Raw genomic sequence first — 511777 nt, 5'->3', positions numbered from 1 at the left:
GTTTCTCATCTTACTCAGTTCAGAAGCGGGTCTCAGAAAATTTTTAAAGTTTGAGCGAATCCTATACATTTCTTTTGTAAGAAATGTAAAACACAAACCTGACCGAATTGTAGACCTAATGATACAGTACATAACTGTAAACAGATGTGTATATATTGGATCTAGTAAACAGCTATTAATATTCGTTTGAGACATTAGCCAACTCAATATATTCCTAGATCAATACTCCGAGATATGAAGTGAGTTTTAGAATGCATGAAAAAATAGCAAATATGGAAAACACAACATGAAAATTAAAAGACAAAAGAATAATATAACTAAACAAGTGACTTATAATGAATTGATATAAATAGAGTGACGGAAGCAGAAGATCAATGACAAGGTCGTTGAAGTTACAAGTACGGGAATTATTTTTGGAAAAATAATTGAAGAAATGGGGACAATAAAGTTGGAAAGACCCTACCAACAAAAGACGAAGGACATCATGAAAACCAATGACAAATGAAATACAGAAGGAAGATTAACGTATAGTACGGATACGCAGAACACTTGGGATCTACCAATATTGCAATTTACGTGGCGGAAGGTAATATGCCAAAGCAGTGGGTAAAAGCTTTTATTTAATGGAAAGTGAAGAAAAACTATAATGCATAATATGAGTATGACAGCTTAACCGATAGCCGTCAAAATTTATACATAGTAGGTATTTGTTATGGAGCGTGTTTGTGTGCTGTTGGTTAGGGATTATCTGCCCGCCAGATGGCGCTTCGGAACAAATTGTGTTTTCTTCCTATTTCGTTGAAAGTCGTAGCAACGCGTCGTGGGTATTAGCTAGTTTTTACAGAAAAAAACACTTATAATCTCAATATAATTTGAACGCATCCTGAGTGTAGTAGATAATGGTCTTAGGGTAACTAAATAGGAAAGTTAGTAGTACAATTTAACAGTGTATTCACATAAATGTGATATCGTTAGTTTTTGTCGGAAGTGAATTGATGAAGAAAAGCAATAATGAGCGAGAAAGCTAGCATTGATTTAAGAGAGACTGAGATAGTGAATGTTGAGAGTAATGAGTGGAATACGTCTGTCGATTAATGCACCATTCCTACAGAGAGAGCGAAAACGGTGTGATTGTGCGTATGAAACGGAAAGAGGAATAAAATACCAACAAAAAGACGCAATAGCAGTTGTTAAAACTGAGTTCAAGCGATTATTCTGTTGGCTAGTGTTGACACGATCGCACGCATTTAGTTTTCGGATATATTGTGAGCAGATAAGGTAAACGTCACGACACTGAGATACTCTGTTTTGAAGCAAAAAAGTTGCAATTTCCCAAAAAAAAAAGCGCACAACAATAAAAAAAACCAACTTTAGTATTCTGAGTTCACATATAATTTATCGTGAAGTAGACGAGAAATGATGAAAAACTACGTTTTTGGTTTGCTTCTAGCAGATCAGGGTCGGGTTTTATGACCGTTTGATAAATGGATTTTTATATGAAAAATGCGACTTTTTGCCTTCTCAGAATGCGCTCAAATTATATTGAGATTATAAGTGTTTTTTATGTAAAAATGTCTGAGGAACACGATGGCATTATAAAAATACGGTCGTCAAATGATGGGATAACAAAGTTCTCACATATTTTCCTATCTCATGCCCCCACGCGAGTCTAAGTCTATTGATGACATTAGGTCCTTAGATCGGCGACGACTGGGTGCTATCAGCCTTCTGTCGATAGCAGAATGAGAGGATGAAAACAGATTTAGTCGAGAAAACACTACCGTCAAAATGAATAGTTGATCAGAAATCAGTCCCAATAAGGTTTTAATCTGATTAGTATCGATGATCACGAGTCAATACGTACTGAAAATTCGCCGCGTCTGTTTTTATGAATCTAATTTTATGTTCCGTTATAGTTAACAAGTCCGTACAATCCTTTGTATTTATCTTCGATGTTCGTTATTACCGTTCGTATACGTGTGTTTCCATGATTTATAACATCTCGCGCTATCATAACTCTTTGTCTGTATATCGTGTTATGACTCGGTACTCTTCAACCCAATAAATATATCATAGAGAAGGAATGGCGAAATTTGTCTGAATACTGCCGCAATAAATAGTGATCCGGCCCATTATGCAGATAAGATTAGCTTTTCTAGGCAAAACTCCCACGGTCGGGTGTGTGAAGTTCAAATTGCTTTTGTTTAGAAAACAAAGGATACTCTCGATAGCCCAGAGTTTGAAAAGAGCTTCTTTTTCGAGTGATCGTGTACTCGAAGACTAATTAAACAACTACCTAATAAACCATGCTTTACGCGTCGCATCTCTTGCTTGGAGCGAATCCTAGACCTTATACCCTTCCAAACTACCAACTCCGCGACACATAAGCAGCTCTTATTCTATAATCAGCAGCCAAACATCATGAAGTTAGTGTGCAATTCGCCAAAATCATCTTCACAACGCAACGTAATGCAACCCATATACCATTGTAAAAATAGGTAGGAGACGGTGTGGAGTTGTGAGCATAGTTTTGTCTTCGGGATATAACTACCATAAACATCGGTCGATTCTCAACTGGTATTTGTATAGGACACCATATGATAAAAAACACTTCTTATGTGGTATTTTTAGTCGCTAATTACACAAACATGAAGAACAAAAGTTGAGGCAACATTTGCCAATAGAAAAAGTGTTGTCATAGCAATAGAAAAATTTGACAGTTGTTACTAAACTTTTATCATGTAAAGCATAACGGGTATGCACGGTGTTCACATCTTCCCACCGTCACCTACTTACCTCAGACCTTCCACTAATAGGGCCTCCGAGCAAGAGGATGACAAGAATACACCCAAAAAAACCAAAAACGACATAAAATGATATAAAGGCGTTCGGGCGTTGAAGAAAAAAAGAAAACAAAGAAGAACAAGGAAATGCTGTAGATAATAATATTGGAAAACTTAGAAATTACTAATAATTATATAATAATAGTTGCATTACACCTGAAAAAAGAAGCGAAAAGAAAAAGAGAAAAACGAGAAGAAATGTTAGATGATATTTAAGAAAATTCGACATCAATGTTCTCACCAACGCTATAGGGCGGTAAATAGAATCGCCCTAAAGCGATCACACTCGTTTTTTGCTTTTTGATGTTGAAAGCAGCACGGTGTACTTCCACTAGATTCACAGATTCATACTCGATTTTTTCAATTACGACCAACCGAACTGATTCTCGTCTTTGATCCGGATTTCCGAAATTCGCACGGAACCACACGATTGCTAGGAACGAAAAACTTAGAATAAGCAGAGGGCACATAATAGCGCGCCAGGGAGTCTAAGTAAACGTTCTAACGATTAGGGTGACGAACCTATTCTTGAAGCAGCGTATGCCATCTATGCTCAGCGCATTCAATCCAATGGTGGAGCAACAATGGAGACACCCGTTCCGAGTTTTCGATGCGCTCAAACACGAGCATTTCACCGTTTTTCGGGGTAACTAATTGGTCGTTAGCTAGATGCTTCTGCTGGGTTTTTATCTGGCTTCAAAATAGGAATAACCTTGGCATTTTTCCATCTTTCAGGGAAGTATGCTAATTGAAAACATTTGTTGAATATTTTGACCAAGTATCTCATGGTGATTTCGGGAAGGTTTTTAAGAAGAATGTTGAAAATTCCATCATAACCTGGAGCTTTCCTAATTTTTTTTAACTTTTTCATGATGGATTTGATCTCATAGTTTCAACAATATCGTCTAGAGACAATACTTGATTTTAAACGTTTTCATATTTTTGTAAGACTTCGGTTTCAATAGGATTCACAACGACCTTGGTGGAATGCTGAGTTACGAAATCTTCGAAATCGTCTCAGGAAGGCTCGAAAACGATTTTTTAGAACAAGAGGCAAAACCGATAAAACGTCCGTGCGGGAATTAGAACGCCAATTCGAGCTCGTGAATGCAGCATACTTTCGCTCATATGTTTCCCGAATTGAATGCAACATGAAGGACAATCCAAAGCAGTTTTGGTCTTACCTGCGGAACAAAACGTGCTCCAGTGGAATTCCGGAATGCGTCAACTATCGAGACAGGACATCAACGTCACCAGCGGAGTCAGCAAATCTATTCTCGTCATTCTTTCAAAACGTGCTAAGTAATAACTCAACACATTTGTCTGAATCGTACTTGACTAGTTTGCCAATGTTCACTCTGAATTTGCCTGCAACATCATTCACCGAACATCAGGTACATACTAATCTTCGGGGGATTGACAGTTCCAAGGGCCCGGGGTCCGACGGGCTACAACCATCGTTCATCAAGAATTGCTCTTCATCTTTGGCGCTACCAGCATCTCTATTATTCAATCGCTCTCTTGCTGAAAATGTTTTCCCCACGAAGTGGAAGGAAGCTTTGATAACTCCAATCCACAAAACAGGCAACGTACATGATGTCACCAATTATAAAGGAATTTCAATCTTAAGCTACCTCCCTAAAATCTTCGAGAGTATGTTGTTAGATGTTGTCTACCCCGCGTTAAAACACATCATCACTTTGGACCAGCATGGTTTTGTAAAAAAGCGCTCAACAACTACAAATCTGATGAGCTACTTGTCGTCGCTAATTGATAAATTGGAAAAAACGACAGCAGATCGATGCGGTGTACATCGACTTCTCGAAAGCTTTCGACCGTGTTCCTCATCAGCTTGCTGTGGAAAAGCTAAGACGGACTGGACTGCCGGACTGGCTGACTAATTGGATCTCCTCGTATCTTGCGAACCGTAGCGCCTCGGTGCGACTTGGAACTACACTCTCGGATCCTTTCCACACTTCATCGGGTGTTTCTCAAGGGAGTCATCTCGGACCTCTTCTATTTGTACTCTTTGTGAACGACCTCTGCAGTGAATTATCGTCTTCTAAAGTCATGTATGCTGATGATCTGAAAATTTACCGTGTCATAACAACTATGGTAGACTGTTGTGCATTGCAAATGGACGTCGATAGGATCATTGACTGGAGCGACAGAAACGGAATGAGTGTGAATATTCAAAAATGCAGTACAATCACTTTTACACGAATACATACTCCAATTAAGTTCGAATACTCAATGTTTTCTGCTCCCGTAGAACGAGTTGTATCCGTCAAGGACCTTGGTGTCATTCTCGACTGTAAGCTACGCTTTACCGCACATTACTCTCCCGTTATAGCTAAAGCCTACGCTGTACTTGGACTCATCAAACGCAACACTCGTGATTTCAATGATGTGTATTGTTTAAAAACACTATGCATTACACTGGTACGCAGTATTCTAGAATATGGCGTTACTATTTGGGCTCCGTATCACACCATACACATTGATCGTATCGAACGGGTACAGAAGAACTTTATCAGCTTTGCACTTCGTCGGTTACCCTGGCAAAACCGTTTCCAGCTTCCTCCATATAAACATCGCTGTATCCTCATCAATCTCCCTACACTGCGAAACAGACGGATCTTTCTGCAACGACTTTTCATTTTCGACCTTCTGACGGACAACATAGACTCCCCTGCGCTTCTAGCAAAACTCGACCTCAACGTTCCGGGAAGATCTTTCCGGAGAATTGATTTTTCCGACGCTCAACACATGGCACGCAGTACGGGCAGAATAATCCTTTGGATGTTTGCTGTCAACTCTTCAATAGTGTCTATCATTTGTTTGATTTTAATATTAGTAGAGAATCGTTTAAATTAAAAATAGGATTAAGTTAGTGTTTAGTCTAAGTCTGTGCGATGTAACTTTTTTAAATCGAAGACAATGCAATACATAAACAACGTTGAGATTAAAATTATGGACGCTTTCAAACTGCTGAGCAAGTTTTTGAGTTTTTTCTTCGTTTGCAAGAAGTATCTTGGTCACCTTCCTTCAAAGCTGGAATTGGTTTCTGAGGTTTCTTAATAACCCTAGAAAGTTTCCAGAAAGGTTTAGAATTTGGCTTGATTTGTTCAACCTCTTTCGCGAAATTTTGATTTCTTAAGAGTGTGAATCTATGCTTAATTTCTTTTTGTAGATCCTGATAGATACATTTCATAGCAGGATCCCGAGAACGTTGATATTGACGTCTTCGAACATTCTTCAAGCGAATCAGAAGTTGAAGATCGTCGTCAATAATAGGAGTATTGAATTTTTTCTGTGTTGTTGGTACTGATAAATTTCTAGCATCAACTATAGAATTACTTAAATTTTGTAATGCCGTATCAATGTCAGCTTTATTTTGTAAATCAAGGTCGTGATTAAAATTATTCGCAATATAAGTTTTGTACCTTTTCCAATTCGCTTTGTGATAATTGAACACTGAGGTAATGGGATTGGAAACAGCTTCTTGAGAATGTGAAAAAGTTACTGGAAGATGATCAGAATCAAAGTCGGCATGTGTAATCAATTCGCTACTTTGATCTGTCAAAACCAAATCAATTTTTGATGGATTATTTACAGACGAATAGCACGTAGGTCCATTCGGGAATAAAATTGAATAATAACCAGCAGAGCAATCATTAAAAAGTAATTTACCGTTGGAATTGCTTTGAGAATTATTCCAGGTTCGGTGTTTGGCGCTAAAATCACCGATTTTGAAGAATTTCGACCGATTTCTTGTAAGTTTTTGTAAGTCTCCTTTCAAGAAATTAATTTGCTCGCCAGTGCACTGAAAAGGCAAATAGGCTGCAGCAATAAAAATGATACCAAGATCAGTTTCAACTTCGATACCCACACTCTCGATCACCTTGGTGTCAAGAGACGGCGTAACGGAATGTTTGATCCTGCGTATAATCGCTATTGCGATTCCTCCGCCGAATCCAACAATTCGATCAAATCGATGAATAACAAAATTAGAGTTACTCTTCAATTTAACATTTGGTTTTAAAAATGTTTCGGTCACAACGGCTATATGCACATTATGTATCCTCAAGAAGTTGAAAAATTCGTCTTCGCACTTTTTTAATGAACGAGCATTCCAATTTAATAAATTTAAATGATTATTTAAAGTCATTGTTAAACTTTAATTTCATTACAATTTTGTTAGCAAATTCCCACCCCGCTTGAAAATCTTCAATCATGGAGGTAGAATTTAACATAGCAATCATCATAGATAACATAGAGTCCTGCAAGTATTTTAATTTTCCATTGGACTAAAGGAAGCGTTGTCTGAGAAACACCGTAGCCAACTGGGATGGTCATCTTAGGCCAGTTCGAAACATTACTCTTGGTGCAAACGAGTTTGTAGGCGTGGTAACGGTAGCCGTTATTTTGGCCTTGTTACCTGCCACTGAAGCATAAGATGACACACCATTGTAGGATGGAATGTCGGAGGTAGAAGAAGTTTTTAATCTATTTTGAATCGGATTAACACGTTTGGACGTGTTTTCTTGAAGTGTAACTGAAGAAGTAGGTACATTTTTTATTTGTTGTTTTTGTTGTCTAGAACGAGAATTTATAATTTTTTCTCGAACAGGACAACTTCAGGAATTCGATTTATGATTTTCACTACAATTAGCGCATTTGAAACTTTTTGTGTTTTTTTGCACCGGATCATGCATTTGGAATCCAAATGACATTTTTTTGTGCCGTGCCCACAGCCTTGGCATCTACGACAGATTTTGAATTCTTCCCCCATGTCGTCTACAATGTTCCCACTTTACTCGCACGTGGAACATAAAACGTGCTTTTTCAAATACTTTCAAATTATTAACCTCATTACGGTTAAAATGAATTAAATAAAGCTCCTGGATAATTCCAGAGCGTACTGGCGTGATATCGCCGCTAGCCTTTCTCTTCATAAGAATAACTTGTGAAGGAGAAAAGCCAAGTAAATTTTTCAATTCGTTGGATATTTCATCCAAACTTTGACCTTGTGGTAGCCCTTTCAAGACAGGCTTGAATGGTCTATCTGTCTTGAAATCATATGAATAAAATTTATATAACTTCTCCGTAAGATACTGGAGTAGTCGTTTGTGGCCAATCAATTCCTCCGCTGTAACTCGACATTCTCCTCTTCGGCCAATCTGAAAAGAGACTTTCACGTCCGGAAGGAACGTCGAAAGCTCAGTTCGAAAGGCTTTGAAGTCGGAGATCATCACTATTATAGGGGGAGGTGATTGCGTTTTCTTCTCATTGGCATTATGCGCAATGCGAGGAAATTTAGAAATTTCATCAGCTTCACATTCAGATAAAACATCGAATGAGTTGCTGCAGTCAATTGAATTTTCGGGTGGAGAAGATACCCTTTTCCGTTTAACTTTAATTTTCGGCACACGGCCTTTCTGGAAGGACCCAGGCATGTTGGAAGTTAAATATTTCTTTAGGCTGAATTGTTCTTGAAAAATGTTTTAGCCTTGAAAAAGACTGATTGAGTAGGAAAAGTAGGTAGTCTTCAGAAAGACTAATTGTCGAAAAAAATATAGGTAGTCTTCAGAAAGACTGATCGAGCGAAAATATAGGTAGCCTTGAGAAAGACTGTTGCTGTTGAAAAACTCTAGGTAAACCAGGAGCTATCAAGATTTGTGACCGGTTCGAACGATGGTTCAAGCCGGTATGATGAAGTATAACTCTGATTCCATCTTTTCTAGGAGACCTACAAAGAGCAAAACTTTCAATGGCCCATTTTATCGATTCGGTTATCACAATTATACGAGCAAATGCTCAAGAATCAGAACTGCCTGAAAAGAACTCAAGGGCAGTTGTCACTGATGGCTCCACACTGCCTGGAAAATGTGTGTCAATAAGACGGTTGGGTACAACATATTCATCAAACGAGCAGTTCTAATCATACTGACTTGAAAGTCTTTCGATTTCGAAAGTAACTTATTTAATCTGCTAGTCTCGAAGAGACTTGATACATTTGTGCAAAAGGTTTTTCCAACCACTTCGCTAAGAGGATCGAAGAGCATTTCTGTATGCTTTGCGAGTCAACTTAAAGGCCTCCGACGCGTCCATGTATCTACGATGCCAAGCTCTTCTACATAACTTTTTGAGTCGAACAAGCTTCGATCAGGCCGTATGTAATCGATAACATATCAAATAGTTCCAATTTCAGTCCTATATTACAAGACTTAGCATACATACACATTAATAAATAAATCTAGTCAATCGTGAATGTTACATAGGTTATAGAATCATTGGTGTTATCACTTCTTATTCGAAAAAGTTGTTGATCATGCACAATCCCATAAATCTCACAATAACTACCTTAGAATAAGATGGTAGATTCCACATATGAAAATGTTTTGTAAGATTGAGAGAAATCCTTTTTATTTGACACCCAATATGCCAACACTGGTCAAGTTACGGTTGAGATATTGAACAATTCAAAAAATGCATGGTTTGAAAGCATTTACTAAAAATGCTATATCTCAGCCCCTCGACGAAATTTTCGCAACATTCGTTCACGAAAATTTTTGCAATGAACAGTACTTTCCAAAACATGCCATTGGTTCATTGAAAAAAAATTATTGACATTCGTTTTGTGTGGATTTTCTTCAAAATAATATTTTTTTCGCCATTATTAAGAGGTTCTATAATTAATATAAGGACTTTTTGTAAAAAACTTTTGAATGGGATTTATTCTTTAAGGTCCACAGAAAAATGAAAAAATATATTGAAAATAATTGGGCTTTGAAAAAGTTGCGAAAACTACTTATATACGACAATTTTGCTCAAAAATGACCATTTTTCATAAATCGCATTTGCGGAACCTCTAGATGATTTTTTAGAAACTTGATTTGTTCTACAAAAGTGCTTAAAATATGCTTATCTTTCATTATAGGGTTGAGCACCATGACTTTTCGAACATCGATTTTTTTTTGGGACAGCCTACTCGGCATCTTCCCATCGCTTGCATGAAAATTCTATGAATCAAGTTACAATTTGTGAGAAAAAAACTAAATAAATGAATATATAAAAAAACTGAATAAAACTGGCTCAAATTTAAAAAACTGGAAGATTTTTCTGATTGTTTGACTGGATGTTGTAAAAAAACTGGAAGAATCCTAAAACTGGAAAAAGCTTAAATTGGAAGGTTGGCATCGCTGCTCCCAGCAGTTATCCCTGCTACATCTGCGTTGATCAGTTAAATGGAAAGCGTATTCAATCAGAACGCGTCTTTAGGTGTCAACACTTTGTTTAAGAAACCGGTTATTTGTGCTTCTACCTGTTCTATCCCATCTTCACGCATTTAACTCCTATTATATTTTCACCGGCTACCTCAGATCCCATTCATCTTCTGCGCGAACAACAGGTATATTTGAAGCGTAAGTACTGTAAGCAAATGTGCAGAGTTATTATTAGGATGTTTACAGATATTATATCTTCTCTCTCATATTACTTCAGGAGCATGGAAACAGTTGAATACAGCATCATTGAAGAGATACCGGTAATGCCATTCGTCTTCCCCAACAGCACTAGCGAGCAAGGAAAGCTACCGTTTGAACTGGACGTAAAAGAAGTTATCCGCAACAACATAGTTTTCAAAGTGCATTCGCTTGTCTACACGTGCAGCGTGTGTGATCGAAAGTTCAACAACACCGGCAACTTTGAGCGCCATCTACTAACCCACAAAGGCAAACGGAACATATATTTTTGCGATGAGTGCCCTAACGAATTTACCTCACACACGAAATATTTGCAGCATAGGGAAATCCATAGTCTAAAATGCGTTGATTGTGGCCAAACTTTTAGAACTGCTCCTCAACTGGCCGTTCACAGGCACAAAGAGCACAAAGATGACCGACCGTTCCAGTGCGATCAGTGTGGAAAGCGTTTCCTTGCATCGAAAATACTCAAGCAACATGAGCGCAGCCATCTAGCAGCATCTCATTGTTGCGAGTTTTGCTCTAAGGCATACAAACGAAAAGAAGACCTACTTAAACATTATGAAACCCATTGAAGAGAGCTTGTAAATTGGATAGGAAATACATAAAGACTTACAAGTAAAGCAATCCACCTTAATCATTTTGAAGGATTTAGTTGTATTTCATTCCACAGTTTAAAGAGAACATCCATCTCTGATAACTCTGCAGCAAAGCTGGATTCTAATTTTGCTCGATTGGTAGACTTTTTTTTGTCTTCACTATCTGCACACTCTTTGCGTATTTTTATATTAAGGCCTTTGCTTCATTCATATATCATCATCTATAGCAGCGATTCTCAACCTTTCTCCTACCACGGACCCCTTAGAAATCACTCTGGGTTGCTACGGACCCCCATGGATAAACATAGATTTTGTATGCTTTCAATATGTTATTTTTAGTTTGTTAGGAAACAAGACTTGAAATTTCAATCTGCGCTCGGAAAATATATTTTTCTTCGTGGATCCCCAGAAACGTCTTCACGGCTTCCCTGGGGGTCCCGGACCCAGGTTGAGAATCACTAATCTATAGGTTTGTTCCAGTACACGCTTCTTGCTCCGGAACAAACAAGAGCAAAAAACTTACTCCGTTTTGCTACCAGAAGAAGACAAAAGAGAAATGAATACGGGAACGGTTTTCTCCCTGTTTGCTTCGAAGTACTTCCAGTTTCATCAGGTATTGGAACTAGAAAAACTCTAGTAAGAGAACTGCGGAGAGAAAAACAGCATTTTTGGCAACGTATGCCCCGGCATTGTATGGCAACACGGCCAAGGATAGGCAATGTTCGATTGGATTCGTTTTTTGACAGCTAAACGCGAATCCAAAATGGAGTCTCCGCAGTTCTCGTTCTAGAGTTTCGGGGGCAACTGTGGCAGGGCCCGTATCCTGATTAGAGATTTTGCATTTTTACCTAAAACAAAAGTGGTTGGATGGAGGTAGGAAGAAAAAGTTATGTAATTATACAAGAAAAAAAAAACAATATACAAAATTTGTGATCAAACTCCCAACATCATGAATAATTTATTGCTGTCATAGGGGCTACTTTACGCCAAAATAGATTTTTTTACATTAATACACTAATACACTAAATAACGACCAGGCAAATTGAAATTCGAAACTGTTTGATGTTTTACGTATGGTAGAAGTACATTCAAATATAGTGGAAAAAACCTGTTTTAATCCATTTAGTGGTGCAATTGTACCTTTCTCGTTTGCTCAAAGTACGATTCCATGGCTAGTTATGCTCAATATGATGACCGAAATGTCTATTACATATTCAGTACAATTTCCACATACATACAATGGATTGACAGCCATGAACTTAAGGGGCTACATCCCTTTTTATGCGAAAAATGTCAAGAAAGTTTGAATTTACGTAAAGACATAAAGTAATGATTTCATTACATTACTAATAGTATTTTGGTAGCGCATTTTTCAGTGAAATAAACAAGCATAAGTTTATAAAAATATATTGGTAATTGGCGGAGCTTTGGCTTTTTCCTTGAAACCCTTTTCTATTTAAGAGGTGATCACGATTGAAGACCAATACATCAACTAGAATCCCAAAACTCAAAAAAATCCATTTGTATATGGGTATTCCTCATACTTGAATGATTAGTTGGATAAATAATAATTTTTCCCCATTCGGGCACGTTTTGCCTTTCTCATATAAAGAAAGGCTATGCAATCACTGTAAAAATCGACTTTTTAACCGAGGCCCGGAGGGCCGCGTGTCATACACCATTCGATTCAGTTCGTCGAAATCGGCAAGATGGCTGAACCGATTTTCGCAAACTTAGTTTCATCTGAAAGGTATAACGCTCCCATAAGCTGCAATTGAATTTTTAGTTGATCCGACTTCCGGTTCCGGAGTTACGGGTTGAAGAGTGCGGTCGCACAGCAAATTCCCATATAAACTGGTACCACCATGATGTTCAAATGATGTAAAACATATTAAAATTGATGTAACATTACTCTAGTTTGCGGGTCTGGATCACTAATGATCAATTAAAGCAGCTTTGACCACATTGGCCACCTATGACGGTTCATGACGCCCCCGGGGAGCCCGCCAAGTTCCTAAGCTAATATCACACCCATTCCCCAACGAATTCTCTACCGATTTTTACAAACTTGATTTCAAATGAAAGATACAGTAATACCATTGACTGCTGCTGAATTTCATTCGGTTCTGACTCTTGCTTCCGGAGTTACAGGGGTATTAGTAAGGATACACTGGAATTTCCCATAGAAATCGGTACAATCGTAATACCTCAGAGGCTAAAAACTATTGAAATGGTCACCAAATTACTTCTAATCGCAGATCTAGATCACTGATTGCCAATCAAATATTCTTTGAATATATTGTCCACTATCAACGATTCCGGAAGTCCGGAATTCCGGGCATATTCCACAATTAAAGTCACATCGGTTCTTCGGTGATGACTGAACCGATTTTCTCAAACCAAGTCTCAAATGGAAGGCAAAATATGCAGTTGAGTATTGCGTCAAGTAGATTTAGGTCACCAACAGTCATTCAAAGTCTCTTTGGCCACACTGGCCACCATCGACGGATCCGGAAGCATCCAAATTCAGAATAACGGTTATATTGGTTTCTCGAAAATGGCTAGACCGATTTGATCAACTTAGTCTCAAATGAAAAGTGTTGCGTGCCCGGAAACTGATATTAAATTCCATCTCCATCCGACTGCCGGCTCCGGAGTTACGGGTTGTGGAGTGCGATCACATAGAAAACTCCGATTCAAACCGATACCGCGATGAATGCAAAAAGGTGCTCTTATATATATATATATATATATATATATATATATATATATATATACTTACCAAGTGTAATAAGAATGAAAGACATTTCCATAATGTTATATTGTACGAACCAGCTATTAAATCATAGTTTGGAGAAATGAGAAAGGCACAATTCCACCTCTAGGTGGATTAAAACAGGTTTTTTTTTTCTAAAAAGTCTCTATTTTCAGCTGTAAAAATTGCATTAAAAAATTCTTATCCACAAAACAAAAATTTATTCATAAAGAAGAAATCGGCAAATTTCGGCAATCGTGATCACGGAAAAACAATCTTTGGAAAAACAACATTTCGAGATAATCGAGCTTAAAATTTCAAGTTACCACTGCTCCTGATAGACGAAGCACGCTTGGAAGCGCTGTAACTTTCGATCTATTTCTCGGATCTCTACAACAATTTGACAAAAAATTCGATCCTTTGAAAAATAAAAAAAGTATGTAACCCCTTAAATGCGGATATTGCGTATTACGTAATGTGTTCATTTCAAAATCGCAATTTCAGACCCACTAGGAAATTGTATTACTGATCCGCCCCTACTTGAAACAAAAATGGATAATATTTAATTAGTTTAATCAGCATTAGTTCAAAGTGGTCTTTCGGCTAACTTATTTTATCATGCGTGGGTGTGTGTGAAGGGGATAAATTACCCACAACTGATTTACCCCCTACCAATCTTGGTATGCCTACTGGGTGGAGGTGATTGTGATGAGAGAGGGTGGGTCTGAAGAGGGTGAATGAGGTGGTCATTTGACGGGGATCTGTTGGGTGGCTTGATGGGGGAGGTGGGGGTATGAAAGGGTGGCATGTAATATGAGGGGGTCTACTCCGCACCGCATACCCCTTGCTACGCTCCTGTCAAAGTACAGAAAATGTATCTTAGTAAAAAAAAATTGACCGGGATTGGGTTGTCGATGTTTAGAGTGATTGCATAATCTTTTTATATGAGAAAGTCAAAAATGTCCCAAAAAGTCAATTTTCGTCCTAAATTTTTTTTCGAGATTATATCAAATTTCGACGTTTCTTGCATTTTAAAAATATTTGGCATCAACAATACAAATTCGATTTTTAAATTTTCCTTTACCCCCACTACTTTTCAGATTTTGCTTCTACGGAATGAGGAACCGTCGTAGGTGGCCGATGTGACTTTAGTTACACTAGTTTACAGCATTTCTGAACCAAATAAGCTAGTGGTCATTTTCAATGTAAAATCGTGAGCAGAATCCTAAAATTAGGCCCAAAAAATTTACAGTAGAACAGTTTTCGAGTTACAGTGAAAAAATGAAATTTACCTTTACAATTAACAGTACGTTCAGTAAAATCCAAATATCTTCGGTTGTAGTGCATCGATATAAAGTATTATCACAGACTAACAGACATAACACTATGAAGGAATTCCCTCAAAAAACATCGATCCGACAATTTTCCCAGAACACTAGCTCCACCTTTTATTCACAGTCCCAATCACTCATTTACTGGTGGGTTACCCCTCAGGTTTGGGAACAATTTTTCACTAGTGGTCTATCCCCCATATGCTTGTTCATATGTTAGTGGCGCCATAATTTCAAATGTGGCCACAGTCCCAACTACAAATATATTTAAAATGACCGTTAAAGCGGACGAAGCTTTGTTTTTGAGTGTTATGTCTGTTAGTCTGTGGTATTATTACGTTGAATTAAAAGTAATTGAATGCACTTTCGATTGTTAGAACATTTTGTTTTAGTGTAACTACTGGTTCTGACGTCATTTACGAATCTATTGAACTTTTTCTTAATTTTTCGTCGTTTTTTGAACAAAAATGAGCGTCAATATTTTCGGCAAGATAAAGCAATCCCAAAAATTATATTTTTATGGGAAATTAAAGCCTGCTAATAATCAATGAAAATAAGCTCTTGTTAGTTTGAGTCCGATGAAAATTGCGAAAGTCATTAATTTTTTTGTAAAATGGCAATTTTTATGTTTCTCTGGGTCAACTTATTGAACCGTCTCGATTCCAATTTTTTCTAGTGCTTGTTTAATAATATGTGAGGGACTCTCTGTCAGAATTCTGTTAAACAAGTAAATGGAAGAATTTTGAAAGAATTTAATGTGGGTTAATATTCGAACTCGTTTAACTTTCGGATTCAGCACGCAATTTTACATTAGAAATGGTGTTCGAATATTGAAGTTCAGATTTTTATTTTTATTTGGTAAACTAGTGTTATTGATCTAGACTGGCAAATCCAAGTGATTGAGCACCCATTTCAATAAGTTTTGTATCATTTTGTATTTGTCATATATACACCAACAGGCAATTCAGGTATTGCTAACATTCAAATCGTTACAAACTTTGATAAAAATAATAACAATACAGTGAAAAAAACAACAATGAAGGAATCAGCCAAAATTAACGGGTCCGTTGAAGGTTCTGTAAAATCGTAGACGTAGAGTTGGGCGAGAAAAATTAGCTGATGCGACTCGGTTGAAGATCCTTTGTAGGCCAGTAGGCCCCGTGCATGCTATAATTAGTGCATCGAAATGGCAACCCTAGCATGAGGTTGTTAATGGCTGGGAATCCAGATGACCTCGCAAAGCATCAGCAACGAACAAAGCCCTTGTTATATTCCTTCGAACAAGCGGGGGATCCAAACTAATCAGCTGGTACTGGCTTTCGTAACATGGCAGAAGGACGGGATCTCTCCACGGCAAACTACGAAGCGCTTTGAGACAATAAATGTCTGTAAAATTTTTCACTATCCTGAAGATGCAGCATTCGAGATGTTTTGATAACTGTAAAGGAGACGTGTTGCGAGTCTAGTATCACTCCTAGATCCTTCACCTGACTAACGTGTTCAATTTCAGTATCCAGTAGACGGTAGTTAAAACAAACCGGGTCTTTTTTCGTGTGAACGATATCACCGAGCACTTCTTTGGATTTACATACATACGGTTTGTGTTACACCAGTCAGCGAAGGTTTCAAAGTGTTTTTGTAGTAATCTAGAATCTTCAGTAGAGCGGATGAGAAGAAACATCTTGAGATCGTTTTCGACAGGCGTGGAATCTTCAGAACTAGACGAACGTCGTTGAAGTAAGAAACATCAGCGGTCCCAAGTGACTTCCCTGGGGTACTCCTGACGTAGAAGCAAATGTGGGTGCCTGACAATCTCCAATGACAATTCGACCTGAAAGGTAGGATCGAAACAACTGCAACAGACTGTCGTTAATTTCGTTCTCTCCATTTTAGCGATTGTTATGTCATAGTTCACTTTGTCAAAATCGGCAGATGGGTCTGTGTAGATAACATCGGTTTGAGCGCGACGTTCCATACTCTCTGTTATGTAGGGTGTTAGGCAAAGCAGGTTAGTCCTTGTCGAACGCCCAAACGAGAAGCCATGTTGATCGTCACTTAGGTACTGCTTGCAGTGAGTCCATAATCACCACCACGAACAACTTCGAGCACTCAATGAAATAATTCCCCGTTAATTATTGACGTCTCTTTTTTACCCTTTTTATGGCCTGGGAACATGTTTGCGGACTTCCAGCAGAATGGAAAGATGTCACTGGCAATAGATGCTCTAAAGATGCGAAGAAGTGTAGTCGCTAAAACGTCGATGTTCCTTTTCAAAAGTACTGAAGGGAAGTCATCGGGTTCCGGATTGAAAGACGATTTTAACCGAGAACAAACTCTGCTAATCATCGTGTCATTGACATCGATAGCGCTTAGAGTTTGGCTCACAACCAGAACTTGACTAACAGCGGCTTCAATGTGATCAACTGTTAAGGCCTCATCTGTGAACAAATTCGCGAATTTGTCCATTTCAGCCGCCAGAAAATTTGTCTAAGTATTGAAATTGCCTTTAAATCGCATTCGCAAATTGCATTTGTTCCTAGGGGCAATTAGCACAGGCGAGTTGAGTCAAACGTCAAACTTTTTAAATCGCCTGACCATGTTCGTCCGCATTTTTTTTGACAGGGTTAATGGACTTCAGTCGTCGCATCGTGCTCGTTTGCCAAGAAGGGCCGATTTGTTGATGATGAACTTTCTTCGGGACGTACCTGTCAATAACATAGCCCAAAACGTTGGAAAATGTTTGAACTGCCGTATCAACATCTTCGGGGTCCTGAATATTTAGCCAATCGAGAGTGCCGAAGAGGTCTGCGATACTGCGTTGATTAGCTTTGTGGAAGTCGTATGAGACGATCAATGGTGGGTGATGTGCTACTGGTTCACTAGAAGAGAGGGAGCCATCAGTACTGATGTAGCAAAAACCTGATCGCTGACAAATCAAAGATTAAGGTGCCAGTTATTCTCGTTGGCAACAGGATTAATTTGTAGTAACGTGGCTGAGCTGTAGCTGTCAAGAAGCCTTACCGTCCCTGAGTGAAGAACGGAGTGATCGGAATCCGGGTGAAGAAATCCATTGCGGGAAGATCTCCATGAAATGCTGGGGAGATTGAAATTTCCTAGTACGATAATCTCATCAATCGATTTAGCGTCTTCGAGGATGGTAAAAACAGAGCTGCAGTGTCACAGTGATATTCCAGAAACCGTTATACTACATCGCGAAAAGTACTACCTTTTTTGATACATTTCGACAATCGTACGAATTTCAAAGGTGTAAGGAACAAAATCATCGGTTTCTATAAAAAAATCACTTTTCCCGATGAGAAATTTTCGCTTCCGAACTTTTACGAATTACATGTTGTGATTTTTATTGGTTGCTATCGCTAAGCAAGCGTATCGATAGTGACCGAAGAAAATATCAAACAATGAGTTGGTTGATACTATATACTGGATGATTACTAGACCGAACGATTTTTTTCATCCTTGCTTAGGACTGGTGGCAAGTGTGCGTCCCGTTACTTTCCAACCCGTAACTCCGGAACCGGAAGTCCAATCAATAAAAAAAATTAAATAGCAGCCAACCTTTGATTTGAGACTAAGTTTCTGATTTGCACAAACTTGAGTGCAGTGCATCTCTGAGAAACAGAGATGACATTTTTGTCCACATACACACAGACAACCCCTGTGGCAATGCTTACCGTGTCGTTTTCGCCAGGATCAACGGTCCAGGAATCAGAATATATTGGCTCAAATGGCACGTTCCCCGTACATAGTCGGGGATTTGTGCTTTGCCGTGTGTTTTCATCATTTCCTGAGCGGAAGGAAAGGACAAGGAGGTGTGGGGAAGCAGAATTGGAAGGGTGGGAAAAATAACAGCACAAAACAAAAATAAACAACAGGTAAGTTAAACTCACAAGTAGTTCAACTTGCCTGCGAATGAGCCTTAATATCTGTACCACATTGATAAGAAACTTTAGTATGTCTCTGAGTTTCAGTCGTCCAAACATGGTTTCATCTGAATATGGACGGCTGAAGACTCGAAATCGCAATTGCGCTACCGCTGGACAGTAGGGTGGGGCAAAATGATCGTTTTTTCAGCACAGCACTTTTTTGGATCCTTTTGGGGTCCCAAACAACTGTGCAAAATTTGGGGTCGATTGGTGTTGACCCGGCGTAGCGCATTGCGTTTGAAATTTGTATGGAGATTAGTATGGGAAAACCTACATTTTTGCATTTTTAATTCTACAGACAACAATTCTTCCTGTAGTATGCCGACAGATATATAGAAGTGTAGTCCAGGATATGCTGAACAACTTTGCCGAAGGATATATGGTGTTAGAATGTCTCTAAGCCGAGTTATAGCTGTTCAAAGTTCAATACATCCAATTAAACGCCAAAAATCATTTTTATTGCCAACACTGCGGGTGTACCAATGGAATTTCATATAGAATTCTAAAATAACATTATTTATTTTAGATTTACCACATTGGTATGTTTGGATGAATTATTCAAAAGCCTGAGCTCAATTTCATGAGATAGTTGAGCAATGGGGCGTAGTGAGGGGTGATGGGGGGGGGGGACTTTAATATGTAGAAATTCGAACTGGAATGTTGTCAAGTTGGAATGTTTAGATGAATTATTTCAAAACATTTACACATTGTCCTACGCATAATAGTAACGATGAAATAAAACATACTGTATCCATATGCCTTGACTTTTATCAATAGAAGTTATGTTACAGACTGAATCAAATGATGTCGAGTTGATATGTCAGAAGATTATATTTCGGTATAATACGCATGATTTGATAGAATGCTCATTTCTATGCTGTTCGATCACGAGGCGTGAAGCTAATTTCTGGATTTCAACATGAAATCCACCAGATCCCTACATCAATTTTTGCTTCAAGTGATCGAACAGTATCGAAATGAGCATCCCATCAAATCATAGTGCGTATTAAACTGAAATATAATCAATGCAATCATCTGACATATCAACTCGACATCAGTTGATTCAGTCTGTAACGTAACTTCTATTGATAAAAGTCAAGGCAAAGGGATACAGTATGTTTTATTTCATCGTTACTATTATGCGTAGGACATTGTGTAATTGTTTTGAAATAATTCATCTGAACATTCCAACTCGACAACATTTCAGTTCGAATTTCTACATATTAAAGTCCTCCCCCCCCCCTCACTACGCCCCATTGCTCAACTACATACGCTCGTGAAATTGAGCTAAGGCTTTTGAATAATTCATCCAAACATATCAATGTGGTAAAACTAAAATATAGGGTGATGAGCCTAATTGCACCATGTTTCTATTATCACCCTACCCATTTGAAGCCGTTGGTTAGAGCAGTGTCTGCCATCTTTGTTCAACGCATTGAGTCAAATGGTAGCGCAACAATAGGGGCACTCGATTCGAGTTTTCATTGTGCTCAAACACGAGAATTTTACTGTTTTCAACGCATTTGTGTTATTATATTGGTTCTTAACAACGAAGCAAAGCGGTTCATGTCAATTTTTACGCATTCCATTGATTGTAAGGCAAGATATTACCGAATTAGTGAGGCACCTTGCTTAGTATGGTGAAAATAGGCTCATCACCCTATAATGTTATTTCGGAATGCTATATGAAATACCATTGGTACACCGGCAGTGTTGGCAATAAAAATGATTTTTGGCATTTAATTGGATGTATCGAATTTTGAACAGCTATAACTTGGCTTAGAGACATTCTAACACCATACATCCTTCGGCAAAGTTGTTCAGCATATCCTGGACTATAGTTCTATTTATTTGTTGACATACTACAAGAAGAATTGTAGTCTGTAGAATTAAAAATGCAAAAGTGTAGGTTTTCCCATACTAATCTCCATACAAATTTCAAACGCAATGCGCCACGCCGAGTCAACACCAATCGACCCCAAATTTTGCACAGTTGTTTGGGACCCCAAAAGGTACCAAAAAAGTGCTGTGCTCGGTTGATGTGGCTATGATTACGTTTTTCCATATAACAATGCCCCACCCTACTGGACAGTTGCATATCAGATGATATGAGGTTCCGTAGTCGGATTCACAAAGATCACATGAAAAAGTTGCCATGTGATAATTGAGTTTGCAGTGGCCGGTTAAAGCCCTGGTCAGCATGCCGCAGTGGAGCTTCGAAAAATGTAAGAGATTTTTCGAAACCACTGGGCATGGTTGTTCTAGAAACGCCTTTGTTTGCGACACGTTTGTAGATTTCTCCAATAATTGCGGTGCTCGGACGAAGCCCAGGACCGTAGTTTTTTCCCTTATCCAACTTGTCGAAGTTGGCAACACGGGCTCAGGACCAACGAAGTCAATCGCTGAACCTGCCGTGGCCAATTCGTCAGCCCATTCATTTCCAATAATACCGCAATGTCCGGGCACCCAAACAAGGTAGATAGTGTTGACAATGCTTAGTTCTTCGATTTGGGTTCGGCACGCGATCACTAGCTTGGACCGGGATTTGTTTGAGCTAAGGGCCTTGATTGCAGCCTGACTATCGGAGCAGAAGTTTATAACTCTGCCGGACAAACTCAGTTGAAGGGCCGATTGCACCCCGCACATAATCGCAAAGATTTCTGCTTGGAATATAGTACAGTATCTACCTAGTGAGTGAGATTGTTCCAATCTCATTTCACGACAGTAGACACCAGCACGTCTCTCCATCAGAGAACCGTCAGTGTAACAGACCACTTGCGTTTGTTGTTGTCTTTCCATAAAGTCAGACAACCACTCCTCTCGAGAGGGAATCTTCACATGGAATGTCCTGTAAGGAAAACTACAAGTGAGTGTAATATCGCTGGGAGTAAGAATATCTTCACCCCATGTAACCATTTATGACCACAATCGTGTATGATTGGTAGCAAGATCAACATGATTACTGTTCCAAAGCCCAGTAACCTGCAGTCTGTATGCACATGATAGTGTTTCTTGTTTGAGGTGTATGTGTAATGGTTTGATATTTAGAAGTGCCTCAAGAGCAGCAGTCGGAGTCGTGGTGAAAGCACCAGTCAACGCCATAAGCGCCATTCTTTGCACGTGGTTTAGGTTTGACTGGATTGTCTCCCCTCTGCCACCACACAAGGCACCCGTATGACAGTATTGGACGTACAATTGTCGTGTAAATCCAATAGATGTATTTAGGTTTGAGACCCCAGGTCTTTCCAAAAGTTCGTCTGCACTTCCCGAATGCCATGCACGCTTTCTTGACTCTGAACTCAATGTGAGCAGACCAATTCAGTTTGGAATCCAATATGACTCCAACGTATTTGACTTGATCTGCACACAGTAGCTCAGAATCAAAGAACTGCAAGGGACGAACTCCGGTTGTTATTCGCTTCCTCGTGAAAAGAACCATTGAAGTTTTGCTTGGGTTAACTGATAGTTTAACTTTAAGTCAAAGATTGTTCCGATGCAAAATCCAGTAATTAGTATTTGGTAATCGTCAGCAAACCCGTAGGTTGGAAATCCAAGCTCATTGAGTTTCTTCAACAAGCCGTCAGCTACTAAGATCCATAACAAAGGTGACAGAACGCCGCCCTGAGGACAACCGCAAATACTCAACTTCCGTATCTCAGCCAGTCGCAGTGACGAGCAAAGTATGCGGTTACTAAGCATTGCGTTTATCCAACCCGAGATACATGCAGGTATCCCATGACCGCGCGTCGCTTCCAGAATAGACTGGAAGGACACATTGTCAAAAGCAATATCTAGGAATACACCCAAGCTAGATTGCTTGAGCGAGAAGGCTTTCTCAATGTTGTAAACAACATCATGAAGCAGAGTTATCGTGGATTTCCCACACTGATATGCATGTTACATTTTGTGCAGTGGATATTCAAATAAACTAACGTTCCTGATGTGATGATCGATTATCCGTTCCAAAGCTTTCAGAAGAAAAGAACTTAAGCTGATAGGCCTAAAATACTTGGCTTCTTCATAGCTTGAGCGACCCCCTTTGGGAATAAATCTAACAGTTATTTCTCGCCATGCTTTCGGGATATACCCGGTAGCAAGACTGGAAAGCAACATCTTTTCCAAGACATGTTTAAGAATATCAAATCCCTTTTGCAGTAGCACGGGAAGTATTCCATCTTTTCCGGGTGATTTGTATGGAGCAAAGCTGTCAACTGCCCACTTGACCGATTCAGTGGAAACCAATGTGCGTGCTAACGCTTACGAGTCCGAATCACCAGAATGAGATCTGTGAACATTGTTCAACTCCGGATCGATACAACCTGGAAAGTGTGTGTCGAAGAGACAATTAAGAACATCTTTTTCGTCCGTCACATAAACACCATCTCTGGTTTTTAAGGAGTTCATCTGAAAATCATTTGATTTGGAGAGAATTTTATTTAATCTGCTGGCCTCGTTCAGACTAGAGACATTAGTGCATAGGCTTTGCCAGCCAGCCCGTTCTGCAGATCTAAGACATTTCTTATATGCACTACGAGCTGACCTGAAAGCCCTGAAGTCATCACGCTGACGCCGGTTCCAAGCTCTTCTCATAACTTTCTTCATTTTTTCAAGCTCAGCCCTCCACCAAGGGGTTCCCCTAGTCAATTTAACAGTACGAAGTGGACAAGCTTCTTCGTAGGATGCTAATATGAATGAGTTTGTCGTATCCACGACGTCATCTAAGTCGTCTAGTTGACTAATTGTTGAAAAATATCCATGAAATTTAGTCGCCAAGTTTTCCAAAAAGAGGTCCCAGTTTGTAGATTTAGGATTACGATATGTCACCACATTAAAGGTGACATCAAAATGGTCGAAAAATATATATTTATGATCGGATAGAGACGGTTCAGTTTCATTTGGAACCTGCCAATTTCCCAGTTCATGCAAAATTCTATCAGAGCAAAGTGTTATGTCTAACACCTCCTCCCTCCCAGACCTCGCAAAAGTTGATCGGTTTCCCACATTCAGAATATGGAGATTTGTACTACTTATGTACTCCATCGGTTCAGAGCCTCTCAGATTGATGTCTGAGCTGCCCCAAATGATGTGATGAGCATTCGCATCACTGCCGATAATGAGCGGAAGCTCATTTCTGCTACAATATGATACAACGCTTTTGAAATCATCAGAAGGAGATTACTCGTTATGCGGTAGGTGTGCTGAACAATATATATATATATATATATATATATATATATATATATATATATATATATATATATATATATATATATATATATATATATATATATATATATATATATATATATATATATATATATATATATATATATATATATATATATATATATATATATATATATATATATATATATATATATATATATATATATATATATATATATATATGTATATATATATTGTCTACGTTTCCGACAGTCAGTGTAAAAAGTTGTGAGCTCCGATATGAGACACGCGTCAATAGCCTTATTTGCAAGAATGCAAGCACGAGGCATTTCACGTGGGTTAGTCATGCCTGTCTTGTTGTAAGCAATGAAGGCAGTGTTAAGTAACTTTCCAAAATAGAAGTTTCCTTTATGGAAATACGGTTCTTGAACCAATGCTATGGAAGCCTTACCTTCCTGCATGAGTCGAGATAAATTCATAGTTGCTGTACGTTTATGTTGGAGATTAATTTGTGCTATTCTAACCATTGTTGATTAGCGAACTGTACATTTCATCTCCAACATAAATTGCACAACAACTAGAGGACACCAAGCGAGTTGGGATGTTAACGCATATAGCGAGCCATATCAGGTTTAAATGGGACATGATCATTTGATTCCCACGATTTGCGAAGAAAATAATGGTCCACTGTGTCAGAGATTCGCATAACACAGTAAGGGCAAAACCCAAAATGCTCCGTGCGCGACTGGCATATTTTAGACCCTCCAGTCATTAAGTCCTCGGCACGGAACTACACCTTGACTTAGGGTCTCCTACTTTCAGTCGCCTCCTACGACATGGGAGCAGGACTCCAGTGGCTCAATTCTAGGCCGGATACCACACGGCCTTTGGGCAGGTTCATCTGTACACATCGAAATTGGATAATCGAAACTCAACAAAACTTCACCGAACTACCATCAGCCGAGTGCGGAATCGAATGGCGATACTTTCAAGTATCGATACTACGACTACGATTATATCGAAAGTATCAGTACTTGCATTCGATACCAGTATCGATTCTACACTGAAAAAAATCCAAACTTTAATTCTATTTGCTTCAAACCGCTTAAAATGCATATGAAGAAGAAATTTTATTGTTATCACGCGCACACATACATTCTATGTGTCAACTGTATAAACTATGTATGCACACACATAAGTTATATATGCATATTGTTATAGAATGGGGTTTTATGTGCCTAATAGTTATGAAATGTAAATGTAAGATTAATATTTCTTGTAAATACACACATTAAGTTTATGTTCCAGCAAATAGTGTCTATATCCCTCCGTTAATTGCAAAAATCTATGTGTAAAATCAATAGGCATAACGTTTACTTTTTTTTGAGTGTATGAATCGATGTATTTTAATATCGAAACGTCCCTACGAGAGCCTCAGCAACCCCCAGCCAACAAAAATTCGGCAAAATTAAGTGGATCATCGGTGAAAAAACTTCGGTGTGTAGAGTGAACGTTCCGCTGCGTAATGCAGCATACTGGGGAGTTCACCCAACTCTTCCCAGGCTCCGTTCGTCATTGAGAATGTTTTAAACCCCCTCAACAATTTTACCCATAACACGGGTCGCATGACACTATGGAATTGGGGTTCCCTGTTTGGTGGATTTTTACCACTGGAACAGGTAGTCCGTAGTGTAATTCTTAGCCGGTTGAAGCAACCACTACCGACACTACACGGCTTATCTACACTCAAAAAAAAGTAAACGTTATGCCTATTGATTTTACACATAGATTTTTGCAATTAACGGAGGGATATAGACACTATTTGCTGGAACATAAACTTAATGTGTGTATTTACAAGAAATATTAATCTTACATTTACATTTCATAACTATTAGGCACATAAAACCCCATTCTATAACAATATGCATATATAACTTATGTGTGTGCATACATAGTTTATACAGTTGACACATAGAATGTATGTGTGCGCGTGATAACAATAAAATTTCTTCTTCATATGCATTTTAAGCGGTTTGAAGCAAATAGAATTAAAGTTTGGATTTTTTTCAGTGTAGGCTGTTCGGTGAAAGAAGCTGACATTGAAGGACAGCTTCCATATTTAAATGGACGAACAGCCGCAGAAGGAAGGAAGGATAACTGGAGGAGAGGGATTTGAGAAACAGAGGTGACATTTTTGTCCACATGCACACAGACAACCCCTGTGGCAATGCTTACCGTGTCGTTTTGGCCAGGATCAACGGTCCAATGACGGCAGTCGAAATGTGACGTCAGTCGAAAAAATTATCTTGGAGAGTCTTTTCCCGAAGCACGACCTAACTGCACGGACACCTACACCGTACCAAATACCAAATACGTTGATGCAGGCGGTGGAAATGCTGGTGACAATCGAGTTTCCAACGAAGAGCACCTTATAGTGGCAAAAGGGTTGAAAGCGAAGAAAACTCCCGGACCGGATGGTAACCCTAACGTGGCACTGAAGACTGTGATCCTGGCGTTGCCTGGCATGTTCAGGATAATCCTACAGAAATGCCTGGTCAATGACTACTTCCCGGATAGATGGAAAATCAAGAAGCTGGAGTTGCTGCCAAAGCCAGAGAAACCAGCAGGAGATCTACCGTCATATAGGCCTATATGCCTGTTGGATACTCTTGGTAAGCTCCTGGAAAGGGTAATCCTCAACAGGCTGACGATCTATGCTGAAAGTGAGAACGGAGAGGCAGTTCGTGATCCGGAAAGAGATATCGACGGTGGGCACCATCCGCACAGTCATCGCGAGCGTGGAGAAAGCATTGAAGCAAAAGAGAAAGGGCAATCGCTACTGCGCTGTGCTAACGATAGACTGTGGGTCACGGCGGGAGTACCTCAGAGCTCCATACACCGCCCAACGCTCTGGAATATAATGTACAACGGAGTGTTAATACTAGAACTGCCTAGGGAAGTCGAGGTCGTCTGCTTTTCAGAGGCAGGTGTCTCATCCTATCCTTATGGCGTATTGAACTCAAAGCGAAATCGGACGAAGTTTCGTCTAATGGTCATTCGTTTCGTGAGTGCGTACAGAACGATATCGTTGGAAGCGGTATGCGTAATTGCCGGGATGATTCCCATCTGCATCATTCTGGCTGAGGACGTGAAATGCTACCAGCAGAGAAATGCACGTAATGCAAGGAGATTTGTCCGAGCGACTAAATGGCTCTCGAAATCGAACATCGGTATCGGGAGTAATCTACAGCAGTGGAATTCACGGTAAGGGTCTTTTTGGTGGCTAGGCACGAACGTGATTCGTGAGTTCCACACAGTGTCAATGCACTACAGACCAGATTTTTGGAGCTACACACACACACACACACACACACACACATCTTCCTGCAAGGCACAATACAGTGGAATAAAAGAAAGATCCATTGTTGCCGAGGCTCTCTACTATGCTCTTTCTGTTCGATATTTACTCTCGCTTTGTGGTTTACAGGCAGGTGGAAAGATTGCGCACTCCCCACATTTTTTTCGCTGCGCTTTACCCAATCTTCATAAAAATCAATCAATGTATTTGGGGCATTGGTATAGTACAACTGATCGATTTTTATGGTGGGGAAACTGTTTTTTCGTTTTCAAAGATGGTTTTCGAAGTTTCTCAATTAAACATTAACAACTTTTTGTAACATGTTATGTAAAAAAAAGAAACCTCGATGTAAAAAAAGTTGTTGCAAATGGCGGGTCAAGTAAACGTTTTGTGAAAATAAAACATTGGCACCAGAATTATCTAAGTCGCTTTATCTATTTTATTATTAAAAATGTGAGCGCGAGCTATAGTTTTGAGTAACTAATTTTTCTTTGGTGGGCTCTATCAGACGAACTAAGTCAACTAAGTTCTTCTGATTGAGATCCAAAACACGCACACATAAAAAACATTTTTTTAATTTTGAAGATTGAGATTTCTACTAAATAATCATAAATGGTTATAAGACTATATCTAGGGACTAAAGAATATTTTAACTGATTCAGTTTTTTTTAAAAGGGAAAAAGTGTTCCGATTTTGTTAACCAAAAACAAACGAAAGGGCTGATAAAAAGGGTCTTCACTGTATTGATATGGTCGACGACTCAGAATCAAGAATTCAATTCAAATCTAAAGTAACCTGATACCTACTAGGATGCTTCGTAATTGCGATGTTTTTCAACCAACGTAGGGATTTTGTTTTCGAACTCAAAATCATTTTCTTTGTACGAAAAAGGAAATACAGCCGGGTTTGACATTGCTTTGCTTCATAGCTTTTATTCTTGGAAATAATTTGTATTTGTTTTTTATCATTGTTACGAAAGTAAATAGTTTAGATGGTTTGACAATTGGATAGAGTTAGAGGTACATATTTTGTTAGTCTAGGGAATATGGTTGCTGTCTTGTAGTTAGCGGAAGTCCATTCCATATGAGTGCTCCATGGATTATTGGATTTTTCCTGCTGGAGGTTGTATTGTGGGGCACCAGAAAACTACGTGTGCGTTCGCAACGACCTAGTTGCAGATGTTGTGTGATGTATTCAGGAGATTCACCGTTGTATCCCTGCCTTATGAAGCAACATATGCGGTGTAGGTAATTTTCTTGTAGGCTGTGTCCCAGGATTGAGTTGCGTATCATTGCTGTTGTTTCTCGTCGTTTAATGTTATGGGTGAAACGTGTTGCTGCTTTAAAACAACGATCAAGCTGCCATTTGAGCGTTGCTGACAACCCAGGGTAGTAGACAACGTCGGCGTAAGTGAAGAAAGGTATGATCACAGACTGCACCAGCTTCTTTCGCGTAGGAAGTGATAGAACAGCTGCAAATCGTTGGAATGTGCTCAGAGAACCGAAAACTTTTGCGACCACACTGTTGATCTACGGGTCCACTTGAGGTTACAGTCCATTTGAAGACCGAGGTTAGTGACCTTCTTGGACAGAGGAATGGTTTCGCCGCAAAAACGTATATTTGTTATTGGAGTAACAGTTCCTTCTCGACAAAATATGATCGCATGTGTTTTCTTGGGGTTCGGATATAGAAGATTGTGTTTTGTCCAACGTTCGATGGATGTTAGGTCAGCGTTGATATCGGCAAGCAGATTTTCAACTTCCTCGATGGGGCCTGACACGTACAGCTATAAATCATCAGCGTGTAGCTGATATGCACATTTTAAGCAGCTCGGCAGGCTGTTGATGTACAAGCTGAACAGTAGAGCGCTCAGGCAGGATCCCTGTGGTGTTCCATCGAATACAGCTTTTTCCTTGGACTTTGGACATGCCACTTGCTGCATTCTCCACCTGACTTCGCTGGCCTAGGAATGATTTGATTAGAGCACATGCGGTGTCGGAGAAGTGTAATTCTGCGGCAAGCTTTGTATTCAACTTGTGATGGATGACGGAGTTGAAGGCAAATGAAAAATCGACGAGGGCCATGACTGTACAGTAGCCCCGATCGAGGTTGTTGTACCTGTCGTGAGTGACTTTTGCAAGCGCGGTCGTTGTACTAAAACCTTTCGTATATCCTGATTGGTGCTTCGCCATGAGCGGTGGATTAAAGTTTTCGAGGTGTTCGGTGATTTGGTTTAGCAGAATTTTTTCGAAAATTTTTGAGATGGCTGGTAGCAAACTAATCGGCCGGAAATCTTTAGGCTGCTGTGGGTATGTTATTTTTGGGATCGGTGTTGCAGTAGTCTTCTTTCAAATTGTGGGGAAAATTTGGCTATCAATAATCGCATTGTACAGGTGGACCAGCATCGGTATAATAAAGGGACAGAGCGTTTTGATGAAAGAGATTGGGATGCAATCAGACCCAGTGGCGTTGGTCTGGATTTCCCATATTCTCTTCGCTACTTCGTTTGTGCATGTATGGTGGAAGTGGAAATGCTCCCCGTGGTCAACTACTGTACGATGGCGCGGTTCTACAGAGACTAGTTCAGGTGTACTTACAGTTGGCAGTAGCCGATGTCCATCAACAAAAAAGTTATTCAATTCGTCCGCGCTTACATCCACGTCTGCAGCACTCTTCGATGCTTTTTGGATGTCTTCACGCTTTAAGTTGTTCCATAGTTTCTTCGCCGGAAGATCACAGAAGTTTCGCTCAGCATACCGTTTCTTCGCTACAAAAGCTAACGACGCTGCTCTGTCTCGCTTCCGGGTGTAGTCTAGCCAATTTCCATTGCCTCTCTGTCTAATAATTGAAAATTACAAGCAAAATGTTCTAAATCGTCGATTTAATCCCATCCAAATTGCGAAGAAACGTCTTCATCGACCTCGAACTTTACCGTAACAGGCGCCTCCACTTCCTCGACTATGTTTCGATCATTATCTTCTGCTGGCCTATTTTTAGCGTCCTTTGGAAAATGTCTGTACTTAACGTGCTGCGTTAAATGGTTCTGTTGCTCAAAAGTGCGCGTACAGAAGACGCATTCGAACATATTTTTGGTAGGTTGTGCCTTTTTGCGAACTTCCACCGTGTGGTATTTGCCCTTGTGAATAAGCTTTCCTACTGCACTGTCAAATCGAGCATTACACAACTCACACTTGAAAGTTAACATTTTATTATGAGTTTTGATATGCAAGTTCAACAAATGACGACGTTTGAAGGTTTTTGAACAGTGCGGACATTGATTTGATATCCCTGTGACACTACTAGTCTTCCTTGTAGGTTTCAAGCCATGTATTTGCTGGCGGTGCATTGTCAAAGATTTAGATTTTGCATAGTTTGCACCACATTGATCACAAGTATATCTCAAATATGTACTATGCGACGCTATATGGCATTCTAAATGGTTCTTTTGTTTGAACGATGCGGGGCAGATTGTACATTGGAAAGGGCGCCCATCATCAGAATGCTGCTGTTTGAAATGGATCCACAACATTGCTTCAGATTCGCATCTTTTGGTACACATATTACATTGAACTGATTTTATGGATATCCCAGTTTCGTCATGTTCAGAAACGACTCCATCATCTACTGCTGATAACTCACCCTCCAGTGGATTAACGGTTGACATAGCTTGTGGTTCATCCAGTTTGTATCCACTTCCAGATCCATCAGATATGATCGACTCGATTTCGTACTTTGTGGCATGGCTTTCACGAATTATGGTATCATGTTGTAGGCTGCGTTCTCTGAACAATTGGAAATCTTCCAATGCCACTGCGCATCTCCAGCAAATTGAACCTGGCAGATTATCATTGGAATCAATCTGTATACCTGTGCATTGAGCGATCAAATTTAGCAAGAAAGTATCTAGTTCACCAGTGTTAGATAGCAGTGGCACTAGATTTCGCACGGAGAAACAAAGGCGACAGTAGCTGCTGGGGTCCTCGCTGGGGCTGAAATATTCGACATAGTTTATTTTAGTTGTTGAAGACAAAAATTCCACAATAAGGAAAGTGGGTTATTCATTCAATTTCCAGATAATAGTGTAACATTTGAAGATGTTCCCAAATTGTCATGAAATTGATCAATATTGAAAATTGGGCGAGACAGTAAATCTGCAGGAGCCCCAAAACTCGAAATATCCTGGTTCAATCGTTTTAAAATTTTACAGTCCTTCATATAATTCCTCTTCAATACAAGCGCTTTTTCGAAATTGCTGTTATTAATATTTTTACAATCACAAGTTAGATATTTTTTCTAGCAGGAATCGGATGTTTGGCTTCAAAGTGTTACAAAAACTTCGAGAAGAAAAAAAATCTCCCGTTATTACCAAAATAATTTAAAGAACCACTGTACGAAATGTGAAAGCGACGGATTTTGAGTTACGTACACTGCAAAACGTTTTCGACGAGATATCTCCGGAGATTCACTGTCCTTTGCTAAATTTTTAGTATATTACAATGATCGCCACAATTGTTTGAAAAATGTCTTTTTTACCGAATTAACCTTAGTCTCTTAAATACAATATTACGAGCATTCGTCGAGATGTAAATTAATATAATTGAGTAAAGTGCATGTGCTGGAAATATTACAAAAACACTACTGGTTTGAGCCTGGGACTGGACATGCAAAGTGAAAAAAGTAAGGGTCACCGCGAACCGGCAATGGCCTGTCATTGCGAACCGAACCTTTCTTGGCGATTTTCATTCTCTTAAAATGGACAGTGGATATATACAAGGTGTTTTTAGAAAATATATTTTACATATTGCGTAGGTGCATCTATATGCATAGAAACAAATATGGAAAATGCAACGACATTGCGTGTATTTTATTATTCTGCTCAACATTTATGGTTAATGGAGTTTTACACATCTTGTAACCTAATTCATGTCATGTCTGAGCTCTATGTTTTTCCGTACAAAACTGTTCCTCATCGGCAGAAATTTATATTGGTAGGGAAAAAAAGCCCGTCTTCGCATATCCCGTGCTAGGGGAGCTAGCGCTACGCCATGACTTTATGTTACGCATGAACATAATATGAGAAGTTATCCGCTATTTTTCAAAACTACAACTACCATAATTATTTATTTTTGAATAGTCAATTCCTTGACCTTATAAAAGTTTGAACGGAAACGGTCGCCGTATGTATGTAATAAGTTACAATTACAATATGTATCTCTGATAGAATATATTTTTACGCTTCACTCTACCAAGAAATTTTGGCCAAACAATAAACCTGATGTTACCAACAAATAATAATCATTTTACTTACATGTTAATTACATCCATGTTAATTTTACTTATGTGACTGTTTGTTGAAAACATAATGTTGAATTGGATACTAATATTAAAATTATTATGCTTATGCTTCAGCAAGTTTCAGTTGCATCGAACTAATGTTTTTACTTCAAACAAAACTGAGTTCTTACACTCAAAAAATAAATTACGTTTCTTTCAAAAAATAAATTACGTTTCTTGTACGTGAAAACATGTGAATTTTATCCACCAATCCTTTCACTTACATTTTATAAGGTGGGACAATAAATCAGTATCTGCCCGCATAAATGAAAACTTTATCTGAAATCCTCCATATTATAAGGAAATCATAAGTGTTATGGTAACTACATACGTTAAGGCATATTTGTAATATAACGATAAATGCCTAAATGATAAATTTCTGTTAAATTATAAGACATTTTATACTGAAGATTTGTGTTATTGTTGCAATACAGGGAATGGTTGTAATATAATATGATAAATTGGAAAAAATAGGGGTGTTTTGCAGGATTAGAGTAGATTTGACGCGTTTCTGGCAAAAACCGTACCTTGTCAAAAATGAGTAGAAGTAGGTGAGAGTAGTCGGAATGATGTAGTATCGATGTCGTATTGAGATGACATACATCATATAGAGTTCTATGCAAACGATTTCACCCACACTACTTGGGGGTTTGTTTTCCTGCAGCTGTCATATATAAATCTGTTAGCCAATTTAAACATTTGAATTAGCTCTCGTAAAGTATTTATAATAGTGTTGAAATGCTCTATGTCGCTGTGAAACTTATTCGGGGGACGTACAAGTCCGGTTGGTCATATTCCATCATGAAAATAATCCGACCGAAAAGTTATTTTCGATTTGTTTTCCTCCATCTATGACAGGTGGAGGAAAACAAACCGTTTAATACACTAATACAGTTACAGATTGTCAAGTACTCTATTGAACTTTGCAAAGAGAATAGGGAAAGATACGAAAAGTGAAAATCAGTCAAAACGGCAACACTCCCTTTATGATGATTTCAACACTAGAATTTTGGCGACCGCTTCCACAGGCCGCACTTTAAATGACTCCTATTATATTTTGAAAACAAACCGTATGCCGATCGTTGGATTTGTTTATCAAACGATGTGCATTTCGAAACAAAGAGATTGAATAATTCTAAAGCTTGTTTTTCTCGTACATATACGCTAGAATGCACCTTACAATCACGATTGAACTAAATTCTGACGAAAATTCAAATTTCTTTTTTGATAGATGTACATTACTTATCTCCTCCAACTCAGGATTGAGTAATGTTTATTTACATTGCACGATTGGTCTGCTCAATAAGGTATTTTTGGCTTCACTCTATTCGTCTCTTTCCCTATCCTCTTTGGAACTTTCAAACAAATTTTACTCATTTTTGAGTAAAAGCGTTTTAGTTGCAATGAGTAGCGGAGGATAAGCATGCACCCTAACAGACACTTAGACCCGATAGACTGGGGGAAAATAAATTTGAATGCAGTAACGCTGTAGGAATGGCGGGACATGAATTTTAAACTGAATAGAACACCCGGTAAAACTGCTGCTGGGGACAGCAAGTTCTAGTTTTAAAATTTTTAGTTTTATATTACAGAAATGTCGAAATTTTAATTCCAGAACTGAAACACTCCTGAACATGCCCTAAGTTATTTTTATATCGTCCGCATTTGACAGGGTCGATAAAGTAGTTTATTATACACACTCATCATGTTTTAACCGCAGCATATAGTACCACCCGGGGACCATAACTGTACTACTCGAGAAATGGTTAAAGGTGGGCACAATACACCAAATGATCGGAATGGTTTGTGGAATGGTATGTTTATTTTGTGTCATGATCTGCTAAATATCAAAATAAACTTTAAAGCATTTGTCTATAGTGTAAGAATATACTAATTCTGTAGCGTGCTAGAAAATTGTACATAATACCAAATACAAATATTGGAAATATTTTCACATAGTTCCAGGCGTTTGGTCCTCGAACCAAAAGACAAGTTAGGATTCCGCATTCTCATCAGCAAACAAGAACTTCTGTGCTTGGCTACCCGAGACATCACTCGGAACCAGCGAGTTATTTAGATGTCATGCAAAACGTATGACTTTTTTGAATTAAGCGTCTAACTAGTGCCAGCTTTGGTACTAGTTTAGATTTATTGTCTAACTAGCTCAAAGTCTGGTGCTGGTTACTGATGAGGAGAGTCCGAAACGTAAAACATTCCAACTATATGTATGGTATTGTGCAGCTGTACACAAAAACATTTGGTTGAATCCAAAAAATTTTCCTTTTGGAAATATTTTTGCAAATACAAATACAAATTTGTATTTGATAATACATAATACCGCTATATTACCGTAAAATGAATTATACGTTCACCATTCTTATAATATGCCCTCAAATTTGTTCGAGAAAATTGGCATTTTTGAATGGTAACGTTACTTAACAACCTATTCGGTATATGGTAGAAGTGGCGCTAACCATAAGGTTTACGGCCAATTTTTTCACTGAATGAAAACCGGTTTTTGCCGAAAACCAGTTTTCAGATTGCTGGTAGGTAGTTGGCCGAAAACCGGTTTTCAGCGAAAAACAACTGTTGCGTTATATATTATTGTCTATTTCGAGATAAACTAGCATTTCGTCGATTTGTTGCTATATGTTTCACACATGCGTGCGAACGAAACAAAAATAAACGTCAAATCGTTTTTTCGCTTGCACTAATGCAAAGTGAATAGGCGCGTGATTCGGCACAAGGCTTGGCGGCGCATGGCTGATATGTCACGATATGGATTTTAGAAAAGATTCGCAATACTAAGCCAAAAAATCATCAATTTTACATGAAAAAGCACTTAAATATTAAAAATTACCAATCACATTAGATTCATGCGCAGCTATTAACATTCATAATTTCATTGATGAACAATACTATATCAATGACTTTCAAGTATTGCGCACTTCCCACCAACCTGGACTCCGCACTTTCGAAGTGCGAGTGATCAAACTGCTACTGAAAACTGCGAGCTGTCAAATCACATGTATTTCAAGTGATAGAGATGGTATTTTCATGGACAGACCAGTCGAGCTAACCAGTCTATGAGAAGAATTCAATAGAAGAATAGTAAGTGCGCAGTGTGGATAGAATCCAGTTTTTACTGCCACAAGCAATACGATACGATACATACACTCAAAAAATAAATCACTTTCAATTCACGGGAATAATCACGTAAATGAACGCTTTTCAAATTTCAACATACATTACCTGATTCCTTTATATGTCATATGATAGCCCTGTACAAGCTATGTATTAGGCACATAATCATTAAGTGATATGACGATTATCATTTACATGAATTTCATATGTGACAAAATTAAACGAGGTGACTGAGAACGTGTTCACTCATGCAGATATACCCCGGTTGTTTGCAATGGCAAGTAAATATTCTTGATACATAATTGCACTCCATTTGAAATGTTGTCAAACTGTTTATATTAATTCTAGAGAAATTACAATAAGTTCATTTTATTGGCGAAACCATCGTGTCGTATCAGATAGTTCTGGATTGCTGCGGAGGAAGCTTATACTGTCGACTGACGATCGCTTACCTACGTGGTATGTTGTTTTTGACCTTTGAGTTACTGCATTTGATAACAATGGTATTTATGCTTCTAGCCAAATAATCCGTTCCTGGCCAAGCACGTGCCCGTTCCCCAGAAAATAAATTAATTGCAGCAGTGCGATGAGAATACGTGAGGACGAAAGTATGCTGCCTCCTTTTCCGTTACCCTGTACATGATAGAGGTGATGGACATCATCAACTATAGCTATTACAGAAATGTTTACCTGGTTTACACTTCATAGTAAACCTATGGGACGATTAGAGAATTGATATTTGGGAGAAACGTCACACAACGTTACTAAGCAGTGATTCAGTACTGGCTGATTATGTACTCGTTAACACTACTGTTCCTTTTTAGTTATCTCTACTTGGAATGAGTAGAGTATACAGTTCTTTTCCATAATTTCGACAATTTTGCATATAACTCTTTTTATCAATTCGTTTCAAATATCTGTCGACCCATCCATTATCATGGAGCATTGGAGTAGCCAGATAATATCATTTCGTCATCAATGCTAACATTTGCTTCATGACTAGTGTGTTTGAGAATCGAGTAACTTCACAAATTCGCATACAAATAATGGATTCTTGTATTTAGTTGTAGCACATAATTGTTACTTTATAAAAATACTTCAATAAAGCCAATTTCTCTATGTTTATTAGATGCTGCTTTGTTTGTAATAAAAATAATTGAAAATCCCTAAATTAAAATAATACACATGAAAATATATACGGTTTCCTGTAATTGTTACGTTTGACTCCATATTATCGTTACGTCTTGTTTCATGTAGTTGATACGTTTGGTGTCATGTAGTTGTTATGTTTGGTTTCGCATTACTCTTACGTGAATTTCTATTGCAAATTATATAAAAAACACTTAACCTTCACAGAACGAATCACATATTGAAACAGATACTATTATATCGGTCGGCCCGATAGAGTTTACGTGAAAAGTGCGGTGGATGAGAACCACATATGTTATCACGTAAAAGTAATATGATTTATTTTTTGAGTGATACATTCTATGTGATTGTGTTTAGAGAACATGAAAATTACGTGAATATACGATGTGAAAAAGTTGATGGTTTCAATCAGGGTGGCCAGACCTACCGATCTATCGGTAGGCCTACCGATTTTGGTCTTCCCTACCGATTCACAGACGACCAAGGGAAAACTACCGATATTTTGTTATTCCTACCGAAAACTACCGATTTTTATTGATCTTGGACACATCCTACTTAACATTCATTTTTGGGTTGGATTTGGTCTGAGATCTGTGTTTTCAGTATTTGACAATTCTATGTCAACACTACGTTTTTGGGACAACAACCCGGCCTACCGATAACTACCGATAAACTTTTAGTGCCAATTTCTTCGCCGGGATGAAAACAGGTTTTCGTTGAAAACTGTTTTCGCCTAATTGTTCACCAGCAACCCGAAAACTGGTTTTCAGCGAAAACCGGTTTTCATCCAGTGAAGAAATTGGCCGTTAGTGACCTTACCGATATTAAGGAATTCTATCTGGCCACCCTGGTTTCAATATGGTTTCACGTATAGTAACAGCACAATGCAAATGAATTACGATCGGAGATACTCGAACACTTTTCTGAAGGTATTTAAACGTAAATTTAATCTATTATGTACAAAATGAGCAATAAAAATAAAATGAAATTATATTTCAGAATGCGGAAACGGAAACAAGCTGTAAGCATTAAAGGAATCAACGAAAACTGCGACGAAGTTTGTTAATTTTTCAACACAAAGGATGAATGGTAAGAGAACCGGATCTAGTTCTTGATAGTTATACAAATGCTATTAATTATAAACAAAACATATAAATATAAGATGCAATACAAGAAAATTCCATGCCCATTTATTTATTCACCGTTTTCCACTCTTTTTAAACACATGAGAAAAGCTATTTTTAATGCAGCTATTAATCACATGAAAATCATGTAAAACATCTATTTAATCTAGAAAGTATGTGAAATTCTTATGTAAGAGAAATGAACCTCACTTAATATATACATGCAGTCGACACTGGTTTAAATTAGATTGACAACCAAGGGTGCCAACCTTCCAGATTTATCTGGATTCATCCAGATTTTCAAGTGTCGTCCAGACATACAGATTTATGTTTGTCTGATCCAGAATTCTGAAAATTTGTCCAGATTTATCAAGACAATTTCGAAAATAAAATGAATTACAAAAATGCATAAAGGATTTTTGAACTGCTTTTTGACCTACGATTTCTAAAGCAAAACTTTTTAGAAATACTGGAAACACAACGTACCAAAGTTTTTTTTCGCTAAATGTGAATAAATTTTGTTGAGTTTTAATCAGCTTCGAGTTCAGTAATGCAAGATACTGAAAGCTCAGAGACTCAAATTTAATTCATATGCTTTATGATGTAAATTAAACATTTAAATTGGTCAGATTGGCGGCGCAACTAATGAATTTTCAGAAAGCCGAGATATATTGTTAACATTTTATTAGAGCGACCGAATATAAAAGTCGCAAGGACAAAACATGCTTCGTAAAACCCGTTTCAAATATATTAGAATATAAAAACCAGATATAAACATCAAGCATAAAAATCGGACCGGGACTTTCCTCTGCAAGAGTCGGATAAAAAAACCTTCAGTATAAATACCGGAAGAAAATATGCCCGATTCTTACAAGGAAGTTTTCGTTAGCCTTTAATCTTGAAAATCACGAGCATCTGTAGCTCCTGCGAACGTTTTATTTATTTTTAACCTGTTTTTATACTGGAGGCTCATTCTTGCGGGTGAACATTCTTTAAGCGATTCTGCTGAAGAATCTCCGTCCGATTTTTACGCTTGAAGTTTATTTCCTATTTTTATATTCTAATGAATTTGAAACGGAACGTTTTGCGAAGCATATTCTATCCTTGCGACTTTTATTTTCGGTCGCTCATTAGTAAATTGCAAAAAGTACAGCTCATAGATGTAAACTCACCCAAGTAACCAATAAGCATGCTGAATGCGTCTTAACGGCTACTTGATAAGCACTTAAGTCGTTTTAAATGCTATTTAAAAGTCGCTTTTGGCAAAATATACGGCTACATTACTGCTGTGCTATGAAAATGCTTTTTTACTACTGTTGTGCACTCAGAATGCTGCTTACTGGCAAGAAGTTTTTAAACAGTTTTTCAAATGCTGATTAACGAATGCCAGCATACTGCAAGAAGCATCCGGAATGCAAATTTTACGCTACTTTACTGCATACACTAATGCTTGTTGGTTACCTGGGCAATATTCAAAAAAAAAATATTTTTTTTTGCTATCCAGACAAATCCAGACTTTTTCCAAAATTTTTCCAGACTTCTTGGGAAAATACTTGGCATCCCTGATGACAACAAAGTTTTCTATGTGTGAAACATGCAATATTTACGTGAAAAGTGTCATGGAAAATATTTATATGTTCTTGCATGATAATTTTTTTGAGTGTATTTGTGTTCGTGATGGAAAACATGACAATTCGAATTGTTTACATTTTGCAGTTAGTCTCTTTTCAAATGTTTGGCTAGAATTGCAATTGAATTGAATATCAGTTGAATGTTTTGAAACATAATAAATCTTGAGTATTTAAACAGCAATAGTTAACAATACGTTTTCAAAAAGTAAAATGGATAATGAGGTGATTAATGTGTAAGTATAATTTTAGGTGTGCCTAATGAATTACCAGCGACCTATTTATTTTTAAAAAGGAAAGGTTTTTTTTTTCAAAATATCGAACCTGATGTCAAATTATTGTAATTGTAATTTTATTGCATACGGTATTCTGTTGGTTTACACCTAGTATCAGGACAAGGAAAAAAAATGCATTTTAGTGCATTTGTATTTTTAATATACCATTTTTTCTTAATATATAATGTTTAATGCAATTACTGACCATTAGTGTAATTATGTTTCGAGCTGCAAAAGGTTGATATGTTTCATGTTTGGTCTAAATTCGCATTCTACTGATTTGTGGTTAAACGGGTTAATCATTTAAACCTTGTAGAATTTTTAGCTTAGAGACTAGAATATTTGTAATTTTATTGCGTACGGAAATCTGTTAGTTCACACTGTACACCAGGTGAAGGAAAAGTAGTTTTGGTTAGAGTTAACAATTAACATTAAGTACTTTTGTATCTTTTAGCCCCAGCGAAGACCCCAGCAGCTACTGTCGCCTGTGCTTCTCCGTCCGAAATTTGGTGTCACTTTTATCCAACACGGGCGAGCCAGACAATATTATGCTGAACTTGATCACTCAATGCACAGGTATACAAATTGACACCATTGACAATCACCCTGCTTCCATTTGCTGGCGATGCGCAGTTGCATTGGAAGACTTCCAATTGTTCAGACAACGCAGCCTACGACATGATACCATAATTCGAAAAAGTTGTGCCACAAAGTATGAAATCAAATCAGTCGTGAAAGATGAAATAATTTGTGATGAAGCAGCCGATGGACCTATAATAAATCAGCCTGAAAATGAAAACGGTTTGATTGAATCACAAGCTCTGCCAGCCACTGATTTAGATCCGCTGGAGGGTGAGTCAACAGCAGATACTGGTGCTGTGGGTGATCATGAAATGACGGTAAAAGCAATTTCATGTCATTTGTGTAACAAAAGATGCAGAACCAAAGCAATGTTGTGGATTCATTTCAAACATCAACATTCGGATGCAGGGCGCCCTTTCCAATGTACAATTTGCCCTGCATCTTTCAAGCGTAAAAACCATTTAGAAGGTCATATAGCGTCGCACAGTGGTGATATGAGATATTCTTGCGATCAATGTGGTGCGAATTATGCCAAAGGTAAATCTTTGCGGATACACCGCCAGCAAATGCATGGCTTGACAGCGGAACCGCCAACGAGGAAGACAGGTGATATTACGCTGTCTTACGGACCCTTCCAATGTTCGTACTGTTCAAAATCCTTTAAACATCGACCTTCATTGAACTTCCACATCAAATCGCACTATGACATGTTATCCTTTAAATGTGAATTTTGTAACGCTCGATTTGATAATGAAATAGGAAAGCTAATTCACAAAGGAAAGTATCATCCAGCGGAAGTCAGCAAAAAGCCGCCATCTCCTAAGAAAATGTTTGAATGCGCTTTCTGTGAGCGTACCTTTGAGCAGCAGAACTATTTAACACAACACACTAAATACATGCACTTTCGTAAGATCGATCAAAATAATCCAGTAGAAGATAACAGTCAAAACATAGAGGAGGAAGCGGAGGAGCCAGTTACGGTAAAGTTCGAAGTCGAAGAAGACATTCCTACGCAGCCTAAATGGGAGTGAGACGGAAGGTAGGAACGGGTTGCTTTTCTACTTCAATTTTAAATTATTTCGAATAATATATGCAATGATGTAGTATGAAATCCTACATTTTTTCTTGGTCATCACCTCTTACGTAATTCCACACAGATATTGTCGATTCGTCCGGAATCAAATGGCATTATGCACCATGAGAGTTAGTTTATGAATATTCTGACATTATGAAACAGTCGGTGCCTAACCACAAAGCGTTTGGTTTTCACTGGAAAACTTTTAATTTCTGGTTTCAAAAGTAGGTCAAATCTCTAAAAGGAATAGCACTTTTTAATCTGCAAAAGCACTCCTCGAGGCAAACAATCGTGAAGGAAAGCTCAATATCGGACGTTAACCAAATTTCACATGATTCAAATATATCACATCTCTAACTAATATTTTTAAGATAATACTTTTGCAATTAGTCGTCGAAAGATACGATCGCTGTAAGGTTGAGTCATGTAGAAAATAACTGATATACAAAATCTGTTATTGTAGTAAGAAAAGCTACCAATAGACTTAAGTGAATCTGTAATCTGTCAATTTCAAATTGCTGAAACTTTTCCATTAGGTTATTTCTATTGAAATTTTAAGTGAAATTAGTACAATTAGCTCAATATGTATTGTTTACTTTGCACATGTTCCCTGCCCTTTTGCTCAGTAAGGGGAATGGGCATGTTGTGCCAGTTTGGTCGAGGCACATTTCGATTTTGAGTCAGTGAATGCATGACGCGCAAAAGTGTCTGAGCCGATTGCAAAGTAGATACAGAACACTAGATTAGAATTGTCGCTGGCATCAGTGGTTGGAACACCATTGTTTTGATTCCGGGATATACCTGTCAAATGGGCCAAAAAAAAAAACCAAAAAAATAATCCTCTATCGTTGTTTCATAGCGACCAATCATTTTTGTTTCTTTTCGCCAGCAAAGCAATGGCCATTCTCGGTTGATGTATTTTCACTAAATAGAATGTACAAATTGTCTAAATCTGTACTGAATTTTAATGAATTTTCATTTCCTTGTGCGGTATATACAAACTCTTCCATCTCATAACAATAGCAGTCGAAAATGTACGCCGAGAAAATTGAATATATTGATTTCACACATATTTTTTTTGCAACTTGTAGTAGCAAATAAAAATTACCTGTCACGCATAGATATCATGTGAAAACTAATGAAATTATAATAGTATGCCACATAGAAATTTGTTTCAAAGCAGATATCACGTAATTTTTCTGTTTGCCTCTCGTTTATTCTGCTGTATATTTTATGCATTGGACGTTTTCGATCATGAATTTATAAAAATCACAGAAAAATAAACGAGACTGAATTGAAGAAAGGCAAACTCTGCCTTTTACTAATTCGAAGTTCAACTAAACGGTTTGTGGTTACAAGCAGGCCATATTTTTCTGCGTGTACCAAAAGTGCGGACCAAAGACTTTTACTAGAGAGATTTTCGATAACTTGACAGATATATACCGAAAGCAAAACAAACATGTTCCGAGGCGAAAACAATGGGAACACCAGCGACAATCCTTATCTAGTGTTCTGTATCTACTGATTGCAATCACTGTCAGGCATCAATCGGAGATGTTGAAATGGAACCATGCACGTACTTAATATTCAAATAAGTGGTTCTATCACAAAAGATGACTAAGCATGTTCCTGTTTCATATCCGTTGAACCATACTGAGTGGCCAAAACATATTTATTTATTCATAATACTAATCGTTTTCCTTTCTGTATCATTTTAATTATCTCTTTTTTTGCTCTGAAGAAGTGGAAAACTGCAACAGATTACACAAAACTTACATTTTTGGATTTGTTAAAGCTATCCAATGTGCGAAAACTCAACAATACCTGGGATCAGCTAAAGTGAACAAAAAGATGATGGTATTGAGATGATGGTATTCAGTATAGCGAAGAGTGACACCGATCTAAAACCTACAATCATACGCATACATAATACTGACACTTTAAGCATTATTCGATTCCACAAGGCTGAGAAATAAGTTCTTAAAAGATGTACTGTTATTGTACAATCCAGCACACCCACCGGAAGGTTAAGTATGGAAGATCTGTTAAGTAAGTGAATTTTATCATGTATGATCATTGCACTTATAACCATTCACTCCCATCCCACTTGTAGCTGCTGCATTTTAAGAAAAGGAGTTGTATGTCGTGGTGGTTCTGCCATTTACCAATGATAGTATCACTGTTGGCTGCATTTAGTATGAATCCTGATTTTAAAATGTGTCACGTGGAATAAATGGACAATCTACCGCCTTTATATCCGCTAAACCAGTTGGGTGGGAAACAATAAAGCAATGGTGCTGTTGGAGGGTGTGGGAAAGTCTCTACACCAGGTGAATGACCCATGAGGTTAACGCCTTTAATTAAATAAACAAACAGTCTCAACACTGGAGAGAGGCCGCAACGACCCCCTTCACCATCACCAAAAAGAACAAAAGGTTGCAATACTCCTCGATGGTGTCCACTTGCTCAGCGAGGTATATGGGAACAACGGGAGATAAGGAAAAACACGAAAGAACCACATGAAGTCGAAGAAAATCGGGATATCGTTATCATAAGAAATTTCACTACCGATGATACCTCCGTCGGAATGGTTGAGAGCTTTACGGCTAACGAAAACGGGCATCGATATCGAGAGAAATACCGCCGCGGAGGAATTCTCAGCACCAACTAGCATATAAATAGGAGTGAGTCACACCAAGAAGGATTAGAAAAAGTAGCAATGGAGAAAACATGAATGATTAACATAAAATAAAAAGAGCAGGAGCACAATCCCATCTGAAGTAATACGTAATGATGGACCCGGGGGATGAGAATTATGATAAAAAAGAAGTTTGGGTTTAGTCGGTAGACTTAAGGTGGGACAGAGAACGCGCAAAAATTGAAAATGAAAAAAGTAGTTTTTTCCACACCGTGTGTTAGATCTTCATAAAAATCAATCTGCAGTACTGTAACAACATTCTACATAAGCTGATTGATTTTTATGACGATCTAACAAACGGTGTGGAAAAAAACTGCTTTTTTCGTTTTCGATTTTTGCCCATTCTCTGTCCAACATTAACTACTACAAATCACTGCAGTAAGAATCCGATGATACCACCAGCCAGCAGGCAGCGATGTTTGTTGTCTCGATAACAGACATTGACTCAATTTGTTGAGTTGAGTCAATTGGTGCGTAAGACTCGGGTGTCCACGGCCTGGATATAATCTTCAGAGTTTAAGAACTTCTTTACCTTTCTTGTATAGGAAACGTAAAAAATCAAAACCCAGCATTCCCTTGAGAATTTTCTGCGCTCGGTAGCACGTCCTTACTGTTATGGCAGCTGATTAGATTTGGCCAACACCTAACTGGACCATAATGAAACTTAATGAAGCGTAAAATTCGTTTAGTGAAGCACTCCCTTTTAAATACTTCCATAGTCTAATCCGTCAAAAAAGCCGGTGTTTTTGTTGAAGGAAGAGATCCCTCGCCAAATCAGTTTTTTTTTCGTGAACTAACCCACGAAAACAAACTTGCATCTTCTAGGAACCTTGCCGTGAGCAGGAGTCTTGTAGAGTATGAACTCCGAAAATGTCGTTCATCCTCGGTGAAGGTTTTTCGAGTAACTATTCACAGTTTTTTTCTCCTAGATAAGGAATAACTCGGCACCATGTTGGTTTAAAACTATGAAATGAATAGACCGAGCAAAAGTGCTTACAAACAATAAAAGTCTTTTAAAAGCTTGCAGAGCTGAGCTGAAATTTCCAATTTCTCGCGTATCTGCATTCCATTTTGAACGAGAAATCTGCCCAAAATCAATGGAATGCAAAAGCTACTAATTTAAAGTGACTGTAATTTGTTTTACAAAATGATAGATTGGTCTTCTCCCTTTTTCAGTTTAACGAGATATCAATGTACACGCTGTTTATTAGGAAATTCAGCATTCATATTTGATGATGAGGGTACTTGAGTAAAGTCTGATAGCAAATTAAAAACTATACTTGATGTTGTAATGTTGCCGGCAATGATCACCCATCAGGTTGATATCGGTTTGGTCGTTTTAAGGGGGAAAAGATCAAAATCAAGAGAAAGAAATTGTTCGTTGACGTTAAGGCTCAAGTTACCTTTTTTCAGCATGTGTTAGAATTGAACGCTTGGTAGTATGTGTAGTAAAAATTGTATTCAGATTATGCATTTAACCCTTTTCAAAACTCTAAAAGAAGAAAATCAGTCGATTTATTAGATCACCACGATTCAAATCATACAAAATAGTTGCTGGAAAAACTATCGGCTTAGCTAAATGGTGCTTTTCAAAAAGTGGCTGTGATTTTTGTCACACTACCACACCGTGCTGGGGGACGCAACACAACTGCGCGATGTGTTCACCACAGCCACTTTTTCAAAAGCACCATTCAGCTAAGCCGGTGGTTTTTCCAGCAGGTATTTTGCATGAATTGAATCGTGATAATCTAATAAATCGACTGATATTCTTCTTTTGGAGTTTTGAAAAGGTTTACATGGATAATATGGTGGCAAAGCTGAACGCGATTTTTTCCTACGCATACTACCAAGCGTTCGATTCTAACACATGCTCAAAAAAGCCTTAAACAGATCTGCTATCAGTGAGATCAAATTGAAAACAAGATTTTTTTTTCTGAAAAACGCAGAATATGAAAGAACAGCAAAATGACATCAAATTATTTCAGAATATTTTCTAGAAGTGAAAATTGAGTTTAGGCTTATGAAAGTCATCTTACTTCAGTATCAGCACCCATCCAATGCAGTACTGATATCATTCAACTTGTTAAACCAAGCAGAAATATTTGTTTTGCATCGTAATTTTAAATACGTGGCTGAAAGATACAGCAGTTAAGATTCCCGTGAATACAGAAAATGACAGTATAGAGGTAAGGTTATATGAGCTATCAACGCGTTCCCTCGTAAACCAAATGCATAATACGCGTCATAATTTGGAGATGTAATATCCGTTTCAACTGATACTTGAAGAAACTTTTTCCCGTATGTGGCTAATGATGTTGTTGTGGTGAGTATGCGCGTCGAAAGATTTATCCCCTCTTGACTATACAATTCAAACACAACGGAACTATAATTGAACAAGCCACGCTATGCATCCATGATGGGGAGTTTCATATGTGCAAGTACTGTAATTAAAGAGGACATACTGGAAAACCTTCAGCGGAAGATGGTCTGGAGAATACATCACAATCGATTGCAAACACATCTACGGCAAATCAATCAAACTACCATTACCTGACCCTCATAAGGTTGTCAAATTTGTAGCAACTGTTCAACTAAAAACACAGCATCAAGCACCCCAACATCAACAGCCAGCACCTTCAGCGCGGGTTTTGTGACCTGTAAGAAAAAAAGGCAACGAAAAACATCTAATCGTGAGCACGAACACGGCATTACAGATTAGAGATGGGCAGACTTTTGTTTTGTAAAAAGAACTAGATTACATGAACCATTTTTCCGTTCAGTTGAATTTTTAATTGTATATAGCAATAACAATATAGATTGTCAAAGCAGTCTGATCTTTAAAGGCTGGAAGACACATGCAGTATAATTTCGGAGCAAAATCTCTCGTTGAGCGTTTGCCAGCTGAACTGTTACACAGGTACGTGGAAGGGTGGCCAGATGTTTATGATGAAATGGCAGTAATAGAGAGTGAGAGTTTTTCAATTCTTCTTGAACTCGTTCTTCGTCCAGTTCCAAATTAAGAGAGCATTCAGGATAGTTTGTAGGATGGTTGTTCAGTTCATTGTCATTCGTTCCCCTAAAAATTGATCCCTTGAATTTGGTGACCTGCTTTAGGTGAACTGACCAATTCGCTTCTAAGCGAATTAAATAAGTACTACTGTGTTTTGAAAAGGAACTCCCGTTCACTATTTGAAGAACCAGTTCTCTTGAACCGTTCGCGAACGGATTTCCCATCTTTACGTGAATGATAACAAAAAAGTAAATGAACCTCAAGATGCAGCAGGCGACCAGACATGTGTTTTCCCGCAGCGAAAGAAGTTATAGAAAGTAGCACGTGCGAAATCCGACGAACACTTAATAACATTTGGATTTGTTTTTGGTTACATTTTGTAAGTATATAAAAGATCCTCGGCTCCGTTAAGACACAACAATGCGCCATGATTTCATTCAAGTATGGTGTTTGATTCACTGGTCACCTTCAGCTTCTAAATGTACTTTTTTAAATCGTCCATAAGAAATATTTTGTCAGAAAAGCGTGCCCCTCCTTTGTCAGCCAGCTGGAGCCGCTTATGCCTTTGAATACTTGGCAGGTCATGTTTCTGTGCAGTTTGTTCTGAATTTAACAAATATTGACTAGATTTGGCTACCTGTTCATTTTACCCGCAGTTCCCCTACGAATTCAACTTAAACCTGTATGTTGTTATATATTGTTAGATTAAATTGTTTATCAAACTAAAATTAAAATATTCGAATGATTAATATGAATGTTGTGAATACAGCGCCATGAATCGAATCCCCAAGGGTTCGTCACTTCAAGAATTAAAGTCCTCACATCAACGCTAAACTAAACATCCTCGAAGCAAGCCGTCTTCGTCGCGTTCTTTTTAGCGATCAGAAAATTCCCGCAGTGCGAATCTGTTAGATAACTAGTACAGTGGCTTGAATAGATCGATGGCTTTTCAACTGGACTTTAAACCGATTTCTTAATATTTAACCATGCGCTTTTCCTGGGAAAAGTATCAGTCCTGGACTAGAATAGTTTACAACAGCGATTTGGAGAGTATGCGTTACATTTATCCTAATGTTGAGCGTTACGAAGCAAATCATTGGTAACGGAAAAAGCTTTCTTGAATGCGGTTGAGCTAAAAAGTTTTCGGTCTTTGCCGAAAGGGTATTGTAGCTTTTGTAACCCACAGGTTCTGTACAGGAGACGGCTATCGGTACATACACTCAACATAAAGAGGAAAGATGAAATTTCAATATTGGAATGATGACTCAGTTTCTGCCAGATCGGAACGGTTCGGTTTGATTTCAGGTAACCAATACGAGGAAGCTTCAGGCCTAGCCTCCATAATAGTAGGTGTACATTTATTTTGGAGTAAATTGAACCAAAACAAAGTAAACGCGTGTACGTGTGGTTACCATGCTGTTACCAACACGCTCGCACGTTGGGTGAAAGTAAAGCAAATAGAAAGGAGAAACGGTGAAAAGCGGTTCTCGACTCGGTCGAACTGAGGCACGAAACCGGGACAGAGGCCACAACCGAGTTAGTGTATATTTTCGTTTCGAGTTGGATAGACATCTTGGGTTTCCGCGGATTAGAGACTGATTGTTCGCAGGTTATTTTGCTATTGCTATTATAATTGTTGTGTACTGTACGTGCATGTGTGTATATGTAAGGAGGGAGGACTATGACCATAAATAAGCTGAAGAAGGAGTATCGAAAAAAGGGACACGGTAGAGCGTGAGGTAAAAGGGATCGGCTTTGAGTGAACAGTTTTTAGCTTCGTTGTTGCATTCTATATATCCCTTTGGTGGTGCAGATGTCGATGTGCATATATTTAGAAGTCACGAATAGAAGTTGGTAGCCGATTCGAATAACATAATTTTGATTGTTTTTATTACATTTGAATGTGAGATAAATGTTTATTGCGTTTTATTTGATCACTAAAGAAACGACTGTATCTTCATGAACTATGAGATAGTGGAGGTGCTGTACCTTAACAATAGGCAAAGTGAAACTTACTGCGAAGTTTATCTACCTTTCTCGTGTAACAAAGAAATAAAGGCAAAGGTGAAAGTGTTGTCTACGTTGGATATACTCCCTGGAAGTGCGTGAGATAAGGCCAAGGCTTATCGGTGCTTGAACAAGTGATAAGGTGAGTAGAGCTGTGCCTTCAAATTCCTAGTTTAATATAGCTTCATTTTTCACTTATCTCAAATCTTCCAACGTACAAAAAATGGTTTCAAGTAGAAAACACTGTTCGCATTAGTTCTTTATCTTCAATTTCACGTTCCTTTTTCTCTCTTTTCCTGCTAAGCCCCATTCTGCTGTGCGCTGTTCTTCTATGAGCGTATCGTGAGCCGTGTATCTACGACTCACTTTCCGCTCTTGTACACACAACACAACATTATTTTTCCTCCGTTCATGGCACTTTACCAACTTTTTCCACTCTCTCACCACGCATTCTTTGTACCTAGTGTAAACACACACATCGCCTACAGAAATGATTAAAGTGGAAAAAAGTCAGATGGAAAAAGCTATCATGTAGCTAGTTCGAAGAAGAGACACGAACTTCTTTTTCCATGAAACGGCATAGAAAATGGCAGGATGCGTTCAGTACATGTGAAATGTAGGTGGTGGGTACCGTTCAGCAGTAATATCGTCAGAAATGGTTGAGGATATTTGGGTAATGCGCCTTGAGCCATGATTATGTATGGCATGATTGTTCAGTCTTTTTCATAATCACATTGTTCTGGTTTGTAGGGGATGCGTTGGTCATTCAAACCTGTCGTATATGTTCGAGAACACAACTGGAAGAATTGGTTAAATCAATGATTGTTTTAATGGGCTCTACTTCTATGTTGTATGTTGAAATTTGTCTCAATAAGAGCTAATGATAGAAGGCAAGCCTTAGCTGATATTTGACAGCAAACGAACATAGTTGAATATCGATGAGCAAAATTTTCCTTTCCGAAATGCCTGCATAATTCTTCTGGAATATTATATTACACTATTTTTATCTTACAATTTGACAGCTTCAGTATGTTGACATAAGATTAATTGATTATTGCCATAAACATTGAAAAAATATCTATAATCCATTTTGATTTCAACCTGCACCAAACTAAACTTCCAAAGAAATATTATTTTATGAATGCACCATATTAAACTTTCAAACAAACTTTCAAAATTCTAGAGTCTGATCGCACTAATTTGTATTGAATGAATCTGATAGAAATAATGGGTATGTAAATTTCGGTGTCTAGTATATAAGTTAAGAGCCGAAAGATATACTCAAATATCTATTGGATTCGATCAAATCGGAGGAACATCGCGTTCCATCGCGCTTTGACTACATTGTCATGAACAGGGTAAAGTGTCCATTTTCGCCCTATCAGGGAGAGTGCCTCACCATTTAATTACTCGGCCTACAATCGGTAGAATGCGTACAAATTGGCATCAACTTTTTTGCTGCGTTGTTAAGATCCAAGATAATAACACAAATGCCCTGAAAAAGGTAAAATTGTCGTGTTGGAACGCAACGAAACTCGAATCGAGTGCCTCTATTGTTACTCCACCATTTGCATTTGCCTGAATGCGTTGAATAAAGATGTCCGACGCTGTTCTAACTAACGGCTTCAAATGGGTATGGTGATAATGGAAACGTGGCGAAAATAGGATCATTACCCAATTAATGTATGAAGTCCTAGCAAACTGCATGTATTTGAAGTCCAGCATATTAGCAGGATCATTTCAAGGAAGGTGGTGAAGGGCGAAGCGCACAAATTATGTTTAATAGCATCGAAGTCATTAAACTGATTTATATGACGCTGATCAAAATGAAGAATCAGAATAGGTTGAGCGACATCATCTATGACGTTAGATTGATTAAAGCTATTGTTCAACATAACGCATGCAGATTTGGTATGCACAGAAGCGGAATTATCATAACGAGGTTCCACATTCTTCTTGGCTTCGCGACGATATCGACACCATTAGTGTCGATCGCAGAGCCGTGAAAGAGGCATACGTGTCTTTAAAACGAAGATTGCTAAAATCAGACTGATAATAAACTGTGACAAGAAAAAGTAAATGGAAGATGACGGGGTAGGAGGTTGTCGAAGTGTTAAAATATCTTGGCTGTAGTAACGATGTTAGTCACGAAAAACTCCGAGCAGTTTTTTTTTCATGCAACGTTTATTTGACACGGCAAAAAGCTTTTTTACGCCGGGGTTTCTTTTTTACATAGCATGTTACAAAAGATCTTAAGACTATCTCTCTATAATAAAAAATCACTTCCTGAGGATAATCATCATTTTATTTATATTCTATTTTCTTGCATATCATTGTAAACCTATTGATAGTTTTTCTGTAGTTTTTGTTTATTTTCTTTCCTTTATTTATATTGTTTAATATATAAGAAAAACCAAAATAATGAGCACTTGGAAAAATATTTCGACATTTGCGATAAACTAAATATGGCCATAGATTCTGCACTTGCGGATTATAACTCAAAAACGGAACAGCAGATCAAATCTTGTCCAAAGAATTTTTTCAACTACGTCAAAACTAAATTAAAATCAGACAATTTCCCATCAACGTACGTGATAGCTCGGAAGAAATCTGTAACCTATTTGCAACATTCTTCCAACAAATATATACCACTTTTTCTGAACAAGACCGTGATCGCGATTACTTCGCTTTTCTTCCCGATTTTCCTTTGGATATTAGTGTCAATCATGTCATAGTGGAAGACATTTTCAATTCTCTAAAACAATTAGATGTATCAAAAGGTTCTGACCCTGATGGAATCCCACCATTATTTATGAAAAACCTAGCAACCGAGTTAACTGCCCCATTGTTCTGGCTGTTGAATATGTCTTTGCAATCGGGACAGTTCCCTAAAATATGGAAAAAATCTTTTTCAGTGCCTATATATAAATCTGGCAAAAAATCTGACGTAAGTAATTATCGTGGGATAGGCATAATCACCTGTATTCCGAAACTTTTCGAATCAATCATTAACGAAAAAATATTTCTTCACATAAAAAACAGAATTTCCAACCTCCAGCATGGCTTCTTCAAAGGTCGTTCGACCTCAACAAACATACTAGAATTTATTAATTATACACTGATTGCAATGGATAATGGAAATTACGTGGAGGCATTTTATACAAATACAACTGAACGTGAAAAAGTGTAATTCAATAACCTTTAGTCGAAAACGACAAACATCGAATGTTGAGATTACCTTAGGAAATCAGACTGTAGTAAAATGTGAAAAATTAGGGATTTAGATGTAATATTAGATTCAAAGTTAAATTTTATTGATCATTATAACACAATTATACACAAAGCTAACAACATGCTCAGTTTTATAAAACGCTTTAGCTATCATTTTGAAGATCCTTATACAATAAAAACATTATATATTGCATATGTTAGGTCGATATTGGAATATTGCAGTATTTTTGGTGCCCTTTTTGAAGCAGACACGAAGAACGAATAGAACCGGTACAAAAACAGTTTTTATTATTTGCCCTTCGTAAATTGGGATGGACAGCATTCCCTCAGCCATCTTATGAAGCACGCTGCTTTCTTATCAATATTCAAACATTAAAGGAGCGTCGCGAATTTGCAATGCTCTCATTCATTAATAATGTCGTTTCGCATCGTATCGATTCAGCTGAAATTTTATCCAAATTGAACTTTTATGCACCTTCACGACAGCTACGAAATCGAAGTATATTTTCAATAACTCCTTTTCGCACAAACTATGCAAAATATAGAAAATATAGCCCCATAAAACGAATGATGTCTATTTATAATCACTATTGCGACTCAATTGATTTTACAATGTCTAAACTGAAACTAAAACAATATTTTATACACATAAGAAATTCTAACGCGTAAGAGGATGATTCTGTAAAAGCCGAAATTGCTTCATTTATACTAAATTCACGAAATATACACATTAGTAATTAAGGAAATCTGTAGTCTACATCGATTGACGAAATAAATAAATAAATAATCCTAACTTAACTAACTGCGAAGAAATCTAAATTGTTTGTGGGTAGCAAGGGATAAAAAACTATTTGAATATTTATTGTTTTCAGGAAATGATAAATATGGCCCATGTATGTAATATGAATTCCTATAAAACGAGTAATATGCAGAAAGGGAGGGCCTTGACATTTCGTCATTCGTAAGCACTATACTTACAAATGTTTCAAATTGCAATCCTTAATCTAAATTAGTTATGGAATTTTCGACTTTGCCTCATCAGAATCCGACACTAACTTAGTGACAGGGCTAAGCTAGCGCCGGATTGACACTAGCTCCAAAACAACGATAATATTTCTTGTGTTTCTGAGCAAACCACTAGTGCGTGATGTCCCACAAGAATAGGAGGTCTGATTAAGCTGATGAGAATTACAAAAATCGAAACTTGATTTGGCAGAGCGCATATAGCATTGGTTTGCACATATTGCATTTTAATTGACCCTACGACCAAACAACGTGCTCAAGGTCTTGGTAATATAGTTACAATGGAGATAAGTGTCTAAAGTTTAGAGATTATGCACGGACCTTAGGGACAACATTGACCATTTTTCCATATCTCCATTTTTCCATGAGATTCACCAGCTATCATTATTCATCTAAACTAGGGAATCCGCACTATCATTTCCGGGAATTTACAGAGGACCCATGATTTTCTTGCTATGAACAACTTCAATTGTAGTTGAATTTTCGGTGAAAATGTAAGAATCGTTGAGCGTGTAGGAGATGAATAAATGATTGGTTTGTTTGATACGTAATGCGTTAATGAAGCATATTTTCTTGCAGTTGTTTAAGTGTTCGTATTGATTTATTTGCAAACATTCTTGGTATCTTCTACAAACGACAGTAATTCGAAAATCTACAAGTCTCCTCTTGCATAGATGTGCTGAAGAAAGACAGATGCAATTAGAAGTATCTTGAAGATTGATATGATAATGAATAAACGTTGAAGGATCGGTCAATACGAATTGTGGAAGGTTTGTGGTTTTCCTGGATTATGGATGGAAATGGATCTCCAATCATGTGGAACATGGTTTTCTATAATGTATTATAATGTGAAGTTGTTTAATTAATGTGTTCAAGATGAGATTGTCCTCGCCAGATAATCGAAGTTCTTTTTTGACGGCTGAAAATGAACCTGATGCGACTCGCGGTGAATAGAAAAAATATTCATTCAAATATCCATGTTATTCATTCAGTTGAATATCGTACAATATATTCATTTCACTAATTATCTAGGAAAATGTTTTCAAATGCCGGTAAAGCATATGAAACAACAATCATCATGGCTTACATTGTGTCAGGGCCTACTTTGATGCGTTTGATTCGTTGCTGCACGGTCGCTTCGTGTAATAATCGGAGACGAATGAAAATCTGCCTGGATGAATGGGCGGTTTGTTCGTTCGACGTTTTTAGCTGCGTCACTGAATATTGAAAATGAATGCGGCTGAATATGATCAATAGGGTGGGACAAAAATTAGATTCCAGCTCCGACCAACTTTTTAGGTAACATTTGGATCCTAGAACAACTGTGTTAAGCTAAGAATTTAGCTCGATCGGTGAAACTATATTTTTGCGCCCACTGTTTGAAGTTTACATGGGATTTTGCATGGGAAAATTAACTTTTACAAAATAATTCCTCCAGGAGTCGCCCATTACTTCCTAAAAATAAATCGTTACGTGGCTTTTATAGGAAATTTAATAAAGAAACAAGGTCTTGAAAACCACGAAACGATCTTACGCTTGTGAAACAGCAGAAACCGATTGATGCTCTGACGATTGATAAAATATCCATTTTTTCTAGCACCACTGCTGCTGGTTGTTTGATTATACGCAATTTTGTTTTAATCCTCTCTTAATTTGTCTAAATCGTTTATCTATACTATTTGGCCACTTCGCAAGGTTTTAAGGAACAAATTGAGGCTTCTTTTGTACATAATAAGAGAAAGTTAAAAAAATTGTATTCATTTAGACCGTCAGAAGCAGTGATGCTATGAAAAGCGAAATTTATATCAATCTTCAGGGCATCAATCGGTTTTTGCTTAATAACTTTTTCCACAAGCATCAGATCGTTTTGCAGTCTTCTAGATTTTGTTTCCTTGACAAATTTCCTATAAAAATCAGACATCTACTTATTTTTAGGAGATAACGAGCGACTCTTGGAAGAATTAATTTGCAAAAGACAATTTTCCCATACGAAATCCCATGTAAACTTTAAACCGTGGGCGCAAAAATATAGTTTCACCGATCGAGCTAAAAATTTACAGAGTTGTTCTGGGAGCTAAATGGGACCCAAAAAGTTACTCGGAGCCAAATTTTTTTTTTTTCATATAGCTATGTCCCAGTCTAATGATCAACTTTCATTCAATGAATTTGAATATTTTTAACGCTGGTCCTCGCAGCAAATAGACATGATCACTTGTAGCGTGGCTTAAAAGTTTTTTTAGCACACACCAAGTACAATCTAAGTTTCATGGACGGCTATAAAATTGCCACAAAACCAGTGTTGCAAAAAGGATGAACTTTTTTCCGCATGGCCAAATCTTTATAGATATTTACTGTCACAAAAGTCTCTACTGTTCTTTAGTACGCTCCCCGTTGGAGTTGGTTTGAAAACTGAGCACCAATGATAGAATTGAAAGCCATCAACGTAAATTGATTCGGGATGCTCTTCGCTTCCGATAACCATGCGTTCTTCCTCGGACGTCATCATAGCCCAGGGGGTTGCAGGTTCGAGTCTTACCTCTGGAGTGATTTTTTTCACTTAATTGCTTCCGTTTCACTGACCATTTCGATATTTTTTCCCTGTCGGATTCCACCTTAAGTCTTAAATAAGGTGTTGGCATTAACGTCAAGAACTGCAAAAAATAATTAATTGACCACCTACTGTTCCCAAATTGTACATCTCAAATGCCAAGCTTGATCCCATGAAACCCATCAAGTTTGATACCAAATCTTCTCTTATTACTCTGATCATTTGTCGTGATCAGTCCGATCATTTACACTTGGATGGTCGACTGGGAAACGCTGTGAGACCGTGCGATTCCAAATTCCCTCTGATTCTGCCAGCTAAGCATCTACTCAGTTTTCTTATAGCGCGTTTTTTGCACGCCAGGATGGCTCATGCAGGACCTGGACTGGTACTAGCAATCATGCGCCAGAGGTTCTGGCCGATGTGTGGATGTAAACTGGTCCGAAATATTGTTCGGAAGTGAAGCACTTGCTCCCGTTGCCGTCCTGTAGATTATCCCTGTCCAACAGATGGCATCCCTTACAGTAGTCCATGTAGTTCCATCCAGAGTATTGTTCAAAGCTGGTCTAGACTTCTGTCGGCCATTTAACGCGCGTCCGTTATACGGGATTGGGACCAACGTACGTCACGGTTTTCGTTTGCCTGGCAATAATAGCGGCACACTTCGAAATCATTTCGAAATTTACGTCTGCCTTACGCCGTGCATTAACGCTATCAAACGGTGCTCGACGCGGTCGGTTAATCCAGCTACAACGTGACAGCTTTCGTCGGGGCTGACCGCGAGTTAAAGTCGTTACGTCGCCGCCATCTCGAGTAGTTTAAGACGGAAGAGTTGAAGGACTACTGTATTGGTTGCGGAATCTCCTTTCGTTTTATTCTGGCCCGCTTTCCGCATTTCAAGTACTATTTGCGCCGAATTTTCGCTGCCAGATTTCGGCCTCTCACTCCCTCACTGATCATCCAGATGACCTCGCTGTGCTGACGCATGGCCCCTTCCTGGTCGTTGAAATAATGATCTGCATCCCAGAGCCGATTGACGCCCTCCTCTGATGGAGGGCGTCAATCGGCCTGTACAGTCGTACTCCTTTCTTGTACGTTTTTCTCAGTTATTGCCGCACGGTTTTGGAGTAATGGTTCATGAGTGTTGGTTGTAGTGGTATGAAGCCGGTATCGGGCCAAAACAACACTTTTGGATCGTGCTATCTCAAAAACTGCAACACGCCTTTTTGTAAACAATCAAGTTTATAAATCTTTCCACATTATCCTTTCGACACGAATTGCCACACATGTAATCAGGTATTAGCGAATTTTGACAGCTTTTTCCTTTTGAAATGGCCATACACAGAAAACTTTTCCTTATCCGTAAAATATAGTTGTCCCGGAATTTCCCTAAAATTTGCTTTGATCCAGCACCGGTTAGCAGTGTTCCATCCGGAAACTACGCGCATTTTGGCAACACTCTGTTCGTGTCGATTTGGGATGTTCTGCACATTGTACGTTTTCGGATCATTTCTTGACCCTATGGACGAAACTTTGCGATACATCAAGTTTTTTGTCCAAGTTCGGATTCCACTTGAAATGAGCAATTCTAGTCTTTTGCGAGTTTGCGCCTAGCTTCCGGTTTGTGGTCCACTGTCATCCATTTCCGGGACCTTGGGAGGTTTTATAAGATAGCTCACCGACCATGTCATATGGTCCCAAAGCCGTATTTGGATGACGAACCGTAGAAACGTTTGAAGAGCCATAGAAACCGTTCCCAAGCTGAAGGAGCTGGGGGAGAACGAAATAAGAACCAGACGCGCTCAGAAAGGTGAGATGCTGTTTTGGCTGAAGAAGGATCCATTTATCAAGAGCTCGATCTATCGGGAATTCTTGGAAGTAGCGGTAGGAGAAGAAACGAACGTAAGAGCTTCAGTTGAAGAAGCGGTGATCGAGTGCAGGAGTCTGGACAAGATTACAATGGAATATGAAGTGAGGAGTGCACTAATAGAGCAATGTAACTTGGAGAAGTAGCAGATGTCAATCAAGCTGAGGAAGGCGTATGGTGGCACACAGACGGCTGCGTAACGCTTATCGCCAGCCGCAGCCAATCAGCTTATGTCGACCGGTGAGATCAAATTCGGATGGTCGGATTACTGGTTACGGAGAGGTGTTTCAGATGCCTGGGTTTCGGCCATCAGGCAAGAAACTGTAGAAGCCCGGGCAGATCTGGATCGATCCAGTATCGCATCGGCCTATATTTTCGGAACGGGTCATCCTCAACAGGCCGACGAACTATGCTGAACTTGAGAACAGAGTATCGCTGAGGCAGTTAGGATTCTGGAATGGGATCTCCTCGCTGGACGTTATCCGTACAGTCATCGCGAGTGCGGAGAGCATTGAAGCAAAGGAGAAGGTGTATTCACAACTGCGCCATGGTTACGATCAACGTGTACGCGTTCAACAGCGCCAGCTGGGAACCCCTCCGCCGGAGAAGACTAGGTCCACCACAGGGAATCAGCTCAATAGTACGCGACGTAGTAGTCGGGTCATCGGGGCGCCACGAACCGGACGCCAGGATTCACCTGAATCGCCGGACCAACCTCGACACCCTACCGGGTTGCTCGTAGGCAGGCTAGTTTCATCGCCGGGGATTAGAGTGAGTAGAGTGAGTCGAACGGCTAGCAGTTGATCAGTAAACTGGAAGCTACGCTCCACCTAGAATCGCTGGGCAGACCTCAGAACCTACTGGCTGGTCCGTTGAGTAGGCTAGGTGCTCCGCCGGCTGCTAGATCGTGTAGATCGGGACGAAGCTGGCAGCTCGATGGCTCACGGAAACGAACATTGATATAGGGAGAAATCTACCACCGGGGCTTTCATAGTAGGGTAGATTCATTGCCGTGGACAAAAATGGAAGCTAATTGGCTAACAAAACATACATCGATATCTAGAAAAATTCCGCCGCTAGGGAAATGTTTATATTCTCTTGGGGCTTTTGATATTTTTCTTCTATGTGAATAACTAGTATTGTTCATTCTTTCGGTAATGGTTAATTTTAAGTTTTTGTGCTGTTGCTATCCTTATTCCTATTCTCGCTATTCTCAGACCCTTTTCTCATCAATAGCAGCATCAGTACATTCAATAATATCGGCAAACAGCGCTAAATCAAAACGATTTTTCTGTTAAATCACAAGGCATGTGTTACGTGAATTCCCGCGATTCGAAATTAAAGCCTAAAATTGCAAATCAAATTTCAAAACATATGGCAAACATTCATTATTCGCTAAGTAATCAAACTCCACAAAACGGTAACAATTGTACAATTATTCACTAAACGAACCTGTTTGTTGCGTTCGATATTTTCTTCAAACATCGACCTTTTCCCCGCGGTCACGATGATGCTCTGGACCGGTACACGCATACATACATATATAAACATGCATACATACACGTACAACGCCGTCAAGATGTTCCGCAACCGGCAGGCCAATAAGCCAGCCTCATCCAGCATCGTAGAGGTGCAGAAGCGGATGTGTGCAAGAAACCGATACTGTGGAGTGTATTCTTCACATACGGTTGCGTTGGAGCTGCTTTGTAAGGGTCCCACTATATGCTTCGCGTTTTTTTCTTCATGCTGTCAATATGCTTTCAATGGGAGAGAGCCAATGAATTTCAGAGGAAAAATGAAATAATTTAATACGCTGTGGAAAAGAGAGAACGCAAGGGTTCAGAAGAAAATAACTTTACTGGCGGATGAATGTTACACACCATCTGTTGTTTACGCTATTTTTTAGTTTCTTTTATCGTGTTTCTCCTTATTTTATTCAATATTAAAACAATAACAAACATTTTCGCTTTGGTATCTCGTTCGCTATAGTAAAGTTCGGGGCTCCCTCGAGTGGGGTGTCGAGTACCAATCTACTTGCCTGCCAGCCGTGCAAAATGCCATCGCTGCCTGGCGTGGGGTAGCGAGTGATTGCCAGTTCTTCGATTGAAAAGTATTTGGAGCATCAGTTTTGCAACGGAGTTGTAACATATATGTTACTTCAACTAGTTAATGTTATAAGTTTCATGAGATAGTGGAATAGCATGGATGACTTGAACGATTTGTCAATACAAATAAATTGTTTATGTATTTACTAAGTTACATAAAATTATACAAACTTTATTTTTAGGATATTACTTAATATTTGACCTATGTTCGAGTTTGGTTTCACGAAAATGATAAAAATACTTGGCTCATGTGGACACGACCAATTTTCAATCAATACACATATTGTGTTCGGGGCGGACATAGCGTAGTTAGTAAAACGATTGTTTTGTACGCAGCTCACCTAGATTGGGTTCTCAATGCACATAGGGATAGAGTTTTTTTAAAAAGATTTTTCTAACCAGAAAAGGTTCCTAAGGTTAAAACCTCTATAATCGAAATGAATATATATTACGAACGACTTCGTTTACTTTTGCTAGTCTTGACATCCTTCTCGCACAGAAAACCTCACAATAGCAAACTAACAATACTGCCGTTTTTGATTTTTGTCCTGTTTCATCTTAAAAAATCTAATACACATATGACTCACGAGTTGTTGATCACGAGTTACCTGAAAGCTGTCTGTTACCTGAAAATAAAGAAAGCAGAAAAGAGAACAAAACTTTCGAGGCAAATTTAGCCGTTTAAGGCTGCATCAATTTCCTCACTCTTTTTCCTAAAAAGGATAGAACTAACATAAGATTGGATCTGAAGTTAATATTAGTATGCATCAGTCTCCTTGCTCAGTAATAAATCAGTGATATAGCATTGAAGTGAGTTTCCAAATATTGTTTTCGATGAGTCAAACTAGTCAGGAATACACATAAGTTTATCGAAATAGTTTATATATTTATTTACTTCATCTTTGACGCAAAACGCCATAGAAATTGCTATTTCAATTATTAACACATGTACATCACAATACAGGGCATCACACTTACATGATACCTTGTGTACTAATACACTTATTCTAAAAATTCCCATACATCATCGTGAAACTCATGGTAACAAGCATCTGTCGGCCAAGTTGATAGCGAAATGGTAACATTTCTCAGTTTCAAATTTACTCCAACCTTGAAAGAAATGAAAGATATCGAGGCTTCTTTTCTATCTGGCACAAGTGCTTTCACAACAGCAGGGTTTCTTCCGAGTAATTTTGTTACCATATCCCCGACGGTTCCTTTTAGTCACTGAATTTTTAACTCTCGTGAAAAATTACCAGTAGTAGCTGTTGACGTAGGATCTAGACAACAAACTGGTGTTTAGTTCATTTGGAAGATGATAAATTCCATAATAGAGCTGACACTTGAATAAGAATTTTATAAAAACTAATGATCCTTTTATGGCTGGAAAGGAGATAATGATCCATAACTTAGACATTTTTATTTTTGATTTCGATTATATAGGTTTTAACATTCGGCTCATTTTTCGGGTTAGAAAAATCTTCTTTAGAAAAATGTGCGGGGTTGGGAATCGAATCCAGGTGAGCTGCGTACAAGGTAATCGATTCCTCAACCTTGAACCTTTTTCTGAATTCTCACACCAATATGTTAATATATATATGAAAGAACATCTTTATTAAATGCGTTAAAATATTATATTTTATTTGAAGAATTATTGGAAAACATTATTTAGAGAAAATGCGAATGAACCCTTGATAGTAATTAATCAAATCTCGAGTACTTTTTCAAATGGACGTAAGTAACAATGAGAGATTCTCTTTGAGGTCTTTCTCTTCTGTTCATTACTCGGCTATTTCAACATTTACTACTCTACTCTTTGCATAATATTGTAGTAAAAACCGTCGGCTTTCGATATGTATTGGAAAATTAGTACAAAGTGTTGTAATGACGTCGTAATAAACGAAAGAGAAAGTAAACAAAGAGAGGCTCTCAATGTTACTTACGTCCATTTGAAAAAGTACTCGAGAAATATTCCAATCACTATTCCATTCATCGAAAGGTATGGGAATTTATTTCGCCAATCTAAAGAGATCTAAAGAGATTTTTCATTCAATTAAGAAGCGTCGCTCCTAAGACCTAATGAAAGCAAAAGCTTCTTTTTTATCGTTGTATCAGTGAGAGAATCGAAAGTCCAAAAACGCTCGATTATGTTTATTTCAAATTACAAGTTCATTGAAGCTAGAGTGCTGTAACTAGGCGGGCCACTGAGACCCCTCGCATTTTAGAGGGTTAAAATGAGTTTTTCACGCAGTGGTAACAGCCCTTAAAACACTTGACACGTTGACACGTATTTTGCGCCAGTCATATAGTTTTATTACAGTTTCAGTGATTGTCTGCGGTTATAAACTGCATTTAGAACGCATATGTATGGAAACTCTCGCGTCATTATCATTATGTATATTATAAATCTGTTTGTATCGATACTATTTCCGTAGCCATCCAATACACTTGTATAGCCCAAAAATATCGCGGTTTACCAAACCATCATTAGTAAGCAAATTGTGCCTAAGACGGGCACCTTAAGATTAAATAGCAAATTGGACTCATCCATTGATGTATTGCTCGCGAGTTGACACTGTATACATCAGATTATCACTAAAAGTGAAACTTAAGAAGATAATTTTATTATCTACAACTTTGTTGAAGACTGCAAAGCGATCTGACTCCAATAGGAAAAGTTATTAAACTTTTAACGAAGTGATGTCTGAGTCAGTTTTGCATGGGGCCTAGCAGTGCATGGTAGTGTATCAGTACTAGGTTCTAACAAACAAAACATTTTTATGGAATAATGGTTAGATTTAGCTGAATAGTATGTTCGGAAGAATTGTAGTACATAATACGAGTTATGTTTTGGTTACTCAAACTCACTCGGGACAATCCAGTTGCTTGAGGCGTTCACATGTGTCGTGGATTTTTCATGCTGTCGAAACCGACAAAATGTTAACTCACGGCAAGCATATATAAGAGCACGACTGTCACGAACCTAAAAAGAAACATGTCGACGCTGACACACTTGAAACAAACAAAAATATAATATTTAAAACCAAGTTTGTCAAAATCGGTTCAGAAAATTCCGAGAAACCTATGTGAACAAATTATAGCAACAAAAATTTATACTCTTCAACTCGTAACTCCGGAACCAGCTGTCAGATCAAAATGAAATTCAGTAGCAACTCATGGAAATATTATACCTTTCATTTGAATCTTAGTCTGTAAAAATCGGTTCGGCCATCTCCGAGAAACCCATGTGGACATTTTGTTAATAAATCCGCACATACATACATACATACACAGACATCTTGCGAACTCAACGAACTGAGTCGAATGGTATATGAGACTCGGCCCTCCGGGCCTCGGTTGGAATGTCGGTTTTTGGAGCAATTACATAACCTTTCTATATGAGAAAGGCAAAAACGAAATAAAACATGACTTAAAATTTTAAAATAGTGGAGAATTGATAGATAAACTTTTTAGTGCAAGAATTTCCATTACGATTACAGGATATGTTTCAGTTGCTCGTCATATAATGTGCGTAATTGCAAAACGCTACATGGGACACTATCCAGGCAGGGTGCATTTATTTTATGAGCCTAACATTTTATCAAATTCATGCTGGAATCCACGGCCATTTTTAAAATTCATCGTGGAACTGTTTAATAACCTAGTGAAATTAAAGCGGAATACATTTTTCTAAAAGTTGTAATTTGTTGTTGTCGAGATGAATCTCACCGATTGAAAAGGATATGCAAAGCGTTATTAGAGTTCGCCTGATTAAATTTCTTGAAAGTTGAGTAAACGATAAACAAATATCTTTTAAAGTACGTTTTAAGTTACAATTTATATTGTGATATTGAAGTGCACTATCTAAAATTCGAAAAATAAATCACAAAATATCATGTTAGCACAGTTGGATGTTCAGCTGTAAAATTTTAAATAATATTAAAACCGACCTAATTTCATTTTCATTCGCCCATCCATAGGCATTTGATTCCTTCTCGAATTCATTCATGTTGACACCATTTCTCAGCACTACTGTTTTTAAACATGACGATAGCAACTTGACTCGAACCTGATATTCGGAACAATTGTTTACATGTGCGTGCCTGCGAAATTTACATGCAAATCCATCCGTCTCTAACTCCGTCGTTGCCGTTGGCAGATCAGACTAGCAAGCATTCTCCTGGCCCTACAACCCTCCAAAATTTCGGTAATGGAAAAATGCCCGCTACATATTTGGAGAATAGGAACCTATTCCTTTTTAACATTTTAGGGTGATTGAGAAGACTTGAGCAATAGGGAAACAGAAACGTGGAGGTGCGACGCATGCGCTTCATAGCGGACAAAGGTTTTTGAACTCTGCGGAATAGCGACAGATTTGGGATTCATTGACCCCGGTTGTGGTGTGGTACTTCTTGAAACTTTCTGCATTTTGCCGAAACTGACTGTGTTGGGACGACTTCTTCCAAATAAGTGCTGCTACTGCTGTCGATGTGTCCCCTTTTTTGCTCGCAAGAAGCGAACCTTTCTTATTTCCCCCTTGCGCTCGTCAACAGGATATCAGCGCTTCGTCGACCGTCCCGCTCCGGACCTCGCAGGCATCTACTCAACCCGGCAGTTTCGTGAAATATATGCTCAACGCTTGGATTATAATTAGATTTTTTACGACCTGTGCTTCATAGGTTGATTTGCCGCTAGAGGGGGGAAGAAGTAAAGGTTTTGTCAGTTCTAGCTCTTGACCGAGTTTGCATCCTAACCGGTAGCCTGAAGGGGCAATGAAGGAATGAAATAAATTTGTCTTCCCAGTCCCACCAAAAACACTTTTCATATTTTGACAACAAATATGACAATTCCCAATTTTATTAAGCAGGTCCAATAAAGTACACAGGGATCCGCGAAAAGACTGATTGGTTTACATCAAATTTGGAAAACTTCTCGTAGCAACAATTGCTGGTTTTTCTATACTCAACCTGATGCATTTTTTTTCCAAACGGTCGAGTCACAGTGAAATAGTACAGTATTGTCAGCGGGTATCGTTAAAGTGCAGCAGCTGGTCGTCCTGAAAGTTGCCCGACCAGGCACAGCAGAGGCGAACTGCTTTACGTGCGAGTTTCTTTTTTATGATCCTTCGTCATATGGCTTGTGCTTGCTGGGTCGCTGAGGAATCTTTCGGGTGGTTTGGTTATAGATGAAGGCACAGCTAAATTATGGTTGAAATATTCGGCTACCTAATACATAGTTGTTTATGGGTTGCGTTGCTAGCATGTTTGCTTGAATTGTGTAGGTATGTATACTTCCACTATCATTAATAATCGCCTTCATAGCATTCGTTTTATATGTGTATTTGCTAGGGAATTTAGGGAAACTTTTCTACTGCACAGAATCGAAACTGACGTCGTGTCTTGGTCTGAAAAGAAATATGTGAACCTATCGAAACATTAAATGTGGAATTATTGCATAACTTACCGGAACACGAAATTTATGTGCTCGATCGACATTCATGTAATAAATGCTTACTTAGCAAGCCCTGTTCTGGTGGTCAGTGTTTAAATTTTTGACTCATTCTCATGACTAGCGGTTTATAATATTATTCTGCCTTGGCAAGAAGTTGATGACTACGTGGTAAGAGACGCTCTGATGGAGTGTACGTAAACGATGATACCTGGCGCTTCGAAAACGCGCGCAGCTTAGTCTCTTTTTGAAACATGTAAAGCAATTCTACAACTGCGAGAGAAGCAAATCACTCAATTCATTTGATCATGATGATTTAAATCGTAGAAAAATTTGCATTAGAAAAAACATAACCCGATAGAAATAAACAACAAAAACAAAATTTTCCCTGTGACAGTACAGTAATTTTACAATAATTTACAGTAACGTCTAAGGGCATGTTGAGGAGTGTTTCAGTTCTAGATATAAAACAGGAAATTTTAAAACTAGAATTTGCCTCTCCCTAAAAGGCTTTAGCAGGTGTTCTATTTAGTTCAAAATCCATGTTCAGCGTTACTGAACTAAAAATAATTTTTCCACGGTCTATTGGTTCTAAGTGTCTGTGCTGAATACCTTCTTTGTATTTACAACACAGTTCTAAACATGTTTTAAATAAAACAATAAGTTGAACAGCGGCGTACACAAGTTTTAAATTTTAAAACAAAACTGTTCAAAATTTGCTTTGTTGGGGATGTGATTATTTCAGTTCCAGTTCCTTTGAAACTCCTATACAAAAAACGCTTCTGAATATGCTATGCTACAATACAAAAACAATAAACTTCAACAATTCTACATAACATTATGATGTAAAATTAACTTTAACTGTATGAAAAGAGGGTTTGTTATGCATCTTAACAAACATTTTTTGCAGTGATTTTTCATCGAACAATTTATATTGTGCTATCTTTGTTTATAGGGTAAATACTATTGTTTATTTCTGTTCGGGCACTTATGATCACAAAAGCGGAAAATTTAAACTATTTGTACACACCAAGCCAGCCAAAAACTGTTTAATATTTTTTAACAGTAAAATGAAATTTTAATGGAAATTTCAGCAACATTTCTTCAGTAAGTCAAATTCAAAATTAGTGATCAAATTCATAAGAAGTAAGGCCCTTTTTCCAAAGAAATTAGTACGCGTTAGACTCGAAGACGATCGGTATTTATCCAAATCATTCCGTCCAACTTGTAAATTTTTATGTCCGTACCGTCATGCACAAAAAATAATCGAAATACACAAAAAACATCAAAGAGAATCTAGAGAGGAAAAATTACAACGGTTACAACAAATTCTTGCTTGCCCTTTACTTTACTATCCCAGGGACACAATTTTTGCCATGGAGTATTCGTTAACCGTGTATGTTTAAAAGAAATTGAGTTTTTCTTCATTTCGTAAAACTCCGAACCCAACGTGGTACCCGATATCAACACAATTCAATCCTCAGATAGAGGTCGAGAGTTATTCTACAATCCGGGGGCTTTGTGTTTTCTGATTCCCGGGACTCGACAATCTCGGAAAAAATATTGTTTACTGTTTTTGCAGAAGATTTATCTTCTCCAAAAGGAAATAACTCAGTCTGCTTCAAGCCTCCGACGACAGTGGTCAAACAAACGGTAGTTGATCAATGAACGGTTTCCTAGCACAATTAATTCGTATATACCGAACTATAGGAACCTAAACAAAATATCGTTATTCTTATAGTGAGATTATGTGGATCGCGACATCTCAAACTGAGTTTAATAAGCTTACCTCAAAACGTTTTACAGCGGTCGTTGACATCAAAACCTTTAGGATTCGCCCTCCCGTGGAGCGCTCGTTTTTCTTATTCAGTTTCAACATGTACGGAATGTGGCTTTAATTTAATTCAACAATCGAATCAAAGTAGATGACTCCACTTAAAAATACAAAATGAAACACTTTGTTCAAACATTATAACGTTAAGATGAAGATCCTCCTGTAAAGGGTGTTGTTTTTAGGATTATTTTTCAATGGCGATTTTTTTGATAACTGAGTGGCTACCTCGTTCTAGAGATTGGACCTCCTGGATTTTTATGCTGCTACGTTAAGTCAACTGATGAACCAGAGGCCAAGAATTAATGCGTTATTCACAAAATGTTTCCAGTCGTTGTCGAAAAAAAAATACCAAAATTGGACAAACCGATTTAGATTTTCAAAACGGCGGACATTTGACTACAAGTATTTGAAGGCATCTAATTGTACGTCATACCCAACAAAACCAAATAAACAATTTCTGTTAACCATTTTTTGTGTTTTATTTTAATTTAAAAAAAAGTTAAAACAACACCCTTTAGATACGATTACACGATCTGTCTCCGGGTAAACCCGATAGCACAATCCACAAATTTATTTCACAATATATTGAAGTGGTTACGCTGGTCGGGGGATCAGAATGCGCAATTAAGCAATTTAGGGTATTCTCTACAAAAAATCATTTTTTGCTTTATTTTTTATTTCTCGTAACGGTGTCTTTGGACAACTTTTCACGCTTGTTGAGACATTTTTTTCAAAATGAAAGAATTCATATAGCACGATCGGAATTAAAGTTACGTGCAATCTTGGAAAAAACTGGTCGTTTTAAACCATTCATATCTAACATGGGGGTTACCGAAATTGATTTATTCTTCTTACATTTTAAAGAGCATGCTTTTTAGGGTATCCTCTTAAAAAAGTACCTCATGTTTAATAATATTTTTTGAAGCAGTAAAATGACTTAGACATGTGCGCTATTCTGCAATATGTTTATTAAGGTTTCATCTATAAAATAAAAAAAAATTAGTTTAAAAGTAGCTTAAAAGGTTCTCACCCGCAAAACTCGGCTTGAACCTTCATTATAAAAACAGTTTAAAAATAAATAAATCGAAGTTTTTTTATCCGACTCTTATAAAGGAGAGTCCCAGTCCGATTTTTACACTTGAAGTTTATATGCGGTTTTTATATTATATTATATTTGGAGCGAGTTTTACGAAGCATGTTCTGTCTTTGTGACTTTTATTTTCGGTTGCTCAATTGTCTATTAAAATCGTGCATCCTTTGGTCTTCGAATAACTCTTCGATTGAATTAAGTACGTCACTTTCGATAGATACTATCTTCAACATACTTTTTGGTTCTAATGTTCTCTATTCTTATGAAACTAGGGCTGCGCTGGTCAATGGTCAACGAGGTTTTAGTTGGGAGGTATTGCGAATCATTACAAGCTCAAAGTAAGACAGAACGTGGAGACAGCGTATGAACCACAAATTGCCTGAATTGCATTCGTTATTTTTTTTCTGAACATGCCTAAAAGTATGCTTATCCAAATGCAAACTGAAGAAATTAATTTCGGTTGCCCCGATTGTAGATATGAACGGATTAAAAGGATCTATTCTTTTATCTTTCAAATTTGCTCATAATTTCAGTTTCGTACTTGCCATCTAAATTCCTCTATATGGAAAAAATATGTTTTGTGTGCCTCAAAAATTGTCTAAAGACATAGTTTACGATAAAAAATAAATAGTACAAAAAGCAGTTTTTGTAAGGCATACCCCAAGTTGCTGTAAAATAAAAACCTTAAGAGATACACACACTAAGCTAGCCACAAGTTCTTCAGTAATTTCTTTTGACGACTTGCTCAGTAAAGTGATATTTTATGAAACTGTCAGCAAATTGTTTAAAAAAATGCGGTAAAGTTTTCATTTTGTAGCGATTTTCAGTAATTTGCTGAAACCCGCAATATTTTTCACTGAATTTATCAGCGCTTCTGTTTTTTTTCGGTGCATAAACATTATCCAGTAAAATACTGACTGATTGTTCGACAAAATTGTACCAACATAACCGAACCTCGTCAAAAACTTACAAAACAGGTACAGAAAATCATCTGTCAAGTCGCCATTTTCAGAGAAAACTGTTGACTGACCAGTATTTTTGACGTTTGGATAGAACGGAGTGCGGAGAGTTTGGTAACCGAATTGTTTTACTGAATTGATTACCGCACGGTTTACTGTTCAAAATCTTGGTAAAATTTTACTGTACACAGTAATTCAAATTAAGTGTGCAACTATGGCATCTTCGGTAAAATTGCTTAGTATAAGTTGCTCTACAATGTTGCTGAAGACTGCAGTCTTCTATTCGCGATCTAAAGTTGGGTGTCGAGACGACACGAGAGTGCAATGATGATGATTTTATTTTCATCTGCCGAAACACATTGAAAAGTAAATTTTGAATTTTATAAACTCAATCAATATTATAATTAAATGTAATTTCTTCTAAAGAAAAGTAATATTGATGAAGAAAATATGTTCGCTACCTCTGAAAAATATCTAGATGGAAAATTTCTTGTCACATCACTAAGAATTTGTTCTTCCGGCTTCAGTTCATACTAAAATGAAATTCAGAGATTGACATCTCGATAGAAAACACGCTAGTGGGCAAAAATCACTGGATTAAAGAATGCAGGTATTGTCAGTCGAGGTTATCCATAGATAAATCCAATTTCTAGGTAAACATTTTCCGTATCTAAAACAACCAACCTAACTTCAACCATACAAAAATAGTTTCGGATCTCACAATTTCGCAATAAAATATCGAGTTCGACTGAATGTTTTGGTATGAAACGAAGCAACGAGTGTTTTTTTTATCACCTGTTATTAAACTTTTTGTGAGATTATGTAATGTTTATGTAACAATTAAAATAGAACAACCACCCTATACCATCAATGAAATAAAAACTAGTTGGCGCGTCGAGTGGATAAGTTTCTCGTTTGATGGCCAATCTCATCACACTAAGAAAATAATTTTCGGGTTACTTTAACAATAAGAGCCACCCTAATACCACCTACACCTGACACTGATTATTTGTCGTGAAGACACCGTGGCTTCAAAATATGAGGATTAGCTACAAACATTTTGTCATCTTAAATTGTGGTTTCGGACCACTGTGCAATGCGCTCTTTGCTGCTATGGCAATCAAACAGACAATTGTCAGTTCTGTGAGAAATCTGCTCACAATGTGTCTCAGTTCTTTACATTTACTCTATTTTTTGAAAATATTTTTTTCATGAAATCTGCGAAAATGATTTTGAGTTAGTTATAAAGTTGAATTAACGATTTTTCTCAAAATTAGGCAACCCTGTTGCGTCGGTGGTTCATATTTTGGCGAATGATACGGAAAAATGCGAGTTTGTTGTTTTGTTCAAGTAACGATCAACACTACATTTTATGGTGGTTTTAAAAGATGTTTGTTTTTTTTCTATTACCAGTGAAAACATTTTTTATTATTTTCGTATTATTAAAAAAATATTTTCAGTTAGTTAACAAGCACTGTCTGAAATCTTGGTTATTAATTTTCATTCTTCAAGCACTATCTGAAAATCTTGGTTATTAATTTTCATTCTTCAAGCACTATCTGAAAATCTTGGTTATTAATTTTCATTTTTCAAGCACTATCTGAAAATCTTGGTTATTAATTTTGTTTGTCAAACCAACTTTTCCAAAATCGCTATATGCCTCCCAACAGTAGTGTTCGCATGTGAGAGAAGAATCTAGCGCTTTTTAGCTCTCATCATCACCAAAATTCACCAATCATCGACATTTCATCGATATCTTTATAACTGCCCAGAATGAGAGATGAGAGGTATTGCAGTAATTGTTTAGATTGTTGGTCTTACGGCAGATAAACTAGAGCAGCTACTTCAAAAAACAATCCCTGTTTATGACATTCCCGGAAAAATACGTTGGGGAGAACGTTACGTACTCGTCCCGCCTCTCAACCGAGACATGATCCTTAAATGACTGTTCATCGAAACGTCCAGGACATGACGATCAAGGAGTGCATTGTAACATTTAAAAATTCTATGACGCGCTCTTTGTACGTCATTTTGTGATGGTTTTTACGTAGTTCCTATGCGCCAAAATATCCGAAACTATGAGTACGTCATTTAATCTCAGACTTTACGATGCAATACCTCTGCGTGATAACATTCCTTTATCAGTACCACATTCAGACGTTATGACACACGGATGATTTTGGAGCTTTTTGCACATTTATTGTTTTCGGTTCCCCGCTAAAACTGTTTCGATACTATTAGTTTTGTTTGATTTGTTCTCACAGCATAATGATGGCCTCAATAGTGAGCCAGCCCCACAGTTGAAAGTGCATCGTGACCGACCGTACTGTCTTGCAAAAACGTCATGAGTCGATTTCTACTTTTCAACATCATCGCCCCAGCACAGTTTGGTTTCACGCCATCCGAAACGAAATTCTCTTTTCCATCTCACAGGTGATGTGGTGCTGTGAATTGCGGCGAGATTGTTTGGCGAGTGAAAGTTGCCACGATTTTGATAAAATTAATTGCAAATGGTTAACATTTTTTGACGCATTCACTTGGCGTCGGAGTTGGTCTGATATAGAGACGCTTCAGTGAGTGGTTTGTATCGCCTGCAAAGAGACGACATTTGAAGGTGCATTTTTGGGGGTTGTATATTGGGATTATTGCATGGTCCAGCGTGCTTCTGTGAACCCTGTAAGCTTTGTCCAAGGGCACAATGTACGCATAAGTATAGCGATACATTTTACACCAGTTTATTTTAATTACGAATGATTGGTTTAACAACTATCCTCATGCGTTAGTGGCAGGATCATGATGTTCTTATACTATCATTTACCCACACACACCCCTAAAAGGCCGCTACGCTACACAGAGGATGTGATCTACGGGTGTCACAGAGAACTGAGGGTGGAAGTGAGTTGATCAGTGGAGGAAAAGATGAAAACGTAAATAAAAATGTTGAGGCAGTCCCTGCATTATTTTGGTTGCTTTTCTATCTCTTCTTCCGAACGTCGCCCGTTTAGGTAGTGTGTATGCATCTCGATGTTGGTTGCATGTGCCACGGCAGAGCAACGATGATGTTTGTTTTTATGCTCGCGTATATATGATTCCTCTGCTCGTGTCGTCGGTCTAGTGCTATGTTGTTTCAGAAGCATTTTGGGAAGCTAGAATTTTCATTTCATGATTAGTTTTATGCAACCGGATCATATATTCGTAGATTCTGAAACTTACGGTCATTGAAAAATGTTGATTGGAGCAAGATAGAATGCAAGCGACATTATGTATGTATGCTACTGCCACTGGTTCTTCTTAATGGTTAGCTACACAATCAAACGGGCGGATGCAGAAACACGAAGAAGGGTGACGACTTGCAGCATTTTGATGCTAGTATGTACAATGAATGCTTCCTTTCCACTTGATTTAGACAATTTAGATTTTTTTGTTGGCAAGCTACTAGAATTTTTTTAATCTATACTTATTCAAACGATATAATTGTTTATTCGGAATATGTTAATTGCATTTAGAAAATTAATTGTTAAATAACTATTTATAAAAGACGAAACGTTATACAATGTACGTTCTTTATCTCGCTGTTTTTTTTATCGATATTTCATGTTCCGTATCTCGATTATTTCGTCGGTCCTTTCAGATTAGCTCTGTTTGAATCTGGCGGGTTTCGGTTTGCTTAAATGTGAAATTCTCGGGTTCGTACAAGTTCAGATTAAATATATGTATTAAAACCATGCCCGTGCCCAGAAAATTTGATTTTTTTACGTTTCCTGTAAACGAATAGTATAGAAACTTTGGAGATTTTTGCCGAGGCTGGAGGCTTAGTCTTGTATACCAATCGACTCATCTCAACACACTGAGTAAATTCCTATTATCGCAAAGGAATCTTGAACAGACACCGCTGTCTTCTGGCTCGTTGTAGTATCAGATTGGTTTGTAGTAGTTAAGTCTAACAACTAAACCTAAATCTCTTGTATCTCGCAATCCTCATTCATTTGGGGTAATTGTTAGGTACTACTTCAGTTGGGATTGTGCTCTTGTACTTTTTATTTTGTGTTAATCATTCATGTTTTTTCCATAGCTGCTTTTTGTTGCTTGCTGTCCAACCTTGGTGGTGATCTGACCTGATCAGGACTGCTGCAAATATCGTCACCTGTTGAGACACAAATCGATCAGGATGTGTAGACCATAATGGTTTACATCACTACAACTACCTTTGTCTGGTTTCGTACCTTTCTTGGTGCCACTCGTTCTTATGTATCTGCTAGCTGGTGCTGAGAGTGCCTCGGCAGCGGTATTTCTCCCGATACCGAAGCCCTTTTTCGCGAGCCATTTAGCTGTCAGCAACCCCAACGGAGGAATCACCCTCGTTAAAATTTCTCCAGACTACGATATCTAGATTTCCTCCCATTGTTGCTAATATCTAAACTTGTCGAAACGTGAACTTGCAATTGCAACCTTTTCCAGCCACCCTCGTAAGGTTTCTTCATTGGTTTCTTCGACAACTTGTTTCTAGAGTGACCGAACTCAAATGACATTTTATTTGTCAACATTCGCAATATTTTTTTTCGGGACAGAAAGTTAATACATTTTCAAAAGTAATTCAAAACCCTCATTGGAGGGGTTTGAACCCCTCCCTTTGCTCACGGGCCTGATCAAAACACGTGAAATTGATAGGCGAACACACTGAGTCATCATTCATCAAACTAAACTTTCAATCGAATGCACCAGTGAATGATACTAACATTCCGCGATATGATATTTCAACTGCATATCTATTACAACAGAAAACAGACATTTGGGCTAGAACAAAATTTCCTTAAAAACTTTCAAATTGATAAACGTTATAAATTCGTGTTTCACTATTGTCATCTACGCAACTGTATGCACTCCAACTGCATTGTATCGATCACTGCGCTACCTACAAACGTTTGCCAAACGTGTTTCAGACTTATACGGAATTTCAGTAGCGGGTATTTACACACATTTCGAATCGAGGCTAAATGTCTATTGTCTGTACTATTATCTTATTCGATGACTGTGTGATAGCGTCAACGACTTTTATTGAAATTGATCTCGAACGGTATCGACACTGGTCCAGCATTATTCCGATTTTGGTTCAACATAGCTACAATATTGGGTCAACATTGGTTTAATCACAGTAACGTTTAGGCTTTATTCGAAACGTGTGTAAATACCAGCTACTGAAATTCCGAATAAATAAGACTCTGAAGCACGTTTGGCTAACGTTTGTAGGTGGCGCAGTGCAGTTGTCAAACACGTGTAGCAAACAGTTGCGTAGATGGCAATAGTGAAACACGGATTTCCAACGTTTATCAATTTGAAAGTTTACACAGGTTTGTTAAGAAGTTTTGTTCTAGCCTAAATGTCTGTTATCTGTGGTTTAATATTGGTTCTACATTGGTCCAACATAGGTCTAATTATGGTGCAACATTGATCCAATGTTGATCCTGCAATGGTCCGACATTAGTCAAACATTAAGAAACCATTGGTTCAATATTGGTCCGATGTTAGTTAAACAGTTGTCCGATCTTGGTCCTATATTGACAAAGATTGGCTAGATTTTTGTCTAACATTAGTCTAATCTTAAATCGTCATCTTTCGGCTCCGGGTTTTTCAAATTTGGAATTCTCGGATTCGGGCTTCGAACAAATCAAACACAACTATTTCTTGCTGGTGTTTACTTCTATACACCATACCTTAGTGGTGGTTTTATAGTGAAGTGAATCCACTTTGCCTCGTGATATGAATTGATGATACATATAACCGTACTAAATTTGTCCACCTTTAACTCGCTTGAATTGGTCAAATATTGTAGGGTCGCAAATTGTATTCACCGATTTTTTTTCTTTCAGATTCGTAAACTGCATGAATTAGTCTATTTTTTAAACAAATGATGAAAGAGTGGTCAGCAAGAATTTTTTCACATCATCAATCTTTTTGCGATTTTGCAACACTAACAAATTAACTTAAGTACTCACCTACTCGGCAAATGTTGGTTCTACTTTTCGTTATAGAGCATGAACTTCGACATGTTTTGAAACAGATTTCCACATCCAGAATTGGTTTGTTCGGAAGCATTCTCAGCGAATGAACAATGTTAGGAACACACGGTAAATGAAATCCACTGCTCCGGATCTTGACATATTTTTTTTAATCGCGATTTCAGGGGTGCGCGGAAATAAATCATGCAAGCGTCATATCTGTCTATATTATACAGGGATGCTGTAGTTAACATTACCGCATTCGTTGATTTACTGTACGTTATTCCGCGAAATGTATGACCGTGCTTTGGTAATGTTTGATATGAGCACCATCTGCAATTTTAGTAATTGTTCCATTTATCGAGAAGCTGGTCGTACAGGACATTTTCAAAAATTAATAGCAACACAATTCGTCTGCAGTGGGGCGATTTTTTGCCGTATATCTATAGCGGAACGACTTTTAGCATCTACTCTGGGCGAGATGAGAAGGTAGACTGGCCTCAATTAACCGGTAATTAAAATGGATATTTTTGTATTTTTAAGGTACGCTTAAAGGCCATCTTGGAAAATGGAAAATGCAGTTTTTTCTCACACCGTTGGGAAAATATTCATGAAAATGAATCAATATATTCGGGGTATTGGTAGAGTACTACTGATCGATTCATATATATTTTCAACGGTGTGGGAAAAAGCTGATTTTTTCGTTTTCTTTCTCACTTGAATCTTAAATAATTTTCCCGCTAAAAATGCATTGTGTTGAGATAGAACGGAGATTTTAGGTATCGCCAAAGATGCTTGTGATATCTTTAAGAAGCTAATTGTTACGTGCGAAATCAGTTTAAGTCAACAAGCATCAGCATTCGATTCCACGCTGTACTCGCAGTTGTTTTAATTGCTTCCGATTCTTTATGACTACGTTCTGTCTCTTTATTGTTGTCAGTTCTTACATATTCTCACAGTGCATTAAAACCTACTCCGACGACAGATGTATGATATAGTTTTTACAAAAAAAATCTGCATAGAAGATACGATTAGAACATTTTCTTGGTTTTTCTTGAATTCAATATGAGATAAACGCATGTAAATTGAAAATTTTCTTCTTTTCATATTTTTAAATGAGAATTCCGAGTTACGTCTGCTACCTTCTTATTTTGCTTACAACAAAAGCTAAAATCTTCCACACTGCTACCAGCAATTAAATCTATCTGTGTGTTGCTTTGTCTACACCCCAGAAGCAAAATATAGTGCTTCAACTGACTGTGTCGAACGTGAACAAAAATGAGCGACGATTACAAGCAGAGCGTGACCTCTTTGTTGTCAAACAATGTTTACTTTTCGGGATGTCCCTTAAAATCACCTGTCCGAGAAGTGAACAAAATATTAAAAGTACTGAATATGGCCTCTTTTACCCTCCAATTTCACCATGTTAGACATAGAGTACTGATTATGTTTTAGACCAATAATCAAGCAGAAGCGTTTGTTTCGAGAAACCAAATTTATCGTTGAATGTGGTAACATAAAGTCAGTACCTTTGTATATATAGGCGATGACACAATCGAGGTACGAATACAAGAATTAGCTTCGTTCAATTGTTAACCGTTATTTACACTTTGAACATGGTACTCGGGTACCCGAAAATTAGAAAATTCGTCTCTATGGCAATTGTAGCCGATTTGGATACATCGGATTAAAAAGCAGTCGGAATTCACCTGTTTTGGAACGCTATCTGTGGATGTGGCAATATGGGTCATCCAGAGACTAATAGAGACGACGGACTCATGAGTTTCCCATGACGCAAGAGGTACTAACTGATGTTAAATTTGTCAAGAATGGCAGAACTGAAGGAACCGTTATCTCTCTCTCTCTACTACTTCAGAAAATCTAGTAAACAAGGTGTCATATCAATTTGAGAGTTTCTTCGGCAGTTGGTGGTCTCGATTAGTCTCTGAGTCAACCCTTAATCATATCTGAGAGCATCAACGAACAAATGCTTTCAAAAAAGAGGTTTCACGAGATTTTGAAAGGATTAGGCATCCTTCCATAGTGTCTCAAACATGTAAATATAAAACCACTAATTTTGTTTTTGTACGAGATGTCAATCCTCCAAATAGTCTAGAGCCCCGCTTTAACAAACGTGGTGTTTTGGACCATCGCGATGGTCCCATTTTTTGGGATTTTACGAAGGTTTGTAAAACCCCAAAAATGTGGTTGAAAGTGACTTAAGTCGGCCCTACCATTGTCCTTAACCTAATAATGTAGGGCAAGGCAAATGTGCGGGTATTCTGGGTTGGGAGAAAATATTCAATAAATCAAAGTTGTCAAAACATAATTATACAGTAGTGCTTCATTTTCACAAAGTTTGAAGTGAAAATGAAAAAAATGGGGGCGGGCAAATTTTTGTTCAAATATTCATAGATTTAAGTTGAGTGTGTTGGTTTGTTTGTCACAGTTACTCCACTCAGTATCCACTTAGTGGAGTAACTGTGACAAACAAACCAACACACTCAACTTAAATCTATGAATACATACATACATACATTTGACGTGTTTGACTTATTTTACCAAACTCGGCCAACCTACCCCAGACATGGGGTTGATTGGCCGCTTTTGCTTTCCGAATTTGTTTGCTAATAACGTTTTCCCTGATTTTTTGTTCATGAATGAAAAAATACATATGTGCTCAAGGGTTGTACCTTCATGATAGCGCAAACCGTTTTTCAAAAAGTCTAACCAAAATGAGTGCAGAAATTTCGAAAGCAAAACTCGGCCAACCAGCCCCGGTCTCCCCTACAGCCCAAAAATATGTGCCCTTTATGTTCTATACAAGCTTTAGTTTACTTTCTAACAATTATTTGAGTCGCAGTTCTTGTTTAAAAAAGCAAAGATTTCTTAGCGGTACTGTACGTTTCAGATGCTGACAGGAAGGACAAAACAATTCGTCAACGTAGTTCTTCAGCGGCAGGCAGTATCCTGTAATACATTTTGCCTTTCGCCTTGCTTCTTGCTGTGCCTCTTCCAGATATGTAGGTATAGTTTCTGGTTCTGGCACTGAAGCGTAAAACGATGTAAACGGCTCCAGTCTGCCCATGAGCTACGTCCCTTCGATTCCTCTGAAACAGAGGAAAAATCGCTGCTGCTCTTTATCGAAATCGGTTGAGTCTTTTCTAAGTGCACAATCCGGGTTTTCGGTATTGCTTTTGCTCCGCCCTTCTCTGCTGGTACAATGGTGGTAGCCAGCATGCGTATCTAATTCGTTCTGCATCCTCTCGGTATGCGCTGCCCCGTTGCTTCAGCGAACACGATCGAAACGCAACCCGACTGTTTCAGGCAGGATTGTTAAAGGCAATAAAAGATTCTTCAGTTGGAATATAACACGAACTTCGATGTGGTCCGGAAACTGGCTCAAATCTGGTGTATGTTAGGCTTGTTTTTTATTCCGAGCTAGTTTCTGATTAATTTTTCTAAAATTTCCAAGAGATTTACTCATTCCACATTTGATCCCGTTGCGTGGGTTAACTTCGGTTTATCACCGGTACGACTAAAAAGTTTACTCATGTTGGGATTAAAAATCGCCATTATTCGATAGAATTTATGCTGATAAACTTCATGCAACCCATATAAAACGCATGATCAAAGCCAGAGGGGTATTCAATGAAGGTCAACGAGAAGAAATACGGAAATGCTGCTGTGCCTATCTAATTTATTGGCAGAACAGATTGACGGAAGATGTGCATTTGCTTGCACCAATGCCAAGGACCTAGTGGATGTGTGGGGATGAATAAAAACCCACAGGAAGAGGATGTTTGACGATGATGATGGGGTGCATTTGATGAACCCATGCCAGCATGGATTTCAAGCAAAGTTCTATTCTTATGTATTGCTTTTCGTCTTTTCTAACTCTCTCTCTTTATCACGTTTTGTTCCATTCTGCTTCGGTGTAGCCACTGCGTAAATATTTAACTGAATACTGTTTCGTACCCGGCTGCTTGATTTGTTCCTGCAACGGATGCAGTAAACTTTGCGGATTAATAATGGCACCACCGGGATTGCGACATTGGCATCGGAACACAATGCCCATCACGTCGTAAATAACTTAAAAATCTATCAAACGTATGGTAGGTTACATCGAACAAAGCGTAATTTAAGGACGTTTCTAAAATGGAGATTGGCGCAAGCAGGGTGTGCACAACTAAATCTAGACACTAAATATTTAGGGTTCAACTGAGAAAGCCTCGAAAAGCAGCCATCTTTGGTATTCAAAAAAACTTTGTATATACCGTTGATCAAAACTTCATGAAAGGCTGGTTGTCAGCTATTTTTGTTCGCGTCCCTTATCACTTATTGTTATAAAGTGATTAATCGGTAGTGCTAACTTTTAAAATGAACCACCTCGGTTATGCAACTAATTTTCTCCGATCTTTTAAATGTAAATAATTAAGCAATCTTCATTTCGTTATATTTTGAATTGCACATATTTTGTCGCGTGTAATTTTAAATGTACTTTAATTTGATTGGATTATATGGGAGCATGTATCCGCCAATTAATGCCAATCGAGCTGACATTTCTTTAGACTGTGCAAACTTATTTCTTTGTTTGTTTAGTGTTTATTTGATAAGCTAGGAAACTAATCCACTGGGTATTTAGTGCGCTTAGGGAATACGCATGATCTTGTCTGAGTGCAATTATGTATGACGGTTGAGAATTGACTATTCGGCAAGAACAATTTAAAAGCATTTGCCAATTTTCGACAGTTATATCAGCACGAAGAACAAATGTTCTATTGTCATATAGATTGGTTTATTTTTAGTCCAGTAAATCATCAATAATTATATTATATTATTATATTATATTAAAACTTGCATGTGCTTTGGAGTAGAAAATGCATTATATTACTGTCACGTTAACCATATTGCTTCATTTTGGAATGCGACCCAATTCTTCGCACGCTGCCAACCAACGGTTGTCAAGCGGCAGTTGCAATCCAACCGGATGTGATCGATACAACCCCTTGGCAATCCAGGGTAATCCGCAAAGACAGAACATGCAAAAATAATTTTAAATATATATAGAAAATAAAAACCGGATATAAACTTCAAGCATAAAAATCGGACTGGGACTTTCCATTGTAAGAGTCGGATAAAGAACATCCAGTATGAAAAACCGGAACAAAATATATCCGACTCTTACAAAGTAGCAAAGTAACATCACGATATACGGATACTCCTGCGAACGATTTATGTTGAAGGATCTCTGTCCGATTTTTACACTTACAGTTTATTTCCGATTTTTATATTCTAATATATTTGAAACGGGTATTACCAAGCATGTTCTGCCATGCGACTTTTATTTTCGGTCGCTCATATATGGGGCGTTATAGTTATGAGGCCCCAAACAAAGGATTATGTTCAGCGCTATGCACGATATTCAAGCATTCCACACGACGTTTTGCACCTTGTGGGATGATTAAATACCATATAATTCAGGAAATCAACACTTAGTAACAAAATACAACTCAAGCGGCAGTTGTCATCCAACCGGGTGTGATCGATACCACCGACTAGCAGAGACATCAGACATCCACAGCCGGCTAAATACGAGACGCGTATTTTTAGTTAAATGCATTTTTAATACGTTTGTTACGATAGCACCTCGTTTACTTTCACATCGTAACACTTAATGAGTTTAAAAATATTGTAGCTTGATTATTGACACAAAAGGTGACAAGTTTGTTTCTTTTCGTTCTTGTATATCCGACATACAAAGTTAGTCATTTCAGGTATTTCGGTAGGGTTTATTTTATACCGTTTAAAATGTGCCTTAGATAGCATAACAACGCGCGCGAATACTTATCACATAAGACTCAATCGTCCGCGGAAAATAAGGGCAACAAATAATAATACCAACATTTATACACGATAAATAATGCGTGTATTACGAAACCTAAATTCTCGGCAGCCAGCTGCCCAGAGCTATAAATACATGATAACACTACTGCATAGATAGTATCACTCAGCCAGATGGATCCAAATTTGTGTAACTCTTTACCCCATCCTACTAAAAAACTCCTCCCCGTGGCAAACGTGGTGATGCAGGGGTATACATAACAACGTTTGTTACACTAACATTCCTTCCCTTCTCCGATGACTGTAAGGACGTGGCAGGCGCCGTTATTATAATTTCAAAGTATAGAACGTGAACATGGATGGATAGCTACTCCAAGGGTCCATTCGTTGATACTCCATGCAATTTTGCTTGTTCTGGTCAATCACTGAGTAGCTACTATAAAATGGTACGGTCATCATGCTCATACTCATGCTCATGATTTATCCATCGAACATCAGCTTCAATAATTCGATAATTGCAACGGCCGCATGACTTGTCGCTCAATCTTATTTAAACCAAAGGCCCTCCAAATTTTGCGCAACAACATTTGAAACATTTGTTTGATAAGTGTCTATTTCACTCAGCCAAAAAATACAGTGAACTTCATAAGAATATCGTATATTTTTAGCCTCAAGCAAGACATATGTAAATCATAAGATTATCTTATGAAGCGGCATTTATTTCGTCAAATCGGCTTGCTATGATTTGATTTTCCATAACGCATCTTCGATTTTTCATAAGACAAAATTATATATTTCTCTTATGTTTTTGTGAATGATAAGATACGTCATAAGATAATTCTTATGCGTCTCGCTGTATGTTTTGGCTGAGTGTTCTGGTGTACATTTCAGTACTGAATTTAATGACGTTATTTAAAATGGTCAAAAATAGTTTTTAAGGTAGATCGTACCCTTTCAAAACCGTAAATTTTTGGCGGTTTAGTATCATTGAAGCAGTACTGATAATTTTTATTGCAGTCTGCAATTTGCAGATTATCTTTGCTAGAAGTAATTAAGGAGAATTGACACGAGAAACTAATTTAGTTAGTGCTTCGGTGTCAATTGACACGCTTAACAACTTTGTTGAAGACAGATACGCTTGAAAAAAATATTTTACGCTATAATCAAATATTACATGCATTTTTTACTATATTTTGGGCTTTTTACTACATATTGTTTTACGAAGAATGTGAAAACTACGCATTTCTAAGAGTTTGAAATTTTTACTGAAAAATGAGCAGGCATGTTACCTCACATTTTTAAGATCCGAATAGGGCAATATCGTTTACCGCTCTCTTGTATATCCCTATACGTGTATGACTACTTCTTCACTGGGAACAAGCCTTGTTTCCTTTCATTCACAACTCTACTTGTACTGATTCTTACCTTTCTCTACTATTTCCAGATCCGCTATGGCACTACTATCCAATGGTGCCTCATCGATGCAGATAACCCCTCCGTCCGGCAGTTCGGTGCCAGCGAAAACCGACAACAACGTCGACTTCAACTCGAATGATCATATTTTCTTCTCGAACCTTTTTAGCGGGTTGCCCCGTTGGGATGCGCCGGGCAAGGTCAGCACAGGTCCAGTCACTGTGCCGCATAGGTAAGAGCATTGGATTTACCATACCATATCTGCTGTTCTGATGTTTCTAATTTGTTTTTCAGCAGTAGCAGTCACCCAAGTTTTAGTCATAATACTTCGTTGGATAGAGATAGCATAAGCGTACCGGATGATACATTGTTTTCGAATGTACTTGGTGCGATTGGAACTTCCCATGGGAGCTCTCATGGTAATGACATTCTCGGTGCAATAGGAACTCAAATGACGCCAAGTACATCGCCGCAAACGAACTCATCTAATGGAAGTGCTCATTCGATGGGTGCGGTTTGTGGTCGCTGTGATACTCACGCGATCAGCCGCTGTCTAGATTGTAACGATGTACTGTGCGAGGATTGTGCGCATATCCACAATAAAAATACTTTCACGAAGGATCACTGTGTGATCTCAATCCACACGATCTCACCGATAGGATCGGTTTTTGGAGCACTAAGTGTTCCACTGGCAAATGAGCCACACTGTGATGTACATGGAGAGGTTTTGCGCTACCTGTGCGAATCATGCAAGAAAATTGTTTGTCAAGAGTGTACCTTGTGGGATCACAAGGATCACTCCTGTATACCAGTATCGAATGTTTCTCAAGGAGCTTCGGAGAAGATTTTATCTATTCTAGAGAGTGGGAAACTTGGGACCAAGTATATTAAAGCTAGTATTGATCGAGCTGTTACCTACTCGCAGGCAGTAGAGAGAGATGCTATGGATGCGTCCGCCAAAATTCGCAAAGCAATGCGGCACTTCATCCTGGCAGCAGAAGATAGAGAGCGAACACTACTTGAACGTGTTGATAAATTCCGACAGCAGAAGTTAGCGTCACTCTCTGACCAAATGGCTGGCCTGAGAGCAGCACTAGCGGGGCTTTCTCAAACGTCAGACATGCTTTCCAAAGCACTGGATTCCGTTGGAGCAATGAACAGCATGGCTATAGCAAAAACCTTGACTAGTGGCGAAAGTCAGATGGAACAATTCGCTGCTATTTACAAAAATCTTCAACCAACAGAAGAGTTCATTACTTTCGTACAACCAAACTTTGAGCTGCTGCAAGATATCAGAATGCAAGGCGATGTGATGTTGGTGAATCAACGAAATAACGCAATACCCAGCGGTTCCAACGTATGCATCCAGCCTCCAAGCGGCAACATTTTGACTCGCCGTCCTATCACAAGAAGTACAACTCCAGCCCAACGTCTGAATAATCTTGATGAGTCGCCCGCTTGGGAACAGATTCCCATAGCGAGACCAGCTCTGGCGCCATCACCACCCGCCATTGGAATAGGCCCGATAGCAGGAATGCCGATATTAGGACAATGCATTCCTGGCTGTACGACTCACGTATCGGCTAGACCGGTTGTTGGTCCTAGCACTACATTCGGATTCGATGGTCACGAAGATGGTCAAGTTTCACGCCCTTGGGGTATATCTGTGGATAAGGATGGGCATGTATTGGTTGCCGATCGTCGAAATAACCGAGTACAAGTGTTTTATCCAGACGGTACATTTAAACTCAAGTTCGGCTCCAAAGGTACAGCCAATGGGCAGTTCGATCTTCCAGCTGGTATTTGCACTGACGCTCAAAATCGCATCATAGTTGTTGATAAAGATAACCACCGAGTGCAAATCTTCTCGCCCAACGGTCTGTTCTTGTTGAAATTCGGTAGCTACGGTAAGGACTGCGGTCAATTCCAGTATCCGTGGGATGTAGCAGTCAATGTCAAAGGAGAAATATTGGTCACGGATTCCAGAAACCATCGAATCCAGCTATTCAATTCGGATGGACAGTTCATTTCACGCTTTAGCTTTGATGGAGTCAACCATAGCCGTTATTTGAAAGGACTGACAACGCCGCGGGGTGCCTGCTTCACACCGCAAGGCGATATCATAATTTCGGACTTTGAAAACCATCGGTTGTTATTGATTGATTCAATGTTAACTAAGGTAGTGGGTGTGATTTTGGTGGGCTGCATTCGATAAACTAATGGTGTATTTTGTTGTTAGGTACTCGCTGCCAAGGGCCACGAAGGTTCAGCCGTACACGAGTTTAGTCGCCCGTCGGGGATATGCTGCGACGACGACGGACGTGTGATAGTAGCTGATTCTAAAAATCAAAGAGTACTAATCTTCTCTCCACAGTTGGAGTTTCTTTGGGCCGTGAGTATAATAATATTTTAACACCAGTTTTCAACCTTTTTTGTTCTTGTACCCCTTTCCGAATATTCATCCCCATGTACCACTTTCTGAAAATTACATAAAAAAAATGATTTGCAATAGGATGAAAGCCACAATTTTCCAATTTGAAACCTTCCTGAGCATTGTCAGTAAGCATCTCCATTCTTGGCACAGTGAAACAATACATAAAGTCAAATATCCTACAGGAATGTTAGGATAACAAGTTAAAATTTATCCCGCATAATTCACCCCCCTCAATAGTCTAAATCACCCCCCTCAATACTCTAATTCACCCCTGGGGGTGAAGTCACCCCCGGTTGAAAACCACTGTCAAATAAAGGCAACTTTTCCGAAATGAGAAATGTACAGAAGTTGGTATTGCTGCCAATGCCAGGGAAGCCACCGAGCAATCTGTCCTCGTATAGGCCTGTATGTTTGCTGGATACACTCCGAAAATTCCTGGAAAGAATTATCTTTAACAGGTTGACGAAATGTGTGTAGGACGAGCGCTGACTACCCAGTTCGGATGCCGCAAAGGAGCATCGACAGTGGATGCTATTCTGACAGCGCTCGAGAGTGCTGATAAGGCATCTAAACATAAGCGAAGAGAAGATCGTTACTGCGCTGTGGTGAAAGCAGGAATGGGCCAATACGGAGAAGGGAAGGTGGACCTACCGACTCATTCCAAACCTGTTGACGTGGGTCAGTAGAAAGCACGGAGAGGTGAATTTCCACCATACACAGCTCCTATCGGGCCACGGTTGCCTCTGGAGGTACTTTCAGCAGTTCGGATACGCAACGCAGTGTTCAACGGTTCGGGCACACATCGGAGTGCGAGAATGTCGAGAAAACAGCGGGTCTTAGAATATCCGAGGATCGAGCTACGAGTAGGGAGTTGCTTGAAACGGTTGGACCGGATATCAACCAGGATACTGTTTTCTACCGAATAACAAGCGACGTGAACACGTGGAACGCGGTAATCAGAGAGGTGATCATGACTGCTTTACAGTGGAAATGGCGTAATGAACAGTAACAGTTTTGGGAGAGCGATCACCGGCGGGAAAACGTTCCGCCGGAGTAGGCTAGATTCACTACCGAGGACTAGTCAAGTAGACAGAGACAGAGCACCGAGTTTGCGTCCTCGGAGCACTAGTGAACCGGATGCCCTGCTCCACCGGAATCGCCGAACTGACCTCGGCACCTAACTGGTTGGCTCGATTTCACGAGAACTTCTCTTATCGAAGTATGCTAGATTCATTGTTGGGAACTAGACCAAGTAGTTCACGAACAAGTCTGGAGCTCGACGAGGAAGTGGTGCAAGGGTTCAGTAAATTAGACAATCTGAAGTTTGCCCCCCAGATTGCCCTCGTATGGGAATAGTACTTATTCTCGACCCACAGCTAGCTTTCTTGCTACCATGCGGAGATTGCCACATTGCAATGTGTGGATGGTATAAAACTAGTTGTGTGTCGAGGAGGGATCCTGTAACCGTACTGAAACAACTAACTACTATGCTATTGGACTGGTGTGTGCTGTGCACATTTAAAAATCTCTTCTCGAAGTATGCCGTAAGGATGTTCCGGGGAGGAATCAGGTTCGCCTAAATTTTGTATCCTACTTTGTACTGCGCTAACTTGTTGGGGACCCTGGAAACCCTGAACTTAAGTTGCCACAGGGTTCATGTCAAAATGCAAAATATTTTAACTATCGAAAACCTGGGAAAAATCTGCTATAGGTATGTTCGAGCAGGACGTACCGTCACATTGAATTTGCATCAACGAGAAGACGGGGCCCCTTTACAACTGTCCTGTTTTTTTACACGTCTGATATGGTCATCCTAAATAATGACACGTGATAAAAATTTTTGTGATCAATCCATCACACGTGTGAGTGCAACTTTTGTTTATATTTTTAGCAAATACTCTCAACATAGTCAACGGATCTTCGTAATATTTGAGAGCTTAGTACAGAATAGATTGAAGCATCCCTTAATTTCCCTTAATTGTTTCTACCATTTATAAGTTTCAAGATATTGAATCTCAAACTTTAAAGAACGTTTTTCTCGAAATCTGGTAATTGACGTTTGTCATAAGACAGCACAACAGCGACAAATTGTCATTACAATATGTATCTTTTTGGAAATCTTAGATTAAAACATGAACCTTCTCTGCGTTATACTAATTTAGCTTATAGAGTCTTGGATTTTACTTTTTTGGAAATCTTGCGCATGATAACACCACTTGCCAATAAGTTTTCAGTTCAACTCAGATCATCTTGTCTGTATGTATAATGCTACTTGGTTATGGAATCTAACCATATATTTCTTTATACATTTTGATGTTTTTTCCTATACAAACATAATTGTTGGCCTACTTGGCTCAAATTTGGGAGAGCCTTATAGTGGAATGGAGCATCATGCCACTACACAGCTCTTTACACCTGTTCAATGACAGGCTTCTATAACATTTGCTGGAATGACGTTCGCCTGAAAGCCATTTACCCGAATGACATTTGCCCGTATATTACATAAACCCGAATGTTATTCACCCGAAAGACATCTACACCCTAAAAACCCTATATGCTGTAGAAATTTAACGAATTGCTTTTTTTGAAAGAAGGAAACAACCCTTATGTTTGAATAAAGCGGGCAAACGAGTGGATCAACAGTTTGCTTCAGAACTTATATAGCGGATTCAACGAACTGCTCTTATATCAAAGAAGGAATCAACCCTCAAAATTTGAGTAAATCGAGAAAACGAGTGGAGTTTGCTTGCGAAGGGCTATTTGGTGTTCAAATTCAAAGAAGTGTGGTCTTTTGCTCCGAGCCGACAACAACCGAGAAATGACAGCAGATCCCGATGATGACTGTGTGATCAATACACAGAGTCGGGGACAGGAATGATGCGAAATGTATCAATGATTATGACGAAGGTATACTCAAAACTGGGCATGAAACTTCTTTTAAGATTTAGCTGGCGGTGGTTTAAACGATGGAGTTGATGATGATGATGCCGTAGGTGGGTTCCGTACTCACAACGGCGGCGTTGATATATAGCATGACGAAGATGGGATCATGGTGATATTTGGTTTTGAAGGCACTAATATGAGCAAGTTCAATTTGCAATTCTTCGTTTGTAAAATCCCGAAAAATCGATTCACCATCCGACATTTTATGAGCTGACCAAAGCAACGAATACAGAGAGAATGTCTATAGAAGGATGCTTGTTGGAATTGAAACAATAGCAAACGGTTTTGTAAGCATTGGCTTATCTTCCGTTGCCATTGATTTTATATTATGTTTTGAGTGAATGCGGTATTCAGGTTATCGACATTGGGGCAAGTGGTATATTTGTGTTTATGGCCATCGGGCAAGTTGTCCATTCTGGTTAATGACATTCGGGTAAATGACCCATTCGGGTAAATGACTTTCGGGCGAATGGCATTCGGATTATTATTCCTTCTGAAGCGATGAATCCTAGCTGCTAACTATTTTATGTTGTGTGTGTGTTTTTACTATCCATCTCCCACTGACCGGCAGTGCTTTTATGGAAGAATCTTGTCTACATCTATTTTTTCGAGAGTTGTCCTACTGGAGCTGTAGAGCTAGGTTCTCGGAAGGGCTCCCCGTCAGAATCACATACTACAATTTGCAGACGAGACAGGCAATGTCGCCCACTAGAACACTACATTAGGCCAATTGTAGCGGGCCGTATTTCTGAATGTGATATTTATTGTACGGTTCAGGTATGTGCGGGCGTAGGGACTCGCGATCGCGTATATCATCGCGAAGAGCTCGAGCTTTTGTACGTTAACGTGTTCGATCGCGTGTGCGTTTGTATGTCGCGTGTGCTAACGTGTATGTAACTTCGCGTGTATAAATTCTATTTTATAACCGTGTGCCTTTCGCATATTCGCGTGTATTTTTGTTTGATCGCGCGCGGACCGTGAATTTTTAGTGTATGGTAGAGATGGTAGTCCGTTTCACTATGGGGAAACTTGAGTTCCAGGTCATGTCACCATGGAACGTGTTGTTTAGTGAATATGAGCGTCTCTTTTTCATTGGTTCAACTGAAGGCATTAGTCCAGACTGGTAAAACTTTCGGACGTGACCGTTTCATGATCGCTCGAGTGGTGGGTTAATGTTTGAGACCGCGTTTGGAAGTTTAAAGATGCCACGTTTACTTAACAACCGGGTTGTTTTCATGTAGGCGAAATCGCGGGCGTAAGTATATGTGGATTATTGCAATTGCATGGTCGCGTTTGTGGCCAGGTTTGTGTTATCGCGAAGGCCACGCGCGTTTGTACCTATATGAGTATAGATAGCGTATAGTAGATATACTGATAAACGAAATCATAACATGCCGAATAAAGAAAAAAGATGCAAAGAGCTTGACTAGAAGTATATAAATTGAACAATACTATTTTGGAATACATAAATAATGGAAAAGCAAACTAATAGATGTACAAAAGAAACAGACTAATGAAGTAGAATAGAAAAACACATGCAATATGTAATCAAACTCGTCTAAATGCAGCAAATGTTGTATATTTATCATTAATGACAATTGCATGCTGTTAGACTTTCATCATGCTATCTATGCTGGCCGGGAATGGATGACTCACGTGCGTCGGTAAATTTATTTTACCCTAATTTATCCAACCCGATTTTCCCAAATGAATAGAACCAAATACTCAGATTGATCACCAGAAGTATTAGCCACTATTCTATCATATACAGTCGTGATTCGCTGGTTGGACACTTTTTAACTGGACGGCTTTTTAGTTGGACCTCCGCTAGTTGGACCATTGTCCAACTAAAAAACATCTGAATGTCAAAATCTTATGTCAAATTTACTTGGCAATCAATCTGACAATTATTAGAGATGTGAATAGATGCAATTACACTACTAACGTCTTCTTTGGAGAGTTTTTGACATCTATCAGTCGGTCCAACTAACGAATCAAATTCGTTAGTTGGACAGAAGTGTGGCCCAACCAGCGAATCACGACTGTACGTCAGTTCTGCATCCATTCCCTGACCCAACTGTTACAAATACTCAGACGAATACATACATAGATAGACATACGACTAGCACATAACAGTTGTACACTAGTAAGAAAAACTACGATTATCGCAAAGCTACAACTAATAGGTTTCTACTTATTCTACTTTATTAAATTAATTTAATTAGTGCATTTAATGCACGATGACGAAGTCGACCGATAAATGGACACACAATGACTCCCTCCGTGAGCCCCGTCCACGAATACCACCAATAGGACATTATTTGCAAACACGGCACACAGCAAAAGTCAATCTACGTCGATCCGCCAGTCGGCCACACCACCGCGCATAGACCAGTGGTTTAGCGTTGGTATGTGCAGGTGCAGAGTATGAAGAAACATATAACATAAAAAATGCGCATAAGTCCTCTCGGTCTCCTCGATGCACCACTACCGAGGCGTAATGCAATACCCATCTTAAAGCAATTGATGCTTGATGATGTTTGCAATACCGTCAAACCCCTAAACCTTGGGGAGGGAAGAATCTTGTCTACATCTATTTATTGATAAATTGTTTATTGGATGTACACATGTTTAGCCCTGGAAATGAAAGGCGATAGCTCCACTGTACATCGAACGACCCATTTCAAGAATGCCTGTTCTTATACGTACATTCTGAGGCCGTCTTCATATACAATAAACCCCGCGAGAATATATCAACGTGTCAATTGGATATATGCAAAATATTCGCACTTCCAGAATGAAAAACAATATTTTTGATTCTGGCACGTATTTACAATAAGGCAAAACATATAATTGAAGAACAACAGAAAACGATCTCACCGGCGTGTTGCTCTGAATTCGTTAATTGATGTCATTTCTGCAAAGAATTCTCTTCCATTCACAATCCACAATCAATGAAATCGTTGCATCAACTAGTCAAGTTCAGATGGCGCTGTGGATGCTGAGTGGGTTTGTTTTTGATGGTTTGATTCGCGCACGTGCATAGCAAAATAAATAGGATATGACGATAAGATCACTACGTCAAATTACACTATTCTCGCGATATTTTTGCCTACTAACACATAACACAACAGGAGAAACGATATACTAAGAGATTAACTTCGATTTCCTGTTAAATATACTTATATGTCACTGTAAAATTTTGAAAAATACCGGACGAACACAAAATCACTTCCAAGCGATTTGACAGTGCTACCACTTCTCATTTTGTGTTGTGTGATGTCATGTCATTCAAAAATCCATCAAAAATGATGAAGTGACATGACAAGGCGCAACTCTCCGAATAATATGATTATTTCCAGCTTACAAAGATATTTGAACACGTTGTCTTTCTTCCAGGTCGACATACGTCCATCAGCGCACAACCTGTTAGCAGTGGGCATGGACGAGAAAGATCGCCCCAGTGATTTAGCCCTCTTGCCGGATGGTCGTCTCGTGGTGATGGTTGAAACATCACCGGATGCTCGTGAGCAGTGCAATCCCCGAAAGGCTTTTATCCAGATCTACTAGGAAAAACTATCTGTTTTATGTTCTTCTTCTTTATTTGATTTGCTACCGTTCGTTTTCGAGCGAATACGCTTTATTTTTAATCTGTTTTTAATGTACTAGACAAATTTTACACGGAAGATTAACGTTGCTACCTCTCGCAGAAACGTAATTTTTTGCGCTGAATGTTTTTACACGTATCTGTTGATACGATTGAGCAAGCATCCACACACTTTTTATACACTTTTTATCACTAGACAAAGAGCTAGTTTACGTAGGTAATCTCAATAGTACAAGGACACGAGCATGAGTGACTAAACCGTAGTACAAGTTAGTGTGTAACGCGTTATGATGGGGAAAAGAAAGAAAGGACTGGAGACAGAAGCTGTGGCTAGGGTGTAGGCTGTGCTCTAACGAGCACCATAGCTAGAAAAAAATGGTTTTCCGCAAAGACTTAGCAGCACAAAAGACTGATGGGGAGAATAAGCCAGTTCATTTCATGTAACCCTATTTAAAACGAATGCAATAGTATTGCGTATTATGGATTGTACATTTTTGAGCCAGTTTTTTTGACATATTGTTTCTGTTCCAATTTTCTTTATTTATAAGCTCAACACAACAGAAGATCTATTGAGATGAAAGCAATTAGCGGTTTAATGTTATTTAAGGTAGATATTTTCCAAGAAAATCATTAGTTTGCGCGATGCAGGCATTTAAATCTTTAATTTTACATAAATAGATTTTAACATAGCCACTAAAATGGACCCCGTTCACCTAAAATGTTTGTTTTGCAGCTAGTGAACTAAAATGTCATCATTTGAGTATTATGCCAAGCGATTTGGTGATTTAGTTTAATTTTAAGCAGAAAAGTTTACTTAGTAAAACATTGTGAGAAGAACCCTTGGTAGAACCGTTACATGTACGAACATGTCCCAGTCAAAATTTTACAAAAAGAAAAAGAAACAGAGCATTCAAAATGACTTAATTTGATTTATCATTCACGTAGACCATTAGTCCCATTCATCTACTTAGAGATGAATTACTCCATTAAATCGAACCAGTAATACTGAAGATACTTCAAGAAGTCTCCTTGTCAGCAAAGGCATCACAACTATTTCTCGCAAAGCAGGAGAGTTCTCTAAACCTACCCAGTAGATAATAATAATAATACAGCAAAATCAGGCGTTTTACAAAAAGCCACTGTACTTGTGATTTTGTACGCGAAACAAAGTGAAGCAGACAGTTTAAACCTAAAACGAAAAAGCCACGTGTAACGAAAGCGAATTTGGAAATGAAGCTAGTGCCAGTAGCGAGCAGGAGGGAAACGATTTTCTTTTAAAGGAAGAAGGCTGAAACGATTCTTAATCGATTTCAGGGCTGCGCAGAACGTACCTATGATTTTGAATCCCATTCGCTATTAAAACAAGAAAGGAAGAAATCAAACATGCAAGTGTTGCCATAAAATCTCAAAGACAAAGAGGACATTGAAACAAAAAAACATTTGATAATATATCAAAGAGGACAACATGAAACAATTTAGCTGCGTTGTGGCACGACGGAGAGAAGAGCAAGATATAACAGATATACAAGTAATGTAGCTTAAAGTAATGTTGCGTTTGAGATATGTATGATCCTCTTTAATCAAATTAAACAATTATAGACTCTGGGAAAGCCAGATGATCTGCGATTTGCACTTTCCTGATTATTATTTTTGAAATAATACAAAACATATTAGCGTAAATTATATTTAGTGTGTAAACTTTGATAACCACCATTCAGTAAGCTTATTCGAAATGTATGTGTTCCCGTGCTTTGATGTACTTTATTCAAATTCCAAAACTATATAAATTAATTTCAATTTAACCGAATCCAATTAAGTAAAACAAGCGTAAATTTAGTGCGTGCTAAAATGGGTTCTCTTTACTATTAGGTACAAAAATGCTACTACCAGTCGACACACTGATTTGGATAGAGTAAATTCGAAATGCAATTGAAATGCAATTTAGATATCTAGTATTGTAACAGAGGTGTAGAATGTATTGCCACTCTGGAAGTTTTGAAATGAAAAAAATGCTTAAAAAAGTAAATACAAAAGTTAACCAAAAGGGGAAACACGAAACATTAGTTTTAAGTTGACTGATCGAAACCAGTAAGACTGAGAAGTTCGACTGAGGATGGAAACGGATGATACAAAGATAATGAAAAAATCTCCAAATTTTCTAGCGTCAAATTTTTCGTGTTCATTGAATTACTAATGCTGAAATTCGATAAGACTAATTCGACTAACGAAAAGAGAAGGTAAAACAAGCGCATAAGAGGAGCAATATTAACATTAATTATGCGAATTATACTTCACGAATGTATCTTGCAGTCAATACTTTGAGCAACACATTGTCACGATCAGTAAATTAATAAACAAATCCGAATCCTCACCGAAACAAATATACCCAAAGAAAATAAGAAGTGACATCGTAATCCATAGTTTAAACTATACTCAAAACAAGCTAAATACATGTTCGGTCTGACCTGGATGCAAGTTCCTGCTTGGATAAAAACAATGACTCACATTATTGTGCTACTAAACAGCTATATTATAAAGGTTTTATTTTTTTTATATTTTCACTTTTTCTTCATAAGCGTAAGAACGGCTTCGACTTTTGAAACGCCAAAATGTGTTCGATAAAGAAAAAGAAACATTACCCTTGGTTGGTAAACCGTTTAGATCAAATATACACAACAACGTATGATGCTAAAATATATAGGAAACGACACGAAAGTACAACATTTTCTTTAATATCGCTGAATCTATACACGAAGAAAGGAGTAATGCAAATTATACATAGACAAATATAAGGTAAAGCAAAGTTGAATAATGGCAAATAGTTACCATAGAAGGATAAAATTTTATGAATCTATTTTAAAATGTACAACAAAAATACAGCAATTTTCTGGCGAAATTCAGAAACGCACTATATACACATGGTAATATTATACTTTACTCTAATTAATAAATGGTTTCCGACCAAATATACTTGTTTTATTTTTTTGTTGAAGAGTTCATATAAATCATACTTATTAAATTTTTTATAAACCCAACGAGCTCTTTCACGGAATTACTTCCCTACTCGGCTGAAATAAAAAAACTGGCACCTAACTGGATTTCAGATGACCACTGCACTTCGCAATGGTCAAAAGCGACTTGCTCTAATGCATTTCGTTGTATTTATAATGCATGACAACTTATCGAGTCCCCCTTTTTATATTGTTATTGTTATTTATCAGTGTGCAATCGGCCTGTCTCATCAACCTATGTGCATTAACTGTAGACCTACCGTCTCACCGTGCCACCTGTTGGTCTGTGCAGTGCTTTATGGCCTCACTCTGCTTTCCATGAGAGTAACGGCAGTTTAGAGGTTTTCCTTCCATCTAACCCAGGGATACATTGCTGCTATACACATTCATACCTACAGGCATATATTAATATACATACGCGGAAAATGATGAAACCGTCTTTAGGGAAGTGGCCCGAAGTCCGATATAACCGGTCGAGTTCCTTCTGTTGTATCCTGGTGTCTTTTTATGCGTCCTCTATTATTCGAAGTCAACCTCTCCCTCTTCTCTGACAGCCCAGCAGATAAGGTTCTTCAATATTAAGTGTTTCAGCAATAAGCATCAACGTAATTGTAATAGTAATGTCGAGCATTTTACTAAAACTTATTCTAAAGCTTAGCCGAAGTACATATGTATATAAGCTGAAATAAATACATGTACTGAACTACTGTAAAACTCCGGTTTCAATTTTGATAACTATGGCCGATTTACCAATCAATCCAAAGTGTCGCAATAATAAGGCAGACTTTATTCTTAGCAATAAAAAATGTTGTTTGTATCATCAGCAAATAAAGATCCTTCTTGATGTCTGGAGCCATTGGTATGCGAAGAGCTTTCAGAGATGCCAGGTACTTTTTTCAAATGTCTGCAATAATAATTTTAAAAGTCTGGGAAGAACAAAAAATGTCAGGAAAGCTAGTGTAACCAAAAGCATTTACATTCAAAAATCTGTAAATATCTGCAACCAAACTAAAAAATCTACAAATATCTGCAATCAAACTAGAAAATCTGCAAATATCTGCGTCATCAAAAATCTGCAGCTTAAATTAAAAGTCTGCGAATTTGCAGACTTGTCTGCAAATCTGGCATCTCTGAGAGCTTTACTGCGTCAACTGTGATATGGTCTATCAGAGCTCGTTTCCAATCGGATACCTAATAGGCGAATTGTAAAAGCTGCCGCACGATGGCTCTTTCGAAGGCACGAATATACATACTGTAACCCACATGGCAAGGAATATGAAGCTTTTTCGACCCTTTTGTCCAAGTTACTAAAATGATGGAAACGCTTGGCACTTTATCTGATAGGGGAATTATGGTTAAAACCGACACCTTAAGCTTAACAATTTTTCTAAGTTGCAACAAAACCAATAAAATTATAGTTTTTATGCAGAATTCTTAAAAATTAATTTCATTAAAAATTATTGGTTGTAAAACTTGGAAAACAAAGTGACTTTTTGTAGGCACTGCGGGTAAAACCGACACCCCATAGGGGTAAGAACGACACCCCCTTTAATTTATTTTCTCTCCACTTTATTAAAATCTTTATCTTTATTAAAATGAGATATATGCGTGATTTTAAAGTGTGAGTATGTATGATGCAAATATGTGCTTTTTATTGCTTCATCATGTAGTGAGGGGAAGAAAGTTCGAAAGCGTAGTACTATAAATAAGAGTATTTATGCTATAGGATTATTTATTGATATGAGTATTTCCAAATAATCCTTGCGCACATCATTGCAACCTCCAGTGTCATTTTATTTCGTAAGAGAAGTTTAGCAAGCGTTCTACCACAGATAACAGACGTTTAGGCTCGATTTAAATCGTGTGTAAATACCCGCCACTGAAATTCCCAATAAATCAGACGTCTGAAACACGTTTGGCAAACGTTTGTAGACGGCGCAGTGATCGATACAATGCAGTTAGAGTGGTGCTGTCAAACACGTGTAGCAAACAGTTGCGTAGATGGCAATAGTGAAACACGGATTTCCAACGTTTATCAATTTGAAAGTTTACACAGGTTTTTGAAGAAATTTTGTTCTAGCCTAAACGTCTGTTATCTGTGGTTCTACGTGCTGCTAATTGGATTCATTCACTTATAAGTGACACACACACACACACTTCTTAGTAAAACTATCTTTTTCAGATTTGATTTTTCGGACTCTGATCATCAACGATCTATTGGGGTATACATAAGATAATTGTCTCATTGTGATAAAGTTCGTCTATGACAAACCAAGAGAACACTAGAAATTCGGTTTGATGAGCTTTTTTGCAGAAATAGCAAAAGCTTCGATAGAATCAAATAAGCAAAAATTCCAATTTTTGATTTTTAAAGAGACTTACAAGAAATAAACACAATAAAAGTATTTCTGTGTATTTCTGCTAATACTATAGTGTTCTCATAGGCTAATTGAAGTGTCACAAAGATCCCCAGTATATACAAGTATACACAACTGTCTTAATAGCGTGTCGGTTTTACCCTAACCACAGGGTGTCGGTTTTACCCCAACAGCGCACATTTTTTTTATAAAAGCAATTAAAAATATTGAATTTCTCAAACTCGTCTTCAATACACCTAGTTGATCATAGGACAGCCCGATAATAATAGGTACTGAAAAAAGTGGTGATTTGAAAGGCTTTTGTTCGGTTAAAACCTTAAAATCTACCAACGAAATTTAACATCCAGACGAGTATGAACGCTGCTGTAGTATGTTTTTTTTTTATTTTTATGACATTCGGCGTACTAACGTAAATCCAATTTTTCTTCAAATGCTCTAAATAAACGTACTAATAATAATGTATCATTATGAAATGAATAAAAATTTGATTTCTAGGAAATGTTGTGGGGTGTCGGTTTTACCCACAGTGTCGGTTTTTCCCACAATTCCCCTACATAGGCACTACGGTGTCGTCAAGTGCGACTGTGTTTTATCCCAAACCGTAAGTGGAATTTTATTGTTTTACAATGTTACCCGAACTAGCTACGTATTCTGTTTCGAAAATAGTGCTGCAAGCACAAATACCCGACTATACATGAGGAACATACCGTTTGTGCCAATTAATTCTGATTTCTGATGATGAACTTATCAAATTGTTGTAAACTAATGTCTGACGTAATATCACAGAAAACAGACATATAAGCTAGAACAAACTTTCCCGAAAAACCTGTGTAAACATTAAACTGAAAATGCGTTGAAAATCACCATCGCACATAGGTTCGCATGCGTGAGTCACCATTGTATCCAAGTTTGCATACAAGTACCGTATAACGATTGCTGGCTGATCGAAGCGCCGACCAGTGGCAAGTTGCTACTTGCTATTGTCATTTCAAAGCGACAGTTTAATTTCTTACACAAGTTTAGAACTTTATGTGTATGTCAGTTCTCAGTGGTAATATTAAGTGGTTTAGATGTGAAAACCTCATGTCGAACAAATAGTAGCACGAAAGGCTCATTTACAGGCATTGATACTTCAGGTTCAATCGATCTTTAGATCTCGTACAGCAGAACGGCCCAATGCGCAAACCATTATGCTATCTCTGGACTATGACGCTATCCCTGAGCCGACAACAGCAGTAGGATTTCTGAATTGAGGCGAAGTCCCAAGAGTTGCAGGTTCGATTCCTGCCTTTGTGGTGATTTTATTACACATAATTGCTTCCGTTTAACTCACCATTTCGATCTGTTTTCCTCGTTGGATACTATCAAAAAAGTCTTAAATAAGATATTGGCCTCTAGCCCAAAAAATAAATTAATTGTTTAGTATGTTCTGGCTCATAGCCGTACGCTGACAGCTGACTCGATAGTCAAATGGTAGATGGATTGACATACTCATATGAGTTATCTCCATCTGAGTAGACAGAAAGCATGTAGAAGTAACCTTCTGTCTGTCTTAGTTCCTGTCTGGCCATGGTTGTTTTGGTCACTAACTCCTATACCCTAGCAATGTGTCGAACTAACATTCCTTCCCTTCCACAGTAGAACGGCTTGTGTATCGGACAGTAAGTCATCTGCTTTGAGCCAATTATTAGGGCGAAATAGGATCATTTTCTCGAACACCTTCCGGATACAGGACAGTCCCAATAGTTGCAACTTGTTCCTCATGACTGGAGACAAGTAAAAGTTGTCGCCATCTCGACCACAACTCGCAACAACTGATTGCAATACTGTCCTGTATCCGGAAGTTGTTCGAGAAAATGATCCTATTTCGTCCTAATAATTGGCTCGAAGCAAACTTCCCCAAAATTTTCAGAAATAAATTTAAGAAAATACATGTTTTTCAGTGACACTTACAAATTTGTATCCTCTTTGGTTTGAACAAATTAATGAGAGAATGTTGAGGAAGATTTCAATTTCGAACCACCAAAGACACCGTTCACGATACCTAATCAGTATGCTGAGTATGACAAAAACAGTACCTTTCATATTGTGTGTGTTGCGACGAAATTATCTCAACCTCTTACGCTGACGATGGCGCTTTAAGGGATGATCGTGTGCGCGAGTGTCAATACGATAGGTGACAGTAAGATCAGATGATATTAAAAATAACAATAATAATAGGAGGAAGAAATATCAAATTGAAATAGAAAGAGGTGAACTTGGTATATATCTTTATAAGTTTACGATTATGTTCTATAGCTAAAGATCCGGTAAAGCCGAAGACATTTTGAGTTTGGAAGAGCAGGCAATAGGACTTATTATAACCAAGGACAGATAAATTGTAAGTCATGAAATAATTCTGAAATATTAATACAACGGTGAATAAATTTGTATTTGTAGCTTTAGCTGATTGATAAGAAACATTTCACCGTGTTTAACTGCTGAAAGAACCTCTGTCAAATTCGTCCAATTGCAACCTACTCTCCCGAACAGTGTGACTCGTCTGAAGAGTAAAAAAACTGTTACTTTCATTCTTGTTGTGGTGATCTATCGAGATGAGTGAGTCGCAGAAGCAAGAGATGGTACTCCAGTAAAATACGCCGGCTATTGAAGTCCGGTCTTTCCACATAAGACGCATATTTTTTTAATCTCTCATGAAATGTTGGGAATTCCTTTTCTGTACTCAAATTTTTGAGACCAGAAATTACTTGCTTCGGTTTTGCGCCAGTGCTTTCTTGAGTCCTATTTTCGGGGACCCTGAAATAATATATTTCCTTTTTACAACGTAGCTTTGGAGAAGAAATATTTGTCCTCTTTTTATTGCATTATCATTTGCGCGCTTCAAACTATTAACCACCACCCTAAGCTTATATTCGATGTTTCTGTCACGGCTGAGTATCATTCTATCATGACTCTAGAAATCTCCAACATATTTTCATTGTCTTTGAAAAAAGATTAGAAAGGGCCCGGTTGAGCTACATGGATATAGTTTCAGTAGGGGAGGCATTTTCGCACGGGCCCAGATTGCAGGAGAGATGAGTATAGGGAACGTTTTATAATAGCGATACTTAACTTTGTTTAATCCAGGCGGCTCTCCAAGAAAAGAAGCAGTACTGCTCTACTGTACTGCTGGTCGAATAACTGTTATTCACATAAAAGCAAACATGCCAGAACCTCTCACAGGTGAAGAGCACAAAGAAAAACTTTGAAAACGGGTTGGCCAACATTGCTCTATATGATATATCGTTATACTGCACGGACTGGAAACCCTAACAAACATCGTATGATTTAACAGCCTAATGACACATTCAGGGTAGTATCTAAACAATATGTGGAATCGTTTCACTATTAGAGTTAAAAGTCGCGTATATTTTTTTAGCGAAGAGCGTCTAAGCGGTCCGAAAGTCACCGTACGAATGGTCTATTATGTATTTTCACTCAATCGGTCAGCTACGAAGTTCAACCACAGGCAGATTAAATCGGGTTTAATTATTCGAACCGAATTACTTTTCAAGCTGGGTGAACTGTCAGCAAGGTTACTAAATACAGGATTGTGATATATCAATTTAGAAGCAGAAAAAGCCCATACGGGATATAAATACTATTCGTGTGTCCTTTTTTATTATTCACTGCTCATCAATTAAATATTTTCAATACAGTTTTACTTTTTCATACACATAAAGTTCACCGCTATTAACATCTTATTCTTTGCGCACAAATATAACATAGGAACAATGCAATCGTTTTACTAACAAATTCTAAATCACGGTAGTTTATTCTTTTATTTATTCTGCTCATACACGCTAGTTTACTTCATATACTCTTAATTTTCCTCGTTTACTGGTACAGAATCTCTGTGTGTAGTTTTGTGTATATGTTTTCCAACCAAATACCGGGCATATTCTTGCACTGCTTGCTTTGTTAAACCGTGTTCTGCTTGCAAAATTTTCATTCAACTTCCTCTTACATGGCTATAGGCATTCACTAAAAATATTACATTGTTTTATATCAAGAGATCATTTTTCCGTTGCTCGAATCAACAATAATAGTGGCATTATGATCATGAAGCAAATTAGACTCGCCGATAAGTTTCTGGGTTGCCAGTTTGATTCAATCGTTTATTCGTTGCATGTTTGCGTTAGGCGAGAATATAAATCAACTGTTTGGCTAAGCTGAAACAATTTGTGTGTGCATGTGTTTGTGATGCTAGTGAATTCTGGTATATATTTTATGATAAGGACTGGTAGACAACCACTGGCGATTAATGTTGGTAGTTAATCGATTTTTAAATGATTTACAGAAATTAACGGTTTCTATTTTTATTTGACAGTACTAAAGGGATGAATTCTGCGCTAGTTCTGTTTTAGTTCTAGATAATCTCGATTTTGGAGTTGGCACTTGAAGTTGATCGCTGTTAAAGTTCACTGGGAATTTATCATATTCACTTTTTTACTGGTATTTGAGTCATCAATTTTGGTGATTTCTTATTGTCCAAAATAGTTGTAAGTAATCTTTTGTTCACACGTCGTTTCGACGACAATTGTACTATTCTAAACTTTTAATTGTATACATATGACTGAAAAATGAGATGGAATGTAAAGGTTGCTTACTTTCAAAAATTGCATCTGCAAGAAAACATGAAGATTTTGTGAATTTGAGTAGCGTTTCGATTTTCGGCTGTAATTTGAGTCGTTTAATACTATTCCGTGCAATGACTGGGTTTTGTTTGCGCAATTATGTATGTAGTGGATATTAAAATACAATTTCGAGAGAGCTAGGATGATTTAATTCGGTATAGCAGCAGTTCGTTTGATGCGCTTCAATATACTTACGCACTACATATATTTTCCTGCTTTGAATTCCGCGAACATTCTGTATAACAACAAATAAAATCTTGTTTGCTACGTATGATCTTATATGGGAATTATAAATTGTGCTATTTTCGTCAGGTAATAATACTTTTTGTATGATTTTTATTCTCTTGTAAGTAACGCGTAGTATTACTCAGATTAGTACAGGTTTGCGAGAAACTTATTGATCGAATGAAAAACTTGATTATATTTGAGATATTAAGTGACATGTAAGAAATGAAGAAAATATACGAGACAATTGAATGGCCGTCGTCCAGAAGAGGGTGAAACACATTTTTGCCGTAATCCAAGTATAATGTGTGTGTGTGTTAACCATCCTATCTCCCACTAGCTGGTAGCGATTTACAGAAGAAAGATGTTTGCATGTATTTAAACATTCATGCAAATAACTTGGTTCACGGATTTAGGAAGGTGTTAGCTCAATTGACTTTCCGATGACCCATTTCGTGTACAGTGCCAGACATGTTCCGAGGTCATCGTTCCATCAACTAGCCCCGCCTTACTGTAATGTTTGTATCAATTGGATTATAACATTACAGTAAGACTTTCGATTCCATTTAAGCAGGAAATCGACGCGTATTAAGTATATTGGTTCAATTTGTATATATAACATACACATGTGTACTAAAAACTTACCATTTTTGTAGTTTTCTACCTTCATTTCTATCTCCCATTTATGTCTCCTTTGACTCTCATTGCCGTAATCCAAGTATAATGTCTTTTGAGAAATTATTTGTTCTTAGCTAATCAAAGTTTAATATTGTGATAATTTCAGCACTATTCGGTGTCTTGTTTCCCCGTTTAACGGTTCAGTTTCATGCACTAATTTGTTTGCAATTGCAATAAAGGTTCCGCTAGCACATTTCGTAAAGACGGCTCGGAATCCATTATCGACGTAACATTCTGCAGTGCGTCGCTGATGGATAACATGAATTGACGAGTTAGTTAGCAGTACACGCATAGCGACTACCAGGTGTATCACTAAACCATTGGACGGTGGAATCGCATTGTAACGCCAAGAGTGAGGACTGGTGAGAGGAAGTGGAAAATAAAGGACTTCGATAAGGTCCTTTTTGTGGAAGCACTTCGTGCTGACAGCCTCGCTTTAATTTCGAATGCCGATGAGCTGTCGGAAACATTAGCGAGGGCGTGTGACTTCATAATGCCGAGGAAAATGGAGCCGAGGAATTGCCGGAGTCCGGCGTATTGGTGGAATGAAAGGCTCAGCGTTCTTCGTGCTGCCTGCCCATAATCCAGAAGACGCTTTCAGTGAGCAAGATCTGAGGCAGTCAGAGAGAATGTGATAATGCTGGCGGCTAGGACCACTTTTAAACGCAAGATAGTGCTTAGTATGTCCACCTGCTACAAAAAGCTGTGCAGAGAAGAAGACGCTTACCCCTGGGGCCATGATACTGAAATGAGCGTTGACGAATTGAAAATTATCGTTGAGGGCGACCCAACCACATGGCCACCTACACCGTATGTTGATGCGGACGTTGGAATCGAATCTTCAACGACAAGCTCCTTACAGTGACGACAGGGCAGAAAGCGAAGAAAGCTACCGATCCGGATAGATGGAAAATCCAGAAGCTGGTGTTGCTGTCAGAACGAAGGGAAGCCACCAGGAGATCCTGCATCGTATCTGCCAATATGCCTGCTGGGTAGTCTTGGTAAGCTTCTGCAATCCACAACAGGCTGACGAACTAAGCTGAAAGTGAGAACGGACTATCGCAGAGGTAGTTCGGATTCTGGAAAGAGATCTCGACAGTGGGCTCCATCCGCACAATCATCACGAGCGCCGAGAAAGCATTGAAGTTGGCTATCGCCATAGCGTTTCACAGAATGCGGATCCCGAACTATTTCTGCAAGGTTCTGAAAAGTTACTTTCATAACCAAGTACTAGTCTACGAGACAAAGATTAGGCAAAGGTTGATTAGGGAAACGGCGGGAGTACCTCAGGACACCTTACTCGGCCCTAACACTGTAATTGGCCAGGGGAGTCGCCTTTACAGATGAATTTGTCCAGACAATAACCTGCGAGACCCTCGAGGAAGTGCAGATGTTGACGGCAGATACAATAGACATGCTGGCCAGCAATCTAAAACATCCAGCGTGTCGTGTCAGTGTTAGCGGACACTCAATTCCATCGATGCGTGCGCTGAGGTACCTGGGTGTGATGGTCGATGATCAAGATGCAGCATGAGACATCTCCTAGCGGGTGCCTCATCCCTAAGCTGACCAACTCCGACGAAAAAATCCGTACACCATACCGCAACGAAGCGAAATCGTTCATCACGCTCAGGCAAACGGTTTTCATAGTGTACGGATTTTTTCGTCAGAGTTGGTCAGCTTACTCATCCCTAATACTAAGGTATGACGAATTCAAAGCGGAACCGGACGAAGTTGACAAGCATGTTTCACCTAATGGCTGTTCGTGTCGTGAGCGCGTACATAATGAGATCATTAAAGGTGATATGCGTCATTGCTGGGATGATTCCAATCGGCATTACTCTGGCTGAGGACTCTTCCAATATATGCTACCAGCAGAGTAATACACGAAATGCAAGGAAACTGATCAGAACGGGCTCGTTGGCTAAATGACAGCAAGAGTTGTATAAAGCGGAGAAAGGAAGGTCCCATCGACTCATCCTAAATACGGTGGTGTGGGTGCATAGGAAGTATGGCAAGGTTAACTTCCATTTAACGCAGTTTTTGTCTGGGTACGGATGCTTTTGAAAGTATCCGAGTTGGTTTGGATATGCTTCATCACCCCTTTGCCCGAAGTGTATTAACGTACGAGAAAAGATGGAGCACGTGGTCTTCGAATGCCCTAGGTTCGAATAAGTTTGAAGGGGTTGCCTAGTATGGCAGTTGATAGTCGATGAGATGTGCCATAACTAGCATACTGGGATGCTGTCAACAGAACATTTACTAGTAAACTCTCCAAGTTGCAGAGAAAGCGGCGAAGCAGCCATGAAAGTAGCCGGGGAACTCTTCGCAGATGCACCGCATTTGTCTATCCGACTATATCGTGACAAAAAGGAGGCTCACGATAGTTATGGGTGCCGAGAGAAATTTCGCTGCCAGGGAATTCACAGTTGGAATATAGTAGTTCGCAGCCGGATAATATCCGGAGAGATCTCAATAAGGCTCAAGGAAACGGGTATTGGTATTCGATGAAATTCCTCCATCGGGGAACTCTCAATAGGAGTAGGGTGAGTTCACCGCCGGGACCATCGAGTAGACCGTGATGAGGCTGGGCTTAAATGGCTCATGGAATCACCAACTAAATGGCTCACGGGGACAAGAGCTAAGTGGCGAAGTAATAGATGGATACAAGAAGTAAGAGAAAAGTTAAGAGTTAAAGCTCAAAGATCGAGCCCTATACACGTACCAAGTGAGGGTCCGAGATAGAGCAGAAGAAAGTAGTTCGACGAAAGCACAACGAGGTTATGAAAGGTAAGGTGCTGCCAATGCCACTGGAACGTGTGTAGAAATTGAAATAGTGTTTTGTGCGACCATCCAAATTTTAGGATACCGACTTACGCCAAGAGCCTATCCGCACCAACGTTATCAGGAAATGCGAGTACTTTCATGGTAGAGGAAGATGGAGAGTCGAAACTCGAGCGAACGTACTAGTATTGGAATGCTGACAGCGTACAAAAACGTCATGGAGTTCTCACTAAGGCTGACTTTGCAAAGCAACGATAAAAATCGATTGGTTCTTTGGAAGTGTCCGAAAAGTCGAGCAATGTAAACATAAATAGAATCGAATGTACGAGAGCAAAGGCGTTGGTTATGTTTAAAGGCCCGCTCAGAGTGAAGCAAAATCTACCACTCGAACTGTCAGATGGATACCTATCGTGCAAAGTAAACAAAAATTCTTCTTTCGGAGAACATGAACGAGAAGTATTAGTGTTGATAAAAACTATATTATGGCAAAATATTTCAATCGACTAAACAAGGCACTTTATTGAATTTATTATACTTTTTTGTAACATTGTATAATAAATTACATTACAATGCTCTTCATTATAAACAAGTGCAGTAAACCACGAATCGGTAAGTTTTCAATTTACTCGGTATGGATTGTAACTCGGTCGAAGTCTTTCAAAGTTATAGCAAAAATTGTGGGTGCCAAGAACATAAAAATAGGCATAATTTTATGCTGTGCAGTGGGCATCCCTCTGTACGGGACTCTACAATATCACAAACTCTATACGAGAGCTGGTCTCTTTTACAACTGACAGTTTACCGAGTGTAGTTCCTTATCCGAAAGTCCAAGTGTGTTCAGAGAAGTTAAGTTCTTTAGTTATTGTAGGATAATACAATACGAACTACCAATAGTGGGACTCAAACCTACATACCGCGTGTTGCACTGGCACTTCGCCACGATTTTGAAGGCTAATCTTGTTCCAGATACGCGGTTGTATGTCACGTCTTCACCGCAGGATTTGAAAGCCAAGCAGTTACTTAAGAAGCTGAAGATAGTGCATGTCACATAACTGATGTCCACTGCCCATGATCGCATATCAGTCCCATAAAGATAGGAAATCCCATAGAAAACGGGACAACTATGCGATCTTGGGTAGTCCAGTTCAATGTCCTCGTAGTTTTCAACTTCTTCGCGGACATGCTCACATATTCGGTGGTAAACTAATTCCCCTTGAATGGGGAATAGTCGATAAGGGTCGACTACTGCGCCTTTTGCGGCCCCGCGAGTGCCCTTTAAAAAATCGCATAGTTACGAGAAAGAGAAAACACGGGCACGCGATAGGCTTGCATGTACAGCACCGGCATACTAACTATTCAGATACGCTACAAGCAGACGCAGTTCGGCCATGGCAGCAGTGGTGCCCTCTACAGATCAAAGCATGAAATACTCTCTCGAGACCTGTACACATATAGAGTGCAACGCGAAGCATTCTGGGAACGTGCATAATGCCATAAAAAGGTTTCTACCTGTGACACGCGTCTCAGGTAGAAACCTTTTTTAATGCGCGGATCGAAAACCCAGTTTTACATATTATAGTAGACACTTTTACCTTTCAAAAAATTCTTGAAATTTTCTCTCTATGAATAACAGAGCTAGCGTTCAAAATAATGATACAAAATCAACCATCGATTGAAATGAAGCGTTTTAATGCAAAAAACACAGATGGATGAGAAAAGTTTGAACGAATTTTCTAATTCCAAGAACGTGAAGATGGTACTACATTTGCGTCAGACATTTTTTACCAACGTGAACCGGGCAGACTATTCGAACGCAAATTTTAAGGATATACAACTCACGATTCCTGGTCTAATTTACCTGTTCTAAAAAGTAATCCATCTATATTTTAGACTAAACAACTTTCCGCAGAGTGCACGTTCTTCCAGGAAAATAAAAGCGCAACAAACTTTTGATACCTATTCCACTACCCTTCTGGAGAACACTTTCGATGTTTAGAAATCGGGCGGCACCAAGAATAAAGGCCGCCGCAATAGCATCATCAACGAACGACGCCAGTAGCGCGTGCGATCTACGGGGCTAGTTTATTGGGAAAATAAGAACACATAGTAGCGAGCGAGTAAAGAAAAGTAAAGCATTTCAGTAACACAAAACACCTGTTGAATGATCGCCATCAACTTTGCACCAGACGGGAGCAAATAAACCAGTCGGAAGTAGTAGAGATGGACTTCGAACCCGACGTTTCGATTCGCGCAGGGTTGGCAACAAATTGGCAGGAGAAATAAGCAAACTGCTAACCCCCCCGCCTGAGTCATCGCCACAGGTTTTCTTTACGAGGTTTATTTACACTTTACACGTATTCATCGCAACCGGGCACAGTTTGGTGCCTGTGCGGCGGCACACAATTGGGTATACAAGGTGTGTGCAGATGAAGTCGTTCTCAGGTCTAGTTCCAAGGAAACGATTTGTGGTCAATAGGTAAGCGTTCTCCAGGAAAAATACTGCGATGGAGCAGCACGGTATTTTGCGACATGGTAAACAATCTACATGCGGATAACGCGTGACCACTTTCAAATAACAATCTTGCTTCCCGTATTATTTAATGACATCAAAATTTATGTTTGTGAGGTGGTTTATCAAAAAGAGCAACAAGTAGTGTAATCGAGTTAATTGAACGCGAGCCAACATAGTTCCAAACTATACGTTAGTGTTTCACTTAAAAAATTTCATGTTGAATAACATCAGTTTACACGTTTCTCGAAAACCTGTCCATTTCAACTGAATTAGCTTTTCAATGTTCTCAGTTGGTATTGTTAAACTAAATCTTAAAGCTACATTGTTCGGTGAATAATAAATACTGATGAAATTTAGTAAAACTCTAATTAAAATCTGTACAGCGATAGAATAGGAGATTAAAACCGCACTAAGTATAAAAACAAATGTACAAAATGATAACCCCTACAAATAGGATGCGACTATTCTCCTAGCGGACTAAAATTATATGTACAAAACGGGAACGATTTTCTATCGGCTAGTGAGTTTCATTCGTTCCTTTCACTGCTTTTAGAGTGATCAGTTTTCTTCTTTTGGCATTCAATTGTCAAAACATACAACTAAACTCTAAAACTGTCCTTAGCCTAGCTAGTCAAAAGCAATAAGTTACGTGTGGGAATATTTAAGTTAAAATCGCTTAATAAAACTCAACTAGAACAGCATTTTCCTAGATGTGCAATCACTCGATTTCGTCTGACTTTGCCTTTCGCCTCACACTTCTTCTTGCTTACCTCTCGTAACCTAAAAGCGGCCCTAATTGGTCATGTTTTATTGGTTCTGCCCGTGCTCTAGGAAAACAAAGGCGGTGGTGCTTTACGGGAGCCCGAATCTGGCATCAGTTTGGGCCTTCGCTGTTTCTTCCGATGTCGCTGGTTGGGCCTAATTATAGCATTTTTGTTTTGTTGTTGATGGTGGTGCTGCTGCTGCTGCTTGCCACCACGCAGTGGTGGCTGCTGTTGCATCAGCAGATGATGGTGAGGTGAGATAAGCGAGTTCGTTGCATTAGGATAGCAGTTAGTTTCTCGCCTCCAGTTGGGTAAGCGAATGCCCTGCCGTTGGCATTCGTGTGCATACGCAGCTAAACTGTCACAATAGCACTGTTTGTGGGGACACTCGCACATATCAAACTTACACGATTCGAAATAGTGCTCCGGGTTCAGCTGAGAATTACAGTTTCCGAAAACGTCAGTTTTAATAATTTTACAAAATGTGAAAAACTTCTTCGTCTTGCATTGTGCATTTTTTGCCGCAAGTTCTTTCTTTCTCGGTCGCGTGCAAGCCTTTTCCCCTCCGACCGACCATGACTGAGCAAACTTCCATACGTTGTCGGTCATATTAATGCTGTTTCTCGAAACTAAATCGTCCCGAAATATGCTGTTGTAGTTTCCGCAAAGCCCGCACAGTTTGTTCTTATAAATAGTAGGAACCTCTACTTGTATAAAATTACTTCCATCCCAGGTTAGCTTGATGCCAAGTTCGGTAGCTACAACTACTTCTGTTCCCTCATCGTTTTTGTAAATATCTAGCACATTTCCTAATTGGTACGGTGGATCGATTCTCGTCCCGTTGACTTTCACTCGCATTTTTTGGCCGAGATTCACCTTAACGTTGCCCAACTTGAGTGTTACGGTCTTGGTCCACGAGGACGATTTTGTCAAACGGGCATCATTGGTAACCCTGATCGAAAAACTGTGCTCCTTACAATCCGCCGTCAGTTGGTACTTACAAGACCCCTGAAAACTGAAAAAGTTCCCATCGAAGGTTTTGTAGTGTGGATCTCCAAACACCGTGCACACTCCGGGACTTTCGACGCACTTGGGACAGCATTGCTCCTTTGGAGTGATTAATGTTTCGTTTGGTTTACACTTGGGTTTCGGACATTGGATTTTCGCACAGCGAACCTCCCCAGATCGACACTCACAGGATGCGCAGGCGCTTAAGCTCCAGGTTTCACCGTTCTGGGAAAGAAAAACAATAATCAAAATTTTATCATTTCGTAATAAATATTTTTCATTATATCTTAGAATAATTGTAGTTATACTACACTGAAGCAAAGTAAAAGTACTAACCTGGTACACTTTTCCGCTGACGCTACATGTGGACTTGAATTCTGCCTGCGTTGGACACGATGGACAGCAGTCGGCAAGTCCTTGAACCTGGTCATCGACGGCGCATTCCAACAGGGGGCAGGTGTTCTTTTCGCAGTACGATGTTCCGTTGCGACATTCGCAGGTTGCACATTGGTCCGCCGAGTAGGTTTTCCCATTTAAGTGAACTGCTTTCCCGATGATACAATGCGTTTGAAGGTTTCGCTTCACCTCCTCCCGACGCTCCTTACATCGGGCACAGCACTCCCCTGGCAGTCGAATCTGTTTCGAAGCTGGACATTGCAGTACGGGGCAGGATTTCTTCATGCAGGTCAGTTTGCGACCATCACACGTGCACTTAACGCATGGATCTTCGCTCAGAGTGGCTTCGCCTGTAACCTGTTGGCCGTTGAGCTGACAACCTGAAAAAAGAAAAATTTCACTATATATTCTGAGTAGGTCTTAATGTCATGCGTTATTTTTATATTTCCACACCAGTACAGAGTGAATTCAACATTTTATTCGTACGTTGCAAGATTTGAATAAAAATAATACACTGTTTATGCTGCAAAGAATAGCTAGGGAAGGGCACCTTAGAATTTCATAGGTTACGACTTCCTCATATCGATTCAAATGGACCTATAAATTCTTTAATATTTCTAGTACCAAGCATAAAAAGTTACGCGGAGCCCCATGCCTCAATATTAGTGAGAACGTTGATTTGAACTTCTATATATCCACTGTTCTCCGAAACAGATCCTAAAAATTATAACACCCAAGGATAACCCCAAGTTTGTAGATGTGTTATGATGTTAAAAGATTGAACGTCGGTCAATATTACGGACCTTTGTGAATTAGTATAGACTAGCTTCGGCTGGACAAATACTAAAATTGGAACGATACAGAGAAGATTAGCATGGCCCCTGTGCAAGGATGACACGCAAAATCGTGAAGCGTTCCACATTTTTTTAGCCGATTGCCGTGAGCTACAGCATCTTATCGACACCTTTTATAGCTGGTGTGTAAGAAACATGATGGTCCTTATCGTTGCAAAATGTTTTGTCATCAGCTATTATCGAACGAGAAATATGCTTACCTTCAACTATAACATCGCAGGAACTCTACTACAACGCCGACCACGTGAAGGATCTAGGAGTCATTTTTGATGATAAGCTAACGTATACTCATCACGTCTCAGCGACCATTGACAGAGCCAATCGTTTGCTGGGATTTATTTTCAAAATATCCAACGAATTTCGGTATCCTCTATGCTTCAAGGCTCTTTATTGCTCATTGGTGCGCCCGCAGTTGGAATTTGCAAACGTCGTTTGGTGCCCGTATCAAGCTACGTGGAGCCTTAGGATCGAAGCAGTCCAGCGTAAATTCATACGATATGCGTTACGTGAATTGCCGTGGAACGATCCATTAAACCTACCACCGTACGAGGACCGTTGTCGTCTTTTAGGACTCAATACTTTAACACGACGGAGACATGCAGCGCAAGCTACCTTCGTGTCAAAGATTCTGCTGGCTGAATATGATGATCCGGAGCTACTAGCGCAAATCAACCTCTACGCGCCTACCCGTTCTCTTCGCCCTCGAGCCCTGCTGCATTCTGAAATGCGCAGCACTAACTACGCTACCAATAGTCCGATTTTAGCAATGAGTCGTCGCTTCAACGAATTTGCTGAAATTTTTGACTTCGTCATGAACTCTTCGCAGTTTCGTCGTTGTGTATTGTCACTATTTTAATTATGTTTAGTTAGTATAGTTCATTAAGACAAATTGTCAGTTGGACTTTTTTTATACAAATACAAATACAAATTATACGTACCAGCTAATCGGGTTGAAGGCTGGGGGGGCGGGGGTGGTCTTCGCACAATGATTACCTTTTATACAAAAGTCGGACAAAATCTCAAAAGTGGCACGAATTTGATGACAACTTCACATTAAGGTAATTTTGTGACGCTGAATTCATAATTGATGTCTATTTTGTGTTTCTTCCTTACCTTAAAAATTCATTTTCTAAAAATGAGGTGTAGTGAATTTTTAAGAGAGTACAGATTTTTGCCTTTCTCATAAAGAAAGGTTATAAAATTGCTTCCAAAACCGACTTTCTAACCGAGGCCCGGAGGGCCTTGTGTCATATACTATTCGAATCAGTTCGTCGAGATCCGGAAAATATATTTCTAAGATTATTGCGCACATCAGCAATTTCAACTTTTTTGTGTCGCATTTCTTGAAGCTATAGCTGTCAATTTTTTCTTGACCAGACTTTTAATGTAGGAACTCTAAATCGTACCTGACAGTGTTTTGTCGATTATTAGAGAATTGAGGCAAAATTTTGTAGCCCGAACTGTCAGATACAAATAGTCGTTTGACAGTACGAGCTGCCGATTTTTGCATCAACTCTCTAATAATCTCTTGCCAAATCTAAAAGTAGAGTGTCATGTCAGATTTTCGGTGGGTAAACTTCACCACAATAAGGGGGCATAAATCACTACAACAACGGGACAGAAAGCTCGTCTGACAAACACGGATTTTTTTCTGTCGGGATTTCACACAAGTATGGCTGTAAATCACCTTAGGTTATGCGTTTATTTGGTTTTCAGAACAATTTTTCTGTTTTATATTAGAAATATGGGTAGGTAATGTCAGAGACATTACCGTAATGAAGTAGCATGCACTTTACGCTGTTAATACGAATGCTGCATTTTTTTACAAATTTCTGAAAGGTTTTATTAAAATAAGTTATTTTGGTATTTCTAAAGGAAATAGCGAAATAACGGTATAAGTATATTCGATTTTGTACTGTTGCCAAATGAATTGTTTCACTTTCATTAAATGCTCTTTTCAGGGTTACCATATGAGGATCAATGTGTTCGAATATTTTAGATTTCTATGTACGTGTATCGATATCTCGGTATTTCCATTACAAATAACGAAATAACTTGTTTCAATACAATCTATCAGAAGATAGTCAAAATTTTAGCAATTGTATCAACAGCCTAAAGTGTACTCTACTTTACTCCTGTTATGTCACTGACATTACCCACACATCTTCTTTTTATAGTAAGGTTTAAAAAGCTTCAAAAGCTTGGCCTGTAGTGTATTGGCACTGTGTGGGACTCACGACTCACGTTCGAGCCTAATCACTAAAAACAATCCTTACTTTTTACGCCTTTCTTCCCCACGGAACTACGTCATCGTATTACTTCGTGGGGGGATAGCTGTGCTTTCGTCGCACCTCTTTCTTCTACTCTATCTCGGAGCCTCACTTGGTTCAAGGAATGACTCGACCTATGAGCTTTGGTTTAACTCTCGGCTCTTCTCTTGCTTCTTGTCTCCATCTATTACGTCACCGTTTAGCTCTCGTCCCCGTGAACCGTTTAGGGGCTGATTCATTGCGCCATTTAGCTCATGTTTCCGTGAGTCATTAGGGCCCCTTACACGAGGCGCTCGTAATGTCATTACTGAGCAGTAATGTCACTTTTCATGATCGTGTAAGGCGAGTAATGACGGAATTCTCATACAATTCTAGTAATGTCATTACTTAGTAATGACACTTTTATTGCGCGTGTAAGGGGCCCTATTCAGCTCCCGGCATACTCTGTGTGTGTATTAGACCGGCAACAATTTTGACCTTTTTTTTCGGAACACAGCTAATTCAAAGGGTAATTGGACGCACAGATCATATGTTAAATATGAGCTTTTTCCAATAGTTCTAGTTTACCTACAAGAGGTTTCACGTTTCTATAGTAATATATATGGAAACTCGGAAATTAAAACTTAAAATCCAATCAAAAAATCCACAGTAACTCTGTATACCTCAAAACTTATTGGTCGCGTAGCTTATTAAGACCAACCGATTTTTTAGAAAATTCCTATTCTGAGCATGTGCGAGAAAGAGAGGCAACACACAACTTTATATAAGAATATCTTTTTACTGCAAAATCGGATCAATTTGTAGTCTTCGGCAATGTTGATCCTTATAGCTTAAGCTATATATCTGAAGATTTTGGGATGCACAAGATGACACTGGCATTTTTAACTGAATTTATTGTTTCTATTGTCTATTTTTCATATATTTTCACTTACAATCTTCAAAACTCTTGTGAGTGAACTAGAGTTTTCGGAAAATGCTCATATTTGATAAATGCTATGTAAAGTCAATAGACCTTTCTCGTCCGACCTAACCCCCTTTTTTCTTATTTTTATTCAAAAGACTACACATTTTTAAGAATATTTCCGCTGAAATGAGACTTTTTAGAGCTATCGTGATTTTTTAATGATTTTTTTAAATTTGAAAAATGCAAGAATGTTGAGTATTTTTTCACCTTTGCAAGAATGGTGGGACTCAAAATATGTGTTTGGGCAGCACTGTTTTGTATATTTTTGCTTGGCTTCCTGGCAACGCAGCAAATGAAGTAGTGAGTCGCGGTACAAAGTTCATTGGTTATGTAAACAAACTAAAGTGAACCTCTCGGTGGAGAACGTTGCATGGTAATGTTTAACCTAACTTTTTTGACAGTTCAAAGAGATTGTTTACATGATCTTGGAATTTTTGTTGACTCGATCATAGTATGAGAAACTTGGTTTGGTTCGCTACCAAATGTTAACACGGTTAACACTTTCCCAACAAGGTCGCTCAGCTGTATTTTTTAATTGATGTCGGCATCATACATTGTTCCGTTAAATTTAACATTTTTACTTTTCTTGTACATGATTCATTGAAGAAGCAAGGAATTTCTAGCCAAACATTTGAAAAAGGCCTACTGCCATATGCAAACAAATCGAATTCCGATGTTCTCTATTAAAATCCTGGGACAGAACCTGTGGATAGATGTTTTCTTTTTCTTTTTTCTGTTCATTTTATCTCTTGTCTTGCATAGCCACTCTTTCTTCCTTACATATTTTAAATGGACTGGCTACATTTGACAGTCCCCCCTGACTGCATTTGACGGTTCCCTTTCGCTGCATTTGACAGCTCCCCTGGCTACAATTGACATTAGGTTTTTTCGTATCCACACGTTCCGTCCCAGTTAAAAATTATCTATCTGGCCATGTACATAAACATAACGCAACAATGGATTATGAAGAATTTTGATAATGATTTTATAACAAATTATGAAAGAGCCCGGCTGATATAAAAGTCCTAACTAGCAATACACTTATTATAAAATGATTATAAAGGATTATTGTAACTGATTCCAAAAGGATTATAAAGGCAGTGAAATACGTACTCAATGAATTAAGGGGTGTGTCTGATGTAAACAATATGCGCAATCAAACTAAATAAAACAGTATTCAATTTTTAAATAGAATTATTATGAATTCGACCAAAACTTCTTTTGCCTTTTTCTCATTTTCAAATGTTTGGGTAGAATTTAGATTATTTTATCGTTGTTGCGATCAATTTCGTTTGATTTGTTTTGTTCACAATGTTAGTCGCAGAGCATTTTGGTGATCTATGGCAATTGATGACCTTTACACCCCATACTAGGTCCGCTCCTGTTGCAGCTGTTTCGCCCTGTCCGGCACCGTGTCAACCGATGGTCCAACCTGCGCCGCACTCGTCTGTCGCTATGTCAATGGCAGGGACTTGGATTAAAGGCCAAAATTTCAGCTACGGTTGGTGGTGTTGCCGCAATCGGTTTGCCTTCGGCCACGTTGGACATTCGGCTAACAGGAATATTCAGCGATTCCGATTCGAAGGAAGCAGCGCCAGTAGCAGACTGCTTCGGTTCAGCAATACGCTCCGGTATCGGAGGAAGCTAACACTCCGACAGGACGAAGGTTTCAACGAGGGGCTCAGGCATAAGTAGCAGAGTCCTTGCACTTCCTGCTTGTCGAGTGAACAATGCCGACGAAACCACTGCCGCTCTCGCCAAGTTTGACCACCGTAATAAGTGCGACGTCAGCGGTATAGTGCCAGGATGAGTCGAGAACAGTGCCAGGACTGACTTGCCAAGAGCTACAAGATTAAATAGCAATGCGTTTTTATAGTGACCATAGTATAACGTAGAGGCTTTAGTCAGATGATTTATTCAGCAGAATAAGACAGCAAAATTACCCAAAACATAAGACCTGGCTGCCGAAGTGAATCCACACACATCATCACCTACAGAGGCAAGTAATATTGGAACGCAGCAAAATTCCTCACAATGAATTGATCTCGTTAGGTGAAATTCCAGGAAGTACAATTTTCATAGCACAATTTAGTCGACCGAAATTGTAGTCCTCAGTCGAGAGAGAGAGAGAGAGAGAGAGAGAGAGAGAGACTGATAGAGTAGCAGCAACTAAGAATTTTCTTTCGAAAGCTAGCAGCGGTTTCGCGTATCCTGCGCTAAGTAGAGAGCGTTAAGACAGATCTCCGAAACATGTCAAGTGCTATCAGATGAGAAAAAACGTTGCATCTATGACCAGTACGACAAGGACTGTCTGCTGACCAACGGTTCCGTCCGGTACCACCATAACACACGGCACCGGCGACACATATATATTCACAACATACTAATTACTTATCCTTCCGAAAAAGTAAATAAATTGACTATGAAATTAATCATTCGCTGCCTAGTTATTTCGTGCCAATTTGAACAAGACATCAGTTGCAGATAGCTTTATTGCGGTGCAAAAATGATGGCAACTCGGAATATAATATAAATTTACATATAATTTCTCCTCCCTGATATTCTTCCAGAATGTATAATGCTTTGCATTATTATCACTCCTATCAAATCCTTCTTACTTCTTATTGTCAGTGCCGAGCACTATTTTGCATTTGCCGGCTAAATCAACGACAATGCGATAATCTACGAAACTTTTCCTGTAATGGAACTTGAACACGAATAATAAATAATTGTTCCATTCGAAAGTGATAACCTTGTTGTCCTCATGTTTGCAGCTATCATACGCTGGTAGGCATTCTGACCAATGGAAACGTTCTTCGAAATGGGCATTGAACGATCACAATCATTTCAACAACTTATCATTGACCGAATTCGTACCTACAAAGTTCAGGTAAACTTCACCACCTAAAAATGAGTAATCAATCGGATCATCTTGTTAGGACTTAACCCACGAGCAAACAAACAAATGTGTACAAATCCTTATCCATCATCCAGAAAGCAATCGTTTATAGCCCAATGCTTGATCTTGCGATTCAGCATATGCCACCCTCTTGAGTTGATATTCTTTCAAAGAGCATCGAAAGTATTCAAGTAATGTAAATTTTAAAGTCCATGTAAACAAGTCTTAGGTAAACAAGCACACCGAACTGTCAGAAAAGTGAGGTTATACATTTTCATACAATGCTCTATGTTTTTGACAGGTATATGAATGAATCATTTCAGCATCAGTGATGCCAGGTCTATTTAAACAATAGCCTGCAGTAAAAATATAAATGTCTGCAGATTCCTACAAAAATCTTCAATAAATTTGACGTAGAAATGTAGTATGTATATAATTTAAATGATCAAAAATGTTGAAGGCTGGTGTATAAATTGGCTGGCATAGGCTTTGTTCTGCTAAATATTTGTAATCTGCAAAAGATCTGCAGTGAAAATGCAAAATCTGCAGATTTACTAATATATATGCAGATCTGGCATCCTTTTAGTATTCCCCACAGGAAATTAATCCAAATGGTGTAAAAATACGGGGAAACAAGGCAAGATAGGTATTCAGAATATGGGATTAAATGAGCAGCTTGCACTATTTTTGATTTTTTCAATAGTTAGAGGTACCAAATCATCGCCGCAATAGGCAGTAACGAATCGGGGATAAAAAAGGAAGCATTCTATCATATATAAATTTTTGACGAGAAAGGTCTATTACCGTTTGATTTAGCAGTGTTCCGAAAGAAAAAAATCAAAATTGTTGCCGGTCTAGTGTGTATGTATGTGTGTATATATGTGTGTAAGTATGTGTGTGTGCTAACAAAATGTCCACATCGGTTTTCACAAACTTAGTCGCAATTGAAAGGTACAACGTTCCCATCGGCTGCTATTGAATTTATTGAATTTCGATCCGACATCTGGTTCCGGAGATACGAGTTGAAGAGTACGGTTACATTGAAAATGTTGTTATAATTTGTTCACATCGATTTCTCGGAATTTTTTTAATCGATTACCACAAACTTAGTCTTAAATGAAAGGTACAACGTTTCCATCGGCTGCTATTGAACTTTGTGTGGGTTTAACTTCTAGTTCCTGAATTACAGGATGATTTGTACGATCATATAGAAAATATCGATTACAACGGATACTGCGATGATTGTGTAAAGATGATTTTTTTTCAACAATGCGAACACAACTGCTTGGATTTATAGTCTAGGTCACTAACGGCCATTCAAAGTCTCTTTGACCACATTGGCCACCATCGCCCAGGCGGAAGTATCCAAACTTAGAATAGCAATTACATTGGTTTCTCGGAGATGGCTAGACCGTTTGGACCAAACTTAAATGAAAGCTTTTACTAACCCGTAAATGGCATCATCCATATACCACGTGGACAATTTAGGAAATGGTAAGGGTCACAAGAAAGTCGACGATTGTCCACGGGTAGGGGGGTGGGGGTATTGGAAATGTCCAAGTGGACTTTTCATTATATTTTTGTCTTTGATGAGAAAATGAAATAAATTTACATTTTGGGGTAAACTGAGTTAGAAATGCAACACTAATTGTCTAAAAAATCTCTACAAGATGGCATTATCAGAAATTTGACAATCTGCTTTATTACTAAGATATAGCGAGAAACGTGTGAGAAATTGTGAGTTGTTTGTTTCAAATGACCGTGTCTGGGAATCGGCTCAAGTCATTTTGTTCTATTATATGTTTTCTGTGTAAAACTATCTGAGAAGTACAATGGAATAATCATTTTCAAAATAAAAATACGCGAATTGTGAGAAAAATGCAGTTTAGGTTTTAAATTGGCAATATAGCATCCCTATGACCAGGTATGGGAAAATTCACTCATTCGTTTGGTTGCACCTGATAACCATTCATCCTTGGTTCAGCCACTCACAATCAGCATAGTGAGCGTGGAACGACGAATCGTGAGAGACTGCGATGAATCTTCTCTACATCACCATGTTTCTACAATTCGATCAATGAATGAACACTCACTGGTTGTGAGCGATTTAATCTATTTTAGAAATGAGCTGAACGTCTGCAGAATAGGGAGGAATTGAATCCTGAATGAGTCAAACTGCATTCATTCATCGAATGCACTCTATGATTCATTCCAATCAGTTCAGCATAAATCAATTTTTTCTTTTGCTCTTCTCATCCTTTTTTCAGTATGCCATCGGGCAAAAAAGTGTTGCTATTTGTAATAATACTGAGAAACAGCATGTAGTTACCACTTTAAGATTTATTGCTCGATCGAGGCAAGCCCTGACTTTGATAGACTATTCATTTTCAATTCAACACTTGTCAGAACAGGATCATATTTTTAATTGTGCAGGATTTGAAGGATTTTTGGCAAGTTTTTCTACTGCTGGAGGAAGCTGAGGTTTCATGGTCACAGTGTCCCGTCAAAAGCAAGATAACCCACCTGCAAATTTTGATGCATAGTAGCGAACGTCCGGGAGGTCTTCGAAAGAAGTTGCAAAAAACCTGGGAATATATTTTCCAATACCGGTAATCGCGTATCTTGGTAATAACTCGCTTTCCTTCTATTTTACAGAATAGCTTGAATCACATCCGGAATTCTTAAAGTATATATTTTCCTATCAATTCATTTGAAGTATTCTCCTCTACATGGTCTGAACAGTATCCTTCTGAACTTTCTCTTTCTACCACAGAAAGCAGCAAAAAAAATAAATCCATAGATACGGTCTCGAAAGGATAAGCGGAAAATACACATCGATATGCAAGTTTTTGGATGACCGCAGGCGAATTTTGAAAGATTGTAAACTTCCTCAAAACGTCAATGAAGTATGCGCCTGGCTAAAACATGTTTTATCTGATCATCTTCAATGACGATAAAATACCGTTATGCTTTACTTTGGAAGTTTTCCTTACAAAAAATCACAAGCGCGTTGGAATATCCATGCAGTTGTTCCGGAACGTCAAACAATAAACGTCTAGATACTCCAAATGTTTGATGTGGCTCTGTCAGACCTCGTAACGTCTATCAAACGAAGTGTAAAAAAGACTGATACCCATGAGGCCGGCACACACTTTGTGTTTAATGGGATTGCACGTTCTTGACACGCTCTATACTGGTACAATTAAGATGCATTCGTTTCACTTACAACTAGTGTTTCGGATTTCGCGTCAGCATGCCACCGGCCTTACTTGACCATGCAGGACGACTGTACTTGGTATTCAATTTTAATTTGTCCCAAAGTGCAATGGTTGCATGACAGGATTGATTACAGTGGAATCGACGAATCGTTCTTGGTATGGTTCCAAAGTCTACAAAGGTATCGTAAATGTATTTGAATGAGCCACTCAAAGGCCTTAGAAGAAGCAGATTGAAATGCATATAGCCAGTGAAGTTGCGTGGTCTTCTGGGGCCCTTGGTAGACTCCCAATTTTGCTGCCTTTGGTAATTGAGTGTGCTCCTTGAATTAACACACTTATCCCGACTTATTTCAAACCTTTTCCTTATTTTTTCATAAAATGCCGAGAAGTAGATATGGTTTATTGGGCAATGAAAGGCATATTATCTAAGATCATTTTTATATAAATATGTATATATTTCAGTGTAATTCGTAGAATACAGTCCAACGTACGTAAAGCAAACAAACAAAAATAACTCAATCTTGGCTTAAAATGTATTGTCGGTACTCAAACATTCGGAAACTTTCTCCAATAAATCAGAATTGAGTTTGAGGACAAGCAAATCCTCCACTGATTTCTCAGTCAGTCGCATTCGATGATCTGTGAGAATTAGTTTAAGACCACTGAAGGCCCTCTCGACAGAAACCTGAGTAGAAGGTGCCGCCAAAATTACCATCGCCAAACGGTAAAGAATAGGAGACGTAATCTTCCGTGATTCCCAGTACGTAAGTATGTTGAATTGAGTGCTTGTCTTAGATCCATCTGCAAGTTGAATTATTGGCACTTTTTCTTGTAATTCCAGCTCTTTAATCTGAGAGAGAACTGATTCATCTATGGAATGTGATACTCCCATCGGAATGTCGTCTTCTTCGAAAAAGGCAGAAAGGTACAAATCCAAGTCGTCTTGTGGCTCACTCGCAGATGTAGATGGAGCAGGCTCAGTTGCCACCCCTTCAATTTCATCAAGCCGATGATATAGCTGGAGCAGAAATTTCTGCAAGTTTTATAGAAAAACAGTTTAACGAAATAATTCGCCCAGATTTAAAGTTGTCATTAAATGACGTAGTGAGATTTATTACCTCCATATTTCATTTACTAGCTTCAGGTTACGTGCAATTACAATTTGTAACGTAATTCTTACCTGGATCTTATCTTTATCCTCTGTTGAGATGCGCTTGGAACCTAAAAAATTGAATCTTGGATCCAAATACAAGCACGCTTTGAACTGCAAAGAACTGGTAAGTTTGTTTGCTCGAGTTTTAAATGCATTCAACAGCCGTTTCGCGAGAATGTTTGATTTCAATTTATCCAATTGTGATTGGCACTGCAACCAATATACGTAGAAGTCTGACAGCGGACAATGCCTTTTCTGCAGCTTAAGTGTAAGAATGAAAGCTGGTTCTAAAGCCTCACAAATGTTTTCAATAAACGACCAATGTTGAGTGAAGTCTACAAAAAAATTAACTATGTATAAGACATACACTTCATATTTTTAATTGTATATACAAAACCAAAGAAATTGTGTAATACAAATATACAGAACGTTGAAAAATAATCACAAAAAGTTATATGAACGTTGATCACAAATAAATTAAATATTACACATTAGTTTAGTACCTGTTTCAGGATAGCTAGTTTTCAACAAATTGAAAAACTGGCGTTGTTTAAGGAGTGATGTCATCATGAGAAATTTTCCATTCCACCTCGTGTCGTTGTCGATAGGAGGTAGATGAGCATCGTGTGTTCTAAAAGTGTGGTGATATTCACGATGCCGTAGTTTCACCACCATTTTTTGGATCTTAGCGATGCGTTCTTTGTAGGGTTTTAATATGTCCCATACAGCTAACTGAGCTGTATGAGCAGCGCATCTTGTACTGTCAAGAATTTCCTCGATTTTACAAAAAGTGTCCTCGTCATCTAGTGTTATCAATTGTACATCCCCTTGTTTGCCATCAGAGAAATCATCTCCTTCCAATGAGTCATCTGATCCGATGCTATGTTCATCTGTAGATAATTCGTCGTCACTGGTAATATCGCATGTATCATCAGGTAACTCAAAAATGCGACGCACTTCTTCATTAGCCACGAGCAAGTTGATTGATGGGCTTTTTTCTAGGGCTGATTTCTCTAACATTTCTTTCAACAATTTCACGGTCGCCACCATATTACTCCCATTGTCGTGGGCAATGGAGTACACCTGCTTCATGTCAACACCATATTCCTTCACAACGTGCATTATTACGTCTTTCAGGTTTTCTTTTGTTTGTCGGCAGTGCATTTCTTGAACAGCTTAAATAATTAATAGAATTTGGACCATTAGTTTATGTTACGCGGCATTGAATGAACGGTATTTTAGATAATGTAATGAAATTCCAAATAGTACGAAAAATGGTTAGATCAGCTAAAATAAGTCTCCCAAATCAACGGATTTGAAGGACTTAGGTGTCTAACTAGACTTTAAACTTCTAGAATTTAAAGAAAAAATCAACTCACCAAGATTCCGAATTACAACTTTCCCGTCATAATAGTATTGTGTATTAATACCAAATACATGTCGGTTTCCACGAGAAGCGCTGTCGATTTTTAGGCTAATCAGCTTTTTGGCCATTTCTTTTTTTATCCAGCTACGTGCGAGCTTCGAGCTTTTATTGATAAGATCTGAAATGGTCTTCCTGTTGACTGTAATACCAGCTGCGTCGTACAGGGGCCCAAGTAGAATTTTGTAAGCAGACATCTCGAAAAAGCTGTATGGCAAATTATTTTCTGTGAGCAACATCAAAGTACCCAGAATTACTTTTTTTTGTCTGATTCGACAACGAGTTTTTTCTGTTTCTTTTTGGTTGCCACTAACTCAGCAACATTAGTTGCAGGTGATGACAACCCTAGCCTATCATACACGACAGGATGATAGGCTTGAACATGTCGTTTGAAATTGCCGGCATTCAGAACTGCCTGTTCGTAGGCGCATTTGTTTTCTGCAACACATTTGTATTTGCCATCCTGCTCACTGATAATTTGCAATAATATGGATTTCTGCGTGGGATTTGAGCGCTTCATACTGCAATAATTTTTAGCAACTCGGTATATTTTAATTTTGACTACTTATCTGTTTTTACTTGCTTTGATCAGGTACCAGATTAACGGTAAACAAAACGAACTGATTGAACTAGATGAGGACTGAATCGATTCAATCAATTATTCGATCATCGAGTGTCTCGCAAGTCAAAACAACAATATTCCAATCTGAGTCACTCACTTCCAAATGTCATTCCGAAAATTTGCAGAGAGAATGGGAGCCGATCTGAATGCGAATGAACGAACTCGTTACAATACCTCACCACTGAGTTCAAGAATGAATTATGTGACAAGCTAAGGTGAACACTCTCTCACTCATACATTGTGAGACATAAATAGCGAATGGGAGGGTGAGATATATCAGTGAACGAATACTATGGAATGAATTTCGATTGCATTTTTCCCATACCTGCCTATGACACATGCGAGTGTGACTTTTGTTTACATTTTTAATAAAAACTCGCAATATAAACAACCGAGCTTCGTAATATTTGAGAGATTAAAAGAATAGATAGAAGCGTTAATTGTCTTTTCTGACTTGTTTTTACCATTTATAAATTTCAACATATTCAATTTTAAATTTTAAGAATCGTTTTTCTCGAAATGCGCTAAATGGCGCTTGTCATAAGGTAGCACAACAGCGACGAACTATCATAAAAAATCAGAGGAAATCGCACGAAACAAAATCCGAGAATTTTTTGTAGTCTTAATCATTTGATTCAATCTTCTGTGATTTGGCAAATACCACTAATTTTGGATTTGAAAGCTTGTGATTGAAATTACGAGCCAATTAAAGAATCTATAGATACTAGATTACTTCACCTTTATGTTATTAAGTTGAATCTTTAAAACGTAACTATAAACGATCATAATGTCGGTCAGAAACGAGATATTTCCATGGAAATTTTACGAAAGACGAAAGAAGTATATGATATTCTGTGGTTAAAATTTGAACGATTTTTATTGCCCTTTTTCGCTATAGTAGTCCAACACAAAGGAAAGTTTTTTAAAAACCCATTTTTTATGAATTCACCCAAAAAGAAATTTGGAAAGTCCACGTGGACATCGTAGGAAGGGGGTAGGTGTACAGGAATTGTCCACGCTTGTCCGCGGAGGGTGAGGAGGGGGTTCAAAATGAAGGTTTTTTTGTCCACGTCAGGCCCGTTCGCAAGGGAAGGGTTTTGGGGGTTTAAACCCCTCCCAAGAAAGTTTTGAATAACTTCTAAAAATTCATTAACTTGTTGTTCGAGAATAATTCATACTGCGATTTGTTTTGACACATAAAATGAGTTCGGTCACTCTAGAAACAAGTCGTTGAGGAAGGCAAGAAAGAAAGCTTGAGGTGGTGGCTGGAGAGGAATATAAGTCAAGTTTGTCGGTTTCTCTGGATCGGTTCACGTTTTGACATTATCACCAGTTGTGAGTCAGTTGGGAGCTAAGCAGGAAAAACAAGAAGTCGGAGAAAAGGGGATATCGTTGTCTGGAGATATTTCACTGCCGACAATCTCTCTGTTGGCATTGGAACTAAATGGCTTACAAAAATGGGCTTCGGTGTCGGGAGAAATACCGTCGCCGATGAACTCTCAGCCCCAGCTAACATACATGGGAACGACTAGCGCCAAGAAGGGTAAGAAACCCTACGAAGGTGGTTGTAAAAAGATGTAAAGCATTATGTTAGACACCTCTGGATCGATTTGTGTTTCAGCAGGTAACGAAGTTTGCAGCAGATCTGAGCAGGTCAGATATACTGCGATGATTGAGCAGCAAACAAGAAAAAGCAGCAATGGAAAAACATGAAGGGTACACAGATAACTAAAATAACTAAAAAGAGCAAGAACACAATCCCTACTGAAATAGTACCTAACAGTTTCCATGGATATAAATTGTATTGGGAGATACAAGAGGTTAAGGTTAATTTTTAGGCTTAATTATTACAAACCAATCCAACAGTGACTCAAGTTGTTGAGCTGAGTCGATTGGTAAACAAGACTTGGCCCTCCAGGCATAGGAACAAATCCTCAAAAAAATTTCCACGCATACATTTGCCAATGGATTCGATGGACGATGATCAGGATGTGTCTTGAAATGCAGCGATTTCAACGGCGGAGGATCTTCCACGCACACCAATAACATTTCTTTCAGTGCATATTTTTTAAATAAATTCAGTATTAAATGAGAATCTCAAGAGGAGAGATGCGTTTCTAATTATCTCTTCAGTTCGTACTAATTTAAATACAGTCCCCAATTACTATCTCACTGCAGTTTTCTTTTATAAGAGAAAAACTTTCTTTTATAAGAAACTTAAAAAAATCAAAACCCTCCGCTTGAGAATTTTCTGTGCACGAGCCTGGTCCACGTGATATATGAACGGCCTCCAACTCAGCTGTCTCTCCGTCACATGAGTATAGGAAAAATTGCCTTCGTATATCAGTCCTTCCTGCTAGAATGAATTAGCCAGTGTCGACCCCTGGAAAGAAATAGGTCCAGATTGATGGCCTCAATAGTCACTAGGCTAGAGATATTAACTTTTTGATGCCCAACTTTTTTTTCTAGTGCATAGTGAGTTCGAAAACTATTGTTCCTTAAGGGTGCTTGGGGTCAAGAAACATGAAAAACCAGTTTTGATCAAGAGGTGTTTGTCTCGCAGAGCTAGAAGCTGCTCAATTTTTACCTTCTGATGCTCAATTCAACTCTCCTAGAATATTTACAAACGACTAAAATATATGGAAAGATAGGTAGGTTTTATTAGTTTTCAATAATAACGCAAGATAACGAAGATGCAGAAAAAATTCTTTTCGCCGCTCATTAACAATGTCAGCAATGCTCCAGTGTTGATATATTTACCATAAGTAGCTAAAGGTACACCCAAAACAAACCCTCCAGAGCGCAAATACATCTGCTTCTTCACTTTCAAACTTTGAGCGAAGTGCTCTCAAATGATAAATTTAGTCGAAATTGGAAAAAGTTAGTCGCGTTTTTAACATAATTGGATTAATGTTGGTGGATTTTTTAGTATGCGTGTCAAGCATTAATGACAACAAAATCAGACTTTCAAAGAATCTTTCGAAACCGGTGCAGAAAAATTTAACTGTCCAGTACAGTTCATTGCGATTTCCGATTATCTTGACTCTTAATTTTGATTATAAGACCATATGCAACGGATAGTAGTGTTGGTGTTAATAGTCAACGCCCACAGCACTCTGTAAACATGGACTAACGATTTCTTCATCATTATGTGACGTACGCAAAGTCTAAGAAAAACGATGGGTATGGAGCACACTGCGTCTCCACAAGGATGGAGAAAAATAGGAAATTCTGAAAACCTATTAAAGCACAACAAGTAAAAAAAAGCCTCTCGGATTATAATATTTGTATCCCAGAGCATCTTGGCACAATTTCCAAGTACACATCATTTCGCACAGCCCGTGATCAGAGTTTAATTCAACAACAGAATCTCTCCTCCTGTGTCGAAGATTGCCCGGCTTCTACTCTGCGAAAACATTCTCTGTAGGTCAATGTATGCAGAAAAATAATCCTTTGCCATATCATGTCTAACAAGATTACTACTAAGCGGCAGAGGCGCACCAAAGTCATAAGAATAGAATGTATTCAGAAACACACCTACCTAACACCAGCGCTAAACGGGACACCATAAACAATCTCATCATTTCACACTTTATGCCGACAGTCATGAGGGCTTTCGAGTGCAGGCAGGCAGTCTCGCGGCCAAAGTCCTCTATCCGGACTGTCCGCAATTAATTTATTCCTTTCGCTTGCACATCCCAAACGTCTCTAGATGACAATCGCGACCGTCGCAACGCGATGGCATTCAAGATCTTGGCTTGCGTCTCTATCGATGTCATTAAACTTTGTTGTTTGTAAACACCCGACTGATGAAGGGAGTCAACCGCAAAGCAATGTTATTGGGGATGAACCGGATAGTTCTCACTCGTATTCAAGCTGCGCATAGAAGTGAAAACAATCGCTATATGCAAAGTTTCACAAAACTTCCCCTAACGAATTCTGAAGTATTTGGCGCTTTGACGAAATTTGTTCGGTAATGTACTTTAATACCCTTTTCTATGGATCTTCTGGAACAATTGGTCGGTGTTAAGTCAGACCGGACTAAGTGACAATAAATTGATTTCGAGAAAAACGAGTTTAAAGTTTGAATCGCAGCATCCTTTACATTATAATTGGAAATTAATTTCTGCCATAATTCTTGTTTATTGTTACATATTTGAAATCTGGCAAAATTCGAATGTAGATGAAGAATTTCTCTATCCATTGCTATCATTATCTCATTTTTTGATGTTTTGCGACTTAGTCCGGTCTGACTTAACACCGACCAATTGTTCACCATAACTTTCACGAAATTTTTCTTTCAAATTTACTTGAGACGATGGGCCCAACTTAATCATTTATTTCAATGAGTTTTATCATGTCCACACTAAAGCCACAGAGAACAGACATCCACGATCGAACAAAAATATTTAAAAAAACGTGTGTAAACATTTGAATTAATATACGATAAACACTAGCGCCGCCACACCAACCTATCCCAACTGTACCGGTTCGAAATCCTGAATGGATTCAGTATGGAACCTTGCTCAAAGAAAATAACCGATCCCGACTCTATCGGTTGATGCATTTGAGCTGGAGTTCATGCTGGAAGTCCGAACCGGTTCCGGAATAGTTTGACTGGGTAGAGGAATAACCGCTGTCAATTCTGTCGAACTCAGCCACAAAAAAACATGACGACAGTAGCGCACCTGGTTAGGATATCCCAACTACCTTCGAAACCGTTAGAGATTTTACACAAGTAGAATGCTGAAGATGGACGTCTGTTTTCTGTGCAAAAGCTTTGGGGGGCTATGCGGAGGCACTGACTCCATCACCTATGCGAAGCATGTAGTGCAGTAATGACGATCATTGCTCTCATGACACTCTACAAAATGTGCTCTGACAAGCTAAAGCTTATCGTAGAGGGCTCTTCTCGAAGCCTACTCCAATACTATCGTCCATTATACTGTACGGCAATGTAGAACGGGATCGCACTGAAGTAGGTAATACAAGTCTCCAAACAGGAACTCCTAGCAGGGGTTAAGGTTTAGAGGTGAAGAAAGCGTCCGAACCGGATGGAGCCGCTTTTTGAGCTTTAATCAAGGCTTCGCGGATTTTTTCGGGAAATTGCTCCAAAAACTTTTAGATGATGGCCACTATCCTGACTAATGGAAGATATAGAACCTAGTATAGCTGCTAAAATCAGGCAAGTCTTCTGAGAATCCGTCGTCGTATAGATTAATATGATTGCTGGACATACTCGGGAAATTCTTGGAGAAGATTACACAGACACACCTGAGATTAAATTTTTGTCTAGTTCCTACTCTCAGAGCTTCACTTCTGAAAAACAAACCCATATTCCTTGACTGAAATGCCAAATAAAGTGGTTATCAGAGAACAACACTATTACGTACCATACTTGTCGAAAATATGCAAATGTCACTATAATTTGGCATATATATTGGCTAAAGCGAAGATTTAAGCCCATCGTGACAATCGCGAACAGAAGATAACACAACTCTATAATCATAACCGGACAGGTCTTTGGGGCTAATCGAAGCGAAGGTGCGTCGTACCGCGATCGGTTGCGACGTCGGCGAATTCCAGCATTATTGGTGACCAGCACTACATTCCAACGAACCGCAGATGGGATATTTAGATGCCGAAAGTGGCAATTTCAATATAAATAAGTAGTTTGTACCAGCAGGGAGCGGAGCCGGCGCGGATGGGGTCTATTTTGGTTTATGCGATTGATGGGCCCGAGCGCTTGTTTTCCGCTGCATGCCAGAGAAGTAACACCGCGGCGAGATAATATTTGAAATCGATAAATCGATTTTCTGCTGGAAAAGTCGTGATTTTATTAGACATTTCGCAACAGTTTATCATAAATTAGAAGCAGCAGGTCTCGATTGGGAGGGGTGGGTTTTGGTTTCGGCTTTTGAATAGGCAAAAAAACAACATAGTCGTGTTTCATGGAGGTCTGTTCAGTCAAAAAATCGCCGTTCTTTCAATGTTCAAAATAAAACAATGGGATTCTTTTGTTTTTGGAATTCCAAATGAATGAAGAAAAATCATTTACCTTGTCAAGCGCTTCGATCCGTTGGCCATGCACACGGAGAAGATCGAGAATGTTCGAGAAAAAAGTTAAGTGAAAAGAATTTTTATGCTCGCCTCGCGATAACTTCGTGTCCAGCGCGGAACATACAATTAAGATATAAATAAAGTAAAAATCTTTTTCTGTGTTTTAAATGCAAAGAAGAGATTAAAAGAAACAATAAGATAACCCTTAAGACAAAGCTCGGGAAAGAGCTGATCTACCGCACTGGAACTTGAACGAGCGGCGTTGGTCGGATTGTGTGTGTGTCTGCTATTGCCATCGCTAAGCGGCAGACGTTTGCGTATCTTTCCGACGACCGCGGCCGGTTGCTCCGTCCTGCAGGTTCGGAGATTGATAGCAGAGAATGACCCGCAAAAGGCTTGAGAATTTCGCTCACCGTCGGTGGTCTCGAACATTCACTAATGTTCTGTTCAGTGTGCAGTCGCCGGGTGCAGGCCACCGGGCCTTCCGAAGGTAGCAACAAAAAGGATCGCCCTCTCCCACTTGCACTGACCCCACTACCGGTACCGGTCGCATTAAACGATGCGAGTTCACATGTCTTCATTCTCATTCATTCTATTGTTTTACGAAGTCAGTAAAATAGAAGTTGGCAGCAAGTTGTTTTGGATTGGGCTGTAATTTTCTATACTTGGACTGCTGCATTAGCTTTCATGTGAATCACTAAGTAGGGATAAGATACGGCAGGTAAGGAATTTAATGTCCGGAGGCATTCCCCGTGTCCTTCCATCACCGGACGTACGAAGATGATTCATCCTATTGTATCTATCATTCAACCAGTTCTGGGTAGGACAGGTTTCAACTCTTTTATGGAACTGCCTGATATTAAAAAAAACTGCGATGGGTAAGGAATTGAACTCCTCAAACATCTGACCACCCGGGGGAGTAGCTTATTAAATCATGTTGTTTATAGGATAAGCACCACTTAGCATATAGGTAGAAGGAAGTAAATGTTAGGGAATTCAAAGTCCACTCAAAAGTTTGAAAGTGACCCCGCAAAACTTTTAATTTGTTCATTTGTAGACTACCTCTTACGAATGACTTGCCACTAAATGTGTTGCGGAGGGTTAGGTATATACATCACGCATTGTGTTTTTTTGCCACTTCCAAGTGCTTTATAATGCTAATGAATTGAGGCCAATAAAGATGTAAATCATATTAGTCGCCCACTTCTGGAGTTGACAGTCCAAGCCTAGCTTCACAGCGGTGTGTGAGTGTCTTCTTATAGATTGAGATATTAGGGTGACCATGTGGTAGCAGTAGTTACCTATACTTAAGTCACCTTTCGACCACCCTAATCAATGCCGGTAATGACATACAGAGAAAAAACAGGTGCGGGTGCTTTGCTACTAAGCTGAGTTTTGTTCGCGGCAAATCAATTCGCATGAAGCTGGAGAAGAAAGCATGACGGTAATAGCATAGCGGGACAGATGCTAAATATTGTCGCTGAACGAGGAAGCGATTTGTCTAAGACATAGATTTCGAGGAAGAAGGGGATAAAATGCAACCCGCAAGGAACTATTCTCATTTTTTAACTCCCGTACTTTGATCGCGAGAATACAATGAATCATATTTTTTATCGAACACTTTCCACCGCAATAACTTTAATACATTGTGCATTGCAAAACATTCAAAAACATCAAACTTACTTATTCTCCGAAATTATGGAAAAATTTCAAAATTAAAATATAAGTATGCACAGTGGCACGACATGTGACAAAACCTTTAAAAGCAATGTTTTACATTATTTTGCAACTATTTATTTAATTTTTTCTACCTTTGAATAAAATTTTTCCAAAATTTTTCGAGAATCGGATGAAAAATCAACTTTTAACATATCGAACTTCAAATGGCGATATCTCAAGAACTATAGGGCCGATTGGAATAGTTAATTGAAAAATGAATGATTGAGCTATGGATTCAAGCGTGCGTTCTGCTCTCAATAGAGCAAAAGAATAAAACTAGCAAACGGAGTCATCATATAGTGGAAATTTCAAAACTATACTAACCATCAGCCGAATACTCAATATCACGAGTGGCAATAAAAGTTGTCACGAAGAACTTCCGACAGGTACGAATGCAGACTTTTTGAGAAAAGCAATGCATTTACAACCACAATGCGTTTTACCACGCTATCGCGTAAGTGCAGAAGCGAACTGGCAATTAGTGAGGCGTTGGAGGCACATATTTAAGGCATTTGCTGCTTGTGATGCAGGCTCGTATGCTTTTCTATGGTTGCATCGGGTAACGAGGGTATTTCGGACCAGTACCATATTTTGGACCACTAGACGATGATTTGTACATTTTTCCACTTTAAAGATCATAACAAATCATAATATTGCTGATGTAACACTAAAATTATCATGCTAGCAAGCAACTTTCCTTATATTCTGAGTGAAATTGTACAATAGGAAGCAGCGAATTGAAATTTTTTAAATGTGTTTTCACATTTACTAATTAGCTCTGGCACCTCTTTGCATATCTACTCTGCATTAAAAATAAGTTAACTTTTGTTCCCAGAAAAGCACTTCTTAGTCATCATACAAAGTAAGATAAGTCCATTTTAGATGGTCCAAAATATGTTTGCAGTAATAGTTCAAAGGAAAAACGGAGGTCCAAAATATGCTTTGTTCACGTTTATCATTTTTTTCCAAGTATTTATGTTTATTTGACTGTTTAGAACACTACACATAAAAAAATATGGCCGTACACATTAGCCTATTAAATTATCCAGATTACGTAGCCAAAGCGTATTTTTCTAGATTTTTTTCTCATGATTTCCTAAAGTGGTCCAAAATACCTCTGTTACCCTATTCTATGGAGGAGCAAGTTTCAAAGGTTATAAAGAGTCAAGCAGAAATCAGGGATCAGAATAAATTGGCTCAAATGGCATATTCTCCATCTATAGTCCGGGATTATTGCGTTGTCATGACGTCTTCATTTCCCTGATCGGACATGACGCCACGATTAAATACAACGTTCCCTTTGTTATTGAGACAATGTCCACTGGATCGTTTCACCTGCCTTGAAGACTAAACATTTTCCACTGACAATCAGACCATTTCGGCTTAAAAGCAGTTTTTTGAAAGAGCTTGCATTAAAAATAACTATCAGCAAAAAGTTTTTCTAACGATAACTTATCATTCTATTTGTTGCATACCTACGGGCGTTTGGCTCTCAAGCCAAAATACAGAGTTAGTTTCCCTATACTCGTCAACGACCCAGAGTTTCTGTGTTTTGTTAACCAAGACATCACTTGGTACCAGTCAGTTGCTTTTGGCGTTCGCATATGGTCAAGGCTTCTGTCTGTCACGTTACATTTTTACGCATATTTCATTAGATAAGTCAGCAAAAACGATAAAACCAGATTCTATCCCAACTGCACATTATTAAGGTCACTTAACCGCACATTTTTTCTACAGAAAGTTATTTTCTATCATGAGCGGTTTTCGTGTTATTGTCATTTTAATACGTCTGTCACGTTACACAATTTTCGCAGTGAGTTTGGAGGTTGCCCGACTAAATTAAAAAAGTCTGTTCCGTTGGCCCCCAGATTCGCATGAACACAGTTTTAAATTCAAGCTTGGAAAACAAGGAAGAGTTTGAAATATAGTTTTCCTGTAATAAAACTTTGTTTTCGATTTTATGGAGTATTCTCAATGATCTGTCACGTTACAACCAGAATCTGTCACGTTACAGTTCTATATTTTCATTGAAGCAAGCATATCGAGACAGCCGGGCATAAATCATCCTTGGTCTGGGAACTGAGTATTAATGAGAAATTTCATGTTTATTTTGAAAAACATTGGTTTTGATGAACAAACGTGAATAACTTATGAAAGGGTCGTAATTTCACGAAGTAAAATATTATTTCGAAAAAAATCTGAAATAACTGAAAAACATCTACATTTTGAAGCACATTTTTTCTTGAGAATTCTGAATTAAAAAACCATTTTGAAATACATTCTTTAACTAAATTATTTAAAGTAAAAAATTAAATTAAAATAAAAAAAAATTAAAATTTAAAAATTAAAGGAATTTTTGAAATATGTTAAAACTTTTTATTGTTATTTTCTCCACAATGCAATTATTTTTTAAACATTTTTTATTTGCAATTAAATTTTAAACGTGTTATGTTTTTGCGTTTGGTATCTGTGAGTTATTTATTAAAAGGGCGTATTTTCACTACTAGATACTTTTGTTGAAGAAAAAAACCAAAATGCTTCGCAAATTTTTTCTTAAGAGCATTTTACTTCGAAATTATATTTAGTATTAGTATTGTATGAGAAAATTATATTTTTGACTGGCAAATACTAAGAAATTTAGAAATATACTTGAAGTTACAAATGCTTCCTTACTAATAACTTTCTAATAATGTAATTACAGTTTCTTCAATGTTTAGGTTTTCGTTAACAAAAAAATCATAGTTTTTTTGTAATTGTATTTAATAACATTTTTTGTTTTGTTTTCTTATTGAAAAATTTCACCAAAAAATATTCACACAGAAGAATTGTTTCCCTAGAACCCGCTCTCATATAGCTTTGCTACACCAATGGCGATTATCGAACAATATATTTTGAAAGTAGTGCATTCAAGATCTGATACGCCCTTTTTAAATATCATTCTTGAATAAAAATTCTTTGTTTAATAATGCAAAATACTTAGTCTCCCATAAAAAAAAGTAAAAGATTTCATCAGAATCGAAGATGGTCACCATTTTTGACGTAATTGAATCAAACTTGATGGAATTGCTTCACAGCAGAAAACATCTGTCACGTCACATAAGATCAACTGTGTTTTCACAAAAATGAATAAAGCTTTAAGCTTTTCACAATACAATTTCAAAAAGTAGACTCAAAATAGTAAGAAAAAATATTGGTTAGACGTTGTATGCATGCTTTTAGTGTGGTCCAAAAAACTTTTTCGAATTTTTGATCTGTCACGTTACAAGTTATTTGGTTTCCATTACTTCACAATTGAAAATAAGCATTTATCCATATTCATCTCAATTTTTCAAGCAATATCATCAAATTTAAATTAGACTACGATGGAAAAATGTGGTTCAAGGCAAAAAGTTGAAAATGTGGATTTTGTGTACATTTTTATCTCCTTACGGGCTTTTATTCATCTTCAGGTCATGCAAGTAGCATCAACTAACTTTTATAAATGACAGACATGGAATTTTTTTCTGGGCTCACCATTCATATTTTTTAATATTAGAGGTTATATACATACGGAAAACAAACAGTTTGACGCAAAATTTGACAAAAAAATTTCGCCTGTGGTTGCCTTTTTCGGAGCCTTGACCATATGTTGTGTGAACTGTTTGGATTTAATATCTAACTGGCGCCAATTTGGTATTCGGACGAAGCTCAAGTGTTTGTCGCGTCTGTTTTTTCAGGGGAAACTACCACTGCGACCACTTTTCGGGTTATCTTTTGTGGTTGCCCCTCGTTGCTCTACATGTTACAAATAACCCGAATCCAATGTAGTTGGAAGCGAGTTGTTTGTTTGTCCACATGTGTTGTCCCAACCGGGTAGTACATTATTAATGTAGCTAAGGATCCCTTTGGGACAGGTATGCCATACCTCGTGAGGCGTCATAAGCTGCTTCCGAAGTATCGCTCCGTTCGTAGAAATAGTACTGCACAATGGCAGAGAATATGTTACGAGCTCTCGGGCTCCTAGTTACAGAATCGATAATTGTCATCTTGACTTTTGCCAATTTTTTCAGATGATACTTAGAAGGACAATGTCCCGTAAATAAACCTGTCATTATACGTAAATCTTTTCGTTTTAGATCCACTAGTTTTTTTGGCTCTCGTTGTTTGTCGAGCGCCTTCTACGTTTAGTAGTAGTCGTTTCAGTCGTTTAGTAGTAGTCCCTTGCCCAAGCCGAAAGTTCTAGTTTTATTGCACAGGTAGATATACCTAGAAATGGTTCTGGTCCAAAAAACATGTTTGATGAACCACGCCTGGCTTATTCATCGGCCACTTAGTTACCATCGATTCCTTGGTGGCCAGTTACACAGAATATCATTACTTTATTCCGAGTTGCCAGTTGTTGTAAAGATGTGATGCACTCCCAAACCAGTTTGGACTCACAATTCGATGATCTTAATGCCAACAGTGCTGCTTGGCTGTCCGAGAAGATTGCAATTTTTGCATGTCTGTAGTTTCGTTTTCTACAGACCCCCGAGTAGGTCAATATTGTATATACCTCTGACTGGAAAACTGTAGGTCACTTTCCCATTGATATCGTTTCTTTAACTCTTGATCCATAGACTCCCGAGCCAGTCAGATCACCCATTTTAGTGGTTTATCCTTTAGCACTCTCAGAGAGCCAAGTCTCGCCTCCCTCATAACATGTTTGTGCAATGAAGGTAGATGAAGCATGGCTCCATAGCGCCTGTGATAGAGAGGCAGGCTAGCCTCTGAACTTTAGTTAGTTTAGCTTGGGCGGCCTTTTGCTTAACTTTGTGTCACCATACAATGGAAGAATAAGTTAGTCGTAGCCTGGTGATGGCCGTGTAGGACCAGTAAGCCAACCTCGGTTTGAGACCCCAAGTTTTCCCGAAGAGTTTACTGCACGCCCACAGTGCTGTTGTTGCTTTATTAACGGCGTATGTCAGGTGCGAGTTTCACTTCAGTTTTTGTCTGGGATTACACCTAGGTGTTTCGCTTCTTCTGCGTAGTTGATTGTAGTTCCACTGAACATTGGGGGAACCAACTTCAGTTTTTTCCGGTTGGAAAACGGTACAATAACCGTTTTTGCAGGGTTCACGCTGAGTCCCTCTTTGAAACACCATGTCATGATGAAGTTCAGGGCTAATTGAATCCGATCGCATAGTACACATTCATGTTTTCCCCGCACAATTAGGGCAATGTCATGTGCATATCCAACAATCTCGAAACCAATTTCAGTCAGATCATTGAGAAGATCGTTCACCACTAGCGACCAGAGCAGGGGTGATAGCACGCCTCCATGGAGGCAGCTTCTATTGGCTGTTATAGTTGCTTTCATGTCTCCCAACGTTGCTGTGATCTCTCGACTCTTGAGCATTGCAAGAATCCAGTCCCCTATCGATTTTTCCACTCCTCTTTTTGCCAGGGCCTTGTGAATTGATATGTAGGACGTATTATCAAAAGCACCCTCGACGTCAAGAAAAGCGCAAGGTAGTGACTGTACAAAACATGAACAGTCCTTCCCGTCATGTACGAGAAGCAAGCAAGTCTTGGCCTGGTTTAGGTCTGGACCTGGTAGGGGGAAAAGGAGATGGGGTAGATACGGGGGCTGGTCCGGATTCGGGAACTGCTGCGAATCCTGGAACTGGTTTGGATTCGCGAACTAGGCCGGATCCGGAACCTGCCTAAAAATTTTATTTCGCTATCCAACCTACCCAGTAAATTCGCAATTCGGGCTGGTTTTTGTCAATATTGGGGCAATTTCCAGCTTGAATTTTTGTAGAAATCTGCCAGAATCCCGGGTGGTTTGACTCTATACTAATACTGTCAAAGAAATCGACCGAATTATCCAACATACGAACAAGACCGAGATTTTGTACATACTGAAAAAGTTTTTGGTTGTGTGGTGCACATGCCATACATAGCCATTAGTCCTCCCATCACAGTCGAGTCAATGCATCTGTGAGCTCTTACTTGCCTCAAAGCTATTCGATTTCTAACCTTGGTCACCGATGGGCAAGCTGCTACCATATTACCAAAACGTTGGTCGCATCAATTTAACCGTTGAGAAGTATCGTCTTGTAGTCTCCAATAAGAGGTTCGCATTATTGTCTTCATCAAAACGTGGTTGAAATTTACTCGGATTCCTATCATTTTCTTCTCCACTCAGGTGCGGTGAGGCTTCTTGAGAGCTACAGCCCAGCCATACTACTACAAATAACTTTTAAGGCAGCACCTTTATTTTGCCAGTGATCAGGTTTCTGCTACATTAAGGAGGTCTTCTACTCTCATGGTTTCAAAAAACTTCAATTTTTATTTCTTTGTTTAATTTCAATCTATATGTAGGGTGATGAGCCTATTTGCGCCATGTTTCTATTATCACCCTACCCATTTGAAGCCGTTGGTTAGAGCAGTGTCTGCCATCTTTGTTCAACGCATCGAGTCAAATGGTAGCGCAGCAATAGGGGCACTCGATTCGAGTTTCCATTGTGCTCAAACACGAGAATTTTACTGTTTTCAACGCATTTGTGTTATTATATTGGTTCTTAACAACGAAGCAAAGCGGTTGATGTCAAATTTTACGCATTCTATTGATTGTAAGGCAAGAAATTATCGAATTAGTGAGGCACCTTGCTTAGTATGGTGAAAATAGGCTCATCACCCTATCTGAGAACACGCCACAGAAAAGATTTGGCGAAAATCATATTCCCTGGCATGTTTCTGGGAACCGAAGGGTACCCATCTCCGGCCGTTTCTAAAATACTAAACGCGGCACACCACGATGACATGCGCCTATGGAACAATCATTGTTTAAAGAATTCACCGGTCCATTCTTGACAGTTTAGTATATGTGAGTGTCTGTGAATGGTTTCTTGTTTTTTTTTTTGGGACGAGATTATCGTACGGAAGAAAGAATGCGTCGGACATGTTGAGAAACGTATGTGTACGAAATTACTAAAACTGAAGAAATAAACAAAGGTATCGGTGGGAAAGGAAAGGGAAAGTTGACGGACAAATCAATCGGCCAGCTAACAATTTTTTTTTGGCTGGCGATTCGGAGAAACTCAAATTCTGCAGAACATAATATGCAAAATGCAATCTGGGCTTCCCTCGAACATTGCTCGTCGTCGAACGGAAATCTCCAACACTCAAAGTGTTCACCCGGCGAGGATAGGTGGTGCAAGTGGCGTCAGGCTGAAGTAAAAGAAACTTTTAAAACTTTAGTACATGTCAGGACCTACGACAGTCTATCATCTAATGATTTATTAGAAAGATGCTTAGGAGCTCACACCCAAAACATCAATGAGTCTCTGAATAGTGGAATCTGTTCCTTAGCGCCAAAACACATGCACAAATTCTGGCAGGCAGGTGGTCAATGTTGTGACTTATTTTGTAGTCAAAATCTTCAGCCAAGGATTTTCATCGATCTTACAAGCTATGGAGGTGATGGGAATTACCTTGGGGGCTGAAGCTGAAAGATGAGCTACTCGACTCGACAGTGAACGTATAACTCGTTTTGAGCGCAAAGTAGGTGTCGCGGCAAAGCAGGCCCGAATTCAACAGAGAGAGCAAAATGTGCAAAGCCAAGAACATTTTCGTGGTGAGGAAAGTGAGCTCTGCGGAATCGGCATAGCAGATTATCTAGTAAGTTACTACTATCGAGTTTTTCACCGTACTTTATCTTTAAACGCGTTTTCCCGAAAGTAGTGTTTTTAGCAGTCAAGTAAGTCTTTTCATAGAAGTACTAGTCCGATTTCAATGATTTTTTTTTCTAATTGTTCCGAAAATATACCGCTATGTTTGCTCGAGAGGGATTTGCAAAATGTCAGTTTGTTCCATTGTTATGGCTCCTAATAGGCCAAAAAATAACGTAAATATTGGAAATTTTCACAAATCGTGACATAACTTTTACAAATTATAAAATAAAAGAAATCCCTCTCGTCTAAACATAACCAACGTGACTATGGTTATAAAAAATATGAGTTTTCTGATTACAGATTACCCAATTTACCACAACTTTACTTAAGCGGGACCCATGCAGTTTCAACATCAATGTCATCATGAAGTTTCAAGGTCGCGAGAGATTTTTCTTTTTGGCTTCAAAAGTAAAATTGAAAAATCAAAACATGCATGCAGATTCTAACGTTGACATGTTCGACGAAATGTGGCATGATTTTGTGCGTGACTAAACATCTGTATCAGCTAGTTTTTTAATGTTATCAGATCTGCACTACACACGTGGTGGAATTGCATTTGTTTATTTTTAGTAGTTGTTGCACCTCGCGAATCCTAGGACAAACACTAGTTTGTTTAAGGCCTATCATAATGATCTTTTCCTCGAAATTTCTTTTTCATTCTGTTGTTCCTTCACTATTCTGTTTGTACTGTGGATAAGCAACAAAGCAGTAGCTATAATTGATTGCTAAACTGGTAGCTATAGCAGTAATTTTCAGTCTCTGCTCTGGTCGAGATGAGAAGATACACTGTTGTATTATTTATGCATTCCACCAATTAAAGTCCTCTTAGATTGATATCTGAGCTGCCTGAAATGATGGGATGGGTATTTACATCACTGCCCATTATGATCGGAATCCCGTTATGGCTTCAGTATAATATAGCGCTTGTGGAATCATCAGAAGTTGATGCCTTGTTATACGGTAAATATATCGAACAAAAACCTATTTTAATCCACCTAGCGGTGCAATTGTGCCTTTCTCAATCATGAATCACGAGAATGTGTGCGTTGTTTATATTCATTAAAAGCTTTTAAATGCATATATTACATTTTATTATTGTACATCACATGACAACTATATACAGGAAAATAAATCATTATTCGAGTTCTAAAATTTTGAAAAAGAAAAAACAGCCACGGTAATATTGAACTGAAAAACCTGTTTTAATCCACCTAGCGGTGCAATTGTGCCTTTCTCATTTCTCTAAACTATGGCACGGAGGCTTTTTATGTTCAACATAATTGTGGAAATGTCCATTACATTCTTAGTACACGTTGCACTTATACACAATGGCATGCCAGCCACGAACTTGGTGAGCTACGTGTCGACGGTGAAACACTTGAAACAAAAAAATATCATACTCCATTCGCCTAATCAGCATTAGATCAATGTTATCTGCTTGCTAACTCATTTTGTCATGCGGGGATGGGCATGTGAGGAGGGCGAAAGTCCCATGAACGAACGACTCCCCAGCTTAAATTGGTATGCTTTGTGATATAGTGGTGGTTTAAAGATGATGGGGTTGAAAGGGAGGGGTATGAGGGCTGGATGGGGTGGTGGTCTGAGGGGTGATTTAAGGAGATTTTTAAAGGAGGGGAGTGAACAGTAGAGGGTGGGTGTAACCCCTCTCCGTAAACCATCAACTACGCCCCTGTTAAAATCCAGAAACCTTATGCTAGTCGAAAAAAAAATTTAGGCCGGGATTAGGTTGACGTTTTTCAGAGTGATTGCATAACCTTTCTATATGAGAAAGGCAAAAATGTGCAAAATCCAAAAAAGTGAATCTTCGTCAAATTTTTTTTCGTGTTTGCATCAAATCTCGACGTTTTATGCACCTTGAATACATTTAGCATCAAAAATAAAAATTCTATTTTTAATTTTTCCTATAGTTTTTATGAGAAATTTCTGTGTGGCCGCACTCTGAAACCCGTAATTCCGGAACCAGAATTCCGATCGATCCAAAATTCAATAGCAGCCGATGGGAAGGTTGCACCTTTCATTTGAGACTAAGTTTGGGCAAATCGGTCCAGCCATCTCTGAGAAAAATGAGTGACATTATTTGACACATACATACACACACACACACATACACACACATACACACACACATACATACACACATACACACACACATACAGACTTTTTCCGATCTCGACGAACTGAGTCGAATGGGATATGACACTCGGCCCTCCGGGCCGGGATTAGGTTGACGTTTTTCAGAGTGATTGCATAACCTTTCTATATGAGAAAGGCAAAAAGGTGCGAAATCGGCAGTCCCAAAAAGTCGATTTTTATAAAAAAAATTTTTTCGAGATAACATAAAATCTCGACGTTTCATGCATTTTAAAGATGTTTGGCATCAAAAATACGAATTCGATTTCTGGAATTTCATGGGGTCCCCCCTTTGAAAAAAAAATTTGAGTTACGGCTTATATGGGAATTTCATGTGTGACCGGACCGTTCAGTCTATATTTCCGGAACCATACAAGCGATCCGTGCGAAATTTTACAGACATCTGTGGGGATAATATAGCTGTCATTTGGGACTAAGTTTGTGAAAATCGGCCCAACCATTTCCGAGAAACTGATATGAGTTTGCTAGTTATGAAAGATGGCCGCTTTTCCCGGGCACTTCCGGAACCGTCTATGGTGGTCAATGTAGTCAACGAAAGTTTGTTTGGCCGTCGGTGACCTAGAACTGCAAAGTTAAGTTATTTGAGAGACATTTTAGCGAAATTTTTACCTTTTTTGCTTCCATCGGAGTATCGGTTTGAATAACAATTTGCTATGTGATCGCACGCCACAACCCGTAACTCCGGAACCGGAAGTCGGTTGGGGATAAAATTTAATAGCCATTTACGGGGACGTAACATCTTTCATTTGAGACTAAGTTTGGTTGATTCGGTCTAGCCATCTCCGAGAAACCGATGTGACTGTTGGTCTGAATTTGGATACTTCCGCCGGGGCTTCCGGAACCGATGATGGTGGCCAATGTGACCAAAGAGACTTTGAATGGCTGTTAATGACCTAGTACTACAAATTGAAGCAGTTGTGGTCACATTTTGGAAAATTTTTCACCATTATACATTCATTGCAGAATTTCTTAAAATCGACATTTTCTGCGTGATCGTACTCATCACCCTGTAATTCCGGAACCGGAAGTCGGATCCATTAGAAATTCAATAGCAGCCTATGGGAACGTTGCACCTTTCATTTGGGACTAAGTTTGTAAAAATCGGTTCATCCATCTCTGAGAAAAGTGAGTGAGATTGTGTTCGCGTACACACACACAGACGCACATACACACACACATACATACACACACATACATACACACACAGACAAAGGCAAAAAGGTGCGAAATAAGTCCCAAAAAGTCGATTTTTATAAAAAAATTTTTTTTCGAGATAACATAAAATCTCGACGTTTCATGCATTTTAAAGATGTTTGGCATCAAAAATACGAATTCGATTTCTGAAATTTCATGAGGTCCCCCCTTTAAAAAAAATTTGAGTTCCGGCTTATATAGGAATTTCATATGTGACCGGACGGTTTAGTCTATATTTCCGGAACCATATAAGCGATCCGTACGAAATTTTATAGACATCAATGGGGATATTATAGCTATCATTTGGGACTAAGTTTGTGAAAATTGGCCCAACCATTTCCGGGAAACTGATGTGAGTTCGTAAATTTTGAAAGATGGCCGCTTTTCCCGGGCACTTCCGGAACCGTCTATGGTGGTTAATGTAGTCAACGAAAGTTTGGTTGGCCGTCAGTGACCTAGAACAGCAAATTTAAGTTGTTTGAGAGACATTTTAGCGAAATTTTTACCTTTTTTGCTTTCATCGGAGTATCGGTTTGAATCACAATTTGCTATGTGATCGCACGCCACAACCTGTAACTCCGGAACCGGAAGTCGGATCGGGATGAAATTAAATAGCCATTTACGGGGACGCAATACCTTTCATTTGAGGCCAAGTTTAGTCGAATCGGTCAAGCCATCTCCGAGAAACCGATGTGACTGTTATTCTGAATTTAGATACTTCCGCCGGGGCTTCCGGAACCGAGGATGGTGGCCAATGTGGCCAAATAGACTTTGAATGGATGTTAGTGACCTAATATTACAAATCGAAGCAGTTGTGGTCATATTTTGGAAAAATTTTCACCTTTATACATTCATTGCAGAATTTATTAAAATCGACATTTTCAGCGTGTTCGTACTTATCACCCTGTAATTCCGGAACCGGAAGTCGGATCCATTAGAAATTCAATAGCAGCCTATGGGAACGTTGCACCTTTCATTTGAGACTAAGTTTGTCAAAATCGGTTCAGCCATCTCTGAGAAAAATGAGTGACATTTTTGGTCACATACACACACACATACATACATACACACATACATGCATCGGAGGGGCCAATAGCTGCGATGCGCAAAGTAGCGAAGCAACTCGATGCTATAATCGACTTCGCTAGCGCAAAGCAGAACATAGCCAAGGAGTTGAAGTTGAGCCTTCTGGAGCTCCGGAAAGCTGTTCGTGTCGCAAGACAGGAACAGCAGGCATATGTTGAGAGGGTGGAATGTCGGGAGAGGCCCGACAGAGAAACCCAGACAGTGGCCTCCAATAGGGAGGAAAGAGAGAAGGTCAATAGAGGTTCACAGACAGTGGCCTTTACCTTCTACGGAGCAGCCACGTCGATCGGAGCGACGACCGAGTTCCCCTCGAAGGGAAAAGGAAAGGGCAATCGCAAGACGGCATCGAATGCGAAGCGCCCTAGGAAGTCGCCAGGAGAGGGTGCCAAAACCGACACCACTCGGCGTGCAACCGTCAAGGTCAAACGCCGCCTGGGTGAGGTAAGCGAGGGCGAGAGTGACCTCGCTGTGGAGAGCGATGGTACCAGCAACCCGACACGACCGGGGCAGGGGGGCTCAAACCCCTGGACGCTGGTTACCAAGAAAAAGCCGGCACCGAAACCGGAGGTACCGCGGCCTGCGAGGAAGGCCAAGGACAGAGGCGAAGCCTTGTGGTTAAAAACCGACAAGGACAAATACGCCGATGTCCTTAAATCGATGAAGGCGGCCGAAAGTTTCTCGGCCCTTGGGCAGGATGTGCGTAGCGTAAGACGCACCAATACGGGAGAGATGCTCCTGGTGCTGAAGCGAGGCGCACAATCAAGTGCAGTATATAAGGCCTTGGCCCAAGAGGTCCTTGGTGAGGGCGCCCAAATCAGGTCGCTAGGTGCGGAAACAACTCTCCAGTGCAAGCACTTGGACGAGTTCGCGACCGCAGAAGACGTCGTCGCAGCCGTCAAGGAGCAATGCGGCGTCACAATCGAGCGGGCCTCTGTGCGATTGAGGGACGGACCCTCTGGCACCCAGGTAGCCTACCTCAGGCTACTGAATGCGGATGCCAAAAAGGTAACCGAGAAAGGGAAGCTGAAGATCGGCTGGTCGGTATGCCCTATTAGTATACCCCAGCCGCCTTCAGTGGACAGGTGCTATCGGTGCCTAGAATCCGGCCATAAAGCTTACGAATGCAAAGGCCTAGACAGGAGCAAGCTATGTCGTCGATGCGGCGAGGAGGGGCATAAAGAGCGGGGGTGCACTAAGGCATATAAGTGCCTTATCTGCACCGCTAAGAAGCAAGCCCATAAACATGCTATGGGCGGACCTTCGTGTCCCTTCGGTGAGTTAAATAAGAAGAAGCCGTGAGAGTCACACAGCTAAATCTTAACCATTGTGCAGCAGCCCAGCAGCTGCTGTGGCAGTCGGTCTCGGAGTCGAGGACAGATGTCGCCCTCTTATCAGACCCGTACAGCATCGGCAACGGCAATTGGGTGTCGGACGGGTCTGGAATAGCGGCCCGTCATGGTCAAGAGCACTGAGAGTAACCAGTTACCTACAGAAACTGGAGAGCACCTACCGCGTGATGTGCCTCAGAGTGATATCTGCCTACCGCACGGTATCACACGATGCATCCTGCGTGATAGCGAGCATGATGCCAGTCGGGCTGGTCATTCGGGAAGATGAGGAGTGCTTTGAGCTACGTGGAAATAGGGGAGCCCGCGAGCGCACCAGGGTGACCTCGGTCGCCAGATGGCAGCGTGAGTGGGACAACTCCTCGAAAGGTAGGTGGACCCACCGGCTGATACCTAGCATATCGAGCTGGGTGGGAAGACCCCATGGGGAAGTTCACTTCCACCTGACACAATTCCTGTCAGGCCATGGCTGTTTCCGTCAGTACCTCCACAGGTTCGGACACGCGGAGGTCCCAGTCTGCCCAGACTGCCCAGGTGTAGATGAAACTGCCGAGCACATACTGTTCGTATGTCATCGGTTCGACGTCGAAAGAAGAGCAATGCTTGACGTCTGTGGCTGGGACACAACCCCGGATACCCTTATTCAGCGGATGTGTCAAACGGTGGAGAAGTGGAACGCAGTCTCGGCTGCTACCATCCAGATTGCCAGTAGGCTACAGGTAATCTGGCGAACCGAGCAACAGACGGCGGGCACGGCTAACTAGTGATTGGTTAGTTGGACGAAAAAGGCCAAGCGCAAAATAAGAGAGTGAATGGTCTGTTCATGCCGAGGTAGGTTGGCGCAGCGAATGGCAACCGCGTAAGGGGTAAACCCAGCCACCCCGAAGCAAGACAGAAGAGTGAGTGTATAGGCGTATAAGTGGACTGCCTCATGCCAAGACGGGAGGGTCGTAGCGTAGTATGTTGGAACTAAGCTATCGATGCCTCATGGCGTGGCAGAGGAGTGAAAGGGTGAGCATCCAAGTCAGTCTCACACTGCATGTTAAGGGTGAGCATAAAAGTCAGCCTCACAGGTTGGTAGAGGCTAGCACAAAAGTCAGCCTAGCAAGGAATGAAAAAGGTGAGCACAAAAGTCAGCCTCGCATGGTATGTCAGAAGTGGGGCCTAAGAAAAATGTCCCACATGGGATGCCAGAGGGAGTGACAAAGGTACAATAGAGTGGCACGATTGAGAGTGAATCAGGTGATAGGGTGAGCACCCAAGTCAGCCTCACATGGATGGGTAGGGCGAGCACAAAAGTAAGCCTAGCAAGGAATGAGTAAGGTGAGCACACAAGTCAGCCTCGCATGGAACGTAAAAGGTGAGCACAAAAGTCAGCCTCATGTGGGAGTGTTTGAGAGTGAATCAAAGTGTGATTGAGAGAGCACCCAAGTAAGCCTCATACAGGATGTATGATCGCGCGAGTGAGAGTGAATGAGTACATTCAGTACAGCCATCCCCCCAGAAGTAATACCGAGAGGTAGTTCCTGGGAGGAATGATGGCGGAGCCCAATGGAGTTTAGTCGGTATTAATGGCTGGTCACCATTTGAGTCCGACACGCCCCCAGTGCACCCCGTGTGGTAGATTGGACCCTACCGTTAGCACGTGTACTGGGCTAGGACATAAAGGTCTTCTCCATTGTAAAAAAAAAAAAAAAATACACACATACGCCGAACTCGACGAACTGAATCGAATGGTATATGTCACTCGGCCCTCCGGGCCTCCGTTAAAAAGACGGTTTTCAGAGCAATTGCAATACCTTTCTATTGAGAAAGGCAAAAAGATACATCCTTTTATTTTTATCAATAGTCAAAATAAGCGGTCACAAATACCAAGAGTGATGAGCTCCGATATGAACCATACATGACTAGCTCTATTCGGACGAGGCATTTTACGTGAATTGGTCATGCATATTGTAAGCAACAAATATGACAGTCAATAACTTACTTCATGGAAGTACGATTCTTGAACTATACGTTTATGCTGGAGATTGATGTGCGCTACTCTACTCATTATGGACACCACATTCTATGCACAGAACGAAAATGTGTACCAGTCATTTGTACTTGCGTAGAATTCAGGCAACATGTCTTTTCAATTTATTCATCGTTATTGGTAATAGAATTTATATATAACACTACGTTGTTAAGACTAGCTTCGCTACACGTATCCACATTTCCTTCCGTGTTGCAATACTAAATAAATTAGCGAATAGTTCACATAAAAATTAAGTCATATTTTCCAATGCTGTGCGATGTTAATGTGTATGTGTGAGCTCGTGAGGAACGTAGGAAAATAAATATCTCGCTCACAAATTTTCCCTCTGAAAAGATCCGACGAAGAAGCCATTTGATTATCATCGCCTGAATTATGTTATTCAAAAATACCGTGACACAATAAACCCACACAACACAACAGGGGAAAAGAAAAAAAAGATGAGAATTTTGCCTATCATTTAATTTGCTAATGATAAAGCTATAAATAACGTAAACATAGCATATTATGGTCGCGATCGCGTGGTGGAGGCAACCAAGGTGTATAGTAACTTCGCGCGCTGTCTGCAGAGCTTGATACGCTCGAAAAGAAGACGAACTGCGAAGAGAAGCGATTAATCGCATCTAGCATAAGTTACCTCATAAATTACCGTACCTGCGTCTGCCGCGGGGAATGGACACCCTGACCTTCTCGTTTCCCTTGGCAATAAGTGATAAATTTCGGCTCATAAATTAGGTACAAATTTATCTCTCACCCCGGATTCAGTTTCCAAGGCGCAGATTCGGAATCATCAACCGATGCCGTACTAGCTCCCGATGGTCTTGGCGAAATAGACGAATCCGCAGGCTTGTTTCGTTCGGTTCGAATACTGAACTGATAATATTTTATCACTAATGAGTTGTAACAATGATATACCGATGAAAAACTGGAAGATTATCAACTGCTGATGCTGCGTGCCGCTGTCGGTGGAATGGGAAAACAGTATCTACTGCTGGAATCCAACGATAGCTGGTCTGTCCACGATTTATTTAAATTACTCTACCCTATGCAGCGGCGATAAACTCGCATGGCTACTGATTTTAATTCTCGTGTGTGTATCGTGTATCGTTCCGAATAAATTTATTGAATTGTTGCTCGGAGATTTCGCTAAAAATAGCACCGGATAATTTGAACAAGATAACGTTTTTATACACAATGCAATGTTTGGCGGATGAGGTGTATTACAGTGCAGTAACGAATTCCGGAGTATCTTATAGTTATGTGTTCATATTGCAAGTATCCAATTTTTGGAGTAGAACGTCAGACGTATACACTTAAATTCGCTGACTGCTAACACTAGTTTACAAAATAAAAATAAAAACTTCAACATTTGAGCATCATTTCTAATGTAAAATTGTGTGCTGAATTCGAAAATGAAGTCCAACAAAATTACAGTAAAACAGTTTTCGAGTTATAGTAAAAAATGAATTTCACCTTTAAAATAAAAAGTACTTTCAGGAAAATTCAATTATCTTCGGTTGTAGTTCATCGATATGAAATATTATTATGTTGAATGGTTCTGACATTATTTACGAGTTTATTGAACTTTTCTTAATTTTTCCTAATTTTTTAAAACAAAATGAGCGTTTGGTCAAGGTTTTCGGCAAGATAAAGCAATCCTTAAAATTATATTTTTATGGGAAATTAAAGTCTGCCAATAGCCAGTAAAAATAAGCTCTTATTAAATGAAATCGTACTCCCTTGTTACATGCATTGACATCATTTGACAAGAGGTATTCTAAAAGGGACTCAACGCTGGAATTTATGCCCGTGCTGCCCATACTGTGTGATGTTCATTGTCATCACATCCAATGATGAAGGGCATGTTTATGCTTTATGAGGGCATCGATTTCAGAAGGTACTGTATCCGTATCGCCGGATCACAATATCCTGCTTGTCCCTAGCCGTTGGTGCCTCCACTGTTATTGCAACGACGTCTCGTTGAATGAATCCTATAACTGGAAGACCTTTACTTCTCGGTTTATCAGCTCTGGGAGTTGGCTATTCTTTAGAATATCCTTACTTATGAGCAAAGGAATATAAACCAAAGCTTTTATGAACCTCGGGGTAAAGCACCTTTTGCGTGATGAAGGGTCACTTTAATGCAGCGAGTGCTGCTAATTGTTTTAGTGTTTTTTGTCCGTCTATTTTTGGGTGCAATATTTTGTCCCCTTTATTTTGCCGACGGTTAGTCGTAGGCTATGCGCTGCTAGATGTTCAAGGGCTGTGGCATCTTGCAGCTACTTAGCTGTATCCTTGTCTGCACTGACGATTTCCAAATATCTTTGTTTGTATGTGCACTTTCTAAACTTGTGTCTTGTATTGCTTGAGTTCTGCTCCATGACGCTATCGATCAGCGCGCATCGAGTAGCATTCAATAGTTCATGGCTGAGGGGTGAGAATATTCGTAGGATACCCAATGGGAATGATGGCGTTCCCGTTTCGACTTGACCTTTTCGTTGAAGTTTGGGCGCTGCTTAGTTTTCTGTGTAGGTCTTTGATTCTGCCCCTTGATCTTTTTCGGTTGGGGCTCCTTCTCGCATCTACTATTGTTCGGAAATTCGGTGTCTGTCGAACGCTGTCGCTTAGCTGGTGCTTTTCCTATTGATTTTTTTCACCAACTCCAGCACTTCAGCAGGTTTGTGGCCTTTTCCCAGCAGCCAGCCTTAGTGTTGCTTTGCCACTCCGCTTAAGGGCAGCCCTAAGTTTGCGCCGCTAAAACAACAAAAATGATCCATAAAAAATTGAAAAACGATCCATGAAAAAGTTGTCCATGTTCCATAAAACAAAACTGAAAATCCATAAAAAAGTGTGAATGATCCATAAAAAAGGGTGATTTGATCCATAGATTATGTAAAATTGAACCATAAAATAATCGCAAAAGAGCACTAAAATAGTAATAAAAGAGCAATTAAAATGAACCAATGCCCCATAAAAATATTGGAAATTTTCCATAAAATGATACATTTTGCGCCATAAATTAACTGACATTGATCCATAGAATATTAACAATGTACATTAAAACACGTCGATATGTTCCATAATATCGACAAAAATGTTCCACGGTATTACAAAATGGAGCAATAAAATGTCAGAAAAAGTTCCATAAATTTGATGAAAATGTTTGCTAAATAATTTTTCTTGGTCCATAGAAGATGTAAAAATGAACATTAGAAATGATTCATATATCGAACGTTAAATTATGGTTCATGGATATTTACAAAACGATCCATAAGAAAATAAAATGTTAAACGATCCATTAATATGTGCTTATGCACCAGAAAAATTAAATTTAATGAATTCATTCGAAATTTTTACTATTCGAACTAATAATAAAGTTTATTACATTTGGTTGTAATGTCAAACTACAACAAACAATGCATACATTATAGTTAAACTTCAGCTTCCGTACCCAACTAGTCAGCTAACTGACCTTAGCTAACCTGAAATCATTATGGCAACTCTTTAAACGTCAGGGTATTTATGATATTAGAGCGCTGAGTGTTATTAGACCACTTATACAGGCTGGCATGAGTCGCAAATACTATCTGAATAACTATCTGAAGCGAAAACGGACACTTTATACACGAACACTGACTAATGTGGCTACGCCACATCGCTTTCTTGTGCACTGTCCTACTTCGCTGCCGCTCAGTTGGCTTTTAACTAGCTATAGCCCCTATGTTTAAGTAAACCGGGCAAACGAGAGGACCACAGGTTTGCCTGCAATTCCAGCTACGGGTTAATCAATGCCTCGTCCAACGGATCCTCAGCGGCTTTGCGCCGCTTCGTATCCTTGGCCTCGGATACCCGAGCAAACGTAAAGTCCATAATACCCCTATACTCATGGGGTTGGGCATGGGTGTTTGAAATGGGTTCAACCCACGAAAACACCATCGTCATGGTCCGGTATATCCCATAGAAAAACCATACGTAGGTATATTTATGGGTTATTGAGACCATTTTATGGTGTTTTAATGGTTGTGAAAGTGGGCACGGACTATGTTCATGGTATTTTCAAGGGGCTGTGTGGTGTTTGAACCCATGAGTATTTGCTCGGGTATGCGGCCAAGCCGCATCACACTAGCTCCCAGTATAAGCTCACTTGTTAAAACACTGTCACTGTTATGAGAATTATTAAGCACAACTTATTTTTTCAGTTTACCATAAAATTTCGCATGAATTCATTAAATTTATTTTTTCTAGTGCATAAGCACATGTTAATGGGTCGTTTTACATTTTCTTTTCTTATGGATCGTTTTGTAAATATTCATGAACCATAATTTCGTTCGATATATGAATCATTTCTAATGTTCATTTTTACATCTTCTATGGACCAAGAAAAATTATTTAGCAAACATTTTCATCAAATTTATGGAACTTTTTCTGACATTTTATTGCTCCATTTTGTAATACCGTGGAACATTTTTGTCGATATTATGGAACATATCGACGTGTTTTAATGTACATTTTTAATATTCTATGGATCAATGTCAGTTAATTTATGGCGCAAAATGTATCATTTTATGGAACATTTCCAATATTTTTATGGGGCATTGGTTCATTTTAATTGCTCTTTTATTACTATTTTAGTGCTCTTTTGAGACCATTTTATGGTTCAATTTTATATAATCTATGGATCAAATCACCATTTTTTATGGATCATTCACACAGTTTTATGGATTTTCAGTTTTGTTTTATGGAACATGGACAACTTTTTTATGGATCGTTTTAAAATTCTTTATGGATTATTTTAAATGTTTTATATGCAAAAGTACATTTTCCCCCGCTTAAGTGACGAGTTCCCCTGTTTCACTTGTTTTATTCTCGAAGCCCTCCGACCCACCGGTTGCTCCGCCGGGCTGGTCTGTGTCCTCTTTGCCCACTGTCCGATCCTCGTCTCTAGCTGGACAGTTGAGAATGGACAAAATGCAGAACACAACCTCCATCGCCGCACTTTCCTCCAAACTCTTGATTATAGTGTTCTTAGTGTTTTCTGTTTTGTTCTCACGGAGAGCTAGGGAAGCAAACCCTGTCAGAGCCTCGCTTGACATGGTGTGGGCAAAAATACTGTAGTGTGCACCATGGTGCCCTACAAGCTCCTTGCGTGGTTTGGTATTTGTCATCACTTCGAATACCAGTTATAGTTTTACGTAAGGCTGGGGTTCGAGTAGTTGAGACCCTCTGCCCTTTATACATCAAATAATTTCATGGCCTTAGACTGATTGGTAAGGTAATTTTATCTACCCTTGAAATAAGTTGAAGTAAGTAAGTTAGGAAGTAAGGCTTAGGCTTCATGACAATTTGTTACATTTTGTGATATATGGGGGAGTAGGAAACTTATTCCGCGACGTAACATGTTTTTACTGAAGAAAAAACGAGTTTAATCCACCTAACAGTGTGATGAGACATTTCTTATAACACTTATCCCTCTTTTCGGATATTATAAGGATTGAGAACACTTACAACATGATATTTCGCGATGTTTTTGATAACACATACTACATGGGGCAGTGGTAGGCCTCAGAGAAACGTTCAGATGAACATCTTCGGATATTATATCGATCAAATTAGCATGGGACATCATCTTTGCGAGTAATGTCGAAAGTCAAATCAAAATAAAGGTAAAACGAAACAAAAAAATACCTTTAAAATAGGCCAACTATCCTCTTAATACTAATGCTTTGTGCATAAAATAATTAAGGAAAAACTGAATTTCCTTTTAGGGACTAGGTATGTGCGCTGGAAAAAAATGTTGCGTCTACTTGAAGTACATATCATTAACAGCGTTTATTAAAATTTTCATGGCGATATGAGAACTATAGAACTGAAATTACAGCTCTTGAAAATACGCTACCTCAACGAGATTATTTCGATATCGACTTTTTCTGAAAGTGACCTCATAGTGAGCAACATATTTCGACTCACAATAGGCAGTGGTTGTAAAAAGGATTTTGATTTGAACCATCATCACTAATCATATTGGTTAAGCCACAGAGAACAGACGTCCATCTACAGAATTCAAAATCTGTAACGGTTTCGAAGGTAGTTGGGATATCTAAGCCAGGTGCGCTACTGTCGTCATGGTTTTAGTGGCTGAGTTCGACTGAATTGACAGCGGTTACCACCCAGTTTACCCAGTCAAACCATTCCGAAACCGGTTCGGACTTCTGAGTGGATTCAGTATGGAATGCAGCTCAAATGCATCAACCGATTGAGTCGGAATCGGTTGTTTCCTTGAAGCCAGTATCCATACTGAATCCATTCAGGATTCTGAACCGGTTCCGGAACGGATTTGACGGATAGTTGGGATAAGTTGGTGTGGCGGCGCTAGTGTTTTATCGTATATAAATTCAAATGTTTACACACATTTTATTAATATATTTGTCCGATCATGGATGTCTGTTCTCTGTGGTTAAGCCTTTGATAATATTCACATAAGTACTTAGTAATATCCAGACCTGACTGAGTATACTAAAAACTTTAATTGTGTTTTTCTCTGAACCACATTTTTTGCGGTGGCCGAAAATTAACTCAAATAAATATTTTTTTATCGTTCTGAAATTTTCACAATCTATACGAAATTGCTTTCTTCAGCGACATACGTAGGATTTCATTTTTTTACATTTTTTTTTAAATACGCAATTTTGTATCAATTTTTATGAAATGTTAGGCGTTTTTCTATTAAAAAGAATGCCATTTCGCGAAAAATCAAAATATCGTCTTTCTATCGTTCTAGGGCATCGAAAAAACTTTTGTTTTTGACTTCTAGGTCAAAAATTACGGAAGATAGATTCGTGGACCTTCTCCAAAAGAACTAGTCTGTGTGAAAATGTTGTCCAGCCACAATGTTGTGTTGAAATCACTTGACACTTTTAGTTCTTGTACATCAAAACTAGTATTATAAATCGCATTAAGTAAAATTTCCAAAATATGCCTATGTTCTCGTGCTCTACAGTGGTGTATCAGGAATCAGAATATATTGGCTCAAATGGCACGTTCCCCGTACATAGTCGGGGATTTGTGCCTACAGTGGTGTAAGCACAGGCCCAGCTATTTACAGTTTTCTAGTTTCGATGGAATTGTAAATTGAAATACAAATGATCGAGCGTTTTCGGGTTTTCGATTTTCTCGCCGATAAAACGCCAAAAAGAGACTTTTGATTTCATTGAGTCTTAGTAGCGAAGTTTCTTTAGGTCACAATTTTAGCTTGCCTTTTTGAGTGTTAGAGAAAATAATGCAATTTTCTAATCTTTGTCGATTCGCTACATATATAAACTTTGACGAGGTGTTTTTTTACTTATGGCGATAGATAAATCACAACAATATATGTAGATTTCTTAAGATTCTGTCAAACAATTTAACCATTTCTATGCCACGTTAGTATCAAAAATTCACGTCAAAAAAATTAATTTCTAAAGACTGTGGAAAAACGGGTACGGTACGGCAAACAAAAGGTATACTTACTTATGTAAATTGGAAATTTTATTGTTTCACTGATATCAAACCAGCTGCACTTTTCCAGTAACGAAATACTCCTTTACACCACCATTTTGTGAAGTTTTTCAAGTAAAATTTTTATTTTAGCTTCCCAAATGTGTATATGTTTCTTCCCCTTTCAAAACATCTCGAGAGCAAGCCTATTTTTTGTCTCCCAAAGCAGTCCACCTCCTTAATTGTGTCTATTCATTTAGGGCACTTTTTCAACATAAATTACCCAAACAAATGAACGAATGAAAAAAGCTTCGCCAAATTTTGAAAGAAACCGTGAAATTATTCTTTTGACTAACTACCAAAAATGGTGTGGATCGATGCAATAGACAAAAGATATCCTCAAAAATAATCCCCAAGTAGACAGTATTCGAAGAAGTTTCTTGTGGACGAGTTTATAATGACTTTGTTTCCACTTACTTGGAGTCGTTTATTTTGTTTCTTGTTTTCCGAGATATGATCCAGATTGATCTGAGGGTCATAAGTTAGAAAATTAGCTGCCAGAAGATACTGGCAAATAAAAGATTGCACATTGACAAGTGATCAAGACACAATCAGATAATTTGAAATTGTTTGGTGCTTTATCCAAGCAGTGGTAGGTAGAAAATGAAGTACAAAATATGTTCTGATATCATCCTTTTTCGTTTTATCGAAACAAAATTCGGCTGGTATATTAAAACGGATCATTACTATATTGAACAATAAATAACATGCTATAACTTTTAAAGCTACAAGACAGACACTTGGTGTCTTCGGCAAAGTTGTTCGCAAAAGATAGAGCTAGAAATTTGCAGAAGACATCATCTCAATACAATAGCTTTAAAAAAATAATGAATATATCTCAGTTATAGGGGGATTAATCAGTGAAAGCATAATGTCAAAAGAAAGAGCATATAAAATCCAATAACTTCTCCGAAGTCGCTATTGACCTCAACTTAACCGTTTTGGCGGCAATAGTCAATTTCATGTTTTTGGTCTTATTTCTAGATATTGAGAAACGGTGAGAATCCGTCATCTGTATTTAATGTTACATATCTTCTTCGCTAATAGTCCAATTTCAACAAACTATAGTTCGTTCGAAAGGTATTCGTATAAGCTGAAGATGTATAAAGTGTTTATCTATGTTGCTAATTTCGACAGAAATTTAAAAAAAACTGCAAAAAGTGCCTTTTTTGGAATTTAAAACATCCATATCTTTGGAACTAAGCATAAGAACCAAAAACAAATTAATAGCGTTCTGTCTGGGTGTTTGCAATTGGTTTGGATAAGATCGGTTCAGCCATTGCTGAGAAACACGAATGAAAGTTTGTCCGTCACACACACAGACATTGTCCCAAATTGTCGAACTGAGTCGATTGGTGTGCGAGATTGAGGTTATATCGGGTGGATTTTTTGCCAAATTAGGTTAAATCAGATGGCGAATTGAAAACATTGCGTTATATGTATGTTGCCTATACACATTGCAACTGTGTTGGTGTCCTAGACGTCAAATAAGTGAATTAGCCGAATTAGCCGCTTTCACAATGATCTCATCAGCAATCGTGTGCTTGCAGGACATCATCCGTGATTAGTTGATTGCTTGTAAGCACAAGTAGTGAATTTAGCGTCTATCTGTCTGCCAGATATTGGTGAGACGAACTTGAAATGTCAACTCCTGACTTAGTGAAATACAGTTGTGCTCATTGCACACTTTTAACTTAACCCCTTTTTAGTTGAACCCCCGTAAATTGGACCATTGTGCAATTAAAAGGCAGCTGAATGTCAAAATCTCATGTCAAATTTACTTTGACAATCAGATTGACAACCTCATTACTAACATCCCTTCTGGACAAGAGGCGATTTCTTCACCCTTACTTAGCGTTTAAGCAAGGTTTAACGCACCCGTAAATCTGATTTAAAAGTTAAACGAGGGTGAAGAATTCGACCCTGAAACATTTGTCAGTCGTTCCAACAAGCGAATCAAATTCGTTCGCTGGACAGATGGCATTGTCCAACCAGTGAATCACGACTGTACTCACTCGAATGATTTCTTTATCGCTAATAAATACGGTGTAAGTCATTCCCAGGGATATTTATTTATTTTCACGCATTTTTCGTTCTCCAGTCCGGGTACATCTGTTTAATTATTTCACGGGTTCCCTAATATTCTAGATTTTCAAGACAAGATCCTTCAAGAAATAGGTACATCATCAGTCGTGATAACATTAGATCATGTTGATATGAAACACATTTCATTTAAGCTTAGCTTTCCGACTGCAAAAACTCAATTTGTGGCATCCTAAAAAGCAAACCAACCCAACAATACAAAATAACTTGCGATTTTGGTTGTCTTATTGAGGATGCTCTATGCGACCATAGAATAACCGATCCTTTCGCACCCGACAGAATTGCCTATCTCGAAAGACAAGGAGTAGTCGGTATCGAGAGAAATATGTGCACTCATTATTGAAACAAATTAGCGAAGATATTCGCTTAATGGATTTTGAATCCTGAAACATAAATAAAGATAACCATAATAAATTATATAATTTGTATTCAATTTAGATTATACGAAATCTGTATAGTATAAATTAAATCGCACATTTTCTCTCTCTTGTCCGGAAGATTATGTCCCGTCACAACACAAACACAACCTGCTTCGCTTCTGTCGCCCGGGTGGTGCAGAAAATCCTTCTTTCTCGATCACAATAACGCTAACAAGGAGAAAGAGGCAGATTGTTCTCAACCTAATTTATGTCATATGGCGTTTCTCCGTGTGTTGTTAAGCCGTTATTAATGTTTCTCTTCTTGGTGCCAGCTGAGCCCAAACGGGAATCCCCTGGAATTTGCGGGGGCGTTCGAATTGAAACAACGCATTTGATTTGGTTGATCGACTTGATCAGCGCATGGCACGGTCCATGGCGAGACAGGGACATGAACGATTGACGACCGGATTAAGTAAAAATCAGCAGTCAGGCAGGTTAGTCAGTTCCTAATTGGTTCGCATTATTTCCGAAATTCTGTTGACTCACCTTCACAATCCCTCCTGTCCAGGTAACAAGAAGGCACACCTGGTCATCATCTGGAGTGGAATATGCCGCCACTGATTATCTACGCGTTCGAGCACAGGTTTCAAACCTTAAGAAATCTTGAAGCAAGCAGATCTCGCGACAGGGTTGAATGAAAGCATAATTTTGTGAGCATCCAAGAAGATCACTGGCAGTGACCCAACGCTTGAACCCTGGGCATGACTCGTTGGAGGGTATGCGAGTTGATCTTAACCTTCTATTCATCCTGTTTCTTTTGATGCTATTGTGTTGATTGAATGGGAAATTTCAAAACAACTCATCATCATTGTAAGTGATTTTGATTTTTTGTTGCCCTTCATGAAACCACTTCACTTGTTTCGGGCTTTATTTGTTTTTCCTGCAACATGCCACCAGGCGGCAATTCCGCATCAGAGCGTCCGCGGTTGGTCTCGCGGTAATCCAGCTTTGATTCCCTTCGTCCATGCGGGATAGCATCAGCACCATCATCGTCAGGTATATAATCAAATTTGATGATTTTATTGCTATTTCCTCCATCAACAGTCGCATCGGCTAGCACTCTTTGCTTCGTACAACAGGCACTAATTTATCTCGTCAATGATTGAGCACCGCGAAAGAATTCCCGCTGGGAACCATTCGGGACGAAGTGCACTCCCATGCTCCACGCACGGTCGTACCCACGGATGAAGATGACTTTATTTGCTTAGGTGCTTGACCTGATGTTTGCCAGCTGCGGACCGGAGAGCATCAGCAGCTTCTGATAGTTTTCTCATTTGAGCGTGGTAGTTACTCAAAGCAAATTAATATTACGTAGCTATTTTCGTTTCAACTGTGTAGTCTTTTGAAGGTTTATATATGTTGTGCTGGCCCAAAATGTCGAGAACAAATTAATTGAATATATTTGAAGTTCATATGCTCAATAGCGTTTATTCAAATTTTCTCTCGGATCTAAACAGTAGAACAGCCTATAATAGCACGCTACTTCGGAAGTGCATGCGGTACCACGTGTCTATCGAAACAAAGTGCCGTTCGCTGGCAACACTAGTCATTGTGTTCTTCCGGATATGTACCTGTTTCAAACTTCAAATAGTTTTGTGTCGTCAATGAATGCTCAAAGTAGCATGTTCAATATTTAACGCTATTATCTCGGGATCATCTTTTCAGAGTGACCTCGTGGTGTGCAGCCTATTTCGAATACCGTTTAACCAATCGATCAGTAATTTTCAGGGGTTATTTTAATCACTGTAGTACAGATACTAATCCTATTGCCGAAACAGCCAAGCAGACAAGGGTTTTTTTTCGCGAAACTCTTCGCTCAATCACTCAAGGCCGCTTATAAGTAACGATTTTTAAATCCTATTAGTTTCAGTTTAGTGAGATATCATGCTCACCGCAAGCGCTGAAATAATAGTAATAGCGTTCCCAGACGAATGTCATATCAGTACCGTGCATGGGCGCACTGGGCCAGGGCCAGGGGCCCCGCGCTTAGGATGAACATAAAATCATTCAGTAGACTTCATTTCAAAAAATATTTGTTCATAACTTTTTAGTGTGTGAAAAACAATAGATCTGTAGCAGCTCGGAATCGCACATTGCACCGTATGCCATGTGATCAAGATGGTTCCATAATGCTGGAATTCTTTTATACCTATTCAATTATAGGGGCCCTTAGCTCAAGAGTGCCTAGGGGGCCCGCGTTGTCTTTAGACGGCCCTGGGCCATATTCTCGTTGATTGTGCAAGTTTCACGCTTGTAAAAAAAATTATGTGTACTTTGTAATATACACAACTTTATGAACTTTAAAATAATGAACACAATCTCATAAAAAGCTCACATCAATTCACAGAATCAGGAAAGGTTGCATGACCTTCGGCAAATGGAGCCGCGCTTTCGGCAAATCTTGGGGACTCAAACCCAAGCATATTCAGTGGACCTACACAACAATAGTTAGACCAATACTGGCATAAAAACTTTTAAAATTTTTAATGTGGGAATTCCTCCTCGCGAGGATTGGTTGTCTGGCTGGATAGTGCGATAACTTGAAGAATACGAAGCTTGTTATACTGATGGTTCTCTGTTGGAGGACCGAGCCGATGCTGGTGTCTACTGTCGTGAAATGAGATTAGACCGATCTCATTTGCTTGGAAGATACTGTATCGTATTCCAAGCAGAAATCTACGCGATTCTGTGTGGCGTATAATCGGCATTTTAACAGGGAATTTTCGGTAAAAGAATTTATTTTTGCTCTGACAGTCAGGCTATCCTAAAATCACCTTTCTTAGGTTGTAACGACATTTAATTGGCAAGGGTCTGGAAGGTGTGAAATATTTTTCAATATTAAGAGCGAGGGAGAGTAAGGAGTTGAAGGAAGAAAGTTTAAAAAAGCGTGGAGTAGGGTCATATGAGCAATCTTAGAGTTTCCCGGCGACTTAACCTTTCGTCTGCTACCGCAGGAGTCAGGATATTTTGACATTTAAAATGTGAATCACCTGAGTCTGCGGCATGTCCTGGCCGAGCGTAAAGTAACTGTGTACTTTATGCTGTCGGAACCGACAAAAAGTTGTCACGGTAAACTTCCACACTAAGCATTTGCGACGTTCAAACTCAGTGTGGTAATGAGTTTGCTGGGAAGTTCTGAGGATCAAGTCGATTACAGAGAAGTATCGACGGCCGATCTTTGAAATTTCTAGCGAAAAACTGAACTATGCCTTCCTAAAAGTCACAATGAAGGTTTATGAATCTAAGTCGGTTTAGGCCGAATTTGAATGGCAATGGCTCTTCAAGGGTGTTGTCGTTCTGTTATCTCAATATCCCCTCGGGGGTGTTGATATATCCGCTCACCGAGAAGTGTCTTTCATTCTCTTGGAGGTGAAGAATGCTTTCATATTATCTATGTTCTCTGTGTCATTATTTTCCTTATCTCTAGCCTTACAACTTCCCCTATCTTTCCCATCAGGAGAAGACGAATCATAAGTCACAAATCTCTCCTCAACATTGGAAACGTGCCATTTGAGCCAGTTGCTACTGATTCCTGATTCCTGATGAACGCAAGGTAATTCTTGCAAAATCATCAAAAACTTGGGTAATAAAATGTTCCCCTCTTGATTAGAGAAATTGGTGAAAAATCCTAAAAAAAATTTATCCGCAGCATAATTCCTAAAGGTGTTAGATTGGCTCGTAGTTGCATGAAAAATACAAAAATATTTATGCTATATTTCTACTCAGTGGATAATAATGAAAGTAAAAACAATTTTTTTTGTTAATTATGGAGAAAATTGTTTAAAACAACATCTTTGTGCGTGAAGAGCACAAAATTTCTAACTAAATTAGTTATAATATTTGCGTTCGACTTCGTCTCATCGGAATCCGACACTAACTTAGTGACAGGATCAAGCTAGCGACGGATTGACGCCAGCTCATCAGCTTAAAATGAGGTTCTCATCAGCTTAAAATGAGGTCCTTTTCTTGCGGGACATCACGCGGGGTATGCTCAGGAACACAAATTGTGTTTCCGTTTTTTGAGCCAGGTTTAAACGTACTGGTAAACCTGGTTTAAAAGTTGAGCGATGGTGAAGAAATCAGCCATAAGGTAGTGTCGGATTCTGATGATACGAAGTCGTAATGCCAATATTATAACAAATTTTCAAAAATAAATTACAAATCCAGCATTTATCGGATTAATTACAAAATGAAAAGAAAATGATTTCCTTTTGTTTCCACCAAGGACTCGAACAAATATCGGCTTATACATGATACTTATTTATTAATTTATTATTTTTTTTGTTCATTCATTTATTTATTTATTTATTTATTTAATTATTTATTTATCTATTTATTTACTTATTTAGGACACAGGTCGCCAACTTTAGGGCAGTCCTTGCATTTGTTGGTTTTGTGCAATCGAGTAAGAGTTTTAAATCCTGCACAAAGCATAACCATATAGAAAGCTAACTTCTTATCTTGCAAATAAAGACTAGGGGAGACTGAGGAGACTTGATCCCCTTTTTTATTTTTCAATCCTATTCCGTGGAATGATAGAAAAACCATGTATTTTTTGTAGTTTTATTTTGTTTCTAGGGTTGACTGATAATCATAAAAAAATTACATGGAAATATTATACTGGACATGAGCTATGAGCATTTTTGGAAAACAACAAAAAAATGGAAATTTTTTTGATTAGTGGAGACTCGATCCCTAATTTGGGGACACTTGATTATTTTTTGAAAATGTGTTTAAAAGAGCATGTAGGGTACTGAGCCAATTTTTACCCTGTTTCTATTATCATCCTACCCATCTGAAACCTTTGGTTAGAGCAACGTCTGCCATCTTTGCTCAACGCATTGGTTCAAATGTTGTTGCGATAATTGGGTTATTCGATTAGAGTTTTTGCTGCACTCAAACAGAAGATTTTCACCATTCTCAAGACAATTTTGTTACTATATTGGCTCTTAATAAGAGGCGAATGACCTTAAGGATAAAACCTCTATAATTGAAATGAAAAATAGCTCCTAATATCAAAGCAAAGAAGCTGAAATAATAAAATTATAATGAAATAATGTGGTACCTTCCCTAATAGGGCAAAAATAGGTACCTAACCCCATTTAATATGTATTGTGGTATTTATTAAATTGTTGTGATTAGATATTACTATTTTTGTTGCTACATATTACACATCTCTCGCCTGATTTTTTTTACGAATTCCTCAATTCTCTGTGCAATTATTTGAAAGCTGTCGTTATTATGGTTGATGAACGTCAAATGTGGGATGCATGGTTGCTACGTATACTATAGTAAACAATTTCAGTTAAGTTTTTGTACGATGAAGCGTTCATTTTTGACAGTTTTATTTGTTATTTTATGGCAGCAATGACTTTAATTGTTCTGGTGTGAATTTGGTTATTTTCAGTGGTGTATATGAAGCAATGCGAAGGGGATCAAATCTTCACGAATTTGAAGGGATCGAGTGAACCCATAGCATCTATTTCAGCAAACTTTAATACAACTATAGTTGAACAAAAAAATCAGCTCAATAATAACGTATTCATATAATTGACATTATCCTGTAATTCTGTATGAAAAAGTATAGTATGTAGTGGGTGACTTTATCTATTGTATAAAAGTTTGAAAATTTAGAAAATAAATCTTCTTCTGTTCTTCTGAGATTTTTTTCTTTAAATTGGTAAAAATTCGGTAACACATGTCCAATTTATTTTTTTATGTTAAAGAAACTTATGTTTAGATAAAACTACGCAACTTTCTAGTATATTCGATTAATGTATTCTGATCCGTCTTTGAGTTACAATGATGGGATCAAGTCTCCCCGGGGATCAAGTGTCCTCAGTCTCCCCTATATCTCTAAAGGCTATCAATGCGCAAGCCGCAATACAATGATCCGTTGAATCAAAAGGGCAGACGAAAGCTTTCTGGCGATACTAGGCATCAATAGCCCGATCAGAAACGCATAACAAAAAGATATCTCGCACTGATATTTGTTATAATTTTCTGTTATTTTAACTATTAACGAGACTTAATTTATAGCACAATATGTTACGAAAATTGGGTTCTGTTATAATCTTGTTGTTTTGTTCGGGAGGCCATAACACTGAAGTTCATGTAATTTATTGATTAAAATCAGCTCAATTTCAGGTATCGAGAGTAGAGAACCCTCTCAAATCTCATGACACAAGGCCTAACGGTCCATTTAACCGAACACTGCATATCAAGAAGACTGGCAACTCTGTCCAGAATCTGGAGACAGTAAAAGCAACGCCACTTGCGGGTAAAGGTGGTACTTCCCATAATGATGCACAAACACATATTCACTTTTACATGAAGCTTCCTACCTTCCTCCAATAGATGCGATGTAACCTCTGTCGCTTGTCGTTTGCATGGAGGAAGAAAAGAGATATCAGTCTTCTTAATATGTAGTCTTCGATTTAACCTAATACGCATTCACTCGTTCGGCCCAATGGCTTTCGGTCTTAGGGTGCGGCGTAATGGAGTTCGGCCTATCGGCTAACTACCTAATAACCCGACACTGTTTGTTCCTCATCTCGAAGAAAGACGCTAGGCAGTCGATAGTTTTTTATTCCGGAGTCTTAGTGACGTTTTGTGGGCTGAAAGTTTTCGTGTTAGCGACGGAAACCCATGCGGGTAACCAAAAGAAATAGATCCGGAAGCTCTAGCGTCGAATGATAGTGATACGTCGCTGTTGTGCTATCTTGTGACAAGCGCCAATTAGCACATTTCGAGAAAAACGATTTTTCAGGTTTGAGATTGAATATCTTGAAACTTAAAAATGGTATAAATTATTTAACCCTTTCATGCCTATCTTTTTTCTGGTGCATGTAGGGTTTCAAACCTATTTTTCCTTGAAAACGGTGGGGTCAAGAAACACGATAAGCCTTTTTTCATAAAGATAGGTGCTTCCCTCGCAGTGCTAGATGCTGCTCAATTTTTATCTTCCAATGCTCAATACAATTCTCCTAGAATATTTGCAATAGTCCAATTGCATGGAAATTGTAGCCAAAGACAGTCTGTTTCGTCAGGTACCTGCCCTACGTTGTGTTCTCCAGGTACGGTTTTAATCGGGCGTAGAGATCGACTAGTTCCATTGGCAATAAATTTCGGGAACCACTTCAGGGAAGCAAAACACTTATTTCGACGATTCATACATTTATTCACATTACGCCCAGTGACGGGTAAAATATTCAACTAAACCCTAGACGGGTGACTCTCTACTAAACCCAAGACGGGTAACTTTCTACTAAGCCCAAAAACCATCCGCCTAGAGCGGTGGCTCGACTACAACCAACTCGATGTTTTAGTTCAACATATAAAATCTATTTCTATAAGCCAAAATTATTCTCGGCACAACTGGCAACACGGACGATGCATGTTGTCGAGTCTCACGTTCCATAAGTTTATCTCATCATCTTTAGTGAGAAACTGAGGGGATGGTTGATAAATGATGCTGTGCCGCAATACAGTCTAAATTGATAAGTTTTATCAATTTTCAATAATATTGCAACATAAAGAAGATATATGAAAAATTCATTTTCCGTCGTCAACGTAAACTGTTCCTGGAAGCACTGTTCCATCGGAATCCAATCAGACTAATTGCAATAACTTCAGTTCTAGAGCTGGTCCTTGAAACTATTAATACTCAAATGAAAGGCAATAGTCACATTTATTAGCCTTATTTGTTTTTGTGAGAAAATTTTGTCTTAATCAAAAGTTATAGCTGTTTAAAAACATGGGCATGAATGGGTTAATAAAAACTATTGATGCTTCTATCTATTCTGTATTGATATCTCAAGTAATACGAAGATCTGTTGACTATGTTGCGAGTTTTTACTATAAATGTAAATAAAAGTCGCATTCACATGTGTCATAGGAGTTTATTGATGACAAAATTTGTATGGCGTGTCATAATTGTGCATGTAAAATTTTCTATAGAAAAACGCTTTTAATCCACCTAACAGTGTGATGGGACATTTCTTATAACTCTTATCACTCTCTTCGGATATTACATCGTTTGAGAACATTTAGAACTTGATGCTTCGCGATGTTTTTGATAACACATACTACATGGGATAGATCTCAAACCAAATCAATGGGAAAGCGAAAAAATGGCCCATAAACTAGACATACAAACGAATTATTGCTAATGCTCTGTTAATAAAATATCTAAATTCTTCAATCAATGCATTGTAGTGGGAAAACTGAATTTTCCTAAAGGGATTATATATTGTACTGTGCCAAAAAAATCGATTTTTTTTTTAATCGACTTGAGGTTTATACTTTACTCAAATTTCCAACGTGACTGAGAACTAAGAAATCAACACTTTTTCTTGAGAAAAGCGATACTAGCATTGACACCATTCAAAGAAAATCAACAGTGAATATTTCCAGACTTGGTTTTATTTCCTTTTTAAGAACTATTGTGTTTTTTACATCCTAGATTGCATGATTCAGTGATCGAAACCTTTATGAAGTATTTAAAATTATTAAATTAAAATTTGTGTTTGCTATTGAAATTGACAAAATGATAGTATCGCCCCTTTGACGATTGTTTACTTTTTCGGTCCCACTTATCAGCATTGAAGTATCGCCCTTACGTTTTTTTACAATACCAATTTTACAATTGGTGGGGGTTTGGTGAAAATCGATCTTACTGTCCAAACGGCATAATTCCGAAACCGTAATTTTTGAAGTTTTAAAATTATGCAGAATTAATTTTTCAGACAATAGTAACAGAGTTCGTGCCTTTAGCGAATTTGTTGAGACTTTATTGTAGTCATGAATATTAACCTGAGAAAATTCACCATAAATACTTCTTGGACGATATACCGTCAAAATTATTTTATCAAATGATGCGCTGTTTAATGTTTGTAAAACTCATCGAAGATACTAAACCTCCGAAATTGGCGGTTTCAAAATGATGCTATCTTGACCTTAAATTACTGTTTTTGAATATTTTACCTATACATATAATTGGTCATACAACAAAAATCAAATGCTCATCAAAATCGATCAGAACCTGCTAGAGTCGAATGGAAAGCGTCATTTTTCATAAATTTCTCTCTACATTCGGAAATTGTTATCCTCGTTATTAATCATATTACGTTTTCGTCTCAACTCGACGCATTCCCAAAATAAAAACCTGTTTTAATCCACCTAATGGTGCAATTGTGCTTGTCTCATTTGTCCAGACTACGATTCCATGGCTGGTTATGTTCAATACAATGGTGGAAATGAATATTACATGTTCAGCACGATTTGCACATACATACAACGGATCGACAGCCACGATCTTGAGATACTATGTGATACTGAAACATCGCTTGAAACCAGCGGCGGATCAAGGAGAAAGATCCGGGAGATCCAGGTCCTGCCGAAAATTTTCAACTTGTTAAGAAATTTTAAACTAGTTTTAATTTTAAAGTAGCAACCCTTCACTGCATACTCCCTCCGGGCCGGTATGATTGACGATTTTTAGAGTGATTGCATAACCTTTCTATATGAGAAAGGCAAAAATGTACCAAAGTCCAAAAAATCAATTTTTGTCAAACAGCTCAATGTTTCATGCATTTTAAAGTCATTTGGCATCAAAAATACAAATTTGATTTTGAAAATTTTTCATTTCAGTTTATATGGAAATTTGCTGTGTGATTGCACTCTTCAACTCGTAACTCCGGAACCGGAAGTCCCATCAATTAAAAAATCAATAGCTGCCGATGGGAAGGTTGTAGCTTTCATTTGAGACTAACTTTGTGCAAATCGGTCCAGCCATCTCTGAGAAACAGAGGTCACATTTTTTCCACATACACACATACATACACACACAGACATTTTCCGATCTCGACGAACTCAGTCGATTTGCATATGACACTCGGCTCTCCGTGTCGGGATTAGATTGACGAATTTTAGAGTGAATGAGAAAGGCAAAAACATTTTTAGCAAATGTTGAAAGTTATGCATCTTTTTGGTGAGCAGTTCTATATTTCATAGACGTTAAATCAATTTTAACTTCGCTTCCTATTAAATAAAGACCCTAATTACAGTACATCTCTACAAAAACGAGCTCAATTTTTAAAATAAATCTGAGGATTATGATTGATTACAGAACTCTGGAATTTTTTTTTTAAATCTGAGGATTATGATTGATTACAGAACTCTGGAATTTTCTATTGGAATGTTTTCAGGCAGGAATTTGATATTGATGCAATTAGACAACTGTGAAATCAAGACCAATAGATCAGTTACATATCAGGATCACATTCCGACAATTTATCAAAAGTCCTCATGATGTTTACAACAACAGGTTATCAATCTACGGATCAGATAATTGTTATTGTAAAATTGAATTAAATCAGTCTGCAGCAATAAATTTTCAACTTCAATCCAATATTTTTTTTGGGTGTGGTGGAGGGGGGGGGGGGGGGGTTGTATGGTGTTAAACCCCAAAACCTTCTCTTGGCTACGCCGTTGCTTGGAGTTATTTATTTCGCTCTTCATTTTCCGATATGTTTCAGATCGATCCGATGGTCATAAGTTAGAAAAATTGCAGTCAGAAGGTTCGCACAAATGAACATTTTTGCACTGATAAGTTATCAAGTTCCTTCCAGACAACTTGGAAGTGTTCGGTGATTATTTCTAGCGGTTGTAGATAGAAAAATGAAATACAAAATTCGTTTTATCGTAATAATGTTTGGCTTATTTCAATGGATTATTACTATATTGAACAATAAATAGGCGACAAAAGGTAATCCACAAACAACAATCCATAACTTTTAAAGTATTCAAAATAGATATTTAAAGTCTTCAGTAAAGTTATTCGCAAAAGTAAGAGCTACAAATTTGCTGAAGACATCATTTCGATATAATCACTTCCAAGAAAATTTGTGAAAATATCTCACTCATAGGGGGATTAATCAGCAAAAGCACAATACCAAAAGAAAGGGCATATTACCTCCATTAAATTCTCCGAAGATACTATTTACCTAAAATTAGCCGTTTTGGCGGTAATAATAGATTACATGTTTTTGGTCATATTTCTGGCAATTGGAAATGATAAAAATCTTTCGTCCGCATTTAATTATAAATATCTCTTTTGATAATAGTCCGATTTCAACAATCTATAGCTTGTTCGAAAGGTATTCGTTAAAGCTGTCTAAAAACATATAAATTGTTAATCTATATAGTCAGTTTCGGCAGATATTTTGAAAAAATTGCAAAAAACGCCATTTTTACGCATTCAAACATTCATATCTTGGAAACTAAACATCAGAATTAAAAACAAATTAATAGCGTTCATACTGTTTTTTAGTTCTTTCATTTAAAATTGATTTGGATAAGATCGGTTCAGCCATTGCTGAGAAACACGAATGAGAATTTGTCCGTTACATACACACACACAGACACACACACACAGACATTGTCCCAAATCGTCGAGCTGAGTCGATTGGTATATAAGACTCGGCCCTCCGGGCCTCGGAAAAAATCTTGAAAGTTTGAGCGAATTCTATACATTTCTTTTATAAGAAATGTAAAAAATCATCAATTATTAACTTTTATTCATATTTTTGACTTCATTTGTTCTATAAACAATTGGTGTGATGCATTTTGAAGGAAATGAGTCAGGGAATGTAGAAAAAAATAGTTATTTTTGGTTACAGTGTTGCCAAATATGCTATATTTCCAGTTTAAAACCTAAACTGCATTTTTCTCAAGATTCGTGTGTGTTTGTTTGGAAACTGATTATGCCATCGTGTTTTTCAGACAGTTTTACACATAAAAGCATCTTATATATCAAGATAACTTAAATCAATCTCCAGACACAGTAATTTGAAGCAAAAATTTAAAAATTTCTCAACAATTTCCTCGCTATATCTCAGTAACCAAACAGAATGGCAAAATTCTGAAAACGCCACTTTGTAGAGATTTTTTAGACAAGTATTGTGGCATATCTAACTCAGTTTACCCCAAAAAGGCGTTTGTCATAAGATAGCACAACAGCGCCGAATAGTCCTTCTCGGTTTGGTTCATTATCCAGTATCTCCTTGTTTGATGGAAGAAGGTCGTGCTTTATACAAAGGTCGTGGAGTTCTGTGTCGAGGTTTACTTGAGCTATCTCTTCTCCCTCTGCCTTGATCTTTCGGGACCACTGGAGGCGACTACATCGGGGAAGGGTTGTGCTCATGCACTTACAACACTGTCACTAGCCTTAACTGCTAGTTCACACATTTCCTTCTCACGCGTAACTCTGCTGCTTGCACATCGTTTGCTCACGTCTCTAGCAGATGTCGTCCGTTCGATGTACTCGCTTAGACGGGGACAGTATCTTCACGGCAATTCGATGGCATCTCATCGCGCTGCTTGGGGCCGGCCAGCTACTGCTCCAGCACATTCGTCATTGCAGCACGATGTCCGCTATTATTCTGGCTATCCTTTCACCAGTAGCCAAACCGGTAGGGGTCGGTCTTACGATTCTGGGTGGAATGTGACTTCCGGTACTCTGGCGCCCCGACGATCCGAATCAGTAGTATGGTCCCCGGCGACGGGCCTACCGTTTGGGTGCCGAGGTCAGTACGGCGATTCCGGAGGCGCCTGGCATCCGGTTTGCTGTCGCTCCGGCTACCCGAACCCGGTGTTACGTCACATACTACGATGAATCTAATCTACTTCGACGAAGAGTTCCCTGCAACGTGTTCCGGAATTTCTTCAAAATCATATTTGTTGTCGACGCTCGGCTGTGTGTGGCATATCTGTGCTGAGACTAGACAGGATTTTTGTTCAATATTGCTGCCACGGTCGGTCCATGTTTCTGTCGTTTTCTTATTTTCTGTGGAGGTATCGCTGGTGTTCCTCCAGTGTTTACGAAGCTGTATGTTACAAATGTCTTGAAATCCGTTATGATGTTGAAACAGGCCTTGTTAAGAATTTTCGGAGTTAAGTCAGACCGAACCAAGTGACGATATATTGATTTCGAGAAAAAAACGACTTTAAAGTTTGAATCGCAGCATCCATTATAATTGGAAATTAATTTTTGCCATCATTCTTGTTTATTGTTACATAGTTCAAATCTGGCAAAAGTCAAATGTAGCTGAAGAAATTCTTTATCCAGTGCTATCATTATGTCATTTTTTGATGTTTTGAGACTTAGTCCGCTCTGACTTAACACCGACCAATTCTGCGCAAAATTTTAATTTTATTGGTTTTGTGGAAACTCAGAAAAAGAATCAAGCTTAAGGTGTCGGTTTAAACCATTCTCCCCCTAGCGGTATTAAAACTCTAATTGTAGAGGTAGGTAGGAAGGAATAGGTTTTTCGACCCGTACCCACGAACAGCATTGAAAATGCATGAGAAGAAATGTCTTTAAGTATCAAAGGTAACGGGTGTTATTTCTCCGGATTACAATCGGACGTAAAAGGAATCGTCTCACGCAAAGTTTGCGATGCTAAAGTTTGCAGTCGTATCTCTATTTTATTATGTTCCACATACACAGAGATCTGAATTCCACCGCTGTTACTCTTAACCATCTGTTTTTGGTTTTCTTGCAAAATGAAAATTTCTGCTTGGCCTAACATGCTGAACGATATCAGTACTGCATATCTTAGGTGATGGAGCTGGATGAAGGCAATTTCAGTAAGCTTTCATTAAGTAAATGCTCCGCCTTTGCGAATACTCGGACGAATATCACATAATTTAAGTTACTCGGTTTATCAAGTTTACCTTTAACGGCATCTACTTTTTAAATGACCGACTTGAATAACTTTTCAAATAACCCATAAAATTGTCGACAGCAAGATTTTTCACTTGTTGCTCAACATTTGGTAAGGTTTTCTTAGTCAAGTAATTAATATGCGGGAAAGGCTTAATTGCACAATCAAGTGGATTGCATTAGTTATTTATTTATTCATTTATTAATTTATTAGACAATTTACATTTAGGATGATATAGCAAAAACCAACACGTAAAGCTCTGAATCATAACGACGTTTTATAATGAGTGCTACTTTGTGCAGTCCTCTTTTCTTATAAAACTTGATCAATATTTATCAGATGGTACCACCTACGAAGCAGTCGAAGATGACTACAAAACTCTCTACTCGGTCGAAAAACGGAACACCGGGCGGCATTTGGGCTGCAGGCGCAGGACCGGCTCGGCTCATTCCATTTTGCCCTGTTTCGGTGGTCCTGGGTCTGATTCATGACAGCATCCCTGGCGTTCTGAAATGTTTGTTCTGTTCATCCATCATTACGCGGACGCGGGGCATTATTATATTCTCCATCATCATATAGTTATTAACATTTTTTATGTTCTCAACCTTTCAAGACATAATTTGCCTCTCTTTTGGACCTCGCTGCTGAGCCTAACGATGCGGCAAGCAGACATATCTGAGATCACAGGACGGACCGCAAGCTGAGCCTGCCCGGGTCATACACTGTCGAAGATTAGAAGAAACTGTTTGTTTGACTAAGCGTTCTTTCGACAGCAGACCGGCCATCGAAGTTGATTCGGATCGACCGAAGGGGAATGGGTAGAGAGAAACTGCTACTGCATCTGACCTGTGGGGGCTGACTCGAAGGGTATTTCATTGTTGCCAACCGGATCTCAAACAAAACCACCCTGTTTTCTGATTCATTGGATTGGTGTTCATGGAGAAACATTCGATGCGAAACGGTTTGCGAAAGCTAGTAGTTTTTATATTTGTTGGTTTATATTTTCCTTAGGTCTTCATTTTGTTGAATTCCCATTGATAAATGTGATGAACATTTCTTTTAAGATTGAATGTCAAGTCATTCTAAATGTGCCATAAGTCTGGATTACTCGATCAACGGTCTAAGGGATCATTAATAAATTACGTAACGCTTTTAGGGGGGGGGGAGGGGGTTCGACAAGTTGTTACATATTGTGACATAGGGGGGAGGGGGAGTAAGCTAGATTGTTACGTAACATGTTTTCACCGAAGAAAAAAAAATTCAAGGAATTTGTTACGTAATAAGGGAGGGGGATAAAGAAATTTGTGACAATTTGTTACATGGGGGGAGGGGGGAGTCAATTTTGGGCAATTTTTGCGTTACGTAATTTTGGTCCCTAAATAAAAAACATAAGAATGCCACAAACCGGACATACCATACGTCAACAACAGCAGAAACATATCATCCGGTGAGCAACAGGTACGTAACCATCTCTCCGAGGAACCTGTTGCCTGTATCGACTAAAAAATACGAATTCCATCAGTTCGTCACGGAATTCCGTCTTATAACACCAATAATACAGTGTCGATCTCCATATTTAATCCCATAAATTCAACAAGAAGCTATTCAATACAGCGCTAATCCTCCAAACGTCCTCGACATAATTCGGCGTGGAAAGTTTGAAGCGACACTCATCTGTGCTGGACCTCCAAGAAGTCAATCAAGCCTGGTCAGCTTCAAGTTCCGCCATAAAGCTTCCAAATCTGTTAGCAAATTAACATTTTGACACTTCCCCGCAACTGTTCCCACCCTTGAGCCTCAGAGGTCGGCTTAGCTCGATGTTCAAATGACGCGAGGACGGGACGAGATTCACTGAGCTTTTATCCGCAAGCAAAGCTTATGTATATGATAATATGACATTTTTATAGTACCAATCACAAAGACGAACCCGCTCTGTCGTAAAAATATAAAAATATTATTGAAAAAAACATACCATCGAAACCCATCATGTGCCAAAGAGGATAGTCCGCCAGGAAAGGGGACAATCATCCACTTGTCAGTTGATGTGTTATCGCATTAATTCAAAACCTATTCAACCGCGGTTTTAAGCATATGGAAATTGACCGCTCGGCGCGAAATATGTGCCCGCTTTGTGCGGTCCTCGTTAAATACCTCGATCTGTGTGTGAGTGTTCAGGTTATTTATCTAATGTTTCGACATATGCCCTTTGCAGTTGTTATGACAACTTTACTGCAACTTATCAAATAATAGTGCAAATTTTCAACAAAGTTTTCAAATTGTTCTCTGATTAAGTCAATGTGTTTCTGTTTCCTTCCATTACCGAAAAAGAAGGAAACCGAATAAAGCCATTTCAAGTAACAATTTCAGTTTTGTTAAATTCTATTTGCGTTTTTTCAGAATTTCTGTCGTTTGGTTTATTTTATAAAATGCTGAATGCTGAAATCATGATTCACTTTATAAAATTAGAGAGAATATATCATAAAATAAGTCAGGATTATGTGCCATTTCCAGGTACACACTAAAGTATTGTTCGAAAGTCGAACTGAAAAAGAAATCCAATGTAAACCCCAAAGAGGTGCAAAACTAATGCCGTGACTTCTAGAGCGTTAAAATCTTAATTTGCTTTATAAACTAGATAAGAAAATATTGTTCCGAAGTCAAACTTAAAAATAATGGGAAAGTAAACGCTTTTGGTTTTGGGCGCAAGACTGAGACTCCGTCAAGGGCTCTAGACGACTATGCTACGGCTCTGATTGCATTCCATATTATACCAGTTTTTAATCATTTTCACATCATTGCTTTTTATGGTATTTGAATCGTAAACATAATCAAATAAATATGTTCGTCTTCATAAAGTTGGAGATTTTTCTAATCTGACAAAAAACGAATGATCTTGTGATTAAAGCCTCTATAATCGAAATGGTGAGTTGAACGAAAGCAATTTTGTGAAAAACATCACCCTAGAGACAGGACTCGAACGTACAACCCTTGGGACCCCAGCCCAATACACAAACCCCTATGCCATCCCAGGGCTCTTGTGACGTCCCGGAAAGAACACATGATTATTCCATTGGCGACAGTGATCATAGCCTGTCTCTAAACGAGATCACAAAACTGCAGCTACCACCCAATGCCATTTGATCTATTCTATTTCCCCGCTAGATACCAAGGCCGGAGTTTTTTATTATCGTCTGATGTCTAAGTGTTTTAGTTCATTACTTTTCGAAATTTGGTGTGTGACAGGACTAAATGAAAACTGTCGATTCCTGGTCCCTTACCCGGTTAATAGAGGTATGACGGAAACGAACCTGCCGTTCGAATTAAACAAATAATTCTTTTTTTTGTGTTTTGACGTATGTGCCAATAGAGGGTAATGAACCAAACAACTCAGACACCAGACGATAATAAAAACCCCGGCCTTGGTATATAGCGGGGAAATTAAATAAATCAAATGTGTTGTGTGTGATTTCGCTTTAGAGGCAGTGGCAACTGTCGCCAATGCGTTCTTCCGAATTCCAAATTTAACGATATCAAATCTACCTTCATTCTGTTGCTGGGGGGTTTTCCTCGATCAACGCTGTAAAATTAATAATAAATGTTTGAAGAATAATAGATATTTGGTTGAAAAAATAAAAAAAAATCATGGCAAAGGCAAAATGCCCACTAATTTTTCGTATTCTGAGTAAGATCGCAAAAGTTTCGCATTATTTGTGAGAATTTCTTACTGCAAGAATTGTGTGATGGAGCATTGAGCAGAAATGTTTAAAAAAAGAAGAGGATTGGGGATCCCAAAACTCCAACTTCCTGTATATTTTCCAGAAACTAGCATATTTCCTTTTAACCATGTTTAAATTAAGAAAGGGTATAATAACCTATAATTTTCCGAGAGCTAATTTGAAAGTCATATTTTACCATCCAGGGTATCCTTCCAAAATATTTTCTTGTGTTCTTCAGCGAAAAATAATTGACACGGGTGTTTCGTTATGGATGAATGTGATTTTTGCCATTCTCAAATAGAAAAGTTGGGCAATCGCTCAGGGAACGGGTTTGGGCAGCCACCCGACCCGCTAAAATAACTTTTCTTGCACGGAACGTGATTCATCTCCGGTGCTACCGTACGGTATTACTTCTGGGAGTGATTTTTTATGTGTACAGCAATACAACTACTTAGTAGTTAGTTCTTTTAGTAGGGTTACAGCATACCTCCTCGACTCACTACCAGTTTTCTACCATCCACACAACGTGATATTTTCTGTATGGCAGTAGGAAAGCTAGCTGTGGGTCGATAATTAGCGCTCTTCACCTACGAGGACAATCTGGGAGGCAAACAAGTCGGGAACACCCTTCGGGTCCCATGTGCCATTTAGTATCACTTCCTCGTTAAGCTCCCGAAACTACTAAGTCTCAGCCTACTCCGACGGAGAGTTCCCCTGCGAGAGAAGTTCTCGTACCATGTAGTACCACTTCTTTGATGAGCCATTCAGCTTCCAACTTGTTCGCGAGCTATTCGATCTAGTCTCTTACGAAGGACCTAGCCTACTCTGACGGAGAGTTCCACGGCGAGAGATGTTCTCCCGAAACCGAGCCATCCATTGGTTTTTTAATAGTAAGGTTTAAAAAACTTCAAAAGGCTGGCTTGTAGTGTATTGGTATATTGGCACGGTGTGGAACTAACGACTCACGTTCGTTCCCAACCACTAAAAACACTCATTACTTTTTTTATTGCCCTTCTTCTCTGCGGAACTACATCAAGAAATTAATTCGAGAGGGGGGGGGCTCTTTGTGCTTTCGTTGCACCTCTTTCTTCTGGTCTATCTCGGAGCCTCCCTTGATCCATGAAATGGCTCGACCTTTGAGCTTTTATATAACTCCCCACTCTTCTCTTGCTTCTTGTCTCCATCTATTACTTCGCCATTTAGCTTTCATTCCAGTGAGCCGCTTAGATGCTGATTCCATGAGCCATTTAGCTCCTGTTTCCGTGAGTCATTCATTTCTTGGCTTTTTCACGATCTACTCGGATAGTCCCCGGCGGTGAACAAACCCTGCTCCGACTGAGAGTTTCCCGACGGAGAAATTTCTCCCGAAACCGATATTCGCTTTCTTGAGACATTAGCTAACAGTTTTATTCAGATCTACTCGGATATTATCCGGCGGTGAAACTGCCCTATTTCGACTGAGAGTTCCCCGGCAGCAAAATTTCTCTCGGTACCGAAGTTTGTGTTGTGAGCCGATTAGATTCCAGGCAAATTAGAATCTATCCTACTGTGAATTTCTAGACGACGGATTTATCCCGATCCCATTTGGTTCTCCGTTTCGTCTCGATCTACTCAATCTAGTCTACGGCGGCGGACCTAACCTACTCAATGGGCCAGACAGTAGATGCAGGCCTCTGTCCCGCGTTTTTGGGTGGAGCGTAACTTCCGGTCCACTGGAGCCCCAACGACCCAATAGTAGCTGTTCGAGGCGGTCAAGTCGATCTAGTCCCCAGCGACAGATCAAGCTTGAGCACGAGCTATCCGGTAGGGTGTCGAGATTGGCCCAACCGTTCCGGTTTTCCGGCGGCTGATTTTTTTCCAAACCCGCTTTATTGTTCCACGGCGGCCTTTTAGTTGGCGGGGCTGCTTCGTTGCTCCAGTCGCCACGTTCTCTGTAGCTTGGAGAGTATACTCGATACTACTCTGTTAACCCCATCCCAGATATGATCGTCGCGACACATCTCTCTTCGACGATATTGTCAACTGTCACACCAGGCATACCCCTTCGAACTTCTTCGAATCTCGAAGATCACGTGTTCCGGTGTTTCTTGCATGTTGACACACTCAGGATAAAGGGGCGACGAAGTATGTCTAAATCGATGCAAGTGCTTCCGGAAGCATCCGTGCCAGGATAAAACTGTGTCAAATGTTAGTTCATCTCTCCATTTTCTTTAAGCTATTTGAGCCTTGATTTCCACTGCGACCATTTAAAGAAATATTGTTGTGGTTCATCTCTCCATGCTTTCTATGCACCCACACCGACACATTTGGGATGAGTCGGTGAGTCCATCTTCCTTTTTCCGCATTGTCCCACTCTTGTTGCCACTTGCACTACGAGTCAGCTCTGACCAGTTTCTTTCCATTTCGTGTAATCCTCCGCTGGTAGAATTCCACGCCCTCACCCAGAGTGATGCACATGAGAATCATCCCGGCAATTACGCATACCGCCTCCGACGATATCGTTCTGAACGCGCTCGCTACCCGAACAGTCATTAGGCGAAACATGCTTATCAACTTCGACCGGTTCCGCTTAGAGTTCAGTGCAGTTCGCTATACCTCAGTATACCTCAGTATTGAGGACGAGACACTCGCCAGGAAACGTCTCGTTCTGCATCTTACTCCTCCGTTATTCGGCATAATCCTTGCCAATACGTTAGTTATCCTCGAAGCCTTCTCGCACACTTAGTTGACATGGCTGTAGTAGTTTAATCGTTTGTCGACCATCACACCCAGGTGCCTCAGCGCACGCATCGATGGAATTGAGTGTCCGCCGACGCTGATCACGACACGCTGGTTTTTTCACTTGTTGACTAGCAGTATGGAGCCCTGAGACACTCCTGCCGTGACTCCAATCGACCCATATTTGTCTCGTAGACCAGTACTTCTCAGAAACTTGCACAAATAATCCGGGACCCGCATTCCATGAAACGCTACGGCGATAGCCACCCAGCTGGCGCTGTTGAACGCGTTCTCCACGTCGATCGTAACCGCAGCAGCGATTACCTCTTCTCCTTTACTTCAATGATTTTTCTGCACTCGTGAAGACTGTGTGAATGTCGCCCACCATCGAGATTTATGTCCGGAATCCGAACTGCTTAAGCGAATTTCCGTTGTCACTTTCAGCGTAGTTCATCAGCCTGTTGAGGATTACCTTTAGCAGAAGTTTACCTAGAGTATTCAGCATGCATATAGGCCGATACGAAGCTGTATCTCCTGGTGGCTTCCCTGGCTTTGGCAGCAACATCAGCTTTTGAATATTCCATCTATTCGGGAGGTAGCCTTCGTCCAGGCATTACTGTAGAATTATCCTGAACATGCCCAGAAAAGTCAGGATTGCGGTCATCAGTGCCTCTTTGGGAATGGCGTCCGGACCGGGAGGTTTCTTTGCTTTCTGCTTTTTTGTCACTATAAGAAGCTCGTCGCTGGAGACTCGATTGTCAGCAACATTTACACCGACTGTATCAACGTACGGTGTAGGCGGCTACGGGGTTGGGTCGTGCTTCAGGAAAAGACTTTTCACGACAATTTTTAATTTGTCAGCGCATATTTTAAATAGCCTCCATTTTGGCACGACGACACGGTTAGCGTCTACTTGTCTGCACAGCACCTTATAGCAGGTAGACGTTGTAGTACTACGATATGAATGTAAATAAAATCGAGCGGCCCCTCGAATAACTGGTCCGCTCAGCATGGGTAAAAGCTTCTGTAATTTCTCCCGAAATGTGAATGAGAGTGAGTGGTTGGTTGGAGTTCCTTCGAATGAACTGTCAGATGAGTGGTTGAGCACCCACCGGATCCAGCCGTGGTTGGAGCCGAGTTACTTTTGGCGGGTGGTCGCGACGCAGGCGTCGCCCCGCTTTTGAGATAACCCTTTCTGCGACCTTTAACCGCAGAATAAGCTATAGTGGAGGGGAAACTATTTGTCTCTGGGTTTTGAAAGCCATTCGGCAGCACCCGGGATTTGGTGGTAGAGGATCGAGGTCTTGGGATATTCAAAAGAAATTGAAGCCGTATACAAAAAAAGGCTTCGGGGAAACTTGCGTAATTTCGTGAACGATTGCGTAGTTCCGGTCACGAAGATATGACTCATGCTTTAAACTGAGGACTCCAAAGATCTGATTTTTCACTTTGTTCTGGATCGTGGAAGAGGCAGGAGTGGTTTAGTTTTTTTCTCGCGCCTCGGTGTGGTTTTATAGGTAAAAGATAAAAATCGTGAGATTCTCTATATCAGTTTTGCCAGTAATTAGTTTTCCCTTCCCAGTTCTAACTCGTACAAGTTAAGTGGCTTCCCGCATATCGAAGCAGTGGTTTAGAGTCGGTATTCCCGAATTAAGGTAAGGTGCAAATGGTGGCCAGTGCAGTGCGTGCCCTAATTCCAACTTGCCGTTGGATGCGTGTTTTTCGTGCAGGTTTGAAGCTGCAGCATCCCGTCACACCGATCATCATCCGTCATCAACCGCTTCTGACCCCGCCATCTAGCTACAAAGTTCCCGGTGAACCATCCGGAAGAGCGACGACCGTCAAATTCGCGCTAGCTAGGGAGCAGCGTCGTTGCCAGCATACGTCCAGCTGCTGGGCACCGACTATCGATCAACCCACGTGGGAAACATGTAATGCAGTGATCTCCATCAGGTCAGACTCTGCCAGCAAACGACCGGGCAAATCGTTTGTGGCAACCGGATCAGCATCTCCAGCGGACTGGATTTACGAGCGACCCACGTAAAACCTTGGTAGTGTGAGTACTCATTTCCTTTTTTTGACATGCGCATGATCAATTTTGTTTAAACCCGCAAATGCCGGTTCAGTGAGCTAAGTGACAGCGTTTTCGTGACAAGCTCAAAAAGCCCGTTCGAAACCCGATTATCAAGTTTTTTGTTCGGCGGTTTCATTCACGCCAACACGCCGACTGTATATGCACGCACCGTAAGTTGAGCCACTCATTTTCGGATGAACACCACGTTAGGTAGTTAGATTTTTGATATGCTTTGGGAAGGGCGAGAGACAGAATAGGCAGTGACCATGTTAGTTAGCGCGCTGCGAGGAAATTAGCTAGCAAGTTGAAAGGCCTGGGTTCGAGACCCGAAATGTGAAATAAATATTTTTTGTAAGCGAATTATGAGTTGAAGTGATTAAACCGTTTTTTTTGCAGTAAACTATTTTTTGGTATTTTCTGGTATAGGTAGTTTCACGATTTTCGGTCGTTTCCGTTTTTAGCGAGCAGAGTTGACTCCTTTTTCCTTCGACTCCACCTTTCCTAAATCGGCCACGATTGGGGACCTTTTGTTTGAGTAGATCTTTGCCCGTGATGATAAAAAGCGTTAGAGCTAATTAATTATACCGGTCTGAGGCCTTCTTTGTATACTGTTGTTGATTTCTAGCGAATGTTTTCAGACTGGTAATCAAGGTACCTGAGTCCAGTTGGACCATTCTGGAGCCAGAACTCAGAAACAAATGGTACCCGCCCGTAGGAGGGGTCTCAATAGCTGGGCAAACCGAACAAGGCGAATGGTCTCCTTCGGGAGTGGCACTGAAGCCATCCACTAAATATTGATTTAGGCTCCGGCTCCAACTGTCTCGGGTTACAACGTACTACGCACCATATTGTGTTTGGAAGTGGCCTTTACCGCCAGGAATGTCGCTTTACGTTCGTCCGACTAACGAGTCGGATAGTGCTGCCAGCATTCGATTGTACTGTTCTGGTTTCCACTTTGGGAGAGCATAACGGCAACATGTTAATACGCTTTTGATCCTTGCGAGCACGAAGCCTTCGTGTATGCTATCCACTACCTCTTGAACAGGGAAAACGCCCATCACTTGGATTGCCAAATCTCTTGCTCCGGAATAGCAGACTCGATTTTCACTAACTTAATCTTATATCGGAATTATGGCTGCGGAGTTACGTGCCATTGAAAAAAATGTTGATCCATTGCTTATTTGCGTAAAAATTGCAAAAAGGGACATTTTCATATTGTTGTTCCAAAATTGTACAATATTATATTCCAAAACAGCACAGTATAGCATCTTCCTTCCTGAACTATTAAACAATTTAAAATCGGTTGAAAATGGCAACGTGGTCCTCAGTCTACATCAGCTTCAGATTTAGCAGAGGTTTGCCGCGGCTCATTCCAATTTACACTGTCGCTCAGCAATACTTCGGAAGCGAAAATAATCAGCACACCAGCCACATTTGCCGCTGATGGACCAGAGCCACAATATACCTATGTTTTATTTATAGTATGTACCATTTTCCTTTGATTCGCATGCTACCAATGTTCGTTTGGGCAAAAGCAGCTTTCGTTAACTTGCCTAGTTCACTAAATTCATGTTTATAACAATAAAAAAATTAAATTTTTTCCTGAAATTTTCAGCCCGTTTGACTATGTGCCTGTATCATAAATAACAGACAATTAATTAAACCAAATTTTGAAAACGACCAATTAGAAATATACCGTTTGGCTTGACAATGATGCAACGATTTTCGAGAAAAAATCCAATTTCATCGTTCATTGACGCGCGGGTTCATCGATCAATGACCACCTGTGAATGATAGTCAAAAACCTCAAACCTTCTCAAAGCACTACAATTACAGGAATAGCTCCGGGAATCCGTTCCCCTTCTTATCGATCAATATATCTGGAATGTTAGTTAATTACAGATTAGGCATATAATCAAGATCTCATCCAGTAGATAAAAATCAATTCCGTTGTTTCTCCGGCCTCGTGGGACGTCCAGAAGAGGGGTTAGAAGAGCCGACTGGCAGCCGCACATCGATCCGCTCGTTGGATGACGACATTCGAACCTTGGCAACCAGAGACGATTGAATAGGGAGGCTGTGTGCCCAAGCCATACCACACCTTCAGTTATACCTACACATATACTCAACACCTTCTCCAAACTCGACCAGCTTTTAGCTGTATGGCCGAAGAGTGATAGTCATGCTCGTGTTTGAAGAACGACTTGGAAACGATGTGGAACAATAATGAATGGGAAAGAATTCCAATTCGGGCGTTGCTGCTACTCGATTGAGGAAGGGAAGTGCTGAATAATTTGTTTTATTAAGTTATTAGTAGGTTATGGATTGATCAGAAGTAGAAATGTGTTCCCACTGATGAGAGCAATTCAAACAAGTTGTTATCTTTTGAGCTGCTTCGGTTCCCACGGCGAGGGATATTTGTCTTTGATAGAGCTAATTGTTGCACAATTGTTGGTGTTTTTCCGCTCAATTTATGTTGTTTAGGTAAACTACTTCACTTTTAAAAGTATACATTAGGGCGCCGTTGTGAAGTCTTTGGAGTAAAAAGGAAACTTATTTCTAAAAATAACGGTGTGATCTGTAAGGATCCTCTATAATAAAATGAAACGAGAAGCTGTGTGTAACTATGAGCAAATTAGTTGAAGTTTTCATCTCGCTACTTAGCGTATTGAATCTGTTTTCTGGATTCAAATGGGCATCTGCATAAGAATTAATTAATAAATATCAACAAAGTTGGTCCATACGACATTTTATTGCACGTGGAGTCTAACTTTCGTGGCGGGGCAGCATTTGTCTGCTCACCCACTCCATCTTGAGGATAGTTTACTTTTAAATGTACTATTAATTATTACTTGATAATTACTTCAATAGAACAATTTTTTTGACAAAACTAAACTATGTAAAACTATTTTCTCTTAACCTGTTCAACGTATAAAGTGTTAGTTTGTATTTTTGAAAATATGATTGAAACATAGAAAATTTAGCATATTTGGAATAATCATTTTTGCTGAATATTATAATGAAATTAAAATTTTGTTCACCAATTTTATAATTTCGTAACTAAACATGCCACAAACCAAACATAGTTAGTTAGAAATTTTAAGGAATAAGTATAACTGAAATAATAAAATAAATAAATAAACAGTATCGTCTAATGTGGCTACGCCACATCGCTTTTATTTAAGTGCTGTCCGACGTCTCTTCACTTAGTCGGACCAAAACAAATTCAGTGTGGTTTACTTGCGAGGGGCCGCTGCTTTCGTAGCGAGTCAGCGGCCACTTCGTCCAGTGGATCCTCAGCGGCTCCATGCCGCTTTGCCTCCTTGCCCACGATTATGCGGCTAAACCGAATGAATTGACCTCGCTTCACACACTAGGAAAATGTGGCAACCAAAAAAGGTTGCGAATTTAGCACCAAAAACGCTTTTAATCCACCTAACAGTGTGATGAGACATTTCTTATAACTCTTATCACTCTCTTCGGATATTATATCGTTTGAGAACATTTAGAACTTGATGCTTCGCGATGTTTTTGATAACACATACTACATGGGATAGTGTCAGGACTCAGAGAATCGCTTAAATCAGCATAGGACAACATCAGTGCTACAAATCACAAACCAAATCAATGGGAAAGCGAAAAAATGGCACAAAAAATAGACATACCAACGAATTATTGTTAATGCTCTGTTAATAAAATATCTAAATTGTGGTGGGAAAACTGAATTTTCCTAAAGGGGTTATATATTGTACTGAGTCAAAAAAATCGAAATTTTTTTTTGAATCGATTTGAAGTTTATACTTTACTCAAATTTTTAACGCGACTGAGAACTAAGAAATCAACGCTTTTTCTTAAAAAGGGCGATACTAGCAGTGATACCATTCAAAGAAAATCAACAGTGAATATTTCCAGACTTGGTTTTATTTCCTATTTAAGAACTATTGTGTTTTTTACATCCTAGATTGCATGATTCAGTGATCGAAACCCAAAACTTCATAAAGTATTTGAAATTATTAAATTAAAATTTGTTTTTGCTATTGAAATTGACAAAATGATAGAATCGTCTTTTTGGCGATTGTTTACTTTTTCGGTCCCACCTATCAGCATTGAAGTATCGCCCTTACGTTTTTTTACAATAACTACCGTTCTACACCACCGATTTCGTCCGTGTTTTTTCAATAGCGATCATTGTTACTATTTACAGCTGGTATCAACTTGATAATCCTAAAAAAATACGAAAATAACGGTTTCGCCTCTAAACTGCTAGCAAAAAAAGTATCGCCCTGTTTGTTTGCATGGAGCGTGGAGGGCGAAACTTTAAATAAACAAACAAAAATACAGTTTCGCCCGTTGTATTTTTTGCTGTAGTTTAAGAAAGCAGTATCGTAGAATCCAAATTTTGAGGTTAATTTGTTGTATTTCAAAGCCCTCATTCGCATGTATGAAAAAAGCCTTATGTTTACATTCGTAAGTATCGTTCTTTTCACAAAAAAAGCGTTGAAATGAAATCGCAGCTCCTGATATCACGCTATCTCTGAAGTGCATGCGTGCATAGTTCCAAATTTTACTTCGACATCGACTTTTTCTAAAGGTGACTTCCCAGTAGTATCCTTGATTTGAATTATTATCGCTAATCCTAATACCAAAGAACAAATAAAAACCTCTCGAAAACGAACCGTTAGGGAAAATCATCATCATTACTGAAATTTTCATTTTCACGAATCTTTTCGATAACCTTCCGTCACTTGCGTTAATGCACTGGGTGCACAGTGTTCTGAAAATCTAGCGAAATCGTCTTAGGGCACTAGCGGGTCTAATTCAGAGCTATCTGCGCGGCGAGTTAAATCTGTAAAGAATACTAAAAATTAATTTCTATTCCATAATTTTCAGTTCAGCAATTCGAGAAATCGTGCTCACCGCAAGCCATGAAAAATAGACTACGTTAAGAAGCGATGGTCACTATTTATAAAAAAATCACGGTTAAATAAAAAATAAAAGTATTAAAAAATTTCAAATAGTTTATAATTTTCACAAACTTATTAGTAAAAATTGTTTAATAAGCTTTCGTAATATTGTGTAGGAAAATAGCTGAAAATTTCAGTATTTTCTCTATCTGCAACATATAAACCCTTAAGTATACCAATTAATTGGAATAGGTTCGCCAAATTTTGGAAGAAGCCTATAAAATAACCCCTTGAAAACTACCTAAAAATTGTTGTAGTTCGATGCAATAAAAAAATCTCCAAAAATGAAATGTACCTATTAATGTGAAACACAGTGAATACATACAATAAAGACCCATTTTTATCAGTCTCATGGCGTATTTTAGGCTGACAAAATGGGAACGTTGACTAAATCGGGCAATTTTGTTTCTTTTTAATAAACTGAAGCTGTTAAAATATGCTTCCCGTTCCTTGATGTAGTCTGATAACTATTTCTGATTATGATGAACTTTTTATTTTTGCATATTTCTATCTTCATGATAAGGAAAACATGCTCAAGAAAGGATTTACTCGAATTCAGTCTTGTTCGTCTGCTGGAGCCCATCAAACATATGTTCATATTTGGCTGATAAAATCGGGGTTTCAATGTATTATAATAGATATTCAGCATTCGAAAAAGTTTCTTGTGAACGAGTGTAGAACGACTTTGTTTCTACTTACTTGAAATCAGCGGCGTAGCCAGAAATTCCGTTTGGTGGGGGTTTGGTGAAAATCGATCTTACTGTCCAAACGGCATAATTCCGAAATCGTAATTTTTGAAGTTTTAAAATTATGCAGAATTAATTTTTCAGAAAATAATAACAGAGTTCGTGTCTTTAGCGAATTTGTTGAGACTTTATTGTAGTCATGAATATTAACCTGAGAAAATTCACCATAAGTACTTCCTGGACGATATACCGTCAAAATTATTTTATCAAATGATGCGCTGTTTAATGTTTGTAAAACTCATAGAAGATACTAAACCTCCGAAATTGGCGGTTTCAAAATGATGCTATCTTGACCTTAAATTACTTTTTTAAAACATTTGACCTATACATATAATTGGTCATACAACAAAAATCAAATGCTCATCAAAATCGATCAGGACCTGCTAGAGTCGAATGGAAATCGTCATTTTTCATAAATTTCTCTTTATATTCGGAAAGTGTTATACTCGTTATTAATCATATTACGTTTTCGTCTCAACTCGACGCATTCCCAAAATAAAAACCTGTTTTAATCCACCTAGTGGTGCAATTGTGCTTGTCTCGTTTGTCCAGACTACGATTCCATGGCTGGTTATGTTCAATACAATGTTGGAAATGAATATTACATGTTCAGTACGATTTGCACATACATACAATGGATCGACAGCCACGATCTTGAAATACTATGTCATACTGAAACATTTTAAACTAGTTTTAATTTTAAAGTAGCAACCCCTCACTGCATACTCCCTCCGGTCTGGTATGATTGTCGATTTTTAGAGTGATTGGTTGAAAGTTATGCATTTTTTTGGTGAGCAGTTCTATGTTTCATAGACATTAAATCAATTTTAACTTCGCTTCCTATTAAATAAAGACCCTTATTACAATACATTTCTACAAAAACGAGATCAATTTGAAAATAAATCTGAGGATTATGATTGATTACAGAACTCTGGAATTTTCTATTGGAATGTTTTCAGGCAGGAATTTGATATTGATGCAATTAGACAACTGTGAAATCAAGACCAATAGATCAGTTACATATCAGGACCCCATTCCGACAATTTATCAATAATTGTTTAGATAATTGTTATTGTAATATTGAATTAAATCAGTCTGCATCAATAAATTTTCAACTTCCATCCAATATTTTTTTTGGGTGTTGTGGGGGGGGGGGGGGTGTTGTACGGTGTGTTGTACCCCAAAACCTTCTCTTGGCTACGCCGTTGCTTGGAGTTATTTTTTTCGCTTTTCATTTTCCGATGTTTCAGATCGATCCGATGGTTATAAGTCAGAAAAATTGCAGTGAGAAGATTCGCACAAATGAACATTTTTGTACTGATAAGGTATCAAGTTCCTTCCAGACAACTTGGAAGTGTTCGGTGATTATTTCTAGCGGTTGTAGATAGTAAAATGAAATACAAAAGTCGTTTTATCGAAATAATGTTTAGCTTATTTCAATGGATTATTACTATATTGAACAATAAATGGGCGACAAAGAGTAATCAACAAACAACAAGCCATAACTTTTAAAGTATTCAAAATAGATATTTAAAGTCTTTAGTAAAGTTATTCGCAAAAGTAAGAGCTACAAATTTGCTGAAGACATCATTTCGATATAATCACTTCCAAGAAAATTTGTGAAAATATCTCACTCATAGGGGGATTAATCAGCAAAAGCACAATACTAAACGAAAGCGCATATTACCTCCATTAAATTCTCCGAAGATACTATTGACCTAAAATAAGCCGTTTTGGCGTTAATAATAGATTACATGTTTTTGGTCATATTTCTGGCAATGGGAAATGATAAAAATCTTTCGTTCGCATTTAATGTTAAATATCTCTTTTGATAATAGTCCGATTTCAACAATCTATAGCTTGTTCGAAAGGTATTCGTTAAAGCTGTCTTAAAACATATAAATTGTTAATCTATATAGTCAATTTCGGCAGATAATTGAAAAAAACTGCAAAAAACGCCATTTTTACGCATTCAAACATTCATATCTTGGAAACTAAACATCAGAATCAAAAACAAATTAATAGCGTTCATACTGTTTTTTAGTTCTTTCATTTAAAATTGGTTTGGATAAGATCGGTTCAGCCATTGCTGAGAAACACGAATGAGAATTTGTCCGTTACATACACACACACAGACACACACACACACACACACAGACATTGTCCCAAATCGTCGAGCTGAGTCGATTGGTATATAAGACTCGGCCCTCCGGGCCTCGGAAAAAATCTTGAAAGTTTGAGCGAATTCTATACATTTCTTTTATAAGAAATGTAAAAAGGAGATATATTGCGTTTTTAGCTCTTAGTCGAATCAGAAATGACGATCAATCATCATTTAAAAAACAGCTCATACTATAAAGAAGTAAATATATCATTTAGAATCAAAATTTTGTTCTGTGGTATGAGTTTTGTAAACGATTATCTATAATTTTGAATGTTTCATTTTTGTCTGGCATTTTAATGGTACAATTTATTTTAGGGTCCCACTCACACATTTGTTTGCTACTGTAATTCTCTATAGTAAGTAGATTGGTTCATATAAGTAGGTAATTCCTTTTATTCTTACAACTATTTGTTATGTTCGATTTTTTGTGCCTTCAACCTTTCATGTTTCGACTTTTGTCCCTTCAACTATTTTTCTTTCGGTCTTCTGTACCTTTCGACCTTTTGTTTTTTGACCTTCTGTCATTAGTTTGCGACCGGCCAATGCGTCTGTTCCAGCCAGCGATGCCACATGTTTATATGAAATTTCTGCAGAAGAATAATTAAAATGTTTGTAAATGTCTCTGGATGGTCGTGTAAATCCTAGTTACACTAGAATATTAATTTAAAAATGGATTGAAATTAGAATACTATTAATGAAAGAATCACTCGTAGTCGAATACAGTTATTCTAGTACAATTTTGCTAAACACTATTACTCTTTTAAAAGTCTGTAGATTTCTAACTACGTCTGTAGAAGGCTATTAAAAGTCTGTAAAATTCCGACATGTCTGTAAATCTGGTATCGCTGGTTCCAGCAGTAGATATAGGAAAAGTTTTATGACCTGGAACATCGCTTTTATTTGATGTGATGTCCGGAAAGACAACGGAAACTTCCCTGAGCGCGTAGTAGTGAAAAGGAAGCTTCGATTTTTTATAACTGCTAAGGGGTGGGCGAATTGAGTTTTCAAATAATTTTTTTTATTACTGGCAGTCTGGTGTTATACTACATTCACACTATAAGTTAAAACGTATTTTAACACTATCTTGATGACGTTTTTCTTACTGCCAATTATTAAAACATGTTTTAGTGTAAGCGAAGTATTACAGTTCCCAATAGGGATATTTTTCGTCACAGGATTCAAACTGTCAAAGTCACTTTGAAGATAGTCTTTGGCAATAGATCATGAATATGTTATCACTTGATCAACGTTACCAAATAGCGGAAGAAGTTGTGGTTCAGGCGGAATGGAGTTACGACCTATACAGCGACTGCTTCAATCGAATTGTTCAAGATCGAGTTTATTTCCCATTTTGGTCCAGGCTATTCGTCATTTCATACATTGATTTATCGTATATACTTTGTTTGAAGCACTTTTAGAACTTTGTATGGCGCATATTTTTGCTAAAGTAACAAAGTTATTATCTCGCCTATTTGAAAGGTTATGGACGATTTTTGTTGAAAAATATACCATTTTTAAAAATTATTTTTTTTACAGAAATAAGGCTCCCGCAGTTTTTCACCAAAAACTAGTAAAGTTCCGATCTTTCAAATGAAATTAAAAGATTGAAAATTCATTTGCAATCTTTATTTTATTTTATAATTAATATCAACAGACACAGTGTGGTCCTAATGATAATTTCTTAATCTATTTAAAAAGTCAAATTGTAATCTGCTACGTGGAATGTGAAGATCGAACTCGGATGAAACTCTGTTGAAAGTCCGCTGCAAACCAATGATGGCACCGTTCACTCCATAGTTAGTCCGGCGAAGAGGTAATCGGAGGAATAAATTATTGCGAAGGGCGCGAGGGCGAACGTTCATGTTTATCGCACTGAGAAGCTCGGGGCAGTCAATTCGATCTTGCAAAATATCCGAAATCGTCATAGCACGGAATAGATCCCGTCGCACTTGCAATGTATCGAGTCCAATAAGCAAACCCCGGCTTTCATAACTTGGCAGCTGGTGAGGGTTGCTCCAAGGCAATCGACGAAGGGCAAACCGAACAAATCTGCGCTGTACTGCCTCAATTCGATGGACGCCGTTGAGATAATGAGGGTTCCACACAACTGAACAATATTCCAGAGTTGATCGAACGAGTGAGCAGTAGAGAGATTTCAAGCAGTAAATATCTGAAAAGTGCTTAGATATTCTCATTATGAACCCCAAACAGCGTGATGCCTTTGCGACAATATAGCTGATATGCTGTTTAAACGTCAGTTGTTCATCGAGAAAAACTCCGAGATCTTTGACGCAATTCGCTCTGTCAATTGTGGATTCAGCTAGACAGTAATCGAATCGAATTGGCGTTTTTTTCCTCGAGAACGTAATGACCGTACATTTCTTGGGGTTTAGGGTCATTCGGTTGATCTCGCACCATTCCGCAAAGGTTTCCAGTTGGCGTTGAAGGAAAGCTGCATCATGAGTATTCCGGATTCTATGGTATAACTTGAGGTCGTCGGCGAAAGACAACCGTGGTCCTTCTAAACAAAAGTTAACGTCGTTGAAATACAGAAGAAAAATCAATGGACCGAGATGGCTGCCTTGCGGAATACCAGATGAAGCACAGAACTCTTCGGATACACAATCACCTATCTTGACTGCTAGACGACGATCACTGAGATACGATTGCATCCAACGGAGAATATTAGTACCAAAGCCGAGTCTATCCAATTTTGCCACTGCAATAGCGTGATTTATCTTGTCAAAAGCAGCTGAAAGGTCCGTGTAGATAACGTCAGTTTGAAGGCCGTCCGACATAGCATCTGTAACATATGTTGTGAACGACAGAAGATTCGTAGATGTTGAACGTTTCGGCATAAATCCATGCTGAGTCTCGGAGATATACTGTTTGCAGTGGCTGGAGATGGGTTCCAACACAGCCATTTCAAACAGCTTAGGAACTGCGCTTAGCGTTGTAATACCACGGTAGTTGTCAACTACCTTTTTATCACCTTTTTTGTGAACTGGAAACATGAAGGAGGATTTCCAGAGTACGGGAAATACTCCGGTTGTTAGCGACAATTGAAATAGATGACAAAGAGGTTCAATTAGACCGGCAGAGCATTTTTTTAGAATAATAGTTGGTATACCATCTGGGCCTGCCGAGGTTGAAGCCTTCATTTTCCTAACCGCCAGTTGTACCATATTATTGTCGATATTGATAGAGTTCAAAGACTGGTATGATTGAGGTATATTGAGAGCCGCGCGTGAAGCCTGGGTCGGTGTCAACTTCTCGTTGGAGAAAACACTCGCGAACTTTTCAGAGAATAGTTGGCAGATCTCCTGTAAACTAGAGCTCATACGTCCTCCATAGCTCATCGTTGAAGGCAACCCGGATTCCTTTCTTTGCTCGTTTACATGCTTCCAGAATGTTTTAGGTTCGGACTTCAACTTACGTTGCACGTTTCGCAAGTAATCGGCATGGCAACGCTTCGATGTCTTTTTATAGACTTGGTTAACATGAACGTAGTGATGTCGCAGCACGTAGCCCCCAAACTTGGAGTACTTCTTCAGAGCGGCTCTTTTAGTCGCTTTTAACCGTCTCAGCTCGGCAGTGTGCCACGCTGGGTGCTTAGATTGAAGGCCACTTCTTTTGGGTACATAGCGATCGATAGCATAGCTCATAACATTGGAGAAGGTCTGCACTGCAACGTTGACATCATCATTGTCGAGAATTTCAGTCCAGTGGATATTCGACAGGAAGTCAATAATGCTATTATAGTTGGCTTTTCTAAAATTATAGCTGACGGTGTCAGAAGCATTGCAGTCATGCTTCACTCGAATGGCTTCAAGCAATATATGCAGGGGAGGGTGGTGTCTAACAGTCTTTACCAGGGGGAACGGTGCTGCGGTAACTTTTGGCGCGTAGTCAGATTTGCTCGAAAAACAGAGATCAAGGATTCTGTTGTTCTCGTTCACCACATTATTCGTTTGGCGCAGTAGATTTAGACTGTAGCAGTCAAGCAAACTGGTGATACCAGCATGAAAAGATGACATTTCAAGATCAGCGAACATAAATCCGTCAGAAGCAGAGCGCCATTTTAATCCGGAGAAATTGAAATCACCAACAATCAGGATCTCATCAACCGGGCTTGCTTGAGCGGAAATCCGTTCCAGTGACTCAGTATGTGAATCAATCAATGTCGAATCGCGAGTGCGATCCGGTGGAAGATAAACCACGCAAAGATAAAGTGCGTAGCCAGCCAGTTTGATTCGCACCCACACCTGCTCGACACAGACCCCCAAAGTATCGTCAATCAGTTGCGCTTTCAATCGACGATGGATAGCCACAAGTACCCCGCCGCCGGTAGCCTTGAGACTGTTGCGTGAGCTGCGATCAGTTCGGAAAACATCGTAGTTGGCACCAAATGCTTGCACTGACAGAGTGCTATCGCTAAGCCACGTCTCTGTGAGGGCGATTATGTCGAAGCATTCATCTGAACTTGCTACCAGATAATCTTCGATTACTGAATTCATACCACCGGCATGAATTCAGTAATCGAAGATTATCTGGTAGCAAGTTCAGATGAATGCTTCGACATAATCGCCCTCACAGAGACGTGGCTTAGCGATAGCACTCTGTCAGTGCAAGCATTTGGTGCCAACTACGATGTTTTCCGAACTGATCGCAGCTCACGTCTTGGAAGATATATAGCTTTGAAAAACCCCATTTTTGTTTTGAAAATCGCCTGTAACTATCCAAACAAAAGAGATAGAAACTTCATTGCTACGGCAAAAATGTGTATTTACAAAAGTTCTAAAAACCTCTAGAAGAAAGTATTACCGAGAAATTAACACATAAAACACATAAAAGATATTAATTAGCAAGAAAGTTCTAAGAAAGTTTGCCGAAGATACTATGTATCTAAAACCAACGGTTTAGGCGCAGACAGTTTTGTCTTCCTAAATACAGCTTTGGGGTCATAGTGCATTGTAGGTGATATACTACAGTGGGGAACAACCGCAAAAGCCCCGAGGTACAACACGACACTATCAAAAAAGCAAAATAAGTTTTCTGGATTTAGTTGGGACCTTACATCGTATCATTTGAGTGGTCTGCTGCTGTAGTTTTCAATTTAGAATCCCCTTAATAAACATTATAACATGCGTGATTCATCCATTACAATCGAACATAATTGCCCAGAATGGCCAACCAAACAACCGGTTGATCTTCCTTCGAGACGGGTAGAACATATTCTGATTTGTTGATTATAACAAAGCCCGTAAAGGGAGCAAGCGCAAACTACCGTAGTAACCGCACGGATGAATGTAGCCATAATAATAACAAACTGTTGGCCACATCTTCATCGTGATGGTTTCGCATTCCGCCAGTGTGGGGCGGGGGGGTTTGTGAATGTTTTGACCACCCAACTAGCAGTAAATCAAAAAATTATCAACATAAAAACACATGTGTATTAATAAGATGGCCATTGCCCATCCGGGCACGGTTGGCGGACCCGTGGCTCAGCCTCGAAGTTGAACCTTTCGGTGGTAGTATCGGAGCAACAAGGTGCGAATGGCAGAAAGCAAAGAACCTGTGTGTGTTCAGCGGTCATAGCTATATAGCGTTAGGCTCATTACAAATTTTATGGTCCCCCCCCAATAGTGGCAGCAGCGGCAGCAACATCAGCGGCGATTGATGGGAAGATTACGAGGCAAGGATGGGTTGTTTCAGAGAGCCGCATCCCAAAAATGACGATGGGAATGCCGTTGGATCTCTGTCTTCATCAGCCGCATCAATCTCGGCCAAACAAGCCACCCCTCGTGCTTTGCTGGTTGAACCGAACCAAATTATGTGATTATGCTTCGAAAAATCGACATTTGCATTCTGGGAGGGGTCGATCTGTGGAAGAAATGAGGTTGTTTTGCAGGCAATTTCAGGAGTTCGGAAAAGGTTAATCGAATCGGGTTCACCTAATTTATAGCGGTGGCCGAAAGACAGTTTTACGATTGGAAACCGATTTTAGTGTATGTACACTTGAAGCGCTGTTCAGAACTCCCACGTAGTCCGAAGATGGAAGGTGCTGGTGCCGAGGGGAGCTGGGAGCCTCCGGCCTGCACCCAATGTTTCGTCATAAATCAACGGTGAAAAACGAGATGAACATAACCGCACAGCGCCAGCGGCATTCTCACAAGAATTCCAACCGAGCATAACGAAAGCAGAACCAACAGAGAATGAAAGATGATCATGTAATTATCGAGATTTTTCAATCGATTTTTAACTGACATGAGCATGAAAACATACCGACATAAAATTTGGATAACGGGTTGGAAGCGATGGGGATGAGTGTGTGCTGAAAACGGGGAAACAAAACAAGAGCACAAGATCCGAAGTGGACTCCCGCGCCGTTCGCTTCTATTGAGAAAAGAACTTCTTTGTTAGGGGCTAATTTGATTATAATGAGTTGGTTAATCGATTCGTTAAAGAATCGATAATGACTACTTAACTCGAGATGCCGATGATCAAAAATAAGCTAATCGGCTAGGATGGGTGGCCCCAAACGGACCGTCAGGAATGTGCGACGAGGCGAATCGATTTTCGGATGGGAACAAACAGAAAAGAAGAAATACTTACTCACCTAAGCAAACCGGGCAGCACTGGCCGTGCTTCAGGGTTAGTGGATTCGAGCAGGGAGCGTAGCATTTTATTCGCGATCGCGTTATCACTCCGGAGACGCACTTGTAGTGATCGCACGGATCGCCAGGATCAGTCCACTCTGTACCACTGTCTATCATTCGACCTTCATGCAAGCACCCTGAAATTAAGGTATTAAATTTGATTAAACATGGTATAATAAACGGGAGATATTTTATACAAGTTTGACTTGAGGATGGTAACTCATGTCACTATAAATACTGTTAACGACTACAATTGGTACACCCTTCTTTTTTACTAGGTATGATTTGAGCCACGAAATGCCCTTATTTTCACCAATAGTAGAAAGTGATCAATATGATCGAATGCAAATTTGTTGCAAGATAACATGGTGTTACAGTAATTTTGAATTTTTCAAGTGACCTAGTATAGATTGTAGGTTTCGTCAAATGCATTACAAAATAATGTATGCAAACTGTTGCACACTCTCAAAATGTTGATTTATAGCAAAAAATATTTCCTGGGACACAAAATAATGTATGCAAACTGTTGCACACTCTCAAAATGTTGATTTATAGCAAAAAATATTTCCTGGGACCTTCGGCGCAAAAAACTGCTGCATTGTAATTTTTTAGTCGATTTTCGATATTTTTGCCAGTTCTGGAAAAGGGAAAAAAAATCCATTTCCAGCGACATACTATATTATGCTGTTAAGTGAAAAATACTGTGAGCACGAGTGGCGATAAATCAATAGACGCCAAAGAAAGCTAGGGTTTCAGGTGCACACTCCGAAATCAAGCATTACCCAAGAAAACCAGCATGGAGTTGCTCAAAGTGACGAAGCTGAGGCAAAAAATCGAAGAACTCTAAGAATTCGTGTAAAGCAAGGGCAATGCGCATGGACAGATTAGGGACCTAGTGACTAGCATCAAACCTGCCGTAGCAGCAGCCGAACGCGAACAGATGGAGTTATTGGAGAGAGTTGAAAAAGGCGAAAAGACACTGAAGACTAACTGGATAGCAAAAGCAGAAGTCTGTAAGATGCCGACGGGCCGCCATTGTCATTCTGTGAAAAGAATAAGAGAAACACCAGAAGAGGAGGAAGAAACGAAGAATCCCAAAAACATCGGTGAAGTAGAGCGAAACAGCCGACAAATGGAGACTGGATAGCAAACCGTAGAAACCGCGGAAGAGAGGAGGAAAAACAGAAAGAAAAGGATGAAAAAATGAAAAAGAAGAAAGAAGACCTTCGGCCGCGTCAGAAGAGGTATATGGGAGACACTAGTCCTTAAAGCAGTGGTTTTTAACCTTTTTCGTTCCATGTACCCCTTTCCGAATATTGATCACCATGATGTACCCCTTTCTGAACATTTTTTACCATCATTACCCTGTAGAATTGCTACCCCTCTGGGATTGACCCGGAGACTCAAGTTTTTGGAGATGATCTCATTGCCTCCGGGTTTTGCATCTATTTCTCCGAGTATAGTGATACGATGAATAATTTCAACTCTATATGTTCAAATGAGTTCCTCCGGTGTTAATGTTGATTGCTCCAGAAGCGAACCTTAACTGTTGATCAGGTAGAAAAGATTTGCTACTTTGTTGGAACCTTTCCAGCGACTGTGATGACGAATAACCGAATATTTTGTGCCCAGCAAAAAATTTCGGAAGGCACCGCAGTGTGCTCCACAGATGCTACCGCTTTCCTGCTTGCTTCACGGTACTTAGCTGTGGCAGAGAGCAATGGTTGTTCGGCTGCTCCTCCACAGCGTAAATGGCCGGTGCTTTTGGATTTTTGTCGTTAGCCAGGGAAGTGAAATTTCACACCTATCTAAGTGGACAATACGGTTTACAAACGTGATAAATTCACAGCTAATAAGAAAAGCTCAAAGTAGTGGTGTGCATCATACTTTGCAAAAAAAAACAACAAACGGTCAATGTGAGTCAATTTTGGTGAATGATACTTCGACGAGTTACACAAAGAATGAAAGAGTTTATACTTGTCTAATTTAAACTCAGCAGATAGGTCAGATAGGTTCAAAGTAATTCTATAAAAACCTATCCCAGGTCAGTAAACATTTCCGGGTGAAAACCTTACCAAAGGTGGTAACCCTATTACCCTGTAAAAAAGATTTTCAATTGGATGAATGCCACAATTTTACAATAAGAAACCTGTTCCAGGGCACTCTCAGTAAGCATCTCAATTCTTGGCATACTGAAACAATATATAAAGACAAATACCCGACGGGAATGTTTGGATATCAAGTTAAAATTTGTCCCGCATAATTCACCCCCAACAATCGTCCAATTAACCCTGGGGGTGAATTCACCCCCGGTTGAAAACCACTGCCTTAAAGCAAACGACGGTGTGACGAATGCTGCGAGCCTTAAAACAGTGAGAAAGGATCACAAGCTAAAGGAGCTGGGGAAAAACGTAGTAAGAGCCAGGTGCATTCAGCAAGGCGAGATGCTGTTCAATCTGAAGAAAGATCAATTGATCAAGAGCTCGACCTATCGGAAAATTGTAGCAGAAACGGTGGGAGCAGCGAACGTGAGAGCTTCAGTTCAGGAAGCAGTGATCGAGTGCAGGAATTTGGACGAGATCACAGCGGAAGACGAAGTGAGAAGCGCACTAATAGAGTAATGTAATCTGGAGAAAAAGCAGATGTCAATAGGGTTGAGGAAGGCGTACTGTGGCACACAGACAGCAGCGATACGCTTATCGCCAATCGCAGCCATATAGCTTATGTAGACCTATAAGTTTAAAGCGGGGTGTGCTACTAAACAAACGAAGAGGTGTTTCAGGTGTCTGGCTTTCGGCCATCAGGCAAGAAACTGTAGAGGCCCGAACAGATCTGATCTGTACGGAAAATGTGGGCAGAAGGGACACATTGCTAGAGATTACACAAAGCAACCGAAGTGCTTGCTCTGCACAAAGCAGGGCGGAATGAATCACATGACGGGAGGCTTCTTATATCCAGAGTACAAACAGGTGAAGGCAGGCCAATGATGATGGAGATAACCCAGCTTAATTTCAATCACTGTGACATTGCACAGCAACTGTTGTGGCAGTCAACAACAGAAATGAAATGCGACGTTGCAATTATTGCAGAGCCGTAATGTGTTCCTCCCGATATCGGTAAATGGGCGGTGGATAGTGCAGGGTTGGCTGCAATCCAAGTGATGGGCGGTTTCCCTGTTGAAGAGGTGGTGGATAGCACGCACGAGGGCTTCGTGATCGCCAGGATCAGAGGCGTATTCGTATGTAGCTGTTATGCTCCCCCACGGTGGACACCAGAGCACTACAATCGGATGCTGGACCCACTAACCAACTCGTTAGTCGGACGAACGACAATTGTATAGAAGGAGATTTTAACGTTTGGACCGTGGAGTGGGGTGGAAGACTGACCAACGCAAGAGGACACAGCCTGTTGGAAGGCCTAGCGAAGCAGGCTTTAGGCTGTGCAACGAAGGTTCCGCTAGCATATTCCGTAAAGACGGCTGGGAATCCATCATCGACGTAACATTCCGCAGTTCGTCGCTGATGGATGGCATGGTTTGACATACTTAGTAAGCACCAGGCAATCCACTACACCATTGGTCTGCGGAATTGAATTATAACGCGGAGAGTGAGGACTGGCGAGACGGTATGCGTAATTGTCGGGATGATCCTCATCTGCATCACTCTGGCTGAGGACAACGCGAAACGTAAAGAGATCGGTCTGAGTGGATTCGTTGGCTAAGTGGCAGCAAGAGTGGGACAACGCGGAGAAAAGAAGGTGGACCCACCGACTCATCCTAAATGTGTCGGTGTGGGTCAGGGTTGTTAATCGTCATCATCGATAACGTTAACCACCCGTCAACGTCATCGGAAACTCCGTTAACGATAATGTATCGTTGGATTCATCGTTATCGTCGATAATTCATCGGTGGTTATCGCGATATATTTTGCGTTACTTTCCCGTTTATTGGAGTTGAAGTTGATGCGGTTAACTTTCAATTATTTAGAAATGAATAACTATTGAAGGACATGTTGTTGGCAGTTGACAATCAATAATTTTGGACATTTTCAATACACAAGGGGTTCGACGATGTGCGAAAATGGATTTTTTCAACTTTTGGGGAAAGTTTATTATATTGAAGTTATTGGTAAGTGAAAATCAATAGTTTTAGGCAATTTCAATGTACCGTCAGTGCGTCAAAATAGGAATTTTATCAACTTTTCGCGAACTTTTTATATTGAAGGGCAGATTGATGGCAGTTGAAAATCGATAGTTTTGGGCATTTTCAATTCAAAGGAGGATCCACCAGTGCACAGTGTTTCCAAAGTGACAAAAAGGTGAAAGAAATTCATTGAACTACGAAAAACTTTTTTGACGTAGGACTACGTCTTTGTTTTCGATATAGGGATGCACGTTGCAAATTCTACAAAAATGGTATGTAACGAAAAGTGGTCCAATTTTAAACGCATATAATTCAGCCATCTCACGATCAATTTTCAAATTTTTTGCGCATGTCGCCCCGAAATACTTCTAAGAATAGATTCCAATAGATAAACCCAAAGATTTTTGATATCATGGCATTAAAAATTCAAGTAATGAACAACCTAGTCAAAATATCGCGCATTTACACACAGAAGATAGCGCTTCCCTAGTCCAGCACGACAGATTTGTGTACCTAGCGCGCTACGCTTCTATGAATGACGTCATCATCGACTATTTAAACGGACGGATTTCGCCGAAGCAGCTCAGTCGCCTGTTGAGCGGCAGGCGAAGCAGATCACTGTGCTGTGTGCTTTTACAGCCAGTGTAGCTGAGTTAGAAGTCCGTAACACTGCATGTAGAGGTACGCTACCCAGTGAATGCGAATGAGCTTGTCCGTTCAAACACTATGCTATCTTTTGTGTTGTGCTCGTTTCCAGCGCACTTTTATGTATAATTATTCGTACACAAAATAGTTTGTACATGCGAGCTCCATTTGCAAACACGGTTAACATAGTGTCGTGGTATTAGTTGTCTATTTCGCTCTACCCATCATCATCAGCGTTGATTCATTTTGCTTTGTGCGCTTGGGTTCAATGTTTGTGCGAATGTCTAATTTGTTACTAAATTGCACAACGAAAGTTTATTATTTACGTTCAATCAATTCATTGATTCATTTCCCCATCACGTGATTCATTTCCACTCAGCCTATAGTACTTTGATTCTTCTAATAGGTACATACTACAAAGCCTATTTATGAATGAATTGCATTGTAACTGGTATAATGCTTTTGAAAAACCGTTGCAAAAACGCATCTTGTGCATATATAAAATTGTTTTCGATTCTTATATATTTATAGTTTCGATATATGATTAAGACCGCTGCATTCGCTTTATTTGTATGCGTACTTTAGGAAAGTTATAATAATGGTAAAATATAACTATAATGCTTGGTCTATACATGAAATGTATTTCTAAAATTTGATTTTTCTTCACTGGTCCGGGTTTTTTACCACACACAATCGAAAAGGTTTTACAAGCTAATCTTATTCTATAAAGATTTAGTTCCAGATATTAGTTCAATCACAGTTTTCTGCCTTCTTTCTTCAGATCTTCTTAAATAAGTTTAATCGGATTCGATCACCTACTACAAATGAAATGACCTGATAACCAAGAAGGTTTGGTTCAATATGTAATATTCGATGTTGATTGGTTGTGATTAAACCATACGTAAGAAATGTTTGATTTATTATTACTGTAAATGTACTAAAAAAATAAATATTTTACATTAAGTAGTATAGTCCTACGTCTACAGCTCGTGCAACCCCATAGGGCTGCCCCTTGTAGTTTTTTAGCTGTAGTGTCTTCAGCAAAGTTTATTTATATTTTTTTTGCATTCAAAAATTATTAGTTAGGTGATTAGTCCCTCTAAAGCTGAGAAGCAAATTTTTGTTTGGCCATTTATGAAAATAAAAAAAACTTTATTTGGCAAAGTTGTTGAGAATATCTTAAGTTATTAACTTCGCTGAAGAAACTATATGTCTATCTGTCGATTTTAATTTACATTTGTGGAGATTTCTTTGATATATCCCTGAAAATTGCTTTTTTCAAAATACTTTTCCTGGTAATTTTGTAGAATTTCAAAATATTCCAAGATTTTGTTCAGCATAAGAAAATACAGAATTTTTGTAATGTAAGTTTATTTGTATTTCTTACAACTTAGAAATTATCGAATGTTTTAGTGTCCAAAAAGCAATATTTTGGTATGGAAGCCGCAAATTTCCGCAGATGAATACCAAAACGAATCTGTAAAACAAACACTATGAAAATCGTTGGGTGGGCTCTAGCCTACGTTCAAGTCAAATTCGAGTAAATTGTTTCTTTAGCATATTTTTCTTATTTTAGAGAGAAATATACAAAAATAATAATACTGTACTGTAAGACTTCCTCAAGGGAAATTTTTACTAAATGATCAGAACGGGTTATGAGGCTTTGTCGAGGGACTAAAGAAGAATATTTTAACCGCTGCGGTTTAGAAAGAAAGAAAAAAATGTATTAGTCCAGGTGTTTGCGTTTCGACTTCGTCTCTTCAGAACCAGAAAAAATATGTGCCGATTTTGTCAATGTCATCGTTTGATCAGCCTAAAATTCGCCAAAGGGCTGATAAAAACAGGTCTTCACTGTATTCAAAAAACGACTAAAACTCTATTATAAGGCCAGTCATCAATTACGCCACATATTTAAGGGTAAAAGAAGGAAGCATGAACCATCTTGTTACATAGTGGAGAGAAGAAACGGAGGAGGGAGCTAAAAGCTTCCCATCTAGAAAAAGAAATATAATAAAATCAGTTAATCACCACACCACTAAAATGTGTAGTGTAATTTGTGAATGGCCTAATAATAGTGGTTTAGTTGTTTTTTCAATATATGTTTTTGCGTGCTAAAAATACTAATTACACAATAGCTCAAAATTTGTTTTCTTCGTGGTCAAAACAATTTTGATCACCTTTTTGCCGCTTGGAAACACTGTACACCTGGGACTCTTCTGTGCACCAACCTACTCAAAAAGTTGAAAAAAAAATCCATTTTGACACATCGTCGGACCCTTCTCCGTATTGAAATGTCCAAAATTATTGATTTTCAACTGCCAACAACATATCCTTCAATAGGTATTTATTTCTAAATAATTGAAAGTTAACCGCATCAATTTCAACTCCAATAAACGGGAAAGTAACGCAAAATATATCGCGATAACCGATGAACCGAAAATGACGATGGATATGACGATATAATTATCGACGATGACGATGAAGGCGACGATACATGATCGTTAACGGAGTTTCCGATGACGATACATTATCGTTAACGAGTAACTCCGATAAATTATCGTGAAAAATGTATCGTATTAACAACCCTGGTGCATAGTGAACCGGAAACTACGCTCCACGCGGAATCATGGAACAGACCTCAGCACCTATTGGCTGGCCGGTTGAGTAGTTTAACCTTCCGCAGGAGAATAGATCAAGTAGATCGGGACGAAACAGAGAGCTAAATGGTTCATGGAATCGGACATCGATATCAAGAGAAATCTACCGTCGGGGAATTCATAGTCACCACCGTGGACTATCCGCCTATATTATGACAAAAATGGAAGCTAATTGGCTCTCGAAACAGGCATCGCTACCGAGAGAAATTCCGCTGCATTTTTAATGAGTAGCCATCCAAAGTTCAACTTAGTGTAGTATAGGTAGTAAACTGAAAAGCTGTCAAGTTTTTTTCCTCTGCGGGTTGAAATTTCTAAGATCAATTACATTTGTCTGTTATTCAAATATTTCTTCGATATTATAAGCCAGTGGAAAGCCTTTCAACAAACCCAAACAATAAACAATCCAATATACTGTCAAATTGAAAAGCTTAAAAATCGACAAACGTTGTTATAATAACTTGACTGCTCCATCGCGGTTTATGATGATAACCTTTCCGGTCACAATAAACCCCCATGGCATCAAGAACATGAGGAAAACATCCAAGTGATAACGATATGTCAACTTACCTATACACCTATCACAACATTTCCCCGGCGTCTTCTTGTTGTAGAAGTAGCAATCGTCGACTGCAGGACAACTTTCTTGCTCGCACTCCACGAATCCGTTCTGGAAATAAAACGAGAAAAAAAACAAACATTCCATTAGTTTACCAAACAACGCAATTAGTACATATTTAATAGCGGAATTCATTCATCAAAGTTTTTCCATTCACAAATCATGTCCATTGAGAGCATCATGCGATAAGCTTTTTGGTCGTATTTTTTGTCGTATTGCTCCTGACAATCATGCAATGGGAGCTGGGGTACATACATTTATTCAAAGCTGCTGGGTCTTATCAGCGCACACTCCGAACAGAACAAGCGGCACACTTTTAGTTCCTTATCCAAATGGCAATGCTTCGCCGCGCTGCTGCGGTCAAGTTTACAATGGTTCTACTAGCGGAATATACAGAAGCATACAATCCAATCACCCGAAAGCGATTGCCGCGAGGAAAGGTCAGTTTATCGCAAAAAGTTTGACTTCGACAAGTGTCATTCCAAGATACTTACGAAGCGAGTGAACGAAACGTCAATTATTCAGATCAGCACGACTGCAGATGACGTTGTTGGAATCAATATTCATAGCTGATGGCGGTAGCGAAATGGAACGTGATTGATTTCAGCAATTGAGATAGAATTTTGATTTATCTTCGCACAGTCGTGATACTAATTGAGTGCGCGCACGTTTCATGAATGGAAAACTTTCGTCATTTGCATCTTAGGTGTTTGATCATCTGTTCTATTTTGCTCTTGAATAAATTTGCCAATGCCGTAGTCTAATACATATTATATTTACAGGTTTTATGTGATTATTTTACACAGTTCGAGTTTTAGACTAAATAAAATAGGCTTAGCGAAAAATACGGAATTAATGAAAACATTCCAATCGGTTTTCATTTGGATCATGTCAGCTTAGTGAAACGCTGAAAAACAATAAACAACCGTAGACCAAGCGCGATCGTTAGTTGATGCCACTGGTGCTCTCTCACTGCATAATAGATATCAAACATACTCATGCAGGAAGGTCATTTTCCAATGGCACGACTTATCAGCATTGGCCTTGGATTCAACAAACTTCCATTCATCCTGATTTATAGCCGTAAACATTCAATCAGCTAAATTGCTCTCCAGCGATAATCCGGTTACGCGGTTCCCAGGGCAGATACAAACAAGCACATTTGTTGGAATTTCCACTTCCACCGGTTAGCCAGCGGAAATATCCCGCTGTGAGTTTTCTCCGCTTAGGATATCTACGATGTGAAGCATCATACGCAGCAAGGAAGGGTAAGCTTTCGCCCCACGTCCGAGGATTCCCATATATCATTGTTATATTTATTACTTCGCATCGGGTACCGTATCCTCAGCGAGTGCACATCCAGTAAAAAAGCAATGAAAAACATCTGTCATTGTCGATGAAACACGACAATGAACGGAAAGCTTTATAGCTCCTGCACACAAGTTGATAATAATAATAGTATAAACCGTTGGACTTGGTTTTTGAGCGTTTGCCAAGAACCGTTTTTCTCGAAACTCTGTCGTTTTCCAGCGTGTGCGTCTCTCGGTGGTCTACTGGATGCAGCGAAAAATGTTTGATAGTTTATATTGTTATAGGTTACTGTAGGTTTGCCGTTGCACTTGGGTTTGTACTATATGCAAGCAGAAATTTATTAAACAGCTGTAAGTAGTTGGAAACATTCCCGTTGCGTTTAAACTTGAAACTGTTACATTGATTACTTCGTACAATATTTCATAAGAATAATTTTTTTCTTTATAGAAAACCGGGGCCATTGAATATTATGAAATTTCGACAATAATGGAAGTGGCAATGCAACATGGTCAGTAGCTTGTTGTGGTAATGTGTAACTAAGAAGTTGGATACGACTTTTTATATACGTTTTCTTACAAAAACGTTTCGTTTCGAGATATGCAATGTAGTCCCTGGTTCTCTGGCTGAAACTATTTTTAGCATTGAAAATGCACTTTTAAATGGCTGAAAGAGAGTTGTTGCTAACGACAAGGGTGTGATTATATGATTATCTTGGAATCAATTCACGCATTATATCTACATGAAAGAAAAATCAACAAATGAAGTCTTCAAATAGCTGAAAAATTAGGTATGATACATTTTGCCACTTTGAGTATTGAGCGTGAACTCAAAATCAGACCGTAAAGTTAGTAGCTTTCAGCAAAAAATATTCTTCTCAAATTGCATATTTCCATTTATTCCCCCCCCCCCCCCCCCCCCCCCGAAAACCACCAAAGCTTTGATCCGGATGAGGTGAAAGTTTCCTACAGCGACCAACTCCATTCTCCGGCGGCAATAAATCACTCACATATTTAGGTCATTGTTCAATATAGCAGTTTTCCTTTTTTACCGGAAGGAAGGCTGTGGAATCGCACTAAATGGTAACGAATTACGCATTTAGCGTTTTTATTACCATATGATCACAAACAAACAGAAAACATTGATGGGTTTGTTTCAGTTGAGTAGCAAAGCTACGATCGAATGGGCATTTCAGGCTTGTTCGAATAAGAGACGGGTTTGTGCCGAAAATGCAGGTCCAGAATTTGATGCTGGTTTTGTTTGCTCCTGGTTCACCTTGTATCTTTAGATAATTTCTTAATAAACCCAAAGCTTAAAAAATGAAAGAGCGGTGCAGATACACCAGTTGTTGTGCTACTAGGAAATACTTCTTTAAAAAACCTGTTTTAATCCACTTAGTGGTGCAATTGTGCCTTTCTCGTTTCTCTATGACCCTATGCCTCGTTTTGTTCAATAAAATTGTGGAAATGTCTATTACATTTTTAGTACACCTTGCACCTATACACAATGACTCCATAGCCACGGACTTGACAAGCTACGTGTCGACATTGAAACACTTGAAACAAAAAACGTTATACCATACGCACACACAAATGGTAGGTATACGAGACTCTGTCCTCCTCTCAGGTATACGAGACTCAGTAGGAGACTGGTCCGAGCGGACTCGTTGGCCAAATGGCAGCAGAAGTGGGACAACGCGGAGAATGGAAGGTGGACCCACCGACTCATCCCAAATGTGTCTGCTTGGGTACATAGAAAGCATGGAGAGGTGAACGACCACTTGACGCAGTTTTTGTCAGAAAACGGATGCTTCCGGAAGTACTTGCATCGATTTGGACATGTTTCGTCACCCTTTTGCCCGGAGTGTGCAAACGAGCAAGTGATAGCGGAGCACGTGGTCATCGAATGTCCTAGGCTCGAAGAAGTTCGTAGGGGTATGCCTGGTATGACAGTTGACAAAATCGTTGAAGAGATGTGCCACGACGAGCTGGGACGCATTGGCTAGAAAGTCGCTGTGAAGCCACAAATCGGGTTTGGAGAGAAATTCCTTCGTCGGGGAACTCTCCGACAGCGTAGATTAGGTTCACCGCCGGGGACCAGTTGAGTAGTCGGTATCGAGAGAAATCTACCGCTCGGTTTTGGAAGAACTTCTCTCGCCGGGGAATTCTCCGTCGGAGTAAGATCCATTGTCGGGGACAAGACTGAGTAGTTCGCGAACAAGTAAGAGGGGGAAACCAAAGGGCTCAAAAGAGTTTCGGTGCTAAATTGCACCGGACAGGGCTCAAGAAGTTGTGGTGCTTAAACTAAAGAAGAATCGGTATCGGGAGAACTTCCTTCGCCGGGGAACTCTGCGTCGGCGTAAGATAGATTAACCGCCGAAGACTGGACTAAGTAGACCGTAACGAGACACCACCAGTCGCGGGTCGTCGGTGCATTAGTGAACCGGACGCCCTGCTCCCTGTCGGGAGGTCAACGAGTAAGTGGTGATAACTGGTGCAAGAAGGGAGTTGCGGTGCTGAATGGCACAAGGGAGCCGAGTCGTGGTGCTGAAGGACACAAGGGAGCTGAAGGGCTCGGTATATTAGACAATCTGAAGTTGCCGCCCAGATTGTCTCCGTAGGGGAAGAGCATTAAGTCTCGACCCACAGCTAGCTCTCCGACTGCCATGGTCTGTGTGGATGGTGGCGAACTGGTGGTGTGTCTAGGAGTGGCGCTGTAACCCTACTGAAGAAACTAACTACTAAGTAGTTGAAATAGAGTGGGTGCTATGCACATAAGAAATCCCTTCCCAAAGTAATGCCGTAAGGTAGTGCCAGGGAGAAATCAGGTTCTGGCCAAGAGCAGTGGCTTTTGGCGAGTCGAGTGATGGCAAGCCAAAACCCGTACCCTCAGTCTCAGGGATTTTTTGAATATTTTTGATTGCTCTATAAATAAAGAAACACATACCCACATACGCACTCACATAGAGACATTTTCCGATCTCAACGAACTGAGACGAATGGTATAAGACACTCGACCATGCCTCGGTTAAAAAGTTGAATTTCCGACCGATTGCATAACCTTTCTATATGAGTAAGGCAAAAATTAAGCTATGTTCAAAAATTATGTGTCTAATTATTAATTTGGATGTAATGTGTAAAATGAATGAATGAAAAAATTATTAAAATGTTGAAAGTGAATAAAATGCGTAATATAAAAAATTAATAAAATCCATAATAAGAAAACAATGAATAAAATAAGTTAAATCAATGATATTAATGAAATGCATGAAAGGAATCAACAGATCAGATCCAAAGAATGAAACGAATAAAATAGATAAAATGGACTCAAATGAGCAAAATGAATAAAAAGAATGCTGAAAGCAATGACCATATATTTGAAATTAGTCAAATATTCAACATGAATGAAATAAACAAGACGAATAAAATCCATGGAATGAAGAGACTGAAAAAAATGAGTATATCGAATGAAATTTTGAAAAAAAATAGTTGAATAAACTAAACGAATAAAACGGATTGTACGAATTGGAGAACCATAATTTTATGAATGTTCTGAAATGTTTGTGAAAACCCCATTATTTGAAAAATGAATGAGATTGCCACCCATAATAAAATTTTCTTTATTTGTAGTGACCCACCAACTTCCGACATAACCCAATGCAAAAATATATAATTTTTTTTGCATGAATTTTGTTCTAGACTAAGCGTCTCTTATCTGTGGTTCAGCCAACCGTCGACCAGATAAAATCAAATTTCGTTCGAAATATTCCAGTTTAAGTGGCAGCCGTATACCAGATATTATTAGGTCTCATACTCAACTACAAGACTGATACCAGCACAGCTTTTTAGAGAAACGATTGCTTCCAGAATCACTAATAGATGATTTGGTAGGGATTCTTTATTTATGCTTCAACTGAAAACTTACTTGTTAGAAGCACTTGCATTGTCGCTTGGTACACACCACATTTTGATAAATTCAAGTAATAGATACTGGATTATATTTGACTATATGAGGTTTCCAGTTACAGTTGGCAAACGGTGGCTCATATCTTGTCAATTGGAAACCATGTCTTGCATCCGTTCTGACATTTGGAGCAGGGTAAAACCCGAACGACCATGTATCTATGTTATGCATACATATGTCTGACTAGCATGGTCGGGCACGACAGGATATGGAAAATGCATGCACATCGTTGTTGTTCAGATACACTCTCTTGTCCGTATTATTGTGTGGCAAAGGAAAGTGGTATACCATGTCGCTTTTCTCAATGCCAAAAATAAGTGCACTCTGTGGAAAGTTCGATTTTCCGAGCGAGGTTGGGGTTGAAACAAAGTGGACAAGCAAGAAAGGCTGAATGTACTGCACAACTCATCTCGAAAGCGATCTGACGAAGGAATGTCGTTCGGTGTATGGTGGAGAATTTCAATTCATTCTTTTCGCCCTGGCAAGAATAAATAAAATGATAATGCTTTTATGTTTCGAGAAAGAACTTTCAATTCGTTCCGTCCCAAAGCCATGGTAACTATCGATTTTGAGTAAAGAGATAAAAGGAATGGAGTCGAAAGGGGTCTGCTGAGAAAGTTAAATTTTCCCAGGCGATATTTATCACAATATTAAAAAATATTTACTGGCGGAAGTATTTTCCCAGCAGTTACTGTTCTCCCCGAAAACCCGGGCGTGTTAAAACGAAAATTAAAATATATGGCGTCTTTAGCAAGCGGCAGTCCAAATAGCCTCCACAGGCCATAAAGCAGCTAAGAAGGATTTATGACCGATGAGAAGAAGTCTCGCCAAAATACACTGAAAAAATAAATTTGTTATTAGAACAAAAATGATTGAATTCACTTCAGTGTTTTCTGCAACGAAGCATTTTTGTGCGTTGTAAAAAATTGGTTTCGTAATTGTCGTAATCGATTATCGTAATTTTACATACGTACACTAAGTTGCACGAAAGTTATCGTCGATAACGAAATTATTTTTCGAAAATGAAATGAAATGTTTGGTCTTCTTATCAAATGTAATATAGTACGATTGATTATGGAACGAACATCATTCGTATTATTTACTAAAATTGAAGCTCTTTTGAAGTTGTTTTTATTTTCTTCGCGGGTTGATCGCAAATAATAAAAAATAAATTTCGTGGAATGAATCGATTTCGTTTATTGTACGAAATATTAAACAAAGGAATAAATGTTTTTTTATTTGCGAACATTATTCGTGCGTTTTTTGTGTATTTCATCAAACAGTTCGTATGATTTTGTGAAATGAGTTCGATATAATTTAATGAAAGATGAATTCACGAGCAACTAATTTAATTAAAACCGTCAACTGAATACATGCAAACAACTCGTATATTTTACGAAAATTTATTTATGGTTTTATGAAGCCTATTCGTAGCAGATTTACGAGTAAATCTAAGTTGTTCGATGATATGAATTTTTGTACATAAATATTTTGAATATTCTTCGGAAAAAAATGTTTTTATTACGAAAGGTTCGCGAAAATATTAGAAAAACTTTCATATATTTGATAAAATAATTCGTTTTACTAATGAAACCCATTCGTAATAGGGCGACGAAAGTAGTTTTGTGGTTTTTGCGAAAAACTCCTAATATAAACCGCGTTGAAATGGAACTACGAATGACTCATCATACGTACGAAAAATTCGTATATTTTACGAATGTTGTCTCTACGAAGCCTATTCGTATCAGATTTATAAATATATTCTCTCAGTGCAAAAGACAGCAATTGAATCCAACCGAAAAATTATACTTTTCTTAAAAGATTCCAATGAAATACTATGTTCCTCAATTGGATTGCACCCGGAGCAAGCAGAAAACTCAGACATGATTAAGTATAAGAGCAGTTTGCTAGACCTGAATAATGTTACGTGAGTGTGGTCTATAATTTCCCCCCCTTAGACCTCCCCTTCCATGAGCGGTGATCAATTAACATATTTTATTCGCTGTACGGCGTGTCAATCATTTTCCGGTCGGGTATCGAGTTTTTTTCTTTCTCTCTCTCTCCACTAGTCATTATATCCGCTGATATGCGGATTTTTCAAGATGGCGCCAAAACACTCCATGGTGTGGCGCCTCCTCGCTTCAGCAGTGTATGCACTGAATTAGCGTTTTCCAACACACTGCAACACACAATACTAGCGCTGGAACTGTTTTCCCGGGGTGTAGAACAGTAAACTGTTTGCGTATATCGAGTTGCACTGCAAATATGTACCACCGTATAGACAAATACCAGAGAATCACGGCTCGATTACAGCACCAGAGTCTACAGCAGTGGGGAGTCTGGCCGGTGGTGGATTATGCCAAACGAATCGTATTTTAATTGTGCGGTATCTGTCTATAACTATAGCGGTGTAAATTGACAGCAGAAATGGATTATTAAAACACATTACACTGGAAATAATCAAGGCGGCAGTAGCCGTACCAATCAAGGCTGAAATTGGCCCTTGTCGCCAGGCAGTGGCAACTATGTGGCGAGTCAATCAAGGCATCGCAAATAAAAAAAACGAATGGGAATTACACGAGAAGTACACTGCGTCTCCATGGGAAGCTGTTCCACGTGATGTGGTTTACGTATTCAGATCGAATTCTGAGAGAGAGCAGGCTGCAGGGCAATCCGGATGAAAATTACTGCGTTTTGTTTTCTTTCAGGAATAGGGCTGATAAAACCATATCACGTGGCGACAATTTGCACTTCCTAGGATGGGTTAGTTGACCTTTGAAACCGTGCTCTGTGGGGTATAATAGCTTGATGCGAACTGTCCGGGTATGCACATGCATGTATTTGATTATAATAAATCTATTAATGCGCTTGATTGGTCATATTTTTCATCGGCAGTCATTTTTTCGGCAGTTGTTTCATAAAAAAGAACAGCTGTTTTAGCGCTTACTCGGTAATTTTTGTGCTAGACTACATACATTGTTTCACATCATATTATATTATATTCAATTTCTTCCATTTTTTATGTCGAAATTTTAGTTCTGTGACTAAGACTGAGTTTGTAAGTATTGGTGAAGTTTCGATCGAGTTAAACGAAGCCAGTAGCACCCTTGAAATTTGATACGTCAGTCTCAGTGTAAATCATCTTGTGAATATTTATGACAGTGCTATTGAATATCGTTCCGTACGCACATAAATGACTATTAGAAGATTCTCAGATATAACTAGTTGACCAAAAAAGATATTTCAAACTTTTTGAGATGGCATGAGTGACTTTTAGAAGCTTTTGATTTTCTAGATTATTTTGTGATTCTATGCTAAATAGTCATTAAATTATTCATTATTTAATAATCCACAATAAACATCTACGTAGCAAAATTTACCTTCCTCTTGTAATGTTACATTTATGATGGTTTCTTGAAAAGTCACATTAGCAACCAAACAAAATAGATTATAAAACTAATAGATTTGTAGCACTCACATATCACAAGTCTATGGGACATTAGGGTTAAATACCGTAAGCACTGCTCAACTCATATTCTATTTCATCTGACTAAGAGCTCGCCCCAAAGCGGCAATGGACATCAGATCTCTAGTCACTGTTTTGGTTGTAAACGTAATTCACTGGTCCTCAATCAATTCATACTACTCGCACGTAACTAAGAAATAATTCACACAAATTGATTACTTAATTCAAAGCCATAATGTTCAACCAAATCACTTTCAATCTAGTTGCAGCAGGGGATTCTCACCATAACCGTCAAAGAGGCTGGTCGTGTACACTGAACCTGTTATCTCACAGATCGTTGTGTTTCCCTTCAAATGATATATAAATATAGAATAAAGAAACGTAATTAAGGTGTCGGTAATTACCGCACCAAGTGTGGTTGGAAGCAGAGCTAACACCGTTTAGCCGCCGCCAGAGCGGTGCTTAAATTATTACAGTCGTCCCACTATTGTGAATCGCCCATATTTTTCTTTTATTGGCGCCGAAGGGCACGAACATGAAGAATGTTTTTAAGACTTTCGAAAATGCATTGATTATTATTTATTATTATTATTATTATTATTATGATTATTATCATTATTATTATTATTATTATTATTATTATTATTATTATTATTATTATTATTATTATTATTATTATTATTATTATTATTATTATTATCTTTATTCTTTCATCTGACTATTGTCTATATGAAATAAAACTTAAATCTAAATCCTGCAACGAATTCCGAATTCGTCTGGTCTGTCCATGTTCAGCAATTTACAGCGATCAGAATATGATGGAAGATTATGGGGATCGCGCCACGACAGCTTTTGCAAGGCCAACCTAATAAACTTACGCTGCACGCTTTCAATCCTTAAAATCGAATTCCGCTGAAAAGGAATCCAAACTACGGAGGCGCTTTCTAGAATCGGCCGAACGCAGTAGAGGGCTTTCAGGCAGTACTGGTCAGTGAAGTCCTTCGCTATTTTCGAGATGAACCCAAATTGCCAGTTTGCTTTTGTGATGATAGCTGTACGGTGTAGGCTAAACGTAAGTTTATGATTGAGAAATACCCCCAGATCACTGAACCGATCAGTTCTTTGCAGAACCACGCCATTGATAGTGTAGTCGCAATTTAAGACGCTGCTTAACACGGTAATAGGACATAATCAAACACGTTGGAACGCTTACGGTAAGCTTTTTCTGTTTACACCAATGAACGAACAGATCCAATATTGATTGGAGGCGAACGCAGTCATCGATGTTACGTACAATAAAATATAGCACGTAGCTTGGATCTGGTGGAGAGCTCATTGCGGTCGGCAGCTACTACGCGTTTCGGTGTTTAATATGTACAAAGCAGTTGCGCAGTGTCACGACATGGACCCAATGTCGCACCACGGGAATTTGTGCAGAACCTGGAAGATCTGCAGCTAATAGTTTTCTGTGCTACAGTGGCCACCATTAGATGTTTAGGATATTGACTTACACCTACAGGCGACCCGCCCTAACATCATCGGGAAAGGCGAGAACTTTCATGGCAGCGAAGACTGGAGAGTCGGATCTCGAACAGAAGTACCGCTATTGAAAGGCTGACCGCGTACAGAGACGGCAGATGATAAGCGAAATTATGTCGTCATGTGGCTATGATCATTGTACCCACTGAGGTTCTCATGCTGGGAGCTCATCAGCTGACGGCAAAACTCGACACACTAGTACAGTATTTGTGTGTCTTATTAAAAAGGCTAAAGCGTTAGACTGATTTTGCGAAGCGCGGGCAATAAAATCGGATGTTTAGTGATAACGAGCGAGCGTTCTATGATCACATCAGTCAGAAGTCCGATTTCAACGTAGGTTCACCGGATATTGGCGATGTCACTGGCTTTGAACTAATATTTAGGAGGCCCCCGTACAGCATCGCGAAGGGGAACCATGGCTAAGCTGCGAGGAGGAATGAACAGGCGAAGAAATTGATGAGATATCCGCTGTCTCAGTCGAAACCAACACGGGCCACGCGGTACCTTAGGAATTGGGCAGCACGTGGATCAGAGTGTTGGTACAAGAAGCTGACCGTTGTACATTCCACGATGGCTGTATGTTTTAAAGCGAACCCCGTTTGTAGCCGATTTCATTACCCGTGGTACCACAATTAGCCTCCCAAGGACAGTAACACGTCCAACCCGTCAACACCTACTAAGATTAAGTCATCGATGAAGCAGTCATTTTTGACAAGCAGTGCTCAACCAACAGAACCTTAGTGTGGCTTATATCTCGTTTCTCATCAATGTATTGGAAATGTATAAAGTTGTGCGGTTCCTGCGGTAGGGAAAGAAGAGGTGAATAACAACATGAAAGCTCAGAAGAACTAGAACGCTATAGAAGGCTTCGCATCTTGAGGTGGACATTTCAAGGCGATTTCTTTAGTCTACTTTGGTTTGGCGATGAAGACCCTCAATAAGACACTCAAATCAAACGGACATGGCTGTTAGATAAGATATGGAATGGAGGTATGGAGGTATGTTCATCGGAAAAAAGTCACCTATACTTTCTACATGGACGATCTAGAGATCTATGCTGACTCGACGGAACGGCTGAGTGTAGTCCAACTAGCCGCAAGGATTAGTGGCGACATTGGCATGGAGTTTGATTTAGAGGAATTCCAATCTGTTCAGCTACTATTAGGGCGATTGGTCGACACTGGTAGCTACGAGATCGACGAAGGCGAGATTATTCGGGACATGGTTCGAGGCGAATCGCATAACTATTTTCAATTCTGGCAGCTCCTCAGGATTCGTCAAACCGACATCAAGCTTGAGCTCCAAGTTCTTGAGTCAAGTGAAATGTTTCTTGAAGTCTTTTCCGCGGGGAAGAAAATCACAGCAATCAACACGTTTGCTGTCCCCGCGTTGAACCTACAGTCATAAAATGCAGTCGGAAGATCTTGAGAGAAAGTTGAGGAAGGCGTTTAGACAAGCGGGTATTCGCCATAATCAGTCGGCGCTGGAGAGATTCACATTGCCACGGAATGAAGGGGGACACGGAATAGTCGGCATCCAAGCACTATGCGTAGCGCAGGTGCGACGACTGCAAGAATGCTTTGTGGAAAATGCCAACCGATATGGAGTATATCAAGTAGTTTGTGCTGCGAACAGCAAATAAAGCGCACTTTACCTTACGCAAGCGAACTACAACATTAAAGGGAGTTTCTCATATTTTATTTTCTTTGTGTCTACTATATTGTGTTAAACGGGTTTTTTCGAACCGCGCATCACAAAAGCTTCTACAGGCGTTCGAAGTGGCTTTCTGGCCGCCATGGGACGCCCTCGGCTCGAGATGTGCCCCTCAGGTAACAACCTTTTCATGACATTATGTACGTTCCCAGAATGTTTCGCGTTGTTTTGTACATATGTACAGATCTAGAAAACGCATTCCAAGGTTTCATCTGTAGTGGCCACTGCTGCCGCTGTTGAACTGCATGTGCTTGTAACGTATATGAATAGTTAGTATGCCGGTGCATTCCATGCAAGCCTGTCGCTTGCGCGTGTTTTGTCTGACGTAAACATGCCGAATTTGTTGAAAAGGGCACTCGTGGCAGTAAAAGGCGCAGTAGTGGACTCTTATCGAAGGCATTCATGGGGTATTAGGTTCACTCGGACCTCTTATATAATCAACCTTTGTAAGCTGCCGAACGTATGGTGTCCGGTTACGTGAGGACGGTTTTTCTAAAGTAGAAAACTCCAGCCATTTCTCTTCAGGAGCAATTCGAGGTGGGGGAAGGACTGTTATAAGGACCTTGCATCGCAGACTAATCGTGAATTATCAAACAACCACAGAAAACGGCGCCAAATGAAAAATTTTGGTCATGCTTGTTAAAATCATATTTCATTTTAGTCCGCCATATTGGAATTGCCGCGGTTATCTCAAAACATGATTTTTGAAAACTACGTACAATCTCATTTGAAAACGGTTCAATTTAAAGGCTTCATCTTTTGACCTATCGAATGCAAACCTTTTTCGTTGGAGGAATGGCCTGTAAAATCTACAAATTCTTTGTATTCACTATTTTAGTGAAGCCTTAAAGTGGAGAATGGAGGTAAAAAATCGATCTCAAAGTTTGAGATCGCATCATTACGTCAAATTTGAATTTACCCGTTCTTAGGTCCTTGCTATAATAAATTTAGTTTACTTTAGAGCCTTATTATTTGTGTTTTGTTTCAGATCGATCCTGAAGCAGCAGGTTGCATGCAGTTGTAGAAGGTATATTGATCGTTAATACGATATATTTATTCCGCATTTTAGCACAAATTTCATAAAACCAGTATTTTAAAACAAAAACCTATTACATGGGATTGAAAGATTATAAAATTAGTCAGTGATTAAAATTGACATTGTTCGAATTGGTTATCTAATTTTTGACTTTTTAATTTTCAGAGATCCATCTGTTGATCCACAATAGTGGGACCAGTGTACCATTATTTACGATCAAATGGATTACTCCACCATCCCGTACCGCAGTAGGCACGAAGGGGTTGATCCGATGTTTCAGTAAATAGTATTACGGAGTGTGTTTACGACGTTCGTAAGCTAGTAGATTATGAGCAATGGTTAGAAGTTACACAGTGATCGAGATTCGGTTTGTCAATTGAGATTCTATGAAGGGGATTGGTGGTTAGAATAAAACCCGATGGTAGACGACTAAATATCAATTTGGTGTGGCATTACCATTTAATTTACTTATGGAGTCAGCAACGTATCACTATCGTCTGAACTGTTTGTGGTGGTGGCGGCAGTGGTACTGTAAGATTGGGACCGGTGTCCGGCAGTCGGTCGCCCACACTTAAATACTAATGATATAACGGAAGGGTGCAATTTTCAATGAACTGTCGCTTTTCATGTTTAATACATTGCAACTTTCGCTGTGCACAATACACGATTAGCTCAGTCGATTAATGCAAATTTAATTCACGCCTGCTGTAAAAGTAAATCGGTGGTTGGAGAGTTAAGGTTCTTGATTTTCGAACGAAAAGATGCAGATACATGTTCAAGAAGCTACTTTATCATACTCTAAAACTAACGTTCCTTGTGTATACATACATGTCAATATATTATATATAAATATATTTATAGGTTATGTTAATGATAAATAAGGGTGGACGAAGCACGATTCTTTTCTACGCGGTGCGAAACGTAACGAATACTAATTCAAATTTCTCTTAAGGGGTTGCACCACTGACTTCTTCAAAAAGTTGAAAACAAAAATTCTCGAAATATCCCTATTTTTTTCAAGCTCTACATAGATGTAACCCATTAACGAAACAAAACGAAACGAACTTTCAATTGTATATGTTTATCTCAACACGAAATTCTGTTATGACGAAAACTAAAATTATTTTTTTCCCTTAAATTATTTTATATAGAATATATCGAAATCGAAAAAAATGTAATGTTTTACAAAAATGTATAACAGCATATTTATAATATTCACGTTGAGTGTCTTCATAATCATAATTATAATTCTATGTGTGGTCTACTTTATTGAGGTTTAGTCTCAAACATTATCCACCAAACAGTTTTTTGTTATTTATAGTAATTGCACCTTCTAGAGAAATAATTACAAAATTATAGTGAGTATTTCTCATTGGATAGTGTAAAATGTCCAGTTATTTCGTTCAGTGTAACGATAGTTATTCACATTCGAATACTATTCCGGCCGAAAATTTTGAAACGGGATCCCTGTATTGAAACTTTTGGAATATTTTGGAAATTTCACATATTATACATTAAAACGTAAAATAACTCTACTTTTCGAATTTCGTGGTATCGACATCCCTTAGCTGCCCCAAGGTATACTGCTCCAAAGCTGCAATCTAGCAAGATAAAATTAATAGCTCGTTGATCTTACGTCTTACAGAATAAAGAATTTCGACAAATCTAAGCCTTCTTTAGAATTCAAGATTTAGTAACCAACTTTATCACACGGGTACAGGTCGGCAGAATCCTACTGACTTGATTTCTTTTACATCTTTGGTTAATAAATATAATTGCTGAAAGCAAGGACGTAGCTGCATTCGCCCGGGACCAAATTAAAACAAATTTTCTTCCAGAGCCACACACAAATGGAAACTAGTATGGTATGGATTCGAAATGAGTTTAAACATATTGGAAACCATTATATCTGAACGAATTCAATCTTACAAAGTAACTATTTTTAGACTAAGCGTCTAGCTAATGACCCAGTCAGCTGTTAGCTACTGACGAGAAGAATCTGAAACACTAAAACCCCTGAATTAATATTTTTATTCAGCTTTAATAATTTTTTTTATCAAATTTGACAAATTTCCAATTTGATTTGTTTTATTCATTTAATCTATTTTTTTCTATTAATTAATTTTATTAATTTTTTTTTTTAAATTTATTTGATTCATTTCATTCATGTAATTTGTTATATCATATTATTCATTTCATTCCTGTTATTAAATTCAATTTATTTTATGTGGCGTTTCAAATGCCCATTTCTTGCAATCGATAGACGGAATGTGAAACAAAGACAATATTTTTATAGAACTAACAGAAACAATTCATTCGTCGTTGTTTCGAAGAAATTTTCGCTCTTTTCTGTTGATGCATTGTATCAACCGGCGCACGTCTTCCTTGGCTAGTTGATTACACTAATTCTTAATCCGACCACTGTCGCCCATTGATTGTGAAATGGACGAAACTGGGAATAATTTGGAGGATTCCGCTCTTTTAGAATGAACTGTACTCCATACCCATTGAATAGTTATCGCACGTGCTTGCTACAATGGCATCAGGTTAGATCAAGCAAAAACGTAACTAGACCATCATTAAGGGTGAAATCTGTTTGTTATGGCACTCTATTTTTAACATTTTCCAGTTGGTAGTCTAATCCGTCACAAAAACGTTCATTTTCTTGCCACAGGAATGTACAGTACAGTGGTAAGTATCCAGTCTTCTATCAGAGATTTTGGGATCACTCTTGATTTCTCGACTTCAATTTTACTTTGCGAGCGCTTATGAAAGATTCCTTCTTTAAATTTTTTCTACTATAGCCCCGAAAATACAAGTTGGTTTGTTTTCTTTATGTAATTTGTCGAAAAATTCCTTACACATTTCAAGTACGCTTGACCAGTGACTAGACTTGTCCGAAATGGTTAAAATTTGGAGCAGACACTCTTGGCCTTAAGAGTATATTGCGTTTTAAAAAAATTGTTTTTATCTGGGATGTCTAATCACTTCTCCAATTTACTCAGACACTAGTTCGTTGGAAGTTTAATATTTTATTCGGATGACATCAGATCGATAAGCATTCTTCGAACAAGTTATAGACAGTAAAATCATCTTTCAAAATCTCAATTATAATTGCAATAAAGGGAACAAAATGATTTTGTCAATATAGATTATCGAAAACTTGAAGAGCGTTGGTCCGGGAAGTTAGACTTGATCGATTTGGCTTCAAATTGGACCAGGCCTCATTGGTGGGTCTAGTAATGATTCGGAGTAGGGCTGGTTTAGAGATTCAAAGTTAGTTTTTTTTCGGGCAAACTAATAGTTAGTACCCAAGTTATCACTAAGTCGTGAAAATAGCATTAGTTCGGTTCTATAGTCGCTTATTGGGTTACATCACTATAGCGCACAAAAAATAGGCACATTTTGCAAATTTTTATCGACGCAATGATAAGATGAATCGAGATCATTTAAAATGGTGTTTTGTAATACTAATTGTGGTGCCTTTTTATTAACGACTAAGAGTGAGTCAATTTTTTCCATTTTTATGTTGTAACGACATTTAATTATTAAGGAACTAGAGGGTGTGAAATACTTTTCAATATTAAGAGCTATAGTACTGAAGGAACAAAGTTTAGAACAGCGTGGAATAGGGTCATATGAGCGAGCTTAGAGTTTCCCGGCTACTTAGCCTTTTGTCTTCTACACCCAGGAGCCAGAATATTTTGGCATTAAATGCAAATCACCTGAGTCGGCGGCATGTCCGAACAACCGTAGAGTCACTTATAGCGGTAAGCTTGAATCTAGTTGGTACCGCCACACGGTACTATCTTTGATTTTAGGCCTGAGTTTAGTCCGGCCTAAGACGTTAGTACCTGTCATTGCAGAAATGGCTGCATCCTGAAGCCAAATAAAAACAGTGTAAAAGGCCGCCATGCTCCTCTTGCATACATCTCAATAATTTGAATCAACTTTTCGAACTTTATGTGCAATATTATGGCCCATGTTGCACACAAACAATATGAGGGCAAGTAAGCAAGTTTTATCCCGTACGAAAAACAGGTGTAATCGAATTTTAAATGCATTTTTTTTAATATTCTTTATCGTCCTATATCTAGAAGGTGCTACACGCTCATTTCAAAACGCCACATCGAAGAGTTATATTGCAGGTTAGCAGAAGTTGAATCATATTGAAACAAACTGTCGAACGAAATTTTATAATTGGATTCAGAGTTGAAAATTGTTTTTGTTCGTTAGTTTACCTATGGCTATCAAAATGAGTGCAGTTTAATTTGCTCACAATTTTTTAGTTATTTTTACATGACGAGAATATATAATCACAATTTGTTCCCTTTTCTAGTTGTATCTTCTCACAAAGAACACCATAAGCAAGTGGAAGTTTATTATATTTTTACTGCTTTTGAAAGAGTTCAAAACTAAGATTGAATAAAAAATTGTAAATGAAGCCATGCCATATAGCCTAAGTAACACTTTTAAATATGACGGCAAACAAACTGTTACAAATATTCTCATTTTGATCGTTATTTAAATGTTATCGGAGCTTGCTTGTATTGCTTCGTAATTTATAATTTTCTAGCATATCTTAAACGATTTGCATTTCCGCTGTAGTACAAATTTTCGTTTAATTCTTTATGATAGAACAGATATGCACAGGGTATGAAAGAGCTGTGAAAGCTGAGACTAGACAGATGACTTGACAAAATGACGCAAAAAGTTGAATACGGAAAAATCGCTTAAATCGTGTCGGAACTTAAGGGGGGTTGTGTAAAGTATTATCGGCAAAAAAATGGATACTTTAATTTTTTTCGATGCAAAGATTCTTTGTCTTTTCAGTCAGGCGCCACATCGAAATCTTGTTTTGCGGTATACACCATAACTCAAAATCTACTGGACAAACGTTGAGACGTTTGCACAGTTGTTTTTTCACAGCATTTCAAGAGTAATTAAGGTATCTTTTATTTTTTGGTCGATTTTCGATTTTTTCGTAATACTTTGAAACCAAAGTCCGATTATTGCTAAAACAACGATTAACATGTTATTGTAAAATAATAATATTTAGCAGTTTGCAAAAAGCTCTTGTAGTTGCCTGGACAATGATGTGAAGAAGAAGAATTGTGCAAAATTCAGAACGATTGGTCCAAGAAATTTTGTCTGCATCCAGTATCAGGTTCAATTTGTAAATTTATAATTGTCAATTCATTATCAGGCAGACTATAAGAAGTAACTAATTATAATTTTTATTAATTAAAATTACTGGACTTTTGGTATTTTAGGCATGATTGGATAATCGTGCTGATAATTTAAATTACTTCATTTTCAGCAAAGTAGGTCTGCCAAATTCTATATGCATGGTTAGTAGACTAGTTGGGTAGGATGGTATAATAAGCCCCACCAGGCTAAAATTTCAGATTTCCATTCCATGGACGACATAATTATTTGAAGCAAATAAATAATTTTTTTGGCATTTTTCATCTGTTGCAGAACAGCAACTGATACAAACTTTTCGAAAGATGTAAGCTTCCACTCTTTTTCTATAAGCATTTGATTTAATTTGGAGCAATCAGATTTGGCTGAACTGACAAACTACTAAGTGTAATGTTAGAGAAGCTCTTCAAGCCCTTGAAGTGGCTAGCGCCTAACAATACAACTCTATAACGTTCTTGATAGTATTCACCATTATTAGCAAAATAACGTTTTAGTCAATTATGGATCTTAAATAATAAATTGTTTAAGCGGTTACTCCACTGTAGAATTTTAAAACAATCGATTTTTTATTTATTAGTCTAAAATGTGCTTTAGGATGTAAAAAATGATATCCCAAAACATGGAGAACGAAAACAATTCAAAAATATTTTCAATTTTGCCGCAACACTTCTTATGTATAATCCATGTGTACTGCTAACTTTAACCGCGTTTTTCTCGAAACCACTGGCCGGAAATGTAACTCGAGCAAATGATTTTTAGTCGCTTTGAAATTTTCACAGCATATTCAAAATTGATTTTTCTAGTCACGTACGCAGGATTATATTTTTTTGCTGATTTTTATGACATTCTCTACGTTTTTTCACTCAAAACTGTGCCATTTCGCGTAAAATCAAGATATCGAAAAAATCCTATGTACATCGCTATTGACACAAGGAATCAGAAAAACTTTAGTTTTTGGCGCTAGGTAAAAAATCACGGGAGATAGATTTCCGACCGTGGACCCCTTCCAAAAAAACGCGCATGAGGTGAAAATGCTGCAGAGCCGCCATCTTGTGATGAAATTGCTCGAAAAAAATATTTTATTTGGTACAATACTTATGTTATAAATCTCTTTCAACAAGATGTCGATTCACCATTTTATTGAGCAATAAAAAAATTCTCGAAATAATCAGACTATTAAATGGCATAAACAGTGAATGTTAAATTAACTTTATTGTACAATTTTTTAACATAGCCGTGTATTGCTGATCAGAACGCAGCAATGGAAGTGGCAGCATCATGTTACCGGAAGAAGACAAAAATATGCAAAAATTTGTCATGCTTCTCTTGCATACATTTCGTTATTTTCAATCCTCTCTTCAGCTTTCTTCTGGATAAATATGCTTTGCTCGCAATAAAGATGGCAAAAAATAAGCCAGTTTATCAGGTAGGAAAGACAAGCACTGTCGAACTACACTAATAAAATGAAATACCAATTAATGCATAGATAACTACGCATTTTCAATAAAAGTGGAATAACCCATTAAGTGGGTAAAGAGTTCGTATCCATAAATGAATACAGCTCTTGTACGTCAACCTGGGTATGTTTTACCCTTTATTTTCCTCAGAGCTGTTACAACAAAAAGCGTGAAAAATATCAATTCATGAAAATCGCGCCAGAATGAAAAATACTGTCAATAGAATTATTTCTGAATTAAAAAAACGTAAAATAACATTCATTTCACATTATTGTCTCCTTAACTACACTAAGGCAAAATGCATAGCGAAATTTATAAGATTCATCTTATGATGACTAGAAAAGTAACAAAACTACATTTTCATAAGATTAATATGAAACACATACGACTTGTATGATTACCTTAACATTTTACAAGTTATTGCATATGCCAGTCGTTCAAGTTTCATACGAGCATCTTATGATTCTCATAAACATAAGAGAAATGTATAATATTGTCTTATGATAATTCAAAGATGCCTTATGGAACATGAAATCATAGCAAACCGATTTGACCAAATAAATGCCGTTTCATAAGATAATCTTATGATTTACATACGTGCTACTTGTGGCTAAAAATTATACGATATTCCTATGAAATTCGCTGTATTTTTTGCCTGAGTATACTTAACAAAATAAAACCGCCAACTGGATATATTTTTAATGGCTGGATCTTTTGGCTGCTCTAAAAATGCCAAACGCATATTTGCAACATCCTCAGTAGTTTAAACAGATTTTTATGAGCGTTGCCGAAATGTTCCGTTTCCACCACGTACTCAGATGCAGGCCGGTAATTTGCAGCTTCCGCTACGAACCTTAGTTTGCAGGTTGACTCGCTTAAAATAATTCTTAATGACTTTTCACTCATTATTATGATCAGTATATCCATTGACATTATCTCATCGAGTAGTTGTGAAATGAATAAAAAGCATCAATTGTTACAAGCAATAAAATACCCATTTATTGACAGCTCATAAAATGGGTAAAGTTTGTCTACCGTGTTTATCTACCCGCATTTTTTTATTTCCTCGTTCTTTCCTTCTCTCTACACGCTTGATTCCAAATGCACATCAAAGGGTTACAGTAGAGCACGTTTGGATAAATTGAGATCTATTCAATCAATTCAGATCAAAATTGTTTTTGTGAATTAGAAACAGAACTACAATAGGAATAGTTTTGATTCTTTTCTTTTTGCTTATCGCTAAGAGAATAAGCGGGACCATTTAATTCGTTAATATAAATCGATAACATATTTTCACGAATGATTGCCCACATATCTATTGTATCACACATCAAAGAAAGTAAATAACGGAAGAAAATTATTGTTTTTAGGGGATAGATCCAAACATATAACAATTGGATATAGATCGTAAAATGCAATATTTTATGAATTTACTTCCACTGGTCGTTAGCAAATTGAATCAGAATGTTAACAGCTTAGAAATTAGCTCCACAAATACCCTAAGCTAAGAGTAAATAATTAATTTTAAATATGTGTAATGTTCCAATAAGAAAAAAATCACATAAAACTTCTGAATACAAAATGTTTTGAAATTTATTGTGAACACAACGGTGATCAACATATTTATTTCGATTTTTGGCATAAATCGTTCCAATTTGCATTGATGCATTATAGAAATATATCTATATTCTGCCTACCACAGTGCAAAAAAAAATTAAATATTACGCTCGTGAATATAAATGATCATTCTGTCAAAGTTTAATTTTCTGTTTGATCTTTGTTTACTTTTTATTTAAACCTCGCTGAAAAACATGTATAATTTTAATTCGCAGATCTTCATTGATAATTGATCTTTATTCCAAACTTGTGAAAATTCACTTGAAACGAAAATAAATGTTCTCCTCCACGTCGATAGGTATCATGTTCAATTAGAATGACAATAACAGTTCATTTTAAATTCAAATTGAAATATTTTAACCAATTTTTTAATCAAAGTATGAAATCTCGACAAACATATAATTCCGGCTTAAAAGCCAACTGTCAAAATTCTCTTTGAAAGGAAATTCCGGACAAACCGTTACTCGCCAATCACAGATGTTGGCAGTAAACAAAAGAGAAAAATTTTCTCTTCCATTAACTGCTATGAACTGTGTTTATCCAGCGACGGTTTGTCCGGAATTTCCTATCAAAGAGAATTTTGACAGTTGGGTTTTAACCAGTAATCATATTTTTGTCGAGAAATAATTATCATGGCACCAATTACAACCGATGGTTTAGCCACCTCTAACTCGACGAGCGCCTATTCAAACTGAATAAAACAAGCATACGTATATCAATTTATTTTCTTTTGTGCATATTATGTCACTACAAAGTACTGCACATCATCGGCCAACTTTCAACTATCCAACACGTTAAAGTTCTATGTTCAGAAACATATCGGCAACAAGTTGACAAAATTGTTTTCAAACCCTATGGAACGAGATATTTGACGAAGAAAAGCTATTTTACTACAAGAAAATATCGGAATGAATTTACTCATTTTCTTTAAGTTGAATTTGTTGTTTTTAACATTGACGTGTAACGCAGATCAGAACGCAGCCATATAAATGACAGCATCTTTTGATTAAAGCTTACCAAATAGTTTAGGCCGGTTTAAAAGTTAGTCCGGATTAAAAACAGTTAGTACGGCTTTGTGCTTACGGCTATTAGTGACTTATGCTGTTGGAACTACCATAAAGTTAATTGTGATGTTCAAACAAATATGCAGCATTTTCCCGCCGGCTTTCCACGGCCGGAAATTTATCTCCTGTAATTGTTGACCTGGAGCCAAAAACCAAAGTTTCTTGTATTCCTTAAAACGATAGCAGGCGATGTATGTAGGATTTTTCGTTATTTTGTCTATTCACGAAATGGCATTTTTTAGTAGAAAAACATGAAATGGAAAAATAAAATTCTACGCTGGAGAAAACAATGTTGAATATACTAAAAATTTCAGAATGACCAAAAATTATTTGATCGAGTTACATTTCCGACCAACTAAAAAAAGTGGTTTTGAGAAAAACATTGTTAAAGTCTTCAGTACGCTAAGCGTATAAGCACTGAGAACTGACATACAAGAAAAGTTTTCTATGTGTGTAAGGAATAAAACCGTCGTTTTGAAATGCCACCAGCAAGTAGTAATTTATCACTATCCGGCGCTACGATCAGCTAGCAAACGCTATACGGGCGTTGCGTGCAAACTTGGATACAATGGTGATTCATGCATGCGAACCTATGTGCGATGGTGATTTCCAACGTATATTCATTTAAATGTTTACACAGATTTTTCAGGAAAGTTTGTTCTAGCGAATATGTCTGTTCTCTGTTGTAGAATAAGAATACCCATCGGTATGCCTCATACACGATCATATTGGAGGTCAAATTTCATCTTTGTATTACTGCTGTTGATAGTAATAAAAATTATTTAGTAAAAAAAATCATAAAATGGCTTAATAAAAACCAAAATGTAAAGAATGTAAGGCATTTTTGGTAAGAAATGCTTGGTCGTCATATTAGGTTCAATATGCATATGCATACGTGCTTTCTTGTGTAGAAATAACCCAATTCTTTTTATTTGGGTTTTGATTGAGTAATTTCATAGTTGTTCACTAAATAATATCTAAAAATCACAAACAGTGGTAATATAAATTAGTTTTTTTTTGCAGAATATGACGGGTGTATAAGGGAACACCAATTTTGATGTTTGACCTCTAATATGAACATTTGTGTTGCAAATCAATGGGCATTGAGGTGAAACTCATGTATTTATTGTTATTCTTATTTTATAATATAAATTTTGTTGTGATGTAAACTCAAAAATACCATGATAATTGCCAATTTTGACTATTGCGCTGAATATTACAAAATAACTATGCATAAAAAAGTATACAAACAAAACTTAATACAATAAATAACAAAATCAGCTTTTTTTAAAATATTTTGTTGAGGTAGAACTTTGTTAATTCAATGAGATAGTGAAAATGGTATTATTTTTAAGTAACTTGTTCCAGTGGAATTTTAATGAAAGAAGCAGCTTAAGGGGTTATATACAAAGTTGTGGCGAAAAAGTGAACTAAGTTCGTGATTTTTTTAAATCGTTTTATGCAAATTTTATTTGAAAAAGCGAAAGACAGTTTGTTGGTAGTACTATCAAAGATAGAAAAAAACTAGTTGAATTAAAAAAAATTCAAGGTTTTCGGAGTTATGGCCCATCCCGTTCAACTGAAATCCAAAAACTTAAAAGATTTTTGAAGAAAAATGTATTGTGGTGTACTTGAATGGATCGGTTTCCCAATACAAATTATTTTTCACGCAAAAAACATGTTGACCAAAAAATGAAGCTTTTTGGTGTTCCAAATTTTAAACAAAAATTCATTGCAAAGAATCGAAAATTTTTTGATGAAAAAGGAAACGTTCAAGTACAGAAGAATGTAAATACAAGCAATTCAAAAAAAAATATGAAGATCGGATGAATAATATTTGAGATATCACGTTCACCGCAACGGTACTTTTCAGAAAATTTCATTCCGAAATAATTGCGTTTAAAGTTTTGTGTCAACTTCATTTGTGGAAGAACCAGCTCGCTGCAAATGGCTGTAATTTGAAATTTAGTGCTCCGATCTGGATAAAATTTTGCACAGATACTTTCAAAACCATGTACTTTTAGAATATTCAATAATTTTTCCCCGATTTTTTGAGTTTCAGCTTTGTATATAACCCCTGAAATTCTTTGTTTTGCTTGAATTTTCAAAACCCAGTTGGGGAATAATAGCACGAAAAAAAAAGTATTTGCTATTCCAGGCCTTTTTCAATGCTCGATATGCGTAGATCGCATTTGCAAAGCTTTTTTAAAAGTTTATAAACATTTGCAAAGCTTGTATAAAACTTATAAACATCTAGAAAGCTTGTATAGAGATTATAAAAATCACAAAACAGTAATATAGTGCAGGTTTCGGTATTAGTGGTTTCCTGGGCATATACGAATGATGACAAAATCATCGTACGACAACACGATCTACACCCAAAACTCGGCCGTAATACCTTTACGGTAATAAGAAAAAATTGCTCTAATAGCAAGACGTTTCATGCTAAAACGGTCCCAACAAGAAATGCCCCAAACGGCAACACCAACACATTCAAATCTTCTCAGCGTCGCACTCATGTTTCATCAATTCTTATTCAATAAATATTGACGCGTCGGATTGTCTGGAAGTGTGCAGCAATTCGCTTGTCATTGTATTGCGCATCATGCGAAGGGAACATAATAGGGATAAAGACGAGGTACGATTGTTTCTACACGACGCATTTGTATTGGAAGATCGGCTCACACTCGGCTAGCTCCAAAGCATAGTCGGAAAAAAACGACTCGAAATAGTGGTGGGGTACATCGGCCGGTGTTAAATTGAAATTTCTTTTCTATCACGGACGTTAACAGCAAGGTAGCGACTACACAAAACATGAACAGTCCTTCCCGTCATGTACGGGAAGCAAGACCTATGGTTTGGATCCACGTATCCGAACCGAGGGACACTTATCTGGATCTAAGCACCAAGTCTGGCCCTGGTTCAGATCCGGACTTGGAAAGGGGAAAAGGGGATGGGCTAGATCCGGGTACTGGTCCTGATCCGGTTACTGGTTTGGATCTAGGTACTGTTCCAGATCCTGGAGTTCCGGATTCGTGAACTGGTCCGGATCCGAGAACTGGTCCGGATCGGGAGCTGTGCCGGATCTGGCAACTTGGCCGGATCCGGAAACTGCCCAAAATTTTTATTTCACTATCCAACCTACCCAGTAAAAAATCCGAAATTCCGGCCGGTTTCTGCCAATATTATGGTAGATGCCAGCCTGAATTTGGTTGGATATCCGTCAGAAATGCGGTTAGTTTGACTCGGTACTAATACTATCATAGAAATCGACCGAATTATCCTACATGCGAACAGAGCCGAGGTTGACCGAAAAAGTGTTTGATTGTGTGATCCACATACATGAACAGCAACCGAATTTCATCATTCCACCGTTTACTATCTTTGCGGGAATATGAGTTTAATACCGCAATGCGCAATTGCGTGGTCTGTTACCGAAAAGACAATAGAATCATACCCAAAAGTATGTTTCTATTACTCGTCGGATTTTGGGTGTACTATATTGATTTTGTTGACTATTTTCAGCAAATTTAAGACTAAGAGAAATGAAAGCAATGAAATTGAAAGAAGCATATGTATTATATGAAGGAAATATGGAGAATCCTTTGCCTTCTGCTGGTAGGAGTTGGGCTTTCCACTCAAGTCTACCGCGTGGTCGATGATAGAACATAACTCATCATCATGTTTTACCGCCGACGCCGGCAAATCAAAATACTCCTCATTATTTTAAATGTTGTTTCAATGAAAACAATTATTTTGTTTTATTACGACCTTTTCATAAATTATTCGCGTTTCTCTATCAAGATTAATAGGTTTTTTAAAAATCCTAATAACATTTCTTTTATTTCCCTTTGACATGAAGGTGATATTGTGAAGCATTTGAAAGCTACATGAAATGACACTTTGAATCATATTCTGTAATAAGGTTGCAGTTTTGTGTATTAATTAGTATGGAATTACAAAACATATATCCTTGCTCTCACTTGAGTACTATGGCTCTAATTTTCATAACTTTCCCTTCACAGTAATCTCTAGCTAATTGAATGTCGTAAAAATGTAAAAAAGAAAATGTGACTAACATAGTCGAAATAAAAAAGGGAAAAAAGAAAAAAACATACACAGTTATCGTCAGATAAACTTTTTTACTGATCCATCGTGAATCATATTCAAAATATTTCTTTTCCCGTTAGGTTTTTGTTGACAAAATAAAAAATGAATCTTTTTGCATTTTAACTTTTAACATAAATGTTTGTTTTGTGAAAAATAATAGAACATTTTTTTCTGGGTATATTTTTTCGTGCAGAAGTATTCATTCACTTGTCGTTTTTCATCGAAAAACACCGGGGTGATGGATTGCACTGGTTTTGCACTTTCTAGCAGAAGTGGGAATGAAACACGTCTAGTGGGCTGCTCATCTGCTAGAAAATGCCACACCAATGCAATCCTCCGCGCCGGGGTTTTGCTGTATTAAATACGGGAATCGAACAAATTTTTGAAAAATGCTACATGCAAAACCTTTTTAAAAATTGCTCTTGCGACAAAATGGTCTCATTGACTGTGGGAAATGTTTAGCTTTCCATGGCAGTGAAACGTGTAAAGTTTCATCGGATTCGAAGATGGTCACGATTTTAAAAATTTTCGGACGGATCTTCGAAGAATTGGAATCTAAAAGAACCTTGAGAATTTTTTCTAACAAAATTCTATAAAATGAACACAATTGACATGGGAATTCGTTCAGTGCTGTCTAGCTTATTGCCGAGCGTTTGACCAGTCTGGCGGCATTCGATACGTGTGTGCCTTTAAAAGCTGCATACCGGTGAACGGTCTGGGTGTGCGTATGCGTGACTCTATGGGTAAAGATAACTCACTGAATATGCGCGTGAAAATCCATTAAGCTTGAGGGCAGCTCAAGGCAAACTTGCTGAGCATAAAAAAGGTAATCTCTCACAGATCCACTTTTTCTGCAATTGCCGCACGCGCTTTGCTGTTGCTGCTGACGGCGACTGTCGTTTTGTTGTTATTTTCACCGGCTACCACGCTGCTGGATGGTATCTGAGGAAACGCGGATCCTACGTACAACAACGCCAATTCGGTCTTACAAAGCATCAAAGCGAGTGGAAGAAAGTGGAAAAGTGCCGACGCACGACGGACAGGCAAAAATAAAAACTGGTCAGGAGAAATTATCTAAAAATAACTTTACCGCAGTTATGTGAGATCAATTTCTCGTCAAATTGCTGAAATCATTATATGCAAATGATTTTTTCCATTTATTATTTTCATACAATATCCATCAACGTCAATCATTAATCGTCAGTCATATCGCTCTCTCTCTCCCAGTCGATCATGGTCCTTCCTTACAGTAAAACGAATCTAGACAGAGCATGTATCCTATCGAAACGAATGGTCACAAAAATACAGTAATAATAAATGAATGCCATCAAGTCATAACCAATGGTCTGGATTGAAGAGACGATCAAATTCGTCTTTTGCCACCGGTCTTTTTTGCTACAGACAGACGCTCTCACCTAAACCACAGCTTCAGCATAGCGATGATGACAACGGCAAATGTAAGCTAGGCAGTGTTGGAAATTTTAAATATTACTTGAAAGCTAACAAAATCGAATAAAATAATTCCTTTTCAGTGGGAAAAGCCAATTCCTCTTTACAGCATTCTTGAGCATCGATTTTTAAAATAACGGATATGTCACATTCAACAATTGACTCACCTAGAAGAGTATGTCGACTGATTTGATCCATGCGAGGAACAGTCAGAGCACCCAAAATATTCGACGATTGCCAACCGGACAACGGCTTACCTAAACTGGCAACCACAGCCAAACAGTGAATCCGGGCCGAAGGCCGCCCAAAACTAGTTCGACTTGATTGAGATGACACTTGATTGCACACCGCACCCTTTCCACGGTAAGGAGCGGGACAAGCGTGGAAGAGAGACTCTATAAATTATCACATGATTGTATATCAGACCGAAGCGAAGAATGACAGTAGAAGCAAACACCCAGAGAAGAAGCAACACAGCACAGCAGCTTCCTGGATGACGGCACTCTAGAATTTATTTTTATTATGGTCCACGCATCGACGAAATGAGGCATAATAACACATACGACCGACGGATACGGACGGTCCGACAGTAACGAAAATTCGAGGAAACTTGCCTATCATTTTCCACAATTCGTGTGGGCTTCGGAGGATTAATGGATCCCAATTCCTAGCTACAGCAGCTACGAAAAAAAAAGATTTTGATGAGCCATGGCGGATCAGAGTCCACAACTCATCATGTTTGCGTTTGCAAATCTTAATTGAGGGGTGTTTTTCCCATTTTTTTTCGGAAACAGTTATTTTGGTTCAGTAGCGGGCTCTTGCTGCTTCAATGGAAATGGCCACTCAGGTTGTTTGTAAAAACCGCCATAAACAACAACAAGTGGTAAATTTTCCTTGCGCAATGGAACAGTGTGAGTTTATTCTGGCTATCTTCCTGACACGATTGTTGATGGTGATGCTTTCGAAAATTTCTGATTGAAAAATATTTTGATTTCAGAGTTAAATTTGGGCCGTTGTAAAATTTATAAAATAGTTCGAATAAGTCTAAGAAGTCAATGTATCAAATAGGGACTTATGGTATTTTCCACAGCAACAATCCGCGTTGTCGTTCGCTATTCCGTGCTCGCACCACGTTTTCCCCCATAGCACTAGGGAAGTGAGGTTAATCGTTCCTTCATTCGCGATGCGAAAGGCTAACGCTACAATAACAATTATGAATAATGCTCATTATTAACACCAGCAAATTACTTCCCCCTGATCGGTGGACCCTCTACAAGCTCTGTCAGCTAAATCTTCAGCCTATCTTCATCGTGTACGAGGTCTTTTTTATGACATTTAATCATGATCATGATAGCCGCTGGGACGACAGCTAGAGCAGAAAAAAAAGTCATACGAAAACCGGAACTAGTCACATGCACATAGGGTTTGGCCTCTCCATCGACGATCACTTTATGCAATTCATCATGTCTTGATGATAACAAACACTTACTGTTCCTTCGAGGCATTCGTCGCAGTTAGCGAGGTTGGTCAAACGGGGAGGAAACGTGTTGGTTGGCGCCATCTAATAATTCCCCCTTACAGCATCAGTCCACCCCACCCCAATACCTGCTAGTTTATTTTTTGCGCGAGTTACGTAGCTTAGCCACAGGCGATGAAATCTATACCCTTGGAACCCCTCGCACGAAGCAGAAGAAGTAACAACATCCTGCCGCAGACAGATCCGATTAATTGCAGTGTGCTTTTGGTCGACAACCAAAGTGATTGTAGATTTCCATGAATATTGACCCGGGTCGGCTCAATTAACACCTCGTATAAGGTCCAAAGCAGTAAACAGAAGTTTTTTCGAAAACCGTGTTGCATTCCACGATAATTGATTTCAATGTTTGCGTTTTAGAGCGCTTTTGACCTAGATTTCATTTGTTTTGGCTACTTTTTTCTGGCTAAATCACGCTGGATCTCGGAGCTTTCGAGTGAAATGTTTCAATAGTATGAAATTCCATACCTTCAAGTGACTGATCGCTAGGTAGCCCCGGTATGCAAAGGGTAGTGGGGAACAACGAACCCCTAAGGCAATTTATGAGAGATCATAAAAATAAAGCCAGCCAGCTGAAAGACGAGATGTGGAATCGATCCTCCTTGAAGTTTATTTTTTCTGTTTCGACAATCCAATGAAATACTGTTCGAAGCTTTCGACCAATGTGATTCGTACGTATAGAGCAGTTCGACGCATGAACAGATATTTACGGCTTTCTCAACCAGTACAGTGTTAGACAAACGATATTTTTTTTTAATTGTCCGACGTTTCGGCTGCTTTTATGGCGTTTTCCAAAGGAGATATTTACGGCTTTCTCAACCAGTGCAGTGTTAGTTGTCTTTTATGGCGTTTTCCAAAGGAGACTGAAATTTTTATTGAGCTAATGAACCGGAAAAAAATAACAATTGTGGATTCACTTTAGTCAGTTAATTTTGTGTCGTAGTAAGTAATTGCCAACGGTAGGAGGTTAGGTCGTTTTGTGTGAATTACTACGGTTGAAGCGATGGTTTAATTTAATAGCACAACTCAAGGTACACGAATCGATGTTAACCAGTGATGACAACACTGAAACCCAAAATTATTATTTTCTACATTCCTTGACCAATTTTCTTCAAAATCCTTCTCACTGATTTTTTAAGACGAAACTAAACCGAAGATATGTTGAAAAGTTGATGCTTTATTTGTATAGAAAATATTCCATGCGCTATTATGATACGTCATACATATTTTATAATCAAGACACACGTGAGAGTGCAACTTTCGTTTACATTTTAAGCAAAAACTTTCAATATAGTCAACCGGTCTTCGTAACAATCGAAATAATAATACAAAATAGATAGAAGCATCATGTCTTTGCTGAATTGTTTCTACCATTTATAAGTTTCAAGATTTAAAAATTGTTTTGTCTAAAAATGTGCTAACGGAGTTTGTCATAAAATAGCACATCATGTCATAAAATAGCACATCAGTGATATTTCCTGTGTCCAGATTACCAATTCTGTTTAATGTGCGTTAGTCGTTACGAGAGTGTAGAATTGCTGTGTAAATTTATTGAGACAGTCTACATCGGACAGTGGGGCAGGAAGCTATTTTTGACGAACGGAAACCCTAATACCTAATACTCTGGGCATGCATTCTAGTCGTCTAGAATCTTCGGTGAAGTATTTCGGGGAAACAGGCCATATTTAGACATCTCTGGCTTCAATCTAGATAACTTGAAACTGTGATTTGTTTTGATATTTGCAATGTATGATCCGAAGTCTCTTATACTCCAAAATATATGTAGATGATGTTTGATACACTAAAATATTGCTAAAATGAATTTTGGCAATTCACATATTCATACATTAATTAAAAGCGAAAATTTTAGCGTTTTCATCAATAAAGCCGTGTTCTCGTTTTGGCATGTTCACTTAGATTCCATAACCTGTGTAGACAACGCATAATGCTTTTTGGAAAGTGCCTTTACACTGAGTATGCATCATAGAGGTTTAATGTCTTTGGCAAAGTATCTTGGATAAAATTAAACTATATTTTGATTCCATTGATTTTTTTTCTAGATAAGTTTAAACTGACATAGACCAGCTCCATCTTTTATCAGAATATAGTAAAAATTGTGTTACGAAAAATTGTCAATTTTGACATTTTCGGCGTATGCCACTGTAGTATCCCTATATTGGATGAGTTAGATCTTCTATCAATTGGTCAAAGCCACTTTACTGTTAGAGCGTTATTTACTTTTCGCATATCAAACCCCAGTTCATCCCACCAGACCCGTACACCGCGGACTCTCTATAATGTATTTTCCCAGTGCCGAACTTGGGCACCACCAGTGATGTACCGATGGGAAAAATTCCATCTTCCCGGATTTTTATTTTTGGGTTTTAACCGGGTTTTTTCCCAAATCATTTTAACCCGGACGAAATATGGGTTTTTTCGTTTTATCGAATGTATGATGTTCATTTAATGTTTTTTAACCTTTGGGCAGTCGCGCTAGTGCACTGAGTGCACGCTGCTCTGAAAATCTAGCGAAATCGTCTTAGGACACCAGCGGCTGCTCGTTCAGTGGGCCATAAGCGCGATTTCCGGACGGTTCAAGAATCTTGCATTTACATTTGAGAGACCGAAAATAAAAGTCGCAAGGATAAAACATATTTTGTAGAACACACTCCAGATATCTTAGCATGTAAAGATCGAATATAAACATCAAGCGTAAAAATCGGACAGAGATCCTTGAGCATGAGAATCGCTTAGAATATTCTCACCCAAAAAAGTCGGCAAGTATGAACCTCCAGTATAATTCGCTCACAGGAAATTCCGTACAATGTTACATTCAAGATTAAAAGTTGTATAAAGAAAAGTCCTTTGTAAGAACCGGATATACTTTTTTACGATTTTTATTCTATATGACATAATCGAAAAGCTCCTGTCCGATTTTGAAACTTGAAGTTCAAATCCAATTTTCACGTTCTAGTATATTTAAACCTGGTTTTACGACTTTATTTTGGTCCATTCCATATTCCAACTTGTTTTATATAATACTTGGAACAATAGTCATTGTTGCTCTGACTAGTGAAAATTAGAATAATCGTGTGATGCCAAAACTACTTTTATTCTGCTTGTTACTCATTTTAGGGGTTGCTATACTTTTAGCGAAATAAGGTAGGTATTCACACAAAATTTAGAAAATACCTATTTAGTTCGGTGAAAAGTAAAAGTGAGTAATATGCAAAAAAGGAGTGACCTTGACATTCGTATGAACAGTAATCAGAAATCTCACAAATCGCAATCCAAATGCGTTCGGCATCAACTACATCAGCAACAGTAGAAAAAATGTGTAGTACGTTTAGGTGCATTCACAGTAAGAAACGCAGCCCAAAACGTGTTGAAAAGTTTTATCACTTATTTAACCACAATATTTGTAAAAAAATGTTGGATCACCGCTATAACAATGATTCAATCGAAGAAAACCATTCAGAATTCATATACATGCAAAACTTTATGACAATAATACTCATAAATAAAATAAAAATGTTTGGATAACAATACATTAATGTTCAATTACTAAAATATCAAAAAATTGCAAAAAACCCAATCTTCTCGCGAAAAAACCGGTTTAACCGGGAAAAAACCTTGGGTTTTTTCCCCAAAATTATAAAAACCCAATTTGGTACATCACTGGGCACCACAGTCGAAAAGACACTCATGGTCAAAAATGTATGTAGTAGGCGCTGTATGACATGTTATAAAATAGGTGGAAAAATGGAATTCTACGATTCTTCTATTTCATCATCAAATCTTCGAAAATAAACAATAATAAAGTTGGAGACAAAAAGTAATTAGTCAAATCTATTATTTGAGCTAGACAGCTACATACTACATGCGAAGTTTCTAAATCCCTGTCCGGCTTGAACGTCCGTTCGATCCCGTCACAAATCTTGAAAACTCCTGGTTTATCTAGAGTTTTTCAACAGAACAGTCTTTCTCAGGGCTAGCTATATTTTTTCGACAATGACTCTTTCTCAAGACTACCTACTTTTTCTACTCAATCAGTCTTTTTCAATACTAAAACATTTTTCAAGAATAAATCAGCCCAAAGAAATATTTAATTCTTCCAACATGTCTGGGTCATCCCAGAGAGACCGTGTGCCAAATATTTAAAATAAACGAAAAAAGGGTAACTTCTCCACCAGAAAATCCAATTGATTGTAGCAACTCATTTTATCCGCCGATTACAGTGATGATCTCCGACTTCAAAGCCTTTCGAACTAAGTTTTTGACGTTCCTTCCAGACGTGAAAGCCTCTTTTCAGATTGGCTAAAGAGGAGAAAGTCCGGTTACAGCGGAAGGTACCCACATACTTCTTACAAACAAGGAAAAAGCTTGAAAATTTGCTCAGCACAACGTGCTACGACGAATTTAGCCTTCACTTAAGCGCCAAGCAAGTATTGCCGTGAAGGAGCGGGGATTATTTTGCAAGGTGATCACGTACACGGCTGAGAGACCATAGAGCGAGTTCTTTATGACGACTAATAACCACGTATGAAACATCCGATTTCCACTCCAGAGCCTATTCTAACGTCCCGGTAAGCGATATGACGAATAAATCGACTCTATGAGCCGACCCGAAATGCCAGCATCTCAAATTAATTGCGCACAATATTTAATGCAACTCTCATTTTCTTATTTATAGTGAAAACAGGATGCGAAAGACTAAGGCGACCCTTACACGTTCAAGTACTAGAGAGTATTGACAAAAGTATTGTACGTGTAATGGAAAAAGTTGTATTGACGATGTGGATTTCAAATGAAATTGAAATATTGTAACAATATCGTCAATACGTGTATTGACAAAAATATTGAACGTGTAACAGGTTTTTATGCTTCGGACAATATAATTGCAAATTATTGTCTAAGGTTAGTAAATGTACAATTTACAAAATATTATTCGACTTGCCTAAACTTTCATGCGCATTCTGCTCTCATGTCTAAGCTAGACTAGCGGTTCACTCTCGTGGGGACTTCCAGTTTGTCCGGTACACCAACCAGATGTTGTGAAATCGCTTTGACGGGTGTATACTCTGTAAAGGTTTAACGTTTTGCAACATACACCGCCAGCATATCGTGTGACGTCACGCTCCACTCATGTTGTTCGTAGCTATTTAGTGCTCACCGGAGACATTCGAGTGAATTCCAGTACTATCAACCCGGTTTCTCGTGCCCTAGGGTCATTGTTATATAAATAGGTGTGGCAGAATGCACGGTTTGATAGTATTGGAAACCAAAAATATGTAAACAACGAACGACGTCAGCAAGTCGATTTATTCTGGTATCACTCATACCACTCATATAAGAAACATTTTACGAATACCAAAGTGCCATCATAACCCCTCCTGTATATACTACATTGCCCTAGGGTGATACCTTCGATCGAAGGAGAAACTATTCAATTGTGTTCTTGTCCGCCGGTCTCACGAACACTAATGCAGTTTGTTGGTTGAAAACAATCCCATTTGCTTTTCCCGTCTTTGATTTTATTTTCCACCAGGTAGTGATGTGGTATTTGTATTATGTGACGTGCACGTACATGAGCCGTAGAAAAGTCTATAGAGTGTCAAGTACTCTATAGACTTTTCTACGGCTTTTTTCTGTAACTGTATTAGTGTATTCGACGATTTGTTTCTCTCCACCTGTCACAATGTTCTGATAGGTGGCGACCAGATTCGCATCGCTTTTATGTTCTAACACCTTGTAAACAAGCTCACTGAACTGCCATTACTCCTAGGGATGACGTCATCATGCAATGTTCCATGAGGTAGCGTAGAATCCACCATTTTTAAATGGCAACACAATTTGAAAAGCTGAATCAACAATTCTAGGCCAACATGTTAAAAGGGCGGAAGTTCAAATAATAGTCTCTCTGTGTTGTGAAGGGGTATACTAGGGATACATCACTTGGAATGCTTTATTACATTTTTAAAAATTAACGAAATTAAATGCGTTTTCTTTCCATCGAAAAGGAACCTTTGAATGTATTTTGCGTTGTGTGTAATACATGAAATCCATGGGCCAGCGTTAGGCGTTAAACTTTTCTCTGAGCGAGTCCAAAAGTGGGAATAAACTGCATTTTTTTTATCAAAATTAATACAAAATTCATACATTCCAAAATGATATGCCCCTTGTCTATATGTGTATCGCTTAAGTTGTAGATAAAAATATGTTACCTTGCTATTCAATTCTAGAGAAAACAAAAAATGTTTGTAATCCAAAATCAACTCGCGGTGTAAACTGTAAATTGATTAACTTGTATACAGCTCACCTGGATGTCTTTCCCAACCCCCTCATATAGTTTTTGAAGGAGTATGCGGTTAAGATTTGCTAGTACCATATACAGACTGTATCATCGGAGCTAATCGACGTGATGAGAGTAATATTCACTCGCTGCGCTTCGTTTACAATTAATGTTGGACGACAACGCGTGAATACAACCAATGTGGTTAAAATCATGGGAGTTGTATTTACAATCTCGATTTTCCGGATGCAACACTCTGCGCACCAACTGGCACTTCACCAAAAAATCATCCTGCTATATATGTCGGTTGCTCAGCATTGCGTCTATCTGTTCGTGATCACTACATGATCCCGTGCTACTTCCAGAATGGCTTCAAAAGACATATTGTCAAAAACACCTTCAATGATTTGAAAAACACTGAAAGCGAAAATAACAATTTCAAACCAAGAAAAACAATACAATTTATTATGTACTGAAATCCATGAATGCTGATTAGTGAATAATCTTGGTAAGTATATGATACTTTTAAATTTAATTTGTTTTGAACAACATTTTTTAAATTTAATTTGTTTTGAACAAATCTTTACGAGCAATCAAATGTAAGCAGAACTCTTCATATCTCACAATTTCCAACTCATTCCCATAAGAACCGTAACCCTGTTCCTCCTGGGGCGACATGATCGCGCACAGTTGGCGGGAGCTGGGATCGGTTCGAGAAATCGCAGGCGAGAACAGGGCGGAAAAGAGAAAGCAAGTTGCCATGCCTTTCCACGAGACGGTCAGATAGTGAAGGAAAATAATAAAAATAAAATAACAAGTAGTACTACGCGAACGGCCTTTATCGACCTTGTACATTGTATAACAGCGCTAAGCCGTTTCGCGCTGCTCCGGAGCCGTGTGTATGTAAATGGGATTTAGGTGTGGAGAGTAAAAGGCCTGCAAATGCCAAACCAGTGTCGTGGCATGGCCCAGCTTCCTCTGGATAGGGCGACTTTTTGACTGTCTTTATGTCTTTAAATTTCCATCGACATAGCATTTGTGTAAACAGCTCGCTATGTACAAGATCCTAAACAAAATGAATCATGAGATCAAAACACAAAAATGTTCACTTTACTAGTGCTAGTCACATTCCTTATAATAAATTAATGCCACAAACGTTCATCCACGCTGTTTGTCTTCACTGCTAGGATGTTAGGAGGTTGAAAAATAAACTCCTCCGGCCTTACACCAACCTTTCACGCAAGAGTGAAATAGCAAACAGAGGGGAAAACCCCCGAACACCATCCGGCCGGTAAAACGGTAGAAAATCAACAAGCGATATCGCACTTCCCAGCAGGGGCAATTCTCACGTAGACCCTCCACAGGTAGTGATTCCCGGTACGCAGACAACTATATCAATGAAACTTTGTTCGGCCTGGCAAGGACTCCGACCGAAAGTTTTCCTAAACTATTAGCCGCTGGCGCCAAATGTCGACTCCTTTCCTTTGTGTCTTTGTTTGTTGCCTTTAAACTTTTTAATTTCTTCCTTTTGATGATGTGTCCTTTTTCTCTCCTTCTATACATTGTTCCAAATAGCCAGGCGCTGATGCAGATGAGTTACTTTTTTGTCTAGTTCGCTTTCATTCAGAATCTCCAGCAATTGAGCGGCGAAGCGGAACGAATTGTTTGTAATCTACCACCGAACGAAAAGGAAAAACCCTAGCGAAAATACCCCGAAGGACAAAAGTCAAACTGGAAGAAGCCACTTGACTACATGGGATAACAAGGCTTACGACAACCTTCCCAAGGGAAGCAGCGCCAGGGATAATAAATTACGGTCACTTAAAAATGCATAAAAGATGACACTATCTAACAACAGGTTGAGCAGTGTTTGGAAGAATGAAATGGTGAGAGGAGAGGGAAATAGGTCGAGTATTCGAATGATGCTGAATGGTTTGTGAATGAAATTGAATAGCCAGTTACATATAGAAATAAAATTGGAGGTTAGGTTCTATATATTAATATCTGAATTACAAAAGATATCTCCGTTTAGAAGTACAGTCATACCTCGATAGTATGTACACCTACCAGTCGTTTAGCATTTGTACTATCACTATTAACGTGCTTTCGATTCTCAAAATAAATTTACAAAAATAATGTTTATATCTACATCAATCCACATATTAGAGATAAACTGCCTTATTATGGCAGTTATTTTATGAAAAAAATAGCTGCAACCATCCAGAAAGGTTGACAATGGCAAAAAAATTGTAAATTTTTTGGTAGCTCATAGAGTGTCCCCTAAAATAGTAAAAAAATCTCGAAAGTGAAAAGGGTCCCTTAATTGTGTAACAGTTCCTTGAAATTCGTATAAATATTTTGAATTGTGCAATACTTCTTTGCTTTTCTTTGGACTTTCTTGAACTTCGTAGGATATCTTTGATGTTCTAAAACTTTCCTAAATTTTGTGCGACGTACATAAAGAAGTTCATGGAAATTCACTGTATTTCTTAGAAACTAACCTGAAGATTTACTTGAAATTTGGTTTTACATGCACATCATGAAAGGCTGGTTATTTGAAGAGAGATGTTTTTTGTATATTTTTGGTGTAAAAAAACCGTGCAGTTTATCAAATCTGTTGATTTATTTGAATAATTGTACACCGGGGACTATTGCGTTAGTCATTCTTGTCAGAAGTACGATCAAAAAGTTTTTTTTTATTCCATGTAGGTAGTAGACGTCCATGAACCACAAAAAAAAACAGAAAAAAACTGAGGGTTTTTTACATTGTAAAGATAATATGATTGTAAAACAAATCTGTTTTATTTTAATATTTTAGAAAAGACTTCTGTGCACTATCAATCTTGTCAATATGTTCTCGATAGCATTGTGCCTAGATCTGGACTACGTATTCCAATTCACTTCGCACTAAAGAGCAGTACAGGGTTTTAAATTCGTATATATCTTCGAAATCACTTGTGTTCCGACGAATAAACCCAAGCTAACATGTGCTATAGCTGTTATAATGGAGATACGCTCATTGAAATTAATTTTCGAGTCAATAAAATCTGCGAGGTCCCGAATAGTTTTGACCTGGGAGGGAGAAACAGACACTACGCACGAAGTGTAAATAAAAGCACTTGTCACGAAGCAAGAAAACTTCCGACAGTAAAAATTGATCAAGGTGGGCGACGCTTAAATGAGCAAATTTCTTTTTGCGTGTCATTGATGCAAGCGTGTGACCGGCACATGACTTCAATCGTGTGATGGAAATAGAGCTAGGAACAGTATAAAATCAGTGAAAGTTTTTTTTCCGGGTGCTTTACATTGATTCGAAGATAAAGTCAGACGACAGATTTGTTCCAGTATTCGAGTGAAAAGGAACACATTTCGGAACGATGTGTCTCACCTTCTATTTTAAAAATAAGATGTTTGTGCCGTTCTTTTCCTTCATTCTACCACAATTTCCTAAAAAATTTCTTGCACTGATTATTAAAAACCGTTATTAAATTGAAGCTGAAAAATAGAAATTAATTTTATAAAAATTAAACTAACAGAATCCTTGACTAAGGAAACTCGCCGGTAGAGACACGTTTATCTGATTTGTGAAATGTCGACCACCATTGAATAAGAGAAATGTACCGGTTTATTTTTCAAATGTAAAGAAGAATCTGAAAAAAGTCCTTATTTATTTAATGTTATATTCGAGTGTAATTTACGATTGACGGCTCCACCTCATATCCCATAGAAACATGTGACGTTATTTTCTTCCTAAGCTGTTCATTTATTGAAATTCATCTGACGACTGGTTGAAAAATATCTATTTGTCCTTTTCACTTCAAAGCATGATATTTTTTAAACAAAATGCCTGAAAATCGCTTAAGTGGTTAAGGTTCAAAAAATATTGCCTATTCTGAAAGTACATACTGACGAAAATATCTGTGCGAAATTTCATCCAGATCGGAGCACTAGAACCACTAAGAACTGACTTATGTAAGAAATAAAACTGTCGCTTTGAAATGACAACAGCAAGTAGCAACTTGCCACTCGCTGGCGCTTCGATCGGCCAGTAATCGCTATACGGGACTTGTGTGCGAACTTGGATACAATGGTGACTCACGCATGCGAACCTGTATGCGATGGTGATTTTCAACGTATTTTTATTTAAATGTTTACATAGGCTTTTCGGGAAAGTTTGTTCTAGCTTATATGTCTCTGTCTCTGTGCTAGAACTACAGCCGTTCGACGCGCGTTGGTTCCATCCTCGTATGTAGTTAACACAAAACATTGAACGCAATTATCTGAGAATGGAGTTTCTTGAAAAGGACCGTTGCGGTGAACGTGACATCTCAAAAACTACTCAACCGATTTTCATAAATTTTGTTTTAAATTGTTCGTATTTACATTCTCGTGTACTTGAATGGTTCCTTTTTTATCAGAATTTATTTGATTTTTTGTAACATTTTATTTTAAATTTTGAACACCTAAAACATAAATTTTGTTATCAACACAGTTCTTTTATCGCAGAATTATTTTTTTAATGCCGAAACCGTTCAAGTACACCAGAATACATTTTTATTATAATAGCTTACTTTCTTTATCGATTTAAGTTGAGCGGTTCGTCTGGGAGAGTGTTCACCGTAAGCCGCTGTGAAAAAATGCGCTTCAGTCACAGCCAGCGATGCCAGATTTACAGACATGTCTGTATTTTACAGACTTTTGATGTCTCCTACAGACGTAGCCAGAGATCTACAGACTTTTAAAAGGGTAATAGTGTTTAGTAAAATTGCACTAGAATAACTATTTTCGAATACGAGTGATTCCTCCAGAATAGAATTCTACTTTCAATCTATTTTTAAAGTAAAATTTTAGCGTAACTAGAATTTACACAATCATCTACAGACTTTTACAGACATTTTAGTTATTCTTCTACAGACATTTCAAAAAAACATGTGGCATCGCTGGTCACAGCAGTGGCCTGTTCATATAAAGTTGTGACAAAATTATAAAAATTGGTTTATGTGGCTATAAATCGGGTTTTTAACTAATTTTGGGTCGCTGAATCCATTTCTGATATCAGTTTTGAAATTCCATAATTCTTTTTTCGACTACTTTTATATAAACCCATTTGAAGGCGTTGGACGTTAAAGGGTTAATATACACGTTAATTACAGAAGTCAATCATATCGGATGACAGAAATGGTTGACCAACAGGTAAAAATTACTAATTTTTCAGTAGTATGATGTTCTGTAGGCAATCAATTTGTAAGAAGATTTATGAACTACAGGGCGTCTCCATACGGGTATTTTAAAAAACATAGACATAACACCTTCGGCGCAAAAATGCGTAAGATGAGGCTTTTATATGTTGGAACTACACTAATTTTTGAGTCATATTGATAATAAGTGACCCATGGGAGACCATCTCAAAAATTGGAAGACGTATAAAGATAAATTACTGAACTGACATTGGATTTCTCAATTAATTTTTCTTGGTGTAGGACAGACGTGGATCATTTTTGTGCAAAAAGCTCACATCTATAGTTTAGCATATTCATTCATCTTTTCAAAGAACTCAAAATAATTCCAATCGGCCGTGTACTTCTTGAGATATCGCCATTTGAAGCTCTAAGGTACTAACAAATTTAATGAATGGAATTGAACAGAAACCCTCGGTTTTCATCCGATTGTGGTAACATTTGGAGATACTTTTATTCAAACTGGGAAAAAAATAAAATAAATATTTTGAAAAGAATTACAAGACATTCATTTTTGAAGTTTTGTCACTCGTCGTGCCACCAGAGACTAATTGAGACGGAGGACTCAAGGATTTCCCATGGTTCAAGTAGTACTAGCACGGTCCCCCGAAATGTCAAAGAAAGATCGGTACTCAGCACTCATTCCCTTACGTTATCATAGTATGCCTTTGATATAGGCAATCGTCTTCGCGTGACTATAGTAACATTAAACAATAATAAAGAGTAATAAGATTAGTCTCTGGTGCCACTGTGCGGGGACGCGGCCATAATGCCGATAATTTGCAATATTTTTTTCATACAACTTGTTTTTATTTTCTTCGATAGTATGACTAACAAATTGCCTTTTGCTTTTCCAAATAAAATGACTCTTTTAAAAAAATCACGAACTTAAATATATGAACTGATAGCAATTTGGGTTGTAAACAGAATCAGTTTCTACGTCTAGAAAAAACGTCATATATACTTTTAGGTTGCGGACCATTTGGCGAACTTTTTTCACTTTTGATTGAAATTTGACAGTTCCAACCACAAGAGCGACCCATTCCAAATGTTGACCAATGGATAGGTATTTGGAATTGACAGCTGTGAAAACAGCTTTAAATTATGTCACTCGCAGCTTTGGAGCTTAAATATCCACTAATGAAATAGCCGAAAAAATATTTGACATAACATGTTTTCGTTTTCATATTTGCCCTTTATTTTCTACTGAAAAATATCGACAACCTAAATAAAGTACAGAAAACTGTTTCCACCTTTCTTTTCGCATCCTCCAAGAACAATTATTTAACTGTCTAACTGTCAATTTTAACCATGCTATACAACAGGGTTATTTTGCAAATAACTTTCGAAGTGTAAGTTTTTAACTAATAAATAAAAATAGAATATTTTAATGAATCGAATCATCTGATTAAGCTATGAGCACCCAAACACTAAAAATATTATGTCGATGTCAAACCTCATGTCGAATTAACTTGCTAATTTTTTTATCGAAGCTTTGTTCATATTTATTTGCATGAATCTAGAGGCCTACGTTGATGATTTTCATTTTTTGAGTACACCCTCAAAAGAAACTTTAAACTGGGGCATCGCCAAATCTGACGAGTAAAGTGTCACTCATTCTAAAATTGTTTAATGAGCCACAAATTTTTAAAACTCTTCACACGATTTTCGTCATTATTACTTGTCTTTACTATAGATATGAAAATAGATTTTAATTAACATGTTTTAAATACAGGGGGCGGGCATAGCGTGGTAGGTAAATCCATTGCCTTGTACGCAGCTAGCCTGGGCTTCGATTCCCAACCCCGCACATAGGGTTAGAGATTTTTCCAAAAGAAATTTCTCTAGCCCGAAAAGAGGCGAATGACCCTAAGATTGAAACCTATATAATAAAAATAAAAAAAAAGATTTTAATACAAAGATGATATAAATTATTTTAAAACAAAAAATATTTTTGAATTATCAAAAAACCTGCGTCTCAAAATATTTGTTTTATTCTACATTCCCATTTCTTGGATCAGAGAACATTTACAGCGTCGTCTCATTTCCACAATTACATAACGAGCATAAAATATACGTTAGGCATAGTTCATTGAACATTTAAGCGACGATACAGAATTACATAATTCAAACATCATAACGACTTTTTAAGATTAATATTTTAGACAGCTTTTTGGAAAGGAATTTTATACGGTAATCGGAAGGGAAAAGTGACAGATAGGTCCAAGCATATGAAACTAGCATAGTCACTAAAAGTAACTGGTTTGGCGGGCCAGATATTCATGGGGCTGGAAAAGTAGTATCATTAACCGGAAAATTTATACGAAGCAGTATCTGGATAAAATTCTGCTGTCTCTCCTGAAGTAGCACGATTATTTGATGCGTTTTCGATCGGATTAGGCATCCTGGCATTACGTAAAACACGTTGGACTGGTGTGTTGAAAACCAGCAGGTTGGGTCGAAGAACCAACATGCAAGTGCTCTACCCAATTGGAAATATTGGGCAGTTGTCAAGTGGAACCTGCCGTTGGAAGCAAAAGCTTTCTTTTTACATAGCATGTTACAAAAATTCTTAAGAGTAATTTTAACTATTATCATAATAGTAATTTGTCTAAAACGAACACTATAATAATTATCATCATTTTAATGTTTACTTTATTTTTTGATTCTTATATTTCATAACGATCTAGTATTTTTGAGTGTATTTATTTACATTTTTCTGCTATTTTATGAACCTAAAACGGTGTTGATTATTTTAAGACATTTTAATTGATGAATAATTAACCTAGAATGAGAGTATGAGGAGATGAATCTAATTAAATTTTTACAGACACCGTTTTTAGATAATGATGGATAATTTCCATGTAGCAACACGATTATTTGGTGGTTTGGTCTTGGATTTGTAAGGAATCTACTAATTGGGATCTAGCTTCACGATACTCGAGCAAATTCTCATGGGTTCAAATACCATACAACCCCATAAAACTACCATGAATGTGGTCCGCGCCAAATTTTACAACCATCAAAACATCATGAAATGGTCTTGAAAACCAATAAATACACCAGAAGATGGCTTTAAACGGGATCTTCCGGACCACGGTGATGGTGTTTTCATGGGTTGAACCCATTTCAAACACTATCAAAACACCATGCAGTGGGGGTGTATTTGAACCATCATCATGGGGCATTATGGGCTTTTCATTTGCTCGAGTATTCAGTGGCCGACCAAACAATATACTCAATGTCGTGATCCCGACTTACATCCAACCCTTTGAACCATGCCTTCGTGGATACTTTAGTGGTAATTGAGTGTAGCCATCGTTCAAGATCTCCATTGTACCAAGATGTCTGCCAACTAGCAAGTGTTCTCTGACGAGAAGCGCTATAAAATTCATTGAAAGCTATGGGTCTTTCATATATTTCACCATCTAGTGCATAAACCTTTATATGGACAGAGGCGAGTTCTACAATCTTGAGAGGAACTGGATTCGGAAGTATCTAGTATTTTGGCGTATGCAGGAACATATCTAGCAGGCGTTATTTCTCTTGACATGTGATTGAAATACACTGTCATGAATCTGGTTTGGGATTGAAGCTCGACAAGTTTCAATTACTAGAGGATTCATAACCTCACATCGAATAAGTAAACGAGAGGAAAGATCCCAGAACCGGTCTTTTAAAAGAAGAACTCCAGCTAGTACTTCAATGATCACACGGGTCGACTGCATGCGACCTAAGGTGATTCGTAAACAACGATACTGGATTCGTTCCAGTTTAATAATGTGAGTGTTCGCAGTTGAATGGAAGGTGTTCTACAGTGGTGTAACCCTCAAGTAAGAAATTATCAACAAATCTATCTAGCATATCCTTTAACCTTGTGAACACTGTTGATTAGGTCGATTGGCAATTGACATTGGATTGTATTGATATAAGATAGTCAGCAAGGAAATATCATGAAAACACTGTGCAATGCACCAAACCCATCTTCACGAGGTTACGTAAACTATAACAATATTCGATTCGTTACTAACAAGTTGTCTACGATTTGACTTTATTAGCATGTTTGGTATGTATCGGTCCTACAGAGGGGGCAAGCCAAATCCAATTGTAGATGCCTTGTTAGAAACGAATCGAATATGGATGTGTCTTATGCGAAAAAAATAATTATCGACTAGACAAAATGTGCTCCAAACCGTCGATCTAGTATTGGACTAAGTAGTAGTATGTTTAGTCTATTTTACCACACCATTTGTAGCTAGTTGGTTGAAAGCGGCAGAGCTTCGGTTGTAGTACTTTACATTAAGATCGGTATACTAAGATGAACAAAATTAGGAGCTTTGATTTGGCTAGATTGTTTGCTGGTTGGTTAATTATAATTACTTTGTTTCGTTACGTGTCTATAGTCTGGAGTCAATACCATTTGGAGTGAATGATCAATGCAAGTTTTTTCTTCTGTTGCTATTATATTCTGATCGGAATTGCTCACCAGGTAATATTAACCCGACTTTGTGAATTTTTAATATAAATTATGTCAATCATATTTCAAATAATTTCTAGTAAGTCAGTCACCAGCTGAAAATCTCGCTAATGGAAACATAGAAAGTGATTTATAGTGTTCACTATAAGGCTGGAACTTACCTTACAAATGCATTTGAAGCACGCCATGTCGATTTTGACCTCTTCACCTTCGTTCATGCAAGGCTCTCGAATACCAACTGCAAAGAGACAGAGAGGAAACAAACAAACAAAAGTTATGAAAAGTGTCGACGTGATGGGTTGGCAGTTATGTAAAAAATACTCAGCAGAATAGTACCGATTGCAAAAAGTAAATGAAAGATCTCGCTGTATGTCGCTAGCGAACGTGTATCTCGCAGCCCCAGCGCAGTAATGCTTGATCTCGGGTGGTGATGGCGCGACATTTGACTGTGCTTAATACTGTGAAATGGCGCGTAGTTGAATGCGAATTGGTCAAAGTGCAAGTTAAGCTGGAACAACTGACTAGTGATTAGGGCGTAAGATCCTTCTGTTAACAAACGTTTTGAGGAAGAAGTCAGGATGAACCGTTGCATGCCAAACATAGCTGTGAATTCTAACAACTGGTTTTCCGGTCATTCTCATAAATTTTAACTCTTCTATAGTAGTTTCACAATAATCGGCGCAAAACAGGTAACTAGTATTCGGGTATCATTTTCATAGAAAAAAAAAAGTTTACGTTTTAGATTGATGAATGCGCTTCAGTACATCACATTTCTCTCTTTTCCATATGTCATGATATTTATAGGAACTTAGTAGTTCGAGCAGCGTCTGTTATCCCTTTTCAACGCTCAACGGAACTGCTTTGTGTCAAACAAGTAATTCCACATTTTTAGATTAGATTTTATAGAGTTCATGCGCAATCTATCGGCAGTAGACTTAAGTTGTGAAATAGTGGGGTACCCTGCCTAAAAGGCTTCAAAATAAGACAGATGATTAGATTAATGCGTTTAAAAGGTGCACACATTTTCTTCTGAAATAAAACTATATCTAGAATTCGAATCGGGATCAAAATAATAGGGATTCGCCGAATGTTGACAAACAATTATCAAAGTCACGCCGCTTCACAGTTCGACCGGGTGCAACCATAGTTATCGATAGGTTTTGAGCGCGAGATCAGATCTATCTCCAGCGTCTGTCCGTCGAACAGTTTCGCCGGTTTTCCTCGCTGCTGCTGCTGACACGTTTTACAAGGGAAAAATATGACGAGAAGAGAAGGAAAAAAGCACAATACACAACTTGGAGCTCATGTTTCATTTAAGTAGGACAGGGTCAAATATATCATTATGATGGTTGTTTTTTTATTATTTATCTATATAAAATGGATATGCTTCTAGTGCCAGAGTTTTCTCGTGTGAACTCGATGCTTGGCGAAAACTGAAACGACAAATAGGAAAAATGGAATATCGCGAATGAAAAGTTATTTTAAAAAAAATGTATATCTGCCGTCATGCTTGATGGCAAATGTCAACATTGTTCGAGTTTATGATTATGCGGTAAAACTAAAGTTAAAGAAAAATTTAACCAACCTTCAAAATAATGTCACGTACATAAACATAACAGACTTGCTTTTATATTCCATGCCAGAAGATTTTAATACAGTGATGACTCGCTTTTTAACATCCTCTTGTGGTATTTTAGGCTGAGAAATTTTTTTTCTTTTGCTTTATAAACCGGAACGGTTAAGATATGCTTTTACAGTTCATAGACATAGCCTCATAACCCATTCTGATTATTTAGTTTAAAATTTCTTTAAGGGGGGTTTCCAGTGCAAAATTTATTTTGTAATTTTCATTTTTAGTCATTTATTTCTAGAATTTGTGTATGGTATTGTATTGTACTGATAATTGAACCGAAAAGATATGGGTTTTTATGCCAATTTGAGAAGAATTTGCTTCACTCAAACTGACTTTCCCCATCTTAATACTTAATATTTTATTAATACCAACAAGGTCAGACGATAAAAATAAAATAAAAAGAATGTAATTTTGCATATCTTTCATCTTACAGATAAGGAAAATATGTCCAAGAAGGGGTTTATTCGAATATTACTTGGTTAGTCATCTAGAGCCCATCAAACTTATTTCCAATTGAAACCGACAAAATCGAGTCAAAAAACTGACAAAATCGGAGGCAGACATAATTGGGGGCTCATACAATCGGGTCTTAAAATTAAATAACATGATCGGCAGTTACTGTATCAATAAATCTTCTTTTGAGAGAATCCACAGTAAGTACGAGCCTCAACCAGAATTCTTGCTAGTACTTAAAGCTTGTAAGCATGATTCTCCATCAAATGTTCGCAGTGGTCTGGTTCATAATTTGGGGATAAACAGGTCTGTATCAACAACCCGTAAATAAACAACAATTGAAGGATGCTAAGTCTGCACAGTTATCACTAGCAACAAAGCTATCGTGAGTATATGAACCAGTTTCAGAATAATATCAAGCGTGTTGGTCCTATGTCAGTTTACTCCGGAACTTGTTATATAGTGGTGTAGAATCTGACCTAACGTTTCTTTCTCTTTAATTAAGGGAGTCGCGGCGTCATTATAACTCCCTCTCACCACAATCTCCAACCGTTCGTTAACAGATTGTACATTCTACCACATCTGAAACGTGGCGCCGATTATTCTCATCCATAAAACTGGACGCAATCATAATGTTGTGAACCCTTGTCCTGCTGTGCTTTACATGCTTGGGCAAAATTTGGCTTCGCTTTGGCTTCGTCAGAAAACAGTATCCGACGTCAAAACTTATGACCTTCACTAGCGAAACTATTTTGAAATATAGAAAAGTGAAACGGAATAAATGCGGTTTGTGTGGATTTCTCAAACGCGTTCGACAGAGTCCTTCACAACCTGGCGATAGCTAAGATCAACCGCTTGGGTCTTCCGGAATGGATAATCTCACGGCTTATCCAAAAAATCTTATCTTAATCAATTAAAGGAGCATTCGTGATGTTGCAAAGCATTCGTTCATCATCCTTCAGGCGTACCTGAAGGTAGCCATCTTAGCCCATTAGTATTCACTCTCTTTGTTAACGATACATGCTTGCGGCTGAAATCTAAAAAAGCTACTGTATGCAGACGATCTGAAATTATACCATGATGTAAGAAAGTGGACTGTGGCGCTAAATGTACACGAGAGGGAAATGTTTTGGTTGTACAGTCGACGCTAAAGCGTTGATACTTTTTTAACCTATGCCAACGTTTCGATCTACTTCAGGGTCTTTTATTTTGCAAAAACACACTTTAGGCAAATATTTTGACAAGTATATACAAAAACTCACTGGTTTATCATCGGCAAAGTAAAGTTGTGTTTAGCACACGGAGAAATTCGCTAGTGAAAGGATGGGATTTCGTCTGTAGTCGATAGACAGGTCTAGAAGAAATGCATTTAATATTCATTTTTGCATCAACTGTGCATTCACCCGCCGAAAAATCTGTTCAACGTCGATCGAAGCTGTGTTGTCTTTTGCAGGGCTTTGACGTGTTATACGCAACGCAAAATACATCTTCAATTTCTATTTCGATGGAAAGTAAAAGTGTTCAATTTTGTCGATTTTGAAAAATGCATGACATGTGCATGTCTAGGAATCATTCCAAGCAAGTGATGCGACCTGTAAAGTTTAGTTAATCTTCGAGTGCACGGTCATTCGAAAAATATGGTACATATGTGATTCAAAAGCCACACACAGTTTTGTGACATTTGCGCAAATTTATCGAAATTATGATCACTAACTGATGAAATAAATTCGCGAATAGAACGAAAATGATCATTCTATGCATGAGTTCATTGGTCCATTTCTACAACGAAGTATTTTCATGCATTGTAAAAAGTTGAATGACTGGCGTCCAAGAGGGGTTAACTAATATTTTGCATTCTTGACAGTAAATGGAAAAAAAACTTCCGCATTTCCAAATTAACATTGTTTTTATTGTTAAAACACACGATTTTATTAGAAGTACATTGACCCAGGTTGTCTAGAAAAAATAAGATCGTTGCATGAAATACCTTTCTTATCAGAAGCATTTCCGTAGTTCGATGGAGTAACCCCGGGGTAACCCACAATTCACACGTCATTTCCTTATCTTTCGTTTTAGAGTTATGGTGTCTTTGGAAAAGCTGTTGCATAGCATCTAGCGCTTCATTTGATCATTTCATATTAGTTCGGCATTCAATCGCTAGGACGATGCTGTTATCAGCTTTTTAATGGAACGAGATAGAAAGATGGTATCTACGATAAAGTTGTATGTCAGGTAATTATAAGTGTATCATCTGAAGAGACAAACTTACTAGGTCCTACAAGTTGTGAAATATGGCGCATTTTTGAAAACATAATCTGCGAGTAAATTTTTTAACCGGACATGCTCTATCTCGACACATATAGTACATTTCTATCCAGCCTTATTAAAAAGTTGATAACAGTGTCGCCCTAGCGTGTGACTTCCGAACTAGTATGCTTCAATGCAAAGACGTGACACTTTCACTGGAATTTTCGAAAAATTACGCTCAACAATATACATTCATGCAAGAAATATATATTAGATAGAAAATGACTACACATAGCAAGTATGTGAGCGGCACTCACCTTCAGGAACGACTGTTTTGGCCGAAACGTCAACGTACAATGCAATCCAACTAAAATTAGTATTATATCGAGTTCACCGACATGACACCGAGCTACAACATAACATTTACTGATGACGAATCGATTGGCTATCTTTTCTTAAAACCTCGGAAAAAGTAACGAGAAAATTCGAATTTCATTAAGACACAATGTGGGGTTAGCCCCTTTTGGACACCACCCATTGAGTTGCTTTCTTTCATTTCACGAACTGAAAATATGGCGACATGATGAACGAAAAATTTCGTATTTTATTTATTAAGTGTGCATGGTATGAAAGTTTTCGCCGAAGTCGAATCTATTTTTAGTCAGTGAGACGAAATGTTTCGTTTATTTTACTAAATGTTTGTATATAGCACGAACCTTTCGTTAGTCGCATTTTTTTTATTTTTGTTTCCTTTATTCTTTATTTTCTTTCTATTATGTGATTTTTATACATTTGTACTATATTCTTCTAGTTGGCATTCAATGAGTGAATAGACCGAATATTCATAATCTTTACAACAGAAGAAACTAGAGGCGGATAGAAAAATATGTTATCGATTAAAGTAAAAATTCTCCGAGTATTGAGTAGTAGAATGATTGTGGTATTTTTTGTTCGTGACAGTAACGAAAGGGTTTTTACGAAAGTTACATGCCGTGTCGTAGTAACTATTTTTTATGAACAAAAATTGTGGGGTGTAATTTTTGCCAAAGAAAGCAAAAAACCTCAACAGCGCAGAACAAATTTCTTGGGTTGATGACTGATTTATTCCGTTAATAGCAAGAATTGTTCTATAAAATACAAGAAAAATTTCGCAATATTAGTATAATAATAATTCCTTTCGCAAAGCCCCAGTCAACCGGCGAACTGTGTTTTCTGTCAGTGTATTGCTGGAGCTTTCGGTTTGTTAATGCAGTATTTATGGAACCAATAGATTCGAAGGGTTGTCTTCCAGCTGGGTGGCAGTTGGTTTATTATATTTATGAGCAGAAGGGAATAGTAGTTTTCATTCTAGGCAATTAGCATCCCTGCTATGCTGATATTTACGCGACTTTTACCCAGCAGACTGGCCTCTGTGTGCGAATGGAGGTTCGAGATAATGACACCCATTCGCTTGTGGTAAAAAAACTGCTTACATTAGAAAAGGTACTCGTCAATATTTGAAAGACTTTAGTGTATTTTATCGAACAATTTGTAATAAGCCTACGAAAGTCGTTTCTTGGATTTTACGAAAAACTAGTAATGAAAATTAAAGTGACCTACGAATGACTCAGTGTAGTCACGCAGATACCAGTGAAAATCGTTTGTTATTGTCCTATGAACTATCTTCTTATTGCCAGTAGATAAATGTGGTACTAAAATCAAAGCAATTTCAGTTGATCACTTCTATTCAAAAACGACCCCGACATTAGGAAAATTGTTTATAAAAAGCTTGATGCGTAAAACCGATGATTTCAATATATCGATGTCATCAAAACTAAACGAAAAGCATGAGTCACAGTCACCGAGTGCAACCAACAAACAGTTCGAATAACCATCGAACGTCGAAACAGGCGTGAACATTTGTCACTCAAACTAAATATAACGCCTGTCAAAATGAATAAGTAACGACTATTTATTTTTAGATCCACCTCGTATATTTTTAGCCAATGATACACTTAACATATGCCGAGTAAATAGTGGGCCCACCACGTAAAATGTCACGTTCGCTGTTGGCCAAATGTTGGCAAAATTGAAAGCTCTCTTTCTCCGGAAACCGCATTCGTACTTTCGGTGCTGATGTTGTTGCTGTTTCGTTGCTTCGCAGAGCTCTGACCTCTGCTGGTGAAAACGTAAACAAAAACAAACTAGAACGCCACAAAATGCTGAGTAACAGCTTTGCATGCTCCTCGAGGCCGTTGTTAACTCCCTGAGTTTGGGGGCGTGCGAAAGTAACGTGACTTTCATAATCAATGTAGTGTACGGTTGTAGCAAAAAGCTGTGTGCTGTGTGTCAAATTTCGTTTTATTGGAATTGTATTAAAATATATTTCAGGGGTTTTACGAAGTGTATAATTCGTTTTAATGTAAAGCAAGGTTGGAGAAAGTGCGTACCTAACGATTTTCGTATTATTAACTAATAGAATAAAAGCGCCTAAATGTCTACCTAATTACAAATTGATATCTTCATCTCACACCTTCAAAACGTATTACTAAAAATCTCTTAGATTTTTTTGCAATTCGAAAAATAATTATATTTTATGAATACTCAAAAGAGCACTTTTGCTCCATAGAAAAATTGGGCTGAAGAGAGTTAACTGGATAACTAATATTACATTCAAATTTATCTTACTGATGTATACCATAAAATACTCATGCGAGTTATAGTAAAAATACTGTACCTTTTCCGATAAAAATTACGGTTATGACAATGTACATTTCTGTTATGGGTTAAAATTGTGACATGATTTTTATACATTACAGCAAAACAACACAAGCATCACATTTATGACAAACCAGCGGTTGATGCTACCACAGACACGTTACACTGAACATTTGTTTGTTGTGCCACCTTGAAATGTTGTAAGAGCTTCCAACATTCCCTGTATGCTGCACACATTTACTTTTCTCATCCGATGCAGGTCCAAGGTTCAACACAAAAAAATAAGATGCTGGTTTGAGACACTTTTTTCGATAATGAAAACCAGTCAGTCCGATTGTTTGACGTGTAACTCTCAAGCAAACAATATGTACATCGGTAAGTGTATGAAGTGTAATGAAGTCGCAAATATTGACAACCTTCCGTTTCCTGTCGAGTAGAAGGCACTCAACATTTAAAGTCAAGACGGATACAGGTGTGCACATTTTTTTGTGTGTGTGTGCGGTTGTCATTTTTTTGACGAAGCCGAAAAAATAAGAGGATATGAAGAAGAAAAGCACAAACAAATGACGTAGTAGGCCTTTCTGTTGCCATAAGTTTTTTTCGGTTCGGACATGGTTAATTTAATCGTTTTTTTTCGAGGTAAAAATTGTCCCTAAGTGTTGTAATCGGAAGATCCGAGGCGAAGCTCATCCGGATAGAATTTTACAATAACATTTACCCTACAAAATACATAAATAAAAACAATAAATATTATAGTTATTACTGTTTCCACATTGTTCGATGCCAAGTTCTCACAGTAGATTTACAAGAAAATTTCATGTAACAATAAATTTCACTGTTCAGCAAAAAATTGATACAGTTCATTTACATTAAATTTTACTGTTAATGTTAAGATACATAACCATACATAACCCCCCTTTTTCACTGTAAAAGTCTATTTTACATTGAAATTTACTGTAAAAACGTTAAAGTTTATTGTTTTTGTATTGTAGCAAAACACTAAAATTTACTGTACTATCACAGTGAAAATCATGGTTTTGTTACTGTACATTTCTATTCGGGCGGCCTTTTCTCACTTTTCATCGTGCGCCAAAGAATGAGGATGCTCATTCGGATGTTTATGTTTACTTTAAGGGACCCGGCCGCCATGCTTAACTTTGCAAGCATAAAACTAATACTTGAGTGTAAGTGTTAAATGTTCCCAACTTTCTCTCCATCTTGATTTAAAGGGAACGGAGAAAAATTTCCCAGAAGTTGACCGGGGGTGTTTTACAGACAACTGTTATGGAACAAAATAATAATCGTATACGTCATTTGTCACGCAAAATTCGCTGTGATGGTGGTCTCATCATCAATAACGCAGCACTAAAGAAGCTGAATCCCTCTGAAGAAGACTCACCATCTCTATCTTATTTATCTGTGTCATCCCAATCGAGCACGAGACTTATCAAAAACACTCAATCCGAAGAAAATCGTTTCGAATCTGGAACGAGGGCCATTGACAGATCTCGTGCGCGATTGGAATGACACTGACAGATAAATGGTAAACAAAGCTAGACGTGTCGAGTCTTTATCCAGAGGGATTCAGCGTCGTTACGCAGCACTGTTCGTGTAGAGTTTCCGGGAGCGCTTTTTGGTAATACAGTGAAGTCCCCTTTACATCAGCCCCTTGGCATATTCAGGCTTTCTTTCTTTCTTTCTTTCTAATAAACTGAAGGTGTGTGTGTTTGTGTGTTTATACAACCCATCTTCCACTGACCGGTAGTTTTTTTATGGACGAAACTTGTCTTCATCTATTTATTGACATATTCATAAATGTAAACATTTTTAGCCCTGGAGATGAAAGGTGATAATATATTTCCTGATTGTACATCATATTAACATGATTTAATCCGTTCCACAATATTCCGCTACGTCACTCGGTCAGTTGCTGCTTGTCTCCAACCTCTCAGGTGCCCGATACTCGCCAGGTTCTGCTCCACTTGGTCCAGCCACCGGGAACGCTGCGCTCCTCTCCGTCTTGTACTTTCCGGTTTGGATGTGGAAACCAACTTGGTGAGGTTGTTGTCCGGCATCCTCACAACATGCCCCGCCAACCGTACCCCTTCGTGATTCATCCTTCTCCTCCACACGCCATCCTCCTGCACACCAGCGAAGATCGTTCTCAGCACCCTTTTTTCGAAGACTTCGAGTGCTTGCAGATCCTCCTCGAGCATTGTCCACGTTTCGTGCTCGTAGAGAACCACAGGTCTAATCAGTGTGTTGTACATGGCGCATTTCGTGCGGTGGTGAAGCTTCCGGGATCTCAAAGTTTTGTGGAGCCCATAGTAAGCACGACTTCCAGAGATAATACGCCTTCTGATCTCCCGGCTGGCGTTATTGTCCGCAGTCACCAATGAGCCTAGATAGATGAACTAGTCAACCACTCCGAACTCGTCGCCGTCGATCGTAGTTCTACTGCTCAAGCGTTCCCTATCGCGATCGGTTCCGCCAGCCAGCATGTACTTCGTCTTAGACACATTTATCTTCAGTCCTACTCGCGCTGCTTCGCGCTTCAGTCGGGTATACAGATCTGCTACCGTCTCCTTGTTTCTACCGATTATGTCCACGTAGTCAGCGGAGCACACGAACTGTCCGGACCTCGTAAAAACCGTACCCCGCATGTTGAACCCCGCTCTTCGCATTACACCTTCCAGCGCTATATTGAACAGCATGTCCTGCATGCCCAACCCATCGCTTTATTTTAGTCCCCTGCGTGTTTCAAACGGACCCGAAAGGCCGCCCGAAATTTTGATTCAACACCTTACACCATCCATCGTAGCCTTAATCAGTCTTGTCAGCTTCCCAGGGAAGCCGTTCTCGTCCAATGAAAGGTGATAACTCTACTGTAAATCCAACGACCCATTTCAAGAATGCCTGTTTCTACACGTACATTCTGAAGTCGCTTTCATATACAACAAGTCCCGCGCGAATACATCCATGCATCAAATGGATACATGCAATGCATTCAAACTTCTAAAACAAAAATATATCATTTTTGAGTATATGCAAAATATTATGGGAATTTACATTAAAAAAAATAACATGAAACAATCTCACCAATATCCTGCTGTAATTTTTTACTACATTTCCGCTAGTAACAATCAATCAAAACGATGAGTCAGACAGTCAAGTGTAGATGTCACTGTAGACGCTACCCTGTCAAAAAAAATGCGGACGAACATGGTCAGGCGATTTAAAAAGTTTGACGTTTGACTCAACTCGCCTGTGCTAATTGCCCCTAGTAACAAATGCAATTTGCGAATGCGATTTAAAGGCAATTTCAATACTTTGACAAATTTTCTGGCGGCTGAAATGGACTTGGTTGTTTTTTGCGTTTTTCAAACATGGCGGTTCATGTTTGGCTTAAGCTTAAAATTGTTTTTTGAACAATTGGTGTGTTCTCACTTGTATTTTGTTTGTCTGGAGCACTTCATTTAGCCAACGAATGTAGAAAATTGTGGAATCGTGTGGAAGTATAGTAGAACAAGATCTCTGACCTAAAGTCTTAATGAACGTCAGATTGTGATAAGTTTTGGTGTGCAATACCAATTTCACCTTTGATTCTTCCTATAAGTTGGTGGTGATTACCTACTATACTGGTAAGTATATGTGAGTAGATAATGAATCCGAAAATAAATATTATTTTTAATTTTCATATTAGGCAATTAAGGGCGATTAAATGGCGCGTTCAATGAGCGTTTTGGGAGCGAGTTAGGGGCGGGTTGGTCAGCAAAAAAATGACGACGTCAAATCGCCCAAATGTTGCATTTGAAATAGCCTCCTAATTGCCAGCAATTTGCTGGAAAATTGAAGGGCAATTAGCGCATCCGAGTTGGCAAATAGCCCCCCGTTAGTCAGCAACTTGCCCTTTTTGACTGGGTAAGAAGAAATAACGGGTGCATTTTTGGGGGGTCGATTCACGCATATGCTTGTCAAAACTATTTCAAGTGATGATAAAATCACTACACAATATCGGATTATTCTCGCTATATTTTTGCAGCACTTCACATGTGAAACGATTTGGTAAACGATTTGTCTTGTATTCCAATCAATCGTCCCTGAAACTTAAAAAAAGCGGACGAACTTAAAACCACGTACAAGCGATTCGGCAGTGTTGCCAGAGCCGTCTTTTCTTTCAAATAAACTGAAGTTGTTTAAATATTCTTCTTTACATACATAGCCCTTCTGATTATTTTCTATAAATTTCTCTTAAGGAGACCTTAATCTCAATTAAACTATAGTCTTGTTCGCAATAAGTGAAAGATCGATCCGCAGCAGACAACCATCACAAACGTATCACGGCCGATTAGGCAACTGCTGCAGCTGCCGGTTGAACTGATAGCAGGACGAATAAGCATTTATCGATCTGTTTGTGCCGTTATGTTTACAAGCCACGAAATGTGAATGTTCTATCTACTGAAATTCGATTTTATGCAAAATATATTTGAACATTTTTTTAAATCTTCGAAGGAAGCCCTTGAAACAAGCTAAGTTCAGTTTGCTTCATTCATCAGAAATTGTCCAGTTAGCTATAGCAAAAGTTTTGGTATTTTCTACTAGCCACAACCTAACAATCAAAAGAAAAATTGCAACTTTGAGATACCGGTGGAAGATAAGCGACTATCTCCCAAACCTTTTAGTTATCAGTCTTTGTTTCTTATTGTCAAATGTGGACCCGTAGAATATTGTATACTCGATTCAAATCACTTTGTGTGTATACCCCAACCGCAGACTTTTCCCTTCTTGAACAGGATTAAGCATCCGCTTACAATATGAACTTTCTCACGGAAACGCCATCGTCGTGGTGATAAGTTTGCCAAACACAAATTCTTCTTCCTTCCCGGATGTGCTCGTAGCTTGCCCAGCCCTCGTTCACCGTCACCAATGCGGTGGGAACGGTCCAGCTAGTGAACGTGAGTGAAGATTTTATAACGCTTAATCTCGTTGTATATTTGGGCGGGACAAACAGCCTCAGCCGGTGTCATGATAAGTACTACCATTCTCATTAAATTAACAATGAGACATGCTGATGAGAATCTACAAGATGTCAACTGTATACTCGGCGATGGGAGAGACCCCGCAACGGTCGTCGTTTGCGGGAAGATCCCGGTACTCTGCACTGCAGCGAAGGACCTGACGCTGAAATATGGAATTATCTGGACGTCTGGCTGTTTCGCGACAGGACAGCCGGAGATGTAGATTTAGAGATACGGAGCCGGTTCACATTTTTGCTGTGTCGCAACGATCGGGCAACATTCGTGGATTGGAGAAGGAAAGGCTGCAGGAGAAAAAAGCACTGCAGAGGTGTCGTTTCTGGAATGAAAACGTAATTCGAACACAAGATACGTTAAAAATTTAGCAGGTAGTTGACAATAAGCCTATGCACGCGTATTGGTAAAAATATTCATAAAAAAATTTGTATTTCTTCTGGCAGGAAAAAAATGAACAGCTCGTAAAAATTATCAGATAACTTTTTGATACAAACTTGTTAGCCCATTAGATTTAAATTCAATAAAAAAATAAAGGTAGTTAGATGGCTTATAATCTGAGTCGAGATGAATTAGTTACCAGCCCTAATTCAAATGTGTCAAAGATAAGTCAAACTCGTCTTTGTTGTTAGTGTGCAGGTGATGGTCGTTCCATGTGGTCGGTGTTAAGTCAGACCGGACTAAGTGACAATTTATTGATTTCGAGAAAAAACGAGTTTAAAGTTTAAATCGCAGCATCCTTTACATTATAATTGGAAATTAATTTTCGCCAAACCTCCTACTTATTGTTAGCTATTTCAAGTCTGGCAAAAGTCGAATGTAGCTGAAGAAATTCTTTATGCAGTGCTATCATTATCTTATTTTTTATGCTTTGCGACTTAGTACGGTCTGACTTAACACCGACCATGTGATGAATAAAAACAGGTTGAAATTAAAAAATAAAAGATAAAGAGTAAAGTACAGAGATTATTTAAATCATTCAAACTTAAGGGGGACATCAGGTCTAGTGGTAAAAAAATCGACTTTTTTATCCGCTTAGTTGTTACTATTGGACCTCTAGAATAGTCTCCAGCAATTTCGGTGGCCATGCATTCCTCGCGTATATTTGCTATAATACACACGCAGATTTCAATCTATCGGCAACAATTTTCGAAAAATTGACAACGATAAAAATACAGTGTAAACAATACACAATCATCTAGCAAAAATGCGCTACATTATTCAGATGATCGGTGCAATAGTTTTCGAGAAATCGCATATATCACCAAAAATCCTTTTTTTTTTTTAATTTCGAAAATTTGGTAACCCATCATTGTAACATTTTAGAAGAGGGTCGAAATATACCTATTTTTGGTTACTCTCTCCATAGAGTGTGTTTTATTTAGTAACATAATGCTCACCACTACCCTATATTATCTTTCACATTTCCCCAATTTTGTTTTTGCTCTCGTGAACTCGTTGCGGTAGGTCTAGGTACAAGGTGAAGAAATTTCTGTCCCATAGTTGTGTTTAGTTATTAAGGTCTATAGACTATAGTTAGGTCCCAATTCTCTGCTTGCTGCAAAATCTAGAGCTGAATCCGTTATTCAGCAACGGTGAGCTGAAAAGTGAAAAGAGGGGGTTGTTAAATCGATTCCTAACCTTGAAGTACAACGTCGCAGTACCAAAATAGCTCTGATGGAAAACGTTTTTTCGCTGGAAGGTAGCAGCCCGCGAATGAAGATTATATACTGCTAAACTAGTCGCGTGTGCGTACTAGGACATTTCATTCCCGCGTAAGTGCCAGCCGGTCGAAAGAATTGGAGAAACTATCCGTCAGTCACAGCGGCTCAGCAAGGGAGAAAAGGATTAAAGGTAACGTTGAAGTAGTTTATTTCCCTGTTTCTTTTTTGTTGTGATTACGAAAATCTGGAATTACTGGTGGAGTCATCTTGGCCGCCCTGTTAAATAGGGTCCGCCGGGCAAGTAAATTAGAATCCAAGTTGTGGGGAAATCCCTACTCACAAGTTAGATCCAAATTTGAAGGAAATAATAGGAACTCCTATTCAATTTGGATCAGGTATTACATTCTATGCGCTTGAAAGCTTGCGAAAAACATCAAAGCAAATGAGCCAAACCTGTTAAAAGTAAGAGGTTCGATTTATTTACGTACTATTAATTATCCAATATATACATATATATATTCATTTTTACTTATGATTTCAACTGAACTCTGTGATATAAATAATTGAAAAAAAAATCCTCACAAACCAATATCAATCATAACAATTCAACAGTAATAAACTCAATAATGATTGCACCTAGTGCCTCCTAGCCAACAACCGGCATCACCAGTAAAAAGGGAAATGCCGATGAAGAAAGGAACCTCCCCCCCCCCCAGGTTGATGGATTTGACGGTATTACAAACATCATCAAGCATATTCCGTGCATCAGTGGTAAATAATCTTTGACAGACAATTGACTTAGGATGGTTATTGCATTACGCCTCGATAGTGGTGCATCGAGAAGACCGAAAGGGCTATAGGCCTTTTGACATTGAAAATGTCTTACTGGACTATCTGGGGCAGGGTGTCATTCTAAAATCTAAAATCAAACGATGTCACGTTTTTTGCGTCACTATTTTGAACGCTAATAACTTTGTTATTTATGAACGGATTTCTGTCTGGTTATCACCAAACAATTCGGAATTAACTGAAATTATGTTTTATTGCTCTAGTGTTTTTGTATTTCAATAGTACACTATTGAAAAACAAGCAATAGGCAGCGCCGTCAATAGGGAGCAGCTTAGTGATCCAAACGAACACGAAAAGTTATAAATAAATGTGCCGTGTGCCTGTTTGAATCAGTTGTTGCTCTTTTGCCAGATAAATAACATCGTGCTTATAGCGTCTCGTACGACAGATTTGAGCATCCAGCACACTACGCTTCTATGAATGACGTCATCCTCGACTATTCAAAGAATATCATTTCTCGAGTGATTTCATTCTCCCGTCGAACGTTGGGCCGTAAAGAAGAGCAGTAGCAATCATGAATGTTGACAATGCGCTGCGATGAGTGCTGCATTTGATCACTGCTACCGCTGGGGGTGATCCGATGTAAATAGCGCGCGGTTGGAAGAGTTGGCAAACCTCAGTTGAAGCTGACTAATTGTTCCATTCTGCATGTTATTCTTAAATTAAAAGCCCTTTTAAGGGCTATAACAAACAATGAAGAACAAATTTGAATATTTCCAATCATTGACAGCGATAATCCAATTGCGCAGTTTATATTCGTTATTTGTTGCTTGCATACGCGCAAACAATCTGAAATTTGCAACAATCTGTTATTTGATTAAATTTATCCTTCCCAAACCATACAAAAATGTGCAGCTACTTAAAGTACATTTCCAGGCTGAAATTGGTGAAAACCTGTGATTTATTTAAAATAATCTTTCGTAAACATAATCCAAAATTCTGCAATGTTTCAGAAAATTGGAGGATGTGGCAACACTGCCAACTAGCGAAAGCCGTACCAAAAAAAAATCCGCAAATTTTTGTTCGTTATTCTGCATGAAGGCAGTCCTTCCATCAACAATGCGAAAGTGATAAAAGCCGATGTCACGTTTCAAACTATCAGTATTTCAAATTATCTGTTGAAGGTGAAGGTTGTTTGTTTCTTTCCAATTTTAATTATTTATTCGATGTAAGTAGCGCGCGGCTGGAAGAGACGGCAAACCGTTGTTGCGGCTGACTGATTGTTCCATTTCGCATGTTATTTTTGTAAATTAAAAGCCCTTTTCAGGGCTATAACCAACAATGAAGAACAAATTTGAAAAATTCTTGACAATGACAACGATAACCTAATTCCGCCGTTTATATTCGTTACTTGTTGCTTGCGCGTACATTGACAATCTGAAATTTACAACAATCTGTGAATTGTTTAAAGCTATCCTTCCGAAACAATACAAAAATGTACAGTTATTTAAAAGTATATTGCCATACTGAAATTGGCGAAAATCAAACCAAATCCAAAAGTCTGCAATATTATAGAAATCGGAGGATGTGAAAAATACGCAAATATTTTTTCGTTATTCTGCATGAAGGTAGTCCTTCCATCATCAGTGCGAAAGTGATAACGTGATGTCACGTTTCAAGCTATTTCATATTAGATTCTGAAGGGAAAGATTTCTTTTTATTTCGAAATATCTATCTGATGTGAGTAGCGTGAGAAGGCAGGCCTTGTTTTGCAGCTGACTAATTGTTCCATTCTGCATGTTATTTTTGTTAAACCAAAAGCCCTTAGTTAGTTTAGTACTTTTCATTCCATAGCACGCGTGTTTGTGAATTCCATAAATAGTCCTTTTCAGGATTCCACCAATGGACTCCAAATATAGAACATTTCAGAGTTAATGTTAATTAAACCACCGAATATATAAAGATACATATGTTAAACTTTCTTCGTTTACGAATAGTTTGAGTTATGACCAGTTATTTTTCTATCGTACTTGCAAACATTTAATTTGATAGCAGGTATTTAAAGATAGATGTAAGATTTTGTTTGTGAGCATCATTAATTTATGTTCCCATTTCGTGGATTTGAATAAAACTTTTTTAAAACTTGAATTTGTCACACTACAGGTTATCGATTTTAATTTAAAAATTCAACAATTATCTCTAGTGAAGAATAGCATGCCTGTGTGTAGTTCTGAAACAGTCGATGGCATTAAGATTTAATTTAGCCACGGATAATATTGCTTTCTCATAAAACTGACTGCATTTTTAATGTCGTCGTGGTCGTGTCTTGTACACAACCCTTAAATTTTTTGATGTTTTGTTCTTTTTCATACCTTGCACCAGCCTAAACTAACGATCAATCATCAAAGAAATGTGAAAGTAAATGCCTATTGGTGTTAGTATAGTAGTAATTATAGTTGTTAAGTACTAGTGTATAATTGTTATATGCTAGTCGTATGTCTATCTGTGTATGTGTTTGTCTCAGTGTGACAGCTAGGTCAGGAAATGAGTGCAGAACTGGCGTATATGATAAAATAGTAAATTTATTGTTCCGCGTGCATTTTTTCCCTTCCTGGGATTCGTTGGTAACTTTTTTCCAATGTTCAACTCGAGCATTCGATTCGATTCATTCGATTCATTCGGGAAGATCGGATTGGATAAGGTACAATTAACTTAGCGACGCACGTGAGTCATCCATTCCCGGTCAGCTCGGTATGACAAAATTCTAATAGAATGCAATTGTGGTTTATGGCAAATCAATATCATTTGCTGGCATTTAAATGAGTTTAAGTAGCTTGATTGCGAGTTATATATATTCATTTCTTCCATTTTATTAGTCTGCTTTTGGTGTACTTCTATTACTTTGCTTTTCCACTACACTTGTATGTCAAAAGAATAACGGTCAGTTTATATGCTTCTACTTAATCTCGTTGAAACTTGTTTATATTTTTCCTGTATGCTATTTTTTTCTTTTTTACTGCATCTTAAAATAAATTCATACACTCACAAACTAATTCAATTACATATTCTCTTTCATTCCACACGTACAAACGCTCGTGTCATTCGCGATAACACAAATCTGGTCACACAGGCAAACATGCAATTGCAATTATCCACACATACTTCCACCTGCGATCACGCAACCAGCGACTAAATGAACGTTTTAGCACTTATAAATTTATAAACGCGGTCTCAAGAATCAATCTACAAACGCCCGTGTTCGCGCGATCATTAATCGGTTACGTCAGGAAGTCCCTACTCTTGACCCTAGCAGCCTAGGTCCATGCCTTCCATTAGACCAATCAGAAAAAAAATATCCACTAGACAACACATGGTGATATGACCGGGAACACTAGTTACTTGGGAGAACTATGCGAATGGACACACGGTTTATAAAATCGCATTTATCTACGCTAGCACACGCGACATAGAAACGTTCAAGCGACATACAAAGGTCCAAGTCTCGACAAACATATGATTACGGCCTAAAAGCCAACTGTCAAAATCCACTTTGAATGGAAATTCCGGACAAACCGTTACTAGCTGAACACAGTTCACAACAGTTTATGAAAGAGAAAACTTTTCTCTTTCGTTTACTACCAACATATGTGATTGGCATGTAACGGTTTGTCCGAAATTTCCATTCAAAGTGGATTTTGACAGTTGGCTTTTAGGCCGTAATCATATGTTTGTCGAGAAGTGAGCAATGACGTTAACTTTAAAACGCCCGATGCCTTTGCAATGATACATAAAGATGATCATCCACGACCACCTACGCCCAAGATTTCGCAAACACAAAAACGTTCCGATGATTTAACGAACGCTATAGCACTTATAATTTGATTACCGAGGTTCCAAGCGCGCACAAATAAATGCTCTTTCCCACGCGATCGCCAACACACCAGGCCCAAACATTCGATCCGAACACTCTATGTCACAATCAGAATCACGGCACGCTGTAATTGACCTTATTTTAGAAAGTGACATTCCCCGTCTCGTCTGCAATCGTAGTGAGTGATTCTGACGGGGAGCCCTTCCGAGAACGATTTTAAAGATTTTCAACCAGATCTTCGTGGAATTCTTTATTCTCTGTACTCATGTGTTCGTGCGATACTTGTCGGTGACTTAGTAGAATGTATAAGTACAACTTTTGAAACAGAATACTTTTTCAAAAAAATTACAGTTGCAATTCACTTACGGATTGATCATAATGATCCTAACAAGATGCAAGCATATGGACTTAAGTTGGGCAGCTTACATGAATTACCTAAGTACAGCAGCGATGTTACGATCAAAAATTGGATATAGGTTAAAAGTTCCGTAATTCATCTTAGCTCCTCTATTCATCCTACCCATTTGAGCACACTAATTAGTGAAGTGTCTGCTATCTTTGTTCAACGCATTAGCTTAAATGGTAGGGTTAATGCGTTGTACTCGACTTTTTACTTCACTCATACGTGAATGTTTTTTCCCGGTCAAATTTTTCATTGTATTGCTTCTGAGGAACGAAGTAAAGTTGTTGACACATGGGACGGGACGTGCAAAGTGAAAAAGGTAATGTCATCGCAAACCGTTTTGGCGATTTTCATTTTCTTGGTATTATATGATTGTGGGTAGTATTGTTATATCCAGACTATACGCAAGGTATTTTACGAACATATATTTTACATGTGTTTCAAATTCTGCTTGATAGTTACGATTAATATTGATTTGCACAGCTCATACAAATTATAGCATAATTCATGTCACGCTTGAGCTATGTGATTTTCGGCTTAAATCTATACCTCATCGACAAAAATCTGCTCCTCATCGGCACAGCACTATTATCGACAATTGCTTGAAATTATTTTACAAACGACTTTTTCCCTGCAAAATAACAGCACAATCGATAGGGAAAAAGAAGACTGTCTTCGCATGTGTCGCCACAGGTTGAAACCTATTTAAGCGCAATCCACTGACAGTTGACCGAGTTATCAACGAAGTAGTGTGAAATCCTGACTAATGAGACGAACAAGGGCTCGTTTACTCTACATGAAGCTAAAACTAGAAATACAACTGGTTTGGTATTTGAAAGCTTTTTTGAGTTATTTACTGGTGCACGACGTGCAAACCTTATTCCTTAACGGTGGAGTGGAAGAAGAACTGTCATAAATTCACACAAAAGTTATAAAAGCACGACATAAAATATCAAAATACTAATATAAATTTTCCTCGTACTTTGTTCGCTGTAATTCGCAATACTTTCACAGGATAAGGAAACTTTCAATTTGATTTTGCAAGCAGTTACATTAACATGGACGAAGTTGTTATCTATCTATTTGTCTGTGAGCGTACATCATCAACGATTATGAATCTTGTCACCCAACAGAACCAGCATTTTCCAGCCATCTTGGCACCGGCACCGAACTGGCACTCCGGATACAATTTCAAACGACTTTTGAATGTGTACCTCGCATGCCAGAACGCTACGTCAATTTTGTCAATTCATTGGCTACTATTAATTGAAACAGTAATAAAAAAGAGTTGAATCGGAGTCAATGCATGCCCTTCAGACACTGCTGCCTGCCTAAGTAATGCGATGGTTTGCAGAAAACTTGCTCTGTCGAGGTTATAACATAGGTAGGTATTCCGAAATTTTCGCCACTTCCGGCTGGTAACCGGTTGCAGATAACGTGCAGTCTTGCAAATAATTCTGCCCCTGCAATGTAGGTTATGTGCGGCCGCAGCAGCCCGCGTAGCCGTGCGTTGCAGACGTCTTGCAATTCTTTTTTTCGTATGCATGTATCGAGTTTTTTTCGAAGTTTGCAAGACTGTGACTTGTTTCATTTTGGTTATTGTCGTTGTTCAAGTACCTGAACAAGTGCAACTGGCTGTCGGGGCAACATTTTTCTTATTTCTTTGCTCGCGGTTCCCCACGTTCCATCAACCGACCGGTGCGGTGCGATAGGAGCAGTATAAATAAAGCCAAGAAGAATTTGGATATTTTATAGACACATTACGGACCAGTCACGTTAAAGGTTGCAAATACTTGAAGCACTGATGCCCGGAGAATGTGGCTTTCGGGGGTCCAGGTCTGGTACAACCGGTCAGAGAGCGTACTTCGCCAGGCGAGATACTTAACTTTGCATTCGAAGCTACATTGACACACTTATTGTCGGCTGACTGCTATCAAACCGATTTATAGGTTTACTCGAAAGTGAAGATGATGACTCTCAGAAGATAAGAAGGCCAACCCAATAGATCTTCGAACGGAGGTTGTCAAAAACTCATCAATCGTCGTCGGTCGTAAATAGCTCTAGGCGGTTCGACGCGGCCTAAGAGATGATGCAAAATTGCTAGAGCTTCAAAGCGATTGGCACGGGTTCGAGTTCGAAGGTCTTAAAACGAGACATCTCAACACAAAGAAAAACGACGGCAACATCGGTCCGCAGGCGCAGATCTGCCACAACATTAGGCTTGGAAGCAACGGCAACGATGAAAATCGCACTCATAAGAACGCGGATCTCCTTTCGGTGGAAATTAATTATGTACATAAGTTCGCAATAACGAAGCTGCTAGAGTGTCTCTCGGAAAGAAAAATGTTACCAATCAGACTTGTAAATCAGTAAATTCAATAATTTCAATCGCGCTTCTTGTATCGACGCGTTGCACTTTAGAATTATCCCGCGAAAACAGGTTTTGCTTTAAAATAGGTAACGCTTGTAACGGAATTTAACAATGTCTGTATCGATTTCTCCTTATATATACGACTACTTTTTAAACTAAGACAATAGTTTATTTTATTGTAATTTTAGGTATTAGTCCACTACCAGTAAAGAACAGATTGGGTTTATTTTAGTTTTACATAGAATACCACCCCAAAAGGCAGCATGCAAAACCTTCCTTACAACATCATCTACAATACATCTCCCAAACAACTAAAAAAACACATTCAAGCTGAAACATCGAACTGTTATAGAGAAACCGCATAATCAACTTCGATTAGATGTTTTTTTCGCAATTTTTGTTACTGATGATGACGATGATAGTGATTTCGGTCGGTATTATAGTGTTGAACAATACGCCTGTAGGCAGGAGGAATTGTAGAAGTGAGACCTTTCGCTAGATTGGGCCATGGTCGGTTGACAGCCGCCACAGTCCGTTGCTGCCGCCGTTACCCTTGCCGTTGCGTTGCCACCGAGACAGGTGATGAATTTTTGTCTGGCGACTATGCCAACAATCATTAAACGCGTCGCCTCGGGTTGAGCAAAGATAAACAAAATAAAATGGCACGTTTAATGAGGTTTATTTCTGGCGACAAATTAAGCGGATTTCAGACCATTAGATGGCTGATGGTGATCGATTGACGATCAAATTTGGTTTAGGTATTTCACTGCATACATGAAAATTGATCCGCGAGAATCGTTCACATCGGCTATAGGGTGGTTCAACAATTCTGGGGAAAAATTTAACTAATTGCATAATATGCTAGCACAAATCACCAGCTTTCGATATTTACTAGAAAATTATTGAAAAGTGGCTAATCTACCTGATGATTATTGCTAAGGTTTTTCTATTAAACTAAGCGACCAAAGAATTGCAGCTCTAGCGCGGGATGCATATTTAGGGTTATCGAGGCAAAACAAAGCCTACATATGTATTACAATTCCGTTGCGTAGTTTTACTTTTTGTTTCGACAGACTCTGCAGCCGATTGGTGATGTACAGAATACTTGTACGACTTGTACTACGATAAGGGCCTTAGGGAGAAAATCGAAGATGGAGAGGTCCATCATAAGGGTCCCCACCACTATAGATTATTCGAACCATCAACATGCTTAAGCTCTAGTTCTCTATTATGTATAGTGAATAGAAACTTTCTATCCATGCACCAGATATTAGCGCTTTTGTTTGCAATGCAGTGTATCAGTGAATGAACCGGATTTGAATCAATGTCGTATATACAGGTCTGGCGAAGATGGCACTTTGGAATTCGTAAGATGAATCTTACATGAATTTTGTGAGTGATCACAGTATAAATCGACTTGCTTTCGTCATAGCGGTCGTTCCGCTCCCATTGAATCGTGTGACCGCTATGACGTCGACCCGTTGTGCTTCTGGATTGTTTACATATTTTTGGTTGCCAACACTATCAAACCGTGTGTTCTGCCACACTTATATATACCTCATTGGATTTGAATAATCTTAGGACTGTCAATTTATTGAAGTTTTTTATCATACCTCTTCATTAGTATGAGCTTGATGGCCGTACAATTCGAAGATGCCACACTCGGTCTGGTCGGTCAATAAATGGAAATGAAGTAAATTTTAGAAAATATAAAGAATAAAAGTAGGACAAATTCGAAAAGAAAAACAAACACGAAAAAACCAATTGAAAAATATAAGAAATATATAATAGCTAAAATTGTAAAAAATAAAATCCTTATACCTCTGCAGCTCAACTCCGCCGTTTTACGAGTTATGGAAAATTCGTTGTTGAATATACAAATCACGATTGTATCTTGTCACTACTTCGAAAACCTCTTCGTAATATTCTCATCTCTTATGTTAAATGTGGAAAATGATAAAAAAGTTGTGTGTATGGTAGTGTAATTTAGATAAAAATTATCACGCTATTGGCGAATCAAAGCGTGATTGACTCACAGATGGCAAGTATGTAAAAGTGATGATGGGAAATTTGACATCCGTCAAACTACGGTGAATTTTTTTGGCATTTACGAAACCTTCTCTAATATCTTCAACACGGAATCCAAAAGGGCAAGAAAAACGTTAGGTATGTTTTAGAAATCTATCAAAGAAATAACTGCAAAAATCGGACGTTACTTAAATAGTTTTCTGTTTTAATAACCGCTGACATTGGTTATGTTTCAGAAAAGAAAAAAATGTGTTGTTCACGCGTGCCTGAGCTATTTTGGTGCATCCGGAAGTTTTACCACCTTTTTCAAAATTCCCTATCCAGTGTTTCATAAATAAAAGCAGCTCTTGCACTTCTCCGGTAAGCGCCGAGATTATATGTTCAGCTCATTTTATTTCGGCGGATATCATTGCAAGTAAGAAAAGCTGCGAAAACCGCATATCCTTTCTTTATTGGACGGACAGATTCTCCGACGTAATGCAGGACGTTCATGGTCGCAATATGACAAAAATAACATAACCTTTTATAATTCAGAGTAGGTTTTGCAATACTTCAAAACTTCATGAAATATAACTTTACCAAATTGCGCAATAAAGTAAAAGTTATTTTTTACTATCACTTTTATATTCCATATCAAAATAATTTGTATTTACCTGTAAGAATATCGTTTAGAAATTCACTTCCTCTATAAAAATAACCCATCATCCTTTTTGTAATTGCAGGTCTGACAGACACCTCTCACAACACGTTATAGTTTGGCTTTGATTCTTCAATTCAAATTGTTTGCAAAAATGAAAAAAAACGATTACCAACTAATAGTAGTTCACTTTCGCTGCGATTGTTGTGATCACACTGGAAATTACTCTCAACACGTCAAATGGCAGTGTTGTGAATTTTTGGGAATTAAAAGAAAAATCAGCAACCATCGTGAAATTACAATATGCATTTCGGTTTTCTGATAACAAATGCAATGTACAATAGATTCTTTTTACAAAATAAAATTTTAGAAAGCAGAGACTTGAAATGAATTGAGTGAAAAAATGGGAAAAATAATGATTTAAGCGAAAAATGTAAAACAATCAGTCAAAACCGTAGCAGTATCAAAAATAGTAAGTTTAGAGCAATTGAAAGTCAGATACATTAAAACTATAGAACAATTGGAAATTTTAAAAATAAATTTAAAAAAAAAACAAAACAAGCAAAAGATGAACATGAATCGAGAATAATAAAAAATGTTTAGGAGTGGGCATGGCGTAGTTTGTAAATCGATTGCCTTGTATGCAGCTCACCTGGGTTAGATTCCAACTCTGCACGAAGGGTTAGACATTTTTTCAGAGCTCATTCTAACCCAAAAAGGAGGCGAATCACCCTAAGATGAAAACTTCTTTAAAAGGAACATAAAAAATATTGAAAATAAAGAAACTGGAATTAAAAAAGTTAAATAGAGAAAAGGTGAGATAGCAGAAATATATAATATTGAGAAATGATTACAAAGTAATAAAAATAAAGCTAATTATGGAGCTTAAAAAAATACCAAAATGACGAATTTAAAAAAAATAGAATGGAATGTGTCGGAAAAATTCAAATTCAAAAATAGGGCGAACGAAAATAGATAAATATGGCAAATTGGAATAAAACAGAATCACGAAATATGGAAAAAATTGGATGTAATGGATTGAAAACAAATACACCCAAGTTTTTTTTACGCGGTTTTTTTTTGCGCGGTATTTTTTACGCGGTTTTTTTTACGCGGATTTTGAAATTTACGCGGTTTTCATTTACGCGGATTTTGAAATTTACGCGGTTTTCATTTACGCGGATTTTGAAATTTACGCGGTTTTCATTTATGCGGTTTTTGAAATTTACGCGGTTTTCATTTACGCGGATTTTGGAATTTACGCGGTATCCATCAATGAGGTTCCCTTTATCGCGGATTCTTAAATTTAAGTGGTCTTCATTTACGCGGATTTTGAAATTTACGCGGTTTTCATTTACGCGGATTTTGAAATTTACGCGGTTTTCATTTACGCGGATTTTGAAATTTACGCGGTTTTCATTTACGCGGATTTTGAAATTTACGCGGTTTTCATTTACGCGGATTTTGAAATTTACGCGGTTTTCATTTACGCGGCTCGTATCCCCCGCGTAAAAAAAAACCTCAGTGTATAATACAAGAATCAAATAGACAAATGAAAAACCTATTTTAATCCATCTAAATGTGCGATTGTGTCTTTTTCATTTATCCAAACTAAGATTCGTTAGTTGGTTATGTTCCATATAATTGTGGAAATGAAATTGATCAGGCCATGAGGAGAACATAAGCATTTGCAAATCGATTGACATGCTTCAGTTCTTAAGCCCGTGAACCCTTACTAGGTCCGAATTGGCCCGGTTAGTCCTAATAATCATGATTTCGGACATTTTTATTTATACTCTTTTCTTAAATTTTATTGTAGTAATATTGATGGTGTTTTTGTAAGTTTATTTTATTTTCTTTATTTATATTGCATGATTTAGTTTGAGTGATTGCAAAGAAATCTAATTTGTAAGTAGGAAAGTTTAAAATAAACTGGAATATAGTAGGAAAATTATATTTGAACATTTATTGATTTTACGAAATGATAAATACACTTATGTTAGATCAATTAAAGTGAGGATGTCACGTACAAGAACATGGGATGGTTTTCTTCGGTGAAAGACCAAAAAACATGTTTGATGCCTTGGTAACCTTCTCCGCAAGAGCGGCGAATCTTCTGCGAGCTGAGCCAAATACGGCGGTGATGCGCATCCAACGTATAATGATGGGACACGAGCCTAGCCATCAAACGAGTGAAGTACCTACTTACATCCAACGCTTCGAACTCTGCCAGATGAATACTTAATGGTTGTGGCTTGAACATGCGACGAGTGGCTTATGAGACCAGCGCCTTACCTTATGAGTTGCAGGACCAGAGCAATGCCATTCAAACTTTTCTAGCTACAGAAAGCAATACGTGGTTTGGTATGCTTCTCAATCGCTAGATGTCATGCAACAACTGTGCCAAAGACACTATAACTCAAAAACGAGCGATAAGGAAAGAACATGTGAATTGTGGGTTACTCCCTTTTGGACGCTAGGTACCTCCAAGATCACACCCTCCCCCAAAATGCTCGTGAATTGAAAAGTTGCACATGATCCTATTTTTTCTAGACAACATGGGTCAATGAACTACTAATTAAATCGTTTATTTTACAATAGAAACATGTTTATTTGGAACAGCGGAAGTTTTTTCCATTTTCTGTAAAAATGGAAAGTGTGGGTTAGCCCCATTTGGACGCAAGCCATTCAAGGGTCAGTCGTGGCCCGGGTGCTTGCTTAGTATTGTGGTATCAGGAAACCCGAAACGGGAAGCTAATCGCAAAGGAGCCACTCTCTTCCCTAACCAAATACAAAGGATCCAGTGATACCACGCCGTCCTCACTGTGGAGCATAGCTCTCCTTCACAGTCAATCGCAAAGAAGGGCGAAACAGGTAGAAGAAGAGGACCCATCTGCCGTAGTTTACAGCGGTATCTGCCTGGGCCATTCACGGGGAGTGAGTGGCCCCGGCGATTGATCGCCCCGTTGCTAGAGAGGTTCCAAAGAAAGAGCCTTGTTCACATCCCTAGCTAATTGGAAAGGACAGGAGAACATGGCTGTCTGAGTCCCGGCCGGTCGAAAAAAAAACTTCTCCTTTCCGACATCGTCTGAAACAGCTGATCAGCTCCATCAGCAGAGTGCAGCACAGAGAAGATTTGGTGGAATAAAATGTACAAAAATCCGAAATTCCGATAGGAGCATATAACCCTGTTTAACAGAATCTGCCGGGAAAATCAGAACCCAAGTAGGGGGTTAACCCTACCACTTACACGTTGCCGGACTGTGACAGCGTCACTGGGAGGCGAGCCTATAACTATAAGAACCACTATAGACTGTCCTCTAGGATGAGTGCTGTCACCCCTTTTACGGTCTCTGGTGCTACACCAATTCCTAATGAAATAACAGGTTACGCAGACGATACTGTCATCACTTTTAGGGGCAAGGGTGAATTTAAGATTTAGGACCCTACTCAAGCTGCTCCTAAACGTGACGCAGTGTAAAAAGAAGAATCTAAAAAATCACAGCATTTCTATTTGCAAAGAAGAGTAAGCATCAGTATAGCTATCCTTAATACAACCATTATCGAATTTGCTACGTACCTACAATTTCTTAGAGTAGTATTGCATAGTAAACTGTTGTGGAATTTGCGTATCCAAAGGACTACGGAGAAAGCATTAATATGCATGATGGCTTATGAAATCATTTTGGGAAACCAAAAATGAAACTTTGGCTTTACACCTCAGTTATCAGACCAATGCATATGCTTCATTGGTATGGTGTCTCAAAGTAGAAGTCAAAGATGCAACTACCAAAGTCTATGAATCACAGAGGAAATAAAGTGGGCGTCTATGAATCACAGGGGAAATAAAACTTAATACAAGGAGGTAGTATTCGGATACATAAGCTCTATTAATATTTACGGGGCACCTTAAAACCCTGGATTTTGTCTCGGAACGTAACATTCACTGATAGCATGATGATTAGGCAAGTCTTTGACCTTCCATTCGAGGTTGTAATGCTTGATCGATCTGAATGGAAAACGGGGACCATTCGGTTCCGGAAGACACCCTATCTATACTATACTGATGGCTCAAAAAGAGACCGTCGTGTAACCCTTACTATAGTTTCTACAAGACTCTAGGTTCTACACTGTCGAACATTCATAGGAAGGTTTATACAAGTAGCGCTTGTAAGTGTCCACTTAGAAGCGATCTAAACGATAACGAGGTGTTAATTTGTGAGATAGCCATGCTGGGTTCACATAATTTCGAGTCCAAACTCGTCTGTCGGTAAAATCTGATAGACTGGCAAGCTAATGTAATGCAATCTCTTTGTTACGGGCACTAGGAAACATGAGAAGATAACGAAATGAGTTGGCTAAAGCGTTAGATAATAGAGAATCTTCCGCTTATTTCATAGGCCATGCTTTGGATTTGGACCTAGCAATTGACGACAAGCGGCGCATTATCGTTTCATCAAAATCCTGTACGCTAAATTTCTAAGCCCACATAATTTTATACAATTCAAATTTATCATTAGACTCATCTTGTAAAAACTGGACATCTGATAATCTCCCCTAGTAACAATTCTTCAGGACAAGAAGCGAAGCCGACAAATTGTTCGTGCGGGATTTGGAACGCGAATTTGAACTTATGAACGCCGCTCACTTTCGCTCATATGTCTCCCGAATTGAGTGCAGCATGAAGGATGACCGTAAGCAATTTTGGTTTTATCTGCGGAACAAAACGTCCTCCGGAGGAATCCCTGCAAGCGTCAACTATCGAGACAGGACATCTACGACAGCTGCAGAATCAGCAAATCTATTCTCGTCATTCTTTCAAAACGTACTAAGTAATAACTCACCACCTTTGTCTGAATCATACTTGAGTAGTTTGCCGATGTTCATGTTGAATTTGCCTGCAACGTCATTCTCCGAACAAGAGGTATATATTAAGCTACGCGGTATTGATAGTTCGAAAGGACCGGGGTCGGACGGACTTAAACCATCGCTTATCAAGGAATGCTCTTCATCGCTTGCTCTACCGGCATCTATACTTTTCAATCGTTCCCTCGCTGTGATTAGCCCTATCCACAAAACCGGTAATGTACACGATGTCACAAATTACAGATTTCAATTCTAAGCTGCCTCCCAAAAATCTTCGAGAGCATGTTGTTAGATGTTATCTATCCCGCCGTAAAACACATCATCAGTTCCGATCAGCATGGTTTTGTGAGAAAACGCTCTACAACTACTAACCTCATGAGCTATGTGTCGTCGCTGATTGACAAGATGGAAAAACGACAACAGATCGATGCGGTGTATGTTGATTTTTCGAAAGCTTTCGAACGTGTTCCTTGCTGTAGAAAAACTAAGGCGCAATGGATTTCCAGACTGGCTGACGATCGCCCATTGTTTTCGAATACCTGATGTGTTCTGCTCCTGTACAACGAGTCGCATCAGTCAAAGATCTAGGTATCACTCTCGACTGTAAACTACGGTTCACCGCACATGTTTCTTCTGTCATAGCTAAATCCTATGCTGTACTCGGACTCATCAAGCGCAACACTCGTGATTTCAATGATGTTTACTGTCTTAAATCTCTATACATCGCACTGGTACGCAGTGTTCTAGAATACGGAGTTACCATTTGGGCCCCGTATCACACCGTCCACATTAATCGTCTCGAACGGGTACAGAAAATTTCATCAGGTTTGCCCTTCGTCGGCTGCCCTGGCAAAATCGATTACTGCTACCATTATCCATTTGCAGTATCAAGCTCCATCTGGCCCACGAGCAATGTATTATCGTTGCAGTTGAAAACTGACAAACTTGACTAGCGACATTCGTTCCCTTGTTCCATGGTAGTGCATAACTGCGAAGGTAGCGCGCAACGCATCATTGTGCGAACAATGCGATCTTCTTCCGATGGGATGATGTGCATAGATCAAGTGAAAAAAAAACTATTGTCGCTAGTCAGTATCCCAGTTTTCAACTACAACGCTAATACACTGTCCAGCTTTTTCAGCCTGGAGATATCTGTCATCCTTCCCTTGTTCAAATCTTCCATTCAGAACCGCCACAGAAAATGTCAAGCCTTTTATTTGCTTCGAGCAAAGCTACTCCAATCCACTGGCAAGGGGTAAGCAAGCAAGCACCTCCAGAAGCCGATCGGGAGCTTTTGATAGTTGACTAATATTTCATTTTTTTTTTATTCGGACTTTACTGTGTTTTGTGCTTCTGTATGTTTGTCTCTTATTGCTACCGCATACTGCAACGGCACTGTGACCTGACGTTAGAGAATACGTCCTTGGGATGTTCGATTCAGCATTCACGATTGCAGACCAAGGCTACGATTGTGTACCCTGCAATTTAATAGCGCAAAGATGTTCTTTTTGTTTGCGATAGTAAAATTTTCGACGAAAAGTTGAATGGAACATCCCTACCACACATTCAATGGGAGAAAACGAAATAAATACGAACGAGCAACTACAGCATCCATTCACGCCGCGCACGGGTACTGACTGACGGCAAGAGATGTATTTTAAATACTGGTAGCTGTGTGACTTTTAAATGATAATCATCGAACATGTTTTCCATCGATCTTCGTCTGCTTTTGCTGCCTTTTAGCATTGAATAGTATTTTCCTACGTGTTTTCGCTGCTAAAGCTCAAGGAACATGTATAGAGTGCAGTTTCAATGTTCGCCTGCAACTCCGTGGAGCACAAGATGTTACGAAATTCCATTGCAGCCTTGCATACTAGAAAGTTGCATGACTCCAAACCCTAACACGATTTTAACCTATTTAGAACCAAGTATCAAGGTTTTGTTTTGCATTGATGTATATCCTGACGGTTCAGCCAGTCATGACAAGGCAAATTACAACTTTAATTGAATCTATGTATTTGATACATACGCCCAGTGTAGCCACGATTCAATCTGTATCGAGAGTTGAAAAATCTTTTCTATCTATGCTTTTATATGGAAACATCCGTACCTGATCCTGTACCAAAACAATAACAAGGTTGTTTAAAAAAATCATTTGACGTACATATTGGTCATCTTGGCCGGCGAGCTGAAACTGACATTGTAATACGATATGCGAGATCTGCACAGATTGTCTGCTTTTACGTTGGAAAGCTTATAGTCAATTTGGCATTTTTGATTGCGTAGAGTTTTTAGACAAAAATTTAGTATGATTAATAGCAAGAATAACATTTTGGAAACTATAGTTGGAAGATAAAGAAAAATGACGCGTACAGCTTGTCATTACCAGGTCAGGATCGGTTATTATGAGCATTTGATTATTGTTGTATTATCAATTATATGAACAAGGCTCTAAGCAGAAATGGAATTAATAAATATTTGAAGTAAGTGGCTATTAATGGTGTATATTAGGGTGTCCCAAAATGACATCATGTTAAAAAAGTCATCGGGCTCACTTCTTAAATGAAAGGTTAGGGTATCAGGACCACTTTCTACTTCGGAGTGATTTTGTTAAAACGCTCCCTACTACTGGCGAATTTTGATTTCTTGTGAAATCGGCCGATTTTGGGAAAAATTTCAAATTCATGCTTGTTGAAGTGCTCCTGAACTGTCTTAGATTTTTTCAGTATTTTTTTATTTTTCTGGAGATCCAAATGGAGAAGTTTGGTTAGTTAGTTTGTACAAATGGTGGATTATAAGAGCGGCAGAGCCTTTAAAACTTGGTAAAAGTTTAATTTTTGGTGTTTTTCATTAGTTTTTCTTCAAAACTGGGTATCTACAATTTTTTTTTTTTTTTACTTAACATGGAAATGAGACTTTATATACAAAATCTGAATACGTTAACCAATTCGGCATACAAATATACGCCATAACATGCCACTAACTCGACATATTTGTTTAATTTTCATAATTTTCAACCCCACTAGTTGGTTATTAATATAAACTAAATGATTTCAAAAAACATCGTCAAATGCTCATAAAAACCGATTCTGATGTAGTAAAGACAAGCAGAAAACGCCATTTTTCATCATTTTCCTCCTATTTTGCAAAAAAAACAAAATGCGAACTAAGCACACTGAAATTGTTTTATTTTGTAGTACAGTGTTATTTTTTATGAATAGCATAAAATATCAAAAGGTTATGTAGCGAAAACTTAAATAACTCATACCCCATTAGCTGTAACTATACACTTTCTTCAGCAAAAATACGCCCCTATATTTGACTCAACTATTTGAAGTGTTTCCTATACTTTTAAAATTTTGTAGATACCTAGTTTTGAAGAAAAACTAATGAAAAACACCAAAAATTAAACTTTTTACCAAGTTTTAAAGGCTCTGCCGCTCTTATAATCCACAATTTGTACAAACTAACTAACCAAACTTCTCAATTTGGATCTCCAGAAAAATAAAAAAATACTGAAAAAAATCTAAGACAGTTCAGGAGCACTTCAACAAGCATGAATTTGAAATTTTACCCAAAATCGGCCCATTTTACAAAAAATCAAAATTCGCCAGTAGTAGGGAGCGTTTTAACAAATTTACTCCGAAGAAGAAAGTGGTCCTGATACCATTTAAGAAGTAAGCCCGATGACTTTTTTAATATGATGTCATTTTGGGACACCCTAGTATATATTTGAGTGCTGGGTTGAATGGCGTACTAAAATTTCATGTATTAGGTAGAGACTTGATGTCTTTAGCAAAGTTAATGCTATTTCAAACAACTTTGTTGAAGACATGAATATCCCATATTTTCCGAGCATCGAAATATAGTAGTAGAAAACATTTACAACAAGTTATTCTGATATTACTGTATTTGATAAATCTCTTTTGCAGTTTATAAACAAGTTTACACAGAACCACAAAAAGTTTTCGTTTTTGGAGATAGCATCAATTCGGCGCTAGCTTAGTCCTGTCACTAAGTTGGTGTCGGATTCTGATAAGAAGTCTGTCGAAACGCAAATTCCGTAACTAAATCAGTTGTAGGATTTGTGTTCTCAACCTGTAATTATGGTTTTAAACATTTTTCTTGATTTTTTGCCTAATTTTTTCTCCACTAAGTAGAAATATAGCATGTTGTTTTATATGTCGATATGCTGCATTCATGTAGGTCCTGTCAATAACTTTGCTGAAGCCGCCAAGTATCTTACCATTTTGAAAAGTTATTTCTCCATGATTACCTCTATGAGAATTTATTACTAAAATGTTTATATTAAAGTGTGCGCTGTTTCATGTTGGAAAACTTCTCAAAGTTTTCAAAACTTCAAAGCTAAGGATTTTTAAATTAGGTTGAACTTCGTTTGACAATTCTCGGTGGTTTGTTCACATAGGTGTTACGTGAGTTCGAATGTAACAGATGAGCACCCGCTGCACTCACACTCACGCAACTGACAAAGTAAACAAACCACCGAGAATTGTCAAACATGAACTTCATTCATCACGAGTTCATTCGTGTCGTCATTTTGTAGAACTCAATTAGGCGATCTTGAACGTTGAACAAATTTTTTAACATTTATCCCACTTTGAAAGATCGCATTCTTTGACGTCATTGACATATTGTACTAAAAATAATCTATAGGGGTTTGAAAACAGTTCCATGTTGATTCTTCTACTAGTTAGACTGCTTATGTTTCTGAATTTTCAATAATTTATTAAACTCATTTTAATTTTAGCATTTTCCAAAAAATCTAGGATTTTCATCCAACCCCCCCCCCCCCCCGGACTAAATTTCTTGGCTACGCCACTGCGCCAACCACTGAAATAACGCTTACCGTATCGTGTTGGCTAAAGTCAAGGGTCCAACGACGTTAGCTGAAAAGTGCGTTGACAAATTGAAGGCGATCGTGGAGGGTTTCTTACCAGGTGCCAGGTACATAGATTAGGGGGGGGGGTAAAATGCTCAAACCTAAAGTTACTTTTTTACAATTTTGAGACAAGGCAACAATAGTTCTTTTGTGTAATGTTAAGATCTATTGTAAACGAAAAAAAATATTTTCAGTCACACTGAGCCACACATACGAACGTTCCCAGAATAGACGTCCAACCATTTCCACGTCGAGGAGCGCCGTGGCTAACATGATAGCTGTTGATAAAAGTGCCTGACACAGGAAATTCAACAAGATTTGTAAGGCTTAGACTTGTAGTTACTCGATGAACCAAAACCAAATAGAAAAAAGTTCGAGTTTCGGAAAAAGGCTTTATGAAATCCGAAAAATCTCATATTCTCATGTAAAATTCGCTCACTTTTCTTCCAAATAAAAGGGAGAATTTTTTTTTATTCAGTTTTCTGTTGTTCATCGACATATTTGTACTTTTTCATAAAATCAAGTAAATTTGTTGATTAGTTTTTGAGTTATCGTGTTCGCCAATTTGAAAAAAAAACGCGGTTTCAAGAAACACGCTATTAGGGTGTCTTACATCAAATTGCATCACGGGAAAACGCTGTAGAATATAACCCATTGGGTATCTTCGTATTGTTTACACTGTGTTTTATCGATGTCAGTTTCTCGAAAATTGTTGCCAATTGAAAGCTGCGTGTGTTGTAGCAAATACACGCGAAAAATGCATGGCGGTTAAAAACAAAAGCAGTTCAGCGTGGCCACCAAGATTGCGGGAGACTATTGTAGAGGTCCAATACTAACAATTAAGCAGATAAAAAAGAAGTCCATTTTATTACCACTACACCAGACGCCCCCCTTAATCTGTGCTTCACAGATTCTCAAAGTTCTGCACAGATTTTTAAAACTTCACAGATTTCCACAGTTTCCTGTTTTAATGCACAGATTTCCATAGTTTTCTTTTATAATGCACAAACTTGCACAGATTTCTCAATTTTTGACCTCGACGGTGGAAATGTTGATGACAATCGGGTCATTAACCGACCGGTTCCTTACAAAGGAAAACAGACTTAAAGCAAAGTCTGACGGTATCCCCAACGTGACACTGAAGACCGCTATTCTGAAGATTCCTTACATGTTCCTGACAGTGCTATATAAATATCTGGACGAAGGCTACCTATAAGATAGATGGAAGTTCCATAAGATGATGCTGTTGCCGAGAAGCCACCAACTTCTGGAAAGGGCTATCCTCAACAGGCTGGCAAACTACGCTGAAAGTGAGTACGAGCCATCACATAATCTTGGATTTCAACAACGAATTCCAACGGTAGATTGAGATAAAGAACTCGTTGAACGACGCCAGCTGAGTGGCTATTGTCGTAGTACTGCACAGTTGCATTTTGTTCACCCCAACACGAAGGTAGTGTTGGTCAACAATTATAAAAAATCCAACGTGCCGTAACCAGTACCGGTGGACCCTCAGTTCCGTCGATGCATGCGCTGAAGCCACTGGGTGTGATGGTCGACGATCGGTTAAATTCCAATAGCCATGTCGACTATATATGTGAGAAAGCAGCGAGGGTAACTAACATAGTGGCAAGAGACCATACCGAACGTCGAAAGAGCAAGAGACATCTCCTAGCGGGTGTCTCATCCTCCATGCTGAAGTATGGTATTACGGCTTGGACTACTACACTGAACTCAAAGCGGAACCATACGAAGTTGATAAGCACGTTTCGTCTAATGACTGTTCTGTCGCGAGAGCGTACACAATGATACCGTCGGAGGCGATATCCGTCTTTGCCGGGATGATCCTTATATGCATCATTCTACCAGCGGAAGAATACGCAAAATGCAAGGAGACTGATCATAGCAGACTTTTCGTCGGTGTGACCTAAGTCCACCGCCGGAGACAAGTTGAGTGCTGTGAGACCTGGTTTCGGATCGTCGAGGCACCCGTAAAGCGGATGTCACGCCCTACCTGCAGTCGCTGGACCGGCCTCGGCATCCTACGAGTTTGCCCGCGGATGAGGATATAGCTAGAAAAACAGCGGACATCGTGCAGCAAGTACGAATACCCTGGAGTAGCAGCAGGGCCGCGGCGAATGGAATTGCTGGCCCCGAGGGGCGCAGTGAGAGGCCGTCGAATTGACATCAGGTTACTTTCTGCATCGAATCGAGTACAGCGGATGTGCATCATATCCGAATAGCACAAACAATGTGCACAGTACAGTTACAAGCGGAAACAAAATCAGTGAACTAGCAGCAACAGCAAGGAATTAAGAGTTGAAAATGCATGAGCACAACCCTCCTCCGAATTTGTCACATCCAGTGATCCCGAGGCATAAGGAAAAACGTGGTCCAAGTAAACCACTCAGAAGTACTTGGGCAGAGTTTTAGCAGGTCAACCTTCTGCCAACCCCACCCTCTGAGTGATAAGATCTGGGTCTACCTAATTTTTATTGAAGTATTATTTCATTTTTTATAGAAAAAGTTTTGAAAATACGTCAAAATCCCTTTTTACCCTAATATTGCTATAACTCCGGTAGTTCATAACCGATTTTGACCATCTATACGGCGTTGTGAAGATTACTAAAGTGCCTTTTGAACAAGTGGTGAATTATTCAAATACCGGTTAAAAAGTGACTTTATTTCGATGCACTTTTGAACACTAAAAATACAGCAATATGCAGTACCGGCAGTGGCGGATCCAGGGGAAGGGTCTTGGGGGCCCGGACGCCCTCCGAAAACCAAATTTTACCACCAAAACTGATTTTCATTAAATGAGGCTTTACGCATAACGTATTGTATAAATGTTCATTCCAAAATTAAAATTTCGGACCCCTCCCGAATTTTTTTTTTCTGGATACGCTCCTGAGTACCGGAGATAAAACAGGAAGACGTCGAAGGGACAGGTAGAGCCGGTGCGTTGTACGTGTATATTAGGGTGACAGGAAAAAAATGACCCCTATCGGCCCACCTCTGCGTCGATTCCTAGTCCCACCAGGAGTACTTGCACCAAATTTGAAGCAAATCGGACAAGTCTAACTACCGGACCAACGGGCCTGAAATTTGTATGGGAATTTTCAACAATTTACATGGAGAAAACCTACCAGCACGCATTTCGCCGCTAGGTGGCACTGTATGCATCGTATTATCACTCTAAGTGAAAATAAGAAGGATAATTGAATTGCCTACAACTTCGTCGAAGACTACAAGTAAATCCGACTTTGTTAAAAGAAGTTATTAAACTTTTAACGAAGTGATGTCTGAGTCAGTTTTGCATGGGGCCTAATAGTGCATGGTTGTGTATCAGTACTCGATTCACACGAACTAAATATTTTTGTGAAATAATCGTTAGGTTTAGCTCAATGGTATGTTCAGAAGAATTATAGTAAATAATACGAGTCATGCTTTGATTAGAAAATTTTAGTTCCACCTGTTACCGCATAGAGGGCGCCAACACTAACTTTTCAACGGAAAGAGATAGAAATTTGGTGTCTTCTACAAAGTTATAGAACAGGCAACAAATTTTTCAGTATTTCTTCTGAACATCTTGATATTCTATCTCTCTTCTATGAAAAGTTAGTAGTGGCGCCCTCTATGCGGTCACAGGTGGAACTAAAATTTTCTAACCAAAACATAACTCGTATTATTTATTATAATTCTTGTAAACATACTATTCGGCTAAATCTAACCATTATTTCACAAAAATATATAGTTCGCGGGAGTCGAGTACTGATACACAACCATGCACTGCTAGGCCCCATGCAAAACTGACTCAGACATCACTTCGTTAAAAGTTTAATAACTTCTTTTAACATAGCCGGATTTACTAGCAGTCTTCGACAAAGTTGTTGATAATTAAAATATCTTTCTTATTTTCACTTACAGTGATAATACGTTGTATACAGTGCCACCTAGCGGCGAAAATACGAGCTAGTGAGTTTTCTCCATGTAAATTGTTGAAAAATCCAATATAAACTTCAGGCACGTTGGTCCGGTAGTTAGACTTGTCCGATTTGCTTCAAATTTTGTACAAGTACTCCTGGTGGGACTAGGAATCGACTCAGGGGTGGGCCGATTGAGTTTTCAAAAATTCATCATTTTTCTGGGCAGTCTAGTGTATATATAGCAGATATGTTCCAAAATCTGGGCTACAGAAGATAACGAATCGATGCGTGGTGTATATTATATACAAATCATATTCACGGACGTGTTTTGCCTCTTTCGTCCTTAAATGTAAAAATGACTATCCATCCATTCGCATTTTCTAGTTACTTTGATATAGTAGCTTTATTATTCAAATTCCATTGTTCAGGAATGTTGAAGCTTATAAAATTTTACACAAGTTCCCCGCTTACTATGCATCGATATTTTGCTTTTAAAAAGGATATATTAAATATTCCGAATTAAGTACACATGACAAAACACTAACGTAAACGGTTTTGTGGGATACATTTGTACCCTAGACAAACTCTAAGCGGGCACTGTTAAGTTGATCAAGTAAAACAAATAGGTTGCACCTGCTTTAATAGAAGTTTATTAATCAATTTCATTTAGGATAAAGATTGACTGCAGTTAAAATAAACTCTAACGGAATAACAGGGACTGCAAATAGCTCTGGGGTACAAATGTATCTCACAAAACCGTTCTAGGGTTAACATAGTTTCAATCCTTGTGATTGCACATATTATTCAGATATGTGTCGTTAGTTAAATAATGATCTATTAACTCATTCCCTGCAAGAGTCAATCGAAAAAGCATGGTTTTTCTCAGCATTTTTACGAGTACGATAAGATAGTACATACACGAATTGAGATGTATTATACATAAAAAATAGTATCATCTAAGCTCTGTTCATTAAGTACAAGAACCAATTCGATTATGTTCAAGCAAGTGACCACGATAAATTTGCGCAAGTCATGTCTGATGAAATTAGTCTCAATTCGTCGAACCGAGTCGATTGTTGTGTGATTTTTATACTTGCTATTATAAAAAAATGGTAAAAGAGGATTTTTACTATATGACTAGCATGTTATGATGTTGATTAGGATTTAACCTTCGTGGTCATTCACCTGATCTCTATCATCCGCAAAACAGATTCAGGTGTTAAACATTCTAACATTCAATCTTAATGCAACAGTTTATATTTACTAAAACTATTTTCGTATACTTACATAACACGGAATCAGCTGCTACGGTTCCCTTCGCAGACGACGCCAACAGCACACTAAACAACACTAAACCAAGCGACATTTTCACACTGACAAGCATTATACTGGACTGGATACGATCTTCTATATCACTCTAGCTACGGGGTAAACCTGTTGCTATCGGTTGCACTAACTTCGACGATTACGATCTGGACCGGGACGAGTGATCAATGGCAAAACTTCACCTGAAATGGTTAGAGAAAGAAACACGATTAATTACCGGAGCCAGTATAAGTTTCTTAATTGGTCCAATTGAGTTCTTCACTCACATAGAAGCGCGGAAAGAATGATGTGAAAATATTGAATTTGCTCCGGCAACAATCGTCTAAAGATTCAGCCTGGCAGGCGCCTCTGCGCGGAACTCAGCAAGAAGGTGTGAAATCTCCTTTTGTCGGAGCCGGAGCTGACGGGGAAGACCATTTGCGCCCCTGCTGTATGTGTAATGATTGTATAAATATGTAATGTTGGTACGTAGGTACGCACGCAAATAAAGCTCGCGCGCGTAGGTTATCGCAAAAAACTAATCGAATGTGCGAGAACAGGTACCTACCCACCGTAACTGTGGTAGGCAATGGGTAATGAAATTAGAAATCGAACCGAGAGAAGTAGAGGAAAAAAACGGTTCCAACCAAATCCTCCAGAAGAGCCCACTTCATCAGCCAAAGAGGTTTAGTGGCGTCCCCCGTACAGCTGACGATCCTTACCACTAGTACCTTCAAGAACGCTCAGCCATGCGAGCCATGAACGCGGACAAAGTAGGCGGGGTAGCGCCAGAAGAGGGAACTCACTCACTCAAACGCCATTGAGTTGAAAGTAAACAAATCCCTGAACAAATTCAGAAACAAAAATCGGTGCTCATAATTCGTAGTAAAAGCAAACGAATGTATAAACATTTCAGGTAAATCAGACATTTCATCATGCTAAATGATGATCATCACAACATGTGGTTTATGGGGATTAAACGGACTCAAGTACATACGTACGGCGAACGTCAGTTGCCGAAGAATCGGATCCGGCTTCCTGGAATAACGGTATGTTGGTGAACAGCAATTAAATAATGATTAATACTAATGCACCCTTTTGAAAGTTAGACTACGAATAGTGGGAAATAAACAAACCATAATCGAAATTCACTGTCAGCCGGCACCATTTGGAAAACAAACAAATGCAGCAACAGATTATACCTCAATAAAATGCACCGCACATCACAACAAAGTAGCAAACGAATCAATGAACTAATCGCGCGCGGAAGAACCGTTGCCTTTGTGTAAATCGGCAATGCAACGAGGTCGACCATAAAAAATATAGGTAAAAAGATAATAACAAGTATTGGCGTGAACGCAAGAATGTTGCTATTTGCTAATGCAGCTTCCATGCGGCAACGCGCGCGACCCCGGAACCAATTCACGGCGTTTGTCATTGGGTTGGCGGCAGTGAGCGGCAGACGGGGAACATCTTTGGATTCACCTGCTCGGTCACCGAGGTGAGACGCGAATCCGACGATTGATGTTTAAGTTTATGGCGGGCGCCATCGGTATTGTTTGTCTTTCTAATGACGGAGTTTTTCTGCAGATGGAATTTCGCAGGAATTTATAAATCCGGGTTTCATTGCTTCATTGCTGTCGATGTTCGGCTGGCCGGGATGATGGTTCGAATTATGAATAATAATGTGATGCGTGCTAGTTTCCGACTGTGGGGCGTCGCATGGCCTTGGCTATCTTTGGCACCAAAAAAACATCGTCCCGAAGAATGCTCACAATACGCGCTGTGGTCGTTTGGCTGAACAACCCATCAGCACTCAGAATTCACGCATTGTTGTTAAGGCAGCGATTTTGTTTGATATGGAGACATTCATACGATAATTGGTTAACACTTGTTCTTCAATTAAGCTGTGAATAGTTTTAAATAACAAGTAAATATCATAGCGCGGAGAATGGAAAATATGCAATTTGTAGTTCAATTCTAGCATTTAACAGGATACGCCAACGGACTTTACTTAATTCATTGGACTTGTCTGATGAGTGTGCTATTCAGTAGCATAGTACACCGTTGTCTTCACCGTTAGCGTAATAAAAACGAATTTTCATCATCGATAAAGATAAACTGACACAAGACAAGCCAGTGGACTCATCTACATGTCTTGCTCCTAAGCCGAAGTGAAGGTGTTATGTGACCCCTGCTAAAAAAATAATAGTTTGGGAAATAACAAAGCTTTACTCATATAAGCGATAAATGCAATGCCTGGTTCTAACTTTACCCAAAATTAATTAGATAAGAACCATTTACATTATTTCCGGAATTCCTTGCAACAACGGCAAGTACCACGTTACTTAATAAGCAAGAAAGTCCTTTGCGGGAAATACAAGAAAACAGAAATAAATTATGGATACAGAATTTTCAATAAAAGCCAGACAGAATGTGGCGATTGATGTTGGATCGATATTGGATCAATGTCAGATTAATATCGCACCAAGGTCGAAAGGTATATTGGAACTACAGCACTGTCGAGCTCCGTTCCGACACGCGCTTGGCTCGATCTTGAGCTGGTTCACATCATTCGTCTTAATGCTTACTCATATAAATGAAGACGCTGCGCTTTGGTATATATTAGATATAGATAAAAAGCATGACTGTAAAAATATAAGGCGTTAGGGCTCGAGAAAATGCAAGAGACTGTTGGCAAACTTCATAGATCCCTACTGTTACTTAACAAAGAGAATAATAAGTTATTTCAAGCACACTTTCCTATACAAACCTAGGTGCGAATCGCATGTGCAAATCGCTTGTCAGATCAGGAGTTCTCAAGCGCATTTATCAGTGACAATGAACTTGAACTTGTTAAGAATGTCGTATTCCTAATTTGGAACTAGTTTTGCGACAAACTGTCGATATTTCTAAGAAATCGGGTTAACATGTGCTCAGGAACTTGGCAAGGTGCATTAAAACCATCGTAGGTGGTCCATGTGGTCAAAGCAGGTTTGGTTGGCCGTTAGTCATCCAGACCAAGTAATATCACATTTGCTTTTATTGTTATGTTCCATTTAATTTTACATGAATCATGCACTTTTAATGCTCTCTCTCCCTCTCTCTCTCTTTGTCGTTCACTTTCGGGTCATCATCTAGGCTACTACCGTGACACTCACGATCAGATGTTATTCATACCTTATTGCTCTTGTGGAGTGTGAACTCTTCATCTTTGGTAGTAGCTTCTTCACTGGTGGTAATGGTTGTTGAGTTTGAAGTGCTTGAGGTAGCTTTTGCAGTTGTCATGTGAGTTATTCTCCGCAGTTTCTGGGCAGGCTTCCCCGTAATGTGCTGTCTGGTCACAGAACTGACATGTATTAATTTGTTTTTGAAGTGCTCAAAAAGTTCTCTGTGTAATAGTGTTAACGCATTGTGTTTTGTGCTGCAGGGTAAGGTAAGGGGGAATGATTCAAAAAAGGGGAATAAAAAAGGAAGTTGACGTCTATCGTGGTATTACAATGCTAAGCGCAGTTCCTAAGCTGTTTGGAATGGCTGATTTGGAGCCCCCCCCCCCACTGGAAACAGTATATCTACGAGGCTCTACATAGATTTGGGCTAAAACGTTCAACATCTACGAATGTTCTGTCATTCACAACCTATTTGACATACGTCATGTCAGACGGCCTTCAAACTTACTTATCTATAGGTACCCTGCAGCTGCTTTTGACCGGATTAATCACACTATTGCAGTGGCAAAATTGGATGGATTTGGCTTTGCTACTAATATTCTCCATTGGATGCAATCGTATCTCAGTAATCGTCGTCCAATAGTTAAGATAGGTGATCGTGTATCCGAATAGTTCTTCGTTTCATCTGGTGGTATTCCGCAAGGCAGCCACCTCGGTCCATTGATTTTTCTCCTGTATTTCAATGACGTATTTTTTGTTTAGAAGGATTACGATTGCCATACACTAATGACCTCAAGTTATACCACAGAATCCGGAATACTGATATTGCAGCAATCTTTCAACGCCAACTGGTAACCTTTGCAGAATGGAACAAAATCAACCGAAAGACTCTAAATCTTAAGAAATTCAAATCGAATACTGTCTAGCAGAATCCACGATTAACATTAACATTAATATTGTTCAGTTGTGTGGAACCGTCATTTCTCCCGGTGTCCACCGAATTGAGGCAGTAGAGCGCAGATTAGTTCGGTTTGCCCTTCGTCGATTGGCTTGGAGCAACCCTCACCGACTGCCAAGTTACGAAAGTCGTGGTTTGCTTATCGCACTAGATATATTGCAAGTGCGAGGGTATGACGTGCTATGACGATTTCAGATATTTTGCACGATCGATTTGACTGCCCTGAGCTTCTCAGTGCAATAAATATGAAGTTCGCCCTCGTGACATTTGTAATAATATATTCCCCCGATTACCTCTTCACCGGACTAACTATGGATTTAACGGTGAAGTCGTTGGTTTGCAGCGTACTTTCTACACGGTATCATTCGATTGTATTCTGCAACGTGGAATGTGGAAGTCAATTTCACATTCCACGTTTTAGAATACAATCTGAATTTTTAAATATATTAAGAAATTATCATTAGGACCACACAGTTTACGTTAATATTAATTATAAAAGTAAAATTTAAAAAAAATCGGTCCCCCATTTTCACCACAACAACATCACTGAAATACCTGGAAAGTTGTTCCTACATATATTCTCCGTTAAGGATTCAACTTCTCCGAAATACGACATAAATCTTTTAATAACCACTTTGCATTTAAGTGGTTCCAGATCATGTAATTTGACTTCGATATTTCAATTATCCATATTTATATGGAAATCTATATTTTGGTCTTGTAAAAACAAGCTCGTTTTTTAAGTTGTTCAGCGAAATAAATCTTTTCGCCTAGGCCAATAGGTTGAACGTTGTCAGCACCGAGTCAACGAATATGTGGCGCTGGATGCGAAATTAGGTAAGACATTAGGTAAGACAATCCAACCGATAAATAATGAATATTACAATTCCCCTGAAGGCAAAATTCAGGTTTAACGAATGAACCATTTTATATAGACAGATGAATACAATAGAAGTAATATAACATTCGAGCGACACAATCTGGATGAGCAGGACTTTCACTTCGATAGTGCCAAGTTCATTCATTAGTAAGGATAACCAGTCAAAGTATACTATGCTGCGTGCTGTTTTATAGATAATCACAAGAGAAATTTTGCTGACTTGACTAAGCAGGTTTGGCCGAGGGATTACCCTTCCTATGATCATTCTCAGGGATAGACCGTTCCAATATCAAATTATGGTCTTGTCAATTTTGGCCTTGTCAAACTGCAAATAAATTGAAAACCAAAGATGATATCAGGTATACTGCCCATGATCGCATATTTGTTCCATTTTATATGGGATTTTCTATCTTTTTGGGACTGATTTGCGAACACGGGCAGTATAGGCATACGTAAAGCGAGAGTTTTGGTTTTACGATTGGCAAGATCGACATTGCATAAATACTGCTTCACTACCCAAAAAAAAAGATTATTATAAAAAAAATGAATTCACACATAAAATTTTGAATACAGAAACTAGTGCTTTCAGCCTTTTTGAGGTCCTCAAGGCGTTAGCCACCAATAATATTATTGTAAACATATGCATACACCTTATGCAGATGATCTTGAATTTGTTTTGTGTTTGTCAAATCTGCGACCCATCGTATTCTTATGCGGATACGCTTTTTTTTCCCTTTGGGGTTGGGACCTCGGGTTTGACACCCTCTTCTGAGGTGAAAAAAAAATCTGTGGTCACGGCTTCCTTCGTAGGGGAAATAAAGCCGTTGGTCCCTGGTTCATGAGTTGATGGATCAATATCTAGTGGAGTCGCCTCTCTGGCGTCGGTGTTTAGACTCGTAACGGAACTAGACCGACGGAGAACAACTAGAACAACAACAAGAAGAAGATGGTTTGGCACCCCTTGCAGACCCTCAGACTTATTAGTTTCTCACACATTAGGCAGGGAGGGAGGAATACACCGATGTCTCAGCAGAATTAACACAAATTTTTACCAATTTTCATTCAATTTCGAAGTATGCATTACATTTATAAATGAAATCCGGGAACTAATTTTCAGACAATCTTTCGCAAACGCTTTTCCACGCTATTTCGAACAAAGCCTTGATGATGAATCAACAACACAACACTAAATAGAGGGGAGACTTAATTAAATCAGTTCACATTATGCATTTGAAGGCGATGGATTTATCCTGGAGACTGTACATGCAGATCGGTTAACTGAGCTGAGGATTTAATGGGAGCGTCTACCCACTCCTATCACAGCAAATTCGAAATGAACTCTTCTGAGAAAGCTGATGATAAATCGAATGTAATACAAGATTCGTCATCGAAGACTACCTGTCGAAAATCATACACATTGATCTCAGTCGGATCATATTTAAACCTTTTTTCGGATTGCAGATAATCAGCTAAGTATTCTACAGATATCGAAGATAAGCTCAGTATTGTATTATCCTATCTAAAGCAAGCTAGACATTACTGGCGACAAGTATTTTGTAAAAGACTCGCCCGTCTACATCCCGTTCACACAGTTGAGATCGACGGCGGCGTCACCTATTCGTGTTTGCTTGGCGTAGATGAACGGAAGCACAGGGTTTGTTGTTTCAAGGACCACTTGTTCCAGTGAGATTTTGAATGGCAAAAGCCGGTGTGGCAAGTACGCAGAGGATCTTTCGGAGTGACTCTTGTATTAAGTAGCGTGCCTGCTGTGGGGAGATTCTGCCTGAACAGTGCCTAGAAAATTTGTGACTTGAAAGACGCTCTTAGCACTCTTGTGTAGAACAACAGAAAAGAGCTACCTTAGGGTCATTCGCCTCTTTTTCGGATTAGAAAAAATATCTGTAGAAAAATCAGGATTGGGAATCAAATCCAGGTGTGCTGCGTATACGGCGATTGATTTACCAATTACGCTTTGCCCGCCTCCTGACTTCTCGATGATAATCGATTCGGCTCACTCCACGATCTTTGCTATAGCTTTTACTGCCCTTGAATGTGGTCTATCCCAATTATGTTTCCATAAAATTGAGAAAACCAGCGATAAAGCTTGCAAAAAGTATAAATTTGGCAAGCTTTATCGCTGGTTTTCTCAATTTTATGGAAACATAATTGGGATAGACCACATTCAAGGGCAGTATTATTTATTTCAATTTGAAGTCTTTGCCTTTGGAATTTTCGTGCAGCGCACCTGAAGCACGTTCGTAAATTCTTTTCCACCCGCTTTACATTTGTCAACAACACCATTTATTTTGAATAATCTGAATGGGACTGACAGGGCCGTAATGTGGTCTCCTGGCACCTTCGGTGGAGTCTTAGTTTTGCGCCCCTTTGGTGTTAACATTTGCTTTCCTTTTCAGTGCAATTTTCGAACAATAATAATGTACCTGGAAAGGATAATCTGATTTTGACTTATATTATGACTTATTCCAATTATGTTCTACAGTAGTTCCTCCTAGGGGGCCAACTCGGCCAACCGCACGCTAGGGGCCTGGATGGTAGATCAGGGAAACCGTAAAGAGATCCAGCATCATATGGGCCCATATATCTGCTAAAGAGTTTTGGACAGGGTTTGTTCTGAACAGGCTAACGAAATGTACGAAGCGAGTAAGTGGTCTAGAATCAGGAAAAGAGGAAATCCGTGAAAATGTGCCGTGGTAACGAAAGTCGTCAAGAACGTGTTTAGCAGCGCCAGCTGATAGGTTATAGCAGCACTAGTCCCTTAATACTCGTGTAATATTCTAAAAAGCAAGACATAACTTAAAGGCAGAAGTCGATGAGACTCACTGCGGAAGTCCCATATGGCTCTGTATTTGGCTAGAGGCTATAATTAAAAGTCGAAATAGTTGAATTCGTGGATGATGTTGTTCTAAAGATAATCTCTGTATCAGCAGAAAGTAGTTTTCATCTAACACAGTTTCTACAGGCTCCCGGGTGCTTCAGGAAGTATCTACGGCGATTCGGTCGCGCGTCTTCACTTTACTGTCCATGTGGAATCACCGAACCGACCTTGGCATCTACACCTACAGGCTGGGTTCACACCAGGAACTAGATCGAGTAGCTCGTATTAAAGTACCTATGGTGAGACTTGGCTGTTTTGGTATCACGACAAATTCCGCCACCGAAACTCTCAGTTGGGTCACCGACTATCTGAGGAGATGTTCTCTAGATAAATGGTGCAAGGATGCAGAAAAACTAAATGGAATTGGTATGCAAAAGGTTGAGTATCGCTGGTCTAATATATGCAGAAAATGATGGGTTACAAGAGGAAAGTAGGGAAGATGTGTTGATAATTTTACTTTCTCCAATAGTTTAGCAAGAGTTGGCGGAAGGACAACAATTCGAGACTCAATTAAAGATAATGATGCCTTTTTTGTTCTTGTTACGGCAGGTGCTTTATTCTTATGAAATCCCACCTAGTCAGAGTTTTCCGTAGTGTACATATTGTTGACAGCACTGATATGTGGGAAACTGATTGTCATAAGTTCACAAAGTGGTCTGAGGACAGTTAGAGCCAAGTTGCAGTGTCACGAAGAAAGGAATAGGTTGTTCTGCCGCATCATCATCATTCGAATACGTTAGCCAATGTCTTTGAAGATATTTATCCATTCTATCTACCAACGCAGCGGCTAATCTCAAGTGGTGGAGAGATTCGAGGAGAATACTGATGTTGTCATAATCGAATCAGCTGGACCGATAAATATCAATCACTTGTTGCACAACAACAATACCGTTCAGACACATAAGTCTCAGGTGGACCCAAATGTAAAATGAAGACAAAATAGTGTTTTGTAATTTAAAAATTGTACAACTTAACATATAAGTTGATGAAAGTGATAGCAAATGACTGGAAAAAGTAAGCCTCGCAGTTACCGACACCAAAAAATAATGGACAAAATATAGCGAAAACACTACCACAAAAAACTAATTCTATAAAATGCATCTAATGCAATGATCAGTATACTAAACATGGAATGTGAACTAAGTTGAATCTTTTTGAATTCAAAGCTGAATTTTTACTGAAATTTAACTCTGCATCAGAAATTTAATTTGTTGAAAAAATTAACATCATCGTGCTGTAGGCCATAGACGTTTGAAAATCTTTGTATCTCACTCAATCCGTCATTCCAAATGGTACGTTGAGTTCAGCTTTGCTAAACGTCATCAACAGGACCTAGATTCTCTGTTTATTGTTCTAAGTTTAATGTATAACAAAAGGTGCTAATTCACGATCGAACACTGATTCATTAGAAACCCACTTCGGACTGAGTATCTATACCTAGTATGCAATAAATACTGGGAGTATCGTACGTCATTGCGAAAGCTGATTTCTCGTTTTTCACGCACGTAGAATTAAAAATAAATACTTTTTTTTAGAATTTACATCCGTTTCGACAGAAATAGATCACTCCCCGCATACGTCATATCGTGAACTGGCCCACAGCACAGGTTGCTCGTTTGCATCATAAGCAACCTGCTGAATAGATCAACATCGTGCGGTTCAATTTGTTCAACTGCAGTTCTCGAACCGGACCATGTAGTGGCCACCCACAGGGAATCCGTATCTACTGTTGCCACTCCGTTTGTGGGTAAACTACATTGTGCTGGCAGAAGCGTAGACGCACGGTTAAACGCAACCTCTCTGAATCAATCGCTCAGCATTCCGCATTTACTGTTTCAGTTGATAAATAAACAAAGTCAGCTAGTTAGTTCGTTTTTTCCCAACTGATCAGCCGCCTTGGAAAAAACAGACATCTTTCTTCAATTCGATTCACTGTCTAGTATACGGGAGCATACTGACTGGAAATATGACTGTCCCGTTCCGGGTGAGAAATGGCACTTCTATAATTAGATCCGGCTATCGTTGGAACTCTGCTACCTTCCCGCTGGATGAAATATACGAGGCAAAACACCAGAAACTGGCTTACTATATGTTTGCCCCTGCCGGAGTTATCAGGGGATAAGAAGCTCAATTTTCGAAGATGGAATAATTAACAGGTGTATAAATATTTACTTCCTCATAATTCAGAAAAACGTTTCGACGCGATGATTCGCACGATCAGGTGTTTGAGTGCTTCTTCTCGCGCGGCATAAATTTTGGACACGACCGCAACCCCCGCTCACAAGCGTGCCCGAGCATCGTGTTGTAGAAGGGTGGTTCAACAATGGAGCATCGCTTTAACTGGGTGGAAATTAGTAGACTTAGTAATGTTTGCTCGGAAAACATTTTCCTTTTCGTTTAGATGTTAGTACATCAGGATTTTATTGGGTCATGTATCTATTGAGAATTGTTCAATAAAGTTACAATTATTTAACGTAATGTCTACCGATGGAACAGATATGAATCACACTAGAAATATTACGCAATATACACCTGACTAACAGAGACGCGTTTACAAATGTGATAGATATTATGACTTGACTATTCTAGGATATCACATATCACATTGGGATGTTCAGTTAAAATGTCACAATCAGTGTACAACTTTATTTTAGTTTAGTGTCATTGCATTTGTTTTCCTTTAGTTCGCAACTGCAATTATTGCCTTAAAAGCAATTAGCTCATGCATTTGAATCTATAATTTATTTCCCAATTTAGATTCCGCACGAGTCCACTGTCCATGTTTTGAAAAGAGGGTGGCTCGCAGATAAATGATGAACGAAACAAGTCAATGGTGGTAATAAACAGGCTTATGTTGTATAATAAAAGCCGTTTATTACACCAATACATGCATACACCAGTGACCCTGGTTACAGATCTATCTTTGACCGGTTGTCTTCGGATTATCTATCACGTGAAATTCACGCCATAAAAAGCGCATTTATCCGGAACCTGGCTGTCAAGGTTAACCGAATAGCTGAGAAGATTTTTTTTAGAAAATGTATGTGATTACGCTCTGACAATGTGACAATACTATCGACCTGTGTCACAAACCAGTCATTGAAAGTTCGAGTCGGGATCAAAAACCATTTTCCGAAACGGCTGGCGGAATTGAAAGTCGGTTTTGAAAAGGTGTTTAAAGTTTGGAATAAATCAATATCTTCACTGCTCGAATTCAAACAATGTTTTATAAACAAATAATCTAACTGATCAATTTTCAAACTTCGAGCTAAAAGCTCAGCAATTTTTGGGAGTGAATAAATTTGCAAACGACATTTAGAATAGGCGATCCAAAATGGCTGAATCTACCAGGCTACCACAAAACTGACCGGCAACCATTCCACATCTCTAGCAGCAAAACTGTCGATAAAACGGTCGATCCCACGTGGCAGAATGGGTAAATTGAATGAATTAATGAGGCCAATAAATCTAACCAACTTATGTCAGCAAGTCGCATATATCACTTTCAACACACAATGCGTTGCTTCCTCTCCCAGGCGAGTGGGTGGCCAGACCACACTAAATAGTCAATATGTTCTTCTCGCTGAGCTGATTTTCAAATAGATGTTTTCAATCAGCTAGAAGAAGGAGAATGCTTTTTTTGTTTTAATTGAAACTTATTGTAAGTTCACGGCGTCTCGGACTTGCCTTGGTATGATGAACTAGGCGAAAGGTACACAAGTCAACTTCACTAGAATATCTAACCAATTATAAACAGTATATTCATTCTCTTTTTGCTCGAACGAACAATTCACATTATTCATCCATCGGGCGAATCTAGCAGATATCGCCCAGCTCTGAACGTTACAATCAGACAGACCAAGTTATTGACGTACAAACTGAAGAGGAATGAGCTCAAGCTACTATCATGTGAAACTACTCAACAAGTCATCCGCACCCGAAAGAAAAGAGAATGCGGAAGAAGAAAGTAGAATTAGAAAAGCGGAGAAAATGACAGCACAAAAACAAACGGATGCAAAGCTCTTTGTCGCACTGGATTCACAATTTTAGTATGTTATTTCACAAAAATTACATGAAAATGACTCAGCGCACTAAATAGTAGCCATGTAATAATTGAGTTTGCAGTTCCTTGATCAGCATGTCACGGTTTATTTTCCAAAACCATAAATTCTGAAATCATTAGGCACAGTTTTTGAGAAAAGCTTTTGTTTGACGTCAAGTTTTCAATTTTCGTCGATAGTTACAGTGCTCGGCTGAAGCCTAAGACCAGGTCTTATCCAACTTGTTGAAATTGGCAAAAGAAGCTCAGGATCAGCCAAGTTAATCTCTGCACCTGCCACTTTGGCCAATTTTTCGATCTATTCATTACCACTACGTTTGGAATGTACGGGCATCCAACCGAGGGTGATAGTTTTGTCAATGCTTAGTTCTTCGACTTGAATTCGACATGCAATCACTTGCGTGGATCGTGATTTGTCCGAACTAAGGGTTTTGATTATAGCCTGCATATCGGAGCAAAAGTACTTTGCCGAACAAGTTCTGTTGAACAGACGATTGTCCCTGCACGATTCTTACTTTGAATGCAGTATACTAGCGAATGAGAACATCATTTTACGACAGTAGACACCAGCACGTCTCTCCACTAGAGAGCCGTCAGTGTAACAAGTCATTTATGCTTGTTGTTATAGCCAGTCAACCAATCCTATCGAGAGGAAATCTTCGCACCTTCCTGAAACACCTACACCCAAATGCTGGCTACACTGGTGTGTTTTTCATCCTATGACCACCGACAGCGACGTTCAGAAAATCCATTTTCGTCGTTTGAACGATGAAGGCACTAGAGGTATTGTGCGTCTAGTTCCAAAGGATAAGAACACGACAAATTTGTCCTTCGTGTTTGTCAAGATTGGCCTTGATCCAGTACTAAAAAAATAGATACTCCGCCTACTTGGCCCAAGGGCCTGCTGTTTCAGGAATTCATCGACATACCAATAAAACCCAATCGTGGAACCGGACAAAACCAACGAAGTCTTCTTGAAAATTCGGAAAGCCCAATGGTGACAAACAAAGTGACAAACTAGCTGATGACTTTCGAATTCCTTTCTTGCACAACATGCCACTGTTACAATGAAGCATGTCATCGCCGAGAGTGCTCCAACAAATCCACGCTGCGCTGCCATAATCGGGACGCCTGTTATACCGTATTACGGAAGTCCTCGAGCGCTTCAATGCAGTCGTGCTACCAGCTAAATCGTCCCGGCCCTGCGTTCGGAGGTCATGAGGGAGTCTTCCGAACTCCCTTCTCAGTAAAATAATTTGTTTTTAAATGACAATCCGCTTCCTGAAAACCTTCTGGTTTCTAGTATGCCAACGGGACCATCGCGTCTTTGCAATATGTCCGGACATTTGGTACGTGGCGCTGACGGTTTGCGTTTGTACTACCAAAACGTGAGAGGGCTAAGGATGAAAACCGAGGACGAGTACTTGACGTACTTGAGTCGCTTATCAACGAGGTGCTGTTTTCAGATAGTCGATATCACATAAGCACTTTTCAGCACGGATTCTTCCGGGGTCGAAACACACAGAAAAATATCCAGTAAACTTCTGGTGGGCACAGTCTACACAGATCTTAAGGTCGCTTTCAACGCAGTTAACAATGCGATACTGCTAGCAAAGCTTGATAAGCTAGGATGAACCGTGAGATCCTGCCACCTGCTTCGACCCTACCTACACCGCGAGGTCGTTGTTCAAAATGGTGAAAACGTGTCATCAAATGTTGTTTGCTGTGTAAACTCATCGTCATTGCTACTAATTCCCTTGCCACTGTCGCATTCCGTTGGTTTTAGGTAGCTGAAGTCTTTTTTTGTGGTAGTCATTATGGCCTGGAGAGTTGCCACAAATTTGGCCACCGCTTGTGATTCAGGTATTGGTGCTGAAAACACTGTTTTGGACTGGTTTTCCGTTGATGAGTTGACAATGGGTTGAGATGCATTCTCATCTGCATCTTCTGCACAAGATTGTCCATGGTACGCTGCCTGTTTACAATACTTGCACGTAGAAGTTTGCCCCTCGCGGTGCCCAGCGTAGTTGCATTAATAGCAGTTCCTCGAATTTTGAGATTTATAGTCAAATAGGTTTTTCCAGCCACATCCGCACCACTAGAATACACTTTTGGGAATACCCGGGAAAAAGTTTCTCCAAGTATCAGGTGTGACGGATTCTATATCTCCATATTGCGGCATACATTTTACAGTTTGTTCAGGAGGGATACGCGGTAATAGATCATGTAGCCTTACGTCAATATAGTCATTTTCTATCACTTTCAAACACGTCTCTTGCGGACATCACGCTTGACTAGGGGTTTGCTTAGAAACAAATTAGTGTCTCTGTTTTGGAGTTAGCGTCAATCCGCCGCTAGCTTTGTTCTGTCACTAAGTTAGTGTCGGATTCTGATGATGTGTGATGCTTTATTTTTCATTTTACAACGGATTTAGATAATATTGTGCTAAAGTTCACTCCACGATACTCGAGCTACTGTTTTTGGGCACCATATTATCAAATCGATATTCAGTGCTTTAAAGTTGTTCAAAATGAACGGAGTCCAGCATGCACTACATGCGCTTACTTTTCTCCAGGAACGTCAGGTTCTTGAATTAGGGCGCTCGACTGTACCCGGTTGACACAATGTGTGCCACGCTGTCAGACCTCTTCGCTCCTGGGTGGAGCCAGTAGTAATAACAAACCATCAAATGTCATTACTTCATTGCCCTCGCCATGGCTGCCATAAACTAATTGATAGGGCTGTATACAATCTACCCACCACCAGGTGGAAGTATAATCGCAAAGAAAATCCGTAAACTTTGTCTCTTTTTTAATGCAAATGATCCTGCAACATAGAACACATTGCATAAGAAGGCACACTGTTGTCTACATCTAAGAATTTCATCCGTTTTTGATGAATTGTTTTTATTTTTTTAGATATAAACATGAGACGCGAAAATCCCGCCAACTTACCCTTCCACAGGGTAAGCGCCATGTATGCGATACGCCAGAAACTAAGCAATTAAATGTGCAACGAAAAATTCCTTTTTTATGTTTATTACCTTCACCAACAAGCCCCTTGGCCCCAATGGTGGTTGCTTAAACTAATTACATTTTAAAATTGACAACATTTTCGCTTTTATAGCATTCCGCGTCCGGTTGAAGTCGAAGGCCTTCGCCACACTGTTAAAAATTCGTTGGAGTCCGGTTACAGCGCTCTGGCAACCATAATTGGTTCTCCTGAACGGAACTCGCAGAAGGGAGTTATTACGTAGAGCTCGAACGCGGGCTTGAAGATCCAGACGTCCGAGGATTGTAGGGCAATCCACTCTGGCAGAGAGTAAGTCCGAGACGAACAGGGCTCGAGAGCAGTCCCTCCGAATGCTGAGTGTATCGAGGTGTATAAGCTGGCAACGGTTTTCATAGCTTGGCAGCTGAAATCTGTTTCGCCATGGGAGATGACGAAGGGCGAAGCGTATGAACCTGCGTTGGACAGCCTCGATTCTGTCAATCCCGTTCTGGTAGTACGGATTCCAAACAGCTGAACAATATTCTAACGTTGAGCGGACCAACGCGCAGTAAAGCGATTTAAGACAATATACGTCCCTGAAGTTTTTTGCTATTCGGAAGATGAACCCAAGCTGTCGTGATGCCTTATCCACGATGTATGACGTATGTGGTTTGAATGTTAATGCCGAATCCATGATGACTCCGAGATCTTTGATGTGAGAGTGTCTTGGAATGCTCGAGCCGAAGAAATGGTAGTTAAACTGAGTCGGTTGGCGTTTCCGCGTGAACGTAACGATTGAGCATTTGCTCGGGTTTAAAACCATTCTGTTTTGATCACACCACGTGCTAAAGCTGTCCAGATCCCTCTGAAGAAGCTCGGCATCGGTTTTATCCCGTATTTGTTGAAAAAAATTTCATGTCGTCGGCGAAAGAAAGGCGGGGTCCTTGTAATGTGAAATTGACGTCATTAAAGTAGAGGAGGAATATTACTGGACCGAGATGGCTTCCTTGTGGTATGCCGGATGTAGCGAAGAATGGTGCAGATAGACAGTCCTTAATGCTGATTTGGAGTTGCCTTCCATCGAGGTAGGAACGAAACCAGCGCAGAAGTTGTCCATGAATGCCGAGTTTGTCCAGCTTCGCTATTGCGATATCATGGTTGATTTTGTCGAAGGCCGCAGATAGATCCATATAAATAGCATCGGTTTGCAATCCGTCAGCGAATCCATCCATTACATATGTTGTGAACGAGAGCAGGTTTGTCGTTGTCGATCGTTTAGGCATGAAACCGTGTTGGTCATCTGCAATGTAGTGTTTGCAGTGAAAGAAAATAGGATCTAACACAACCAGCTCGAACATTTTTCAAGGATATTTTTATGAGTTGGGTCTGGTTGGCCGAAGGGGCAGGTTGGCCGAGTGTCCTTTATGAAAAGGCTATAATGCGCAGTAACGACATCTATAGTGATTTTGGTGGGGTATTAGGTCACCCATGTTCCGATATAATTTCAGGTGTTTTGGCGGCGTCGTTTGTACAGGAGCACGTTTCTTCTTTTTCTGATTCTGATGAGTAAATTTCGGTTTCTGTAAAGTAATATGTGTAACGCGAATCAATTTACATCCGATTTCCAAAAACTTGGTACCGCTGGAAAGGGTATTCAAAACCCAGCAAAATGGTGTAACGGTTACCAGTGTAACCTTATATTTGTTTGTGTAAATCGTGATCAGTGGCGGATCCAGGTGATGGGGTCCGGACCCCCCCCCCCCCCCGAAAATTTTTAAATTCTTGAGAAATGTCTATTTTACAGGTATTTAACGGCTTTCTCAGTCTTAATACTCTAGGCAAACGATTTGATTTTAGATTGCCCGACGTTTCGGCCGTTTTTGGTGGCCTTTTTTCATGGGATTAAATTTAAATTGAATTTTTCAAGGATATTTTAAATTTATTTTAAGTTCAAAATCATTCCAAACCAGATTCGATTACCAAAACTGATTTTAATTAACGTTGTAGGGTGGAAATCGCAAATGCAACGTTCTAGGGTTAAAATAGATAATATTCCTGAATTTGGTAAGGTGTGCATATCTCAGACAATTTTAAAGTTAACACGTTTTATATTAAATACAGCAAACGCGTGAGAGTTATAAGAAATGTCTTTACCCACCAATAGGTGGGTTGAAGACGTTTTCAATTTTTTGTTTCACCTCATAATGATAATGTAACTTTATGAATAATTAGAAAATGAAGTTCCATACTCTGTGTACCGCTTATAGCTACAAATGTATACATAAAACAATGTGCAAAACATTTACAACTTTAAAACAATTAAAAGCCATAACTTTCAACTGTACACATTTTTCAAGTATTCTCACTGAATTGAATCACCCTTGTAGAGAACATTAGTAGTGATGCAGTTAAAAGTGTCGTGCTATTTAGTTCGGAAATAAAGACAACGATAAATAATGTCCAGCGATCGTTTGTCGATATAATTTATATGGCATCCAGTAGCGATTTCAACTCCAATCCTGATAGCATAAAAGACGACCGCGGCAAAACTAGACACCGATGTTTCTTCCTAGCTGCCTCTACCCATAAAGATTGGGAAGCTGTTCAAGTGCACTGCTCCATCTACTACAGTCGAAGTAGATGAACCAAGTTGGGCTGCGGATTGCTATAGCACGAGAGTAATTGTCGGGACACGGTCGGTTAATGCTACCGATGTAAAAATTGTACATACTTTTGGCTTCTGTATAATTCCAGCACTATCAAATTGCAAAGCCAAAGCAGACAAAAAAGCGACGTGGCTTTGTGGCAAGCATGATTGGTCCAATGATTTAGCGGTCGATGAAAAAGTTGGTACTTGATAACAGAGCGCTGATATATTCCTATGGGATGCGTATGCTTCACAGTTTGCATATTCAATTTATACTATCCACTCTGGGAGGGTAATACACTTTTTATAGAGCTCCTACGACGAGTTTACGACCTTCTGGTACAGTTTTATTGTCGCACATTCATCATGCATAAAACATGACTCATAACCGGAGAGGGTGTGCCCTGTGGTACAGGTTTGTGTGCCGATTTTTTGTTTCGATTCACCCGAAATAATGCGAGACTACATTGAAGAGTGAACAGAGACATTTTCGAAAGTGGAACTGCTGACAAAGCCGTAAATAAAATTTGAATTGTGGGTTACATCAATGTACTTGGCTGATCTAATTTTTTTGAGTAATACGTAGATTCGTGAATATGCAAAATTATAGTTCATTTGTCTTGGTGGAGCCCAAGTCTGATGGCAGCGAGATGAATTATGTTCGGGACTCGGTTAGATGAACGACATAATCTCAATAGGATCATTATACACTAATTCTCCAAATGCTGGGAATCGTATGCGAAATCTTTCGAAAGGTCAAGTACCATGAGAGGAATAGTACCCCGGCTTTGCTTCTATTGTCTTAGGAAGCACTCGAAAGAAACCTTTCTACTAGTATTGTCTGTTGCTACGGAAGCGTGCCGCCACTAGAATACTACAAATAATGTTAAAAAAAACAGTAAAACTTTTCGAACAGTTTGCTATTTTATGAGATATAAAAGTTTTCCGTGTTCCCACCCATCGGGCTCGTCTTTGGACAGTTGGTTCCACTGTTTCCACACATTCCTCGGCGGTCATCGTTCACCCTCGTTGTGTGCTGTTAGTTTGTCTATTTTTGTTACTTTTGCCTGATAAAGCATCATTTCGGAACATTGAGACAACGCTGCCAGCCACTCTCCTGGAGAGGTAGTGGAGGGTACTAGAGGGGAAGATTATTAACGTAATAACAAGTATCTTCTTGATAGTGATTTATGAGAAAGCTTGCCATGATCTGACAATCATCGGATCATTAATTGATAAAGTGCTTCGCATTCAGAAGGAAAGTTTTTTTTTGCTGTGGAACGATAAATTTAATGTTGGATGACACAAAATTAGCTTTTGGAACAACGACCAGGCAATAAATTATTGCTATTGGCACTTTGCCTCATATTGACTTCAACCATCAACAAATGTAGTTGATTTTAAAAGCTTTCAAAAAAAATAGTCTCACTGAACCAGCATCATATTCGAGCTCGGACTTTATATAGTGCACGTTGTTTATGCGCCCTCGACCATACACATCTCAGACCCACTTGGTTAAATCACTTTTAATCGTTTGTATACATCATTAACTGGGTGGTGGATCAGAGAGTAAACGAACTGTTCGAACGATGTAACTTGTTGCGGTGCCTTAAGCAGCATACAAATTACGATTAGGTGAGACCGCAGGACTAAAGGTGATTTGGATCTGACGGGAGTCATTCGTTGGAAGAAAAAAAAAAGTTTTAATTAGGATAATTCATTTCTGTTTCGCGGGTTCACAGCATGTCCCACGAACTATAGTAGGGGAGACCGGGTCTAGTTGGCGGTGTTATAAGTTTTCATTTTTTCCGCTTTGATTTGATTGATCGTTCAAAATAGAACACATTGCGTAAAAAGGCAGACTTTTGGCAACATAAAATTTGATCTTTGATTTTATAGACAAAAATATGTGACGCGAAAAATCCGTAACTTACCCCGGCCTCGGGGCGGTATGTGTGGGTTGTTAGCGGCAGACTTAAAAATATTAGAAACGCTTTTTTAACAGCTAAAATGAACCTGATGCGACTCGCGATGAATAGAAAACATATTCATTCAAAAATCCATGTTATTCATTCAATGAGATATTGTACAATAATATTTATTTCACTGATTGTCTACGTAAATGTTATCAAATGTTGAAAAAGCATATAAAATAATAATTATCATCGCTTACATTGCGCCAGGGCCTACTTTGATGTGTTTGATTCCTTGCTGCACGCTCGCTTCGTACAATAATCAGAGATGAATGAAAATCTGTTTATTCGTTTGACTTTTTTAGTTGCTTCACTGTATATTGAAAATGAATGCGGCTTGATATGATCAATTTTCATTCTATGAATTTGAATATTTGTAACTCTGGTTAGCGGTATGCCAGGAAAAAAAAATCAAATGGAAATTTACTGAATGTCTTTTCAATAAAACAGTATATTAACCAACATGGGCTATTATGCTTCAGTCTCAATACCCCGGCATTGAAACACGTACTCCGTATTCAATGGCAAATATATTCTCCAGGCGATTGGCCGAAGTAAATGTCATCTTCCTTGACGAGATAAACAAGAAAAATATTGTGTTACTTTGGAGTGAATTCCAAAAATAAAAATATTTGATATTTTTTCACTGTGCAGTCGGGTCTCCTACTTCGCGAATAACTAGCGGCGTGAAAAAGGAATCCGCGTAATAGGAATCCCATAGTTTATATATACATAGAGTATATAGAACTGCCAACTTGCCCCACGTTGCCTCCGCCAACTTACTCTAACTCGCAGTTTTTTTTAAACAACGCTTTCGTGATAAAAATTACTAGCGTCTAAACCGTTAACTTTGGAAGTATTATTTTTTTCGGAAAAGTTCTTACCTTTGTGATTGCTAGGGTTGCCACCTCCGGTAAGGCTTTCACTCGGATATTTTTAATGATCTGGGATTGGCTTTTATAGAAGCACCAGACCTACTTGCTGAGTTTACATGAGACAAGTATAAACTCTTTTATTCTTTTTGTTTCTCGTCGTGGTATCAATTGCCAAAATTGAGTCACATTCACCACTCAGTGCTTTTGGTGAGCTTTCCTCGTTAAGTTGTAAATTTTTCGCGTTTGTGAACTGTTTTCTGTTGTGTGGAATTCAACTTCCCCGGCCAACAATAAAAATCCAAAAGAAGCGGAAACTCTCGCTGTGGAGGATAAGCCGAACAAGGATTGCCCTCTGCTCCAGCTGACAGAAGAGGTAGAGTGAAGCAGGTAGGAAAGCAGCAATGTCTAGGAAGCACATTGCGAAGTTTTCTGGAATTTATCGGTTATTCGTCATCGCTGTCGCATCGGGAGCTTCGAAGAAAGGAACAAAAGTTTTCTTCCTGGTCAGCTGTTAAGGACCGCTGCAGAATGAACCAACATTAACATCGGAAGATCTCGTTTGAAACCAACATATTCAGTTAAAATTATTCATCGAATCGTTGGACCCGGAGAAATTGATGTAAAACCTGGAGGCCCGGAGATCGACTCCAAAAACCGGAATCTGCAGGTGAAACCCGGAGGAATGGTAACCCTAATGATTGCGTGTACATGGGAATGTACCGTTCAGTGAATAATCCACCTATAAATGATATATGAAATTTATTTTTCAAACTAGTCAAGATAGAGGCTTTGTGTTGTTAGAAAAGTTGTAGCAAATGTAACTATCAAAGATATTGCAGAAGATACTATATACATAAATTTATGGGTTTTCAAGTTATGGAACATTTTGTATGGAAGATCCCTTAAAATCAACGTGTTGTTTAGAAGATATAAGAGTCATTTTTTGTTAGGTTCACCTGAAGGCATTTGACCTATGCTACTAGGGCCGAGGATAGGGACTCCCGGACGCAACCGCTTCATGATCGCGCGAACACGGTCGTTTATGGATTCAATTCTGAGACCGCGATTCAATTCTGAGACCGCGGTCCAACTGAAGGCATTAGTCTAGGCTGCTAGGATAGAGAGGAAAGACTGCTGGACGTGACCGATTCATGATCACGCGAGCGGTAGGTTAATGCTTGAGACCGCGTTTCAATATTTATCTTCGCCAAAACGATTACGTAATTACTAGGGTGTTTTAATGTTGGTGATATTTCGAGCTTAAGTGTGTGTGTGAATGATTGCAATTGCATATTTCTGATTTTGACCAGGTTTGTGTTATCGCAAAGGTCACGATTGTACGTTTGGAAAGAGAGAGATTGTGAGTGTACACGAGAGAATAAGCAATTTATTGTATTAGTAAGTGTTAGTTTGAATCTACTTTAAGATGTAGTAATAAAAGGAAAAATAACATACGGAATAAGGAAAAAAGGGAATTAGGTAGAAGCGAATAAATTGATCGATATTATTTTTGGTACCCATCAGTAGTGAAACATCAAACTACTAGGTGTACAACAAAACAGACTACTGAAGTAGAAGCGGGTTTCCCACTAGTTCCCTCATGTCCATGTCTGTAGACCTAACTTACTTAATCGAAGACTGACAAATTAAACATTCCCACCAAGTGACTTTAAAACTCAATTAAAAACAATAATTCGACATGCGTCTTTCGTTATTTAATTTTTTGTTTTCGTTTAATATTCGTATCACAGCACTGGAACTAATTACCATAAATGTTGCCCTAAATTTGATCCCAATCATAGTCATACGATAATAGGGTAAGTAAGTATTAAAATTTCGTACAGTGTGACTGAGGTTCATTCGTTGATTAAGCCTACGTCATTAGAGATGACATTTTTGTAGCCGTTCTTATCATACACTATGGATTGTGCAATGTTTGTTTGGTTGATTATAAAACGAGTACGTGGAACTCTCTACTCTCTAGCATCGGCGTAGGTAAAACCGCCCAAAAGCGGTACCGATCAGACAAAAGTTGACTGTGGAATGTGGCTATCGCATTGTTTACGCTTCAAAGAACATAAGATTTTTCCGTCTTTGGAAGACTGATGAAGTTAGGATGGACTTTTTCGAGTCGTTCTAAAGCGACTCAATCCACTATCTCGGTGTATCGGTAATGAAAAATGGCTTCAGAATTAAAGAATAGCGTAGAGGAAGGCAGTTTACACCAAGTCAGTATGGCAACAGCTCAACATTATCAGGATCGGCTTGTGTTCAGTTGGATCCTATTTTGACAACCTTTCGACTCTTTTTAACTCTGATGACGCACTAGCGCTAATACACGTAATACACGATCAATTCTGAGTGACAAAAACCTATTCCTTTAGATCGCAATATTGGTGTAGCATAAAGTGACCAGATGTGTTCAGGATAAATCCGTTCAAGAAATCTAGCCACATATCCCAGATATCTTAAATTAAATTTTATTAAACTGGAAGACTTTTTCAAAGGATTTATTAGCACTAACTAAACTTAATAATAAAAATAGATACTATAAATTTCCAGCACCCAAAAATTAGAAAAGAACAGTACGCCATAAAGTTGAAATACTTGAACTTAAAAACTGATGAACCGGTATACGTTCAACAAAAACTGCTCTTTTGACAAGCCGACAGAGCGTAGTTGAAACTCTCACAATTATAATATTTTTCAACAGGTTGGAAACTTTTTAGATTTTTTTTGATTCGGTAACTCGTATTCCGATAGAAAGAACAAGTTTGGCCGAGTAATGTTCCAGTGTTGACTTTATAATAATAAATATATGTTAATATTAACATCAAAAATATATATTTTAATTTCTTACTCCATGAAACGTACGAAATATAGGCCTTTAGGCAAATATTTTTCTCAAAAACGACCAACAGGAGATTGCGTGAACGCAACGTGGCTTCATGAGGTGGCCATTACAGCGGTCACAAAAGTATTGGGTAACACACGAGGAAATCAGTGGAACAACTGGTTCGATTTAGAGTGACGATCAGGATGTTACAAATGTCTCATCAAAACTTTTACAAATCTTATGGTGGTATTGTCGTTTTTGGCAGTGTACTATCTCTTTTTTTGCAATACACCGGTGTAGCACCAAGAAAAAAACCAAAACGCTATTACTTTCGTTTGCATTATAACAGTACATACATGCAGCTAAGATGATCCCAGCCTGCCTCGATGCCTCACTCACTTATATTTAAAAGCTTGACGCATCAACTTCACACGCTCTGCAAGCTACAAATTGCATACAATTTCCTTCCAATTGACGCAACGTGTATCTACTAATCCAACAAACCAGGAATTGTCCTACTCATTTCAGTAAGTGTCTTTCAGTTTCAAATAACCTCCCCCACCGAAACCCCTTCCTCTGCGGGAAGGGAATCGTTGTCGTCTGCCGGGGGGAGAGACAGAGCAGCACGGCAGCTGCTTGAAACTGAGTCTCGCCGGAAGGTCATCATCATTCCAACCGTGGTCGGGAACGGTCCTATCGGTCGGTCGGCTGATGGGTGACATGACGAGGGGGACATTTGAAACCATTCTACAACTTTGTTTAGTGTACTCTCATCGGACCAGGATCGCTTGGCGTGCCATGTGATTGAAAATATGAGCATTATTCAAACGTGACATCATTTACGCGCCAGACTGGTTGTGTGTTGTGTTTTGTTTTTGTCTATACCTATTAATGTGCCCAGTTAGTCAGTCCGTCAGTTCGTCCGTCAGTCAGTCAGTCAGTCAGTCAGCTAGTGTGTTGTGTACATTGATTCAAGTGAGCTGAAGCTGTCTGAGGCCCAGTGATGTTTTTATTAGCTGATGTATTTTTTTCCTATAATTTTATCACATCAGATCAATATGACGATTGGCGCCAACTGAGTTTGTGGCTACGAATCGCGCTTCTAAATAGTGGGAAATATAATTCTGGCAGGCGCACTTCTCACCTCCCCACCAGTCAGTCAGTGTTGATCTTAGTGGTTTGTCAAAGTTTCACGTTCCTGGTTGCAAGGGGGATCTGTTTATAGGTGATAGTGTTTCATCCATTGCTTTGGTTGACGAGAATTTATTGATCTAATGATCTTGGCGAGATTTATTATTTGTTTAAGGTTTGGGGTACGCCTATCAAATAACTCCTTGTTATGTGGTTCATAGCGGAGAACTAATTACTGCTCTTCGTGTCAAGTGCTACTCACATTGAACATATTCAGACAGATGCTACTACGGTTTCGTGCAGCCAGGCCTTACTCATCTTCGTAGAAAGTTGATGTGAATCAGGCGTTCGAGTTGGACATATAAATTTGGATGGCTGAATTGAAGATGAAAATTTCATGACTCACGAGCGATCCGTGGTAAATGTTCTGACCTGTTCGACTTGCTATTGGCATTGCATCAATAAATGGTGTAATTGCTCTTGGGATGTAATGCTACATTGTGAAGCACTGTACAACAACATTTGAGTCGTTGCAATTCTAGTGTGCAGAAAATTTTTCCAATGATGTTTATAGTTAGATCATATAAATGAAAACCAGTGAAGTAACTATTTCATTATAACAATTCATATTTTTATGTGTGCATGAAATGGTCTAATAGTTTACAGGCCTTCAAGATTATTATAAGAGAATAATATCGTGCTTTAATATTGAAGTGCCATCCAAATTTAATTGAAATCGTGTCACATTTTTTTTATTAAGATGATCGAATCAAATGAAACTTGCACACTGTGGTGCAAAATTGGTAATATAACTCTTTTCAAAATAAAAAAGTAAAGGTATAATATAATTCGGAACTTCAATATGACCCAGAATAAGAAATTCTAAACTGAAGACTAATACAGAGACAGTATTAATCAAAGTAAGTTGAATTAAGAGAATTTTAACCTCACTTTTAACTAGTAAGCAATCATTTCTTTATACCGCTTTGTTGCTTATCCAGCGCATAAACAGTATAGCGTCCTTACTCCCGAGTGTGAATTGGAAAAAGTGTTCCACAGACAAAAATGACCTTGCAGGTTAATACTATTGTAATTGAATTTTAACGAACTCGCATTATATCTACCATTCACGATGTGCAACACTTACTAAAAGTAGACATGGCGCTTAAGTATACGGAACTCATCCGTAGTGCAGGTCTTATAACGTGCAATAAGCTACCTAACGCAGAAAGCTTGCAATATTTCGTTAGACAAAACAACGTTACGACCAGAAACCCATATATGGCCTGTGTTAAGCCAAAGAGGACCAAGCGCCATTTGGAGGTACCTTCATTAAAATCGCTATCGCAGCTAATGTAACACTATAAACACCTACATCAATTCATTTCTGAGAACTGAAATAGTAATCGATAGCAAATAAGTACCCTTAAACTTTCTATGATAATGGAAAATAATCGAAAAATTATTTTTTTCATTAAAAATACCAGGAAAAAATTATGGCGCTCAGTTCGCTTTGGCTTAACGCAGGTCATATATGGACGATAACACAATCGAAGTATGGTTGCACGATGTGGCATCTATTACTATTGAAACTGGAATTAACTAGCTGGCATTCCTTTCTAGGTGACCATCGCATGCATAATCAGGCAACACTCGGTACCTACCCAAATCAGGCCAATATGTATCAGTTCTGCAATAAGCTGACACACTATGGAAAACTCTGCGCTAAAACTGTTAAGAAAAAATCATGAACTGTAATAAAAAACCATCGTACAGCAATCGACATCTTCTGCTAAGCCACAATCAGCTACTCGGCAATGATTATGAGGAATAGTCATGCAATAACTACGTAGAAAGCTAATGCCGAAGTTGGATTCATAATCGTGACTCGCAGGAACAAAAAGCAAGCATAAATATCCAATCGTAAGTACCAAAATAACAGTAACGACGACGAATGGACGTATATGACAACGTGAGAGAAGGCAAACCGGTATACTCCCAAAATGCCGTCGATTATGCAGCAAATGCTTCATTGCGTAGAAAAAAGATCTTCACGCGCAACATTAAGTAGCGCACACAAGATTTGGATAGAGTATATTGTTTATCATTTACGCATTGTAATGATAAAAAACCCACGGCTTTTTCATTGATTCGAATATATAAATGAAGTTAGAAAAGGAAGATAAATGTAAAATGAATTAGAAAACTACTAAGCAGACTGCAATGAAAAGAAGAGGAAGAATAAAATCAGAGTAAAGAAGTCGAAACGCATGATAAAATAAGATAAATTAATCTTCTACAACGCAGGACGACTGCAAATAGAGAAAGTGACTCGAAGCAAAACACCGTGCGAATAGGAGATTCCAAGTGATGAAATTCGAGCTTAAGTTTCAGAGAGAATGTTTATGTTTATGTTTATTACCTTCACCAACAAGCCCCTTGGCCCCAATGGTGGTTGCTTAAACTAATTACATTTTAAAATTGACAACATTTTCGCTTTTATAGCATTCCGCGTCCGGTTGAAGTCGAAGGCCGTCGCCACACTGTTAAAAATTCGTTGGAGTCCGGTTACAGCGCTCTGGCAACCATAGTTGGTTCTCCTGAACGGAACTCGCAGAAGGGAGTTATTACGTAGAGCTCGAACGCGGGCTTGAAGATCCAGACGTCCGAGGATTGTAGGGCAATCCACTCTGGCAGAGAGTAAGTCCGAGACGAACAGGGCTCGAGAGCAGTCCCTCCGAATGCTGAGTGTATCGAGGTGTATAAGCTGGCAACGGTTTTCATAGCTCGGCAGCTGAAATCTGTTTCGCCATGGGAGATGACGAAGGGCGAAGCGTATGACAGCCTCGATTCTGTCAATCCCGTTCTGGTAGTACGGATTCCAAACAGCTGAACAATATTCTAACGTTGAGCGGACCAACGCGCAGTAAAGCGATTTAAGACAATATACGTCCCTGAAGTTTTTCGCTATTCGGAAGATGAACCCAAGCTGTCGTGATGCCTTATCCACGATGTATGACGTATGTGGTTTGAATGTTAATGCCGAATCCATGATGACTCCGAGATCTTTGATGTGAGAGTGTCTTGGAATGCTCGAGCCGAAGAAATGGTAGTTAAACTGAGTCGGTTGGCGTTTTCGCGTGAACGTAACGATTGAGCATTTGCTCGGGTTTAAAACCATTCTGTTTTGATCACACCACGTGCTAAAGCTGTCCAGATCCCTCTGAAGAAGCTCGGCATCGGTTTTATCCCGTATTTGTTGAAAAATTTTCATGTCGTCGGCGAAAGAAAGGCGGGGTCCTTGTAATGTGAAATTGACGTCATTAAAGTAGAGGAGGAATATTACTGGAACGAGATGACTTCCTTGTGGTATGCCGGATGTAGCGAAGAATGGTGCAGATAGACAGTCCTTAATGCTGATTTGGAGTTGCCTTCCATCGAGGTAGGAACGAAACCAGCGCAGAAGTTGTCCATGAATGCCGAGTTTGTCCAGCTTCGCTATTGCGATATCATGGTTGATTTTGTCGAAGGCCGCAGATAGATCCATATAAATAGCATCGGTTTGCAATCCGTCAGCGAATCCATCCATTACATATGTTGTGAACGAGAGCAGGTTTGTCGTTGTCGATCGTTTAGGCATGAAACCGTGTTGGTCATCTGCAATGTAGTGTTTGCAGTGAAAGAAAATAGGATCTAACACAACCAGCTCGAACAGTTTTGATACAGCACTTAAACACGAGATTCCCCGATAATTGTCAATGTTCGATTTGTTTCCTTTTTTATGAAATGGAAACATGTGCGCTGCTTTCCAGCAGGAAGGGAATGTACCAGTAGTGAGTGATAGCTCGAAGACTCGCCGAAGTGGTTCAAGAAGCCCGCTGATGCACTTTTTGACAAAAATCGAGGGAACACCATCTGGACCTGGGGAACAAGATGCTTTCAGTTTGGCATTTGCTGCAAGAATGGCAGCATTATCGACACAAATTCGGTTGATGGTTCGTCCTTGAGAAGGAGTTGAATTAGCGGCGGCAGCGACTTGTTGTGGTGGCAAGCGCTCGTTTGACTAGCAGATCTAGCTAGATAAAACAGTAAGTTAGGTTTAACGTGCCTAACGTTCCCTTAATTCCTACATGGCACCCGTCGTGACAGACAAACCTTCTTCGTGAGAATTCGGAGATATGGCATTACAATATGCGGCGATATTCAGCGAAATGCTTCAATGGTCATAGATCAGATAACCTTACTACTACACACTACACTACTTATAAAAATTCTCTCAAATTGTTATCATCATTGGAGCACTATAGTTGTACCAATAGTTGTAGCCTGCTTCATCATTTGAAGGCGCAGCCCAGCGTTTGATATTAGGGACCGTTGGCGTCAATTATCTCGGAATCATATTGTTGCCTTTTTCATACAGAAGGGTTATGAAATATTGCAATCACTCTAAAAATCTTCAACCTTATCCCGGCCGGAGGGCCAAGTCTTTCACCAAGTCTTTTCACCAAGAGTCTTTCGACTCAGTTCACCAAGATCATCTTTATTTGTATGTATGTGCCAAAAAAGTCTTTATGTGTATGTATGTGCCAAAAATGTCACTCATTTTCTCATTGATGGTACAATCTTTCCATCGGTTTCTATTGAATTTTGTGTCGATCTGAATTCCTGTTCCGGAGTTATGGGTTGTAGAGTGCAGCCAGCGGGGTGGGCGTAGCGTAGTTGGTAAATCGATTACCTTGTACGCAGCGCACCTATGTTCGAGTCCTGACCCCGCACATAGAGTTAGAAATTTTTCATAAGAGATTTTTCTAACCCGAAGAGGCGAATGATCTTAAGGTTAAAACCTCTATAATCGAAATTAAAAAAAAATGTGCAGCCATACAGTAATTTTCCATATGAATGGGCACCATTATGATATCGAAATCATGCCTAACTTATTGAAATGGGTAGAAAATTACTTGGATTTGCCAGTCTAGATCTAGATATACCAAAGTCGCTTTGACCACATTGGCCACTTACGACGGTTCCTGAGTCCATAAAAGCAGGAACTGAATAATGTTCAAAGGGGGGAGTAAAGGAAATCGAATTTCTATTTTTGATGCCAAATGTCTTTAAAATGAATGAAACATCGAGATTTGACGCAATCTCGAAATAAAATTTGACGGAAATTGACTTTTTTGGATTTTGGCACATTTTCACCTTTCTCGCATAAAAAGATTATGCAATCACTCGGAAAATCTTCAACCTAAACTTAACTGCCGCCATTTTGAATTTCTAACCTAGGGGTTTCTGATTTTAATAGGGGCTTTACTCCCCTCCCCTCTCTGATCGCACCATCCCTCGCCCTGAACACTCTATCAAGCCTATCTTTATACCACGACTATATCACCAGGCATATCAAAGTAAGCTGGGAGTGATTCGATTGTGGATTATTCACCCCCTTCACATACCCACCCCCGCATGACAAAATTAGTCAGCAAGAAGACAACGTTGAACTAATTCTGATTAAGCTTATTAAATATCAGATTTTTTCGTTTCAAGTGTTTCACAGTCGGCAAATTGCTCATCAAGTTCGTGGCTAGTAAGCCATTGTGTAAAAATGCAAAATATACTAAGAATGTAGTAGACATTTTCAAAATTATATTAAACATAATCAGCAATGGAGTCATAGTTTGCAGAAATGAAAAAGGCACAGTTGCACCAGTAGGTGGATTAAAATAGGTTTTTAGAAAAGTGCCCTCCACGATATCTCATAAATTAATTCACTGATTAGTCTGTTCCTAATTACATCGCCTGATGCGTGAAGGAAGGTATGTTTATATGAAAAATTCAATTTTTTTAGACCAGAGAACTCAATTTATGTTACGCATCACAAAAAAGTAATACATTAAGAGGTGTTAGACTTGGTTCTCTGCTTCGACAGAATAACGTATGAGTAGAAGAACAGAATCCTGCTTAATGAACTAACTATCCGTTATTTTCAGTTCAAAACTACTTTATTTTTGGTCATTGAAGCGTGTCGCTAGATATCGCCATATATCGTAACCCAAATCTATGCATGTCGACATATCCAACTGTACCTAATTACGATGTATATTGAATATTACTGTTTCGATAATACACAACAGCAACTTTTTCGGATCCGAGATTTATTAGATACAAGAAGGTTTTACAAAAAATGTGTAGTCTGAATAATAATGTGTATACTTATTTCAAAATAGAATAATTGACAAATGCTATCTTACAGTTTAAAACAAACATTCAATGCGATGTACTGCTCGTACGGCTTATCGTACGCAAAAAGACTCTCTTTATCCATGTATGTTGTACTACGGAGTTTAACGGTAATTTCATATTGAAGTAAAGGATGAATCGATAATTTCGACACTTTTAAAATTGCGCAACTTTTTTCGTACTTAACCGAAATTAAATAAATTTTGGCCGATGTCTCTTTAGAGTGCATTGTTGCAACCGTTCAGCTGTGCAGTTGTCGGAGAAATTCCGGTCGAGGTGGACGAAAATCAGCAAACCGTTCCTGACAGGATTTTGTTCACCAACGTGCAAAATCTTCGGTTGTCGCATCGCACCTTGGGAAAACTAATGAATGTACACTATTTAACCATTTTTAAAGTCCTCCATAAATTCCAGAAGCGGATAATAGTCACCATAAGCCAAGAGCTGGACAAGAACTGGGAACAACGCGAGAGCACTGATTGCGCATTTAGAGCAGATTACGAACATTTCAACAAAAAACTTGTTTCGCGGAAAAGTTTTGTCCAGATAGAATGATAAAATGATCTGGATTGAAAACGTGCAAGGTGCAGCGCTTCCCAAATCGGAACGAACGCGAGTGTAGCTCAAATGCGCGCCCGGGACAGGAATATCTCATGGGTGATGACAGGCTTGTTTTGGATGACCGTTTCCAGGGTCGGCGGAAGGCATGGGTAGTATGGATAGTACTACCCACTCGAAACTAACCGAGTGGATAATTACCCACTCGAAATTTTGAACCATTTCAAAAAATTTAGATGTGCAACGCATGTATCTCGCACTACACACATTTGAAAACATCGATGTACCACAATTCCATTTGCATAAACGAATGTGATGTAATGTGAATGTAATGTAAGCGTGTGCATTGCGAAAAGGTAAAAAACCTTACTAATGGACCCCTCACCCTATGCTTTCTACCCACTCGGGTGTAAAGTGTTTCGCCGCCCCTGACCGTTTCTAACGAAAGACGCTTTCGAAATTCGCTTCAGAGTTCATGATTTTGCAGGCCATATGTACTTGTGGCAATCGTAGTGAACCATTCGTGATGAGAGGCACCATAAACGGTGAGATTCACAAAGCTGAGTCCAGCCAAAAACGCCATTTTTAAGACAGCGCAATCAAAACCACAGTTTTGGACTGATTTGGCTTCATGCAACTACTCCAAAACCGTGTAGGAATGGTATGTGGGCTTTGTGCCGAAAGGCCCACCAAACTGTCCTGAACTATGTCCAATCGAAACCTATTGCGCTACTCTCAAAATATTGGGATACGCTCAGATTCACAAATCGCGAGCATTACTATTCCAAGAATTCCTTAAAGCCACAATAAACAAAAAATATTCTAATAATAGCGAATGGATGTGTTTGCCAAAATGGAACTAATCAATTTGCAGAATTCAATACAAAGGACCAGAAACAACCGAAAAAGGGGCGCCGTTCTCAAGACGAGCAAATAAAAACCATTATTTATGATTCCTTTTTTTGCTGGAAATTGTTCCCGCATCAATTCTTTTGTCTTGTGCAAGGGGAAAATTATGTCAATGCCAATATCTGCCACTCACTTAGCGCTGCCTGCTCTAATCTTTTGTTTTTGGGGTTAAAGAAGAAGCATTGAAGGATAAACAGTATCATTCCATTCGGTTGCGTGCTTTTCACCACGAGATCAGAATGAAGCATCTGTGGAAAGGGGTTTCCTCACTGCTCACTTTATCACATTACTCTCGCAGACTGTTTTCATCGAAGCGCAGATTGCCTATGTGTCTACAGATGCCGCAGTTCGCAACAATGCCAGTGGGCAGTGGTTCGTCTCAATCTCTGTGGTAACACGCTCTCGGATTCTCAGTCGGGCGGTCGTTCGTTCATTGTCTGCTAGCTAGCTGCTCTCGTGCAGCCTAGCCTGATGGTTTGTGGACGTAGCTACCAATTTTTGCCGCCTGCCGCTTTCCGGCAAGCGAATTAATTTGCGTTTTCCATTTGCATAATGTAAATGTTTAGATAGATGAAAATTTTGCTAATTCATTTTCAAGAGATAGCGATGATCCAATCGAAAGTGGAGGCGACGACCGAAAATAGCTGGTCAGCCGGGTCATCATACTAAGCAAAAACTACTGCAGTTTACTATTGAAAAGCTTGGTTTAGTTTATTTTATTTGCATGATACAAGTGAATTTTTTCGTGAAAAATCCGATAATAACTCTGTAAAGAAGCAGACTAAAACTGCCCGATGAATCAGGCCAGCTGGGCAGTCTGAAAATTCCTGAAGCTTGGAACGAAAGTACATCTGCAATATTATAAACATATTAACATTTTTTACGTATGCGAATTGAAGTGTGCTGTGCATAGACGGAATCTATTTAAGACCATTGCAGCTGGAATAGATTACAGTATGTCCCACAAAAAAAGCGAACCCTCGGTTGTTTAGTGCATATTGATAAAGCAATTAGATTTTATTGTCTTGTTCGTTTATTTAACATGTCCAAATTTACATATTAGGAATGTCTACCTTTATATTCAATGCAATGACCCTATCCATGTGGCGGTATAATTGAGAGCATGATTCCGTAGCATACAACTTTGACAACCGAATCTAGATTTCGCTAAAAGTCGCTTCTAAAATGGCAACGCTAGGGTGAGAGGTTTCACAGACATGAAGCAGCACTTTGCTGGAAAATGTCAAGTATGACGTAATCGCAAACCTCTGTCGGCACTTTTATTACCGAGATGCCTGCCATACGGTATAAATGATTCCCCGATTGCATGCAGTCAATCAAGTTTCCCGGCAACGACCAGTTAAGCCATCCTGCTCCTGAATATTTGAAAACGATTTGTCAAGGTAGTCGTATCCGTAATTGGTTTCTGTTTAGGGAATTTGAACCGTTTTCAATCTGCAAGCAATCGTATACAAAACTTTACAGGCGTTTTTCTCGATACCATGTCTTTGGTACCATGAATATATCAAGAACCGTTCAAGTTCTCTTTATTTTTTTGGTTTAAAAGCTTATTAAATTATATATTCTTTGGCTAATTCTTTTAGCGAAATTTAAATCATTAATAATTTTATGCTTACGGGAATACACTATTTCGATTTACTCATGTTAGACCAGCGGTCGACGAGGTGGAACAGTTACTAAAAGCAAAGTGAAACAGTATCAGGAGCTCAATCTCAAGCATACATACACTACACCACGCTCGTAATCGTATATGGGTAACGTTGAGAAGTTTTGCTCAGGCAAAAAACTTGATTTCAAAGAACAACATGTAACATTAAGTCGAACACAAAAATTCAGATCCCTGTTTACATCGATGACATTAAAATCGAAGTACGTTCACACGACCTACATAGCAACGCGCACCAAGTTGGAAAATCAAGTTGGAATGTTAAAAAATCAAGTTGGAATGTGAAGAAACGGCCCCCATTACGAGCGATTTTTGGAGAAACCTTTTCACTGGCGTTCACAACGGCGTTTGTGTGATTGGTATGTGGCTGACCATCTGTCTTTTTTGCCAACATTAACATTAACTATAAGCAAATAAGCAAGCAAAATCAACCTACTAGAATCAACAACAACAAACAACTTTCAACATACGCTGCTAAAATCAAAAGGCTAGTCAACAACTAATGCATCTTGTATTTCGAAACCATCTGCCAGTTTCAACTAAGCAGCCAAGTGCCTCCAAAGCAACAACCAGCAACACCAATAAAGAAGCAAACGTCGATAACACAACGACATGTAGTATTGTCATCAGAGCTGCAAATTTTCACCAGGTTGTTTTGAATTTGAAGGAAGAACTAATCTCAAATCATGCACTACTATGTTCAATTCGCAGTTTTTAGTTTGCATCATTCATTCAAACAACCGAGCTGTGAATATCTCTGTACTGGAATATTGACTAGGGTTTTCAAGCATAACTACTCTGAACGTACTTCTAACTGTTCATGTAAGCTTGAAAACGCAAAATATGTCCATATTTAATAGGGTTGTGGTACCGGTAATACCGGTACCGAAAATCCCGGGAATACCGACCCATTTTTGGTACCGTAATACCGGTACTGAACAAAAGCCAGTACCGGTATTTTCGGTGCTATACAATTTTTTATGACAAATATGATAACTCTGCAGGGGGATCTGTTTCAAAATATCGGTCTGCAAGATAATCTTTATTTATATTAATTTGCCTTCTAGATAAATCGTTGAGATAACACCTTTGTGTGGGAATGAGGTGGGGCCATCATCATAATAATTCTAGAAGTTAAAGCTTTATTGGCGACATTCTGATTGGTTTCCATTATTCACTGGGTGGCGCGTAATAAGACTATGGTCTAATTCATGTCTGTATTTGGTTTGCTCTTAAACCTTTATCTATAAAAGAACGAACAGTGATTTAGTAGTTAACAGTTTTAGACTTGGTGAACTGCTTCAAATGGGGCAATTTGTAATTACTGGCGATCGGAAGATTCAGCAAAACTCCATAGTTTACAGGAAAGCAAGAAGCCTTGATATACACTAGAGTATATACATTAGTAGGCAAACGACATAAAGGTCGGAACTAATTTTCAGAAAAGCAAGAGAGGAAATGCGATTAACCTGCTCGGGTTTACTGCCGTTCTCGCTTTGATTTACTGTTGTTAATAGGGTTTCATACATTTACCATCAGTTCAAATCAACGAAAGTCGCACCACTTAGCAGTTATTGATTTCAAAGTGGCTTAGATTTCGAAATTAAAGAATGTGCCTTATACGAAAAATATCTTCTGTGAAATAAGTCTTGCCATTCCGAAGCAATTAAAAACAATAAACATGTTTTTTGATCAGCACAAATCAATCATCTGAAAATAAGATCATCGGTTTGAGCATTCGATTTCAGTTTGAAGCTTTTTTCGATTTTTTTAAAAAATATTCGAGTACCGGTACTTTACCGATACTACCGGTACTGAGGGCTTCAGTACCGTAGTACCGGTTCTCGCCAAAAAGGGTCGGTACTGCGAACCCTAATATTTAACCTAAACTGGCCTCTACAGAGAAGATGACATCTTTGGTTGGTGAATGAAAAAGTATCAATTTGAAATGAAGACGTACGGTTTGGTTATGAAAATCCCGCCAACTTGAAAGTGAATGGGGATTTGAATTAGAATCATGGTTGGGTTTGATTGAGCTGAAAGTTGGCATTTGAAAATGAAAATTTGCACCACTGATTGTCATAGGGTAGTGGCCCGTCGTTCGTCTTCTCGTAACCTGCTGTGGTAATCATGGAAAAAAAATATTCTGTTAATGGATATTGTCTGCTAAACAAAACACGGAAGAGTCGGATAAGTAGCTTGCTAATACCCATCGCGCGTTGCTGCGATATTCAAGGAAACAGGAGGAAAACACAATTTGATCCAAAGCTCCATCTGGCAAGCAGATAATCCCCAACCAATATCACACAAACACGCCCCATAACAAATACCTACGGTGTATATTTTTTTTACGGAAATCGGTTGAGCCGTTTGGGAGTCTATAAATCATATACATACAAACTTTGACTTTTATATATAAATAAATAAATAAATAAATAAATAAAAATAAAATAATAAATAACTAGAAAATACCCATCGCGCGTTGCTGCGATATTCAATGAAATAGGAGGAAAACACAATTTGTTCTGTAGCGCCATCTGGCGGGTAGATAATCCCCAACCAACCGCATACAAACACGCTCCATAACAAATGCATAATGTGTATAATTTTTTACGGATATATATATATATATATATATATATATATATATATATATATATATATATATATATATATATATATATATATATATATATATATATATATATATATATATATATATATATATATATATATATATATATATATATATATATATATATATATATATATATATATATATATATATATATATATATATATATATATATATATATATATATATATATATATATATATATATAGATAGATAGATATTGAGGGTGTTATGTCTCGATAATTAGCACAGTCGATACGTCATAAAGGCCTTCCAACAATGCAACTTTTCATCTATCATCACGATCAGGCAAGACTACTCGGGGCCCCTGAGCACTACTGAAATAATGGGTCCCCATTACTGAACAGGTGTAAATAGATGTAAATTAGCATGGTTCATCATGCCACTCTTATGTCGTTTTCGTTTTTGACAGTGCACTACGCCGGTGTAGTCGGTGCTACACTCATTCAAACTTGGGTGTAATCAGTCTGTCTCTTTTTTGCACTACACCGGTGTAGCACCAGCACCAGGTAAAAACGAAAACGCTATTAGAAAATACATAGTTAAAGATTCCACCACCAGGTGGCAAGATGGTCTGAGTAGATCTGAAAATTTACTGGCAAGTGGCTCTATAATGCGCAGAATTTTCAAAAAAAAGAAAGCCCGAACACCCCAAAGTAAAGTTTATTGCGTTTAAAATGATAAAGCAGAATATGGCAGAGAAGAATCGTGTTTCAATCTAAGAATTCTAAAGTGAGACATATTGTTAAAGACATTGGAAACATAAATGGACATTTGAAGGTTAAAAATAAAGAAATATTGTGTGACGTTTCTCTTAATACCAGTTGCATAATAGAGCAGAAACCTGACAGAATTAACATGTGTAATCTGACCATCATAGTTGCATGACGTTGTTTGAGAATGAAGAGTGCTTTAGCCAAGGGAGAATGCAGTAGTATGGCGAGTTTACCGTCCAACATTTGAACGTTGGCCAGTAAAAAAATCTTTGTGTTCTGTGATGAGTTTAAATGGGTTTCGTAAACAAAGCGCGAAATTGCCTATATATTGGGTATTTTCAACAGTACGGTTTTCACATATTTAATCTGGGCATTTTAACATCGCGACAATAGTTTCCAAACGTTGCATGTGGGCAAACTTTGATATTTTTAAGAAATTAAGTAAAGTAAAGCATCCACACATTCTTATTCTCGCAATGCTGACAAATTCATTGTTCATTTTTATTGCGTTATTTTGTTATTTTTTCGAAGTTCTCTTCTCATAGATCTAAAGCTAAATGTATAATAAATTATGTGTTTTGCTTCGACTTAAACTAACTGAAATTGGAAATGCATTTGCAAAGAAATAATAGTCAAATACACCATTTGACCGTACATGATAAATTGGATTTAACGTTTCGAATTCTTCTAATTAGCGTATGACAGCCATCTTGATCGCTATGTTGGGTCCGAAAATGCTAACGATTAATTTGAATGTTAAGTTAACTAGTTTTTAGTTTTGAGCCTACGCGAGTTAAAATAGTACGCAATAACATTATCCCGTTTAGATTTGTTTAGAACTTTTTGATTGTGAGCAATACAACATTCCTGATGTGATGAAACTGGTCAGAGTCGATATTCAACTTCGTAAAAAGCCACATATTCTCTTCTATTGAACTTTCCACTTCGCCGAGTCTTGCCACCATTGTAATCAATCGATATAATACTAATTCTAAGCACTCATATCGCCTTGAGGTTCATTCATGTTCAATCGTTGCTGTAGGAATAGTTATAACGGCTCTTTGTAATATCCCTTTGTGAACGATTTTTTTGTCTAGGCAAATTTTTTGCTAAATAATTCAATAGACGTTTATTATAACAGGCTTGGGAAGACGTATGTAGAAAGTGAACTAAATGATACATTTTTAATAATAACTACCAACTCACATTTTATAGACAGCGACGGTGGTTAACTAATAGACCAGACTGCTGTTTACCAAAACGTGTCTAAGTTTAATTGAAGCCATCCTCTATAAGGGAAGTGGCTCATATTTTATTGCATTCCTCGTTTGACCGTAAACTGAGGTTTTAAATTTAACCTATATAAACTACATTGTAAAATTTAAAAAAAAATATTTCAGGATCACAAGCATTCTTATTATCAGGAAAAGGCATGCAGCAAGGATTTTCAGCTTTTATAAATTATATTTTACTATTATATCAGAGCATTTCAATTCTATTTATACCGTTGTGCTAAATAATTCACTTTTTGCTAAATTTACGTCGCTGCTCCATCGGGGGCAAAATGCCCTCTTCTTTGATTTTGCTGGTTTTTCAATCGAAAACAGGAAAATTGTTCTGAAAACCTACTAATAGCATAACCTAAGGCTATTTAATGGTACACTTTTGTGAAATCCCGTCAGAAAACAAAACTACTAGCTTGTTTGCTGAGCATTATGCCCCGTTTTTGCGGTGCATTCTGCCCCATTGTTGTAGTGCATTACGCCCCGTTGTTGTGGTGAATTTTACCCCCGCACAGGTGAGTTTAACCCCGCTTATTTTTCAAAAGCTAATTTTAATGAAGTTTTGAAGAGTTGAATTATTTTCACTTTTTTAAATTTTTTGCAAAGCATTATGATTGCAATTACAGAGGAAAATGGCTAAACGATATCATTAATTAAATTCTCCCAATTGATGTTCTATAGCTGAGCTATAATCATATTTCTATAAGCGGTACGTTTTACCCCATCTTCCCCTAATGGCTAAGGTTCGCGTATTCCCCGTATTTAAGTATGTAATTACTTTGAGGCCCAACAGAAGTATGCGATAAAATTTGATGCCATTTGATTGAATGCATTAAACATAAATAGCACACACCATTTTAAAAATCAGCTTCGAATAGGAAGGGTTACGATAAGATTCGAGCTAACTAGAACTCAACATTACAACAATCAACGACAACATGCGATACGTACAAACTTATTAGCCGTGGTTTAATTTTACTTCTAGCGGACCGAATAAAGAAAATCCCCCCCACACACACACACACACATATCAAGCAGTCGAAAACCAATCGCTTGGACGCGTGTGCAAGTTACATCGTGATTCCCAAAGCTGAAAACACTCGGTTAAGAGCGGCACATTTGAGAGCAGTCTGTGTATCTGGTGTTCAAACACTGGGTGCAGTGCAGTGTTTATACTGCCTACTACTGCTGCTGCTGTTGTTCCCGACCAAGCGTTCGATAGGAGCATGAGCTCGCTCGGGCAATGCTGACATTTAAGCAGTCATAGATGACGTCATTCATAGAAGCGCGGTGTGCCCAAATATTTCGTACCACCTTTTGTTATGAAATTCATGTTATTTTGGCTCCTCTTTACATTACATTCATTGCGGTAATATAAACAATCTTTGGTTTTATTTATACATTGGAATCTTTTGTTATAAGTATTTCTGAGCTATATGTGAAAAATATCGAAAATATACCGTGACATGACTGAGTTACAAGCGGTCAAAACCCAACCATCTTTCGTTACACATCATTTTTGTTGAATTTGCAAAGTGCACCCCAATATCGAAAACAAAAATATAGTTCTCCGTCAAAACTGTACCATATCCCCCATTGATATTTGTTATAATACTAACGAGACCGAATTTGTAATATAATTTGATACAAAAATTGCATTATGTCGTAATCTTGTTGATTCATTCTGATTGGGTTTCTACCCATTAACAGTTGATATAAGAATAACAAACCATGCAAATAATGGATTGTGCTCATTATTGGGTATGTGATTTCTGCCCAATAAATGAGTTTCCCCCGTTTTCCCAGTTTTACCTGAGATCGGTGATAGCACATTCATTAATGGGTATTTTATTTTAAACGTGTAACAAACTCTGGTGGAAAAGCTTTTCCGAAAATAAATCCAGTGAAACTCTAAAACACACCTTCAATCCGCAAATACTGACCGCAAATCTCTCTCGGTTTAAATGACCACTATTCTGACCAAACTCTAATAACCATCATTTCTCCACTCTTGACCTCGACGACTAACAACTGGCCGTGATGCGGTAACATACCTATTCCTGTAGCTTCCATGCTGTGTGCGTTGTGTATACGACCGACCGACCGAGTGCTCTTAGTATGTACACTAATTTACGCGATGTTAAGTTCATATAAACCAGCTGGTCGTTGCTTGCTGTATCGGGGCGGGGGTATTAAACTCCAGCTTCGATGAAGAGCCAGCAAGTTTATGATCCTCATAACATTAGCGCTGATATACGGTTGATGAAAGAGAAAAGTTCTGCCCCAGTATGTATCAGAAGCGCTCCGAATAAAAGGCCCCAGTCGCACACTCGTTCCGGGCGGTCGGCGGCTATGGATACAGAAACGCCCGGGTAATGATATTTATTTGTTCTAGTCTAGTTACTAATTTATCTTCGACAATAATAAGAGTGAAAACAGTCTGTTTAACTAGCTGCTTCGGTACAATCCTGTGCACTGCAGCTCAAAGTACTGTTCGGATCGGATGTGTTTATACGTTTCCGATTTCTGCCGGTTGCGGCTGGTGTGTTTTGGGATCTTTTTGGCTACCACCCGGAGATACGCCGCACACCGGTCGCATCGTCGTCCTCTGCCTTTTGATTCACATCGCGCCAACATTGGAAAACGTGTTGGTAATTAAGCACGGTACCCCGCTGATGTACAATCGGCACTCAAATTTTGCTTGCGGTTCGACTCTAGAAGTTATCTGGGAAATCGCTTTGAACCGACGATGTATAGCGAGGAGAAACCATTGGCCAATACTCTGCTTGATTTGTTTAGATTCGTTTGATGCCTTTACATACAATGTAACTGGAACAGACATTAGCCACCGTGGTCTGTCAGGCTAATCGCTATGAGCATTAGTTTTAAAGTTTCACAAAGCGGCATAAATCTCCGCTTTTTCGCAAGTACCGCATTGAATCGATCCCAAAACCCTCAGGCGATAAATTATCCTCACACACTAGCGTGCACTATACCACATTACGTATAGTGGCAACCGTACGTGACCAAAGATCGCATTCCTAGATCGTGCTCCGATACAATCGGCGGTAGATCTGTAATCACCGGTCGGGTTTCTACGATGACCATAGTAAACCGCCCATTCGAGCATCTGTTCTCGTACCTAGCGAGCACTAGTTCTCCACGTGCTAAGTATATGCTACCTCCTGCCTCGGCAGGCAGCTTTTTTCGTGTTTCGAACAGGTGCACTACCCACTGCGAATTGTCTGCACCGCACTACCACTCCACCGCCGGGGAGACTCCGTTGGTCGAATCTTGCTGAGGGCATCGCCGCGTAATGGTTGCACAGTCCGGGCACGTTTCAAACGTTGTTGAGTGTATTTTTTGTAGCAGGTGACAAAACACAATGAGCTAATAAAACAAAAATAATGAGTTGTGCTGCTTGATTAGAGCTCGGTCGCACTAGGTAACTAGTCCTGCTGGAATATGGGCGGCCGCAAAGTGGGACAAGACAAAGAGTGAGTTGGTCTGTAGAATTAATCAACAGTGCAATAGAAATACTTAGATTTAGCGGAAGCTTTGCGCAAAGGAGGAAGTTTTTTTTCTTCATGTTGTAATTCTAGAGTCGGACCGACGTGTAAGTGGAAGGTTTTCGCTATAAATTACTTGCAAATAATTCGAACTAAAATATCATGAACATTTCCTCCGTCCGTTTAATAATGATACACACTTCATTAAGATTTTATTTGTCAATCGCACTAATGTCACTCAAATCAAAATCGAAATGAATTCAACGTGTCAAATCGTACAGTAATTTTAAGTATCTATATGAGCAGAGTATGTTGTTTTAGGAATTCAAAGGTTGTGGTATACGCTAACTGAACTTTAAGGGGAGATTATCATAAAAACGGTCAAAAGCATACTAAAGCTTTAAGTGCGGCTTAAAAAACAGGTTTCCATGTTACAGGCTTAAACTTTCTCTTTTTATTTTGAATACTTTATTATAAGCATGTTAACTTTTTTTGTCAAAATATAGTCGTTTATTTGAAAGATATTAACGCGCAAAGTCGACGTATTTTTTCAGATGGAGTCCCGGATTGCAAGAGAATGGCTTGATCGATTTTCATGATATTAATATCAAATTAAAGTTGATCTCAAGCTCTTCAATGTAAATCTAAATAACGCCCAAAGATTTTTTACGATTTTTGGCTAGAAAACAATAAAAAATCCGAATTCTTCCTGGAACGTCATCGAAGGCCAGGGATAGCAAAAGGGTTTGCGCAATGGGCCGGAGTCCCAAGGGTTGCAGATTCGAACCTTGCCTCTTGGGTGATTTTTTCACATAATTGCTTTCATATAACTCACCATTTCGATCTGTTTTCCCCGTTGAATACCAACAAAAAGGTCATATATTCCACAAAAAATAGTTTAATTGAAAAATTTTACTTCTAGGAAGATTAATCACTAAAATCATGGCAAATGACAATACTTGCTATGCTTGCTAAGCTAATCCTAAAACACTATTGACGTAAGCTCGACCATTTCATTGTAAACAACTAGAGCTTCCATCCCGGGAATTTATTTCCCGGGAATCCCGGGATTTTTGGATTTTCCGGGATTCCCGATTCCCGGGAACTTGTGTTTTCTCATTCCCGGGAATCGGGAATCTCGGGAAAAACGATTTTTAAATTATTCCAATAGACTTAGATCCTGCAAATGAAATTCTGTAGGAAATATCTTTACCGGCAACCATTTGGAGTGGGTAGTGAATGCAGATTGTGCTTTTCCAACTGATTTGCAGACCAATGGACTATATATCTTTAGGCTCACTGATATGTTTTCATGATTTTTTTAGGTATATAGTCCACGCCATACTCAAACCACTGCTAGAAAATGTTGATTTTTTCGTTCAAAAATGGATTAATTTGCCGGTCGTTGTACCGAACCATTTCCTTACAGTAGCGTTAGTGATGCGCACGATGAGCCGATTGATCAGATTTTTAACAGTTCTTGAATGAAAGGGCTTGCAATCAAATTAGTAATAGAAATTGCGTTACTTGCTTAAAAAATCGATGTGTGTTTGTTTCAAAACTTGGGATGGTTTGTAGTGACATCATGCTTAACGCAAACGCTATTTAAAATAAGGAATGTTTCTAGAACGTCTGCAGAAATATTTGGTCGGTTCATCGAATGCATATGTTGTTTTATTTGTTATACCGTAACTGTAATATCTGTAAATTTTTGGATGTATGAAAAGAAATACATAACGTTGTATCTGTCCAATATCATGCGCAACCAAACTCTTTGGATGTCGCTTTCAAGGATACAGGCAGGATTTTTGAAAGGATACGATCAATCAATCCAGATACTTGCCTGTAACAGCAAATCGATGGTAGGCTTCACCTTTTTATTTTTATTCTGTATTCCCGGGATCCCGGGATTTCCCGGGAAATTTATTATTTATTTCCCGAATCCCGGGAAGCTGAAAACCGTCGGGAAATGGAAGCTCTATAAACAACCAATCACTATTTGAATCACAATGTATTTCAAAGATTGCTGAATTATTTTGAAAATACACAAGGTAGACATTGTTGTAATATAGAAAGTAGTCCATTTGGATAATGCAAACTTTTTTACGGAACACACCGAACATGTCAGGATTGCATATAAAAAGCTATATTAAAGAATTGACTTTTAACCCCTGTGCCTAAATGCACTGTCAAGGAAGAAGCGTCAAAGGAAGACGTGTTTATATTTTTTTAGAAAATCGATTAAAAACCATTCTGAAGTTTTAAAGGTTGAACATATATGTATATTGTTATATTTAGAAAGATGGGCTCAATCGATTTATGAAATAAAAGGAGAATTATATTCTTCACTTTAGAATTGAATTCTATTACTTTATTATATACTTATACGTTTATACGCCCGGCAGTCCTCAGCAGGTGCATGTGAAGCAAAATCTCGAACGAGAATGCTTGCGAGAAACTCAAGTGCCGTAAACCGGGGTGATCATTCGGTAAACTAGTCTACCGAATCATTTTAATATAAAATGATTTTTACTCTAAATTTATGAAATACTGGTTTGTTATACTTTTTGAGTATTTTGTTCGGTTTTTGGGTACAAAAACTACAAAAAACCGAAATTTGACTTTACCTTATTTTTACGAAGATTCGTAAAGTGTCTATTTTTTATAAAACAAATAAATATCAGATTTGAGCAAGAGTAATAAATTACAAGCGAGATTTTATTTTCCTTTAGAGTGGGATGTACCAAATTTACTTTTAAGAGTTTGTTTATTTTAAATACAATTTTTTGTGAAACTAGTTGGCAATTATTTCAAATTTTTACGCTAAAATTTGCAACTTTTTTTTATTGTTCAATATTCCAACGTGTTAAAATGGATTTTCAGAATCTTTTATTCTAGTTGGACACAAATCATACGAATTTTGATTTCTCGAATTTTACAGTACATTGAATACTTTGTATGATACCAATTAACATCTATTTAACAATGGATTTTTTCCAGAATTAGTTTAAACAAACATTTGAATGAAAAACATTGACATCAATAACTTAATGTGGGTGAACATGCAAGTTATTAAAGTCACCCCGGAATACGAAAACGGACTTCAACTTGAAATCATTTTTGGAAAAATAGCTGGAAGCGGACAATTTTAGGTAAAACCATCAAGTCTTGTTCTCCTTACATCAGTACATGGTTTAAAAATATTGAACTTGAAAAAAAAAATGTGTTGCATCTAAAAATATGCAATGATTACTTCGAAAAGTGATCAATGTCATCCCGGTTTACGGTATTCATCTAGGAGGGTTACTGTGCCCTAATTCATCTGAGCTCCTGTATTCATCCTACCCATTTGAATACATTAGTTAGAGCAATGTCTGTTCTCTCTATTGAACGCAATAGCTCAAATGGTAGGATGAATAAGGGTGCGTTGTACTCGACTTTTCACTTCGCTCAAACTAGGGTATTTTACATTTTCCAAACCAGATCTTTTATGTAACTGCTTCTTAAGAATGAAGCAATCATGCTGACACCTATTTAAGCGCAATCCAATCACTGTAAGCCAAGTTACAATCGAAATAGTGTGACATCCTGATGAAGGGGGTCTTCTACTCTCACGGTTTCAAAAAATTGATTTTTTTCTTTGTTTAATTTCAATCTATATCTGAGAATACGTCACAGAAAGGATTTGGTGAAAATCATATTCCTTGGCATGTTTCTGGGAACCGAAAGGTACCCATCTCCGGCCGTTCCTGAGATACAAAGCGCGGCGCACCACGATGGCGCTTGTCTATGGAAAAATCATTGTTGCATCGTTCCATTCTTGACGGTTTCTGTATATGAGAGCGTCTGTGAATGGTTTCTTGTTTTTTTGGGACGAGGTAATCGTACGGAAGAAATAATGCGTCTGACATGTTGAGAAGTATATGGGGACCACAATACGAAAACTGAAGAAAGGAAACAAAGGTATCGACGGGAAAGGAAAGGGAAAGTTGACGGACAAATTAATCGGCGGGCTAACAAAATTTTATGGATTGGCGATTCTGAGAAACCCAAATTCTATAGAACATATGGGAAATACAATCTGAGCTTCCCTCAAATACTGCTCGTCAAAAATCCCTAACACTCAAAGTGTCCACCCTGCGAGGAGTGGACCCCCTTAATGAGATAAATAAGGGATCGTCTACTCTATATAGCTCAATTTCAGGAAGCTTTTCTCGCGAATGCTCGTGTGCTGTGCGAGAAATGCATTAAAGAACACAGGCGAGTGTAAATGCAGTCACCGCAAATCGTATTTTACCAGAGACGTTCTACAAAAAACTTCGTCGCCGAAATGCTTGTCGATATTGTTATTGAAACGATACCAAAGTACCAAAGTTGTACCAAAGTTTTGATCAACTCACTTCACCCAAATTTCAGAAAAATTTTAATAAAAGTGTGATTTTCTCGGTGAAATCCTTACCACAGCCCCCCCTCAGAAGAATTTTACTGCGATAAAACGGAGAAGAGCGATATCAAAACATTTTTCGTAATTCGTAAACACCGACTAATTCCAATTTGTCTGGATGTACCTTGAACATCTGTCAAAACACAAATTTTCACTTACTGTCTGACAACTACTTCCCTAGCTTATAACCATCAATCAGGAAAAATTTATTGGATAATGGGAAGCAAAAAAAGCTCTAAGTAAGGTGAAACAAAGTCGTTCCAAATTCGACAACAAAAGACTTCTTCTACTAATAATATTAGTAATCAAAAAAATCTAGTAATATTAGACAAACTACAACCTGAGCCCACTAGCCCCCCTCCTCTGGTTACATGTCTGATTTAATTGCTAACTTTACTCCATCGAGCCTCTGGTATTCGATTGCACTGCTCTTCTCCTCACATTGAGATAACACTACTCTTTCATAGTGGATTGAGGTTCGTAAACCGTTTGTCATAATCTGCTCCTATGCCGCGGCGTAGTTTCAAAGGAGACAAAGGTCGACATCGTCGTCCTCTGTGTAAAGGTCTAGCATAATTCATTTCCCGGTTCGACTCAGTAAGACAACTTAACCAACTAACTTAACCGACAACAAGAAGCAACCATTGTACCACTACAACTAATAGAGGTTAATGAATAGGAGCAGAGGTCGAAATCCATTCGAGGGCGTATTGCCACGAGCGACGCAAGAGTAGGGACAATATTGCTACCTTCGAAATAAATCCGAATGACAAAGTTCGATTTTTTTTGGGACGCACGCCTAAAATTTGCGTAACTATCCAAAACCAGTACCGGCGAACATTTTTGCTCACTGCCACACAAACTTCAACAACTGACCGGGTTCAAATTTCGTACGTTTGATGTGGCTGCCGGCACGTATCGCGGTACCTGCTCTCCGGTATGCGGGACATTCGCACATTTTTTCCCGTCAAATTTTGTAGAGCTGCTGTTAACCGCAAGAATTGACAAAATTTCCCTGTCGTCAACTGCGTGCGAGGAGACTGACATCTAATTTGGTGTGTGTACTTCGCACTTCTCAAATTTCTACTTCCAGCGGGCGGTATGGATGGAGTGCGCCGAAAGTCGAATTTGTCGTAGCCGGGAAAAATATGCAAAAACAAACGAGAAACCAGTCCAAAAAGTGTACGCCTTGGAATTTGATTGGCCACACGTATATACATACGTACGTCACCCACTTACCCTCACCGAAGCCAGTCAGCCGTGGTTTGGGATCGATTTTCTTCTGGTTCGAAGCTTTGAAATTATGTAATTCAAAGCCCCATAGACGTGCTTGGCATCGCACTTTTGTCATTTTTCCTCATTGTACTTCCCAATAGGAAGCGCATCAATTTTCATTCGCTCAGGGCAAGATCATCTGACACCCAGACAGGAAGAGTCGAGTCTGGCAACGAGATGGAAGACCGAGCAATAATTGAGTCGATCTAGCGTTTTTTTTTGAGTCAAACTCAAGTTATTTTTGGTTGAATATATTTTCTGCTGGAATCGATATTTTCGATAGCTAGAAACTTATCATATTAAAAATGGCATTTCATAGCAAAATATGAGTTGGGATGGGTAATTTTCGTGATAGAGATAATATGCGTATAGCACGTAGTATTTGCGAAATTGACATTGAAATACAAAACAGTCAATGGACATACTTAGATTATTTACAGCAACGTAATTAAACCATGTCCATGTTGAGGTTCTTCAACCATTAGAAAATAAATTAATTTCCGGATTAGCGCTCCTTCTACCAGTTAGTAAATATATAGAACGACATAGCGTAACGTGAGAAACAGCAGTTGTGTTTCTCTGCTTATACACTTCATAGCCAATACGTCCGAATAAATTAGTGCTGCGGAAATGATTCCTAAATTTTGTTAATTCCATATCGAAATGAAATGAACGTTCGACACCAGTTTAGTTGTTTCTATAACAAGTAATTACTTGGAACCAAAACGCAGTAGCGCGATCTGGTCGGCATAACAAAGAGCACGTGCCAATTTGCGAAGTGCATTTCGCCATCTCTAGTAGACTTGGTCGGTGTTAAGTCAGACCGGACTTAGTCGCAAAACATCAAAAAATGAGATAATGGTAGCACTTGATAAGGAATTTCTGTAGCTACATTCGACTTTTGCCAGATTTGAAATATATAACAATATGAAAGAATTATGGCGAAAATTAATTTCTAATTATAATGTAAAGGGTGCTGCGATTCAAACTTTAAACTCGTTTTTCTCGAAATCAATAAATTGTCACTTAGTCCGGTCCGACCTAACACCGACCACTCAAAACCTATTTTGGACTCTTACAACTTTTCGGATTGGTTCGATGGCCTCATGTGCTCTATCTTCAAGAATTGAGCTCGACTGTGATAACCAGCGCGGCATAATGATCGTATATGGTACTCTGTCGAATTCTGTTTAGCGGACTGTTCCCATTTGGAGCATCCGTTGTCAGCAAATACCAAAGCGAGCCAACGGACCAGATGTTTACTAGACTGCCCAGTAATATTTTTTTTGGAAAACTCAACCAGCCCACCGCTGAATCGATTCCTAGTTCCACCAGAAGTGTCTGCTCTAAATTTGCGCCACATTGGACAAATCTAGCTACCAGACCAAAATGTTCGAGATTTTAGCTATTTTTATATGGAGAAAACGCACTAAGTTGCATTTTCACCGCAAGGTAGCACTGTATGCATCAGATTACCACTACAAGTGAAAATAAGAAAGATAATTTTATTTGTTACTATGTTTTAATTGCCGCAAGGTTCTACTGTATAGATTTTGTTGGCTATTTTCGGCAAATTTGAGACTAAGAGAAACGAAAGTAATGAAATTGAAAGAAGGATAGGTATTCTAGAGCGAATCAGTTATAAACTTAGAACGGAAAACTAGAACTAGGCAGGCTCATATGGGCATGATCGAAAGGAAATGTGAAGAATTCTTTGCCTTATGCAGAGTAGGAGTTGGGCGTTGCACCCAAGTCTACCGCATGGTCTATGGTAGAACATAACTCATCATCATGTTTTACCGCCGACGCCGACATTTCCTTTCGATCATGCCCATATGAGCCTGCTAGTTCTAGTTTTCCGTTCTAAGTTTATAACTGATTCGCTCTAGAATACCTATCCTTCTTTCAATTTCATTGCTTTCGTTTCTCTTAGTCTCAAATTTGCCGAAAATAGCCAACAAAATCTATACAGTAGATAATTTTATTGCCTAGAACTTTGATGAAGACCGCAGAACTATCCAACTTCTATAGGAGAAGTTGTAAAACTTTTAATGAAGCAATATCGCAGTCAGTTTTGCATGGGGTCAAATAGCACATGATGGTGAATCTATAGATTCATGCGAATTGTATGATTTTTGCGAAATAATTGCGAAATAAAGTTTAGCTGAATAGTATTTTGAAAGCATTTTAGTACATGATTGGTTTTGATTACAAAATTTGAGTTCCATTTTCCATCGCATGGACGACGCCAATACTGACTTTACAAGAGAGATAGAATGTTAACATGGTCACAAAAATTACGGGAAATGGATTGTTCTACAAGATTCTAGAAGACACCTAATTTCCATCTCTTTATGTTAAAAAGTTGGTGTTGGCGGCCTCTATGAGATAAAACGTAGAACTAACAGTTTCTGGTTAAAAGTACTGAAATTCTTTCAGTTATATTGTTTAGCTAAACTCAAACATTATTTCGCAAAAAAAAATCGACTACTGATTCACCACCATGTGCTGTTGCCCCATGTAAAATTGAGTCGGACATCATTTTATTAAATATTAAATAACTTCTGCTAAGGAAGTTGGCTTTATTTCCAAAATATCTTTCATATTTTTTGGGCGAATTGCCATCTGGTTAAAGCAAATTACAATTACTTTCTTATTTCCACTTACAGTGATAAACTAATTCATACAGTACCACCTAGCGATGAAAATGCAAATTAGTGGGCTTTCTCCATCTAAATAGTCAAATAAATCCCATACAACACGTTGAACACGTTGATCCGGTAGATAGTCTTGTCCGATTTGGTTCAAATTTGCAGCAGACACTCCTGGTGGGACTATTCTATTCATTCCAATGGTTACCCTGCGACCAATTCTGGGTAAATTTCGGGAATACAGCTTCCGGTCTCACCACTTGTTTGTGGATTTCAATGCAGTGCACGATGCAATGAAATGAAACGAACTATGGCAGATAATGCTTGAATATAACTTTGCGTCAAAACTGGTTAAGCTGATTCGTTTGACGCTGCGTCAAAATCAAGCATCAATATAGTAGATACATTCTAATCTATTAATCGAACTATCGCTCGAAAGTTCGATACGAAGATCAGATGAGCAAAGAAACGGAACCATCATCATCGTGATATCTCACTTACTTCATAGTTTCTCGGATACGATATCGGCATAATTTGCGTTGATCACAGAGTAATGGAAATTGTGTCATTTAAAAGGAAAACTGCAAAAAAGCAAGGAGTACGGTACGAGCTAATCGACGAGTTTATAGATCTTGGCACGATAGTGATATGTGATAACGATGTTAAACGCGGAGTAAAAGTGCGTGTCGCGGCTTCGAATAGGATGTTCTGCGGTTTGCTTAGTCAGCTAAAGTCCCATAGCCTACAAACCTTTCTCTAGACGAAAAGCTGATACTCCATGTTGCTCTACACGGCCATGATGCATGAATGTTGAAGGAAGCAGACAACTGAGGTGCCACAGTAGATAATGAGGAATGGAGCAACTGCATGAAATATGAAATACGAGTTGAACCAAGTGACAAGCTGGCGTTGAAAGAATGATAAAACACGGCAGACTAGAGGGTGTTATGATCAAAAATTGGTCAACCAAAAAATTGTGTAAATCGGTCAAACTTTTATTTAAAAAACAAATCATATTTCTTTTTTATGTCGATATCGTATCCGAAGCTTAATTCATACAGAGAAAAAATATTCACTCAAACATCCTTTTAGCGACTGCGGATTGCCGGGTCTTTCGTTTGAATCCTTCCATCAAATTTTGCACAGCCTCCTCACCACGACAGAACGCTAGTTTACCTTGAACTGCATCTAGATGTCTATTGCGTCTTCTTGAGATTCCGCTTGACGATTGTCCAAATTTTTTTCTATTGGGTCGTAAAGCCCGGCGTGTTGCGAGGGTTCATGGTCTTGGACACAATCTTGACGTTGTTCGCGGCACACCACTCCATTGCGTGTTACGGTAATGGCAAGATGTCATCTCCGGTCAAAGCAAAAAGGAACATTCGTGCTGCTGGATGAAAGACAATATACGTTTTTGCACGCGCTCCTGAGCACAAATTTCCTAGTTTCTGCCACACGAGGTGTTTCTTTTCGAACTTCAATAGCTTAATGTCTTTGAAAATCTTTGCCTCCTTTCCACCTCCAATCGACACTCATTCAGAGTACAGTAGTTAGACTGTCTGATGTGCTATGGTTCCTGATAAGCATTCGCACTGGAAATCATCATATTAGAAACCCGCAGAATGAATCACTACAAAACATTCTAACTAACTTTTTTACATTTTAACGACATTCAATTAGCTAGAGATTACTGGGTAGGGAAAGTTATGAAAATTAGTCATTAGAACAGGCTTAATATCGTACGGGCTTAATCTTTGTCTTCTGTTAATGAGGGTCGAGCTTAGGCAGTATAACTACGAATCACCCGAGTTCACTAACATGTGTCCTGGTATCGACCGGTTGTCACGGTAAAGATGGACACGTCTATCGATACCAGGACACATGTTAGTGAACTCGGGTGATTCGTAGTTATACTGCCTAAGCTCGACCCTCATTAACAGAAGACAAAGATTAAGCCCGCACCATAATAATCCTGTTCTAATTACCCTGCCACCTCTAGTTTTCCGATCTGTTAACTTCACATCCTTGCTTGACTTGAGTACTATGGCTCTAATTTTCATAAATTTCCCTACCCAGTAATCTCAAGCTAATTGAATGTCGTTAAAATGTATAAATGAAAATGTGACTAACATAGTCGAAATAAAAAAGGACAAAATTCTAACTAACCTCAGTAATCACCGAAATGTTAGAGCGTTCAATTCGTTTCCAGAATGTTTAGCTATTCCAAGCGATTGGGGACTTTTCCGCGAACAATACCAACACCATAAAGCAGTGAAAATAGTGGGATGATTTCACGTCAGCACTGCACACGCCAACCGGATGGAGCACTAAATCAATATTGTGCGATGAGGAAGAAATCCCGTGATTCGTCGCTTGTAAACTACTCTCACGTGCTCCGCGAACACGCGCCATATTTACTCTAGCAGAACGAAACTTGTTCTCCCCGTATCAACCGAACATCTAAAAGTGTACGACTGACGGTACTAACGAAACGAGCAAATTTTGACTGGCAATTCCAACTTTTGTGCTAATCTATTTGGTTGTTATGCTCCTGTACCCGGATTCCATTCCATTCCGGGTATCCTAAGCACTGTTGACGCAACTTTCTCTGTCTATTATCATTTAGTTGAGATTACTTTGGGCTAAAGTGACCAGATGTTTTAGAGATAAATGTGGGACTTATTAAAAACACTGTTGAAACTGCACACTGTCTACATTGTTTTGTTAGTTTTATAACACTAAGCAATTTCTCTCAAAAATTCATTAAATAAATTTTGTTATTTACCTAAATAGTTATAATAGATTTGCTATGATACAAAACCTAATTTGAGTATTTCATTCAAAGTGAATGATGCTTACTAATTACTCCTTTTGAAACGATAATTATATTTCTTATACGGGGGTGGGCGTAGCGTAGTTGGTAAATCGATTGCCTTGTACGCAGCGCACCTGGGTTCGAGTCTCCATCACGCACATAGGGTTAGAAATTTTTCATAAGAGATTTTTCTAACCCGAAGAGGCGAATGACCTTAAGGTTAAAACCCCTATAATCGAAACAAAAAAAATTCTTATGCAACTTTATCAATTAGTGATATAACCAGCAGCTATTGAGCTCTTAAGTCTTATTTTATGTGATGTTTTTTCTGAACATTGCTTATGTGCAAATCCTAGGCACTTTCCGGCCACGTGAAATAAAATATTTAATCTGTGACTGTCACCAGCAGTGTTGCAACAATTAAATCTGTACCGAGGGTTGAAAAATCTTTTCTATCTGTACTTTTATATAAAAAAAATGTACTGGATTCTATACCAAAACAATAACCAGGTTATATGAAACAAAAACAATTGATGTGCATGTTTTCAATTCGGGCCGGTGAGCTGAAATTGATGTTAAGATGCGATATGCGAGAAAACTGCTTGTAGCAAATCAATAGCATGAAGTCTGAATGAAGGTCGAGCAGATCTGCGCGAATTGTCTGCTTTTACTCTGGCAAGCACCATGTGATTTTCTGCAAACAGATTCCTCATATTTTACATCATAATGTCGACAGCTCCAGTTCAGCTTCTCGCCGCCATTTCGTCAGTGGCCTAACTCAATATTTTCCGGTTTGCAGTATTTAATTATTTTACGCTGCTGTCACGTTAAAAAAATTCTGACCAATCTGTACTTTTTGACAAAAATCTGTGATCTGTACCGTACAGAATCGGTACCAAAAATACCTACAAAATCTGTACCTTTCTAGATAAACCTGTGCTTGTGGCATCACTGGTCACCAGTGGCAGTGATCTCAGTCAATATTACTGCTGAAGATCAAATGTTATCCAAGCGACTTAGAAATTTCCATAACTTAACGTATTTTTCAATTACATGTCATTTAATAGTGCATGTAAAACTAAGTTTTATTCAAATGAAAATCGTGTAAATTTAAAATCACTCGTTAAGTTACAGGTGATGTAGCACATTTGTTACACTCAAGTAAATGTAAATTTACTGCTTTTATTCTAACTTTGTAGATTCTCGTCAGAATCATTCACTACAATTGCAGACGAAACGGGTAATATCGCTCACTAAAACACTGCTTAGAGCCAATCGCAGCGTGTCGTGATTCTGAATGTGATATTCATTGTACGGTTCAGATATGTACGGGCGTATGGATTTCGCGAGCGCGTGAAGGGCTCGAGCGTTTGTACTTTAATGTGTTCGATCGCGTGTGCGTTTGTATGTCGCTTGTGCTAACGTGCATGTAACTTCGCGTGTTCAAACCCTATTTTATGACCGTGTGATGATCGCGCGCGGACCTTATTTTTTGTACGTTTTATATTTGTATGATAACGTGTTAGATGTGTCTATATGGCTTCTCGTGTATAAATTCGATTTTAATGTCGACATGGAACGTGTTGATTAGTAGATATGGGCGTCATCTTTTTTTTTTGGTTAACCTGAAGGATTCATGATCGCGCGAACACGGGTATTTGGAGGTTCACTCCTGAGACCGCGTTTGTGAATTTATAAGTTCGTAATCGAGACCCCGGGCGCAGGTGCACGAAAGGTGAGTGGATGCTTGAAACCTCGTTTTTTAAATTTGTGTGCTAAAACGTTCACTTAATTACCGGGATGTTTTAATGTTCACGTGCGCATTTGTGACCAGGTTTGTGTTATCGTGAAGGCCATAAGCGTTTGTACGTTTGGAATGAAAGAGATTGTAAGTGAATATGAGATATTGTGTTAGTGAATGTTAATATGGATCTAATTTATGATATAGTAATAAAAAAGGAAAAAATAAGCAGAAGCGTATAAATTGATCGATATTATCTTTGATACAAATGAGTAGTGGAAACGCAAACTACTGGAAGTGGAAAAAATCAGACTAATGAAGAAGAATAAGAAGAACGGAACACATGTTGAATGCAATCAAACATCTTGAAATCGTCTAAATACAGGAAAATGGTATTAATTTACCATTAACGACAATTGCATTCCGTTAGAAGTATTCCATGCTATGCAGACCAAGAATGAATGATTCACGTGCGTCGGTACATTAATTGCACCTTAATTTGTCCAATCCGATCTTTCCGAATGAGCGTTAGTTTGGGCAAGTGCAGAGTATGAAAAAACACAAAAAATAAAAAGGCCCCTTAAGCCCTCTCGGTCTCCTCGATGTACCACTATTGAGGCGTAATACAATAACCACCTTAAAGCAATCGTCTGTCAGAGGTTCTTAAAGCAATTGTCTGTCAGAGGTGCACGCAATATGCTTGATGATGTTTGCAATACCGTCAAATCCCTCAACCTAGGGAAGGGGATCCTTGGTCCTAAAATTCATATTTGAAATGATCATTAAAATGGATATGTCTGTTAATCTGTTGTACGAGGCATAGGAGTTTTTACCCGGTTTTGTAACACATTTTCAAAATTGATTGAGGTTTTTTTGCATATTATAAAACACCCTTAAGTCTTGAATAACAATTTTTAGTTGCATACGTAGACTACTTCCCTAGATTCTTTGAAGTTGACAATGCAAAAAACAGATTAAATGGCCTGCGTTAAGCCAAACCGAGCTAAGCGCCATAATTTTTTTCGTGTATTTTTCGTACCAAAATTCATTTATCGATAACTTACCATTTACGTAGAAAGTCAAAGAACGCTTGCTTTCGTTTGCTATTTGAGCTCCCAAAACATAATAGATATTAGAGTTCCTGGTGTTACATTGGATGTTAAAGCGATTTTGGATAAAGTACCTCAAAATGGCGCTTGGTCCTCTTTGGCTTAACACAGGCCAAATGCGGTACAGATGAATTTGAAAAATTCTTAAAGCCTTGATTCATTTTTTACATCAAATTATGAACAAAATTGTTCCAAAAAATACCTTATGCTAAAATTTCCCAAAATAGATGGGTCAAAGACTAGATAAATTAAAAAGCCTTTAAACTAAAAAAGTAAGGGAGCTTTAGCGGTTCTAAAGATTTCCATGGTATCGTCTTCGAAGACATGGTTCGAGAAAAAGGATTAAAGTGTTCACAAGTGTTTAAACAACATTTAATTATTTTTCACACTTCAGGAAGAGGAGCTAGTTGCGGCAGATGTACAAATTTATTCCTCAAATGAATTATTTTAAATTTATGTGAAAAGAATGAAATCATTTTTTAGGTAAACTTCTATACCCCCTTAAGTTATCGTTTTGTTGTGTAGTGCACTGAGTGCACCAAGTTCTTAAATTCTAGCGAAAAATGTCTTAGAGCACAAGACGGCCGCCTAAATATAGATATTGACTTGTCTTCCTAAGAGTTGACAGCAGGTGGGCAGTCAAAATTAAAACAACTGCCCCAACATCCGCTCCATAAATGCCTAAAACGGGGACAATTGAGGAGTCAACTGGTATGAAAACCCCCTGAGACCAAACGAGTAGATCGTGAGGGGGATGCGTTTCGTAACAACTTCCCCGAATTGAAAAGCTGCAACGATATCTGTTGTGTAAATGTGTTCATTTTTTTTTACTGAGTTGTCTTGTTCGCACGCGGCTGGTACGAGGATCGAGGACTGGGGCAAGAACATGCTAACGACGTTGATGTCATCCTCGATAACGTCACGGGCCGTCTCGTAAGACTGACAAACGAACTGTTCCCCCGAGCAGCTCGGACCGAGCAGGCAAACCAGCGAAGATCGAGCCAGTTGTGTTGCTGTAGTTCGTTCGTCGAGATTGAATCGCAGACGGCACGCGGTGAGCGATCGCCCCATCAGCTGCTTGATTGCGAAGAAGAATCACTGCTTAGATATAGGAATTCCTACAGTATTTTTTTACGGTATATGGTTCAACTGTTGATCAAATGCGAAGTACGTTCAATAAAAGCAATAGTTGGTCGAGATTTTTTTCCACGTACTGTTACATAAATACTATGCGACAACGCAAAAATAAGACCGAGTACCCTATCCGTGTGGATGAAAAACTGGTTTTATGTGTATATGTAGCCACAACACTACAACCATGAACCTTCAGAATTTGTTAGAGACACTCGAACATCTATATAGCTTCAGATTAAATGTGAGACAACTCGTGGAGCTTTGCTGAGGCAGCAGGTTGCAGAAATATTTCAAAAATTCCACCAAACCCCACACGGCACTGAACTATGCATAGCTAAATAGAGAATCCACGCAGATTAAAACAAACTATTATACTATTTGCATCTCCTGCATTTGTACATGTTCAGTCGATACCGCTGTTGGTCTAAAACCGGAGTTTGATTGAAGTGGTGGGCGAAGTTATTTCTAAAATGAACAATACCCTAGATCAGTGGTTGTCAACCGGGGTGAATTCGTGCTCAGGGGTGAATAAGATTATTATAGAGGGTGAACTACACAGGATAAATCATAACTTATTATCCTTACATTCCCGTAGGATATTTGTCTCTATACCTATATTGTATCAGTGCGTTAAGGATAACAATGCTGGTTGAGGGAGTTCAGGAACAGGTTTCTAAATGACAAAAGTATGATGTTCATTGAATTGAAAATCATTTCGTCAACTTTTAGCAATAAGAAAAAAACAAACCCACTGATTTAACAAAGAAGCTTCGTCAGGAGCAAATTCGATTTTCGGCTGTGAAACCGCCAAATCAAGACGCGCTGTCGAACTCTTGGCGAATTTTATTTGTGAAAAGAAACAAAGCAATAAAGGTAGAGGCAGAAAATCGAATCAGAGCGCAAGAAAGAAGCTCGAGAATAAATTTTAGACAAAAGGCGCCCGAAAACGATGGAGTAGCGGAGGGGTAGGTGATCAGGCGGATGGTATGCATGCGGTCTGCCGTGGTGAGAACAGAAACGTAAAACGGAATTCAGTGGGAGGAGCACCACGGTCGTTGTGGGCGGGAATTTTTTCCTCTGTTCTGTCATTTGTTGTCTAGTTTCAGATTGCCACAGGTTGCAATTGTTGATTGTTCTCGCGGGATAACCTGTTTCTTGTACTTATTTTTATTTCTAGCAAATCAAGCCGCGTTACTGTCTGTGGTAATCGATCCGTAGCAATCAATGTGATGTTGCATGGAAAATTAAATCGTGGAATGTCCAAGTGAAATCCAATTTTTCTCGAAACTTAAGGACAGCGAAAATGATTAATCCTTGGACATGCCTTGGAATGAAAATCAAATTGGAGTTTCGGCTCTGGCGGATTGAACTGTGCTATAACACTTCTTGTGGCGTCAAATTGCTTAGCATTGAAAAAGGTTTACTCAACTACACGGGGTTGGGTAAAATAAAATATTGGGATCGAGCCTTGTCACCCCTTTGTTCGAGAGGTCGTACTGATGTTCTCCAATTTTGGTGAATGTTTCAGGGTTTTTTGTACATATGTGGGATGGACTTCGGTCAAATATTAGAATCCTACTTTGAGAGGAAGTAGAGTAAAATGAGCATTGAAAATGGGCCCAAAGAAATATGTAAGGAATAGGTCGAAATTTTAAAATCTATCGAACTTTGTTTTAATTGCATGATATCTAATTTTATTTAGATTTTCTGAAAGGGCGTTGGGAGGGATTGAAGATGGCATATACCTTTTTGGTTTGTAATTGACAAAGCATTCATATTTTACCTTAAAAATGACAAGATTGAAAACGTTGTAGCTCTTTGCAACAGCCTAATAGAGGGTGTGTTTGCATGGATGAATTTTAGAGTAAACCCAACACTATAAACTTGTGGTAATAAATTTTTGGGATATCTTGAAATTCACGAAATATCACATTTTCCAGGTACTTCGTATCTTCAAAATAAATTTTTAATCAGGGTTCCTTTCCATAATATTTTTTATTCAAAATTCTATCATTTTCAGTTTCCTCGTATAATTTTTCTCTGATTTGGTGTATTGTAGTTATATATTTTGTCGAATAATCTAGGTTTAGCACGATCAAAAAATTTCCCTTTTTGTCATTGTTTTTTAATGTAAACTTTTGATTAGGAAACCGAACCGTTCAAGTACACCACACTATATTTTTCTTCAATATTTTTTTACTCTTTTATTTTAGTTCGCTTTGGAGAAATACATTGACTAAAAAGAGATCTCGGTATGCCAAAGTAGTACTAACTGGAACGTTTGTCCCATAGAGAAAATTCTAATAATATCTACGATATTCAACCGCCGACCAGACAACGTGCTCTATGTGTAGGTAACACTCGCCACAAAGACAAAACACGATTAGTGCCGGGCTTACAGTGATTGGACATGAGCCTGGACATCATGCGAATGAAATCCTGACTTACATCCAGTCCCTTGAATCATGCTTTCGTCGATACCTAAGGAGTAATATAGCCACCGCCCCAGTCCCCATTGTTTCAAAAGGTTTGCCAACTATTGAGCGAAGAGCCTATATTACGCTTAGGTTATCAGTGAAGATGAAATAATGGTTAATAAGAAATTCCACGAGTATTCTCTTCCCTGAATGTGTCGAAGAACACAGTCGAATTAAATCTATCTTAGAGATTGACACTGATCGGAACATACGTTGGAAGATTAATATCGTGCACTAAGTGATTGTAATACAATGTCATAAATTTGGTTTGCGATCCTATCTCGACAAGTTTTTCGAAAATAACTCGATATCCAGCTGGACAGCCCTAATGAACAAATTATTCATGGTATCTTGCAATGGTCTATGAATTTTTATAGCTCTGCATCCTGTGACAGATACCACGCCATCATCCGGAAGTTGTCTTAGCGTTCATGAGATGGCAAGATATTAGTGAATGTCGTTTACGTATAATTTGTCCAAGAATGCAGATCCCATTTGCTCTTTACGAGCGTTTGCCAGTTGAACTTCTGATGAGAGTTTGCGCAAAACAATGGTTCGTCCTCGAGGCGTCATAAGATTATTTTCTTCATTCATTTTCGGATACAGGAAAACATTTCAATCGGTCGATACGAATTGTGGCCTGAGGCACAGGAAAACATTTCAATCGGTCGATACGAATTGTGGCCTGAGGCATGTTTCCTCGGTTTATGAATAGTAATAACTCTTACTCGTCTCCAGTCACGTGGAACAATGTTACGCACAAGAACCCAATTGAACAAATCCAAAAAAACGACTTTTTGCAAGAACTTCTAGGCTCTTCAATAAGTTGAATTTTTTTTTTGGCCCAGGAGTATTATTCCCACATGACGCAATTGAGAATTCCATAATCGTAAAAGGTCAATTGTGTAGACGGAATCGAGGTATACCTTCCTTGCAAACTCAAAAACCCATTGCTTCGAAAATCCCTTACTTCGTTCTGCTTCTATTACGCATTCTTATAGCTGTGTTCCAGAGAGAGCTCAACGATGTCTTTCTCGATAAACCGTTAACAAACCGTCGCTAACATCCGTTTTTTAGTAAAGGAAGTTTTTAAACTTGCTGTCTAAAAGCGATGTTCGATGTTCTACCAGCTCTTTTCCGAAATTTTAAATATGTTTCACACTATTCTCCATGAACATCAGAATATTCTCTATTCCACCATGGGTTCGGGGGTTGTCTTGTACATAATCATTTTTTTGTCTTTCTCATATAAAGAAAGGCTATGTAATCACTCCCAAAATCAACATTCCAACCAAGCCTCGGAGAGTCGAGTGGTATATATATATGTGTGAGTATGTATGTGTATTTCTTTTTAGAGGGCGGAAAATATGTTCAAAAATACCCTGAGCATGAAAAAAATTTACAAAACCCAACAAGGGGTTTGGGCAGCGTCCTGACCTGCTAAAACAACTACTCTTCAAGAGAACCTGATTCCTTCTCGGTACTCCTACTACTTAGTAGTTAGTTGTTTCAGTATAGTTACTTCATCCCTCCTCGTAACACTACCAGTTTTAAATCATCCACACAACGTGGTCATTTTTGTACTGCGGTAGAAAAGCTAACAGTGGATCGAAAATTAGTGCTCTTCCCCTACGAGGACAATTTGGACGGCAAACTTCAGATTGTCTAATTTACTGAGAACTCCTCGTAGAGATCCCGACTTTTTCACGAACTACTAAGTGTAATTTCCGACGATTAACCTAGCCTGCTCCAACGAAGAATTCCCCGACGAGAGGAGTTCAGGCAAAACTGAACCAACTAACCAGGTACCCCGGTCAGAACGACGACGAAACACTAGCAAGAAGACGTCTCATGCTGCTTCTCGGATCGCCGACGTTTTGGCGTTCATTGCCTTTGACGACTTTTCGTAGGCGTAGTTGACGTGGTTGTTCAAGCTCAACCGATCTATTAAAACTGCCAATTACTTTAATGCACGCTTCGATGCAATCCGCTAAACCGCTTTGCAGTTTCTGACCAACAACACTTCCGTCTTGTGGTGAGTCATTTCGTCGCTGTTGTGCTATCTTATGACAAACGCCATTTTGGGGTAAACTGAGTTAGATATGCCACATCACTAGTCTAAAATATCTGTAGAAAGTGGCGTTTTCAGAATTTTGACATTCTGCTTGATTACTGAGCTATAGCGAAAAACGTGCTGCGAAATTTTATAATATTTGCTTCGAATGACCGTGTCTGGGTATTGGCTCAAGTTATCTTGATGTATAAGATGTTTTTATGTGCAAAACTATCTGAGGAACACAATGGCATAAAACAAAAATGAGAGAAAAATGCAATTTAAGTTTTAAACTGGAAGTATAGCATATTTGGCAACACTGTAACCAAAAATAACTATTTTTTCTAGATTCACTGACTCATTTACTTCAAAATGCATGTCACCGATTGTCTATAGATCAAATGAAACCAAAGATATGAATAAAAGTTCATAATTGATGATTTTTTTCTATGGAAAATTTTCCATGCACGATTATGACACGCCATACAAATTTTATCATCAATACACACCTATGACACGTGTGGGTGCGACTTTTGTTTACATTTATAGTCAAAACTCGCAACTTAGTCAACGGATCTTCGTAATATTTGAGAGATTAATACAGAATAGATAGAAGCATCGTTTGTCTTCTTTGAATTGTTTATACCATTTATAAGTTTCAAGAAATTCAATCTCAAACTTTAAAAATCGTTTTTCTTGAAATGTGCAAATGGCGCTTGTCATAAGATAGCACAACAGCGACGATTTGTTGCTTGACGCCATTCATCCAATTCTCGATCGCGTCTATTGTCTCCGTCAGCGACATCTCTTCTTCAAGTGTCTCACCCATTGCCGTAGTGACATGTTGTCCGCAAAACCATTGATTATCACTTTCCTGGGCAGCATCAGTGTTAAGACGCCATCGTATATCCCGTTCCAAAGAATTTAACCGAGGTTGACTTCCGCCCTTCGTTCGTCTCGTACAGTAGCATTGTTCTCTGGAAATAGCTGTTCAGGCATAAATCTGGCATACATAATCGGGAACCCTAATTCTGTGCAGCACTGCGGCGATGGCTGGCGCTGTTAAATCTATCGTGACCACAGCACAGTATTGATCTCCTCTTCGCTTTCGTCTACATACCTTTCCTGCACTCTCGAGCACTGTCCGAATTGCATCCACTGTCGATGCTCGTTTACGGAAGCCGAACTGCATGTTCGATAGTCCACGTTCCACGGCTGCGTTTCGTCAGCCTGTTAAGAATGATTCTTTATAGGAGTTTTCCGAGATTTTCCAGCAAGTTTTTATGCCTATATGAAGTCGGATCGCCCGGTGATTCCCTGGCTTGGGCAGCAACACCAGATTCTGTATCTTCCACATTACAGGGAAGTTGCCTTTATCTAGACACATCTGCATCACCATCCTGAACATGTCCGGGTATGCGAGGATAGCAGACTTCAGCACCACATTTGGTAATCCATCCTGACCGGGGATTGTCTTTGATTTCAGTCGCTTCGATACTTCTGCATGCTCATCGTTAGTCACTTACCGATCGTTCGTGTTTGGTCCTTCGTCTTTGCCGTACAGTGCCGGTGGCCAGGTAGTTGGATAGTGCTTCGGGAAAAGACGCTCAACGATTATCTTTAGCTTATCCGGGCACATTTCGGCTGGCGCTGTTATCTCGATCTCCGAATGTGTGTTTGCCAATAGCTAGTATTTGTAAACAAATATGTCCCAAATTAAAACTAACTAAATTATTATTGATCAAAAGTGGTACTGATGTAATGGTTATCAATTCAGTAATTGTGCAAACTTTGGTGCCGATTGGTTGTGTCTACGGACCCTCCAAAAATTTCAAAGTTTATATGGAAGTTTGTATGGAAAATCGGTTAACATTGAAAAAAACCTTAAAAAATCACCTTATCAATCAATTAATCAGAACACTATATATTTCTAAAGGTAACCTTCTACTGAACACATTCGTGAAACATTAAAAGTTTATGAAAATTCGCTGAGAAAAGTTATTAACTAAAGAAGCAGCATGACTTCAGAACAAGTGGATTATATTATTAACCCATTATTGCCCAACTTATTTTTCACGCGCATCACAAATTGAGTTTTCCGATCGGAAAAAAATGATGTGGTTATTCCAGTATAATTATTTCTGTACATGAGGTAGCTGATATAATAAGGAGCAACTAGTGAAAATTTCAGATTGATCGATTAATTGGTTCTTGAGATATCGTGATCACCGCAAATGAACTTTTCAACAAAATACAACTCCGAGATAATCGAGTTTTACTGTCGGTGCAGCGAGTCAACGGTCTAGCGTATCAAACACTACGCGCCGCCTACTAGTGGTCGATGGGTTGCGGTCTTTAAATAGCTGTAACTCAAGATGTAGTACTCCGATCTTAATGAAATTTTGAGAAAATTTTCCTCAGCGTATGTAGTTTCAGAATATCTAATTTGCAAAAATTCGATTTTTTCATCCTGACAAAAATGTGTAACCCCTTAAGGAAAAATTGATTGAACACAAAACATAAACAACAGTTTAACCACTCTAACTTCTCTAAACGTATTCTGCAAGAGTATATGAACAATATTAACTCATTGATAATGCCTGGTCTGCGTTATTGTTTTAGTAATAGGAGTTCTTCTTAGCACCTACTATATATAGTAGGTTGGGCAATAATGGGTTAATCCTGTTTGAATAGCTGTATCTGCCATACGCGAGCGGTGGGTGGCAAGTGATAATCATGTGTTTTTCATGGGACGTCACCATAGCCCAGGAAAAGCATAAGGGTCTGTGCATTGGGCGGGCGTCCCAAGGGTTGCAGGTTCGAATCCTGCCTCTGAAGTGATTTTTTTTCACATAATTACATTCGTTTAACCCACCATTTCTATCGTTGAATACCACCAAAAAAAATTTGAATTATGAAGCAATTTATTGATTCAAAAGTTGGCTCATATAATATCAACACATCAAATTAATAACTGTTGATTTCAGCTGCAACAATATTGAAAATTGTGAAATATGATAAATGTCATTCAGTAGCGGATCTAAGCTCTCCATTTCCTCGTTATCTTCCAAATAGTATTATGATGAGAAGAAATAACATGGCACAAATCTTCAAATATTGAGCAGCATGAGTTATTTCTATCAATTTGATGAGTATAATCAGATTCAAATCTATTGGTTAAAAATCCAAGCGCCTTCTAATTTCATCCAGCATATAGCTCTGTATTAATCGTAGTGTTCCCTCGAATGCAGCAATTTATGAACCTAATTTTATGATTCCGCACCACTCTTCATCAAATAATAAAAAGCGAACGCATTTTCGTTGAATCAAATGTGTGGGTGTGTCTTTTTGCACGTTGCAGTCAAACACAACTGCACTTGATTTTGTTTAGCTTTGGGGACAATAAAATTGAGCTTTATTAGCAGCCAAAAAGATAAAAAAAAACAGTATGCGGTCTGTCATCCCAAAGAGCGAAAATCTGCCACATTTGAAATACAAATAGCGTGTACGCATGATGACTCCATAGTTTGGAATTATTCTGCCACTTTGAATGTGACTGTTGAGACGGCAAGCTGCTTTTGTGCTATTATTTCGTTATTCTTTGAGCTTTATTGTATGCATGTTGTTTATGAGTTCTCATAATATTCGGGTTAGCATAAAATGCTTGGAATGAAATTTCAAGCTCACACAAAAATACTCGTTGAATGACAAACAGAGCTTCGTTATTCTAGTTAAGCTCACTGTGCTACGAAAGTTTCTGAATAAATTTCAAATACGTAGTCCAACGTCCAGAACGATGATTTGATAAGGCACATTCCTGGGTAGCAGGTAAGCTATGTGGTTCACTTCACGATCATCACCCCATTCGGGGGATTAAAAAGTACGATGCTAAAATATTTTTCATTCTGCCCCATCTCGCTCCTTCTAATGAAATGCAATGGGTGTGTGTGTGCGCAGGCCGCCGAATTCTTTCATGCAAAGAACCACCGAGTAATTGCCATTCAGGACAGAGCATTTATAATTGCCTTGTTTGTGTACACTTTCTGAGGTTCTGATTGCTGTAGCTAAACACGCGAAACCAGATAAGGGAACAGCTGTGTACGGCGCTCCGATCTGGATCAGAGCAGTGCATTTCATTCTACACGTAAGAATTACCATAGGCTTTTGTTCTTGGCATTGTAATGAGCATTTTATTCGCTATACGAACGGCGAGATAAGAAATTTGTCGCAGAGCAGAACGGAGGTCTTGGTTTACTCTTTTTCTGTCTTCAATGTTTATATGATTTGTGTTGTGTTGTGCTTTTGAACTGGCGCTATATGCTAATAATGTTAATGTCAAATTTGAGATTGATCGTTAAAAGTAATGTTCGCATAAGGATTCGTTCAAGAATGTTAATTTTCTTTTTCGCGAACTGTGCAATCTTAATGGTATGCTGGTTCGTCAAAGCTCGCGGGCTGCGGCGACGTTTTCTAGAAGAAAAGTGAATAAAAAGAGCGGGGCTGATATTTTTTGACGTTGAATTTATAGATTGTTTTTATAAACTGAAGCGAAAACGGCCACGTTAGGTTTTTTGTCGTCATGGTAACATAGTTGCTAATGAGATAAATCCAGCTTTTTACGATTCAGCAAAAGGAATTCAATTCATGTAGGTCGGATTTTGGGAAATGAATACCGTATTTTGAGAATTCAATTCAATATTTCAGGCACATACACATCACCAAACTAGGGACCCTCTGTAACAGCGCGATTCTTCAGATACTGTGGCGTTATGGTGTACTAGAAACAACATACCGTCCGCATTTATCAATACCTACTATGGTCGGATGAAACGAGCAGGGACAGAGCAGTTATCTGTTCTGTTGTGGGCGCATTTGCACACCCATTCGGCACCAGATAGCGCTTGAAAATGAAAACAATGCAATGGGGTCTCTAGTATATCTTTCCTTTATGATATCACGGAGGGGTGAGTGTAAATCGTTAATATTCCGAAGCTACTTTACTTTAATGTATTTGTAATTTTAATTTCATTGAAACTGTTTTTCAGTTAAAGGATCATAAATCCTACAAGTATCATTACAGTCTATAAACCTGAAGAATGAATATAGAACAGCGATCAAACAATATTGAAACAGTCATTCAACACTTAATTTAAAACCAAAAGATTCGGTATACCCGAAACATTGTGTTTGAAAACCCATTAAATCCGCTGAAGAGAACAATCATTTCTAAAATATTATAAAAGTTTTAGATTGTCAGTTCATGATTTAAGGTTCTTAAATGGATATCCAGTCCAAATCATTTCGAACTTCACACTAGAAGTGTGACCAAAAAAATAAAAAAATTAAAATCAAATATTTTTCAGTTTCTGTCACTTCTCGTGCACACAACAAACTATAGCGCGTGCAGACTTTCATTCACGTCGAGGAACCATTTAATTGCTAGCCCACTGCGCCTCAGCGGATCGTTCACTCCTCTCTTTTTATCGTTATCGTCAATATCATCATTGTCTCCTGCACATACGGGTCATGAGAGTAATTTCGATTTCGACCAAAAGTCGTAAAAAGACTCGATGCCACGAACCCACTTGGACTAAAATGATTGTCGCAACTTTTGGGTGAGCGACAAGCAAGCGTAGCCTATAACTTTGAATTCAAAGCGGTAACATATACACATTTATACATCAATCGATTGCAATGAATGTAGGCTACAATTTATGGAAAAAATCCTTTTTTTTAAATTAATTGAAAAATTGAAAAAAAATGTATGGAAAGTAACTAGATTTTTGTTGTAAAACAACAATTGATTAATTTAAGTACATTATCGTGTTTATAGATCTGCTGATATCAGCAGATATATATGAGTGTCTTATGTTTAAACTAAATAGTTCGATCATAAGAAAACAAAAGAATTGTGTTGTTAAAACGAAATTTGAAATATCTCGAGAACATTTCAGAATTTTTTTTATTAGCATTTTGATTTAAAATAACGTTTAGAATCATATTCAAAAAGAAAATTGTATTTTTTACTGCAAATAGTATGAATTATAAAAATATGTCAAAAGTTGTTGTTAGAATTTTTTTTTTTATTGAAAGCTTCTCCATGATCCACATACACTGAAAAAGTTTCTATTACTTCTTTAAAACGATAAACATTAGATTTTTGACATTTTATAATTGGGAACGCGAATAACTTTTAAAAAGGGCATAATCACACGAATTAACTATTTTTGTTGGAACAAAATTCTATATATCTCGAAAACTATCGCATTTTGGAAGATTTTTGTTAAATACATTTTGATTTAAAATGAGAGTTAGAATTATATTCTGTAATAAAATTACAGTTTTGCATGTCAATTAGCATGAAATTTAAAAGTGTTTGCCGGCTGTTCGGCCATCTATGGGAGCTGTCCATCAATGTCAGCTTCTTTCTCCGAACAGCCTAGATAAGCCGTGTAGTGTCGGTAGTGGTTGTTTCAACCGGCTAAGAATTACACTACGCACTACCTGTTCCGGTGGTAACACCAAACAGGGAACCCCAATTCCATAGTGTCATGCGACCCGTGCTATGGGTAAAATTGTTGAGGGGGTTTAAAATATTCTCAATGGCGAACGGAGCCTGGGAAGAGCCGGGCGAACTCCCCAGTAACTGGCTGTGGTCCACTAGTAGGTTGATAACTCTATTATCTTTCTCCGGACAAAACCAGCCTAGAGGCCGCGTGGCATCCGGCGGGTTGAAGTATGTCAGTTATGGAAATAACTGTCACATTCATTCCCAAAGGTGGCCGCGTCACTTATGAGGAGGCAAAGAGCTTTAGACCGATTAGTCTGACCTCCTTCCTTCTCAAATCAGTGGAACGTTTAATCGACCACTACATTCGGGATGGTAGCTTGGGCGAGCACCCGCTGCATGCAATGCAACATGGATATCAGCAGGGGAAGTCTACTACCACCCTGTTACACAATGTTGTCTACAACATTGAAAAAGCTTTTTCACAAAAGCAATCAAGTTTAGGAGTTTTTCTCGATATTGAAGGTGCTTTTGACAACGTGTCTTTCGAATCCATTTTGGAAGCAGCACGAGATCATGGAGTACCTTCATATATCACGAACTGGATACACGCAATGCTTAGCAACCGACATCTGTGCTCATCTTTAAGACAAGTAGAGATGAGGAAACTGAGTGTCTGCGGATGTCCTCAAGGTGGTGTGCTTTCACCACTTTTATGGAACCTTGTCGCCGATAGCTTGTTGAGAAAACTAAATGAGCTTGGGTTTCCGACGTATGGTTTCGCCGATGATTATCATATAATGATCACCGGTATTTGCATTAACACACTTTTTGATTTGATGCAACAAGCCTTATGTGTTGTTGAGCGGTGGTGTCTTCATGTTGGACTATCAGTTAATCCAAATAAAACCTCAATGGTGCTTTTCACGCAACGAAGGATTACAACCGGAGCTCGTCCATTGCAGTTTTTTGACTCTGAAATTATTGTCGAAGATCCAGTTAAGTACGTTGGGGTAATTCTCGACTCAAAACTTAATTGGACAGCTCACATCGATTTCAGGATCAAGAAAGCTTGCATGGCCTTTGGCCAATGTAGACGGGCTTTCGACAAATCCTGGGGACTCAAACCCAAGTACATTCAGTGGATCAACACAACAATTGTTAGACCAATACTGCCATTCGGGGGGCCTTGTTTGGTGGTAGAAGGGAGGAGTTAGGACAATCCTATCAAAGTTAAACCATCTTCAGAGGATGGTCTTGATGGCGATGACTGGTGCGTTCTCGACAACACCTACTGCTGCTCTCGAGGCACTCTTGAACATAAAACTACTACATGTGTTTCTGAAACAAGAAGCACTTTCTTGTGCATACCGTCTTAAGGTTACTGGGCTCTGGAACAGTAACCCAATAGATCGTGTAACTAGCCACACAAGACTGTGGCCCCAAATGGTTACTTGGGATGAATATACACTTGCTCCCAGTGACCTTACACTCACATGTAGTTTTCCTACTAAAACTTTCAATGTGAGAATTCCTCTTCGTGAGGAATGGCTGTCTGGCTGGATGGAGCGACAACTTGAAGAATACGTAGTTTGTTACACGGACGGTTCTTTGTTGGAGGGCCGAGCCGGTGCTGGTGTCTATTGTCATGAGATGAGATTAAACCAATCTCATTCGCTTGGTAGATACTGTACCGTATTCCAAGCAGAAATCTTTGCGATTCTGTGTGGCGTACAATCCGCACTTCAACAGGGAATTTGCGGTAAAAGAAACTATTTTTGCTCTGACAGTCAGGCTGCCCTGAAAGCACTTAGTTCGGCAGATTCGAGATCGAAATTAGTAATCGCATGTCGAACTCAAATCGAAGAACTTAGCATTTCAAATGCTATCTACTTTCTATGGGTACCCGGTCATTCCGGTATTACTGGAAATGAATGGGCGGACGAATTGGCTAGAGCTGGCGCTGCGACTGATTTCGTTGGTCCAGAACCAGTTCTACCACTGTCAATAAGTTGGATAAAGCATAAGATTCGCTCTTGGGCTGCATTCGAACCTGCCAACCATTGGCGTAGCTTGCAAACTTGCGTTCAAACAAAGGCTTTTCTGCCGGATGTGAGTCCGAAAATGTCAAGAAATTTGTTGCATTTTTCGAAGCACAACTGCAGTATTCTGGTCAGGGCACTGGCTGGACATTGTAAACTCAATTATCACATGGCTACTATTCAGCGCGCTGAGTATTATTCATGTGATGTTTTGTGAATCCGATTACGGAACATCATATCATTTGATATGCAATTTCCCTGTATTAATGCAATTGCGCATCCGGATTTTTGGTTCTCCATACATTGATGAACCTATGTACAGAGAGCTAAAATTTAAGGATATGCTTTTGTTCCTAACCCAGTGTGGTAAAGAGCTATAGTTTTTTAGCCGTATTTGAATGACAATATCTCTTCGGGGGTGTTGTCGTTCTGTTATCTCAATATCCCCTCGAGGGTGTTGATATTTCCGCTCACTGTTTGAGTAGAGGCTCTAAATCCCTCCGGGGGTTGGAAGTTTTATTCCTGCTGTTGTAGCACCTGCATATCGTTCAGCATAACTCCGGGGGTGCACAATGCTCTGTTTTAATTGTTATGTGTCGTTGTTTTCCTTACCCCTAACCTTACCACTTCCCCAATCCTTCCCATCAGGAAAATGATGAAAAGACGATTCTTGGCAAGGCACAAATCTCCGATCAACATGGGGAACGTGCCATTTGAGCCAGACGCTACTGATTCCTGATTCCATGATCCACATACACTGAAAAAGTTTCTATTACTTCTTTAAAACGATAAACATTAGATTTTTGACATTTTATAATTGGGAACGCGAATAACTTTTAAAAAGGGCATAATCACACGAATTAACTATTTTTGTTGGAACAAAATTCTATATATCTCGAAAACTATCGCATTTTGGAAGATTTTTGTTAAATACATTTTGATTTAAAATGAGAGTTAGAATTATATTCTGTAATAAAATTACAGTTTTGCATGTCAATTAGCATGAAATTTAAAAACATGTATAAAGTTATTGTTAGAAAAACTTTTTTACCAATAAGTTCTTCATCATAAAATCACATTCAAATTGTTTCTTTTCTCTTGAGGTTTTTATTGACAAAATATAAAAAAATAGAAAAAATGGGTTTTTTTACAATTTAAATTTTTAACACAAATTTTTGTTTTAATGAAAAATTTCACATTTTTTTCAGTGTATATTTTTTTCGCTCATAAATATTCATTCTCTCAAACTCGTCCTCAGAAAGTTTTGCTGTATAAAAAAATTGAAATTAATCCAAGTAGAAATGTTTACGACCTTTTAAAAAATTGTTCTTGAGTCAAAATATTCTTCTGATTGTGGAAAATGTTGTCTTCCATGCCGATGAAATGTGTAAAGTTTCATAGGAATCCAAGATGGTCGATCAGGATTTAAATTATTTTCGGACGAATCTTCGTGGAATTCCTCAATACTGGTTAGGGTTCGTCGCGGTTGCGGTAATTACCGCAACCGCGCGGTATTTACCGCACCCGCACCGCAAAATCCGCGGTACGGTGAGACACTTTTTCCCGCAGATGCGGTGCGGGAAAGAGCATTTACCGCGCGGTTTTACCGCAACCGCACCGCAAAAAAAAATTGATAAAGTGATAATTTTGATTATTCTAAATTGATAAACAGACTGCTATAACGAAAGAAAATCTAGCTGCGTCCAAAATATTTTGACGCTATTATTTTTACGACATATTTTGAACTAGTTATTTTATACTTCTAAGTAAAACTTCACAAACTAACCATTTCAAATACATAAAATGCAAGATCCAAATAGAGACAAAATTATTAGATCATTTAAAAACAATAAATTTTTACTCTTAAATCCAATTTAAAAGTGCATCACTTCTCCCGATTCCTGTTGGAAATCGTGGAATTATGAATCGTTTTCGATATCAATTTTTCAACTGTGAATTTTGACTAATTTAAAGGAATTAAGAATGAACTAATTATGCTGGGACTTAACCCAAAGAATATAATTATCTTCATCAAACCAAACGAATTTGGAGTAATTGGCAGTAAAGCATACAAATGTATGAAAGCGTCCAAAATAAGGAGGGGTCCAAATTAGGATGATTATTCTATCATTCGTTCATCAACATCGTATTTCTATCTTCTTTGATTGCTGTGTAACGTCAATGTGAATTTTTCTGCAGTCAATTTTATTGGACTCTTTCTCAAAAAGTGTGCTACATAACTTTTTTTCGCGCACTTCCATTCAAATTTACTATAATTTTCTACCAAATTAAGTCCTAATATTTTTCAGTTAAGACTATTTCTAGCTTTTTTGAAGCTTTTTTGCCAAATACCACATAGTTTGACACCCGTTCACTTCAATTGAAGTTTTTGCCATTGGTTCTTTGTGAAAATATTAGAGGAAAATACATTAAATGCTAGAACTTTCGAACTAGCCGTTAGAAAATTACACTTCATACATTTTTAAAGGGAGCAATCTTCGTTTTTGAATGAGAATACATCTGTTTCTTGAAGAATGCGGAAGTTAGAGTTTTGGGATATTTTGTCCGTAAAACCCTCTCTTTTTATAAATCATTTCTGCTGTATGCTACAAATCATACATTTTTTTTTTGCAGTTTTTCTAATTTCTGTACCGGTTGAGACTGGACTCCTGATTAGATGTAATGTATAGAGCAATTTTTTTCGTCAAATATGGCGTCGTTCTTATTGATGAAATGCAATATGTTTTTATTTCACTGCATTGGAATATATGCGCTACTATATAGAAGTACTGGTATTTCGACTTTAATTTTTTTGTGAAATTCCTTTAAGAATGAAAGGTGGTTTTTACTACATAAATGTAAAAATCATCCATTTCATTTTCATGTGTCAAAAACATTAAAAATATGAAAATTTAAAGCAAAAAATATGCAACTTCATTTCTTATTACATTTTTATTCAGCTTTTTCAATTAACTGAAGGGTTGCTAAAATAAAAGTTTTCCTATTACTGCAGTAGAACGTTTTTCAATGTATCATGTTTGCCTTAAAATGTACGGAATTTTATTAATAGAAAATTCAAAAGTTGATTTTTTCATGAACATTACATTCTGAGGAGTCTCTTAAAGTTAAATTTCGTGTGAATAAGCATAACATTTTTTTATACATGGTTACACAAATGAACAATTTTTCAACACTATTTTTAAAAATATAAAAATTTTACCGCATTACCGCGCGGTGCGGTGCGGTAAATAAAGTGCGGTTGCGGTAAGCGGTGCGGTTTTATTATTTGTTTGCGGTTGCGGTGCGGACAATCCATTTACCGCCCACATCCGCACCGCGACGAACCCTAATACTGGTAGCATCGCAAAACGCCATGGAGGTGATCACCAAAAGACTGTTACGTCGTGTGAGATGGTTCGAAAAATTCGACTTGAGCGAAATCCACAACAAAGTGCCAATCAAATGCTTAAAGAACTGGAAATTTAGGGCATCGCAAAAAAAATTTTTTTTTGAATTCTCAAAGGCCCCCCGTCTTATATTGTGACAAATGTCAAAGTAAGCTCAGATACCAAATTTCACATCATTTGGACAATTTTACACCCCCGCCCACTTCGCTTGAATTTTTTGAAATTAGTAGTATGGGAAAATATGGAGGAAAAATACATTAAATGCTATAACTTTTGAAGTAGCAATCAGAAAATTACAATTTATACCTTTTTGAAAGGAATAATTATTTGCCCTAATACCCCAACTTCCCCTATTTTTACAGAAATGAAACTTTTGTCATGTGATCCCTAAGCATATTTTACACTAAAAGTAGTAAATCAAATAAGAATTTTGTTGTTAAATGGAGTTAATATGTGCAATTTATGATAAAAATGTGAAATCGACACTATGTGTCAGATAATTTGATGTTCCTGAGTTTTACCGGTAACGAATCTATTTTTGTTATAATCCTAAGGATTTCCACGTTCAACAAGGTATAGTTTATGAAAATTGAGTGAAGAATATTAGAGATATATGCACGAGAAAATGATAAAATTTAATATGAATGACAAAAGACCCTATAACCCCAACTTCTCGTATTCGAACAAATGTCAAAAAGTTCGATTTCTGAGATCTTTTTACATTAGAAAAACTGAAAAATATGTATGATTTGCATCACGGAGCAAAAAAATCATTAAAAATATGGGATTTTGGGGCCAAAATGACCCAGTACCCCACACTCTCGTATTTTCCTAGAAACAAAAATATCTCCATTCAAATACTAAGATTATTTCCTTTCAAAAGAGGTATAAATTGTAATTTTCTGATTGCTACTTCAAAAGTTATAGCATTTAATGTATTTTTCCTCCATATTTTCCCATACTACCAATTTCAAAAAATTGAAGCGAAGTGGGCGGGGGTCTAAGATTGTCCAAATGATGTGAAATTTGGCATCTGAGCTTACTTTGGCATTTGTCACAATATGAGAGGGGGGGCCTTTGAGAATTCAAAAAAAAATTTTTTTGCTATGCCCTACTGGAAATAACCGACTGCATCATCCGACGCACATTGGAAAATAGACTCGGCACAAACTCATAAAGCGTGAGTGAACCAAGAATGGTGGAAAACTAACGCTTCGAACTTCATTACAACCACACAATGGTTCTCAAATTCACGAGATGCGAACCCAATGGATTATTTGCAGAGCAAGGTCCCAAGAAAAAACCTGCCTCGAGACGCCGAAGAAAGCCATTGTCCACCAGTGAGCCAAAAAATCGGCCAGTCACATCCGGGCAGCTTGCGATTCGTTTTTTTAACCGTCTCAAGACCATTGTCAAGGTGAAATATGGTCATTGCGGATTAAAGTGAATTATTTCAGAATTTTTGATTATTTTTACATTTTTTTTTTTCCATTTCGTTTATTTGATAGGCACAAATGCGTTAGCTTGGCGGTGCCGAATTCTTTTGTTTTTACATTTTGAATATCTTAAAACTAGGAGGTTACAATGTTGAAATATTTTTTTTATAAAAGAGAAAAATTTACAGCTATCTTAAGACTAGAAAAAAAAATTCTATATATAAGAGAGGGGGCAAAAGATTTTTTTTTTATGAAAAATTTTAAAACAAGGAATTCAATAGTAATAGTTTTTTAGGAAATATTTACAGTTATCTTAAAACTAACAATATAGTTTGGTACACAAAAGGGGGAACAAATATTTATGAAAAATTTCACAGATGTTTTAAAACTAGGGATACAATTCTATTTACAAGATAGGGGACAATAGTTTTAACAAAGAGTAGAAATTACAACTATCTTAAAACTAGGAATACGGAATACAAATTTGATTTTTTATCGGATACTTATGCTTGGTCATTTCCAAAATCGGTGTAGAAGTAGTTGTATCAAGGACAGGGGAGAGAAGGCGTAGATGGTGACCGGTAGAGAAGAGCAAAACTTGCAACTTTCGGGCAAACGGGAGATCAGCGAAACAAATTTGCGCCTCAGTCTAGTAGGTCGGATTGGCGGATGGTATTCTTCGGACCCGCGGGGAATCCTTCAAAGGGAATCCTTCGGACCTCGAGTCGCTCTCGCTTCAGATTCCGTAGTGATAAGGGCGACGGCGGTTACATAGTGGCAGTCTGAAGCTTATCGGTTCCACACGGCAAGAGGAAACTTCTAAAAACGAGAAATAAAAAGAGAGGGGCTAAATTGGGATATTTATCGTTTTTATGAAAGTATAAATAAGGGACATATAGGGGAAATCACGATTTGCCAGCATATCTCGAACTGGGACATTGGGTGGTCTACCTCGGGCCCGAAGGGAATCCTTTAACTGAGACCTGGCGTCCAAATACCCGGCGCATACCCAGACAACGTGCTCGATGTCATGATAGCCCTCGTCACAAGCGCACAGACTACTCTCCGCAAGCCCAATACGCCGCAAATGTGCATCTAAGGTGTAGTGGTTGGACATAAGTCGGGACATTACACGAATAAAATCCCGACCCACATCCATCCCCCTGAACCAAGGCTTCGTTGATACCTTTGGGATAATCGAATGTAGCCATCGTCCAAGTTCACCATTGCTCCACGAGGTTTGCCAACTGTTGAGTGTCCTCTGACGACAAATACTAAAAAATTCGTTGAAGCAGATTGGTCTTTCGTATATGTCACCATTTAATGCGCCCACCTTTGCTAATGAGTCGGCCTTTTCATTGCCCGGGATAGAACAATGAGAGGGGACCCAAACAAAGGTAATCTGATAAGATTTTTCAGATAACGTACACAAGGACTCCTGTATCTTCCCCAGAAAATACGGGAATTGCTTTTTAGGCTTCACCGCACGAAGAGCCTCGATAGAGCTGAGGCTGTCCGAAATGATGAAGTAGTGATCTGTGGGCAGAGTGTCGATGATCCCAAGGGTGTACTGAATTGCAGCTAACTCTGCGACGTAAACTGAAGCAGGATCATTGAGCTTGAATGAAGCGGTGATAGTATTGTTGAAGATACCGAAGCCAGTGGACCCATCGAGATTTGATCCGTCAGTGTAGAACATTTTGTCACAGTCGACTTCTCGGAATTTATTATAAAATATATTGGGGATCACTTGAGGGCGTATATGGTCCGGGATTCCACGAATCTCTTCCTTCATGGATGTGTCGAAGAATACAGTAGAATCAGAAGTATCTAGGAAACGAACACGGTTGGGAGTATACGTAGAAGGATTAATGCTCTGTGCCATGTAGTCGAAGTACAAGGACATAAATCGGGTTTGAGAATTAAGCTCGACGAGCCTCTCGAAGTTTTCAATCACCAACGGGTTCAGAATGTCGCATCGGATGAGCAATCGATATGAGAGTTCCCAAAATCGATTTTTTAGCGGAAGAACGCCCGCCAGCACTTCGAGACTCATCGTATGGGTCGAATGCATGCAACCCAAGGCAATGCGCAAGCAACGATACTGGATTCTCTCCAGTTTGATGAAGTGTATGTTCGCAGCGGAGCGGAAACAGAAACACCCGTACTCCATCACCGACAATATCGTTGTTTGGTACAACCTGATCAGGTCTCCTGGGTGAGCACCCCACCATGTTCCAGTTATTGTTCGGAGAAAATTGATCCTTTGTTGGCATTTCTGTTTCAGATACCTAATGTGACATCCCCAGGTACCTTTAGAGTCGAACCAGACCCCGAGATATTTAAATGTGAAAACCTGGTTGATCGTTGCACCCATTAATAGAAGCTGGAGTTGCGCCGGCTCACGCTTCCTAGAAAAAACAACCAACTCAGTTTTCTCCGTGGAGAACTCAATACCCAGCTGAAGAGCCCAAGCAGACAAATTGTCCAAGGTATTCTGTAATGGTCCTTGCAAGTCGGCAGCTTTGGGTCCTGTAACAGAGACCACCCCGTCGTCTGCAAGTTGCCTTAGCGTGCATGAATTGGCAAGACAATCGTCAATGTCATTCACGTAAAAATTGTAGAGCAGGGGACTTAGACATGAGCCCTGGGGAAGACCCATGTAGCTAAATCGCGATGTTGTTAAATCGCCATGCGAAAAGTGCATGTGCTTTTCAGACAACAGGTTTAGCAAAAAGTTATTTAAAATTGGTGAAAGACCATGCTGGTGCAGCTTCTCTGACAGAATGTTGATAGAAACTGAATCAAAAGCCCCCTTAATATCCAAGAAGACTGATGCCATCTGCTCTTTGTTAGCATAGGCCATTTGGATTTCTGTAGAAAGCAACGCAAGGCAATCGTTCGTCCCTTTGCCTTTGCGGAAGCCAAATTGTGTATCTGACAGTAAGCCATTTGCTTCAACCCAATTGTCGAGGCGAAACAAGATCATTTTCTCGAACAACTTCCGAATACAGGACAGCATTGCAATCGGCCGATACGAGTTGTGGTCGGAGGCTGGTTTTCCTGGTTTTTGAATGGCGATGACCTTCACTTGCCTCCAGTCATGAGGGACAATGTTACCCTCAAGAAACTTGTTAAATAAATTCAGCAAGCGCCTTTTTGCAGTGTCAGGCAGATTCTTCAGCAAGTTGAATTTGATTCTGTCTAACCCTGGGGCGTTATTGTTGCATGATAAGAGAGCAAGTGAAAACTCCACCATCGAAAACGGTGTTTCGTTCGCGGTATCGTGAGGAGACGCGGCGCGGCACGTTTTCTGTACCGGGACAGAGTCCGGACAGATCTTCTTGGCGAAAGCGAATATCCAACGGTTTGAATATTCCACGTTCTCGTTGGTACTATTACGGTTACGCATACGTCGAGCCGTACCCCAAAGAGTGCTCATCGCTGTTTCTCTCGTTAACCCGTCGACGAACCGGCGCCAATAACTGCGTTTTTTGGCTTTCATTAGACTCTTCATTCGCCTTTCTAACGACGCGTACTGTTGATAGCTAGCGGGTAACCCGTCTTCCCGGAAGGCCTTATATGCAGTGGACTTTTCCGCGTACAGCTCTGAGCACTCTTTATCCCACCACAGGGTGGGAGACCGTCCATGGGTATTCGCGCTGGGTACTGGTTTAGTCTGAGCTTGATTCGCACTGTCGAGAATCAAGCCAGCCAAAAACCTGTACTCTTCCTCCGGAGGAAGTTCTTGAGTGGATTCGATTTTAACGGATATCGCGGTCGCGTAACTCTTCCAATCAATGTTCCGTGTGAGGTCATACGAGGCATTGATTGTTTTCGATGGTCTTGAACCGTTAGCAATTGAAATCACGATAGGCAAATGATCGCTACCGTGGGGATCAGGGATCACCTTCCACATGCAATCTAACTGTAGCGATGTCGAGCAAAGCGCTAAATCCAACGCGCTTGCGCGTGCTGGTGGTGTAGGAATCCGCGTCATTTCTCCCGTGTTTAAGATGGTCATGTTGAAATTGTCGCAAAGATCTTGGATTAATGTTGATCTATTATCATCATGAAGACAGCCCCATACCGTACCGTGCGAGTTAAAGTCTCCCAGAACTAGCCGCGGTGCCGGTAAGGATTCCGTGATATTACAAAGCGTTCGGTGCCCTACCGAGGCTCTAGGAGGAATGTAGATGGAAGCAATGCAAAGGTCTTTACCTTTGATTAAAACTTGACAAGCGACAATTTCAATGCCTGGTGTCGAAGGGAGGTTAATTCGGTTGAAAGAATAGCACTTTTTGATCCCCAAAAGTACTCCTCCATAGGGGTTTTCTCGATCCAGACGAATTATATTAAAGTCGTGGAAGTTGAGATTTATATCGGAAGTTAACCAAGTTTCACATAATGCGAAAGCATCACATTTTAAACTATTTAGTAAAAATTTAAAGGAATCGATTTTTGGGAGGATACTTCTGCTGTTCCACTGTAGAACAGTGATCGAATCGGTGACCTCGTTCGATGACTTAGCCATCGAAGGATACGATCGCTGCAAGGAGGGGCCATTTAGTAGTCAACTGCTTCAAAAATGTTTGCACTATAGGAAGAAAACGTATCAGAAGGCTTTTAAGAGGATCAGTAACATTGAAAGCTGTGAAAATTAAGTCCACTATGTCAGAAAATTTCATTAGTCCGTTACTGGACTGAGTATCTGTTTGAAAAACGGGGACACTTGGGGTTTTTGGTGTCCCTGGAAGTGGTGGGTACTCCTTGTTAGAATTAATATTTCCAAGTCCTGGAGCAAATTGCTTCGGCTTTTGTGCATCACTTCCGTTGGATTTATTGGTTGTAGATGGCGCACTCTGAGTGGACGACACCTTGGCACCCTTACGAGGCAATGTAGGGGAGGTTGGATTTCTCCTCTTCCTGGATTCCCCTGGGTTAACCAATGATGTTCCCTCTTGTGGGTCGTCAGATTCTTGCTCAACGCCAGCCAAAAGAGCAAAGGAATTTTCGGAAGGGACAGATGGCGAAGCATTCTTTAGCATTTCTGCATAAGAGTGCCTCGAGCGATCCTTAAGGGAGCGCTTAATTTTATCCCCGCGCTGCTTGTACACCGGGCATGACTTAAGAGCATGCGGAGGGCCCCCGCAGTAAATACACTTCTCAGTTTCTCCACCGCAAGCGTCATCATCATGCTCTCCCTCGCATTTGCCGCACCGTTTTTTATTGCCACAATAAGTGGCTGTGTGGCCCAGTTGCTTGCAATTGCTGCAGTTCATTACCCGCGGTACAAACAGGCGAACGGGTAAGCGAACCCTATCCAGGAGGACATAGTTGGGAAGAGCAGACCCGGAGAAAGTCACCCGAATCGAGTCTGACGGAGAATAAGTCGTCTTATCATTTTCTGTTTTTGCGGAATACAATTGCTTGCATTCCAGAATCTTCACCTTTTGAAGTGAAGGGTCCTTAAAGCAGCCAACCCCGTACTTCAACAGGTCTTCGCACTTTAGACCCGGTTCGGCGACTATTCCATCGATCTCCACTGCCCTACAAGGCACATACACTCTGAATTGCTGCGTAAAACGCTCGCTGCGAGCAATCTGGTTTGCCTGATCGAGGTCATTTACTATAACGCGTATCTTATTAGCTCGAACACGTGTTATCTGAGCTACGGCCGGGTAGTTAGCAGTCAGCTCCCGTGATATTTCTAGAATATTGGGCGATTTCGTGTTGGGCCGGAAATACACCACCCAGGGTCCATTTGAACTGGCTGGGTATGTTTTAATACGGGGAGGACTGGGGGAATCAGGGGAGGGAGTAATATCGGGTTTATCCGGTATATCCATGGGAATATCATTCCCATCCAATGTTCCTTCGCCCTCGGCCATTTAGGCACGAGGATAGCACGTGGTGTAAACGAGAGATGAAACTTGTATTCAGGGGAAAGGGAAAAGTAGACCGATCGGGGAAAGGGAAACGAAAGAAAGAAAAATAATACTTAGCTTATATAGCGGCGTGTCCGGCAATTCTGGTATTCACTTCACCAGCCTGGGCACCGGCGAACAAAGACTGCCTCAAACAATAGTTGACCTTCACTGTCAATATATATTCTTGTTCACTTTATGCACAGCACCAGAAAACGAACTGCTTCGATCGAGAGCTCGGAGAGTTATGATGATTATTTTTACATCTTACACACTTTAAAGAAAATAAAAATAATTTACCAAACTGAATTTATGGCATTTTCAATTGGTTACACTTCGAGTGCTGAACCCTACAGATAGATGCTTTGTGTCTTCAGCAAAGTTGTTCGTAAACGTAAAAGCAGCAACTGAAGATATCATCTAGATATAATCACAAATAATGAAAATATTTTTTTTTATTTGACACGGTTCAATGCGTTAGCAAGACTGAGCCGTAGAGCTTTAAAGTTTTTACAATAAGTAAAAATAAAAAATACTAAGAGTGTCTGTTTGCCAGGTCTTGTCGACGCAGTTTGCTGAGATACTTTCCTTGCCGGTGAGGCATTAGTTGCTTTATCCGTCGCAGTTTGGGGGTCATTCAGTCTGCTTTCCTTCGCGTTATCGTTTACGTCCGCGTCATCATCGATATTGCTTTCTTGCTGTTCACGGTCAGAGGTTCTTGTTTTTTTCTTGTTCTCACAGGTCGCTATTGTAAATCCGTCTTCATCAGTATTTGCTTCTTTATTGGTGATACTAGTTGTTGGTTTGGGAGTTGGTTACAGAATTGGCATGGTGGTGGGTCTGCCCGGGATATGTGATCAGCGTTGTTTGCTTATAGATTACGCCATTCTTCGGTGATTTGCATTCAATAATCATGTAAGAAGGTATTGGTTTAGTTACTCGCATCCTCACAATACGAACGCCGTTGGGAATACCGGTGAAAAAAATTCTCCATGTATCATTCGTAATAGATTCCACTTCTTCATATTGCAATACAATTCGTGTGATGTAATCTTCTTTAGTACACGGTGCCAGATCATAGATTTGAACGTCCACCATGTTATTTTCCATATTCACGGGGATCTTGATTTTGATGTCATTAAATCCGACCTCGTGTTACATGTTGTTCTTTGCAATGAACTTTGCTGCATGTGCTAAACTTCTAAACGTAATCAAAACACAGTTTTTGACGTAATGTAGTTGAATGTACGTAACTTCCGCGAGATTAAGCCACATTTTAACTCTAACTAGTAGTTTAATTTTATTGAACTGTGGGTCTAATACGAGTTTTATTAAAGTCGATCAAATTGTGTTATCCCGTAGCATGGGAACTTTTGTTTCCTTTGGCAGACTCATTTTACTGCGCAGCCGGGTGCAACGAAACAAAACTGTCTGTGCACTGTATATAGAACACAACACTGGTTTGCTTCACTGGTGCCTATAGCGTAGCGAAATTATCACATTGGTGGCAGTGATGTATTTAATATCCACCGCTAGATTGCACCAGAGACCCAAGAGCTGCAGGTTCGAATCTTGTCTCTGGGGAATTTTTTTCACATAATTGCTTTCGTTTAACTTAACACTTCGATTGGTTTTCCCCGTTGGGCACCACCTAAAAAGGTCTTAAATATGGCATTGGCACTTACGTCAAAAACCCAAAAAATGAGTTATTTCTATAATAAACATTCGAACGCCATTATTTGCAAAGAAATCAACGTCTATTGCGTTAGAGATAAGTATTAATAAAAGGGTGTATTTTTTTCTACTTAATAGGCTGGTTATCGAGTAATGAAACAAAACTCCCAAATCCCGTAAAAATAACATTGTTTCCCAGTTTATGACATGTTGTTCACGACGTTTCTATACAAGTTTAACTACTTTCAGTAAACAGTTTACACTATTTTGGGGCCCGAAAATAAATTGACCTAAATTAATTGAATTTCAACGAATTCTGCTCTTATGATGACGATGACAGCTATTTATTGCTTCTGTTATCAACAATTCTCGTTATGCAAGTTATCAGCAATCCCAAAACGAGCCTCCAGCTGTTGAAATCTCGTACTTTATTTGCAAGCAAACAATTGCTTGCATAATTGAACCGTAATGCTTTTCCGACAACTAATTTAATGGGTTTAAATGACGCAGTTGAAATGGATCGTAAAACCGTAACAAACAACTTTTGTAGTAAGATTTTGAATGCTTTTCATTGTATTTATTACTTCCGTTCGTATGATTGGTTCTGGCGCAGCTAGTAGGAATTAGCCGAATTTGCTTGTGACTTGCAATATTATAAAATGTATTATTATAATTTGGAGGTCATTAGAAAACTGATCATGCATCATACACACATTGCAGAAAAGAACTGAACTTAAATGACATGTTAGTCATTAACTAGAACTGGTTGCTGTCTAAGCTATATCATTCGTTGATAGTAGACTTTTGACCACTGCTCGATTTCATGTGCATGAGAGGCCACCAAAATATAGGATTAAACAAGAAATCACTACAAGAATTCACTTACTTATTTCCGGCAAACTTCTCTTGCTGCTGTTGCTTTTAATTGTTTTCTTCATTATATCGTCAATCTGTGAGTTTCAGTGAAAGATGGGGTGAAGTCGTTTTAATTTATGTTTTCTATCATTTTTAATAGGCACAAACCCGGTAGTTATTGGAAAAATAGAAAACACCTTAAGTGTTTTTTCACGCAGGGTGGTATATGTTTCTAGTGTTTTCGTTCATTAAAATAAATATTTTTGTCCATGGGAAAGTTTCTCCCGAAAAATAAACGTCTTGAGATCTAAAAATTGACTTTCAAACTTCTTATCCGAAAAATAAAAATATATGTACCAAAATGAATTAAATGAGATACTTTCAAAATAAAAAAAAATAAAATTAGAAAATCTGTTAAATAGATATTCCGCAATCAAGATCACGGCAAAACCACTTTAAAACCATTTCGAGATAATCGAGTTTAAAGTTTCAAACTACTACTACGAGTGGTAGACGAGGCGCGAATTGAAACGCGATGACATTCGATCTATTGTTCGGAATCCCTGAAAACTTGGAGAAATATTTTTAAGGAGTTTTACTTTCAGATGAAGCAATAATAAATTTATCGATTTCTTGGAATAATCTAATATATGTAGCCCCTTACTTCACCTTGACTGTTTGCTGATTACCCAACAAACAATTTAACTGGATAATGGCTTAAACAGTCCTTATTCTCTCGGATCAAAGGCTTGTTCAGCCTTCGTTGGTTGTTGGGTAAGGCTCGTTTGGCTTAGCTTACGCAGCGATATTGATTGGGGTTTCTAGATCTTTGTTGGATGGCCAGGGAAGTTAATACTTCTAGATACTTAGCTCCTCTAGGCCGTGATCAAACATCACACTTTATCTACTCTAAAATCATAAATCATTCCAGCAAGCTACTTTTGTCCATCTCACTCACATACCTACACTTTGTGGACCTGCACTTTCGTATGCTGTACTTGTCGAAAAATACACTACACGTCATCTGAACTATTCCGTTATTCTGCTCTCCCACTCTAACACAACAAACTGCCTTCCCCTTCCGGCGTCTCCACTGCACAGCGCTTGGTTTTTTTTTGCAACAACAGGAGACCGACAAAATCCCTCAGAACAAACATGAAATGAAATTTAGCTAATGTGAACGTGCAAACGAAATAGGCCGTATTGAACATTATGTGACCATAACATTAAACGCTACGAAGAATGTAAACAATAAAAGGGAAAATTTCCACCCAATGAAAATTGAAAAGCTTGAGGCTTTTTAAAATATTAATTCCTAATCAGATACGCTATAAATTATTGCTTTCAATTTTGTATCAATACTAGGTGTGCAATACGGCAATGATTCGCGATTCCGTACAAGTTTTTTTTGTCAACCCCAAAAACACCACTATAAAGTTGATAACCAAAAGACAGCCTTCGAAAAAAAGAGAAAAATCATCCGCATCTGAACGGTCCCCAACCGATAGATAATTTCTCCAGCTGCAGGCAAGGTTACGGCATGTCGCAAAACCCTCTCAACCTTCACTTTTTACCTATAGGATAATAACACACGGAGCGATCGCGTCATAACCATCAGCCGAAAGCAGAAAGGGAAAACGTGGTCTTTGTGTTGCCCATAGCTGAATGCACCTGACGACGTTTCAATGCGATGCGATGTGTGATCGTAGCTCAATACGAAACGCGTGTGCAGGTAGCGCTAATTACGACAAACGAACATTTGAACATATGCATATTATTAAGACGTGTACAGTAAATTCTGCCCGAGTCTGCATCTCTAATGTTCGGTTCCGCCACATCATCTCTCAGATGCTGCCCATAGATCTTGGTTTACTTAGCATTCATATAGCTATGTAGGAAGTGCGGTCAGTGGTCATGCTGTTAGAAACTACTTACTTCGAACTGTGTTTCGTTGCCTTCGCGGTATATCGCACCCCCTTGTCTACGCTTCAGACGGACGACCTTTCGGATTGACTAGTCTTATGAAAATCACGGTAGCAGCTCTGTGGAGAGCTGCCGTCTGCTTCATAGTATACCTTTTTGCATATATTTCGCAAGTCCACAAATCTTCGATGCTAGAAGAGAATCAAGCACGTTTGCGATGAGATGTGCAAATCGTACGACAGCAGGCCCACGAGTGTCGAGAAATCAATCAAAATTACGAAAATATGTTTCAGTTGTCAATAAACGTCACTCTTCATTATAGCAATCATATGTGCGATCATTCACACCGGGGACGACTGTCGAAAAGAAAAGAAAAAAAAAAAGCTTACGCACTGAAAGCACCAGAACCGAAATTGTGCCTCGCGAACCCGCCCCACGGAGCAACACAAGTTGCAGACAGATATCCAGACAGCTGCGACCGCGGTCTAGCTATGCGAGACAGAGAAGGGTGTCCGGGGCACACATATATCAGAGATCGATCGGAGAACCACTTTCGCGTCACATTCGCGCCCCGCGGTGGTGTGTACTACTTAAACCAGTCTGCGGTGCAGACGGTGTTGCCAGCCGGTCTAAAGTTGGGAGTAATATTTTATCTCGACTAGATGACAACTGTGTGTATTGTTGTTCGTTTGATGGTGAGTGTGTTTTGATGGCTAAAAACTATGGAGTGTTCACGTTTAAGTTTCGGCATATTTGAAACTAACAATTCGCTTGTCAAATTGAGGTATTCACTATTTCATTATGTGGTAGGCCACATGCCTTTTTGAGGCTGATAACAATGTGAAATCTTTTTCTGGACTGAGCCAGTCACCGGCTTGGCTTTTCGTCAAACTGGCCCTTTGCGACGTAGTGGGACGTATACGTCCCACCTACTTCTCCTAAGTTTTTATTGGATTTCTAGTTAGCGTTGGCATATAAATACAAATTCTTTCTTTTAATCAACTCTTAGGGATGTAAGGAGTACAACTAGCACAAAAAATTATGTAGATTTCTTAATTACTTATTATTTATAAACAACTGAAACTCGAAAATCTCGGCTATGTCTGAATGAAAAGTCCTAGAGATATAATTTTTTTCTCAAGTATCTCAAATACTGAACTAAATAATGGATTTTTGCAGAATTTTTCGTAGGTTAGTTTTTCTTAAAAAATTGTCAAAATTTGCAAAAATGGAGTTCATTATTAAGTTGGTCTATAAAAGATTCTGAGATACAGGGAAAACTTCTCCACTAGCATAAAAATAGCTTTTGTGGTTTTTGAGGTCGCTGATAACGATTCTGATAACAGAATTTGAAAATTCAAAATGGCGGTTACACAATGGCAGCCCTTTTTTACGAAATTTGCTAATTTTGTTACAATAAGCATAAAATTCGATTTACGAGAGTTTGTGGGGTCGCTGATTACGATTCTGATGTCAGGATCAGAATCAGCGACCATGAAAATCCCCTTGTAAGACTTTTTAGGCCAAAATAAAAAAAAAACATGAATTTCAACCAAGCAAAATCGCGTTACAAAGGAAAGTTATTTCGGATTTTTTTGAAACATAAAAATGCAACTTTATTCTTTATTAGGTACTATACCTTCATGCACAAATTGGATTAATTCAATGTTTTTCTTTTTGGAAGAAAATTTTGTATAAGAATACAGAATTCGTGCTCCCATATCTTAATTGGTGACAGAATGTAGTAATGTTGTAGCTCTGTGTCGAGAATCGTTTTCTTGGAGGGACTCAGTGATGCCAGCAGTGAACGAAACATCATCGGTTGTACCTTTGTATCAGGAACATTTTCTACGTAGTTGCCGTTTATTTCTCCTAAAATCTAGTGATTCACATGATGGTCTCGGGACGAATCAACCTTTCATGGTGTAATACATACTAATATGGTTTTAGTTGAGGTTTTTTTCTTCAATGTGTTATGTGAGAGTAGGAGTTTATGTCGACACTTGAATTCATCCCATCTTCTGTAGAAAGGCAGTACTTTCATAAGATACATATAACGCATTTAAATCTTTTCCATTATATACTCTTTCTGCTGCATACATACAGACGAACATTCCTCTTTCGCAGATCATGTCAAATGAGCACTATGTAACACAAGGCGATCTCTTTTATTAATTTTTTGGTGCAGACGGATACTTTTGTGCGACAAATAAAAATATTTTGATCATTCTTTTTGATGTGGCTTTCGCTTGGAAAAACTATCGCGTTGGTAGATTATTTTGAAGAATATTTGCATATATTATGATTCACTGGTAAAGGTACAGAATTACCAAGCATACACTTAAAACAAGTTAATAAAAGGAATTTTCTAATTGAATTCTTATTCCATTATGCATTCGTCCTAATAAGGACGGTTTGCTAATAACTATGTTTTGGGATACGTTACGAGAATCCTATGAAACCTGTACGGATGATACGCACGGCATAAACCAGCAATTCGCCATCTCGCTTCTGTTCCGCCATCGTCGTTAGAAGCTGCGAACAAAATCCTTCCAGCGCACACAAACGTTCCCCTTCCGTAGCTCGTGATCAAAAGAAAGATCTAACAGCTATCCTACAAGCAACAATAGCGATAATCCAACTGGTTCTGCCAGCAAAGCAGGCATGGCAATGAAGGAATTCGGTCAAAAACATTCCCTTTATATCAAGCGATGAATTGTGTAGGACACTTTTGAATGTCGGGATGAGGTGCGTGTAAGGGAAAGTCTTGCGCAAATTTGTGAAAATTGTATATGTTTTCCCAATTTATTAGATATTCTCGGATTTTTCAATAGTGTGCTAATATAATGCACAGATAAATTTGATAACAATTTTTTACTGGAAATTTTCCTCAATCGATTCGTGTTCGAATCATGGAAAACCAACTAAACTACTACCTGACAAACCATGCTTTATTGGTCCCATCGCTTGCTTGGAGCGAATCCTAGATCTTATACCCTTCTAAACGTCCAACTCCGCGACATCTATGGAAGAGCCTGATGAGTCGTCTACCTTCCGTTAAGTATGTGGAGCATCAACACTTCCCGTCTACCTTATCCTTTATCCTCCACCGTGAACGATGGAGATGGGGGCGGCCGGCAACGATGGCTATTACGCTGTTGAGGTTTTAATATGGGTCGGATTGGTATGAATTCCTGCTTTCCACTTCCTAAGCAACTCTTATTATTATTATCAGGAGCCAAACATGATGAAGTCACTGTGCAATCCGACAAAATCATCGTTACAACGCAATGCAATGAAAACCCGTTTTATTAACCCTTGGTGAATTTTAGGCTGATAAAACGGGGACATTGTCAAAATCGGGACATATAGTTTTCTTTCTTTTTAATAACCGAAGCTCTTCAAATATTCTTCCTCAGTTCCTAGCCTTATAACCCTTTTTGATTATTTAATTAAAATTTTCCCGTGTCAGACTCTACAGAGCAAAATTTAAAAAAAATCCAAAAAAAGATAAGAAAAATATGCTCTAGTAAATCCTCTCGAATTACTAGAATTCAACTTGATTTATCTGCTACAGCCCATCAATTTCCAATTATCAATTTCATATCGGGGTCTGATAAAATGAGATTTTCACTCTCAAATACGTGATTTATACCCAAAAAGATCGATTTCTGGGACCTTCGTCACCAAAAAATTAGCCATTGTCATTTTCAGTCGATTTTCTATTTTTCAGCTGTTCCGGAATGAATAAAAATAGATCTCGCTCGTTGGTTCAACACAAATATAACAAGTGAATATACGTTTAAGAAAATGTTTATAAGGAATCGTAGCGGGCGATCAAACTGAAAAATAAAATATACGCAAAAAACATTATAACTCAAATTGTTTTGAAAAATATGACATAGTAATCAAATTATTCAATAATAGAATACAGATTACATAAAATTAACCTGCCAATGTAATGTAATTATTTGAGTTCCTTTTGTTGATTATAGAGGTTTTAACCTTAGTCATTCGCCTCTTTTCGGGTTAGAGAAATCTCTTTTTGAGAAAATTCTAACTCTATCTGCGGGGTTGGGAATCGAATCTAGCGCCAGATTGACGCTAGCTCCAAAGACGGAGACACGATTTGTGTTCCTAAGCAAACATCTTGTCAAGCGTTCTGTTTATGCTGATGAGAACCCGTGCAGTCGAAACTAGGTTTCGTTTAGCAAGCCAATGCAATTAAGCACTGTGGGGAGAGAGAGAAATAAAGCATAGTACTTAATTGCATTTACTTGTTAAGCCAAACCAACTTTCGACTTCACAGGTCCTTAGCAGCTAAAACAGGATGTTTGCTCAGGAACACATCGTATTTCAAATCAAGATAAAATTGGAACACAATTCACACACTCTTGTTTGAAACGAATAGAAGAGTCTCGGCGATTACGAAAACTTCTACCAAGACATAATAAGACTAAATTGTTTAGTTTAAAAAAAAAGTTACAATTTCTTCTAAAAGGGAATTTTGGATCACTGCACATTGACGGCGAAAGTAGTTACTGACTTTATTTTGAAATTAGTAGCATCGTAATAACATGTAAGTCATTTTAATGAACATGGCCCTAAAATCTATCTATCTATCTATCTATCTATTTATCTATCTATCTATCTATCTATCTATCTATCTATATATATATAAAAGTCAAAGTTTGTATATATATGATTTATAGACTCCCAAACGGCTTAACCGATTTCCGTAAAATTTGCACACAGTAGGTATTTGGTATGGGGCGTGTTTGTGTGCTATTAGTTGGAGATTATCTGCCCGCCAGATGGCGCTTCGGAACAAATTGTGTTTTCCTCGTATTTCGTTTTTTTTCGTATTAAGTCGCAGCAACGCGCGATGGGTATTAGCTAGTCTATATATATAAAAGTCAGTTTGTATGTATATGATTTATGGACTCCAAAACGGCTTAACCGATTGCCGTAAAAATTTATACATAGTAGGCATTTGTTATGGATCGTGTTTGTGTGCTATTGGTTGGGGATTATCTGCCCGCCAGATGGCGCTTCGGAACAAATTGTGTTTTCCTCCCATTTCGTTGAAAGTCACAGCAACGCGCGATGGGTATTAGCTAGTTGCTTATAAAGAGCGGCTATTGCAAAATCATTTTTATGTTTTACAGATAAGTTCATATTAGGCCCTTGGTGTATTTTAAGCTGCAAAAATGAGAACTTTGACAACATCGGGACAAATCTTTTTCTTCCTTTTTGTGAACCGAAGCTGTTGAAATTTGTATAAATCAATAAATTAATCAGAGTAGTCTGTTAATCTTACACAAAGTGTCCGTGTTTGTCTTTTAAACGAGAATTTCTTGTTATGAAGGAATACTAATATAAACTATAATTTCATTGTAGTATAAGTACAACTTAACCCTTTCATGCCCAACTTTTTTCTAATGCATGCAGGGTTTCAAAACTATTTTTCCTTGAAAACGTTGAGATCAAGAAACATGAAAAGCCTATTTTCATAAAGATAGGTGCTTCCATGGCAGTGCTAGAACCTGGTCAATTTTTACCTTCTAATGCTCAATACAATTGTCCTATAATAATTACAATAGTCTAATTACGTGGAAAACGTAGCCAACGACAGTCTAAATTGATAAGTATTGTCAGTTTTCAATAATATTGCACCATAACAAAGACATATGAAAAAATCTTTTTCCGTCGTAAACTATCCCTGGTAGCACTGCTCCATCGGAAACCAATCAGACTAATTGCAATAACTTCAGTTCTAGAGCTGATCCTTGCAACTGTTAATACTCAAATTGAAGGCAATAATCACATTAATGAGCCTTAAATATTTTTGTGAGCAGTTCTCGCCACAATCAAAAGTTACAGCTGTTTAAAAACGTTGTTGTTCACAAACAACATGGGCATGAATGGGTTAAAATACCTAACACACACAGACACCTGTTTCTTACAGCCAGATAAATTAAATTAAATAAAAAGATAAAAAACTGATCACATGAATTGAATAGTTTTCTGCATTACCCGTTTGAGCTAAGCTGACTAGCACAAGATCGCGACCGTTCCCAGCTAGCAACACTGTCCGCCACGAGCGCAACCCTTGAAGGAACCGAAGAAAACCGCACGTTCCTCAGCTCACACGATCGACGGCGCGGCGGCTGCTGTGTATCACACACGCGTAATGAATACCGATCTGTGCGTATGTTGCCCCGCCGACTGGCACCAGCCTTTAAACTTGCTGTTAGTGTTTGTATTTGATTCCTCCGCTTCGGTTATAGCCACTAAACGGTTATTGTTATTTAATTAATTAAGAGATTGTTGGCACAACAATAAGTAACAAATATTATGATTTGTTTGCCCGTTCTCTTTTCAGCACGGTGCATTGGTGGGGTGAACGACAGTTTATATTTCGCGCACAAAAAACTGACCGGAATTGTACGCAAGGGATACCTCTCCCACCAACGGCAACAAAATATTATGCACGTTATTTTTCACGCTTCATCATCGTCAACCGTGACTGCTACTAATACTCTGCAAACGGAGGTTGTTAGTCGTATTCGCTGTTCGCACTCTGTCGCACGGAGTGAATAATTTTGTAAACAAACAGCGCTCACGACTCACTCATCAATCATAAGCAAAACTATGTGCCGCGTTTCTGTTCCTTCGGAACACAAATACACCCGCCACACATCACACGCACTCTTCAAGCTGATGTCTCTTCTCCTTCGCTAATCTTCATCGCCGCACGCGGAATTTCTGCCTCTAATTGATTTAACATACTCAGCTGTCGTTCGCCGAATTATAGAAATCACATTTTTTCAAACATCACAACACATGTAGAACCGGCCGCGGCTACTAAAGACGAAAAACAGATCGAAAACCACGTAGAGAAAAAAAACTATCCGGACGAAACGAACCGCCTCATCACTTGGTCAGGCCAGCGAGCGGAATTAAACTAATCTCTCGCAACGGTCACGCAGATACACTGACTAGCCCTCTTCTTCACTACCGGCTGATTCTTAAATGCCGTCTGATGGAGATATTATTTTGATGAATAAATCGATACACACTATTCGGTTCGAGGGGGACACGCAAAACCACATACTCTACACGCTTAAGTTCTCGGACACACGGAGAATCGATCTCTCAGAAATATCACTCGACCTTTTCCGATTCGTCCGTGCAGCTTAAAGAAACCATTCCGATTGGCACGCTGTAACGAAGCAAACTGACTCGATGGATCGGAGCACTTGCTCCCAAGAAGCATCACAGCAGCGCGTGCGAATGAACACTTGCAGTGGGCCAACCGAATGTGGTGAACCTGCTGCCTGCTGCCTGCTGCCTGGTGCTGGTGCTGCTGTCGTCGTCGGTGAATCACACACCGGATCGTCCGGTTCGCGTTAGTGAAAGAGACAGAACGAAAACATTGCCAACAAATCGAATGAACTATGCTCAGCCACATGCTCTGTGGGGCTCATGCTGACGGACGAGTGAGCGGGACAAACATATGGAGACTGCATCGTTCGGATGAACCGTCGGCCGCGGACTCCCCTTATGTGTACAGGAACGTGAATTTCAATAGAATGATAAGGGTGGAAATTTGGTGGTTCATCGCAATGCAAGTTCGGGACTTTCACATTAGTCACTATATTCGGACGGCCGGGAACTATTTTTATAGCACCGATTATATCAGTTTGCATCTGTAGCGCGTAGGGTGGCCTTTGTTTGTTGTAATAGGGTTTTTTAGAGACCGTTCATAAGCCATGGTATTGATATTTCAAAAGTGCGTTTTATTTATTATTTTAAATTTTATTGCTTTAAAGTCAACCAATTCCATAATGAGCTATCTACTTCCGGCTGCTCGAAAAATCATCGAGTATTCTTAATGTAGTTGTGTCTAACAAAAATGGACCTTTAATGGGCCGACAGGGAACAAGTACTTACAAATTGAAAAGTTCATAACTACGGTGATTTTTAACCTATTTGGGCACTTTTGAATAATGGTTTGGTTTTTTAGTGTTTCGGATTCTCCTCGTCAGTAACTAACACTAACTTAATCCTAGTTAGATAAGTCCAAACACGCACCAAATTGGCGCCAGTTAGACACTAAAATCCAAAAGTCGTTAATTTGGTGCTGATTTAGACTTATTTAACTAACAATAAGCCTGTGTTAATTACTGACGAGGAGAATCTGACACACCAAAAAACCAAACTGCACAAAAAAATGTTTTTTGTCTTGTCTAAAAACATTTGCCCGATTGGGAATTTCCGCACACTTTTGGATGTTTTGGATTCACTTTCAGAATCTGTGAAAATGCATCGGATAAAAAACCTGGTTAACGGTAGTTCGAAGGGATGTTATAGTACTGGGATATTACTTATGAATTTCAATGGAATGCTGACAGTATGTGTATCTCAACTATTGGAATTGTATTTTTCTTATCGTTGCGGGACCATATGATGATTTGATTTCGGATCGCTTACCTACGCGAACCTGCTCCGGAACTACCATGACCATGAAGTGCAGTCTTTTGAGGCAACTTCAAGAATTTTGCCAGTGTTCCTGAAGTCAGTACCCGGATAGAATTTTACAATAGCATTTACCCTACAAACAATCATAAAACAATAAATATTATAGTTATTACTGTTTCAACATTGTTCGATGCCAAGTTCTCACAGTAGATTTACAATAAAATTTCATGTAACAATAAATTTCACCGTTCAGCAAAAAACTGATACAGTGCAGTCATACTAAATTTTACTGGTTTTGAGAAAAAAATGTATGGAGAAAGATTGATTTTTTTAATGTTAAGATACATAACCACCCCCTTTTTCACTGTAAAAGTCTGTTTTACATTGAAATTTACTGTAAAAACGTTAAAGTTTATTGTTTTTGTATTGTAGCATAACACTAAAACTTACTGTAAATTATTGTAAAATTACTGTACTGTCACAGTGAAAATCATGGTTTTGTTACTGTACATTTCTATTCGGGTATTCCTTTGAAATTCATCGATTTTAAATTCATCTCAATGATATTTCATTTCATTTATAAAATGTCAAAAAAAAGGTTACAGTGCACTTAATGGACAGTGCGAAAAAACATGAAAACGGTAATAGCCTGTTAGAACGCTTAGTGCGTTTATCGAAAATGCGAACTCCTTTATATGAAAAATGTCTGGAGAATTGTATATACTTAAATTGACCGCAAAGTACGCTATCATGCTTGTTTTGCCCTAGTTCTTCATTTGTTAGTATTTATTTATATTACTGGCTAAATTACTTGGAAGAATACCGAATACGTGTTAGTGTTTTTTATGCAAAAACGCTTTTAATCCAACTAGCAGTGTGATGATACATTTCTTATAACTCTTATCTCTCTCTCTTTCTCTCTCTCTCTCTCTCTCTCTCTCTCTCTCTCTTCGGGTATTGTATAGATTGAGAACGTTTAGAACTTGATGCTTCGCGATGTTTTTGGTAACACACACTGCATGGGATAGTGGCAGGACTCAGAGAATCGCTCAAATTAGCATAGGACAATATCAGTCACTTTTTCTAAAAATGACTTCCCAGTAGTATCTTTGGTATGAATTATTATCCATAATCCTAATGCCAAAGAACAAATAAAAAACTCTCGAAACCCGTTAGGGAAAAACATCATCATTACTGGAATTTTTTTCACGAAACTTTTCGATGACCTTCCGTCACATCTATTAAAAAATTTCAAATACTTATTAGGAAAAGTTGTTTAAGAAGCTTTTGTTATATTGTGTAGGAAAAAGCTGAAAATTTCTGAATTTTTTCTATCTGTAACGTATAAACCCTACCACCTATACCAATTATTTTTGGATACCCTTTTAACATAAACTATCGCACGAATGGGAATAGGTTCGCCGAATTTTGGAAGAAGTCGATAAAATAACCCCTTGAAAACTACCTAAATAATAGTGTAGTTCGATGCAATTGAAAGAAAATATCCTCTGAAAATGGGATGTACCTATTAACGCGAATAATAAATACAGACCCGTTTTCATCATGATGTATTTTAGGCTGACGAAATTGGGACATTGCCTAAATCGTGACATTTTTTGTTTCATAATAACTGAAGCTGTTAAAATATTCTTCCCTTCCGTTGATGTAGTCCAATGACTATTTCTGATTATTTAATATAGTCTTCTAGTGAAAAAATTTAAAAAAAGATTTTTTTCTATTTTTGCATGCCCAAGAAAGGATTTACGCGAATTCAGCTTTGTTCGTCTGCTAGAGCACATCAAACATATTTTCATATGAGGCTGACAAAATTGGGGACTGAACACATCGGATCTTCAATGTATTATAATAGATAGGCAGTATTTGAAGAAGTTTCTTGTGGACGAGTGTAGAGCGACTTTATCCCTACTTACTTGAAGTCAGCGGCGTACTCAGAAATTCGGTGAAAATCGACCTTACTGTCCAAATGGCATAATTACGAAACCGCCATCTTTGAAGTTTTAAAATGGAGAATCAGTTTTTCAAAAAATGGTAACAGAGTTCCTGTCTTTAGCGAATTTGTTAAGACTTTCATTTAAAATAACTTTATTGTAGGCATGAATACTACATATATGGACCATATCGAGTTATAAAATGATATTTGTGATGTGTTCCTTAATGTAGTTTTTTTTCTAAATAACTTCTATTGTGAGTTTCACTAACCCAAGCTTTGGACAAACATTAAATACAAATAGCCTAAAATATGATATTACCCTGAACACATGGAGCCTTCAAGTCTTCAACAAAGTGATTTGTAGTAGCTCTCTCCAAAATTTTGCTGAAGACGTTAAGTCTGGAGTTAAATATTTTTGAAGAGAAAAATCTTCATAAATACTTCTTGGAGGATATAACACCAAAATTATTTTATCAGATGATGTGCTGTTTAACGGATGTAAAATCATCGAAGATGCTAAACCTCTGAAATTGGTGGTTTCAAAATGATGTGATTTTGATCTTAAATTATTGTTTTTGAACATTTATTTTACCTATTCATATAATTGGTAATATAACAAAAATCAAATGCTCATCAAAATCCATCAGGACCTGCTAGAGTCGAACGGAAAACGGTATTTTTCATAAATTTCCCTCTACTTTCGGAAAGTGTTATCCTCGTTAATAATCATATTACGTTTTCGTCTCAACTCGACGAATTCTCAAAATAAAAGCATTTTCAGCAAATGTTGAAAGTTATGCAATTTTTCGGTGAGCAGATCTATGTTTCATAGACATTAAATCAATTCCAGTTTCGTTTCCTATAAATAAAAAGACCATAATCCATATTACATCCCTTCAAAACTGAAAAATCTGAGGATTATGATAAATTTCAGAATTCTGGAATGAGTTTCTATTGGAATGTGTTGAGGCAGGTATTTGATATTGATGTTATTAGACAACTGTGAGATCAAGACCAATAGATCAGTTACAGATCAGGGTCGCATTCCCACATTTTTTCAAAGGTCCTCATGATGTTTCAAACAATAGGTTATCAATGTACTAATCAAATAATTACACTGTTCAACGCACGACCGGGGAGCAGAACGAAAAAAAATGGCGAAAGTTTTCCCGACCCCGCATATAGGGTTAGAAAGTCCCGACCCCGCAAATAGGGTTAGAATTTTTTCATAAGAGATTTTTCTAACCCGAAGAGGCGAATGACTTTAAGGTTAAAACCTCTATAATCGAAATAAAAAAAATCAGCATTTAGTGTCAAAACAAACGAAAACCGCTGAAAACAAATTATAAATTTTGTTTTAGATCCAAGGACTTGGAAATTTTTGAAAAAATGATTCGAAAATCGAAAATTTTACTGTTTTGCCCTATACAGTGGGGACCCGATTTTATCAGCACCCGATTTTATCAGCCCTTTATTTTATCTACCCCGACTTTATCAGCTTTTTGACCCGATTTTATCAGCTTCATATGAAAATTGATAGTTGGTAGTTTGATGGGCTCTAGCATACGAACCAAGTTGAATTCGAGTAAATCCTTTCTTGGGCATATATTTCTTATCTTAGAGATCCGAGAAATCCAAAATTGAAAATATAATTTTTTTTTAAATTTTGTGCTGTCAGACCCACTAAGAGGAACTTAAAGTAAATAATAAGAAAAGGTTGCAAGGCTATACCTAAGGAACAAGGAAGAATATTTTAAGAGCTTCGGGTTATTAAAAAGACAGAAAAATATATGTCCCGATTTTATCAATGTCCCTGTTTTATCAGCTTAAAATTCCACAAGGGGCTGATAAAAACGGGTCTTTACTGTAATTACAAAAAAAAATCCATCGAACCGGCATGGGAGCAGAACAAATAAAAAGGTTGCTGGGATTTGGGGTTCCAACTAATTCATCGTGAAGAAATTTTTGAAAAAAATTGGAAGTTTAAAACAGTTTAAAACCAAAGTTTTGTGAAATTAAAAAAAAAAACATTTTTTAGGTGAAAATGGACATTTTTGATAAGATATTTCCAACGAACCGGGCTTGGGAGCAGAACAAATAAAAAGGTGGCAGGGATTTGGGGTTCCAACTGAATCATCGTGAAGAAATTTTTGAAAAAAAAATGGAACAGGACTTCACAGTTTAAAACCAAAGTTTTGTGAAATTTAGAAAAATAAAATCTTTTAAGTGAAAATGTACATTTTTTATCGAATTTAAACAGTGCGTAATTTCTCAATTCAACTTACTTTTGCCACGTTTGAAGAATTGCCATTTTTCGGTACAAATGGTAGTTTTTGTCTATTCAGCCAATACATCATTTTTTCGCTTAATGGCTTGAAAGATTCGGACAAAACATGACTTTTTCACGAGCATGGTATTTGTCGAAGAGTTGTTTAAATTTAGACAAGCAATCAGTAAATGGTTGCCGCAATTAAATATCTAAACATCTACCGTTTTGACTTTGTTTGGGCGTATCAGAGCCACTGAAACACCGTTCACATAAATGGCTGCTCACACCAACACCTTCGATCAAATCTCTGTTTGCGGGCGTATTTCACTTCGTCTAGTGTCTAGTGTTACAAAACTATGTTTTCAATGGAATAGTTATCGTTTCCACTTGATTTATAGGGCGATAATATAAAATGCAATTGATCGTCCATAGTAATGATTTTTTTCATTCGCAAAGTGTTTACGGTGAAGTGTACGGCAGCTAATTGGTACCTTTTCAAGTTGTCTCGCTGAATATTTTGGTGCTCGTATACGTTTATGTTAAATTACATTGTTGGTCCACTAGGCTCGTGAACATCTATTTGTTCTATGAATTTGATAATCGATATGTACAGAACAATACTGTATACTAATATTTTCGAGCTTTTATGAAATTTCTTATAAGATCAGTGCAAACCTTGTGTTTGGAGAAAAACTATAATGAACACAAGCTCAAACAAAGCGATGCATATTTCTTCTAAATCAGTAAATAACTCAAAATAAAGTTTACAAATTGTATTTCTAATTTCACCTCCATGTATATTTGTCAAATGACGCTTTGAAAGCAAATTAATACAGACTGAGAAGGGGACACACCGCATACTACATCGAACCGATCAACCATACATTAAGAATGGATACCGTAAAACGGGGTGAATTTGATCATCGGTGTGACTTTGATCACTCGAAACTTTTTTCGTAGATTTCCTATTTAGTCAGCATAGTCCACCGAATCATTTAAATTTGAATTGAGTTTTTCTCTAAACTTATGAAACACTGATTTGTTATTCTTTTTGAGTATATCGTTCGATTTTTGGGTACAAAAACTACATAAAACCGAAATTTATCTTTACTTTATTTTTACGAAGCTTCGTAAAGTGTCTATTTTTCTACAACAAATAAATCTGAGATTTCAGCAAGAGTAATGAATTCCAACCGAGTTTTTATGTTTCTTTAGAGTCTGATGCGCTTAATTGATATGTATATAAGTGCTCGCTTATTCTAGAAATATTTTTTGTGAAGCTAGTTCGCAATTTTTTCAAATTGTTTCAAGATTAAATTCGCAATATTTTTTTATATTTAAACCTCCAACGTGTTAAAATGAGTGAAACTCTTTGTTAATTGATAAACCACTGAAATAAAATAAATTTAGCAGTTAAACATGTTTTCAGATTCTTTTATCCTATTAAAACTCGAATTATACGAACTTTGGTCACTCGAAGTTTGCAGTATATTAAGATACTTTGTACAAAAATTTAATTAATTGTTGAAAAATATTAGTAAGGTGACAATTTCAGGTAAAACCATCCAATCATGTTCTTCATACATCAGTGCATGGTACAAAAATATTAAACTTAAAAAAAAAATTGCGTCCAACGATATGCAATGCTATGCTATATTTTATGTGTTAGTGTCGGTTTCTGATGAGGCGAAGCCGAAACGCAACATAGTATGAAATAAGGATTTGTGCCCTCCTGTACAAAGACTGGTTTTTACCAACAAATTTTCACCCTAGTGAGAAATTTTGGTTTTACCAAATTTTCCTCTTTAGGGTGAAATATAGCATAGTGCTTTCGCATAGGCCTGCTAAGCCAAGACAAGTTTCAGCTTCACTTGTGTCTCATCGGCATAAACAGAACTTCTGCTCGAACGGGACATCACGTTTGATCAGTCGTTTGATTGAAACACATAGTGTGTTTTAGTTTTAAGGGATTTGCGTCAAGCCGGCGCTAATCTATTCCGACAATGTTTTAGTGTCGGTTTCTGATGAGGCGAAGCCGAAACGCAACATAGTATGATATGCAATGGTTACTTCGAAAAGTGTTCAATGTCACCCCGGTTTACGGTATTCAAAGTCGTATAACCGCAATTTTTCCAAAATATGTTTTTGAAACCCTAATCTGATGATATCTTTTTGGCGATAAAAACCAATGGAACCTTATGTAAATTCCGTGTTCTCGCAGACACTTTCGGACTTTTCGAGTAATAGTGTCCACACAATGTGTGTGTTTGTGTATCAGAATTCAACGAAGGCCTCCCGTGTATTGAAATGCAGTACCGAATGAGACGAATGTTAGGTCTAATGAGAAGCAATGGGTTCGGAATACATTTTGACACATCTACATACTAAAACAAAGAATTCAGATCGACATACAAAAAAATATCAATGGATTTTGTTCAGACTTAAGAATGCAGTTAGAAATATTTTTAAGAACTAGATATACAATTTCAAATTTTTTATTCAAATTATTATTTGATTGACAATTGAAACAAGGAGAAACACTATTAGGCTTTTTATACGGATAATCGAATCCACGGATAATCGAGTCCGACCTGTACTGCAATTGACTAGGTGCTTAACTAAAGAAGAACTAATATCTTAACAAAACTTCCATTTTTATATGAAACTATTTATGTTGTTTTTGTCACTGTTGGCACATCCAAATCCAACCCCTTAACCCTCCGGAAGTCACGCTTATGGCCCACTGAATGAGCAGCCGCTGGTGCCCTAAGACGATTTCGTTAGATTTTCAAAGCAGCGTGCACTCAGTGCACTAGCGCGAGTGCCGGAAGGTTATGGAAGACTTATATTAATTCAAGAATTCCTCACAAAAATTGCTAGCGCTCTAGTTTGGGAACCTGGGAAGACTAGACCAAGAGCGAAATTCTATAATTAGAAAAACAGTGTAATACTAGATCCTAGAAATATTTTTATAAATGCTTCGATCTAGCCGTCTTCGACAAAGTTGTAGGTCATAAAATTATCTTCCTTATTCATACTTTTAGTGAAAATCTGATGCATACAGCGCCACAAAGTGGTGAAATGCAAACATGTAGGGTTTCTCCATGTAAATTGTCCGGTAGCTACACTTGTCCAATTTGGTTCAAGTTGTTTGCAGGCACTCCTGGTGGGACTAAGAACTAACTCAGGGGCGGGCCGATGGGAGTCATTTTTTCTTCTTGTACTCTATTGTAATGCCTATACAATACAAATGCAATCGAAAGCCAAATGCTTTACATATTTTGGCGAAATCAATCATTGTAATTTCACCAAAACTCATAGCACATACATAATAATTCAAAATTCATAGCGATCCTAACACCGCTTAAGTAAATCGTTATGGAACTCAATTCGGTGTGATGAAATGTCCCGGATTTACCCATAACCCATAAACATTACGCTTGAAATCAGTGAAAACAAAAGGACGTTTCAACAACCGTCACCGCACTACATTCAATGGTTGCAATCCATATCAATAACCAGCAGAGGAGAGCGTAAAGATTGTCCGTAATCATAAGCACACGAAGCGGAGTGCGCACATGCCCCACGTACACCTAGTGACCATCTGAGTCGATCGACCACGGGGGCAGACAGCATTCCTCCACCGTGGAGTATGTGATGAAGAGCGAGAGAGAGAAACAAAGACACGCCGAAGAAAAAATACCAGATGAAGTATGTGATACGTTGATAATAAATAAATAAAATTATTTTAATGTTCCGCAAAGTGCAAACATATGATTTTACAATCTCCCATCGTACACGAACGGCGAGATTTCTGTTGCAGGCCCAACCAAGAGATGCTGAAGTGAATACATTTCTTGAGTTTTGCAGAATAAACGAACGAACGAGTTAAGAATCAGGCTTGGCAAAGTCTTGAAAAGAAAGGCAGTGTAATGTCAGAGCGCAAGTGAAGTTGAAAACAGGAACATTATTGGCGAATTATATTAATTTATTTCAGATTACGCTTTTATGTGTAGCGTTACCAGCAGCCCACAGTTCGTTCGCATTGCACCGCAAACGTCAGTCCAACGGATGTTTTCATGCGCTCCAGTTTAAAGATTGATTAACGTTTTATGGCGAATATTAACAGTCAGTAGAGCAATACACATATATAATCTTAGCCGACTTAACGACCCATTTGCCTTTTACTAATCGATTGAACATCATCGCAGCAATAATTACTTGTCGAATTTTAACAAAAAATGCATTCAAATTACATTCTGTTTGATTGGACGTTTTCAGAGATATGCTTACTCGATCCAGGTAATTAGGCAAATCAAGGATGAAATCTGTAACATTTTGATTTTCTCTGGTTGCCAAAAATATCTTATCTCTTTCGAAAATATTCCGGATATTTCATCACAATGACTTTGCATAGATATAAACAAATCTGAATGACGGCGACGCGCAAATCACGTTTTATCATGAACAAAGTGATTGGCAATTCCTCTTGCACCTACCCGAACACCACACAAGACGACGCGATATGAATCACTCCCACGACTTGGCGTTGCACGAGAAACATTCTGCGGCTGAACGGATTTCTATTCCTCTGCACTTCAATAGAGCAATGTTCATTCATCGGTTCACTCACTTACACTAACCATCGCGGCGAAGGTACCTACCAGCTGTGACTAGACAAATGGTAAGACGAAAACAATTGACGACAACAGGAGATACATCATGCGCTATAACCCTCTCAGTACTGCGACGTTTGAGAATATATATTGTTTTCACTACACATATGAATTTAGGCACTTTGAGTTTAATTTGAGACGATTTCGTTGCAGACAAAGAATAGGTAACTTATTATAATAATTAAAACCAACAATAACATTTTGTCACTGTACGTCAACCTTAATAATTTATATTAGGTTTTCTGAATACTTGCACTTGTTACGTAATGAGTTCAATGGAGACGCACGGTCCTTTGTGAACCACAATGAACCACGCGTTTTCTTCGAGTGACGAACAAATCGAAGACTCTAAATGAACGATAGGGTTGCAACATCAAAATATATATTCTTTAGCGTGAACAAATAAATAAATTGGTATAGCGCCTTTCCACAGTGCACTGGTCTGCAGCAGTGGTCGGAAACGCCAAAAACGTGAACTTAATTCACTAGAGGCCAAACCAGCGAATATATTCACAGGGTGTCTTTGGAATCAGGAATCAGTAGCGTCTGGCTCAAATGGCACGTTCCCCATGTTGATCGGAGATTTGTGCCTTGCCAAGAATCGTCTTTTCATCATTTTCCTGATGGGAAGGATTGGGGAAGTGGTAAGGTTAGGGGTAAGGAAAACAACGACACAGAACAATTAAAACAGAGCATTCTGCACCCTCGGAGGTGCTACAACAGCAGCAATAAAACTTCCAACCCCCGGAGGGATTTAGAACCTCTACTCAAACAGTTAGCGGATATATCAACACCCCGAGGGGATATTGAAATAACAGAACGACAACACCCCCGAAGAGATATTGTCATTCAAATACGGCTAAAAAACTATAGCTCTTTACCACACTGGGTTAGGAACAAAAGCATATCCTTAAATTTCAGCTCTCTGTACATTGGTTCATCTATGTATGGAGAACCAAAAATCCGGATGCGCAATTGCATTAATACAGGGCAATTGCATATCAAATGATATGATGTTCCGTAATCGGATTCACAAAGATCACATGAATAATACTCAGTGCGCTGAATAGTAGCCATGTGATAATTGAGTTTGCAATGTCCAGTCAGTGCCCTGACCAGAATACTGCAGTTGTGCTTGGAAAAATGCAACAAATTTCTTGACATTTTCGGACTCACATCCGGCAGAAAAGCCTTTGTTTGAACGCAAGTTTGCAAGCTACGCCAATGGTTGGTATGTTCGAATGCAGCCCAAGAGCGAATCTTGTGCTTTATCCAACTTATTGACAGTGGTAGAACTGCTTCTGGACCAACGAAATCAGTCGCAGCGCCAGCTCTAGCCAATTCGTCCGCCCATTCATTTCCAGTAATACCGGAATGACCGGGTACCCATAGAAGGTAGATAGCATTTGAAATGCTAAGTTCTTCGATTTGAGTTCGACATGCGATTACTAATTTCGATCTCGAATCTGCCGAACTAAGTGCTGTCAGGGCAGCCTGACTGTCAGAGCAAAAATAGATTCTTTTACCGCAAATTCCCTATTGAAGTGCGGATTGTACGCCACACAGAATCGCAAAGATTTCTGCTTGGAATACGGTACAGTATCTACCAAGCGAATGAGATTGGTTTAATCTCATCTCATGACAATAGACACCAGCACCGGCTCGGCCCTCCAACAAAGAACCGTCCGTATAACAAACTACGTATTCTTCAAGTTGTCGCTCCATCCAGCCAGACAGCCATTCCTCACGAAGAGGAATTCTCACATTGAAAGTTTTAGAAGGAAAACTACATGTGAGTGTAAGGTCACTGGGAGCAAGTGTATATTCATCCCAAGTAACCATTTGGGACCACAGTCTTGTGTGGCTAGTTACACGATCTATTGGGTTACTGTTCCAGAGCCCAGTAACCTTAAGACGGTATGCACAAGAAAGTGCTTCTTGTTTCAGAAACACATGTAGTGGTTTTATGTTCAAGAGTGCCTCGAGAGCAGCAGTAGGTGTTGTCGAGAACGCACCAGTCATCGCCATCAAGACCATCCTCTGAAGATGGTTTAACTTTGATTGGATTGTCATGACTTCTCCCTTCTGCCACCAAACAAGGCACCCGTATGCCAGTTTTGGTCTAACAATTGTTGTGTTTTTTTTTTTTTTTTTACAATGGAGAAGACCTTTATGTCCTAGCCCAGTACACGTGCTATTGGTAGGGTCCAATCTACCGCACGGGGTGCACTGGGGGCGTGTCGGACTCGAATGGTGACCAGCCATTAATACCGACTAAACTCCATTGGGCTCCGCCATCATTCCTCCCAGGAACTACCTCTCGGTATTACTTCTGGGGGGATGGCTGTACTAAATGTACTCATTCACTCTCACTCACGCGTTCATACATCCTGTATGAGGCTTACTTGGATGCTCTCTCAATCGCACTTTGATTCACTCTCAAACACTCCCACATGAGGCTGACTTTTGTGCTCACCTTTTACGTTCCATGCGAGGCTGACTTGTGTGCTCACCTTACTCATTCCTTGCTAGGCTTACTTTTGTGCTCGCCCTACCCATACCATGTGAGGCTGACTTGGGTGCTCACCCTATCACCTGATTCACTCTCAATCGTGCCACTCTATTGTACCTTTCTCACTCCCTCTGGCATCCCATGTGGGACATTTTTCTTAGGCCCCACTTCTGACATACCATGCGAGGCTGACTTTTGTGCTCACCTTTTTCATTCCTTGCTAGGCTGACTTTTGTGCTAGCCTCTACCAACCTGTGAGGCTGACTTTTATGCTCACCCTTAACATGCAGTGTGAGACTGACTTGGATGCTCACCCTTTCACTCCTCTGCCACGCCATGAGGCATCGATAGCTTAGTTCCAACATACTACGCTACGACCCTCCCGTCTTGGCATGAGGCAGTCCACTTATACGCCTATACACTCACTCTTCTGTCTTGCTTCGGGGTGGCTGGGTTTACCCCTTACGCGGTTGCCATTCGCTGCGCCAACCTACCTCGGCATGAACAGACCATTCACTCTCTTATTTTGCGCTTGGCCTTTTTCGCTCCAGCTAACCAATCACTAGTTAGCCGTGCCCGTCGTCTGTTGCTCGGTTCGCCAGATTACCTGTAGCCTACTGGCAATCTGGATGGTAGCAGCCGAGACTGCGTTCCACTTCTCCACCGATTGACACATCCGCTGAATAAGGGTATCAGGGGTTGTGTCCCAGCCACAGACGTCAAGCATTGCTCTTCTTTCGACGTCGAACCGATGACATACGACATACGACATACATACAGTATGTGTTCGGCAGTTTCATCTACACCTGGGCAGTCCGGGCAGACAGGGACCTCCGCGTGCCCAAACCTGTGGAGGTACTGACGGAAACAGCCATGGCCTGACAGGAATTGTGTCAGGTGGAAGTGAACTTCCCCATGGGGTCTTCCCACCCAGCTCGATATGCTAGGTATCAGCCGGTGAGTCCACCTACCTTTCGAGGAGTTGTCCCACTCACGCTGCCATCTAGCGACCGAGGTCGCCCTGGTGCGCTCGCGGGCTCCCCTATTTCCACGTAGCTCAAAGCACTCCTCATCTTCCCGAATGACCAGCCCGACTGGCATCATGCTCGCTATCACGCAGGATGCATCGTGTGATACCGTGCGGTAGGCAGATATCACTCTGAGGCACATCACGCGGTAGGTGCTCTCCAGTTTCTGTAGGTAACTGGTTACCCTCAGTGCTCTTGACCATGACGGGCCGCAGTACCTGAGGATAGATACGGCAACGCCTGCCAGTAACCTACGTCTACTGGCGCACACGTTTGAGCTGTTTGACATCATTCTCGATAGTGCCGCAACAGCAGTCGACGCTCTCTTGCACGTATAGTCGACATGGCTGCCGAAGGTCAGCTTGTCGTCTATAATGACTCCGAGAGACTTCAGACTTCGCTGTGAAGTGATCGCGACTTCTTCCACATGGATAACTGAATGTTGTGCCGACTTGCGGTTGTTGACGATAAATACCTCCGTCTTATGATGAGCGAGATCCAGGCCTCTCGCGCTCATCCATTCCTCCACCGTGCTAATCGCGTGTTCTGCAGTTAGTTCTACCTCAGGAATTGACTCCCCGTAGACCTCCAAGGTTACGTCGTCGGCAAAGCCGACGATCTTGACCCCAGGAGGGAACTTCAGTCTCAGAACCCCGTCATACATGAGGTTCCATAGCACCGGGCCTAGGATCGAGCCCTGCGGGACTCCGGCGGTAATCGGAACCCTTTTCTGACCGGCATCGGTCTCATATATCAGTACGCGGTTTTGGAAGTAACTTTCCAGGATCCGGTACAGACCCACCGGTAGGCTAAGCCGGTGTAACGAGAGCGCGATGGCATCCCAGCTTGCGCTGTTGAATGCGTTCTTCACGTCAAGTGTCACTAACGCACAGTATCGGATACCTCGCCTTTTTCGTTGGATCGCTATCTCGGCAGTATTTATCACTGAGTTGAGAGCGTCCACTGTGGACTTACCCTTCCGAAAGCCAAACTGGTTGCTTGACAGACCGTCCGTACCTTCCGCGTACGGGGTGAGCCTGTTGAGGATGATCCTCTCAAGCAGTTTGCCAGTCGTGTCTATCAGACAGATTGGTCTGTACGCCGATGGGTCGCCTGGCGGCTTCCCGGGCTTCGGCAACAGCACCAGTTTCTGTCTTTTCCATCTATCGGGGAAACGGCACTCGTCAAGGCATCTCTGCATAGCTAGCCTGAACATGTTCGGGTTCGCTATGATCGCTGCCTTGAGAGCGTTGTTTGGAACTCCATCCGGCCCTGGAGCTTTGTTCATTGCTAGGGATTTAGCCACTGCGAGTAGTTCTTCGTTCGTCACTGGAGCCACCATTTCGACCGTGCCCGCACTGTCTCGTAGTGCAGGTGGCCAGGGGCTTGTGGCTCGAGACGGGAAGAGTACTTCGATAATCGCTGCCAACCGGTCCGGAGACCGTTCTGGGGGTGAGGAGCCCCCTTTGGTCTTGGCCATCACAATCCGGTAGGCGTCACCCCACGGATTCGCGTTGGCACTCTCACACAGGTTGTCGAAACACGCTCTCTTGCTGCTTTTAATAGCCTTGTTAAGGGCTAATTTCGCAGCTCGAAACACTTCACGGCGGTTCTCTCTTGCATCCTCGGTGCGAGCTCTTTGCATCCTACGTCTAGCTCTGAGACAGGCTGACCGTAGAGCTGCAATCTCGGCACTCCACCAGTATACCGGGCATCTACCGTTTCTTGGCAGTGTTTTTCTCGGCATAGTGGCGTCGCACGCGCGTGATAGAACAGCTACCAGCGCATCCCCGCTTAGACTGTCGGTGTTCTCCCGCCCTCGGATGCTGCACACCATAGTTGATCTTAAAGCGGATTGCTAAATGATCGCTATGGGTGTAGCCTTCGTCTACCCTCCATTCCATGCCTGGAGCCAGACTCGGGCTGGCAAAGGTCAAATCAATCCACGCCTCCACTCCGTTTCTACGGAATGTACTAGCGGAGCCATCATTAACTAGCACAGTATCGAGTTTCGCAAGCGCTTCCATTAGCGCTTGACCCCTGCTATTTGTACAGCGGCTGCCCCACTCCACTGCCCAAGCGTTAAAGTCTCCCGCTATTACTACCGGTTTCCGGCCCACGAGGTCCGACGAGAGCCTGTCGATCATCTGGTAGAACTGTTCTATTGGCCACCTTGGTGGGGCGTAGCAGCTGCAATAGAACACACCATTGATCTTGGCAATCGCCACACCCTCGGCGGAGGGGTGTATTACCTCTTGAACCGGGAACCGTCCCGTTGTACAGATTGCCACCATTCCAGACCCGTCCGACACCCAATTGCCGTTGCCGGCAGGGATGCTGTACGGGTCTGATAAGAGGGCGACATCTGTCCTCGACTCCGAGACCGACTGCCACAGCAGCTGTTGGGCTGCTGCACAATGGTTAAGATTTAGCTGTGTGACTCTCACGGCTTCTTCTTATTTAACACGCCGAAGGGACACGAAGGTCCGCCCATAGCATGTTTATGGGCTTGCTTCTTAGCGGTGCAGATAAGGCACTTATATGCCTTAGTGCACCCCCGCTCTTTATGTCCCTCCTCGCCGCAGTGACGACATAGCTTGCTCCTATCTATGCCTTTGCATTCGTATGCTTTGTGGCTTCAAGGCACCGATAGCACCTATCCACTGAAGGCGGCTGGGGTATACTAATAGGGCATACCGACCAGCTGATCTTCAGCTTCCCTTTCTCGGTTACCTTTTTGGCATCCGCCTTCAGTAGCCTGAGGTAGGCTACTTGGGTGCCAGAGGGTCCGTCTCTCAATCGCACAGAGGCCAGCTCGATTGTGACGTCGCAGTGCTCCTTGACGGCTGCGACGACGTCTTCTGCGGTCGTGAACACGTCCAAGTGCTTGCACTGGAGAGTTGTTTCCGCACCTAGCGACCTGATTTGGGCGCCCTCACCAAGGACCTCTTGGGCCAAGGCCTTGTATACTGCACTTGATTGTGCGCCTCGCTTCAGCACCAGGAGCATCTCTCCCGTGTTGGTGCGTCTTACGCTACGCACATCCTGCCCAAGGGCCGAGAGGCTTTCGGCCGCCTTCATCGATTTAAGGACATCGGCGTATTTGTCCTTGTCGGTTTTTAACCACAAGGCTTCGCCTCTGTCCTTGGCCTTCCTCGCAGGCCGCGGTACCTCCGGTTTCGGTGCCGGCTTTTTCTTGGTGACCAGCGTCCAGGGGTTTGAGCCCCCCTGCCCCGGTCGTGCCGGGTTGCTGGTACCATCGCTCTCCACAGCGAGGTCACTCTCGCCCTCGCTTACCTCACCCAGGCGGCGTTTGACCTTGACGGTTGCACGCCGAGTGGTGTCGGTTTTGGCACCCTCGCCTGGCGACTTCCTAGGGCGCTTCGCATTCGATGCCGTCTTGCGATTGCCCTTTCCTTTTCCCTTCGAGGGGAACTCGGTCGCCGCTCCGATCGACGTGGCTGCTCCGTAGAAGGTAAAGGCCACTGTCTGTGAACCTCTATCGACCTTCTCTCTTTCCTCCCTATTGGAGGCCACTGTCTGGGTTTCTCTGTCGGGCCTCTCCCGACATTCCACCCTCTCAACATAGGCCTGCTGTTCCTGTCTTGCGACACGAACAGCTTTCCGGAGCTCCAGGAGGCTCAACTTCAACTCCTTGGCTATATTCTGCTTTGCGCTAGCGAAGTCGATTATAGAATCGAGTTGCTTCGCTACTTTGCGCATCGCAGATATTGGCCCCTCCGATGCATTGGTAGGGCTATTGCCTACCGCCACTGGGGGGTCACTGGTGCTTTCGGATGCAGCACTCATCGCTCCACTACTCTCCCCACGGGGGGGAGACCTCGCCAAACCACCTCTAGCGAAGGGGTTTGGCACCTCCGTCTGTTTGTTTTTATTTTTAGTTGTCTCCCTGTAAAGTCCCACGAGTCGCGCGAGAAATAAATGTCCGCCACGCCGGAGCTCCGCATTAGCGTGGTAAGGGACGCTTACTGTGGGGGTTGCCCAGGTACCCCACAGGCTCCGTTAACGATCGAGCATCTTTTTCACCCCCTCGATCACTCATCCCTCGGCACGGGTCGCTTCACGCCTTGGAATTGGGGTTATGCCCTACCTTGCTTTACGTGGTGATCTCGGCCCGGATCATCACAACCCTCCTCCTTTACCAGGGCTTTGGACCTGTAGCTCTGGTTCTCAATAGTTCCATGTACGTATGTTATTACAGACATGCTACTATTGAGATCCGTCATTCGCTAGCGGAGTTTAACAATTGTTGTGTAGATCCACTGAATGTACTTGGGTTTGAGTCCCCAAGATTTGCCGAAAGCCCGTCTACATTGGCCAAAGGCCATGCAAGCTTTCTTGATCCTGAAATCGATGTGAGCTGTCCAATTAAGTTTTGAGTCGAGAATTACCCCAACGTACTTAACTTGATCTTCGACAATAATTTCAGAGTCAAAAAACTGCAATGGACGAGCTCCGGTTGTAATCCTTCGTTGCGTGAAAAGCACCATTGAGGTTTTATTTGGATTAACTTATAGTCCTTCATGTTGGACTATCCGTTGGACACCACCGCTCAACAACACATAAGGCTTGTTGCATCAAATCAAAAAGTGTGTTAATGCAAATACCGGTGATCATTATATGATAATCATCGGCGAAACCATACGTCGGAAACCCAAGCTCATTTAGTTTTCTCAACAAGCTATCGGCGACAAGGTTCCATAGAAGTGGTGACAGCACACCACCTTGAGGACATCCGCAGACACTCAGTTTCCTCATCTCTACTTGTCTTAACGATGAGCACAGATGTCGGTTGCTAAGCATTGCGTGTATCCAGTTCGTGATATATGAAGGTACTCCATGATCTCGTGCTGCTTCCAAAATGGATTCGAAAGACACGTTGTCAAAAGCACCTTCAATATCGAGAAAAACTCCTAAACTTGATTGCTTTTGTGAAAAAGCTTTTTCAATGTTGAAGACAACATTGTGTAACAGGGTGGTAGTAGACTTCCCCCGCTGATATGCATGTTGCATTGCATGCAGCGGGTGCTCGCCCAAGCTACCATCCCGAATGTAGTGGTCGATTAAACGTTCCACTGATTTGAGAAGGAAGGAGGTCAGACTGATCGGTCTAAAGCTCTTTGCCTCCTCATAAGTGACGCGGCCACATTTGGGAATGAATTTGACAGTTATTTCCATAACTGACATACTTCAACCCGCCGGATGCTTCTAGGCTGGTTTTGTCCGGAGAAAGATAATAGAGTTATCAACCTCCTAGTGGACCACAGCCAGTGATGCACTGGTCTGCACCACTGGTCTGCAGCAGTGGTCGGAAACGCCAAAATCGTGAACTTAATTCACTAGAGGCCAAACCAGCGAATATATTCACAGGGTGTCTTTGGAGGGATTGTTCGTATGAATATTCCCCATAATCTGATAACAATTGAAATTAGGCATGGCTTACTATGATCGAACTAAAAAAGTTAACTTTTTATACTGACGAGGTAAAAAGTTGGTGTCTTCGACAAAGTTTTAGAAATACTCATAGTGAAGAATTTTGTTGAAAAACTTGAGCTTATCGAACTAAAGGTTATCGATTTATAAGGCGTTTTCTATGGCAACCCCCTGAAATCTAGTTTATTTAGTGTAATTTTTTTCATTGTGACTTTTCGTACAAACTATGTTCAAGACAAATATGTACGTATCAAAACTACATAATATTGTTGAAGACTGCATGTAAAAATACTCATTCGTTTCAAAGTTATTGAAGATTTTTACAATTTTTTACACCAACTTCAACTACGTATAAGAAAGAAAGGTGCAAACTAAAATGCACGAACAGGCAGTTTTTTCACTGTATACACTATGCACAATAAAGCTAAGAAGGTTTGAAGCGTGGCACTCTAGAACCCTATGAATAGGGTTATCTTACTTTATCATGTTTTTTGACTTTTTCCATAGAAAAATGAGCAAAAAAAAATTTTCGGTATTTTACATAAAATTTAGTAATTAATGCTATGACATCCTTTTGTAAGCATTAAATTCATTCTGACATGTCTATTTGAGTATATATTAGTTTAGGATCTCCAATGATATTCAAAACTTCACATTTTTGCTCCCACTTTTATAAAATCTGAAATATTCAGGTATAAGTGAAAATAATACTTATAATTGAATATCAAACCATAAATTTCGAAAATTGGGGCAAAAAAACTTAAAAAAATTTTTTTTTGCTAATTTTTGTATGGAAATGGTAAAAAAACATGATAAAGGAAGCTTACCCTATTCATAGAATTCTAGAGTGCCACGCACCAAACCTTCTTAGCTTTATTGTGCATAGTTTAGACATTGAAAAACGTACCTGTTCGTGCATTTTGGTTTGCACTTTTCTTTCTTATACGTAGTTCAAGTTGGCGTAAAAAAATGTAAAAATCTTCAATAACTTTGAAACGAATGAGTATTTTTACATGCAGTCTTCGACAATATTATGTAGTTTTGATACCTACACATTTGTCTTGAACATAGTTTGCACGAAAAGTCACAATGAAAAAAGTTATACTAAATAAACTAGATTTCAGGGGGTTGCCATAGAAAACACCTTATAAATAGTCCGATAAGCTCAAGTTCTTCAACAAAATTCTTTACTATAAGTATTTCTAAAACTTTGTCGAAGACACCAACTTTCTACCTCTTCAGTATAAAAAGTTATTTTTTTTAGTTTGATCATAGTAAGCCATGCCTAATTTCAATTGTTATCAGATTGTGGGGAATATTCATACGAACAATTCCTCCAAAGACACCCTGTGAATATATTCGATGGTTTGGCCTCTAGTGAATTAAGTTTTTGGCGTTTCCGACCACTGTGCTTTCTCATGATACTGTTTGACAAAAAAGCAACATTTGTGTGCATACTGTTTTTCCAAAAGTAGGCGAAAAATGAGATACTGTACTAGTAGAGATACTGTCAGGATATGAACATATGAAAAAATTCATATTATCGTTTATAAAAATAGCCACTTAGTGGGATAGAAAAAAGCAAAATAAAAACGGGAAGCTAAGTGGCTGTTTTCGGTTTACATTTGATTTGTATGGCGGTATGCAAAATTTGGTATGCAAGGTACCATTCTCAAGTTATGCAGTTTTACAGTTGAAATAAATATTCCACAATAATTTCTTAAAGTCAAGATCGAAATATAATAATATATATAATTTTGAAAGCGTCAAGTTTGGAGGTGTAGTATCTTCTAAGCAGTTGTATAGCATAACAGAACGCATCTTTAGAAAAAAATAATTTTGGCGATAAATTTCTGTAGAAGTAATAATGGAGAATAAGCTCTTCCAAAAACATAATTGGCTTGATGCCTTCAGCAAAGATTACATACCTTTTTATGAGAGAAAATTGAAGAAAGTTTTAATATATTTATAGGTACGATGCAATGGTTTTATTTCCTCGATGCTACAGTATTTTATCAGGATATTTTTAAATGAAAAAACAAGTATTAGTATATAAAAATAAAATGATAATTGGGGGAGTTATGGCTTTTTACGCATAACCTTTTTATTGAAGAGACTTGCGGTGATCACGATGGAATTCCAAAAGATCAACTAAAATCCTAAAACTCAAAAAAAATCTATTAGTATAAGAGTATCACTCGTACATTGAAATTTAATTAAATATATAATAATTTTTTCAGCATGCGAGAAAGTTTTTCCCAAAAAACGATGATCTAAAAATTGTGCAAAAAAAAATTATCTTGGACGCAAAATTTATTCATAAAAAAGGAATAGTTAAGGCACGAGAAAAATTAACTACGACATCTTTAGTATTTTCAAGCATACATGAACAGTGTGCTGAATACGTTTATTCAAAACACAGTTCAAAATGTGTTCCAAATGAAGCAACAAACAGAACAGCTGCATACACCAGTTTCAAAGTTCGAAGCAAAATTGTTTGAAATAATAAATCGTTTCTATTCCAATTCCACTTTAAAAGTCCTATTTAGAAACTCGCTCTGCTGAATGTGACCTAAGGAATTTGATCGGTATAAAATACTAATGCTGGTGATAAAAATAAAAACCATTCAAAGCGTCGCTTCACTCACAATCTCCTTACCTACCAAAATCTCCAACTAAATCCTGTCATTAGGCACACACAAACACAGTTGCGTCCGCCCGTGCTTTAGAATTACCTACAGAAACGTGTTATCAGATGACTCAGTGATATAAACGCATCACGTATATCCGTATTAAGAAACACGTGTGCCAATCAGTTCTTTACCCCAGTTGCCAAAAGCATTTTTACATAAGAATTACCTTCCCAACGCACACACAAGCAGCGATGCCAACCTTCCAGTTTAAACTGGATTCTTCCAGTTTTTTACTCGATCCAGTCAAACAGACAAATGTGTAAATCGTCCAGTTTTTTTTTAAATATTGTCCAGTTTTATCCAGTTTTTTTCTCAGAGGTATGTGACAAAATTTATTTCCTCACTATTTGCAATACAATAGTAGTTTATTATATAAAGTAATAATAAATAATAAAATAAATGAAATTGTGAAGAGTACATCCTCTTTGCTGGGGAACAACTTAATTGTTATTCAGTAACCATATTTTGCTGCACCCTGTCATATTTCAATACACATTAAAAATTGATATGCTATGGAGTGCAAGATTAGCAGATAACGTTAATTAAAATGAATATTGTTTTTTAGTCTTTTTATTACATACGGCACAGTGCGTTAACTTGAAGGTACCAATTTTTTCGTTTAACATTTCGAATTTCTTAAAATTTGCCATATGAAATTATTTAAAAGTAATACTTAAGTAGTATCGATGACTTTTATACTTTCTTATATTAGAATTTCGCTGCTATATACTTTGCTATACGTAATTGAATTTTTGATGAAAGATATTTATGATAATTGTTTTTTATTTTTCTAATAACGGAACATTTTCATATTGAATAATGTTTGGCTTCATGTTTGAGAATCCAGTTTTATTGAAAATAGATCCATTTTATTTAAAAAATATTGCATCCCTGTTTGGAAGGATAAATTTGGTTTTTTGGGCATCCAGTTTTTTCCAGTATTTTTTTAAAAAGAGGTTCCAGTTTTTTTGAAAATAAAATTAGCAACGCTGCACACAAGCATAAACATAAATTATTATTTCCCAACGCTAACTCACAAGCAGCACACACATATCGCACCCTGCAGAGTGTTGAACTCAATTCAAAAACCGTCGTACCCACCCACTTTCCGAGCAAATGAGAAGCCAATAAAACCCCCATGCTCATAGTATTTTGATAGTGTTTGTAACGGGAGCAACCTATCAAAACACCATCGCTATGGGCTGGTAGATCTCATGTAAAACCCGTATGGGTCATTCCACGCGAAGTGATCAAAAAGATGCAAACTTGAAATCGACCTTCACGAATTTGAACCAAATTTGGAAGATTTGATCATCTAGGGCCATTATATAAAAACTCAAATTTTTGTGTCAATTGAACCACCCCTCGGGTCATGGGAGCACCCCCCGTTTTGGCAAATTGCCAAAACCCTTGATTTTCATTTGATCATATCTCCGGTTCTATTTACTCTAGAATCAAACCGCAAGATGGCTTTTGAAGAAAATTGTTACAGTCTATAAAAAATATTAATTTTTGGCGGCAGCGCTGCGATTTTTTCAGTTCAATATTAAAAAATAATTTTTCTCTCAATACATATATTTTAATTTTGAAAATTCTAATGCCATCGCGTTCCTCAGACATTTTTACATAAAAAACACCTATCATCTAAATATAATATGAGCGCATCCTGAGATATAGTGGTTTGAAGGGAAAAACTCTCATACAAAAATCCATTTTTATTGGCCAAAATTGAGAAAATCTTCAAACGGTCATAAAAATCGACTCTGATCTGCTATAAGCAAACCAAAAACGTAGTTTTTCATCATTTCTCATCTACTTCACGAAAAATTATGTTTGAACTCATAATACACAAGTTGGTTTTTTAGTGTTGCGATTTTATATGGGAAATTGCGGTTTTTTCTCTTCAAAACGGTGTATCTCAGGATCCGCTCAAATTACATTGAGATTATAAGTGTTTCTTATGTAAAAATGTCTGAGGAACACGATGGCATTAGAATTTTCAAAATGAAAATATATGTATTGAGAGAAAAATAACCTTTTAATATTTAACCAAAAAAAGTCGCATAGTTGGCAGCACTGCCGCCGAGAATTAATATTTTTTCTAGATTCCTTGAACAATTTTCTTCAAAAGCCATCTTACGGTTTGATTCTAGAGTAAATAAAACCGGAAATATGACCGAAAGTAAATCAAGGGTTTTGGCAATTTGCCAAAACGGAGGGTGCTCCCATGACCCGAGGGGTGGTTCAATTGACACAAAAATTTGGGTTTTTAAAAAATTGGCCCTAGATGAACAATTCCTTCAAATTTGGTTCAAATCCGTGAAGGTCGATTACACGTGCCTTGATCACTTCGCGTGGACCCATATACTGGTGTCTCTATGGGTTATTGAGACCATTTTATGGTGTTTTGATGGCTGTGAAATTTGAAACGGAACATATTCATAGTCTTTTTGAGGGGTTGTATGGTGTCCGAACCCATGAGAATTTGCTCGGGCTTGCAAAACATCGTGTGTACAAGACTCTGGCCTTACCATAAGATTTCTATACTAGTTCGTTTCGAATCGCGCGCAAGATAAGTTTTACACAGAAAGCAAAGCAAAGAAACCACGGTTTTCCTAAAACCGTTATTAACAAAAAAATGACCATAAATTTGTCATACGGCATTCAAAAGATACAGTATTCAATCATCTTCTCAGTGAATTTCAAAATCATCCATCGAGAGATTCGAGAGAAATTGCAATTTGAAGTTTTATGGCATGTTTCATAAGGCTACCAGCAAACACCCACGGGTTTGGTCCTATCTCTATAAACAAAAAATATTTGTCTACTTATTTAGTACATGGCATTCGAAAGATATAGTAATCAAGTATATCCCCTGCAAGTTTGAAAATATTTCATTGACCGAATCGAAATTTATACCGGTTTGGATGTGGTATGCGGTCATAGATGGGTTTTCTACTAGACTTCAAGCGTGAATCCATGTTTGTCCATTGACTATTTAGATCGTTTATACGTGTCGCGGTTTTTAAATGAAAACCTTACCATTTAATTACATGAATATAATATACAAAAGGTGTTATTTATATGGTGCACTGAAAAAATATGAAAATAGGGTTGTCTACCAAATATTAAATATAATGTGCAAATTAAAAAAATGGATAAAAGTTGGAATGTTTACTTCAAAAGGCCATATCTCAATGGTTTGTTGACCGATTCTAATTATTTTTTCATTATTGAACAGGTAGTTTCATCGTTAATTTTTATCAAGAAGTATATAAAATAGAGTCATCTACATAAATAGACAATATAATTGATCTCAACTATATGTATTATCATTATTTAGTGAATATTTTTGTTTTAAAAATAGCGGCCTATCCATTTTTATATACTTTTCAATGCCATGTACTAAATACGTAGACAAATATTTCTTTGTTTATAGAGATAGGACCAAACCCGTGGGAGTTTGCTGGTAGCCTTATGAAACGTGTCATAAAACTTCAAACTGCAATTTCTCTCGAAACTCTCGATGGATCATCTTGAAATTCACTGAGAAGATGCTTGGATACTGTATCTTTCGAATGCCGTATGACAAATTTATGGTCATTTTTTGCTAATAACGGTTTTAGGAACACCGTGAAACGGGATGCAAATTCGAACACGGTTGACAGTATTTAACCGCTTTTTGTACCGTCCGCATGTTGCGGCAAGTCGTCAATATAGCCGAGATAACCTGGTCAAAATGATTCTTGTAACATTTATTTTATAATAAAGTTAAAAACATCACTTGATCAGTAGGAATTCAACCGTAACAGTTAACCTGAAGTAGAAAGATTACCTCTATATAAAATAATTTATAGAAGGTTAAGGGGGGTTAAAGGTTTCAGCGCAAAAAAACACTTTTTCTCGTGAAGTAAATTTATCAAAACTTTTGGACATTATAGTGTATCATTTCAATAACATGCTGTAAATTTTTTATGCAAAAATATCGACAAACGACTCGGTGACAAAGCTTTTTGTACAACGTCTCTGAAAAAAAACATGATTTGCGGTGTTATCTGCCATTGCATACACATTCTACACAGAAAAAAATATTTTGTAATTTTAAGTTTATTTTCATGCACATATTTGGAGCATGAATATAAATGTAAAATTAAGTGCCACCACAAATACACACGACTTATCGTGCTTTCTTCAACGAATTCTATTATAATTTTACACGAGGATTGAAAATTACAGTTACTTTAAACGGAAAACCAATGCACCTCAATGTATTTTTACTCGAATACTGCTGTAAAATGAATGACATGTAATATTACACGAATGAAAGTGTAAAATTGTATGCTGTTTGATGCTCCAATTGATTTTAACGTAATTTTCAATCAAATTTTTGATTCAATCTTTGTATGTTTACATTCGTATTGATTTACATGTCGTTTAAATTTCATTACTTTTTGGTGTGTATGTTTAAAAAAACCTAACCCCTACGTTGCGTTTTTGAGATAAATTATTGAAATGATGCACTATAATGTACAAAAGTTTTGATAAATTTGTTTCACGCAAAATTTAAAAAAATCGCGAAAAAGTGTTTTTCTTCACGCTGAAACCTTCACCACAATCCCCCCTCCTTAAACTTCAGCTTTCATAATGGTTAGCGTGTATTTCCGCACTTTTTATTGTCGTGCCCACAGCAGCTAGATAGTCCCATTCTACATAATAGTAGTGCACGACCAGAGATCAGATAAAACAATTTATTAGCGCGATACAGTGACAGATCATAATGTTTACACCTAACGGCCTCTGTTTCCATGCAAGATTATCTGAATGGTGGCAAATTATAGGACAATCAATCTAAATCTATTGCCACTGCCAGTGCCTTATTTTCAGTGCACCATATAAAATGCCCCACGCGCGACAAGGTTCTTGTTTTGTGTTGAACACAGCGGTTGCAATCATAACTAAATATAATGTTCACGTGGTCACTGGCAGTCCGGTTCGGCGCGGTCTGCGTTTCCACTATTGCACTGCGTCCTGTTGCACTTTTAAGGTAACCGAACAGTCGGTGGTACCAACCACTTGATGCATGCGCCGGCGCGAAATTATCATTGGTACACTCTATAAAAGGTTAATTGATTGAAATTCACAAGACGCAATCGGATCGCAAAAAATCTTGAACATTTTCGCTAACAAATGACGTGTCGATATTTGAAGACATGAGTGTGCGCCCCTGTGGCAAGTGGTCGCTCGAGCATTCTTCAAAGTTAAAAGTATGGCAATTCAACTTTTTTCTCTCTTCTCATTCCCTACATCAATTCCTGTCGGCAAGCGGCCAACAGGCAGCGTCAGGCCATAAGTTCTTGTAGATCGCGTAAAGTGTGCGCGACTTTATTTGTCCCGCGCAAGAGTCAATCTCGGCCAGCCTCCAGAAAGCCATCGAGTCCGTGATGGAGCGCACGAAACTACGGTCTGTGATGACTGCTGGATATGGTCTTGGAAGCGCCACGGACCAACACCCGTTACTGGAGGGGAGCACACACAGGAGAAACCCGAACCAGGAGGGAAGATAAGTCTCGCAAAACATGCCGTACCGTTTCATTGAACAAATATGGTTCACCGCGCTGGCGTCTATATATTTTTCTTGCTGTCTGTTCGAACACAATCGTCTTGGGCCTGGAACAGTGCCGCCGGTTCCTTAAAAAGAATTTCGGCTCAACGGTGTAATGTTAACATGATTCAATCTATAGTATACGTACTGATTATTATGTTTAATTTTATTTCATGAAACATTGAGATCATACAGCAAACACACCACGTCATTTGCTATCGAGGGCCTATTTCATAGTATTTCTCCTCAAGCAGATCGAATACTTAAAAATTATTAGAAAACATGGCCTAAATATTACTAATAAAATGAATAAAAGATAAAATTTCATTTGACCTGTTTAAATTTATTCATTAGGCTCAGGTAAGAAATGATTGTAATATTTAGATTGTGTTATTGTTTGCATGTAGCTAGAGAAAAATATTGAGATCGAATCCCCTCAGAAGGAAATGTTAAAAAAAGTGAAATATTGATGAAAGGAAGGAAAGGAAGAAAAATCTGCGCCTCCAACGGTTAAACAACTAACATAGCATTGTTCATTTTGCAGCCCCTCTCCAACGCTATACGAGGGGATACATTTTTCTAACCCGAAAAACCGAGCCTTAGGCTAAAATTTCTACAGTAAAAAACTATGCGATTTTTTTGTAAATTATGCCTATTGTCAATTATGCCTATCGTCTAGTATGCCTAAAGTAATTTATGCCTGATGTACTTATGCTTAACGCATTTAAGCCTAACGTCACGCATCCGGTCTATGCAACTCTAAGAAGTGCTATCATGTGTTTTGTGCCTTGGGCAGTCGGCTGCCGAGAATTTATGCTTGATTTGTCATTTGTTGAATTAATTCAGAAAATCTCAGTTTTCTTAAAATGCAACGTTCAACTGGGGACATCCGACTGACGGGAGTGTTACTTATGTATAATTGAGTTAAACGGCATGTGAACGGTTTTATTATTTCTTGGTTCTTTACTTCGGCTAAATACGACATACCAGTCTGGGGTTGGATAAACACAATACTCAGTAACCGCATCCTTTGCTCATCATTGAGACAGGCAGAGATACGGATCTTGAGCATTTGCGGTTGTCGGGACGGGGCAATCCCTGATTTAATGCAACAAGCATTAAGAGCCATCGAACAGTGGTGTCGGCTAGATAAATCATCAGTTAATCCAAATAAAACTTCAATGGTTCTTGTGGCAAGAAGCGAATAACAACCAGAGTTCGTCCCTTAAAATTCTTTGACTCTGAGCTATTGTAAGTCAAAGACGTTGGGGTTATATTGGATTCCAAACTAAACTGGTCAGTTCACATTGATTTCAGAGTCACTAGCCTTCGGACCTAGGGTCTTAAACCCAAACACATCTGTTGGATATACGCGACAATTGTACGTCCAATACTGCCAAACGGATGCCGTGTGTAGTGCCAGACGGAAGAACAGATGCCGGCCCAGTCAAAACTAAACCACCTGCAAAGAATAGCGCTCATGTCGTTTACTGGTGATTTCATAACAACTCCGACTGCTGCTCTTGAGGCCTTTTTGAAAATCAAACCATTACACATTACACATTACACATACAGAAGCACTATCATGTGCATACAGACGGCAGGTTACTAGTGTTTGGAACAGTAATCATGTTGATCTTGCTACCAGTCACGACTGTGGTCACAAATGGTTACATGGGGTAAAGATATTCTTGCTCCCAGCAAAATTACACTCACATGTAGTTTTCCTTACAGGAAATTCCATGTGAAGATTCCATCTCGAGAGTAGTAGTTGTCTGGCTATATGGAGAGACAACAACTAACGCAAGTGGTCTGTTACACTGACGGTTCTCTGATGAAGGGACGTGCTGGTGCTGGTGACCACTGTCGTGAAATGAGATTGGAACAAGCTCATTCGCAAGGTAGATACTGTACTGTATTCCAAGCAAGAATATTTTTCGGTGACAGTGGTTTTCCCAACGGTGCTCTTTTTGTTTGTTTGTAGAAGTTGTCTCTAAATTTGAAGTAGTTCTCCTCCATGCACAGCCGCGTCCGTTTTAGCGACCACTTTACCCTGTTCTTCCCTCCAATGCATTGTGGCTGCTTTGTTGAAGTAACCATTCTTCCGGAAGATTGATGGAGTCTTTTACTGGAACACTTGGAAATAATGCTACGCCTTCGAAGAAAACCATAATTTCGTCGTCTCTAATGAATCATCGATAAGAAGGCCAGAATCCAACGTAAAAAATCCCTGACTGCACTGAGTCCCATAAAGGAACAACTAGGGGGGATATGAATAGACTATGACGGGACTATAACAACAAAACATGCCTAATATTTCAACAAAATATGCCTAATATTTTAAATGGAATTCTCAAAGTTTCATTTGCAAAAGTTATCTTGTGAAAATATTTCCTTGTAGTGAAAATTGGCGACAGACCTCGACACCTACCGGTTGGCTCATAGTGGAGGCTAGGTCGACCGCCGAGGACTACAACGAGTAGATCGCGGCGAACCGGGGAGCTAAATGGCTCCTGGTATCGTAACAAAACTGAGCAAGATCGTAGAGTGGGAGAGGAGCGCAAGCGACGTTTCGAGAAGCTAGGGACGCTTTAAAACGGTACATCAAGCTTATCAAGTCAGTTTACCTTAAGTATCTGTGCTGAGAAGTAGACTCCAATCCCTGGGGGACGCGTACTGAGTCGTCATGACGAAGATGAGGGCCCGTCGACACCAGCTGAAAAAAGGCCGGGTAAGCTAAAGATAACCGTTGAGGGTCTCTTCCCGAAGCACGACCAAACTTCCTGGTCATCGAAGAAAGTCGAAGAAAGTGAAAGCTGCGATCCTGGCATATCCGGATGTTCAGGATGTTACTGCAGAAGTGTTTAGATGATGGCAATTTCTCGGGAATGTGGAAGGCAAAGAAGCTGGTGTTGCTGCCAAAGTCAGGGAAGTCACCGTGCCATCCAGCCTCGTGTAGGCCAATGCACAGTGGCACGACTTATAAAAATAAAAATTACTTTACTACTTATTAGAGTGGCTCAAAAGTAAGTATTTTATGTTCATGATTTTTTTTCAATGGTAATTTTGGAATTTATTTTCCATATTGAAACGAATGAATTGAAATCTCATTATGGGGCATCAGAAATGATTATTTTGTTTTTACGGATCAAATAAGATGTGTCCGAATAATTTTGGAGTATTTAATTCATTAGTGGGTTACTTGATTTGAAAGCTACATTTTCTATCATTTTCAAAACAAACATTTTGAGCGTCTTAGTGGAATGTTTAAATACACTTACTAATCAACAAGATGGTTAACGATTCATCATCGGACATCGGAGCATGTGGTCTTCGAATGTCCGGGGTTTGAAGCGACGTGCAGGGAGCTACTTAAAATAGGAAGATCGGACATCAACCCGGATAATGTAGCAAAGAGAATGACAAGCGACGTAAACACGTGGAATGCAGTCAACAGATGTATGATGTAGATTATGACCGTCTTACAGTGGAAACGGCGTGATGAACGTGATTAGGCAACGGTTTCGGGGGAGCAATCACCGCCAGGAAACTGTCCGCATCGAGTAGACTGCAACAGAGCACCGGGTATGAGTCATCGAAACGCCAACGAACCGGACGCCACGCTCCATCCGGAATCGCCTGACCGACCACGGCACTCCACCGGTCTTTGTGATAGAAATATAGCGAAACCCAAAGAAGAATCGGTATCGGGAGAACTTCTTACGCCGGGAAACTCTCCGTCAGCGTACAGTCAGATTCACCACCGGGAACTATACTGAGTAGAACGCGACCAGACACCACCAGTCGCCCCGGAGCTCCAGCAAACCGGACGCCCTACTCTACCACACCGCACAATTCACAGTGCAGATTCGGTAATTCGCGATTGCCGCTACTGCGAGGGACCCTACGCTAAACTAATACACTCGAAACACAATTTGTTCTATATACGAAATGGGTCATCGAAAAGTTAATTGAGTTAAAGTTTATGTGCGTAAATACATAAATCGCTGCCGTCTAGTGGGACTTTACAACTCTTTACAACCGGACAGCTTGATGTTTTTTTTTTTCTCAATTTCACTATTTTTTCTATGCAGTGAATTTTCACAAAAACCGAATAAAATGCAGCTCTTTTTCTCTAAAGCACGGGAACACTGAATGAATACCAACAAATAAGGGAGCATATTTCCTGGTAGTGTATTATTAGCCATGTTATATGATTTATGTGCAAAAATTTCCATTCATTTCCAAAAAAGAGTCCTCGATTCCATTCAAGCACAGACCGATTGCAAATTGATGCAAGAACAAAAATTATTGATATTATTTTTTGTCTTTATAACGTGCACTTCAACGAATCGAGTTTGCTTTTGTTCTCTTTTATGACATGGCAAATTAATTTCATCAATTTATTCATTATTGGATGCAGGCTACATAAATCATGTTTGCTCTTGGTTGTTCACGGGTATGGCAACTTCACAGTAATAACCGCTTCACAAATGATGCATGCATTATTGAGCCTTTTAAATTGAAGCATTTCGATGAACTTGTTTTTGTTCTCGTACAACAGCAACGATAAAAGTAAAGAAATAGTATAATCAGAACATGGCAAAGGAAACTTTAGACGAACGTATGGCGATAACAAAAAAAAAACAAATTACTGTAAGCGTGCTTCACGAATGAAAGGGCTAATAGAGGCAATTATATTTATATGTAAATTATTTCCGCAAAAATGGTACGATAATAAAGTACACAGGTGCACATTAAACCAAAACAATACCATAAATATTGGATGAACAAATCAAACAATATTTACAGCTACTCTCCCTCACAGTTCTTTCTCGCCTCTGCAAGTGTTTGGATCGGACGGTGTGGAGTAGTAATGACTTCGAGGATATGCAATCGTGTTCACTAACAATTCTTTATGCAGAGAGTAACTTTCCACTTACATTATCATTCATTACCGAGCGAACCATAAGCAAAATAAAACTGCACCCAGAACAATACCATTCCACCACCGAAAGGTATTGAAATGCACAATCCACAAAACTAATTAATTATATATGTAACTCGATAAGCTATACGGGAAGGAACGAGTACTTAAATACCTCACAATGCGAACTATAGACATACTGCGCGGGCAACAAGGAAACCTTCAAGCCGGGACAGGCTGTTGTAAAGTTTGCATATCACCTCCTCCGCGATATGCGCCGGACAGCTAGCCCTCCAGCATTGATTGGCCGGATTGGTGCTAGCTGGTGCGAAAAAGATCGATATTAGTATTCAATCAATGGTACTCAACCAACGATTAGTATACGTATTTATATTCAAATCAATCAAATTTATAGCAAAAAAAATAAATAAATTGCTTCACTGTTGCTCGATCACGCTTCTTATTGCTACGCCCGCCCCCTAGGGTAGTCCCAGAGCGGTTCTACAGGAAGGTAGTGTATTTTATTGCTTGCCAACACTGACTGGCTAGTTGCACCAGCAGAAGGCGGCTTACTGAATTCGAAATCACCTTCATAAAGGTTGTTACGAAGCACACCGCTTGATCTCACAAGCGATGGTGGAATCGCTTATTTGAATCACCCATCACGATTCTCATAAATTGTTTCAATGTAGTTAAAATTAATTGATCCTGGAACAAGCCAAGCATAATAACCGAAAATTGGGGGGAAATAAAGATGTGACTGCATTAAACCATATAACAAAACCACCTAAAATAACTAGTTTATATAATTTCACCGAAATGTCAGCTATGGGCATCAACGAAGAGAACCGATATCTAGCGATGTGAAACTAATAAATGTTTTAGAAAATACCATTATAGGCACATTAAATTCTCCATATATACATGATTTTATGAACAGATTCCAGAAACAGAATTGGCATCAGTTTTTCTTTTATTTTATAAGCCCCATTTCACTGAAACTTTGAACCATTGTGTCACTTCAGCAAAGATGACATATCGTATAACCAGTTCTCAACCCTCCGGCACTCTAACGAAATTCGTTAACAAGGGCACTCGCGCGTTGTATTTTGTATAACAAAGACAATTTTATCACTTTCCTTCAGAATACCCCGTGAACCTGATTTTTCGGAACACTGCTCTCTTCTGCAAACTTGCACAGTAGATTGTGACCTATCGTAAAGGTGAATGAATACACCGCTAACCAGGGATGTTATGCACCTCAGAGCAAATAAAGAGAAGAATAACAAACGCTCTTTGCACTTTTCATGCCAACCACCACTCTTCGCTTTCGCAATAAACCTCTTCACTCCGATGCGTGTTGCTCCCACACGTGTATTCTACTCCATGGTTGCACGCCACAAAGAGTAGAAATAAAGAGGCTCTTTAGTGTGTATCCTGGTCCCACGCGCACGTAAATAGATAAGGCAACCAAAAAACATTTTTAAAACGTTCTTCCGAATAAACTTTATCTGAATTGTAGTTTGATTCGCTTTCCTACCTTCTTTCCAGTGAGAGGAGGCCCAAAAAAGTGGCTCTGAAATTGAAATTGTGCAGCTCTTGGTGCACAGATCTAACTCTTTTTCGTTTTCATGTTTCTCTTTGTGCGGTCGTTCTGCACATCGCAGTGTTTTTGTGCTGCTCTATTTTCAATTGGTGTATTTCGCTCTTTGTGGCTCATTGTGTGAGCAAATAACAAGCCTGCTGCTAACGAGCATTAAACTTTTGTTTACCTGTTGTATCTGATTGTTTAGCATATCTGTGTCTTCAGCAAAATTGTTCAGGAGTACAAAACCTAAAAAGTGGTCTGCCGGAATCCTGCAATTAGACGTATGTCATTTTTTCATCCAGCTGTGCTTCAAGTTTCTGATTTTTTCAATTACATGATTTTGATCCTATCAAAAGTCTTTTAAAAACACATTTTATTCAGATGTATTTAACAGCTAAATAAATAAAAGGCACAGACAACACGTAAAATTGTTTTAATCTATTCAATAGTTACCCGATCAGAACGACATAACAGAAAGCTATCAAATTTATATCTCATGTTGATATTTATTACTCACTGTGTTATCTTTGTGATATCCCAATCAGCAAGGCGAGCAAACATATATCAAGATTATATCTTCTGGTGATATCATTGAACTGCTAATATGATATTAATGGACGCATATAACGATGATGTTATAATAAGTTATACATATGTTCTTTCACAATTATCTTTGAACGCTAACGGTAAACTGTAAAGCGGGCAAATGACCATATGGTTAAAGCCCCAATAAACAAATCAAACAATCAACGGTGAATGATTGTTACATTACACAAAAGACCGTCAATTTACTAATACGCTGAAGTCTCTTTTCATGCATCGTAATTCAACTTTTTAAAGCAAATTTTCGAGGTTTTAGATGTAAGTGGTCGGAAAACTTGTCAGTAAGGTGTTTGACTTACTTGGTTGCATTTTGATTAAGAGATTATTTATTTTCTGAGACACTCGTCTGACACACAATTTCGAATATGGGGCTAATGATTTCAACGCCTTTATTCAAAAAAAATTGGAATCGTCGGAAAACTTGTCAGTAAGGTGTTTGACTTACTTGGTTGCATTTTGATTAAGAGATTATTTATTTTCTGAGACACTCGTCTGACACACAATTTCGAATATGGGGCTAATGATTTCAACGCCTTTATTCAAAAAAATTTGGAATCGTAAAGTTATCAACAAGATATTCTAATGATTATAATTTTCATATAAAAGTATATATCAAGCACTCCAGATGAAATAATAAAACGCGAATTGAAATAAAAAAGCATTTTCAAACTATTTGTTATGGTTTAGTCAAATGGTTATATAATTAATTTTCTTTTAATCGATTGTGCATATTGCAAAAACGAATTTAGCTTAAAAACTTTCTGATGTATACTGATTTCTACAATATCGTTATGTATTTTGAGGATCTTCGAGGATGTTGAGCCCGATTTCTCCAATTTATGCGGGTTTTCATAAGCAATTAAAATTAGCCAGTTTGTGCGTTCTCCGAACTACCAAAGCATTGCATTTTTTTATTTAAACTTCGCATCAAAATGTTTGACTTTACTTGATTGTTGTATCTTTTCATTCCACGTAAGATAAGTTTGATATTTTACGGTTGAACTGACAATTGCTTTGAATGCGCAATGTTCTAATGTTTCTGCTGTATTCGATGGTTTTCGTTCCTCTTAAAAAATCATCGAGCTAACAAATTTTCGTAATAATCAAGATACTTGATTCATTTTGTAGAAAGTTAAAACAAAACCGACAAGGCGACCTGTTCAAATTGTTGAAAGATTAATATTTGTGAGTATGCTGCATAAAGCTATAATTATTTCAAAATGGCTTGGAAATCTCTGATTATATACATATCCCAGCTGGTATTATTGTCCGCTGTTGCAATTTAAATGTGTTTTAAATAATGCTTGAAGTAGCTAAAAACTTTCATGTAAAAATATTGAATAATTCCCCTTAAAAATAATAAAATTGGGAATGGAAAATGCATTTTAGAAAAACATAAAATATTCTACAATTCGCCGAAGAATCCTCAACAATATCTCGAGTTTCCTGATTATCTGTTATAATATTCGCAGTTGATAGATTGCGCTACCGTAAAAGATTTGTATTTCTAGGAATTTATTAGGTTGAGATAATTGTACTGGTTTGCTTAATCTTTCCCATATTAAAAGTGCTAATAACAAAACCTCTTGAAATTTCAAAAATCAAACCTCAAAACTATGGTATTTGTTTCTTTGAATCTATTCGGAATCATAAATAACATTCGTCGTATTCTCCGTTAAATAATGTACGTAAATTATCCACTCAATGTTACCATATCGCATCGACATTATTACTAGAAATCGTGTAAAACATGTTAGCGTACAAGAGAAGCACCGAAGTGCACTATTCAGAATCTAAAAATAGCCCGCTTTCCTAATCTGCAAAGATACTATAAAGCTATTCAGTCTATCGTAATATAGGCAGCTGTAGTAGTGAGTAAAACTGCATGAAAACAAAGCGTATGACACAAGGAAAACAAACAGTCCTTAGGCTTTGGCAAAGTTCAATGTGTGCGTTCTGGAAACAAGATGCATCTATAATCGTTTTGCCCTTGACGGATGCGAGGAATATTATGCTAACATTAAACATCAGTCGAAAGCACGACGTTCGTTGGTTCATGCAGGAAACATCCACATAAAACTCTGAATACCCAGGTTCAAATCGCTATAATCCACAAATAACCATCAGCGTGTCATATATTCGTAATAACCATCAGCCAGCATGTATGCAATCATTTGACCAAACTATAAAAAGCTTTTGCTACATGAAGCTTTTTGCTGCCAAACGAAACGCCTTAATGTATGCTATATTTTTCTATTCTATTCTATTTTTAGACCTGCACGCTAAATATGTTGATACTATACAATAGGTAATACAAGTTATATTGGCCGTGGGAGAACCTAACAAAATTTGTTATAATTCTGATAGAAGCCTATCACAGGTTGTCACATTTTTTATATATACTAGAAGAATTTCTGTTATGTTTTCTGTTATTTTACCAACTAACGAGACCAGAGTTATTACACAACTTGTTATCATAACAAAGTAACACAGTATGTAATAATTTTGTTATTCCTTTCTGATCGGATATTGTCTTTAGTTCTACTCAGCTTAAAGGGTTACAGAGTTAAATTACATAACAAGAAAGGTTCGTCCAAATTCACCCATTTAACCGATCGTTTTCAAAGTTGCAGGGAATAAAATAAAACATATTATTAAACTAAGCAATATCCAAAAGCACGAACCTTCCTATTACGACTGTTCATGGTATGGGCAAACTTGTTTTTGTGTGGAAATCTATTTTTTCCTCATATCTGCTTCCAAGTTCACTACCGTAGGATGCTTACGATATCACTGTATATCTCAATTGGCCGCAATTCGGGTGAGTTTAGGAAGCTTAAAATCCATTTGCACATCCTTAGCATTTTACCACTCTAGAGCACTCATTCCAGTAATGACAGGAGGAAAAATCCGGCTAGAAAAGCGTAGGGCCATTATGAGACCTCCAAAGTGAAATTAACCGCTTTGGGAGACATTCCTTCAAGTACATCTGCCTATTGACCGTTCCGATTGTCATGAACAGTGTGCTCCGCTTTCCATACGACCAGATTGCCTGCCAAATCATGTTTTTTCGCAAACTTAGATATCCTCTGCTTTCTCAACTCCCCAGGGATGTCGAACGTTTGACGAGAAGTGAAGAACAGAAGCCCAAGAAGCTGTCGGAAATCAGCTTTTACATAAGTCTCGTCATCTATGACGAGACAATGTGGTTTCGTCAATGGCCGAATTCCGTGCACGTGATCCCATTGTATTCTGCCATTCATTGCGATTCGGCGCCTTCTGGATTTTGAAATGCAGTTTTTTTGACACGTCTCTCACTGAACTATTGGTATAGTGTCTTCTAGGATGTTTTATGAAAATCCAAGACCTTCATTTTGATGATATAGTTAGAGTGATTGATTCTCCTTGAAGTGAGAAATTTGCCCCATTTTTTTTTTTTCAAAATATGAAAAATAGGATGAAGTCTTCAGAAATGTTAAAAAATTGGAGGGTTGTGTGCAAGACGGTGATATTTAAAATGTAGTGTGCAATATATTTCGCAGCGTTGGCGATAAAACATGATGATGAGGCACGTTCTATCAACGACCAGGCGGTAAACTTGGGTGGAAACCCCAACTCCTATCAGCAGAAGGCAAAGAATTCTCCACATTTCCTTTCGATCATGAAAAGTTGAGCCTGCCTATCCCTCGTTTTCCGTTCTAAGTTTATACCTGATTCGCCCTAGAAAGCTATCCGTCTTTCAATTTCTTTGCATTGGTCGAGTAGTCGTTGACAACCGGGTTGTCAAACATCAATTGAGTTATTTGATGCCAACGAAACGCACACATATTTTGTGTGTTTGAATGTATACAATCATAATCCATATGAAATGGATAAAACAACGTTATATTCTACAAATACTTCAAACATTTTGCATCGTTTGTCATCATATATGAAAGCTAAAAAGTACTAACAGTGCGAAACCATGCATATGTTATGCATTTATTTAAATATTTATATATTACGTATTTAAACAATTGCTTTGAAACCTACTTTTGTTGAGTCGATAAAATTCAACTGCTAGTTAAATTGCAATATATTTCTTTCGTTTAGTTTAAATGACTTTAAATTAACGAGTACTGGAAACGCGCTTCGATTTTAGCTTTACCATTTCGATCATTGCGTTGAACTTAGTGCATACCGTTTTAAGTGGGGGTTGGGAGGGGGGTGGGTTAAGGATTTCAGCGTAAAAAAACACTTTTTTGCGAATTTATTAAAAACTTTGTATGAAGCAAATTGATCAAACATTTCAATTGATAGTGTATTTCAATTTCAATAACATGCTGGAATTTTTCTATGCAAAAATAACGTCTCGGTGACGAAGCTTTTTGTAGAACGTTTCTGCAAAAAAAACATGATTTGCAGTGTTACCTGCCATTCAGAAACTACGTAGCCGATTTCTTTCAAACTTTGCATACACAGTCTATGTAAAAAATACTAACGCCTACGTTGAGTTTTTGAGATAATTTTTCATTGAAGGGGGTGTTTACTCATAAAAAGGCGGAATTTTTCGTGAAAAATGGAAATTTTTATTTAAAATGAGAAAAAAAACCCTTAATTGGAAATTTATCTCAAAAGCTCAACGAAGGGGTTAGTTTTTTTACATAGAATGTGTATGCAAAGTTTGAAAGAAATCGGTTTTGTAGTTTTTGAATGGTAGGTAACACCGTAAATCATGTTTTCTAGAGACGTTCTACAAAAAGCTTCGCCACCGTCAAAATTTTTGCATTGAAAAATTACAGCATGTTATTGAAATGATACACTAAAATGTCCAAATGTTTTGATCCAATTCGCTTCATGCAAAGTTCTAAAAAAAATCGCGAAAAAGTGTTTTTTTTCACGCTGAAACCCTTACCCCCTTAAACAACAGCTTCAAATGAGTAGGGTTACGACATGGGTCGGGCTGACTGGGGCTCAACATTTTTGATACACACGTATCAATTAGCCGAGATTTTAATCTTTTATGTGAAACGAGTGGCTAAATAAATAACGCGCCGAAATGAGCAAGAGAGTGTGCGGGTGCAAATACACCGAGTTTAAAGGTGTTCTACGAAGCTCAAAAGAATCGGCTGTCCAAATTTGAGAACCGTCGATTTAGTGTCGAAAAAAGCAACGCGGTACTAGATTCATCGCAACGGCATACTCTCAACTAGCACTGACGCTTAGTGCCGTACTCTCCAGTTGTGGTGTGCAAAGCAGTACACGGCGCATTGCATAATTTAAATATTCCTGTCGGCCACTGCTATCGTATCTGCTCCGACGTTCGATCAAAGAATGAGCTTGCCTGAGCAATGCTGAAAGTTATAGGATGACGTCATCGGCAAAATCAATGCGGTATAGAACCATGGAAGGGAGACATCGCGAGCGCTTGGCCGCTGGATGCCTAGACCTGTCGTTGTCCCCACCCCCAGCGGAAGCTGTGATCAAACGCAGCACTCATCGTAGCGCATTGTCTTAACCAGAGCTTAAAAAATTGACATCTTTGCGTGAATTTGAAAGGAAACGAAGTTTAATTCATGCCCGCTGCGATTAATGAAATTTTTGGTTCGTTTCCCTCGTTATTCGTTCTCCCGACGCAGCACATTCAGGTTCGGACATGTTCGGTTTCAGAAGAAAACTGAATTTTGTTTCTGTGCTAGCTCTGAGAGAGATTATTGAGCAAAAGTGCACCAGATATAGATTACGCAGTTCACTTATGCTCGAAAATGTGGAATATGCCAACTTCAACTTTTTCAAACCGTTCACATAATAACAAATTAATGTTTTGATTGGTAAAGGAATTTATATTTCCTCTGCATTCAAGCATTCGATTCTGCATGAAGTTTCAGTCAGTTAGAAAGTTAATGAATGAGGGAGGCAGTGAATCTGAATGTTGGTTTCGGTAAATACAAGCAGAAAAAGGTAACTGATTTTGAAAATTCGCAGCACTAGTCTTAACATTCCTGGCTGCTACTGCTTTTCTTTACAGCCTGACGTTCGACAAGAGAATGAACTCGCTCGAGGAATGATATTCCTTAAATAGTATAGAGTATGATGTCATTCATAGAAGCGTAATGTGCTGGGTGTTCAAATCTGCCGTACAAGACGCTATAGCCACGATGTTACTTGTTTGGCGGTTGCTCTTCCGCCAAACAAGTAACATCGTGGCTATAGCGTCTTGTACGGCAGATTTGAACACCCAGCACATTACGCTTCTATGAATGACATCATACTCAAACAGGCACGCGACACATTTATTTATAACTTTTCGTGTTCGATTGAGTCACTTAGGTGCTTCCTATTGACCGGTCTGCCTGAGAAATCTACCTCACGAATTGCAATTTACCCTTTTTTCGGAACTTATCAATTTTACCAATTTTCAAAAGACTACTTTTATTACAGTAATATTACATTATTACCAACACTTAAGTTAGGCGTTTCTGAATCGGTTGGTGAATAAATGATTAAAATCCATCTAGTAATAAGGGATTCCCGATGCAAGGACAGTAAAAGTGCACAGAAAACATCTAGAAACACAGTGTACTTTCTAAAAATAGTGAAAAATGGTTTTTCAGAAAATAAAATTCGATCCGAAAAGTGAAAAAATACGGCGATAAGGAAATTTGACATATTCAAATAATTGGTGTTTCACCAGCGACTAGCGACTACCAGGTGTCGCCCCAAAATTCTTCACCTGAAAAATAGGTGGCAAACCAGCCGATCGGTGCTCAATTAATTTCGTCCGTCCCTTGTCACCTATTTTATTGTGTGTTTCATCGGCGGTGCTATCTTTGAAAATGAGCCGCCTTGGATATTCAACTGTTTTTATTGCTTTCTTATTTTATTGCAAATGAGTAGAGGTTTTGATTCTTTTATATTCGGGATTGCAGATATTTTGTCGCATGTAAATTTTGGGCGTTCGTTGATGTGATGGCACTGTAAAAAAACACGTATCCGCCGGTCGGCTAACTTTTCTTTGGACTGAGCAAACTAATTTCTATGTTTGTTTGGGGTTTGTTTTACCAACGGGTGAACTGATCCACAGAACATTCAATGTGCTTAGGGAAAACACATGGTCTTATTTGAGTGGAATGATGACTTCAATCATGTATAATGTTTGAGAATTGACAATTCGCGAGAGCGATCGGGGACCGGTTGGCAATTACCTTCAGTTATGTCCGTACGAAGAATAAGTGTTTTTCTGTCATGTTCATTGGTTAGTGTTCAATTCTATCTCATGCCCCCATGCGAGTCTGGGTCTTTTGATGACATTTGGTCCTAGGACAGGCGACGACTGGGTGCTGTTGGCCTTCTGCCGGTGGTGGCAGAGTGAGGGGGTGCGAGCGGATCTGGCCGGGAAGACAATATCGTAAAGACGAATTGTTGTTCGGGGGTTGGCTCCAATGGGACTTTGATTTGACTGGTGTCGATGATCGCGGTTCGATGCGTACTGAAGGTTCGCCGCATCTGTTTTGGTGATCTTGCAAGTCTAATTTCAAGTTCCGTTATTGGTAACAGGCCCGTGCATCGGGTTAACGATTTCCCTTCAATGTTCGATATAATCGTTCGTATACGTGTTCACAAACAATCCAATAAGGAAAATAGGAAATATTTTCGTTGATTTATAACATCTCGAACTATCATAACTCTTTGTCTGTATAACGTGTTATCACTCAAAAATATATCGTAGAGACGGAATAGCAAAATTAGTCCAAATAATGTCGCAATAAGTAGTGATCCGGCCCATTGCGCGGATAAGATTGGCTTTTCTAGGCAATACTCCCACGGTTTGCTGTGTGGGGTTGGAAGCGGATCCTAGACCCTATTCCCTTCCAAACCACTAGCTCTGCGACACCTATGGAAGAGTCTGATGAACCTTCTGTATAAGATTCCGCATTTTATTCAAACGATCGCCGGGTAAAATCAGCACCGACACGATAGAAACCACGAACAAATTCGTCGCGTGATTGAATATTATTAAAAAATATAAGCAGTGCTCCTTATAGACGGCTATCCGGAGCTCAAGGCGCTCATTTTGCTAATCGTATTAATACAACAAATGATAAATTCTCGGCAGCCGGCTGCCCAGAGCAATTATTACATGATAACGCTACTGACACATTTACTAACAACTCTCCCCTTCCCGTGATACATGTGGAGATGCAGAGGATTCCTCGGTCTCTAGTAGCAACATGTATCGGACTAACATTCCTTCCTTTCCCAGAAGATCTGCATTCGGACGTAGCCGGCGTCGGTATTGATCAGCATGCAGGGATCAGAATAGATTGTACAATGTGGCTCATCATGTTATTCCCAAGCATGTTGTTCCAATGAACATTTTGCAACCTAATTTGGTTCTGGTCAATAATGGAGTAGCAACTACGGGCGATCTCTTATGCTTATGCTTATGCTTAATAGAAAGGCCTGATTGACATCGTGTCTCCATCAGTGCTGTCGTCCCTCTGAGTCTGATATCACTGCCTGTTGGATTTGTATAGGTCCATTGGTGATCTGATAGGAGCAATCCACGGTGAGTGAGGTACGAAGTTTGGTCGCCCTTAACTTCCCTCAAGAGGAGCGCTGTTGATCGATTTCATCGCCTATGTTGGGAAATCATGGAATGTCGTGGCTGCAACTCCCTTCCGCTACAATACCTGCTTATTTAATTCAAAATTTTAATATGTTACAACTAAGTCGCAGAGAACAGACATCCATGTTTGTACAAGCAAGATTGAAGTGCTTGTTTTGCCATTTGAACTAATATCCGCTAATATAGAACACTATGGCCACCAAAATGGTATATCTCAATATAATTATGACGGTTACTTGAACATCAATTGGTGTGGTCCGCTGTCAATTTAGTAAAACTCATGAATTAAACGGAATAATGGAGGGACATCACAATTACCTTTGTTCGCGCCAATTTTTTGATGAGTTTTTACGCGTGAGATGGACGTCTGTTCTCTGTGCTTAAATTCTTTTGCACGACCCACAGGCTTAATCCCACTGCTCTATTATCGATGTTACGTGATACTTGTAATGGAATATTGTTTGTTTGGGGCCGCATAAAAGAAGAAAACAGTCCAAAATACACTTGCCCTCCAAGCTTTTTTTTTCAGATTGTTGTTGGTTTTATTATCCCCGCTCTACTAGTACGATTCAATTGGTTTTTCGTTCTTTCTCGACAATATGTGTTGCGTCACGCTCTTTTCCAATGGTCAATACGCAACACCATCTATGAACGGCCCTGTTGTGATAATGTTTAGAGCAGAGAATGCAATGAAACTTAGGATTGACAGGATTTTAGTGCGCTTTCAGCACCTTGTGTCACATCTTTAGGGATCATCCATAAATGACGTAGCATTTTTTGAGTAATCTTTAACACCACCCTCCCCCATCGTAGCATTTCGTCACAAACTTCTAAATACCCCCCTGGTAATTACGTAATGCTACGTCATTTATGGATGATCCCTTATGTTTGCTATACATACTAAAATACCAAATCATATGATATGATGGTCGGAAGATTAGAGAAGCAACCCCCATCCCTTCACACCATCTATACTTGATCTAACAGCAAGGGAGGTAAAATCAAAATAGAATGATTCGCGTTCAAAACCACAAATTTGCGTGCTTTACTTTTGTTTGCTTAGCATTTATTATAAAATCGATATTTTCAAAATCCCGTTCGGAGTCTATTAAATGATAAAAGCAGAATAGTACCCTCAGAGCTTAACAGTAATCGATAGCGATTTATAGTCGTCATCGGTCCGCCTGATTTGAACCCTAAAAACTCCGTGGAAACTGGATTCTCAAAAGGCAAATTCATTATCAAAATTAAAAACAAATTTTGATCGATGAAATACACTGGATTAAGAACTGGAAAAGAAAATTTGATTTTTCCTATACTCCGGAAAAAAATCCCTAAATTATGGTGGCTTTACCCCTTACACAACTTTTCACTGGCCTATCATCCAGCAAATCCAGCCGGAAACTGGGTGGCTTTAGTTAGCATCCAGCTACAGTCACATAACCGATTCTAGTTAGAATCGATTGTGTCTCTTTAGACGTATGTTAACTAAAGCCAGCCAGATGTCCGTCATTCATTTTTGGACTTACTTAGAATGGCAGTATCTTACTTCGGCATCTCCAGACCATAAAATCTCCGACGCAGTCTCCGTTCATACTTTGCCCAAAGGCCTTACCAAAGACCTTCAATCTCTTGTATCTTTGTAGAAAATAGTTTTTATTTCGCATACAATATCTAAACTCAAACGGACTTTTTGCAGTATACGGTGCCGCGTAAGAGCAGTACCCAGTGACACAGTTTAGAGCTAGCAGTGATTATTCACGATGATTCACGACGATATCATGTAAAACCATTGAACATCTAATTTATCGTTTCAAATTGTCCCGTTTTTTCATTCCGCGGCTGCATATTTTGAAATGCTTTTTATCTCTCGAGGGATATGCTAATCATCATACATAAATTTCCCATGCCTAAGACAAAAGTGTACTTTTATATCACACTGACAATTGGACTCCGGCTGCTGCTGCTGCTGCGCTTGGGCAAAGATCTATGCACATTTGTTGGGCATTACAGGTTATGGCGTGATGTCGCACAGCAAGTGGCAACACGCTTCCACGGTAGCCACCGCTGATTTCCAGTCACGCGGCTGCCAAACAAAGTGAAACCTAGATAAATTGCAACGCCAATTGTTTGCTTCGCAAGCGAAATTATTATTTTTTATCGAATGAACCTTTTCGAATGCACCGTTGCCGGCAAGTGGATTGGCAAAACACCGCCAATAACGTCGGCATCACTTTATCCCACAGAAGTGCATCAGGTTATCTCGGTATTAAACATTTTCACCGCGCTAGTCTCCACCGTGTGTTCGTGCACGGACCTGCGGGGACAGATCGTTGTGTTTCCGCTTACAGGTCCGCTAGTTCGCAACAACCGTGCTGAGTTATGGGCTTGTAGTGTTAGACAGATCAGAGTTTTGCATCAGCAAACGCGCCGAACGAACATCAGGAGGAGTCGACGTTGCTGTAGCGAAGGAGGGAAAATATCAATTAAATAAAGCAAAATTATGAACACAATAAATTAGATTTTCTCACAACGATTATACATTCAAATGTCAATTAAATGCAATTACATTACCTATAGCGAATTCATGTTATCTGCCAAAGAGTTTGCTTGGTTGGTTCGCCTGGGTCGCAGTCGAACTAAAAACGTAAGAGAATCATTAGGTGATGTAACGATTATTTTATGATAATAGTCATATACAATGAGGATAAATTTATTGCATTTGAGTCCGCTTTCAACCGAAGCTCAAAGTATAGCCAATCTAATGAATATAAATAATTTAGAAGTAATCAAAATGCTTAAATTTTTTCAGAAAGCATCCTTTTTTCTAAAATTGACTATTCTAATAACACAGTTTGACAAAAAAGGATCTTGAGTGTGCTGTAATCATTATTTGTATTTTTTCACGTAAAAAATATCCTAGCGGTTTTGGTCTGTGGAATTGTTCTCCAGGAATGACCACATCGTCGCTGTTGTGCTATCTTATGACAAGCGCCATTTATCACATTCCGAGAAAAACGATTTTTAAAGTTTCAGATTGCATAGCTTGAAACTTATAAATAGTATAAACAATTCAAAGAATACAATTGATGCTTCTATCTATTAAGTATTCATCTCTCAAATATTACAAAGATCGGTTGACTATGTTGCGAGTTTTTACTATAAATGTAAACAAGAGTCGCGCTCCCACGTGTCATAGGTGTGTATTGTTGACAAAATTTGTATGGCGTGTCATAATCGTGCATGGAAAATTTTTCATAGAAAAGCAATCACCAATTATGAACTTTTATTCATATCTTTGGCTTTATTTGGTCCATAAACAATCGGATAGATGCATTTTGAAGGAAATGAGTCAGGGAATATAGAAAAAAATGTTATTTCTGGTTACAGTGTTGCCAAATATGCTATATTTTCAGTTCAAAACTTCTACTGCTTTTTTCTCACAATGCGTGTATTTTTGTTTTGAAAATGATTATGCCATTGTGTTTCTCGGATAGTTTTACCCATAAAAACATCTTATACATCATGATAACTTAAGCCAATCCCCAGATACAGTCATTTGAAGAAAAAAATTAAAAATTTCTCAGTACGTTTCTCGCTATATCTCAGTAACTAAGCAGAATGTCAAAATTCTGAAAATGCCACTTTGTAGAGATTTATTAGACAAGTGATGTGGCATATCTAACTCAGTTTACCTCAAAATGGCGTTTGTCATAAGATAGCACAACAGCGACGACATGTCATGTTGTGATTGCCCGGCAAGAGTCTAAACCTCAGGACGGATTCTCGAAATTATTAATGAACGATTTAGCAGACCTGGATGACCTTCCCGCAACTTCGGCTCGAACCGAATTGCGCTGAAAAGAAAACTAGAAGAGTTCCGTCGCACAGTGATCCACGACTGTGCAAAAAGCTGGCAAAAAGTAATTGTCTACCTGATTCAAACACTGGTCTATACGTAGCCTCCTGGCCTATCTGGGTTTGTTTGAACGCTAACTTGCAAGCTACGCCGATGGTTGGCATGTTCGGATGCAGCCCAAGAGCGAATCTTGTGCTTTATCCATCATATCAAAAGAGGTAGAATTGGTTCTGGACCAACGAAGTCAGTCGCAGCTCCTGCCCTAGCAAATTCGTCTGCCCATTCATTTCCAGTAATACCGGAGTAAGGTAAAAAGGTAGAGAGCTTTTGAAATGCCACGTTCTTCGATTTGAGTTCGACATGCGATTACTAATTTCGGTCTCGAATCTGCCAAACTAAGTGCTTTTAGGGCAGCCTGACTATCAGAGCAAAAATTGATTATTTTACCGCAAATTCCATGTTGAAGTGTCGATTGTAGACCACACAGAATCGCAAAGATTTCTGCTTGGAATTCGGTACAGTATCTACCAAGCGAATGAGACTGGTTTAATATCATTTCACGACAACGGTTGTAATCCTTCATTGCGTGAAAAGCGCCATTGATGTTTTATTTGGATTAACTGAGAGTCCAATATGAAGGCACGATTGCTAAACAACACATAAAGCTTGTTACATCAAATCAAAAAGTGTGTTAATGCAAATACCGGTGATCATTATATGATAATCATAGGCGAAAGGTTTCATAGAAGTGGTGACAGCACACCACCTTGAGGACATCCAGAGACACTCAGTTTCCTTATCTCTACTTGTCTTAACGATGAGCACAGATGTCGATTGCTAAGTGTTGCGTGTATCCAGTTAGTGATATGTGAGGGTACTCCATTGCCTCATGCTGCTTCCAAAATGTATTCGAAAGACACGTTGTTCAAAGCACCTTAAATATCGAGAAAAACTCCTATATAACATTGAAAGCTTTTTCAATGTTGAAGACAACATTGTGTAACAGGATGGTAGTGGACTTCCTCCGGTGATATGCATGTTGCATTGCAAGCAGCGGGTGATCGCCCAAGTAAAAATCCCGAATGTAGTGATCGATTAAACGTTCCACTGATTTGAGAAGGAAAGAGGTCAAACTGATCGGTCTAACCTTTGGGAATGAATATTACAGTTATTTCCCACCACGCTCCATTCCATTAATGTATCATATTGCAAGACTACAAGTAAAAACATTTTTCAAAACATGCTTGAAGTGTTCATATCCGCTTTGTAGTAGAACTGGAATGATTTCATCTTTTCCCGGAGACTTATACGGAGCAAAACATGCAACCGCCCATTTAATCGATTCGGTTGTCACAATTCTACGAGCAAATGTTAAAAAAATCGGCACAACCTAAATAGAACTCAGGGGCAGTTGGCAGTGCATCACAGCCGATTATGAGGGGAAACCCATTTCTTCCACGGTATGATACAGCCCTTTTGAAATCAATGGTTAATTATACAGCAAATAGGCCGAACAAAGTGTTGCTTGTTAATGTTGTCAACAGTCATATTACCGTGACAGCACAAATGTCACGAGTTGTGAGGTCGGATATAAGACATGCATCAATAGCACTATTTGCAAGAATACATGCACGAAGCATTCCACACATGCCATTTTTGTTGAAAACGACGAAGACCGGGTTAAGTAGCTTTCCAACATAGAAGTTTCCTTTATGGAAATACGTTTCTTGAGCCAAAGCTATGGAAGCTTTTCGTTCCTGCGCAAGGAAAGATAGATTTATAATTGCTGTACGTTTAAGCTGAAGACAGTACTACATATTTCATCATCAGAACTTGTTGTACAGCAACTAGACGTTAGCTTATAACCGCCTATAGTGAACCCCGAAATGGGTATTAGGGACATGACCATTATTTGAATCCCACGATTTGCAAGGAAACAAACGTCCACTGTGCCAGAGATTCGCATAACACAGCAAGACCCACGACACTCCGTGCACGACTGGCATATTTCTCGACAAACATGTCAAATGGTCCTAAGTGCAAATGAGAGCCTCTCTTTGTTTACTTTCTCTTTTGATTACTACGGCGTCAGCATAAAACTTTTCAATATTGTTTCAGGATATATCGAAAAACGCTGATTTCGACTAGCATATTTTGCTAAGAGTTAATGAATAAACGTATAAACGGACTAGTTATTAGCGAAAGAGAAAGTAAACAAAGAGAAACTGTCATTTTCAGATTTTAGTCCTACACACCATTCAGTCCTCGGCACGGAGAAATCTCTTGACTTGAGGACTCCTGTTTTCAATCGCCTTTCACGACATGGGAACAATTCTTTGTTGAGATACTTTAGCACGGCCACTATTGAAATTAAGCGACATGACATAATCCCGCGTACTAATCCCGCCGCTATCGCAGAGGCTGTTACGGAAATTCCATCTGCTACAGGCAAGACCGATACACAGTCGTCGTATGCTAAACCACAATCGGTTGCTAAACTAACGTGTACGGATCGGGCAGTAACAAACTCTAAATCAATAATGATCGTGCCCAGTACCAGTAAACCAACTGCTTTGACTAAAAGTGAAGAAACTAGAACTTCCGACAATGAACAGCATGAAGTCAGTACTGAGGACGACATGGACGTAAGCGACAATACGAGAGATGGCAGACGGACTTACCCCCAAGTTGCAGAGGATAACGAAACTAATACATCACTACCGAGAAAAAAGATCTCAACACGCAGCAGCAAGCTGCGCCAACAAGACCTGACGGACAAGCAGTAACTGCAATTTTTACATCTTGTAAAAACACATAAGATCGCATGTGTAGTGTCAAATAAATTAGATGAACAAAAAGAATTCCCAGCACTTTCCGGAACACCCAAAACCCCAAGTGCCCCTTTGCTTCACATAGTTGCACTGGACTTCTTAAACTCTCCAACAATGTGGATGTTAATTAATAACAAATTTCACTATTACAGATACACTACTGTTAACTTTTCTACCTACAGTAAGAACATTTTTGATGCTAAATGGCCCCTCCGTTCAGCGATCATATTCTTCGATGGATAATTCATCGAAATAGGTTACGGACTCCATCACTGTTCTATACTGGAAAGGGGAGATAGATTTATAATTGCACTCTCAAAATTCTAATAAAAATTGTTAAATGCGATGCATTTGCGCTATTGTAAATTTGGTCAACTTCCGCCATTGATCTCAATTTCAACGACATTCCTCTAGAGGAGTGCTTTTGAGGTCAAAAAATGCTATTCCTTTCATAGATTTTACCTTGTCTCGATAATAGGCGTTGAAGTTGTCGCTTGTCAAGTGAAAATTAAAGGCAAAGACCTTTGCATCGCTTCCATCTATATCCTCCTAAATACCACAATTGGGCTCCGATGGCTTCGCGACGTCATACAATCTCTGCCTGCCGCGACGACTTTTAGGAGACTTAAACTTTCATGGTGCGACATGGGGTTTTCTTTAAGATGATAATCGATCTTCTTTAATCCACGACCTTTACGAAAACTTGGCAATTTTGAACACGGGTGAAATAGCACGGATGCCTCTGCTCGACTTCGCTGCAATTAGGTTGCACGTGGGATGTAATCCCTGGTCCCCACTGTAGCAACCATTCGCCGATCGCAATCACCAACAGAAAGCCATCGGGATCAATCAATGTTTCGTATGACCTCACAAGAAACATCAATTGGAAGGGTATGTAACGCCACGATATAAGAAACTATCGACTTGACACAGGTACTTCCTCCAGAGGAAGAGTACAAGCGATTCAAGATTAGCCGCAACGAGTACCCGTCGCGAGCATCCAATTTTCTTCGCACCATAACCGGATCATGGTGGAATGCCCAGCCGTGTTGTATCAAACAACGATACTCTCAGCAATGGAATACGGATAGTTCTGCTTTCGCTCCGCAGCAAACACAATTCTCAATTCTCAGACCCGTTTTAAGACCTTGTTCTTTGACTACAAGGCGCAGGATATTAATCCTTCTTTTAACAATCACAACCGTGCTCATTTCTTAGATATTTCTCAAATAACTGTTTTCTTCGACACATCCATGACAGATAAGATTCGTGGAATACCGGACAACATACGCCCGCAAGCGGACCCAACAATTTTTATAATAAATTCCGAGGAGTCGACTACTATAAGATGTTTTATATTGATGAATTAAATCTGCGGTAGATGTCAGACATTGCAAAACCTGCACCAACAACAAAGCCTTGGCCCTGCTACGGGATTGTCTGGTTGTCTGGAAATCTTATGCTGCATAATCGGAAGTATGACTGGCTGCAGCCTGGAAACGTGACCCAACTTAACAACCGCTTCGTCGATATTGAAGACCAAATCGCGTAGTAGCTGCTGATCAAGGGGTGGGTCTTCTTGCAATGATTCTCTTTCTTTTCCTTTTTATTAACGACTAAGAGTGAGTCATTTTTTTCTGTAACGAGCGAAACGGGGAAGGAATAATGTTTAGAAAAACGTGGAATAGGGTAATATAAGCAAGATTAGAATTTCCTAAAAACTTAACTCTTTGTCTTCTACTGCAGGAGTCAGAATCGTGTAGCTTTTCCTTGAGCACTGTGGCTCTTAATACTAAAAAATACTTCTTGTCTTCCACCTCCTCCTAAATGAATGTCATTGCAACGTAAAAAGTTTAAATAGACGTAAATTTTAATAAAAAATTGCGCCTCCTTACGTAAAACAGGATTGCTATGGCACTGTTTCAAACATGTCACGGTACTACTTATTAAACTACAAGAGTAGCACATTCATATCAATCCATTGTCACAACATAAGAATGTATGATACAGTGACACTCGTTTGAAAGAATTTTCCCGATATCCGAAGTCTAAGGCAAATATGTTTAAATGTATGGGATCTGAGAGCATTTAGAGATAGAAGCTGATTCGATTTCGGGGTCATGCAAAAACTTATGAAAAGTTTAACTCGCCTCGTTCTGCAGAAAAATGAGATTAGTAAGTGATACATTTTGACGTACTGAAATTCCATCGCTTAGGTCCAAATCAACAATCACTGAAAATTGAGATCTATTGGTTTTGTATAAATATACGCAAAACTAGAAACTTTTCGAAGCAACATTTCCCGATGCGTTTCGACCATTAATAATCAGAACACGTTGCTGTAAGCTGAACGAGTACCTACCCTATAAGCACAAACGTTTATCAAAATGCAGACACACGTTTCGTCACAAATCAAAACAGCGAGCCAACAGCGAACTCGTGCGCACCACTTGATGATCCAGTTTTTATGTGCGTATCAATTTACCCCTCGTTGTCGCGTGTCATACGTATACGAAGTGCAACTGTTTGGCGAACCTGATAGGTATGTGGCCGGTGCCTGCCGTGAGTCGACCGGACATGAAAGTCCGGCGTCAGGTCCTGCCTTATTTGAGCAGAAAGCTACATGGAAGTGCCTCATCACTGACGATCCGATCAGCGAATGCACGATTATGTCTGATCATTAGGGGACGGTCCCTATAAAACGACCCATATTGACCCGATTGAAGTATGCCTGTTCAATTGATCTAGGGAACACCTAAGTTTACCATTAAAGACTGTTTAAAGTTAGTAGTGAAACAGTTTTATTGCATCATTAATGATCCGTCAACTTGACTGACGGAAAAAGTTCCAGCACATGATTTATAGCTTTTCGCCAATATTCTGCGCTTGTAACTGCCTCCACTGCTTCTGTTTGGTGGTAAAATGGCACACTCCGACTAAAAAAATGCAGCCCGTGGTGAACGTGAACCCATATTGGGAAAAGCAAGTTTTTCTTATGAATGTAATTGATAAACATTAAGGCAGACAATATAAATCGAAACCTAAAGCTATAGCTGCCAAGAAGCGGTTGGATATGGGATAATTTCAATAGCAGCCCCATAGAGAGCTAACATTATTGGAACGTGGGTTTCCACCTTCTAGCAAACACTCGTTACAAACGTTCCAGAAAATTCAGAAAGTATTCTAAATTAAGAAAAAAAAAGTGGTAATTGTTACCCTGTATTGCACGAAAAAGGCGGCACTTCGCAATACACAAACGGTACCGTAAAACGGGGGAACATTGATCAACTTTTTCTGAAGTTTTTCAAATAACTTTCTCCAATTAAAGTAAATGAATGCATTTTTAAAACAAGTGCTGGTACCCATTGACTGAAAGCGTTCAAATTGTTGGATATTTTATTTTGTTTACTATACAAATAAAATTACCTTGTTGTAAATTTTCATTCATTGTCATACCCCGAAGGTAACGACAAGATTGCGAAACTGTCATTTATAAGATTTAACCTTTTCAACCCCGCAATGTTACAAAGCAAAAACAAAAATTATCGATATACGAACAGTTTTTGAGCAACTATTATTCATTTATTTATGTATTTAATAGGATGAAAAGGAATAAAAAAGCTCACTAATGGGGGTATCAATAAATCGAATGGATGCCAACAAAACAGTAACAAATACTTTACAATTTTCAATCAGCAGGGGGGTTTCAGCGTGAAAAAAGCACTTTTTTGCGATTTTTTTTGGAAATTTGCGTGAAGCGAATTGATTAAAACTTTTGTACATTATAGTGTAGGGTTAGGTATTTTAAACATAGAATGTGTATGCAAAGTTTGAAAGAAATCGGTTAAGTAGTTTTTGAATGACCGGTAACACCGCAAATCATGTTTTTGCCTTTCTCATATAGAAAGGTTATGCAATCACTCTGAAAAACGTCAACCTAATCCCGGCCCGGAGGGCCGAGTGTCATATCCCATTCGACTTAGTTCGTCGAGATCTGAAAAAGTCTGTATGTGTGTGTATGTGTGTGTGTATGTATGTGCGTATGTGTCAAATAATGTCACTCATTTTTCTCAGAAATGGCTGGACCGATTTGCCCAAACTTAGTCTCAAATGAAATGTGCAACCTTCCCATCAGCTGCTATTGAATTTTGGATCGATCGGAATTCTGGTTCCGGAATTACGGGTTTTAGAGTGCGGCCACACAGAAATTTCTCATATAAACTATAGGAAAAATTAAAAATAGAATTTTTATTTTTGATGCTAAATGTGTTCAAGGTGCATGAAACGTTGAGATTTGATGCAAACTCGAAAAAAAAATTGACGACGATTCACTTTTTTGGATTTTGGCATATTTTTGCCTTTCTCATATAGAAAGGTTATGCAATCACTCTGAAAAACGTCAACCTAATTCCCGCCAAATTTTTTTTTCGACTCGCATAAGGTTTCTGGATTTTAACAGGGGCGTAGTTGATGGTTTGCGGAGAGGGGTTATACCCCCCTCTACTGTTCACTCCCCTCCTTTAAAAATCTCCTTAAATCACCCCTCAGACCACCACCCCATCCAGCTATCATACCCCTCCCTTTCAACCCCATCATCTTTCAACCACCACTATATCACAAAGCATACCAATTTAAGCTGGGGAGTCGTTCGTTCATGAGACTTTCGCCCTCCTCACATACCCACCCCCGCATGACAAAATGAGTTAGCAAGCAGATAACCATGATCTAATGCTGATTAGGCTAATGGAGTATGATATTTTTTTGTTTCAAGTGTTTCACCTTCGACACGTAGCTCATCAAGTTCGTGGCTGGCAAGCCATTGTGTATAAGTGCAAAGTGTACTAAGAATGAAATGGACATTTCCACAATTATTTTGAACATAAAAAGCCTCCGTGCCATAGTTTAGAGAAATGAGAAAGGCACAATTGCACCGCTAGGTGGATTAAAACAGTTTTTTTTCCAGAGACGTTGTACAAAAAGCTTCGTCACCGAGTCGTTTGTCGATACTTTTGCATAGAAAAATTACAGCTTGTTATTGAAATGATACACTATAATGTACAAAAGTTTTGATAAATTTGCTTCACGCAAAGTTCTAAAAAAATCGCAAAAAAAGTATTTTTTTTCACGCTGAAACCTTAACAACCCCCACCCCCCCCCCCCCCTTTATATACAAGGGATTGTTTGACCAGATTGAAACAATGCATGAGAGTTGTATCATTTTTAATTTGAATTTGTGTTCATAAAAGGAAAGAATCTTTGTCAATTGATGCTGAACATGTTTAGAATATGGTTTTCATTTTGTTTCAATGATTTTGTTGTGAAGCGTCTTATCGTACGTTATTGAAAAATATTTCATTTGATCTAACTTACCCCCGGTGATCAAAGATACCCCGTTTTTCGGTACCAATGCTATGAGTGATCAAAAAGAAAATAAATGATCAAGGAGACTAAATGCAACTACCTACACGATTTGTAACCATATGACCAGCAGAACTGTTATTTCAAGGTTGCGGCCCGTCTTTATCTCACGTTCGGTTCCAATCTATCAGTTCTCATTATTTCGATATAGCATTATAACTACTCGACAAATCGTCTAATCTTTACGTGTTCGACGCCACACTATTTACGTTTGTCAAATTTTATCATCCTGCTGAATCCCAAGCACCGTTCTACTGGTTACAATTTCCGTTGTCTAGTGACGTGCGAATGCCGTCCAATGCCGTTCGGCGTCACGTATGTTTAGAAAGCCGATTTTATCGGCATAATGAATAAACATAACGACGCGACAATTCGCATCACATATATGTATGTTTACCCTGATTCATCTGATACAACAAGCAATTGAATTGGACATTGATTAGCCAGCCGCGGCAATTGATCAAAATTCAACTCAATATCATACAATATCGGGAAGTAAAGTGTGTCTTCCTTCGTGACGTATGAGTGGTAGGTAGGTTACTGATTAGCCAGCTCGTGATTTGCACAACGTACGCGGTTTGTTTGTAGATAGCGGCAAATTCCAAGAGCGTGAGTAAACTCAATTGGTCGGCATGATGCCCGAGCATTTCATTTGCGTTGCGAACACATCCTCTCACCTGCTTATCATACTGACAATCCGAACGTTTGGATACTTTTATTATAGCTGCACTCCGAGTAGGAATGTTATAAATAATTTAGTTTAGATTTGATCAGGTGACATGTTGGTGGACTTGAGTGATTCGTAGTTATGCTGCCAAAACTCGACCTCCATCAACAGTAGACAAAAGTTAAGCCCGTTAGGTATTAAGCCTGTTCCAAATACCCTGCCACATCTAGTTTTCCGATCTGTATACTTCACATCCTTGCTTTCACTTGAGTACTATGGTCAATATTGGTTCTAAATTTTCATAACTTTCCCTATCCAGTAGCTAATTGAATGTCGTTAAAATGTAAAAAAGAAAATGTAACTACATATAGTCGAAATAAAAAGGAAAAAAGATTTGACCAGGGAATGTTCAATTGTTTAAAATATGCCTAAACAATAAGTTCAATATATTTTCCAGGGATCATTCGAAAATTTAAATTATTAGTTTATATAACGAGTACAACGTGTTTCAAATCTATCTTGACGAAATTCTTCTTGTAGCTAATTATTAAAACATGTTTCATGTCACTTAATTTTCATGAGAAAAAATGCAATTTTTATGAGAAAAAATGCAATATTTGATCGAACGAATGTTTTAAATATATAGCTATGTAAATATGCACCTACACAATAATTTAATTTGATTTAGCATTGCACAGTGGGGCAGAAGTAGCAAGAAAAAATCTATAGCGCTACAATTTTTTAAATGCTGTCTTCAGCAAAGTATTTTGGTTTTCCATTCTTCTTTTGGTGATTTAAATTAGTTTGAAATTTCACTGCATAAGTGGCGCTGCGACGGCAATTATCTTATTTCGGACTTTACAAGCTTGGAGTCTTCTCAAAGTTTTAAAAGGTTTGAAGCTATGACAAATTGTCGAACACACACTAGCTCTATGTGGCAAATTTATAGTGATTGAAGTCCGATTTTTACACTTGAATTTTATATCCGATTTTTACATTCTAATATATTTAAAACGGCTTTTACGAAGCATGTTCTGACCTTGCGATATTTATTTTCAATCGCTCATATGCCCTACCAATTGTGAAAATATACCGGATTCATATTTTGATAAATTTGAGTTATATTAATTTGAAGTTTCGGTACTTAACGCTCCGGAAGACGAGTTTATGGATCACTTAAAGTGCTGTTGATTCTCAAAGACAGGTTCGCTAAAATTTCTGATCGTAGTACATTCAGTGCAATAGCGCGACTGCCGGAAGTTAACTGAGCTTGCATGGTGGTGTTAAGAATCAAGCCAGCCAGGAACCCGAACTCTTCCTCCAGAGTCTTGATTTTGCCGGATATCGCGGACGTGTAGCTCTTCCAATCAATATTTAATGTGAGGTCATTCGAAAAATTGATTGTATTCGGTGGCACTTAATCGTTAGCAACAGTAATTACGATTGGGCAGATGGTCGCAGCCATGGGGATCAGGGCTTACATTCCACATGCAATCTAACCGCAGCGATGTCGAGCAGAGGGACAATCTTAGGCGCTCGGGCGCGCTGTGGGAGCCGGAATTCGTGTCATTTCACCCATGTTCAAAACAGTCAAATTGAAGTTATCGCAAAGCTCAGATCGATTGCTATGAATTGCTTCCACCTACATTCCCTCTAGAGCTAGGGGCAAGCGACAACTTCAATTTAAAGAAGAATTTTGGGTGAAGCGAATTGATCGAAACATTTGTACATTATGCTGCGTCATTTCAAAAACATTCTGCAATTTTTCCATGCAAATATCGTGAAGAAGCTTTTTGTTGAACGTCTCTGGAAAAACACGATTTGCGGTGTTAACTGCCATTCAAAAACTACTTAATCGATTTATTTCAAACTTTGCATACACATTCAATGCAAAAAATACCTAACCCCTGCGTTGAATTTTCGGGATAATTTTTCATTAAGGGGACTTTCTTTTCATAAAATAGTGGAATTTTTCTTGAAAAATAGCATTTCCGCTATATTATGAGTAAAAAGTCCTGCAAAAGATCGCTTATCAGGAATCAGAATATATTGGCTTAAATGGCACGTTCCCCGTACATAGTCGGGGATTTGTGCCTTAAACATCCCTGAAGGAAACGCTTAAGTTTTTTCTCGTGCTGTTTGTACGCGGGGCATGTCGGAAGATGGGTGGGTTTTTCCCACTGTAGAGAACCTTTTCAACATCTCTTCCAAAGGAATCATTCACATGATTCAAACTGCATTTCCCACAACGAACCTTATTGCTACAATGGGAGTCTGTGTCTCAGTTGTTTGCAATTTGTGTAGTTCATGACCCGCGGCACAAAAAGGCGGGTAGGTAGATGAACCATGTCAAAGAGACATGCAGATAGAGCAGAACCGGTGAAAGTCGCCCGATAAAATTCTGAGTTACTGGCTGCATAATGGGGTCTTTAAAACACCCAACCCCATATGTCAGTAGATCCGCGCAAATCAAACTCGGATCGGAGATGACTCCGTTACATTCAACTCGATTTAATAGTACACATATTCTATACTTCATCGTAAAAGCCCTCTGCAATATCGTTTACCTGCTTTAAACTATTTACCACCACCCGCGTATCAGCTTATCAGGGCCAATTTTTCATATTCCTGTCATGGCTGATTATCGCTCGGTCAGAACTCCAGAAATATCCAATAGATTCAAACATTTCTTGTCTTTGATCCGGAAGAACATTACAAATATCCCGGTTGCGAAGGGTGGGTACATTTTCAGTCGAGGAGCGAAGAGTCGAAGTCTAAGAGCGGTTTTATTTCGACATCCATCTCGCCTTGAGGCGAATCATTATCAGAGGAAGTCATTTTTGCACGAACTTGTCCAGTGTAAGCTGCTATTAGAGAGAAGAATGGATAGTGTAATATTACTTAACTTGTATGTATAACGGTATCCAGACGGCTTACTACAAAAAACACTGTTTCACTGCTCACTGGCCGGATAACGGTGAACGCACGCAAACACAAAAGAAGAGAAAAAATACTCGACGAGACGGATAATGCGCAAGATAACCTTGGCAGCGGAATTATCACAATTCTCTATACAGTTACACTGCACGGACTGGAAAGATCGACCTGTCGGTCCGAGAGTCACCGTACGAATGATTTAAGAAGGAAGGCACTTGCGTTTTCCACCCTAGAACGTTGCACTGGGGTATAAATGTACCACACAAATTTGATAGTAATTTTCGCAGGTAAAAATGCATACAAAAGAAATGTACAATACATCATTTTCTTCGTGCGAAAACAGCTGTGTAAGTGAAAGTAAGTAATTTATTGAATCAATGATACATAAATTGGTTTGAACCAAAAAAAGCGAAAAACTCGCGGTTTGGACTTTTTTTTCAAAAATTACTATAACTTTGCGAATTTTCAACCTATTTGAAAAAAAATTAAATGATTCTAAAAGTTGAAAGAATGATCTTGAAACGATATAAAATGGAATTTCGATATTTTTGAAAAAGTGCAATTATTTTGAGGAGTGAATGTTTAAAAGTCGTGTTTTGGAAAATACCACGAAATGGGGTGTAAATTGAAATGAACAAATATTTCTGACCAGTAAAACATTGGTAACACGCAACGTTACTGTTACAGCAGTTATTGTGCGTAAATTATACCTGCGAGCCATTGCTTTGGAAAACTATATAAAAACAATAAAACAATAAAAATCAGCAAAAATGAGAAAGATTTTTTGTTCCGCTTCAATTTAAATTTAAATAAATTAAATGATTAAAAACGATTATATAATACTAATTGTTACTGGTTATACCACTTGTTCCTACTCTTACTAGGAACTCTAAATTGAATTATGGTTAGGGTCCCAGGTCGGTAAATGCCGAATTCTCATTTTCACACGGCTCCAAAGAAGGCGTGGGGTATATTTTTACCCCAGTGCAACGTTCTAGGGTTAACATTCCTGTAGGAAATCTTTACATATTGGTTCAGTGAGTCAGGAATAAAAATACTGCCTGAGAGAGTTAAGGAACAGAGTTCAAATTGAAGTACTATGGCATTCATTCCATTGAAAATCATTTTTTCTTTTTTGACAGGGTGGTTAGCAATTTTCACCAAAGTGGTACATGATAAGGATCAATATTCGGAAAGGGATACATGAAACGAAAAGGTTGAAAACCACTGGTTTAGATTTTAGAATGACACCTAGCCCCAGATAGTGAATTAAGACATTTTCAATGTCGAAATCAGTGAAAATTTTGGCTGGAAATGATTTTGAGATTGAAACTAATTTAAAATTTCTTAACAAGTTAATTTCAGTGGGAGATGGGGGCGACCCCAGGACCCTTTCACCTGGATCCGCCCGTGGTAGCTGATGCACTTTCAGAGGTTTCTTACTTAGAGAGGAAAGAATCATTCCTAGACGCCAACGAGTTATCAAAAGATGTTCTCTTTTGTGGATCCGCTTGCAATTAGAGCAGCTCATAACCAGCAGCCCAAACACCCTGTTCGCATTCAAGCAAAACATTTCATGCCAATATAAAGGACGCTCCTATATTATTGTAAGATTATGCTTCACAATATTTGGAATTTTAAATTAAATGCACATTAACATTAAGCATGTTGCATGTCGAAGTAGTTCCATGCAAAATTAGGATTACCAGTGGTACAGTTTCATTAATCCCTTTCGCTCTCGCAAAGCGCCGATTAGCTTGATAGTTAAACATCGCGGTATGTAACTGTCAAATTAATGGGTGCTTGGCTAGAGCGAAAGAGATAGAGCAAACTGGACCACTAACGACAATCCTAATCTTGTATTCTGTATCTGCTAGTTCCACATCATTGATGTCATAATAAAGCTATAAATGTGCAATGATATAATGCATATGGTTATTAGGGTATGTAACATTTAGCTACCTTTCCATGCACATACATGGAATAAGGTGCAAAAACCCTTCGCAGGCAATCCAATCTAGTTTCACTAGATGTATAACAACTTTGTTAGACAGATTGAAACATTCTTTTATCATATTTAAAGCTCCATCCGTGTGCCAACCAAGGCAACGGTGCAATAACTGTGTCACACATTCCAAACAGGCCAGAATCATCAGCTGATTGCCGGTATATTTGTTGCGTCGTGTTTTGCCTTTGCGATAAGTGTCATCACTTGCTGTTAACAAGCGGTCAAATAATCATTTCGCTAAGTTGAATGGTGGCACGTTGACTCAAACAGCAATTACACTTCACTCGAACTGGGGGAATCCGTTGTAGTTCACTGGAGTAGCATGCATGTAAACTTGTTAGCACCTATCGAGAGCGATCGGAAATTGTGAAATTCAAATGAAGATATTATCGTAGAATCAAATTAAGATCCTCACAAATCAAATCGATTGGAAACTCTGATCTGAATAGTAACTAAAAGAACTGCATTCCTAAGATAAACCTTTCAACTTGAACTTCAAAGGCACATTATACATTTTTTTATTCAATTCGTTTATTTGATTCTAAAATCACTTCGACAAGTGCGAAAATGTGTGAAGCTGCGCACGCGAACACAACTCTGTAAATACAAGCCAGCCGTACAATCGATCCAATTGCAGGGGCTCACTGGAATAATATTTTATGTGACTACTACAGAATAATTTACGATCTAGTCTAGTCGTTTTCAATCTAAATTGTATTTTGAATTCGAATAATCTTGTAATTTAATTAATGTGTTTGCATACATCAAACGTAAATCTCCCGGAACAGCATGATGCCTTTAAGTTAATACAGCTAAGAGGATTATTATCATTTTCTTGTTTTGTTCGTTACTCAGTGTAATGCTAATTGCTTTGTTAAAGAATGCAAATTTCTTTTGCGGCTGAATCAACAGTTTTGTCTGCACACCAGCTGCTTACGCACTTTGCAGTAAAAAGTGGTAAAAAGCTCAACCATTTTTTTAGATTATAGAGGTTTTAACCTTAAGGTCATTCGCCGCTCAACCTATTGCTCAGTCCGCTTGGGATGTGCGTGGGTTCCATCTGTTGTAGATTTGAGTTTTGTGTTTCCTGTTTAAATGTCCAAAATAACTTGACTAAGATAATACTGTTACCGTTTTGCCCTGAAGATGAAGGCGTAGTCCTTCGAAACGTTGGTACTAGCTGAAATATTGCTATTTTCGTATGAAATCCGTGACCAAAACGCCATCTCTTCATATTAAAAACAAAGTGGTCCTCCTTCCTACCATCAAAATGCCCACTGCAAGTTTGAGTGATACTGTGGATTTTGTGAAAATCTCCTGAAAAGAAATCAATGTTGACTCAGTAGTACTAGTGATATGGAATTTAACAAAATTAGTTTTATGATACACTTAAAGATATGTTCAAAACTAGTTTCTTAAATCTGAACATAAAAGCAATTACTCAAACTGCTTCAAAACTGCGGGGCGGGGGACTAACAGCTCAAATACTTCTTTACTGTTTTCATTACATCATATCTAACAGAAACGTCAAACGGTTCTCCGTTCTCCGTGCAAAAATTTCCTTGCAATTTTTTAAATTTATTTAACAATTACAGCACACAGAAGGCTATTAATTTTACTATCACCTCTGCATTTACTCATTGCAGGATCGTATAAGCATATTGCATGTTTTTCGCGAAGATAATAGGGAGATAATTGATAACTGTTATTTTATTACATTTTGCCGATCACTTTTGCTATTATGCTCCTTTACATATGTGGTCTTGGCAACACCGTTTGTAGATGACACATTTTACTGTGACGTTTAGAGAGACGGGCTTGTAGTTGTGATATATTTCATGTGCTGTATTGCAACCGAGAGTGTAGATATGAGGTTTGGCATTGGAAAAACATGCTAACTACAGTCGACTTGGAGAAACATCACAACGCAAAACATCACATCTACAATATATTACCAAAGCTTTGGTATACTATATGTGACATTTTGACTTAAGATTAAATTAACATATAAAGAGTTATCATTTTTCTCTATTATTTGTGGACGATAAAGAGTCAATGCTTAGCTTTTATTTGGCATAATAAACTCAGTTTGTTTACATTTGATAGATATTACGTTTTGAATAAACGGTATAGACTTTTAGTTTTGTCAAGCTTCATCAAAGCCATCTGGCATAAGATCATTTGGCATAATGGACGTTTAGCATAACGGACATTTGGCATAATGGTCATTCGGCATACTTTTGAGAAATGATCATTCTGTAGGTTATTTAACATAACGGACATTTGGAATAATTATTTTTAACCTCTGGAAAGCGGTTATTTGGCATAGAGGACATTTAGCTTAAGGGGGCATCTGGTGTAGAGGGCAAAAATGATCAACTACGTTTTTATTCGCTTAATTATGTGTATTGAACCTCTAGAAAGGTTTTCCACAATCTCGATGGCCACGATGAAGTTCTTTTGTTTTAAACAGCCATGCATTCTACCCGCGTAAAACGACGGTTTTATTCCTTACACACATAGAAAACTATTCTTGTATGTCAGTTCTCAGTGCTTATACGCTTAGCGTACTAAAGACTTTAACTCTAAACTACTTCTACCCAAATTTTCAAGAGAAAATACCCTATGGGTCAGTTTCTACAGCGTTTTTTCCGTGATGCAATTTGATGTGCGACACCCGCTAATAGCGTTTTTCTCGAAATCGCGTTTTTCGAATTGGCGAACACGATAATTCAAAAACTAATCAATGAATTGACTTGATTTTTTTATGAGGATTCCCAATATGTATAGCCTGTCGATGAACCAAAGAAAACTGAATAAAAAATTTGTTTTTGAAGAAAAATGAGCGAATTTTACAATAAAATATGAGGTTTTCGGTTTTCATGAAGCCATTTTCTGAAACTCGAACTTTTTTTCTATTTATTGTGGTTCATCGATTAACTGCAAGTCTAAGCTTTACAAAACATATTGAATTTTCTGTATCAGACAGTTTTATCGAGAGTTATCGTGTTCCCCGCGGCGCTTCTCGACTTGGAAATGGTTGGACAGCTACTCTTGGAACGCTCGTGTGTGTGGCTCTGTGCGACTGAAAATATTTTTTTTTCGTGCGCAATGAATGTATAAAGCGATCCTAACGTTACCCAAAAGATCTATTGTTGCCTTGCCTTCAAAATCGTAAAACAAAATAACTTTCGTTTTTAGCACTTTACACCAGACGCTCCCCTTCAGACATTTGACATAACGGACATTTGGCTAAGTGATCTCACTGAAGGTCATTTGGCATAATAGGCGAATGTGTAGTTTATCAGCGAATGAGTCATAAGGTTAAAGCTGCACTAAGCAAAAATAATAATATATAAGTCCTGTCACTAAGTTAGTGTCAGATTCTGATGAGAGGAACTCGAAACGCCTCTCCAATAATTAATTTAGTTATGATTTTGTGCCCTTTACGCGCAAATGTGGTTTAAAACAATTTTCTCCTTGGTGGAAAAAAATTACTTAAATTTTCTCCACTAAGAAGAAATATAGCATACTAGCTAATACCCATCGCACGTCGCTGCGATTTTCAACGAAATAGGAGGAAAACACAATTTGTTCCAAAGCGCCATCTGGCGGGCAGATAATCTCCAACTAATAGTACACAAACACGCCCCATAACAAATACCTACTGTGTATAATTTTTTACGGAAATCGGTTAAGCCGTTTGGGAGTCTATAAATCATATACATACAAACTTTGACTTTTATATATATGGATAGATGGATAGATAGATAGATAGATAGATAGATTGCATTGGCTTGCTAAGTCAAACCAAGTTTCGGTTCATTAAGAGGGGCGTTTGGAGTAATGGGCAAAAATCGACTTCTTTTTTATTCGCTTAATTCTTAGTATTGAACCTCTAGAATAGTCTTCCACAATCTCGGTGGTCACGCTGGACTTTTGTTTTAAACAGCCATGAATTCCTCGCGCGTATTTGCTGTAACACACGCAGATTTCAATCTATCGGCAACAATTTTCGAAAAACTGACACCGATGAAAATACAATGTAAATAATACACTCTAAACTACTTCTACTCAAATTTTCAAGAGAAAATTACCCAGTGGGTTTTTTCTACGACGTTTTTTCTGTGATGTAGTTTGATGTGGGACACCCTTTAATAGCGTTTGTTTCGAAACCGCGTTTTTTCAAATTGGCGAACACGGTAATTAAAAAAATCAGCGAATTGACTTGATTTTTTTATGAGGATGTCTAATATGTGTAGTCTGTAGATGAACCATAGAAAACTGAATAAAAAAAATGTTTCCCCCTATTATTTTCAAGAAGCGAATTTCATAGTAAAATATGAGATTTTTCGGTTTTCATGCAGCCATTTTCCGAAACTCGAACTTTTTCTATTTTTTTTTTTGGTTCATCGAGTAATTACAAGTCTTAACTTTACAAATATTTTTAAATTTCCTGTGTCAGATAATTTTATCAAGAGTTATCAAATTCGTATTTTTTATGTCAAATGTCAAAATGCATGAAACGTTGAGATTTTGCGTTACAGGCAGGACTCGATTATCAGAAGTGCTCAGAAATTGTCTTGTCTTGTGCAGTACATTCGTTTTACATTCTAAAAATACTATTTAGGGTACATTTCTCAATGTTTGACTTATGCAACCGTTTTTTGCCAAAACCTGTATTAAACTATTCACGTGAAAACGGTAAAGTGTACGACAATAATTTCTGCTAAGATATTTCAGGATGATCCTTCGTTTTGGTGATATAGTTGCAGTGATTAATCCCCGTTGAAGTGCAAGGTATTGCAACCTTTTTTTTGAAAATATGAACAACAAGGTAAAGTCTTCAGAAGTTTTGAGCTTATTTATGCGAACATCTTTACTTCAGACCAAAATTCTACATTCCTAATACTCCCGAAATTATTAGTCGCTGTTTATGAATGATTCCTAAAAACCTGTTAAGCATAACTTTTTTTTATTTCAGTTATAGAAGTTTTAGCCTTAGCGTCATTCACTTCTTTCTCAGGTTAGGGAAATTCTTTTGGAAAAATCTTTAACCCTATGTGCGTGGTTGGAAATCGAACTCAGGTAAGCTGCGTACAAGGCAATTGATTTACCAACTACACTACTCCCACCCCCCCCCCCCCCCGCTTAAGTTAACTTCTTATACATCCGTTTCGGTCTTAAATGTTCTGTTTTAAAACAATGCTCTCCCTGGGGAGTAATATAGTATTTTGATATTCATTCGCTTGATAGCTGAAACGGGACATCGCAATGTAGAAGTCGTTTGGTGTGTTCACAAAAAGTGTTTCCAATTTTAGGCTAGCGTTAGCCCAGTGCATTAGTCAAATACCGAGACGAAGTCGAAACGCAAATACCTTGACTACATACGTTAGTCATGTTTTTTTCTCCTTTTTTCGAGATTTTTAAGAAGGTATCCAATGGAAAATAGACAGAGAAAGAATGACCTAAACGATGACATTTCACCTTTTATTGGACACACTGAAAAAAGATATGTCCTCAAACAGGAATCGTTTGCCGTTAGCATCTACCGAGGGGCTTTAAGGGAAGACTTCAATATGCTTCCCCAAAGCTTTATTCACTATCAGTCTAGTCTGGCGGTGACTGAGCTAGCTAATGGGAAGCAAAAAGTGATAATAATATGTCAAGCCTCATGGCGATCAACTGGAGCTAAAAATAGATAACGAGTGAATTCTGTCTGCGAAGGGGCGGTGGCAATTTGCTTATAAGAGGCATTGGGGGTAGATGGGTCCATTGGTAGGTATTGAGGCTGTGGCGGTGATCACGATACTGGTGGGAATCTGTGATGACATCATCACAGTTCCTCGATGGCGGAGTGGTTAACACACCCACTAAAGACTGGGAGATCACAGGTTCGATTCCTCATTAATGACATATCTTTTCTCATTTTGTCAAATAAAAGGTGCATTGTCACCGTTTCAGCCATTCTTTCTGTGTCTATTTTCCATTGGACGCGTAAAGCATTTAGGAAATCTGGAATTCTGGAAATATCTTTCCAGGAAAGGTTGCCAGTCTACCTCTTGTGGTTTGGAAGTTATTGTGTAGTTTTTTTAACTAGCAAAAATGGGAAGCCAGTTCCAAATTTCGTTTCTTTCTAGTTGTCTCTAGTATTGTCGATGTTCATGGGAAGTCTGATTTTGCCGATTGGAACAACTTTATCTAATGTTTCAAACTTATAAGAATGATATTTGAAAAGGTATTTAAAATCAAACGACTTTTCAATCGTCATCTAAATATAACGCGCTTTAAATTCTAAAGTAGGATCACTAAAACATAGTACCAAATGATAGCTCTTGTAAACAATTAATAACTATTTCTGCAAAAATTATTGATTTACACACGAGATAAGCCAATTTTGATACATGAATGTCTCGAACTTATCAGGACAATTTTTAGAAAGTTATATCGATGATTTGGTGAGCTGTCATTGTGGATCAGTCAATAACGTTGAAGGTATTGAAGATAATTTTTCGTCTTCAGCCAAGTTATTAGCAAAAGTATGCTCTACAACTTTGTTGAAAACATCATTTCAGTATAATATGCAAGAACGTTTACTAACCTTCACAACTGATATGTATTTGTGAATACAAAGGCAAAACAATGTTCTCTTTTCTATCAATTTGACTGTACCTGTAGTTGGAAACTAACTGTTAGAACGCTGATTTTGCATAGCATAGCATAACAGCATAAGAGATCGCCCGTAGTTGCTACTCCGTTATTGACCAGAACCAAATTAGGTTGCAAAATGTTCATTGGAACAACATGTTTGGGAATAACATGATGAGCCACATTGTACAATCTATTCTGATTCCTGCATGCTGATCAATACCGACGCCGGCCACGTCCGAATGCAGATCTTCTGGGAAAGGAAGGAATGTTAGTCCGATACATGTTGCTACTAGAGACCGAGGAATCCTCTGCATCTCCACATGTATCACGGGATGGGGAGAGTTGTTAGTAAGTGTGCCAATAGCGTTATCATGTAATAATTGCTCTGGGCAGCCGGCTGCCGAGAATTTGGGAAATTTATCATTTGTTGTATTAATACGATTAGCAAAATAAGCACCTTGAACTCCAGATAGCCGGCTATAAGGAGCACTGCTTATATTTTTTTTAATAATATTCAATCACACAACGAATTTTTTCGTGGATTCTGTCGTGTCGGTGCTGATTTTACCCGGCGATCGTTTGAATAAAATGAGGAATCTTGTACAGAAGGTTCATCAGAATCTTCCACAGGTATCGCGGAGTTGGTGGTTTGGAAGGGAATAGGGTCTAGGATTCGCTCCAAGCAAGCAATGCGACCTGTATAGCATAGTTTATTAGGTAGTAGTTCAGTTAGTTTTCGAGAACACGATCGCTCGAAAAATAAGATCTACCGAGAGTATCCTGTTTTCTAAACAAAAGCAATTTCACATCCACACAGCCGATCGAGGGAGTATTGCCTAGAAAAGCTAATCTTATCTGTATAATGGGCCGGATCACTATTTATTGCGACATTATTTAGACTAATTTCGCTATTCCTTCTCTACGATATATTTTTTGGGTTGCAAACTACCGTGTGATAAACCGTTATACAGACAGAGAGTTATGATAGCTCTAGATGTTATAAATCAACGAAAGTATTTCCTATTTCTAATATCGAATTGTTTGTGAAATACACGTATACGAACGGTTATATCGAACATTGAAGGGAAATACAGAGGATCGTTAACCTGAAGCACGGGCTTGTTACCAGTAACGGAACTTGAAATTAGATTCATTAAAACAGACGCGGCGAATTTTCAGTACGTATTGACCCGCGATCATCGATACTAGTCAAATTAAAGTCTTATTGGCACTGATTTCCGAACAACTTTTACGGTATTGTTTTCTCGGCTATATCGCATACTCTCATTCTGCTACTATCGGCAGAAGGCTGATAGCTTCCAGTCGTCGCCCGTCTAAGGACCAAATATCATCAATAGACTTAGACTCGCGTGGAGGCATGCGATAGAATAGAAAACTAAGCAATGAAAATGACAGCAAAACACTTATTCTTCGTGCTGACATTACTGAAGGTAATTTCCAACCGGTCCCCGATCCCTCTCGCGAATTGTCAATGCTCAAACCTTATACATGATTGAAGTCATCATTCCACTCAAATAAGGCCGTGTTTTCCCAAAGCACATTGAATGCTCTGTGAATCAGTTCCCCCGTTGGTAAAACAAACCCTAAAGAAACATAAAAATTAGTTTGCTCAGTCCAAAGAAAAGTTTGCCGACCGGCAGATACGTGTTCCCTTACAGCGCCATCACATCAACGAACATCCAAAATTTACATGCGACAAAATATCTGCAATCTCGAATATAAAAGACTCCAAACCTCTACTCATTTGCAATAAAATAATACAGTAAAAAAACACAGTTGAATATCCAAGGCGGCTCATTTTTAAAGATAGCACCGCCGATGAAACACTCAATAAAAAAAAAGGTGACAAGGGACGCGGACGAAATTAGCTGAGTACCGACCACACGGTTTGCCACCTATTTTTCGGGCGAAGAATTTTGGGCGACACCTGGTAGTCGCTAGTCGCTGGTGAAACGCAAATTATTTGAATGTCAATTTTTCTTATTGCCATATTTTGTCACTTTTCGGATCGAATTTTTTTCTCTGAAAAACCATTTTTCACCATTCCCACAATGTACACTGTGATTCTAGATGTTTTCTGTACACTTTCATTGTACTTGCATCGGGAATCGACGGCCCGTAATGCGAGGAAAAGATATTTTTTCATTTGCCAGAATTCAATTTTCACAAACTGTCACCACTCGCGTCTGTCGAAAATATGCCGAAAAATGCTTTTATAAACCACTTCACTCTGTATAATTGTTAAATTGCACCGTTATTAACACTTTTGACAACCGGGAGACAGTAAACTGTGCCAAAAATGATGAAAATTAACCGACTCGAAGGGAGCTCTACGAGAGTCAACCGCTCGCGACGAAGATACACACTCGAATCCCTAACTGTTAGAACGCTGATTTTGAACCTTTAAGTCAATCAGTAATATTATCAATTCCAAGCTTATTTTTTCAACTGCTGTACTAGTTGTACTAGTTGTTGAATTTAGAGGACCTCTCTCTCTCTCTCTCTCTCTCTCTCTCTCTCTCTATATATATATATATATATATATATATATATATATATATATATATATATATATATATATATATATATATATATATATATATATATATATATATATATATATATATATATATATATATATATATATATATATATATATATATATATATATATATATATATATATATATATATATATATATATATATATATATATATATATATATATATATATATATATATATATATATATCAGTTCAAATATTGACAATCTACTGTTGTTCATGGTATGCTTCGAATGGAGACCCGGCTCGCAGCTTCCTTCCTTAAAACCTCTATAATCGAAATAAAAAAAGACCATTTAACATTTTGTACTTCCAGAAATTGTTGCCGATTTTTGTCTTAAAATATATACGTCATCGCAATGAACTCAAAGTAGCGTGCTTGCTTGTTGTTGTTGCTTTTTATGTTTTTATGTAATTTCATAATTTTTAAGCATATAAAATTGTGTTCTTCTAAACATTGTAGCTGATATCAATTGCAATCGATTTGTGTATGGAAATATGTTAAAAATCGGTTTGAGTTATTTGCTAAAAAAGTGCAATTTTTATACTTCTACGAAGTTTTTAATTTTTGGACAATATCGATTCTTCCAGAAATTATATCTTAAATAAAATAAAAACTATGGGTGCATAATGTAGATCATAAACTATAAACAAATTGTTCAAATAATCAAGTTGATGTCACTTTATAACACCAGTTTAAAAATTTTCATTAAGTTAAGAAAAAAGGTGTTTTCTAAGTAAATTTTTTGGTCATATATCATATCCTTTTTCTTTTTCAAAGAATCGTTTTTGAAATGTTGTGAAGAACGTGTTTGGAGCATTTTTTGCAGTTATTGGTCATTCATTGTTTTAGGAATAAATCTTCCGTTCCACATAATCGACTTACCATTCGAAAGGTACTGATGTGCCTATTCCAAGAATGTATGACATGTTCGGATTAAATATCAACAATTTAGGGTTAAGAGCAACCAAAGTAAAAGGAGTACCACACCTGGACTACGACAATCAAACAAATTTATCTAACCCAACGAGAAAAAAAGCCTGGAGTTGCTTGGACTAAACAAAAAAGAGCTATGTATCATGACAGGACTACTTACCGGACACTGTCCGAGTAAATATCATCTTAAGAAAATTGGTAAGCTTACAAACGAAACATGCGTCTGCGGATCTGAAAGTGAAACATCAGAGCATTTGCATTGATACAACGCAGACTAAGAGTCCTCGGTAAAGGAACATTGGAGCCTTTTGATATTTGGACTGCAAATCCCAAGCAGGTAATAAACTTCATACGAAGTGGAGTGCCTAACTGGGAAAACATATGTCATAGTAGATAGTACACTTAGATTAAGCAAGGGGCATACAACAATAGATCTAAATACTGGTCGCAGTGGTTCGTCTCCAACAAAATTTTTTTTTTGTAAAATGACTCATTTTAGTTGATTTTTCATTAAAAAAAACAATTCAGAAAAAATCTTTTGAAATATTATGTGACCGACAAACTTCTCACGTGAATTTTAAGCCTAAGATCACGAAAATCTTATCAAAACTGTTGATGTTAAGAAGCACTGAGCGAAAATTGTTCTGTTTTTCACTTATTTTTCTTTGGTCTTAGATAAGCTTACACTAGTTTATTAGAAATATTAAGTTGAGAGTGTTTTCTGGATTAATTTTGGGTCGCTGAACACGAAAATTCGTGCTGAATTTCAGTTTCTAAATAAATAGGCATAACGGCGTGGAATATTGTATTAAATCAATTTATTTCTGTAATGACTTTAAATAATCTGTGTGAGTTTCAATTCGTCGAGATATGATGGGGTTCAGACTTAGAAACAATTAAAATATAGTTGTTATCTCTACTTTGATGTCTTTCCGCACAGTGCTGTATTTTGGTATGATGTAGCAACACAGGAATATGACTTATTCTTTCATGAAATAACTTTCAGTGCACAAATAAAATAAAACTTCATGGAAAAATTCTTGCAAGTACCAATGTATGTACATGTAAATAAATCAATTGATTTTTTTTTTTGTTGGGGACGAACCACTGCGACCGGTATTTAAATCTATTGTGATCAATTGATTACACGAATTCGAATCGTTTTATCGCAAAAACTATCCGACTTATTATGCATTATAAATCTGTTTAGCACTTCTGAATCATCGCCAGACAATAAAACACTGTTCTGTCATAAAAAACAATAATCCGTTCCTGGCAATGAGAATACAGAATAGAGGTTGAGCACGCGCAAAATCGATCAAGTGCAAGTCAGTCATATAGCCACCACGCCACAGCGAATGAGGTGGGTCGTTCTGATCGTCCAGTCCAGCCTCATTTACTCCGGAAAAGGCAAAACCATGTCATAATTAGTTCTTAAATGATCGTTTAGTCGACAATTTCAAGCATTATTTAGCACGATGAGTAAGTGTACCGTTTGCTAACCGTAATGCAACCGATGAATGAGTAAGTTGACACAATCCGCAACGGACGAAGATGATGATGGTGCTGCAGCGTGGATGGAGTTTGGAATAATTTATTGGCCAAGTCTGCGACGGTGAAACAAAACTACGGCCAAACATGTCTGCACTACCGAGAAGTGACTAAAAATACTCAGATGTAGAGCATTAATCATTTCCGTACGACCGGCAACACTATGTATTTGCGTGGGACCCACTTGCATCCTTCGTCAGCGCTGTACAATATAGCCCTTCGGTGAGTTGGAAGCTGTGTTTGTGCCTATTCTATCAAAATCTTAATTTATGAAGGTAATAACTGACTTTGCATTACTATTTGTTCAACCTGAATTGCATCCGTTTAGTTTAGCTTATTTGAATCGACCCGAATATTCACGGAATGTGTCACTTCTTTAAAATTGCATTTTGTTTTTTTGTATATTTTGTAAATATAATTCACGTCGGAGAATTTAAAAAGATAACTACGAATAAGTTTAAGATCATTCGGAAAAAGAATATACTCATCCCAAGTAACCATTTGAGGTCACAATCCTGTGTGAATAGTTACACTATCTATTAGGATCCTGTTTCAAAAACCAGTAGCCTGCAAATGGTAATGCACAAGATACAGCTTCATATAATGGTTTACGGAGGTCCTCTACTAACGAGGTCCGAAATGAGTTCTTTTTGGGGAATAAATTATTGTTTTAACTTCTGAATTTTTATTTTGAAGTCCAGAAAAAATTGGCGATCTTGAAACGTCATTAATAAAATTAATGTTGGTATTGCTGCCAAGGAAGGCTGTTTATAAAAGTATTGGCATAAAAATCGAAACATGTAGAATTAAAATTTAAAAAAGATCCAAATCCATTCAGTAGATACTTTGCAATTTAATTCCCCAAAAACAGCTCAATTTTGGGCCTCGAGGGTGGAGAGCCCCCTTAAACCATTAAGTAGCATTAACAGTTGTAATGAACGCTCCGCAACGTCGGTATCACCAGGACCATCCTCTGAAGATAGTTTAGCTACTGGATTGTTGTAAATTCTCTCTGAATCTGAATCTAAAATCGATGTGAGTAGACTGGTAGGGGAAACCGAGGAGATTTGTAACAGAGGAGAGTTGAAACAGTGCCCATTACTAGCGAAACAGTACCGTTAGGGATTCAATTATAATGCATTTGTTTTATTTATACCGTGCCTACAAATCCTCCAATACACCAACAACGTTAGATGTGTGGTTGAGTATGTACAGTAAACACACTACAAAAAATGTGCAAAAGTAAAAGCAAAAATATTCTTCAAATTGGTATAAATGGGATATTAATTGTCTCTTCGACCACTGGCAGACAAATCAGTTTAGGGCGTGACAGCTGGGGCCCAGTTAAGCTCAGCCGGAAATGAACTGGACCCAGCCAGAAGTCCAGTTCATTTCCGACTGCGCTTTACTGGGAAGAAAACATACACTACACACTCATTTACAACAACTCCAATTTGAGTAGACAGTCACCCATTTTCATAAAAAATCATAGACAAAAATGAGTTTTTCGTGATCCAATCGTTTTGAAGTTGAGATAAAGATGTCAAAATCGAGTAAGGCCATTACAAATCTTTTTTAAAAATTATGTCCAAGTACAAATTTTTTTCTGAAGGGGGGGGGGCAAACAAAAAATAAATATTTATTTTAATAAACATAATTTTTTCTTTTCTTTTTACATTTTCTTTCGATTGTTCTCGTGGACGTTTCCGCAGGGTGATTTCGTATAGCGGGGTTGAGCTATTTGTTTTACTAGAAAAATTCAAGCAAACATTACTGAATCAATCAAAAGTTCACATAGGAAAGGGATGCTAAAGTTTTCGTTTTAAATAATTTTCCGCACAGTGCAATTTCTAAATTCCCAATAAAAGCTTGAAAGTTCTCTATGAACTTAATGTAAACATTTAAGAGTACATTAAGATATAAACTTTTGGTTGCTTGAATAGTTTTCGTTCCGTTGTGGCGGCACAAGGACCGACTGTACACACAAGGCATGAAAATCGGTCAAACGTTTTTCATATAAGGAAGACTGTGCAATCACTCTGAAACTCGACTTTTTAAGCTACACCCGGAGTGTCGAGTGTCATATACCACTAGATTCAGTTCGTCGATATCTGAAAATGTCTGTATGTTTTATAGTATGGTTAAATAGCTTCAAAACTGCATTGGCCCTAGGTGGGACTCACTTTTGTGCCTAACCACTACTAACAGTCCTAACTTTTCTTCCTTCCTTTTGTTCCACGAGACTGCATCGAAGCGTTATATCGTGGGGAGGCTGATTCAGTCTTAAGACAAAATGATACATTAGAGCGGTTTAGCTCCGAACACATATCCGGCTAATCGCAGTGGTGAACTTCCGTTAGCCATTTGGCACCCGTTTCTGTGAACCATTTACTTCCTGTTTTCGCGAGCCATCTCAATTCCTCGTCGGAAGTTCTCCCGATACCGATGCCTGTTGCGCGAGTCATTTAGCTCCCAGTTTTGTCGCAATCTACTCGCATAGTCCATAAATCCTACTCAAAGGGCCAACCAGTACTTGGCGAGGACGGTTCGGCGATACCGGATGGAGCGTAGCTTCTGGTTCGCTGCTTCCGGTTCGTTGAAAACTCGACGACCCACCGCTGGTGCTTCACTCGACCTACTCGATCTTGTCCCTGACGGTGAAACTAGTCTGTTCACATGCTTCGGTCCAGCGATTTCCGCTGGTTCGTGGTGCCCAGTACACTGGCGCCTCAAGCAAAGCTATGGTTGCTCTCACAGCCTTCCCCTTAACATAATCGTCGTGACTTTAAAAGTTCAAGTCGATGATATATTTTCCGACCGCGCTGTCTTTCGGCTGCTAGTCATCACCAACTCTGTTTTATGATGGGCAATCGTCTCCGTGTCGAATGTCTCCTCTTCTAGCGATTGTCCGATTACTTGGAACACCACATCATCCGTGAAGCCGAAAATCGTTATATCTCTGGGACGGTTCAGCTTCAATACTCCATCGTACACTGCGTTCCACAGCGTCGAGTCGAGGAACGTCAGTTGTAGTTGTGATTCCCCCTTATCTGTCTCGTAGATCAGTGTTCGGTAGTGAAAGTAGCTCTATAATATCCTGCAGAGTTACTCATGCTGTACAGCGAATGGGCGATTGCTTCCCAGCTAGTACTATTGAAGCATTCTTCACGCCTAAGGGAACCACCACGCAAAAAAGATATCCTTATCTCTGCTGTCTCCACAGCTCCCACAACCGTTTGGATGGATTTCACTGTAGACCTGCCTATAATGAAGCCGAATTACATGAGATGCCGTTCTCACGGTCCGCGTACTTCGTTAGCTTGTTCAGGATTACTTCTTCTCTCTAACATTACCAAGGGATATATTGACTACGCTGAAAGATTTCCATGTTGTCCCGGCATCGGAAGCAACATCAGCTTTTGTCGCTTCCAATTATCGGATCGTTTTGAACATATCCGGGCTCTTATGTATCGCTTCACTTTTATGGCTTTCGCCATCTCGATAAGCTGTTTGTTGGTAAATCGATCTTCATCTTTGTGATCATCCTCCTCACTGTACAGCGTAAATAGATTCATGTTGTGGGGGAAAACCTTTCGATGGTGACCTCCATCTTTTCCGGGCACCTTTCAGGTGGTGCAACTGAGCCTTTTATCTTTGTTATGCCAACTTTGTAGGTCTCTCCTAAGGAAATTCGCGTTGGCTTTGTGGCAAGACTTTCTTGTACAGCTTGACTGCTTTGTTGAGAGCGGTTCTTGCAGCTCGCTTCCCTCGAGCTTTCTGACTTCTTTTTTAATTTTAAATATATTTGACACGGCACAATGCGTGAGCACAACTGAGCCGTGGAGCGCACCTTGGGGGTCATTTGGTCCGTCTTCTTTCGCGTTTTCGTTTACGTCCATGTCATCATCGGTACTGCATTCATCTTGCTCATCGTCGGATGTTCTTATTTGTTGTTTGTGCTTACGGGTCGCTATTGTAAATCCTTCTTCATCGGTATTAGATTCCTTATTGGTGGTGTTGGTTGTTGGTTTGGAAACATTTGCTGTAATCGTTGTTACTTCGATGTTGGTAATGGCAGTTGGTTTAGTGGTACTGGGGCCGATCGTTGTTGGGTGTTTGTGAATTTCCGGTCTGCAGTCTTTGGTTTACCAACTGGTTGTGGTTTAACATACGATGATTGTATACCGGCTTTGGTCGTATCAGGTGGAATTTCTTTAGCAGTCTCTGCGCAAGGTTTCCCGTGGTGTAGCGGATGATCACAATATTGACAGGTAGGAATCTGTCCTGGGTGCGTGACTAGTGTTCGTTGAGAATATTCAACACCATGAGGTGATTTGCATGTGAAAGTCAAGTAAGAGGGAATAGGTTTTGTCGGACGCATTCTCACCACACGAACTCCGTTGCGGAGTCTTGGGAAGTAGTTCCTCCAACTATCTTCCTTAACACTATTCACCTCTCCGTATATTGACAGGATTTGTTTGATAGCGAAGGAACTAGTACGTGGTGCCAGGTCATGTATCTTTATTTCAATGCTGTCAACATCTATATACGTTGGGATACTGTATAAAATATTATTACATTCGATGATGTATTTCATGTTGTTCTGGGAGGCGAATGATTCTGATTGACTAATATTTTTAACATATTCAGTACCGCATGACGTAAATGGTGGAACTGCACCGCATAAAGTACCGCAAGCTACGTTGAACTTCAAGTTCACCTTCAACATTTGCTCCCCTTCATGAATTGATGGTATTACCGGATATTTCGTGTAGTCAACAGCAACACCGTTTGCCCGCATCGTGATATACTTTTGCTTGGCATTATCACTCATTGTTTGTTCACGTATCACACACTAGGCAGAAGGAATCAATTTTTGCCAAGCGTCGCGCGGATAAATTTGATTACTTGCCCTGCTATTGCAGCGGAGCGATTTCTAGCTTCTGAACTGAGCGAGATGAGAAACCGAAGTAATCTCCGACTTCTTCTCCAAGCTCGGAGGCAACTTATACGTAGATCGATAATCGTCGTATTGCACCCGGCGACCGTTTCTCAGTTTCCCATCCCTTGGAATGGTCGCATTACACGCCTTTGTTAGTAGTGCCGTGAACTCGTTCGCATTTAGGTTGAAGAGGATACCCTTCAAGTTCTTCGACGGACACGTTCCTGTGAAAAATCACTGTTTTCCATCTTCACTCGTTTATATATCTCCTACATATTCATATTCATGTGTAGTTCATAGTCCTGTTATCAATGCTGTACCAAATCGCTTGGTGGTCGCTGTGGATATATCCTCGCACACTTTTCAGTCCATCTTTCCGGTTACTCCAAGGCTACAAAAATTGACATCGATAATGGATTCCCGATTCTTCCTGCGGTAAGTGCCGATGATACCATTATTTGTAAGATCTATATTTAGTTTTGCTAGAGCATTCTTGATCGCTGATGGCCAGACAAAGTTCTTTTGATTCCAGCGTCTATCTCGAAAATTTCGCATGTTTCTGGTTCTTGGAATATTTCAGAATTAATGTCTCTTCGAGTTCTTGGAAAACGGCTTATTCGATTTTCACAAGCTTAGCCTTAAATGGAAGGTTTAGTAGCAGATTTTGATCTGATCAAGTTCATAAGAATCGCACATATGGCTGAGGATATACGGTATGAATACTACGATCCCATATGAAATTTTTAAATGTCAAAAACCTTTCGGTAAAGCTCATGTATATTGAATATTGAACCACATATAAATTTCCAGGAGTTTGATTTGAATTCAGATTGTTTCCTTATCGAAATTATTTTCGAATGCAACGATCGATTATGTCTCTATCGACTGTTGCGTTTAAAATGGAATCGATTCAGAAGTCGGTCTGTATTAGCCTTTCCATGAGATCCCGAGCAAAGTCCAACATCAAAATTACAGCAAATAGACAACATATTTTGATATCAAGCATCAAATTGAAATCTTATTTTGATATCAGTTTAAACTTTTTCAGATATAACATCATATTTTGATCTCATTTTGATGTGCTTACATTTTTAGAAAAAAATGTTTGTTTCTATTTCATCAAATTGATTACTTATTTTGTTATCAATGAAATATTTCACCATCTCAATGAGTTTTCAATTTGCTTTCACTGATAGCATGAATAGTTTTCTGTTTGATGTCATAGTGCAATTTTTCTGCTTTCGATTTTGATCTTTTAACCGTTAAAACGACCAAAATGATAACAACCTGAGCAATCATTCCCTACTACATCACAACATCAAGTTTAGTTCTCAATTTGTTATCAGACTCTGCTAGGGATGTTTGTTTGATAATACACAGATGGGTCTTTCCTTCCGCGACCAGCAAACGTTTCATTTGGTGTTGGACTGGATCGATGATCTCTTTTAAACTTCACATTTACCCGAGAATGGTCAAAATAAAAATTATTCTAAAACTACCATAATAGTTTTCAGTTACGAAAAGCAAAACTCTATGGAAGCGATTGTTGTTCAATAAAACGTGACAATTTTTTGAATTCTGGTTAATTTAAAAAAATTATTTGCCCCCTGATTTTTTTCAGCGATTTTGAAGGGGGGGTTGACATAATTTTTAAAAAATATTTGTAATGGCCTAATTGAAAATTACCAGATGCGGAATATAAATAACGTGATTTCTAGAAATATATACCGGATACCTTTTCTCCACTGCCATGTTTTATAGATAGGTTTTCATTTGTAGGGTAGAACTATATTTGAGCTATACGATAAATAATAGAAACTAGGAACTATGCGACTATTTGTGTTAATGTACGTACATGCATATTCCTTGAAAAAAAATATGTTCGGAAAAATCATTGTTTTTGTATTGTAACATAACCTCACACCAAAGTTAAACTCAAGATTACTAGATCCCATATAAAACGATAACAAAAGATGGATCAGTAGCCGTGAACCAGTGAACTCAATAATAATATGCTTTTGATATCCCTCGTTAATAGGCGTCGATAATTTTTAGAATGCGTCGACAAAATACTATGGTTACGAATCAAATCCAAGATGTAAATAAGCATATTATGAGAGAAACATGTTGTCTATATCAACGAGTAAAATATAATGTAGCTTTGTTTACTACTAAATGTCTAAAGAACATTGACGGCCAGAATTATTTATGTGATCTCGCATGTTTTTTCGTATCTTATACAGTCGTGATTCGTTGGTTGGGTCACATGCTCTGTCCAACTAACTAGTTGGACCGAAATGCATCTGCTCACATCTCTAATCAATGTCAGTTTGATTGTCAAAGTGAATTTGATACGAAATTTTGATGTTCAGATGCTTTTTAGTTGAACAATGGTCCAACTAGCGGAGGTCCAGCTAAAAAGTGCTGCCGGTTAACCCTAGAACGTTGCACTTGCATTTTCCACCCTAGAACGTTGCATTGGGGTACAAATATACCCCACGCGTTTAATTGCAATTTTCGCAGGTAAAAATGTAAACAAAAGAAATGTACAATACATAATTTTCTTCGTGTTTTAATTGCAAAACAGCTGTGTAAGTGAAAGTACGGAATTTATTGAATCAATTATGCATAAATTGGTTTGAATAAAAAAAAGTGAAAAAATCACGATTTTGACTTTTTTCACAAAAATTACTATAACTTTGCGAATTTTCAGCTGATTTGAAAAAAAATCAAATGCTTCTAAAAGTTGAAAGAATGGTCTAGAAAAAGTATAAAATACAATTTCGATATTTTTGAAAAAGTGTAATTATTTGGAAGAGTGAAAGTTTAAAAATCGGGTTCTGGAAAATACCACGGAATGGGGCGGAAATTGAAATGAAAAAAATATTTCTGACCAGTAACACAATTGATAACACGCAACGTTACTGTTACTGCAGTTACTGTGCTCAAATTATACTTGCGAGCCATTGTTTAAAAAAAAACTATAAAAAATAAACAAGAAAACAAGAAAAATCAGCAAAAAGGAGAATGATTTTATTTTCTACTTGAAAATTAAATTAAATTAATTGAATAAATGATTAAAAACGATTTTATAATACTAGTATGTAAACTGGTATTGTTACGAGTCACATTTCCACTGACAGCACGAAACATGACAAAACATCAACGGCAACCGTACACTGGGGTACAAATGTACCCCACGCCAACTTTAACACCTGCTTCCACGAAGGCTATAAGCAAACTGGCTATACCACCTTTTACTACTTTTATTAAGAACTCTAAATTGAATTATGGTTAGAGTCCCAGGTCGGCAAATGCCGAAATCTCGTTTTCACACGGTTCCAAAGAAGGCGTGGAGTACAATTGTACCCCAGTGCAACGTTCTAGGGTTAAAAAGTGAGCAACCAGCGAATAACGACTGTACTATGTTCATCAAGATAGCGTTAAGACACGTTTTAACTCGTAGTGTGAACGTAGTATAAAGGGGGGGGGGGGTAAGGGTTTCAGCGTTTCGATCGATTCGCTTCACGCAAAGTTCTAAAAAAATTCGCATGAAGTGTATTTTTTCACGCTGAAACATTTAACATTTTGGTTGCTGAATTTACACCAGTCGTTAGGAAACTAATTTTCTAATCATTAGTATTATTAATTTAACAATGGGAAAAAGCACTAACTAAGCACTAATTACCGCGCTTTAAGAACCTCAGAGTTTGTTTATTTTTCTGCTGAAAATTGGCTTGTTATTTTCGTAATAACTCATTGTAATAGACGCGCCGCAAAGATCAACGTTTTTCCAGGGGGACGTTGTCTAGCAAGTATTTTGTACTCAACATCAGCTGGACTGGACCTGATTATCACGGTTAAACAGCGATAAAAATACCTTTGACAAATATGTCAACGACCAGTAAACGAGACATGCGAAACCGCTTACACTATATTCTCTTTTTGAGGTGAAGTATCCAATAAACGGGGTCCAAAGTGCTAGACAAAGGCGAGATGTTGGGTACGCGCAAAATATATGTGATTTGACAACCACACTCTATATATATATATATATATATATATATATATATATATATATATATATATATATATATATATATATATATATATATATATATATATATATATATATATATATATATATATATATATATATATATATATATATATATATATATATATATATATATATATATATATATATATATATATATATATATATATATATATATATATATATATATATATATATATATATATATATATATATATATATATATATATATATATATATATATATATATATATATATATATATATATATTCGATTCGAGATTCGAGAAATTTTTGGCCAAAATGTTGATTCACAGCACGGCCAATTGTTTGTTTTTTATGCTGATATCTAATTTAAACAATGTAAAATTTTATAAAACTACACGATTTTGAATATTCAAGAAACCAAACGATACTTTATGTGAATATAACTAATAAAACATTGACACAGACAATGAAAGATTGATAGAATTGCTGATTTGACTCCGTTCTCTCCATTCCTTTTCTAAACGTTATACTCTTTGCTTCCATTCGCATATTCCGTAAGCTTCCATTTGATTTAAAATTGTCATTGTGAACGGAAGGAAAAGACACCAATAACAGGTACAAGGGATCATCCATAAATGACGTAGCATTATATGGGGGAGGGGGGAGCATTGTATTTTGTGATGATGTGTGACGACAGGGGGGTAGGGGGTCATGTTATGCTACGTATCTTTTTTAAAAAGGAATAACTAACATCGTTTTTTATTTTTCGATGACAAGGGGGGGGGAGAATTACCTTCAAGCTACGTAATTACCATGGGGGGTACTTAGAGGTTTGTGACGAAATGCTACGATGGGGGAGGGGGGTGTTAAAAATCACTCAAAAAATGCTACGTCATTTATGGATCGTCCCCAACTATATTTTTTAAGACAATGAATAATTAAAATATTTGGAACATTGAATAATCAAAACTCTTGTTTACGGCAGCTAACGACACAATCTCGAAAAAGCTCACGAAAGCTATGGAAAGGAATGCTAAAAATTTAAAAGCAATCGTGAGTATAAATCATATTAATGTAATTTTTTTAAAACTTCAAACATTGAGTTAGTTTTCTTTATGGCCAATTCACTTCAAATCTATTGATTCTTATCAACTTGCCAAACAATTTACTGTAATGTTTCGAGGTATTGTGAAACACAATATGACAAATGGTTTTTATAGTAACTTGTAAACATTTTGTATGCAATTGGAATACAATGTGATTAACGTTTACAGGAAGGTAAAATTTTGGAAATTTCAACATTGAATGAATAAAATAGTATTCATTTGTAAAAATAATCCAAACTTTAAATTGCAACCGGTTAATAAAATATCATGGTAAAAATGCTCGTCACATGACAATTTTTTTGTGTTTTAATCTTTTATTATTCATGACTTCAACATACAAAAAATAAATTCATTAAAACATTTTCAATTTCAATAATTTCATTTAAAGAATTCAATTCATAGTTTTTTATAAACAGTTTTTTTTTCAATGCGTACATTATTTTCATCAACATATTATATTGTAATTCTAGCTTTCTTAACAAGTGAAGGAAGCAATTGGGCCATCTGGTCACGTTTTTATTGAGCCGTCGTGCTCGACATTGATTGATTTGGAAATTATTTATAAAAAAGGACAGGACGAGCAAGCAGTACAAAGGGACACTGGCGTGTCAGTTGATACGGTCTCGTAAATAAAAGATGTGGTAGCAAAGGAGCCTTTTGCAATACACTGCGGACACTTTGACGGAAATGAAAGAAGTAGAAGTAACAGAGGCTGACAAAAATAAAACTAAGAATATCCGACTTAAAAAGAAAATACGGAAACTAAACAAAAAAATACGGCACTCAAAGCGGCTCGAACGGATTCGGATAATCACGCTCTCAGACTGTCAAAGGAACTGCAAAAATGAAAGATTATTTACAAATTCCAAAGGTAATTTCTTTTTATTCACCTTTTTATTACAAGTTTATTAATTTAAGGCGAAATCAATTTTATTTTATTGCGCTTCAATACTAACATTATATGATAGTACAAAAATTAATATTATTTGTTGTTTCACCATAGTTTTTTTCTCGATTAAAGTAATATTTTTGTACTTCAACAGGCAAAATTCACAACTGAAGCCGGAATGAACATTTCAGAGAATGACTTAGAGGATTTGTCGGCCACAGCGACGTTCGCAGTCATTTTGATGACCTACTGTTAGTAAAGCTTGTAGGCGCACGTAATCTAATTAATATGAGCGTCATGGGGAAGGCTAGCCAAAGATTCAAAAAAGCTCGTGATGAGGACGGAAGCCCAGCATATCCAGCACTGCAAAAGCTTGATAAGAAAGTTTTCCAATTCATTTGCCGTATCATCTAGCTCGGACGGTTAGTCGCAGTTGGTGTTGAGAACATCAAACTGATTCGAGCACAATCCAATGAAACCACCATCAAGAAATATGTGGCACCGTCGCACCAAAGATAGCCAATCTCGAAAAGCAGCAGTCGCAAGTGCAGCTGCTGCAAATTTTGCGACATCAACAAAAGCCGCATCATCTGATCCGGACGATTCTGAATAATAGTTTTAAGTCAAGCAGTCCAACAGTTATAATATTTTGTTTTTCATGGAATAAAATTTCTTATATATCTATCGTAATAGAAAGCTATCATTACAACATGATACTATTACCGGTTTAGTACCAAAATAAATACACTGAATACAATACTTGATATGATCAAAATGCTATAACTAACAATATAGGTACTATTGCTTATATGGTATACCAGCTATATGTTACAATATTACTACTTTTAAAGATATAATTAAAAAAGCAATAACGTACATTATAAGAATCATTTCTAATAAGGTTAGTACCAACGACACGACTAGACACTAGCATTCCAAAACTGTAATGCAAATATGACTACCCCTCAGTGACGCAGGTAACTGGTACTATCAAATGTGACATTTTGTTAGAAAATGCATCAAACTAGCAACATTGAATAGTCCGTTTATACTTTTTCCAAATAACCTGTGGCAACCCCTGGTTACGCAGAAAAAAAATGTCAACAAAACAAACCGTAAGCTACTAAAAATAGGAAATCTTCCCAGAAAGTCAATGGAAAGTCAAAATTCGATTACCTAGTAAAATGTCTGTAAGGGACCATTCATAAATTACGTAACGCAAAAATTGCTCAAAATTGATTCCCCCTCCCCTTGTGTAACAAATTGTCACTAATTTCTCTATCCCCCCTCCCCTATTACGTAAAAAATTCTTCGAAAAAAAATTTTTTCAGTAAAAATTGTTACGTAACGATCTAGCCTCCCCCATATGTCACAACATGTCACAACTTCTCGTACCCCCTCCCCCCCTAAACGCGTTACGTAATTTATGAATGGTCCCTAGCTTGCACTGCATTGCTTTCGCTGAAGTGATAGCAATCCAACCGTGTGAATAGGCTAACGGCAACTGCAGGCAACCATGGTTACCGAACTATCCAAACAAATCCCCAAGGGATGTAAACAAAACATTGTAATAGATCGAAAAGAGTGTAAACGAAGCAAGTGGATAGTATTTTCAAAAATGTCTCTATTTAAAGTTTGCAACTGGTGGAAGACGCAGTGCCCTGATGTAGAGCCAAACTATGATTCATTTTCAATTCACTGCTGCCGGTTGCGCATCCAGGATGGTGAAAAGGACAATATTATTATCGGTTCGCATTCGGGTCATCTGTCAATATACCAGCCATCGTACAAAACTTTAGCAGAAGGAGAATTGGACGATGACCGACAATTCGAGAACATTTTTCAACACTCGGATGTGATACTAGAAACCAAACTGGCACTTCCGGTCATTGGGATAAGGGACGGCAAGTTCACAACGTGTGTACTAATTGTGTACAGTATGGAACCATCTCCATTGCAATTTTTATTTCATTTCAGTGCCACCAAAGCAGATACCAAATTGCAGTTAGCAATTTTACATCCAATGAAAATTTGCATTTATCAAATTATAACTGTTGGTGGCATTGCTGATCACGGTGATTTCGAACGTGACAATTGAGAAGTCGAAGTAGTAAAAATAGCTTACTCGTTTCAGGGGACCACACGAAACTTCAGCTCCTTTATGAGCACAACCTGAGCCATCCAGCGTTTTCTTTCTGTCGTGGAAACTTTGGCGGAATTAAGGGACGCGATTTCATGTGCATACAGCATACGAACGGATCTCTCAGGTTTTTCGAACAAGATGGAATCACTTTCGAGTGTAATCTGCCAGGAGAACGTCATATTCCATCACCCATTCACTACGTAGCTCGAATTGATTGCTTCGTTACAGTTTCTCCTAGTTGGGAACTTGAATGCTACCGATATCAAGACCTTTCGGAACCAAACGAAACCTTAAGGAAACATGAGCCCATTTGGTCAATGTGTGTTGGAGAGTATGCGCTTGATTTAAACGTACATCAGATATCCAAGTAAGTACACGTAAGAAATGCTGTTGGGCTCCAATGTTTGGAAATCGAACATTACATCTGCGCATTCATGATTGACCCGTTTTAGTGTAGCTATTAAAAGGGGAGAGGGCTGGCTTGTGCACTGCACAGTGGTCCCAAAGAGCAAAAAAGGGGGTTTTTTAGATTGCGTCAAAACGGTTGACTTTAGCAATATGGTGTCTTTGAGAAAGTTTCTTGGAGTAGAACTCCCCTTCTTTCTGTCTTATCAGATTAATGATTAATCCCCCTAATAGTGAGTTACGGAATTTATTTTCTCCAATAATTCAGATAGACAAATACTTACTTCAGCAAAGTTGTAGAGAAACTCGTTGCAAATATTTTACCCGAAGACTTCAACTCTCTATCTTTTAAGGTTTTTGAGATATGGGACATTATTTGTAAAAGGCCCCTTAAAAACAGTTTTTTCATCATAAGTTTTCTTCTAGATTTTTTCCATTATATAAATGTTCTAGAACATTGTTTGGACTATTAAATTGCATTACTTTGCCGAAGACGGAAACTTGCTATCGCTAGTATGTGTGGAGATATTCACGTTTTTTGATTGAAAATAGCTCTTTTTTCCAATGCCGATAACTTTTAAGCGGCCAAAAACGGGCAAACCACTTTGTAAACAAATTAAAGTGCAAGAAAAGCACAACAAATGCAGGAAAAATCAGATCTCCCCAAGGCGGCCCTGTATGGAAATACTAGAGCCTAAATTTGTCCATACTAGAGCTGTTCCGGCATTAAATACATCACCATATATTACTGTTAGTTTTTTTATTTCGATTATAGAGGTTTTAACCTTAAGGTCATTCGCCTCTTCGGGTTAGAAAAATCTCTTATGAAAAATTTCTAACCCTATGTGCGGGGTCGGGACTCGAACCCAGGTGCGCTGCGTACAATCCATTTACCAACTACGCTACACCCATCCCCTACTGTTAGTTCGGAAATAAAGGGTTAAAGTCGTAATAATTATCCTTTCTTACTTTTGTAAGCACGTCTTGAGTAAATACCCAAGCAACCAAAAGTTGATATAAAGGAACTACATAAGCTTCTCGTTTTAAGTAATTTTGCAATACGTTTTATGTTCTAATAGCGGGTTAAGCAGTTCTCTTAAAGCTTGAGCAGCTTGAAAGTTCCCTAAGAACTTTTTGTGAATTTTAAAGTGTGCTTTTTAAGTATTATCCGAACTTCTGTTTGCTTGTGTCAAAAGTTACAGTTGCGTTGCGTTGCGTTGCGTTGCGTTGTGACGATGATTTTGGCGGATTGCACACTGACTTCATCATGTTTGACTGCTGATTATCTAATAAGAGTTGCTTAGGAAGTGGTAAGTAGGAATTCATACCAATCCGACCCATATTAAAACCTCAACAGCATGATAGCCATCATTGCCGGCCGCCCCCATCTCCATCGTTCACGGGGAAGGATAAAGGATAAGGTAGACAGGAAGTGTTGATGCTCCACCTACTTAACGGAAGGACGACGATTCATCAGACTCTTCCATAGGTGTCGCGGAGTTGGTGGTTTGGAAGGGTATCAGGTCTAGGATTCGCTCCAAGCAAACGATGCGACCTGTAAAGCATATTTTATTAGGTAGTTGTTTAGTTAGTCTTCGAGTGCACGATCACTCGAAAAAGAGATGATCTTGTTTAGTTTTTGGTTATTTTTAAACTCTGGGCAGCCGGCTACCGAGAGTATACTATGTTCCCTAAACAAAAACAATTTGAACTCCACACAGCCGATCGTGGGAGTATTGCCTGGAAAAGCTAATCTTATCTGCGTAATGGGCCGGATCACTATTTATTGCAACAGTATTTGGACAGAACTCGCTACTTCTTCTCAATAAGCTTGTGTCAAAAGTTACAGTTGTTCAAAAACTCAATGCATACGCCTGACACCGGAAACTGACAATTCCCTTGCGCCTACTTCATAACAATGACGCAAGTGCAACCAAACGGCGAGTAATCAATTGCATTTGATGACGGAATGAGCCAAACTTCAGCTCAAGTATTTCCATAGAGGGCCGCCTTGGGGAGATCCGATTTTTCCAGCATTTGTTGTGCTTTTCTTGCACTTTAATTTGTTTACAAAGTGGTTTGTTTGCCCGTTTTTGCCCGTTTAAAAGTTATCGGCATTGGAAAAAGAGCTATTTTCAATCAAAAAAGGTGAATATCTCCACACATACTAGCGATAGCAAGTTTCCATCTTCGGCAAAGTAATGCAGTTTAATAGTCCAAACAATGTTCTAGAACACTTATATAATGGAAAAAATCTAGAAGAAAACTTATGATGAAAAAACTGTTTTTAAGGGGCCTTTTACAAATAATGTCCCATATCTCAAAAACCTTAAAAGATAGAGAGTTGAAGTCTTCGGGTAAAATGTTTGCAACGAGTTTCTCTACAACTTTGCTGAAGTAAGTATTTGTCTATCTGAATTATTGGAGAAAATAAATTGCGTAACTCACTATTAGGGGGATTAATCATTAATCTGATAAGACAGAAAGAAGGAGAGTTCTACTCCAAGAAACTTTCTCAAAGACACCATATTGCTAAAGCCAACCGTTTTGACGCAATCTAAAAGACCCCCTTTTTTGCTCTTTGGGACCACTGTGCACTGGCTTTTGTTTTTGGATTGTAGCTTCTTACAGAATAAAGATATCGAAGAATCCAACATACCGTGAGAAAGCTGAACATAAGACGAAGGCAGTTTTGAACGAAGCCTAAGTCTCTACGGCCATTTTTTTTGAAGAACGTGAAGAAATACTAATCAAGCATAAAATAGTTCACAACCCGGCAAATCAAAAACAGCAACACTTACAATCTCAATACGGCATAAACCAATATTGGATCGAAAAATGGGATCAAAACACTAAACAAAAATGCATAACACTCACCTTTTCGAGACATACTCCAATTTGAGTCCTGAAAATTGGTATGCAGCACGACACCTCTCACATGACACTGATGGTTTGTGGAGATACTATCAGAACGCGAGAGGACTTAAGACGAAAATTGATGACGTGTATTTAGATGCTGTGGACGATAACTACGATGTTTGCGTCTTCACCGAAACGTGGCTTGATGCGAGGATAACATCGGTACTGCTTCTCGGCGCTGCTTACACTGTATACCGTGCGGACCGAAATAGTAGCAAAAGTATTCGGGGTCGTGGAGAGGGAGTTTTGATTGCTGTTTCCACCGCATTTGCCTCATGTGAGATTGTTGTAGGTAGTTCAACCAGCGTTGATGCTGTTTGGGTTAGAATTACAACTCCATCGAGAAACTTTCATATTGGTGCAGTTTATATTCCTCCTGAAAAGCGACTCGACTGCAATATCATGCAACTTCACATGGATGCAGTTAATAATTCTTCTTCACAAGCTGGCGTGATGATTGTCCTTGATGATTTCAATCAACCAGGGCTTATTTGGGGGGCCGTCACGACACGGATACGCTTATCCAGACCCGATTACTTCGATAACTAACATCGCCAGTCGTATGCTACTGGACAGATATGCTTTCAACGGACTCAGTCAAGTAAGCATGATTCCCAACAACCAGTCACGCTTTCTCGTCTTTGTTAGTGAGACTATTATACCTATATGTTCCGTCAATGAAGTATCCAGCGTGATTGTTCCACTTGACAACTTTCAGCCCGTTCTTGAAATTTCAATTGCCACTATTCGCTCAGTTCAGTACGTAGAAACTCTTTCTGTTGACCGTCAAGACTTTCGCAAAACTGATTTAGCGCAATTCTCTGTCGCAAATTGATGTGCTGCATGCCCAAGTGAGTGTTAATCCTACAGTTGTCCTCTACAAGCGACTACTACTGAGCTGTGTTGAGACCTCAGTGCCTAAATGTCAGCCTCCTACAAAACAGCCCTGGTCAAACAGCACTCTTCGAAAGCCAAAATACACTCTAGCAATAACCTTACGTGCGTACACAAATCGATGGTGTCCTCTTTTTAAGCGCATGTCCACTTTAGCCAGTAATGAGTATCGTTGTTACAACAATCTTCTGTACAAACGCATCTAGAATAATCTACGCCGAAACCCGAAGGGCTTTTAGTCATTTGTCAACACGAAGCGAAAAAAACTTCCATCAAGGATGCTTTACGACGGCGAAGAAACTACGACAACTGTGGCAAAATGTACGCTGTTTGCCAGATTATTCTCAAGTGTTTGAATCGATCATCAACGAAGCATTGTTTTCTGCTTGACACTACATCAGTACATCTCAACATGGCTGTACTGATGTAGTGGATTCGTCTGCTTCACGTCATTTTGCACGGAACAAATGTTTAAGAAATTGCAGGTGGATACTATTTACACAGATCTAAAGGCAGCTTTTGATAGAGTTAATTATGAGATACTGATAACAAAGGTTGATAAGCTCTAGGGTGTTCTACTAGATTCTGCCATTGGTTTCGATGCTACCTTGTACACCGTGAAGTCGTTGTTCAAATGGGCGATGTTGTATCAGAATCCGTTTTTCAACACTTACGAAGTTCCTCAAGGTAGTACGCTAGGTCCACTGAAAACACTGTTCGTAAAAGATGCGGTTTTCGTTCTAAGAATCAGGAATCAGAATATATTAGCTTAAATGGCAAGTTCCCCGTATGTAACCGGATTTGACTTAATTTTTTTCTTGTTATACGGAATGAAGCCGATTGCCGTGAGTTACAGCATCTTATCGACACCTTTTATAGCTGGGGTGTAAGAAACATGATGGTCCTTAATGTTGCAAAATATTTTGTCATCAGCTATTATCGAAAAGGAAGTATGCTTACCTTTGTAAGTAGGGGTTTGCCCGCTACTCGGGTTCTTATTTGCCCGGCGTACCCTTCGTTTCAGGGCGGCCTAGGTGCTCCTACCGGAATTTCGGATTTTCGTATAATAACAAACAAAAAAAGCAAAAAACAAATAAACTAAATTTACCGACTTTTATTCTCCTCTCCTCTGTGCTGCACTCTGCCGGTGAAACTAATCAGCTTTCGGCGATGGCGGAAGGCGAAGGTTTATCCGACCGGCCGGGACTCCGACGGCCGTGTTCTCCCGCAGGTACCGTTGGCTGCTATCGCAGCGGTCCTTTACAATTAGCCAGGGAGGTGAGCAAGGCTCTTTTGTTGGAACCTCCCTAGCGACGGGGCGATTAATCGCCGGGTCCACTCACTCCCCGTGAATGGCCCAGGTAGATACCGCAGTAAACTACCTCAGATGGATCCGTTGTCCTACCTGCTTCGCCCTCCTTTGCGATTAACTGTGGAGGAGAGCTATGCTCGTTCGGCTGATCCTCCACAGTGAGGGCGGAGTGGTGTCACTGGGTCCTTTGTAATTAGCCGGGGGAAGCGAGTGGCTCCTTTGCGATTAGCTTCCCGTTCCCGGCGACCCAACACCGCACTATACACTGTGCCCGAACCACGGGCCGACACTTTCCGACGGTCTTAGTTTGCCGTCGCACGCGCGCACTGAAACTTTTCTCTAGTGGCGGAAACTGTCACACAAAAACTTATTACGGACGTCTGTTATTCGCCGTGGTTCGTCACTTTCTAACTATATTACGATGGCCGCCTTCCTCACGACACGAAAAAACAAACACCAACACCAAAAGAACCGTACCGCCGCATATCTGTCATCGCTATGTGTAGCATATCCAGCACACTTATTGCAGCAAGAGGAGAGCGGTGGCCTATCTAAGCCCTATGTTTCTTGTATACAAACATAAAACAAAAATTACTACACCTATCTGATTACACAAAACCGTTCACAAACGCGAAACTATATAAAAAATTACAAACTAAATGTGAACGGTATCGAACAGCGGTGAGCATAACTTTAACGTAAACAATACACTCTACGGAGTGTATACGCAAAAAAAAGGTATATTTCCACCTAGTGCTAAATTTTTACCCTGACGGGTTACAATCTCGCCCACACCGGGTGGAAAAAAATTGGCAACAATTTTTTTCTAACCTAACACCTAACACCGATACAATAATAATGAACGAAATGAATAAATAAATAAATAAACAAAGAAAAACTAACTACACCTAATCATTTCTTCCGCAATTTATAAATTTTCATCTCAGAACTAATCGACCGGATGTCCTAACCGGTGAACTGTTTGTCTGTGTTGGGTCCGATAATACTGACCGCATACGCGAAGCAAGAGGTTGTCAGCCATTGTCATTACTCGGTTATGGGTTGAACACTAAATCCAATCCGAAAACAAGATCGGTAACAACTCGAAATTCCCAAAATTCTGCAAGTGGCATTGACAATTTTCAATGTTTCAACGTGCAGGGGAACGGTTGTCGGCATTATATTGTTCTTTTTCATCGACTGTTCAGAAATGTCTTACGTGTCCTTACGATACCAGTACTACACACTTGTGTTGGGGATTCAATCCAAATACATTAATACAATCCCATTTATTCATCCTCAATCACTGGCCTGCTCGATCATTCACATTCCGATAAGCACTTCGAATTAACCCCAAAACAATTTTATCTTATCATTCACACATGCATTCATTCACTCTGTTCGATTCCACACTCATACATTCACACATACCATACCGCTTAACACGTCATCGTTTCTCCCACTCACAGACATTCCGAACAAAAAGTTTGTATATTCGTCCCTTTTCGCCTCAAAACGCTTCGTACATGGCAAAAGAAACGCTTGAGAAGGACCAAAGAATGTCTTTCGCATAATTTAAACAGCTCAAAATGATTCCCGCTGGAATCAAACGAACCACCCCAGGTTTAACCACAAACCCAAAATTATGCGAAATAAAATTTTATTATTTGATTCGAAATCGAAGACGCAAGGCGCTTTTTAACCCACATCTCCCTAACATGCACACCACTCTGATTCGAATCGGGCCACATCTGCATGATGCAGAGCCTTGGTGCGAACATCGGGGAAGTGTCAAAAATGATGATGATGGAATGGATGAATGAATCATCATCAAAAACAAAACAATACGGATCGCGGAATCGTCGCCCGCATCGTATTTCGTGATTTTTTACCCGCTTTGCGGATTTTCCGCGTAGGAAACCACGTTCCGCGAGTTGTGTGTGTCCCTACTGAAGAAGGGGTTGCTAATTTTTTTGATGTTCGGTGCCCCAAACAAGGGGAAATTTGTTTTTTATGCACCCGTAGGTGCGAGTGTTCCCCACGGAAAGGGGTTTAAAAAATTTATCTTGCCGAACACGGCTGATAGTAATATGTGTGCATCCGACGGGCAAGAGACGGTACGGTAGGTGCGTTTTATTTCTTCCCGGATACTGGTCCTGGTTAAGTGAGTAAATTTTCTTTATCGTAACCGTCTCGACTGCCGGTGCAAAGCAAATTAGTGAGTTAGCTTTTTAACCTAGCCGTAGCGAGGCCCAGAAAAAGTGCATGGGGAGGGTTTTAAAACTCTCCCCGCGGCAGATTTGGTCTTCCACAATAAAAATAGAGAAGACGGAGAAATTTATTCTGGTTTTATTCGGACCAAAGTCCGTGGTGTTGCCGTCGGGAACTGACGGCAGATTTTGGAAAACTCCCAAGTGAGTAATCCATGTAAAAGCATACCGTCACTCCACAGACGGCACGGAAAAGTATTTATGCTGGTTTAAGGAGATTTGCTGGCCAAACTTCGAGATTTTTACCTGCTAAATCCTCCAGCTCGTAGAAGGATACACCCCTTTTGGTGATAATTTTTGCCGGTAAGTATTGTGGTCCAAGTTTAGCATTGTAAGACTCGAGTGCATTCGACAACTTCATGTTTCGACGGTACACCATTTGTCCCGTTTCAAAAGGTTTGGAGAAGTTTCGATGACGCAAGTTGTACTGATGTCGAATGCCCTCGCTTGCCTTTGCCAAATTTTTGACCACAATCTCCCGGATTTTGTCTATCTGTTGGTGTCTTGTTTCTAGGTCACCCTCACCGGAAATCCTGCTGAAGTCATCGGCAGATGCCATTTCACACCCGTGTATAATGAAATGAGGACTAAACCCAGTGGAGGAATGAACGGTAGTATTTAGGATGCGCTCCACATCGGTAATGTGGACATCCCAGTTGCGCTGCTCGGTTCGAGCATATGCCCGGATTGCGGTGTTTATCAAGCGATTTGTTCGCTCCACTGGGTTAGCCTGCGAATGATAGCGGGAGTTCAACCAATGTTTGACGTTGGTTACTTTTATGAATTGACTGAACTCCTTCGAGGTGAAAGTGGAGGCATTGTCGCTCAGCAGAATTTCCGGGCTACCATGGAGATTGAACCACTGTTCGCGCAGTATCGTACAGAGTGACGTACTAGCGATTTTGCGGACGGGGGTTAACATGACGTACTTGCTGAAGACGTCGAGGACGACAAGCAAGTGTTGATTGCCACGTTTGCTTTTTGGAAGAGGACCAATATAGTCCACAGAAACCATTCGCCATGGTGCATTAGTCGCACGCGACTGACCCATTTCGGGCTGGACTGGGACGAAAGGAGCTTTGATTTCCTTGCACGTCCCACATTCTCCAATAAACTTTCGTACTTCCGATCCCATACGAGGCCAGTAATATCGCAACTGCACTTCGTGGATCGTTTTATTGTATCCCACGTGAAGCAATTTTTCATGGGTACGTTGGATCAAATCTTGACGGAACTCGGGTGCTGGGACGAGTTTCCAACTGAACCGCGAGTCGCACGGAATAACTTTCGAGTTTACATACTTGAAAAGTTGATCATTTTCTACTTTGAAGTCGGCATAGTCGTCAGGATTTTGGATAACTTTGGACTTTATGGAACAGTACCAGTCTGAGGTGGACAAAGCTGAAACGGCTGCTACGGCCCGGGATAACGCATCAGGAACGACATTATCCTTGCCTTTCCGGTGCTCAATAGACATGTCGTAGAGTTGTAATTCTAAACTCCAACGACTCAAACGTGAACTGGTTTTCCATTTAGTCTTCAGTATCCATGTAATCGCTGACGAATCAGTGACCAGTCGAAAATGATAACCTTCCAAGTAACCTCGAAAGTGTTCAACCGCCATTATCACCGCCAGACCTTCCTTCTCAGTTGCATGATAGTTCATTTGGGGAGTGGTCTGTTTGTGCGAAAAGTAAGCAACTACTTTCTCACCTTCGGGATACTCCTGCACCAGAACAGCAGCGACTGCTACGTCACTAGCGTCTGTCTGAAGAATGAATTCTTTGGAGAAGTCTGGTGGGACTAAAACTGGAAGAGTGACTAGAAGTTCCTTGATTTTAAGGAACGCGAGTTCTGCCTTGGAGTTCCAAACTAAGCTCTTGGTTTTCGTTTTGAGCAGATCGGTCAAGGGAGCAGTGACCTCACTGAACCGATCGATGAAGCGGCGGTAATAACCGCACATACCAAGGAAACGACGAAGTTTCGTAACGGTAACCGGTCTCTCGTAGTCGAGAATCGGTTGAATTTTGTCAGGATTGACCTTGAGTCCGTCCCGATTCAACAAATAACCAAGAAACTTTAGTTCAGGGACTCCAAAACGGGATTTTTCCAAATTGATGGTTAGGTTGGCTCTTGCTACACAATCGGCCACTGCTTTGAGCAACTGTATGTGATGCTCGAACGTTTCGCTTACGACGATGATGTCATCTAGGTAGACGAAAACGTAAGGTTCCCATTTACCACGTCCTAGAATCTTGTCCATCAGTCGCGCCAGAGTAGCGGGGCTGTTGACCAGACCAAATGGTAGCGAGTAAATTGGAACATACCCCTGCCGGGAACACTGAAAGCGGTATATTTGCGACTATCTTTGGTCAGGGGTACCTGGAGAAAGGCTTCCTTCAAGTCTATAGTAGACAGGTACTTCGCCTTGGGTAAGCCGCCCAATATTCGCCCAGGGTGGGGCAGAGGGTATGCATCTCGTACAGTACGCTCATTGAGAGGCCTAGCGTCTAGACAAAGGCGAATTGAGTCGTCTGGTTTCGTGACCGCCACAATATTAAGCGACCAATCCGAATCAGACTCCTCGATAATTCCCATAGACCGCCATCGGTCAACTTCTTCCCAGACCTTAGACAGTTTCTTTGGGCTCATATGATAAGGATATCGGCAAACGGGTGCCGCACCTTGGAATTCATCTTTGATGATAATCCTGTGCTCTGTGAATGAGGTTGGGCTTAGCTTTCCGGGCTCTACTGCCTGGAAACACTTCTTTACTTCTTCTACGCGCGCTAACTGTTCCGAAGTTAGTATCGACTCACGCGGTACTTCATCTACTTCATCGTCTTCTGATTCCTGACCTGAGTTCAACAGAGCACAGTTTTGTATCTCAGGAGAAATACCAAATGCGCGAAAAGTCCATACCTAGAATGGAGTTGACGGTCAAATGCTCTACTACAAGAGTGCATAAGACCTTTGTCAAATTTTGAAAAGTATACGGGAGATACGCTTGTCCAATGATTGGTAAGGATTGACCACTTGCAGAACGTAGTTCGAATGGTCGTTCCAAACTTTTTAAGGGACTTTTCGAAAACTTTCGGTATAGCTTTTTAGTCATAATCGTGGCGTTACTACTACTGTCGAGCATGGCTTTGAAGGATTTGCCGTACACTGCGACAATTGCAAATGGACGGTTATCGAACGGGTCGTTAAGGACGATGGTTTCGACAGACAACGAATTATCATAGTCCTCATCACGAGCCGGTCGAAAACTGTCGTAAATCTGGGGATTAATAATGAGTTGTTGTTTGGAGCGCTGTTATACTGCCAACTGCGACTTCAGTTGGTTCTGATCCCGTTCTTTAGGTAGTAAGGGCAACGAGAAACATCAAAACCTTTAAATCCGCACACTATGCAGAAGACCCGCCTTGGTTTTTCGGCATTCCTCATATTCGTGTCCTTTGTCTCCACAATTGTAGCAGACGCCGAGCACTGGAGGACGATGCTTTTCCACCAAATATTCTAGGCACATCATAGGTTTCTGCGGTGTTTCGATCGGTTTTTGATTGTTTCCTTCGAGATTCTTGCTATCCTAATTCCCTTGCTGTTTCTTTTTCTGGTTGTCAGGAGGCTTGTTTGAATCAAGACCTGCCGGTTTGGCATTCTTGCTCCAAAACGTTTTGGATTTTGCGTTGCCGTTATTCTGTCCACCTCCCTTTTTGATTATTTTGTTTTGTTATCAGAATAAGCAGCAGCTTCCCGAGAAGAACCGAAAACTTTCTGATAAATCGGCGTCTTGGAGGCGTCGATCGATTTACCAAGACTCATCAATTCTGAGAGTGTGTTCACTGGCCTGAGGATAAGCATTTGTTTATAGTCGGCTTTCAGGTTCCGCTTGAGCACGTCGAGTTTTTCGCTCGGTGCCATTGGAACCGTGATAGCACGAAATATTTTCTCCATTTCCAGGAAATATTCCTGAAAAGATTCGTTACGCATTTGCCGGCGCTGGAGAGCCTTCATCTTGAGCGTAGCATCAAGTTCAGGATGTACAAAATTTACCTTGAGCTCGCATACAAGATGGTTCCAGTTAAACAACCGGTTTTGCGCACGCATAGCCTGATACCAGGTCAAAGCATTGCCTGTGAACAAATGCATCGCAGAATTGAAAAGTTCGTCTTCGCACATTTGCTCACACGCAGCGTAACTCGCTACGGTGTCCAAGAATTCATTTAGTCCCGTTCCTTCATCAGTTCCAGCATACTTCCGAATTTTCCAATCAGCGACGCGCTGCGGGTTACGCGAGTAATTCCTTGGGGCTGCCATCGATCCGTTTCCCGCGTTGGTAAATATTGAAAAGTTCGGATAGGATGGTCCCGCCCGCTGTTCGGTCCATTCAGGAACGTGAGGCTGGTTCTGAGTTTGGTACGGGGCTGTGAATCCGATATTCTGTTTCGGTTTCTCGATTTGAAGTGATGGACATATATTTTGTTGACCCGAGAATCCTCGCTTCAACACAAATTGATCGGGACTGGGCGCCAGTGTTGGGCGAGGAATCTCTGGTTCATCAAATGAATCGGGTACGTCCATCAAACGCAAATCTTCCAGATCGGTCTGCAGATCCATCTCGGGAGCACTTTCCTTCTGATGTACTAGTGCCCGAAGTTCACTGACGGATTCACGAAGTGAGACAACTTCTTGAACCGTCTTTCCTAAAACTGACGAAATTGTTGTCAGTGAAGCAATCTCACCCATTAGCGTTTCAGTAGCTTTTAAAAAAGCATCAGACCCCTGAGACGCTAGGGCTCTATTATCGTCGGATTGCTGTCGCAATTGTCGAATCTCGTCCCTCATCTCGCACAAGACACGCAACAGGTCGTCTCCTACGAGCTGTTTAGAAAGAGATCCTTCGTTATCGGAAGGATTGGATCCCTGTGGAATCGCAGGTACGTCTGTACTCAACAAATCTCCCAAAATCTCTCCATCCTCCCCTTCTTGGTTGTCGGGAGGAAGTGCTGCCTGTTCGTCACTGAAATGACTGGCATAAACTGCTAGAACTTCCTCCAGCAACCCCGAAATTTCCTGGTTGACCTCCCCTGCCGCATAATAGACCTTTCTTGTCAGACCTAACCCCTATTTTTCTTAATTTTTATCAAAAGAGTTCACATTTTTAAGAACAAATCCGTTGAAAAGATATTTTTAAAACTTTTCCTGATTTTGCTATGATTTTTTTTTAAATTAAAGAATGCAAGAATGTTGAATATTTTTTTCACCAATGCAAGAATGGTGGGACACGAAATATTCGTTTCGGCAGCACTGTTTAACATATTTCAGATTAAGTTATCGGCAACACTGCAAATGAAGTGGTGAATTGCGCTATAACGTTCATTAATGAATTCAATGAAACTGAGTGTATTTCAACTGTCAAATTTAATACAGCAATGCATGAAAATGCTTAACCTCACTTTTTTGACAGTTTAGAGAGCTTGTTTACACGGACTTGGATTTTTCATTTGACCACAATGCGAGAAACTTGGTTCGAATCGCTTTTAAATGTTAATACCATGTAAACTGTATTTTTTCCTTCTATATCGTCGCGGTGCAGTATTCAATTATTGATTTTTTCTGGTTTTCAGTTTTATTTTGAATATTTTGCGGGCGATTAATCAGTTCCCATAATTCGGCGACGTGCAGAACGGGAACTATTTGTCTCCTCCACAAATGCTCACATGTCAAGTGGTGTAATTCCGGCAAATGCTTTGCCTAAAGCCACGATTTCTTACCTTTCCAGATCGGACGCAGCCTGTAACCATTTTTCAATCAAACCATTCAGAATATTATTCGGAATTCTGAATGGAGTCAGTACACCGAAAAAAAAATCCAAACGTTAATTCTATTTGCTTCAAACCACTTAAAATCTATATGAAGAAGAAATGCTAATGTTATCACTCGCACACATACCTTCTATGTGTCAACTGTATAAACTATGTATGCATACACCTAAGTTATATGTGCGTATTGTTATAGAATTGAGTTTTTTGTGTCTTATAGTTATGAAATGTGAATATAAGATTAATATTTCCTGTAAATACACACATTAGGTTTATGTGCCAGCAAATAGTGTCTATCTGCCTCCGCTAATTGCAAAAATCTATGTGTAAAATCAATAGGCATAACGTTTACATTTTTTTGAGTGCATGGATTCCAGTTCAAATGCAACAACCGATTATGAATCCGATTGAGTTGGAATTGGTTCTTGCATTTGAGCTGGAATCCATTCAGAATTCCGAACCGCTGTTCCTGAATAAACACTGTACACCAGCGGTTCTCAACCTTTTTCGTATCACGGACTCCTTAGAAATCACCCTGGGTTGCTGCGGACCCCTACGGATAAACATCGTATGCTATCAATATGTTATTTTCAGTTTGTTGGGAAACAAGACTTCAAATTTCAATATGCACTTGGAAAATATATTTTTCTATCCGGACGCCCAACATCGACATAACGGCCCCTAGGAGTCCGCGGACCTCAGGTTGAGAATCACTGCTGTACACTATATCGAACCTCGATATGTATACATTGTTGAACTAATTATATTTTATACCCACAAAATTTTCATTTCTATGTACAGTTCCTTTGGGTACGTTGTCTGGTAGATTAGTTTGTTAATTAGTTATTATTCCTTTACACACTTCTAGACAAACATGTCTAAATGGTCCTAAATGAAAATGAGCCTCTGTTTACATTCTCTATCGATTATCACGGCGTCATCATAAAACTTTTACATTGTTTCAGTATATATTAAAGATATTGAAAGACGTTGATTTCGACTAGCATGCGGAATTAAGTGATACATGAAATAGGTCTAGAACTGACGAGAAAGTAAACAGAGGCACTTGAACTTAGGACCTCTTGAATAAGTGTGCTAGATTCATAATTTTGATTTTTTGAACAATCAGATTCAAAATTAATGCACCAATTATAAAACATCAGGAAGATTTTAGGAGGTACAACAAAACCAATCTGAAGCAGAACCTTCGGTGACCAATAATCCCAAGCTAGTTCGTCACATCCTTGGTGAAACATTCGTCAGGGAGTTTTCCGAGCCAATCTAAAACAAATCCGCTTGGTGATTATAACTCTTATATTACTTAATACAGTGTAACAACAAAACTCATTAAAATTGAGAATACGCCTATTTATTTGATAACGTTCATTGCCATAATATTCAAAATATAGAATTCAGTCCTTTCGTTTGAAAGTTCTTTTCTGCTTTTTTCTTCGTTTCCAAATAGCGAATTTTTCAGTTTCTGACATTTCAGGTCTGTCGGGAGCGTTTGCAATAGCAGCAAGCGGAATAACAAATTTCGGTTTCCATTTCGATGCGCGGCCAGTACATTCTCAGATTCGGTTGAGCGTTCTCATTCTCAAGATAGAAAATCAAACACCTACTAGAAAACTTCTCACACATCATTTTTTTGTTGTTTCTTAATTTTTCCTTTATTAAGTATCGAATGTCTCGAAACCTTTTTTTTGCGGCATTTTTCGGGATGCTCTCTCCGATATAGAGCAACACACATTCCGTCGTCGCTTTCGGTAGCCACCGAGACTTGGTAGGTAATAATGTAAGTTAGATCGGTGTCACCGAGAAACGACAAAGCTTTGATTCACTATTTAAAGTTATCCACGGCAAACTCAAACAATTCTCTGCGCCTTTGCACTAAATCCGACAACGGCCAATTTACGCAGCAGAGTCTTACTTTATTTGTTTACACTTCGAGAGAATTTATCAGGACAAGACAAGGCGTAGTATACAGAAGGTGAAAACATTTCTCTACGCCTGAGTGCGGTTGTCATTTTTCGAACTATAAGGAAAATTAGTGAAAGGAAATACAGTCGTGATTCGTTGGTTGGGCTACAGCCTATGTCCAACTAACGAATTTAATTCGCTAGTTGGACGACTGAAAAATGTTAAAAACTCTTCAAAGAAAACACTAGTAGTGGAAAAGATTGTTAGATAGATTGTCAAAGTCAATTTGACATGAGATTTTGACGTTCAGATGCTTTTTGGTCCAACTAGAATCATATGACTGCATAATGATTTCTCGACAAACTTATGATTACGACGTAAAAGCCAACTGTCAAAATTTACTTTGAGCGGAAATTCTGGACAAACCATTACTCGCCAATCACAAAGGTTGGTAGTAAACAAAAGACAAAAGTTTTCTCTCATTAACTGCTATGAACAGTTGGTCCGGAATTTAATTTCAAAGAGAATTTTGACAGTTGGCTTTTACGCCGTAATCAGATTTGTCCAGATTTGTAGTACCCTGTCTCGTTATAGAACATTGCATGAAAATGTTTAATCTCGCCCTTTTAATATATCAGAGAATTCATCGCACTCACATTCATCGAATAAATCCATGTAAACAAATGTTTACTAAAGGCCCTAGTATAAAGGTACGCAAAGAGCGTGCAGAAAGTGAAGCTGAAAAAAGTCTACCTATCGAGCAAAATTAGAATCCAACTTTGCTGCAGAGGTATCAGAGATGGGTTCCAATTGTGCTCGATAGGTATGCTTTTTTGATTTCACTCTTTACGCAACTCGACATAGATCTTTCATTAGGGCTTAAATCGCAAATGTAAACAAACTGCGTTTTCGCTGTTATGACATTATGCGACAAAAATACTACAAGATTGAGGTGTAAATTAGTTAAAATGGTTTTTAGTTCGATTTATAATTAAAGAAAACAAAACGGCGAAACATGCATTTTCTTCGAGATTTCGACTTAGGCCCTTCTTCTCATATGGAATATAAAGGCTAAACTTACATTTTTTGACAGAACCGGGCGTACGGTTGTTATTCACAAAATTATTCTTTAAACGGCGGTTCTATTTTATAAATGATAAGCAATATCTACTATGATCATGTCTACTCGATAGTTGTTGCACATAAACATTCGAATATTTCGATATTTTCATGTAATTCGAAGAAAAGATGCACGCGCCCTTTCATTTACATTGGGTTTCTATGCGCCCATTTGCTGAGCCCTATTAAAAAGTATACTGTCAAGCTCGCCCATTTACCCAGCCCTATCCAGCAAGATGGAGTCAGTTTAGCCCATTTACCGCGCCCTTCTGAAAATTATGTACACAGTTTAGCACTTCCGCAAATGGTGGTTGCTGAAGGGCGAAATCACGACTGGGATGCAAATTGGGCGTAAGCATTTTTTTAGTTTCTACCCACTAAAAGCACATAGGAATTAAATTCTTTGTTATATTGCCATAAGGTTTAACCAAAGATGCTTCCACAAAACATGGTCATAAAGTAATTTATACCTACAATAAAAACTACATTTAGAAAAGCATTGCCGAATGTTGAAACTGATTTTTCTCCATTTGAGTACATTGCGACTTAGGCCCTAATGAAAGATCTGTGTCGAACTGTTCTCTATAGACTGTGATGTTTACCGCATGAGTTTATTTTATTGATGTTATACTCTGTTCTCAAAAGCAATCAAATACGACAAAATATTATGATCACACCTTTCTTTTTCTACTTCTTGTTTCAATTTGACAGGGTTTGGATGAATTATTTTAGCATCAGGGATGCCAGATCGATAAAAAGTAGTAGAAATCGAAAAAGTCTGCTGATTGTCAGAAAAGTCTGCAATATATTTGACACAGAAAAGTGATGCGATGATATTTAAAATAATTAAAAAATGCTAAAGACTAGTTGAACTGGTTTTCTTCCGTGAAATATCCGCAATCTGCAAGAATCTGCAACTTATATGAAAAATTTTAAGTTTTACTGATATATTAACAGAGCTGGCATCCTTGCCACATTTCCCCACTCTGAATGGTGAGAAAATATGGGGAATCGAAGCAAGATAGGTCATTAGCATATGGGGTTAAATAGGCAGTTCGAAGTATATTTGATTTTTTCAATAGTTAGAGGCCCCAAATCATCGCCCCAATATGCAATATCGAATCACGGATAAAAAACCAAGCTTTTGGCAATATAATTTTTTTTTGCAAGAAAGGTCTATTTCGGATAACCTGGAGCCTAGACCCCAAATGAAGCAACCGTGTTCGGTAAATCTCCTTGTTTGGGCACCGGTACTGGAGATCTTCCTTGATTGTTAGTAATTTGCCAAGGCAGATCTCCTTTTCTTCACCCACGTAACCCCGGAAATTGCGAACTAATTCCCTCCGAGACGACCGCTCATGCGACAAAATTCCCCGAAGACGCCGCTGCCGCTGTACACCCGAAAGATCCGAATCAGGAGAGATAAAAATGCTTCGAGATAGCAACTCAAAATCCAGCTCATCGAAATGTAAATGATCGACGCGCATGAACACACACGCTTGGTTGAATTTCTCCAACGCCATCATAACTTGGGCTATATTGGAAGAAATCACCAAGACACAAAGCATGTAATTACTGACACAGTATTAATTTCAATTTTTCGCCCACTAACGATTCCCTTAAAATTTCAGGAAATCAAGCTGCTCCAAAAATGTCTCAAATCGGATTGAGAATTCAAGACAATTGGCCACCGCAACCGAATAAATGACAACAACCCTCAAACTACTCGTCCGGCAGACCAAACACAAGCAACGCAATCCACAAATTCGGACAAAAAAAGGAAAATGCAAAAATCAAAAAAATAATACCAAAAATGTAAATAAATAAATAATACGACCGCGGTACAATATTGCGGAAGAAACCTCACCACTGTTCTACGAAAATTCTAGATTTAGTAGAAGCACCCCACACTCCGGAAGAAAAAAATATTTTCCAAAATAGGAAAATATTTTTTTCAGTGTGTTTTGCGCTGTGCACCAAATGTAAGTAGGGGTTTGCCCGCTACTCGGGTTCTTATTTGCCCGGCGTACCCTTCGTTTCAGGGCGGCCTAGGTGCTCCTACCGGAATTTCGGATTTTCGTATAATAACAAACAAAAAAAGCAAAAAACTAATAAACTAAATTTACCGACTTTTATTCTCCTCTCCTCTGTGCTGCACTCTGCCGGTGAAACTAATCAGCTTTCGGCGATGGCGGAAGGCGAAGGTTTATCCGACCGGCCGGGACTCCGACGGCCGTGTTCTCCCGCAGGTACCGTTGGCTGCTATCGCAGCGGTCCTTTACAATTAGCCAGGGAGGTGAGCAAGGCTCTTTTGTTGGAATCTCCCTAGCGACGGGGCGATTAATCGCCGGGTCCACTTACTCCCCGTGAATGGCCCAGGTAGATACAGCAGTAAACTACCTCAGGTGGATCCGTTGTCCTACCTGCTTCGCCCTCCTTTGCGATTAACTGTGGAGGAGAGCTATGCTCGTTCGGCTGATCCTCCACAGTGAGGGCGGCGTGGTGTCACTGGGTCCTTTGTAATTAGCCGGGGGAAGCGAGTGGCTCCTTTGCGATTAGCTTCCCGTTCCCGGCGACCCAATACCGCACTATACACTGTGCCCGAACCACGGGCCGACACTTTCCGACGGTCTTAGTTTGCCGTCGCACGCGCGCACTGAAACTTTTCTCTAGTGGCGGAAACTGTCCCACAAAAACTTATTACGGACGTCTGTTATTCGCCGTGGTTCGTCACTTTCTAACTATATTACGATGGCCGCCTTCCTCACGACACGAAAAAACAAACACCAACACCAAAAGAACCGTACCGCCGCATATCTGTCATCGCTATGTGTAGCATATCCAGCACACTTATTGCAGCAAGAGGAGAGCGGTGGCCTATCTAAGCCCTATGTTTCTTGTATACAAACATAAAACAAAAATTACTACACCTATTTGATTACACAAAACCGTTCACAAACGCGAAACTATATAAAAATTTACAAACTAAATGTGAACGGTATCGAACAGCGGTGAGCATAACTTTAACGTAAACAATACACTCTACGGAGTGTATACGCAAAAAAAGGTATATTTCCACCCAGTGCTAAATTGTTACCCTGACGGGTTACACCTTCAACTGTAACATCGCAGGAACTCAGCTACAACGCGTTAACCACGTGAAGGATCTAGGAGTCATTCTTGATGAAAAGCTAACGTATACTCATCACGTCTCAGCGACCATCGACTAAGCCAATCGATTGCTGGGACTTATTTTCAAAATTATCAACAAATTTCGAGATCCTCTGTGTTTCAAGGCTCTTTACTGCTCACTGGTGCGCCCGCAGTTGGAATTTGCAAATGTCGTTTGGTGCCCTTATCAAGCCACATGGAGCCTTAGGATCGAAGCAGTCCTGCGTAAATTCTTACGATATGCGTTACTGCCGTGGAACGATCCGTTAAACTTGCCACCGTACGAGGACCGTTGTCGTCTTTTAGAACTTAATTTTAGCAATGAGTCGTCGCTTCAACGAGTTTGCTAAAAATTTCGACTTCGTCATGAATTCTTCGCAGTTTCGTCGTCGTGTATTGTCACTACTTTAATTATGTTTAGTTTACCTTAATTTAGTTTGGTTCATTTAGAAAAAATGTCAGTTGGACTTTTTAATACAAATACAAATACAAATTTGGATAGCACTTTACAAACAATCAAAAAAAGTTTTCGCGATCAATAGTCAATACAACGTCTGCAGCTGATACAAGCAAACGACTGTAAAAGAGGCTGAGGAGACTTAATCCTCTTTTCTATTGTTCGATCCAAATGCGTGAAATGTTTAAAAAACTAAATATTTCTCTAGTTCTATAGATATTAAGGATGACTTATAATCATAAAAAATTACATGGAAATACATATTACACTGGACAAGAACTATGAGCATTTCTGGAAAACAACAAACAAATGAATAATGCTTAAATTAGTGGAGAATCAATGAACGATACTCCCTTTTATGCAGCACCGTTACACTATCAGCATCTCCGTACCGAACGAACAGCTGAGTCGCATAAAAAACCAGAGTGTATATCATTTCCTTCGTTTTTTAATTGCAAAGCAGCTATGTAAGTAAATATACGAAATTTATTGAATCAATGATACATAAATTTGTTCAATTAAAAAAAACGTTGTTTTGGTTTTTTTTTCACAAAGATTACCATAACTTTGCAAACTTGCAACGATTTTGAAAAAAAAATCAAATGATTCTAAAAGTTGAAAGAATGGTCTAGAAACGGTATAAAATAAAATTTCGAGATTTTTAAAACAGTGCATTTATTTGGTAGAGTGAAAAACGAAAAATCTGGTTTTGGTAAATACAACGAAATGTGGTGGAAATTGAAATGAAAAAAAAAATATTTCTGACCAGTAATACATTGGTAACACGCAACGCTACCATTACAGCAGTTACTGTGTGCAAATTATACTTGCAAGCCATTATTTTTAAAAACTATGAAAAATAAAAAATTAAAAAATCCAAATCAGCGTCAATGAAAACAATTTTTTTTTTCTACTTCAAAACTAAATTAAATTAATTGAATAAATGATTAAAAACGATTACATAACACTAATTGTTACTTACGTAGTAAAACAACCAGTATTTAAAAATACTAACGGCAACCGTACACTGGGGTACAAATGTACCCCACGCCAACTTTAACTCCGGCTTCCACGAAGGCCAAAAGCTTATTGGGTTTACCACCTTTTCCTACTCTTACTTTGAACTCTAAATTGAATTGTGGTTATTTGGCCGAATTTCCGTCTTCACAAAGCTCCAAAGATGTCATGGGGTACATTTGTACCCCAGTGCAACGTTCTAGAGTTAACATTCATATTGTACATTACTGTGGCATTATTGGAATACACACATTCAACAAGAGTTCCAAAACACAAGCGTAGTCGGAAGAAACTCGCGGTGTGTACTGACTAACAGTTTTTGATTCTTTCCCAATCCTTTCTGGTACATTTATCCAAACCACTAATTTTGATTCTCCTAGATTCAATGGCGGATCTAGGGGGAGGGTCTTGGGGGTCCGGACCCCCTCCGAAAGTTTTCATTTTGTTTAGAAATTTTGAATTAGTTTCAATCTGATATTAGATTCAAACTTAAAATCATTTCAAACCAAATTAAACCACCACTGATTTTCATTAAATGAGGTTTTGACGCATAACCTATTGTACAATGTTCATTCCAAAATAAAAATTTCGAATAACTCCCGATTTTTTTTCTGGATCCGCTCCTGCCTAAATTTCCTTGGTAAACCGCAAACACGAATCTATTTTCGCTTCGCTTTCTATTTTTCAGCGAATACATGCAGATGCATCAGATCACATTTCGCCTATCCACGATTAAAAAACGCTATCGAAGCCCTGATTACACTAGTTTACAGCATTTCTGAACTAAATAAGCTAGTGGTCATTTTCAATGTAAAATCGTGTGCTGAATCCGAAAATGAGGTCCAAGAAATTTACAGTAGAACAGTTTTCGAGTTACAGTGAAAAAATTAGTTTTACCTTTAAAATTAAAAGTACGTTCAGTAAAATTTAAACATCTACGGTTGTAGTGCATCGATATGAGGTATTATAATGTTGAATTAAAGGTAACTTAATGCACTTTTGATCGTTAGAGCATTTTGTTTTAGTGCGACTACTGGTTCTGACGTCATTTACGAATCTATTGAACCTTTTCTTAATTTTTCGTCGTTCTGCTGAGCTGAGCTGACCACCACATATTTTCGGCAAGATAAAGCAATCCCAAAAATTATATTTTTATGGGTAATTGAAGCCTGCCTGGTTATTAACCAATGAAAATAAGCACTTGTTAGTTTAAATCCGATGAAAATTGCGAAAGTTATTCATTTTTTTGTAAAATGGCAATTTTTGTGTTTCTCTGGGTCAACTTATTGAACCGTCTCCGATTTTTCTAGGGCTTGTTTAATAATATATGAGGAACTCTGTCAGAATTCTGTTAAAAGAAGACAGTTTTGAAAGAATTTAATGTGGGGTAATATTCGAACTCCAAATCCAAATGATTCAGGACTTCTGATAACAATAATTTCAGCCTCAGTGGAGTAATGTCATCAAAAATTCGGAATTAAAAAATACGCATAATATTTACATGTACAGAATCGTATATATACAAAACACATTGTAAACTGCACGATCCACAATACCTTGATACACACATCGGAAGCTTATGACTGTGCAAAATGCTAAATTCGGGCACTAGCTTCACGAATGATGACTTATCCACCTATTTCGTCGCGTTTTGTTCTACTAACAATTTATTTTACGTTATTAAAACGTCTAGAAGTTTATAATTTGAAATTGTATTGGATTCATATTGGCTTCTATGATGTACCGATTTTACTGTACTGGGTCACAAAACTTCAACATACTACAATATATTGCGTAAAACATCTAAGTGCAATTACAAAATATTCTACGTTCTTCTAATCATTGTTAAGTTCAGATTTTGAGATTTTAATCCTAAAATAAATCTTGTTCGATGTCCTACATAGTTCTAAAACACGAACTGCCAGATGTTCTAGGAAGGAACACAAATTAAAAGTTTTACAAATTATTAATGTTATAATACTTGACGTATGTAGTATCACATATTTCTACGGATTCGTATAGTTTGTATTAACATTGTACAAAATCCAATTGAGCATCTAGCGTTTCAAAATACGAATTTTACAACGTGTGTGGGTTTAGTTTAAAACGAATTTTGTATCATAAGAGTGTTATTTTATGTAATACACTTACACGCAGTATGGCATACCAATCATTCGATGATTTATAATTTCATTGAGCCTGAAATTATTGTTATCAGAAGTCTTTAATCATCTGGATAAACGAGTTCGAATATTACCCCACATTAAATTCTTTCAAAATATTCCATTTACTTGTTTAACAGAATTCGGACAGGGAGTCCCTCATATATTATTAAACAAGCCCTAGAAAAAATTGGAATCGAGACGGTTCAATAAGTTGACCCAGAGAAACACAAAAATTGGCATTTTACAAAAAATTTAATACCTTTCGCAATTTTCATCGGATTCAAACTAACAAGTGCTTATATTTATTGGATTTTAGCAGGTTTTAATTTCCCATAAAAATATAATTTTTAGGATTGCTTCATCTTGCCGAAAATATTGATCACACACTAATTTTTCTTTAAAAACGACGAAAAATTAAGAAAAAGTTCAATAGATTCGTAAATGACGTCAGAACCAGTAGTCGCACTAAAACAAAATGCTCCAACAATCAAAAGCGCATCCAATTACCTTTAATTCAACATAATAATATTTCATATCGATGCACTACAACCGAAGATATTTGGATTTTACTGAACCAACTTTTAATCTTAAAGGTGAAATTCATTTTTTCACTGTAACTCGAAAACTGTTCTACTGCAAATTTTTTGGATCTCATTTTTGGATTCAGCACGCAATTTTACATTAGAAATGGTGTTCGAATATTGAAGCTCAGATTTTTATTTTTATTTTGTAATTTATTTATTTATTAACAGATTAAGGCCGAAGTGGCCTGTGCCGTATACAAAAGATTCCTCCATTCCACTCGGTCCATGGGCGCGTCGCCAGCCACACAGTCTGCGAAGGGTCCGCAAATCGTCTTCCACGCCACCTGGTCAAAATTTATTTTATTTTGTAAACTTATGTTATAAACCGGCGGGTCCAAAGTGCAGGTACGTTTCGTGGAAATCATTGACGATAATCTTTGTCCCACGATGCTTTGATGGAACTATAATCGGATGACGCTGTCCGAACGCTAGACTCCCGCACACACTTAGTATTCCAGATTCGTACATGTGATTTAGGAACGCGCAGATCTCCTACATATTAGTTCATTTCTTGAGGAATGTCATACCTTTGTACCTTCTTGATATCCACAGTGTAGCCGTTGCACCATGCCCTCTTCGCAGTTTGCTGAACGCGCTGTACCTTTCCAGAACTGGGAAGTTGGTTGAGTAATCAACCGACTGACTTGAAAGAGCAATTGTCTTAACAGTTAGTATCTCAATTGCCTCTGAAAACACAAACTCTGGATAGATCGTGGTACGCGAAAACGACGGACCATACAACAGGGGCGGCGAAACACTTTACGCCCGAGTGGGTAGAAAGCATAGGGTGAGGGGTCTATTAGTAAGGATTTTTTCCCTTTTCGCAATACACACGCTTACATTAAATTCACATTAAATCAGGTTCGTTTATGCAAATGGAATTGTAGTACATCGATGTTTTCAAATGTGTGTTTTGCGAGATACATGCATTGCGCATCTAATTTTTTTGAAATGGTTCAAAATTTCGAGTGGGTAATTACCCACTCGGTTATTTTCGAGTGGGTAGTACTACCCACACTACCCTCTAAGAACGGTTGGTTTCAAAATCGTCCAATGACGGACGTTCGTTGGACCAATTTGGACAACGTCCAAATAACCGTTCAACGAACGTCCATTGTTGGACCCGTGTTGAACGATTTTGAAACAAATTTTTGGACGTCTCAGTGGGTACCCACGCTTTCCGCCGGCCCTGCCGTGCAACCAGACGTTATTGTGCATCAGCTCTTTTGGGAAGACACCTCTCGACACTACATTCGCAGGATTCAAAACTGACCTATGTAATTGACTGAATGTACACTGAAACGAAGATCATGGTAATTATTACTATATTGGGGGTTTAAATTAAAAAGGGTGCACCAGTGAATTTTGGTAGATAATGTACCATGCTTAACGTGAATATGATTCCTGTCATTTGTACCATAACCATTCCGATATAAGGATATGGTATTTATTACTATTTCATGGTAATACAATAGTAATTTTTACTATATACCTCTAATTACACTATATGGTTAAAATTACCATGTGTATGGTTGTTTTAAAAAGTTCTAGCTGGTTATAGTTACTACTGAAGTTTACCATGTTATAGTAATAATAGTATATGGAATTTCTTTTAGTTACATCAGAAAAGTTTTTTTTCTTTTAATTCTATCAAGGCATGATTTATTAATTCTTTTAATTTTACATATCTCAATTGTTAAATTTAATGTTATTATTAGTACTTCTTACCTACAACGTTCACATCAGTTTCAAAGCCTTACATTTCTTTTAAAATACAAACAAATAAGCAGGTTATCCTCCATACATAAATTCTGTCTGGAGACTGTTACAGTTTCTGACAATATGAAATCGCTTCATAAAGCTCTGGATTTTTATTGATATCTAGAGGATGGGAAATATATTAAATTTTTTTTTGGCATTTGGGCTAGGTTCAGAGTTTACTAATGTTTTACTTACCAATGACTGGATACGCATCCGTATCGCAGTCGACAATCAATTATCTTCACTTTATTCGACTTTATCTTCAAAAAACTTCAAGCGAAAAGAAGGGGGAAAATTGTATGAATGCAGAGAAAATAGTTTTTTCACAATATGGTGGATGCAAATTTTGCAAATACATTATCACCACTTTAACATTACCACGCTTGTAGTAATTTCAAAAGTGAACAGTGTTCAGTCAAAAAACACTGGTAATTCCTTTTATTATTACCATGTTCATAGTAAAACTGATTGGAGTCGAAAGAGTTGGGACAATTCGACCACAAAGGCACATTGAAATTAAAAATATTGGTATTTATTCCAACCATGGGATCAAGGTAAAATCAAATATACAAAACAGTAAAAAGTACCATACGGGTTTCTTCGAATCATGTAGTTTTTTCACCCATTATCTAGTAGTTTCGTAATAATTTATGGTACATTTTACTATTTATTGAAAACGTGGTTTTTACCATGACTATGTAGTTAGCACTACCACGTCTTTCTTCTCAGTGTAGTTTTTAGTAGATCGGTAAAATCCTTCGCCAAATGATCCTCTGGAATGTCTTATTGTCGTCAAGAATTCTGTAGAAATTTGAGCTGCTACTCAACTCGGGTTTAGGTGTTACCTTAAAGTGGTTGAGCCGTATGTCCAGAAAGGAATCGTATTGTTTCAGCTCCGACTTGCATGTCAAACGTCTTTCAAACTGCCCAAATCTTCCGAGTGCCAGTTGGCTTCTTCTAACTCCCAATAACGTTGAATTAACTGTTCGAGTTGATGGTGATTAGGATAGGAATGCGCTATAACCTAGGTTAAGATACTATTCGCCTCATGATTGTCAGTTCAATGTAGTGTTTGTGGATTTCAATTTCAACGATATACCTTCAGAAACTAACTATGTATTAAGGTGTTTTTGATTTGTCAGGAATTGAACTTTTTACTACTTCTTTCTTATTTTTGTTTATTTTATTGTGTTAGATTCTTTGTTATAATTTTATTCTTATTTTTTTTACTCTCATTTTGTATTGTGTTATATGGTATTATATTCTATAATTTTGTATTATTTATCGAACTGAAAAATATGCCAATTTAAGAAGATCGTGATTGTGTTTTCACTCAAATTGGCTTTTCTTCATCTTAATACTTAATGACCAAAAAATGATAAAATAAAATAAAATTACGCTTGTTGGTTGGTCAATTACGGAGTAACTACTACGAATTGTACTGTCATAATGCTCATGCTCATGTATTTCTTTTTATTACAGTTTGGAGTCGGTGGTCATTATCATGGGTGAAAATAACCTTGTATGTGTAACAGATACGGGAAAAGTCCGCTTCATCAAGAAACTTGATTATTCGCCTATTTGTTTTCACTCGTTTGTTATCGGATGGTACTGGGGTAAGTTCACAATTAGTAAACAGCAGAAAATCTGTTACTATCAGTAAATATTTTCTCAACTAAGCGTAGCTCCAAGAATTGAAATTGTCTAACTTAATGACACTTATAAGTTTCTGCAACAAATTAATACACAGGCACTGTTTTTCACTAACCTTCTTTACAAAATCAATCAATACAGAGCCTGACGCCCGCCTCATGATAGCAGTTGTTTCCGAAAGTGGATCGCTATTATTATATGAAGAAAACCAAATAGTATGGTCGGCCGAGTTACCGGATATCCCAGTAGCGTTAAGCCGAGCTAACGTTTCAAGTTTACCAGGAGCACTGGTAGCTCTTGGCAGTACCGGTCAACTTAACGTGGGATACCTCGGATCGGAACCTCATCTATTCAAAGTACCTCCTCTGAATTTGGCCCCATTCGATGTGACTAAATGTCAGAAAGAAATGATGGAACTAGAAAAGGAAATACGATCCGGTGTAGACTTTAGTGATATCACTGTAATTAATGCGGCTACCGAGCGTGAACTTACCATGCATGCCATTATCGACTCAAAGCTAGAAAAATGTACCCAACAAACTCACATTCCGCATAGTGAGAATCCTATCTATATGTGCCAGCTCATAGTCACCGCAAAGCCACACATCAACGTTGAGCTAATGCAAATATGCATCACTACCGATTCGGCACTGAAGTGCAGCAAGAAAACGTTCATGTTCCGAGATGTCCAAACGGAGACCATTCAAACACTGGATACGTTGATCTATCCATACGAGCCAGCTGTTCCAGTTTGCACAAGCGCCCAAGTTTCATGTTCCTATACCAATAAACAGGGTATTACTAGGATTCTGCAAAAATCGATAAGGTTACCTTTGGAAATGTTTGTCAGAACTACACCAGCTTCGAAGGAAGCACTCCACAAAATTACACTGGCGCTGCATGGCAGAAATGAAAATCTTGGCAACCTGTTCCCTGAGTTTATCAGCGAAGGAAGTCCACACGTACTTGGATTGTTGTCTCTCGTGACCGGAAGCAAAGTTACGATTGTTGCTGCAAAAAACACGAACCGTTTCAGGTGAGTAAAAAATTGTGTGGTTTAAGATGAGTACTCAGTCATAACGGATCTGATGTATGGTGCTATGATGTATCAAGACGTCGTATCTAGTTCGCTCGGTTTATGGTCGTTCGTCGCCAGCTTCTAAGGGGACGAAGACTATTCAGGTTTTCTTCAACTTGGTTGATACACCTTGCTCGCTGCTCACCTGTTTTTCTGGTATCTGTAGGATTAGTTTCATGAACCATTTTTACGAATTTGTTGTCCGACAATCAGAAAACATGGCCATATCACCATAGCTGCCAAATTTTACGCTGTTCGAAGGATGGGTGGATTATCCAAGCAGTTGTTGAAACTCTGTTCTAAAACACTGAAGGCACTTGAGTACTCGGCCAGCATAGCGCAGGTTTCGTGACCATCCAACATACCACTCTGAATTTCTCTTCCTGTATCCGCGGTAAACTGTCATTAATGAGCCCATCTCCATGGGAGGCATAATGTTTCTTTCCACCGCCTTCAGTGCAATTATGTCCAGTCTTATCCACTTTGCTTTAGCGATCATTAAGATTTATGTCTCAAAGTTTCGTGTCGCATCAACATAAACAATAATCTTAAAGATGAACAGACTTCCAGAAAATCTAAAGTCGCAGTGGCAGAGTTTCCCCAAACCGAAAAAAATCTAGAACCACTGATACTCGAACATAGCCCGCAATAGCAATGCAAAGCTTTGGTACTTCATTCCGTCGCGGAATGTGAAGGAGTCAGTGGTCACCATTTTGTCCACGTCCATCTCGAGCACCATGCGTGTGTTGATTTACCACTGCCACCTTGAGAGAAACAGTGCAGAAATTGTGCGCTCCTCCGCATCGCTCGATAATGATCGGTGACACGTGAAAAGGGGCCCCGCTAGTGAATTCTGTAAAGTGCCATGAAGCAGATGGTAAAGCCCGATGTGCACATAACGACGTCGGTCACGTGAATGTTTTTCGACCGAGAGAACTGAAGGGTGGATCAATGCGAACAGTGGTGCGGATTCGTCTCTTTCCCCAAACGCCGTGAAAGGTGGAGGGGGGCGTAATGGTTTGAGTCACCGTGCGATTGGTCGTGGAGCGGGCGAAGTGTTCGCAGGACCTCTTGTCACCACTCAACTACATGGACTCTCCAACTGACAGCCGGCAGTGTGACAGATGCCTTCGCAGGTAGTGGTGATCGGAGATGACACCGAAGCTGTCGTCGATAGTCAGTGTGTGATAAAGCAAGCGCAAGCATGCAACGAAAGTTGCTGGAAGCATTTTTATTTATTAGTCATAAAGTATTTTATATATTCATTATCATTTGCATCTCGTCATAATTATACCGCCCTATATCTCAAAAGTGGCGATGTGTCGGTTGTAAAATTCGTGCCGGAAACCATCCAGGTAGTAAGCAGTTTAACGGATCAGTCAAGAGCGGAAAAATTTACACACGGCAACCAACGGAGAAGCTCCTGCACCAGGTGCTGGGAACCAGTAGCCGCAGTAGACCAGTCTCTCAGAGGCGGTTGTAAGCATTCTCACAAACCAGCAGGCACTTATGACAAAAATGTCACAGCAATTAACCACCACGCAGGAAGCCATCAAGAACTTGTCTCGTGATATACACACCAAATGATGATATGAATTTTATCGTTGACGTAATTGCAAACATGACACAATTCAACAAACCGTAATTTACAAAATGACGGAATATTACCGCGTTCCGTTCAATTTTACATGAAACATGTACTTAACACGCTCAATGACATAAAATCACACTTACTGCCATTCAGAATAAATGCTATATTTGGAGTAAAATTACGTGATTTACGAAATTCAACGTCATATAAAATTAAAATCAAACGTAAAAATCAGTCATTTTTTATGCTCGTATATGTCAGGGTCAGGAGATGTAAATTTACAGGATTTTTTCTAGGTGTGTAGCTATATTGGATTCCCTTTCAAGCAACATGGCGGAATTCGCGCATGACAAAGACAATGGGCACACATTCGACGCATGGTTTTCCCGCTATACTGATGTTTTTAACAAAGACACTGGAAAACTGGATGACGCTACAAAGGCACGACTTTTGCTTCGAAAAATGAGCCTACAAGACCACGAGCGTTACAACAGCTTCATTTGACCAAAGCTAGCTCGTGAGTACACCTTCGTTGAAACCGTCGAGAAGTTGAAAGCGCTGTTTGGAGCCACAGTGTCCACTTTTCGCCGGCGTTACAATTGCCCCAAACAACCAAAGAGGATGATGAAGATTATCTTGCCTACTCGAGCAAGGTAAACAAATCCTGTGTTGACTTCAAACTCTCGGAGCTGACAGAGGAGCAGCTTAAATGCCTCATCTACGTCTGCGGTCTCAAATCAAACAAGAAGGTAGAGATCCGGATACGGCTCATCAATAAACTCAACGAAAAAGCAGATATTACCCTTCAGCAAGTGCCGATGAAGAAAAAAAGCAGTATGAGCAGTCAGCAAAAACAGTAACAGTGCAGAAAGTCAGCCAAGGCCGGAAATTCGTTAGTGTGCAGTTGAACAACGTGCCTCTTCGACTGCAATTGGATGCTGGGTTCGATATATCCATCATCTCGCATAGGTCGTGGATTTGGATCGGTCGTCCACCGGTTAAGCCTGCATTTTGCCGGGCCAAAACAGCATCTGGGGAGCCGCTGAAACTCGTCTCGGAACTGTAATGCAATATTACTCTCAATGACGGTGAGTTTTTTGTCGCCGCTGCTAATGTTAAACTCAACATTTTAGGCATTGAGATGATGGACCTGTTCAATTTGTGGAATCAGCCAATTCTGCAATCACATCGACCCTCCGAAGAAGCAAGGTATAGTAGAACTACAGGATCGGTTTCCCAATATTTTTACTCACCAACTGGGTCTGTGCAACAAGACTCCAGTGCAATTCGTGCTCAAAGGTGTGGAAACCGCCATTTGCTAACCGGAGAATCGCCCAGCACAATATGTGCACCTCTTAACTTGTAATGTTAACACACGAATGAGTCGCTAAGAGTGAGACAAGCGGGCCCTGTCAATCACGCACAATCCCCCGTTCACGTTGGTAGCTCTGCGTGAGGTGGTGCTCATTCCATCAATCGCGACCTAGTCTAGGTTGACAGCGTATTATGTATTATACACATTAACTATAGGTACCCCACAAAAGGTAACCCCAAACTTGTCTTTCGTCCAAAGACGACCGGTTGCTTACAGTATGAAAAGCGTCATAGAAGACGAACTAAACCGGTTGGAAAGCTTTGGAATCATACAGAAGGTCGACTTTTCGGACTGGGCGGCACCCATTGTCATCGTGCGAAAACCGAATGGATCCGTTCGCATCTGTGCGGATTTTTCGCCCGGTCTAAATGTAGTACTTGAGCCGAAAAATAACCCTTTGCCTCTGCCGGAAGACATTTTTACCAAGATCGGATTTTCAGTCACATCGACTTATCCGATGCTTACCTCCAGATACAAGTGGACGAAGCCAGTCAACCGCTTCTTATCATCAACACACACCGAGGCCTATTTCATTTTACCCGACTGTCATCCGACAGCGCTGGGGGCCTTCCAACAGTGGGACGCAATGCTTACTGGACTTGGTTGCACTAGGCACTACTGGTTATTTGGATGACATATTGGTGGGAGGTCGTACGGAAGAGGAACATCAACACAACCTGCAGCTTGTTCTTGAACGCTTGCAAGATTACGGCGTCACTGTGCGCATCGAAAAATATTGCTTCAATTTGTGCCAGGTGAAGCACCTGAGCAAAATTCTCGATGCTGACGGTATACGACCGGACCCAGAGAAAATAGCGCCGATTATCAACATGCTGTCTCCGCACGACATCTCAACATTGCGTGCATACCTAGGTGTTTTGAACTAGTACAACAAGTACGTTAAGGGAATGCGCACGCTCCGGCAGATCATGCATCAATTACTCAAAGCTGGTACAAAGGTCGTGTGGTTACCAAAAATCATTCGATCGATCGTCGTGTCGGCAGATGCGTCAAACGTCAGGCTGGGCGTCCGTATCGTACGTAAGTTTCCCGATGGATCAGTAAAAACCATTTGTCACGTGTCCCGCAGCCTGACAGCTGCTGAAAGCAACTACAGTCAAATCAAGAAGAAAAGATTGGTGCTGATATTTGCAGTGACGCGATTCCATAGGATGATCCTTGGTCGTTGGTTCACTATGGAGACCGATTATACACAACTTTCAGCAATCTTCAGATCGAAAAAGGGCATCTCCGTCTACAAGCTAACCGTCTACAGCGATGGGCCCTAACGCTACTGGTTTACGATTTTATAATCTGTTATGCGCATACGGATAGTTTTGGCCATACTGACGTGCTATCGCGGCTTATGAATCGTCAGGTGCGACCAGACAAGGAATTTTATTAACGAGTCACCTCAGGCTTTTCCGCTTTCGTTTAAGGAGATCAAGAGCAGAACGAAATCAGATGATATACTATAGCCAGTCATTCGGGTTGTCAATGAAAGATGGCCCTCAAGGAAGACGAATATTACTGATCGTGAAGTACAGCAGATCTATCTGCGAGGTGGTGGACTGTCTGTTGTGGCTGGATGTTTCATGTATGGTTAGATATTGGTAGAACCACCCTGTTCCAGCAGACGCGTACTCCAGCAATTACATACGGGTTACCCGGGAGTTGAGCATATGCGGTCTATTGCCCGTCAGTACGTGTATTGGCCGAACAAAGATGATGAGGTTGCAAAACTCCGTCCGATTCTTTAACGTATGTGCAACCGTAGCCAGGTGCGATCGGAAGACGAATTGGTCCGGAAAAAACATGGCAGCGGCTGCATCTCGACTACGCAGGGCCAATTGATGGGCAGTAATAGCACAGAACAGACATATAAGCTAGAACAACCTTCCCCGAAAAACCTGTGTAAACATTTAAATGAAAATACGTTGAAAATCACCATCGCATCAGAGGTGGGAAAATACCGGTTGAGCACCGGTACGGTAAACCAAATTTTCACAAGTGTTTATGTTTCCTTTACATTGTGTGCAGTCTTATCGCTGGTTGTGTTTATACGAGACACGAAAACCAAACCGAGTTTCCTTTACACAGCACCGCGGTTTGGTTTTGATTTTCGTTTACCGGTGCACGAGTATGAGAAGGAAACACGAGAATAACGAAACCAACCACTTCGGTTGTGTTGCGGTTGTGCATTCGGGTTGATGTTTATCGGCTGTGCTAGTGCTGCTAGTATTTTTATTAAGAATTCTAAACAAATTTCTTTATAATATAAGGTATCTTTTCGGTAATTGAAAAAATGTCTTCAGACATATTTCTGTTTAAATAAATTATGTTCGTGGTCATAAATGGCGTTCCTTAACTCAATATTGCGACATTTTCATAATGATTTACCATCAGGAAGTTTTCAATATGGGTATGTTTGGTATGGGAAACTGCCCAAAATCGAAAGTAAAAGGAAATTTAATAGCCTCCGCTATTTTTATACCTATGATAGCAGATCAATATTTAAGATGACGGTATATTCAAGATATTCTGTCATCTAGAATCACGCGACATGGACATTTTAAATATAAGAAATATGTCAAAAGATCGCAAATTGATGCCTGCCGTCATTTAAAATCTGAAATGGCGAGCGATATTCAATACTACTGGTATTCAATAACGTTTTAATGGTAAAAAATATCTTGAAACAAGGGTATTTTTGATATCAAAAAGTTGTGTAGAGATTAAAAATTGTTATTCGTCGTCATTTTGCATCCCAATATGGTGTTATTTTACGAAGATTTAGCATTTAAAAGCATGCATATTTAAATAGGCATATATTTCCAAGGAAACGAAACTTGAATTGCGTCGTAAATTAGAAATTCAAAATAGCGGCCTATTCATGATGATTTAATAATTAGCATGGTTATATTGTGGACCAATATCCACATTAATGATTGAAGGGCGTTTTACATGTTTTGTTGTAATGAGACAGACAACTTCGGGATTGGACACAATGTGAACAAATTTTTTTTATTCAAATTATTGCGCAACATTTTTTAAAAATTTAATTGTTCTGCATTAGATTTACATACACACATCGACTGGTATCGCCGAAAATATTTATTACTTAAAGAAACTTAGTTTTTAATGGCGGTCTATAAAATGAAAGTGTTTTTGCTATTCTTTAGTTGGTTGCTGTTCTCAATTAATTAAGTTTTTTGTAATTGAACAATTTAGTGGTAGTTTTCTCTAAACTCGAATGTACGCGACCAAACCTTCTAGATGTTTCAAAACGATGTACAGTAACAGCAAAAATAACAGAAATACGTATTACCAGCACTCAGTAAATAAGAACCAAATCGTGAGTTTCCCCCCACTTGCGTCTGAGTTGCTTACTATATGTAAATAACACACACATACACGCAATTGCCTCTATGCAAGGATAGATGTATCAATACGATGCGCCGTAGCAGTAATAATAAGGATATATGTATACAAAATGCGAGTGTGTGCTCGAGATTATTCGAGAATCGCCTAACCAGCGCAACCAGACGTGGATTGGATCTCGTTGATATAACTATTGGCGATATAAATACAGGCCACTTTGAATGCATTGAGTGTTAATGTGAAGTTTCAAGTGATTGAAGTCATGTTTAATTGATTTAATTAATTTTATTGATTTCATTAATTTAATTGGTTTTATTGTTTTCGTTATTTTATTTACATCGCTGATTTCATTGTTTTCTTTAATTTTAATTTAAACAATTGTTGAACTTTTAACAACTGCTCAGAACCAGCCATTTCGATATTACCCCATTGACTCTCAACAACTAATTGAACTCAATTCAGTTGTCTATTCGGCAGCACTGCAGACGAGTTTACTGCTCCTTCTTTCAACCGAAGCACCATGTACAGAAAAAACAAGGCCCGGTTTTCTAAAGCCAAACCGAAACCGCTGCTGAGAATACATCAACACAAGTTGAAATTCGTACACACATGTAAACGGTGCTGAGTGGCTCGGTTTGGTTTTGTAAACTGAGAGTCGGTGGAGGTTTTTCTTTCGTTTACCGTGTGAACGAAATCCAAACCGAATACGATGTGCATCACTCGTTTACACGTGTTGAGATTTTGAGAACAATACCAGTGTATGTACGCAGCGATGCCACATGTCTTTGTGAAATGTCTGTAGAAGAACAATTAAAATATCTGTAAAAGTCTGTAGATTGTTGTGTAAATCCTATTTACACTAGGTTATTACTTTAAAAGTAGCTTGAAATTAATAAACTATTGTGAAGGAATCACTCATATTCGGATCAAATTATTCTAGTGAAATTTTGTTAAACACTGTTACTCTTTTAAAAGTATGTAGATTTCTGATTACGTCTGTAGGAGACCATCAAAAGTCTGTAAAATACAGACATGTCTGTAAATCTGGCATCGCTGTATGTACGTAACGGTTGGTTTTCTTACCCACCTCTGCATCGCATACAGGTTCGCATGCCTTAATCACCATTGCACGCAAGGCCCGTATAGTGATTGTTGGCTGATCGTAGCGCCGACTAGTGGCAAGTTGCTACTTGCTGTTATCATTTCAAAGCGACAGCTTTATTTCTTACACAAGTTGAAAACTTATCTTGTATGTCAGTTCTCAGTGGTAATATCAAAGATAAACTGAAGACAGAGTGGTCACGACTATTTCATGTACCATGCGAATGTGCCCCTCGGTTATTCTGGTTCACTGTCAAATTAGCAGTCTGATGCTCAAACAACCGACGTCTGTTAAAGTATCGTATACATGACAATTTGTATTTGTATTTGAGGACAACTATCGTTTGTTGACATACACACCTAGAAAAAATCGTGTAAATTTACGTCTCCTGACGCTGACATATACGAGCATAAAAAATGACTTACTTTTAAGTTTGATTTTAATTTTACTTGACGTTGAATTTCGTATATCACGTAATTTTACTCCATATACAGCGTTTTTTCTGAATGGCAGTAACTGTAATTTTATGTCATCATGTCGCATGTAACATATATGTTTCATGTAAAATTAAACGAAGCACGGTTGAATTTCGTCATTTCGTGAATTACGGTTTGTTAAATTCTGTCATGCTTGCAATTACGTCAACGATAAAATTCATATTTTTTTGGTGTGTATGTAAATATTGAACAAAATTTGATGCTTATGTACACTTTTCTAGTTTAGAAAATGTCCACGTGCAGGATTGCTTCTCCGAAAGTTCTGTAACACAGTTATGAATCGGCAAACACCCGAAGGGAAGATCTAAAGGAAATTATTGTGTTGACCAGAAGCAATGTGTCGATTTTGATCTTTTTTCTTCGAAATAATACGAATTATAGTATTGTTCATATCACAATGAGAACATACCTATGTGCAGCAGCATTATAAAAGCATTCCTTTAGAACAACCGGACAGTTTCAAAAATGTGCAAAATTCGGTTTAATATCGTTTGGTCATAATGTAAAATGCCATTATACCACAATAGTGTTTATTATTTTCAATAGTTTGATTGTTTCCATGGTGTTTCTAGGCGTACCGACGCTAGAAACCAAGGGTTTGCCCAAAACTTGCTGTAGCTTAGTTCATCAGCTCACGGTGTGTGAACCATACTTTATCACTGCTTTGTACGGGACCTATTAATCTTGAGTTTTTCTTTGGTATTATCTCATTCTGGTTGATTGGTAATTGAAATGGTCAGAAGTCATGCGCAGTAAGGATATTAACAGCAACGTTACGCATTCTTCGAGAAATCCTCGCCAGAAACGGACAGTCGGAAACGCTGATTACGGATAATGGGCCTCAGCTAACTAGTGATCGGTTCGAAACTTTCTACGATACCAGCGGCATCACCCACCCAAAAACTGCACCTTTTCATCCGCAGTCAAACGGATTGGCGGAGAAATTTGTCGACACGTTTAAAAGGTCCCTCAAAAAGATCACCGCAGGGGGAAAACTCCATGCAGCAGTCGACAACTTTCTTCCCTGCTATCGGTCAACGCCGTGTCGCAACGCACCCGGTGAGAAATCTCCCGCAGAACATATCTTTGGTAGACAAGTGCGTACATCGTTAGAATTATTACGTTCGCCAACTCCATGGCACAAGATCCAGAATTCCGGTCAAGAAAAACAGTTCAACCGGAAGCCGCTGAACTTTGGGTGGAACTTAAAGCAAAACTTAATGCTGCTGGGCCACCGATGAAAACAGAATGGAAAATAGTAAGTAAATTTGTTTACTTTTATTCTGACAATTAATTCATTTTTTGTTAAACAAACGCTCCATACAACAAACTGGCGGTGGTCCATACGATGCTCAGCAGCTCACAACCGCCGAAGAAACAGTAATTGACGCATGTGGATTCGAAGCTACTGTATCTGGGATTCCCGACGTTGGTACATACGGTGTTGACCCGCCGGCTGGCTTGGAATATGCGATTGGAAATGCATTTCCAGTTACTCATAATGAGTTAGAAAACCAAACGCGTCTAGTAACACAGGTTCCATCGACAAGAAGAGTTTCGCAACCATAGATGTTAATACGTCAAGTGCAGTTGACTGAGCAATTCGTTAACGCCTCTAAGGAAATGATGGAACAAACAAAAATGTTTCAAACTTCTATCATGTCCACATCCCTGGAACAGCAAAAGCAACTGAAATCCAGTAAGTACGAGCTACGCGATTTCAACGGAAATAAGAAAAAGGAAAATGTATTGCTAGCAGAGAGAAATAAGTTGCTAGAAAGGAAACTCAATATGCTCGAAAACGAGAAAAAAAACAAAACTTCGAGTTAACAAAAAATAAACATTGAAGTGCTGCAAGCTGCAAATGAGCAGAAGCACCAGATAGGTACAACAAACGGCTTAAAATGTACTATGAATAGAAATAATATAGAAAAACAACGTTTGGCTATACTTTGTATTAAGTAGCTGTGAATAATGCTAATTTTCGTGTTTTTTGTACATATGACATGAAGGATTGTTACTGTGACTATGTCTTCGAAGACTCAAAGGCAATAATTTGTGTAAACTGGCACTTTATCCGACTGGACGATCAGGAGCCATGACCTACAATATCGTCCTAGGGGGCATTCGACGCACATTCGATATCTAAAAATTTGATGCACTTTTGTGTATCACCTACCGTTGGGAGACACTTTCGTTTTCAAATATTTTGTCACAATTGTTTATGGACACTGATGCACTCACTATGAATATCATATACATTAAAATTCCAAAGCAGTGTGCGGCACAAAGTCGGAAATACTATAACGTACAAGAATGAAATGATATGCTCGTTTTGTTGGGGGCGTAGCATCATAATGTGTGTACAGTCAATACAACCGATAAAATGTTGATATAGAGTGCCAATGGATTATTTTATTATATTGCACAAAGTATATAAATGAACCGGAATAGTACAGTATTTAATAGATACATTTTAATACTGCGAGCAATATCCAGAAAAAAATTAGCAATACTTACCGCTTGGTATACGATATTTCGCAAAAAATGCTTCGTCATGTTCGAAATTTTAAATCGAATCCATTTCTTGCAGAATGTGTTCCATTTCTTTTATAACAGACTAGTGTCAACCCGACGCGCGTTGCTTCGACTTACAACGAAACAGGAGTAAAACAATTTGTTCCGAAGCGCCAGCTGGTGGACTAATATATATATATATATATATATATATATATATATATATATATATATATATATATATATATATATATATATATATATATATATATATATATATATATATATATATATATATATATATATATATATATATATATATATATATATATATATATATATATATATATATATATATATATATAGGGTGTTTGGTTCATGAGTAAGAATCTCTCATCTCAACCGTTACAGAGTTATTGAACTTTTGTGTAAAAAACTTGTTTATCTTAAAGCACCTCTAACTCAAAAAGCGTACCTCGTATTTTAAATGCCATATCTTTCAGATAATTAGTTTTAATTACCTTTCAGTTGTAAAGTAGTTAAAAGTTAGTGTTTTTGATGAGGTTTTTGTAATTTTCTCAAAATAATGAATTATCATCATAGCAATATCTATTATCCAAAAGTTGAGTTTGAAGACGGTTCATAATTTGTTCTTCAACATAATATTCCTATCTCTTCTCGTTTCCTTGTAATTTCACTTCTGAACTTTTCCTGTAATTGACTTGCAAGTTCTTAAAAGACTCTAATCTAAAAAATATGCTTTATATCGCTATTATCAGGACTTCATTGGAAAGCTGAGAAAATTTCCTTTCGGTGTATGTACAGATATCTTTTAGTTAAGTGTACTACATGACCTTTTACTAGTAAAATAACTCAAAATTTGCGTTTTTTGGTGATTTTTGTAATTATTCTAATTATTCATCAACTAAATTTATCGTCACTATTGTTCATTTGGTGCCCCTTAATATTCTCTACAACTTGCTATTTGACACTTTATCCCTATCGCTTTTCATTTCGCTGCAATTTAATAGTTAACACAGCATGGCCTCATCACAAATGCAGTGGGTTCGAAATCGTTGTTTTTGCATATGAAACGAGAAGATAAAAATGATTTAGCTTCGAAACTAAAAGAGGTAATTGAATGGAGTCAAAAGAAGAATTGTAGAACTTGCTGAGATACATTAATTCCATCATAATAATAGTGAAGTTTATTATTTACTTTTTTCCCTTTTTTTATTTCGACTATGTTAGTCACATTTTCTTTTTTACGTTTTAACGACATTCAATTAGCTAGAGATTACTGGGTAGGGAAAGTTATGAAACTTAGAGCTATAGTACTCAAGTGAGAGCAAGGATGTGAAGTAAACAGATCGGAAAACTAGAAGTGGCAGGGTCATTAGAACAGGCTTAATATCGTGCGGGCTTAATTTTTGCCTTCTGATAATGAGGGTCGAGCTTAGGCAGAGTAACTACGAATCACTCGAGTTCACTATCATGTGTCCTTGATAAAGGTAGACGTATCTATCTTTACCGGTTGTCACGGTAAAGATAGATACGTCTACCTTTATCAAGGACACATGATAGTGAACTCGAGTGATTCGTAGTTACTCTGCCTAAGCTCGACCCTCATTATCAGAAGGCAAAAATTAAGCCCGCACGATATTAAGCCTGTTCTAATGACCCTGCCACTTCTAGTTTTCCGATCTGTTTACTTCACATCCTTGCTCTCACTTGAGTACTATAGCTCTAAGTTTCATAACTTTCCCTACCCAGTAATCTCTAGCTAATTGAATGTCGTTAAAACGTAAAAAATTTATTATTTACTATTTTAAGAAAATAACGAAAATGCATATAATAACACTAACTTGAAACTAATTAACTTCTAAAAGAATACTAAATTCACTTAACTGAAAGGTATTAATACATTTTTGTCAGCAAAATTTTCCTGACTTTCGAATAAAAATAAGAAAAGGTACAATAAGTGCCATACTTTTTCAATAAGAGCTAGTATTAGTGAATATGAGATAAAAATATCCAAGTTCAATAACCCTAACACATGAAAACAAGACAAGATAAGTGTATCATGTCAAAGAACAAATTATACAACTTTTCAAGACTAACAATTTGAATTATTAAAATAGGTATGTTAACTATAAAGATTTTCGCAAAGTGAACGAAAAAATCGATCAAAATTGTTAAATTTTAAATAAATTACTATGAAAAGATTACTTAACCTCATTAGCTGAAACATTTGAGGACATTTTTCAGTGGAAAATTTTCTTATCTATCTAAAGGATCTAAAAGATTTGAAATACAAAGTATATTTTTTGAGTTAGAGCTATTTTAAGACAACAAAGTTTTTAACACAAAAAGTTCAATAACTCTGTAACGATTGAGATTTGATGGTATGTGTAGAACGATTTTTTGCTCCAAATATGACAGTAAATCACCCCTCGAGAGATTCTTACTCATGAACCAAACACCCTATATATATATATATATATATATATATATATATATATATATATATATATATATATATATATATATATATATATATATATATATATATATATATATATATATATATATATATATATATATATATATATATATATATATATATATATATATATATATATATATATATATATATATATATATATATATATATATATATACAGGGTGTTTGGTTCATGGTTAAGAATCTCTCGGGGGGTGATAGACTGCCATATTTGGAGAAAAAAATTGTTCTACACATACCATCAAATCTCAACCGTTACAGAGTTATTGAACTTTTTGTGTAAAAAACTTATTTGTCTTAAAATACCTCTAACTTTAAAAGTATACTTTGTATTTTAAATGTTTCAGTTTCATTCGAAAGGTGAGAAAATTGCCTATTGAATGGTGTTCTCATATTTTTTAAGTAATTAGTTTTAATTACCTTTTAGCTGTAAAGTAGTTAAAAGTTAGTGTTTTTGAGGAGGTTTTTGCTAATTTTCTCGAAATAATGAAGTATGATTATAGCAATATCCATTATCCAAAAGTTGGGTTTTAGGACGATTCATAATTTGTTCTTGGACGTCAGATTTCTATCTCTTCTAATTTTTTTGTAATTTCATTACTATACTTTTCCTGTAACCAACTTGCAAGTGCTTAAAAGACTCTAATCTAAAAAATATGATTTATATCGTTATTTACAAGATTTCATTGAAAAGCTGAGAAAATGTCCTATCAGTGTATGTACAAATATCTTTTAGTTAAGTGTACTAAATGATTTTTTACTAACGAAATAACGCAAAATTTGTGTTTTTGGAGAGTTTTTTTAATTATTCTAATTATTAATCAACAAAATTTATCGTTACTATTGTTCATTTGATGCCCCTTAATGTTCTCTATAACTTTTTATTTGACACTTTGTCTATATCTCTTTTCATTTTGCTGCTATTTAATAGTTAACACAGCATGAGCTTGCCTTAAATGTAGTGGGTTTGAAATCGTTATTTTTGCATATGAAACGATGTGATAAAAACGATTTTGCGTCGAAACCAAAAGAGATAATTGAATGGAGTCAAAGAAAGAACTGCAGAACTTGCTGAGATGCATTATTTCCATGATAATAATGGTGATGTTTATTATTTACTATTTTAAGAAAATTAACGAAAATGCTAATAATAGCATTAACTTTAAACTAATTTACTTCTAAAAGAATACTAAATTCACTTAACTGAAAGGTATTAATACTTTTTTCACTGTAAAATTTTCCTGGCTTTCGAATAAAAAGAAAAAAAGTACAATAAGTGACATAATTTTTCAATTAGAGCGAAAATGAGATAAAAATATCCAAGTTGAATAACCCAAAACCGTGAAAATAAGAAAAGGTAAGTGTATCATGTCAAAGAACGAATTAAGCAGCTCATCAAGACTAACAATCTGAATTATTAAAATGATGAGGTTAACTATTAGGATTTTCAAGAAATGAACGAAAAATCGTTTAAAATTGTTTAATTTTCAATAAATTACTTTGAAAAGGCTACTTAAACTCATTAGCTGAAACATGTGAGGGCATCGCTCAATGCAAAATTTTCTCACCTTTCGAATGGAACTAAAACATTTAAAATACAAAATATACTTTTAAAGTTAGAGGTATTTTAAGACAAATAAGTTTTTTACACAAAAAGTTCAATAACTCTGTAACGGTTGAGATTTGATGGTATGTGTAGAACAATTTTTTTCTCCAAATATGGCAGTCTATCACCCTCCGAGAGATTCTTAACCATGAACCAAACACCCTGTATATATATATATATATATATATATATATATATATATATATATATATATATATATATATATATATATATATATATATATATATATATATATATATATATATATATATATATATATATATATATATATATATATATATATATATATATATATATATATATATATATATATACATATATATATATATATATATATATATATATATATATATATATATATATATATATATATATATATATATATATATATATATATATATATATATATATATATATATATATATATATATATATATATATATATATATATATATATATATATATATATATAGAAACATAAAGTTCGGTATTTCGACCCATTAGAGTGACAAAATCTACTCCAACTTGCCACTGGTATGATGCACCGCCCAGTAGTTATAATGTCGTTGCCAATTGCAGGATGGAAGGAATAAAAGTACATCTAGCTCCATCAGGCAAATGGAGCTCAATATTGAGATATACAAACACTTCTTTATTTACCATATATCGTCTTAAAAATCTGAAATAGGAGAATATGTCTATCATTAGATTATTCTGATCAATTGAATTTTAGAACAAATCGGCTTTCAAAGAATGTTTACTTTGCTGTCGTTTCTGGAACCATATTAGTTCCTAATTAATAATAAAAATTGTCACAGCGGTGGAAAACCTAAATCACTTCTTGTGCGCATCGTGATTATCACTTAGTATGTGATATAAAAGCGCAGTAATTCGCTATAAGGGGTCATCCAAAAACACGTAGCATTTTTTGAGTGATTTTTAACACCCCCCTCCCCCATCGTAGCATTTCGTCACAAAACTCTGAATACCCCCCCCCCCCCCCTGGTAATTATGTAGCTTGACGGTAACTCTCCCCCTTGTCATCGCAAAATTTTAAAAAATTAAAAAAACTATTCCCCTTAAAAAAAGCTACGTAGCATGACATGACACCTTACCCCCCTGTTGTCCCACATCATCACAAAATACAACCCCCCCCATATAATTCCACGTCATTTATGGATGGTCTCTAATGAGCATTATTTCTAACATTATATAAATTACGCCCAACATGAGATAACAAATGCTTTCCGCTAGTAGAGTTTTCGATTTTCTACTCTACTGCAAATAATCAATTCCAACTTACAATTCCTCATGCAACTCCAACGAGTTAGACGAATCCCTAAGGCTCCTCCGGTAAAGTTTGATCCGATGGTGCTACACGGAACTACACGACGGAATAAAACACTTCATGATGATTTAATTTATATATTCCAACGGATCAAGAGCATCTATTTTTATTTACGAATATTTTTATTCTTCTTTATGGTTTAATTTTTACTTTTTACGTCAGTGATGTACCAGCTGTCACTTTTTTCGGGCAAACAAGAAGAAATGAAGAAGAAGACAGAAGCACGTGGTCCCATACTTCATTCTGATTGGTTAGTGATGTAAACATTTGCTCTTTTGCGATCCCGGACGCCATACTTATTTTTACCACGTGGTTACAAGCTTCGTTTCGATGGGTCGGTTTGTTGATTATGTGCTTCGTGGTCCTGGGCCGCCATGATTAATTTCATTAGCAACAAACCAACACACTCAAACATGACGAATGTGAACACCTATACTATAATGCATCTTGGCCGGGAATAACCTTTTATTGAAAATATATTTTGACAGATTCTAGTGAAATTAATGTCGTTTTCGATTGAGAACCTAGACACTAACCCAGGTTAGTTGCTTCAAACAAACGTTTTTAATGGAACTGAGTTGGGTTCCCGCAAAACAGCGGTAGTGTGAGCGAACCCGAAATAAATTTCAGGTTGAAACCCAACTAGGTTTTCAGTTCAGTGGCGCATAACCTAGGTTCGAAACTGGCTTTAAACAAACGGTTTGACAGCAGTTAGGTCCGAAACTGAGTTAGTCTCTGCTTCAAGCAAAAACGACATAAACATGCCAAGTTAACTCACAAGCGAATGACGTGAGCTCAGTCATTAGGCTAGTGACAGTCAAAGTGATCACCTTATCTGATTAAAAATTTTACGGTGATCATCTTATTATCACCGCTTGGTGATAATCACCTATCACCTTACATGGTTCCACCTCAGTTGAAAAAGTGTAATTCAATATTAATTCGTCAAAAGGGCGAAAGTATTTTTTGTAAACAAACTTGTTTCGCTCATTAGTCTGCTGCAGAGTGGAATTTCATGAAAAATATGCGTTAATGTAAATGTTTACCCTTCGTAGAAGCAATTTCAATTGTTTTCTGGTTTGAAATTATAGTAAATTAAGAGAAACCATCAAAATCAAAGTTTGTTTACAAATCTTATTCGCCCTTTTGCAAATTTAATATAGAATTTACAATTGCTACCCACTCTAAGTGTTTGCCGGTCGAGATGTTGCCTGCAGATTTTTTTGCAGGAGATAAGTTATTTGGAATGAATTAGAATTTTCCTGGATCCCGGGAACGAGAAAACACAATTTCCCGGGAGTCGGGAATCCCGGGAAAGCAAAAAATCTCGGGATGCCCGGAATGGAACCTCTAGTAATAAAGCATTTTATTCTGGTTGCAGTTGAAAATCGAAATGGTGAACTTGCATCTTTCGATTTTTCTCCTATTTTCAGAGTGCAGAACTAAAGCGCAACTAGTGTAGATGATGCGCAAGTTGATTCTCTAACATGTGCACAAGATGCGCTTTAATTGCCTACTCTGCAAATAAGGAAAACACGAAAGGCGCCAGTCAATTTTTCGATTTTCAACTGCAACCAAAATATATATTCATTATCACTTGCGTCTCGTCATAATTACACCGCCCAATATCACAACACAAAGTAAAGATTCAACGGAGATACAAGGACGCTTCCCGACCTCACGGTGAGTTTGCAGGCGGCGCATCCTCGTGGTCAAATGACGACAAAAAAGAGAGCGGCGGTCTAAAGGTGAGTGCACCCATTCGCACCTTCCTATTCAGAACCATGCATATTCGGGGGAAATTAAAGCTTAAATTTGGGTTAAGCTAATTTGTGTTACATTATTTATGCATGGGCTTAGAGCCAAGCGCTATGTAGGAATGTAAACAATACAAATGGGAAATCGAGAATTGCGGAAATTATAGGAGAGGAATCAGGAACTACAGCACCTGAGTGCTTTATCCAAAAAATCTTTTCAGTGTAAGCGTCGGAAGTCTCCTCCGTGAAGATTGTTGATACTACCGCGTGTTTTAAATTGTCGTATAAGTTTTAAATTATAAAGCAGGAAATGTTTGTGTTTGTTTGATGTGTTTACTGTGAACCAACCTTCCACTAATCACAGTTGATAGACCTTTGGAAAGCAACTATCATCAGCATGCAGCCACCATAGCTTTTAAAACCCACCACCAGAGGTCGTCGACGGAAAGGGGTGGCGGTAGGCGAAGGAACGGGTGGGGTGGCGATCAACCTGATTGGATAGCTCGCAGCGCGTTATATACCGCAGACGGGGCAATGAACTTGGCCAAAGGGGAATGACCGAGTTTGCTCCAGGTCGCTGCGATCAACTTCTCACGGGAAAGGCCGATCACTTACCCGGAAAGCGTCGAACAGTAGAGTGTGTAGTTGAAACCTATAGGAAAAGTGTAATTTAAACTGTGAAGAGCTCGAGTGGACAACAGGACCCCGCAGTTTTTGCTGAAAATATAACCGACGCGCAGTACGTTGACGGTACACCTGTTCATCACGCCACGTCATTGTTCCGGGATTCCGGCTTGCCATCGATGAGCCGAGGACCGAGGCCGCAACCACCCTTGGTGTAACTCAACGACACCGAAGATCGCCACCTCTTCATCGGTTCCAGTCCAGCGGACGGCAAAGGCCGTAGACGCGGCGGAAAGGAGA

At 38.6% G+C, this 511777-nt stretch overlaps 5 protein-coding genes and 1 non-coding gene across 10 annotated transcripts in view; 4 read left to right on the top strand and 2 right to left on the bottom strand.

Annotated features, from left to right (window-relative positions):
• Positions 1-28409: 28409 nt before the first annotated feature.
• LOC131689359 (zinc finger protein 470-like) lies at positions 28410-32945 on the bottom strand. Its single transcript, XM_058974388.1, has 2 exons — positions 32813-32945; positions 28410-31493 (listed from the first exon to the last, which is right to left on the bottom strand). The coding sequence occupies exons 1-2, from the start codon at positions 32863-32865 to the stop codon at positions 30386-30388; spliced, it is 1161 nt and encodes a 386-aa protein (XP_058830371.1). The 5' UTR covers positions 32866-32945; the 3' UTR covers positions 28410-30385.
• A 7043-nt stretch (positions 32946-39988) lies between these two features.
• On the top strand, positions 39989-41851 carry LOC131692587 (oocyte zinc finger protein XlCOF28-like). Of its 2 annotated transcripts, none has more exons than XM_058979722.1 (2): positions 39989-40119; positions 40613-41851. In XM_058979722.1, exons 1-2 carry the CDS (start codon positions 40097-40099, stop codon positions 41769-41771), a joined length of 1182 nt encoding a protein of 393 aa, XP_058835705.1. In that variant the 5' UTR covers positions 39989-40096; the 3' UTR covers positions 41772-41851. The 2 variants fall into 2 exon arrangements, with proteins under 2 accessions (XP_058835705.1, XP_058835706.1); XM_058979723.1 differs by having other exon boundaries at positions 39999-40108.
• Positions 41852-48945: 7094 nt separating this feature from the next.
• LOC131689157 (protein wech) lies at positions 48946-92785 on the top strand. Of its 3 annotated transcripts, XM_058974038.1 has the most exons (6): positions 49068-49132; positions 49467-49672; positions 82917-83117; positions 83180-85064; positions 85125-85277; positions 91662-92785. In XM_058974038.1, exons 3-6 carry the CDS (start codon positions 82924-82926, stop codon positions 91830-91832), a joined length of 2403 nt encoding a protein of 800 aa, XP_058830021.1. In that variant the 5' UTR covers positions 49068-49132; positions 49467-49672; positions 82917-82923; the 3' UTR covers positions 91833-92785. The 3 variants fall into 3 exon arrangements, with proteins under 3 accessions (XP_058830022.1, XP_058830020.1, XP_058830021.1); XM_058974039.1 differs by having other exon boundaries at positions 48946-49672; positions 83183-85064; XM_058974037.1 differs by having other exon boundaries at positions 48953-49672.
• Positions 92786-100896: 8111 nt separating this feature from the next.
• LOC131693210 (BMP-binding endothelial regulator protein) lies at positions 100897-378853 on the bottom strand. 2 transcript variants are annotated; one of them, XM_058980859.1, is made up of 8 exons: positions 378415-378853; positions 371635-371813; positions 286165-286385; positions 247524-247600; positions 201847-201946; positions 193797-193973; positions 110242-110681; positions 100897-110130 (listed from the first exon to the last, which is right to left on the bottom strand). In XM_058980859.1, the coding sequence occupies exons 3-8, from the start codon at positions 286259-286261 to the stop codon at positions 108961-108963; spliced, it is 2061 nt and encodes a 686-aa protein (XP_058836842.1). In that variant the 5' UTR covers positions 286262-286385; positions 371635-371813; positions 378415-378853; the 3' UTR covers positions 100897-108960. The 2 variants fall into 2 exon arrangements, with proteins under 2 accessions (XP_058836842.1, XP_058836841.1); XM_058980858.1 differs by lacking the exon at positions 371635-371813 and having other exon boundaries at positions 377659-378853.
• On the top strand, positions 111122-111227 carry LOC131694357 (U6 spliceosomal RNA). The gene has a single exon (XR_009306471.1). It is a non-coding gene; the product is annotated as a U6 spliceosomal RNA (small nuclear RNA).
• An 85178-nt stretch (positions 378854-464031) lies between the features above and the next one.
• Positions 464032-511777, top strand: part of LOC131686888 (protein PTHB1) — a 51470-nt gene continuing 3724 nt past the window's right edge. The window contains exons 1-5 of the mRNA XM_058970892.1: positions 464032-464358; positions 464419-464516; positions 464576-464951; positions 491886-492019; positions 492198-493092. Coding sequence (XP_058826875.1) covers positions 464060-464358; positions 464419-464516; positions 464576-464951; positions 491886-492019; positions 492198-493092 — 1802 coding nt within the window. The 5' untranslated portion in view covers positions 464032-464059. The remainder of the gene's footprint in view (positions 464359-464418; positions 464517-464575; positions 464952-491885; positions 492020-492197; positions 493093-511777) is intronic.

Source organism: Topomyia yanbarensis, chromosome 3, assembly GCF_030247195.1.
Source record: "Topomyia yanbarensis strain Yona2022 chromosome 3, ASM3024719v1, whole genome shotgun sequence".
Taxonomy (NCBI): Eukaryota; Metazoa; Arthropoda; class Insecta; order Diptera; family Culicidae; genus Topomyia; species Topomyia yanbarensis.
The sequence above is the reverse complement of the archived record's forward strand: the minus strand, read 5'-3'. Positions and strand labels throughout refer to the sequence as shown.

Coding starts and splice junctions, on each gene's coding strand:
- LOC131689359 (XM_058974388.1), bottom strand. CDS start 32,865: ATGTTTTCAACAAACAGTCACATAAGTAAAATTAACATGGATGTAATT. Junction 31,494..32,812: donor AACATGGATGTAATTAACAT/GTAAGTAAAATG, acceptor CGAATATTTCAG/CCCCAGCGAGGACCCCAGCA.
- LOC131692587 (XM_058979722.1), top strand. CDS start 40,097: ATGGATAATGAGGTGATTAATGT. Junction 40,120..40,612: donor GATAATGAGGTGATTAATGT/GTAAGTATAATT, acceptor TGTATCTTTTAG/CCCCAGCGAAGACCCCAGCA.
- LOC131689157 (XM_058974037.1), top strand. CDS start 82,924: ATGGCACTACTATCCAATGGTGCCTCATCGATGCAGATAACCCCTCCG. Junction 85,065..85,124: donor TTGATTCAATGTTAACTAAG/GTAGTGGGTGTG, acceptor TTTTGTTGTTAG/GTACTCGCTGCCAAGGGCCA. Junction 85,278..91,661: donor AGTTGGAGTTTCTTTGGGCC/GTGAGTATAATA, acceptor TCTTTCTTCCAG/GTCGACATACGTCCATCAGC.
- LOC131693210 (XM_058980858.1), bottom strand. CDS start 286,261: ATGCTTGTCAGTGTGAAAATGTCGCTTGGTTTAGTGTTGTTTAGTGTG. Junction 193,974..201,846: donor ATGTTGTGATAGGTGTATAG/GTAAGTTGACAT, acceptor CCTTAATTTCAG/GGTGCTTGCATGAAGGTCGA. Junction 110,682..193,796: donor GTGCTGCCCGGTTTGCTTAG/GTGAGTAAGTAT, acceptor TTCTTTTTTCAG/GTTGTCAGCTCAACGGCCAA.